Consider the following 576,716-nt stretch of genomic DNA (forward strand, 5'->3'; position numbering starts at 1 on the left):
CAATTAAAATATGAAATGTATAAGACCATCGCCAGCAGCAACAAAAGCATCAGCATAGAGCAAGTAAAACACACACATCAGTTATAAAATTTAGAAGAACTAATAGGCCTCCCTTGACACATAGAAATGTCTTCCCCAGATGCTGAGAAAATATCAAACTCAGTACCAGGTGAGTATCGTTGGAGAGATCATTCCATAATCATGGTGCCCCCAAAGAAAAGCCTTAAAGCCGATCACCACCTGCCACATCTCCAAAGGTGACTTGAAGTAGGGCCTCTGAGGATTATTGTTTTGTTTTGTCCTGGCTGGTTAATGCAGGAGAAAGTGGTCCTTTAAATATCCTGGTTCCATATTGCTTAGACATCCTTCCTCAACCAGGTGCCCTCTGGATGTGTTGGACTAGATATCCCATCATCCTCAGCCACCATGGCTGATCATCCTGGCTGGGAATGTAGTCCAAGCAACTGGGGTGGTAAACAAGCATTTTATATAAATTTGTCATAAATGAACAAACATTTTATATAACAATAATCAAACACAAGTATTTAATGAAACTGAACAAATTGATAACAGAACCAAACACAAATAATTAACAATAACAAAGTGATAACTGAATGCTTGAGCTACAGGCCTCCAGTTTTATTTCTACCTGTTTCACAACAATTGCTTTGTCAGAATCAGAGTATCACAAACAGCTTAATGTTACTTATGGTTGGGGAAAGAAGAGGATTTGTTGAATTAAATTCCCCATATTTCAACAAGGCTTTTAAGTCTTCCAAACAAAGATTGACTTGGATCCCCAGCCAAAAAGATGCAAATCTCCAGGAGTGGTGAGTTCTTGACCAGCTTTCTAGATCCCAATAAAGAATGACCTTTGTGCTGCATGTTTTAGATATATGCCAAACAGCAACATCTAGGTCTGTTTCATACTTGACAGCACCCTCACCTGAGTAAATTGTTTGGAAAAATGCCAGGCTTGGGGCCAGGTGGAGCTGCTAATGATATGGAGGCAATGTTTGTGTCAATGGGCACATGAAGGCTCTAGGATTTTTGAGGGCCCTTGGGCAAGACATTTATAATATTTATATACTGCTTCAAATCTAAAATAGATTCTGGAGCAGTGAACATAGGAATAAAACAGTAAAAAGATAATATGATTAAAATGGCATGTTAACATTATTCAGTTTAAACAGAATACCAATGAAAACTTTGGTTGGTCAGTTGAGGAATGCTTCCTGGAAAAGAGCTGTTTTCAGAAAGCAACACAATGTTGGCGCCTGCCTGACCAGGGGCAGGGAATTCCACTTTTAGATCTGGCTCCACCCACTTTTAGATCTGGCTCCACCCACTTTTACCTCTCCACCCCGACAGCTTGCTCCCAAGGGAATGCAGCCCTTGGAACACAAAAAAGGTCCCCCACTTCTGCTTTAAGAGCTTTCTACCCCACCTTTCTGCACAAGATCCCAACAGTGGTTTGTCCATGCCTGCTCTATATATTTTCCCCACCTTTGCATATTTCATTGACAATGGAAAATGTCAGACTGCCGACACAGGCAACAAAACCTTTTCACTGTATTTGTGATCTGCTGCACAAGCATTTTGCTAAAGGGACCTCAGTTAGACTATGTGTTAGATTGGATATGGCAAACCACAGTACGAATCTCCAATTACCCTCAAACCTCTCTGGGTTACCTCAGACATGAGTGTCTTCCTGCCTAGCATCCTAAGTTAAAACACGGCTCTGAGTTCCCCAGAAATGGCAGGGATACCAATGAAACAAATGAATGAGCACATTTTCTTGAGACCCATCCGTGGGGTCTAGTTGAGGACCCAGAAGTGAAATCCCCTCGGGTTGTTGCCTGGACCCCAACCAAGAAGATCACAACTAGAAATTGCAAGGGCAGGGAATGCAATATAGGTTTCTCTTCATAACAGCTTTGCCACTTTCTGGTTAGCCATTTGAGAGTATTTTGTTATGGAGCTGGGTCCAGGGATGCCAGACAAGCCAATCATTCTGTGCACATGTCCAGCTCTGGCTTTTGATACTATCTATTGTTTGGGCAGGGATGAAACAGTGATGTGCAAAGCTTTGTGTTTAACATATGAAAACAATTCGTATCTGTTAGTTACGATCAGGGGACCACCATAGGCAGTCTGCTATAGTGATTAGAGGAGTAGTAGGCAACCTTTTGGGGCCTGGACACTGCTCCAATTCTTTACTGTGCCTCTGCATTCCACTGCACAATGTACTGTACAGAGTTGGAAATGAGAAGATGAAACAATTGAGCATTTTGAAGGCCTCTGTTCCACTTCAGAAACAAGAGCAAATAATTAACTCCAAAATCTGGGAAGAAATTCAGTTAAGAAATTTGGAAGCATCCCTAAAAATAAATCATTATTATCTTCATCCCAGCATAACAATTGGGAAAATATACAAACAATTCCACAGTTTAAAGCCATGAAGCTTTATATCTGCTTTTTTAGAAATTCAGTCATGCCTCATATCTTAATCAAGACTGTTAAACTGTTCTCTAAAGGATACATCACCATGAGGACTAGCATATAACTTTCTTCTCTCACTTCTAGGTACATAAATGAAAATTCATTTGGGCTGGGGATGATGCTTTAGACATACCTATAAACATGGGGCCACTGGTGCTAAATTTAATTCTGTACTTGATGCCACAGATTGGTGGATTTCTGGTTTGTTCACAGACTTGTTTCTTGCAGAAGTGATTAGTCCTTGTTTTCTTTACTTTCCCGCCTGACCACATGCAAGGCTAGAAAACAATGCCTTCTTCCTATAGAAATTGTATGGCAGGAGAAAAACAATGATAACTAGGGGATAAGATAAATTGCCCTGATTAGACTATTTTCACCCATCTTCTAGTGTGAAGCAGTGGTGATTTTGGGGCTACCCCCCAAGTAGAGGTGCCCTTGGCCTTCCACCCATCACCCAAGTTCCACCTGGCATTCCACTCTATAAGGCTATTTTGCAAATGAAAATAAACGTAAAAGCCAAAGTGCTGCCGTAAGGGTACATTTCTGAGCAAATGCTCAAGCTTTTGCCAAAAATATTGCATAGACAGCCCACACAGTTATACTTCAGTGAATCTACAGAGCAAGTTATCAATCCCCCATACTAATCCCCAGTCAGCTTGAAAAGTGGAACAGATTGGATGTTAATGCACCTTTGCCTATTTAAATCTTATTTGAACCCAATAAATGAACCTGGCTGCACTTTCAAGCTGGTAGCCCAGGGCACATGCCTTGGGACCATCTTTTACTTCAACAGAACCAATTTCCAAGCTATCTGAAATGTTTCAATCTCAGATTGGGGTTCCCTAATGTATACTAAGGCCCAATAATTGATAATGACAACAATGACGATGACAACAACAACAACAACAAGTAGAAGACTGTCCTAATGGGTGCAGACCAAAACTCTAGGTAGACAGAAAAGATGTACTGTTAATTCTTTTCCTGCAGAGCCTGTATTGTAATAGGGCCTTTTCTGAATATCAGTTTGACTTTGGGTAAAATGGTGCAGCTGGGCAATTTTAGATCCTAGACTTAATGGTCTTACTGAGAATTTAGACAAGCATTTGTATTACTTCAGTTGTGAAGAACACAGCTAACATTTCTCTTCTCTCCCCACTCCCAACCATTCCATGGTTTGCAACTGCAGAAGCAAACCTCATGTTATTCCTGTAATCATGATGATGCTATGATTTAAGTCAGTTTAAATTGAGAAGCTACACAAGCTCAGGGTCTTTCTTATTTCTTTTTTTAAATCACAGTTGGCAAGAGAGGTTTTTGCTTTTGCTCCAACAGATCAAAAAACCTCTCTTGCCAACTGTGATTTAAAAAAAGAAAAAAGAAAGACCCTGAGCTTGTGTAGCTTCTCAATTTAAACTGACTTAAATCATAGCATCATCATGATTACAGGAATAACATGAGGTTTGCTTCTGCTGCCAGGATTGTGAAACACATTTATGTGGGAATAAATGGCATTTTGTTGTAGGAAAGAATAACACATTTTAAGATAAAAAGCAATAAAATGAGTATCAATAATCTGTACATGCCTAGCCAGTCACACACCCTGATTTGATCTGATCTGATCTGTCTGTCTGTCTATGTATTTACTAAATATGAAAGAAAAAATGCTACAGCAATCAGAATCAGCCCTGGCTGACCCTCGCATACCCATGTCAGAACAGATACTGACACTCTGTTTGTTACTGTCCCCATTGCCTGCTGCTCTCTAGATGGCCATTTGGAGCCTCCCCCCACCCAGGGCTGCGTGGCTGTGGACCTCAGCCCCAAGGTTCAGCTCTAGCAAATGGAGGCTGGTGGCTCCGACTTTGGTGAGGTTGTGAATCCTCCACTGGCCCTAGCTGCAACATTGTTTGCCATTATCATGAATGAGTAATGAAGGTTTAGGGATGCTTACTGTAAGTCTTTCTCTGTGGGCTGGAGAAATGACATGGTCTCATCAGGCTTGGCTTTAGCCAATAAAACCTATTATGTGAACTGGGTAGTACTTTAAGTCATGTCAATAATTCTAGCTGACTGAGTGTTTCCAATATAATTTGGTTTTGATGGGCATCCAAACATTTCATGCTGGTTGTGTATATATTTACCGAGGCCTTGGTTGGTGGTGGGATGGAGATACTTGAAGTAGTCATAGAATTTCTCTGGGGTATCTTTACTATGACCTAAATGATGAAATGACCAGTATATCTCAGGTTTAGAAGGAGAACTTGAGAAGAGAAAAAAGGTATCTTATGTCACTGAATGCTTACATTTTGACAATTATATTTGTGGTGAACACTGGAAGCTACCATATACTGAGTCAGACCAATGATCTATCTAGTTCAGTAAATGGACCCGGGTGTCAGACAGGCAACTTTCCCAACCTGGCCTGGAGATGATGGGGGTGGGGGAGACATGATAGAGATGTACAAAATTATGCACAGTGTAGAGAAAGTGGATAGGGAGCCATCTTTCTCCCTTTCTCATAATACTAGAACCCACTAGTGTTATCCTATGACGATGATTGGTGGGACATTCAGGACATACAAAAGGAAGTATTTCTTCACATGGTGCATACTTAAACTATGGGATTCACTTCTATAAGATGTAGTGATGGACACCAATTTGGATGGCTTTAAAAGAGGATTGGACAAATAAAGCTATTTGTCCATGCTGCCACTGATACCTCCAGTAAGACTATGTACACCAGTTGCTGGGGAACATGGGTGGGAGGATGCTGTTGCACTCATGTCCTGCCTGTGGTTTTCCCATGGGCAGCTGGTTGGCCAGTGTGTGAACAGAATGGATTGGATGGACCCTTAGTCTGATCCAGCACGGCTCTTCTTATATTCTTAAGTTTAACCTAGGATCTTCTGCATCCCAAGCATGTGAGCTATAGGCCTTCCTCTGGTGTTTGATCGATGCCTTTAGGTGATGGACATGTATGCACGTGTGCGCGCGTGCCAATCAGCCCTTAGAATGTCCACCAATATGTTTTATCAACACATATAGGACAGATTCTGATTTCATAGCATTGCCCCATTTAATGAAAAGAAATAATGGAAATTAACTACTTTTGATCACAATTAACTTTTAATGATGGCATATTGTTCCCTTTGTGTATCAGTCAAAGTCATTGTGCTTGGGAAGTCTGCCATATAGACTTTCCAAGTGCAGTCTAAAATCAGCACTCTTTTACATTTGAGTTCCATCATGCACAGAACAAACTGACATATTTTTTTTTTACAGCAACAAAAATGATTATTGCATATTTATGGCTAGCTATTGTGACAAGGCACATGGCAGATTGTGGTGACAATAAATGTTTGCTACATCTGAATAAATTCTCCCCCAATATTAAAAAAAAGAAAAAAGCCACACACACACAGCCTGCATTCTTTCGTGGATGAGAAAATACATTTGTGCAAGGAACTGACATGATAATCCTAAAGAAACTTTATATGGCACAATTCTAGATTATTGGCATGAATTCTTCTGCTGTTCCCTTTTGTGAGAGATTTTAACTTAATTATAGGACTTCTTCCAAGTTGACATGACCGTATTCTGCCTTTAAAAGAAAACCTAAGAGCGCCCAGTAATGAGCATGCAATAAAACACGCATCTGATGGAGCTCTAGGAGTAATGGAATATATTCTTGGAAATGGAGGAAAGCTGCCATGAACAAGTTGGTCAAGTGCTGGAAGCAGCATGAATCTTAACTCAGCAGGGATACCTTCATCTGGATGTTACCAGTATCAGTGGCAAACCTGGTTACATTGAGAAAATTGGGAGTAGTGGTATGCCCAGGTCTGAAACTAAGAGTGAGTTCATTGGCATCATGAGGGTTATAAGAGGCCAGGTTTTCATCAGTTAGGGACAGGGATCCTGGGAGAATGAGAAACACGTCATACATTAAGTGCAATGTGAAGGAGAGGGACATGCATGGATGCTTCACCAGCAAAAGGATCTGCTGGTTAGGTAATGTCTGAACTGGTGCTGAGACTCTGGCATGCCACTCTGAGCAATTCATCTTTGGGTAAAGATCAATCTGCTATCCAGTGGAGGCTGGTGGCTCCAATGTCAGTGGACCTGTGATTGAGTCAGAACCAAGAGCAACAAAACAACAAGGTTGGACTTACTGATGATAATAAATATAAACAGAACACAATTGAATAATCTATATAGTTAAAAACATAAAGAAAAAACATATGAAAGAATACAGTGTTATTGTGCTGTAAAGAGTCATCATCATATGTTTATTTATTTCTTACTCACCTCTCCCTCTGGATCGAGGCAGGAAACAACATTTGATACAAATACCATAAAATACATAAAACTGATTAAAACATATAAAACTGATGCAATATTAAAACAACAGTCAAATATCTTAAAATTCATCTGGGTAGGCCTGCCGGAAGAGATCAGTCTTTATGGCTTTCTTGAATTTGAAAAGACTATTAAGTTGACGAATCTCTCCCAGCAGGCCATTCCACAGTCTGGGAGTGGCAGAAGAAACATCAAAATAATGAGAGAGTACAAAGTTGTGTTATAAAGGTCTCACCATATGAGATAGAACCATTACCAATGACCCAAACACATTTTGACATACATTCTTCCTCAGTGGTCTAGTGACAGGGATATGGTCTAGTATTTTTAAACATAATATTGTTTGTGTATCCACAGATCTAAACACTGCAGGGTCCTATGGTGGCAATTGTGCTATATACTAGGGATGTGCTCCGCTCCGATTAGAATCGGAGAATCAGGGGGGGCGGAGCTGGCCGCCTGAGCAATGGCGGGTTTCTTCTGAGGCTCTAAGCGGCGTTTGCCGGAAAAAGCAATTATCTCTCTTCTAATGGGCATAAATCTTTGAGCAAACGACAGAAAATGATTATAAAAGTCACAGGAGCTGGAAAAGCGGAGAGATTTGAAGGAGGGAGGTGAGATGATTGATATTTAATACAATGTCTTGTAAGCGGCAGCACTGTCGAAACCGAAAGTTAAAGAGCAAACACTGACGCAGTTTAAAAAGAAGGAATTTGTGCTTGCTGGACATTGATTTGTGTTACAACCTTTCATTCTTATCTCACATGGGAACGATTGAAATGCTGGCTTTGTAAGGTGGAAGTTGTTGATTGGATTTATTGGCGTGGTGAGAAGGGGGGGAGAGAAGGTGGAAGAAGCTGCATTCGGCATTCGGTGAGGGAGATGTGGGAAGCTGAGAGGCTGCGAATGATTAAACTGATCCCCTCTAGTGAATGCTGTTGTGAACTGGATATTCCCCCCCCCCCCATGAAGAAAGAAAAAGTGTTTGATATATAACAGAGAAGCCAGCATAAGTTGCTAAGGAAGCGAGTTACACTCTAAGATTTATGCCCTACCCAGAAGAGTCCCATGCCAAACGTTAAAAGAAAGATCAAAAGTTGGGCAAAGCTTAATATACAAAAAAAGAAAAAAAAAAAGAAAAAAAAAATAAGAAACCTTCAAATTATAAAAAAAAAAGGAACTTTCAAATCATAATTTGGCATGCCTCTCCCTCCTGGAAAGGACAGCCCCTGGAGTTGAGCAAGAGGAGGAAGATAAAGACCCAGTCCCTTTGGATACAATACCAAATAAAGAAAAAATATGACTGAAGGAGGAGAAAGTGGTAGTAACCCTCCCTCGTTGATGGAGATCAGGCCCATTATAGCTGAAAATAACATTGTTATATTTTAAAAAAATGGATCAGCATATGAGTGAATTTAGACATTAATTGTGTATTTAGCGGATAAAAAGGTGGAAAATTCGGATAAGATCAAAAAGATAGAGGCTAAAGCGGACTTGGACCAGAAGGAATAAGAGGCTATTGAGAAATCAACTAATATACAATTTAAAGAATGGGTACTGTGATCGATTGCCTCGGAAGATTAATCTAGTAGATCTACTTTTTGAATAAAGCAGCTAAAGGAGTCGCAGGGAGAAGATCTTAGAGAAATCATCGTGAACTGGTTCAAGGAGCTGATGCCTGATATATCAATAGACGGATTGGATCCGGATCGAGTCCATCGTGTGGGGGGGCAAAACCACAAAGGGGCAAGAGACATTTTGGTGAAATTTGGTAATTATTATAAAAAAGAGCAAATTATGAAAGAATTGAGACTTAAGAATCAGATATAATATAAAGGCAAACCAGTGTAAATTTACAATGATCTTTCTCAACGTACATTAAATTGGAGACGTAGTCTTAAACTAATAATGGAAACATTAATGAAGAATGAAATTCCTTATGCATGGGGTTACCCGTTTTTTTTAAGATTTACATATGGGAGGAGGGAACACAGAGTAACCTCATTGGATCAAGGTAAAGATTTGCTGAAGAGGCTGGGTCTGGATGGGGAAGCAGATGGGGCTGGAGTGGGTGGGGGAGGGAATGAGGCTGGGACATCTGGAGAGTAAGAGAATTGTTAATTATGTTTGGAGATAATTGCAAATAAAAATGCTAATATAGAGACCTGCCGGCCAGGCACAGCACTGCCTCCCCCCTCCCCCTTTAAAGTAGATGGCTGGAGTACTAGACTCACGGGGATATGGGGGGGGGATTAGAGTGGGGGGGTGGGGAGGGGGGGAAGGTAGGGGAGGAGGGATTGGGGTAGGAGGGTGGGGGTTTTATGTATGGAGTTTGTGTTTTTATGTAAGCAAGTTTGAACTGCTGAGCACAAGGGATCGGAAGAGATTTCAAAAGGGTGATTATGGATAAAAAGATAAAGGTATCAACACTCAATGTTAAAGGTTTAGGGGCAGTCGTGAAAAGGAAGAGAATAGAACAAATGCTTAATAAAGAGGGATCAGATATTATAATGATCCAAGAGACACACCAAGGCTCCGAGAATTCGAATATGATAAAATTAAAGTGGCTAGCCTATTATGAAAAGTCATTAGGGACATCAAAAAAAAATGGAGTGGCCACTTTGATTTCAAAAAAAAGTGGGTTTACATTAGAAGAGGTAAAAAAGGATGATAAGGGTAGATATCTTATGTTAAAAGGTAAAATTGAGGGAAAGGTCTATACTTTGATTAATGTTTATGCCCCAAATGAGAGGCATAGAGAGTTTTTTATAAAGTTGTTTAAAGAAATAGAAGAATTTAAGGAGGGGTATGTTATATTAGCTGGGGATTTTAATATGGTTATGGATAATAAAAGAGACAGGTCAAATCCCACTAATGTTGAAAAGAGAAACAATATGACTATATTGAATAAATTAGTAAAAGAAAATGATTATTTAGATTCGTGGCGCTTACTTAACGGGAATAGGCCTGGATTCTCATATTTTTCCCCAGTTCATCATACATACTCCAGGATAGATCATATATTTGTTTCAAAAGACTTTGCAACGAGGATTTGTAAAATGGAAATGGGGGTAATAAAAGTAACTGATCATGCCTTGTTAAGTTTAGAATTTACAGTTAAGAAAGATTATAAAGAGGCATATAGATGGAAGTTGAACACAAAGATATTGAAATACAATAAAATAGTAGATAAAATTCGGAAGGAACTGTCGGAGTCATGGGAAATTAATGAAAAAGGAGGAACAGCTGGGTCAGTCATTTGGGACACCATGAAGGCTGTAGCAAGAGGAATCTGTATTAGAGAAACATGTAGTTTAAAAAGACAACAACGTGCAGAACAGGAAAAGTTAGAGATAGAAATTAAAAACTTGGAGGAAAGATATTGGCGAAGTAAAGATAAATATAAATTAGTGGAAATACAAGCTAAGAAGAAACAATTAGAAAATTTAAATATAGAAGAGATTCAAAAGAATTTAATGTATATGAAAAGGGAATATTTTGAAAACAGTGATAAGAACTCGAGGTTGCTTGCCAAGCTCACACAAAAAGAAAAAGGGAGGAATGGGATAGAAACGTTGAAAGATAGCCGAGGGAATTATTGTCATGCAATGAAAGCTAAAATAAAAATTTTTCAGGAATTTTATCAGGAATTGTACAAGGGTAAAGAAATTCAACAAGAAAAGGTGGAGGAGTATATTGGAAGGTTTATAAAGAAGGAAATAAAATCAGAATATAAGGAGTTAATGGAGTCAGTAATAACTCAAAGAGAAGTTGAAGAGGTTATTGATAAGTTAAAAGTGGGTAAATCACCAGGAGCAGATGGTTTGGGTCCAGAATATTATAAGGTCTTCAAAGATTGTCTAGTTCCAAAATTAATGGAACTTTATAATAGGATATTATCAGGAGAGAAGATACCTGAATCATGGGAACATTCAGTGATAATTCTGATCCCAAAACCAGATAAAGATTTGACTAATCCCGATTCTTATAGACCTATTTCTTTAATAAATCAGGATGCTAAAATTTTTACATCTATTATGGCCAAACGATTAAATAAATTCTTGGCAGAATATATAGGAGCAGATCAATGTGGGTTTGTGGTAGGAAGACATATGCATAATTTAGTGGGTAGAGTTTTAAATGTAATAAATGTAATAAAAAAAGCAAATATTAAGGCAGGTATTATGGCATTAGATATTTTTAAAGCTTTTGATTGTGTGAGCTGGCAGGCACTAAAGAGTATTATAGATAAATTGGGATTTGGAAATAAATTTAAAAATGTAATAGAACAGCTATATTCCCAAAATACGGCGGTAGTGGTGGTAAATGACGGACTTACTGAAAAGATACGACTAGCCAGAGGAACAAGACAAGGATGTCCGCTCTCGCCGGTCCTTTTTGTAATGGTTATGGAAGTTTTGGCGAAGGCACTAAGGGAGGATAAAGAATTAGAAGGAATTGGAGAGGTAAGGGAAATAAAGCTAAACATGTTTGCGGATGATACTTTATTGACCATTAAGAATCCATTAAGAAAATTAGAAAGAATTAAATATCAGTTGAGGGAATTTGAGGAAATTACAGGGTTAAAAATAAATTGGTCTAAATCAGAGATGATGTTGTTTAACTATACTAAGAGGGAAGAAAAGGATTGGGAATTTAAGGGAATGGAATTGAAAGTTAAGAACGAGATTAAATATTTGGGAATTAAAATTACAAAAAATCTAGAGAATTTAGAAAGGGAAAATTTAACGAGGTTAAAGAAGGAGGTACTAGAGAAATTGGAAAAATATAAAAGATTAAATTTATCTTGGTTTGGGAGAATAGCTTTGATAAAAATGAAGATATTAGCTAAAATTAATTTTGTATTTAGGATGTTACCTATAAAAATATCAGAAACCGAGATAAAAAGTTGACAAAATATTATTAATAAATATTGTAATGGAGAAAAGAGAGCAAGAGTGAATAAAAATAATTGGTACCTAAGCCAAAAAAAGGGGGGAATGGGTCTCCCAAACATAAAATTATACTACGTAGCAAATAGATTAAGACATGTTGTAGAAGCAATTATGGGAGTAGGAGATTTATATTGGATGGAAGAAAAAATTATAAGTAAGGTAGAGATGAATCTGGAGAATGTTTTTTTTAAAGATGGAGGAAGAAAGTGGGTTGGAAGTATAGATAATCCACTCCTGAGGACTCAATGGGAAATTTGGAGTAAATTTAAAGGGAAGCTGCTTCCGAGCAACTCTCCCTTAGCACCGATAATAATGTTAAAGAATTTCCCAGAGGATCTAAAGGGTAGATTATGTAAAATATTAAAAGAGAAAAATAAAATAAAATTAAAGGATTGGGTAAGAGATATTAAAACAAGAGAAGATATGGAAAATTTGTTAAAGGAGAAGAAGCTATCTTGGCTAGAATATGGTCAATTAGAGCAATGGAATAAAAAGTGGATTAAAGATAATAGAATGTGCAGAAAGATGACGAGGTTTGAAGAATTAGTAGTAAGTAAGGAGAAAGGAAAAGGAAGTAGTATAGTTTCAAAAGGATTAATGAGTGAAATATATAAAATATTGTTAGAGAAGGAGTTTAGAGAGAATACAGAGAAAATGATTTGGGAATCAGATTTGAAGATACAAATAGGGCGACAGAGCTGGGAGGGACTATGGAAACAAAGAGTGTTGAGAAGTTTATCAGTAAGAATAAAGGAGAATTATTTTAAAATTTTATGGAGGTGGTACCTAACCCCGGTTAGATTGAATAAGATAAGTGATCAACATTCAGCAAATTGTTGGAGAGGATGTGGGGAAAAAGGAACGTATTTACATATGTGGTGGCAATGCAAATATGTACAAAGATTATGGAAGATGGTGTTTTCAGAAATTGAAGAAATAGTGGGAATGAAAATAGAACAAACACCAAAAATAGCATTGCTGTCACTATTTGAAGATATAAAGTGTGGAAAAGGAACTATAGAGCTGATATCGAGTTTGTTGGTTGCAGCACGATTGATGATAGCTAGGAACTGGAAGATCCAAGGGGAATATTCTATTGAGGAATGGTATAAAGTAGTATGGGACATAGCCATTAATGATAAACTGACATGTAATATTAAGTGGAGAAAAGGCGTAACTAAAATAAATGAGTTCGAAGGAATCTGGAAACAGTTCCTAGTGTTCGTGTTTACTAAGGGAAGTGGGAAACCACCAGCAGAAGAAATGATTAGATTTTGGACTCAAGAATGATCCCGAGGTGGGGGGTGCACATTTATGTTAAGAATGAAGATGTTGTAGTGTGATAAGGCATATGTAATAGTTTTTGATATTTGTACTCAACAATTATTCAATATGTATGCAGCAGATATTTGATGTATTTTTTTTTCTTATTGTGTTAGTTTCAGTTATATTTTGGAAATGTTTATCTATGTTTATATAGTGTTGAAAATGAATAAAAATTATTAAAAAAAAAAAAAAAAGAATCGGAGAATCAGAAGCGAATTGGCCTGCTCCGCCTTGCCCAGAGGCGGAGTAGAAGCAGACCGCGGACCCTTAGAAGCAAGGCGAAGAGAAGCACCCATAGGCGGAGCGCTTCTCTTTCCGCGGAGCGCTCCGATCGCCATTTTGAAAAATTTCGCCCATAGGATTGCATTGCGGAAAAGAATTTCGCCCATAGGATTGCATTGCTGAAACTTCTTGTGCTTAGAGAGTCATGGCTGGGGGTCATTTTGAGCCTACTCTCAGCTCTCTGCATGGTGCGGTTCGCTTGCTAGAATTTTTTTAAAAAATATGTTTAAAAACCGGGAAAAGGTACCTTTTTGAAGTGCTGAGGGGCAGAGTCAACTCCCAGTCATGATCACATGATCCCAAAGTTGGATGAGGGGATAGGCAAAATGGGTAACTTGGGATTCTGGGAAACTTCTCTTTCTACTCTGAATGGACTTTTCCCAGTGTTTTTTAAAACAGTAGCCCCACCAAATGCACAAACACAACCTGGAATCATATACTAAGCAAATAAATAACAGATAGGAAACACAGCACTGCTACCCACCCTAACCTTGGGGAACAACTGAATAGATGTGGTGCAAGGGGATGAGCTCCCCTAGGGCATGTGGACGTGCCCAGTGCACAGACACTGTGTCCTGCCCTGGAGGGTCATCAGAGCCCTCCAAAGGTAAACCAGTGGAGAAGCAATGCCTATCATGAGTTGAAGTGTAAGCTTGCTTCTTAAACAGTGGTCCCTAGACAGGGACAGTCAAAATTGGCACAATTCCCCCTCCCCCTGGGCACGTCCACTTCCCTCTTACTGGTAAAAGACAGATATAGCCTTTTAAAAAAAATTCTTCTTGTTGTTTATTCAGCAACACTGCTGCTTTTAATTCCACCCCTCCTTTGTTTATTTATTTATTTATTTATTTATTTGTTCCATTTTATATTTACACCCCATAGCCCAAGCTCTCCTGGCTTTTCCTCTTCAGTGAAGTCAGGCAGGCTTTCATTGTGGTTCAACTCCTTATTGTTGTTCTATTATTATTATTGCTATTAATATTAATTAGTACTGCTATTAACATTATTATTTTGTTATTTAGTAATGGCTGTGATCACAGTGCAGTCAATCAACTCTGAAGCAAGGATCACAAAGCTTTACTCTTATCCTCCTAGCCTCCTAGTAGTTATGGGATGCAAAAGAAAAGGCATCTCTCTGTGCTGCTCCCGCCTCACAGGGATGGTTTGCATTACTGGCTTTGAAATTATCCTTGGCTCACTTCCTTATGCCCCCAGAAATGTCTGCTGCCTGCCTGCCTTCCCTCCCGCCTCCCCTGCCTGCCTTGCAGGGATGGCTTGTGTGTGTCTTGCTTTGATTCAGGGGATAAGTCCTTCCTGCGCACACTTAGACTTTTGGAAGTTCCAAATCAATTTTTCAAGTGTGGAAAAAGATTCATATAGGTTTATCTCTACTCCCCAATTCATGGCATATTGGGATTTCCTTTGAAATGGCCCCATTGAGAAGCGGATCGGGGGGTTCGTGCACACCCCTACTATATACAATATGTTACATACAATGTGTCTCTCTATACATCTGTTTGCATACTTATTATATACTAAACCTCATGTGGAAATAGGTGAATTGCATGTTGGGGTTTATAGACAGAGGCATAAAAAAGCAGCTGAGAGGAAGAGGAAATGAGGGGTGGAGTTGGGTGGTTGGAGAGTGGCTGGCTGGTTTTAGTTTCAATTTTGGTGAGTGCTGCATGGAATGAAGAACCTTCAAGAAGCTGCCATGTAGCTGATTGGTGGGATATTCGGGACAAATAAAATGAAGTACTTCTTCACACAGTATGTAGTTAAACTATGAAATTCTCTACCACAAGATTTATGATGACCACCAAATTGGACGACTTTGAAGGGGAATTAGACAAATCCATTGACCTGGCCTATGGCTACTAGTCATAATGGTTGTAGGCTACTTGCAGTATCACAGGCAGTATGCCTCTGTATACCAGCTGCTGGGGAATGTGAGCAGGAGGTTGCTTTTGCCCTCATGCCCTACTTGTGGGTTTTCCCATAGGCAGCTGGTTGGCCACTGTGTGAATAAATGTTGAACTAGATGGACCCTTGATCTGATCAAGTGTGTTATGAAGAGTGTGGTTCCGTGGTAGACCACATGATTTGCATGCAGAAAGGTCTCAGGTTCAATCCTCAGCAACTCCAGGTAGGCCTGGAAAATCTCCTGTCTGAAACCCCAGAGATCTGTTGTCACTCAGTGTCAATAATACTGGGCTTAGATGCACCAACAGTAGGACTCAGAATAAGGCTGCCTCCTATGTTCTTATGTTCAAGCATTTGCAATTCAACACATCTCCCAAACCAATCCAGGAGCAGTCCAGATAATAATGTTCTTTAGGCCAGGAGGTCAGGACTGCTCTTGCTGTACAGGGTTTTCCTCCAGATGTCTGGCTTGATAGCTGGTGTGCACATTGGCCCTGCTAATCTGTTTAGCAATTGGAATCCTCATATGAGGTGGATCGATGGAGATGCCATCTCCTTTGCTCAAGCCGGTGCTGGTTCTTTGCAAGATATGGAGTTTCTAAGGTCCTTGTCTTGCTTTGGCTCATTGGCCGTGACAAAATGGGTGCACAGATGTAATTATGCAAATGCAGTGTCAACAAACAAATATATGGTTGCAGACTGAAGAAACTTACATGCATGTATGGGATATGTATGAAGGTTAGGATCACGACAATGAGAAATGAAACAAAATGAAATTAAATTTCACAAGGAGTCAATACTGAAATGTAGAATGTTCCTTAAACTATATCATTATGCTTGTCTCCCAACCTTTAGGAAGCTTACCATTTGTATTTGCTGTATATTTGAGAACAGCTTAGCAAGCACAGGGAGCCACCAGTTAACGTTATCAAGAAACAGTTCTGGTAGTAACATGTCTTCCCCAGGAAGCTTTGTTACGCTTCAGTAAGTTAATCAATGTTTTAACCTCCGAAGGTGTCACCACTGGCCATGGGTCAGTTTCATTCAATTCTGGGAATCTTACATAGGGATAAACGTCACAGTTACAGAATTTTAAATTGAACGCCTGAATAAAAAAGGCTTCCCACTTATCAACTAAGCATCAACCCCAACTTTCAATTGCTTTGATTTTTGTGCTACTAGAGACCAAAATTTAACAGAGTCGTTCCCAATCGCAGCCTGTTCTAGCTCATGGGAGTAGCTTTCACCAACAGCTCTAGCCCTGGAAGGAAGTGGAGGAAAATTCCACCCACCCACCCACCCACCAGCATTTCCCATGATTTGCAATTGAAAACTTCCCGTCTGGGTAATGCTCCATAACATTCAATGAAACAGTGCTATCTAGTGGCTGTATTATAGTGCAATGCCAACTTTACACACTGGGGATATCCTGCGATATCCTGTGAGAATTTTAAATAGTGCAGGTAGCTGTTCTACATTTCTACCTGGAAAAAATTGACTGGGCTAATCAAACCCAATGGAGAGGTAAAGAAGAATTACTCAGAATTACTCAAGCAAACTAGAAGGAGGCCAGCATAAATAAATCATACTCAGATGTAGCGGGTGGTTTCTGGTATGTGTTTCAGGAATCTAACATATGGGACAATGCTTTTTTTTATAGTTTTTATTTGTTTTCTACACTATATAAACATACATAAAACATTACAATAGTAATAATAATAACAAAAGAAAAACATTAAACAACTGCTACATACATATTGAATAAATGTTGAGTACATATATGTTGAATAACTATTACCTATACATTATCATACTACAACATAATCATTCTTAACATAAAAGTGCACCCCCCACCTCGGGATCATTCCTGAGTCCAAAATCTAATCGTTTCCTCTGCTGGCGGTTTCCCTCTTCCCTTAATAAACACAAATATTAGGAACTGTTTCCAGATTCCTTCAAACTCATTTATTTTAGTTACACCTTTTCTCCACTTAATATTACATGTCAATTTATCATTAATGGCTATATCCCATACTTCTTTGTACCATTCTTCAATAGAATATTCCCCTTGAATCTTCCAGTTCCTAGCTACCATCAATCGTGCTGCAACCAGCAAACTCGATATCAGCTCTATAGTTCCTTTTCCACACTTTATATCTTCAAATAGTGACAGCAATGCAATCTTTGGTGTTTGTTCTATTTTCATTCCCACTATTTCTTCAATTTCTGAAAACACCATCTTCCATAATCTTTGTACATATTTGCATTGCCACCACATATGTAAATACGTTCCTTTTTCCCCACAACCTCTCCAACAATTTGCTGAATGCTGATCATTTATCTTATCATATGGGACAATGCTGTCCACTCCCAAAATGGACTTTGCCCCTTCTGTGTCTCTCCCAAAAAAAAATTCAGGTGTAGGTGTCAGACACTTTGATTCAGCATGCCTAACACTAGCAAAAGTCTTCTGCCCTTGGGAAGCACCCCATGTAATCTAGATCCATACTCTGTTTCGTGGGAGAGGGATTGAAACACCACACCATATTTTTTCATCCTTCAGTCTTAGCTCTTTGCATTTGTCTGTTTCCCTCATCTGCCACTAGGGTGAATGCTTTCTTCTGTATCTCCATACTGTCTCAAATAGAGAACAGGGATTGCCTGGCACTGTTATTTGTCTCCCTTGTCTGGATTTTACATTTTATGCCCTTTAAAGCACGGTGCAGTCAGTTCTGCCAAGTCAGTAAATAGCATCTTGAATGGCTCTTTTGTAAGGATGATTGACAAGTTGGGCTGGCACCACCTCCTTTGATTAAAAATAAAGTGTTTGCAAATTGAACTGTGTTTATGGAAGGTCCTGGGTTGGTGATGAGGCAAAAAGAAGAACACTAAGAAATAGCAGCATAAATTAGTCATGATGGCTATATATTACCTCTAACATCAGAGACAGTATGCAGAACATGAGTGGGAGGGTTCTATTGCCCTCATGTCCTGCTATGGGCCTCCCATAGATATCTGGGTGGCCACTGTGAGAACAGAATGCTGGACTAGATATGCCTTTGGTCTAATCCAGCAGGGTTCCTCTTCTGGTCTTATTCATCAAGTGAAAATCAATTATGATCTTTACTTCCTGTATGAATGTCCCAAAACTTTCAACTTCATGCCAGGATATACAATTTGGGTCGAGGCTTCCTGGAAGGCCACATTCTCCCATATCAGACTGCCCAGGTTTTAAGATCTTCAGGGAAGGCCCTTCTTTCGGTCCCACCAGCATCAGAGACATCATTGATGGGGAAGCAAGACAGGGCCTTCTCAATGGTTGATCCCAGGCTCTGGAACTTTCTGCCAGGGAGGCTAGGTTGGTCCACACTCTATTGTCCTTTTACTGGCCGGCAAAGGCAATTTTATTCAGGCAGGCCTTTGGCACATAAGCTGGTCTGTTGTTGACAATTGTTTTAATTGGCTAGGTGCTATTTCTTTCTTTTATGGTGTTTTTAATTGTGTTTTTTATTGCATTTACATTATGTCTTAATTAAAATTTCATTTTAATCTGTATTTTATTGTTACCCACCTTGAGTGCCATTTTTGGGTGGAAAGGCAGGTTCTAAATTAAATAATGAAATAAATGAGTAGATGTCTCCTTCTGGACTCTGGAACCTGGTTGGTGAATATCCTTACATGAGGAATGGGGGACCTACGGCTGGTCAGTTGTTGTTGGATTTCAACTCTCATCAACTCCAGCCATCATTGCTGATGGTCAGAGATGCTGGGTGCTGTTGTTCAACAGCAACACAGGTTCCACATCCCTGTGTTATACCTTCGACCCAGGGTTCTTTTGTGGTCTCTTGGTGGAGGGGGGACATTTCTATTCATGTTCCTCCCATGATGTCCCAGCCTAAAGTGTAAAGTTGGCACACTTGTCTGTGTTCATAGGCACTTGGCGAAGCACCCCCAAATTTGATTTCTTTCTTTCTTTCTTTCTTTCTTTCTTACAGTTCTATACCACCCTGTAGCTGAAGCTCTCTGGACAGCAGTTAAAAGCACAAAATACAGCATGAAATATCATATAAAATTTAAAAGTTTAAAACTACAGTATAAAAGTAAACCCAAAATAAAACCTAGCAGCAATGTAGAGATTTTAAATGCAATAACAGATTTAAAACCACAGAATTACAGGACTAAATTGCCTGGGAAAATATATAAAAAAAGCTCTTCACCTGGTGCAGGAAAGAGCAAAATGTAGGTGCCAGGTGAGCCTCTCTGGGAAACTCATTCCATGTGTGGGGCCTCTTCTTGGTAGCTGCTTGCTTCACGTCTTTTGGCAGGGGCTAGAGAAGTGAGGCTGAAAAAGACCTTAGTTTGGGTGCTTGTCACCCCAAAGTTTTCAAAGTAAGGGGCAAGCACCAAGCAAGCCTTCTCCCACGACATTCGTTCTTTTTTCACTCCCCAAACACACACATTTGGTGCCTTGAATTGCCATTGCATCTATTGTGTGAAACTGGTGCTTCTTGCTCTACACACGATTGGTCTGGTGTGAGTGAGGCCGTGGTATTGTCTTACTCCCTCTGTCTCTATAGTATTCACTCACGGTGAGGACCGAGGCATTCCACGGCAGACAGTTCGGATGTCTCCGAATCTGAAGCGCGGCGGCAGCGAAGTGAGGGACGGTTCCCGAGAGTTGGCTATTTTGGGCTCGGGGTGACTGCGGTAGACAACGCGTGTCTGCTTGCGTGTGTGTTTTGATTCCGCGAGGTGCAATGAGAGTGCTGGGCAGAGCTGATGCGGCCGGGCTTGCTCCTATCCTGGAGCAGCGTGTGCTGTTGGCAGGCAGTTTCTTTGGGTTAGTGAGCATCTTTCCAAGCTGTCGTTTTTAGAGCACCAGAGCAGCAGCAGCAGCAGCGTGTGGGAGCGCGAGTTTGTACTTTCGCTGGGGATGACGCGTGGCCCTGATGGTGCGTGGGTGGAGGTTACCCTCTTCGTTTTCCTCCTCTTAGCTGTGGCTGCTGGTTCGATTTTTTAAAAATCGTTTTTACAGTGCTTTCATGGGTATCGATTTGGGATTGTAAGGGTTCTTTAAAACAAAGCAAGCAAGCAAAAAAACACGCTCTGCCCTTTGACTTTACACACAGACATCCCACGTCGCTGACACGGAGTAAAGAAAGCCTCCCCAGTCTTGAGGATTTACCGCATGGGAAATCACCTTCTTGCGTTCCTTCTCTTCCCGATGGCTGCACCATCGGGAAGAGAAGCTGGTGGGTCCGATTTCGGTAGGCTGCGAATCTATTCTGGGTTTCAATCAGAACCAGCCAGAACTCTAAAGGAGCTACCCAAGGTGCTGAACCCGAAGCCCAAAATGTCTTCAGAACCTTGGATAGCTCCTTTAGAGTTCTGGCTGGTTCTGACAGAAACCCAGAGTGGATTCACCGCCCCACCGAAACAGGAGTCACCAGCCTCCACTAGGTGCAGCATTAGATCGGCTGCCAGAAACGGGGCCGTTTCTGACTATAACAGAAACTGTTACTTGTTCAGCGGGCTAACTAACAGCATATCGGAATCAGTCCCACGTATCCACCCACCCCTCATTTATTCGATTGCAATAAGGGTTTTGGGGACGACTGCTGCCCACCTTGTTCCGCGCCTTACGTGGCAGGCACAGATTCAAGAGGGACAATTTTGTTGGTGTGTATGTGTGTGCGGAAAGCTTCACCTGCCTCTTGCACGATCACGAAAGGGCTGCGAAGCCTGCGTTAGATTCAATATTAGTCCTACTTAGAGTAGACCCATTGAAATGAATGGGACAAGTCCGACTAACATTGCATACAACTTTCTAGGAAGAAAGGAGTCTTTCAAACACCCACCCACACACCCTTGGAGTCTGGTCAATTTCAGTCTGTCTCAGTCCAATGTAGTCAGTTTCAAGTTTACCAGTAGGCTCTGCAAGGCTTCTGGCCTCAAGCAAGAACGATCGCGCTGCCCGATAGAAGCTTCTCTGTCTCTGGCTGCTGCAGCGACGCGGTCTTCTAGCCTTTCCCTCCCCGCTGCCTCCCGCCCTCCCCTCTTTAAAAATTGTTCAGCTTTTGCTTTGGGGAGGGCGCGAGTGTTGTGTTTGCGTCTCAAATGATCTTGGCTTCCAAGTCTCTTGCTGAAAGGTCCGGGCTGCTTACGTCTGAGCGCCTCTTATCATTTCAATGAATGCCAATTGCAGCCTTGGCGCTGTTATAGCAATGAAGCTACACACGTCATTGCCTCCTGTTGGACGTGACATGCGGCCAACCCCTCAGCACTCCCCCCCCCCCCCGCTCCTCTTGGCGCTTAAGAAAAACTCTGGAACTTCCGCGCAGCCTGACAGTCTCTCCTGGAGATCCTATGCACCACTATCTGCCCAAAGAGATCGACACAGCCCAGTAGTGTCTCTTTCAGGGAGAGGGAGAGAGAGAGAAAAATCTAATCATGAACGCGGCTGATTTCGAGACCTGCGGGGTCGCGCGGTCGCGGTGTAGACTGCGAAGGGGCCACCGGACGGGAAAGGGGTCCAGCCAATCTGCGCCCCTCGGACGCACGCTTCAAGGAAGAGTTGTTGCGCGTGGGATGCTCGCCGAACCTCGGAGGGGGAAAAGGCGCTCTTCCACCTGCGGCTCTGACTGTTGGCGCCGGCAAAAACTGGGGTGGGGAGGTGGGGGTCTTAAGGGCGCCTTGAACTCCAGCCGCTTTGGCGGCGACTGACTGCTCGCTCTAGTCCCCTTTTGGGTCATCTGGACCGGACCGCCAGCACGCCCTTTCTTGCAAAGTTGCCTTGGAGGGCGAAACAGCTGAGATCAAGCTTACTGCGTAGTTTTGGGGGTAAGTTGCTAAGAAAAGAGGCGTGGGGGGCGGAAGAGGACTATGGGCCTAAGATAGCGAAGTAGGACCAGGTGGAAGGGAGGAAGAAAGGGAAAGCGAGAGAAAGTGCGCCAGACTTGGGAAAAACAGCGCGCATCTGGGTGAATGATACGTGCAGACGGTCTGGAATAGGAAGGGTTACGAAGGTGAGTGTGTGAGAGAGAGGGGGAGGGGGAGGCTGGTGGACAGCACTTATACCTGAGCCTCCCCAGCCAGCTGCAAAGCATCGGCTGCAAGGATTCCTAAGAGCCAGGTGATCCAAAGTACAGGCTTTCTTACTTACGGCGCAATCCTATCCATGCCTCTACTTGGAAGTAATTCCTATTGCGTTCAATTTGGTTTACTTCTAGGTCAGTGGGGTATAGAATTGCAGCGGAAGTCTCGGAAGTACTGCTTAGGATCGCGGTTTAGGTGCGCAACTTCCTTGGCTAGAAGGAGGCGAGCGAGAAGTAGACAACGCAACTTCCCCCTCCCCCCCGCGCAAGAGATCCAGTAGGAAAGACCCTGTAGGAAAGCTCTGTCTTCTTCCCCGCTTCCCCTCCTGGAACGTCACTCGCCCCGCCCCTAACGGGCCCCAGCGCACGGGACCACCTGCCGGCGAGTCTGCCCTCGCGCAGCGCCGGGGCGCCTCGTTCGCCCTGGCGCGTCGCGCCGTCGGCATTGCTTCTTCCTGCCTTCTCTCGCGTCAGGCTCCCGGGAAACATCCCCTTTCTCTACCCTCGAGCCTAGCCACGGCCAACCAAAAGGATCGGGCATTTTTGTTTTTGCTTTTTCAAACAATGTATTTTAAATGATCGCCCCCACCCCAAGCAGGAGTTCGGATGAAAAATAGTGTGTGTGTGGGGGGGGGTCCTTTCCTTTTAAACGCCCCCCCCCCCCGCGCGCCAGGTCTGCCCCATCCATTGCCCGCGTTCCTCGTTTTGCACCTCCACCACCTACTAGTTGAATAAGGAGCGGGTTGGGGAGGGGGGAGGAGAAGGTGGGGGCAGCGCCTATAACCAGGCAACCCTCTCTCGACGTGGGGCTTGCACGGATGGGCTGGTGATTTGTAGGATTTCTCCACCAAGTCCCTGCCTCCGCCTCGCTCTGCAGCCACTCCAAAGTCTCTTCCCCTCTTTTTGAGCAGCGACTCCTTTTCATCGGCGGTGGTTGGCGTGCGCCTCTCTCTCTCTCTCTCTCTCTCCCTCCCTCCTTCCCTCCCTGGAGAAAAAGAGAGGGGAGAGGGAGAAAACCCAAGTCCCAAACACCGTCCAGATGTCGAAGAAACGCAAAACCCCCGAAGGGGGAGGATCCGGCCTCCCTGAGGAGGAACCCAAAACCCAGTTGGGGGACAGCGAGGAGCAAGGTAGGGGGGAAGCCGAAGAGCCCGCAACCGCCCGGGGGTGGGTAGATCTGGAGGGGGATCCCAGCATTGGAATGCGTCTGGGAGTCGGTGAGGGCAGCCCGGGCAGCTAGGACAGCGCAGGGGACACTGAAGCTACAGGCCGGATCGCCTCTAGCCAGGTTATTCGACCATCTCTCGTGTGTTTTTCAAGGCACTGATGAACTTTTGGGAGAGGAAGGGTTAAAAGGCCGGAGAGGGGGCAAAAAAGAAGAAGAAGAAGAAAGGAGGGGGCTTGATTAATTGATTGACGGGCTGACGGGAGAAGGAGCTGCAGGTTGGCTGTTGCATGGCTCCCCACTCTTTTTTATTTCAGTTGCGTATGGCGTGTGCCTCTCTCTCTCTCTGTGTGTCTCTCTCTTTCATCCTATCTCGGCCATTGGGAAAATATTGTGTGGATGAGATCAGTGTGTTTGGAGGGGGGAAGGTGAGCTGGTGGGTGTTCCAGTGTGTGTGTGTGTGTGTGTGTGCGGGGGGCGGGGGGGGGGAAGAGAAATCTCATCCCTGCTTTCTTTAGCAGCTCCCTTCCCTATCTCTGCTCAGGATGCCCGTTACATGGTGCCTATGCTCCAATGCTCCACTTGCATTGCACTTGGGGGAAAGTTGAGGTTTTGCTTCACTGCATTTTTTAAAATCCTATGTGTGTGAAAGAAAGAGCCCTCATGCACTTTAACACCCATGAAGAAGCTGGACTGGTGTTGGGAAAAATATATCTCCCCCCCCCCACAAAAATAATAATTAGGGAGTTCAGCAGCTTTTTTTCGTTCTTTTACTTTACCTGCTAGTTTCTTTCTCTGTGGCTTATTCTGCCTAACTGGGCCTAGAATCAACTCAAAGCCAAAGCTACAGTGTTGCAGGGCTTATGACTCTGATGCAGAGAAATGATGTGTTGGGGAAACAAACTGAGGACCCAAACTGTTGGGGATGATTGTGAAAATCAAATTGGTGAGCGTGAGCCATGTGGTGGTGTCACACCAGCTGTTGGTGTGTTTTTCTCTAAGGGCAGAATTGAGACAGTGGTTTTGCCCTAGCAGGTGCAAAAAGAAAACCTGACCTTAGAGCTGATAGAGAGGGAATGTATGTATGCCATCCAATATGGAGTCGCTTGTCCTTGCTCTTAAGGTGTTGGGGAACAAGATGTTGCTAATGCCACCTGGACTCCTGAAATTCAGTCTCCACCATGAATGTGTCGCTGGGGGGGGGGGGAGGGTGTTGGGGTGATGTGGGTTCCCCCCCTCCTGTGTTCTGTGCATCTGGTCCAATTCCTCGTGTGCTCTTACAATGACGCAGTCATGGCATTTGCACCATTTGCTTAGAAGGGTCTTGTTGGAGGTTTCAATACCTGGTGTGTTTTAGATTCCTCATACCTAAATATAAAAAAATGAAATCCACCCTCCCCATTCCATGATCATTTGTCTGTGAAAATAGATTCAGTCACTTGCAGGAAAACCTTTACTTTATATACACAGTTCTATGCAGGGTTTTGGAGTTGTTGTTTTTAGATTTTTAGTTGGATTTTTTTTGCGGGGGGGGGGAGTTGCTTGGAAGTTAGTAATTTTTTGTTTGATCTGAACCCAGAAAACCTTTTACATTGAGTATAGGTGTGGAAGCTGGATTTTCAATGAAGTGCCATTTGCCCAGGGTTGCTAGCGGTATATGTGGAAGCTCACCAAGAACCTTGTTGTGGTGCAAGTGTGATGGGTTTAAAACCAATACTTGTCATAAGTGCCTCTAATTATGTAATGGTGAACACTGCTTTAAGAGCACCTTCCTTATTCTGGAAATACAGTGGAAGTAAAATACGAGTGATTACTATATTTCATGTTTGCAAATGATTAATTAGGGTGTGATTGCCTATCCTTTGCTCTGCTCCCCTCTTTCCCCGCTCCCCTTTATTGCTGCCAAGATATTGTGTGTGGCCCTGATTGTCTCTTTCAAAGCCTCAGAAGGTTGCTGATCCTTTGCAACCAGGAGGTTCCACACCTTGAATGCATCAGCTCAGCTGTGCCTTGTGTTGGGCAGTGCAGAAACAACTATATGCATGCACAGCACTCACTGCAGGTAAATGACATGTTACAAGCCTGATGTACTCATTTCAGGTAGCAGATAAAGTGTCGTTTCCATCTTAGGTGCAACGGCAAGCCCAATCAAAGTTCCTATGCTTGCATATCATATTAAGTTGTATCCAATCAAGAGACATGTATGCACTTCGATATTGTAATATCATGGAACTTAACTGAGAATGCTGTTCCGGCTTGACGTATCAGACTTTTTTTTTTAGGATGCATTTTTCCTTTCAGTTTTCCTTGGTGGTGAGGAAAGAAATTCTGTTTGCTATATGTATGAAAAATTAAATGTAGGAACCATTTGGAGAATATAGTATATCACAATATCAGAATGGGTATTTGTGTGTGTGTGTGACAGAGAAAGATGGTGGTTGTGATTTTACCCCGAATTGACATCTGCTTTACAATACAGCTATGGATTATCCTGAAATGATTTGCTGTGTATATACAGAGCATTTGTGTTCTATAGAAACACAATTAAGCTCCCATACCAAAATGGGAGTATTCATCTGAATGAAACGGCGCATGCATAAATGTTAACCCAATTGGGGCATTCTTTCCTTGCTGGTTTTGTTTAATTCAAACAGGTGATCTTATTTATCAATCCTGCTAGGATATCTTGAAATTGCAAAAAATCCAGAAAAAGCCTTTCTGCGGCAACAGGAAAATAATAGATGAAGGCTGGAGGTTGGAGCAACTGATCTAGGCTTTGCCATTTTAATTCTGTGCAGTATGTGGTAAAATCAAGAGTATACTCTACAAAGATGGGCTATAACTAGTTCTATGTATGGTTCTTTAAAATCTCTGACCAATGCAGCCTAATTCATACATGACTTCCCAATGCGCTTTCACCTCCATCCCTTCTATGATAAGAACAAGCCTGTGGCGTATACAGTTGCCATCCGCAAGCTTGCTTTTCTGCGCATGCACTAAAGCAGATGGCTTTTGAGCACTTGGTCTACTGAGCACTGACCATGCAGACGCAGAATCTCACTTAACGTTCCGAGCTGGAGAAGAAATTTTAGGGGGGAAGTTGTGCTTGATTTGTAATACAGCCAAGCATTATGAGCTGGACAGTTTTGTACACTGAACTAGGAGCCAGATCACGATGAACTTCAGTAACATCACTAGTTTAAATGCATGGATCTTAATGCTAGATAGATTTGTGTGCTCAAAAAATAATCATAAATGACTCATCTGAATGTTTGATATTGAGACATTAGTTAAAACAAAAACAGGATATTCAAAGGTATGGGTAATGCTTTCATCTGAAATGCCAGATTAAAAAGTACGTTCTGAATCAGCCAGCTATAAGAAGAGCAGAAGGTGATTTAAGTGAAGGAAATAGTTCACATGGATGTGCTCTATATTGCAACAAGAAAATGTTTACCTCTGTGCAGTTTTCACTGCAGTAAAAATATGTGTATTTATTTATTGAAAAAAAATATGTCTTGCCCTTCCACTGCCAAGCAATGTTCGGGGCAGCTTACATCATTATTAAAAATAAACAAAAAAACCATTGTGAAGAAAGTCATTTTTAACAAGAGTTAAAAGCTGAAACAACTACAGCTGATAAAACTACTTATATGAAATGGGATCATCCATTAAAATCTCAATCAGGCAAAGCTCGTCTAAATACAACACCCACACCGACAGCCTTTCCTTGGGGTTGAAGGCAAAAATGACTTCCTGAGGAAGGGACAATGAGTTCTGCAGTTTAGGTGAGATGACAAAGAAGGTTTTCCCAACCATCCTCCAAAGTTTTGTATAAGCCACAGTCAGGATGAAGAGATGGCCTTGCTCACCAGAACTCAGGGAATAGGGACGATGGGATGGGAGGAGGCAGGCAGGAGGTCTTTTCAGTTGCCTGGGCCGAAGGCAAATTGGGCTTTAACACGACTGCCAGCATCTTTAAGTTGTGCCTGGAAATGAACTGGTAACCAATGCAGCTGCTGTAAAATGGATGCAATATGTTCCTGTAACCAAGCAGCCACTAGCACTAACTATAATTTTTAAAAGTTAAAAAAACCCACACAAAACAACTATTGCCAGAATTTAGTTCACTCTTTGTGTAAGGCTTTTTGCTTGTACACATTGACCTGGTCTGCGCAATCACTGCTGACTAGGGATGTGCTCCGCTTCTAATCGGACCGGCGAATTAGAAGTGGAGCGGGGGGCTTCGCCTGCCCTTAAGGTGGAGGCGAAGAGGATTGGGAGGCCGGCAGAGTGTGGTGAAGAGGATTGAGGTGAAGGCGGATCCTTCGCCTCGATCCGGAGCTCCGCCGGAAAGGTAAGTGGGGTTTACCGGGCCCTGCCGCTGTTGCTGTCGCCCATGCTGCGACAGCGGCAGGGCCTGGTAAACCCCCCCTCCTCTCCCTTACCTGCGTCCATCTGCGGTCCGTCGGCTTCTTCAATTGAGCCCGCGGTTCAACCAGGAAGTCTGGGCCGCTTCCCCCTCCCCCTTGGTCCCTTACTGGGCTCTGCTGCCATCGCTGCACGGGCGGTGACGGCGGCAGGGCCCGGTAACCCCCCTCCGCCCTCCTCTCCCTTACCTGCCTCCGTCCGCGGTCCGTCGGCTTCTTCAATTGAGCCCGCGGTTCAACCAGGAAGTCTGGGCCGCTTCCCCCTCCCTCTTGGTCCCTTACCGGGCTCTGCTGCCGTCGCCGCACGGGCGGTGACGGCGGCAGGGCCCGGTAACCCCCCTCCGCCCTCCTCTCCCTTACCTGCCTCCGTCCGCGGTCCGTCGGCTTCTTCAGTTGAGCCCGCGGTTCAACCAGGAAGTCTGGGCCGCTTCCCCCTCCCCCTTGGTCCCTTACCGGGCTCTGCCGCCGTCGCTGCATGGGCGATGACGGCGGCAGGGCCCGGTAACCCTCCTCCGCCCTCCTCTCCCTTACCTGCCTCCGTCCGCGGTCCGTCGGCTTCTTCAATTGAGCCTGCTGTTCAACCAGGAAGTCTGGGCCGCAAGGCTCAATTGAAGAAGCCGACGGACCGCGGATGGAGGCAGGTAAGGCCCCCCTCCCCCTTGGTCCCTTACCGGGCTCTGCCACCGTCGCCGCATGGGCGGCGATGGTGGCAGGGCCCGGTAACCCCCCCCCGCCCTCCTCTCCCGGTCTTACCTGGCGCCATTCCCCTCCACTGCGGAGCTCCGATTCGGAGCTGGAGCTCCGCGGCGAAGAGGAGCGGAGTATGGGCGGAGCAGTGCGGAGCGGAGCGGGCTGATCCGAAATTTTCGGATCGGCCCGCGGGGCGGAACGGGGGGTCCATGCACACCCCTCCTGCTGACTACTGTGACTTATTTAACTGTGTGCCAGGCAATTTTTGAATATTCAAACCATAGCCGCAGGTTGTTGTGTCATCCAAACCCAGGGAATGTGGATTATGCAAAGGTTAAACAGCCATGACATAACCCATTGTTTGCATGTTCAGATGACATGACAAACCGCCACTTGAATATTCAAAATGGCCACCAGCACGCATCACAGCCCATCATGGGTTAAATAAGTCATGCTGGGTTGTTTGATTGTCTTAACAGCTCATAGTGTGCTGGTAGCATTTGAACATATTAAGACAAATAATAGTTTCATGGCAGCTTAACATCATGAGAGCTCTTTCTCTCATGGTGGGTGCAATGCATCTCATTGATGCATTGTACATGGGTAACTCTTATCTTGCTTGTTGTTGCAAGGAAGAACAGAGCTTTTCTAAAGCTCAAAAAGCCCCATTTACTCTTGCTTTGCAGAGAAGCTTCTCAAGTCCGGAGTGCTTCTTGAATGCCAATAGGAGAGGGCAAGGTCACCGGTATCACAGGAGTTCAGAAAGAGCTGCCATGTTGGAGAAACTTCTCTTTATTATTCTTGCATTTATGGCCACAGTTTATCCTGGGATCATCCAGGGTTCTCCCCTGCCTGAGCACTGGATCTCCTGTGTGTCACCTAGATGAACAGGTTTGACCCCTGGATGATCCAGGGATAAACCTTAGGTCTAGCTATGGCCTATATCCCACCTTTTTTCCTCCAAGAAACCCAAGGTGGCATACATAATCCTCCTCCTCCTCTTCACTTTATCCTCACAACAACAACCCTGTGAGGTAGGTTGGGCAGAGAGTCTGTGACTGGCCCAAAGTCACCCAGTGGGTTTCCATGGCTGCATACTAGTCTGCATAGTCTAACAAGGGCTTCATTCAAGCACTTGATGATCTCTTGACATGTTCTCTAACAGATTTTATCTCAATGTTCCTCAAAAAGTTCCAGGGCATCATCAAACCCCTTATGTGTTTTCCACAATCCTCTCCCCCCTTTCTTCTGCTGGATATAATTTTATGAGACTGTGTGGTACAGTGGGTAAAGCATTGGACTCTGGTTGGGGAGCTCAGATCACTACCAAACTGTGACGTTTGAGCACTCTTTCAGCCTTACCTTCCTAAGGTGGGCATTTACGCATTATTGCAAAAAAAGAGAGAGAGAGAGAGAGAGAGAGAGAGAGAGAGAGAGAGAGAGAGAGAGAGAAGGAAATGCATCCCACCCACAAAAATACAAAGTGGGCATGGATTTGCATATTCTACATATAAATGCAAATGTAGACATAATTACTATAATTTAAATAGAAATACAATGCATCTTACCTCGGGACACCACACTGTGGGCAGGTGGCCTGTGTGCCTGCTCCCTCTGCTGTCCAGGTGCTCACTGTTCATGGGGAACTTTAAGTCCTCTTCCCGCTCTCCCACCTTATGGTTCCTTCTCTTAAAATCAGACTTGAACTCTGTAGCCCTTCAAATAGGGGGCACCTTCAAATCGAGGACGGTAAAGAAAGCCACATGGCCACCTTATGGCGATATCATCTATAGCATTGTGAGCTCGCTGGAGCAGGGTGGGATACAAATGTGGTGGTGGTGATTATGTTTTTTCAAGTTAGATCATTTAATGGTTTCACAAAGGCCGAGTAACCGCATACAATTGATTAGTAAATTGAAAACAAAAACAAAAGTTTTTAGAACTGCACTATGAGGAGGATGTGGTGAGGCTACTCATAAGTGGTGCTAGCAGAATGAGTCTTCAGAATAAACACTGTAGTGCATATGGGAATGGACCTGTTCAGACAACACACTAAGCCATGGTTAGGCTCCTAACCCTTTTGCAGTAAATGGTTAGTGAGTGTGTTTAAACTTGGTTATGTAGCCACCATGGTTAGGGATGGTGCACACGACACGGTAAGTCATGGACCACATGACACACTAAGCCATAATGTTTAGCTCAGAATGCTTAACCACCATGGCTTAGCGTGTCGTCCGAACAGGGTCAATGTGTCAGCAAAGAACAGCTTTCTCTAACCTGGTGCTTTCCAGTTATGTTAGACTAAAGCTCCCATAATGGGAATTGAAATGTATGTATACAGTTCTAAGTCCAAATCGTGGGACATGCAAACAGTGCCAGATTGGGTGTATTTATTTAACATATTTCTATCCTGCCTTTCTTCCATCATGGAACTCAAGATGATTGAGATGGGGTTCCCTGGCAGCCTCCCATCCAAACAATGACTAGTCCCAAACCTGCTTGGCTTCAGCAAGATGGGTACAACAGGTGTCGTCAGACCACGACCTGGATGCATTGTACTTGTGTGCAACCTCTTCTTCTTTTTTCACTCTCCATGTTCCAGGCAGCCCAATCAGTTTCCTCAATTATCTCTGTTGTAGCTTAAAGCTCTTATTGCCAGGAAGAAGCCTTGGAAGAGGCAGTTCAACATTTTAGAATGGATAAAGAAAAATGCACAAAAGCTAGGAAACCACCAAACACTCAGTAATTAAAGGGAAAGGGAGTCAGGTCAGGGCAAGGTGGCATGACCTTCTGGGCTGGATTTGGCCCTTGGTCCTGAGGTTCTGCACATACTTACTTAACGGCAGCTAGAGATCTCTAACGGCGAATTCTCTCTTTCTCTTTCTCCAACAGAGAATTCTCAGCACTTTTACTAAACTATACTTTTACTAAACTATAGTTCACATTATTACATTGTGGGGAGGGGAAACCAAATCAGTCATGTGTGTCTAAAACCAATATAGGTTTGGAGAGAGAGAGAGAGAGAGAGAGAGTGCAACCCTAAGATGTGTTGGATATGTTTGGACTGAAACTCCCCGAAGAACCTCTCTATACTCAAAGAGAGATTGGTTTTTCCTTCCCACCATTCTATTTAGTTAAAATCTCACCTAACATTGTGTGTGCAAGTGTGTCCTTAGCTAGATTTCTTGGGACCTTTAGAAGCGTTTTCTGTCCAAAAAAAGCATTTAGCCCACTTAATATGCCTGAATTTAGGTATTCTACTGTTGAGCAAACTTTATTTTTGACTAGTTTTGCCCCTGGGTTACTATATATATATGTGTGTGTGTGGTTTACTGTTTTTAATGGATAATGTTGATTTCATTGTTGTATTGTTTGATGTAGTCAAAGGGGTGCTTCCAGGTGGAGGGCTGCTACCACTACCAATCAGAAGGCATTGTGAAGCTATTCCTTTTTCAACCCTCCTTAACAGTTTTTTTTTGGGGGGGGGGAGGGTGAAAAAATAGAAGGAAAAAGCAATGTCATGAATTGTTTGTAACCTTCCCATGGGAAAACATGGGGACATTACAAATGGATCATGACATTGTCTGGATCTCCTCCAAATTCCATGAATGAGCAGGGTGATTGCTCAATAAAGGCCTTGTCTGGAAACCCCTAAGCTACCGTATTTCTTTGATTCTAAGACGCCATCGATTGTAAGACGCACACTAATTTCAGTACCACCAACAGAAAAAAAGCTTTGATTCTAACAAATAATAAACACACCCACGATTCTAAGACACACCCCGTTTTTAGAGATGTTTATATGGGGGGAAAAGTGTGTCTTAGAATCGAAGAAATACGGTACTTCTGCTGTCCTACTGGGCTGAGAATGTATACACAATTTTAAATAAATAAATAAATAACCTCTGCTTGGGCTGACAGGACTCTTCATTGAATGGTGTTTCCTAAGAGAAATCCAAACAGAGAGATGTTATAATTTGAATAAACTCTAGAACACATTATTGGAAAACTTCTGTGCTTGTTTTTCTTAAACCTCTTTGTCCGTGGTACCCAGTATCTTTTCTATAAGCTGCTTTTTAAGTTCTTAACAAAAAGAGTTTCATATATTGCACAATTGTCCGAAATTAAGACTTTTACCTTATGTGACTTTTCCTTCTTCCTTTTCATTCTGAGAAAATGAGCTGAGTCACTGAAAGGCAAGTGTAGCAGCCGTTGAGTAAGATACAAGCACTGATAATATTAAAATATGGAAGCAGGAGAAGGACTTGCGTGGTTTGTGCAGTTCACGTCTCTGGCAAATAATGAAATATGATTGAATTGATATTGTGTGACTCTTGAATATAAAAGCTACCTAAAGTTAAAACCAGATCATGCTGCCCTTTGTTCCAGAATATATATCGAGACCTATTTTGTCATCTACTTTTCCAAATCATTTCTACTATACAATTGAATTCTTCTCTGAACTGTTGTGTTTCTTCTTACTCATTTGTTTAAGACACAAATTGATCAATTCATTGTTGTGACCAAAACTTCATAGGCTTGGAAATTGGGAATTGTTTTATGTCTTTATACTGTTAGTTTTACCCTACCCTGTGCCTGTTTACCCTACCCTGTGCCTGTTTGCATTCTCTTCCCCTCCTTATTGTTTTATTATGATTTTATTAGAATGTAAGCCTATGCGGCAGGGTCTCGCTATTTACTGTTTTACTCTGTACAGCACCATGTACATTGATGGTGCTATATAAATAATAATAATAATAATAATAATAATAATAATAATAATAATGTCATGATCTAGGTAAATCTATGAACTCTTTGCAGCCCTAAATACTTGATGGCAATCATGCATTTGAAAATTTGTGCTAAGTCAAGGGTATCTATTAGAATGCTACTCTGTGTTCCATCTTAATATGCTTGAATTTAGGTGTTGTACTGCTGAGTAAACTTTACTTTTGATGGGTTTTGCCCCTGCATCGTTCATAGGATCCTGTCAAACCACAAAGTATAACCACTTGGAACTTGTGTTTTCTCTCTCTAGTTTGCTCTGGTACAGGGTGTGGGGAACTTGAGGTCCACCATATGTTGCTGGACTCCAACTTCCATTAGCTCCAGCCACCTTGGCCAATGGTGGACAGCTTGATGAAAATGTCAACCCAGTGTGCAGCTGCTGTGAAAAAGGCAAATTCCATGTTGGGTATAATTAGGAAAGGAAGTGAGAACAAAACTGCCAATATACTGTCCATACACAAATCTACGGTAGAACCACACTTGGAATACTGCGTACAGTTCTGGTCACCACACCTTCAAAAAGATATTGTAGAGTTGGAAAAAGTGCAGAAAAGGGCAACTGAAATGGCTGGAAAACCTCCCCTATGAGGGAAGGTTACAACAGCTGGGATTGTTTAACTTGAAGAAAAGACGAGTAAGGGCAGCTATTATAGAGTTGTACAATGCATAGTGTAGAGAAAGTGGATAAGGAGATTTTTTCTCCCTCTTTCATAATACCAGAACCCATGTTCATCCCATGAAATTGATTGGTGGGAGATTCAAGACAGATGGGGAAAAAAACCACTTCTTCACGCAGTGCATAGTCAAACTATAGAATTCGCTACCACAAGATGTAGTGATGACCACCGATTTGGATGGCTTCAAAAGGGGGTTAAACAAATTCATGGAGGGGAAGGCTATAAATGGCTACCATCAGACCATCAGTGCATTTGGTTGACTTTTACTGGTAGCAGTTCTTCAGGAACTCACCCTTCTACCTACGATTTTTTTCACCTGGAGATACCAGGGATTAAATGTACAACTAGGAATGTTACTGAATTTTATAGTTCTTGGGCTAGATGGCTGAAATTTCTGCATTTGTAATATTCACTTTTGTAGTGAGCTTGTTATTACTTTCAGAATAGATTGCAAGCTTTAGAGCATGTTTAATGTGCGTCTAAATTCTGGCATTTTTGTGCATGCACTGAATTTGTTAAAGTAACCCTTTTATTTTAGGAGGAAATGTGATGATGTCTCTTAAACCCTTTTGGGAAAGGTTGGCATATGAACCCTTTTCACAAACCAATCATGACTGAAACAACAGTAATGTAGGTTGCATACACCTCCACATACCAATCGTTCTTTTTCTCTTTCATATACTAATTGGTGACAACAAATAAATATTAGGTTGGTGGGCTTGGATGAGAGAAAAGAGGTGACTTGCTTAGTTTCTTCCTTGTACTCGTGGGTGCTTTCTGCTGTCCTGTGGGCCACATCTACAGCTACAGTTGGACATATCTGTCAATTTCAGTATTTTTCAGTTTCTCATTTTTTCAGCCTTCACCTCAGTTCATCCCGAATATTTATTTATTTATTAAATTTATATACTGCCCCATAGCCAAAGCTCTCTGGGCGGTTTACAAAAGTTAAAAACAGTGAACATTAAAAAGTATACAAAATTTAAAACCATCAAAAATATAAAACCAACAGTATAAAACAACAGTACCCATTTAAACAAGAACAATGTTATTTTAAAACTTTGCAAGAACATTCATTTGCATTTTTATTTGTAAGCAGTTTTCATGATATATGCATTTTCATGTTACTTTCATGAATATATGTGTTTTTGTGTCAGGGTGGATTTGATTTAAATCAATTTGATTTAAATCATGAATTAAATCACTACTCAGAAAGACTCGATTACAGAAACCTCTGGAAGAGCATGACATTGTGAATGGATTAATGGAATTCATTTACCAAAAAATTTAAACAGCTTCATGCTACATAATTAAAAACTAATCCTTATTTCATGATGAATAACCTTTGGACTATAATGTATCTTAAATAGAAAATTATCATTAGATAGATTTTACCCAAAAAGCATTTTATTAAAATATTCAATTTAAATTTAAAAAAAATCTGTTTTAAATAAAAAAATCTGATATATATTTAAAAATCATTGATTTATCCACCCTGTTTTGTGTGCACTTTTCTCAAATCTATGCATTGCTTTGATTGGAGAACTCCATTGCAAAATTGGGAAAAGTCTGAAGGGGAAAGGATTAAAGGCTGAAGGGGAGATGTGGTGTGTGGCAGGGTGGGTGGGGAGAGGCAGTGCCCAGGTGGGGAGAGGCTCAGTGAAGGTGCATGTGTGATTTCCCATCTTAAGTGACCGGAAAGCTGGTGCTGTCCCTGAGAATGGGAAGAAAAAACCCTGTGCATGTACCAGGAAACTATCTGAAACTATCAGGTAGGAAGAAAGGGGTTGGGGCAGACGAAGGGGGGCTGGCCTTTGGGGAGGGGGGGACTCCAGAAGTCTGGATTTGGATCTCATGTGGCCTTCAGGGGGACTCCAGAGGTCTAGATTTGAACCGTTGGCCTGAGGCTCAACACTGTTTATAAGGTAAAGGATGCTTTTACATAAGAGAAAGCCACTGTTTCCCCTGTGTGTGGTGAACCCCACCATGCCGACAGCAGAAGCATCTGAAATGCAATGTCACACTTCCACATTCATCTTGCTTCTGTACAACATTGCCACACATGCTTGTTTTTCGTTGGTGCTTTGGAACACATGTGAAAAGTGGCCCAGGTCCACCAATTTGGCCTTCTTGTCTTAATGACCTAGGCTAGAGGGAACCGTGGAACTAGTTGGCCTGCTACAGCAATAATGACTGGCTTCACTGCTTGTTGTATGTATGAGACAACAGTGTTGAAAATTGTAGCTCCCTACTGATTCATTCTCATCTGTTCTTGCCTTGCAAAACAGACGAGGAAATAGACCAATACATCTTTGCATAATGTGAAATTGGCAATTTCTTGCACAAATGAATTTAGGAAGAAGTACTGTGGGGGACAACTCTAGCTTAGACTAGCCTTCACTAGAGCCTGGATCAAAACAAAGTAGAAGTCACAGATGTGATATAGTGTGTAGTATTATATTCTCAATAACTACTCGGCAACTAGTTTTGCGCATGGGTCATTTTTTTGGAGAAGCTAGGAACAGTGCTGGTCAAAGACATTTTGCTGCCTGATGTGGAGGCCAACTGACATCTCTTACCCTGCCTCCTGGCTAGGGCCAACAGAGAAAGTCTTCCTACACCATTCAGAGACCAGTCCCTGTTCGAATCTCTTCCTGCTACAGTCCTGGCAGTGAACGCGGTGAGCCAAGTTCCTCCTTTCCTTACAATGGCCCACAGCAAGTGTGGTCATGTGTCCTACTTTATAGAGGACAGTCCTCTTATTTGTTGGACTGTCCAGTCCAGGTCTGGTTCACAGAGAAAGAACCATAAGGAAGGTGAGTTGGGCCTTGGAGAAGCTCATCTACAGTAAGCACCTGCACAGCAGACTGAACAGCCCACTTAGTCTCAGTTTTCTGGATTATGTACTGTATTTCTATTTACTTTATGGTAATTATTTCTAAATGTGCATCCATATAAATTAGCACATGCCAATTTTATGCAAATCCATGCCATCTTTTGTCCTCTTTTTGCCGATGCATTAAGTGGCCAGTCTACCTGACAGCAAGCGCTTTGTCTCTCTTGCTGCTCTCTCTTTTTTTCTGACAATGAAAAAAAAAAAAGGGGGGGGGAGAACTAGAGACACAAGAAATGGAGGTGGGGTGTGTGTGTATGTATGTATGGGGGTAGCCAACAAGTAGTGAGCTGGTTCACATGGTCAAAAAACTCCTCCATATGATACTTCCTGATTGGCTCTGGGAATACAGTTGTGTGGAGTATGCCTCCACAGATACAGGGTGTCTAAGGGATTTTCTACATGAGGCTTTTAACCTGCATGTTTTCTGGGGCTACTTCTTCCAGATTCTTTGTGGAATTAGGGGTGGGCAAACTCCCCTGCTTGTGCCTCAGCAGGCCACACAAGTTTTGTTCATGCTTTTACCCTTGTGTAAAAGGGGCCTTTGTGGCTATTGACACATCAGGAAGAAGTGTGCAATTTGCAGGTGTTCCAGAAATTGCAGAATTCCCCTCCATTATGTCAATGGCAGCCACCATTGATGCAGCGGGTTAAGTGCACAATTTCGACAGCTGCCGAGTGCTCTATGGGCCTTGTGGGCACTCGAGTGGAGTCTGCACTCATGCCAGGAGTGCCTTACTGGGTTTGGGGGTCAGACACGAGGGTGTGTGTGTGTCTGCTGGACTCCCAGATCTAGTCAGGTGCTCAACACTACCCTAGTTAAGATTAGTTCCTTTACTCATGCTTTCCCTTCCTCTTCCTTGCTACATGCTCCATTACACAACCACTAGGTAGGGCTGTGGTATAGCAGACTTTGGCTTCTGCTTCCAGATTCTTTGCAAGACTAAGATTGGCTTGTTTAGACATGTTTTCCCCCCGGGTTCCCCCTTCCTTTTCATTTGTTCCATTTCACAACCACTAGGTCATGCTGTGGCATAGTGGAATTGCACAATCATGCTAGGTTTCTATAATGCCATTCAGAAAAAATAAATAAATACTAGACTTTCCTCATTAGGAAAACTCCCCATGATAATGGCTGCAAACCTGGAGGATGACGACATTACCGTATTTCTTCGATTGTAAGACACCATCGATTGTAAGACTCACACTAATTTCAGTACCACCAACAGAAAAAAAACCCCTAAGACGCACCCCATTTTTAGAGGTGTTTATATGGGGAAAAATGTGTATCTTAGAATCAAAGAAATAAGGTATGTAAAGGACCCTAAAATTACCACGAGTGAGAGATCATGAACACACAATAAAAGCCACATGTAGAATGCCTTGGCTCTCCCTTTTCTGCCACTTGCAAAAATATGGTTAATGGCAGCCATGAAAAGGGTTGTGTGTGTTTTCTTTCAATTTTGCACATGTCCCATCACCTCCTTCTCCTTGTTTGAAATTTCTTTCCTTCCTTCCTTCCTTCCTTCCTTAGAATGGAGAGGAGAGAATTTAAGCTGATAGCTGGGAGAACAGGGATTGGTTGGGAGGAAAAAAGTGCCAAAGTCACAAGCTGCAGATGCCTGTCCTAAACCTTAATTTTAAAAATTTCACCAACTTTAAGGTGTTTGGCTTTTTTAAACCAAGGCGGAAACTTTTTAAAACCTGGAATTACTATTTTGTGCCCTCCCCTTTTTTAAACAATACAAAAGTGGCTTATTCTAGATGATCTGAAGCTAGCTGTAGAAAACTCAAATGATGTCTGGATGCCCTAAGTGCCCCCCCCCCCAAAAAAAAACAATTGTGAATGAGGCAGAGCGATGAGGTGAATCATGGTACAATCCTATACATGTTTTGACATAAAATGTCCTACAACTCCCAGTATTCCCCAGTCAACATGGCTGGCTGGGGCATGCTGGGAGTTGTAGGACATTTTTCTGTCTAAATATGCATAGGATTGCACCTTAAAAACTTCATCTGGAAGCACCCTGCAAATATGGGTGTACTTCTGTCCAACCAATTGTGCTATAGAATTTTTAAACAAGTAATGTCCAAAGGAGGAGTATATGGGTGTGTTGTTTTGTTTTTAAACGCAAGCATAAAGATATTTCAAAAGTCCAAAACCAATTTGCAACTTAAAATACACACATCAATGTATTCTTAAGCAACTTTTGAACTTGTGTACCATTGCCCTCTACTGGACAACTATAGAACTGTGTGCAGTGTTATATTTCATACGGGGTTTATTTCATTCAGAGAACATTTGTGCAACTTCACAATATGTACCTTCTTATTGAACTCAGCTCTGATGTTAACAGGTGTAGTGTCCAAGTGTTTGAGTCATACTTTTGGCCTACAACTCTCATGGCCCCTCATCATTGGCTATGCTGGCTACGGCTTATGGGAGCTGTAGGCCAAAACATCTGGAGAGCCACAAGTTGCCTACCTTTGCTTTTACAAGATAATGCTATCATAGATCAGCGATTGTGTAATTAACATGAAGGTGTCAATGGGCCTGTTCAGACAACACACTAAGCCATGGTTAGGCTGCTAACCCATTTGCAGCAAATGCTTAGTGAGCGTGTTTAAACTGTTGTTATGTAGCCACCATGGTTAGGAATGGTTCACACGACACACTAAGCCATATTCTTTAGCTCAAAATGCTTAACCACCATGGTTTAGCATGTTGTCAGAACAGGGTCAATGATGTTATGTACAGCCTTGTACAGCCTTCCCCAGCCAGGGGCCCTCCAGAATTGCAACTCCCATGCTGGTGGGGTGTGATGAGAGTTGCAGCCCAACACATCAGAAGGGCACCAGGTTGGGAAAGGCTGGCCTGGAGGCATCCTGTTGTAGCCCGCACAGGATGCACCAGGTCTTCTCAGCCACTACCATGGAGTCAGCTGGAGGGAGGGAGGGAAGTCTAAGCCAGCTGGATGCTTTCAATGGATCCTGTGGGATCACCCAGGGCTTCTTTGACTTCTGGTCTGATGCAACCAGACTTCCCCAATGTTTTGGGCTACACCTTCCAGCATTCCTGACCATTGGCCATGCCAGCTTGGGCTGACAGGATTTAAAGGCCACAACATCTGAAAGCTGATCTAAACTATGCTACATTGACCCAGGAGCCAATGAGACCCTGAAGGCTCCCACCAGATCCAGGTTTATCCTGGCTGTTACATCATGCTGCAGCCTGCACAGCACAGCAACACTGGCATATGCCAAGGTCTAGAGGCCTCCATCGCTGTCAAACTCTGGGACAACAAGCCAGATGGCCAGCAGATGTCTGGACAAATAACGTGAACTGACTAGGCTCACCTTTCCCTTTGGTCAACTGAGGCTATATTGTCAATTGCTCCTTTGTTGCATCCTCTAGCCTCTGGTATCTGGAAGGTGTACTTGGTCAAACTGTTCATCTTGCCCAGATCCATTATGTATATATAATTGACTGCTATGAATAGAGATCAAATATTTCACAGCTTAAAAGGGTCATAAAAATGACACTAACAATGCAGATATATATCAGGGATTGGCAGTAACAGGAGGATAGCTATCACTGGTGGTGGTGGAGGAGGAATTCATGGCTGCAACGGCAAGGTCATAAAAATGGATGGCTGCTTATTGAAAGCTGGCAATCATCTTATACGTGCACACACATCTATGTACAGTAAGTGGATTAGAATTTGGAAATTTTAGATCAAGCTGTCAGGTGGCTGACTTTGGTTCCAGTAAATCCTAAATTCCCTTTCTTGAGCTTTATGGAAAGGCAACTATCTTTTCTGTCTCATAATAATACATTTTATGCAGGTAAATATTAAATGGAGGCTAAAGTCAATTTGTGGACAGGACTTGTAACTGAAGATTATGATATACAGAAAGCACTGCAAACATGATGGCTTAAATCCAATGTTATGAGATTGGACTTCCCCTTGCTGTCCTTTCTCCTTGCATCCCTTTTGTGCCCCTCCCAAATCTGTTTCAACGGGTCCTTCAACCTTCCAGAGGTGGGGCATACATGGGGACAGCAGGGGAAACATGGATGGGAGGAGAGAATAATATGGCACTCAGCTCATTTACCTGTAGCTCACATGCTTTCCATTCAGAAGGTCCTAGTTTCAGTCTCTGGCACTCCCATTTAAAAGGTAGCGAGTGATGGAAAAGACCTCTGTCACAGACCCTGAAGAGCCACTGCCAGTCAAGTATAGGCACTGGACCAATGGTGTGACCAGGAGGGATTGCCCTGTTTTTCTTGTAGTAGTCATGGGCCTTAGCTAGACCTACTGGTCTAGTGGGACGAAGGGGTGAAAATCTCACAATATTTTTATCGCGAGATCTCCCCCTCTATTCACACGCAGCGTGCGACGACCTCAGAGGGAGAGGTGCGCGCCTGCCATTTTGGTTTTTTTCTTAAGAAGATGCGCATGAGCGCTCTTGCACAAAAGGTAAGGTGTTGTGTTGTGTTTTGTTTTGTTTTAAAAATCCCCCTGCTCACCCTACCTCACCCCCCAATGGGCGCAGTGCTCCTAAGGAGCTCTGTGCCCCGTGCACAGCTCATGGCTCCTTGGGAGGAACTGCGAGGAACCGGGACAAACCACGACGCCTGCACACATGTCCCGTGGTCTCAGGCCTGAAGTGTAGGATGAGATCCTGGAACAAGGGAGGGATCATCCCTCCCTGATCCCGGGATCCCCTGTGTGTCATGTGGACGCACAGGGATGATCCCGGGGATTGCCCCGGGATTTCGCCTTGTCTAGCTAAGGCCATGGTGTGATCTGAGGTGACCACCAGATCTACACTACTACTTTAAAGTGCTTTATAACAGTTTTGACAATAGTATATGGAGTGTGTCCTGTGCCCCAACAGTTGTCAAAACTGTTATAAAGCACTTTAAAGTAGTAGTGTAGATCCTGCCCCAGTGTTGAGCCTGCTCCAGCAGCTGTGCTGACCTGTAAATGGGGCAGCACAAGAACAGCCATGTTTCTGACCAACTCATTAATTCTATAGATTGAATAACCATTCTTATAAATGGGCCTATGTGCTATAGGCAAGTCAAAGGCACAAATCCCCTTTTAATAAAAAAAAGGTTGATTATTAATGTTGTTGTTGCTGTGGAGGGTTGTAACAACAACAACAACAACAACAACAAACTCCTCATAAATGCTTGCTGAAATCTTTCACACATACTTTAATGGCCCTTCTGTATTTGAGGCAGTTTGTTTGCAGCATACAATAACAGAAATTCCTCATTAATATAAAGTGGATCTATCTATCTATACCGCCCAACTGGCAGTTGCTCTCAGGGCTGTTCACAATCATAAAAATCAATCAATCAATCAAATACAACAATACAATAACAACCAAAACAATAAATGCAACAATACAAATATCAAAACATCAAGGACACAATCCTCTGCATGTTTATACAGAAAAAAGTCCTACTACTCTCAGCATTCCCCAACCAGTAGGACTGTCAAAACATGCAAAGGATTGCACCTTAAAAATGTTAAAGAAGCAATATAAAACAATAAAATCTACACATACTGAAACACAATTCAAAGTCAGCGTGAAAAGTCATGCTGCGTACACAGCCTACCCTGCATCTCATGAAAATGAGAGAGCGAATGAGAGTCATTGCCACAATGGTGTCACCTCAGGCCCCGTCTCCAGATGACCTCTCCCAGCGGTTTCATGTAGGTGTTAGAAAAGAACCCTGCAAAACCCCAGAGCATAAAAGCCTAGCACCACCTTCAGGAAATGTCCATCCAAGTAGGTGCAGAACCAGAGCCAAGTCAAGTGGTCCTTGTACAGGAAAAGAATGCAGGACTTCTTTCATGCTGTTCGTTTTCTTAAACTGTCCAAGAACCCCTTGCATGAAGCTCACAACTCCTAGCTTTAACTGCCCCATTGCAGGGAAAACCTCTTTAAATTTTAAATTGCATCGAGGATGTTGTCAGTGGCATATTTCTGGTGTAAACTTCTTACTGCATATTCAATAAGAATTTATTCCACTGATGCCAAGAGAACAATGGCAGAGATAATGCAATTTTGAAGCTTGACTGCAGCAACATAGGAGAGTGAGGCCTTAGCTAGACCTAAGGATTATCCCAGGCAAATGGAGGGGTCATCCCTGCCTACTCCCAGGATCCCCTGTGTGTCATTTGGATGCACAGGGATGATCCCGAGACAATCCCGGGATATAGGCCTGGTCTAGCCATGGCCCAAGAGATGAAGTCGGCAGGCTTGCTGCCAAGCATTGGACTATGGAAGAGACCAGAATAAGGTGGACAACTGGTTCACACAACTATTTGGCTGCTTGATATTGTTATACACATTGTGTGCTGGTATCGTCGTTGGCAGGATCAGGCGTTTGTCATGTGACTACAAAGAATTCTGTGTGGCTTAGTAGTGGTGATCCTGATAGGTCACTTGTGCATCACCAAAAAAGAGTACAAAACATTACACAGGTTTGCATAAGAGTTACATGTGCTAATTGTATAGACACACATTTAGAAATAATTATAGTAATTTAAATAGAAATGAGAGACATCTCACCATTGTGGGGAAATCTGTGATCAGGTGACCCGTGTGCTTGTTCAGTCTGCTGCTGTCCAGGTGATAACTGTTGGTGGACAACGTCAAGGCCCAAGTCGCCCTTCTGATGGTTCTTTAAACCAGACTTGGACTGGGCAGCCCTTTAAACACAGGGTGCCTCCAAATAGACTCATAGCCTTTCAAACAGAGGACTGTCCTCTGTAAAGTAAGAAACATGGCCACCCTAGATTTTGAACATGCTGCACACTGCCATGTATTGGGAGCTAACATATAACATATTCCAGGTGGCCATCATGCGCCCAGATTATTGCAAGAATTGACTTCCATTCCTATACTTTTCAGAACATTTAGTCTCATTACCAACAATGCACCTGCATTGTAGCTCTGCAAGCAATCACAATGGTTGCACACTCTCTCCTGGCACTTTGTCTTAGTTATGAAATGTGCAGAGAACAAAGCTGTGTTGTTTCTGCAAGTGTAAGGCTGAATCCCACTGAAATTGAACACAGGCATGAAAAATCCAGATGCTGGGGTTTTGTATTATTTTTTGTACCATTCAGAATGTGTCAAAATTGCCTATGTTGTGTATATAAGACACCACTGAATAACAGCTTGATTTTTGGAATCAAGTTGTACTGGGAAAAGACTAATGTACTGTCTGTTGAATAAAAATAGGCACTATGTAAAAACACACACAGGCCAAATGGTAGTTTCCTCTTCCCCTTCCGTCTTGATAAAATTTTGGTATGTTAAGGTTGCAGGAGAGAGTTGTGTTTGAATCCCATTCTTACATGCAATTAGTGCATCAGGATCAGGTGTGAACATGGCCAGAATCACCAAGCCCTATGGTGGACATACTTCGCCTGGTCTTTCAACTTTTGTCGCCTTTGGAGACCTCACACTTTTGGATTAACAGATTGCAAATCAGGAATTGGCTGCAGTCCTCTCTAGCACAATCTGCAATGATTATTTTCTCTTGTGATTTAATTATATATTCCCAAGTTAATGTTCCCATAGCAATGTTAGCTCTGCCACAAGGCACATATGTAGTAATATCAAGAACTGTTAATTTATGCGCCTCTTCTACATGCTAGCACTCTGAGTGGCATTGATGTAAAAAGAAACCCAACCCCCTCAATTTTTCTTATGAGTTATTCATTGAGTGTGCAAGATATTTACCCATGAGACGTTCCAGGGCCTGCTCTAGAGGGAATGGGAATCAACGCAAGACTCTATGTGGTGCACGTGGAGCAGAAGCAGAATCCGCTGTCCCTTGGCTCTGAAACAGTTTAACAGCAAAACTACAATTTCTATCATGACTACCTGCCCCGGGGCCAGCTCAAGACTTTACTGAGACAAAGGACAAGATGGAACCCTTTCCCATTCCATGCACAAAAGCTAACTGGACTGGCAATTGGATCTTTCCTCAATACTGGCAATGGGACAGCATCTCCACCCCACCTGAAGGCAGAAGACCAGCTTATGGGGTTCAGGGCAGGTCACATGGCCCACAGCTCTCTCCAGTACCTTGCTGCCACCTCTCAGCATCTGCCACCTGAGGGGACAGCTTCACTCTGAGTAATGGTAGGGCCAGCCTTGATCTGACTTCTTCCATAGATCAACAAAGACTTCTCAACTTTGCTCCTGTAGCACTGAGGTGTTATCCTAGTTAGTTCAAGCACTGTCTTTAATCCAGTTTTGGAAGTGAGATGATCCCTTGCAGAGTCTAGAATAACAAACTGGCTTAACTCAAGTGAGAAAATCAAAACCTTTGTTTTCCAATTATAGTCAGAGGTTGGATCCTGAAGAGAGATTGTAAGTGTGCTCAGCTGAACCTGATTACAGTCCTCTCTGCAATCAGGAACCTTGTGCTATTGGCATTGAAGGCTAGTGGCTTCAGTTTTGGTGGGCTGTGGATTCTTGATTTCAATCAGAATCAGACTGAACTCTAAAGGAGCCATCCAAGGTGCTGAAACCTAGCCCCAAACTAGGCCCAGCACCTTGGATAGCACGTTTAGAGTTCTGGCTGGTTCTGACTGAAACCCAAAATGGATTCAGAGCCCCATCAAAATTGGGGTCACTACTCTCCACTGGCTATTGGGCTTCCCAATCATCGGGAGAACTGTAACTGCATCCAGCTGAATGTGCTTACAATGCCCCATTCATGGGTTGTTCTCTGTAATGTCTGAACTTGGAGGGGAAAACAACCCAGAGTTTTAACTCATGGTTTGTTCTTGGGTTGTTTAACAAAGCGGAAGCAGGTCAGGAGCCAGCGCACTCCCTCCCTCCTGAACATTCCAAAACAACCCATGGTTAACAAACCATGGGTTGTTTAATCATGTGAACCAGGTCTATATCTTGGTTTTAAATGATATCTCTAATACAAACTGATGGTTAAATATTGCTTTCTGTTCCCACACTTAATTCTTTTGGACATGTGATGCAATAGTGAGTGTAAATGTCCCCAAAGCTTTTAGAGTTCACTAATGTTATCAGTGGTAATTGGGTGAGGACAGCTTTTTCAAGATAGCTACTCTGGAGGGAAACTCAATGTGTTTCTACAAGAGATAGTTTAGTTTACTAGTGACGTCATATTATCACTGTCACCTAGGAAATGAAGCATGTTGCTATGGGAACTCAAGGCTGCATTATTACACAGCCTCAAAACGTTGACACTTGGTGGTGGTGGGGAAAGAGGCCTCTGTGTGTGTGTGTGTGTGTGTGTGTGTGTGTGTGTGTGTGTGTGTTGAGTATAATATAAAATTCTTAATATTTATCTTAATCAAATTTTTAAAATGTGAGGTTTTTTGTTTGTTTGTTTGTTTAATACAGTATGGTTAGAGAAGTGGGAGAAATAAGTACTCTGCATGCTTTGAAGTAACAGCCCAAAGTTCTCCAAATGCTTAACACTCCATAAGGTCATGTTGACAAAAAGTAAGTTTAATTTGGGGTGGGGATGTCATTGGTTAATTATTTGCTGAATTATTTTAAATATTTGAACATACAACATTCTTCTTTCTCTCGTAAACTTTATCAATCCTTAGAAAGGGAAACCTCTGGTTTATGATTGGAGAGTGGTTCAGTTCATTTTGAATATGCTAACTTTTGAATTTTCTTCATTTTTTTAAAAGAAAAATCTTAAAATGATAAATGCAAGACATTTACCTTTTTTAAAAGGAGAAAACACACTACCAGTTTAAGGACAAGTTTTGCAAAAGTGGGAATGATTTTATATTATTCTTGCTTTAGACCCTAACACCCACCCACCCCCATGCAAAATGGTTGTCATTTATCCAAGATAAGTGCTAGCTGATTTGGAAATAATAAGCCAATTATTCATATACATAATCCGTTGGATCCAAGCTTGGATATGCTCAGAGTAGACACATTGCAAGCAATGGGAAAAGTTAGTATAGACTAACTGAAGCCCCACTGATTTCAATGGGTGTACTCTAAGCATAACTAAGTCTGGATCCGACTCAATAGCCCGAACTTTAGTAAAGCATTCCAATTGACTTAGAACATTTACCGATTTCCTGTCTTAACCATTGTTATCCTAGCTGCTCTGAGAAAGTTCCATCCCAAAGTATGGTGTTAGTTAGTCATGATTCTTTAACTAGCTTGAAACAATTATTTCTCACTGATCCTATTCAATATTATTTATTTATTACATTTCTATACCACTCCATAGCTGAAGTTCTCTCTGTTACTAAACCAGGTAACAAATCTGTCAGAAATCAGCTACTGACAACAATTGGAATACATGGTAATGCTTCCTTTTTATCTGAGCAGGCCTTTCCTCACAAACGAACAGATCAAATTTAACTGAACGTAATTTTAAAATTGAGTTGATGCTGTAGTTGGAAGAGGTGGTTACAGCAATGCTAAGAGATGTGGGTGGGATGACCCTCCACTTCTAATACTTGCCAGCTCACACCAGCCAAGGTGGGAGGACAATTCCCCCATCCCCCACAAAAATGCACAGCAGATCTTAAATTTTCTGAATCCCTGTCAGCTCCAGGCTGCTGTATTTGATGGGCTTAATCCTGGGGACTCTTGGGGGAGCAAAGGATCTTTGGATCCAGCAGCTCTGATGCCACCTCTGACCTGTCCCTACCCCACCCTGTAATACCCCATTTCATGTCCTACCAGTAGTAGAAATATTGCTGGTGGTAAATCTATGCCTGCATAACTTTCCATGGGCAGATCAGAGGGCACTGGGATAGACATAACTCTCACCACAACTGCTCCTCACCCTAACCCAATTTCCCCTCTATAATAACTAATTATTGAACCCATTCAGTGGGTCCTCTACCTTCTCAATGATTTTTATGGCCACCATTCTGTCTAGCCCCCTTTTAAACCTTTTTTTAATGGCTAATGAGACCTTTCTTGGTGCATGGATGACTGGATAATTAGGTTCTGCTAACTCTATTTTGTATTCATTTCCTAATTTTACCTATGCTTTCAAAAACATCTGCAGTTGGCTTGTTCTTTGCAGTTGTTACCATATAGATGCCATGAAAGCTTATTGGATGACTTTGGGCCAGTCACAGACACTCAGCCCAACCTACCTGACAGGGCTGTTGTTGTGAGGATAAAATGGTGAGTTGGAAGGTTATGTACACCACCTTGGGTTCCTTGGAGGAAAAAAAGATGGGATATAATAATAAAAGTATTCCTCAAAGCTATTACAAAAGTTATCAGATCCTTAACCTTTACCTCTTCACTGGGAATCATTTTCCCATTATAAGCTCTTAATTTTACCTTTCCCCCCTTAATCCAGTGTGGCTCTTGCTTTAATGTATCAACAACTAACTCTGGGAGTACATTTACCTGTGCACCTGTGTCCATTTTATAAATGATAACCTGTTCATTAATTGTTCCCAAGGAGAGGATCCCCTCTGCCCCAAATGTTGGAGGCTTTTGTTTTCCTAACAGCCCCATGCAAACTTCTTGATCCCTGATATGCACACTACTCTTGACTTAAATTGTGAGCATATGGCCATTTTCAAGGGCAAAGGAGCTCCCCTTGAAACAGATTTTCATATGGTGAGCTAGACACACTAGCAGTGCAAGCCAATTATTATCATACTTCATGACTTTCTACAGGAGATCCAACTCGAGGGGTTAAACTTCTGGCATAAGAGCTGGTGTTGTTTACCCTTTCTCTTAAGCAGACATTCTTTCCTTATTATAGTTCTGAAGTAATATATTTCGCCAAAGTTTGAACCTTACTACAGTTGAAGTGAACTCTCTCTTCCAAACAGCCAACTGAAAATGGTTTGCCCTGCAAGATTGGTAGGCAGTTCTGCTTTTGCAGACTGATTGCTGCAATGGTGTAAAAAGGGGAGAAACGAGTTCTTAAAATGCTGAACTTTTATTTTATTTTATTTTAGGTTGAGAAGCCCGACGTGTTTCAGCCTGTATTTTTGCAAGGCCTTCTTCAGGGGGCTGTAAGCAATTAAAATACATATTGTAAATACATATTGTAAAACATGAAAGGAACAACACATAATAAAAATATATTCTAGTTGTAAAATTAACATATGGCCACAAGGGGCTCTGTACATATGAAATATCTTTAAAACATTTTTTAATTTAATATATGAGGACAAAGTACTCTATATACTACTATTATTATTATTATTATTATTATTATTACACAACATATTTTAACAAAAGAATATATGGCATATCTTACTTGTAGGAAGTAGTCTGCAGAGTTCTTCTTAACAACAAAATGTCTTTCACTGATTATTAGTGGCGACTGAAAAGTAAAGCATTTTCCCACTAAGATAACATCTGATGAAAGAAAAAAAGTGTACAAGGATATATGATGGCTCTGAAGACCTAACTCTACAATATGTATTTTAATTGCTTACAGCCCCCTGAAGAAGGCCTAGCAAAAATACGTGTCGGACTTCTCAACCTAAAATTAAAAAAAATTAAAAGTTCAGCATCTTCAGAACTCGTTTCTCCCCCTTTTTGCACCTTTCTTGGCTGCTTCTCTCCTCTCGTTATTGCTGCAAAGGCCAATAAGAAATGAGAGAACAGGAAAATTAAAAAAAAACAAAACCCAACAATCCAACCCCTCCCCCCCACACCACAACTAGCAGGGGTTGCCGAGCAACAATATGACATCAGCATGCTTGCTCTATTTTTATAGCGCAAAGGTTGAGGAAGAATGTAAAAAAATCCTTTCTGTCTTTGATTCCTGAATGAAAGCAACGGAATGGGCCCTCTTAATGATGGGAGACCATTTCCAGAGTGAAGTCTCCTCTAGTAGTGCCAGAATAAGCCTCATCTCTCTCAACCCCAGGCAGTTTCATTTTGTAATATGGAAACGAACAAACTTCAAGGCCCCCTGCTTTCACTTTTTGTGGTTCATGAGCTTTAAACTGAGCTTGGCTGTCCTTCAAAAAATATGATGACTTCAAGTACAGGACTGCCACCTCTGCAAATAGAGGACTCTGCTTTATAAAGTAGGAGACATGGCCACCCTAGCAGGTACTGAATGGCTTATTGCGTCTTTTGCTGCAGAGCAGGGGTGGGGAACCTCTTTCAGCTTGAGGACTGAATTAAATGTCAGATAAATTCTCGAGGGCTGCATTCCAGTGATGGGCGGGGCCAATGGCAAAAGGGGCAGGGCCAAAAATACCAATATATTTTAGCTTAAAGCTCTTATTGTCAGTCACTAAAGATTTTTCTACCTGAGGCTTTTAACCCACCACTTTACCCAGGCTTCTGCTTCCTCATTCATTGCGGGATTAAGATTGGCTTCTTTACACATTTCCCCCCCCCCCGGCTTTTTCTTTCTCTGCTTTTCTATACGTTCCCTTACACAACCACTAGGGAGCATTGTGGTATGCACCAGAGTTTCATTTTACCATTCACAAAAATGCCAGGCTTCCTTGTTAGGAAAAGAACCAAATCTATAATGTTGCAAGTGATGGAAGAGGCCCTGGAATCACCAAGAAACTACCGTGACTGAGGAATCATGACTGCACAATAAATGCCTCATGTAGAAAGGTTCTTAAGAACATAAGAAGCCAACCTGCAGTTCAGCAGCTGTTTGGCTACTGGTAGGAGACATCTACACCAAGCAGGATATTCCACTATGAAAGTGGTATATAAAAGGCAGGAGCCACACTACTGCTTTATAGTGGTATTGAAGTGCACTGACAACTGTTGGGGCCCATTGATACATACCATATTCCACTTTTATACCACTATATCCTGCTTGGTGTGGCTCTTGCCTTTTATATACCACTTTCATAGTGCAATATCCTGCTTGGTGTAGATGAGCCCATAGACTGAGGAGACCAGCTGGTAAGCTGAGGAGAGGCGTTTCAGCTCTTTAGAATGGAAAAAAAGCGAGTGAAAACCACTGAACTACCAACATATCAACAGTTGGGGGACGCGGGGAGGGATGGAGCCCAGAAAAGGGGTACAGCCATCTCAGGAATCCAGGAGGGTTGGATTGGGACCCAATGAGGGCCAGGTTTGGCCCTTGCGCCTAAGCTCTCCTATCCCTGGCACTGAAATGGTAAGCTATAACTCATAGGTGTCTTTCTTTGTGCAAATGGCTATGGTCTGCTCTCATTCTGTAGCAGCCTGTCATAGAGTGGAAGTACAAATGACTTAGGCCGTTGCTAGACTAGGGTTTAGCCCGGGCTGATACCCGGGCTCATCCCTGTGCGTCCAGATGAAGCACAGGGGATCCCAGGGTCAGCCCGGGCTAACCCCTCCCTTGGCCCGGGATAACTGGCACCGGTTTTGGCCTGGTATTTCTGCTCAGCCCGGGGCTGTGGAAGGTCTAGCTGGTTTCCTCGGCTTTTCCCGGCTACGTGGCTTACTCGTGAGTAGCTATAAGAAGATGTGCCCAACGGGCCAGGGAGGGAATCGCAGGGGGGAATCGTGGGGGAGGGGGGGGAGAGCGGACCTGGCGGGAGAGATGGGGAGGGAAGAGCGGAGCCAGGGGACATCGGGGGGATCATGGCCCAGGGGCGATGGGGGGGGCATCAGGCAGGCGGGCGTGCAGGTGGGTGGGGGGGCATCGGACATTGCGAGGGGGGTCGGGGTGGGGGGGAGTGGGGAACCTTTTTTTTTAAAAAAAGACCTACCTTGTCGTTGGTGCACTTCTGCGCACATGGCCCCTTTAAGATTAAAAAAATGGCAGACGCAACGGGGCTTTCCCTTACCCCGTCACGTGTCACATGTAGACTGGGGCGATGGTCCGTGCTAGCTGCAGCACGGCCTTGCCCCAACTCCTGACCAGATTAACAGGTAGGTCTAGCAAAGCCCTGTGTCACTCCTGTAGTAGCCTGAGGCACTTTCATAAGTTTTTGTCCTGAATGATTCATTGATTCTCTTTTTTCTACACCAGCTGTAGATCAGCTATTACATTTGGGGTCTGGGCTCCAGGTTCTTTCCCTTGATTCTACCTCTAGGTAGACTCTACATCCAGTATTCTGGAAAATTCCTTCCCCAGAGCTTTCTGGCAGGACATGTAGTTCCATACATGCGCCCCTAGTCAAGTAGTCTCTAGAACAGGGGTGGGCAACGTATGGCCCTCTGGGTGTTTTGGCCAACAACTCCCATCAGCCCTCACCACTGGCTGTGCTGGCAAGGGCTGAAGGAAGTTGTAGGCCAAAACATTTGGAGAGCCACAAGTTGCCAGTCCCTGATGGAGAAAGAGAAAAGCCAAAGCATTTACCTCTGAGGAGGTACTCGTCTATGCTGTGGCGAGGATGACCTCGGAATGTGGTTTCATGTAAACTAGCTCCAGAGACAAACAGAGTGCAAACCAAATGTTTGTAAACAACAATAAGAAAACTTGCCTTGATCAGCTGTGTGATGAAATCCATATTTAGGCAATCTTAAAAACATAATGTTAAAAAGCCAGGAATGAGCATGGATCTTTTACTGGCACTTCTCCAGATCTGAAGGAATTTGTTCAGGGTGTGGAGCCAAGGTTCAGAATTGTCACTTTCTGAATCACTGTAACCTTGCCATGGTGTTGAACTACTGCACGCATATCCTGTATTTCAGTACTTCTCATGGAACTGTTGCCACCTTGTTCAGGGTGGGGCTGAATTCTTGAGGTGAGGGGCAAAATTGGGCAGGTAGTCGCAGCTAGACACGTGCGCGCGCGCGCACACACACACACACACACAGTGGCACAGAGACATACCAAAGTCCCCTTTCCCCCCTGTTTGTACATGACATTGAAATGATTGGGTGGATGCACAATGCAGTCTGCATATTTATTCAGCAGCATAAAAAGCAAACCTTTGAGACCACAGTTTCAAGAAAAGAAGGATATATATGATAAATTTGGAGAGGTCAGTTTCAGGCTCACAAGAGGAAAACTGAAATAAAACAAATGCAAGATGAGGGGAGCTGGCATGGGATGCTCTAAAACACTGTTTTTCACTATAAGGCCTGAGGTAGCCTGTGGCTCTCCCCCTCTCATTCACACACAAACATTCTCTCTCTCTCTCTCTGTCTCCCTCTCTCTCCCTCCCTCCCCAGGGGCTCTCCAGATTTGCCTTGTTTCTTTGCATTAACTGTGGGATGGTAGCTGTGATCCAGGCTATCAGAGGAGGCTTCGGGGGTGGGGAGTCAGGAGACCTGCTGCCCTTTATCTGCAATGTGGCTGGGGGTGGGCACAGAGAAGAATGCAGGAGCTGTGGTAGGGATGGAGGCCAAGTGGCCAAGGGTAATGGAATGTTTCGCTTCAGTGCTGCACTGCGCAAGTGCTAGATGCGGAAGGGAAATGGAATGTGCAGGTGAGAGAGCGAGAGCAATGTGGACCTGTGCAGGGAGATTTGGCAGCAGTAAGTAAAGCAGAGTTCTTTCTCTCTCAGCGATGAGCACAGATCCAAGTGCGTCTGTTGGAATTTGTATCCCTGAGGATTGACTGCTGAGGCCTTGCCTTGCAGATGTGGATGTGGATGGGAAGCTGAGTCTGGTGCAAAACATTGCCACTTGATGTGGTGGGGTGGGAGCAGAGCCCTCCATGGCTGGGGAAGAGCCCCTAGGTAGCCTCAGTAGCAGTGGCTCTTGTTTGAAAAATAGTGAAGATCAGTGCTCTAAAATGAAGTGTGTGTGTGTGGGGGGGTTCTACACTACTGCTTTTAAAGCGCTTTAAAGCGCTTTGAAAACGTTTTGAAACCTGTATATGCAGTGTGTCCTGGGCCCCAACAGTTGTCAAAACTGTTATAAAGCGCTTTAAAGCAGTAGTGTAGATCCCCCCTTGCTTGGCTGTTGGAGATTTCTCCTTCTCAATCTTTGTCTCATGGGTCCTCGAGTGTTTACTGCCACCCTGTGGGTAGATAGAGCCACACACACTCAGTCACAATGTGCTAAACTGAGATGGATAAAGGCTTTCTGCATTGCAAAGAGGAAGCAAATAGCGATCGATCATTTCATGCAAGATGTACTTGCTCAGAATGACAGCTTGCTGCCTTTTTTAAGGGCAAGCATGGGCAACTCCTGTACCTTCATCACAGGAGATCGTGCATTCAAGTTGCATTGAATCAGCATGGGGGTTGCCTTGTAATATGCATCTTCAGCCAATTATGTTCCTAGAACTTCTAGCAATAAATAAAGCCAACACACACATTAAAAGGAGATCTTTATTAGTGTACTTCCAAATAATATTTTCTGAAGTTATCAAGTCTAATTAACATGTAATAAATAAATAAATAAATGTACATTTGAGATACTCACATTGCTGTAAATATCAGTGTCCAGTTTATAAGGTCATAAGAAGTGTTGTGTAGGATCAGACCAAAGGCCCATCTAGTCTGGCGTTCTGTTTCCATGGTGGCAAATCAGACCCCTATGGCCTAACCTCCCAGGAGTTGTATCTAGCCCCTTCCGTATCTCATCTGAGAGAGGTACCAGCTCAAGGAGTAGCAGAGGTGGTGTGGAAACAGGAGAGTGGGGCACCCCTTTGCTTGGCCTTTTGCTTTGCATTTTCATCCCAGTGTCCTCCTCTACCCCCACCCCCAAGTTGCTGCTCCTTCTATTCCAGGGTCTTCTCTCTGGGCATTCTCTCATTTTGCACAAGGCACTTGCTGAGCGAAAAGTGATTTTTAATCTGATATAAAATACTGTGCTCAGTGATGCTCCTGACCCTTTTCCAAATAACTGGGACATTCACACAGTGCTCTTCTTGTCACTAGTGGCACATCAACAGTGCTGGCTCTAGGCTTTGGAGGACCCTTTGGCAAGACACCCTCAGTGGGGCCCCCTCACTCAGTGCATCAGCCTCACCAATATTGTCAGGGGCTGCTACTGCTTCTCCTCCTTTTTCTCTTTATCATTACCACCACTTCCTTGCTTGACAGACAGAGAGCCAGTGACCAAGTAGGCAGTGGCATCTACTGTTCCTCCTTCTCACCACCACCCCTTGCTAGGGTCAGAGCAAGAGGCAGGTGAACAGCTATGCCTACCCTCCGCAGCGGCCCTGATTCCGACAATATAAAGTGAGTGATTGTTTTTCAAAACTTTCCACCCAGCTGCTGAAAGGTTAAAAAAAATTAAAGTTAAGAATGTGGAGCTTTGGAAAGGAGTGGATATACTGTATGAAAGACCCAGAAGTTCTAATCATCGTGTCCAAGTCTTCCTTTTTGTTTTTGTTTCATTTAATTTTGTTTTAAAGCATACTATGTGTTCTTGCTAGGTAAATATAAATTAATAAATGCCACAACAGCAGCACACAGCTTGCCCATCCTCAGAGAGAGAGGACAGGAGGTTTGCAAGAGGAGGAGGCGCCCCCCCCCGCCACACACACTGTTGGTCGGGCACATTGGAGTGAGTCGAATCATGGCAACAATGGCTTGGAGGAGGAGGACAACTACAATGATGAGGACCCCACCCCCGCTGCGCTGGAAGCCCAGCCAGCCAATAGGAGTAATAGTTTAAGTGAAATAAAGATCCTGCCTGACTCAGGTATAGAAGCTTACTCACTGACAATGTCAGCCTAACAGCACTTTCACACTGTGGATGACTTCTATGAGTCTGAGCAGAACCGTGAAACCAGCCCCTGCACTCCCCCTCTCCCCCTATGGCCAGAACCAGCAGCAGCAGCCAGTGTTTCCCATGCCTCATGGAATGTTATCAAAGTGTGCTTTATTAATTGTATACTGCTTGTGTGCACTGCACAAACCTAAAACACACAAACAGACAAGTACAAGACATTTTTTTAATTGGTGAAGTAAATAAAACAACAGTCATATGGACAGTGGGCTGGCTTGAAGGATTTCAATTGAAATGTTCTCCCCCCACCCCTGATTTTTAAGTTAAAGAACAGAACAGACACATGCACACAGCACACAGAATGGACTTAAAAGAATATTTGAAGGAACAATTCAAAGAAAAGGCTTTCTAAAAGGCTTTCTTAAGCTTTTTGGATGCACACATGCTGAGGGTGTAACAGCTCAAACGAACGAAGCCAAAGGAAAATCAGGTGTCCCCCCCCTCTCTTTCCTAAATAAATTCAATTTGCAACAAATGTTAAACAAACGGTATCTTTGCACTATCTCTCTCTCTCTGACCGAAATGAACGCCATCAGACTGAGAACGCCAATGAGTGCAGAATCAAGGACACTGTGAGAAAAAATTGGCATTTCCTCCCCCCAAACACTGTGATTGGAGGAGAACATGGTCACGGACAGCGCTGTGGCAATTCCTAATTGGTTAGCCACAGATGTCAATATCAATTATCCAACCTATCCCACCACATCACCCCGTGTTCCTTATTGCTGGCTGGGGATTGCTGGGAGTTGTAGGACTTTTTTCTGTCTAAACATGCATAGGATTGCATGTTTATATATCCTTAATATATTGTCTTTAGTTTGGCCCTGAGTGTGCCTGGAGTAGCAGTGCCACACTGAGCATGGCAGAGGCATTGACGGGGAAAAGGTTTATCCTGTAATGTCAGAAATGTTTTCCCCGGCAGCTTCTCATCTGTGCAGGATGCAGGGCTGCACTGGCCATGGCTTCCTAGAGTGGGTCTCATTTCTAATGGCCATCTTTGCTTGTGCGGCACCTCCTTTTCACACTGCCCTTTTGGTTTGAACAGCAAGGCCTGAATCACTCTCCGGATGTTGCTATAGATAGCACTTTTGTATTTGAGGTATACTGAGGAGATTTGAATGCCAGGCAAAATCCATCTTTTGAAAACAAAAACTGATGTGTTTATAAAATATTTTGTCACAGTGTTATGTTTAAGAGAAAACGCAGGCAAAAGCTCTGCTGAAATGTAAGCACTGTCTGAGTTATTACCAACTTCAATAGCTACTGCAATGTAGTCTGTAATGACACAGGCAGCCATGCAATTACCATGTAATTTATTTGGGAGGGAGCGTCATACAGCTTGTCTTTTCCTTCCCCTTTCTAACTGCAGGGCATGCAAGTTGATTTCCTAAATTAGGGTGACCATATGAAAAGGAGGACAAGACTCCTGAATCTGTAACAGTTGTATGAAAGAAGGAAGTCCAGCAGGTGTTATTTGTATACATGCAGTACCTGGGGAAAGTCCCCTCTTCATCACAACAGTTAAAGCTGCAGGAGCCCTGCCCTCTTTTGTATAGTGTCTGTGAATTCCAAAGTGAACCTCCGATGAGAATTATGCATTACACTCAACATAGAGATGCTGTCAAAATGGCACTCCCCCCAAAGAGATCTCCCCAAAAGTATTGGTTGTCCCAATTTTTACCAGGAATTAAGGCACAATCCTTTGCTTGTTTAGACAGAAAAAAGTCCTACAACTTCTGGCATTCCCCAGTCAGCATGGACTTGTTTGTAGGACTTCTTTCTGTCTAAACACGCACAGGATCACACCCTTAATCATTATTTTAGCTCCGCATGGCAGCAATGGCACTATTTAGGAAGGACCAAATAAGACAAGGGGAAGGAACCCTCAACAGAAATATCAAGCCAAAACAAAAGGACCACAAAAAAGTATAATTTAGTCAATTTCAAGGCTAATTTAGTCAATTACAAGGCTAATACTGCTGGTGGAAATCAAAGTGTAATTATAAAGTTCACAAGAATTGCTCTAAAATATACATGCACATCATGCTGTCTGAGATTTAACATATACAGTGAGTAAAGTCAATACAGTTGTTTTTTCAATCCAAAAATTAAAGTGGTCATACATAGCAAATAAGGTCAATACAATTATTTTTTTCCAACCCTAATTATCTTAGGTAAGTGACTTCTAATCACTCAACGACAACTCTGGAATGTGGTATTGTTTCTATGCTTCTTCAGAAAACTATAGTATGTGGGAACAGATTTTTAGATATATAGCCACACTGTATTCCTCTCTTACTTCACGCTGAATGATAGGGCTAAGGATTATATAGAGAAATAATAAACTGGAGTGCTTTAAAGATGCTCATTTACTCCAATGCAAAAACTTCTTTTATTGTCTTAATGCTTTCCTGGTCGAATCATATTCCTGGATACCAATGCTGAATGTGTAGGAGGTATTCTGTGGCTTGAGCACTATTCAGGAAGGTCCATAAGTAAGGCAATGCGCTCTACATAGTCCGGAAATGTCAACTAGTTCAAAATATGGCAGCCAGGTTGGTCACCGGTACACCTAGTGGTGACCATATTACACCAACTTTAAAATCACTTCACTGGCTGCCAGTTAGTTTCCAGGTGAAGTATAAAGTGTTGGTTATTACCTTTGAAGCCTTTCATGGTTTGTGTCTAGGTTACCTGTGGGATCGCCTTCTCCCGTACAATCCACCCCGCACACTCAGGTTCTCTGGGAAGGGTTTACTCCAGTCAGCCACAATTAGGATGGCAACTGTTATGCAGAGGCACTTTTCTTCTGCTGCCCCAGACTGTGGAATTGCCTGCCAGAGGAGATTCATAATCTTAAAGCTCTCTCTGAGTTTAAGACAGCCATAAAGACTAGTCTCTTCTGGCAGCCCTCTCCAGATGAATTTTAAACCTAAGAATTTTAAGATGCTGTGATTGTTATTTTAATATTGTATTGGTTTTATATGCTCTTTCATCTAATTTTATGTATTATATTGTGTTTGGTGTTGTTCCTCGCCTCGATCCAGAAGGAGAGGCAGGTATTATTATTATTATTATTATTATTATTATTATTATTATCATCATCATCATCATCATCATCATCCAGGATGGTAGCTTTCATCTTCATTTGCTTTTCTTTCATTTCCTCCCACGTCAGAAAACCCAAGCAATTGCAGTGCTGCATGGCTTCCTAATATTCCCCACTCCATAAAGGTGTTCAACACTTCTGTCCTTTGATTTCACTGGGTCGTAGGTGCACCTTCTCCAACCTAGTGGCCTGCAGATGTTTTGGACCACAACTCCCATCAGCCCCAGTCAACATGACCAATTGTTGAGGGTGGTGAGAATTGTAGTCCAAAACTACAACTTCTCCAAGTTGGGGAAGCCTGCTGTAGGCTGGCCTGTAATTCGAAAACCAAAAATCTGTTACGGGGAGAATAATGGAATTTCCTTGGGCAACTACAAACAGGAGTTGGCTGCACTGAACATTTGTTCCATTTAGATCTAGAACATAGTGATAAGATAGATTCACTATAATGCAATGACAAGTCCCTAGCAAATGGAAATGTACCAGCTGTGTATTTTCAAAAGAGTATGCCAAAACAACAGCTTGGCTTCAACCTCCATTAGGAAGAATTGCTTGCTTAGGAACATGGGAGGCCTCTGTGCTACACTACATAATTTTTGTTGATGATAACGAGTCCAGCAGCAAAGTTTCAGAATGATAATATAAAGCACAGTACCTTGTCCAGGAAGCTGCCAAGAGGAGAACAAAGAGTCCTTCCAGCAAACTGATACACAGCCTCACAAAAATCCTGGGGCACCTTCTTTCATCAGATGTCAGTACTGACTGAAGAGGAAGAAAGGGATATTTCTGTACCCTGTGTGTGTATGTGTGTGTACATCAGTCTCCCCATAGAATAACCAGCAATGTGTCATGAAAAAGCAATGAGGTTATCTTGTCTCATCTCCAGCAGCCTCTTTCTCTATTCATAAAATAGTCTTCTGTGAATGCTGAGGATATGCTGTGCATGCTGCAAAAAATTCAAGAGAAATTAGGAAGTTTGGGAATATTATCGTAAAAGGATTGAGTTGAGACTGAGGTTGCCATTCTCCACATAGTCTGACTGCTTAGATCTGTCTAAGGCCGTAGCTAGACCTAAGGTTTATCCCAGGATTGTCCTGGAGTCAAACCTGTTCATCTAAGTGCCACACAGGGCATCCAGCGCTCAGGCAGGTACGAACCTGGGATGATCTTGGGATAAACCTTAGGTCTAGCTACGGCCTTAGTCACCTGAAAGCAAAGCAGCCTTAAAGTATGCAGGATTGCAGCCAGACAGTGAGGTCCTATGGATGCTTATTCCAAAGTAAACCCAACTATATTCAATGGGACTTATTCCCAAGTACTTGTGTAGAGACTCTAGACCAAGGCTGCAATCCTAAACACACTTACTAGCAAGTCAGCCCTATTAGATACAGTGAGACATACCTCCAAGTAAGCATGTCTATGGCCCTTTCTACACCTAAGGATTATCCCAGGCAAATGGAGGGATTGTCCCTGCCTGCTCCTGGGATCCCCTGTGTGGCATTTGAATGCACAGGGATGATCCTGGGATGATCCCTGGAAAAAAGGCAGGTGTAGAAACGGCCTAAGATTGCATTGTTTCATTTCTAGCAATACTTAACAGACTTACCCCCACTTATCTGGAATTTCCCTACCAAGAACAGGCAGTCCATTGCAACATACAGCAAACTGGAAAACACCCATGTTTATATAGCCTAGGAGCAAAGTAGGCTTTGAAGAAAAAGCAGCCTGGATTAGAAGAGTGGAAGACAGATCTGCTGTTAGGCTGACAATTTAAGTTTTTGTATAGTTTATTGCAGGATGGATTCAAATGTTTTTTTCTTTAGTATTTCTGTAATTAATTTGCTAAAGCCACATTTGGTTCCCCACCCCTTCCCCAGTAAACTGTGTAACCCAAAGTTTGGAATTTCAAGTCCACTGCTTAATAATTTTGTACAGAACTCTGTGTAACCTGGGCAGGATCTGCACTACAGCTTTAAAACGGTTTATAACAGTATCTGTCCATGCCCAGGACATACTCCACATACAGTTTTCAAAGTGTTATATCCTGCTTGGTGCAGATCTGGCTCTGTTGTCCTAAGCGTCTTGATCCAGTTCTTCCCACCCTTCTTCCATGGAAGTAAGAATGGAATAAACTGCTAGGGAATAACTGGCTGATGAAATCAGTAGAAGTGGGGGAAAGTGAGAATATTATGAAAAGCAAGCATAGTTGGATGTGTGACAGCTGGTGATGGTGAGAAGGTAAAACTTAACGAGAGGCGCCATTGAGGCTGTCTTGCCTAGGGTCCGGCACTGTCTATGACATCTGGAGGGAAGCCTCAGGCTACTCAGGGCTCTGGCCTAGGCCCTGTGCTTTTAGTGCTTCTTTAAACTGACTTAGATGAAGGCACAGAGGGGCTGCTTATCAAACTGCAAATGACTCAAAGCTGGGAGGGACAGCTATCACCTTTAAGCATTCTGTCATATAAGAGCATAGAACGCCAACATTGTATCATCTGCACTGGCTAGCAATTCATTCCCAAGCTTCATTTGGCCTTCCCCTGTTGTTGCTGTTTTTGTTGCTAATTAATTAATTAATTAATAATAATAATTTATTTATTTATTTGTTACCCCCTCTCCCTCTGGATCGAGGTGGGGTACAATACAAATAAAAACACCATAAAATACATAAAACTAATTCAAATGTTTAAAACCAGTGCATTAAGACCGTATCTGTATTTCTTATGGGTTTTATTGTATGCTGTGTTGGGAGGGCTCCTCTCCTGAAAGTTGGACAAGTAAGTAAGTAAGTAAGTAAGTAAGTAAATAAATAAATGGCATTGAGCACTTCAGCTGTTTTCAGCCTCAAGCAGCTGATGAGTAGGGTACAAGGGATCTGAGTGGGGAGGGGAGGGGAAGGATGTGTGTGTGTATGTGTGTGAGACAGTGACAGACAAGGGAAGTGTGTGGGAGAAGATGTGTGTTTTTGATTCTGTCTCTGTCCTTTGTTAGCCCCACCCACTAATGCAGCCCCTGAAGGATTATCCAGTCACCAATGTGGCCATCCACCCAAAAAGGGTTGCACACTCCTGCTCTTGCTAAATGTAATGAGAGATGGCACCCATCATGGGGGTTACTAAATTGTCGGGACACTGAGACCAAGAAACAGTAGAAAGTAACCTCTGCAACCATGTGGAGGATCATACCAGGAGGCTATGCAAGGTACATGAGTTTTGTCATTCTGATGAGCGTTACTTGACACTTGGAGTATGGCTGGCTGAGAGTTGCAAGACTTTTTCCTGTCTAAACATGCATAGGATTGGCCCCATCATTGCTAAGGGAGATAAATGTTTTTATCGTAGGTCAATAGAAAAGAGGAAGTTTAAGCAGTAGAAGTTGAAGCTGAAATTCCCTGAGACTTATGCCTAAGGGATTCATGACCCCTTAATTAGGTAACACTTCTCTTGTGTTTGCTATCTTTATAGGAACAAACTCAAAAAGTACTTTTGTGGCACAGAAATGCCTGATGCAGCGCACTCTGCAGCAGTTAACTGGTATAGTATATAACCATTTGTTACCTGGAAATTTAATAAAATAATAGTAATTATGAGGGTTGAGCCGAAACTATTCACCATTTTTAGGATAATTTTCTGCAACGTTAAAAAAACACGCATATTTTTCAATGATGTTTTGACATTGCTTGCAAAAATGTTTGTTCGTTTTTATTGCCCTCTCTTGCTCCCACAGTTAACTTTTGCTATTGATGTCATAACATAGCCAAATCTGGTTGGCTATGTTGTTTCATGACATCGTTCTGTTCACTATATGGTGATTGGTTGGGGTGATACATGTGGCTAACCCAGTAAGCAGAAAAACAGAATAGCTAGGGGAGCAAAAAAAAAGAAAAGAAAAAAGCTATCAAAGCAGCAACAGAAAATAATGGCACCAAACAGGATCAAAAAGGTGAATATTCACCCAATTAAGTTGATTTCAGGACATATTCTTCCCAAAGGCTACAATCCTACACACACATATCTGGGGTTTACTTCTGAGTACAGATATAAAGAATTGTGTTGCAGCGGTATCTTTTTTTTTTTCAGCCTGAAAAGCAAAACTGGAGAATTTTCAGCACAAACCAACTAATTATATATATATCTTACATACATAATAGAAATATTTAACATGTACAAATATATTTGAATTAAAATCTTACCTATTGTAAGGGACTCTTCCTCATACCAAGACATTTTCTCAGTGTATTGTTAGTATTTTGTGTTTTTTCTTTAATTCAGTGATGCTCAACTCAAAATTCTTCAGAGATTCTTTCACTAAATTGATTATCCCCTCTCCCTCATAATTATAGGTTGTCTTCTCTGTTTTCTTTATTTTTCAAATATATTTGGCATTTAGAACTATTGGAATTTGGCTGCAATATATATAATCACTCATCTGCAGACTGCTGAAGAAGTGAATTGGCATCCTTTCTGTTTTGCACCGTTTCTCCATCAGCTTCACTAAGTTGTAAGAGTCACAAAGCAATAGTACTTCTTCTCCTACTAGTATCAGCAGCAAAGAGTTGAGACACAAACATCACATAAAAAGAAGTTGTTAATTCCTTCTATGCTTGATATGTGGATAGTGTATAGCAGATGGCATGGGGGAATCACCCATATATTCAACATTCAGTTCAGGTCATACACATCTATTCCTACAGATTAACAAGGATTCTAAATATTTAAGGGGGAGGGACCAAAGCCCAATGTTTACAGCATTGTCATATCCCCAACTATTGCCAGAGTTTTCACACCACTTAGGGCGTGTGTGTTTCTTTTTAATTTAAGCCATATGGGTCTCTTTGGGACAAATTACACCTGCTTAGGGCCACCCCTACCATTAGGCAGAATAAGGCAGCCACCTCAAGTGGCTGGAATGGGGACAGGGGCACTGTGTATACCACATAACCAGTCCTGGGCCTCCTAAAGTAGCCTGCTGCCTGAGAATAAAGTACAGGCCATTATCAGTGGTGAAGTAAGATCCAGCTCTGTCTTGCTATGGCTGGATCATCAGTCTCAGAGTGAGGTTAAACTAGGGGGCAATCCAAAAGCAAATCAATAAACAAGCAATGGTCAAAGGCAGTTTTGTCAGGCGAGTTGAAGAGTTCCAAAAGAGAGATCTGAAGAACAGCGGCAAAAATCAGAGTTACAGACATATACAATCCAAGAAGCAGAGTCAAGCAGGAGCACCAAGCAAGGCCAGAGAGGCACTGCGGCTGACAGGAGATGTCATTCCCAGCAAAGACTAGACTGATACTGCAGGCTTATGTTGCCAGAGCTTCCTGAGCCCACCCAGAGCTCAGCTGCTGGGTGGACTCAGGAAGCATTTCTCCCAAGGAGTTTCTTCCTCTTGAGAAGTTCTTCTTTGTATTCAGGCACTTCTCCTTAAAGGAGCCCTACTGGCCTGTCTCTCGGTGATGTTGCTCTTGGGGGCTCGGTGGTCACCCAGCCTCAGCCTCAGGAGTGGAACTCCCCTCTTCCTGTGGGGATGTAACCATGGTATTCTCCAGTGAGATTCCAGGCTCCCCCAGGTCTCCTGCCATGGGTTGCTCTTTATTATTGGCTTTCTCTGGGAGCTCTAGCTCCACTTCAGAGGAGGATTCCTTCAGTGGGGGGCATGACAAGCTGCCAGTCCATTCAACTGCTGTATGTGGACTGGGGAAGGGATGCAGTGAGCAGGAGCTCATGCAGGCTTAAGGTATTTCATGCATAGCTTTCATTTATATTGAAGGGTATGCCAAATGTTCAAGAATGAACATTTATGGCATGAAAAGGGGTTGGGGTGGGATTTGCAATCTTCCATGAAAGACACCCCCAACATACTGTTTTTGTGCTTTCTCAACTTCTGTTCATTGTCAGCAACCTCAGCATCCAATTTTAATTTCTACTGGGGTTGCTTCTTCTTTAGAATATGAGCTCAGCCAATCAGGGATCCCATATGATGACATTACAAAGCCAAATAGCCAACCAGATTTGATATTTTGACAACATCATTGAGGGCAATATCAGGATAGGGGATGGGGAAAGCTTCCTTTATCACTTTTTGATTACTCTGAATAGATAGGGGAAGGAAAGTAGGATATGTCAGTGAGGAAGGAGAGTGTGGCTGCCGTTGCTGTGCCATGTTCTGGTCCTCCTTGCACCCGCAGGTTTGTTGGTTGCTCTATCAGCCAGCCCTCGGGCCTCCTGATTACAACATTTTTAATTGTTGTAAACTGCCCAGAGAGCTTCAGTTGTGGGGTGGTATATAAATGTAATAAAATAAAATAAATAAATAAATAAATAAATAAAGTGCTGGTACTGGCTGAATGGTTACCTTCACCTCCAACTAGTTGATGAAGGTTGTTGCTATAGTGGCTACTGCTCCCACACCCACTAAGTAAGATGAGTAAAACTTCCTCCATTTGCGCGCGTGCGCACACACACACACACACACACACACACAGAGAAATTAGCCCCACTTGGTCTTCCTTTACATTGCCTATGAACAAGCCTGCAAAGCTGAGGAATCAGAGGTGCCTTTCCCCCCCTGCGCTAGGTACCAACCTGGCTTACTTTTCCAACATAATATTTTTCGGCAGCGGCAAGCCTCGCTCTATGTACTTCTGAGCTGATGTAGCATATCATAAGATAAGGCTCTAAAATGGAGAAATAGGGTTTCTGATTTTGTGCTGATATGAATTAAGACTGAGTTGAAAGGGGTTTATGCTTTTCACAAATTATGTTGGTCTTCTTTGTGGGGTTCTCTGAAAGGGAGCAACAATAAACACCATTCAAATTCAGGGCACAGCTGATTTTGGATGCATTGCCCTCACTCTTTAATTCAATTGGCTAAGTAGCACTGTGACATCATTATATTCCATGTGTGATTCCCAATTGACTGGGATTTGGATGCTATGAAGGGCAACAGATTGGAAGGCAGGAAGACCCAAGGGGATCCCAAGAAGAAAACCAAGTTTACCAAATAAGGGTGCAATCCTTTATTATTATTATTATTATTATTTATTTATATAGCACCATCGATGTACATGGTGCTGTACAGATAACACAGTAAATAGCAAGACCCTGCCGCATAGGCTTACAATCTAGTAAAGTTGTAGTAAACAATAAGAAGGGAAAGAGAATGCAAACAGGCACAGGGAAGTGTAAACAGGCACCGGGAAGGGTGAAGCTAACAGTATAGAGTCAGAACAAACTCAAAGTTTAAAAGCTATAGGGAAAAGAAAAGTTTTTAGCTGTGTTTTAAAAGCTGTGATTGAGTTGGTAGTTCTCAGGTGTTCTGGAAGAGCATTCCAGGCATGAGGGGCAGCAGAGGAAAATGGACGAAGCCGAGCAAGGGAAGTAGAGACCCTTGGGCAGGCAAGAAGCATGGCATCAGAGGAGCGAAGAGCACGAGCGGGGCAATAGTGTGAGATGAGAGAGGAGAGATAGGCAGGAGCTAGACCGTGAAGAGCTTTGAAGGTCAACAGGAGAAGTTTATATTGGATTCTGGAATGAATTGGGAGCCAATGAAGAGATTTCAGAAGCGGAGTGACATGGTCAGAGCGGCGGGCCAGGAAGATGATCTTAGCGGCAGAGTGGTGGACAGAGACCAGCGGACTGATGTGAGACGAGGGGAGGCCAGAGAGGAGGAGGTTGCAGTAGTCCAACCGAGAGATAACCAGTGCGTGAACGAGAGTCTTGGCAGAAGAGACAGACAAAAATGGTCGAATCCTGGCAATATTATACAGGAAGAAACGACAAGATTTAGCTACTGCCTCGATATGAGGAATAAAGGAGAGCGAGGAATCAAATATAAAGCCAAGGCTACGAGTTTCCTTGACCGGAGTAAGCGTGACATCGTTGACAGTAAGAGAGAATGAGAGGTGAGGAGAAGGTTTAGGAGGGAAAACAAGCAGTTCAGTTTTTGCCATGTTAAGCTTCAAGCGACGATGAAGCAGCCAAGCTGAGATATCTGAAAGACATGCCGAGATACGATCGTGAACATCAGGAGAAAGTTCCGGAGATGAGAGGTATAGTTGTGTGTCATCGGCATACAGGTGATATTGGAGGCCATGAGATTGAATAAGTTTACCCAAGGGCAGCATGTATAGAGAAAACAGCAGCGGGCCAAGCACCGAGCCTTGCGGAACCCCTACTGAAAGGGGAAAGGAGGAGGACGAGCTGCCGTTAGCCGACACGCTGAAAGAGCGACCCTCTAGATAGGAGGCGAACCAGTTATAGACAGAGCCACAGAGTCCAAGGTCATGGAGGGAATCTAAGAGAAGATCGTGATCAACCGTGTCAAAGGCTGCAGTTAGATCAAGGAGAATAAGGACGGAATAATGGCCCTTAGACTTGGCAGTGAGAAGATCATTGGTGATCTTGGTAAGGGCTGTTTCAGTGGAATGCAGAGGACGGAATCCAGATTGAAAGGGATCCAGAGCAGAGTTACTAGAGAGAAAGTCAAGACAGCGAGAGTAGACCACACGTTCCAGAATCTTTGAGACAAGGGGCAACAGAGAGACAGGTCGGTAGTTAGACAGAGAAAGTCGATCAAGAGTGGGTTTTTTGAGAATGGGAGAGACAGTAGCATGTTTAAAAGCAGAGGGAAATGAGCCAGAGGACAGGGAAGAATTAATGATGTGAAGCAAGGACGGGAGGATAGCGGGGATAAGATTAATAAAGACGCGAGAGGGAATTGGATCACGGGAACAAGTGGAAGGCTTCGCTGGGAGTTGTTTAAACTTGCATAGGATTGCACCCTAAATGGCTCTGAAACCGCACCCTATCAGGGAATAAGCAGGCAACAAAACAAGCTAAGCAAAGAAAGGGCATTTTTGTCAAAAAATTCAACCCCTCCTTCCCAGCGCAGTACTTTCACCCCCAAATTGAAAAAGGCAGATATTTGGCACACCTCTTCTAAGAACTGAAATATTTCTGTTCCTAGGTTTAAATTCATTATTTAAATAGAATCAATTTATATTTGTTTATGTCAGTACAAGGCAAGATGGGACATCTGTGGCCTGCATTTCAATCATGATGTCCTCAGTGCACTTAATGCTTGATCTTGTAACATATGTTTGGATAACTATATCTGTAAATATGGAGACTACTATTTCAAACTGTTTACAGTTAGAAATCTTTCACATTTTCCTCCATTTTAGGAGGGAAAGTAAAGTAATTGTCATTGTTATTCCTTTGTGCAACAATGTTTTTGGTTAGGCAATTCTGTTGGCGAATTTCATCCTTTCTGTGGATGGTTTTATTGGAGTTCTCTTTCTTTCTTTCTTTTAAAGCTTCGTCATTTTGACATGTTCTTTCTGCTGCTTGTTTTGATTTCGACTACTTCTCGGTTGCTCTGAGATGGAGTGGAATGCAAATGTAATAATTCTTTTGATGCAGCTGACAAATAGTATAGTGTAAATGTGGAGAAATTTAAACTGGGCTATTCATAGTCTTGAGGGATAGTTACAGTAAAGAGGTTCTGGGTGGCTTAGTGTATACCTCGTCAAACCTCTACATGGGCTGGGTGGCCCATTTCCATGGCTCATTTGCTCCTGTGTAAATTGGAATAATTGTAAACAGAATTACTGGAGAAGGCCCCCTTTAATGGGAAAATAAAGAGAGGGTTTAAAGCATTCTTCATATTCAAAGTATTAACAGGAATTATTACTATTAATTATGGCTGGCATATACTCCACAGCAGCAGTTCTCAAACTTTATTAACCACTTGAAAATTGCTGGAGGTCTTGGTGGACCACTTAATACACTTTCCCCAAAGCACATATATAAGTTCATCATTTAATAATATTTTTCTCCAGTACAAGTATTGCGTGAGAATAAATGCCCTACTATGAACATGTCAGACCCTAGGTCACGCCACTGAGTGGGCCCTGTTGACTGATAAGTTGTTATGAAAAGTTGTACAGGTAATTATGGACAGGATCCAGACTTAAGTCATACTCAGAGCATGCCCACTGAAATGCATGGGACTTAAGTCAGTCATGGCTAACTTCAGTCCCAGGCATTTCAATAGGTATTCTCAGAATATGACTAAGTCTGGATCCAGTCTTCTGTTTTATTGTACATAGCTTTGGTAAATGTCTTTATTAACTCAGATATAAACTTGTTAAAACAAAACAATTATGGCCTTCCTAGCCAATGGCCCTGGTCAAAATAGGCTAGATCACGGGTGGGCAACTTTGGCCTTCTAGATGTTGTTGGACTGCAACTCTCATCAGCCCAACTTGGCATAGCCAATTGTGAGGCATGATGGGAATTGCACTTCATCATCTGAAGGGCCACTAGTTGCCCACCCCCGTCTTTGATCTCCATTTTCAGAAGAAAAAAAATCAAGTGCAGGGACAACTTCAGATATTGTTGACTGATTCTCAGGCTTTCCACAGACCACATGAATGAAGCCTGCAGAACAGAATACAGTCTGAGAACTTCTACTTTACAGAGTCTTGTACAATGAGTGGAGGCTTTTATGGATGCTAAAACATCACTCTCACCATCATTGTGTTTCAGACAACATGTGATGATTTACCAGGACCACCTCTATCTCTGGCTGATGGGGTTCTTCTGCACACTGACTATTATTGTAAACAATTTAATGTCTCTGGGTGACTAATCCACATGCCAAAGGCAAACATCCCTTTGATTTTAAAAACTGATTGTGTTTATAACATTGCTGTAGTTAATTTGAAGCATAGAAATGAAAAGGGAATTGCCTCTTTGTAATATTGGCCATTGCACTAAACAGAATCTTCTCCATTTCTTTGGTTTAAAATATAAGCATCCTATCCTCTTTAATTTCTCCATGCATATGTATTTGTTTTCAAAGTAGGAAAAGTTCAGCACACCTCTCTCCCGTATGTTTAATACTCTACTTCTAAATCTCACAAGGTAAAATTCTAACCGTGTCTACTTTGAAGAAAGTCTCATGGAGTTCAATAGGACTTACTTTCTAGTATGTTTGCTTAGGATAGTAGCCTAAGGTTGCAATCCTATATACATTTACCTGGGAGTCCAGTTTAGTGAGATTGTTTGATTGTGTATTTTTTCCTAGGATGTATATTGCAATGTATTGGCCTGATTCAGGCATCACACTAAATCATAGTTAATGTGATGAGCCTAGGCAAGCCTTGGGCTCCCACACTCCCCATACTCCTCCAGTGCAGCTGTGAGTTCAGAAACTTTTGCTTCCATATTTGATTAAGCAGACTTATTATGTCATCCAAACCTAACAAACCACAGTTAGTTTTAACTATGGTTTGTTTAAAACAAGCCTACTTCAAACCACGGTTTATGAAGCTGGCTTGTTTCAACAAATCATAGTTAAAATTAACCATAGTTTAGGGTTTGGACATACTGCTAATTTGCACTTAACTGGAACTGAAAGTTTCTGATCTCCTCCCCTTGGCTGTGCCCATGGAGGAGAGTCAAGGCTTGACTAGGCTCATTCTTGTCATGCTATGCTATGGTTTAGTGTGATACCTGAATTCAGCCATTTAGTTTAGCATGGCACAAACTTGCAAGAAACATATACCACAAGTATCAGAGGTTTTTGGAGCTCAGCTAATGAAATGCTGTAACACTGAATGGAATTGAATGAAATGTCTTCATTCATCCAAATTACCTTCAATAGGGCAATTTTACTTTATTCAAAATGCACATTATCAACTTTCTCATTGTGTATACATTGTGAACAAAGGGGGACCATGAGGATTATTTGTGGTAAGGATTTACTTTCCCTTTCCCTTTATAACTTCTTCGTTTCCAAGTATCATCTCCCCCCCTTCACTCCGTGTGTGTGTGTGTGTGTGTGTGTGTGTGTGTGTGTGTGTGTGTTTAAAGCCCTCAAGTGTTTTCAGTCCCCTTATTTCTCTCTTGCTGCCAGCAAGGTACACTAGAGGGCAGCACGACTTTTGTGTTTCTTTGCATTTGAGCACACTTTCTGGCTCCTCAGTCCCAGGTACGCCGTGGAGTCACTAGAAGAAGAAAGAAGAAAAGTGCCCAAAAAGACCATTTTGTTTTGAGGGTGCAAATTCTGCCTTACATACACAAGCAGGGAAGAAAAAGATGTACTAAAATGGAGGAGAGAATTTTTATATTCTGCATGAGCAGGCACCTGCGAGGGTTCCCAACTGACCTGAATCACTCCTCCCACCCCCCAGCCAGACTAAGGATGGCTTTTATTTTGAGAAAAGAGAGGGGAGAAGAGTGACTCTTTTCTTCCTAGGTTTGTCTTGGGAGTATAATACAACTTAGTGATTTTTTTTGCTGAATGCAATAACCTGCCCCAAAACAAAAAACCTACATGAACACAACCCAAGGCCACTCTAGGCTCGGACTCTGCCCCGCCCCCTCCAGCACTTTTAGTTCAAGGAATGGCAACTCGAGCACTTGCTCACTCTGGCTTTCCCTCGCCCCTTTCCCCTTGTGCCTCCTATGCAGTTACAGACTGTCAATAGTTCCAGTGGAGAAAGTCCCAAGTAGCTTAATTTTTGTAACCTGTGTGCATTCATTTCTGTGCAGATATGAGTTCAGAAACTTCCCATCTAGAACTGACTGGAGCATGCTGGGAGTTGTAGGCCTTTTTTCCCTGTCTAAATGTCCATAGGATTGCACCCTTTGTTTATCAATGCAAGGGAGCACAGCATCTCATCTACTAAACTGCAGCATTGCGAGGGTGAAAGAACCCTGGGGGCCTCCATGGATGAGGTGTCATCTAAACATTTCCAGTATCACACAACCTCCATATTTCTAAGAACTATGTGAGGTGCAGTACAGCAATAAGAAATGGCAAAGTAGCTGAAAGGAGAGAGCCTGGAAGTTCTGGTCTAACCTTGTAGCCTTGGCTGACCTCTTAGTAGACAATTTCCCTTTTGTCTATTAACCACTCATGCTGCCAGCTCATCTGACAGCTCAGAATAAATGGGAATGCATTGAGGGTGGGTGGGGGGGAAGCACTGGGCAAATTCACATTTTTAACCACATTGATTTTGCTACGGGTTGTCAATGAAGGGAAATTCCTTCCTCTCATTCCTTTCCATGGCAGTTTTTGCAAAAGTCCAGTCTAACAGTTCATCAGTGATGTGGTGCTGCCTTAAAATCCCATTTCCTGATACAAAAGAAGCTATATATTATGGTAAGTCTGGACCAGAGCCTTTCTGTAGCCACTCCAGTGGAGGCTGGTGGCTCTGATTTCAGTGGGGCTGTGGATCTGTTCCGGGTTTCAGTTAGAACCAGCCAGAACTCTAAAGGAGCTCTCTAAGATGCTGAACATAATTTAGGGATAGGGTTCAGCACCTTGGATAGCTTTTTAAGAGTTTCAGCTGGTTCTGACTGAAACTCAGAATGGATTCACAGCCCCACTGAAATCGGAGCCACCACTCTCCTATCATGTCTTATCTAGAGGAAGATTCATCTGATGAGAAAGAGGAGGGGGAGAGCCAGCACAATGGGCCCCAGCTGGGGAGCTGGAAGTTTCAGCTGACAGTACTCCCCTGGGACCTCTGGAAGAGCAGCCTGGCACCTCCAGTGCCATTCATGGAATCCCCCAAATGCAGGAGTCAAATAATTCATCCCTCCGAATGACATAGGTTTACATGCAAGCAGCAGAGGAGCAAGAAGAGGCCACAGTGTGCGGCCTCCCTTAAAACCAACACGCTGACCCAATTAGCCAGCTATGGTGATTAATGGCCAGCTATAAGTCAGCTGAGTCAAGGCCGACACTCAGTTGCAGACAACGGATATTCAACCCCAGCATTTCGCCTCACTTCTCTGGACCTTACAGATTCCTGAACCCTTGACAACCCACCCAGGCCACTCTCCTGGACAATCTCTGACTGGCTTTGACATTTGGCACAACTAACTTCTGTGAATTGTCCTCTGGACTGCTTTTGATCTCACCCCTGCCTTCTCCTACTGTGCTATTCAGATTCCTGCGTGTGACCTTGAACTAAACTGGCTTCTGGCTTCCTTTACACTTGGGACTCTTTGGGCTTTGACCAGGGCACAACAGGACAGCTTCACTGATCCACTCTTGACTCCCCCCTTCCTTTTTGTTTGTTTTGTCCCTTTATGCCCCTCCACCGATCTTTGTTTATACAGGACTGGCTCCAGACATTTTGCTGCCTGTGGCATATATGCACCTTTGTGTGTGATGAGCACACCTTGTCTATTTTGCCATGTAAACAGATAATGTAACAGACATGAGTGTTTTCACCTTGTTTGGCAGTATATATGGGATTTCCTGGGCATATGTCACCTGAATGTCTGTATGGGAAATTAATTGAATATGTACTGGCTTTCCTTTGGGGTGATAGCAATAGTATTTCAAAAGTAACTTCTGTTGCGTGAGTTCAGGGCATCACAGATCTCTCCCCAACATTGGCAGAACTGTCAAATAAAAAAAAAAATGTTTGTAGTGCAGAGAGACTGAAATAATCTACTCCCCTCCCTTTCCCCCCAAAGTTGTTCAGAATTCATTAGAAAGTATTTAAGAGGTTAGAAAAAGGCTTGCATGGAGACTGAAACAGCATGGAGAATTTCCTCTGAATAATTCTGGCAAGAATGTGAAACTGGGAAGATCAATTTTTGTGATCTTCTGAATTTTATCCATGTAGAAGTTAACTAGGAAAGGGACACTATTGCTGGTTTGCTCATTTTGTTTCCATTAAGAAGAGCCATGCTGGATCAGGCTGGTCCATCTAGTCCAGTTTTCTGTTCACACGGTGGCTGACCAGCTGTCAACAGGAAACCCAAAGCAGGACATGAGTTCAATGGCATCAGTTCTCCCCTAGTCAACTAATCCATTTCTTTTGAAGCAATCCTCTTGTCAGGGTTCACAAACAAGGCACAACCAGCATCTAGGTTTGGTGCACGAAATTAGTTCCTGCTAAAGCAACATCTCTCTTAATGTGCTCCCTGCTGGACAGCTCCCTTGCTGATTGATCCTTGAACCACAGGACTGCTACTGGAATTGATTTTCATGGCAGGGATGGCTGCAATTTGGGGGCGGTTAGCTGGTGTGGGGAGATGGACAGCAGTGGCAACAGTGGCAGGAACATAGGCAACTGCCTTATACTGAGTCAGACCATTGGTCCATCTAGCCCAGTGACACTTACTGGCAGTGACTTTCCTGGGCTTCAGGCAGGATTCTTTCCTATCCCCACTTGGAGATGCTGGATATCAAACTTGGGACCTTCAGTGTGGAAAGCAAGTATTCTATCACAGAGCCACAGCCTCTCCAGGCTGACCACTGAGAAACTTTGATTGAGTCAATTGATTGACCTGAATGATCTGATCGATGCTCTGGCCAGCATTAGGTGATTGGATCTAGCTGCTATTCAATTTTTTATTTTTATTTTTACAATACCCTGGATTGATTTTACTTCAGTGGCATTGTGGGAAATTTAAATGAGAGCTATATCCAACTGCCTAGTGCTAATCAGAATGTCAGACCAGAAAAAAGGGAGGTGGCCCTGGGTAGACAGCAGTGGGCCCTGCCAGGGGACTGGTGCCCCAGCAGTTGCCCAAGGCTACTAGGTGCTGACACTGGTCCTGCATTTGTCCTACCTGGCAACCCCAGCCTCTTCCCATTTCTGACTTATCAGATGCAGGAGAAGTGTTGTCATGCCTGTGCAAGGAGTCACTTCCTTGAGTAAGAGGGATGGCAGAACCTTCCTGACTGATGCTTCTCCTATCGCTTCCACATAAAGTCCCCGGGAATAGCCTGAATGCATAGGATGCATAGCAGCAGCCCCAGCTGTTGAGATTATTTCAAACACACTATTTAAGCCCCGCTGGTCATGAGTTTTGGACTGGGAGCAGAGACCCTTGTTAATTTTTAAATGCCAAGTTCAACATTTAGGAAATAGAAACCAAATGCACAGTTACAAGATGGGGGATACTTGGCTCAGCAATACTACAAACGAGAAGGATCTTGGAATTGTTGTGGATCGCAAGCTGAATATGAGCCAACAGTACGATATGGCAGCAAAAAAGGCAAATGCTATTTTGGGCTGCATTAATAGAAGTATAGCTTCCAAATCACGTGAGGTACTGGTTCCTCTCTATTCGCCCCTGGTTAGGCCTCATCTAGAGTATTGCGTCCAGTTCTGGGCTCCACAATTCAAGAAGGTTGCAGACAAGCTGGAGCGTGTTCAGAGGAGGGCAACCAGGATGATCAGAGGTCTGGAAACAAAGCCCTATGAAGAGAGACTGAAAGAACTGGGCATGTTTAGCCTGGAGAAGAGAAGATTGAGGGGAGACATGATAGTACTCTTCAAATACTTAAAAGGTTGTCACACAGAGGAGGGCCAGGATCTCTTCTCGATCCTCCCAGAGTGCAGGACACGGAATAACGGGCTCAAGTTAAAGAAAGCCAGATTCCGGCTGGACATCAGGAAAAACTTCCTGACTGTTAGAGCAGTATGACAATGGAATCAGTTGCCTGGTGAGGTTGTGGCCTCTCCCACACTAGAGGCCTTCAAGAGGCAGCTGGACAACCCTGTCAGGGATGCTTTAGGGTAGATTCCTGCATTGAGCAGGGGGTTGGACTCGATGGCCTTGTAGGCCCCTTCCAATTCTACTATTCTATGATTCTATAATTCTCAATGATTGTGTGAGCAGGTCCTTGATTTAAACTAAGTTAACATGTTGGTCTTTTAATTAATTCAGTTTCCCCAGCAACCCTGAGATAGGAAACTCACAGAGCCCTAGTTGAACAGAACCACTTTTGGGAGGAGGTGTTTAGGAAGAGGGTAGAGATATTCCTGCCTTCCCTGGGCCTATTAAGGTACTATTCTCCTCTGTTTTTCTCCTACCTGTGATTAATGTTCTAGACATTGTTAAGATCAGCAGAGGTGATGGGTAAATTGGAAGTACCTTCACTGTAAGGCTTAACAGCTACTGTCCCTCTTTTAGCATAATGGTAACTTACCTTGCCATATTGATGGTATTATTATTATTATTTATTTATTTATACAGCACTATCAATGTACATGGTGCTGTACAGAGTAAAACAATAAAATAGCAAAACCCTGCCGCATAGGCTTACATTCTAATAAAATCATAATAAAACAATAAGAAGGGGAAGAGAATGCACCAAACAGGCACAGGGTAGAGTAAAACTAACAGTATAAAAGTCAGAACAAAATCAAGTTTTAAAAGCTTTAGAAAAAAGAAAAGTTTTTAGCTGAGCTTTAAAAGTACTAGTCCATCTTGAACAGCACTAGTTGTAACAAATTTCCCCAACCTGATTATTTGGTTTGTTGGTGAATGGCATTCTGATACAGAGAAGGGATTACTTGTAAAACTATTGTCTTGGAATTGTCTTGGAAGTGCCTTTTATGTTCCTAGGCCCCCATTCGGAAACTGAGAATGAGCCATTATACCCTGTCTCTTTGAAATGGATAAAATGGTAGTGCTAAATTCTTCCCCCAAAGAAGAATCTCTCTAAAGAGAAACAAAAGGTGCTTGTCCCCAGAGTCCTTCAGATAGTAGCAGCCAAAACAAACAATGATAATTTCTGCTTTTGTGTGTCTGGTGGAATTTCATAAAGTGTGTCATGGGAGGCAAACCATATTCTTGAAACAGAAGGACAAAGTTATACACAACAAATGTTTTGACAATGCATATTTCTGTTTTAAATCGTGTTTTAAACAACATTTTGCTGTCATAACAGTGAATTGCAATTTTAGATTTGGAATGAAATCACTGGCAGCTTGTGGCTGGTACGTTGCCTAGGTCACAAACTTGCTCAGCAGAGTAAGCAGTGACTTCAAAAAGACAATAGTAATTGCTGTTCAAATGTGATCTTGAAGCAATTGGCTGTAGGCTATGCTTCAAACAAGGCTGTACCTTGGTGTTGCTTCTGCACTTAGGTGCTGAAGGCCTGGGCGAAGGACCCTTGTCTCCAGACACTGCCAAAGGATGGCTCCTCTCCCCAAAATCAGAGCCACTTTTGAACCACCTCCATCCCAAATGTTTTGGGAATTCTTCAGCCAAAAAAAGGGGAGACAAAAAGATACTGATTTGCATATGCTAATTTACATACATAGATGCAAATTTAGAAATAATTATTATAATTGAAACAGAAATGTTAATGTCAAAGACTGTGACTAGGAATTCTGTGTGCCTGCCTGCTGCCCAGTGATACCTATTGATGGGCAACAGTTCCTAAGGGTTCTCGGTCTTTAAACCAGAAATGGGCAGAACAGCCCTTCAAAGAGAGGATTGTCGTCTGCCAAAAAGGCCACCTGGCAACCTAAAGGTGCAGTTCCAAGAAAAGAGTCAGTGTAAAATTGATGTGGAAAAGTATTTTACAGCCCGAAATTTCAATCCCAATCAGCAGGTAGGGAACAATGCCTTCCTCCATCTTTCACAAGACTTATTTTGCTGACTGGGCAGTTGTTGAAGTCACACATGAGATCCCAACGAAAATGAGCTGGGAGATGAAAGAAGTATTTCTAGATGTTCATCTGCTGCATCCTATTTAACATACCCTGACACCGTGAGCCAGGAAAGCCAGAGTTCATTCCAGCAATTGGATGAAATGTCAGGAAGACAATGTCCTGCATGAGCAGTTGGCAGCTGATAAGGCAATCCTTCATTTTATTATGGGCTATAATCTCAAGGACATTGCCCACAGCCCAGCAATGCCCCGGAATGAATCTTCTCACTCATGCCTTGGAGAAACCTTTGAGAATGCTTTCCTAATGAGACCCAAGCTAGCCCTACCATTAGGTAGAGTGAGGCAGCTGATTGGGGAGGGAAGGTCAGGAAAGGCAGCAAATTGTTACTTACTCAACACATAGACATGCACACACTCAACTAAAGTTGCTTTTCTACCAACGAGGGAAATAGGAGGGCCTTGTATTTCTTTACTCCACCACAAGTGGGGAAGCAACTTGGTGTGCATGTGTGTGATTTTGATCACAAAAATATTCATAGGGAAAGGGTTAAGCACCCCCTGCCTGGCACAGTTGCTCACTGCAATTAAATCCAGAGCCCTCCAAGGTGGCATTTCAGTTTAAAACAACAGCAGAACCCCATCAGGAGACTCATTACGGGTGTCCCATGTCACGTGTAGTTTGACCCTTGTTGGTGACCTCCCTTGAAAGTGTATATCTGCATGTGTATCTAAAGCTTTGTGGTGGAATCTTTGGTGTTTACTCACCAAGGGCTTTCGGCTAGCGTGCTTTGATGTTAGATCAGGCGTGACGCTGAACATGCCCTTCTGCTCTATCCAAATGCTGGGCATCGTTTCCACACCATGTAAATGTTCTTCCAAATGATGCAGCTTCATCCTGAATACCCCATCTCATGTTCCAGTTGGGAATATCTGTTGTAACTCTTACCCTTGCACATATTCCACTAGCATTGCCACTGCTGTAGCTAATCCACTATGACTTGGCAAGAAAACTGTTTATCTGCTGCAGGACAAATTACAAGGATTGTAGGAAACAAAGGCAGTCAAGATCATGACAAAGTACTGTTTTCAGAGTAGTATTTACGAGTTAAGTTAATACGGGTTAGTCACCAGGTTGATTTTGTTTGCAACAGGAAATGTTTTTACAAATGCATCATCTTTCCCATAGAAGGATGTGTGCCAACTACAATCGATAGAGATTACCATTGTTTAGACTTTGCTGTGTCTTTCAAGCAATACTGGGAAAACGTAACCCTGTGACCTCCTTCCCCTTCCCTTCCCAAATTTGAGGGCTGTCAATTTTTCCAAAAGAAGGGCACTACGGAGCTGTGGTGTTGATTTGGTGAAATTCTGGTGTATGCATTAAATATATACATTTTGTGTGTGTGCATGTGTATGTTGGAGAGAGAGAGAGAGAGAGAGAGAGATTTTGGAATAGAGGGATTTAAAGAATTTTTTTTAATGTTTTGTAGGCCTCACAAAACAAAATGAGAAAAGATGCCTCTTAGATGCATTTGTTATTTTATTTTATGTTATTTTATACAAATAGTGTCTATGTTTGCTCAGTGCCTGGGCTACATATGCTCTGATTTGGAGGATGCCAAATTTGGCTATCCAGGTGGGAAATTACAGCAGGAAGAAGTTCAGATATAAACATCATGTTTGGGTGCAAGCCTTGCATATTTAGACAGAAAAAGCCTTCTAGCCATCAGGTAGTGGTACTAATTTGAAATTGATCTGAATGTATACTTTTCTCACTGGGGTTTAAAGTTGATTCACCATCAGCTTTGCTTAAACCATGCCTCTTTTGTTTTCGGCCTTAGCAGACCTGATGCTTAAAAGAGTTGGCAATGGAGAAATGCCCTAATCTTTGTAGCCATACCTCTGCTTCCAACGTATTTTTCATTCACTCTTTTGTCTCTGATGGCTATGTGTAACCAGGAGACCTTTAAGCCAGACTCTTGTAATTAGCATAGGCTGTGGGTTCTTCTTTCATTCTCACAGCTGCCAGCTCGCCAGATATCCAACCTCTTGTTCATGTAACAATATCTGTTTTTATTCTCTGACCACCTATGCCTGCAGAAGCTTGCTTGCAACATTTTTAAAGGTTTTTGATCCAAGAATATGTATTATTTTGTGTGCTGTATGTATCAAGCCCTTTTAAAGTAAATTTCATAGGTGGTAGAAAGAGTAGGATGAACAAAACCAGGACAGAGTCACCTGGACCATCAGCTTTCTCTGTGCACCAACCATGGGCAGATTCAGCTGATGTTGCGAGGTAAGAGTTGAGGAAGTGTCTGATAAGGTGGCCATCAGTGGGGGGCCCAGTCTGCCTCCTCCAACCACTGACATACCTGGCAGCATCATCTGAAACTGGGAAGCTGCTTGCCGTGTTGTTCCCGCAATTCCCCAGAATACCCAACAAAGTGGCTTCAAGTGTTTGTGGGAAATTTATCGTGGTGGTTGCTTCCCAGATCCAGACACTGTTGCTAGGTAAGCTTGCAGCCAAGGGAACAGGCGTCTGCTGGGTGCTTTGGCCATGGACTGATGGGCATGTGTAACTGGAGACCTTTGAGCCAGACTCTTGCGATTGGCATAGGCTGTTATCTGCCTCTTGTGCTAGATCTACACTAGTGCTTTTATTATTATTATTATTATTATTATTATTATTATTATTTATTTATTTATTTATTTATTTATATAGCACCATCAATGTACATGGTGCTGTACAGATTACACAGTAAATAGCAAGACCCTGCCGCATAGGCTTACAATCTAATAAAGTTGTAGTAAACAATAAGGAGGGAAAGAGAATGCAAACAGGCACAGGGAAGTGTAAACAGGCACCGGGTAGGGTGAGGCTAACAGTATAGAGTCAGAACAAACATTACGTATTTTGTATACCACTCTTCTTACATTATTTCCCACTTTTTATTTCGTATTATCCAAAATACTGCAACAGATGTAATTGAGCCCCTAAACAGGCTCTTTATAGCAGGTTTATTACCAGCCATTCACAAAGGTTTCCTGGTCAATTTCATGATGTAGCAATCCTGCCCTGCCTGTTTCATGATTTCTGGGTGGTAATTGATAATGGGGAAAATGTGGTAACAAACAGATTCCCTTTCCATTCCAGCATGTAAAGAAATCTGTCATAAGAAGCATAAGAATGAGGCAGACTAGCGCCATCTTGTGGCTGTATAAATTAAATGTATAGAACTCCTGGCTAGAGGGGAAAATGGGGAGGGAAGTGTGTGCAAAGGGAGAACATTGCGATTGTGGGATGGAAGCGGAAGCCAGAAAGCTGCAGTACAGTTGGAGGATTTTCTCCTGGTGTAGAGATGTTCATTGGTTGTGCTACAACAGCCTTCCTCAACCTGGGGCGCTCCAGATGTGTTGGACTGCATCTCCCAGAATGCCCCAGCTTCTGGGAGTTGCAGTCCAACACATCTGGAGCGCCCCAGGTTGAGGAAGGCTGTGCTACAAGGTATAAATGCGCAAGAGGGATATAGCATTTCCATGTTGGGATTGTATTAATATGACACGAGGTGTAGATCTGAGTTCTTCTTTCATTCTAATAGCTGCAGGCTGTTTCCTTCCCTGGGGTAGGAAATCCTTTTCCTTGTTCTCCAGGTGTGGGGATCAAAAGGTAGAAGCTGAATGTGCAAACTGTCTTAGACCAGGGAAAAGTTCCAATCCTTGCCTTTGAGCCTAATCAGCCAGAAAGGAGATGCCAGTTTGGTCACTGGATTCCCATTCTAAAGCACTTTGTTGAACAACTAGGAAGGATATGAGTGTTTAGTACAAGGAGTTCTCCTTCACAGGTGTCCTAGAGGTTTTTGTTCACTTAGCAACTTTTCCAGCTGACCCTCTTCTGTAGTTCTGTCATGCATGCGAGAATACACACCCAGCACCCCCATCTTAATTTTGGACCTAAATTTACAAAGTTGATACATAGGAGTAGGGAGTAAAAAAGTAAACATTCTATAAAGCCTTTCTTAACTGGGCTATACTTTTGTGGCATCTTAACTCTCCTGGGGTTACCTGAGCTTATGCTTAAGCATTCTTATTCGGCATCAGTGTAAAGTTGCACCCAGTTATGCAAGCTTGGTCCCATAAAGCCCTAAACGGTTTGGGGCCAGGTTATTTGAAGGAACGCCTCCTCCCATATGTACCTACCTGGACCTTAAGATCATCTACAGGGGCCCTTCTCCGTGAGCCAGGTGAGGCAGGTGGCTACTAGGAGGAGGGCTTTCTCCGCTGTGGCACCCCGGTTGTGGAATGAGCTCCCCAGAGAGGTCCACCTGGCGCCTACACTGTACTGCTTACGTCGCCAGCTGAAGACCTTTTTATTCTCTCAATATTTTAACACTTAATTTTAACTTAAATTTTACTGTTTTAACTCTGTATTTTAACCTTATATCAATTTTGCTGCGTGGTTTTATCCTGGTTGTGCTTTTTATATTGTATTTTGTATTTGTGTTTTTTAACTTGTTGGTTGTTTTATGATGGTTTTAATTTTTGTGAACCGCCCAGAGAGCTTTGGCTATTGGGTGGTATAAAAATGTAATAAATAAATAAATAAATAAATAAATAAATAAATAAATAAATATAAAGACACTGGGGCTTGGCATGCAGACTTGAAGGCAAGAGTACAGCAGGAGTGAATATTTTGTTCCTGGCAGCTTCCTGTACTTGATACGTAAATCAATTTAGGGAAGTAATGTAAACTATTTTGAGCAGCTGCTTCAACTTTATCTGTCTTATCAGTATCTTGAAAACCTGGAAAGTGTCAGCAATTGCGTCAACAAGGCCAGCTGAGTGCTTCATTTGGCTTCACTGGATGCAGAGGGTGCTTTGAGGACAGATTGTTTATGGCTGCCTTATCGCGCTTTCCCTTAATTCTTGCTGCCCTTGTGTTTGTTTTGGCTGACCTGGGGCCTCAGACAGCAGGCACACTTTGCTGCCACAGAAGTTGCATAGCTACGTAATTAAGGAGGATATGAAGCAAACCAGGAAACAGCTTCATCTTTGGAATACACTGTGACAATGGCCATTCTTTCCTTCCATAACATGACTTGTAGAACACATTGAGGTGACCCCAAAGTTTGTTAAACAATATATAACCCAAATAAGGGAAAAGTTGGATCAGTGGAAAAGATGTTGCTTACTCAAAAAGGAGTGTGAGGTATTTGAAAAGAAATGCTTGCAATTTTAAAACACTTGCTACCTCATTAAGCATTGTCAACTAGTCCCTAAAAACATTCATATTCCCTTGACTCCACTTTACTCAGCTGGAAATCTGTTCTAGAGAGACATCCAGTGTTCTAAAAGGAAAACTGGCTCCAATTCTTCTAAAATGTATTTCCCCCCTTAAATACAATTAATAATGTGAGCACAACTTGTTCGACAGGCAGGATACAAATGTAATCAACAAATAAAATAACACCTAGAATGTAATTATATTTGAAGTGTTTCACATTATCTCAGGAATCCTTACAGCAACCCTGAAAGGTAGGTTAGGAATATTATTCCCAGATTCAAAATGGGAGCTGAGTTTGAGAAAATGGTGGCTTGCCCCTAGCTAACTGTTCTTCAGGGAGATTCCTTCATTTGGGTGCTTTTTAAAATAATAATTTTAGACAAACAGTGAAGGTTAATTTTCAATAAAATCTGAACTCCTGCACAATCATTTTTAGCTTTTTTGAAGAGGCATCGCTGTTTTGCTTTGCACTTAAGTGAGGAGTGAAACAGAATTGTGTCCTTGCACTCTGAGCTTCTTCAGATGAGCATTTTATAGCATGCTCATGACTAGTCACTCACAGTTGTTCACATGTCATTTTAACCATATAGTGATCCTCCTGCTCATCTCCTGCTCCTTCTGCTCTTTTTTCTGCCACAAAATAAGACCCCGAAAAAGCATTTTTTCCTGTACTATAGTGATATTTGTCGCTATTTCCTGCTGTGTGCAGGAGAAGTTGCGCTATAAAACACCCACTAGTGGACACTGCCCACTGAACTGAATGGGCCATGTGTTTGTTGCTTTCTTTCCCTTTCTTCCCCGTGTGATTCTGCTCATCTCTGCTGCCGAAGAGAACCAGGAAGCAGAGTGATGGTAAGGAAATGTGATTTCCTGCCTGTCTGAAAATCCTCTAACTCCCCAGCATCTGTTTTTCAGTGATCTATGATACATCTGGAAAAACCCTCAGATGTCATTCACATTTCAGAGCTTAACAATCCTGCTCCCCAAGAAATTTTATTTTATTAGTACTGTAATAATAAAATAAAAGTTTAATTTTGCAGCATAAGTTGGCATTTCACGGGCGAGTGGTGTCCATGAAATAGCCCCACCTTTTATTCTTTTGTACACTTCCCCCCCCCATCTGTCCATAATAATTGTACTTCAGCCTGCAGCTGCTTTGGTGCCTTCAAAAAACCTAAACCTCACCTTGTTTCTTCATGGTGCAATCCCAGCCAATCAGGGATTACATTGCACACCTGATGATGATACAGCAGCATGTAGTCATTCAGATTTGCTAAGTGACAATCTCATTAAAGGCAACAATGCCCACATTCTGAATGGGTGGGGGGGTGGGGGGGGCGGGAGGAGAGAGAGAATGCATCCCCATTATCCAGCCACCCATTGGCCAAGTTCATATGTAATGAGAAGCTTCCATGGGTGAATTTCCCCACAGAAACTGTTGTTGTGTCAGCTGCAATTTTGAATATTTGGAGCATGGCACAGACATGTCATAGCTTCTTGTTACATGCAAACTTGGTGAGGGTGGTTGACAAACCATCCATGGGTTCTGGGTGGCTTGTCAACCACTCCAGCCACCCCACTGTTGCTGGGTTCACATGTAAGCTGCAGTGGGAGCTTGGACTGGCAATGTGCACTGGAAGCTTTATTCTATGGCTGTCAGTGCTATGTGGCAAGAGTTTAACTCCAATCCAGCTCTAGTTGTGGATATTCATGCATGATTAGTTGGGGTAGAATGTGGGTGAGGATGTGCACTTGGATGTGCACCCGAATATGCACCCCACTGAAAGTAATACAGTGAGGAAAGGAGACTATCAATGGGTTGCATTCAGAGTCTCTTTTGGATGTGCATCCTTACCAGCTAGGTATGGTTATCCTTCTGATTTTCTGGATTTGTGGCTTCTCAGTTACTTGAGCAGGATCAACACTACTGCTTTATAGTGGTGCTGAAGTGCACTGACAACTGTTGGGGCCTATGATACATCTACACCAAGCAGGATATAGCACTAAGAAAATGGTATATAGAATGTTTCATGGGCCCCAACAGGTGTCAGTGCACTTTGATACTGCTATAAAGCATCCTGCCTGAATATACCACTTTCATACCACTTTGGTAATGCTATATCCTGCTTGGTGTAGATCTGGCTTTGATCTTGTTTGTAGAGTGACACCAATGCATTAGGAATCTAGCGTCATTCCTCCATTTTTGATTTCCAGGCTTTTATCAAACTCTGAGCATACACAGTTTGGTGCAGTTTTCAGCGAATAGAACTGTAGTGTAGGTATCATCTCCATTTTCAACATTTCTGTTTATGTCTTGAAAAATAACATCATTAATTTCCTATCAAATACAGATAATCAGATCTGAATTCTTTTACATTATGTAACTCTTGTCATTTTACATGTGAAACTGCCTGTTCTCGTGAGTTCTTAGTTCGACAGCATATTTTAAGAACCTTATTATCCTTCTTAATACTCTTAGCTATTTGTGTCTTATCATTCCTTTACGCACTTCAGACATCATCCTTACCTTCCTTCTGATTTTCCTTTTAAAACTAACAATGCTGTAGTTTTTTATGCTGTTCAATTTTAAAGAACTTTGCTTTTTTACTTGCAATTAAGTTAAGCAACTTGTCACTCAGGCAGGTTGGTTGTGAAATTCTATGCTTAATTTCACAGAAAGCCTCCCCCGAGCCAACTTTTTAAAGCTTTAGCCAGTTTTCTAATTTATGCCTTTTGCTCAAAGTATTCTTTACTTTTCTTCCTCTACTGATCTAGTTGGCCATATTTGTATGAGTTAAACATCTTTCAATATTGGAAATTCTACAACCCTGTTAGAGAACGGTCACAGCTATTTCTCAAACTGCTTTGACTTCCCATTTCAGGCTTTTCAAGGTAGAATATCCCAGGATGAATAAATGAGAGGGCACCGTTAACTACCACAAACTCTTAATTACCATAGTTCTTCAATTCTAAGATGCACTTTTCCCCCCATATAAATATCTCTAAAAACGGGGTGCGTCTTAGAATCGTGAGTGCGTTTATTATTTCTTAGAATCAAAGCTTTTTTTCTGTTGGTGGTACTGAAATTAGTGTGCGTCTTACAATCGATGGCATCTTAGAATTGAAGAAATATGGTAATTAATTTTGTTAATTTATATACCAGCCTTCTCTGAGGGGCTCGGAACGGTTTTTCAGGCATCAGTTTCAGGTTTAGATGTGACATTAACTAACTTGTCCCTCTAATCCATGTGTATCTGCCCCAATCACACATAAAGGTTAATTTTCAGAGCAAAAGAGGTAAAAGGTCCTGCCCCCAGAGCTTAATGGTCCAAAACTCTTCCTCCCACTAAAGTTCTTTGTCTCAGCTGGGTTCTGAAATGAATGCGGTTGGGGAAAAAAAACCTGGGTAGAGGGCAGCACAAAGTTAAGCCAGAGGAGAAGGGAGGGCTCAGCACCCTTCTTCCCCACACAGTTTGCTCTTAAAGTCACTCCCTGCTCTTTAGACAGGTAAGCATCATAGAATAATAGAGCTGGAAGGGACCTCAAAGACCATCCTGTCCAAGTTTCTCTCAATACTGGAAATCCACCACTATAGCATCCCTGATAGGTGCGTAAAAACCTCTAATGATAGGGAATCTATCACCTTCTGAGGCAGTCAAACAACTTGTACCTTCAGGAGGTTCTTCCAAATGTTTAGCTGAAATCCCCTTTCTTGTAATTTGGACTTGCTGGTGCTGGTTCCACCCTCTGCAAGAAACGTATTTGCTCCATTGTTTATGTTATAACCCTTCAAATATTTGAAGGTTACTTCCATATCAGCTCTTATTATCTCATCTTCAAGCTAACACTGTTTCAACCTTTCCTCCTAAGGCTTTATCTCCAGACCCTCACCACTGTCTATGTTGTCCTCCTCTGGACACGGTCCATAATATTGTGCCCACCACATTTGTTAGGACCAGCCTGTACCTGGAATCAGATGAACACGACTTCCAAACAGCCCTAAAGTACCTCACAGATTATTTTAACCCTGAAACTAATGCTGAGCTAAGTTGAGGTAATGTAAAGTAAGCAAAACAGCAAGCTAGAGAGACAGTTGTTGAACCATGCTAGGCTAAGGCAATTCACTCAGTTAAACTATGGAATTTGCTGCTGGAAGATATGATGGCGGCTCTTAGCTTATATGAATTTCAAAGGAGACTGGATAAATTAATGGAGGATAGGACTATCAATGGCTACAAGTCATGATGGCTGTCTGCTACCTCCAGAATCAGAAGCAGCATGCTGAAGAACAGTGGAAGAAGGTTATTGCCATTATGTTCTGTCAGAGCCATGTTTTTGAGAGCCTTGGGCAACATACCCTCAATGTGCCTCTTTCCTCAGTGAGTCTGCCTTCTCAACTGTGATTTGCTCCTCAACCTCTTTCTCATCATTCCTACCACTTGCTTGATGGGCAGAGAGCCAGTGGACAAGTAGGCAGTGGCAACTACTGCTTCTCTTTCTCATCATAGCCAGTGATGGACTAGAGCAAGAGGCAGGTGAACAAGTAGGGTGCAATGGCAAAGAGGAGGAACAAGTACAAGGGCTATTTTCAGTGGGCCCCTGCTGGGTTGTGGAGCCTTGGTAGGTGCCCAACCATACCTACCCTTGAAACTGGTTCGGTGTTCTGCTTGTGGACTTCCTAGAGGCATCTGCTTTGCCACTGGGAGAAACAGGATGGTGGACTAGATGGCTGTTTGGTCTGATCCAGCAGGGCTCTCCATTGCAGGAATGTCGAAGAAATCCTCAATGGATTCAAATGTTTGGATTTCTATGAATCCAACCTGAGGATTCTGCAGTGTCTTGACTTTTTCCAAGTCACGCAGATTCTCCAGACTTATGGACTGTTTAAAAAAAAAAACTTTTGGGTTCTTTCTACATATCACTCTGGCTATTGTTCAGGTATTTATAAAGGAAAACAGCCCTTCTTTCCTACTTCAATTTAGAGCTGTGCAAAAATGGTCTCCCAAAATTCTCCCCTATTTGCAGTCAGAGAATAATTCATCAAATTTCTCCGGTGGGAGGAGAAATTCTCTAATAGTTCCTTGTAGGTAGAGCTCACCATTGGCAGGGGTTGTAGTACAGCTGCTTTCCTTTCTTCCTCAATTTTTCTCAAGTGGCAACAGCAGCAACTGTGTTGGTGGAATGGCCCCCATTTTGAATTTTCCAGTGACTCCTACCTAGCATCATTCTGGGTTATTGTGGGGGTGGGTTGGAAGGAGGAAGAGAAGGCAGCTGTGACTTGCCTGCCTTTTCTCAGTGAAGATTCCTATTCTCTAAGGCCTTTCTCATTTCAGCACAAAACACCTTCCCACCCACACACTCAGTTCTACTGTCACCACAACCTTTAGGCTCACCTTCCTAAAGTCCCCTCTCTGTGAGAACTTTGATTATCACCTGTAATGCTCCCTTTATTATTTCCTTCTTATGTAGCCAAGAACAGAAAATGTAGGAGATTTTTAATAAAGAAAACTAATTACTGCATTAAGTTGTTGAATAGTAAATAAGTAACTTTTAATGATCCTATCCATATGTGTTCTCTCAGAGACAGTACACCTAATCGCTCTCTCAATCAATCACTGCACAACCACAGACCTCCCTCCTTCTCTCTGTTTTAGAATCCTATGTTATTGTGCACATGTCTTCTGGAAGGGGTACGTTGAACCCACCTTCATCCATAGGCTTTGTAATCAGAAGAGTCCATCAATAAGTTCAGGCAGCTTTTATTTGTAAGGCTTTGCCTTCAATTACAACACTGAGGCAAAGCAAGCATAAAGACTTCCAAATCAGGGCAAGGAATTACACCTTTTTCCTTCCCCTTCTGGCTTTAAATTATAAAAGTGTCCAAGTCTCCCCTTTTTAAGTACTGGCCTTTCAGTTGGCAAATGTTCCCTGTTTTCCTTCACAGGAGCTTGTCCAAACAGCAGGTTGGGTTCTTCCAGTGCCTTAGAGAAAGATGTTAACCCTGGGCTTGGATATGCCTGAGGCCTTCCTGGGGTTGCCAGCCAGGAATTTCCAAATCTCCCTGCAAAGGAAGACTTGGGGAGTGGCTGCAGGTAAGGCGCTCCTTCAGCATCCACCTTGGCAGGGACCGTCTGTCAAGTCTTCTTGCACACCAGCCTGTCTTCCCTTCTTTTGCTCACCCCAGCTCCCTCTCCTACTTGCTCCTTCCAAGCTTCATAGCCACACCTTGATGAGACCCAGCTATTGCTGTTGAAGCTTCATTTTCCCACAGCTGAGCTGGGATGCCCTTATCAGCTCTAGCCCTTCCCACACAGTGCTCCCTTTTAACTTTATGCATAGGCTCATCTGTTTGCTGCCTCCATGCCTGGGAGTCTTCAGCAACAGAAGGAACATGACTTGGCCCGGTGAGTCCTGGTGGGCTGTTACACTTACCTAAACCCTCTATCACCTAGTCCCTGTCTTATCTCAAACCCTATCTGCCTCACACAAGCAAAGCATTCTGCTTATATCACACATACTTCACACACCCATTCACCCAGCCAGTCATCACACACGTGCTAATCTACCATTCCTCCAGTCACTCATCTCCCTCTCCCTCTACAATTACTGCCATAAAACACAGAGATATAACAGGAATACATAACCATAACAACAGCTTCATTGTTTACATATGGGTATCATCACAGTGGCCACCATACCCAAAAAATGATGAAGGATATTTGGGGAAATTTTGCAAAGTGCCCTTTTATTTCTTTTGGGCTGGGGGCAGTAAGAAAAGAAAAACCCCAGAATGTTTCTGGAAAATGTCTTCTGAAATTCTTTGGTTCAGCTCTAATTGTCATTCTTCAAGTTTCAGTAGATACATCTTGTTTCTAATGTAGATGCTTGTAATACCACTACTTCCCTGACAGCCCATTGCAGGTGTGAGGGAGGGGGGCAGTGTTGTGTGCAGCTCCAGGAAGAGGTGTAGCAGGTGCTGTAACAAAATCTGACCTCCAATTTCTTGAAAGTTTTCTTGCCTTGTGAAAAAGGCTCCCATTTTTCTACCTTATCCTCAGGACATTTTTTAATTTCTTTTGAACTTCTTTTGGTGGTGTTTTTGAGCTTACCCTTTGAGCCTGAGGGTGCTGTGTGTTTTCTCTGTCTTTCTATTACACATGTCTCAGCTGCTTTGCAGCCTCCCAGGCTGCCTGCACTTCCTGATCTGAAAAGCTCTGTTGCAGGAATTGCCACACTATAGGCTTTATTTGAAGGGTGGGAGGCGGCGGCGGCGGGATGCTGGACAGATGTTTGTACAATGAAAGACAGAACGATCATGTATGCTCCTCAATCACCTCATTAGTAAGGTAAGCACAAGAAACCCAAACCCAGCTCATGAGAATTTCTCAGAAATGTTCTTCCCCTTTGAATTTTGTTTTGAAACTAATTTCTTTTTGGTTAATTTGAATGAGAATGGTCAGGGGGAAAATGTGGAAGGTATTTTCAGCAGAGCATACTTCAGATCCCCAATTCCTACATTTGTGGGTTTCATGGGTGATCTCCTTAAATGAAAAAAAAAATAGCATTATTATAGACGGGTCTTCTTTGTGCTTCTACTTCCAGCAGTTCATCATTCTAAAATACATTTCCTTTGTTATCCAGTTTTTAAGAAATCTCTTTTACCATACTGTTTTTCTTAGTTTAATTCTTACTGTTTTAACAAGTGTTGTTAATTGCTTTGTTTTGTTTGTAGAAAAGAAAAGATGTAATTTTAAAAATAATATTTAATTTTAGTAACAATAAATGTATATTTTAGATGTTTGTAGTTTTAAAACGTTCAACCTGATGCTAGATCGGCAAAAGTCCTCCTTGCTCTTTTGCGATATTTGAGAAATATAAATAAATTACTCTCACAGGTAGAGATTCAAAGCCCCTCTACATATTACACAACAACAAGCGTCTGTTTTCTATGGTGTGTACATGCAGTGGGAAGGCATGGCCCACCCCAGGTCCCTGGTACATGTTTCTCTGCCGGATACACGTGAAGCCCACTATTATTTATTTATTTTATTACACTTATATACCGCCCCCCATAGCCAGGGCTCTCTGGGCGGTTTACAAAAATTCTAAAATTAAGATTAAAACGAGTATACAAAATTTAAAATCCTAAAACACGGAACATACACACATAAAGCATTAAAAAACTAAACATGTGGATGATTAAGATGTGCCACCATATGCCTGGGCAAAGAGGAAAGTCTTAACCTGGCGCCGGAAAGATAGCAGCATTGGTGCCAGGCGAGCCTCATCAGGGAGATCATTCCATAGTCTGGGGGCCACCACCGAAAAGGCCCTGTCCCTCGTTGCCACACTCCGAGCCTCTCTTGGAGTAGGCACCTGAAGGAGGACCTTAGATGTTGAACGTAGTGACTGGGTATATTCACTACTAACATTTCTCCCCTGCCACCCCAACCCACAACTGCCAAACCATGCTTTGCCATAACTTCTACATTACTTATATGCTAGAACAACAAGAACACTGTTTTGCCTGGTTTTAAAAACAACAACTACTACTACTCTAAGCGTGTGCAGTTTTCTATTTCAATCATAGCACCATCATGAATACTGGAATAAAATGGAGATTGCTTCTGGTGCATTACTGCCTTGTGACAACAGTGCTGTGAATTTCCTGGGCAGGATAGACCACATTCAATCCTGCCATGCATCGCTGTCGCTGCTTCACAGCTGTGAGATTGCAAATTTTGGTGGTGGTGGTGGTGGTGAATCAGCAGTAAAAGTGCCACCATATAAATGCCCCCCTGATCACCTGCCACTCTCTTGAATGGCCGTTCCCATCCCCATCCCACGGGTTGCAGCGTCCTGGACTTTACCTACAAGGTCCAGCCCCCTAGCTTTGCCACTGATGACACCTTCTCTCAGCTTCAGTTTTCCGCTTTGTAAATTAGGAATAATAGTAAGCTGTTATGGTGGGTGTGGGTGGGACAGAGACAGGAAATCTTACCAGTCTTCAGTAATGTGGGAGGATATAAACTTAAATCATCATGATCATCAACAAATGTTTTGTTCTGATAACCCTTAATACCATTTCCATTCTTCCTAGAGATTCATCGTCACTCTGTCATCTGTTTATGTCATAGTGCTACAGTGCTATTCATTGTTGTAGCTAATAAAAGATTTTATTAGGTTCGATGTAATTGGACACTTCAGTACAAAGTTATATTATAAATCATGCTCAAGTGGTATGTTTTTCAACGTGTGTGTAGCCATAGGCATTCCAATATCTTAAAACACTTGTCTGGAAAATTCTTTTTAATGAAATTTTTGTCTTTTGCCTCTTGAATGTTCCTAAAATAAATACCTTCTCAAAGTTAAGTAATGATTCCTTTAAGTTAATTCCATCTTTGGTTTACCAGGCCATACTGATGGAAGGAGCATTTTCCCAATGGTGTTGACAGTTCCAAGCCACAAAAGTTCTCGCAGCAGTTCAGGGCAGGGGTGGGGGGGAAATGACAGCATGGCTGCATTAATTTCTAAAGCATCATTAATGGGATAGGTTTTAGCAGGGCTGACCTAGTGTGATCCGTCTTGATGGCGGCACATTGGCGCCGGGAGCCCTTGAACTCCAGCATTTGTGCTCCTTCACATTATCTTTACAGCAAGGAGCACAAAGGCAGGCTTTCAAACCTCACTGGGAGGAGGAGGAGGGGTCGCCACCACCCCATGTGCCCTGTTCCTCTCCCCGCTGGTTTCCCCCCCCCTCCTCATCCCCGGGCAGGTTCTGGGATGGAATGAGCATCTTTCTGGTGCTGCACCCCTGCATGGCCACACAACTGTGCATCATTGCATGGGCGCCACAGTGAGCCTTCCATGGTGTTGTTTTTTTAATATTTCTTTTAACTCCCGCCTCCCTTCACACGCTTCTCTGGCATAAGCATCCTTCTGCCCAAGCTGGAGCAGCACAGAAGCGTTCCAGTGGCCATTTGGTTCACTGGTCCACCCCCTCCATCCCCCTCCTCTTGCCAGCCATGGCGACCAATCAGGCGCTTCTTTTGGCCAGGACATGCCTCTGCTGCAAATCCAGTGCAAGGTGACAGATGGCAAGTGTGCATCAGCGCCTTGCTCACAGCAAAATGTCATGGTAAATCGGTGATTTTTTCATTCAGAGTTTCGGGCGAATGCCCTGGGACAGCTCCACAATGGCGGCTGCATCATATAAATCTCCTAGCACCACTGCAGTTCCATCCTGGGGCTTTCTGCTCATCAAGACAAGCCCTAGGTGAAGATCCAAGCTGAGGTCTTCATATTTCACATTGTTAAAAGCTAAAAAGCACTATTAGGAGGCTGGAGCGGCCATAGGACATATTGCCTTGCCCCGGCTCCCTCCCTTCCCCACCACTGGGAATGCCCCCAGGGCTATGAGGCAGAGGGGGTAGGGAGCATGATCTCCTAGCTCTGAGATCAGAGCTCTGTCTCTGACTTGGAGCCAGGAAACCAAAGTATCCTATTCCCCTCAGACACTGTCTGAGGGGGATAGGATCACTGCCTCCATGACTGAATTGTCTCTCCTTATGTTATTGGCAATAAGAGATTTAAGCTACAATATGATAGTACTTTGCCTTTGACCCTTTCCCACCACTGGAATGCACTCTCCCTCTCAGTGCCTCTGAAATATAATTTGATTCTCAGGCTAAAAGTGGTTCTGCACTCCAGTACTATACTGTGTATCAATCATATGGTATTAAAAGGTTTCTTCTTATTGGAATCTAAGTACCTTAGGGTACAATCTAACATATGTCTTACATACAGTAGACCCACTGAAGTGAACGGGACTTAAAGTTGTTCATGTATTTGTTATATTTATACTCTGCCTTTTTTCCTCCTTAAGGAATCCAAGGCAGTGAACATAATTCTCTTCCTCTCCATTTTATCCTTACAAAAATCCTATGAAGTAGGTTGGGCTGAGAGTCTGTGACTGGCCCCGAATTACCCAGTGATCTTCATGGCTGAGTGGGGACTAGAATCTAGATCTCCTGACTCGCAGTCCAGTACTCTAACCACTACATCACACTGGCTCTTCATGACTAATCTATGTTAGACTTTACTCTAAAAGTTTAGACCAAACTGAGTGACCAGGACCAGATCTACACTAAGCAGGATATAATACTATGCAAGTGGTTTGAAAACAGTATAAGGCATGCGTCATGGGCCCCAACAGTTGTCAGTACACTTCAATACCATTATAAAGCAGTAGTGTTGATCCTGCCCTGATTTTTGGCCACAGAATTCTTTGTTGTGATGGGACTCCTGGCTTGTGAAAGGACTGGTCTGCATTCTCTGATCTCTTAGTGTTAGATATAGCATTTGATAGTATCCAGTAATAGAAGGTGAAGATGCAAATGTGTTGCCATGGTTTGAAAAGTAAATCAGATAAGGGGGGTTTGTCAGGTCTCCAGAGGTTGGTTCATGTGGGTGTTGCAAATGTCACACTGAAGTCTTGTCTGAAATTCTCTAGGAAAAATATATATCACTCTTTGAAGATACAACCCCTCCACCCACCCAACCCCTCATTAAAGTGGAAGTTTTAATACTATTATAAAAATGAATAATTCAGAGCTACAACCTGTTAAATGTTAACAGCCTAATTTTTCTTTTCTCTCCGATTCTCTTCTCGCTAATAGGTCAGCTCTCCCTAACCTATTGTGTTGTCTTACACTTTAAAACAAACAAACCCCAAAACGAAACTAAACCAAGGCTTGTGCCTTTAGTCTCCTGCTGTCTACTTTGGCAGTAGCTGTCCAAGGTCTCCAGCAGCAGCAGAAGAGAGAAAGGGAGGTGTCTTTCATTTCACTTGCTGCGAAAGATTCTTTTCACTGGATTTACCAGGGTTTGAACTAGGACCATCTGGGTGGTCTACCAGTGGGCTGTGCAAAGAGATTTCACGTCTTATATTCTAGCTGTTTTTTTGTTTTGTTTTCAATTGTTGCGGAACATCATATTGTTTTTCCAGACTGAGTTGACTGGTACAGATCTAAAGACAAAATTCTCAAGGCCTTTGCTAGACGTACCTGAAAATCCGGGAGAGAGGAGGGGAGACCTCATGTTGTGAATAACATGAGATCTCGCCCTCGTTTACACGCAAGGTGCGACGAGCTCAAGAAGAGACGCGTTGCGCCCGCCATTTTTTATTTTCTTAAAGGGACGGTTGCACACGAGCACTGGAGTGGAAAGGTAAGGGTGTTTTGTGTATGTGTTTTTAATTCATTTCCTTGATCCCCACCCCTCCCTAGCCACAATGGGCGCAGCTCCCAGCTCCATGCAAGTAATTGCGCAGAGCTGGGAAAAGCTGCGGAAATGGGCCACATGCTCACGGTCTCGGGCTGAGCCCGAGACCGTGGGAAAAACTGGGCCCAAAGTGTAGGGCTTTTATCCCAGGGCCAGGGAGGGATGATCGTCCGTGAGCCCGGGATCCCCTGTGCATCATCTGGACACACAGGGGCGATCACGGGTATCAGCCCGGGATAACCGCTGGTCTAGCAAAGGCCATAGTTGCAAATTGCTTGTGTTGAGAATAATGTGTGCTAATGGTGACAAAGAAATTGGTTTCCTTTGGGGGTGCATTTTAGTATTTAATGATAGTGATTAATTGCTTCCACAAGAGATGGCATGTGATTACAGATGGCATGTGATTGTTATTGGTGGCAACTATCATGTATCCTCATATGTTGTATGATGCGTAATTGATGCTATAATTTATATTATTTTTTAAATCATTAGAGATTTATTTCTTGTAAAATCTACATCTCACAATTTGGCTCATAGGTTTAGTGTAGGTTTAACTTCAGTCACACCTTGATCCTAAATATTGTGTGTTGGCCTCGCTGCACATTGCTGTGATCCCTGCATATGTTGTGATGTTATTTGGGGGTAGCCTGATGAGTGTGCCCCATTTTTAGTGTCTTGTGTGCTGGTTCAACAAGCTCCAGGCTCCAAGGTACCCAAGCTTGGTTATGTTCCCTTGTGCAGAGGATCATCATCTCTTCCAGATCTCTGGATTATTATCCTTCAGATGCCAGTATTTAATTACTTTTATAATCACTATAATAGTCTGGCTTTTATAACCAAATATGGATTACTGAATGCATAGGTTGCACATCTAACTGCAAAATCAGGCTTCCTGATGAGCCTGTGCACATCAAACTGTGCATCATGACTGATGAATCCCCCTCCATCTTAAACCTGTTGTCCATCTGAAGCAGGTAAGTCATTTTTTTTATAGAGCAGTGCACATCAATGTCATGTTATATAAGAATTGCTGCAATAGATATAAGCACGGGTGATCTAATTCACAGAGGGCCCTGCAAGTGTAAGTAATTTTTTAAAAAATTACTTAACAGAAGACAAAGAGCTACTTGCAAAATGGAATGAGATGGCAGAGCACTTCACTTAACATAACGCCTACAGTTAGCATTTCAGATCAGTTTGGAAAGAAAGTAGAGAGCAAACTAATTCAATCCGAATTCATAGGTAGATGAAGGATGTTTAGAGGACCCAACTGGTCATAAAGTCTACCGTGATCCCTAAGGTAGCCATAGGTTAATTTCCCTTCCTCTCAGGAATCCTGTTCCTATCCCCACTCTGATGGGCATAGAGCTCCTGAAGAGCTCTGTGCCCCATGCCTATTTCATGGTTTCTCGTGTTTACTCATGAGGAGCCGGGACAAAACCAGGATGGCAGCCCACACCTCTTGCGGTCTTGGGATGATCCCGAGACTGCAGGAAAAATTGGGCTAAAAGCCATCCTGGTAATCCCAGGGAAATGGAGGGATTATCCCTCCTTGCCCCCAGGATCCCCTGTGTGTCATGTGGATGCACAGGGATGATCCCAGGGTTATCCCCGGGATAAGGCATCATTTAGATATGCCCTTGGTCTTGGACCCATTTACTCATGCATAAGTACCCCTGATTTCAAAGGGGCTTTTCAGGCAAAACATGTATCTTAAAACAGCTGATGACAGATATAAGCAGCAGGGCTGGCTCAAAATATTTTTCTGCCTGAGGAAAAGGGGTGGGATCTGCAACAGTAATTAAAAATAAAACAAAATTAGGCACAAGCAAACTTGATATTGAGTGAATTCTGAAATAAAATATTGGATTAGATCCAGGCTTGCCCTTACGTGAATGGAAGGATTTCTTATGTTCACAGAAGGGACTGAGATCTAGCAGAGGGTCTCCACTGTCTGATGGGGAAAAGAGGCATTTTTTGTTGATTCTACCTGCAGGCCTTTACGTCACATGCTATTTTGAAGGGTCTCCCAACCTTCCACAGCAGCTTTTCAGGGAGCACAGGGGGCTGTAGTGGAAAAGAGGAATCAGCAAAATTTGCCTCCCTGTCCTTCATCCAGTGGGAACATTCCATCAGTAGAGGTCCAGTCGTGGGAAATGTGGATCCATCCCATTCAATTTTCTGAAATACAGTATGAAGAAACAAAATGAAGTTGATATATTTCCTTAATTTTTTCTTTTTAAGAATTTGATTTTTAAATGGATTAAGTAAATTAAATAGAAGATATCTCCAAAGTTGTGCTCTACAGGGAAGGATTTTACTTGTCATTTGGAAATAAAGATAGAACAACTTTAAACATTTACATTTGATGTTAAAACTTAAGGAAAGTTAAGGAACCACTTAACAACTGGTGCTGAAAATGGTACCCATGTGCCAAGTTCACCCTACTGGTAAGTGTTTTGTGATACAAACCAGATTGTGTCATCGTTATGTCACACAACTCTGTGTTGTGACATCATGATGTGCATTTTCCTAACCCTGTACTGGCAGCAGGTAATGTCATGAAACATACAAAGTCATAACATCACAACATGGGGTAAGTCCTCACTTACAGATAGACTTCCACTCGCACAATGGGACTTTCCTGTTCTCTCTTTCCCCTGCAGTCCCACTGCACTCTCTGCAAGTTTGATCCAAAGGGACTGCCATTGGATCCAGTCCACGGAGTGAAAGAAATCTCTGGGTGAAAGTGAGTCAGTGTGGTTTAGTGATTTGTATAAGGATTTGGGAGATCCGGGTTGTAGTCCCCACTTGGTCGTGAAGCTTACTAGGTGACTTTGGGCTAGTCACTGACTCTCAGCCTAACCTACCTCTCAGGGTTCTTGTGAAGATAAAATGGAAAGGAGGAGAATCATGAATGTCACCTTGGATTCCTTGGAGGAAAAGGCAGGATATAAATGTAACAAATAAATAAACCTGATGCAGAAATGGTTTTTCAGTGATAGCCTACAATGTCAACTTCCCCCCTTATTTGGGGATAGTACATTGAGCCCAGTAGGGCTTACATCCAACTAAACTGTCTTAGTGAGAAATGGGTTGCATAACTTTTATCAAGTCTTCATTTTGTGGCAATTTAAATATAAAATGTAGGATCTTTATTTTATTTGTAACATTTATATACCCCAGAATATAATAGAATCTGTGAGCGGTTCACAATATTATATTGCACTATTAAAAACACAATATTAAAAAACAGCAGTAAAACAGCGTAAAACCACTCCCAAGTGCAGTAAAAATCAAGGAGCAGTGGCAAAATTAGTTTACTTATGGCTCCGTGAAAGTCTGGGTGAACAAGTGTTTTTTCAGGAGGTGTTTAATAAATGCCACTTTTTCTGCCTCTCGAACTGCACGAGAGAGGGTTTTCCTGATGGCAGATGCTGCTGCAGAGAAAGCCCACCATCTGGGTACTTTATGGCAACCTTCCATTTGCTTCAGAATAACACTTTGAAAGTGGTTTGAAAATGGTATATGGAATGTGTCATGGGTCCCTACAGTTGTCAGTGCACTTCGATACTGTTATAAAGCAGTAGTGTAGATCCTGCCCAGGAATGGGAGTAGTAGGCATACCAACCAAAGTTGGTAATAGGTGATCTGGGCCATCTAGGCTACCTGGGCCTCTAGTGAGAAAGATGGATCCAGGAGCACCCCAAACAGCAGACCTGCTTCTTCAGAGGAATTTCAACTCCACCCAGAACAGGCAAACACCCCAATTCTTGGATTGGGAAACTGCCATCCCATAGGGCCTCTGTCTTATCAGGATTCAGTTTTGCTTTATCGGCCCACATCCAGCCATAATTGCATCCTGGCACCAAAAGGCATGCATGAATAGCTTGGTCAAAACATTTTCAATAAATATTTAACTGTATTTAGTGAAATATTCTGAGCAAGTCATTCATGTATGTCTTTCAAAAGCCTATAAAAAGAACATAAAATGGGAATGATGTACCTATGGATATTTATTAGTTACAATAAAAAATATGCCTCTACCCTGCATAGGTTGGAAGAGAGTGTTTGTTATGCACAGTGAGTTGTCCTGGCAGAATTCTATCAGCCTATGTCCTGCTTCATTTTGTTCTCCTAGACCATGCTTACCTGTAATTCCAGATGTCATTTGACTACCCACCTTGGCGTTCCAGTCTCCTGTAACGAAAATAACATCTCTTTTTGGTGTATTATCCAGTAGGTGCTGCAGATTCTCATAGAACTGATCTACTTCTACTTCTTCAGCATCTGTGGTTGGGATAACTGTGGTGTTAAATGGCTTACCCTGAATTCGAATTGAGATCATTCTATCATTTTTTTGGATTTTATCCAAGCACTGCTTTAGCCACTTTATTATTAATTATGAAGGCTACTCCATTTCTTCTGTGATCCTCTTGTCCACAGTAGTAGATCTGGTGGTGATCTGATGTGAAGTGGCCCGTTCCAGTCCATTTCAGTTCACTGACACCCAATATATCTATATTTAATCTTGACATCTCACCAATAACCACATCCAATTTGCCCTGGCTCATAGATCTTACATTCCAGGTTCCTATGGTGTGTTGATCTTTAGAACATCGGATTCGTCGTTCACCACCAGTACCATCGGCCGCTAGCCGTCCTTTCGGCTTTGAGCTAGCTGCGTCATCACATCTGGGGCTAGTTGAACTTATCCTCTGTTTCTCCCCAGTAGAATTTTGACCATCTTCCGACCTGGGGGTCCCATCTTCCGATGGTATACCGACATATCTCTGGTTGTACTGATCCATTTAGTTTTATTTATTTATTTATTTATTTATTTATTTATTACATTTCTATACCGCCCAATAGCCGGAGCTCTCTGGGCGGTTCACAGTAAGAATACTGGGGTGGGTTGCCATTACCTTCCCCAGGGATCGTATTTAGTCTGACCTCTCTACCATGACCTTCCCGTCTTGGGTGTCCCTTCATGGTTTAGCTCATGGCATCCTTGAGGTGCTCAAGCTCCAGCACCACGACAAGGTAACGATCCAGATGGCCGACACCGAAATCAGATTGACTACATCCTTTGCAGCCAAAGGTGGCAGACATCTATACAGATGGTAAAAACAAGACCTGGAGCTGACTGTAGTTCAGATCACGAACTTCTTATTGCACAATTTAGAATCAAACTAAAGAGAATAGGGAAGACCCACAGATAAGTTAGATATGAGCTCACATATGCAGTGGAAGTGAATAATAGATTTAAGGGACTAGAGTTAGTAGATAGGGTCCTGAAAGAACTATGGACAGAAGTTCGCAACATTGTCCAAGAGGTGGCAACAAAAAACGTCCCAAAGAAAAAGAAAACCAAGAAGGCAAGATGGCTGTCTGCTGAGACACTGGAAGTAGCCCAAGAAAGAAGGAAAGCAAAAGGCAACAGTGATAGGGGGAGATATGCCCAAAATTCCAGAGTTTAGCCAGAAGAGATAAGGAATTATTTTTAAACAAGCAATGTGCGGAAGTGGAAGAAGACAACAGAATAGGAAGGACAAGAGACCTCTTCCAGAAAATTAGAAACATCGGAGGTAAATTCCAGGCAAAAATGGGTATGATCAAAAACAAAGATGGCAAGGACCTAACAGAAACAGAAGAGATCAAGAAAAGGTGGCAAGAATATACGGAAGATCTGTATAGGAAGGATAATAATATCGGGGATAGCTCAGACGGTGTGGTCAGTGAGTTAGAGCCAGACATCCTGAAGAGTGAGGTTGAATGGGCCTTAAGAAGCATTGCTAATAACAAGGCAGCAGGAGACGACGGTATCCCAGCTGAACTGTTTAAAATATTGCAAGATGATGCTGTCAAGGTGATGCATGCCATATGCCAGCAAATTTGGAAAACACAAGAATGGCCATCAGACTGGAAAAAATCAACTTATATCCCCATACCAAAAAAGGGAAACACTAAAGAATGTTCCAACTATCAGACAGTGGCACTTATTTCACATGCCAGCAAAGTAATGCTCAAGATCCTGCAAGGTAGACTCCAGCAATTCATGGAGCGAGAATTGCCAGATGTACAAGCTGGGTTTAGAAAAGGCAGAGGAACTAGAGACCAAATTGCCAATATCCGCTGGATAATGGAGAAAGCCAGGGAGTTCCAGAAAAACATCGATTTCTGTTTTATTGACTATTCTAAAGCCTTTGACTGTGTGGATCATAACAAACTGTGGCAAGTTCTTGGTGGTATGGGGATACCAAGTCATCTTGTCTGCCTCCTGAGGAATCTGTATAACAAACAAGTAGCAACGGTAAGAACAGACCATGGAACAACGGATTGATTTAAGATTGGGAAAGGAGTACGGCAGGGTTGTATACTCTCACCTTACCTATTCAACTTGTATGCAGAACACATCATGCGATGTGCTGGGCTTGACGAATCCAAGGCTGGAGTTAAAATCGCAGGAAGAAACATTAACAATCTCAGATATGCAGATGACACCACTTTGATGGCTGAAAGCGAGGTGGAGCTGAGGAGCCTTATGATGAAGGTGAAAGAAGAAAGTGCAAAAGCTGGGTTGCAGTTAAACCTCAAAAAACCAAGATTATGGCAACCAGCTTGATTGATAACTGGCAAATAGAGGGCGAAAACGTGGAGGCAGTGACAGACTTTGTATTTCTGGGCGCAAAGATTACTGCAGACGCTGACTGCAGCCAGGAAATCAGAAGACGTTTACTTCTTGGGAGGAGAGCAATGACAAATCTTGATAAAATAGTTAAGAGCAGAGACACCACACTGACAACAAAGGCCCGCATAGTTAAAGCAATGGTATTCCCCGCAGTAACCTACGGCTGCGAGAGCTGGACCATAAGGAAAGCTGAGCGAAGGAAGATAGATGCTTTTGAACTGTGGTGTTGGAGGAAAATTCTGAGAGTGCCTTGGACTGCAAGAAGATCAAACCAGTCCATACTCCAGGAAATAAATCCAGACTGCTCACTTGAGGGAATGGTATTAAAGGCAAAACTGAAGTACTTTGGCCACATAATGAGAAGACAGGACACCGTGGAGAAGAGGCTGATGCTAGGGAAAGTGGAAGGCAAAAGGAAGAGGGGCCGACCAAGGGCAAGATGGATGGATGATATTCTGGAGGTGACAGACTTGACCTTGGGGGAGCTAGGGGTGGCAATGGCTGACAGAAAGCTCTGGCGTGGGCTGGTCCATGAAGTCACGAAGAGTCGGAAGCGACTGAACGAATAAACAACAACACCCTGCATAGGTAGTTTGCACAGGAAAGCTGGCTTTTGTGCAAGGATTGCTCTTTTGTAATGGGTCCCTGTGCAAAAAGGAAAGGGAATATTTGGGAATGCACAGGGGATTCTGTTGCACCACTCATATGATTGCTACTATTGTCTTCAGAGCCCAAATTCAGGCACCTCCTGTCTCCTCTATCTCAAATAGCAGCTGGTCATGGCAGACAGGTCAGCTGGATGGCAGACAGGTCAGCTGGCCTCAGCCTTTCCACTGTATTTCTATTTAAAGTATTGAATCCAGATTTAGCTACACATAGAGTAAAACCACTGAAATCAATGGGATGGAAGTCCTATTGATTTCAGTGTGTCTACTCTGATGTGATGATGATGATGATGTGTCAAGGGCTCTGACCTAGGTTTGGACGTGTGTCAGCCAGTTCTGGATGGGGCTACACTTCCCCTGAAAGACTGTGTTCGCAATTTGGGGGTGCTCCTGGATCCGTCACTCCAAATGACAACCCAGATAGATGCGACGGCCAGGAGTGCCAACTATCAGCTTCGGCTGATACGCCAGCTGCGCCCCTTCTTAGAGTCAGAAGACCTAAAGACAGTAGTGCACGCGCTGGTAACCTCAAGGCTTGACTTCTGCAATGCGCTCTACATAGGGCTACCATTGTACCTAGTTCTGAAACTTCAACTAGTTCAAAATATGGCAGCCAGGTTGGTCACCGGTACACCTAGGGGTGACCACATTACACCAACATTAAAATCACTCCACTGGCTGCCAATTAGTTTCCGGGCAAAGTACAAAGTGTTGGTCATCACCTTTAAAGCCCTAAATGGTTTGGGTCCAGGTTACCTGTGGGATCGCCTTCTCCCATATAGTCCGCTCTGCAAACTCAGGTCCTCTGGGGTGAACTTACTTCAGTTAGCTAAAACTAGGCTGACATCAGTTTCCCAAAGGACCAGATTGTGGAATGGCCTACCGGAGGAGATTTGTAAAATTAACACTATGTGTGATTTTAAGGCAGCTTTAAAGACTAGCCTTTTCCGGCAGGCCTATCCAGATCAATGTTAAATCATGATTTTTTAAGATGTATTGATTCCTGTTCTAATGTTGTTCCCCGCCTCGATCCAAAGGGAGAGGCAGGTAAGAAATAAATTTATTATTATTATTATTATTATTATTATTATTATTATTATGATTATGATTATGATTGGTCTCGTGCTCAGACCTTATGGTCTCAGTTATTAATCTAGCTGCTGCATTTTGCACAAGCTGCAGCTTCTGAACCTTCTTCAAGGGCAGCCCCACTTTATAGACTGACTCTTCCCCCTCAAAAATAGTTGTGTAATCACAGCCAAAGAAAACAGAATATAATCTTGTACGGAGGATGGGTTGGAACTAGCAGAATTTCAAAAAGTATATTACAAATGCAAAACACTGAATATTAGGTAAGGATGTTTAGGGCAGGGGGTTATTTAAATAATAAAAAAAACAGTCTTATATCCTCAGATCAGAGCTTCCACTATCAGAGGCTCTGATCTACCCAAAGTCCTGCTGGGCTCTAGCTGGCAGGGCAGAGGACAGGGGAGGAAGCAGGATTACGTGTTCTTTTCCCCATCTGTGGGTGGAGAAAATATAACGCATTTCCCCATTGCAATAATTCAGATCAGCTGTGTGTGGGACATGGTTGGGGGGCTGAAAGGGCTGGGAGTCCAGAGTCCTCCCCCTCCTTGGCTATCACCATGCCCCCAAGATGCCTCTTCCCCAACCCCCAATATCTCTTCGCAGTCCTCTGGGGTGGCTACACTACTGGTTTGATCACAGACTCCCCTTTCCTAACCTCTCCACTCCCTCACTTCCTTTCTGCATTTTTGTTGTTGTTCACGAGACCGCATTCGGCCAGAGTGGGAAGGGACAGATGATTTTGGGGATGGATAGGGTACATTTGATCTGCATATTGGGGATATGTAGTGGATGATTCATTGCACTGCTATTTTAAAAATGAATAAAATGTGCAAATAGAAAACAAGATCATTCCAAGAGTACCTTAAAAAATGTGAGGCACTTCCAACATGCCTTCCCACTCTTTTTGTCAAAACATTGCTTTTTTGCTCCAGGAAAGTTTACAGCATTATGAAGAAAAGAAGGTCTTCCAAGCTGCATGCAGAATTGAAGGATAGCTGAGAATGGGTGACTCATCTGGATGACAATCTAGATTCAGTCAGCAATTGGCTTGGCAGCTCTCTTGAGAGACAGAAACGCTCAGCAATCCTTGCTTGATGCTTGGACTTCCAGACATTTTTCCAATCCATATTTGGGTGTATCTTGGTTCATTCATTGAAGCTAATATTTTCAGCTATTTCAGCTAACTTAAATATTTATTATTCAAATTTCTTTTCTTTTTTAAAGGGTAACATCTTGGATTTGAAAATACGTTTTGTTTGAGAGAGCTGGGTAACTTATGAGAAGTGTAAATGCGCTAACCAAGAAAACCTCTGACCAAAATGTAGCTCATAATTCTCTTCCCTCTTTTGACAGCGTTTAAGCTGCTTTTATGGTACTACTAGCTCTGTGTGCAAGACAGCCTTAGAGATGAAATAATGGAGTGATTTAGACATTTAAAAGCCCTACAACTCTGAGCATGCCTCCAGCCAGCCATTCTGCATAGGGCATACTAGGAATTGCAGGCCTTCTTTCTGTCTATCTACATGCATAGGATTATGTCCTTAATCTGCTTTCTGCTTACAAGGTTGCAATCTCCTATATTTGGTGACTGGGTCACGGGGGTGCTTTGGAAGTTTTGGTTTTTCAGTGGCCTAAATATCTTGGGAAGGGAATACGGAGGTCTAATCCACACCTGCCATTTACCCCGGGGTGGGCTCGAGGTCGTTCCTGCAGGTCCGAATGATGCACAGCTGATCCCAGGGTGAACTGGGAATTACCACTCAGTTCTCCTGGGAAATCTGGGACTGCTTTTGTCCCATTTTTCCTCTGGTCTCAAGACAGCCCTGAGGTGGTGTGGCTCTCCCTCTCAGGGTCCTCCCTCTTCCCCGCAAGTAGCAGGGCTCAGGAAACAGGCAAGGACATGTGTGGGGAGAGTCCATGGACATCTGTTGTTGCTGTTCTTCCCCGCCTTGATCCAACTGGAGAGGAGGGTAAGAAATAAATTATTATTATTATTATTATTATTATTATTATTATTATTATTATTAGGGTGGAGGGAAGGGCTCTCAGCACCTTCCAGTGCTAAGTTTGGGTTTTTTTAAAAAACAACAACAACGTACCATTGTGCAGGATCATGCCCACGCTGTTGCGCAAATGTCCCTGCTTGTAAAAAAAAAAAATGGCCTCCCAGAACATCCCTCCTTTACTTCCAGGAAAACTCGCTGATGTGTGGCCCCTGAGGGACAATCTCGGAAACACAAAGCCCCATGATCATCCCTCCCCACTCCCGGAAGGCCTTGAGGTGTAAATTAGGCTGGAATTTGTGAACAGTGTAAAACAAAAACAAAACACAAGTGAAGGCTAAGAGTAGCAAGTGCTGTAGTTTAAAAAGGTTAAAAATGATGGCACTTAACTCTACTTTCCTTCCTCTTTGGAACCAGGAATAATGATGCTTTTGAATTTGAACTTGGAAATTTGAATTTCTTATGGCAGCAGTGGTAGACCTCTTTCAGTCTGAGGGACGAATTCAGTTTTGCAGATGCTTTTGGGAGCTACATTCCAGTGGTGGTTGGGATGGAAGGCAAAGTGGGAAGGGTCAAAGGCAGAAGCAGTGGGGCCAAATACCAGCATATTTGAGCTTAAAGCACTTACTGCTAGCAACTTACTGCTAGCAGCTAAGCTTTAAGAGAGGCACTTCAACCCTTTAGAGTGGGGAAAACAGCACAAAAGCTGGTAAGCCACTAAAAGATTAGTGGTGGGGGGAAGGGAGTGTAGCCAGGGGGAATCCGGCCCTTTGGAAAATATTACACCCCCCCCCACCGCCTGAGGTTCCCCACCCCTGTGTTTTGGACTGAATGAGGTCAAATAATTTGAAGTTGAATCAAAGTAATGTAATAAATAAACAAATAAATAAATAAATCCTGGCCCATGTGATCCAGGAGTGGTTGTGGCATATTCTAGAAAGGATTCCATACTCACCCCAGAAATCTCATAGTTCACAGTTGTAATTTGGGGTCTGGTTTTGCTCCTGGATGTGCAGGAGCAAATTGTGGACTTCTGAAGGCGTGCTAACTACACCACCACCCCTTTCTTGAAGATCAGGGGTCTTAATACCATCAAAGATGGCCTTTATAACTCTGGCAGGGATAGTGTGACAAGCCTACATGGCAATGCTTGTCCTACATGGTTCCAGTTTTCATACATTACTGAAGTGACATGGCACCAAACCGTACAGACCCAGATCAGATATTGCTTAATGGTTTGGAAGCAACCTCTGTAAGAGGAGGTTTTCTATGCATCACAGCTGGAAGGATTCATGTGCATCACAACTGAGTGTGGTAGAGCTTGCCCACCGAATGGCAATTTACAAAGTGCTGTAGATCTTGTGGGTATTCTAAAGTACGGTTCATCCACTACATTTTATGCTGACATGCCATGTTCTGTATACTGGAATTTCCCCTGCAAATCAACATGCTGAGTATTAGAGCAGGCAGTTCTTAAACATGGCACATCATTTCTCATATGTACACTTCAAAGTATGAATTTTAACCCAAAGGTGTCTATACTTTGAATCTCCAACATCAACACAACATATACATTGAAACATCATTTTCACAAAGGACTGATCTTGCTCATTGTTTCAAACATGACAAGAAAGAATGAGACAAAATGAACATTATTCTAGTAATATCTTCAAAAGGGTAATGGTAATACAGCACTGCACATTACATTATGTGAACATCACAGCTATTTAAAAGTGTACAGGCAGGGTTTCAGTTAACCCAACCCCCTCCCCCGCATATTCTAAACAATTCATTTTGGAGGTGGTGTTGAAAGTGATCTTCTATAAATCACAACATTGAAATTCTATGTTGTCTGTTTAGTTAAATTGCATCAGTGGTAAAAACAAACTCTGCATATCTATGGACTAGCCTATGCTAAAATAATATGAAATCTGTTTTCAGGGTTTCTCTTTGTTTGCTTCTTCCCCCTACCGTATTAGCATTTTTTTTCTTTGTCTGCTGCTCTCATAAACTTATCTCTCTGCATTCTTGGGAACACTATGTAAATGTGAAACTCCAAAAATAGACACCCCCCCCACCCCCAGAGTGACTTTTAGGCCACGTTTGCACATCATGCTAAGCCACTCTGCAAATAAGCTACACAGTGTGGGTTGTTCACGGAACAACCCACTGTGTGCCCAACAGATGATGGGGCTAATCAAGGCTGCTTCTCCCCCTCTTTCCCCCTTGGTCCTCCAGCTAGTATTCCAGTCCTACCCCCCGCTATGATCACTACCCCTTTTCATTCACTGCTATTTTTATTATATTTTTTGGAGACTCAAAAATGCACAATTGGGGTCATGTCGTCGTCCCCCAACTCCAGAAAACCAAATAATTGCATTCATACATAAATGGAGGGTTTTTTTTTTTTGGTGTGTGTGTGTGTGTAAATTGGATGGAAAGTAAATAGATGGGAAATTTACATAACTGAATTAAATGCTCCATTACTTCAGGTTTGTATATTTGCCTTCCATTTACTTCCCAGCCATTAAATTTACACAAAATTTCCCTCCATTTACTTACCAGCCATTAAATTGTTTCACATTTCTGCATTGTTGTTGTTGTTGTTGTTGTTGTTGTTGTTGTTAGGGAACTACGGAAGTAAGTGCTCTGAAAGGAGCTGCAAAAAAGGAGGGAGCCAATATTCCCTGTTTCTGAAGTAGCTGGAGACCAAGGGAAGAATTGAACACTTAAAAGCCATAAGATCACATTGCCAAGGGGAAAATATTCCCCCTCCTCACTTTTGGTGCACGTATGTTTCCCACTATTTTCTCTTTTTGGTGCTTTCCAATTGACAACTCAGCAATTGGTTCCTGGCAGTCTTGCCTTGTCAATTTCCATGTATGTTAGCTACTCCACTACACTGCTCTTTGACAGCTGAAACATACAAAGAAATTGACCAGGTAGACCTATATGTAATAGACAAACATAAGAGTATGCTTGAGCACTTATGAAAGACCAACCAAAACCAAATCATTTTGTAAAAATTAACATTTTCTGGGATTGAAAAAAAGGGTGTTGTGAACCAGTGATGGTTGCTCCAAAGTGTTACTTGGGCATCAGTGGAGGGGGACAGTGGCAAGGGCCAGACTGTGAAGAATGGCAGGAGGTTTTGCTGCTCATGTTGAGCGACTCTGTAGCCAGTCCCCACAACCCATGTTGAAATTGCTGTTCTGGGTTCAGATGACATGACAACCCATCCTAGATTGAACAATCCCTGGAATAAGCCATGAGTTGTCAGCATGGTTGTTTCTGAAAAATAACCCACCCTTTGAGAAGCGGTCTGGGTTCAGATGACATGACAACCTGTTATGGCTAGTTATCAATGATGAGTTGTTGGATCATGTGAACCCAGTCTCATGGGCAATCCTATGCATATTTAGACAGAAAATGCTGACTGGGGAATGCTGGGAGTTGTGGGGATTGTGTCCTTAGACACATTAGAATAGTTGCAAAACTACTGATAGATAATCTCAGAGATCATTATTTTATACCCCAGTCTGTCTTATAGCTATGGTGCCATCACCTGCTTTGATACAGCTGTATTAGCATAGGTAGGTAGCCTTGTGTAGTTTCAGATACCTCTCAGTCTACCTCACAGTTTGTTGTGTGGAAATAATACCCAGAAAAGTTCTGCAGAACTGAATGAATGAATAAATTTTCACAGATAGCTTCTCATGAAGAGGTGAGAGGTGGCATAGTGACTTGATGTGATATATTTTCTTTGGATTTAATTTTCCTTAGTAAAAGGTCCTAGAGACAATGGAACTCAAAAGAAACATGTAGCCTGAATACTTGAAACTTTTCCATGGGCTGGAAATTATAGTTGGTTTACTTTGAAGGGGGCTGAAAATACCTAGGAAGAAAATCAAAATACTGTACATAAAGCTCCCAGTATAAAAGTAACAAGGAAACATTTTTCCTCTTACAATGGACTAGCAGAAATGATGAATACTTTGTGGATGAATTAATTTTAAAAGGACTCTACCATTATTATTTTTTTAAAAAAAGTCTAATAAAACAGAACAAAAAGTAAATTGTGGGGGGGGGAAAACATATATAGGAATATCATCATTTTTTCCATCAGGTATACCATTCATTAAAAAAAAAGAAAAAAGGGGAGAGAGTTATGCATAGGTTTCAAGAAAAGCAGACTATTTATCCATGTATTTATCCACTTGCAAGTCATAGAATCATAGAATAGTAGAGTTGGAAGGAGCCTATAAGGCCACCGAGTCCAACCTCCTGCTCAATGCAGGAATCCACCCTACAGCATACTTGACAGATGGTTGTCCAGCTGCCTCTTGAATGCCTCTAGTGTGGGAGAGCCCACAACCTCCCTAGGTCGTGCCTATATAACACCCATTCAAATGTTGATAACGTTGTTAAGTCCTCAATCCATTGCATTATGGGAGGTGAGCATTTGTCCTTCCAATGTGATAATATAAGTCTTTTAGCTGTCATAAGGGCTCTGAAAATCCATTTGCACTGACCATGTGTTAACTTCCAAGAAGTCAGTAGGTAGTTTAGGAGGACATGCACATCATTCCATATCAAAATTTCTTTATATTTAAACATGTTGGGGTGTGTGTGACTCTTAACTTTCATGTGCATACAGGAATTAGGAAGGCACTCTTAACAATCTAAATGTAATATTACGTTATGAAGACACAAAATAGACTATCCGTTTGTAAACACATTTATTTCTTTTGGAAGTCTCGCTCATGCTGGACTTCTCTGTCCTATAACACCAGTTGCTATAGTAGCTCCTTTACACAATGTATTTAGGCCTTACTATGAGTTCTTAAAACAGATATTGCTAACATTAAAAAGCAACCGTCCACACCAAAGAAACCACAAGGAACTCTGCCTGTTTTCCAGCCACGTGAAGAGCTTGAGAGCTGTTTTCCTGTATGTTTCAAGGTTCTGTTCTGGCAAAAAAAGAAAAGAAAAAAAGAAAGAAGATAGATAGATAGATGTATTTGTGCCCTTGACATGAAAATGTTGTGAACAATGGGAACTGGCTGGAGCCAGCCTGACTCTCCAGTGCACTGCCCAGAAGAGGATGGGAGGGAAAGTTGCATGCAGTCAAGGGAGGATGTTCCGCAGACTATTTGCATCCGTGGTGTAGGGCCAACGCAATAAAAATGATAGCGTAGACTCTGTGCCCTAAGAGTGTAGTCTAGCTGTCTGTGATAAACTTATATTGTTGGAATGGGTAAGAAATTCAGTTTTGACACGATCCGGGCAGTGAGGTCACAGATCCTTCCTCGAGGGCTGACATGCAGAGGAATAGTTCTTGATGTTTGAGAGATTCAGAATATGCAGCTCTTGGGAGCATGAAAGCAGAACTCAAGATCGGTGTTAGTGACACAACTTGTTGCATGCTACCCTCTACTTTACTGTTCTAGCTCTCCTTGTGCTAGTGTTTTGTTTTTCATGCTCCTGGTGCGTTTGACATTCATGGGTAATTAATATACTTCCATGCCATATTGCCAAGCAAATAGGGCAGCCAGTAATTTATGATAACCAGGACACTGATCAATCCTCCCATCTTTCAGAACAGACAAAAGATTTCAGGGGTGGAGGTGGGGGCAGGGAGGGATATGGTCCATGTTATATGTTTGGGTGGACCGAAAGCAATATGAGCTCTCATCTTGAGAAGAAGTAGAATGTTCCTAATAGCAAAATCTGAAACTGTATTCTTCATTCTACAAATGGATGGTTCCAAATAATTTAATTCTGAACATTGTGAGGAATGGGAGACAATTTTATTTCTAACTCATTGTCTTCTGGAATTAAACCTTCTGCATTGCTCAGATTGATGCTAGGAAGAAAGTGGTGACGGGGTTATTTTAAAGAGCAGCATTTGCTTTACATAAGTAGGTTTTGGTTTCTATGGCACTCATAAGCAGAATAAACAGTGGACTCATGCAGAATAATGCAGAGCAATAGTTTTTTGTTTAAATATAACATCCTTTTTGATGTGTTGTGCTGCATAGTGCTATGAAAAGCAATGTAAAAACATGGGAGTTGGGACTCATCCCTTGTACATCCCCCCCCCTCTCAATAACCGAATGCATCATGACACCTTTCCTCCAGGATATCTGAAATATCAATTCATTTCATAAATCAATATGAGTGAATCATTAGATCAAATAATGTTTATATAATCTGTGTTCTCAATATTTGTTCTGTTTACCATTAACTCTGAATGTAACTTCCCTGGACACTGTTTCCCACCCCTCCTTGCAATAAACTCAACCTAGCGCTAAGTTGTTCTAACTACCTGTTAGTTTCCACCTCTAAAATGTCTTTGTGCTGGTAGCTTACAGGAGTGACAACTTGATCAGTGTCCTGTTAATTTGCTTTTTTTTTCCTTTATCAGGAACATTCTTTTTTTATTGGTTGACTCCTCTCAGGTTGAAAACCAACCCCTTCTCCCCCTGCCACATTTCTGCATTTCCTGGATTTGATGAACATTTTATTTAAAACTCTGCAGGAAGAAGTTTGAACTTTTGGAAAAGACTGCATCTCTCCTAACGTGACATCTCAGTTGATTTATAGTATGGAGAAATTACGCAGTCTGTTTAGCAAATTTCACTTCCACATTAGTGATCCCGACCAGATGCACAGCTCTGGCTTTGACACTGTGCAGATGTAAACATGAAAATACAAAGCTCAGTGTTGTCTTAGACTTATTTGATGGCTTTTTTTTAAAAAAAAAAATAAGAAATGAGTCATTTCCATGCACCACCCAACTGTCTGTGTGACATGTTATTGGGGGATACTTATGATGGCTTGGTTCTTTTTGTGGCAAATGATTGGTAGTTACATATAACAAGTCAATTAATAATATGGCATTTGAAAATATATATACTTTGGTTGTTTTCTTTTATGAAATATCAATTTGTAGGCACTGATGTTTTGGAACGAGGGTCAAAGCATTAGGCCTTTCTGATTGGCAAGGATGATTGTGTCATCTGCCATCTGCCTTGCTCAGGCTTCGCTGTTCCATCTGACCTTAGATGCAACCCTCACAGTACCTGGGGAGCAGGGGGAATTGTTGTGAGCTATCTCTAGAATAACGCAAAGTATTTTGGCATAGCTTGGTCTTGAATGGGCAAGTAAAACCTACTACCTTTACAAAAGCCCTATTCCTCGTGAAGGTCAGAACTAGGGCTGTGTACTGCCGCAGGCTGAAGCCCCGAATCTGAGGTGAGGTAAGCCAATTTGGCTTACCTCAGCCCACATATGAGGCAGTACTGGGTTGGCCTGAGGCACCCCAAGGCAAAGCAGATTGGTTCCGAAGGCCTTGGCATGCCTATAGACACCCTCAGAGAGAGCTGGAAAGTGGGTTTGTGGGGGGGGGGAGGGGAGAGAGAGAGGTGTGCACCAGAAAGAGAGAGAAAAGGGGTTTTCCCCACACTCTTGGCTCTGGACTTCTCATCTGTCAGGGATGCTTTAAGGTGGATTCCTGCATTGAGCAGGGAGTTGGACTAGATGGCCTTATGAGCCCCTTCCTACTCTACTATTCTATTATTCTATGCCTTGGGCCAATTTGGGGTGGCAGTGGGCTTCTCCTATAGCCCTCCCACCCAGGAAAACCAGTGCACAGCTGACCATGACTCCATTGGACTCACTGGTCCCTCCCTCACCTCCCCCCTCCTCTCCCTACACGGTCACCCCTTGAACCTGCTGCTGCTGCTGGTACTTACCTTTGCCATGCCGCTTCTTTCCTTAGAGATGCAATTTAAAGCTAAGATGGGGTTTGCTTTTGTTCATAGTTCTCTGTTCTGAAAGTAGGGAAATGGCCTTTTACGGCCTCCATAGTTTGTGGCCATAGATCTTTGAAAAAGTTAGATCCCCATCTTACCTTTAAATTGAGGCTCTAATGAAGGAAGATACATGGCAAAGGTAAGTCTGTGTGGCAGATCTGGGTGGTGGTGGGGAGGGAGGCAAGCAGGGAGTCCACTGGTCAGCCTTGGGCCTGGAGTTCCTGGGAGCCTGCTGTATGGGAGTGCGGAGGCATCTGGGAACCTGCAAAGGCTGACCCACTTTGGGGTGGCTGATCATTACTTCAGTACTGAAGTGGGGCAGCCAAGCCCCAAAGCACCCCAAGTTGAATGGGGCACATGCGCTGTGCACAGCCCTAGTCAGAACTTCTGGAACTGGTTTGTTGATACAGATCAGCACAGCCACCTGTATTTTTAAAATTCTATTTGGGCTATGGCCCCTGGGAACTGTCATTATGAGCTCCTGCATTTCAAAACATAACACTACACTAATGTTTGTTGCCTCTTTTTCCTCCAAAGACCTCTGTCCAGCATGCATGGATTAGATTGAGTCTCAGCCATGGAGACATAGTGGTATACAAAAAGAAGGTCACTCAATGGACTTCAAGGTTGAGTTGGGACTTGAAGGAAGGTTGAGATACAAATGTGATCTATGTGATGGAACTTGAACACAAATGTCTCTAGTCCAACTCCCAAACTCTGTCCAATACACCACATTAGCTAGTGTAAGTTTAGAGCCATCACGTTTCAACAAATTTGACACAAGTGTATGTAGCCTATTAAGATGCCTTAGCCGTTATGAGGATACTACTTAAATTAATAAGATTAGGCCCGGTCGATTCATGTAGTGAAAGACATGGGAATGAGGTGGTTGAATGTATTCAACCATGCCTCTTCAGCATAGAGGTGGGAGACAACAATAATAATGAATGCTTCCTCAAATTACACACACACACACACACACACACACACACACACACCCCTACCTTACCTTGTTAATAGAAAAGTAGCACATTGGGATGTTTGCCTGTAGGTTCCCTACCACCACCTATTTTCAGGGAGAACTTTCAATATTATTTATTTAAGAAATTTTTATGCCACTTCTTGCAACGAAACGGTTCTCTCAGAGTGTGCATAATCAGAACGTGACAAACCATAATACTATAAGAAATCCATGTATTAAAACAATAAACAACTTAACTGTCCCCATAAAAACCTAACACTTTATGTCTGGTCAGTTGCAAGGTATTGTTTTGTCAGTATGAATTGTTCTGTCCCAGTATATTTTATGATCTGCATTTTCCAAGATTGTTTCGGGTGAGTGGTGTAGGTTGTTTGATAAGGTTGAATTTGATGGGCAGTTGTTGGTGAATCATTTTTGCAGGTGTTATTGTGTTTGTCCGTATAGTCCATTCCTGCAGAATCTTACATCCTCCTGTTACATGATTTATTGTTTCTTGGAATTGATGGCATTTCCTGCAAAGGTTTGTTGTTACATTATTATTATTATTATTATTATTATTATTATTATTATTATTATTATTATTAGAGTTCAGACAGCTGGAAAGCAGCAGAACAAGAGGGGAGCATTAAAAAAAATGTAGACACTTGTATTTTGGAGCAATGCAGCCCATTTTACCAGCGAAGACTGTTGCCATCTGCCTGTATAGACCAGATCTTTTTTCTTAAATAAGTTTATGCTACATTCCCTTAATACGTTGATCATCAGCATTCAAGCTGGGGTTCTTGTGCATACACAGGCATGTGCAGGATTTCATTTGCAGAGTTCATTGGCTATCTAGGGAATGGGTCAATAGGTTTAATCTTTCATAATCAGTGTCTTGTTTCAAAGCACAGTATGTTTAGAGTTGAAGGATGGCTATGTTCTAGCTGGCTACTTGGTACTTGCTGCGTGTCCTACACTGGGTTAGTGTGGTTTGATGGCTGATAACGCTGGTCAAGAGAGTCACTACAAATGAGAGTGTAAGTGCTGACAGCCCCACCACATGGCCAAAATGGCATTTTCTAGCAAAGGGTGTTTGCATCTGACTGTCTCCCACTCCAAGAGCTGTGCTTAGTCCAGCTGGATTCTTTTTTACTTTGGGAAGAGTTAAGCCCGGTTGCACACACTTCTGCTACAGCAGACGTGGTTGTGTATTTAGCAAAGCTTGGCTAAATATCTCCTGAAGTCTGCAAATATTGGTTTATACTCGCAGGTTTCATATCTGGTGTATAATAAAGTGCAATAAATTAAACAGAGGCAGAAAATTCAGGATCTCATTCAAGAAAACCGAATTATAAATGATGGTTAGTATCATCCATACTCTTTGGGTAACTTTGATTGCTTTTAGCTTTTACGTGATTTTTTTGCCTAAGATCCCTGAGTGAAAATACTTTCTCAGAACTGTAGGCCTTCACACATTACTAATGCTTCACTGTGTTCTAGCCAGGTTTCCTCCTTGGCACTCTTCACTTCCTGAATTATGCTATGTTGCATCTGCTGTGTTCACACTACAATGGTGTTTGCTATGGGTGTGCTCTGCTCCGATTAGAATCGGAGAATCAGAAGCGAATTGGCCTGCTCCGCCTTGCCCTGAGATGGAGTAGAAGCGGACCGTGGACCCTTAGAAGCATGGCAAAGAGAAGCGGCCATAGGAGAAGTGCTTCTCTTTTCTCGGAGCGCTCCGCACGCCATTTTGAATAATTTCGTCCATTGGATTGCATTGTGGAAAAGAACAGGGGATAACTGTGTTGTTTTTTCAGCTATCTTTCTGAAACTTCTTGTGCTTAGAGAGTCGTGGCTGGGGGTCATTTTGAGCCTACTCTAAGCTCTCTGCGTGGTGCGGTTCACTTGCTAGAATTTTTTTAAAAAATATGTAAAAAAAACCAGGAAAAGGTAAAAGCAGCGGGTTTTGGTTTTTTTAGCGATGACAGGCACATTCAGCTCCCAGTCCTGATGAGAACTGATCACCTCATGAAGCATCCTTCAATCCCAGCGTTGGAGGGGGGACTAAGGCAGAGCCACCCTGAGAGCTTTCTCCTTCAGTCTCTTTATGGGTTTGCGTTCGTGGAGAAAGGAGTCAGTTTATAGGTGCTGCTGCTGTGTTTGGAGTTGGAGGAGATTAGATTAGGATTTAGCTTGGGTTGTGTGTGTGTTTGTTTGCTTGTTTCAAGCAAATCCCATCATCCCATGATTTTTGGGGAATTTTTGAAAACCGGACACCCCATTTTCAAACATGGGATTTGCTCTGACATTTTGACAGATAAAAAAATTTGAAGTGAGCACCCTCACAGATGCCATCTAGATCCACAATCATGGCAAGTTTCAAGCAAATCCCATCATCCCCTGATTTTTGGTGGGGCTTTAACCTTTTAACTCACCCCAAATCAAGTCCCATGCTAGAACTACGTCAATTTTCACGTTAGAAACCTCAAGTTCGGCACCATGACACCTCATGGATGTATACACATGCATGCCAAGTCTCAAGCAAATCCAAGCCTCCCCTGATTTTTGGGTAATTTTTGAAAATCGGACACCCCATTTTCAGACATAGGATTTGCTCTGACATTTTGACAGATAAATTTTTTTGAAGTGGGCACCCTCACAGATGCCATCTAGATCCACATTCATGGCAAGTTTCAAGCAAATCCCATCATCCCTTGATTTTTGGTGGGGCTTTAGCCTTTTAACTCACCCCAAATCAAGTCCCATGCTAGAACTACATCAATTTTCATGTTAGAAACCTCAAGTTTGGCACCATGACACCTCATGGATGTATACACACGCATGCCAAGACTCAAGCCAATCCAAGCCTCCCCTGAATTTTGGGGAATTTTTGAAAACCGGACACCCCAGTGTCTCAGGGATTTAAAGCTGCAGACAGCTCAATGGGGCCATTTCAAAGGAAATCCCAACATGCCATGAATTGGGGAGTAGATAAACCTATATGAATCTTCTTTCACACTTGTAAAATTGATTTGGAACTTAAAAAAGTCTGAGTGAGCTCAGGAAGGACTTGTCCCGAGTCAAAGCAAGACACACACAAACCATCCCTGCGAGGCAGTCACAGAGGAGGAATTCAGGCGGGCAGATCTAGTATGGCAGATCTAGTCAGTCCCGGCAGATGCCCCACCACAGCAGCACCCCAGGGGGAAGGCACGCAGGCAGGCAGGCAGCTGACATTTGCACCTTAATATTACAGGGTTCAGAGGGGAGGTATGTGCTTATGTGTTTCTTCACTGAAAGTAAGTAGTAGTAATACATAATTTCCTCTGCCGTCCCCGTCCTTTTTTCCTTGTGTGTCGTGTCTTTTTAAGATTTTTAAGCCTGCGGGTAGGGACCGTCTTATTTAAGTGATTGCATGTAAACTGGTCTGAAGAGGAATGAACAAATATAAATGCTCAAAGCGAGAATCCAACATAGGGAGCAAGGTGTACATCTTGAAAGACCGTGTGCATTTTCCTCTGCCGTCCCCATCCTTTTTTCCTTGTGTGTCGTGTCTTTTTAAGATTTTAAGCCTGCGGGTAGGGATCGTCTTAGTAACTTGGGATACTGGGAAACTTTTCTTTCTTAGTCTGAATGGACTTTTCCCAGTGTTTTTTAAAACTGTATCCCCACCAAATGCACAAACACAACCTGAAATCATATACTAAGCAAATAAATAACAGATAGGAAACACAGCACTGCTACCCACCCTAACCTTGGTGAACAACTGAATAGATGTGGTGCAAGGGGATGAGGTCCCCTAGGGCATGTGGACATGCCCAGTGCACTCCTTGGAGGGTCATCAGAGCCCTCCAAAGAGTAACCAGTGGAGAGACTGGAGAAGCTAATGCCTGTTATGAGTTGAAGTAACAGGTAGCTTCTTAATTACCCCCTCCCCCTGGGCATGTCCACTTTCCAGTTACTGGTAAAAGACAGACATAGCCTTTTAAAAAAAAATTCTTCTTGTTTTTTATTCAGCAGCACTGCTGCTTTTAATTCCACCCCTCCTTTGTTTATTTATTTATTTATTACATTTTACACCCCATAGCCCAAGCTCTCCTGGCTTTTCCTCTTCAGTGAAGTCAGGCAGGCTTTCATTGTGGTTCAACTCCTTATTATTGTTGTTGCTATTATTGCTATTAATATTAATTAGTACTGCTATTAATAACATTATTATTTTGTTGTTGTTTAATAATGGCTGTGATCACAATGCAGTCAATCAACTCTGAAGCAAGGATCACAAAGCTTTACTCTTATCCTCCTAGCCTCCTAGTTATGGGATGCAAAAGAAAAGGCATCTCTCTGTGCTGCTCCCGCCTCACAGGGATGGTTTGCATTACTGGCATCCTTGCCTCACTTCCTTGTGCCCCCAGAAATGTCTGCTCCATGCCTACCTTCCCGCCTCCGCCTGTGTGCTGTCGTTTTGGGGTATCTGCCGGGACTGACTCCCCCATAGATCTATGGCATATCTTTGCCTGCCTCTCTGCCCGCCTGTCCTTCTCCTCTGTGCCCGCCTCACAGGGATGTTTTTTGTGTGTCTTGCTTTGTCTCAGGGGACAAGTCCTTCCTGCGCTCACTTAGACTTTTTGAAGTTCCAAATCAATTTTACAAGTGTGAAAGAAGATTCATATAGGTTTATCTACTCCCCAATTCATGGCATGTTGGGATTTCCTTTGAAATGGCCCCATTGAGCTGTCTGCAGCTTTAAATCCCTGAGATACTGAGGTGTCCGATTTTCAAAAATTCCCCAAAAATCAGGGGAGGTTTGGCTTGAGTCTTGGCATGCGTGTGTATATGTCCATGAGGTGTCATGGTGCCAAACTTGAGGTTTCTAACGTGAAAATTGATGTAGTTCTAGCATGGGACTTGATTTGGGGTGAGTTAAAAGGTTAAAGCCCCGCCAAAAATCAGGGGATGATGGGATTTGCTTGAAACTTGCCATGAATGTGGATCTAGATGGCATCTGTGAGGGTGCCTGCTTCCAAGTTTTTATCTGTCAAAATGTCAGAGTAAATCCCATGTCTGAAAATGGGGTGTCCGATTTTCATAAATTCCCCCAAAATCAGGGGATAATGGGATTTGCTTGAGGCTTGGCATGCATGTGTATCCATGGATTAGCTATCATGGTTCCGAGGTTGAGATTTTTAACGTGAAAATTGACGGAGATATCAAAAGGGGTGTGAATTGGGATTATGGGTGGTGCGTTAGAGGTTAAAGCCCTGCCAAAAATCAGGGGATGATGGGATTTGCTTGAAACTTGGTATGATTTTATATTTACACCCCATAGCCCAAGCTCTCCTGGCTTTTCCTCTTCAGTGAAGTCAGGCAGGCTTTCATTGTGGTTCAACTCCTTATTGTTGTTCTATTATTATTATTGCTATTAATATTAATTAGTACTGCTATTAACATTATTATTTTGTTGTTTAGTAATGGCTGTGATCACAGTGCAGTCAATCAACTCTGAAGCAAGGATCACAAAGCTTTACTCTTATCCTCCTAGCCTCCTAGTAGTTATGGGATACAAAAGAAAAGGCATCTCTCTGTGCTGCTCCCGCCTCACAGGGATGGTTTGCATTACTGGCTTTGAAATTATCCTTGGCTCACTTCCTTATGCCCCCAGAAATGTCTGCTGCCTGCCTGCCTTCCCTCCCGCCTCCCCTGCCTGCCTTGCAGGGATGGCTTGTGTGTGTCTTGCTTTGATTCAGGGGATAAGTCCTTCCTGCGCACACTTAGACTTTTGGAAGTTCCAAATCAATTTTTCAAGTGTGGAAAAAGATTCATATAGGGTTATCTCTACTCCCCAATTCATGGCATATTGGGATTTCCTTTGAAATGGCCCCATTGAGCTGTCTGCAGCTTTAAATCCCTGAGATACTGGGGTGTCCGATTTTCATAAATTCCCCCAAAATCAGGGAATGATGGAATTGGCTTGAGTCTTGGCATGCATGTGTATCCATGGATAATCTATCATGGTGCCGAGTTTGAGGTTTCTAACGTGAAAATTGATGGATATATGAAAGGGGTGTGAATTGGGGTTATGGGTGGTACATTAGAGGTTTAAGCCCCGCCAAAAATCAGGGGATGATGGGATTTTCTTGAAACTTGGCATGAATGTGGATCTAGATGGCATCTGTGAGGCTGCCTGCTTCCAATTTTTTTCTCTGTCAAAATGTCGGAGAACAGTCCATGTCTGAAAATGGGGTGTCCGATTTTCAAAAATTCCCCAAAAATCAGGGGACGCTTGGATTGGCTTGAGACTTGGCATGCATGTGTATATGTCCATGAGGTGTCATGGTGCCAAACTTGAGGTTTCTAACTTTAACAAAAAAAAAAGTTGTAGACTTTTTTGGATTTCAATGCAAGCCTATGGGGAAAAAGCGGAGCTCTGATCCGGATCCGGAGCTCCGCAGCAGAGCGGAGCGGACCATAGGCGGAGCGGGGCGGAGCGAAGCGGACCCAATCTGCAATTTGCGGATCTGGAAGAGAAGCGGATGGGGGGGGTCCGTGCACACCTCTAGTGTTTGCTCTGCATGCCCTATTGGAAAGGAGTCTGTGATTTGTTTTAGAGAGAGGCCAGTTATAAAAGTAACTGAGTGTAAATTAACATTAGGACAGTAATAGAGTTTTGTTGTTATTTGGAAGATCTGCTTTTCAAATTTTTACAAAACTCTGTGAAGTTTCCTTGGGAGCTCTTCTTGGCTCTGCGGTTGGGAAAGGGTGTGGAACACCCTGTTTTTAATTTTTTCTTTCTTTCTTTCTATCGTGCAGTGAACTTGAGAGTTCCCACAGTTGCTTCAGGAACAGCTTACATAACTGCTGACATGCAAGCCATCGATGACACCATGAAATAGTTGTTCATTCCTTTTTTTGCTAACTGTTTTCTCTCCCAAAGGACTGCATCATTTGAACAGGTTTCACAAAATAGGCTTTAGGGAAAGCAATGAATCAACAAAAAAGCACAATTGACAAAACAGCAACTCTCCCCTCCAGCCCGCCTCCCACACGTACATCTTGCCAATTTCTCAGAATTTCTCTAGTCTTCAAGAGACTTTGGCTGCTGCTCTTTTCCTTCCATATGCAGGCAGCCATGGCTGAGACTGCACTGTGCCTCTGCATTTGAACGGGTGGTCTACTCTGCAGGCCCCACTCACAGATGGATACAAATTTTGTCTACTTTTGCTGAAGTTTATGCGTCATCCAGTTTTTCTAGAATGTTGTAGCCAATTGTAATGGATACTTTTAACTCATGGAGTTTCACTATGGGCTCCATCACACCTATTTTCCCTGCCCTCTTGTTTGTCTCTGAGTTGTTTTTTACCTCCATTTCATTAGTGCTGCAAGGGCTCCCTCACACACGATCCCTTTCACGTGGATTTTCGCTTGTTTGATATTCCACTTCACCCCACCCTGTCTCCTTCCTCCCTCAGTTGTGGTACTCTGATAGGTGTGGGCTCTCCCCCCCCCCCTCACTCTGGCTTTGTTATCTAGCAATTAAAGGTTTCATCTGGGCTCTCTTTCTGCGGGCAATGGGGTGGTGGTGGTTGGAGCACTAAAAAGTCCATTCAGCCGACTAATAAGTTCCCCCAAAATTACCGTGCTGGTGGAGGAGTGCCACCCCACCCTCCCCTTTCGTCATAGAAGACTCCATAAGCACACGCCCGAAACAAAGGAAAATATGAAAGGGGAAAATAATCCAGACTTTCCCCACACCAAAATAAAATGCAACCAGGGTGGGGGGAAGGGGCGAGATCAGTTTAGGGCAGGGATTGCGTCACGTGAGTACCGCTCTGCAAATTCACATAACAGGAATGGTGAGTGTGCGATAAATCGCTGGTGTGATGGAGCCCTCTATATCTATATTTTTCCTTTCTTTTTTTAGGGTCTGTTTTGTTTTGTTGAAATTCACATGAGAATGTTTAATACAAACTTGGTGCAGCCTTATAGGACCCACAGCAAAAGAGTGAGGCCACCCATCTTGGCATGCATTTTTGTTCATTGGAATCCTGCTGAATTCAAATGGCCTAAATATTTGATGGTTTGTGGCTAGAGATGAGAAATATGTGGCCAAAAATGTAAGCATGTCATGTTACATAATCTATGAATTACACTTTTGATGGCTATCCAGTCAGGCATTGCCCTATTTGACCTAGAGATTACCAAAGTAGGCACGAAAGACCTGCCCAGATTAGTTGTTCTGTGTAATAAAAGCACATTTGTTACTGAAGGCATAGTCATAGTTAAATTGGTTTAGCATTCATTCCTTCTTCTTAGGGAGTACTGATAATGGTAGTTTAAATGCATGGGGCTAGGGATTTTTAAAGAAAGCTTACTATGTCAGCAAACTAATTTCCAAGATTCTTTGGGGGAAGCCAAGACAGTTAAAGCCTATGACCCCATTCAGATGACATGCTAAGCCATGGTTAGGACGCTAACCCTTTTGCAGCAAATGGTTAGTGAGCAAGTTTAAAACCATGGTTATATAGTCACCATGGTTAGGAATGGTTCACATGACACACTAAGCCATAATGTTTAGCTCAAAATGCTTAACCACCATGGCTTAGCGTGTTGTCTGAACAGGGTTGATATTAGCTTGTACTAAGCTGTTGAAGTCATCCAGCTATTTTTCCTCCAGGAAGCACTTCTGCTGTGAGGGAAGCTCACATTCCCATTGCTCAAAATGTATTTTTTTTTGTTGCTAGGAAAATGCTGTTTCACCTATCCCTATTGAGTATCAGTGCTCCTGCCATCACTGATGAAGAGCAATATAGCCTGTGCCATTTTGGAACCCCCACCTCAGGGTTTTACAAACGTTTAAAATGTGCTTGTTGGATATGCATTTCTCCTGCAATGTGTGTCCAACCCTAGCAGGTTGAAACCTGTGGGAGGAGACAAGCTAAGCTCAGATGACTGGGAGCTATAAGGCAGTGCAATCTGTGAGGACAGCCCTTCCCATGAGCAGCAGGGAGATGTGCTCAGAGGGGCCAAGCATCAAAGATAGATCTGGAAGCAGGAACAGATATCAGGTCCACACCTGGAGAAACCTCCAACCTCTGACTAATTCCAAAAGTAGGCTGAGCCCTTTTAGCTCCATACCATCCCAATGGCCTGTCCCAGGCTTGGCCTTCTCTCTGAGCAGTGGGAATCTGAAATGAGTTGTGTCCTCACCTATAGTGTGATACATTGCCATCATCATCCTGACAGGTCCACTGGTGCTTAGGTAAGTAGGGATGGAAGTTTATGAAGCTTTGGATATACAGCATGGCTGTTTTTCAAGAGACCTTGGTTTGGGGATTCAGCTGGTCTGAACTTGGGGTCTTGGCTCCCTGGTACCACTTTGGTATTGGCGCCAGTACCTGTCAGGCCCACAGACAAGAGCTGCATGACCAAAGCACCCTCCAACTCTCTGGTACCCCCCTTTCTTGGAGTCTGTGTCCAGGTAATGGCTGGAGCCAATGAGATGGAAAACTCAACTCACTGCTAGATTTTAAAAAATGAAAAAGGGACAACGGCCAAGCCTACCTTCTTGCCCTGCACAGGACCATTTTTTCATGAATCTGAGTGAAACTGACAAGGGGAAAATTTTCAGGGGGGTGGGATGGTGATCCTTCCAGCTATTATTCGCTATAACTGAAACAACTGGTGCTTTTCCTGTTTCTGGTGTTACACCAGAGCAACCATTCCTAGCTAAGACATTTCATCTCATAACTATCTGATAGTTCTACTAGGATGGCAGTTGTGATTTCCCCCAGTTATTTGAAAGGGAATAATGCACTAAAATGACACCTATCTATCTATTGAATAATTTGAATAAACTTGTATTTTGTAGAAAAAGGGTGCACATTTAAATGATAGCTTAGTTCTCCATAAGCAGCAAAACATTCAAAAGTGTAGTTGTTGATATATTTTATATCTTTTAAATGATGATGCTTCAGTTTCAAAGAAATCAAATTAGCTAGACCATCCATAGTCTACTCCAAAGCTACAATCCAGAGAGCATGTACATATTCAAGTTATTTTCTGAGTTTCCCGTTCAGCGACTTCTCTAACCATACGTCTAGTCTCAACTGCATTTTTAATCTCCCTTGGGGGGTAATATTCAGCATGAGAGCTGCTTGCCTAAATAGTAGTATGAGTACACGGAGAAAGTTTACCCATGTCCCTGACCAGTTTATACATTTAAAGCAAGAGAGCTGCTAAATATCTAATTCACAAAAACAAACAAAAAACCTATTTCTTGCATCATGTACCTACAAATTATTGCTTGACATAAGACTTACTCAGGATTGGGTACGATGTATCTGTAGGTGTTTCGAACAGAGGTCCTTTGTGGTGGTTGTGGTGAACTCCTGGGTGGCCCTTGCTAGGCCCAGGTCTAGCTCCTTCCTATCTCTCCTCTCTCATCTCACACTATTGCCCCGCTCGTGCTCTTCGCTCCTCTGATGCCATGTTTCTCGCCTGCCCAAGGGTCTCTACTTCCCTTGCTCGGCTTCGTCCATTCTCTTCTGCTGCCCCTTACGCCTGGAACGCTCTTCCAGAACATTTGAGAACTACAAGTTCAACCGCAGCTTTTAAAGCTCAACTAAAAACTTTTCTTTTTCCTAAAGCTTTTAAAACTTGATGTTGTGCAGACTTCTACTGTTACTTTCTACTGTTAGTTTTACCCTACCCTGTGCCTGCTTACCCTACCCTGTACCTGTTTGCATTCTCTTCCCCTCCTTATTGTTTTACTATGATTTTATTAGATTGTAAGCCTATGCGGCAGGGTCTTGCTATTTACTGCTTTACTCTGTACAGCACCATGTACACTGATGGTGCTATATAAATAAATAAATAATAATAATAATAATATATCAACATGGTTTGATCATCATGGTCTACATCACCAGGACTAGAAAGTATTGCAGAAATTGATACCTACTTGGTTATTTATAGGCATTCCATGTATGCCCAGCAAAATAATCCAATAATCTGGGTAATTTCTGCATGGGAATCAAATAAATGTGCTCATCAATGGAATCCATGGAACCAATTAGCTAGGGGGCTCTCCCACACTAGATGCATTCAAGATGCAGCTGGACAGCTACCTGCCAGGTATGCTTTAAGGTGGATTCCTGCGCTGAGCAGGGAGTTGGACCCAATGGCCTTATAGGCCCCTTTCAACTCAACTACTCTATGATTCTTTCATCATCCTTACCTAAAGTGGCATTCTTATGCAGAGTGTCAGGCTGTCAATCCAAGTGTGCCAGAGGCAGAAACCAGCCAGGCAGAACATAAGGATCAGAGGAGGTCAGGAAAATAGAATGGGTGTTTAAGGTAGTGTCATCATGCTAGAGAGAAGTTCCTTCGATTAAGCAACAGCCTTTGGGGCTAAGGCTTTATAGTGTCAGTGCGTGGGATATGGTTAACCACTTATGCATTATCAAAATAGAGGAAATGCATCAACAATAAAAAGACACCAATTTGCATCAAGTTTCCATGTGCCTATTTATATGAGTAGATGCAAATTTAGAAAGAATTGCTGTGATTTAAATAGAAGTACAATACATCTGTGAGGAGGACTGTGACCTCTGTGGCTGCTCAGTTCGTTTTGCTGGTGCAAACTGTTGATGGGTCATTTCAAAGCTCCAGCTCTGCCTTCTTACAGTCCTTGAACTTTTAAGCCATGCTTGGACAGAACAGCCTTTCAAACTGAAGGCTGTACTCTTTAAGTAGGACATATGGCCGGCCTAATGGCTTGAATGTTCAGGCAGGCTGATACTCCAGCCAAGATGGCACCCTTGAAGCAGGAAGCTAGTGCTGGCCTTGCAGGGGAACGGAGTGCTGGTGGCACAGGAGAGGAGGTGCCAGAGCCTCAGTTCGAGTCTTCCCCCAGACACTGATCTCAGTTGAGAATAAAACACTGGCACTCCTCGATAAGGAGATCCACAGTGCAAAAGCAGGCAGCTGTGCAAACATCATTTGCTGAACCCACATTTGTGGGCATACGCTGGATGCACATCCCAAAACAGATGTCCTCTATTTGCACTGCATTACTTACAATGGGATGTGCATTCAGATACACATCTCAATGTGCATCCCCGTCCAGATTCTTGTGTGATGAGGGCTTCTTTGGAGCATTGAAAGATTTCATCCCTGGAAAAGGGCAGAGCCCAAGGGCTCCAGCTTCCTTTTTGAGGATTTCGAGCATTGGATTCCCCATCAACCCTTCAGAGAAGATGTAAATACCTTCAGATTAGTAGTATCTAAAATAATTTAGTAGTAAATACTTACTAACCTTTCCAAAATGAAAGCCACCAAAATATCCCACACCCCATATTCCCCAGTACATACCAGGGTGGCCAGTTGTGAATTGACAAAAAGAGACCATGCAGCACCAAAAGAGGACAAACAAGGTCTGTAATTTGCATACAATTTACACATGCTAATATATGTATATATGCAAATGTATAATGCTTATTACAATTTAAATAGAAATGCAGGATTCCTGCACTGAGCGGGGGGTTGGACTCAATGGCCTTATAGGCCCCTTCCAACTCTACTATTCTATGATTCTATGTCTCACCATAGTGTGAAAGACCGTGACCAGGTGATCTGTATGCTTTGCTCAGTCTGCTGTCCAGGTGCTGTGGATGGGCAACATCATCCTAATTCTGCATAACACTTTTTGCTTAACTTTCTTTTTTAACACCCCCCCCCCCCCACTGTAGCGTATATCAATTTCAGTCTTTCAGAAATACAGGTGTAAACTTAAACTACTAGCTATTGGATTGCCATTTCTTTACAAGTTCTGTTTCTGGGCCATTAACAGCAGCTCAATACATACAAATCTAGCAAGTGATGCTTTTCACACTACTTACCTCCATGTCAGGAAAATTGTCATCTATTAAATTTCTTTATCTCAAATTGCCGTTAAGATCATAGAAGCAGTACAAACGAACAAACGGGGAGGGGGTTGATGGTGGCGATCTTGCTACCTTATCCAGCACTTCAACAGAAATCACTACAAGCTTGTTGGAATAAATGCATTAAATTGTCCAATGGGAAACCTGCAGGGGGTTAGTTTCCAAGGGCCTCTCGGGCAGTGATGCAGTGCAGCCATGGCTCACGGACACAGCACCAATACTTCTTGATTAGCAGGGACGATGACATCATTTCTCCTCCCTCAAATTCCATCATCCCTCCCAGTTTAGTTGTAATCCTCACAATAGCTGGGGGAAAAGAATTTCCCATAGCCTTTCCCTTGTGGGTCATGTCTTTTTAGGTTATTAGCTTGTGGGCTGGGGCTGTCTTGTTTTACTGATTGATTGTAAACTGCTCCAGGAGCCATTTTTTTTTGTCTTAGGAGTGGCATAAAAATACTCTAAGTAAATAATAAATAACATCCCCAGCAACGATATATTGTCACCTGTTGTAACACAAAGTATTTCAGGTCTTGACTGAGCAATTTAAGCCCATTGGCTTTAGAAAAGTTCAAGTCCTGGTGGAGATGAAAAATGCTAGAAATGGTTTATTGAGACAGATCAAAACAGCTGCTTGGACTGTTCCTGGGGGCGTAGCTATGGGGTCTGTCATGAGGAGTGCCTGCACTTTAAAATGTACATCACTGCTCCCTGGGGAGGGAGTTCATGAGGATCAGGGCTATGATGAAGAAGACCCTGCGTCATGCTGTTTCTGATTTGATACTATGGAATTAAAGAATATAAAGTAAATAACTGAATGGATGGGAGGAAACATGTGCCCTTTTCAAATAATTATAGTTTTCCTGCTGTTGCATTCCTGCCTGCAATGTCCATCCTTCTGGTCAAATTTTTTGTCAGTTTATTAACGTCACTCTTAATTGCTCAGAGACTTTGCTGCTGAGTAATTCAAGGCATTTCCTTCCTGCTTATTAGAAACATATAAACAAACCTCCAGGGTGTTTCTCTCCCCCACCCTCACTCCCAGTCACCCCTAGAAATGGCTGGAACTGTTTTAATTACTTCAAAAGAAATTGTACAATTTAATTACTTAAAGCAATAAACATGGATGCTATATATATGCATACAAACAGAAAGCATAGTTCCCATAGCTCTAAATAGTCCTAGTTGGAGAAATGATTCACATTTGCATTACATTAACACTATGGTGGACTCCTAATAGACTAAAAGAATGGGCTCAACTCCTTGTTATATCAATTCTTCTAGATAAAAAAGATAACTAAGGCAATGATTGTCAATATTGCTTCTTATAGTAAGAATAATTAACAAAAGCAGAGACCCAGATGTCGCTAAACTGAATAAGTTTAAGGGTTTAGTGAAGTTGTTTGTCCCAGATGTCATTTTATCATATTTTCATCCAAAATTATAATAAGATTTCCATGTGCAAGCCTCAACAAATTGAATTCTGGGGTAGGTGATATTACTTGAATATCTCAAGTTGAAACTCCCGAAGTAGCAGCTGCATTATATAAGAAAGAATATTCTGTTAAACATAGGAATATTGACCCATTCAGCACATTCTCTGGGAGAGCAAAACTGGACAACTTTATCTAGAGTGTGAGAGCAAAGGACCTGATAAATGCAGTTCAGCACAGCCTGTAGAAATCCAGTTATAACAAGATGATGACAGCACTTCAAATGTGAATGCCACAAACCCCAGGAGTGGTGACAAAGTACAGTGGGCCTTCTGCCTTTTGAGAAAGCTTCAAGTACCACAAAAAATGTGGCACCAAGTGGAATCCCTCATTGCTCCAAACTGGTAGCAGATTGACAATGGCAGCAAGGTATCTGGGACAACTAAGGAGCACAGTGTGGCAGTTGATCTATGGGCAGAATCCAGGGATGTTGGAGGGATCCATTTGGGGGTGGGTGGGGTGGAGCTCAACAAGCTTTGCTTGGCTCAACCCCCCCTCCCCCTGGATGTTGGTTCATAGTCCACTAGCTGGCCCGACTCAATCTGCAGTGAGTTGGGCCAGCTAGCAGATTTTTGCTGTTTTCTAGTTTGTGCTAATTACAGCCACAATTTGTGCAAATCTCGCAGAGTGAGGCTGCAATTTGTGCAAATTATACAAATTTGTACACATAGAGATTTGCACCAATCACATCACATCTCTCTCTCTCACACACACGCACACACACCTTCCCCAGAGTTTGGGGAAAACCTGTGGCTTGGCTCGCAAATGCAAGTGTGGCTTGCAAGTGTGCCATGGAATTCTAGTAAGCTGAAAAAGGGCTGGATTTCCCAGCACTGGATATCCCTAGCAGAATCCAATGGGCTATTTCCCCACTTGCTGATTCTCTCCCGCCCTGCCAATCGCATTGCATAAGCAGGGCCCACTATTTATACAACAGTACTTTAGTGTCTCTGGGACAATTGGAAATGTGTGGAACTACTTGTTTCTGGAAGGAAGCAAGTTGGCAGAGCTCTCATAAGGGAACTCTGCTGATCTGCTTCCTTCAAGAAACTAGCATTTCTGCTCATTGTGAGGCTTCTCCTAGGAAGTGCTAAATCTCCCTTGTGTAAGTAGTGGGTGCTGCTTGTAGAAAAGCGTAACTGTGCTCCTTCTCTTTCAAAAAAAAATGCCTGCCACGATGCCCTTCTGGGATGTCGCACGGCCGTCTAGATGCTGGGGGAGGATTGCGGAAGCCGGTAAGTCTGCGACCCCCCCATCCCTCTACACCCTATGGTGTAGACATGCCCAGAGAGAGAGAGAGAGAGAGAGAGGAGGAAAGGCAGAGTCCATTGCTACTGGAACTGGAGAACTGATTGAGAGAACAGGACCAATGACAGTAAGGGACCTGGATAAAACAGGGATACAGTCTAGTATTTATCCCTGGTTGTTTTTATACACTATTGCTTGTGTGAAAGCAATACAGACATTTCTGTAGGAGGCAGAAACCTTCCAGCTTTGAAGATGTAAGCTGGGGCAGTGTACTTTTGACAACCCTGTTTTATATTTATTTTACATTATTTGCATTTATTTTCTTGTGTGCTGGAATTATATTGCTTTTTCTAAATAAATCTATTTTGTTTTCAATTCTGTTGCTTTGCTACCGGATTATTCAGAACCTCTGCCACCCCAAAAGCCTTCTGCTACTTGGAAAAAATAGAAGGATAAATGGTCTGGCTAAAAGATTGCCTGACTTAGTTAAAAGGGTATGCATAGACCTATTACAACTTTATTCTTTTCTGTTGGACCCCTAGGAAGCTGACTGGGTTTAGTCGAAAGTAAAAGGTAAGATGGCGGCAAATACTCTGAATGTAATTGTACTGTAGCATCTGATTGGCCTATTCCTGTTCCTGCAGGTTAAGTCATCCTAGAGTGGTTTGCAGAGTAAGGCAATTAACTAACGATAATAGGTATGGGTTTGTATCCAGCCAAATTCATCTGCCAAGAGAATGGCATCAGTCAACAGAATGGATTTGACCTCAAGCCCCCGCTTAGCCCAATCTGCTCTACTAAAAACTCCAGAGCAGATTTTAGTAGGGCACAGTGGGGCTGTGGGGGGGAAGAGGGGATGGTTATTATTATTATTATTATTATTATTATTATTATTATTATTATTATTATTATTATTTATTTATTTATATAGCACCATCAATGTACATGGTGCTGTACAGAGTAAAACAGTAAATAGCAAGACCCTGCCGCATGTTCCATTGCATGAGCAAAAGTCTGCTTGTGTGTTGTTGGATCTTGCCCATGATGTATAATTTCTTAAGAATCTTTCCCAGTACATCTTCTCCTTTCCAGCACATCATCTTATGCAATTAAAACACACACACGCACTGTGATTCAGTGAAAGATAATTGTGACATTCTGCAAAACTGCTTAAAAACCTGTCAAACTGCAAAAATTCCAGGAGCTTCTTATGGGATGGTGTTTCTGTTTTTTCACACAAAATTAGGAGGGCTGTTATATAACGTAAGTTTAAAGAGATAAGACTCCAAAACTGTAGGGAGGGGATGAAAGCAAAGAGTTGTTTAGCACCTTAAACAATGATACATGCAATGTGTCATGAGTAGGGTTTCAAAGTAATCTGCAACAGAACCATGTGGGTTCGGATTTTTATTAATCTCACCCATGGATTCTGCAGCAGATTGGCTTCCCCCCTTTTGGGCAGATTCCGCAGACTTGTGGACTTTTTTTAACCTTCAGGGATTTTGCAAATTTCATCATAGAGGAAATATGCAAAAATCCTGCCAAAACCACACACTTCTGAAATGGCACCCTCATGGCCATACACCTATAGGTGATTGCAGAGATTATGAACATGAAAGAAACAAAATCCCTAAACAGCAATAACAGGAAGAAGAATGAGGGGACAGAAAGACAGAGTACAAGAAAATAACACTTAAACAGTTCTTATACAAACAGTGAACAGTGGCCTAATCTACACCAAGCAGGATATTGCACTATGAAAGTGGTATGAAAGCGGTATATAAAAGGCAGGAGCCACACCAAGCAGGATATAGCACTATTAAATCTGTATATGGTATGTGTCAATGGGCCCCAACAGTTGTCAGTGCACATCAATACCACCATAAAGCAGTAGTGTGGCTCCTGCATTTTATATACCACTTTCAGTGTAATATCCTACTTGGTGTAGATTAGGCCAATGAGAAAAGTACCCTACAAGGCTACAATTGTGGTCTCAAGCAACTGAGGGAATAGGCGGGGGGCCTTATTTGGTGGGTGAGGGTTCCCGCCAAAAATTATTCAGCTATAGAGGTTTCCTGAATGGGCTTCACACAGGTACAGAGCCTATGGGCATGGCTAGATGGGGCGATATCCCAGGGATCGTCCCTGTGCGTCCTTATGACGCACAGGGAAACCTGGGAGCAGGGAGGGATGATCCCTGCATTTCCCGGGATATGGCCCTACACATTTTTCTTGCTTTTTCCTGTGGTCCTGGGATGATCCCGAGACTGCGGGACGTGTGGGCAGCCATCCTGGTATAGTCCTGGCTCCTCGTGAGTAAACGCGAGGTGCCGGGTACGGCACGGAGCTCTGCAAGCGCTCCATGCCCACTGAGGGTGGGGGGAGCGGGGTCAGGGCTCTTTTTATTATTACTAAAAACACTTACCTTTGCGTTGGAGCACTGTTGCCCTCCAGCTGTTTCTTTTTTTAAAAAAAGGCAGGCACGACGTCCTCTTACTCCTGGGATGTTGCGCACTGCATGTTGACTGAGGGGGACAATCTTGCAATCATAAAATCGCGAGATCATTCCTCTCCACCCACCTCGCCTAGCCATGCCATATATGTGTGGTTCACAGGGACTACAAAGAAGAACTGTATGTAATCCATTGCATCTTTATGTGTAGTGAGAACATTGTAACAATGGAAGATAAGAAAATACAGATGCCTTACAAGCACTAATTACTTTTCCCAGGATGGTTCCTGGCCAGGATCCAAAGAACCATACAACTAGGAGGCATGTCCAGATCTTGTTAAATCAATTCTGTCTGTGTCTTGTGGATTAAATCCATTCCATCTGTGCTTTGTGGATTCCATCATCTTCTCATTGACAGAATTGAATTTTATGTACAAATGCACATTTTCAGTTCAAATCTCCCTCCCCACAAAATAATAAAAATGGGCCACTAGTCCATGGAAACCGTTCTACTGAGGAATCCACAAGTAGGATTTGTAGAAATCCAAACCCATTTGAATCTGTTGTGGATTTCTTTAACATCCACAGCAACTAGTTCCACATGCCTAAGGGATGTGGGCTTATGTTTTTGAGATAACAGCCCTCTATAATGAATGGAATATCACTTCAGAAACAGAGGAGAGTTCCCAAAACATATTTGGCGAGGCAATATGAGTGTCTTCTGTTCAAAGAATGACCCTCCTCAGGCATGCATTCTCACACATTCTGTGTCAGAAAAGTTGCTAATTATACTAATATTTATTTTAATTGTGATTGCGACTCCAGTCTAAGTAGATGGTGGACTGTAAAGGATCCTACGTGGTTTATAGTGTTTCCTTCTTCTTCTTCTTCTTCTTCTTCTTCTTCTTCTTCTTCTTCTTCTTCTTATTATTATTATTATTATTATTTATTTATATAGCACCATCAGTGTACATGGTGCTGTACAGAGTAAAACAGTAAATAGCAAGACCCTGCCGCATAGGCTTACAATCTAATAGAAAATCATTCCAGCTTCTGATAATATGAAACCAAAATTAACCTCTTCTTCCAGAGGTCATGTAAGATGTAAGACAGCATGAGCAAAATCAATTTTTTTTTATAATTAATGTAATAGGTACTTTAATGTATTGCAATTATTAAAGTTTTTCCCCACCTGCCAAATGTTGTTCAATAGTAACAATTTGAGAACTATGGGCTCCATCCGACAAGTGTTGTATTGCACGCTCGTTACTGGGCACTCACAGATTTTTCGCAGGACCCTCCCAGGACCTTGTCTGCCTCCCGTGCACCTTCCGCCCCTTCCGCCCTTCCTTGCGCGACAAAAAAACCTCTCAAGAAAGTCCAATATAATTTTAAACCTGGAAGTTGCTGCTCTCTCCTGCTGTGTGCAGGAGAAGCAGCATGATTAGAACAGCCAACAGAATGGGCCTTGTGCTCATTGTTTACTTTCTCTTTTGAAACAGGAAGTAAATAAGCAATGAAAACAAGGGTGGAGAAGTGACGGTAGGGAGCATGTTTTCCCACATGTGATGGAGCCCTACATTTATGATGAATTAAGGCCAAGTAAATACCTAGAAGGGATAATTATCAATAGTAGTTTTATAGCAATTAACACTTTAGATAGTATGTTGAATGGGTGATATTCAGGAAAGCCAGTTTATATACTAAGTTAAGGTTAATGAACTGGCTGGATATGTTTAAGACCGTTTGTTTCCTTTTAAAGAGCTGAATATTTGTAAATATGAGCAAGGGTAGGCTAAGGAGAAATTGAAAATTTTACTTGTGTAGCATAACTGTACTGTATCTCTATAACTGCCCCCTCCCAAATTGGCTTGGATCCAGATCTTTGCAAGAGAAAGGCTGCTCACCAATAGGGCTTTCCTCCTCCTCCTCCAACTCCTCCTCCTCCCTATAGACCCCAATACCCCCCCCAAAGCCACTGCTGAGGGTTGGGGGTTCACCTGTAATTGTATGGCATGGGTTGGGGAAACTACAGGGGGAATGGGGATATTGACAGAAGAACAGGAAAAGGCACCTTGTGTGAGCCGCCCACTCCTGCAAATAAATAAAAAAAACATGATTGATTAATGGATAATAAATAACTAATAGAAAAGTGAAAACTGATGCCATGTTTCTCACCTGCCCAAGGATCTCTACTTCCCTTGCTCGGCTTCATCCGTTTTCTTCTGCTGCCCCTTACGCCTGGAACGCTCTTCCAGAACATTTGAGAACTACAAGTTCAATTGCAGCTTTTAAAGCTCAGCTAAAAACTTTTCTTTTTCCTAAAGCTTTTAAAACTTGATTTTGTTATGACTTTTATACTGTTAGTTTTACTCTACCCTGTGCCTCTTTGGTGCATTCTCTTCCCCTTCTTATTGTTTTATTATGATTTTATTAGAATGGAAGCCTATGCGGCAGGGTCTTGCTATTTTATTGTTTTACTCTGTACAGCACCATGTACATTGATGGCGCTATATAAATAATAATAATAATAATAATAATAATAATAATAATAATGCAGTAGTGTAGATCCTGCCCTAGACTTCCTGGCCTGGTTCAGACAACACGCTAAACCATGCTGCTTAACAGCATGGTTTAGCGTGTTGTCTGAACCCAGCCTCTGTCAATGGTGGTGAGAAGTATTTTTAGCATTAGGAAAGGAACTGGAACATAAGGATGTGTTGCAGCTTCAGTCATAACCAGCCTCTGCTATAACAAAGCTTAAAACCCTTCTAGTTTCTCTATTACCCCTTCTTCTTAAGTGACTGCTAAGTAATTCCCTAGATTACATAAAAACTCTTAATTTTCCAACAGTTTGTCTTCAGTGGAGTCAAATTGCATGAAAATTACACAGGGTGTTATCCATTTAACTCCTCTTGCTGATGTAATAGCTTCCATCAGCAAAGTGGGGAGGGGGTGATTTCATTCCCCCTTGAAGCTCCCTTGCACCCTCAAAATTGGGTCCAGGAGGATTGAGGAATCCTCTGAGCAACTTGGTGTACTACCTGGGGCTGCAGAGGGGAAGGTGAAAGTTTCATTGTGCAAGTGGAAGTCTGCTTGCATTATGTTGGAATTTACCTATCAATTGTGTGTGTTCAAATGTTCATAATTCAGCAAGTTGTTTCATAGACATACTGGTGAACTCTAATAAATAAACTAAGCTCATGACTATGTGCTGAAAAAGAATTGTTCAATGATGTTATAGTTATTCATGATTTCATTATGTTAAAAAGGAAGGGTAATGCACATTTACAACCAGTAATTACAAACATTAATAACATAAAACTCTATGCAGAATTTCAGAAGCAGTAAGAAGCAGTATTGGTAAGAAGAATCAATATCCCATAATTAAATCAATAATTTATTGGTAACAAAATCCATGCAGAACCAAAGCTCAGTAGGTTAGGCATACCTCCAAGACTGTGGTACCTACTTTTCTTTTCTTTTTTACTAGTATTCTCATGTCTACCAACTGTGTGTATGTAATACACAGAAGTAAGGAATAGGATGCCTCCCAGTCCAGGAATTTGTTTTTGTATCAGAACTGAACTTAAGTCTTTTTACAAACGCAAGAATCGCTCCTGATCCTCTGCCTCCCAACTTTCTTCTGGTCAGCAATCTAATTTAGGGTGTGAGGAGTCTCTTGTTGCTATTGTTAAACAACTGGGAGACAGAACCTTAGCCAATTTACTGCAAATCAGTAGGTAACAATCTGCCTTCTTCCTTCCTGTGTATAGTGAATCAGGTAGCACCCGTAATACTTTCGAGTTTGCCATTCTGGTGGTTGAATGGTTTGTAACAGTAAGAGCAAGTACTTCCTTAGTTGTTCACAGTATGTAAGCATACAAGGTATGCTTGCTCAGGTGGCAGTTTACCCATGGGTGTTTGAGCACTGTAATCATAGAGAGGGTTAGGAGGGAAGGTAATGCAAGGAACAAATAACTACCTACTGCATATGTCATGTAAGTGTTTCTGTTTTGGAGTTGCTTCCCTCACTGATCCTGTTAGTTCTAGTGCCTGCTACTTGGACCAGCAGTGATCAGTGTGGAAATCAGCACTACCTCTGCGTAGTTTACTGCCCATTATAAAACAACAGCATTTTGAAACTCTGTGAAAAGGTAGAGTTGCAATATGAAACACTCTTACTAGGAAGTAAGTGCTACAGAAATCAGTTGGACATACATTTTGGTAAATAGGTCTGGGATCAGAGTAATGCATTTACAAGGCAAACAAGTAATTTGTGCATTACATTCAATTGAATGCTTTATATTAGACAATCGAAGATTACATTTTTAAACTGTTTTGACTAAATGCAGATTTTAGGAAATGCCAATTTATGTGAATCATAAAAATAAATAAAAATTGGACTGTGCCCATTCATTTTTCAATATTCCTAAATGTATCAGTAAAATAAAAGCCTATGAAAGACATTCATACTCTCTTATGATTTGTGTCAGTTTCAGAATTCTTCAGTCTCCTTTGACAGTTTGTTTTTGTTCAGATTAGGTTTTGTATAAATAGACTGCTTTTGTTTTAGTCAGAATGCATCCCAGTAATTGACAAAACTTGTAACAGAATGGCTGTACATTCCCACAAAATAAACAACATTTGTAATAATAATGATGATGATGATGTTTGTTCATAGGTGGATACTTTAACCTTACAAGGGGGAAATCAAAGTATGTAGAAATGTTATTTCCTACTACAAACAAGTTTGGTACATCTAGTGTTTGAAAATGTAACAATTGTGGAAATAAGTTAAATAAACAACAAATTATACATTTAGTCTGAATTTGAGACTTTATTTCATAGAATCATAGAATAGTAGAGTTCGAAGGGGCCTAAAAGGCCATCGAGTCCAACCCCCTGGAATGTATCCCAGGTATACGTAGCTGAATAATCTATTGATCATATATTAAAGACAATAGTTATGCTGCAAACCCAAGCAATTCAGTAGTTCTTTATATAAATAAAGGTAGGAAAAAAGAAGTAAACAATTGCTGAGCATTGGAAAGACCCAAAAGGCCTGACACTAAATGGCTTGAAAGGAAAAGTGTGGGACATAGCTCTTTCTGAAAACCTAAAGTATCATCACAGGGTCTTGTGGGGCCAATTGAGACATGATCCTTTTGATATAATATGGTCTCTGTTTGTCAATTATATTAATGGAACTGCTGGTAGATCCAGGCCCGTTTACTTAATTTCACTGCTGGCTACCCTAATCATTGAATCTTGATTGAAACTGGAATTGCTAATGTATTCGTACAATATAGACAATGTAAGGCTCTGCCCGAAATATTCTTGCAAGTATATATTTTTGTCATGAAGGAGCAACCACCAATGTAGCTTTATCTGATTTTGAAATAAAGATTAAAACAAAACAAAACAATTTTATGGATTTCAGTTAGTTTTGTGTCAGGAGGCACTGATATTTTTAGAGGAATAGCTGCATGTCACTTTTATCATGTAAATAGTTTATTCAAATGAATACAACTATAGGTATCTGTGTTCATTGCCAAGTTAATTGCCAAAGCTCTTTATTATAGGAACATTTGAAAATATTCATATTGTGTCATTTCTGTACTATCCTACTAATGCCAATATATACCAATATGTTAAACAATGCTATTTACCAACATTTATTAGCACTTCATCATATGTAGACTCTTGCTAATTGTAATATTAATTTGTGTGATAGTGTTAAATATGCACAACATGTAAAAGGCAAAAATACTCTGGCCATTTTCTTTCAAGAATGAAAATAACTATTGATGATGACAGCATGTACTGGACAATTTATAAAATTCAACAGATCATTATTGGATCTAAAGATTTTCCAGATTCTTCTTATATTCATACAGAATAATCTGTGTAGCTAAGCACAAAAAGGTAAGTAACGGAAAGCAAGTATTTAGTTCATTTTAAATGGAGGTTGTTCACTGCAAATATTGTTATTAATAGAGAACTTCTTGTTTTCACAGATGCTGTTTTTATGGAATGTTATAAAATGTTGAATGGTTTTGGAGATACCTTTTCATTTCTTCTTAAACAAGTTGGAAAACTTTAAGTAGCCTCGTTTTTATCACAGCTGCCAAGAAAAAGAAAACTAAAGGTATTGCAAAAGAGACTGTACTGAGTTCTAGTGCCCACTCTGCATTTTAACATAAAGCATGACTTTCCTTCAAGGAAACATATTAAGAAGTTAATATTAAAATGGTTGAAGATGACATGCTATCTAATGTAACACATTTTTCCTATCTATTACAGGGGGAAACTTTAATGGGTTTGAAATCAGCTGTTTGTACCATAGTAAATAATAAAGGCATCTGATATATACCCAATCTGATAGAGAATGCTCCCTTTGTCCATTTTAAAGTTTCCTCTAGTGAGAAATCCACAAATCAAATAGGATCCTTGCAAAAAGGATCGGAATCCTTAGTTCTTTTTTTTTCCCTGTCAAAAGAATGAATACTAAGTTGTATTTCTTTGCAGAGAGTAAATTATCTTCGGGAAGATGTTTCCTTAGGGCAACTAGCCCCATCAAAAGAGTGACGGATGTAAATCAAGTTTACTACAATTTTGGGGGGGGGGGGAATGTTCCTGTCGCTTTCTTTTGCGACGGGGATCTGCTCCGTTGATGGGCGAAGCTTTTGCATGAGTCAAGGAAGCCACGAGCAGCATTTTCTTCTGCGGGTACGCTCAACCCCGCTGGACTTTTGCGCTTGGTCTTGTGCCTAACGAACCTCGATTTGAAAACCAACAGCAAGGTTTGGCGAACGCTGAACGGGCGATGGTGCCCTGGATGGCATCGGAGAAGAGCTGTCGGTGCTAAGCCCTTGATTTGCCCGGTCATGGCGTTGGTGCGTCGTCCGTGCCTCCTCTGTTCAACGAGGGGAGAAGAGCGGGAGCCGCCCTTGGTCCCTTTCCGCCTCTCGTGGGTGCTGAAGCGGGGTCGATTTGTCGCGAAAACGAAAAGCCGGTTGTCCCGCCAGGCAGCGAGCCGGCTCGCGCTTACCTGAAGCCTCGAGGACTCGGTGGTCGAACGGCGCCCGCGGAACTCCCTGCCTTTGGTCCGCACGACACCTGCCTTGGCCGGGTGTTCGGGGAAGGGAAACGGACGCTCGCTTCCGTCGTCTCCTCGCCTGGCCGCGCCAGCGCCTTTGCCCCGCAATGCCTGAGGGGCGGAGAGGTACGAAGGTGCCGGGATATTGGGGGCTGGTGGTCAAAGACACGTCTCCAGCCCGGCCAGCTTCACTTCTGACAAGCTTTCTTCGCGGTGCGCTGTGGCGTTCCCTCAGCCACGTGCCGTCACAGGCCGGCCGTTTCCGGGCACGTGTCCTAGAGTTTTAAAATCAGAAGAAACCAGTTTGGGACCAAACTCCTGTTGGAGGGCAGCAGCTGAGAGGCTGTTAAAAACTCTGAAAGGGGGCTTCAGTTGGCTGGGGAGACGTCTCAGAACCTGAGACTCTGGAGTCTCCCCATAAAAGAAACTCAGGCACTATACACGTACATATATACACACAAACGCACGTGTTTTGCTCGCAAGTTCGTCCCTTGGTCTTGAAGGGGGACTTACTCCCAAAGGAGAGTGCGCAGGACTGCAGCGTTCGACTGAGTGCTTCGACTCAACCCTGGAATAGGTGAAGAGTGCCATTGGGGACGTGGGGCGTGTTCCCCCTCCCCTCACTTCTGAATAGTCGCCACATTGTTCTGAGCTTCGGTGGGGGAAGAAGGGTGTGAGAGTGGGGGAGGAGCCTCGAGCAAAGTTCACAGCCCAGGAGCATCTCGCTTGAGAAATCAAGCACCGCAGGCAAGTTGGTTAAGAAACTGCATCGGTGCTCATGAATGACAAGAGTCTGGGAAGTGTTAAGAAGCTTTCCCCTCCGGCCCAAGCGCGCCTCTTTGAGGCCTCGGTAAGGGGGAAGGCAAAGAAGAATGCCGTTTCTGCCCCTCAGCCACCTCCTGGCTTTCTTCAGGTGACGAGCTTGCTGCTTTGCCTGCGTTTCGCGTGAGGGAGGAGACCCGCGAGCCGAGGAGGGAGGCGGCTTTTAAGCACGAAGCTCCGCCACTGGGCGTTTTTCTGGCGGCAGTCGCTGCAAATTGGAAGCAGCACTGCAGTGATATTTTTTTCCATCCTCCCCGCTTCGCTTTTACAGACGGAGAAATATTTATATCGCCGAGAAGGAACCAAACGAAGAAGAACGCGTTTTTTCTCTCAATTATTTCAACGCCAGTCCCTGAAGGAAAGATATTGAAAACGCTGACTGGAAACGGTGTACTCTCTCTCCCCCGCCTCCTTCAAAGGGGGAAGGAAAGAAACTAGAGGGTACTTTGGAAGGGGTTTGGATGGTCCCTGAAGAAGTCACGGGGACTGTTGGCCGCCCTTCCCCTGCCCGGTACTGGGTGGGATGCGGCGGCGACTGAACGACCGACCGACCGACCCACCTCATCCCTCCGCCTGCCTCTAGCTTTGCTTCCTTCCCCGCCGCCTTGCTGTGACTCTTGGAAACGTCCTGCCTCAAACTCCCGCAGAAAGGGCGGGAAGGAAGCTCTATGGCCAACCCCGAGGAAGCGCGCTTAGCCCGCCCCCAGGTCCCCCTGACTGCAGCAGGCGCGGGAGGGGAGAAGCCCGGCGCTCGCCCGGGCCAACTCCACTCCCCTGGTCAGAGAAGGGGCGGCGTGGGGGCGCCTTGCCCTGCAGGAAGCGGCTGGGCTGCTGGCAGCTCCTCCCGCGCCCTCATAACAAGCAGCGGCAGCTGCTGCGCGGCGGGGACAGTCTCCTGCAGCATCGCCCCCAGCGTAGGAGAAGCAGCAGCTCCTCCAGTCTCCTCCTTTCCCTCCCCTTCTTCATCTTCTTCCTTTTACTTCTTGCCACCTCCTTCTCTTTCCCCCTCCTCATCTTCCTTCAACCTCCGAAGTCCCTGCGGGAGGGAAGGAGCGGGGAAAGCAAGCAGGGCATCAGGGAGAGATGTTGGAGCGGCGGTGGCGGCGGCGGCAGCAGCAGCAGCAGCAGCAGCAGCAGCAACAGCAACCGCTCCCTTGATTGTCTATCCCGACAGCAGGCGACTATTCTTCCCTTCCTCCATCCTGCTATCACCTTCCAGCAGCTCTAAAGGCGCCACCGGTCGGCGTCGTAGTCGGCAGCAGCGATCGCTACCCGGCCCGACTCTTTCTCGCTTGTGGACCTACAATCTGCTCTCTGGAGAAGGCGAAGGCGGAGGAAGAGAAGCCGCCCGTGGCGACGGCCCCACAGGCAGGAGCAGGATTTTCAGGCAGCGGCAGCAACAAAGAGGCACCTTCTTCACTTTGTCTTCCTTCCCCGCTCCCCTCCTGTTAGGGCCAGACATGGAAGATGGATCTTCTTCGGCCAGCTGCTTTAGACGGTTTACCGAATGTTTCCTGAGCACAAGTAGGTGGCTTAACCTTTTGTTCTCCGGCGGGTCTCTTCGTGGGAAGGGAGAGGGCGAGGAGGCTGGATAGAGAAGTGATTTTATGGCGCGATATTTTGCCCGAAAGACCGGGGACGGGGGGTGGGGGGTGCGCGCCGCGGCGGTCCCAAACACTTTTTATTTTACAAATTAAGCATTGTAGTCAATGTGATATGTGTGTGTTTTGCCTCTCTACTGATGAAAGGGGATAACAAATCAGGAACAATTGTTCACCAGATCTGCTGAAGACAGGGCGACAAATAATGGATTTAAATTGCTGGAGGGTAGATTTGGATTAAATAAATAGTGTGTGCTCAGGTACATTAACACCGAATCAAGCTTCGTTTAGCAAAGATCGTGTAATCTCCTTCCTTGGAGGATTTCTGTGCAAAGCTGGATAGCATCACTTGGGGATGCCCAACTTCAGAACAAGTTTGCTTATTAATGAAGGAATGCAATCTTTTGCCCCACCACTGTTTTCTGGTAAAAACATGCTTAAAGCAACACAACAGATTTCAGAACTTTCCTGATGGAGGATATATAGAAGGGATAAAGCACCAGAACATTCCTTATCATGACAAAGAAGAATGGAAAAAGAAACCCTGTCATAACTGAAAAATGAATGTCTTTTCTTACCCTCTCTGATCAGTGCTTTTTGCATCCAGTTGCCTTGTCTTCTTCTGAGTTTATTTCAAAGGAATTTGTGCCTATGGGTGATAATTGAATGGCATATAACAAATATCATGGAATATTCTTGTCAAAGTGACCAAAATAATTAAACACAAATACATACTTACCAAGACTTACCAAGACTTGGTAGTTTAAAAATGAAAGAGGAACAAGGACAAATATTTACATTATTCAATATACACACAAAAAAGTTGTTGACAAATTTGGTGGCAATAAGGTGACTGCATGGAATAGTTCAGTTCTACCAAAGAAATTGGAGGCAACCCATTAAGCCAGGACCAATCTGAGTAATTTGGGCAGTGGCCAAAATGTCATGTGCACACTTCATTCAGAATTATTTACTAACCTTTCTCCACTCAAAATGATAAAAGTTTAGACATTTTCTACTCATTCAGTTTGTATGCCTTTTTGTCAACTGGTGATTTTAAACCCATTGAGACAGAATGAGTATGTTGTCAATTTGCATTAAACCAGGATAAATGAGTGATCTATTGAATGCTTTTTGAATTGGGGTGAAACTGAATATTCATCTTTATCACTGGGCTGTCACTGGTTATTTTCGGTTTGGTTGCACATGTGTGTGGTGACTCTCATGAACTATGACTGAAACACCTACAGTCTGTCTTCATCTTAATGTTTATTTCTTTGGAACTGAGCGGGATGTGTATTTCTTCAGATTAATCATGGACCAATTTGGGGAAGTCGAGTATGGCAAAAGGCAAATTAGTTTGCATCTTTCATCTCAGACACTGTGTGTATGTTTGTTTGTGTGTGCATGAAATGCACAGGATGTATTGTAAGTAGTTTGCACATGGAAAAAGTTTAGAAGAAAGCATGCGCATTTATGATAAAGTTACCATAACGTGTGATGTGGGGTGGGCTTGTGAAGAAAAGAATAGGCAGCTTTGATATAGGAGAAAAGCACATGGTCTGATATGACAAAGCAAACAAACAACAAAGTTGTGAAAGTTTGCATATTCATTATGTCTGGAAGGCCAAAATTCACCACATTTCATATCCCCCCCTTCAACTTGGTAATTATGAGTGTCAGAATTGGGTAAATACAAAGGTATTGGGGATGGAAGCAACCCCCCCCCCCCCGTTTCCATGCTTTTTAGTTCTTGTGACAGGAAGTTACCCCTGTTGGGAGAAAAACAGCCAAAATCAGGGTAATGGTCGTGGCTGTGGTTGGGAGAAGTTCAGATGAGGAAAGAGCTTAACTCTCCCATTCCTGCCAATGTTATGTTTTTAATACAGCACAAACTGAGTGGTGGGTCATGATACATCATGGCTAGGTCCAGCCTAGCTCCCTAGCTTTTTATTTCCAGTGTTTGATTCTCTTTTAAGTTAACGGTACTCTGTAACCACTGATATGCTCTCAAGGTATGTCATCACTGTTACATTTCTTTTAATTTCATTTTGTCTGTTCTTGTTTTAGTTTCAAATCTTTGTGCATTATTTACAAATGTATAGCTTCCTCTTGTATTTTTTTAAATGTTAAATTATGTTGTAAAGTTGGGAGACCCGGGCAGGGAAGGATTAAGAGAAGGACTGCTGGAGACACCCTCATTAGCCAGTGGCAAAGTTGCCAGGTAATATTTTGTTGGGGAGATTTCTGGCTGATTGCCCCGATAAGCTGAATCTTCCTTACAGTTTCTGATGGGGCAACCCCCTTCCCCTCTGTCCCAGTAAAGGATGATATAATTTAGGTGTCAGAAAGGAAATAAACTGCAGTTAAGAGGGAGAGAGCTGAGTTTTAGGGCTTTGCAAGCTCAAAAAAAGGGGCCTTCTTGGGAAGTTCTCTCTGGAGATTTGATTTTCGGCAATAGATTTGGCTCTGTATTGGAGTGTTTAAAACTGTATGTCTACCTACGGTCAAATTGTATATTTGTATATATTACAAAACATCAAAACGCAAAAGCGCCCCTGAAATTTCTCACCTTTCAGAGAAGTGTAACAGTAAGTTTTAGGTTGCATAATTTTCTTTTAATCGCTCTCTCCCCCACCCCCACACATTGCTGGATGTGCTTTACTGATGTTATTGCTTGCCTTATTTTAGTCTTGTATTATGAATCACTCTGGGAGCTGAGCTATACAGTTGATTAGAAATTAAACCAGCAAATAGGTGCAAGTTTACATGTGCATACATGATATGATGCATGCACCAAATAACTTCAAGAGATCTGCGGAGAATCTTGAGATGACTCTATGCTCTACAAAGTGGGGAAAGAATGTCAGATGATTTGCTTCATGCTGTTAGTATCTATGTAGTGTGGGTAAAACAGACAGGCTCTGTTCTCCATGACATGTGAGCCAGGAACTCTGGCTTGTTTCTTCCCTGACAAGCCAGGGTTCTTGTCAGGAGAGAGACAAGCCAGAGTTCTTGGTTCACATATCATGGTAAACAGTCCATGGACATGGCATCCCTGGGTTGTTTAGCTGCTCCTGCTCTCAATGGAAATGATAGGGCAGCATGCAGAAACTCACTGCTGCATTCACAACAACAACAACAAATGGCCTAGGTTGTTTTGATGTGTGAACTGGGCCACAGTCCCCTGTTTTCCTGCCAAAAAGTAAATCTCCATGTTAAAACTTGAATATCATTTTCAGGTTTAGGGTAAATGTGGCTGATTTCAATTCCATAAACATTTCAATGTAATTGGCACATATTCCTTTAAGTGTTGTTAAAACAATCTTGGCTCAATTTGATGTCTAGCCACTACTTTTTCCAAACATTTATGGAGATCACAGGAACTGGATTATTTTCAAGCCATGATTAACTGGGAGGATGTTGAATCACACTTCTCATTTCAAGGAATGTTTTTAAATATGCCTGTTTTCAAAAGTTGCCATTTTGGAGGGGGGGGCATTAGGAAATCTCATTTATCTCTCACCATACGATTTCATGATGCTCTTGATTTTAATGTTGACATTTGCAAAGAGCGATTCACTTGTTTTATTCATTATTTTTAATATAGTGTGTGTGCGCAATAAGCAGACCTGCCATTAGTCCCACATAGCTTCAATATTTCTTGGTGCTGCTGGTGTCTCATTATTTAGCAGTGCAAGCTCTGTTGCCGCACAGCCATCACTGATTTCAATGAGTCTTGTAAGGATTGAAAATGGTAAATGCTATCCAGTAACAATGATCACTCCTTTTATGCCTGTGAGGAAAAAGCAGGGGAAAATGTGGTCTTGATTCCAATCCAGTTGAGGGAGGTATGGGTTTTTGATTTCCCTTGACTTCGCCCTCCTGGCTTCAACTGCAGCTTCTGGCTCACAGGGGGTTGCAGTAGGAAGGAGGAGGTGGGAAAGTTCCACTCTGCAAGTAGAACTCCGCTCATGCTTCTTAGTATCATAGCCCTAAAATATTGAATAAATGTTTAAAGACGTATAACTTGCAAAGCACTCAGAGTAAATATTTAAATCTTTCACAGATTGTTTTAATTAAAAGACATAATGTTCCTGTATGCATTTAGAAAAAAAAGTTCTTGTTTTATTCACAGTGAGATATTGCATGCAATCTTCATTTGTACTAGGAAATATTTACTATGACTGCCAGATTATATAAATCTGCCCATGCTTGTTATTAAGGTAAAAACAAAGACTACAGTTCTGTGCACAGATATTTGTACAAAGTCATATTGAAATGTTGGAAATATTAATTTATTAGTGTTCAGGTTGCAATCCTATGTACACTTACTTGGGCATATGCCTCATTCTGTGTGGCCTCTGAAAAAAAGTACATAGATCTGGCTGCAAAACAATTCTAAAGTGTGCAAGATTGTAGCTAATGTGCATAACAGCTGGTCATCTTTGTCTTTTATAAATAAATGTCCAAGCTTTCAGTTAAATAGTAACTTTCCCAGTGCTAATTAAATCTGTAATATTATTTCAACATTGAAAAATAAACTGTGTTAGGCCTATGCATTTTTCTAGAATGGCATTTTCATTTAAATGCTCCCCATACTTTTATACATTCTGTGACACATTAACATTTATATGTTTATTTCAAAATGCCTGTTTAAAATGTATTTTAAGCAATTAGGAAAAATGTAGTCTATTGTACTCCCTCTGCTGGTTGCTGAACTACAATCAATTCAACCCAGTCCTTTTCTGTTCTAATATTAGTGACATCAGATTCAGCTGGGTGTTCAAAGAGCCCTATAAAGTTAAGACAACATTTCTAAATAGCCAGAGAGAAATATTTATTCAAACTTCTCATAGGTGATCATTACGTTGGCTTGGATTCTGAGAACTAAAAGTGGACTTCAGATGATGCTACGGGAATGTCTTGACTTCTGCTGCAGATGTGACCCTTATTTGAGCAGAAGGGCCTTCCACTTGTGCAAATTGCTCTCTGGATCCAGGCTATTTTATTTTATTTTGTAATGATTTTTAATTGGTCCAGGGGGTGATTGGTCTAGAAGGGGGAATCTTGTCCCCAGACCGAAAATGGTTGGATGCTCTTGCATTAGGCAAAAGTACGAACACAAGAAGCTGCCTCAAAACCTCCTGCATTCTTGGGAGACAATAATGAGGCCTGCTAAGTAATCCACAACACTTTATTTAAGCAATAAACATCTCTTCCCACCTGAAGAGAGTCTAATCTCTTGGAACTTTATTTATTTATTTATTACCATTTATATACCGCCCCATAGCCAAAATCCCCTAGGCAAAACTATGCAAACTAAGTGAGACAATTGTCCTTCTAAGAAGAATGAAAAGCCTTTTCCCAAGATGCGTGAACTCAGGGAGACTAGTTCTGAGGCAGCTTCTGACGTGATGCGAGCTGGGCCGACTTTCTCTCGCCTTCTTTTCGCTCTGCCTGTTTTAGTCTGCGGTGTACTCTAGGATTGGCTAACCTGTCTGTGCTGTCCTTCGGAAGTATGTTGGCTTCCCACTGACTGTGTATTATTTGCCCTTGATGAGATAAGCTCTGGAGAGAGTTCACCACCAGCTGGTGAAGAGCCGGTGAGATCTTTCTCCTCCACTGGTACAGGCTGGCTTGTTTTTGGCACCGACTCCTCTACTTCAGAGTCTGCTTCTGACTGATCACCTGAAACACCTTCTTCCAACCCAGGGGGAGCAGGGCTAGACATGACAGGTCCATTTAACTAAGGATTGTTTACACTGATTGGCAACAGCTCTCCAGGATTTCAGGCAGGGGTCTTTCCCAGCCATATCTGGAGAGGCCAGTGATTGAACCTGGGGCCCTTTTCTCAATCACTGAGCATTCACAATGAAAGGAACCCCAAATCCCATATATTTCTCTGCTAAAAACAAAGTGATGTGGGGAGAAAATTTATTTCTAGAGGAATTTATTGGTCTCTTAGCCGTTACAGTTTCATGCTAAGTTGATTGAATGATTATTTATGAAAACATTCACACTTCTATCTAGCAGCTTTCATGTGTGATTACTGACATTTTGGTTTTAGTTTTCAAAGCGTTATAGAAGACATTAACATTGAAACAAACTCTCTGATTACATAAAGATATTGGCAAAAAGAAATCTTGTCTTATTTGTTCTTTATTGCTATTTTTCATTCTTCAGTTGCAATACCTTTGTTCTTTATTGCTATTTTTCATTCTTCAGTTGCAATACCTTTCATGATGTCTTCGAGTGCAAAATGTAGTTTAAGTCTGATTTTCTACTAATTTTACTACTGACCTGATTCTTTCATGCACGAGCCTGCTCCCTTCTCTTTTTCTGGCAGGCTGTGAGAAAGTGTTTGCTTTCTTTCAACTAACCACATTTTGTCATTTATTCAAGCTGGCCACTGTTGTTTGTTTTATCTATAGTTTATTCAAACATGCCAGGATCGTAAACATGTTTTGAAGTTGGCTTTTTCAGACAAGTTAAAGCTGACCAGAGTATGTCCTAGTTTTGACATAGCAACAACTCATGGAAGAAAATGTCTCACACAACCATGCCAGAAGAGGAGAGTAGAAGGCAGGCATCAGGAAATCTTCCCAATACTCTTGACATGGTGAATGTGGCACCACATACTGGTGACATGACAAGTGACCAGACTTCCTCCCAACTTTGAGGCTGGATAGGTGGGTGGGGATTGTCGTGGCATTGCTTGGCAAAGCTCCTCACCCCCTCTTCAGCTCCAAAGTTGGGAGGAAGGTTAGGGATTGGTGGCACCTGCATGGCCAAGCTGAAGTGCCTTGGCCATGCTGGGCAAAAATGGCACCCCTCCCTCTGTGGATCTTCCTGGCTCTGGAGCAGGAAAGGCAAGGAGGGGAAACAACCCATCATCCCACACTGGCTTTCTGAAGGAATGACCATCTAATGCAAGTGTTGGCCTTTCCCGCTTAAAGGCATGTGGAGTACCTTTAAGCAGTATCCCTTGGGCAGGAATATATAGGATACTCCTTTGGATACTATTGCCCCAAGTTGTGAAGTGTTTGTAGATCAACACCAGAAATGTTACAGCAGCTTTAGATGTAGGGTAATGGTCATAATCATGGTATGTCAATTCTGACATCATGCCAAACCAACAGACTATGCTTTCTAATTTTAGTATATCACTTGATTATAAACAGTGGTTTGTTGACTTAACATCAAACCATACTTAAGTGTCTTTAACCATGGTTAAGACATTGGTTCAGTTAAGACATCATACCACTCTTTTAGTAGATTGAAGTTTAATATTACATGTTGTTGATATTGGATTTCTATGGCTGCCCATCAGCTTACATTCCCTATGCAGTCTGCACAACAAAAAAATAAAAATACAATATTATAATACAAAATAATATTTTAACCCCACCCCCTATTAAAATGCAATATAAAACCTTCTTTTCTGGCAGAAAATAAAATAAAATAATGGGTAGGGGAATAATGCGAATTCCCACCCACTCCACCACTTACACCCTCATAGGGACCTTAGGAAAGCTCTGTGGTGGTTTCTCCTTCTAAGGCTGCAACGCCCATATCCACAAGCCTCTCCACTCACCTACCTACCCACTGAGAGGTAGGTCAGTTAGATAGGCCAAGAGGCTAGTCTAGCTAAAAATGTTAAAAGACTGAAATGGGATGCAAAATCACCTCTATCGTTCCTCCCATCTGCCTTGCTTTAGGACTGACGTTCGGAGGGCTTTGAGATTGGAGCCCTTCATCTAAAAGCATCAGTCTCTTAGGATTTTGCTCTTGGCATCTTGAATTACCAAACATCTCAGAGATCCCAGATTTTGTTTTAAATGCTCATTGTTTAATTGGCCTGAGTTGAGTAAAAAAGGTCTTTGCTGGCACTGGAAAGACAATAAAGTGCCTGGCAAGCCTATTTGGTTAGGCTATTCCACAACCAGAGCCACTATTATAGTTATAGGGCAAGGATGGCCACTGCCTTTATTCTTACAGATCACTTTTTTTTTATTTAGAAGTATGAGGGTTAAAAGTATTTTGCCATGGATACTGCCCTCAAGAGTAATAAAGTTGGTGCAATCTTCACTGTTATGGAGCATATGCACCGAGGCTTAGCATATGCAAATATGTATGTTTTCATGTTACATACCTATTACATACACAATAAAATAAGGTGTCATATTGAAGTGGTGAATTCATTGTTACAACTTGATTCTCTCCTCCCCCTTTTCTTTACAAATAAAACTGAGCAAAAGTTTACTATAGATTGCTAAAATTTGGTAGGGCTGCCAGGGAGACCAAATCTAGCTCACAGTCAACTAATTGGCTCTCCTCATTATAGGGTACATATTGCTTTTTAATGTTTATTCTTATGGTGCAAGTGAAATTCTTGATGCTTTTATTTCATCCTGTGTTTTGTTTCGATCTCGCTATCTATCTGTTTCTATCTGACTATCTTCTTAACTGTATGTTATTTCTCCTTTATGCAGCTTTATTGTAGCTGCTGTTTCCCCCTAGAGAGTTTCTGATTTTTTTTAATTTTTTAACCAAGATTTTGCAATTCTTCCCTATTCACTATTCTGTTTGCTTCCATATCATTGCATGGATGTTAAGTTTTCATGCAGTTTATTTTACTTATATGCTCAGTTTTCTTCTCTTCAGAGAGAAGAATTTATGGATTACTCAAATTCCCTTCTGATTGTTTTATATTGACTCTTATTTGCTAGTAAGGTAGGTGCCAGTAGAATTTTCATCCAGTCAGATGTAATTGTGCGCATGGGGAAAGGCAGACTGATGTAACAGGAAACCAGAGTGAGCTGTTCTTATGTGAGACACTGGGCATTTCCACAAGCTCAGGTTTTAGGACAGAGTTCTTGCTAATTTGTTGATGTTTTCTGTACCTTGAGCACAACTCCACATTACTGCACTATATTTTATTATGATTAAAACATTTTAAGACTGTGTACTGTATGTGCAGTACTCATGTACATATTTACCCTGTATGTTTTGCAAAACCTTAGCTAATGAGCATAGATTTAATATTATGCTAAGTTGTGGGACTATCTCACATAGGCTAAAATCAGGGCATACTTTCTGTAATCATCTAGGTTAATCCTGTGCTTCTGCCCAGTTATGCTATTTTTTTATTTACCTTGTTGCGCACTGTAGGGATAGAATCTTACTTCAATTCCACCTATTGCCATAAAATTTGTTTTACATGGTGAAATTTTTTCTTGTAGCACCGTTACTAGAGAAAGGGCAGCAAAACGCCCCAGTAATAATTTCTGCTCACATTTGACATTCATACTGGTTACAGAAACAAATTAGTTGGCTTTTATTATAATACAATAAAATTCCCTTTGGATTTTTTTTTAAAAAGTAATGAATTACAACTTTTAACAATGCTAGATAAGATTTCTGTAACTGAACTTTTTTCTCTTTTGCTTTTATTCTGGAACACTTAACCTAAAGTTGCAAAAACAAAGAGAGAAATTAAAGTAAATAAAGTAAAGTAACAGTGATAATTTGAAAAGTCATTTTTAAAGGTATTACTGCTACGTAGGCAGCAGGGCAATTTTTCAAGCAACATCAGGATCAGCTTCAATTTGGAAAGGTACTCCCTGGTTTCAGCAGCAACTAAGGCCGTTGCTAGACGGGGCTGCAGCGCGTGTTACATACCGTCGTCGTCTTTACAGATCCACTTGATGTTCACCGGGATCCGTGTTCATCTTGTGGTGAAAACTCTGTTTTCCCGTGTTTTATGAAACGGCTTTAAGCGTGGCTTTTTCTGTCGGCGCGTGCTAATTTGGATATGGGAGGCGGAGGTGTGGGACGAAATGAGGTCAGTGCAGTTTCCGGCAAGGTCAGCACTGGTCAGGAAAAGGCGTGCTAAGGGGAGTGGTCAGCGGTTTTGGCCAAACCTCCTCCGACGTTTGCGCCTCGTGTGCATCTGTGGCAGTGTCGCGGCAGCTTTTTTTTTTTAACGAAACAGGTCCGCTTTGTACATGAACGGAGGACCGAAAAAGTGTCTGCTGAGTGGTTGGGTGTGTGTGGTGGATGTGTGGGTTATATGCAGCTCAGTACCTCTGTGTGAGTCACTTTTCGGGAAGGCGGGCATCCAACTGTAATGGGAAGTTGGTGACCCGTTGTGGTGGGCAGCCACAGGTACCATCCTAATGCCGGTGGTTTACGCTGTGCGGAAGAAGTAAAGGCGAGCGGGGAATGATGGGCACAGTAGAGGCACGCAGGGCTGTGTGCCTATTGGTGTGGGTACGCGGCAGCTGGCTGTAAGGGGGCAACACGTGAGGGTGGGCGGCCATCTTCCATCAGCCATGCGGCGGCAGGTGGAAGGTCAGGGAACCGTCAGCCCAAGGGGGGGGTAACTGCCCTGGGGCCCCTTTGCACTGTGTGAATACACTCCCCTATCCCACCAACTGCATTTGCTGGTGGGGGGGAGTGACGGCAGGCTGCTGACGCCGGTTTCGGACCTCCGCTGGTGCAGAAACTGACGAGCCCCCCCTTCTTTCTGCTAACGATGCCAATGAGCAGGATTTGCCCTTCGGGGTAGACTCAGGAAGACTAGACGTCGTGCAGTTTGAATGCATTTTATTGAATACATGTGGTGCGAAGGACGTTGGGATGGGGGGGAAGGGCACAGGGCCGGTCATCGCCAGCAAAACTCAGAGGCGTGATGGGATATGTAGGCACAGAGTGCCCATGCAGACGACTGTCCTTGGATCACAGTATGCCTGTTATCACCCCCGAAAGCAAATGACAGCATCCCAGCCTTGTCAATGTTGCCGCTCAACAATGCCACTCGTTCCCATCCTCCTGCCACCGCTGGCCACGCCCCCTGTGGGTCATCCCCCAATCCCAACTGGCTCCCCTGTGCCCAGCCTGAGGGGGGGGCGGCGGCATGGAACAACAGCAGCAGCACCACTTCAGCCGCTGTGGCCGCCGCTGATCTATGCGAATTGCGCTCTTTTGCACTTGCGCAAATTGTGCGGCAGGCGAAAACACACACACCCGGAAATCAGGCCGGTGTGGCTGCGCAACCCGGGCTTGACCCGACAGCACCACAACCTGAGCAAACTCCCGCAACCACCCCCCTCCAACACCGGGATAATCCTCACAACGTGTGGACCATGAGGCGTCACACCTAAACAGGGCCGGATCTACACTACTGCTTTAAAGCGCTTTATAACAGTTTTGTAGCGCTTTAAAGCAGTTAAAGCGTTCATAACTGTTATAAAGCGCTTTAAAGCAGTAGTGTAGATCCTGCCCAGGAAAATCCAGATTCACCCCTCCTCAACCACGGAACACCCGGTAGGTCTAGCAAGGCCCTAAGAATCATGGGCAGTCCAAGGCAAAGACTTTTGTCACTGAAGACTGCTTGTCTTGCTGTTTGTTGATGCCTGCACTTATAGCAGACAGCCAGTAGGAAAAACTTAGCCATGCTGCAAGGTTTATCCCTACCCTTGGGAGAAGAAGGCTTTCCAAATCTTTAGATCAGCAGAGGAGGTGTTGTGACTGATGGAGCATTGACAGCTCCTGCCATGTCTGTCTACAATGTCTCTTTCTGTTATCTAGCTTTTATAGCAGTTTCCCTGTTGCTAGTTTTCACTATATGTATTTTTAATTATGTTTTGTTTTAATATTACCTGGAAAGCAGTATGCAAAATAAATGTTTGCTTTACATAACAAATGAAAAAATAATAACAAAGGATACCATAAGCAATTTTTGTTTTTTTTTTAAAAAAAGTGAGATTGCCCACACAGTGGCATTCTTGGGTTCATGGAATAAACTGACAATATTTGACTGCAGACAACGGCAGGATCTACACTACTGCTTATAACAGTTATAATGGTTATTACAACTGTTCAGGCCCAGGACACATTACGTATACCGTTTTCATAACGTTTTTAAAGTGTTATACCCTGCTTGGTGTAGATCGGGCCAACTACTAGGCAATCAGTTGACTATATTTGACCGGTCAGTTGCAAGGTGTGCCAATCCTAGCATTGTAGCAGGTCTCAAATGGTGCTTGTATGCTTGGCAACACTGTTCCTGTTTTCAAATTTAGGCAGTTCCAGTAGTGTCTTCTGTAAGGCTCTATATGTGCAAATAGACAGGGTTTGAAGGCTGATGCAGAGCTTTATCACACCAGCGTTATACTGTGCAATCACTGCGAATTGCGTGCAAAGGACTCCAACGTTTTCCAGCTTATAATCTGCTTTGACTGTGAAGTATTCCCATGCATCCTGCTTTAATTGTGCTATAAAGCCAAAAGACCCGACCTATTTTGCTACTACCTTTGGAGCGAATCATTTGTTGTTTTCCAAGCAGCCACTGGGGCGCAGGAGCAGGATTTGATACTTTTGAGCATCAAATTAAACAAATGCTTACACTGCGTAAGTTTTAAAGATAAAGATATCAAAATTGGCACAGTAATAAATATTAAGGAGAGTTTTAAGCATACCAAATTTGAATTGGATTGGGTCATCCGTTGACTTTTTAATGATTTTTTTTACATTTCCCCCCTTAAACCCTTTTCCTGGTATGCAAAGGATCTTAGGAGCGCTGCCACCCGGGGTGTGATTTAGCTAACAACAGCAACAACAATGGCGACAGCTTAGCTCTGTAGGGGATAATTCGAGGGAAACAGGTACGTGGGATGAAGCTAGCAGTCACAGTCTGAAGAAACCCTGCTTCTTTTCCTGTTTGATGCCATTTGGGCTATATTGTGTTAAACAGGCCCTTCTTTCTATAGTTCTATAATTTCTGTTGTAAATGCTCAAAACCCACTGTGTGTTCATTTGCCACCTTTTTGTCACTAAAGCAAATGGGCAATTTTGTCCTAAATTTCAAGGCCATTTTCCTTGCAAGTGGGACAGAACCATAGAACATTGACCTAGCGGAAGGACGACAAATATCAGTCTCGTGTTCTTGCAAAACATCACAGTATTCCTTTCTGCACAATTTGGTGACATAAGAATAATACTATTATTCTTGTATGGATTTGTTAAACTAATAAGGGAAAACATGCCTAATGACTTCTAGTATAGATGTGTCCATTGCTGAAAATTGCTTGAGCAAAGAGTGCTTGGAATAGTCTAAGCCTAAGGCAGCTTTTGATTACTGTTTGTTGTTAAAAAATTATAAGCCCATCATAGAAGCATTAATTTCCATGTGACTTTTGAAACTGCATTTTTTTTTAAAAAAATTACCTTGCTGAACCATTCTTTTCTCACTCTGCAACAGCCTAAGCAATCTGTGGTGCCAAGAAACAAGATTCCTTTCAGTTCTCTTATTTCAAGCACTGGCGAATTGGGTAGTTCTATGCAAAAAAATTAATAAAATTGCTTTGGTTTGTTTTTGTACCAAAGAAGAATTGTGATAATGAGAAGATAACAAGATTTATAAGGCTGCAACCCTATACACACTTGGCTGGGAGTAAGTCCCATTGAACTCAGTAGAACTTTCTGAGTGGACCTGTCTAGGATTGCACAATAACTTACACCTGTAAGTGCAAGTACAACGGCTAGTGTAAATAAAGACAATAATTTCTTCGTTTCAGCGAGATTGAGCACACTGGAGGGAAGGATTCATTACTACATGCTTTTTTTCTCCTGTTTCTGACTTGGACAATTATTTTTTTCTCAGAGAACTCACTCAGATTGGATTTTAAAATAATTTTCTGCAGGTGTTTCCCTTTAGTGAATTTATTCTGTTCTACTGTGTATTATTTAGTGTTGGCTAATCAAATGTGGATTTGTTTAAATTGCCAGCACTGAGACTGCTAATGATAATTCCTGATAAGGATTTCATACTTCGTGCCAGATTCTGCCAGGGCTCTTAAAACCCTCTGAAAGAGGAATGTACTGGTTCTAAATATCCGTAAATCCAAAATAAGGGGGAAATGGAGCTAGATTTCTTTTGATAACTATATAGGGTTACAGAGCTTTAAAAATGATCTTTTAAAACTCATTTCAGCCTTAGGTGTAGCTTTAAACATATCCCTACTGGAAAGAATGTCATTCCTGTCTTTCTCTTAATTCCAGTAAAATTTTACTCTAGCATGTAGGATTTTGTTTCTAAAATCAAGGCTCCAGAAGTTATGTCATATATACCCTTTTTTTCCTTCTGTGGATGGGAAAGCACCTTTCAGGGGGCTATTTTGGATACAGAAATGGCCTGTGTTGAAAGGACTTATTTTGCTCATTATCATTTCTGTTAGCCACCTTCACAAAAAAGGTGGGATAAAAAAAATGAAAATAATAAATGAAAAATAAACCCTTGGATCTTGTGGGCAACACATGTCATTTGACCTTCCGTTTATAGGCTTCATGAGTAACTATCAATACAAACTAAAAACTGCAGCTGCCAGTAAGATTTCCTGCTGGGCCCACCCAAAAGCTATTCAGAATCTCAGATGCACACAGCTCTTGAAACCACTACAGATTTTCCCATAGGCATCACAACTCCCCTAAATTCCGCTAACATCTTGACATAGAAATGCCATAATTTCACTAGTTGATAACCCTTTCATAGTCTCCCTCCCACATATAATCATCCCATCCCACAATGTCCAACAGGCCTTTTGACTCCCTACTCCGCTTTAAAACAAAACAACAAAAACAAAAACAGTAGTGTGATGTGACTAGGAATGAGTGGATTTCCTATTCCAATCCATTATTTTTCTGTGGGTTTACACTTCCCCTTATTCTGCTTCCATTGTAACTGGCAGAATTGATTTATGCACATTTTGCCAGTGTTTTCAGTTCATGTTACCTTTTTATTTTCTTATAGGTTACCAGTATGCACCAGTGCATGCACATATTGACTGAATTCATACAATCATCAAAGCCCACCAGCTTCAGTTTGTTTTTCCTCATCCAGCCCATTACTGCCTCCAAGCATTCATTCAGAGGAGACACACTATCCTTAGCTGACGCTGTTATTGAAGGCATAGAGATATATATTTGGGTGTCATCAGCATACTGATAGCACCCCACCCCATGCCTCCGGATGATCTCTCCCAGCAGTTTCATGTAAATATTAAATAGCATTGGGGAAAGGATGGCACCTTGCGATACACCGCACAGCAGCTCCTTTTTTGAGGAGCAGCTATCCCCAAGCATCACCATCTGGAACCTGCCCGAGAGGTAGGACTGGAACCACCGAAGGACAGTGCCTCCAATTCCCAATCCCCTCAGGCGATCCACAAGGATACCATGGTCAATGGTATCGAAAGCCGCTGAGAGGTCCAAGAGTACCAGCAGGGACACACTCCCCCTGTCAATACTCAGGCGTAGATCATCCGCTAAGGCGACCATGGCGGTCTCAACTCCGTATCCTGCTCTAAAGCCAGTTTGAAATGGGTCTAGAAAATCTGTGTCATCCAAAACTGCTTGGAGTTGGTGAGCAACCTCCCTCTCGATCACCTTGCCCAGAAATGGAAGATTTGATACTGGTTGATAGTTGTTAAGATCCAGAGGGTCCAGGGAGGGCTTTTTTAGAAGTGGCCGTACCACCGCTTCTTTTAAACATGATGGAAAACTCCCCTCCCTGAGAGATGCATTAATAATACATTGTAGTTGTAATCTAACTACATCTCCTCCCTGGGCGACCAACAAAGAAGGACAGGGATCGAGAGGGCAAGTCGTCTTCCTCACTCTTCCAAGCAGCTTGTCCACGTCCTCGGTTCTCACCAACTGAAACTGATCCAGTGTAATCCTGCTCGCGGAGTTGCTGGACACTCCATTGTCAGCTTCTGCTATAATGCGTGTGTCTAAGTCGGCTCTTATCTGAGAGATTTTATCTGTGAAGTGACCATTAAAGGCATCATAGCAAACTACCGAAGGCTCTAAAGTCGGGTTCAGGGGTGAAGGTGTCTGCGTTAGACCCTTCACCACCCTGAACAGTTCAGCTGGACGCGAATTCGCAGACACAATGAGGGCAGAGAAGAAAGCTTTCTTTGCTGCACGTATTGCCACCCCATAGGAACGAAGATGTTCTTTATGTCATGTCTTGTCGGATATAAGTCGAGTTTTCCGCCATCGGTGCTCTAGTCGTCGTCCTTCCCGCTTCAGCTCCCTGAGTTCTTCTGTATACCAGGGTGCCCGGTTAGAAACAGGCCGGAGAGGACGTTTGGGGGCGATCGTGTCAATAGCCCTAGTTTGGTCTTGATTCCATCTATTGACCAGGGCTTCAACAGGATTGTCGACAATACCAGCCATAGCACTCTCTAAGGCTTTCTGGAATCTAAGAGGATCCATCAGCCTTCGAGGACGGACCATCTTAATAGGTCCACCATCCCTGCAGGGGCGGATGGTAGCCATGATATTAACCCTGACCAGAAAATGGTCTGTCCATGACAACGCAGAGGTATTTATCACCTCCGCCCACAGATGTCTGTTCGGAACTGAAAACAGCATCGAGGGTGCGACCTGCTGAATGTGTGGGTCCAGAGACCAATTGGGATAGGCCCATGTTTGTCATGGATGCCATGAACTCCCGAGCTGCACCTGACAAACCACTCCCGAAAAGGATGTTGAAGTCGCCCAGGACCAAAAGCCTGGGCGACTCCAACACCAACTCTGACACCAGTTCTGTGAGCTCGGCCAGGGAGTCTGATAGGCAGCGGGGTGGCCGGTACACTAACTGAATCCCCAGTCTATCCCTGGTCTTTAGACTCAGGTACACACACTCGATGTGATTCAATTCACAGACTGGAAGCCTGGTCAGGTAAAGGCTGTTTAAAATGCACAGAGTCTTTCAATCTAGTAAATAGAATAAATATTTAATATGTTAAAAGAACAAACTTCGAATACATAATCCATCTATGAAAAATCTCTAACCTTAAAAACACGTTGGTGTTTTTTTCTTTTGTTTTTGTTTTTATGAAGATGGAGTGTTCTCTCCTGGCATTTCTTGATCTAGGCTTTGCATTCTTGGAAAATAAAGTGCATTAAGTGGAGAAGTATCACCTGGAATGTTTCCATGGTGTATGTGTATTAAACTAAATCACTTTGATGTATTTTAGTGTTTTGGCTCAGATTATAATAACTTATTTCTCATGAAGCAAGAACACACTGGGATTACTGTAAATTTTTAAAAGATGAAAACTCAACTTTGTGTTTGAATTTGGGACTTTGTGTTTTGATGAGAGGGACTTAGCGTACAAGTCAGCAAGCATGAAATATTTAAGGATTCACTTGACCTGATTGTGTGAGACCTGAACATGTTTTGCTTATATTACATTATGCCTGCACAGACATTTATACTCTGTTATAATATAAGTAATGAATTAATCTACTGAAACAATTTGGAGATGGATGCAATTCTATGTTTGAATGTGCCCGTCTGTCTGCTTATAGTGAGGGAAGGGCATTAGCAGAAAAATGAGGTTATGTCATTGAATGGGCCGTTACTTATACAGAAAAGTAGTTGCAAACCATAAAGAATAAAGATTTTATTTCAGGGTGCATTGATTTAAATCAAAGTGATTCAATTCACCAATCAAAAGACTATTTTTAAATTACTGATTTAAATTGAGTACCCTGGCTTGTAATTAATGTACTTCTTGAACAATGTGTTTCTTGAACAAAAGTACAGACTAATTGGTTGATGAAACAATTCAGAAAAAAAGATCAGCAGCCAAGCTGAGTGTGTAATATAAAACAACAACAGAACAATGAATTTCACAAACACCTTACAAATTCATTATTGGTTGTCTTTAGTGGTCTAGTAATATCACAACAGTCACAACAAAGTAGTGGGTTGCTTCCCTCTCAACAATCCAAAGTTCTGGGTTTGCCACGTTATTTATTTATTTATTTAGAGTATTTTTATCCCGCACCTCAGCCAAAAAGCTCTCGGAGCGGCTTACAATGTATCAATAAAGACAGTCCCTACCCTCAGGCTTACATTCTAAAAAAAAGACGTGACACACAAGGAAAAGTGGATGGGGAGGGAAGAGGGAGAAAATAAAAAGAAATTAAGGAGACTGTTTAGGCTGGTGGGAAGGCCCCGCTCCGTCCTCTCATCTCCCAATGGAGGGGCAAACCAACAGCTCCTTCTTCACCACAAGGTGAAGATGTTAGCCCTGGGGGGGGGTCCAACTGAAGCAGGCCCCGCTGGTGCCTGCCTGCTCCAGTCTCCCTCGCATCTTCTTCCCCACAGGGTGAAGATGTCAGTTAGCCCTGGGGGGGAGGGGGTCCAACTGAAGCAGGTCCCGATGGTGCCTGCCTGCTCCAGGCTCCCTCGCAGAGACATCAACCCAGAGGCATGGCAGAGTGGAAGTGAGTGAGTGGTCAGAAGCCAACACGCTGGTTCACTTCCATGTTGTTTAATCATGTGAACCAGCTATGGCCTAGATCCAGCACTGTGCAAGTGGATGTCCACTTGTGCAAGGGAGTACCCCCTCGATAATCATCTATGTAGTTCACTATTAATCCATGATTGACTATTGTGTTGTCCGAACGCAGCCTCTGCATATATCCAAGGAAATATAGCAAGTTAACTTATTTGAAGACAAGGTAAGGGAGATATGCCTGAAGGCAGAGTCATGTGCTGGATTGTGAGTTAAGTGCCCAGAACATTTAGAAGAAAGGGCAAGTAATTACTTGGCAGGACAAGGAAACAAGGAAAGTAAATGTCCATGCTGTTTAATTGATAGAGTCATAAATATTGATAATTCAATACAGTAATCAATATAGTGCATGACATGACTTCAGAAGTCAGATACTCCCCTGCTTCTTCTTCGTGGTCTCTGTGCATCACACTATGGGCTCTGCGCTTGCGCCGAGCCTGTACCTCGGAAAGGTTTGTAGCTGAGAAAAAACGTTATTTAGGCGGGAACCCCTCCCCCACCATCCATTGCGCATGTCCCGCGCGTTCCCGCCTTACCCTCAGTTCCTTTGCGACCGCCTTACCTAGCGCCTCGTCGAAAGGTTCCTCCTCGCTTCTTCTTGCAGTAGCTGAGTTTTTTTCTTCCATTCTCTTTTCTTTCTTACTTAATTCTTCTCCAATCTCCTCGCACCCTTTTTTCCTCCTAAAAAAAAAAAAAAAAAAAAAAAAAGTTATTCTCTTTTCTATCCTACTACTAACTTCTACTTTGTATGGCCCTTAAGGCCCCTTTTCGAAAATGCGTCCGTTGTAGCAGTAAGCTACCAGCAGCAGACGGGCACTCTCTTTGTCTCCTTTGTCTTGGAGAAACGCACATAGTAGAAACTTGCCACCACTGCCAGGCTTTTTCTAAGCAAACTAGACGCCACCGCTCAGACCGCTTAAAAGCACAACTTTGGAAACAAACTCTCCAACCCGTAAACATGGCGTCCCCTACGACCTCGATACCGAAAGCTTCGACGTCGACCGTCACATCGATACCGACAACAATTCCACCGCCACCTTCGACTTCGCGAACTCTTACGGTATCGACAGCAAAGAAACTCTCCAAGAAAGCAAAGAAAGCCAAATCCCCGCCAGAGCCTCACCCAAAGAAACAAAAGAAATCATCACAATCACGCAGACTGGTAGCCGTGTCTCAATTACCACCAACGGCAGAGAGTTCAAACCTGGCCAAACGCCCGACCATTGAACTTCTCTCTACCACGTCTGAAGGCGAGATAAGGGAACCTCTGTCCCCGGCAGAACCCTCTCCGCCATCTCCTGTCTCTCAACAGGACACTCGAGCAGAGGCAATACCGCCTTCTCGACACCATGGGCACCAACGTTCACCAACTCGACATCCCTCTAACAGAGAACCACCTCGCTCAGATGACCTCGTACCCGTACAGCGGAACCATGACTGGTACTATCATGATCGATACTCTCCTAGATCGACATCTCACCAACACTCCCCGCCACATTACAGGGAGCATTACAACCGGTACTACCGTGCATCGCACCGCAGCCGATCCAGATCCCCTCACGATTGGGATAGATACTCCGATTACTACTACACACACCGGGACTACTCTCCCCACTATAGGAGAGAAAAATACCGTGATCCATACCCGGATACACACCATCAACAACGCTACGTTCAAGAAGTAGAACAGGAGGCACAACTTCCCCCTGTTCCGCCACGCTCAACCTCGCTATTGGTTTCCTCCCAACGGCTTCCTCTGCTTCCGGCGACTACAACACCAAGACCCATACTTCAACCTCCTATTGAGGACTATGACTCCGATGCCTCCTCAGCATCCACTTCCCCCCCGTCGATGCCATCACCAGACGACGCAGTGGGAACCAAAGACCACCCATCTCCATCAGAAGAAATGGGGTCTTTCGCTGAACAAATCCTCCACATGGCTACAGCATTAGGAGTCGACGCTCAACAGCAGCAAGAACAAATTCAGGACCCATTTTTCGATGCAATATACCCGGAATCAGCAACCCCAGTGGAGATTCCTTTCTCACCCATCTTACTTCAAACAATAAAGCAAACCTGGACCTCGCCTTCAACAATGACTCCTACATCACGTAAGTTAGAGTCTATGTATAAAGTCCAAACCAAAGATGTGGAATTTTTATTCTCCCATCCAAAACCAAACTCTATCATTGTGGAATCCTCCCACTCTAGATCCCAAAAGACACATACTGCCCCAGTAGACAAGGAGGGACGACGCTTAGACTTCATGGGACGTCGCGCTTACTCAGCAGCAGCTCTTGGTCTCAGAGTTACCAACTACCAAGCATTGATGTCCCGCTATCAACTATTCTTGTGGGATAAAATCGGATCGCTTTGCGATTACTTACCTGAAGACCAACGAGAACTCGCCCGCGCATTCCATGCCCAAGCGTCCCGATTATCTAAACTCCAGACCAACTCCACTCGACACCAGGCAGACTGTTACTCTAAACTAATGACTGGCTCTATTGCTTTACGCCGCCACGCATGGCTTCGTTCAGCCACTCTTACTCCAGAGACTCGCTCCCGCATCGAAGATCTCCCCTTCGATGCCGAGGGACTCTTCAACTCCAAAACCGATGAACAACTCGATACTGTTCAAAAAGCACGTAACACCGCAAAAAGAATGGGCTTAACCCCTTCTCAACAGCAACACCAGCCTCAAAGACCAAGACGCTGGCTTCGACCTCAACAACAATACACCCAAAGACCTACCTTTGACAGACTACCAAGGTCTCAACCTTCTCAACAGTTTCAAAAGAAACCAGCCAACTCATCATCCAAATTCCGTACCCAAAAGAAAACGGATACCTTCACCAAACGTCGCCTTTGACGCCATGCCTCCCCAATCTCACAACTTCCAAGATCGCCTTGCCTCTTACTTCCACACATGGGAAAACATTACTTCAGATTCATGGGTCTTAAACATCATCCTTACAGGATACCGCATAGAATTCGACTCCATCCCACCAATCGGCATCGTAAAACGCACCACTCCATCACAACCACTGTTAGAAGAGACCCGCACTCTACTACACAAAGGTGCAATCGAAAAAGTCCCTCACCACCTTCGCGCAAACGGATTCTTCTCTCGGTACTTCACAGTACCCAAAAGGGATGGGGGTCTTCGACCCATTTTGGATTTAAGAGGCATCAACAAATTCATTCGTCCCAAGAAATTCAAAATGATCACCCTGCAATCCATCCTCCCACTTCTAAGAAAAACCGCTTGGTTTGCAGTAATAGACCTCAAAGATGCATACTTTCATATTGCCATCAACAAATCCTTCCGCCACTTTCTACGTTTCAGCATAGGAGACAACGTCTACCAATTTCGGGTGCTCCCGTTCGGCCTATCGACAGCCCCGAGAGTTTTTACCAAATGCATGGCCGTAGTATGTGCACACCTCCGTCTACAAGGCATCGAGGTATACCCTTACCTCGACGATTGGTTGATCGTATCGGACTCCAAAACCGACCTCCACAACAGCATATCATACACTCTCACCCTCCTCAACAACCTGGGTCTCTGTATCAACCAAGAAAAGTCGGTTCTACAACCAACCCAATCGGTACAGTTCATAGGAGCCTATCTCCACGCACCTACGGCCAGAGCATATCTCCCTCGAGACCGAGCGCGCCTCCTCACGCACAAAGCACTTCACGTGATGTCCGCTCCACGCTCCTCTGCCCATGCCATTCAACAACTTTTAGGCCACATGGCTTCCACTGTAGCCGTAGTCGAATGGGCCAGATTCCATATGAGACCACTACAACTATGGTTCATTCTTCACTACAACAAAGACTGCGATGCAAGACGTGTATTTCTCACTGTCCCTCACGACATCGTTCGCTCCCTACGCTGGTGGACCATCATAAACCACCTCCTAAAGGGCATTCCTTTCCAGCAGCCACCGCCTTCGAGAGTCCTCACAACCGATGCCTCCACCATAGGTTGGGGAGCCCACTGCGGCAATCTTCAAATCCAAGGCCGCTGGTCCTCACAAGACTCAAAACAACACATCAATTTCCTCGAACTTCAAGCCGTCAAAAAGGCCTTACTGGCCTTCGAGAACCATCTATCTCACCAACATGTTCAGATTGTTACAGACAACACTACAGTTCTCTGGCATATCAACAAGGAAGGAGGCACTCGCTCTCCCAACCTCGTCAACCTCACTCTCCGCCTCCTCGAATGGACGATCCCTCGAGGTATTCGCCTTACCGCTCTTCATATCGCAGGATCAAACAACGACCTGGCAGACACATTAAGCCGTCAGTTCCATCTCCAACACGAATGGAATCTCGCACAACCTGTATTAAACACCCTCTTTCGCACCTGGGGCCAACCTTCCATCGACCTCTTTGCCTCAGAGGAAAACAGCGTATGCCCTGCATACTGCTCCAGAGCAGGAATAGGTACCAATTCTATGGGAGACGCCTTTCTCCACACCTGGCAAGGCACCCTCTTCTATATATTTCCGCCATTTCCACTACTCCACAAAGTAGTCACCAAGATCATCCTAGACAACACAGACTGCATCCTCATCGCCCCTCGTTGGCCCAGACAAGCCTGGTTCTCTCCTCTCCTCAAAGCAGCGAGGGGAATATTCTACCCTCTACCACCAACAACAGACCTGCTGTCATGCAACAGAGGCCTCATCCATCACCCGGATATACAGACCCTCCATCTAACAGCATGGAGAATCCACCCTTAGAGACTACTATATCCTCAACAAATTTTTCACCACAAATAAGGACCATCCTATCTGCAGCCATAAAGCCATCAACCACAAAGTCATACCAAAGAAAATGGGACTACTTTACCCAATTCGCACAACGCAACTCTTTTCAACCAAACACCTGCTCTATTCAACACATCCTAGGCTTCTTACATCACCTATATGACAAAGGTCTAAAATATACTTCTATCAGAGTATACCTAGCGGCTCTCTCCACATTCAGAGGAGAAATTAACAACAGGACTCTTTTCTCTACACCCATAATAAAACGGTTCATGAAGGGGCTAAAGAACCTCATTCCGCCCATCAAACCAATAACTCCAAGTTGGAGCCTCTCTGTAGTCCTCAACATACTCACTGCAAAACCTTTCGAACCTCTTGCAACAGCTCCTTTACATCTCTTAACATGGAAAACAGCCTTTCTAACAGCAATATCATCTGGAAGAAGGGCTAGCGAACTCTGTGCTTTGCGCATCGACCCTCCCTTCACTATCTTTCACAAAGATAAAGTGGTTCTCCGACCAGATCTAACCTTCCTTCCCAAGGTGGTTACTGATTTCCACATTAATCAGCCTATAGTGTTACCCACCTTTTTTCCTTCTCCATCTTCGGATTTAGAAAGGAGACTTCACTGTCTAGACGTACGTCGCGCCCTAGCATTTTACAAAGAAAGGACACAACAATTTAGAAAATCACAGAGACTCTTTATTTGTTATGGTGGAAAAGAGAAAGGTCAAAATGTCTCCATACAACGCTTCTCAGCTTGGATAACACATACCATCAAACTTGCATACCAATTATCTAAGCTCGAGCTCCCACATGGGGTCAAAGCTCATTCCACTCGAAGCCTAGCCACATCCACAGCATTCGCCAAGGGAATCCCTCTAATCGACATCTGCAAGGCTGCTACGTGGTCACGACCACTGACTTTTGCCAGACACTACAACGTTGATACCAGGTCTCGCAATGACTCTTCTTTCGGCAGAGCAGTCCTCTCAGCAGTTCTACAATGACACCGACCCTCCACCGGTAAGTCATAGCTTGGTACTCGCCCATAGTGTGATGCACAGAGACCACGAAGAAGAAGAACAGGTTGCTTACCTGTAACCATGGTTCTTCGAGTGGTCATCTGTGCAGTCACACAACCCACCCACCATCCCCTCTTCGGTGTCTCTGATGCAGAAGAGGCCTGCCTTTCTCTCGGTTCATAACATGTCGCAAAGGAACTGAGGGTAAGGCGGGAACGCGCGGGACATGCGCAATGGATGGTGGGGGAGGGGTTCCCGCCTAAATAACGTTTTTTCTCAGCTACAAACCTTTCCGAGGTACAGGCTCGGCGCAAGCGCAGAGCCCATAGTGTGACTGCACAGATGACCACTCGAAGAACCATGGTTACAGGTAAGCAACCTGTTCCTCTCCCTCATGTCTTTATTCTTTTCAAAAGAAAAAGAGACTTGTCTTTAATACAGTGGGCTGATTCGCACAAACAAGCCACCATAGCTTAAATTAGCCACCATGGCTTGTTTAAATTGGTGGTGTATGCTGGTGAATGCACTAATAGCCTGCCCAGGTGCAGCTTGTTCAGTCATCTGAACTTGGGTGGCATGGCCTGTTTAAGGGGAAAACAACGTTCAAATAACTCAAAAACAGGCTATGGGTTATTTGACGATTATATCCCCCTCAAACAAGCCATGCTGCCTGGGTTCAGACAACATGAAAAGTTGTGCCCAGGCAGGTAATTAGGCTAATGGTGGCTTAAGTAAACCATGGTTTAAATAAATTATGGTGGCTTGTTTGGATAGTGAAAACTGGGTCACTGTTTGATAGAGGGTCATGGATTCAATTTTAGGATATTGTAGGTATTAGCTTGGATCCTAACTTGGCATCTGTGAACAGCACTGAGATCCACTGGAAAATTCTGTGGGAAGAAGATGGGCGGTGTGTGGCGGGGGAGGCAATTTTTACTAATTTCCCTCTCCACCTGCAGCTGCCTCCACTGTGCCAGAGGGTCCCCCAGCCTTCTGCAGTAGTTTTGGGGGGCCTTAAGAGGCAGGGGAAGGCAGAGTTGGTGAAAATTATTCCTCCCTTTCCACTGGCAAGAACTTTGTTCAATAAAACCCCACTCAGTGAATACTTCTGACAGTGGGGGCAAGTTCAGGATTAAAGTTGCATTCTGAGAAAGAATAGTATATCCCTTCAACTCAATAACTGGCAGGTGAGTTGAAGAGATATATCATTCTGAAGTCTCAGGAGGCAATTCTAAGGCTGAAGAAGGCTGTGATAGAAAATAGGGCTGAAACATTGGGTTTTATTGGAAATAAACTCATTTGCAGCATCTTGAGACACATTATCTCTAAGGATCTGTGATGGATGCTGTCTAGTTTTATTATGGGTTTTATCTTGGAAATCCACAATGCAAGTTGGAACTATGCGTATTGAACTGTATGCATGTAGGCCCCAATTGGACGTAAGCCTCCAAGTGAACGAGCATCAGCATCAGAGGTGGAGCAGATCTGTCTGATGGACACCGAGCTAAGGCCCTCTCTTTCAGCCATCCATCCATCCTCCTCACTACATGTAAGATGGCCCCATAGTAATATTTTTCTTTTGAAAAAATCTGATTTAAATAAAAATGATTTTTAATTTTTAAAATGTTTATTCACGCAGATGCATTCATCAGCTAAGAGTAGAATTCAAGTGAAGGTTATAAATATAAGTTGTGGTGCATGAAATATGGCAATTGTGTTGTGAGTTGTGGTACTAATGATAAACCTGGCATGCAAGTTAACATGAAAATACCCCACATGAAAGCAGGAGGGGAATAGTAGAGGAGAAAAGACTGATTAATGCTTAAGAGGATAATGCTTATGTACTACTAAGAGCTGAATTACTAAGATGACTGCTAGCATTTAATGTTGGGAATACCTTTTATTCTCATTTTCATTCTAAGAGAATTAGCTTTATTCATGGTACATTCACTTCCCGTCTAAATCCTCTGTATCTTTCAGAATTAAAATGTGCTTAACTTTGTGCTACATTGGGCTTTCTTGATGACAATGGAAACCCTGAATCACAGGGGCTGTTCACAGAACATGCTAACCCACATTCAGTGTTTGAGTATGGGTTGTATTGAACTGTGGGCTGTTTGTTGAAGTGTGAGTTATCATGTCGTCTGAACGCAGCATTTATTTATTTATTGCATTTCTATACTGTCCAATAGCCGAAGTATTCCACAATGTGGGTTATTTTTTTAAAAAATCACACTTCGCGCAGGATCACTACTCTGCTCTTGCGCAAGCATCAGGAGTAGTAAAAACACACAAAACCTTCACCTGGGATGGCTCTCCTTTAATTCCGGGAGAACTCGCTGACGTATGGCCCCTGAGGTGCGATCTCGGAAGCTGGAAACCCCACAAACATCCCTCCCCACTCCCTAAAGGGCTGCAGGTGTAGGTTAGGCCCTGGTTTTAAGACTAGTATAACTTTACGTGATAGAGAAGGAGTAGAAACAAATTGCTGTTGGAAAACCTATATTAGTCACTTTTAAAGCTTCATTTAAGGGTGCAATCCTATGCATGCTTAACTCTCAGCATGCCCCTGCCACTATGGCTGACTGGGCCATGGCAGTAGATGTAGGATTTTTTTTTTTGGTGTTTTTTTTACTAAACATGCATAAGATTATACCCTAAATGTCTTTTAGCAGGAGCAAAACCTTTCAGACAGTTCATTAGCATGTTTTTCAGCAGTAAGTCCTACTAAGGAGGGACTTATTTGATATTGGTTGCATGGGATATAAATATAATAAATAAATGGGATAAAGGTGTAGAGGTAAAACTGCCCAATTTGGTTTCTTTTGACTTCCTTACCTTGTTTACTATCTAAAATGACCCTTGCTTTATTTTTTAAAAGGTGTATTTTGTACCTACCAAGGAACTTGTATGCTTTGATTGTGGATGGAGATGGTTCTGAGTAAGAGATGGATTTTATATTTTCAAAAAATGGAGGTCAACTATTGTTTTATTTGTTTCTTCATCCCTGCAATCCTATTGACAGTTCTAGGTGCAACCAGAAACCATCACAGCACCCTGTAGAGCCTAATTTGAATGTCTGCATCCTTATCCCACATTTCATCTTAATACTCTGATCATCCAGGTTTCATGACTAAAAGTCAGCCTCTCCTGCTGTCTACTTTTGAGATTTAGAGATCTTGAAAGCTTGCACATTTTTTGTGATACGGATTTTGAAATAATATTCAAGTTTCCAATAGGTGTCTGGTTCTTGGCAACCAATTTTTTGGTGCCACCAACATATATTCAAAACAAGGGAATTATGATTATATCCATATAACAGTTTTTTTTTTAAATAAACAAAATCAAAAAGTATCTGTTTTATGTTTAATCAAGGTCTTTACAAAGATGACTCTTAACACAATTTTGGTCAAACTTATATAATCATTGGGCAATATCAACACATATTCATGGAAGTGTTATTCTTCTCTCGACATTTCCAACAATTTAATTGAGGCTGTTGCAATCCAATACACCTATATGAAGAAGATGGACCTTGCCTCAGTTATCGCTGCACTAGTGACATCCAGGCTGGATGACATAATGCGCTGTATGTCGGGCTGCCTTTGAAGATGGTTCAGAAACTTCAGCTGGTGCAGAATGTGGCCACTTGAGTATTGGTGGGGTGAGGCGGTTCAGTCACATAATGCCTATATGGCACAGTTGCACTGGTTATTGGTGTGTTTCCAAGCTCGATTGAAAGTGCTGGTTTTGATCTTTAAAGCCTTAAACTGTTTGGAACTAAGCTATTTGAAGGACCATCTTCGCCCATATCAGCCTGCCCACACTTTATGGTCAGAAAGGGAGGCCCATCTCATTTGCCCACCCATGAAAGCAGTGAGGTGGGTGGCTACGCAGCAGTGAGCTGTGGTGGCCCCACACCTTGGAAACATGTTGCCATCGGAGGTCTCCCATGCTCTGTCATGGGAGTATTTTAAGAAGCCTTTGAAAACATTATTTTACCTTGGGCTTCTCTTGATATGATTACTGTTGTTGATGTTATTGCCTTTGTTAGTGTTGTTCTTAATGTTTTTATTGTTTGTTTTTATTGTTATTTTACTGTGTTTATGTTTATAGTGTTTAACCTTTTAACTGTTTTTATGTACTTTACTGTTTTAAGCCAACTTGGGAGGGCTTCTGCCCTGAAAGGTGGCCAATGAATAAATACACACTTAGCTGGGAGTAAATCCCATGGGACCCAGTGGAACTTACTTCTGTGTAGATACACATAGGATTGTACCATGTGTGAGTCATTTTACAAACGCATATTAAGCTTCTGGGGTAGAAGGTATTTGGTACAAATTCTTAACATAATGGATGTAGGGAAAATGTTATAAACAATTACATGACACAGCTCTTAATAATTTAAATCTTAGATGTGGAGCAGTATATAAATTAAAAAAATATATCAAGGGCTTTTTTGTTTTGGTGTGTGATTATACAAAGATAAGGTATACGTTGTTTTATCTGTATGTTGAGATGTATTGTTGATACGGACAATGAACAGGCTATAAAATTAACTCTCAGTAAAATAAAACCAGTGCAATATCTTTAGTGCTTCACAACTTTGACCCATATTTCCTATTTACCCAGCTTATTGAAACAGTTCCTGACAGTGAATGAATGACTGAAACGCCAAGCTGTGTTTGATCATGTTTCATGTGATACACTTGTATTATTACCCAAGTGAAGGTAGATGGTACTGATTAATTTTTGTTTCAGTTGAATTGAAGTTTTGTTGTAGCTCAGCTTATTGTTAATGTAGATAAAGATGAGAAGTATAAATTGATTTTCAAGTTTAGGGCTGTTTTAGGGGTTGGGGTTGAGCAACAGATGGACTATGTTCAGAGGATTTTATTTTATTTCAGTAGGATTTTATATGTTCTTTATTTGTTGTTTTCTTAGATCCCTCATTGGATAAGGATTCAAATAAATAAATAAATAAATAAACAAAATAATTAATGTAGCATGATCGTAAGCATTTTTACTCAAAAGTAAGCCCCACTGAGTTGAGCAAAACATACTCCGAAGTAAACATGTTAAGGATAGGGGCTTACTTTCTTACGTATTTCTGATTTGTAATTTTGCTATCACATGATCAAACATCTTTACAGTTATGTGTCTTGGAAACTTATGAACAACACAATTCTTCAGATTTGTAACTATCACATTGTAGGCTGCACATCTTCTGGAGAGCCTTGTCCAGGCTTATTCTGTTATGATTTATCTGTGTACAAGACCTGTCAGAGCTTGAGTAATCTGTACATGCACCCCTCAGTAGGAACTGCTGGATGTACATATGAGAAGCATTTAGGGGCATTCTGTAACAGATAAGGGTTCACATTCTATCATGTGCTGTGCTGCCCACCCAAGCCTCAGTTATACATACTAGGTTGACTACTTGTCCCCAATTAAATTATGGATGAGTAAGTTCTTACTCTGACCTGGCATTTAGCAGCAGCACCACAAGATCCAAGGGCAAGTTGGTAGAACAATGACCACCCATTTCAGGGCAGGGATGGGGTATCAGATAAGGGTACATGCATAAGATATCTGATCTCCCTTCTCAGGTGGCATGTTAACACCTCCAACACTTTTGATTTGTTTTAGTGGCTTCATTCGAATATCTTACTAGACAATAGCTTAGTTAGACATGAATGAGCTTAGATTCCCCGTGGGCTCCTGAGCTCCCCCTCCCCTCCCCTAGTGTGCCTGGGAGAGGAGTTTGGAAGCTTTCACTTCTTCTCATTAAGCATGGCTTACTATGGCATACATGAACCCGGGAAAGTGTGGCTAATTTTAATTACAGTTAATTCAAATAAGTCAGCTTTATAAATCATGCTTTGAAGTTGGCTTGTTTGAAACTATCCATAGTTAAGTGTAACCACACTTTGGTGGGTTTAAAGTGCTTCAAGGTATTGTTACTGAATGTTTTCAGGTAGATATGTGTAGAACCTTGCACATGTTCCCAAGATATGCTTTCATAACAGAATCTTTTTAAACTAGCTTTATCAAACAATGGAGAATTTATTAAACACAAGTAAGAATTAAAATGTACTCTCATTATGATTTAGAAAGTAACTTTGAAGAGCAAATGTACTTCAAATACAAACATACAAATCAGTCAGAATCTTCAGAGCCTGCGGAGAGAATTGGATTATGGGGAAATCAGTTTACTGCAGTTCTCTTGCAGGTAGAATTGGAGGTTTCTGGGGCTTGACCCAGGTCATGGACATGCACTAATAGTTCAGCCTGTTTTAGGATGGGCTTGTCAGTGTGAGAGGTCAAAGAGGTGGGGAATAAGTAAATCTGAGTCCCTAACACCATTGGGAAAGGAAAAGAGAAGTTTGGGATGGGTATTAGAAAGTTGGGTAAAGGGAGGTTTGTGGATTTTAGGGAGGTTTGTATTAGCAAGAGATAGTAACAAAAGGGATGGGGGAGGGAACTTACCTAGAGCTCAAAATGCATCCCCTCTGATTTCTAGTGCTCTGTGTGCTTTAATATATTCTGCTCTTATTTGCTTCTTTGAAGGTATTGCCACGGTGCATCAATTCAGTTTCTTCGAAGAACCTGAATTGGCCATGATGGGGCAAACAAGGAATAGAGATCCTGGCTGCGATCCTTGTCACTGAAACATCAGGGCAGGCTGGATAAAGTGGCTGAGGCTCTGACCAGATGCAAATCTAGAGAGAGGCCTTTGCTAGACCAGTGGTTATCCCAGGCTGATACCCGGGATCGCCCCTGTGCGTCCAGATGACATCCCTGGCCCCGGGATAAAACCTACCCCTTTGGGCCTGCTTTTTCTCGCAGTCTTGGGCTGAGCCCGAGACCACGAGCGTGTGGCCCGTTTTTGCAGCTTTTCCCAGCTCTGCGCAATTACTCGCGAGGAGCCGCAAGCCGCACGTGGGGAAACCCTTTAAAAAAACACAAAACCCTTTACCTTGGCGCACGGGTGTTCGTGTGCTTTGCTCCTTTTTTTAAAAAATGGTGGATGTGACGGGTCTCTACTTGAGTCGCCTCGCGTTACATGTAGACGAGGGCGGAATCTCGTGTTATTGACAACATGAGATCACCCCTCCTCCATCCTGGGATATCCAGTAGGTCTAGTAGGTCTTCAGTTACAAGTGCATAGCATAGAAACAGGGATGTAGGGCAGGTGGCTACAATGTGTAGAAGGACCTCCTGAAAATAGGATAGGGTTTGAAGTTACCTCTCCCTGGGTCAGTCTGATCTATCCCTGAAGCTGAAGATTGGGGCATGTTGAAACTCCTGAATCTTTGTGGCAAAGGAAAAAATGTGTCAATTTAAAAGTGTTTTTTTTTTCAGAACTTCACTTGCAGCAAGGCAAGAATCTTGGCAGTCAGGCTAGGGTTTGTCTGGGCAAAATAAGCACTGGATGAGCAGTGGAGAAGTGACAGAAGCAGCCAAGGGGTGACAGAACCACAGTATTCAGTGCTTTTTAGTCAGTTCTCTCTGGGCTTCTCTAAGGGTAGTGGAACTTTGGGGATTGTCTTTAGATGTGAACAGAGCAGGTACATAAACAAAAGTGGCTGTCCTCATTGCATCCCTAAGTTTAAGCACTATAGGAACTATGGGCGAAATCAGCTGTTTCATTTATGGTGAAATATGTGCAAGTAAGACTATACAAATAAACTGTTTGTAGTCCACAAGTATGAGCATGGCACAAACAGCATAGGTTTCTGAAACAGTCAAATGTCTATTTGGATTCTGAAAAACAAAACAAAAAACAACCCTGATGGAATAGGAAGAACTTGATAACTTTCTCTTGGATTGCAGTTGAGATTGTTCATGTGAAGGGGAATGCCTGCTACACTCTACATGTGCACAGACACATTAACCATAGTATGAACAAAATTCTGAAGAGAGAAGATAATGGCTTTCCCTTTGGCAGTCATGAACATTATGTTTTCTGTTAAGAAATGTTGGCAGAAACAGTAGAAAGCCTCCAAAGGTAATTAACATTTCTAAAGTACTGCAAGATCCTGTAGGGAATTTTACGAACAAGCAGATGCGATTTTCGTTAAAAATGAAATAATACCTAGCAGCAGAAAGAAGGCTTATTTCTAATGAGAGATAAACTTAGAAAGTTCTGATCCCTATGAACATTGAGTGTAATTCATAGATGTTAGAGCTGTAAGTTACATGCTGTGTTTGTCTTTAGACTTTTTAAATAAATATTTCTGAAAACTGGCTATCAGTTTGGAGGCTCTCAGGCAGTATTTGTTTGCCTAGCAGGGTTCCGGGCATATTTGCCCTTGTTGAGAAGGCAAGTTATTTGCAAGCTTGCATTAATGTGTTCTGTACACATCAAAGACTACACTTGTGGTTAATGGCATTACGTACTGTAGATGCTCTAGGAGCAGCAGATCAATACAGGGGGCTGTGAAGTTAACTCCCACTCAAGAACAATTCTTTAACCTTTGTGCCACAGTCAGACTTTATTGTAGCATTATTTTACATAGTCTCTGATGTGCTGTGATGGACCATGATAGGTTGCCTTCCACCTCCTTGGACTTCTGGCCATACTGCTCAGCTTAGGAGAAGCTAAAGCCAGGGGGACATAGCTTCTGGTTTTTAATGGAAATATTTCAATATTTGCTATTTTTCTTAAGGGTGGTTTTTTTGTGGTTTTGGGGAAAACTCATTGTGCAGATGTTTATATTTATAATGATAAAAGTTCTTTTCATTGTGGAAAAATGCAGGAAAAGGTAATGCAGTTTAAAAAACTTGCTAGATTAATTTAAAATTTTCTGGTGTTGAGAGAAGGTGAACTGTGTCTGATTCTATTTGAAGTGATGTCATAGAGATTGAGGGGTGAAAGTTCTAGGAAGAGTCCCTTTGTCAGTTGAAGGCAGGCAAGTCTGTTGGTCATAACTTGACTTGTGTGTCTGTAATGCAGTGAGGAAATAACATATTTTAGACCAAGCCATTTCTGGGTACAGTTTAGAGGAAGCATGTGAATGTTACATGTCTTGTGCTCTGCTAAACCTTTGTAGTCCTGCCAGTATTATTACTTGTCAGGGTGCTTATTATGAGAATATGGATGACTCCATTAAGAAAGAAACCATAACACCGAGAAAAATGCCAGACTCCTTAACATCAGAAAGTAGAAGCAGCCTCCTAACTAAAGTTGCATACTCACTTGGTGTGGCAGAGAGGAAATTGGGTAAGCAATTTTTAAGCAAATATTAGAATGTTTTTTATTCTCACAACAACCTTGTGAAACCAGCTAGGCTGAGAGATGGAGACTAAGGATTTGAACTTGTGTCTCCCTGATCTTATTCAGATGCTCTAACCAATGTGTTGCAATCCTCTCTACAGCATGAACTATGAAACGTAAGTTAGCTGGCATAGGTGATGTTGCTGAACAGAACCTTTATTGAAAGCCATTCACAAGTGATTAGTCTCTTGTTTATATAGGTAGGATTGGACAATCTTAGTGATATTTTTACTGGCCTTCTCAATGTGAGATATTGCATGTGAGGCTGCTCTTTAAGAGACAGGGCCAAAGCCCTCTACAAGTGGAGAACTAGTTACATGGTTCTTTGGATTCTACCCAATATGATCAATATATTTGGAGTAATCAAACCGTTTACATTATTTGTATGTCCTGTTGTTGTTGTTCAGATACATGCTATTCATCAGCATAGGCTAACAAATCAAAATGAAATTAAAAATGCAGTCATAAATAAATAAATGCAGCAAAGCAATAAAAACAATTAAAAGCCAGTAAAAGAAACCTGCATACTAAAAGCAGTTATTTGATTTAGTTAGTAGTGTTTTGATGGATCAACCTTGCTGTGATAGATGGGCTTTCCCAACGTAATCTTCTCTGATTAGGTTGAGCACAGGGATACTTGTGCATCTGGAAGTAGTTCTTGAGAAACAGGATGGAGCTGTTGCCAGGAGTGCTCCCCACCCCATCTTCTACTCATTAGAAACCTTCTCCATTTTCTAGACAAACAGAATGTATGCAGGAGGGCTTTGGCAGTGGTGGACAGGGGGGCTTCAGTGGTGGATGGGTATCTTCTGCATGCTGGTGGGGGTCTTGGGCAAGTGATTGGGTTGGAAGCTTTGGCAGCAGCATGGGCTCATTGGCAGCACTAAAGAATCTGGCCCTGGCCCTGATGTTAGGTTTCCAAGTGCCTTTATATCATCTGACCCATGGAGGAGGTTTTGGGGGAAATCTACCTCCAGAGCCTCATTCCTGCTTTGCAAGGTGTTGGGTGAACAGACATTCAGGAGTATGTTGGTGTTACCAAATCTGTTGTCATATAAAACATCTTTATTTAATTAAATAAAAAACTTTTCTATTTTTTAAAAAAGTCAACATGGTGTCTTGCAATTATGCAGCAGATTTTTGATAATGGTAACAGGTTTTAGGATGTACTTTCCACACTATAAATATTTATTGTAGGAAATTTGGTATATTGCTTTTTGCAGGAATACTTTATTGCATAAGCTAACAGAAACGATACAGTATATAGACTTTACTGCTGGTTTCCTTGGTTGTTTTATCCAGCTCCTCCATAAAGTTTATATAAAATAATTTTTTGATGTGGTATGTGATTTATACAGTTAAGTAAACTCTTGCACTCAGTATTGGGTTGTGCCAAATTTAAAAGGAAATTAGTTTTGAGAGCAGAATTCAGCATTTTCACAATTTCTTACACATACATACTATGTAAAGGAAATTGTATCTTTTAGCAATGTATGATTTTTTTTACCAGTTTTGTAGATGGAATTGCATTACTGAAAAGCAGCTGTTTTGCAGCCCATAGTGAACATTATTTTCTCTATTAAATACACATGAAGGTGCCTTACACCTGAGTCAGAATATTGGTCCATCTAGGCCAGAACTGTCAAATTTGACTGGCAACTGACACCTAGTGAAACACTGGGAGTTGATTACTGGAAGTGTAGAAGTTTCATGCATGAAGTTAATGGAATCTAGAGGTTGCTGTTTGAAATGTCATACAGGGCCTGTTAAGACAACATGCTAAGCCATGTTTAGGCCACTAACGCTTTTGCAGCAAATGGTTAATGAGCATGTTTAAACCATGGTTCTTCTTCGTGGTCTCTGTGCATCACACATATGGGCTCTGCGCCTGCGCAGGGCCCATATGTGTAACTGCACAGATGACCACTCGAAGAACTACAGTTACAGGTAAGCAACCTGTCTTTGTGTAGCTACCATGGTTAGTAATGGTTCACATGACATACTAAGCCATAATTATGTTTAGCTCAAAATTCTTAACCATGGTGGCTTAGCATGTCTTCTGAACAGGGTCACAGTGTATGGTGCAATAAGCGAAATGCCTTTATGAGAAATTATCTCTAATTTACGTAATTATCTGATTGACAGGGACTCGTCAAGATCTTCAGGTCCTGCTACTTGTGAGACCCTTTTAACTGGAGATGCTAGGGATTCATCCTAGAATATAGTGTTCATAAGGTCCACAAGACTTGGTTTACTAGCCAGCCATTATTTGGGGGGCACCATCAATCTCCCACTCCATGCCCTCTGATAGGCACAAACGTTTGGGTGATAGGAAGGATCTTCTGTTTCCTTTTTGTTGCTTACGGAAAAGATAATAAATGAATAAATGAATGAATACATAAATAACCCTAGCAGGAGTGTTTACTTTGTGGGAGATTTCTGTGAATAAAGGGGCCACAATATCGGTCTCCTTTGGAACTGAGGTTTGGGCAGGAACCCTTAGCACTATTGCAGTAGCAGTGGGGGAGGGTTCCTGCCAAAAAGCTTTCCTCTAGCTTTGGAAGTACCTGATTCAAGCTCTGCACAGGCACGGAGCCCATATGTGTGAATGCATAGATGACCATTTGAAGAACTTCAGTTTCAGGTAAGCAACTTGGGCTATAGAGGATGTACACAATTTGCTTGTCACCAAATTTAGTCTAAAGCAAAATTAAAGACAAAGTTTGAGGAATTCACTTAGGTAAAATATCTGGAGAAATTTCCATGAAAACTGAAAGAATTTCGATAATTTAGCATCGTTTCTCAGGGTTTTTTGTTTGTACATCTTTAATTGTAAGGTTTTTTTAAATAAAGCAAGATGTAGGAAAATCATTACAGGTTGTACCCTTTATAGCATATTACAAAGATTCCATTCTGTTTTCGAGAGCCACTGTTGCCCGTCAGCACTTCTAGATGTTACTTGGAGCCTTGTTAGGAATTTGGAGAGAGAATGATCCTTATGCTTCTTGCTGTCTATGGGTTGTTCCATGGTTGTAGTTATACCTGGTCTTTATATCAGAAACAGTAATAAGACAATTTATGTAGCCATTCCACTGAACAACCTATCTGTTGCAGAGAAAACATAAAACAGGGTTCTGTCTTTGGGGTCAGTCTAGACTTACGTTCATGTGGAGTATTCACAATGTAGGTGCATATTGAGAGAATTCAGATCCTTACTTACCAGCCTGTCTTCTGTTCAACATTTATCCCAGGGCTGTATTTTCTTTATGAACAGTTAACTTCTGGAAATAGTTATCCTTCTCTGCTTTGAACACTATTGTCCTCATGAAATTACTAGATGGGTGGATGGGGGTGAAGCGAGTTTAAATCAAAGAAGGGGTGATTATCTCCAGTGCTATGCAGTACCACACATTCTTCTGCTGTAGCCTGGGAAGCCTTCAAATCTTCATTTTCATTTAAACCACCTTCCTCTTTGCCCCTCCCTTTTCAAACTATAATGGTTGAAGTGCCAGACCTTACAAACTGATAAGAACCACATGGTCCATTGCTATAAGCCAGGAGTCCCCACTGGGCCTAATGACGCACGCAGTCCTCCCCTGATGTCAAACAGCTGATAAGTAGCACCTTGGCTCTCTTCCCAAACTTGTGCGCCAGAGGTGAAGAAAGGTTCTTTGTCTGAAAAAGGCAGCTCTGTTGAGGTATTTTTTAAACATCTTATTGCTTTCCTTGAATCAGAGCCAGAATCCTGTCTGTTCAAACTATTTAGTATTATTTCTAAATTGCTTGGCAAGAATAAATGTCCACTAGAAAAGTGTTTAATTCATCATGTGTGATACTTATTTCATTGCACTGTTAGAATCATATTAAACACAACATACCATTTTTGTAAAATAGGAAGACTCAGCTAAATTCTGAATATCCGAAGAAAACTCTATATAAGTTTTGAGGTTTGATTTACAAAGTTACCATAGGTTCAATCCTGAGTTGGATTCATAAGTTGGATCATGGATCCTTCTGCTCACGAAAGGGACTTTGATTTAGTGAAGCCCTTCACTGGTGAGAGAAGGAGGAAGGGACGAGATTATTTTTTGCCAATTCCTCTTCCCTGCAACCTACAACACCTCCCATTCTGTTCTGGGGGGTACCCTAATTCTCCAAAATAAATGTTGAGAGAGCATGGGCTCCAGCAGGGAGAGAGAGTAGGTGAAAAGTGTCTCCCTCTTCTGCCAATGGGATCATCACATGAGCAAGGTTCCACTCATGGGAACTTTAGAGCCAAGTCTATGTATTATGCCGGAAAAAAGTGTACAGTGATTTCTTATAATGCACATATAATTTCCAAATGTTACATAGTTTATAGTTTGTAAACCGTTTTTTAGCTGGTCAGGTACCTTAATATTAACATTTTCATTTTCTTATTATCTACACTGAGTTCTTGCTGGTCTTATAACAATTTGTAGTGCATTTCAGTTTTGGTGGCTGTATAGTAAATTGATGTATACGCATTCAAGTGTGTTGTAAGGAAATCAATATTTTTTCTTCATTACATTTTTTTTTAAAAATGCTAAAATACTGTCTTTACTCAATATAATTCTGTTAAGGAAAGAAAGTGATTCCTACTCTGTACATCCATATATTAGCAATTTTGACACTCATCATCTTACTATTAGTTGTAACTGCGCATTGCAATAAATTATCACATATTTACTATCTTGCCTTTGTTCTCTGCCCAAGCCTTCTGGACCATTTGTGTTTAATTCTCTAGCTGAAATCAGTGTGATTCAGAATAATTCAATTTTAGCTGTACTGTGCTTGTGTATGCAGGTCAGTTTTGTCTGAATATATTATTTGGTTGTCTTTATTATGTGTTTTTCAGAGTTGTTAGCTGATTCCATTTGTTGATTATCCCCACCACTAACAAATAGTTCTTCTTCGTGGTCTCTGTGCATCACACATATGGGTCTGCGCCCGCGCTGAGCCCTCATTCGGAACTTTTCTATAATAGCTAAAGAGTTTTGGGCGGGAACCCATCCCCCACTGCAACACCCGTCAATCAAGGATTCCCGCCCTTCCCTCAGTTCTTTTCTAACCACCACTGTGCGAGCGTCGTGAAGAACTTTGTCCATGAGTTTTCAGATTCTCTAGGAGTATAGCTAAGAGTTTTCCTTTATTTTGTTTTCTTTTTTTCAGTTTTTTTCTTTATTCCTTGTTAGAGTTGAAATAAACACACATATATACCTCAAGTTGTTTGATATTCCTCCAAAAGCTCCTTTTCGCAAATGCCGCAAATGCGGAGCTAAGTTCCCTTACTCTGACCGCCATGATCTATGCCTATTCTGCCTGGGTGAAGGACACAATACTCAAACCTGCCCTCACTGTCAATCCCTTACGAGACAGGCGCGGAAAAACCGAGCAGGCAGATTGAGAGCTGAACTTTGGAAGAGGGCCCTCCAATCGGTCGATAATTCCGTCTCTATGGATCAATCTCAATCACCCCCTGTAGCTACAGGGACGCTGATAATGGCAGTTTCGCCTGACAAACATAGCCAAGCAGTCCGTTCTGATTCCCCAACTCCAGGGGGATCTATGGCAGTGGCGACTGCAAAACACTTATCTCAAAAGGCTAAACTCTCTAAGGCAAATCAGAGTGCTCTGGATAAGAAGAAAAAGAAACAAGCAAAGACAGTGGCCAAATCCAGGAGCCCGCCTATAGCCACGATCCCGTTGGCACAAGCCTCGGTACCAACCATGGCTTCAACCTCAGTACCGCTGCCAGCTTCACTGGCTCCAGACGGGGAGGTTAGAGAGTCTCCTCCCATCCAGCCCATACCGAGAGACGCTGGGTCGATCCCGATGCAGGGTTCCCCACGTCCTTTGGAGCACCAGCCTCGGCCCCGCCCCTGCTGTGAAGGGCGGCACCGAGCCCGATCACCAGATCCTCCATACCAAGGCCATTCGCCAGACCCTAGAAGCCGAGCACAATTGCTGGATTCGAGTCCTAGGCACCAAAGCTGATTGCCAAATCATCGATACCAAGTCCGATCGTCAGATTATGTTTACCCCTCTCAAATGTACAGGGGATTCCATGGTGACTATGAGTACCGTTGGTACCGTTCAAGGTCTTCTCTATCGGACTGGGATGGGGGATCTCAATGTTCACATAGACGTCAATATTGCGATGAATATAGATCCAGGCAGGATCTCGACCAGTACTATTATCGAACACAATATCTGGGAGGTCTAACCCCAGGGATAGACCAATCAGCTTCTCATTACCCCCGCCTAGTGACAGGGAGCGCCCGCCAGCATCATTATTGTTTCCCCCAGACCGACCCACTTCTCCGAAAGTGATGCCTATTCAGCCCCCTATGAGGGAAAGTACAAGGCAGCTCCAGTCGGGCACCTCTCGCGCTCCAGAACAGACCATTGAGCGCAATCAAGATCAGTTTTGTTCTTCTCCACTACATCAATCCCCACAAAGGGACTCTGATAGAGAGGATTGTTGCTCGGATTCAGCATCGCCTTCTTCCCCAGTGCCCTCCATCCCATCCCCTGATGAAATAGTGGGGTCAAAAGAGAGCGCATCTCCCTCAGAGGATATGGGTAATTTCTCGGACCAGATCCAGAGGATGGCCCAATCCCTTGGTCTTGAGATGCAACAGCCAACAGAGTCAGTGAAAGATCCAGTCTTCGATGCAGTTTACACAGATTCATCTACACCTGTAGCCATTCCTTTTCTGCCCAAGCTCCTGGAGACGGTTCAGCAGACATGGAAAGCTCCTGCCTCCATGGTACCTACCTCCAAACGTTTGGAATCAATGTATAAAGTTCAAGACAAAGATGTTGCCTTCTTGTTTTCCCATTCCCCTCCGAATTCTATTATAGTAGAATCATCACAAGGTCGATCACAAAAGGTCCATTCAGCGCCTACAGATAGGGAAGGAAGGAGATTGGATTTGATGGGCAGAAGACAATATTCTGCAGCGGCACTAGGGCTTAAGGTGGCAAACTATCAAGCGACTATGTTGAGATACCAACTTTTTCTATGGGGAAAAATTGGCTCTCTCTGTGACTATTTAACAGATGACAGAAGAGAGCTTACAAGAGTTTTCCAAGCAGAAGCAGTAAAATTATCCCGTCAACAAATTAATACTTCAAGGCACCAAGTGGACTGTGATGCTAAACTTATGGTTGGTGCAATTGCCCTATGTAGGCATGCGTGGCTGCGCTCTGCGGGCCTCACCCAAGAAGCCCGATCACGCATAGAGGATCTCTCCTTTGATGGCTTGGGTCTATTTAATGCAGGAACCGATGACGCTATGGAGTCAAAAGGCGAGACTCACAGCGCGTAAGATGGGAATTGGCAATCAATATCCATCTTCACAACAACAACAAAAATTTCGATACCGACAACGTCGTTGGAACCCTCAGCCTTATTACTCAGCTCGTCAGTCATCAGACAGGTCTCAACGACAGCAAAACACCTTGCCACAAAAGAGACAATTTTCCTCTTTTCGCCAGAGAAATTTCAAAGCAAACAAGGAAAACAATAAAAAGGGGCGTCTTTGACTACATCAACGCCATCACTGTTCAAAAACCCTTGAACTTCGACAACCGGTTGCAAACCTTTTTTCCAATTTGGAACTCCGTAACATCGGACAAATGGGTTCTTTCAATCATTCAGCATGGTTACAAGATAGAATTCGAAGACCTCCCTCTATTTTCGGGACTTGTAATGACCCCTCCTTCAGAGGTCATTGTCCAGGAAACCATCTCCCTGTTGAGCAAAAGAGTGATCATCAAGATCCCTTCGCACCAAGCCCGAGGGTTTTTTCCCTCTCGTTATTTTACTGTCCCGAAATCGGACGGAAGTCTTCGGCCTATCTTAGACCTAAAAAATCTGAACAGATTTATTTCTCCAAGAAAATTTTGCATGACAACCCTGCAAGGAATCCTTCCACTTCTCCGAAGGGGCGATTGGTTTGCGTCTGTGGATCTAAAAGACGCCTATTTTCACATTTCAATACACAGCTCTTACCAAAAGTACCTCCGCTTTGCAGTCAGTCCTGAATTCTTCCAATTCACTGTCCTGCCGTTCGGCCTTTCAACTGCCTCCAGAGTCTTCACCAAGTGTGTAGCAGTCGTGTGTGCCAATCTACGTCTACAAGGGATCCAAACCCATCCATACCTGGATGACTGGTTGATAGTGGCTCCCACGGAACGTCAACTGTACAAAGACATAGAGACGGTGCTCTACTTGACAAGAAGTCTGGGCTTGTATATCAACAAGGAGAAATCTTGTTTGATCCCCTCACAATTAATAAAATTTATAGGCGCATCCCTGGACGCCACACTAGCAAGGGCGTTCTTCCCAAGCGACAGGGCAGACACAATTTCTTCCCTAGCGCGCAAGATAACGCAAAAAAGAACAGTGAAGGCGATATGTGTACAGAGACTTCTTGGTCTAATGGCAGCCACTATTACGGTAGTGGAGTGGGCAAGGCTCAGAATGTGCCCCCTGCAAAGCTGGTTCTTAAAGACTTTCGACCTTCTCAAAAATGCTCATCGAATGTGGGTGCATCTTCCGGATTTGATCATACATTCCCTCACATGGTGGATAGACACCCGCAATTTGCTGAGAGGACTTCCGTTTTTTCCTCCGGCCCCATCCATAAATGTGACAACCGACGCTTCACTAACAGGATGGGGAGGGGGGCATTGCAAAAATTTCTCAACTCAGGCCCTCTGGAATGGCATGGAGAGGAACCAACACATCAACTGTCTGGAACTGGATGCTGTGCACCGTTCTCTCCTTGCATTCAATCACATCCTTCAGAACCGGATTGTTCAAGTTTCAACAGACAACACCATAGTTGTCTCATATATAAACAGGCAAGGAGGAACCCACTCAGAACTGTTGTTGAACATGACGATAGACCTATTTGAGTGGTGCATAACAAATGGGATTTCTCTTATCGCAACCCACATTGCTGGGGTCCAAAACGTCACAGCAGATCACCTGAGTCGGTCTTCGTTAACTTACTTATTTTAAGCATTTTTATGCCGCCATTCAGCCAAAATAGGCTCTCACAGTGGTTTACAAAAGTATTTCTTAACAGTCCCTGCCCACAGGTTAAGCCCACACGAATGGCAACTGAACAGAACATTCCTTCATCAGGTGTTCCTCAGATGGGGCACCCCAAATGTGGATCTTTTTTCATTGGAGGCCAACGCAGTCTGCACTGCATTTTGCAGTTGAGCGGGGGTAGGGGCAAACTCGATGGGAGATGCTTTCACCCTAGAATGGAAAACAGACTTTTATCACGTTTCCCCCCACTTCCCACTCATTACGAGAGTCATCGCGAAAATTATTCAGGAACGCACGGATTGCATTCTGATAACTCCATGGTGGCCTCGGCAACCATGGTTCGCGACCATATTCCTCATAGCGACTCAACACATCAAACTTCCATGCATTCTGGACCTACTGTCACAGAACGATGGGCAGTCAATCCATCCCGAGATTCGCACCCTGAGTCTTACGGCATGGAGGATTCTTTAATGTTTGATACATCTGCTCTTCCTCAAAGTATTAAGGAGGTTATCCTTGCAGCTAAAAGGCCATCAACTTGTAAATCTTATGAGAGTAAATGGTCTAAATTTGTTGAGTTCGCAAGAGACAGGAATGATGAGCCCACCAGTTGCCCCATTCAAACAGTTTTGCTGTTCCTAAGGGCTTTACTTGACAAAGGCCTTACATTTTATTTATTTATTTATTTATTTATTACATTTCTATACCGCCCAATAGCCGGAGCTCTCTGGGCGGTTCACAAAAATTAAAACCATTCAAAGTATAAAACAACAGTATAAAACCATAATATAAAATACAATATAAAAGCTCAAGCAGATAAAAACAGCAGCAATGCAAAATTACAAATTTAAAACCATGTTATTTAAAATTTATAGATTGTTAAAATGTTGGGAGAATAAAAAGGTCTTCACCTGGCGTCTAAAAGCATATAATGTAGGTGCCAAGCGAACCTCCTTAGGGAGCTCATTCCACAGCCGGGGTGCCACAGCAGAGAAGGCCCTCCTCCTGGTAGCCACCTGCCTCACTTCCTTTGGCAGGGGCTCACGGAGAAGGACCCCTGAAGATGACCTTAGGGTCCGGGCAGGTACATATGGGAGGAGGCGTTCCTTCAGATAACCTGGCCCCAAGCCGTTTAGGGCTTTAAATGTTAATACCAGCACTTTGAATCGGGCCTGGACCTGGACTGGCAGCCAATGAAGCTGGAAAAGGACTGGCGTAATGTGGTCTCGTTGGCCAGTCCCTGTTAGTAAGCGTGCTGCCCTGTTTTGTACCAGTTGAAGTTTCCGGACCGTTTTCAAAGGCATCCCCACGTATAACGCATTGCAGTAATCCAAACGAGAGGTTATCAGAGGATGGATAACTGTAGCTAAGCTATCTCTGTCCAGATAAGGGCGCAGCTGGTATATCAGCCTGAGCTGATAAAAGGTGCTCTTTGCCACTGAGTTCACCTGTGCCTCAAGTGACAGTTCTGGATCCAAGAGCACCCCCAAACTACGGACCCGATCCTTTAGGGAGAGTGCAACCCCGTCCAGGACAGGGCAAACATCACCTCGCCGGACAGAAGAACCACCCGCTAACAGTACCTCCGTCTTGTCTGGATTGAGTCTCAGTTTGTTAGCCCTCATCCAGTCCATTACCGTGCCCAGGCACTGGTTCAGAACAGCCACTGCCTCACCTTGGTTTGATGAAAAGGAAATGTAGAGCTGGGTATCATCTGCATATTGATGACACCTCAGTCCACATCTCCGGATAACCTCCCCCAGCGGCTTCATGTATATGTTAAACAGCATGGGGGATAAGATAGAGCCCTGTGGAACCCCATGGCTTAGGTGCCACGGCACAGAGCAATAATCCCCCAGCACCACCTTCTGGAATCGGCCATCCAAGTAGGAGCGGAACCACTGCAACACAGTACCTCCAACTCCCAGCTCAGACAACCTATCCAGAAGGATACCATGGTTGATGGTATCGAAGGCCGCTGAGAGGTCTAGGAAAACCAACAGGGTCGCACTCCCCATGTCTCTCTCCCGACAGAGGTCATCCCAGTTATTTTCTTCAATAAAGGTCTACCTAGCAGCAATCTCAGAAAAACATCGTCCTTTGGACGCATGTACTGTGCTCTCCCACCCCTTGACCAAGCTATTTCTTAGAGGGATAAAGAATATTGCTCCTCCAATACGGAGCTTAGTGCCAAATTGGAGTTTATCAGTGGTGCTTTGACAACTAAGCCTTTCGAACCCCTAGCTACAATAGACTTGAGTTTCCTGACTATGAAAGTGGTTTTTCTGGTGGCCGTTACGTCAGCCAGAAGGGCAAGCGAGCTCACTGCGCTAAGGCTTGACCCTCCATATATGTCTTTTCATATGGATAAGGTTGTCCTCCGACCAGACCCTGCTTTTTTGCCAAAGGTGGTATCGTCATTCCATGTTAATGAGGAAATAATCCTTCCAGCATTTTTTCCATCTCCAACAACTCCGTTGGAAACCACAATGCATTCACTGGACGTACGTCGGGCACTTGCTTTTTACAAAGAAAGGACTCAAACTTTCAGACAGACTCAGATATTGTTTCTTTCCTATGGCAAGCCAAGGAAAGGCTACCCAGTTTCCCCCCAGCGCCTCATGGTCTGGATAGTGAAAACAATTAAGCTGGCTTACGAGCTACAAGGCTTACAGCCACCTGGACATGTGCACGCTCACTCTACTAGAGCAATGGCATCGTCAGTGGCATTTGAAAAAGGCGTTCCCCTCCATGAAGTGTGCCGAGCTGCGACTTGGTCACAGCCATCGACTTTTGTGCGTCATTATAGACTGGACATCAGAGTCCAAAAGGATTACGCCTTTGGCAGAGCAGTCCTTTCATCTATACTGGCATGAGACACCTCCCCACCTCCGGTAAGTGGCAGCTTGTTAATCACCCATATGTGTGATGCACAGAGACCACGAAGAAGAAGGACAGGTTGCTTACCTGTAACTGTAGTTCTTTGAGTGGTCATCTGTGCAGACACACAACCCTCCCTCCTTCCCCTCTGGTGTCTTGTTAGTTTGTTTGCTTCATGCTCCTTTAGAGCTACTCTGTCTTCCCTTGGTATTAAGATCACAGTGTCGGTCTTTCAGAACTGAGGGAAGGGCGGGAATCCTTGATTGACGGGCGTTGCAGTGGGGGATGGGTTCCCGCCCAAAACTCTTTAGCTATTATAGAAAAGTTCCGAATGAGGGCTTAGCGTGGGCGCAGACCCATATGTGTGACTGCACAGATGACCCCTTGAAGAACTACAGTTACAGGTAAGCAACCTGTCCTTCTCAGTGGCATGATAATGTTTTTTATTATCTTGTCAGAGAGGTGATATTCATTAGCATTGTTTTACAGTTGTTTTAAAATCAGGACCATGGCTGAAATCCAAAGTTGTGGGAACAGAAGTTAGAACAAATCTTCCTCTAGCTCTTATCCTTTCTGCTGTCTCAAGGGGCCTCTCCAGGGATTGGGGTAACCTATGAAACATTGTGGGCTGTGTCTTATGGGGCTGCAGTGGGGGGAATCACCAAAATTAGGAAATTGTATGAGCAGTGCAGCAATCCTCTACTCAGTTTTGAGTCTTTTCCAACTCTTATGCAGCCCTGTACAGCCCACAGTCTTCAGTAGGACTCTGCAACCTGTGGAGAGGCTTTTTGGTGGTATACAGGGGGCTGCAACGGGGAGGAAAGGAAGAGAATGGTTCATTGTGCAAGCTTGCCTTAACTCATACAACACTGATTTTACTCAACGAGAATATAAAACGAGCCATTCAGTCCAGTATTCTGCTTTCAACACTATTTATTTATTAAAACATTTGTAACCTGCCCTATATCACAAGGATCTCAGGGCGGCGTACAGATAAAATCATACAAACACTAGCTACCCAGATTCATCTGGGAGACTCACAATCAGGACATGAGGGCAGCAGCGTGTTTCTGTTTACACCGCCTGTAATGAAGTGTACATTGCCTCTGGATTGGGAGATTCCATTTAGCTATCATGACGAACAACTATTGATACCCCTATCCCAATTAATTTATTTTTAAAAGCCTTCTAAGCTAGTTACCATCACAGCTTGTGGCACTAAAGATAGTGGCTGTGTTTGGATGTCAGTTTAAGCCATGATGAGTCAATAAGCTACACACAGTAGCTTATTTTGAAAATAAACTACTGTTATCCACCATACAATCAGAGAAATAAGCTACTGTGCATCCCCTGTCCTGCTGCAGTCCTCCTGCCCCAACGAGGTGCAGTTTCACGCATCAACATCATAACAGCCTGTTTTAACCTTCCAAGGGGAGAAGTTAATTAAGCTCTTCCCACATCACCCTAACAAGTTGGTAATGGCTCTAAAGCACCAAATGCAGGATTAGGACCAAATGTCACACACACCCTCAAAACCCTGCAGAATTACACACAAACGAGCACCCACCCCGGGGGTACACCAAAAAAGGGGGTGGTGCAGATAAAACCTTGGAGGTTTGCAGGAACAGGACCAAACTTCATACACAGCCTCCCCTAGTCAAAAGGCACACGATTCACCATCAAAACCCTGTGTGGCTACACACCAAGGAGTGAAAACCCTGGGTGCACCAAAAAGGGAGTGGCTTAGTTTCAAATGCAAAACTTCAGGCATTTTATAATGCAGGCATGCTGCTATGAGTAGCAGTAGTGATTTAACACTCTTCTCAGAGTGCTGAACAGGGATGGGGTGGTGGAGGAAGGTGATTTTCACCCATTCCCTTTCCCTCTACAGCTCCCACTGCTACCTCATCACTGTTCTGGTGGTCTCCCAACTCTCTGGTTCAAATTTACAGGGGACATGGGATACTGTTGAAGATTGCATCCTCCCTGATTCAGGCTGCAGAAACGTTCCGCTGTATCAAAAGTCTTCAATGGATGGAAGGAGCCTATTGTTGCAGGACTGGGCAACCATTTCTCTCTTATTATTTATTTATTTATTACATTTATATACCGCCCCATAGCTGAAGCTCTCTGCATTCCCTTGCAGGTAATCTGTCAAGGGCCGTATGTTGGTGGTGGGCAGCTGAGAAGCAATACAGGGATGATCAGAGCACATTGACCCAGTCCATCATAGGTAGAGCTTACTCTTTGTCCTGTGTGGGAGGCCCAAGCCACTGGATGCCCCAACAGTAGCAGCACATGGGGCTTGGTTGTTACACCATGGTTTCCATCATAGTTTTAAACGCCAGATAAGCTTAGTCAGTCCTCAAAGCAACCTGCACATAGTTGTTGTTCCTGTCGTTGTCATCATCATCATCATCATCATCATCATCATCATCATCACTGTACTGCCTTGATGTGGATCTTATCTATTGACTAAAAGACAATTGTCATATAATCCTTTTCCTGTTTATTAGGTTTCATTTTACCTGCTTCCAAACTTTCCATTTCCATTTTGAAAGGAAAATTAAAAAGTACAGTAAAAGTGTATAAGAGAAAGCTTTCATTAAGATATAAGATTAGAAAGAAGCTTGATACTCCTTCCCAAGAAAACATTTGATCTGGTAGATGATAATATCTAACCTTCAAAACAACATTTTTTTCTGTGATTACTATGATTATATGTAATCTGTGGCCTAAATTATAAAGTACAGACTTAGTGTGTTAACTCAGCGTGGGTTTGGGGCAGCAGACTTCAGCTATTCCTTGCTTCAACTTAATATTTGCAGCAGATTAGCAAAGGTTTTGTACACCCAACTGTCTAATGATAGCAACATCTATAAAGCTTCCCCTGAAATTAGGTTGCTGAAAAGGACCCTTAGGGGGAAACCAGGAATGGATTTCTGTGTGGAAGGACTTGGGAGCTTCTGGTATTAATCACAAATTCTTGGGCTAAGTGTGTGCTCAGAGGCACCCTTTTCCTTAATTTTTAGCATATGTCCATCTGCTTGATCCACTATTTTACATCTTGCTTTGGTGAGTGCACCTAAGGACTCTAGTAAAAAGATAAGTAGATCGCGCAAGGCTGAAGTATGCACACCCATTTACTAAATGACACTGGCAGTTAAATAAGGCAATAAGGCTTTCTGACAGCTCTGATTATTAGTGGTTGACAGATGCGTTTTTTGGCAAAGCAGTAGTGTTAGGTTTCACATATTTTGGGTGCTTTGCTGCAGTACATTATTTTATACATAAATGGGTTATGACAAAAAAAACTGACTTGGAAAGGATATTAGAAAATTACTGTGTCAGTGATTTTGAATTCTGATGTTTTGAACAAAGAAGGGATTCATTTAATGAGATTAGCATCTAATCCAAATTAAGCAGTGCACATACATGCCTTGAATGCCTTCTAAAGTTAACATGAAAAGGGAATTTCTTATCTGTGTACTCTTATTTTGATAAGAGTCAGGGAAGTATTCTGCTGTGATTCACCCTTCTTATATACACTACAAAGACAGAGCCATTCTGGCAGCATTTCCCATCTTCCACAAGGTTGTGCAAAATTAGAATTGCTTAAAATAACAGTAACCACTTAATGGGATAACAAGATAGGAAAGAAATAGCCACCCCTGGAAATATTAATATCCGTCTGTATACAAGTGCTTGTGAAGGCATAATGGTGGGAAAGAATTTCCTCTTTTGCTTGGTAAAAGAGGAATTCATTGGGAAGAACTCTCCTATTCCTAGGTTATGCCAGGACAGAACTCTGCTCCCTGAGACGAACCAGTCAGATTTTTTTAAAAAAAAAACATATTGACATCTTTTTTTTACTAGTTATGTGCCAAAATCTGTCTTCCAATTTCTTGAAAGTGAAAGAGAATTCCATTTTTCTGCTGCATTCTGAGGGCGTTTTAGAATTATGTTTAAATATTTTGGTATTTTTATGTTGCCATTATGAGGTGGCCAAGGGTACTGTGTGAGTGTTTTCTTTCTATTATACAGTTGTCTATCACTCTTCAGGGTTCCTGGCTGCCTGCATTTTCTGATCTGAAAAAGATCTATGGGAGAGAGGATTTGTCTCATGATGTCTTCCTGCACGTTTTAGTTGAGTATGGGGAGCTGGGGAGATTGCCGGCTGCCAGAGAAATGATTGTAAATAAAATTTATTTATTTATTTATTACATTTATATACTGCCCCATAGTCGAAGCTTCCTGGGTGGTTTACAACAGTTAAAAACAGTGAATATTAATATATATATAAACCCATCAAAAGCATAAAACCAACAATATCCTTTTAAAGCAACTATCAGACAATATTTATTTGATGGGGCACTCATACACACACTTCAAACACTTCATGTGTAAGGTCAACACAAAAATCAAGATGCCATCACAAAATCCCTGAATTTCTTTCACGAAATTTTATTTGAAATAATGTTCTCCTTTGAACATTTTTTTGAAAAGCATTTTTTTTCTTTCAAATTGAATGAGAATGGTTGGGGGGGGGGGGAAATGGGCGCACAGCTTAGGCTACAGCCATCAAGGTAAAAATTGTCTGGTATGTTACAGAGTGTAAGGGGACAATTAGATGCAAGGTTGTCTTTTGGGGCAGCAGCCCACTCATTTAATCCAATGCTTACAGATTCTGTTTGAACGACATTTAAATATATTTGTAGCTTGTAATAGCAATGAAAATATGCTTGAAAGTGTGATGGCAATGTTTGGTAAAATTTCCCAAGCCAGGGAATTAATGAATAAGTTTCTATTTTTTTAAGTGTTGTTTCACACAGCCCTATTAAGCTTCTGCTAATACAGACCAATTAGTACATATTTGTTTTTACTGTTAGGCTTCAGAGATGCTGTCAATAGCTTACTCCCATAGATTGAAGGGATAACTAATAAATTCAAAGAGCTCATTTTATTTGTGAACCCACAGAGGCTTTCACATACCTGCCTGGTTATTTCACATTTTTCCTTGACCACATCAGCTCCTTTCCTGTGTCAGAGAATGTTTGTGACTCCATCCATGGTTTTCAGAGCATCTTTTCGTACAAATCTGGGAGATACTTTCAGGATAGCAGGACATCTTGTGATGACACTGTTCTGTGTAAAATATTTGCCAATTATCCCTTTTAAAACTGGTTATTATTTGATAAACCCTGTTGGAAGACTAAAAATTGAAAGATGTGCTTTTCGTAAATTTTTCTTGATATTCAGCTGTTTGCACTGTTCACAACACGAAGTTAAAAAATCATGCTATAATAAACTGAATTTCTGTAAAATAGTAGTATGTTTCTTATTCATATTATTTCTCTCGGTTATGTTTTGGGCCAGTGTGTTGTGTAGTATAGTGGCTAAGACTGTGAACGGTGAAGTCCCTAATTCAAATGTCACCACAGTTTATTAGCTCGGTTAGGCAAGATGCTATCTCTTAATTCCCACCCCCACCCCCCAGGATACTAAGACTTACAGAGCTGTGTGGATTACTTATGCGTATGAAGTATTTTGAGTACTTTAGAATATTATATAAATGCTATGATGCTGATGCTGATGATTGCTAAACAACTGTTTGTCCGCTATGCTTTCTCAATGAGAACCAGTAGTTAAGGAGTTATTGTAGTTAGTTCTGTCCCCAGCAGAACTAATTAACACTATTGTATTCAGTGTGTTTTCTGTTTGTGAAAACATATAACTTACTCCCTCTAGGCAGTTTGCTGCACTTGTTTCCGATACACCCTTGAAAAATATTTGCATCATATTACTCTCAAAAATAGAAAGTGGATTTTTGCAATGAAAGGAAAATCTTTCATATTAATGCTCACAAAGTTATGAGAGAACTCAGAACTGCAGTTTTGAAATGCAAGTTGTTATTTTTCTACCTTAATGTTTTGAAGATAGGACTTAATTTAAGAACACTGGCTGTGATCCTGCAATATTATGCATAAACAACCCCATGGTCATCAATGGGATTTAAGCAAGGGTAAGAGAGGCACTATCATGAGTGATGAAATTCTGTCTGATAGACATATACATTTTCTTTTTTAAATTCTGTTAAGTCATTTAGAATACTGTTATTGCTTCTGGTTTATTTGTGTATTTGATGACATTAATACTCCCATAACACTGCTGTTATTTGCTGCTGTTATGCTTATTGTTTTTTAAATGACAGTCTTTATTTTCGTGCTGTACAAGATATAGACATATAGATAGATATCCTGGCAATTTCGCTCTTCAGTGTGGACAGAAACTTTCCTTAGTACAAATTTGCTAGATGATTTACAGAATAAAAGAAACATGAGAGCCAAAGTAATGTGTCAATTTGAACAATTTGCCATACTTATTTGTAAAGTATGTGTTCCATGGAATGTCGATGGGGTTCAATTTTTTGGCATATGAATTGCAGTTTTAGAAGGGGAGCCAAACTCCTGTTGAAAGATAAACCGCTCCTCATGAAAAATCACTTTTGTGCTGAAGAATACACAGTACAATCTCTCCTGGTTTTTGTTTTAATCAAGGGGGTGGGGGTGGGGGTGGGATTAAGCTCTTGCCTCCTTTGAAGCAGCCATTTAAAGTAGGCTATCCACAGTATGATTGAAGTATCCCACACTCTTACTTCACAAGCTGATGTTCCTTTCCCAGTTGGCCTCTCTAAATTGTGCAATATCTACCTTCCTTTCAAATTCCTGTCCTTTCTGCTCACTCCTTCTTTCCGTCCCGTAGTTTAGACCACAGCCCAGAAGAATGGTTGCCACTGAGAATCATAAAGAACACTATGATCCCTTTTCTTTTTCTTTTTCTGCCTTTTCTTCATCCCTAACTATTTGTGAGATAGTATGTAGGGAAGTAGAGAATAATAATTGAAGATTCAATTCTTTGTAATGTAAGAATGTAAGAATGAGCAGGGCTGAATCTTGATATGCAGAAGAGGTGGACCAATTTTGGGAATCCTGTCAGTATTGTGTTCAATTCTTGTCTGATGTTCCAAAATGAATGAAGACCTGTTTTTTACCCTGTTCATTACGCTGCCTGTATACGTCACCTATAGAGGCATATTGTTGACCTGTTTCTGAGTTTGGACTGCTAAGATCAAAATTCAAGATCAACAATGACTTGAGCTGAAATTTGGCTGTCCCTGCCTGAGTATCTAATTCTATGCATTCCATTTGCAGGCATCACATGTATCGCCTGTCATAATTCTATCCTACTGAGTGATTCCATTGGGACATAACATTTTTTCTTTGCATATTGTTTTTGTTCTTCGTTAAAGCTTTACAAGTTCCCAGAATCTTAGCCAATTATTAAATGTTTTGGAGTCCTTTCTGCGGTTCCTTCCTTTCAGTGCAATAATTCAAAGTTCTGTGGTAATGTACAAATTGTAACTACTTTTTCTTTTCTATTTTTACTTGCCTCTGTTCATTCAATGCAACATCCCTTGTATGTTTTACTTTCCTGGATTTCACTGCAAATTACATTTTAAAGAGCTGGAACACTTCTATGTTGGTTTTCTTAATGGGAAGAATGGTATGCCCTCCTGGTCATATGACTGATCGTGCTGCCCAGTGAAGCCCCCATTCACCCACTCTGACTTGTGCACCACATAATGCTCTCTGAAATGGCAAGCTCTTCTTTCCTGCTACCCTAGTTGCCACTCAGCAGCAGCAATTGTGTGCTACTTTCAACTGAGTTACATGTGTTATTATTTCTTCAATCTGTATTGGCAGGTAATAGTACACGGGGGTGTGAGGTGGATGGGAATGAATATCTGGCATATTATATTTAGTTTTCTCTGCTTTTTCACCACTTCTGATGCCATATGTGGATCTAAAAGCTCTTCAAACACGGCTGTGTTCAGACAGCACAATAATCAATGCTGGCGTAATAATCAGCTTGGCAGTTGTTTATCTAGGGGGTACTCCCACACAATATGATAATAATCAAACGCAATGTGCATTAGGATCAACGTTGAGTTGACTATTAGTCTAGGCTGAGTTAACTCACTGGTCCTTTCTACACCTAAGGGTTATCCCAGGAAAATGGAGGGATTGTCCTTGCCTGCTCCCGGGATCCCCTGTGTGGCATTTGGATGCACAGGAACGATCCAGGGACGATCCTAGGGAAAAAAGGCAGGTGTAGAAACAGCCACTGTTCCCCTGCCCGCTCTCCCCGGTCAGTCCTCCCACTAGTATCCCATCAGTCATTGCTGCCGAAAATCTAAACTGGTGGCTGCCCCAAAATAGTGTTGCACCAGCATTCACTGTGCAATATCATGTGTACATGTATGTTTCGTTATTGTTTCTTTAAGCAGAGGTCAGGCATGCTATGCTGCGATGCTCCAGGCATGCCCGGCATCTTGCTTCCCCAGAGGAGTCTGTCCTCACTTGGCTCCAGAAGCTCTGTGGGCAATGAATGAAGATGGTGGGCAGGGCACACCTTGCCCTTGTTTAATATAAAACAAAACAATTCACATAACTTTTGGCAGCCTGCGCAGCCCTTTGGGGTCCTTTGGGATGCAGGGTCCTGGACCAGCACCCTGGTGTCCAGTCCTGGTTCAGAACCAGTTTGCTCATCTTTAGCGTCTTGTGCATTTACTTCATAGTAATCCTTGAGCAGACTTTCATTAACTTCTTAGTTTTAGACTTCATACCTCCATTATATCTTTCTACTTACCATTTTTTGAATTAATTATTGCAAAGCGTTTAGGCCTGATAATTCTGTGTTCCTGACACAACAGAGCCTATTCCCGATTGGCTTTTTTGATCACTACCATAACATTTTTAATTAAAATAACAATAAGGTAAACATTGATGTTTTCTTTTGCAGGTTTGACAGATGAAAAAGTGAAGGCCTATCTTTCTCTTCACCCCCAGGTACTGGATGAATTTGTATCAGAAAGTGTAAGTGCTGAAACAGTGGAAAAATGGCTGAGAAGGAAACACAACACAGAGGAAGGTAAGATCTTAATAACTTTTAGAAGCTTTTGATAGACCTCTGTTAATGATTGGTCTGGTTTTGGAATGATATTTCTCTGTACTATCATTTCTGCTCATAATGACCTGGCTCACATGACATGACAGCCCATCATGGCTTAATTTACCCATGGAGGCTGTTGTGTTGTGCTATGGATTGTTTTAGGGTTATTGAGGGTTGTGTAACCCTAAAAAAAAAACATGCCGCCTGGGTTCGTGTGACACGACAAGCCACTACAAGCTGGGCACCTGTAGGCCCCACGCAAAAATGGTGCCTGTGGGTGCCTGGCACAATTCAAGAGCCCCTGTGTGTAAAATTAGCCCATGGTAGGCTGTTGCGATGTGCGATCAGGCCCATGGACTAGATATGCCAAAGGGCTAGTGTGACAAGCCATGTAATTTACTGTAAAAAATCAACTTATAAACTTCCCCCCTGCCAATTTTTTTTTTTTTTTTGCTGCTTGTGGTAACTGTTGTAAACATACATGTAATTTACACAGATAACCCTTCAGATTACACATTGCTTCATTACTGCTTGCCCATTTCTGACATCAAAATCATTGTTATTGTATTTTCCTGCAGCACATGCAATATCATTTAAACGCAACAGTATTAACTGATTTCAACTTTTATTTTGTAACTTAAAACATAAATCTGTTGTACTTTTTTATTCTTAAGAACTCCGGTAATTATTAATGAACACAAACATAATAAAAAGCTGGTTTTCTTCTTAAAAAGCTGATCTCACTGCTTTGATGGACGCTAGAGAAGATCTCTGGAACTCCATTGCAGCATTATATGTGGAGTAATGGCAGCACCTATCTTCCATTACTTGCACTGAGGCCCAGCAGTACAGGTAAGAACAAAATGGAAAGGAAGGGCAGTTCTGTTTCTCCTGTCCCAAGCAAGCAACTCCCTTTTTCCCTTGGCAGAGTGGATATGTGAAAAGAGCCCAGTGGTACTACTGAGGCCTAGCCTTTGCGGTAAGAACAAAATGGGAAATGGTGGCAGCTCCCATGCTCCTTCCTCTCCTAAGCAGCTGCCTGTTTTCCCCACTCTGTGAGACAGCAATTGCACCAAGAGCTATGCTGAGAACATATCTACACTTAAATAAATTAAAATCACTGGCTGTTCTCCATGCAAAAGGTTTTTCTGCCATATGAAGGGCTTCCCCTCTTTCTCTTCAGGTTTTCTTTGTCATCTCTCGTGTTCTAGGCGAAGACCAGGCTGTTTAAATAACTTCTCTAGCCTAGTCTTCTCAGTTTTTAAAATCAGTGTTTTAACTTTTAGGTTTTTGTCAGTTGTCAAAACTGACAAAAACTCCTCCATCATTTATTTATGTCATTTTTAAAATGTTATTGCAGTCATTGAATTATACAAAGGTAGTTTTGATGCATTTCCAAGAATTGTGTTTCTGTCCCTAATACCAGTGGATCATGTTAGTGTTCTGACAACTGATAGACTTCAAGGCAAGCTGTCTCAGAGACACCCAATGGTCAATTAATGGGACCTCTTAGAATGGCAACATACAACCCATTAAGTCTGAGGAAGCTCAATCACTGCATGAGGAATTCATGATTGCATATTTTTCACCCTTGATTGAGAGTTGTGGTGCTAGGATTCAGATCTCTGTAGCGTTTGTTGATCTTTCCAAAGCAGTCTCCACAAATGTTTCCAAAATAGAAAGTTTCCGATTATCTCTTCTGAGTCCCGACGATGTTTATAAAAGTTGATATCATCCCTAAGTCTTGTCCAGAAATATTCATACCTGTCTTGCCTGCCTTGGACACCACTACTTCATTTTTGATGTGTCAGAGTGTTCTCTACCTCTGATAAAGAGATGAGAAATGCTGGATTCATGATAAATTTATTGATAACTACATCTGAGAATAGGATACTGAGCAAGATTTTCCATATGGAGCTTATATTGCTAGGTCAAACACTAGGTATTATGGTTTGCTACTAAGGGCGTGTCTATACCATGCCTATATCCTTGGGTAGTCCTTGGATCATCCCTGTGTATCCTCATGATGCACAGGGGATCCTGGGGTCAACTCAGGACTAGCAAGGATTTACCCCGGGATATCAGGAACCACGGAAAACCCGACTTTTCCACGGTTTCAGGACCATCCTGCAGAGCACGGCCGTGTGGCTGCTGCTCCCAGGTTGTCCTGTCCTCCCTGTGGGGATCGTAAAATGGGCATGGAGCTGCATGGTGGCAGTCCATGCCCGTGGGGGGTGAGGAGCAGGGTTGGATTTTGATTTGTTTTTTCCTTACCTTTTGCGGTGGAGCGCGAGTACGCTCCTCTTGTTGTTGTTTTAAAAAATGGTGGCTGAAACATCCTTCTGGGATGTCGAGCGGCTGTCTTGACAGCCAGGGAGAATCACGGAAGCTGGTAATTCTTTGATCTTCCCCCTACACCCTTGTGGTGTAGACATATCCTAAGAGTAATTGGGTCTGAGCTTCATATGGACTGTTTTCAGAGGCACTTTCTGCCTTGCATTGGTCTAGTTTATCAATCCCCATGCAATTCCCCCACTGATGGCCATCACAGTTCATATCTTGAGAAGTTTGCTACTTCCACAGCTTATAAGACTTGCTTTTCAATTTAGTGTGTTGGGCAGCAATCTGAAGATTTATCCATTGATTCACTAGGCACCATTGCATCCATACATTTGCTTCCTCTGATGCCACCTTGGTCAACGTGTCTTCCCAAAGATTGTAGTACATGAAAAATGCAATCCTACCCTGGGGTTGAATCTCTTTTCTACATTTGGAAAGTAAAGACTGCTCTATCCAAGACCACCAGAGGAAAATGTGAACTTACAATACATTTCTATTCTCAGGGATTCTAGAGTGGGGCAGCCTTCCCACCCATTTTTTTTAAAAAAAAAGTGAGAGAAGAGAGAGAAAGCATCTTGCAGCCAGTAGCAGAACCATGAGGCCACAGTGATCTCTAGATAGTTCTTTTTGGATGGCTGCATTTACTAGCATCCAAGTCCAGTGGGATCTCCTAATGTTTTCTATCCTTCAATGTGCACTTCTTAATGCACTTATAATTCTGATTTTTTTTCTTATGGTTTTTTATATATAGTTTTACTTGTTAAGTGTAAGACACTTTCTTCTAAGCTCTGGTCTTAGCCTGGCAGCTGAGGGGAAGCCCCTTCCTCCACCTGGTGTCATTATTTCTTGAAACCCTTTTTGTGAATTAAGAGGAGATACTTCCCATGAGTATAAAGACTGGCCCACTTGGGACTCCCTGAGAACTGAAACTTACCGTAAGTTCAATTTTTTCCTTTCTATTCACATTGCTGTTAGATGTAATGGGAATACTTATTTGTTTATACTTGTCCATTAAAAATACTGGGCTGGAATTCCATATTCTTTCCATAGAGAATTCATTAAAGAGGAGTAGATGGAATAGCTCCACAATGTCTTTTGAATAGCAGTGCTAGGAGCTGTCTGTATGGAAGCACCCTTTGGAAAGAAAATACCAGGATATCACGAAATGTTCTGTACCTTAGTGTTTTATTCATTGCAGTCAAGTGTGAGCTCTGTACTTGTAACTTGCTTGCCAAGATTGCCTGGGTTCATGTTATTGACATATTTTTTCTTAAAAGTTGATGCAAGAGCTTTCATACAAACAGTAAAAAACAAACAAGCAACAAAAACAAGCAAACCCACTCTTAGACTTTTAAAAGTGATTCCTCTGCCTGCATCAAACATACCCATTTCCTCTATGATGATTTCTCTAGGTGGACCTCTGCATGCTTCTACTATCATAAACCAAGCCCCTGTAATGAAGCACCCATAGAAGAGTCATGACTGAGAATGCTGAGCTAGCCACGCTGATAATATAAAGAGCAAACTGTGCAGAGCAGCATGTAGAACCAAAGCAGGCACAACACTAAAAAGTAGGATGCAGTTGTATTTTCCCACAGAAAATCTTGGTGGTTCATCTGTAACTTCTTAGCTCCCAAATATTTTAAATACAATTGCTCTTTCATATTATAGTACATATATGAAGTGGGTGCTGTATAACAACCAAGGGGCTGGGCCAAAACTACTTTATCAATGTGGCTGGAAGTTTCCCACTTGTTTGGGAGAAGTGATGGGGGAGGCTACTGAGAAATGAGTAAAGGGAAATGCATTGCAGGGTTGCATACTTTCCCCCTAAAGACATAGCTTCTGTCCTTGCTTTTGTTTACATAGGTAAAATGAAGCTGTCAAAAGGTTTTAGCTTTTTATTTGTGTGGTTAGTTATGTAGGTACCTTGTCCACTTGATATTTTGCTTTTTTGATACTCGTGATATTCAACCCTGGCGCTTTATTATGCAATACCAGATTCTTGGAGTTTAACAAGTAAATGCCAAGCTAATGGGCAAACATTACTTTATCATGGTAGACTAATTAGCCATTTCCCCAAACCCTTTAAAAAGCTTGTGTTGTTTGTGCACCATTTCTCCATGTTTGTTGCAAGCTTAGTGCAAAAGGGGTGTGTGGATGAATGGGGCTGAACTTTTCCTACACTCCCCATAGCCTTTTCCCTCAAGCGCTTTTTCGCCTGCTAGACTGGTATCTGAGTTTGGCTGAGGAGACAAGGGCCTTTGTTGACACACTTCAGAGTGCTAAATGATGGGCAGAGAGAGGACTTCGTATTCTCTGCAGATGTTGAGAACTGTACCTATCTGCTCCTTTTTCTCTACAAATCTACAGATTCCCCACCGTCTGGTTTATGCATGATCAGGGCAGACCCCAGGTTTAAACAAACCATCTGTCACTATTACTGCACATTATTAGAAGGTAGAATATGAATCCAGGCCAGATTGGTTCAGATGTCCTGAAATGAGAAAGGAATGTATGTTCTTGTCATTCTTTCCTTTGCTCATGTTTGTCCAGAGGACACTTGTACATTTTCTTAGTGTAATATTTTCTATCCCTAGAGAATAATAAATAACATATGTCTCTAGTACAAATGTACGTATGTTGTAGTTACAGTAGGGTTCCATTGGAGAGAATGAAATAGTTCCCTTGACGTAAATCAGATCACTGCTCTCTCCCTTGTGGTAACCTATCATTTCTACGGCTAATGATCGCCTTACACGTAGTGACGTTAGCAGATGATTCCCAAGGGGTATTTTCTTTTGTTTCCCCTTGTCAGCTGGTTTGAAAAGAGAGAACTGTTCTGTCTTGACTTCTTTGCAGATGTTAAGGATTGCACTACAAAGTTCAGCAAAAGTCTGTTTATTTTCAATGTACTTAGGGACATAGAAACAAGAAACTGAGCCAGTAAGACAATATATTTTATATTCTATGGAAGATTAACACTAGAAGCAGATAAATTCACAGGGATTTACTTTTGTTGATTTTCTTGTGTTGCAGGATTGCTGATTTTGTTTGTTTTTTGTATAAAAGAAACCTCAACAATTGCGGGTAAAAACAAAAAGGACACAACAGTCAGAACAGCGTATTAGTTGACAAAGGGCAAATGCAAAAGAAAAGGAACACTTTTATATTCAATTTTAAATCTTTCCATTTTTTTTTGCACGATAGCAAAAACAAACCCAGACACTGTTACAGTTTGTTCTTATGTTAGCAGGCTAAATCTGTAGAGTTCAGCTGACCTGTGAAACACCAGTTCTTAGTAATTTGAAACTTCCATCAGTATTATCCCAGCCCACCAAGCACTACCTCATTCAAATATTCATAATCCTGTGTGTCTGTGTAGAGCTACACACACACACACACACACACACACACACACACACACACACACACACACACGGTAGTAGGCAGAGGTCTGGACTGTTGCTAGATAAGGTACAAGGAAGTTTCTCAACATCCCACCCAAAGTTTTGTATGTGTCTTAATTAAGGCAGAATATAGATCCAATTTACCACCCCACCCCCACCCCCCATATAAGTAGATGTGAACTCTTTCATTCTCGGTGCTGAATAATGGCCCAAGAAACCAATGAGGCAAGTTATTTTTGGATTCTTACTCAGGCTGCTGTGGAAACCAACCTGAAAATTATGCTAATAATTTATACTCTGCAAATTAATAGTGAGTTATGCCTTTTGTTCTGCACATTTTGAGAATTTATTCACTTTTTCTAAAAAGCCAATTTGAAGAGAATGTTAAAATCGTGTTTAAAACTTTTCATTTTAATTAACCTTTCATATCATACTGTTCAAGGGATGGTTGCCCACCATATTGGAGCTCTTCCCGTGTTCCTCACCTTTCCTTCTCCTCTACCTGCTGACACCCCACCACCAATGAACTTTGTGGATTTTGTTTTGTCTGATGAAGAAAAATCTAGAAAGTGAGCACAGCATTTCTCTTAATGCAAATTTCAGTTAGCAATCTTTTAACATACTAACTTAGGTTACAGATAGTTTGTATTATCTTACAAACAAGGTTTTAGAACATGTTGGAGGGAATATGGGATCAAGAACACATTCTACAACACATTCTACTTTTTTTTTTTGTATATGTAGATCAGTTTCCCATATGCTCCTCAGAGCCAGGGAGAAGCCACCACCCCTCTCAAGCAATAGGTCATAAATTGCTGAGGTCACGCCTTTATCTTGATCTACATATACAGATTGAAGATACAAAATGGAAACAAATTTGGATAAATCCCCCCCTTCGAACAATATTGTCCCACATACAGGAGTCAGCCCTCAAGGTTTTATTAAGATGGTATATAACTCCAATTCAACTCTCACATGCAACGACTTCAATTTCCCCGTTGTGTTGGAGAGGATGCGATGAAAAGGGCTTTTACTTGCATATGTGGTGGGAGTGTAAGGTCCTGAAGCAGTTCTGGGAAACTATCTTCAATATAATTTCTAAGGCCACTGATCAGATAATCTTGCCAGAACCAAGCCTGTCCCTGCTGTCCCTGCTCAATGCTCTAAACCCCTCCCTTACTCATAAAGAATTGGTATTTATCCTCCTTACGGCAGCTCGTTTAGAAATCGCCGAACATTGGAAGGATCCGAAGGGCCCTACACTCACTGGATGGAAAGGGAAAGTGTGGGATATAGCCTGCTCTGAAAAATTAACCTACCACCGCAGAGTCTCGTCGGGCCAACTTAGCTATGACCCATTCAATGAAATATGGTCTCCTTTTCTCGATTACATCAATGGTACAGATGTGGCATCCAACTCTGGTTTAACAAATCTTCCTCTGACCACAGTAAATTGAAGGAAACAAGCTCGGTTCGGCATCTACAGAAATCGTGTTTGTGTATTTATTAGAAACGCTGTCTGACTTGTATGTTTTTATATATATTTTTAACTTTTTTAAACCGCTTTGTTAAATAGAGTTTAATAAATTATTTTTTAAAAAAACACATTCTACAATATATAGTAGTTTTGCTCGAAGGCATCACATGTTAAGGAGCAACAATTAAGTACAATTGGTTTGATTTTGGAGTCTTAGGTTCCTAAGGAAACTGTTTTATCTTTATTTAAAGAAGGCTATGCACAGGGATGGTTTTATATCTTAGTGGTGACCAATATAATAAATGTCAGGTACTACAAAATAGAGCTTTAATTCTCAAGTTCGGTGAAAAGGTGTTGTCTGGAACATTTTGGAGACTGAGATGAGGCGCATTCGCATGACACGGAAACTCATTGTGGGTGAAGCACCGTGGGTTGTTTTGTCAACAACCCACAGTGTGTGTTTTATGTGCCAAACAGACGATTGGTCGCACCACCCACAGTGCATGGCTCTTCCCCCTCAGTCTTCCAGTTGGCTCTGCCCAGCATCACAGAGGACTTGGTGGGAGAACTCAGCTTCTCTGCTGCTGAGCCACCATCCCTGCTCTAATCATGATCCTTGAAGAAAGTAGTTCCATAAATGATGTATGGGGCAGAGGTATGGTGATATATGAATGCCTCTGTTTTTAAGGTGAACCAGTTTTTTTTGTTTTTTTTTTGAGGTCCTTCTTAACGGGTACACCGACATCATTTTTAAGTCCAGGAGTGGGACTGAAAATTCCTGACTTGCTTTATATTAGTTGTGTTTAGACAACATGATAGTCAACAGTGGGGTAATAATCAACTTGACAGTTGTTTATCTAGGGGATACTCCCCACACAACATGATAATAATCAACAGTGATGTGGATTAGGATCACCACTGAGTTGCCTATTAGTCCATGCTGAGTTGACTCACTTATCCCTTGCCCTCTCTCTCCCCTCAGTCCTCCTGCTAGTATCCCATCAGCCATTGCTGCTGAAAATCTATCCATCTGGTTGGACTAGAGCTTCAGCCACCGCTTTGAGCGCTCTTGCCTTGCGACTCTGTGGCTGACAAAATAAGCAATGGTGGCCGAGGAACACAACTTTGATAACTAATGGTGGTTCAAATAACCAACTCTGCACAGTGTTGGTTATTTACATTGGTTATTTAGGCCAAATAACAACTGTTGGTTAACACCCCCCATACAACACAGTAACCCATGGTGGGTTAAATAATCAACCCTCAATTATTTAAACCACCATTGGTTATTGTGTTCTCTGAACCCAGATTGACTCAAGTTGTTTATATTACTGATTCCCGCCTTCCCAAAAATGTTTTCAAGAACAACTTCAGACCTTACCCCAAAATTCTTTGGTAAATTTGACTGGACCTTTATTGCATGCTTGTGTGATTAACACTGAGTCTTTATCTTCCTTTGCTTCTGATAGAGTCAAGCAGATGTTAAATTAAAAATAATATTTTTTATTTCAAGTGGTTGGATCTGGTTACAATCTCACAGATGTCTTATTCCTGTTGGTACCCATTATATAAGATGCCATTTATAAGTCTTTCCATGTCCCTCTTAAGAAAATCATTAACAGCACTACACTTCCAATGTATGCCTTCTCCTTTTTTGGTGTGTGTGTGTGTGTGTGTCTGGAGTCATTGAGGATGCTTCCCACTGTTTAGTAAGATATGACCATCCTAGGCATGCATTTCTTAATATTATTCTCTGGAGCCAGTGTGGTGGAGTGGCTAGAGTGTCAGACTGGGAGTGGGGAGATCTGGGTTCTAGTCCCTACTCGGCCATGGAAACCCACTGGGTGACTTTGGGCCAGTCACAAACTCTCAGCCCAACCCACCTCACAGGGTTGTTGTTGTGAGGATAACATGAAGAGATGGAGGATTATGTACACCACCTTGGGTTCCTTGGAGGAAAAAAGGCGGGATATGAATGCAATGATAAATAAAATAGACTTGTTATAGGTCAGATATGTGCTCTTCTCAGTGGCATTGTTATTTTTACTACTATTTTTACTAGATAGCAAAATTTTACTACTACTATTTTTACTAGATAGCAAAATTTGTCTCAGAAAATATGTGCCAAATCCCAGAAGGCTTAGGGGAATGTTTCTGTTGGATATGTGTGTATATATATGTGTACTGTTATTTTCTTTTTATGTACATTATGGTGGCCTATGGCTCCAAGCAAGAAAGTTACTACTTCTATACCCATTTCGTTAAATCACCATTCCTTCTCACTATAGCCAGTGTAAACATTTTACTAGGGATCCACAGTGCATTTAGGAAGAAGAGTGCAACCTGTAACTTTGCAATTCAGATACGTGATTAGACTCTCTAAAGTGCTTTTAGCAGGGTTGAGATGTATTAGTATGGTCAATCTGCATTTTTTCAAGGGACATGTGCACTGTGTCTTTTCTTACTGGTACAAACTACAAGATGCTAGTGTGAACTAGATTTGTTTATTATTATTATTGTTATTATTATTTACATTTATATACTGCCCCATAGCTGAAGCTATCTGGGCGGTTTACAGAATGGATTTTCATTCTTAAAATTTACCAAAAAATATATTATAAAGATGTGTAATAAAGATGTGTAATGAAAAGTATGGTGGCCCCCTTCCTAAGGAATTCCCTGTCTTTGGAGGTCAGGCAGGCAGCAATGTTGTATTGCTTCTGGTGCCCCCTGAAAAATATTTTTATTTCAGGAAACCCTTCCTTGAGTGACCGGCCATGGTCTTATTAGAACTCTTGTTTCTTTTAAAAATAGTAATTTTAATGTTGTTGTTGTTGTTGTTGTTTAGCCTATCTGCTCTTCACTGCTCTGAAATCTTGGATGTGGAGAGGTATACAAATATTGTAAATAATTAAATAAAAATGCAACTGAAGCTATTATGGTGAAATAGACATTTTTGTTAAATTGTTGATGAAAGCAGTTAAAGGATTGTGCAATGTTTCAAACATTTTTAAAAAGAAGGATCTTGTTCTAAGTTCATACTAGAATTTTCCAAGAGTATCTAATTCTTTTCTTCCTTTTCTTGCAGATGCTTCAACTCCTAAGCATGTCACAAGGGTAAGTACTGTACAGTTGTGCCTCTGTTCTTCAGAAGGTAAAACTGTTAATTTGAAATGACTCTTCTGATGAGTTGCCCTTCATTCACTGAATGAGCTCTAGAAAAATTGCTAGTAACTTTCAGAGTAACTCTAAAGTAACATTTTATTTATTTATTTATTTATTTATTTATTGCATTTCTATACTGCCCAATAGCAGAAGCTCTCTGGGCGGTTTACAAAATTAAGACAATTCAAGTATAAAACAACAGTATAAAACCATAATATAAAATACAATATAAAAGCTCAAGACAAGCTTAGGACATTAGAAAATGAATTAAGGGTGTGGTATACTTCAGCCAGGGATATGACACCCTGACCAGGGTTGAGTGAACCATATCCAGCTTGCCTCCAAAATTAATTGAGCTTTTCGAGTGTTGGAGTCTACTCTCAAATTATTTTTAGTTCTCATGATTGACAGAGAACTTTTTTTTTAAAAAAAAAATCCCAATGTTAACATTTACAAGAAGACACGACACTTTTAAGCTACTGGAAAAGTTGCAAATTTCTAATCAGTTTCCCAGGTGATGTACATTATGAGCCAATTACTGAATAAAAAGTATCTTACTGTTGTGAAAATCAGCTCATAGATGGGAATACCTTAAATTATTAAAAGCTTTAAAATGGAAATGTACTTAAAATTTTATTTTATAAACCATTTCCCCCTGTACCATAAAGACCTTATTAAAACCCTGATTTTCATCAGACTCCTAGGTTTGATGAAATTAATGTGACCTGCAATAATTTCCGGAGTGAGTTCATTTAAGTAGTCATTTGTTCTATCATTATAATACCATTATCAATCTGAGTGTCGTGTACAGGTATGCTAAAAAAATATAAAATTCAACCCCTCAAAAAATGGAAATTACTTGCATAAGGTTTTCTTGAAAACTCAATTTTCTTATTTCCAAGAATAACAGTTTTGTTCATTTGTGAGTGATGTAAGAGAGAGTGGGAATTGTGGAAACTTTTCCCTTTTCCTTTGCCACACTATATTCCAACCCCCTCATTTCTCCACCTTGCCTCAAGACATCTTTGATTTTACAGGTGGACCTCAGTTCACTTCTAAGGATACTTTTTATTGTTTATATTATGTTTTATTGTTCTTGTAGAAAGAAGACCCCTCAACAACTGGCTATAATTAAAAAGGTGTATGGAAACTCTGTCTCCGTCCCCAAGGAGAAAATTCTCCAAAATTCTTGCCTCTCCCATCATCTTTTACTAGAGTTTTCGTCCCCCCACAAAATGCCCAAAATGGAAGAATCAAAATTTTCAACACAGCACTAGTGCAAATCAAGTCACAATCTTCCCCTTAGGCATTTCCCTATCTTTCTGTCAAGTGTTTTCTGTTGAATTTTCAGCTTCTTCAGGTTACTTAATAATGAATCTTAATCACAAATACTAGTAAACATTTCTTTTATATTACTTTTTAATTCTATTTTGATAAATGTGTGTTTGTTTTCAATAGTACCAGAATTCTGATATGCAAGGAGTGGTCTGTGATCTGAACAACTACATAGAACAGCGGTTGGATGTAGGAGGGAACAATCAACTGCTCTTATATGAATTGAGTAGCATCATTCGAATGGGTAAGAAATGTTGTGTGTTTTTGCTCTGAAATTTATGTGGTAGTTTGAAAAATATTTTAAAACATTGTTTAGAACATTATTATCAAAGAAAGGCTAAACACACCCTGGATCTTAACCCAAATTAGAATTACTTGCAGAAAGCACCGGCACTATAGGATTTTATTGGAAGTGGAATATTTAGCCCTAAGTAATTGCATTTCAGTTTAAGAAGCAATTTTAATGCAAACTACTCAGAAAAAAAATAGAATTCTCACCTCATCACTGTCTAAAGTGAAATAAATATACTCCAGTTTTTCACACTAAAAGTTGAAATTCATATTTATATCACTTTTTTCTTGTGTGACATAGGCTGATTAGAAAAAAATGCATGTGTGTAAATGAACCTAATGACAGCCATAACCAATAGCTAGATTTCAGTTCATTTTTTAAAAATACGTATGTTGGTATCAGCTGACTTTATGTTGACTGGTTCATGTTTTTCCTTATCCTTCCATTTTAGTCTCTTTTCAATACAACAGTGGTTGTATTGCTGTTAAGATGTATTGAATGGGTGTTGTATATTTTATAAATGCCATGTGGTTACTGGGTAATGAATTAAATCTGACATAACAGTTGTGATGCCCAGGTACATGATCATTTCAGGATTTCTGTGTGTACACATTTTTCTAACTTGTTAAATTTTAGTGATAAGATAATTCTTCAAGGTTGTGCAGTTGGAACCCTTCAAACTTATCTCTGAAGATGGCTAAACCAGTTCACAGATGTTTTATTTATAAATCCTGCGGGTTAACTGCTGATTAAACCAGTTTTATTTCAATACTGTCATAATTTTAATGATCCAGGTTGTGCATGACTCAGGGCAATCTTTTCCTCAGCCTAATTTATCTCACAAAATTGTTGTCAAAATAAAGTCGGCTGGCAGAGAACCATGTACTTCATCTTGAGCCTGCAGGAAAGGCAGGATATGTGTTAATCGTAATAATAAATATATGCTGTATAGAGTATGCAAGTCAAGTGTATTTTAAATAAGTAGTTCTCCTCATATGATCCAGTTTTTCAGGGAATTTCCCTGTTTCATATAAGGGGTTTAGTTTTCTAATGCAAAGAATGAAGGGATTCAAGGCAGGGAGATGGGCTGCAGGAACTTAACAGGAACTAGTGGGATAGGTAATAATAAAGCAAGACTGATAGGTTAAGATGGACCTTTGAAAGGCATTGAAAATCCAGTGGAGACTGGTGGCCCCCATTTTGGTGGTGCTGTGAATCTATTCAGGATCAGAGCCAGCCAGAACTCTAAGGAGCTATCCAAGGTGCTGAACCCCATCCCCAGAGTTCTGGTTGGTTCTGACTGAAACCCAGAATGGCAGCCACTGAAATCAGAGCCTCCAGTCTCTACTATGAAAATCTATTCCTTTGCCTCACCCTCACTACTGGAAGGTCTGCTCTGCTTTTCCATTTTCGCTAGATTATGCCCATATACACTGTATTTTTGTATTTTTCACTTTCTGTTAAATCAGTGATTTGATCATTAAAGAAAACAAGCTCAGTATAGGAAAATGTCTTGTCAGTAGCTGATATGGATTTGAACAGTCAACCCACTTTTCCTCTAGGGTTTTCCAAAGAGGAAGTTTTAACATAAATTTTATATACAATTCTATAGAATATATTTTTATTTAAATGTTATTACAAATTAATCTAATATATTAACAGAGTAACTTTCATTATTTAATATAATTCTTGATTATTATTGTTTTACATATCAGATTAATATTGACTGTAGATGCGTAAGCTAGTTGGGAGACACTCGCAACAGCAGCAAGAGTACTTATATATCATTCTTCTTAATGTTTTTTTTTAATTGTTGCAGCTACAAATGCGGATGGATTTGCACTGTATTTCCTGGGTGACTGTAATAATGTAAGTATGTGCTTGGAAAGCTATATTTTATATGACGAATGCCTCCTTCCAAGGTGTTTCACACAATTTACTGCACAGAGTATTACTATGCATTGATTCTGAGCTTCATTGGTGCATTTTTGTAAATGTAGCTGATCAATTATACTGCTGAACAAGTTTCTCCACTGACCTTCCAAAAGCCCTCTGCACTAAGTATTTTTGGGGGTTTGGATTTAAAGATTTGTGCTGTTAAGCCAGTCTGTTTATCTGTTCAAGTTGTTGAAAATCCCCCCTTGCATCTAAAGCATGCATGGGGATCCTCCATTTCTTGGGCTGAATATGGCCCATGGGGAGCTCCCCATCTGGCCTGCCAGGTCACTTCCCCAGACTCCACTCTTTTCACCTCCCCCAATACAGAGAGAGGTCCAGGAAAAGGGTTAATCTACAGTCTGCTGCAGTTCTGACATAAGCCCTTTCCCCTGCCAGAGGTTCCTTTGTCAGCACTGGGGCAAAAGAAAGAGCTTACCTGTGTGTTTCCAAGCCCAATTCAAAGTGCTGGTTTCGACCTTTAAATCTGTAAATGGTTTGGGACCAAGTTACTTGAAGGACCGCCTTCACCCATATCAGCCTGCCTGCACCCTAAGATCAGAAAGAGAGGCCCTTCTCATTTGCCCACCTGTGGGGGCAATTAGGTGGGTGTCCACTCATGAGAGGGACTTCTTTTGGGTTGGTTCCAAACTTCTGGAACAAACTTCCATCGGAGATCTGCCATGCACCTTCCTTGCAGGCTTTCAAGAAGGCCTTAAAACATTTTATTTTACCATGGCCTTCTCATGATGAGTATTGATATTGTTGTTATTATTGCTACTATTGTTCCTGCTGGTTTTATTATTGATTTTATTGTTTTAATTAAGAACATAAGAAGTGCCATGCTGGATCAGACTGAGGGTCCGTCTAGTCCAGCAGTCTGTTCACGCAGTGGCCAACCAGCTATTGACGAGGGACCAATAAAGCAGGACAAGGTGCAACATCACCCTCCCACCCGTGTTCACCAGCAACTGGTGCACACATTACTGCCTTGAACACTGGAGGTAGCACATAACCATCAGGGCTAGTAGCCATTGACAGACTTCTCCAGGAACTTACCCAACCTCCTTTTAAAGCTATCCAAATTGTTGGCCATCATTGCATCTTATGGTAGAGAATTCCAAAATTTAACTATTTGTCCTGGCTCTCCCACCAATCAACTTCATGGGATGACCTCAGGTTCTAGTATTTTGAGAGAGCGAGAGAGAAAAGTGTCTCCCTATCCACATTCTCCACACCATGCATAATTTGCCACCATCTTACATGATGCCTGATTTTAGTGTTCTTATATTTTTCTTCTTTGGTTTCACATTTCAATTCTCTGAAGAACTCTTCGATAAATCCCTTCTGATCCCATCAACTTATTGCAGTTTTGTAGCTGGTAAAGTCCTCTGTTGGCAGAATTCTTGTGATGTATAACTTGCAAAAATGGATGAAGATAGGAATGACTCTGTTCAGATGACACACTAAGGCCATAGCTAGACCTAAGGTTTATCCCAGGATTGTCCTGGGGTCAAACCTGTTCATCTAAGTGCTACACAGGGCATCCTGCGCTCAGGCAGGGACGAACCCGGGATGATCCTGGGATAAACCTTAGGTCTAGCTACGGCTTTAGTCACGGTGGTTGAGCATTTTGAGCTAAACATTATGGATTAGCATGTCGTGTGAACCATGACTTGGCTTGTTGTGCAAACCAATCCTAACCACAGTTTAAATACACTCACTAACCATTTGCTGCAAAAGGGTTAGCAGCCTAACCATGACTTAGCATGTTGTATGAACCAGATCAATATATATGCTACTGGGTACATTTTCCGTAAATGTTGATGTGGTGTCTTTGCTGTAAAAAAGACAGTAAGAAGCCACAAACACAAATATATGTTCATCCTTTGAGGATAATTTATTAAGTTCCTATTCTAAAGTACAAAATAATGAAGTGTTAATTCTACCTGATAGACAGTGCCATCTAGTGACTCTGCTTAACATTTTATAAAATAGACTAGCTGAATGTGTGTTTTTAATGGATTAGATCCAGAGAAGCATGAGCAGAACCCTGCTTGTGCAATGGTGGGTTTGTTATTTTTAGCTTCTCCTTTCCACTGTAAGCTCCTGTGGTTCTCCCCCCCCACTACTTTTGAGGAACCTCGTGGGGCAGGTTTTGGGGGCTGGAGTGCAACAACAGAATTGCTCAGATTTGAGGAGGCTGCCTTGCACATGCAGAAGGGCCTTTTTACTGGCACAAGGCACCTTTGGACCCAAGTCAGAGTCCCTTATTTTTCATACATTCTTTGTAAGGAGAAGCTTAAGATAAGGTAAACATGTACTTTATTTTATTTAAACTGAGGACTATTTCTTTTTCATTTTAAGACAATATACATAAGAGACATCGTAGATCTTACAACAGATGTTACCAACATAAAAAATTATTCAACACATAACTGATTATATTATATTATATTATATTGAATTACTCCTCTTCAACCTGATCAAACAGACTTCCTAAAAATGTTTGACAACTAATTTTATAGTATCACATACCTTCAGTAGCCATTCTTCCCCCACACAAAGGTGCTGAACCCATTTTCCAGTGCTTCCTATAGACAAGACTAGCAAATATTAACAGATGTAGGGCTATTTCATGATGTTACAGTGTAATGTGTTCTACATAATATAAAAATGTGCTTAGATTATAAGCATAGACCAACATCTTTGAAGTCTTAAATAGCCCCATTTATGGCAAAGCCAACTGTTTTATTAACGGTCTTCTGAACTCCATGTAACTATTTCTATAAGGGCAAATTAGCCAAATTTCAGCCTATCAGGAGTCTTCGTTAAAGAACTTAAACTGGCCATTTTGGAGCAAAGGGCAGATTGCAATATGAAACAGCTGAATTACAATTCATTCAGATGTTCAGTTCTGTCTCTTGTGGCTTGGATCAGAATAAAGTGATTATTTTTAAATCACACTACACGTGCTAATTAGCTCACCAACATTGGGATGTCTGTGTTACCACTCAACAACTGTTTTTTTTTAAAGTCCTCTTTAACATAATTATCATTGTCTATACATTCTGCATTTCATTTCCCTCTAATCTCACTCTTTACAATTCCCCTCTCCTTCCCAACCATGTGTGTGCATGTGTGGGTCCATACCTGTGTGTGTGTGTGTGTGTGTGTACATCCATCTATCTATCTATCTATCTATATCTAACTTAGCATAGCAGTTCATGTGTCTGATGAAACAGACTGTAGTCCATGAAAGCTTTTGCCATAATAAATGTGTTAGTCCTTAATGTGCCATAGGACTCTATTACATTTTATATATTTTCCAGGAGGATAAATATTACTGAGTAAACATTTTAAAGTAATTTCCTCATATGTTTAAGGATAATGTTTTTGCAAATATTTGGCAAAGAGAATATTCCATATTTCCTTATTGTCAACAGTGTTTTTTTAGATTCTTCTCTATTTTGACAAACAATTTTAACTCTGCATCTTTTTTATTTCCAATAGTAAATGATAAAGTTTAGATAGTGACTTTATTTTAAAAGCATTAATTAGCCTTTCAAATCCTTGTAATACTTGAGACAAGTTAAAAAATTTTTTTTCCAGTTGTTCAGAAAATATATTTGAAGAACTGAAGATCAATTCTTGAAATAAACTACAAATAACTAGTGCTTTAATTATAACATTTATAACAAGATTCTGTTACCGGGTGGTTGGAGGGTGTGATATAGAAAGTGTCCTTGTTACTTGCATTTGTGAATGGTATACTATGCATAGTGCTTCTGTCATATTGGTTCAACATAATAAGATACTTGGTGTGAATTCACATCTAATGTTTGTGATAATTACAGTCAATTATCGCAGATGCAGGTATTAAGTATGAGAGTGACAACCATTTCATAGGTTGGCTATCATCCATCACATGATGCTAGTTACTTACGTGTAAACATCCCTTCTGTTATGAAACATTTATTAGCCCCAACTTTTTAATGTGAAAATCCAGTATTTGATCTTTGTATATGATTATTTAGGCAAAAGTGGCCAAATCATAGTAGAAAGTATGATAGATTTAGTCTGTTGGTTAGTGTATGAAAGGCACTGACATTGGTTATTTTTGTACATCCAGGGTTCCAGGTTGTCCTAGCTTATTGTTTACCAATTGCTCTCACTTGGCACTTCTCATCTGCAGGAATGGCTAAACTAAACAGAAACTCACCATGAAGGAAAAGCTTACTGTTATGTCCAAATCAGGATTCCTCATTTGGTATTTGCCTAGGAAGCCAGAATCTGAAGCTAGGAGTCAGGAATATAATTGTCATGCTAAACCACAGTTAAAGAAAATTGGCATAGCATCCGAATTGACAATCCTTGATTGCAGTCAATCAGCAAATCAGAACCTGAAACCATAGGATGAAGTGACGTTGCACACTATTGTTTGTGCCAACTATGATTTGTCATGACATCTACTGTAAATTGACAAACAATTATGACTGTTGCTCCACCTCCATGAACTACGGCACCATAAAGGCCTGCTTTTTTCTTCTGCTAAGCAAACATGAAACAAAAGAAACCATGGCTTTTTCTGGTGGTTTCCTGAACATGCCAGTTGTCATTGCTCTAATCTATCTATAGCTCCACTTTCCTTGTTCGCTATCCAGGTCTTGCCGATCATGTTGTTGTTGTTGTTGTTGCAGAGCCCTCAGAGTGATTTATGTTGAAAGCTTAAACTAGTCAAACAATGAATTAATAAAACATACTGAATTATTTGCTGAATTACTAGATGTGAGGGACTTGGGATAAAGGACAGTAAAAAAGGATCAAATGATACAAAAAAAGGAGCTTAATTGCAGTGTTCAGTAAGCTTGCCAGAGTTGGGTTTGGGTAGTCAGGAGATGGGATGGGTGTAGGTGAATAACAGGGCAAGTTTTAGAAAAAACTACACTGGCTAGGTATTTGCCATTGTCTGTCTAAGACTCAGCACAGCTGCACTTTGGTCTTAGAGAGAAAATTAGGTTGAGCAAGCACTTCTGGAAAGCAAATTATGCTTTATACCTCTGTTCAGGTGACAGTTGTAGAGAACCATAAGATAAATTGAGTAGGGGAGGGGGATAGAACTTGAGAATCTAACTCTGGAAAAGGCAAAAATGTGCTGTGTGATCCATAAAGTCAAGAGTTGCCCGAAATGTTGCCAAACAGGGCAGTCTTCAGCCAGCCCACCTCTTAAGAGAAGCTGATATTGGCAATGTTACATCACATGTTTTTAGTTGGCCATGGCAGAGTGGGTTGGGGTAGCATCTGGGGACTGGTAGGAGGAGGGTCCTAAATTAGCTTGAAAATAGGGCTTCGCTCATAGAATCATGGTTTGGCTTGTAAACTATTGTTAGCACAAACCATAATTTGGCATGACCTAACCAAATGAAGCAGATATAACTGATTTTGGATGCCTCCAGAGGTTTAACCTGATCAAGTATTTTGACATTTAAACTGATAGCCTAAAACCCTTAAAACATCAGACTGGAGCAGCTAAACATTTAGGTCAGTATTGGCACGAACTTATAGTACCCCTGAATTATAAACTTGTTGCTTTCTTTATTTTAATCATTATGTAATCTTGTATTAAATAGCTTCAAAACAATGGAATAAATTTTGAAATTCAATCTGAAGGGATCAAGAAAATGAGCTGTTGATAATAATCTACATGTCTTTATTAACACTAAGATGCAGATGCAGTTTAGATAGGCTATGTTTTTTTGAGACATCAGTGGCATGTGGCCTTTGATCTAATATTTATTTCTTCTTCATGATCTCTGTGCATCCTATTTATGGGTTCTGTACCTGCACAAAGCCCCATTTTGGGAAACTTCTATAGCTGGGTAATTTAGATGAGAACCCTCCCTCACTGTTCACATGTTCCTAGTGGGTTCCTGCTTATCCCTTTGGTTCTCTTTTGACCGCACACTGACTTTTAGAAGTGTCATGGACAGAACAGTGATTTTTTTAAAAAAACAACAACCATGTAATATGTCAGCATTTTAAAAAGTGAATGTAAACTTTCAGAGATTAATTTTTGCATGTGTGTGTGATATAAAATTCTGAATTGCTGTGGAAACAGCCAGACATTTCAATTGCACTTTCTTTCTTGTTCTTCCTCTCAGAGTCTTTGTGTGTTCACACCACCGGGAGTAAAGGATGGACAACCACAGCTTGTTCCTGTAGGACCCGTTCAACTTGGCACCACAGTATCTGCACATGTAGCCAAATCTAGGAAAACGTTATTGGTAGAAGATATTTTGGGGGTAAGTTGCTATCTTGTTTTAAAATAATGTCGAACAAAACAATCTAAAGCCATAGATCTGCTGGCTGGAGGGCGCTTAAATGAAGCAGACATGACGTTTCACTGGTAGAAAGGAGATCTGCTGGCAGTGGGGGGCAAATCTGCTACTAATTCCCTCCTGTTCTTCCTGTAGTAAGTTCCAAGACTATAGATCTACCACCGACAGTGTTTACACAAGTGTTCCAGGGGTGGAGGCAGCCTCCAATTCACTGTATCCAAAGCCCCTTTGTTCTCTTAAGAGACCCCTGGATCAAGCCCCTCAACTGCACCAACTTGGAGTTTAAAAAAACCAAAAACAAAGTAGAGAAGTCACTGGAGGAAACCTCTCACCCACCCCGATTTCCAGCCCTGACCAGCATGAGCCAGCAGGACTTTGGACGTGGAAGATGGTTCACCAGTTCACTCCCCTCTTTCCTCCTTGCGATTGTGCTCTTAGTCTGTCATCCTACATACACATAGTTGGGGATAAGCCCTATGGAACTTAGTCGGACTTAACTTCTGAGTAGGCATTCATAAGATTGCACTCTTAGGCTGCAATCCTATACACACATCTGTGAGAGTAAGTCCTGTTATGTTCAGTGGAACTTTCTTCTGAGTAAACCTGTACAGATTTTAATTGTAAGTCATTTAATTTTGAATCTGTTGAGGAGATCAAAAAAAGGTAAAAGCATTTATATACTAGAAAGGCACAGTAATATAGAGAGATTTCATCTAAGTATAATGATATATGTTTCATCTAAGTTCTATAAACACTTACTGCAAAACAGATCAGTAGCATAGCCTAGTGCCCCACTGGTCTGGGGTTTCCCATTGTTTATTCTTCACAAGGAATGTGTTGCATGCGCAATAGGAAATCATTGGCCAATTCAGAGCATTTCCCTTGGGTAAGAAAGAAAAGGGAGGCTCCATGTGCATGGGCTGTGGATGGTGTCCATGAGCTGCTTTTCTATCTCTCTAGTCAGCACAACGTAGAACTTGAAAGTGGGCAATTATGTGTCTTCTTTAAAATTAATAATTATTTTCGTAACCTTTTAGCAGTCGTAGTGGTTTTGCATCCCTCATTACAACCTTGTGAGATAGATAATTCACATTTTACCAAAGTTGAATGGAATCTGTAATAGTAGGCTGTGAAGTCCAGTGAGTGAGTTTGCGCTTAAGATTTCAGCAAGGATATCCCAGGGATATGGACAAAAATTGACACAAGTTTAATAATAAGTGAAACGAATGTTATAACACCGTATAAAACTGTGCTTGCCTTTCTAGGATGAGCGGTTTCCCAAAGGTACTGGCCTGGAAACAGGGACTCATATCAAGTCTGTGCTTTGTTTGCCAATTGTTACTGCAGTTGGTGACTTGATAGGTATCTTGGAACTTTATCGACATTGGGGCAACGACACTTTCCATGTCAGTCATCAAGAGGTGATGTTACTTTTAAATGTTGCTTTTCAATTATTGTGTAGCTGAGATGGGTTTACTTAATTAACTTTCATTAGATGCAATGTGTAGTTGACCCCACAGATGGGGTTTGTAGCTGCCTCAGGTTCATTTACAGTGAGATGTATGGGTTTATTTATAATCTTCATATTTGACATTTTGTTATTTGCAAAGTAGAGCAGTGGTCCTCAATTGGTGGGTCGCAACCCAAAAGTGGGTTACGAGATCAGTCCAGATGGCTCGCAGAAAAGCTGTTGCTGCCTTGTTGGGCAATTGTGAAATTGTAAAAGTGGGTCCTATGTGGCAGGTTGGGAGTCCGAGGTGGGTCTCGGGTCTGGACCAGTTGAAGACCACTGAAGCAGAGTAATATTATTTCTGAACTGCATCATTGCCATGAATAATGGGATCACTGGGGAAAACTAAATTCAGTTAGCATAATCTAGAAATACCCTTGCTTCTTTGTGGTCCCTGTGCAGTCCCTTATGTGGGTTTTGAACTTGTGCAGAGCTCTGTTTTGGATACGTTTTTAGTGGGCTAGAGTTTTGGAGGGAGCTTCATTCCACTCTCTGATTGAATGCCTAAGGGAACATGGCTCGTACCTTCCAACTCAGTTCTCTTTTCAACTGCTGCAACTTCAGGAAACCTTTTGGGTTTAAGCTAAAGGTAACCCCCACCCACTCCCACCACAATGAAGCAGTTATTTTATTTTGTACTTTTTTATTTGTTCCTTGTCATCTGTGGCCCTCTCCATTTTGACTCTGTCCTTTTCTGTCCATTATGTTAACATTGGGGTCAGACTCCAATGTCTCATATGGAGGATAGCAGGCCACATGCTGAGCAAGTCCTGTAAATGACTAAATCTTTGGAGTTAGTGGTACAAAATGCTAATCCTCCTTTTCTAGATGCAGTGTTCCACTTAGTGCATATTGACTTTTTGGAACTGGCTACCGTACTCATGCTGCCCAGCCTTCTTCAGGTAGCAAAGAACCCATGGGCAAAATCCTCTCCTATACCACCAACGTCTAGGATTTAAACAAAAGATTGTGACTTTTTGTTTTTAAACATCCTTCACTTACTTCCATCATAGTCAAAGTTACTCAATTTAAGTCTGAATGACGAAGCCATTCCACCCTCACACACAAGGAAGACCATAGGTTGGTCACATTGGACCACAAGTTGTACTTGACGGCAGCTGAGGATAGTGAACTATCAGGCCTTATGGCACATTACCAACATTGCTTTTTGAAGAAAGGCTAATTTTTTGAGCACTTGCTTGATGACAAGTGAGAAGGCACCAAGAAGCAGTACAGTTATCCAAGCAGCAAATGAACACATTGTAAGATATGGCTGACTGTCGTTCCAGATCCATGGCTGCCGCCATCACATTCAATAGTCATGACCCAATAAGCTAAAAGTTGTATTGAGGATCTCCCATTTATTTGATGTCAAGGATTTATTCAGTGAAATTACCAATGCCCCCATGATCTGTCCAAATAGATGGGGCCACTAGTATATCCTATATTCGGCCATGCACTTAGCATCGATCACCATTGGGTTGCACAGCATCTCAATCTCAATTGCTTCAAAGGTTTTGTCAGTTAGTATTGCAATCTGAGAAAATTGTGTTTTCAGTGGCCAACCAAGGTCATCTAATAGATGCAAAGGTTCCGATACCAAGAGGTGTCAACTTTCTATGCCATCATCACTTGAGACTCAGCCATCCCCTCTTTTGGCTTTCACCTCAGAGGGTTCCTCAGGAAGTGTGTGGCAGGACATCACCTTGGACCAATGGGTACTCACCATCATCCAGGTTGGTTATGTGATAGTGTTTGCTTCTCTTTCTTCAGATCTATCTAGATATCCATCCTACCTAACTAAAATCATTTCTAGACTGCCTTTAAGGATAGAACTCTATTGCACAACCAACCTGTCTCTTCCTTTAGAGGAGGAGATCTTGACACTCCTCTGAAAGGGGACATTGGAACTGTTGCTCAATGGGCAGAGGTGAGCAAGTTGTGGCCCTAAGATGTTGGGCTGCAACTCCCATCACCATGTCCTGCTTGTGGTTCCGTGGTCGACAGCTGGTTGGCCGCTATGTAAACAGATTGCTGGAGCAGATGGACCCTTGGTCTCTTCTTATGTTCTTATTCCTCAGTATTGGCTATGCCAGCAATGGCTGATGGGAGTGAGGGTGAGGTTGTATATTTGAAAGGAGAATAGGATAGTGCTCAGTGAAGCCCTCATAATGTCTTCACGTTCCTTAGTTGGGCCTTGGCTATAGTCACCATTTGGTATTCTAGAGTGCAGTGTGCCAGCTTGTATAGAAGTATATAGGAAGTATGCATAGGCCTCCTGTTAAAAATAATGGTTTGTATGCTAAGGTGCATAGGTACCTTTGTACATGTGGGTGACAGCCAACCGATCTGGGTTGGAGGATCATGACCTCTGTTTGTTAAATGTTCTTCTCAATGTGGCGTTGCACTTGTTGTGTGATAGCTAGGGAAAGATCCTTGTCTATTGTCGGCACTACATTTGTGGAACACCCTCCCCGTGCAGGTACAATCCTGGTTGACCTTGCAGTCACTCAAGTACCAGGTCAAAACTCTTCTGTTTACATGGGCATTTTTATTTATTTATTTATTTAGAGTATTTTTATCTCGCACCTCAGCCAAAAGGCTCTCGGAGCGGCTTACAATGTATCAATACAGAAGACAGTCCCTACCCTCAGGCTTACATTCTAAAAAAAGACGTGACACACAAGGAAAAGTGGATGGGGAGGGAAGAGGGAGAAAATAAAAAGAAATTAAGGAGACTGTTTAGGCTGGTGGGAAGGCCCTGCTCCTTCCTCTCATCTCCCAATGGAGGGGCAAACCAACAGCTCCTTCTTCCCCACAAAGTGAAGATGTTAGCCCTGTGGGGGTGGGGTCCAACTGAAGCAGGCCCCAATGGTGCCTGCCTGCTCCAGTCTCCCTCGCATCTTCTTCCCCACATTTTAAGCTGGCTGGCCTGTTTTACTGTATTTTATTCCCTTTTGCTGCTGTTTTATAATTGTATTTTATTGCATTTTGTGATTGTAGGAACATTTTTTGTTATATTTATTACTTACCATCGCCACCCTGATATACTTGAGTTGCAGTTTACAAATATCCAATGAAATCAATAAAAATAAATAAGATTTTTTTTGTATTTCAGGTTGCAACAGCGAATCTTTCATGGGCCTCAGTAGCACTACATCAAGTAGAGGTAAGCCTCTGGATTAAATTTTGGTTTTTTAAGGAAAGCAGTACATTAATTTTAGGAAGATAAAACTTTATCATTCAGCCTTGTAATATCCGAATGATGTAATTCCTTGAGCCCAATCCAAATTAGGCTCCATCATGCTTCCAATGATAACCCAAAGTCGTCCTTGTTGTCTACCCCTGATGTAAGAGCTATTGATAACTTACTAAATGCACCTAGCAGTGGGGATAGCTTGCAGCAGGCTTCTATTCACCTGTAGATGCTGCACAGGTATATGCAGTAGTGCCCAGAGATTCCCGGCAGTCATGGATGCTACCATTTTTGTTCCAATTCCCATGCCCCTATTTGAGGCTACATTCTCTTTGGTTCCTGCCGGCTATAGCCACTGCTGTTCATATCCCCAGCAGTGCCTAGGGCCTAACAGAGGCTTCAACTTGAGCCCTTGCTACCACCACACAAGTTTGGGTTTGGGGGAGAATCAAAGAAGCCTATGTCAAGTCATATCAAACTTGGTATAGAGTCTGAAATGGTCTGGGCCCAGTTCCATATGGGTTTAGGGTAGGTGATCATTCTTAAATGTTCATTTTGAGTCACCCACTGTTTCCCCATCACAATTCTACATATACAAATAACATACCTTGTTTGAAATCTTTTTTGGTTCAGAATATGCATAAGCACATGATAAGTTCTCTTCCACTAAATTTAAAAACCCATATGTACCTCTTTCCCAGTAAATGCTTTCCCAAAACTCCTTGCCTATATCCTGCAAACAAATTAACTCGGTTTTCTTCCCACCAATTTAGTGTATTTATAAAATTCCCCAAACCACAAATTTTAAAATCCAAACAAACCAGAGAGAGCACACCAGCAAAAGGCTCTTCAACACTAGCACTTGACATCCACTTGACTCAGATGAGGCATGAACTTGGCAATTGTGATGGGTGCTATAGGCCCAGGACTGCCTCGTTTCTCTTTCTTTGTGTTCTCCAAAGGAAAAAACACACATCACCACCCCAAATTCATAGGTATTATTGGGCAATGGCAATTGGTAGAAGATAACTCACCTCAATCATTGGTTGCCTTATAAGCTGCTTCTGTAAGATGAGAGAATTGGAGAAAGGTAATCTTTGTTACAGAAACCTGAACACTTTAGTTTTCTGAATAGGTTTGTAGGAGTGGCTGTGAGCTGGTATCCCAGGTTTTTGCATTGACAGTTTCTATCCAAAGGCGGAAGCAGGCAGTAAAGTCTTCAGGAGCCATTTTAGAGTAATAAAGAAATGGAATAATAATCAGCATGACTATATTTGTACAGCAAATAATTGCCGACCAAAGTACAACATAGATGTAGTTGCTTCTGTTTATATTTTAACATATTACCCATATATCTTCGTTTATTCCTTCTTGGTAAACAACCTGGCTAGGTAGCATATACATTCCACAGATTTACACTGATTCTAATCTTCTGCTTAAATAAGCAATAGTATTCCAAATATTCTGATCAGGTATCCAGAGGCCTTGCCAAACAGACTGAACTGAATGACTTCCTGCTTGATGTATCAAAGTAAGTGACACTTGAAATTCGATCTCAGTAGCTGTATTATGTGCATTTTTCCATAGGTAGTTGGTATATTTTGATTCCTCGCTATTTACTCATTCCTCTGGGAATTGGTTTAAAGGTACCCATTATTTTCCTGTTCAAGTAAGAAGGCATATGGGTTCTGCTCCTCCACCACCCAAGCCAAAGCTGGGAATATGAGATCAGGCTTTTGACCTAGCCCTTCAGCCTAGGCGCCTCCCCTCAAGTTAGTTCCCTGCCTTTGCCCTGTCAGAGCTTGCGTCAACCTCACTGCTCCTTACTTCACGTTTTCATAGAATCATAGTATCATAGAATAGCAGAGTTGGAAGGGGCCTACAAGGCCATCGAGTCCAACCCCCTGCTCAATGCAGGAATCCTTTTTTTCAATTTCCTCTTACTTTGCCGTCTGTAAATCAGAGCAAGAGGGTGATTAAACATAGTCAAGGTTTCAGAATCATGAGGCAAAGGAATCATAATCAGCAGTAGGTCCAGACCCCCCTGATGATGCAGGCAGGGTGATCTGTGACCAACCTACAGCACCACACACTCTTCAAGGTGAGCTTTTCAACATTGGCAGCTGTTGCCTCACTAGCTCAGTCGCAGGTGCAGGGACTCCCCTCTCCACCCCGAACCTTTGCCTTGTGTTTTTCATTTCAGCAACTGCCTGGCAGCATGCTTGGAGGGAGAGCAAGACACTCATGGTTTCCAGGTGGTGTGTGAGCACTCAGCTCTGTTTTTTTTAGCTCACTCTGACCAGCTGGATCTCAGCATGCATCCTCGCGCTCACAAGTACAAATTGCACAATCTTCATCTGATTCCATAGTTTCTTTACCGCCTAGACACAGTAGGAAGGATAAATATAAGTAATCCAAGTGCTCTTGGACTACCCCACATTCCTCTGAAGAATTTCAGGGTGAATCCCTTAGCAGCAGGCCCACTACTAAGGGTAAAGCGAAAGAAATCAATCGACCACAAGTGCTTAACACGGATACTGACACTGTCTTGTTTAATTGATTATATATAATCTGCAGTGGGAGCCTTTTCAATTCTGGGCCTTGCCCTTTAGGCTGCCTTCAGCACCAAGGATATTATCAAAGTGGTTTTGGCTCACTTAAGACCTAAGCCTGATGCATCTGTCCTTCCCTTGATTACTTTCTGATCCATTCCCTCTTTCTACAGTAAGCTCATTGGGATTTGGATTGAACTGTACAGTGCCTAACAAGCCATGGCTTATTAATCAATTACAAAAAAGCCGGTTCACTCTTCACAGAGGGAGCCCTGAAAGACACAGTTCTCCAGAGCACATTCACAAGTTAAGGGAAGCAGTCCAGCTTCTCAAAACAGTAAAGTTTGCAGATCTCATGCCACTAGGACACCTATTAGGCTCCCTGATGTCATGTTTGAGAATTCTCTCTCTGGTCCGACTACATTCATTACCACTACAATAGCTCCTCCTATCATCTCAAGACAGCATATCTCACAAGCATTACTGCAGAATACCTCTTTCCTCATCCAGTCAGAACATCTCTGGAGTTGGGAAAAGATTTCTCACTGGCAAAGGGGCACTCCACTCCAGGAGGATCCTCCAAAAAGCACTGTCACAACAGACATCAGTCTGGAGGGCTAGGTTGCAAACATTCAGTCACAGATTGTTCAAGGGCTCTGGTCCTAGCTCAGCCTTTACTTCCCTTCTGTATAGTACTGATTGACATTTGCACATCCCATAGTGGATGTCTCCTGGCTTGAACAGAGAATAGAATGTTAGATACTTATCGTAAAGGTTCCTTCCTGTTCAAAGCAAAGGAGGCAACCACACCCTCAAATGCCAGGCTGAGGCACAATTAGGCAATAAGATACTGCAGTATATACTCTGTGCAAAGATGTCTGTGCTTCCTCCTCTCGAACTGTTGTGCTTGGTTTATCCTCTGATTATTCTCACTATTCTGTTTCTTGCATATTGTGGCTCCTCTGAGTTAACCTGCCTATTACTTGATGACCAATGAACTGGAGGGGAGTAGCCCAGACTGAGTGACTGGTCAAAAGCCTAATCACAGCCTGATCCCTGCCTTGTTCTGGACTGTGGAGGGGCATAACCCTTAGTGAATGCCTCTTTTGCATTGAACAGAAAGGAACCTTCACAATAAAGTATTCAATGTTTCATTCTCTATGATGTGGACTGTGAAAGTCTACTGTTGTCATAAATTATAAGCATGATAAACAGGTTTGCAAGATTATTAGTTAATACTAAGCAGTGTTAAGTATATTTGATAGCTGCAGAATATTTGGGTTGAATCTAGACTTAGTCATGCATAAAGTAGAATAATTGAAGTCGATGGAATTTAAGTTAGTATGACTAGTGAATCTTGTACCTATTGCTGTCCAAGTTTGATGTATATTATTAAGTATAGAAATATCTTATGATTGTTGATAGCATCTTGGGTAGTTATTTCTCTTGGTTTCAGTAAAGTTAGTGCATATATCTATCTCCAATAGATTTAGCAAAAAATAAATTGGGCTGGGAGGAGTCCAAACAGGAACACATAATTTCTTGATAATAAACTTGTACATTACTAAGTAGCTCCTCCATTTTACATCTATTTCTGAATAGATGTAAAATTATAGATCTTCATGCATAGCCTTAAGCATAGGTCTTCCTTCTTATGTATTTTCTTTCTTGTGAGTCTGGATGTAACACAAAGATATACTCCATGCAATGATGTGTATCTCTTAGAAATATTGTAATTTAAGGCCAGTGAATCTTGAGAATGTGGAACATTTAAATATCTTTTGCTAATAAATTTGACATTTATCTTCCAATGACTTTGGACGTACTTGTACAGCTATTACATCTTAAGAGTGAGTTAGCTGCTGTTGTAGTTTGCAGAAACAAGGTCAGCCTGTCTTCCCAGAAACAACATGGTAAACCTGGCATAGAAGCCTGCTGCCAGTGTCCTGTGACCAATGCAAAGAAGAAGGGAAGGGAGAAGAAGAACCTTTAGGTTAGGGCAGAAGAAAAAATGCAGCAAACATTGTCTATATTATTGCACTAACAAAATCATTTATATGTGGTATTTAAGCGTAGTGCATACAAGAACCATGAAAACAATTGAAAGTACCTAAAGCATTTTCTGCAGCAAGACAAATGGGCCTTACATGTGTGAAATGTTAAGAGGATTTTAACCTTAGTTTTACTAACATCATAATTGTTACTGTCTGTACTTTTTGCATTGCATTTCCCTCTGACCTTGCTATTTATAATTGTTCTCCAACCATATGTATATTACCTGTAGCTCAGGATAACACTCCATGCATCTAGTGAAGTGGACTGTAGTCCACAAAAGCTTATGCCATAATAAATCTGTTAGTCTTCAAGGTCCCACTAGACTCTTTGTTGTTTTCTCTAATGGGTTGTATACTTACACAACTGCTTTGAACATTTGCTGAACTCCAGGGGCCCTGTCCCATATGCTGCAAAAGCTAGAGTTTGGAACTTGGACAAGAAAGATCTGGGTTCAGTTCCCTACTCAGCCGTGAAGACCACTGGGCAAGTCATTACCTCTCAGTCGAATCTGTTTCACGGGGTTGGTGTAAGGCTAACATTTATGCTGCCCTGAGTTTCTTGGAGGAAGGATAAGATACAAATGTGATAGATAAAAATCCTTATGCTACCAAACAGATGACTGGGTTATTTGTCAGCTCTAGTCACCTCTCTGTGGAAAGAAGGCTAAATTCACATTGTCTCCACTCCTAAAGTATAAGTGATCAGCTCTGTCAAAACTGACAAACCCAGTCTTCTGAACAGTCTGTGTGCATAGATCCAGTTCAGTGTGGGCTGAGAGAGGTTTATGCTGCATGGTTTCTTAAATAGGTGATAATCCATGTTTTTATTAGTAATTATATAACAGTGCAGTTCATTGTGAAATCTGAAAGTGATGTTATTAATAAGAACTTTATGTCTTCTTCTGCAGGACATATTTTGATAATATAGTCGCAATAGATGCTCTACTTGAACATATCATGGTAAGGTATTCCTCTTCCCACCCCCGCCCCAATTTCAATATTATAGCTGACTTTTTAGTCTTCCTCTTTAAAAATATATTGTACGAAAGTTGGGTTTTTTCTTTTCTTTTTTGTTATTCTTAGATCCATATAAATGTCTCTTGTAAATCAACACCTATGGTGCACATGCCCATTCAGAATATTAATTTTAAAAATCTTTCCAGAAATAAGTACATAATTTGTGAGCACTCCTGTAAAATAAACTAGGTTGCTATTGGATTTCCCCCCAACTCACATTACCTAGTGAGAGTTTCAACTAAAAGAAATTGGTTCAGACATAGTATTGCAAGTCAGATGACACTATGTTTAACCTTACTTTAGATGGTCACACTCAAGTGTTCCTTGACCCTAAATATATGGAGTATTTATATTGATTCAGAGTTTTCAGAAACCCTGCATTAATATCTTCAATTTACAGGGAGGATGGGGTTGGGTGGCTGCTTCTGCCAGGTTTGCCTAATGAATCAGATAAGCGTCTTTATGGTACATGCTACTTAGGACCACACTTTATGTGATGCTAAAGACATAGTTGTGTGAATCTTTTAAAAAAGCAGCTACTGAGGGCTCAGTTAGGATCAAGGCAGCGGAGAATGGGTGGAGTAAATCTTTTCCTCCCCTGTTGCAGTCCTAATGCTGGTATTAGTTCCAGAAGGGATGTTTGATTTCATTCAGAATGTTTTTTTTGGAGAGCAGAACAATTCTATTTCACACTCCATCGAAACACTGGCTAGATGGTATAGTCTACTTGCCATGGACTTGCCATGTTTCCTTGCATATGCTGTGAGCCAACAATAGCAGGAATGAACAGAGTTGTCAGCTTCCCATCCCTGAAGCAGAGGCATTGGGCATCCTGAGATGTTTCTGCCCTCCCCCCACTCTAGGTAAGATATAAAAACTACAAGCCACAGAACAGCCCTTGAGTACTTACGCCTACTTGCTGTTTTGATTCACATGCCCCCAGGCTTGCCCCAGGTAGTAGGCTTGTGCCAGATGGGAAATGTAGGGCGCATTTCAAACTGCTAAGTATTTTTTAATCATTTCTAAATATGAACTAGAACGATTTATTAAAAAGGTAATGCAAGCACTTTTATTCAAGATGTATATAAGACATCACGTCTTCACATTCAGAAATGCTTTATGTGCTTTTCTTTGCGCAAATTCATTAACAACAACAGAAAAATCAAGCAACTTTGCCCAGGGGCTTGGGAGTAGGCCCCCTCAAAATCGTAGGCCCATGCCAACTGGCCCCACACATCCCCTCTGCCCAGCCCTGCCCCTGGGTTTCTGGTGGCAAAAACACCACTCCCTCGTGTCAGATGATTCAAGTCATGTGAGTTGCCAGCCTGGCTCACTAAAGGATATACACTTTGGATGCTCCTGAGGGGAAGTGGCATATTCTGGCAAAGTTTTCTTATGCTAAATAATCATGACCATTGTAGTTGTTTTCTGCTTTTTGTAACTCAAACCTAGCAATTATTTTGAGGGTAGGCTATATGTTACCTCAGTGGGTAGCATAGTGCAGATTAGAAAAAGGCTGAAATACACTTTATTGGGAAAGACAACTGACTCATAAGACTTTCGAGTTTAAGTACACATGACTAAGGCTGTAGCTAGACCTAAGGTTTATCCCAGGATCATCCCGGGTTCGTCCCTGCCTGAGCGCTGGATGCCCTCTGTGGCACTTAGATGATCAGGTTTGACCCCAGGACAATCCTGGGATAAACCTTAGGTCTAGCTACAGAGTAAGACTGCAATCCTATGCACACTTGGGAACTTGCATCTGAGTAAACGTAGGATTTTTTGAAAAGCCAGTAAATAGCAAAGAGTAATTAGGAACTTAATCTCCAGCAGTACCTTACATTAGATGTGCCAGCTGCTCTACTCTGTCAGCTGCCAGGGGTGTGTGTTTGTGTGTGTGTCTGTGTGGTGAGGGAAAGACATTCTGGTCTCCTCTCTCTGCCAGAAGAATGGTACCCACTGGAAGCTGACATGATAGTTGACATCAATGTCTATAAGAGGGGTCTAGTCATGAACGTTATGGAAGCTCTCCTTTTTTTGGTTCAAACTACATATTTCATGAGAGAACTATGCTCTGGCTGAAGCACTGGGTAGATCATCCACCCAGTGGGTCAAGTGGGACCATATGACATCAGGTTGTGTGGAAGATTGGAGGGGGGTCATCTCCAGAAAATAATCCCCCACTCATTGTTTTTAATCTTTTCTAAACTGCCCAGTATAGAAATGTAGATGATGATGATGATGATGATGATCTCTGTGTGGTTTTGGAGGGTTTATTGAAGTCTACATTTTAGATACCTCAGGTTGTGAAACATAATACAGACCTTGTCTTAAGCCCACTTTAGTTAATCCTAGCTTTGTTCTTTATCTGTAGATATATGCAAAAAACCTGGTGAATGCAGACCGCTGTGCACTCTTCCAGGTAGATCAGAAGAACAAGGAATTATATTCAGACCTATTTGATATTGGGGAGGAACAGGAAGGGAAACCTATCTTCAAGAAGACAAAAGAAATAAGGTAAGAATAGCAAGTGGGCTCTTCTTCTCTGCCAATACTGCTATCCAGCTTCTGCGCTTATTTACAGCTACTGTGAAAGTATTTGCAACATTGTGATATGATTTGCACTGGGATCTGCCTCTCCAGAAGTTAGTTCTTCTTGAAATGATAATTACATTACCATCAAAACCACATGACTGAAGCTATAATGTCGCTCTCAGAAATACATCTTCTGGAGGCAGTCCTTTTGGAGATCATGTTGCTGCAAGATAGGTAAAGACGTGAGTATTAAAGTAAGTTGCTGCTTTTCAGTTTGTCAGTCGTTAGAAACAGATGGCCCATAATCACTCCAGATGTGAAATGTGAAGACCAATTCAAATGAGTAAATCAGAAATGTAGGGCACCTTTGCTTATAAGATCCGTGGCCCTTCTTGGCCAATCAAGACCTATTTATTTATTTATTTATTTATTTATTTATTTATTTATTTATTTATTGCATTTATATCCTGCCTTTTTTTCCTTCAAGGAACCCAAGGCAATGTATATAATGATCCTCCTCTCCATTTTATCTCCAAGAGTCTGTGACTGACCCAAAGTCACCCAGTGAGCTCTATGGCCAAGTGATGGGAGGGAATAGAACCTGGATTTCTCAAGTCCCAGTCCAGCACTCTAACCACTACACTATACTGGCTTTTCCCTCATTTGCCTCAGAACAACTGGCTTGCAGTAAAGTTACCATATGGCAGCAGCACTGAACTGCATATAAAGGGCTTTCCCTGCCCTTTATATGCAGTTTTTAGAGTGTTCATGCCTTTAATCTTGCATAAATGCAGCCTTTACAGCTGCCATTTATGCAAGGTAGGAAACGCGTAATTTCTGGGTCCTCTATAGTGCACAACAGTGGAGGCTCTGGATGACTGCCAGACACTCATTAGGCCACAGGGAGCTTGAAGAGAGTTTGGACTCCCAGAGTGTTGGACTCCCAAACCCAATCAGGCTCCTGTGACATCCCTACCAAAAAGTTTCTCAACCTTCAATTCTGTCCCCATCCATCTATGCCCGTGGAGTGGAAGTGACACTCTGCTGGGCCATTCAATTCTACATTGAGCACTCCAAGCTCCACAGGCAACAAGGTTCCTGGCAAAAAAGTGTCCTGTTCACACTGTCTAGGTGGCTAAGGGATATCTTGGCAATCTTAGAGACAGCTCCTCTGTGCTGTCTCTTCATGGAGGGTATCCTGGCATATTCCATTAGGAGGGCACCTGTCTTTACTGCTTTCTAAGAGAGAGAGAGAGAGCTCCCCTTGGAAGTAAGCTATAGGACTACTACCTGAACCTTGCCGCAGATCCTGAGGAGCTCAACTGTTTCTTTTTCAGTGTGGGATTCAATGAAGGTCAGGGAGCAGGTTTTGTTACAGTTTGATGTTAATTATGTGATGACTTTGTTTTTGTTGCTTTTGTCAGTTTGGGAGTTAAGATGTTATCCAATGTTGAATTACTCTCCTACTCTCTATAAGAGAAGAGCAATTTACCAGGTACAAATATCCTTTCTCATAAACATATTGCTTTAATATATGCAACTCTCTGTATGTCGTATGCAGATTTTCTATTGAAAAAGGAATAGCTGGTCAGGTAGCAAGAACAGGTGAAGTCCTCAACATCCCTGATGCCTATGCAGATCCACGTTTTAACAGGTAGGAATTTAGTAGGTTTGTAACATGCATGACAAGTAGTGTTGTCCTTGTATTCGTTTACTGTAAATTTAGAATGTGTATTTGGACTGATATCCTTCAAATGTAGATGAATTTGGTGGTGGTGGTGGTGGTGTGTGGGTGTATAGGCTTCCATAGGACATTCCTTAACCGTGGGATGATGCCTCCCTCTGAAGTATGTAAGCAGAGCTAAAGCAACTCCATCTCTGGCGGAGGGGCCACCTTGCCTCCATGACTGGCACTGCCTAGTGAGCTGTTTCGTCAGGTCAGGTTGGATCTCCATAAGAGTCACTGGTTCTAGCTTTCTCTCTCTCCTCTCAGTTCTGCCCCCTTCCTGACATGCCCAAGCAAGGTGTGTGAGTTTACAGAGGTCTTGGCAGGGTCGAGGTGGGGGGGAGGTGCCTACCATTACTGGGTGTTCTTCCCTTGGTGATTTGGCCCTAGTTGGGGCTGCTCCTTGCTGCATTAAAAATACACTTGCAAAAACAATTAATGTATACTTCACACATTTGTCATAGTTCTATATTTTCTTCTGTTCCAGATCAGGTGTTGAAACCTGTTTCTCTCTCTCTCTCTCTCTCTCTCTCTCTCTCTCTCTCTCTCTCTCTCTCTTTGCCCTCCATTGGTCTCAGTGGGAGGGAAAATAAGTGCACCAGCTCCAGGGCCTTTTCTGAGGGCATACTGGAAGGAACAAGGGGGCTTTGGATCTGACAGAGCAGCAATAGTAGAGCAGTGATGGCAGCTTGCTGCCACTATCTAGGGGAAGCATCCACAAGCAGAGAGGGAGGTCCACTACATCAAATGTCCCCTCTTCATCCTCCCAAAGGAGCATAGAATTGCTCCATAAAAAAAAATCCTGTTTAAATGCTAAGCATTATTAAATAGTCTCACATTAGGAAAGTGAACATATTAAGATCCTATGAAATGAATGTTTGTTCATCCTTTTTTTTTCTTCCTCGATTTTCTAGAGAGGTAGATCTCTACACAGGCTATACCACCAGGAACATTTTATGCATGCCTATCGTGAGCCGAGGAAGTGTAATAGGCGTTGTGCAGATGGTGAACAAACTAAGTGGAAGTGCCTTCTCTAAAACTGATGAGAACAACTTTAAAATGTTTGCAGTCTTTTGTGCTTTAGCTTTGCACTGTGCTAATGTAAGTTTTATTCCACAATGATAGGCAAGTGGACCAAAATAGCATTAATTTATTTTATGAATCATATTATTATTAACTAGTTGGGATTCGTTTGGCCCAAGTTAGTTGTACTGATGTGATTGCTAATAACTAGTATGATTACAAAGATTGAGCTGATTCTATTTGTAAAGTTGTGAGATTAAGTTTTCACTTACATTCTTGGTTAAAATGTAAAAGGTGTTTCCATTCATACTATTTTCAAGTAGAGCATCTCTTATTCCTAATGATTCTTTAAAAATAGCATCTCGGAGTAGTGGTAGTTAGACATAAGTTTTTAGTTTAAGAAAAATGCTTAAGCTTGGTGGAAATACTTATGTCTTATCTAAAAATATATATTTTATTTTAGATGTACCACAGAATTCGCCATTCAGAGTGTATTTACCGTGTAACTATGGAGAAGCTTTCTTATCACAGTGTTTGTACAGCAGAAGAATGGAGAAACCTCATGGACTGTAAGCTCCCACCACTCCTCTGCAAAGAAATTGAACTGTAAGTTTTTAATGTAATCTTTTTGGTGTAGGAGTAGATTATTTCCCATGTACATTGGCGATGTAGCAGCTGTCACTGTTCAAAGAATAAAACCAGACATGACATTAAATGCCTCTTTGCGTTAAAGTGTGAGGTTTGTTTGTTTGTTTGTTTTAAAATAGAAATAACATCAGCTGGGGGAGGGAGATGGGATATTAATGGAATCAGACAAGGCATGGAGAGAGAATTCAACCCTTTCCTGTTCCTGAGGAAAATCTTTCCTCTGAAGCTAGTATTTGCATTGAGAGGAAGTATCCCATTGGCAACGATTTAACTTATCCCTCATTCGTTTCAAGGTTAGGAGTCCCTGAAAATCTACTCAGCAGGGAGTTAGTGACAAAGGAACTGTTGATAATTCCCTCACCCCAGGTCACCATTATGCTGGTCAGCAAAGAGCACCAAATTAAGTGTATGACCTGAAATATAGGTAGGGTCTAAAACACTCTGGGACAGTCCCATGGTTGTCATGGCAGCCGTGATAAATTAATCATTTGTATAAACAGAACAGTTACTTTCAGATCTAACATATCTACTGTGCAATACTGTGTTTCCAATACACCCAAGTATTTTACTGAATTCATTGACCGGGAAATGAAACACCTGCTGCACAGAAGCACGATGCAGGGGCAATTAATGAAACTGCCAGCAGCTCTATCATTCTGACCCTCAACATGAGATTATGAATATTGACATCAGAAGGCTATAACTTTGAGTAACAAGATAAAGTACAATTTAAAATGTTTGGATTGCATTATTTTCTTTTACAATATTCGTTACCACTCAGGCCGCATACAAATTTGTCATCATCAAAAAATAATTTCATTATCATCATCATTATCATTTCCTTCCATTATTCTAATTAAACATTTAAGTTTTCAAAGACTTCCCTATTACGTCTTACAATCTGGTTTTTTTTTTCAAGAGCTCAGGAAGTTCTGTTTTTTCTTGGGGAACTTCTTTCTCTGGGTACTCCAGGATGGGTTTTCCTTCCTATAAGTAGTACAAGGTAGAACGCTTTAAAGTTTTAGCAGTTGGTGCAAGGGTATAGACCCCTGCTCTACATTATGAGAGCTGCGAAACGTGAGGAACCTTCTGCAAGAAAACCCTTCTTAAATTTTGTAGATTATTATTCCAACCTTAAAAGAAAATTTCCAGACCAGAATTAGGTGCACATAAAAGTGCTGGCAGAATTGGACTTCCTCCCTCCCTCCCTTCTCCACCCCCTGAAAATGCTACACGGAGGATTGAGGGACCTTGCTGAATGGGTTATTGTGTGGTGTGGTGGGGTGTGCATTGGCCAGGTGAGGGAACATCCCCCCAAATCAGGAGCTGTGCTTGTGCAAATGCCTGTCCAATTTTAAGAGATCTTCCCTTCCCCCTCAGCCCCTGTGCCACAGCCTACCCGTTCAGCAAGTTTCCTCCTTTGTGTAGCATTTTTGGGGTGGTGGGGCTGTCATGGGGAGAAGGGGTGTGGAAGTTTTCTTTCATCAGCCCTTGGATATGTTTAACTCTGGATCCAACTCAATAATCACAATAAGATGTAATGTAAGAACAATGTTCTTCTCCATATATTTACAACGAAGTGTGTATCAAACATATTCATCAGCAAATACGTTGGGTAAAAACCCTGGAGGTACGGTTCTTCACTTGGCTAGAAATGGCAACTTTGTAGTAAAATACACAAATTCCTGTAATTTTAGGGAAGGTGGCTATTGTTCTACAACACCTTGATAAAGAATGCAGCACATTACTTCAAGAGGTGGGAGGGCAGGAGGGATACAAAAAACAACAGAGTGACATACTCATGGAGAACCAACTCTGCAACTCATTCTCCCCTCTCAAATCTTACACCAATTACTTGCCATTATGGGTGCTGGGAGAAGATGACAAAAAAACTTATGAAATTATAGATGCTCATAGTTGTTTGTCAGCTTTGCTCAGGAAAGAGTGTAGGGTGTGTTTCTCAACTTGGCTATTATTATTATTATTAATAATAATAATATTTATTTGTATCCCGCCTTTTGCCCAATACTGGCCTATCAACAATTCTCAAATTACTTCTGCCTTCTACTAGGCCCAAGCCAAAATGGCTACCCCCTAATAACCCATCTCATTTTTAGGTGGAAATTGGGGGGCAGCCTTTCTGATGCCATTTCACGGGGTTTGGGTTTGGGGGGTTAAAGTGGTGGTTAAAAGCCACCAGCTCTGCTCTTTTTCTGTTCTGTGACTTTTAACTTATTTAAGAGAGAGAGAGAGAGAGAGAGAGAGAGAGAGAGAGAGAGAGAAAGCAGTTCTGCTGCTGCCTTAGTAAGCTCCTCCCCACTGCAAATGATGCAAACAAGCCTTCCTCGATTAACCAGCCATGCCTTTTTATTGATATTCTGTTCTAAAAATGTTTAATATGTGGTTTTTAATCTTTATATGTTTTAATATGGTGTTTTATTCTTTTTATCTATTATTGTTCACCACTCTGGAATCTGTTTAGATGTAGAGTGGTATATAAATGTTGTAAATGAATAAACAAATAAATAAATCTGAATAAAATATAAATCAACACTTTTTGAATGTGGGGGCTGATGTTAATTTTCAAAAGAAGAGACATTGTTGTACCAAGCTTTTATCAATGTTCATTTGTAAGCATTAAAGTACACTCGGAGATCTTTGGTCTTTCTAATTGTATATTTCTTTTATAACAGATTCCACTTTGACATCAGTCCTTATGAGGATTTCTGGCCAGCCATTTTTGTCCATATGATCCATCAGTGTTGTGGGATAGGCTGGTATGAATCTATTTTTAAATCTATATATTTATAATTATTTGTACTGATTTGTATATAGTCATATTAATTTGATTACCGTTCAATGATCTGTCTGTATGACATAATTTTATTTAATATATTATATTACCAATCCTGTTCCCCAAGTCTTCTGTTGTTAAAATAAGCATTACTGTAAATGTGAGTATTGTTCTTTTATTTTACAACTGTTGCACTTGTTTCTCTAAAAACAACAACACGGAACCTTTTGTATGCATTGGTGACATTTTATATAAAGTTTGCTTCCAGTTCAGATGAATGATTGCATTAAGTCCATGTAAAGGCAATTGAGGTCCATTTGTGTGTTAAACTGAGGTAAAGCAATGCTAAATATTCATTCAAAACAGTTACTAGCAGACTCTCATATGAAATACTTGAAGAAATGCATTATTTAGAAAATTGTGAAAAGTCATGAGGAGAATCTGTTGATTTAATACAATTGATTTTCATTCTTTTTCTCATATGATAGAATTATAAAAGGCAGTTTGGAATATCATTTTTTTGGTTATGCAAAATGACCTGTGTACCAAAAGCCTTTGCCAACCTGGTGCCCCCCCCCAATGTTTTGGACTACAGTGCCCATTATTCTTGACAATTGACCATGCTGCCTGGGGCTGATGGGAGTTGTAATCCAAAATAGCTAGAGAGCATCAGGTTGGGGAAGGCTGCATGATCCAGCACAGCCCTGGGACAGAGGTGGCAAAACATCTTTGAACTGCCTGCCTGAAACCCTCTTGGGTAGAGGTAGGATCAGCAACGTCTCAATTAGATGTCTCCCCTGGTGCTGTGGTAGGGGTGTGTGTGCGTGTGTGGCCAGCCCAGTCTCACTGAGCTGCTGCCGTCAGCAAGAAGCACCTGGGACAATGGTTATAGGGCTGTTCTTTAGTTTAATGTCCAGATCATCCCTAGATGTTTAGCAAGTCTTTAGCTGAAGAACAGCTAAGATTATTGCAGGAGCAGTTTATGCAGCCTCTCTTGCCCATAAATGATAACTGACAGAAGCATTTATTCTTGATCCACTGTGGTTATCACTGATTTTTTGCTGTAGAGTGAATAGTTAATAGTTAATGGAAGCTACCGCCATCTAGGGCAAAGGAAAATGTTCTGCCACTTGAAGCCTATTTTATGCTGGAAGATGGAGGAAACAACATTTCTCCCATATTTCACAAAGGAGGAAGGATAAGGTCAAATATTAAGAGCAGTCAAAAGATTGTAGCTAAGAATTCAAAGGCCTCTTGATTGCATGCTTATTTTAATTCCTTTAGTGCATTGTAGCCACTGCAAAGCACCTAAACAAACAAGTTAATTTTGACTCTTTTGGCACTCTATAGCTGCTCTGGACACCTTTTTAAAGAAAAAGTTTACAATTTTAAAAACATTTTCCAGCACCAAAGGGCAGGGGATAACTTGAGTGAGAGATTTTAGAGGGTTAAAATGGCCCCCCGGGCCTCCCACAGTTGCCAAGGTTTGGTCTAGAATAACTTTGCATGGTGATTTCACTTACATAGAACCCTGTCAATATGCATGAGCAGTCTCTTAGTGCAGCACACTTTAAACACATTGGCTGTGTTCAGACAATGGTGGGTTAATAGTCAACTCTATGGTTGATTATCGAAGGGGTATTCCCCACACAATATGATTATAATCAACAATGGTATGGACTAAGGCCAGCGTCAAGTTGACTATTAGTCAATGGTATTGTTTAATTGACACATTCCCCACCCCTTTCCCCCATCCTCCCACTGGAATCCCATCAGCCATTGCGAGTTCTGGTTGTTTTTATCAGGGGATTCTATAGTTGCCAAAAATAACCAACTGTGTGTGTCAAAATAGTCAACGGTGACCAACATATGACACGATAATCAGTGGTTGTTCAAATATTCAACTCTGTACAGCATTAGTTATTTGCATTGGTTATTTTGGCTGAATAACCATCCATGGTGTGAAAAGGTCCCAACAGACAACACAATAATCCACCGTTGACTATTTAACCCAACGTTGGTTATCATGTTGTCCAAACCCAGCCATTAGCTCTGGTCCGGCAATTCTGGTGCATTTGTGAGAACTCTGATATGCACATGGAAGCATCTGTCAGCTAGAGATGTAAAAATTCCAGAACATTTGAAGCAGTGGGAGTTGGGGACACGGTTTCTCCCCCCACCCCAGGGAGTTTCAGGAAACAACAGAAATCTTGGGAAAAATGTAAACATATTGACTCATTTCTTATTCGCTTTAAACTTACCCTTACTACTTTAAGAATATAAAATTCACTATGTATATTTTAGCACATAAAATTGCGCTGTTTGTAAATCTGCAACACTTAAATGAATAACTGCCTTTGCATTATCCAAAAAATGGGTTGTATCCACTGGTTTGCTTCTGTGAATGGAAGGAGTCTTTTCATTGAAAGAAGAGCCTTTGATCCAGCAGGCATCTCCACTAATGGAAGTGGAAGGGAAGTAACTTTTGCAGGTTCTCCCCTTTCCTCTGCAGCCTCCTGTGCAAGCTTCCACGCTGGTCTGGAAAGTCCCCCAACTCTCTGGAACAGTTTTTCAGAGAGTATAGAAAGCAGCAGAGGAAGGGGGAGTTGGTGAAAATTGCCTCTCCTCTTCTTCCATTAGCAGAGTATTCTCTGGATCAATTGTCCTTCCATGGACAGAAGGGTAAAATTGGATTCCACTCATAATTTACACAAATACCCATATTGGAGATGGAGTAGGAAGCCGGTGCATCCAAAAGTGCCTATTTATTGCTTATTTTCAGGTTATATATACTGCTCGGTATCTGACAAGATTCTAATGCAATAGATAACTCTTAAATAGTTATTACATAATAATTATAAAGCATTTTAAAAGGAGTAAAGGGCACCTAAATCAGTATTTAAAAGCTGTGCCTTAAAACGCATTTCTATTCTACTAAAGAAAATATTCCCTGCAAGTCCCCCCCCCCCTCAATTTTTCCCAAAATTTCCATTTTTTCCATTGGGAAAATTGTAAAAAGACCACAGAAGAAGGGGAAAAATCCCTTTCTTCCTCTTTTTTATTTGACCTTCACATCTCTAGTGTGAGCAAGAAGTGCTCCATCACTTTGACATCAAGAAAATTAAAGTGAAAGGGGCAGTTCTCATTTGTGCAGATCTCCATGTGTGTCTCAGAGCCCCACAGAGCTTTTATTGGGAGAGTTATCATTTATTCTCCAGATATTTAATCTCATATAAAAATACACATACAGCTTTATTCTTTATTATGTTTTATTTTATATTCTCTCTGTGTGTATATTCACAACACACACACACACACACACACAGATATATCTATATAATGATTTTTAGACGGAAAAGCATATTTATTCTCCGAGTTGCGTTTCTCTCAAACATCTCTCAGTCATGCTTCTGGCACTTGATGCAACAGTGGGTGGGTAAGTGAACTTAGGGTGGTTGGATTTATTTATTTTTTACAATTTTTGCAATATTGTAACTTGAGTAAATTTCTATATTTAAAATATTGTGGCTAAGTGGTAGTTAAAATTCCAACTGAAATGTCAGGAATCTTAAAAAAAAAAAAAAAAAGCTCATGTACGCTCAGGTTTTTCTGATGCTAGACTAAACATTCTGCTAACTAATATTTATCTTGTTGAACATATAGTCATTTCAGTATATTTCTGGCTTCAAATGTAGTTATAATTTTCAGTTTTGCCTTTTTATAGTGTATCTACAGTAATTTGTAGATTATGGACTAATTAGGAATCAGACATATGGACAATCGGTCCCATTGAAACAGGGTGGGCACCCTGCACCCCTTTGCCCTCTGTGTGCAATCAGTTCAGACCTTTGGCCAGAGCGGTTTGTCCCTCCCTGGCATCCTGCTGGGTTGGAAAGAAGAGTAGGGAGAGAAAATGAGGAGGCAGAAAGGGAAAAGAGGTCACCCACCTACTTTTAGCTTTGGCCCTGCCCACTACTTGCTTCTGCCTCACGGGCTGCTGACATGTGGCCCCGGCAGTTGACCTGTGGGGGAAATGTGGCCCCCAATGGAAAATAGTTGCCCACTACTGTGTTAAAAAAATTCCTTGAACTAAACTGAATACACTTTGGTTAGCTAGCCCTGGGTGGGCGGACAGACATCAGGCTTGCAGGATCTGTTTTTTTACTAGAACCTCAAAGTTCACCAAACAACAAGGGAGGGAGGTGGGAATTCTGCCAGAATAAAGGGACAAGGTTGCCTCTGAGTACATGCTCAGCCCAGAAATTAATTTTCAGAACTGGAAAATATACTCTCCTCCTGACCCCAGTCCCCCCCCCTTTATTTCAGCTGCTTTATTTAGAAGTGTATGGGGGTATCTTTTGTTGCTGCTGCTGTTGTTGTTGATACTGGGAGTTAGAAACTCTTGCTGATCTATTGCAAATAACACAGAGATCTACTGGTAGATCCCAATCTGCCTTCTACCCACCCCAGAGCTAGCATTTTCGTTTAATAAAACGAGGCTGATGGCTCACGTCTTTCTCCTTCCCACTTCATCTTTTCATAGAAAGCAGTTAGGCCAATTACAGTAAGACCTGAATTTTGAGGGCATTAGGGGTATGAATTTCCAAACTGGAACCTCCTTTGCTTTCCAAACTGGAACCTCTTCCCCGTTTAGGAAATGTTTCCCCCCATTCAATTTTTTATTTTGTGATCTTTGAAAACCCAGGTGTCCCTGCCTCTTAAAATTTGCCATGATTTGTGCTGTTCATGGCAGCAGAATGGATGCTACTGGAACAAATATTAAAAGTAGTTTAAGTAAATGTAGAATATTTCAGATTCGTGGGGTTGTATCCAATGGTGAATTTACCATTTGGATAAATACGGGCACCCAGTTTTCACCAGTCCCCCCTCCCTACTGAAGTCCTCCACACCATATCCCATTATGTTCTAGATGGTCCCCTAATTCTCAGATGGGGATGGGTTTAAAATGGGCAGGGGTAGTTGGGGAAAAACTGGGTGCCCTGACATGCATGAGCAGAAGCACTTTCCGCTAAGGCAAAGCTACCATTCAGTACAACCAATAGCATATAAATACGTAATAGGATCTCAGATTTCACTTACATGTTTCGAATAGATTTCAGTTACATGGGGAGTTTTGCCTTTTTAAATGTAGGCATTTATTTTCTATTCCTCAGTTAATTAATCTTCTATACATTAATCAATGTGAATTTTTTCATGAATGCTGATATAAGTTATGATTATTTATTCTCAGAAGGTAGTATAATTTGAGTAGAGGAGTTACTTGTAACAGATATATAATTGTACAATTCAGTGTGACTGCTTAAACTTTGACTTGGTTAATAATAAAAGAAACCTCTGATCACAAATATGCCTTCCTAGAAGTAAGTTTCACTGGCATCAGTGGGGCTTCTAAATAAACATGCTTCTTACTGAGGTTTAACCATAGGTAGTGGCAATATTTTAAAGTTCTTACATTAATTTGAAGAGATGAATGAAAGCAGACTTTGAATTTTAAATGTCTTAGCCAGGTAAATCTTAGCTTGAATTGTAAGCATAGAGGAAAGGTAGTTCTCTTTCCTGCCATGTAAGCCTGCCCCATTTTGCACATGCAGGAGGAAAAGAAGGGAAGAGGCTATGAACACAGAAGATGCTATGATGTCAGCATTGAGCCTTTATGTGGAAGCTGATGTTTTGGAGGAAGGGTAATTAGTGCTTTTAGCCTGGACACCAGCTTTGAACAGATGGAGTGCGTGCGCGCGGGGGATATGTAAATATGATTTGCTCTAGGAACCAAATTCTTGTGACCTTAATTTGGATGTGGGGCTTGGGTTAGCATCAGTGCCCCTGATCTACTACTAGTTGTGACTATTCCTCAGACTGCTTAGTCCTTTAAAAGAAAAGTAAACTGCTCAGAAATTACTTGGAGATTTTTGAGTTCAGACTCCAGGGTTACAATTGAAAGCTCTGTGGGACTCTGTTGGACATGCAGCTCTGCTGTCCCATCGCTTTGATGAGATCTTGACGAGATCTTTTCACAGTGACACAAGAGAAAAGGGATTTCCATGTGTGCTACTTCACAGTGTAAACATTTAAAAAGGGAGTAGAAATTGTGACACAGTTTTGCCTCCTGGGCAAAAGTGTAACCAGTGTTCTCAGATAGACTTCCAGCCTGTCGCTTCCCTACCAGGATATGAGCCATCAGTGGAATAGAGAGGGGCCATCAGTGTTCCCTCCTTCACTGTGGCGAGAGAGGGCATGGCACCAGTGGAAGGAGGCAGTGAAAACTGAGGAAGAAGTGAAGGTATAATAATTCCCCTTTTTTCTTCAGTGGTCTGTCCCCACAAAACACTGAATGGAGCTTACTTTTGATATTCAAGCAGAGGTACAAAAGAATCTGCTTTCCTGTTTCTGGATTCACATCTACTCAGTGATAAATTCTCCTTCCCTTTTGAATTGTAGGCTGGGCAGCAGTTGCCTGACCCAAACCCATTCTCTGCATTTTAGAAGAATCTGCCATGATTCTTTATTTGTCTGCAAAACTATTTGAAGTCCCCACCACTCCAAAAAACAACAACAACCCTGAGCAGCTTTTAGTTATCTGGTTTTTGGATGCGGGAGTGAACCTAAAGATGTTTCATATCTCTGCAATACACAAACATTATATTTAGCAGGGTGGTTGGGGCGGAGACAAAAGAGGAACTTCTGAACTTGCTTGGCAAACACAACCTGTTGTTGAATGTAATTCTGTTTGAGTCAATGAACTCTCCTATATTGCACTTGCAATAGAAGCTAAGTCACTGGGCCCAATGACTGGGGGGAATTAAAATCAACAAAAATGCTTCTGTTATTTTTTACAACATGTTTAGTTGATAGTATTGTGTTCTTTTTTGGTTAAAATTCCTCTTACCTTTCCTTTCATGTGCTTTATCTCACCATTTTCTTTTCTTTCAAGTTTTGAACTAGAAAAGCTATGTCGTTTCACTATGTCTGTAAAGAGGAACTACCGCCGAGTCCCCTATCACAACTGGAAGCATGCAATTACGGTAGCACATTGCATGTATGCCATTCTTCAGAATAACCACAGAGTTTTCACAGAGATAGAGGTACGTTTAATTTTTTTGACCATTATCAAGAACCATATCTCAGAGAGGTTTGCACATAAAAGAAAAAAAAATGCTTTGGAACCTGCTTTGGATAAGGAACTACTTCACTTCAGTCTGCTTTGACAAAACCAATTTTGATTTGGACCTGAGGCAGAGCCTTGATTCAGTTTTCCAAAGCTTTGGGTTTCTCAAAAACCCACTTCCGGCAAGATCCTGTTACCCCAATAGTCCTTGTGGGGGGTTGGCTTTTCTCCCACAGCAGCGCTGTCTTCATTGACTTGCATAAGAAAAAATAAAGACTGTACCTTCAAAAACAGCTAATGGGGGAAACCCCACTCCCCCCCAACCCTTGAGAAAACAGAGTTCTATTTCAGTGGGGTATAGCCTTTATTTTTCCTCTTGGACAACTACTCACCTCCAGGCTTTGAGAGGAGCTATGACCCTATGAAGCTTGCAATGCATCCAGAACTTCAGGATTAGCCTGCTTTGCTTAGGAGGAGGTTCAAATACTTCCACAGTGGCCCAATTCAGTTTGATACTTGTGCTTTGTCCAAATCGGATGCACATCCTTAATCTCAGTGTCGTTTCAAGATTTGATCAATGCAAAGTTATGTTCAACAATGAAAGGAATCTTAACATTGTGAAATAATGTACTGCTTTAATCACTTTTTCATGTGTGGTACAATCATGTACATGTCTACTCAGAAGTAAGCCCCACTGGGTTCAGTTGGACGTATTCCTGGGTAAGTGTGTATAGGATTGCAGTCTTAAAAGTACATCTGCACCTTGAATTCTGTTATCAAACACAGTAAATATGTAGTATGGCATACCACAGTATTAGTAGACTTGGAAAAGAACACAGCTAGCTTGAAATATCAAATGCCTTCAATATGAAATGAGCCCAAATTTTAAGACACCTCAGATCAGACCATATCTAGACATATCTAGATATGGCCTGATACCAATATATAAAACCAGAAATGGTTTAAGAAAAGCACAGGGGAGAACAATTTTGAATTGTAGAGGATATAACACACAACTGATTTAAAATGAACAATTGGAAATCTCTTGAAATTGGAAATCGATTAGAAATTAACCTTTAAAACTTAGCAATTAGACAAATAGTGAAACTGGAGTCAAACAAGGACTGGAATTCAACTAAGAAGGGTAATGCATAATCCTCTTTCTGATAATTCTCCAAACATCAGACAATTGACAGTGGCCAAAAAGGACTTAAGAATTCTACTTTGGAGTAGGAGAACATCCTGTGAGGGGTAACTGCACCCATTAGTTTCCAGAGGCTGGATGTAGCTGAATCATCTTAGTTCTTTTTCTGCTTCTTCTAGAATACATGAAGTGTTGTCCTAAATTGGCAGATTACATACACATGGTTATTGGAGTGGGGGATGGTAAGGAGTGAAGTCAAAGGGAAATAAAAGGCAAAATGTACAAACTTTGACATTTGTATTAAAGCTTGTAAAATAATTACAGCCTAAATTCACAAAATAGTATTGATGATAACACAAACATCCTGGCATTTATATACCAAAATCTATAGTGGGATATAAACCTCTTACCTCTATTCAAAATGTAACTTTTTGATCATTTGCAATTCAGTGGTTTTGCCCTGTAGTGTTCCTTAAAGTTCCACTGTTTAAAAATGACCAGTTTAAGGTCAGTAGCGGAGTGTCCTGCGAAGTTGGAGCCTGGCATGAAGGCAAAACATTTATTGGGTCCAATATTTATTTATTCATTTTTACATTGCATAAATGTCTGTATATGGGTGAGTGTGAACTGACCTTTCAGTCACTACAGTCATCATCTAAGGCCCTCCTCCAGCTGCCTTCTCTGAGGGAGGGATGGAAGGCTGCATCAAGGGAAAGGGTGTTCTTGGTGGTGGCCCCCCAAATTCTGGAATGGCTTCTTCAACAAGGCCTGCCTGGTGCCAACATTATTAGCTTTTTGGCACCAGGTTAAGACCTTCCTCTTCTCTCAGGCATTTGGCAGTATATAATGAGGTTTTTAAACTGGACTTGGGTTTTTCTTACTGTTCATTGTTTTAAATTGTTTTAAATTGTTTTAGATGATGATGATGATGATGATGATGATGATTAATTTATATAGCACCATCAATGTACATGGTGCTGTACAGAGTAAAACAGTAAATAGCAAGACCCTGCCGCATAGGCTTACATTCTAATAAAATCATAATGAAACAATAAGGAGGGGAAGAGAATGCAAACAGGCACTGGGTAGGGTAAAACTAACAGTATAAAGTCAGAACAAAATCAAGTTTTAAAAGCTTTAGGAAAAAGAAAAGTTTTTAGCTGAGCTTTAAAAGCTGCGGTTGAACTTGTAGTTCTCAAATGTTCTGGAAGAGCGTTCCAGGCATAAGGGGCAGCAGAAGAAAATGGACGAAGCTGAGCAAGGGAAGTAGAGACCCTTGTGCAGGCGAGAAACAGGGCATCAGAGGAGCGAAGAGGACGAGCGGGGCAATAGTGTATGTGTGTCTCTGTGAGTGCTGTTTGTTTATATGCTCATATGTAAATAGTTTTAATTGTGTATTTTTAAGGTTTTTAATCTTTGTAAACAGCCCAGAGAACTTTGGCTATGGTGTGGTGTAGAAATGTAATAAATGAATGGATAGAGCTGGGATGAGGAACCTCAGGTCTATGGGCATTCCCCCATCTGGTTGGCCCTGGCCCCAAGCCCCTCTCCTACATAGGAAATCAGTGCTTTTCCATGCTTAGCACTGAAAACAGCTCATTGCTTAGCAGGTGAAAGCACTTACTGTATCTTCAATTAGCTGCTGATTAGAGATGAGAGCTTTTCCCTGGGGCCGGGACCAGGAAGTTGCTGAGTGATTCAGTTCTGCTTCCTTCTGAACATTGTCCTGTAGAAGCTTGCCCTGCTTACCTATGATGTAGACATGATGTTCATGCTTACTTCTGAGTAGACATGTCAATGCTTGCTGTTTGGGATGCTAGCTGAAAATGCTGCTGAGTGATTCTTTCTTCACTAATGCAAATCCCGTGTCGCCATGGGGGCTAGTAGTCTGAGAATGACTGGATATGTCCCCTGTACTTTTTAATAAGATCATTTACCATTACTTGAAATATGACCCCGGGGTATCTTTTCAGCTCTTTCTTCTCAGCTTCTCTTCTTCTTCCTCGGTCACCAACGGACTTTTCTTCTGCCCCTTTCCCAACATTCTTTGCCTGTCCATTCTGTGCCCAGCACTCCAAGAGGTCAAAGGACATCCTTCCTACTATCAGTTGGTAACAATGAAATTGGGGAGGGAAGGGGACCGCACACATGGCCTTTGGCCCCACCCACCAGTTCTAAAGTGCTTTTCCAAAATGAAATTCACTCCTTGGGCTGAAAAAAGTTTGTCTCCTCTGGTATAGAGTATGATGTCTGCTGCAAAACAGCAAAGAAAATGGAATTTCATTTATTACATTTCTATAATGCCCAATAGCCAAAGCTCTCTGGGTGGTTTAGAAAGATTAAAACTTTAAAATACAGTATTATAATATAAAAACAGTTTAGCAACAAACATAAAAATAGATCTGACACACATACATGCACACATAGCCAAACAATATCCCATGACCTGATTAAAAACCTATCATATGCTGCCAAATGCCTTGAAGGTAGAGCAAGTGAAACTCTCAGAAGTTAAATTGGAGCTTTCTTTTCATGTCAGTGAAGCCATGGGTGGGATGTGACCTTTCGGTCCTGGCTCCCAAATCACAGCTTTCCTAGGGTGGGACTGTTGCTCTGATCCTTTCAGTGGAACTGTGTTAGTGGAGGGTATTGCATCATCGGGGAGATAGTCTGTCGTGTTTACTTGAGGGTAAACAATTGATGTAGCAAATGTTTGCCTTAAATCGGTGTGCCTTTAATGAAAAGGGAGTTCTATTCCCATCAGAAGAAACAACCACCATTAAATATTTTGTAGATCTCATATAAAATAAATAGAATGTAAGGTTTTGTTTGTTTAAAATGCAGCTATATGGGTTCAGAATTAATTTTGCCTGTTTAGCATTCCTGTCATTAATTAAACAAAGAGTGATACATTCCAGACAGAAAAGACTTATGTACGGATCAGTGCCCTGGATTCTAGGAGATGAAGGCTACAGTCCTATGCACATTTGCTTGGGAGTACCTCTGAGTCTATATACATAGTTTTGCACTGGAAATGTATTTTTAAGCATTTGATATAGGATATTCATCTTAATAACTACTACCTAAAAGATTTAGAATATTGTCTAAATTTGTTAAGGCAACACAGCTGTGCAGTACAACTTATTATATGCCTTGATGTCATTGTGTATTTCCTCACCCTCTCCTGGAGCAGCCAATTACATGGAGTCAGAAACACACAGTGGCTGGATTTAGACATTCATATTTTGTTTTAATAAGCCAAGATATGAATGAGCCCTCTGCCTGTGCATAAGAGTTCCTTGCCTCTCCCATTCTTGGCACACCACAGTTGACCCCAGAAATCTTCAATTAACCGTAGTTTCCTGCCATAACTTAAAACAGGAAACTATGGTTATCAGGTTTGAAACAACCCAGGAACTTAAACTAACTTCTCAGTTCAGATGTAAGGAATACTATGGTTACATGGCACATTTCTGGCTTATTGTGGCACACCAAGAAGGAAGGAGTTACCAGGGCATTTGAGAATGGATTGATCCTGTATATCTTGAATTATTAAGGCAATATCTGGTTTTTCAAATGCAGCCCAGACATAAGGTAAATTGCACTTGACATTTTGGAGGCAGGCAGGGCATAGTTCAGTTGTAGAGTACATTCATAGCATGCCAAAGGTTACAGGTGCAGCCCTTTTCTCCTCTAGTCAAACAGGTCAAAGGCAGCAAGGCAGGGAAGGATCCAGAGATCCTTCAGAGCTACTTTATGAATTGGACTACATAGATCAGTGGTCTGGTTCCGTTTAAGACTGCCACATATGAACTCAGAATAGACATCTATTTTCAGTGGCAGCCTGGTGTTTGGCACAGTGCATTGTTTTGCCCGATTTGTTTTGAGCTTTCTACTGTGTTTTATCCATTAATGGAATTATTTTAATGTCTGGGGAGGAGCAGAGTGACATCTAGTGGTACAAAATTAATTTGAACGCTAATTACATATGCTACTTGCTTCCTTATCTAGAGAAGAGGTCTTCTGGTTGCATGTTTATGTCATGACCTGGATCACAGGGGTTACAGCAACAGCTATCTTCAGAAGTTTGATCATCCATTGGCAGCTCTTTATTCCACCTCAACCATGGAACAACACCATTTCTCACAGACAGTATCAATTTTGCAGGTAATTAATTGCACTTTGGATAAAGAGCATTTCATGTTCAAAATTTGAGAAGTGGTAGGGTTATCTGCAAGTTCTATGTATTTCCACAGTTGGTTTGTTTCTCTGGTGGAGTTTGCAAAGAGATCTTGAAACAACAAGTCTAGAAATAGATATAGCTGCATTTTAGTATGACCGATCTATTTTCTGCTACAGCTTTTATAATTTCCCTTTATTCCATTGTTCAGTGTAGGGTGTAGGTTCCTCCAGTAATAAATGAACAGTAGATATTTGCAAAACAAAAACTTTGAAACTGAAAAGAAAACATAATTAATGTTAAGAATTAATGTTGTAGTTATTTATTTTTATTTATGATTTATTGAATTCCTATGGAGGTTGGAGTGGGGGGGAAATCCATGGTAAAGGAACTGCCACTTCGTAAGCCCTACTGGGTTCACGCTACCAAGGATGGAAGGTGGGAGTGGCTTTTTACCTTTCCTTTTTTTCTCACCATTTTTTCTTTATCTTTCCGCCCCTCCCACTAGTTGTAATGGGGCGGGGTGGGGGAATAACAAGACTGGGTCTCAAGGTGACACAGGATTTCCTCTGTTCCAGAGGCGTGTTCAGAGAATGAGGGTTTTTTCAATCTAGTGGTTCCAAAGCTGCCCCAATCTATTCTTGACACAAATACTTTTTTTTGCCCTTACCACCCACACATCATTTCCAGAGGCACAGCCACTAAGACAGAGCTTGCCACTCCTGGTCAAGGGAGAACCTCCACAATGGTCTGTCCTCTCCCTGGACAGACCTCCCTCTTTGCGCATGGACAGGGAGGTCTGCAGAATCTTCCAAGAGACTATAGGTTTGCACCACAGTTTACTAAAAATTCATGGGATCATAGAAGAGTAAAGTTGGAAGGAGCCTATAAGGCCATCAAGTCCAACCCCTGCTGAATGTGAAGCAGTGTCTTAAAAAGCCATACATTTTTGGAAATGTATCTAGAGGTGGTGCATAGTAATGTGTCACAAGTAAAATCTAAGTCCTTGTTAAATTGATTTTTTTTTTTAAAAAAAATGTAAGGACTCTTCCATACATCCACACTAGCACCCAAGCCAAACTTTGGGTAGAACTACATTTGCAAACGTCGTAGAGATGCTATCAAAATGAGCATCCTTATATCAAATCTTCCTCATTCCTATCCTATATGACTGGAGTATTTAATATGGTGCCCTCTCTTGGGAGTCCCCAGCAGGTTTTCTTTCACTGATTTTAATGTTATTTCTTAAGTTGTTTTTAAATGATGATTATTTTAACTGGAAGGTTCCCATTTCGCAAATCAAAGTGCTACCCTCCAGGACCACCTTTATTTGGGTTCAAAAGTGTAGTTTTGTGTTTTGAATCTCAGTCCCCCACTTCTGCCTTTTACTTAGGTTCTTGGACAAGTTAATTTTCTTTTAGTCTTACCGTTGTGCCTTCTAGGGAAATAAGTGCTTTGTGACCACCAATGCACACTATGACAATCATTTTATGAATGGGCAAGCCCTCCCATGCCAGCCGTTTTGTGAGTGCCAGAACAGTCTCTCAAAATTCCAAATGAGCCCACCAACCCAAAATGGTTGTGGAGCCCTGCCATAACATGCAGTGATGTTTATCCCAGTGTTTTCCCTAGGGTTGCCCTTGAAAAGTTCAAGCATTTTCCAACTGTTTTTGAGCTGGGGTTATGGTGGTTAAAGAACAATTCAGGAGTTCTGGGGAAGGGTTAGGGTTAGGGTTAGGGAAGGGGATAAAGGTACCTCTGTAGGGGAAAAATGTGTGTGTGTATGTTTGTGTGTGTGTGTGTACATGGAATGTACATGTGCATCCATTTGAATCCTGACCCAACTTAAGTAATTTCCCATTGAGCCCAAACTAAATGCCAGTCCCTTTTGCAAAGATTGACAAAATCTCTTGTTAAATGGTGGAAATGACAGTGCTGTATATTTGAATATGAATTGAATTAAAATGAGATTTCTAAAACAAAGGCTTAAATTTGTTCAAAATGAGATCTTGTGCTGTTTATTTGAAATTTTATGTTTTCCATAGCTTGAAGGCCACAATATTTTCTCTAATTTGAGCTCCAGTGAATATGAGCAAGTCCTAGAAATCATCCGCAAAGCCATCATTGCTACAGATCTTGCTCTGTACTTTGGAAACCGGAAACAGCTGGAAGAGCTGCATCAGACAAGATCACTGAACCTTAAAAACCAAGCACATAGGTAAAGAGCGAGTGAATGTTTGTAACTCAGCATATAATCTCAGTAATTTTGTTTTAGCAGTGTCAGATGTTTTTAATTTGCGCTTTAAAGATTTGCCTTTCCATGAATTCATTTAGATTATGAATAATGTACATGCAAAATGTCATAAATAAGGAATCCACAGAAAGGCAGGAGAGTTAACTATTTAGATAAATTAAACAACAACTTAAGCAATTCAGGATTCAACCTAACTAATCATGGAACTTTAGACAATCTTATACAAGCCTAAATCTAAACTATTCTCTCTCTTATACCTATATATTATTCTGACCACTAGAATGTTTAAAGTTTTTTGAAAGTATTAGATGAAATTTGCAGTCATATGTCCCCCTTCTGAGCAGATGAAGCCTGCTAAATTTCAGACAAATAGGTGTGTGTTTGTGGGTGGGAAGTAGGCAGCTAGAACCTTTAAAGTTTGAGATTTTTTAAACAGTTGGGTGCCTTCTGTGGCTTTGTATACAATTTGCATGAACATGACAAGCAACTAGATATACCCCTAACCTAGGTAGTTTCCCTGCAAATTTTCAGAGGGATAGATACAGGGTTAGGGATATATGAATACAACAAATGAATTTGAAGCTTTAAAATATACTTTGTGGTTTGCTCAGTTTGCATGACAGAAGTGGATGTGGACATGAAGCAGAGGCAGGATATTCCAAGGAAATACCTAGCTCCACTGCTGCAAACTCCCAGTCCTAGCATAAGAGGACACTTGAACCAAAATGGAACCAGCCTGCTGGCACTTAACAGAAAATAGGTGTCAGATAGCTTTTAAACTGAACCCTGAGGGAAAGCCAACAAGAGTTGGGAAGTATTGGCTGATGCTGAATCATCCCTAGTAGATGAAGATGAAAATATTGGTCATGGAACCAACCAGACGGGAGGCAACTGTGGATTTAATCCTAAATGGTACCTAGTACAAGACATAACTGTTGTTGAACCAGTTGGAAACAAGTGTCCACAGTGCTATTAGATTTAATATATATCTAAGTGGAAAATTGCCAAGGAAGTCACAGTCACATTTGACTTCAAAAGAGGAAACTTCTCTAAAATGAGAGAACTGGTAAAAAGGAAGATGAAAGGAGGCAGATCACTTCAGAGTGCTTGGAGATCACTCAAAACCACAACAATAGAAGCTCAGCTAGAATGCATACCATAGGTTAAAAAAGATAGCACCAAGTAGCATGATTAATGAGCCAGGGGCAAGGAAGCTATTTAAAGGAAGCTTCCTTCAGAAAATGGAAGTATTGCCCAAATGAAGAAAAACAAGGAAGCACAAGCACAATGGAGATGCAAGCAGACAATAAAAGATGCATTTGAGAAGTATATCGCTATAACATTAAGGCCATTAATAAAGAATTCCTATATGGCTCGGGTCCAGGTTATTTGAAAGAACGTATTCTCCCTTATGAGCCTGCCCATGCTTTGAGATCTTCTGGAGAAGCCCTTCTTTCAGTCCCACCTTCTTCACAGGCACGCTTGGTGGGAACATGGGAGAGGGCCTTCTCGGTGGCTGCTCCAGTGCTCTGGAACTCTCTTCCCGGGGAAGCTAGGCTGGCTCCCTCCTTGATGGGCTTTTGGAAGAAGGCTAAAACTTTTTTGTTCCAGCAGGCCTTTGGAGAATAATCTGGCCCTCCATCTATGTTAATGTCTTATAATTTTGTTGTGTATTTTAAATGTTTATGGTTCCCCCCCCACATATATATTTTATACTTTGTAAGGCTGCCTTGAGGCCCAGAATTGGGCAAAAGGCGGGATACAAATAAATAATAATAATAATAATAATAATAATAATAATAATAATAAGAAGAAGAAGAAGAAGAAGAAGAAGAAGAAGAAGGAGGAAACCAGTATGGATGCTTTTGGCCTTTGGATGATAATGGAGCTAAAGGAGTACTGAAGGAAGATAAGGCAATTGTGGAGAAAATGAATTCTTTTCAACTGTCTTCACTGCAGAAGATATAGAACAAATATGTGTGCCTGAACTAATGTTTTCAGGAAGGGAATCTGAGGAATTGAGGCAACTAATGGTGACAAAAGATGAAGTTCTCAACGTTATTGACAAATTGAAAGTTAATAAATCATCAGGCTCAGATGGTATCCATCCTAGAGTTCTCAAAGAAGTCAAATATGAATTTGCTGATGTTCTAACAAAAATATGTAATGTCTGTAAGATCAACCTCTGTTTCTGGGGACGGCCAATGTAACAACAATTTTTAAAAGGATACAGACAGAATCTGGGAAATTACAAGTTAGTTAGCTTAACAACTCTTCCATGTAAATTGGTTGAAAGCATTATTAAAGAGAAAATTAGTAGGCATAGAAGGACAAGTGGTGCTGAAAAAGAATCAACGTGGCTTCCACAAAGATAAGTCCTGTCTCACTTTTAGAGTTCTTTCAGAGTGTCAATAAACATGGGGACAGTAATAATCCAGTGGATGTTGTTTACTTGGACTTCTAAGAAGCTTTTGACAAGATCCCTCAACAAAGACTCCTGAGCAAACTTAGCAGTCACAGGCCCTGTTCAGAAGACACCTTAAACCATAGTTTTAACCATGGTGAATACAGGAGAAAAGCCTTATTCACCATGGTTAAAGCCATGGTTTAAGGTGTCTTCTGAACACAGCCATTGAATAAGGGGAGAGGTCCTTTTATGGTTCAATAACTGGTTAAAGAACAGAAAGCAGAGAATAGGAAGAAATGGTAAATTCTCCCAATGGAGGGATGTAAACAGTGTAAACAGCCCCACAGGGATCTGTATTGGGACTAAAGTTTTTCAACTTATTCAAAAATTATCTGTAATTAGGATGAACAGTAAAGTGGGCACATTTGCTGACAACACAAATTATTTAGGGTGATTAAAACCAAAGGGATTGTGAGAAGCTCCAAAAGGATCTCAAACTGGGAGAATGGGCATCTAAATGGCAAATGGGGTTCAATGTAAACAAGTGTAAAGTGATGCACATTGGGGCAAAAAATCCCAACTTCACATATATGCGGATGGTCAGTCAACTAGCAGTTGACTGACCAAGAAAGAGATCTTTGGGTTGTGGTGTACAGCTCAATGAAAATGTAATCTGAGTGTGCAAATGCTGGGAAAAAGGCAAATTCCATGTTAGGCACAATTAGAACAGGAACTGAAAATAAAACTGCCAATATCATACTGTCCTTATACAAATCTCTGGTACAATCTGTACAGTTCTTGCCACTGTACCTAAAGAAAGATATTGTAGGTTGAAAAAAGTGTAGAAAAGGTCAACTAAAACAATTAAGGGGCCAGAACAATCCGCCAACAAGGAAAGGTTACAACATCTGGAATAGTTTAGCTTAGAAAAAAGGAGAGTTAGGTACAAAATTATGCACGGTGTGGAGAACGTGGATAGGGAGACATTTTTCTCTCTCTCCCATAATACTAGAACCTGGTGGGAAATTCAGGACAATAAAAGGAAGTACTTCACAGAGCGCATAGTTAAACTGTGGAATTCATAGTGATCACTAATTTGGATGGTTTTAAAAAGGGATTAGACAAATTCATGGAGGAGAAGGCTATCAATGGCTACTAGTCCTGATGGCAATATGCTTTCTCCAGCATCAGAGACAGTACGCTTGTGTATACTGATTGCTGGGGAACATGTCCTGCTCAAGGGTTTCCCGTGGGAAGCTGGTTGGCCAGTGTGTGAACAGAATGCTGTACTAGGCAGTTCTTATGTACTTTTGACAGCAGGTACGGGCCAAAAAAAGGGGCAATGTATGCACCTTTCACGTCAGGCAGTCACTGTCACCTCATCAGAAAGGCAGACAAGTATTTCTGGAGGCAGCACGAGTGGTGCATCAGTGGTGCACAGGCACCATGGTGGAGCAGAGCACTTCACTGTTGAGATATTGCACCAAAATAAAGGTGGGTATGCAGAGGTTCCTGATTGCCAGCGTCATTAATGTACATATTATTCCTGGTAGCCAACAGAAGCAATAGGTGTGCATGTACTGTTCTTTGCACCAATCTGCCTTTGCATTGAAAGGCATGTAGCAATCCAATCTCAATATTATATTCTAGTAGTTTCAGTCGAAATTTTAATTCCTGGTATATGTATGTATATATGTATATATATATAAGGATATATTTAAAAATCAAATAACAAATATGTTTAAGCTGCATGTCAAATTTAGAGTTGTTATATTCTAGGGATCGTGTGATTGGGTTGATGATGACAGCTTGTGACTTGTGTTCTGTGACAAAATTGTGGCATGTTACCAGATTGACAGCCAGTGATATATATGCAGAGTTTTGGGCGGAGGTATGTGTATTTCATTATTTATTTATTTAATTTGCATGTGCAGTGGTAGACCTGTTGTGGAAGAAACTAAGCTCAACATTATAGATCATGAAAGTTAATCTTATTAGTGTCATGTAATTAAGTTTTAATAAGAGTGCTTCAGGATGAGATTTTTATTCTGCAGTCATGCTGCCTCAAACACAAAATTTTATAGGGGATCCAGGCGTCATTGTCTTCTATTTGTAACCCTTCCATGTTTTTTCACCATGTCTTCCTTTTTTTTTTCACCACAAAAAAATCTGTAATGGAGTGAATGGCAGAATAGCTTCACAATGTCTTTTGATTGATAATACTAGCAGCTGTCTATCTAGATGCATCCTAAGCTATTTGAAAATTACTAAGTAGCTGATTTGAGCCTAGTTTCATTTCAGACTGCAGGTAGAGGCTCACATGAGTGCATACTCCTCCTTATTTAAAAAAAAAATGTCCCTGCACATACAAATACTAGCATCTCATGGAGACAATGAGACTCATACTTTCTCCCCAACATCTAGAGATTTGTATGTGGAAGGACATTTTTGAATGGAGGAATATACATTTTTTTATGAGCCCCCACTTGCAGTCTTATCTGGTAAAGTCCTGAGACAGTTTTCCTTCCTTATTTATTGTTTGTGAGAATTGTACCTTAATATTGGAACATAATATTGGAACATAACCTCCTTTAGTTTTGGTGGGTGTTCTAGAATTGAGCTACACAATGATATCTGTACTTTCTTTTCCCACCTGTTTTCAGGTTAATTTGCTTACAGAAATTGCAATTTCATTCAGATGAATAAAATATTTTTCCTTTAAAAATAGTTCTTTTTAAAAACCATTTTTCAGAAAATTACAACACAAGTCCCACTCGGCATATAGAATTAGGCAATCAGCAAACACAGGGTTCCTAATCCCATATTTGCCTCTGATGTGTGAAGAGTGGGGGATGTAGATGGTGAGAAGAAAGTGTTGGGAGGGTTTTACCCAATTCCATGGCACTGGTGTTGTAGGGTCCCACAAGGTTCCATCTTACGTCATTTTTCTTTTATCTCTATGGAGATTCTGGGTGAGGTCATCAGAGGATATAGAGTAAGGTATCAACTCATAAAGCTAAATTTAACCATTTTAGCCTTCTATAACAGTTTGCCACTGAAATTTGGTGGCAAACTGCCAGTGGTTCTGCCACTGCCACAAATTTCAGTACGGGATAGCGGGGCCCATGTGCAGCCCATGGGCCACGTGTTGCCTATCACGGCACTAACATAACGGACCTCTAGCACAGTGCCAATGGCTGCATGATGAGATTCCCTTAACGCCTGTTGCACCAGTCAACACTTGGTGTTGGAACATAGGCCCCTTATGTTAACACAACATAATTTATGTTAGTGTTAATGTTGCATTGGATCAGTGCCACTACGCTGAACAACTGAGATCTTTAGTCTGATTCAGCACAGTTCTTCCATGTTAAAAAAAAAATCCTTTCCACAGTTTTTTAAATTCCACCCTGGTCTTATCTTTAATATACTGAATTCTGCATATGTGTTTGAATATAAATGGGAAGCATTTTGGCACTAGTAATCAAGAATAATAAATTGTTGAAGGATATTTTTATTTTGTCTTACTCTTTATTTTAGGGTGATGAAATGAAGAAGTTAGGCATTCAACCTATTCCCATGATGGATAGAGACAAGAAAGATGAAGTTCCTCAGGGCCAAGTAGGTCTAAAAATATTTAGAGTTTCAAATAGGTTTAATTTAAACAGAAAGTAGGTGTTTAGATATTTAAGCATTACTGGTTTTTTTGTTTTGATTTTTTATTGCTGTTCTGATTTTCATTCTTTTTATACAAAATTCCTGAATTAGAATATTGTTGTAGAAACTGAAGCAAAACCTGCATGGAAGTATTGTCAGAGTTGCTGCTGGAGCACATGCATGTTATTTTATAGCTCTCCATTTTTCATCAGTTTTTCTCATGTTATGTTAATGTACTGAATAGGTGAGACTACTGAAGAGCTCAATAATGGTAATTATATATGAATAAATGTAGAGGAGTGCAGACAATGAAAATAGAAGAGAAACATATGCTTATTGACAATTAACAAGTACTTACCCAGGGCTGGAATTTTGATCAGGTCACCATGAAACATGCAACACTAGTTACTGATTCATGGGCCACTCATGTTCATTCCTCAGAAATTCAGACCAAAGAGAGAAGAACATGCTTGTTTGCTTAATAGCATTTTGACTTTGTAACAAACCCTAATAACAGCAAGATTGAAATCCTTCAAGAATAGAGATTGATGTTAAAAGAGTAGAGATCACTACCAATCAAAGTAGAAAATACGGGATTAGATGGACAGAGTCACTATAAGACCACTTCATATATAAGTGTAAAACATAGTGACAATACATAATGGGCATTTACATAAGCAGGTTTATTTTAAAGTTGAGAGATTTGAATCGCTGCTAGAATTTTCAGTACAGGATTGAGAAGTTCAGGTTAAAACAGCTATATTTGACTAGAATTTATTTCTTTTCCTAATTTTATTGGCAAGTTTACTAAGATTGTGACAAATATTTGCCCTAGAAGCATTTGCATCTTACAAGACTCCCGCATCAACCTCCGTTATAGGCTACCTTGCAAATATTTATCCAAAACAGAGTTACTGTCTTCAATATAACTCTCATATATTCCTATGCTCTCCTAAGCAACAATTTTCATATAGGAGCAAAGGCAATATTAAAGTATATTCCAATATTAAGTTTGAATCAGTTTGGTTCTGACAAGGCATTTTTTTACAGAAGCATTTGTACTAACATGCTGTAACTTTTGATTCAACTTCTCACTGACCTCTAAGCTTGCTGACATGTGAAAAGCAAAGTTTCCCACCTAAACTCAGGAAAAAGAATAACGTTCATCAGAGAAGAAAGTTGGGGAAAGGATAACTGCTTGCTGTACTATTGTTCACATGTTTTTGCTTAAGATGCAAATAAAAGATGACATAAAATATTGTGAGAAAAGCAGGATCTATAAGAGATAACTAGGTGGCATCCTGTTTTGAAGGGATGCTGTGTCACTCTAATCGTAACTGGGAACTTTGAGGAAAAAAACTTGTTATGAGATAAATCACATAAGTAGCATTAATAAGAAATCTTATAAAGCACAGGGACTCCAGAACATAACATCTGTCCTCACAGAAACAAACACTGATTCTCACAAGACACAAAATCTGTCTTCATGGGAGGACAGTAGCACTGGTTTTCATTGACTTCTCTCCTCGGTTTTGCTTCAAGCTCAGATATGTTGTTTAAAGCAGTGCTCTTAAAACAATTCCTTAAAAAGCTTTTTAAAAAGTGTTTCACTTGCAGCCACTTTGTATTTTGTTTGTTCTGTGCTCTTATATCAAATGTAAATCGTGTAAAACCTCTTTAAAATGTTGAAGTGAAAACATGAAAAGACATACATGATCTCAAAGTCCTCTGTTTAAAAACTCTGTGTATTAATACCAGGAATTTTGTAAACTGTTACGATTTTTTTTAAAAAAAATTTATCCCACCCTATATCATTAAGATCTCAGAGCAGCGTACAGATAAAAGCATACAGTATAAAACAATAAATATGCACAGTTAAAAACAAATTGAACCATGAACCAAGTTAAAACAATATATAATTTAAAAGCAGTTAAAACAGTTAAAACAATGTGCCATCTTAGTGGATTTAACCATCAAAGGCTTCGTTAAAAAGCCATGTTTTTACTTGGCATTGAAATAAAATCAGTGGGGCCTCCAAGGGGAGAACATTCCACAGTCGGGGTGCCACAACAAAGAAAGCCTTCTCCCTTGTCCCATCATGGTGTATATGTTGCGTTGGTGGGATGCGGAGAAGGGCTCCTCCAACAGATCTCAAGTCTCGGGCAGGCATATATAAGGAGAGGCGCTCCCTCAAGTATCGAGGTCCCAAGCCGTTTAGGGCTTTAAACGTCATTTCCAAGGTGGCCCTTTGTTCTGGGAAAATGGCTTGGAATACTTTACCTGCTGCTCCATAATCAAGCTAAATACAGAAATCCCATAACATAAAATCTTGAGACAGGAACTAAACTTTCACAAAAAGGCCATTAGTAGTTTACTCTAGGGCTCTTCCTATAAGTAAGATTGTTATTACTAATAACAAAGATTTCTAGTATTGACAATTTCTCAGCCAAGTAAATTTGGTTTACCTTTCTGATTTATTTAATATAGCCTTTGTTGTTTTTTATTCTGTTCTCCCCATCACCACTCTGCCAGATTGGGTTTTACAGTGCTGTAGCCTTGCCATGTTACACTACGCTCTCTCAGATCCTCCCTCCCACAGGGTCACTGCTTAGAGCATGCAGGTGAGTTATAAGAGTTTGCACAGAATATCTTTGTTGACTGAAAGGCATTTAACAAGCTGCCTACAATAAGCAAAACTAAATGTATATTTCTATTTAGAGACTTTTTCAAAAGTTTGGATTGGGTAGAAGAGAGGAAACTAAGGCCTTAGCTAGACCTACTGGTCTAGCGGGGACGGAGGGGTGAAGATCTCGCGATATTTTTATCGCGAGGTCTCCCCCTCCTCTGTTCACACACGGCACACAACGACCTCAGAGGTTGAGGTGTCATTCCCACCATTTTGTTTTTGTTTTCTTAAAGAAGAAGATGCGCAGGAGCGCTCATGCGCAAAAGGTAAGGATTTTTGTTTTGTTTTTTAATTATTTTCCCCGCTTACCCCACCCCACCCCCAATGGGTGTAGTGCTCCTGAGGAGCTCTGTGCCCCGTGCCCGGGTCCCGGCTCCTTGCGAGGAACCGGGACAAACTGCAACACCTGCACACATGTTCTGCAGTCTCAGGCTCAGCCCAAGACCACGGAAAAAGGCCTAAAGTGTAGAGCGAGATCCCGGGGCAAGGGAGGGATCATCCCTCCCTGATCCCAGGATCCCCTGTGTGTCATGTGGATGCACAGGGACAATCCTGGGGATTGCCCCAGGATTTTGCCCCACCTAGCTAAGGCCTCAGATACACTAGTTTTAACTACGGCCAGATCTACACTAAGCAGGATATGACAATTTGAAAATGTTTTGAAAACTGTATATGGAGTGTGTCTTCGGCCCGAACAGTTGTCACTACTGATGTAAACCATTTTAAAGCAGTAGTATAGATCCTGCCTAGCTACCTTCTAGAACAGAGAAATTAGTACCTTGTTCTGTGACTTGACTTATGGTTGGTGGTATTATTATTCAAAGCTTTGGGTGGGAGGGAGGGAATCAGTTGTAGGAATATTAAGAATGGTTTGGTGCTTAAGGGTGATGATAGAGATGGAAGGGTGGAACAATAGGATCCAGCAACATTTTGGAGTGCAGGGCTTAGTGTAACAGAGCTAGGAACATGTTATTATGGAGTAGCATCTACCACATCAGATGCATGAAGTGTTATCCTAAGTTGGCAGGAATATATACACTCATGGTTGGTGGGTGGAATTGGAATTAATGAGGGCAAAGAAAATGAAATGCTAAAAGCACATACTGTGACAATTATATTAAGGAAGCAATTCTATACCCATTTACCTAGGAGTAAGTCCTGTTGAACTCAGTGGGCCATATTTCTGAGTAGACATGTATAGGATTGTAAATATAGGTAAAATCTTTACTGTGATCATTCACAAAGCAGTACTAATGATAACACAAACACCTTGAGTTTGGTCAGCTAATTAACACATGTAGGATAAACATGTTATCTTGATTCAGGCTACAGGAGATAGAATTTAACTTTTTGATCAAATTGTAATTCAGCAGTTTCATGAAGTTCCAGAAAATTGAGGGGCCAGTTAACAAAAGCATGAGACAGCAATCCTTACAAAAATATTATTGCTGATTCTGGTATACCAGTACTAATACTTGGATACCTTATTTTGAAAAGAGAGTAATCTTATATTGATGATTGACTTTTTTTTTGTTGCTCCAGGGAAAATCTCAAACAATGGGAAAAAGTGATACGAGGAGAAGAAGCTTATGGATGGATACCCACCCAGACAAATAGCACTGCATCGGATTCACTACCTGTGAAGATTGATGGTTGATCCACATTAAAAAAAAAAATTGAAGACCCACCCTCCCCCTTTTTAGGTTTTTAAAAGGATAAACACTGCAAATGCTAACTGGGAAGACTGTGTGCAAATTTCTTTCTTTGGTGAGACAGTGTGAACAGAGAGAGACTGACTGACAATTCAACTATTTCAGAATCAGCTATCAAAGCAAATGTTTGGCTTGTATATAAAAGACTGGATTTTTTATGGGCTACTTTGCTGAGGCCTTAAGTTAAAATTCCTGGATGGGGAGGGCAAGTCTTAGGGATTGCTTTTAAATTGTGTCTTCATACTAGTGAGGCAAGGTGGCATTTCAATGGTACTTTTATTATACTATACTGTGGCTGGTTTTAATACCAGTTTCACTAGAGTAGTTCTTGGCTATAAATAGGGCATTTTCAAATTGCTTTTGTGAATGTTTTTGTTTGATCTTTGTGTAATCAGTGTGAACTCCAGAAGAAAATCTCTGGGGCTGAAATTTATCATTGAGTTTACAGTACTTGAATTTTTCTTGCTGCAAACAGGGGGAATTTAACTTCCAGATAGAAGACTCCAAAAATCATTTTATTAACATTGTAGGGCAATTGCTTAATTGCACACAATAGACATGTGAAAGGATATAATGTATGGTTCTTCAAAGTGATTTCATAAGCTAGAGAATGTGTCTACACTGGAAATAATAGAATATTTACCTCTGGTAAGGAGAGATATAAGTATCTCATCAGGTACCCGAGGGCCTTCCTGTCAGCATTAGTAAAAGTAAAATGCTGAATTTCAAATGTGGCTAGAGATCTCTCAAGTAAATAAACCAGTCAATTTATATTTTTGCAAATATTTGAGAAACATGCCTCCAAATCCCAACTATCCCACCAAAAACAGGATATTCTAGACAAAGTCATATTTATTAGAAGTCATAATGGTACATTCATAACAAATAAAACAGATGTTCTCAGTAGCTTTTGTGTTGCTCATCTAGTACTATTGTGCCCTTCTTATTGATGCTTCAAATAATTTGGAACTTTCCTTAAAAATATTCTTGTCTAATCTTGTAAGCAGATTGACTGCTGAACAAGAGCTGATTTGGAAACCATTGAATACTGTGAATGAAGGTCTGTGCTGAGTTGGGCCTATGTTCTGCAAATAATTACATTATGTGAAGCATGTGTATACCTCTTTGCAGAATTTAGTTATAGACCTGGTGCAAATATTTTAACTTTAATAGAGTTTTATAGGGTATATAAATAAGCCATGGGGTTGAATCTTAGCACCACTGACCTCAATGTGAGTTCTGCTGTTGACTTGAATAGATATTGTTTTCCTTTGCCCTTTTTCTTGTGCCAATTCCCACAAATCTCCCAAGTGTATAGAGTCTATAGGGAGCAAGATTGTACCTGCCTTTGAGTCTGGCCACAATTCATGTACTGGACATAACATTTAAGATGCGTGAAAAGTTACTGTGAGACTATCTAAATGCAGGTTGATATCTGTGAACTCTGTGAATGACTGGTTTACCAATATAATTTGTTTATATATATTAGACCCAAATACTGTAATTCTTAGAATACTTTTGTTGTTGTTGCTACAAAACCTCAGACGTTGGCATGATGCTTAAGAGTTATTGAAAGAATGTTAGATGGAAACTTCAGTCTAGTGTATGTCCATCCTCCATGCAATGCAAACAGCTCTTTTTAGAAGCTTATATACGTAGATACTATGATGGATTTGGGGCAAAAGACTACGTATATTTTTAGCTAATTGACAATGATCACTTCACATACTATACAGACTATGTTGTTAGTACATTGTTCATAATTAACCCAAAATATTTACTCAAAATATTAACCCAAAATATTTTACTGACCAAGTTCTCAAACAGTTTTGCCTTAGGTTATAATTGAGCCCATACCCTTTGTACATAAGTTTGGTCAGAAATGTAAATGCAGAAATATATGTCAACCTTTGCTATACATATAAGTCTAGCGGGTCATTTTAAAAACCTAGGGGCTTGAAATGATCCAGCTGTTTTCACTGTCCTAGCTGTAATGGTCCTCTGATTATTCACTTTAATCATATATGGGCATTGCTGCCCAGTACAACCAAGTAAGTATTAAAGGAAGAACACACATGAAGTATGATCTGATTTGGTTCATCTGGATAGTACATTAATCCAAAGCATTCCTGTGCAGTATATCTACGTCTAGAAAAATGACAGAATTAGTAATGTGCAAGAAAGCATTCTAGATATGGGATAAAACTGGTAGATATTGAAAGTATACGGACTTGGAGAGCTACTTTGCATGTACAGTGTATGGATCCTCTACAGCCTACCGTCTGGAGTGGTCCCTAAACACAATAATTGTACAAATGAGTGTTGTCCAGTTTCACAATGATAACCTTCAATTGAAAGCAGGGTAACAATTATGAAAATAGACTTCACTCCCATGTACAGTGATTGCATGGAAAGCTGAATCACATCAAACTGCTGCCAGACCAGGGATGCAGAGTCTCCTCCTGGGGTCCCCAGAGGCCACATCTGATTCCACCCACTTTTCCCCAGCCAACAATGTTGGATGGTTTCCTAGCTGTTGTGGATTCCCCCCTCCCCCGCTCATTCTAAAAGGCTGAAATGCCTCTCCTAAAGGTGAATTACTGTCAGTAAGTGCCCTAAACTAAAATGTGCTGGTATTTTTTGTACTTTGGGCCCAGTTCTTTTTTGTCTTGGAATGCTCTCCCTTTCCCCCCAAGAGCCTCTCCAAAATGGAATTTGGCGTTGGGCTGGAAGAGGCCCGACACCCCTGCTCCAAATGATCCACAGGTATGCTTGACACATGATTACCACTGGCAGTGTGAGCTAGCATTGAAAATCTTTAACTTATGACTTAGATACCTATAATATTTGTTCACTCCTCTCCCCTCCCACCCCTTCTTACCAGAGTTCAAATATATTCCTTTTAGTAATATAAAATCATCTGAGAAATAAGATGAATCACAGCCATATCCTTGGCAGTATTACATAACTGCTATATTTTACATATAAGCATGTAAAATTAAAAACATACATAGCCTTCCCACTCATGGGATTTTGTTATAAGTAGGTATGTTTGTTGTCACAAGGCGTTATCCAGTTCAGATTGTAGCCTGCAAACCACCCAGAGAACTTCAGCTATGGGGTAGTATAGAAATGAAATAAATAAAACAAATATCACATTTTGAATTATCTGAAGAATTTAAAATAAAAAGTTATAGAAGGTGTCACAAGCTAGTAACAATTTATAGAAGTTAGAGAAAAAGTTGTTAGAAACATTTCCAATTGTGTAGTGACTTAGTTTTCCTTAACGTTGAACCAAAAAGAAAAGAAAAAATATTTTCTTGTGTATAACATTACAGTAACAAGTAAAGCTGATGTTTTGAAATCAAAAGCATGTAAAAAAATACTTTTGAGACAAATCTTTTTTTAAAAAAAGAAGACACATCTTCAGAACAAGTCCATTTAACTGTTTGGTGTCTACTTCTAATAACAACAAAGGGAATGTGTGCAACTGGTTCACATAGTAAGCCTGTGTGCACGAGTTGCTGGGGAACAAGGGTGGGAGGGTGCTGTTGCACCATGTCCTACCTTGTTGATCCCTGGTCGACAGCTGGTTGGCCACTGTGTGAACAGAGTGCTGGACTAGATGGACCCTTGGTCTGATCCAACATGGCACTACTTATGTTCTTATTGGCTGAAATCCTATTTCAACACTTCTATAGAATGGAAAAGGTTTTCTAAGCACCTGTAAACTTATTGTTTGGCCATGGGATTCCATACATAGATCAGGAATGAACAACCAGGTCACATACTTCCCCATCTCTTGGCCATTTTGCTCATTATTGGTAGATGTGAACACCTGAACTAAGTAGATCCTGTGATGAATGCAAGGCTTCTCTGGTTCAGCCATTTGTTTCTAACTATGGTAAGAGAGGAGAGAAGGGGATGTGTGAGCTCATGGGTGGAAGCAGAGAGACAAAGTAAAACTTCAGCAGGCTCTAAGTATGCATACTGATCACTTCTTTTTCTGCTGACATACCTTGAAGTGTTGCCCAATCAAGGATAATTTAGCTTAAAGTGGGTGATAGACATGCTTTTGAGCATGATACCTTTTTAGTAAAGTATATTGCATGCTTATCTATCAAAACATTTTGATTGGTGGAAATTGAACTGCTCTAAATAAGCAAATGCTGTTTTAAAAGAGCAACAATATTCTGCCATAACGATCCACTGTACTGCAGTTGTTCTGTAAATGGTACTCTGGAACTATTGGAAGAATAGCATACTGTAATTTTTAAATAAGGGAACAAATTCTAAAAGAGACAGAACAGTAGTGTGGCACTCAGTGGTGCAAGGATACTCTTCATATGAATTACATAACTCAACAGAATCCTTTGTATTCTCTGCATGGTGTTAACATGTCTGAGTTGCTAGCTCAGTCACTATTTAGAAAATGTGTGGTATGCATTTCTGTAAAAATGTGGCAGGCGTGGAACTGACTGTGGAGTTCTGACCCTTGTAGAAATTTAAAACATGGTGATGCAATCCTTACACTGTGCAATGTATAAGGCAGGTGCATTTGATCTGAGGACAAGACACTTTCCCTTAACTGGTATTAGGAAACTCAGATTATAGGTGTTATATTTCAGCCTAGCAGAGGCACATCACAGTAGTTTTCTTTTAAATATTTTGCTTGCTGACCAAAAACTGTGTTCAGTTGGAATAATAAGGGTGTATTCTCTTGTCATACACTCAGAACATTCATACTTTAACTGGTTTGTAGATTAATATATACCCAGGTTCTGGTAGGTAGTTCTGGGAAGAAGTAACTTCAAGCAACAATATACAATCTAAGTTGTGAGGAGGGAAGGTTTTATATATATGATGCTAAGTAAACTCTTTGTAAAAAAATAAAAATATGCAAGTGCAATAATTTAAAGAGGTCTTAACTTTGCATTTATAAATTATAAATACTGTACATGGTATGTAATTTTTTTCATGTATTCATTTGCAGTCTTTGTATTTTAAACTTAAATCTTTACTATTACGTTTGTATAATAGAACATATAATCATTTATTATGGTGTAGGTAAGTTGTAAATAAATTTGCAAAACCAAACAGCCAGAACATAAGCATATCTGCAGGTCCTATTGTTTCTGCTTTAACAGCTGGCTGTAGTGCAGCAAGGCATCTTCTGTGGATATGTAATTATACATATAAATATATGTATGATACATAAAATATTTAGAACTGTTCATAGTTTCAATTGAATTATACATACAAATATACAAATACACACATACATCCACACACATGTTGTGAATATTACAGAATATAGAGGTTTTTTAAAAAATAATAATTCTTTGTGTACATTTTTGTTATCATTTCAGGGTGGGGGAGACTAATGGTTAGTGTGAGTGTATGTATGTGTGTGAGTCTGACAATAAGAGAAGCAGAAGCTGCATAAATAGTTTAATATTGTGCAAGGCAGAGATGTACACCTCAAATTATTACTAATTTAAGTGGGCTGCCATGAGAAATTATCCACAGGAATTAGTTTTGTTTGTTTTGTCTGGTGGCCATAAGATATTTTGGTTATATAACATGACATTAAAAAATATTGAGTTATGTTATTTTTATAATCCATTCTGTGCTAACCTTTTTTCACAAAACCCCCCAAGCCAATAAACATTGCTTTTTCTCTCTGTTTCAGTAGCACATGGCTGTCTTCCCTTGTACCCTACCGCTCTCTACTCTCCACTTTTCTCTCCCTTGTTCTACCTTACACGTGTTTTAATTATACAACCATAGAAAACAGCTTTATGCTAAGTTATACCATTGACCCATTACGACCAATGCCATTTACATTGACAATAACTTTCCTGACCTTAGGCAGAGGTCTCACCTAACCCTGCTGCCTGGGATCCTTTAACTGAGAAGCCAAGGATTAAATATGGAACTGTGCGTTTGCTCTGCCGCAGCAAAAGACCTCTTCCCATTCAATATGTTTCCTCTACTTTGATCTTCACCCGTACTCTTCTCTTCCTAACCACGTTTGGCAACAAAAGCACACCAGATTTTCCCTCTTCCAGCAATTTACATTAGCGGAGACGTATCAGACTCAAATGGGCTGGAAAAACTGGCCCCAGCTCAACCATTCACATCTGAATCCAGGGAGGGGAAGATCAGTTTTGATGCATTGCTTCAGGCATTCTTCCATCCACACCATGTTACCTCCATGATGTGGAAAAGAACCACATAAAACAGGCATTTGGAATTCCACATTTGCGCAGCAAATAGGGAGGGAACTGCAATTAGGACGCGGGCTTTGTATTATGCAGGTCTGGCGAAAAGTTCTTGTGAATGAGGCCTTTAACATAATTAGAAATAGTAATATAGAGGACTAGACAAAAACAATGCTCGATTAAAAAAATACTTGAGTTAGGAATCAAAATGTAAGGCATTCTTATTGGGTGAACTCTGCAATCCTTTGCATGTGTACTCAAAAGTAAGCCGCATTGATTTTAATTGGATGTGTTCCCAAGCATGTGATCATAGAACTGCAGTTTAAAGGAGAAAATGTTTTGAGGGCTAATATCACCCAGAGGCATTGGGTTGGATTTAGAAACATACATTTGCATAAACATTCAGGAGAATTTCTATAAATGTTTAGTTGGTACTTAATACCTTCCAGGCTTAGTCAAATTAATATATTGGTAGAGGAAAATGCTGGACATACGATTCCAGGGGAGCAATATCACTTTTTCTGGTGATGTTCAAATATCAATAACAATTAGACCCCTATAAAGAATGAAGTTTAAAAAACAACAGGTTATTCTTACTGCTATATCTGTTGATTATCTTATTTGGATATATGAAGAGGATACTAAATTGGTAACAATAATTAACACAGACACATTTACTAGCTATAGATGGAAGAAGATTAAACAATCCTTTATAAAGAAATTGAAGAAGAATTTGAGACATGATCTTTATGTCCAAACTTATAAAAGTGATAAAATTAATGACCAATGCATAGAAAAATTTGAGTATTTTATATTGAAATCACAGGGTTCACGATGTGGTACAACCTTTATGTTTTGTTGGAGAAAATTAGATTTTCAGATATGCACTCATTTCCCATTTTCTTTTAAAGTAAAACAAAAACAAGCACACTAAAATATACAGTATGATTTAGATATGTGTAAGACTAATCATTTTATGTGTATCTGAAGAATTTTTGGAGAAGCAAAACCAACCAAACAAAAACAAAAATCCGACCTACCCCCAAAAGCATATTGTTTGCCTTATTTTCAGAAGATGTTTGAAAAATTAAGGGTCTTCCTAAGGCCAGACTAGATGTGATATTAGTTGAATGCATGCTTTATTAACATGCACATTAATATATGTATATAACTAACCACGAGGGGGCAGTGGCATCAGAACATGTGGGATGGGGAGGGAGAATTTTACCCTTCTGCTGCTCTAGTCCCAGTGAAAATCATCCCACAAGCTATTTGCATCACATGGAAGCCTCCATTGGGACCAATGAGGTTTCCTTACTGCCAATGCAAATAGCAGCTCTAGGGCGATGATATTCATCAGTATTGGGGGAGCAGAAGTTTAAACTCTCTCTTCCCCACCCCCAGGAGTGTTGATGCTTCTTCATCCCCTGCCCATGGCTGTTATTATTTACATCTAGTTTTGACCCCCAACGTGAGATGTGTTTTAAGAGTATTTGTTGCTCCTCTTGCATTCTTTGTAATTCTTATTCATTTATTCAGATGATGCTTCTAAAAAGCCACCTGTATTTTGCAATTGCACGCATTTCTACCCTAGTCATCTGTCCACTCACTGTGAGCTTTGGCCTAGCTATTCACCTTCCCTGTATTGTTCATATATGTGTCTACTATACAGGGTCATTATAGTGAATGTGACTATTGTAAAAAATGGAGCCTGATGTAATGGAGGGCACATTGTAGAATGTGATTCTAGTCCAGCCCTCCTAGGGTCCCAGTCCACTTCTCTGGAGTTCCCCAGATGACCAACTTTTCTCCAACTGCCAATTGGCCACCGATTATCTGGCATTTTTTATTTATTTTCGCTTTTGTGCCTCCTTGACCCCATCACAATCTCAAAGGTTGAAATGGCTCTCCTAAGGCTTAGAGCATCTCTACATTAAGGAGAAATTGTGTTGCTTACCCGGGTCTTTGTGCTTCCTGGTTCTTTGGCACAGTTGTTATGGGCTGCATTACATAGGTGGAGAGAGGTGGCCACATGCTTTGAACTGAATACCTCCCATCTTTTCATTTCTATTGAGACAGTGCCATCTAGTGGCAAAAGAACCTGTTTTTTTCTAGATATTACAATAATAATAATAATAATAATAATAATAATAATAATTTATTTGTTACCTGCCTCTCCTTCTGAATCGAGGCGGGGTACAACACAAATGAAAACACCATAAAATACATATAACTAATTAAAACATTTAAAACTAATACATTATTAAAAGCAGCACATTATTAAAAAAAGGCATCTTAAAATTCAACTGGGTAGGCCTGCCAGAAGAGATCAGTCTTTATGGCTTTCTTAAATTCTGGAAGACTGATAAGTTGACGAATCTCTCCCGGCAAGCCATTCCACAAACTGGGAGCGGCAGAAGAAAAGGTCCTCTGGGTAAGGTGGTTCTTTTCATAGCGGGATTTCCAGGGGATACCACAGGAGACATCCTGGTCATTGATGACATAATGTAATGGAACTGAAAACTTCTGCAAATTACAGACATGCAATAAATTCCTCATTTAGCAGAGCTCTTAGTTATTGGCAGTAAGAGCTTTAAGCTAAAATATAATGGTATTTTTTGAGGGGCACCCCTTTTTCCTTTGTCCCCAGCCATCACTGGAATGCAGCCTCTAAAAACCTCCAAAATTGAATTTGGCCTTCAGGCTGAAAGAGGTTCTCCACTCCTACTGTAGGAGATAAGATGTTCAATCACTTCATATTTTGGATTCATCAGTAAGCTCTAGAAAAAAAAGTACTGACAGTCTTGGTGATGTATTTTCAAAGCAACTTATCAATTTGTCCTATAACCCTTTCTGTGGGTGATTTAATTTGTGACAGTTCTTTAAATTTAGGGAAAACACAAATATAATTCAAAAACAGCTTCCTTCCCTGAGAGAGATGCTAAGTAAAATATATTCATTAACTGTTCTTAGAGTTCCTTATAAAACATTTAAGTTTGTCCAAGCTAACACGATCCCCATGAACAATCCTGAATTCATCATACTCTATGAGCTTTTAAAAAATATTATTAATGTCATCATTCTTTTGCTACAATTAAGGCAGGATCTACATTACTACTTTAAAGTACTTTATAACAGTTTTGTCAACTGTTGGGGCCCAGGACACACTCCATATACAGTTGTCAAAACTTATAAAGCGCTTTAAAGCAGTAGTGTAGATCTGGCCTAGTGATGTTAAGTATTTATTATTCCAACCTTTATATTCATGAAAAGCATTGATGAATTCCATGGGTATCAGCTATTGGTTGAATTATCTGCCATCTCTCTACCTAACATTTTTGGTGTCAATACAAGTTGTTTTCTTTTGCATGCATGGTTATCTTTTGGAGCACAATGTGTTCTTACACCACAAACTTATTACGGGGGTTAGATTCATCTCATACCTGTAGTAAAATATACAACCAAAAGCATAAAATATATGATAAAAAGAAGAAAATGTGTGAGATGTTATGTCCTGGGTAGGGCATGTCCACACAGGGTTGTTTATGTTATTTATGTATTCCTGAAATCTGTGGTTTCCTGGTGTAGGATACCATCCACTCTCACCAAAAGAGGGAACTGCCTGGAGAACTGGACCAACAAGGAACACCTCTTAATGGTAATAAGTCAAAAAAGGTAAGCAGTACTCCAGGTCAGGTTTGCTCACTGACCTTAGCAACTTGCGACTCTATTTTGTAGCCAGCTACAAACCTCCTATGACAGCCTTTTTAGTCATTTCCACCATATGTCTTACTTTGCCCCAAAGTGACTAGCAGTGTCTGACAAACAAATTATCACAACTGGCCATGCTTAACTTTCGGTTAATTATGAATCCAGTATGAGAACTTGGAAAGGCTATCCTATTTTGGGAAATTTGCTAAGTTATTCAGCCATTTCCAACCAGCTTGTCCAACAAGCAAAGCAGATAGATAGATAGATAGATAGATAGATAGATAGATAGATAGATAGATAGATAGATAGATAATCAAAGAAAGCTCTCATGGTAAGGTGACATCTAGGAACTGAGGCTTTGCATTTGATCAGGCATGTTCAGTCCTGCATTGTTGCTTAACAGCCGCAGAGACTAAGCAGAACTTGGAATGTTTGATTGGTTTCCTTGGTAATGAACCAGCATAAAAGGAGCGGTTATGCTGGATACGTTGTGGAGTTTGTGAAATGTAAGTTAGTTCTCAGTTTAAATGTGACTCTCCTTTAATGTTTATGGATTTGTTAGATTACTGGGCATATGCCAGTCCTTTTCTGTTTTGGGGAAGAGTTCTATTGCAGATGCAGGATCATGTAAAATTAATCAGCAGGGTAAAAAGTAAGATCCAGCAAAAGCGCACACTGATCTTGCTGTTTACTTCAAGCCAGAATTGTTAATGGGACTAGTAATACTTGTTATTTTTAATTTAAATATAATGGAAGAAAAGAGAAAATCATCTTTTGAACCTAGCTATGCTGTTGTATATATGGAATTTACCTAAAATGATCAGAGTAATGAAATATGCTTAGCATATTCCTATGTTTTCAACACCTCCCATTTACAAAGTGATAGGAAAATAACTGTTGGGAGGGATGTCAGACCTTCACACTGGTGTTCCATCAATTCCATTACATTATGGGGCTGCCACATCTGGGTAACATAAACAGAACTTATTAACTAGGCCTTGGTCAGTTACTAAAAGCGATACAAAGTTATTTGTATATTCTAGAGGCAGTGGACATCATAATCTGAGCAGAAAAGAACTTTGGGTCTTTTGCAGTGGAACACATGGCCAGGACATCACCCATGCCACAAAGCAGCTGAGTACAGAGACTTTGGACCAGACAATGAGTGCTATAGCTACAAGGATCTTGCAGTGCTTCAAGTGGGGATCAGTCAAGTAATTTGCAAGTCTCAATAAACACCAGGTACAAAAGTTGCTGAAGTATCCCTCCCAAGTTTGACTCAATTAGTACTGGATTTTAACTGGATCGTGAAAACCCATTTATTTCAAGCTGCTTCTGGTTTAAGCATTGTGCTGAATTTGTGAGCTTTTATGATTTGTATTGCTGCTGACTTTAAATTGTTCTCCATTTAGTTGTTTAAATTATTTTTATATGAGTTTGATGCAGGATTGTGGAATGTTTAATATGGCACATTTTATTGAAATGGGATTTTGTAACTTTACGTTTTGTTTTTTCTATGTAAGCTGTCTTGGGATGAGTTTTACCCTGAAAGGCAACCCTAGAAACATTTAAAATAATACAGGAATTCTTGTGAGTACATGTGCCAGGAAGCAATGGCAAAAGCTCTTGGCAGACTGACTAAAGGAGGAGTGGGTACCTCTCCCCACCTACCCAATGTGTCACTTTAAACCCATCAGTCTCAGTAACCATGATCATTGGGTTTACCTAGGGAGGTTGTGGGCTCTCCCACACTAGAGGCATTCAGGAGGCAGCTGGACAACCATCTGTCAGGGATGCTTTAGGGTGGACTCCTGCACTGAGGAGGGTTTTGGACGATGGCCTTGTAGGCCCCTTCCAACTCTGCTCTTCTATGATTCTATCAGAGTTGCAATCTGGTGAAAGGATTTGATGTGTACCCATCCCCACTCCAGGGCATCACCATGGAGCTCCCTTATGGATTGAAATGAACTATTATGTCTGTCTTTTACAAAACAGAGGCTCAGGGCGAGTCAGAATTGAGGGTCAGGAACCCCACCGCAACAAGAGGGATTCCTAGACTTCAATGGACCATTCCTGTTGGTCAGGGGCATTGGACCAGCCTCATAGAGGATTCACATACTCTCGAATATTCTATGTAGTGGTAGGATCGCAGTACCTAAAAATGTCCAGTAAGAAGTAAGCAAACACTATAAAGGAGGCAGGATTTCCATGTGTGGGGCTCTCATAGAAGCTTTCCAGTTGTAATGGGTGCAAGAGAAACACTTAGCTGACAAGACTGTGTGTGTGCGTGAACATTTTACATTGGGTTTATATAGATTTAAACCTTGCATTGCATTTATATCACGTCTTCTCCCAAGAATGCAGGGCATTATGTGTTACTGAGGAAGAGGAGAATTCTGTTAGGGGTCCCTAGCCCCTTTTACAGAAAGGGGGGAGGGAATGATGATAGTGTAAAATCAATAATAGCCTCCCCCTCCCAAGAAATGGGATAAAGTGATATGGCTCAATTCAGCATTCAGTCGTAAGGTGAATTCTATTTCCCGCAGAGCACAAGTACTGTTTCTCCTTTCATTTTGCCCAAAGACCCCCTGGCCTCGAGGAAAATAAAAAGCATGGATGTCATGCTAGACTGGCTCTAAAATGTAGTTTGTTACATTAATTTAGACAGGGGGAATTCATCCTTGCTTTCTTTAAGCAGCCCTTCTGAGAGGGGAAATGATCTCCCTTCATATTCCTAAAATGTGTTTGGGATTGTATAAGTCTATAGGTCCCCAGAGAAGTATCTGCCTCAAGGATTATAGCTCATTCCTTAGGGGTGCTGTCTATCACATCAATGCTTTGCTAAATAGGACATTATTCAAAGCCTTGGTCAAGGACATGGGCAGAGTCACTAAACACAATGAGTGTCAGAGTTAGTAGATCCATTGAACTCAATGGGGCTGAAGTTAGTCATGACTCATGATGGATGCTGAGGTGAATGTTTTTCTTTTTCTTCTTCTTAAGCTGTAAGTTCTGTTTGAGTGGAGAGTGACTAACATTCAACATGACAGAGAAGAAGCAAAAGACCAACCTTACAAACCTCTTAGATGAAGTTGAGAAGGCCCACAAAGCTCAAATTCAGCTTTACACCTCTGGCCATCTAAACCATAACAAGCTGTTCAAGCCTCAAGAACGGGTAAAACGTAATTACTGGGAAAGTGCTAAAAAATCTGCTTTAAACCTCAGAAAAAGAGCCCAGTTCACAGCACCCAGTGAAGCATCCAGAAAGTCAAAGAATACTTTGAGTGACAATGGCACGCCAACTCCCACCCGGGCCAAATCTGCTTCTCATTCATGTCGTCAACCTCGGGCATCCAAGGCCAGTTCTACAGCTCCAATCAGTGCTTCACTCAGTGCTGAGGCTTTCAAAGTACAAAGCAAGGAAGCTCCTGAGGAGACAGAGGATGGGGTTGGCATCTTTCAAAAGCAACATATAAGGGAAGAGCTAGAAGTTCCAGAGATGAAGATGCTGAAATACAGGCCTTTCAAGAACAGCCGGCTTTGTGCCATGAAAGAGATTAAAGATGAATACCAATTCCTTCCTTCCTACTTGGCTGGCGTGACCAAAACAGACCAATTTCACAAGTTCATGCAATTTCAGAAAGATTTTATTGCCAAGCAGGATTTGCTGGAGAACGACTATATTGGGAGCAAGTCAGCAGAACAGCATGAAAGGAAATTGGCTCAGGTAAGTAAATGGGTAGAAGCAAATTATAAAGAGCCTTGCAGACACACTCCAAACACATGTAAACTTAAGAGTGGATAACTTTGAATGGATTCCCAAATGCCATTTCCTCAAATGCTGAATTAACTTTGCATGTACTTTTTATGAGCCCAGGGGATCTAGGTTGTCTGAAGATGTCCAAACTGCTATGCACTCTTGAGCTGCCACATTTTAGATAAGCCACAAAATTCTAGCTTGCTGAAGCCATCATGGCAATGGTGCCCATTGCAGATAAAGTCCACTTCACATACCCTAGTTACAGTCACCTCTCAGAAACAAAAGTCATAAAGTACAAAAGGAAATCTGGTTGTTGGAATTCATACACGCCTTTCACACAACTTTGAAGGAAGCAAATGTATGTATTGTTTCTAATATTCAGTGAAACATATTCTGAGAGCTTTTCAAAACATTTGTTTTGGATCTGGGCTGACATTTAACATCTTAGGACTTGGATGGGATATAATGTTTACATATTATAGCACTATGGCACACATAAAATATAGGTTTTTTGTGGCATATAAATGTAAAAATGTATTTGCAATTTAGATTGTTGCCTCTGACTGCTATTATTAACACAAGAATAAATTATGGAGAATTTGGGAAATTATTCAGTTATTCCCAGTTTGCATGATTTAGACAGGTTGTGGAACGTAGCTTTTCTTGGCTTGAATCTTGGACTCTCTAGGTGCATGGTTTTATTTTATTTAATTTGTTTGTTTGTTTAGAGTGTACACATTCTTGTCTATAGCATTTTCCATTTTATGTAAAATGGAAAATAATCTCTGGATTATACAGGAGGTTAGTTGTACAAATGTTCTCTCCAGGAACTTGCTTGACAAAAATGTCATTTCTGATTGGAATCATAGCTTTCACCACCTGGAAGAGTGCTGGTCTGGAAGTTCTTGGTATTGGACAACCTCAAATTCATTTCAAAAAAGATACTGTAGAGCTGGAAAGAGAGCAAAAAAAGGCAACTAAAATGATCAAGGGCCTGGAGCATATCCCCTATGAGGAAGAGTTATAACAGCAGGGATTGTTTAGCTTGGCAAAAAGGAGGGTAAGGGGAGATATGATAGTGGTGTACAAAATTATGTGGAGAATGTGGATAGGGAGACATTTTTCTCCCTCTCTCAAAATACTAGAACCCGGGGTCATCCCATGAAGCTGATTGGTGGGGAGGTTCAGGACAGATAAAAGGAAGTACTTCTTCATACAGTGCATAGTTGAACTATGGAACTGACTACCACAAGATGTAGTGATGGCCCCCAATCTGGATGGCTTTAAAAGAGAGTTAAATTTCTGGAAGAGAAGTCTATCAATGGCTACTAGTCCTGATAGCTGTGTGCTACCTTCAGTATCAGTGGCAGTAAGTGTATATATGCCAGGTGCTGGGGAGCATGGATGAGAGGATGGTGTTGCACCGTGTCCTGCTTGTGGGTTCTTGGTGGACACCTGGTTGGCCACTGTGTGCATAGAGTTTTGGACTAGATGGTGCCTTGGTCTCATCAAGCGTGGCTCTTCTTATGTACTTATGTTCATATTCTGGGTGCATGTAGCAATCAGGGCAATAAGATCTGAATAAACCCTATGAATGATTTTTTAAATTTCTTTTTAGGCACTCCGGAATATCTGCGACTGCAACCGTCCACATTTTTACCGGTTGCAAGCTGTTGGTGATGTGTTTGAAGATATCTGCAACAGCTCTTTGATATTTGGTGATATACTGAAGGAAGTGAAAGTATGTGTTGTTCCTAATGTCTAAAGCATTGTATCCTAAGGGTTCCCCAATGGCTCGCTTTGACACCAGGGTTGCCATTTAACTCTTTATTAGTCTTTGACCAATTGTTGCTGAATCACCAAAATAGTTACGGCTCTATATAGCACAGATGACTCTCCCTAACAACAATACTGAATGCAAAGGGGTGAGGACAAAAGTAATCCTTGGCAGAGTGTGATATTTTCCCATTCTCTTTCTACTTCTAGCTGTCTTGAGTGGCATTTTTCGGTAGAAAGGTGGGGTATAAATCAAATAAATAAATACATCCTGCAACCAGGCAAGACTAGTAGTAATCTGATCCTATAGAATGACTTTACTAGCTCCTCCATAAACAATGGCTGAAGCCATTGTAGATGGAGGCAGTTCTGTGTCTCAGAAAGAAGACAGAGTAATCTGGCTCTACTAAGATATCAGGCAAACCCTTACTCTTTTGTGAACTGCCCAGGGAGCTTTGGCTATTGGGCGGTATAAAAATGCAATAAACAAACAAACAAACATACAAATAGATCAAGTTGCTAGAGGATTTCTCCACTCTCTGGGATTCCTAGGGTGCACATATTGAAAAGGTCCGCAGGTCCGCATCACTGCCCCTTCCTCCAACATCATGTTACCTCCCTGTATCTGCCCCCAATGTCCATGTGTTGGGCAAGGATGTCAAGCTTATGTCTATGCACTTAAACATCCATGGGAATTGGAACTCTGACCATGCAGTACTCCAGCTCCCATGTATGTATGTAAGTATGTATGTATATGAACATAGGTTTCCTCTGTTCAGACATCCATGCCTAATCCGTAGCAATTGGGGGAAGCCATGCAATATGGGGGTGGTGGTAGGGCCAAACAGCACCCACTTCCCCTCAACATTAATGGCAGGGGCTCTGGTGTGAGGAGGGTAAGTAGGAAAGAGGGAGCATTGCTTGAGTTGAAGCAGGTTTCAGACCTGTTCCCAATCTGTTCTGGAAATGTCAGTTTTGTAATGAAATTTGCTAGGACTTATGTTTCGTGCAATAGTTTTATGATGTGTCAGAAAGGACTCCCCGCCCCCTTACAAATGAAAGATTTTTACAGATGACATTACAATCCTTTGACCAGGTTTGCACAACCGTGATGTGCTTAACAACCCATAGTAGCTTGTTAACCCCTCTTTTTTTAAAAGGAACTTTTCTTTTTCATTAGTGTAGTCACATGCTGGCTGGATTTCCCTAATTACCCTCACTGGCACAGCTTGTTGTATTGACTGAACACAGATGGCATGGCTTGTTTGAAGGAGCAGCAACCCTCCAATAATCCATGGGCTGCTGTTGGGTTATTTGATGATTGCTGCCTCTGCCCCAAACAAGCCATGCTGCGAGGGTAATTAGGGAAATTCAGTTGGCATGTGCATAGCAGGGAAAGAAGCTATCATGGCTTATTTCACCCACTGTGGCTGTGGGAACCAGCCCCAGGTAATGGGTAATTTACATGGCTCATATATACTTACAATCTCCAAAACAATTAAAATTGTTATGTTAGCATGGCTGGATGATGATGATGATGATGATAATGATGATGATGATGATGATGATTAGAAGCTAGTATTCATATTTTAAATCTTAGATCTTCCATGATACTGAAATTGTATTTTGCTTTAACTAGTTTTATTTAAAAATGTTTCTATATAATATAGATTTTTTAAAAATTGTTTTACTGTTTTATGCTTTAAGCTCCAATGGGAGCCTGTGTTCTTGAAAAGCAGATAAGAATTGGATTAAATAATAAATAACAACAATAAAATACTGATGGAATTGGAATTTGGTCAATTACCTTTAGGCTCTGGCATATTACTTTATTGAAGTATGTTCTGTAGAGTATATTCTATATTCCAGTTGCCTACACTAATGAAGAAGCAGCAAAAACAGGCTCCTTAAAAATATGAGTGGTTACTTTAAGTATTCCACAATTAAATGACAGAATTCTTTCAGTATTTTCCAATAAGCAACTAGGTTGATGTGTTAGTAATATGCAATATTTTTCTAAGTAAGACTATGCTTTTGTGCACATCTTAAAGAGAGTTCAGCCCATTGGACAAAGTTAGACCTGCTTTTAGAGACATGCATTGGATTGCACTGCATGTGGTTAATTTACCAATTAATTTAGTAAATTGCACAACCTTTAATTATTTGACAGCTCTAAAATTGTGTTAGGATGTTGTTAATTTAATCATGGTTTACCAGGTGCTTCTTATTGACTCAAGAGCATCTAACAGGAAATATTAAATGTATTTTAAAGGCCAGGAAGAGAGGAGTGAGACATCTCCCCCACTTCTGAATTCACAATCTGGGGAAAAAGAGCAGTAAAGGCAGTCTCTAAACTAAAACTGTATCACTGTTTTCTAACATTCTTTATGTGATTATATCTTGCAGAATGAGTATGAGCTCTACATAGTGATCATCCTGGATTCTCTACCTACAATGCAATATAGAGTATTATTATTTTTTGTATTCAGTCTACCTTGATGTTTAATTCTGGGAGAATCTTTGTTGATATGGGGGTCTTCCTTATGGTCTCATAAACAGGGTTGGCCCAAGACATTTTGCTGCCTGAAGTAAAGGACAAAATGGTTTCACCCCACCTCCACCCCATCCACATACTAGACCTGATCAGAACGGCAGTTGAATCTTATTTCAACACTGATGATGGGATAGTATTCTCCACTTCACCTGAGAGCAGCAGGCTAGCTCAGACGGTGTCAGACAGACTGCCTGGAACACACAGTTCTGACCACATAGGGGAATGGTCAGGGGGCTGCCACTTTTGCCCTCTCCACACCACCCAACACCTGCCGCCTGAAGCAACCGCCTCACTCTGCCTAATGGTAAGGCCAGCCCTGCTCATAAAACATGGATGAGCCTTATTACTGGGCATTCTTCTCATAACAAGAGTCCCTCATTTCAGACATCATGATAGTGAAGTATGTCTCTTATTTCTAATGTTTGGTCTGACATTCCTTTCTGTGTGAGCTGTTTTAGGCCTGCCCTACATTTGCAGCAGAATGAAGCTGTACAACATTGAAGGGGTAGAAATGGATGAACAAATCCTTCACCTGTAATCTGAAGTTGTACAGGGCACTCTGTGTCCTCACTCTGCTGCATGTTTTGTTCTAGCCTGTGCATTCTTGTGTTGTATTGTATATTGCGCTACATTTTTTATTTTGTCTTGAAAAATATTGCTCAACAATATCAAGAGGCAGCTGGACAACCATCTGTCAGGTATGCTTTAAGGTGGATTCTTGCATTGAGCGAGGGTTGGACTTGAGGGCCTTCTCAGTGGTGGCCCCCGACTGTGGAATGATCTCCCTGATGAGGCTCACCTGGTGCCAACATTGTTATCTTTTCAGTGCCAGGTCAAGACTTTTCTCTTCTCCCAGGCATTTTAACAGCATTTAACAATGTTAAGTTTGTTTTTAATGGACCCCAGAATTGTTGTTTTTAAATGGATACTGTTGTTTTTATACTGTTGTTTTTATGTTTTTGATGGTTTTTAAATTTTGTATACTTTTTAATGCTTACCATTTTTAACTGTTGTAAAACGCCCAGAGAGCTTCGGCTGTGGGGCGGTATATAAATGTAATAAATAATTAAATAAATAAATAGGCCCCTTCCAACTCTACTATTCTATGATTCTATGATCTAATAAGGCTAAGCTATTAATCACAAGAAAACAACTACAGAGTTTGTACTTCTTTTCCTCCAGACCTCCACACATACTGGTGAAAATTCAGAGCCTGTTTAAAAGTCCATGTTCATCATATCAAATGTGAGTGTGTGTGTCTGCACCAAATGTGTGACTGTGCCATCACAGCTCAGAAGAATACCACAATCAGAACTTTCATGTCATCTCCCATTACCTCAAACATAAGGCTTTTCAATGGAGTGAGTTCCAATATTCATTGTAGAGTCATTGTGCTGAGTAATCAAGTGAAGCACACACATATGGGAACTGGCCCTCAACCTGTCCATAGAATCATAGAGTTGGAAGGTACCACAGAGATCATCTACTCTAACCCCTTGCTCAATGCTACAGCATCCCTTACAGATGGCCATCAGGGGTGGTAAACTGTGGCCCTCCATAGATCATCCCTGACCATTGGGTAGACTGACTGGCATGATGGAGTCCACTAACAGCTCCATAAAAAATAATTTTACTCATTGCTCCCCATAGCAAACAGCAATTTCTGTCTGACATAAGCAGTTAATGAGAGATAAAATACACCACCATTTCTTGCAGTGTGTTTTATCACCATTTATGTCATGAGTTTTACACTGAAAGTATTAAGACTTGTCCATGAAGCTCCTTATGAATGTTACCAAAAGAGAAACTCCAGAGAAATTCTGTTCCTCCAGTGAGGAAGAGTAATATAAGTTAGTTTTGCTACAGGTCCTGTCCTTCCCTCTGGTTGGAATGTCCTAATGTACCATTTCTTTTTTGTATTGCAAAACAGTCCTTGCAAAATGAAGTAAAGGGCATGGAGAACAGGACAGTGATGACACATGAAATAGCAGAGAACAGGCATGACATTCAGGCTCTGGTGCAAAAATCCAAATTGGCCTTAGCAAGGAATGAAGAGTAAGTTGTGTAAGTGTGTGATGTTTATATATAACTTATACCATACATATGGAAACACTCATCCCTGAATGGGGTTAGGTAGTATTCTCAGGGATGACCTGATTCTCCAGACAAGGGGTCAGGATCTGGAAGTGCATTTTGTCAAGCAAAGTGACTGCTCACTAGAGATCTCCTGTTGCATGTTCTGCTATAATCAGCCTAGTGTGGCCTCTCAATAATACTATTAATGGAACAGAAACCAATGGCAAGAGGGGAGACAGAGAACTGGTGTTACTCCCTACTTTTGTTATTGGTATTATGCTGGAATGACTGTCTTCCATGGATCAAACTGGCTTATCTACACCAAGCAGGATATTCCACTATGAAAGTGGCATGAAAGCAGTATATAAAAGGCAGGAGCCACACTACTGCTTTATAGCGGTATTGAAGTGCACTCACAATTATTGGGGCCCATTGACACATACCATATACCGCTTTCATGCCACTTTCATAGTGCTATATCTTGCTTGGTATAGATGTGACAATGGGCCCCAACAGCTGTAAGTGCACTTCAGTACCACTATAAAGCAGTAGTGTAGCTCCTGCCTTTTATGTACTACGTAGTGGAATATCCTGCTTGGTGTAGATGAGCCCCATGTTACATTCTCAGCCATCATATAACCAGTCATATGGCCAGATCTACACCAAGCAAGATAAAACACTTTGAAAACGTTTTGAAAACTGTATGGCGTGTGTCATGGGCCCCAACAGTTGTCAAACTGTTATAAACTGTTTTAAAGCTGTAGTGTAGATCCTGCCACAGTATAAAAGAAATGCTCCTATTTTCTGCTATAGAATGCATGCGGCATTTTTATAATCCTGCACAGTTAGGCTGCTTAAGCCCTATTACATTCAGTGGGATTTAAATAGGCTGTGTTCAGAGCTCCAGCTGTCAGTGCAACCCTAAACTTATTTACTCTGAGTTGCACTACATTCCGTGGGACTTACATTTCCTAATAACTATGTTAGGAGGACTACAGCTTTCAGCTCTCATTAAGGATCCTGTAGCTCATCTGCCTCTCCACCCTCTGCATGAAAAGCAGAATGTGAACAAAGTCTGACACACTTTCTGTATGTTTGCAATATCCAGAAGGACTCCTGCCCTCAGCATTATATCAGCAGATTTTTAATACACGAATTTTGAATCCCTGCTGTGCATGTCTCAGTTGTCTGTATTCAAATCTCACGGGGCTGTTCTAAATCTAAAATGATTAAATTAATCAAGAGACTCAACTGGCATTCACAAATGTTCAGAGCTGTGCATTTGGCTTTACAAATTCTCACATATACCGTTTTTCTTCGATTCTAAGACACACTTTTCCCCCTAAATTAATAGCTCTAAAAATGGACTGCGTCTTAGAATCGATGGTGTCTTAGAATCGAAGCAATACGGTAAGAGGAAAAGAGGAAGCTCCTGCAGCAGCCTCGAGCCATGCGAGCGAGGAGCTGGTTGGGTAAGCGCCTGGTTTTTTGTTAGGCAAATTTATTCGTAAGCCCCATCGATTTCCATGGGACTTACTTGCGTGTCGTCGTCTCCTGGTGCAGAGACAAGTAAAGAGCGGGACTGGAGAGTTAGGTTTACTCTTTGTTTCAACGCCCCCCCTTCTTCCCGCGCAAACGGCAGTTTCTTCTCTCACAGAGGGAAAAAGAAAAGGACACAACCATTAGAAGAAAGCATGGGGGGGAGTATTTCTTTGATTCTAAGATGCCCTTTTCCCCCAAATTAACATCTCTAAAAATGGGGTGCGCCTTAGAATCGATGGCGTCTTTGAATCGAAGAAATACGGTAATACAAATGGGAAAGCATGTGTACATTGTTTTTTTTTTTTTTAAATTTTTATTCATTTTCAACACTATATAAACATAGATAAACATTACCAAAATATAACTGAAACAAAACACAATAAGAAAAAGAAAAACATCAAATATCTGCTGCATACATATTGAATGATTGTTGAGTACAAATATCAAAAACTATTACATATACCTTATCATACTACAACATCTTCGTTCTTAACATAAAAGTGCACCCCCCACCTCGGGATCATTCTTGAGTCCAAAATCTAATCGTTTCTTCTGCTGGTGGTTTCCCACTTCCCTTAGTAAACACAAACACTAGGAACTGTTTCCAAATTCCTTCGAACTCATTTATTTTAGTTACGCCTTTTCTCCACTTAATATTACATGTCAGTTTATCATTAATGGCTATGTCCCATACTTCTTTGTACCATTCCTCAATAGTATATTCCCCTTGGACCTTCCAGTTCCTAGCTACCATCAGTCGTGCTGCAACCAACAAATTCGATATCAGCTCTATAGTTCCTTTTCCACACTTTATATCTTCAAATAGTGACAGCAATGCTATTTTTGGTGTTTGTTCTATTTTCATTCCCACTATTTCTTCAATTTCTGAGAACACCATCTTCCATAATCTTTGTACATATTTGCATTGCCACCACATATGTAAATACGTTCCTTTTTCCCCACAACCTCTCCAACAATTTGCTGAATGTTGATCACTTATCTTATTCAATCTAACCGGGGTTAGGTACCACCTCCATAGGATTTTAAAATAATTCTCCTTTATTCTTACTGATAAACTTCTCAACACTCTTTGTTTCCATAGTCCCTCCCAGCTCTGTCGCCCTATTTGTATCTTCAAATCTGATTCCCAAACCATTTTCTCTGTATTCTCTCTAAACTCCTTCTCTAACAATATTTTATATATTTCACTCATTAATCCTTTTGAAACTATACTCCCTCCTTTCCCTTCCTCCTTACTTACTACTAATTCTTCAAACCTCGTCATCTTTCTGCACATTCTATTATCTTTAATCCACTTTTTATTCCATTGCTCTAATTGACCATATTCTAGCCAAGATAGCTTCTTCTCCTTTAACAAATTTTCCATATCCTCTCTTGTTTTAATATCTCTTACCCAATCCTTTAATCTTATTTTATTTTTCTCTTTTAATATTTTACATAATCTACCCTTTAGATCCTCTGGGAAATTCTTTAACATTATTATCGGTGCTAAGGGAGAGTTGCTCGGAAGCAGCTTCCCTTTAAATTTACTCCAAATTTCCCATTGAGTCCTCAGGAGTGGATTATCTATACTTCCAACCCACTTTCTTCCTCCGTCTTTAAAAAAAACATTCTCCAAATTCATCTCTACCTTATTTATGGTTTTTTCTTCCATCCAATATAAATCTCCTACTCCCATAATTGCTTCTACAACATGTCTTAATCTATTTGCTACGTAGTATAATTTTATGTTTGGGAGACCCATTCCCCCCTTTTTTTGGCTTAGGTACCAATTATTTTTATTCACTCTTGCTCTCTTTTCTCCATTACAATATTTATTAATAATATTTTGCCAACTTTTTATCTCGGTTTCTGATATTTTTATAGGTAACATTCTAAATACAAAATTAATTTTAGCTAATATCTTCATTTTTATTAAGGCTATTCTTCCGAACCAAGATAAATTTAATCTTTTATATTTCTCCAATTTCTCTAATACCTCTTTCTTTAACCTCGTTAAATTTTCCTTTTCAAGATTCTCTAAATTTTTTGTAATTTTAATTCCCAAATATTTAATCTCATTCTTAACTTTCAATTCCATTCCCTTAAATTCCCAATCCTTTTCTTCCTTCTTGGTATAGTTAAACAGCATCATCTCTGATTTAGACCAATTTATTTTTAACCCTGTAATTTCCTCAAATTCCCTCAACTGATATTTAATTCTTTCTAACTTTCTTAATGGATTCTTAATGGTCAATAAAGTGTCATCCGCAAACATGTTTAACTTTATTTCCCTTACCTCTCCAATTCCTTCTAACTCTTCATCCTCCCTTAGTGCCTTCGCCAAAACTTCCATAACCATTACAAACAGGACCGGCGAGAGCGGACATCCTTGTCTTGTTCCTCTGGCTAGTCGTATCTTTTCAGTAAGTCCGTCATTTACCACCACTACCGCCGTATTTTGGGAATATAGCTGTTCTATTACATTTTTAAATTTATTTCCAAATCCCAATTTATCTATAATACTCTTTAGTGCCTGCCAGCTCACACAATCAAAAGCTTTAAAAATATCTAATGCCATAATACCTGCCTTAATATTTGCTTTTTTTATTACATTTATTACATTTAAAACTCTACCCACTAAATTATGCATATGCCTTCCTACCACAAACCCACATTGATCTGCTCCTATATATTCTGCCAAAAATTTATTTAGCCGTTTGGCCATAATAGATGTAAAAATTTTAGCATCCTGATTTATTAAAGAAATAGGTCTATAAGAATCGGGATTAGTCAAATCTTTATCTGGTTTTGGGATCAGAATTATCACTGAATGTTCCCATGATTCAGGTATCTTCTCTCCTGATAATATCCTATTATAAAGTTCCATTAATTTTGGAACTAAACAGTCTTTGAAGACCTTATAATATTCTGGACCCAAACCATCTGCTCCCGGTGATTTACCAACTTTTAACTTATCAATAACCTCTTCAACTTCTCTTTGAGTTATTACTGACTCCATTAACTCCTTATATTCTAATTTTATTCCCTTCTTTATAAACCTTCCAATATACTCCTCCACCTTTTCTTGTTGACTTTCTTTACCCTCATACAATTCCTGATAGAATTCCTGAAAATTTTTTATTTTAGCTTTCATTGCATGACAATAATTCCCTCGGCTATCTTTCAACGTTTCTATCCCATTCCTCCCTTTTCCTTTTTGTGTGAGCTTGGCAAGCAACCTCGAGTTCTTATCACTGTTTTCAAAATATTCCCTTTTCATATACATTAAATTCTTTTGAATCTCTTCTATATTTAAATTTTCTAATTGTTTCTTCTTAGCTTGTATTTCCACTAATTTATATTTATCTTTAACTCGCCAATATCTTTCCTCCAAGTTTTTAATTTCTATCTCTAACTTTTCCTGTTCTGCACGTTGTTGTCTTTTTAAACTACATGTTTCTCTAATACAGATTCCTCTTGCTACAGCCTTCATGGTGTCCCAAATGACTGACCCAGCTGTTCCTCCTTTTTCATTAATTTCCCATGACTCCGACAGTTCCTTCCGAATTTTATCTACTATTTTATTATATTTCAATATCTTTGTATTCAGCTTCCATCTATATGCCTCTTTATAATCTTTCTTAACTGTAAATTCTAGACTTAACAAGGCATGATCAGTTACTTTTATTACCCCCATTTCCATTTTACAAATCCTCGTTGCAAAATCTTTTGAAACAAATATATAATCTATCCTGGAGTATGTATGATGAACTGGGGAAAAGTATGAAAATCCAGGCCTATTCCCGTTAAGTAAACGCCACGAATCTAAATAATCATTTTCTTTTACTAATTTATTCAATATAGTCATATTGTTCCTCTTTTCAGCATTAGTGGGATTTGACCTGTCCCGTTTATTATCCATAACCATATTAAAATCCCCAGCTAATATAGCATACCCCTCCTTAAATTCTTCTATTTCTTTAAACAACTTTATAAAAAACTCTCTATGCCTCTCATTTGGGGCATAAACATTAATCAAAGTATAGACCTTTCCCTCAATTTTACCTTTTAACATAAGATATCTGCCCTTATCATCCTTTTTTACTTCTTCTAATATAAACCCACTTTTTTTTGAAATCAAAGTGGCCACTCCATTTTTTTTCGATGTCCCTAATGACTTTTCATAATAGGCTAACCACTTTAATTTTATCATATTCGAATTCTCGGAGCCTTGGTGTGTCTCTTGGACCATTATAATATCTGATCCCTCTTTATTAAGCATTTGTTCTATTCTCTTCCTTTTCACGACTGCCCCCAAACCTTTAACATTGAGTGTTGATACCTTTATCTTTTTATCCATAATCACCCTTTTGAAATCTCTTCCGATCCCTTGTGCTCAGCAGTTCAAACTTGCTTACATAAAAAAACAAACTCCATACATAAAACCCCCACCCTCCTACCCCAATCCCTCCTCTCCTACCTTCCCCCCCTCCCCACCCCCCCACTCTAATCCCCCCCATATCCCCGTGAGTCTAGTACTCCAGCCATCTACTTTAAAGGGGGGGGGGAGGCAGTGCTGCGCCTGGCCGGCAGGTTTCTATATTAGCATTTCTATTTGCAATTATCTCCAAACATAATTAACAATTCTCTTACTCTCCAGATGTCCCAGCCTCATTCCCTCCCCCACCCACTCCAGCCCCATTTGCTTCCCCATCCAGACCCAGCCTCTTCAGCAATTCTTTACCTTGATCCAATGAGGTTACTCTGTGTTCCCTCCTCCCATATGTAAATCTTAAGAAAACCGGGTAACCCCATGCGTATGGAATTTTGTTCTGCATTAACATTCCAGTTATTGGTTTAATACTCCGTCTCCAATTTAATGTATGTTGAGAAAGATCATTATAAATTTGCACTGCTTTGCCTTTATATTGTAACTGGGTCAAAGATCTCAATTCTTTCATGATTTGCTCTTTTTTATAATAGTTACCAAATTTCACCAAAATATCTCTAGTCCCTTTGTAGTTTTGCCCCCCCACGCGGTGGACTCGGTCCAGATCCGATCCATCTATTGGTATGTCAGGCATCAGCTCTTTGAACCAGTTCAGAATGATTTCTCTAAGATCTTCTCCTTGTATCCGCTTCAGCTGCTTTATTCGAATTGAAGATCTACGAGATTGGTCTTCCAAGGCGATCAGACGTAATTCCCATTCCTTAAATTGAATATTTGTTGATTTTTCAAAAGCCTCTTGCTTCTTCTGGTCCAATTCCGCTTTTGCCTCTATCTCTTTGATCTTATCCGAGTTTTCTGCGGTCTTATCCGAAAGAACACGCATTTGTTGTCTAAATTCATTCATTTGCAGATCCATTTTTTTAAAAATGATGATATTATTCTCTACAATAACTGCCTTAATTTCTGCTAGGGAGGGAAAGTTGCTGTCCATTGCTTTTCCCCCTTCAGCCATATTCTTTTCTTTATTTGGTACTGTATCCAAAGAAACTGGGTCTATAACTTCGTCTTCCTGGTCTGTTCCAGGGGCTGTATCTTCCAGGTGGGAGAGGTGGGTTAAATTATGATTTGAAGGTTTCTTTTTTTGTATATTCAACTTTTCCCACTTCTTAATCTTTTTTTTAATGTTGGACATAGGACCCTTCTGAGTAGGGCATAAATCTTAGAGCCCCCACTTCCTTAGCAACTTTTACTGGCTTCTCTTCTATGTGCCAAACACACCACCTTCTTCCCGAGGGGGAGGAAATATATTCAGTTCACAACAGCATTCACTAGAGGGGATCAGATCCAATCATTCACAGTTTCTCAAAATCCCACATCTCCCTCACAGAATGCTGTTTCTTCCCCTTCACCCCCCCCTTCTCGGCACACCGCAAACAGCTTCCACTTTCCACTTTACAAAGATTACAGCAAACAACTTCAAAGCCAGTATTTCAATCTTTCCAACTTAAGATAAAGGATGAGAAGTGAGGATCGCTGTAAATCAGATCAACGTCTAACAAGCATAAGTTCTTTCTTTTCAAACTGCGACATCAATCATGTTACTTTACTTTCGGTTTTGCCTCTGCAGTTTATAAAGACATTCCGTCAAGCTCACCTCATCCCATCGGCTCTTCTCAACACTTTCCAGCTCCGATAGCTTTTATAATCATTTCCTGTCGTTTGCTCAAAGATTTATGCCCATTAAAAAATAGATAATTGCTTTTTCCGGCAACGCCGCTCAGAGCCTCAGAAGAAACCTGCCACCGCCATGGCTGCCAAGCTCCGCCCCCCCATGTGTACATTGTTAATTAACCCCAGATACGGGTCTCTGCAGCTAGTGGAGCTGAATAAGACAAACCTGTTTGATGTGTAATTATCTAATATCACTCATTACAAAATCAAAATCTGGAGAGTCCATGCATGGAGTGCATATTTTATTTTGTTCTATTCTTTGTTAGTGTTCATTCATTCATTCATTTGTTTAGATTTTCTATTTTTTTTAATCTTGCCTTATATGGCCTATGTCAAGCACTGAAGGTGGTTCATGATATAAACCAGCCACTGGATAATAATGAAGAAATGGCCAGATAAGTTGGGATGTATTTAATTGTTTATTTTTTGTTGAGAAAGGGTTATCAGTAGAATCTGATGGCCATCTGAGTGGTTGCTATCTTGAATTCATCCAGGCATTTATTCATTTCATTTCTATACCAGCCAATAGGTAGATAAGGGAACACGCAGTGAGGCCTGAGTGCAGATTTTGGCCCACTTTGCATTTCTAGTAATCCCTATATAAAGGCACTCATTAGGATCAGCTCCTCCATTTTTGCTTGTCTCTGACATATATTGTTCATGGCTGCAAAACACTGCTGCTATTGCTGGACTGGAATTAATAAGATCTTTCCTTCTTACACATTTTAGACTCAGACATGAGTTAGAAATTGAGCTGTGGGTGAGCCAGTCTGACTCAAAAATGGCAGGTGAGTCATAGCATTGCTTGGAATAATGGTGTTGGGATGTGATACGTTGTATGGATAATTCTAAACTGGGCTGTAGGCCTACACACTATTAGGCTACTGAGACAGAGATTTATTTATTCATTACATTTATATCGTCTTTTTTCCTCCAAGTAACCCAAGGTGATCTATAATCCTCCTCTCCATTTTATCCTCACACCAACAACCCTATGAAGTCGGCTGGGCTGAGGGTCTGTGACTGGCCCAAAGTCACCCAGTGAGCTTCCATGGCCGAGTGGAACCCAGATCTCCTGACTCTCAGTCTACCCTCTAATCACTACACCATTCCACTGACTGCCTTTGATGGCAAGCTATTTCACTCCTGATTTCTTCTCAAAGACACCTTAAACCCTGCTGGTTACAGCTTTTGGTTAAGCAACAAGGTTTAAAGTTTTGCTAAACCCTGCTTACTCACTAACCACAGTCAGACCATCTGCAGCAGGGTTAATGGCTCTAACCATGGCTGAAAGTGTTCTGTGTGACAGCACAGCTTGTTGTTAGTGCTAACCCCAGAGAACCACAGTTTCACTAACTGCAGACCCTAAAGTGCTAGGGAGTTAACCATATTTTGCTTTTGCCTGTGGATATTACAGCTGCAAAAACAACACTCCCTTCCAAGTGACTATCACTTCTTTGCACTTGCAGAAAAAGACCATGAGCGGGCGGGAAAATCAGAGACTCCTCCTCTTTCCAGTGTTGAGCAGCTTACATCCCTGAGGTGTCAAATTATCATGAAATGGGAGGAGATTAAAGCAATGGAAAAAGAAATTAAAGATACCATGACCTTTGCTGGCATTGTAAATATCAGAGAGAAAACGGTTAAAGAATTAGAGGTAAGACTGAAGGCAGATGGGGGAGCATAGTCTTCTTCCATTCAGTTGGAGGCGTTATGTCCTGGTTTTATTTTTTGGAATCATTTAAAATTGAACACAGTGCATGTTATACATTTTGTATTTATGTTATGCTTTGTAAGCTGCTTCAAGTGCATCGCTGGGAAGTAGGGTAGAAATGGGGGGAAAACAGCAGGAACAACAACTTGGGTGATTGCTTAGAAATAAGATGCTTAATGTTTATGGCATCAGAGTTTGAAATGCAATTGGCCTCTTTCAGACATAACAATAAACTACGGTTTGTTTTTATAAGGAAGAGCCTAGGTGACCCTCAGGCCCACGTGTTCCCTTCTCCCTGTTCCTTCAGCATGATCATGAAGAGCAGATCTGAAGCTTTCCATTTTTAGTGAGCCAGAGTTACATGTTATGTCTGCTTAACTAAATAGCCTGAGACCAGGCTATTTAGTTAAGATAGTTAAGATAGTTTAGTTTAGATTAGATAGGCTAATCTTTCAGGTAAGATCTTTGGGAGAAACTCTTCTTTTAATACCATCACTCTGGGGGTACATTTGTTGGCTATGAAAGAAAGGGCCTTCTTGGTGGCCACTCCCAGGCTGTGGGACTCTCTGCTGAGGAGGCCAGGTTTGCTTCCTCTGTATTGTACTTCTACTGCCAGGGAAAGACCATTTTATTCAAGCAGGCATTTGGCATGTAAGCTGTTCTATTGGGTTTGATGCTGTTTTTATTTTGTTATTGCAGTGTTTTCATTGTGTTTTAAGGTTTTGTTATTGTTCTAATTGGGTGTTCTTTGTGAGTGAAAGCAGACTTTTCTTGGTAGAAAAGTGAGGTCCAAATAAAATAAATAAACTATCATGTACAGAAACGTAACTATGGTTTGTTTGAAACAAGCCAATTCCAAACTGTGGTTTATGAAGCTGGCTTCTTTCCCTCAGAATCATTTTTCAGAACTTGATCTGGATGAGTGTGCTGATCCCAAGACAACACAGAAGGCTTATATATAGGCAAGCTCAGTGAAATAAGGGAGCATGGGAAAAGACTATTGTTAAATTATATTGTTATATCAGTGCTGGGCATCTGGGTGAAGTGGCAACCATAGCCCTTTAGCAGCCACTAAAAGTCCTCCCCCTAAAAATATAGAGACCAGGCTGACCTATATGAGACATTGGCCACAGCTAGACCTACGGTTTATCCTGGGATCATCCAGGGTTCGCCCCTGCCTGAGTACTGGATCCCCTGTGTGTCACCTAGATGAACAGGTTTGACCCCTGGATGATCCAGGGATAAACCTTAGGTCTAGCTATGGCCATTGTCTTTTCCCGTATAGGCCACCCCAATCTCTACATTTTGAGAGGAAAGTCTTGCTTACCTCAGCCTACTGAGGTTTATTTGGCTATGGTGAAGAGGCAGGCTTATCATGTGGCAATGGCATGATTTCCCCATTGAGAAAAGGCAGGCTTTTAGTGTGGAGGGTTTCCATTGACAGCTTAAGACTCTTTTTGTTTTTGCTGAGCTGTTACCCTGACTGCTGGAGTGGCCAGCTACCCCTGGTTATTTTAATGAGATTTTATTGATAACATTTCATTATCATTTTTTATCTTGTAAAAAGCTTTGGTGGGTTTAAAACAACAACAACACTGAAAAGCAATATAGAAACTCTCTGAAATATATGAATGAATAAATAAAATAAAATAAAAATGGCATACACTTCAGCAGCTACAAAATGGCATCCAGGGATGCTGCATTGATTACAGCCAAGTTTAATGATGAACTCCTCTCAGCTTAATTAAATGTTGGATCAGCCACTGAGAACATTATTGGAGAATACTTATGTCTGTGTGTGTGTGTGTGTGTGTGTGTGTGAGAGAGAGAGAGAGAGAGAGAGAGAGAAGATTAGCATTTGTTAGAGTTCTAAGCGGATTGATAATGTAGACTGCATCTTGTCATGTTTCCTTACCTTTTAAAACTTCACCACAACACTATATGTCGAAAATGCTAATGGCAACTCAGATAGAGCTAAGCAAACACCCCCAAAAGGTTTTTTTAAAAAAAGAGTTGAGGGAACTATGGGTAGAACTCAACTAAAGTCTTATTTACAGTAGACCCATTGAAATGAATGGGACTAATGTTGGACATATGCCCTATTCATTTCAATGGGTCTACTGTAAGTAGGTCTTTCATTGAATTCTACTCCATGGGAAAGCCCAGAAGAGCTCTGAAGACTTGGAAAAAGAAGCTTCTGATAGCCTCTGTGTGTGTGTGTGTGTGTGTGTGTGTGTGTGTGTGTGTGTGTGTGCGCACACACACACACACGCTTTTGTGTATGCATCACTATTGCAAATGTGGCACTGTTCTTTTGCTCTTGGACACTCCCTAATTCTACAGAATCAAGCCTTGACTCATCAGAAGATACAGTAAGACATTTCAGTTCTCTATTTTTGCAGGGTGAAGCATCAAAACTCCAGGCATCTAACAAGTTTCTAAAAAAACAAATAAGGGTAAGTTTACTAAGGAGGGCCTTTGGAGAGGACCAAAGTCACCTTTAAATCATGATCATGATCGCTTGTGAGCTTGATCCAGAGACTATTGAGAGAAGGACCAGATCTACACCAAGCAGGACAAAACACTTTTAAAGTGGATTGAAAACGATATATGGCTCCAACAGTTGTCAATACCATTATAAACCGCATTAAAGCAGTAGTGTAGATCCTGCACAAGTCTCTGTGGATAGTAGCAGCAGGGCAGTCATCTATGCTGATTCGGAAGTAATACTATATACCATCATGGGATCGGGGCACCTGAAATTGGACTGGGCGGAAGCATATTGTGAATCCCTTTCTACAGAATCGGCCATCAATATAGGTTACTCAAGGCTGACCCTGTGAGCTGGTTCCTGGACATCTACAAATGTCCAATTTAGAGGATCCATGGAACTGCCCCCCCCCCCGGGTTAGTTGGATGTACTTTGGTTATCATCCTCTTGTTGCATTCTTGAAGCAGAGAAGCAAGAGAACCACAATTTCCATGCTTGTTAGGGTTCAGGGATGGTGCCCCACCTGCTCACAGCAGCATCCAGTTCTGAATCATGAGGCTTAGGGCTGCCAAGAGTAATCTCTGCCACTCCTTCATTGGGGAAAGTGATAGCTGAGAGGGTCCTTGGAGGGCAAGTTCAAACAGGCCCATTATGAACCAGACTGGAACTCCAGAGGGCCCTGGGCCATAGGCTTGCAGGGGAGGAGGATGACCCATGAAATTGTGTCCAAGCCTCCTTGTGGATACAATGTTGCCACATTGCTAATCTTGCTATGAAGTGGTTGAATTTTTTTAAAAAAATGTAATGAAAGAGAATTCGTTAGTGTATCCCCCTTAATTAGCATTGTCTTCAACAGTGGCTGTCACTCGGATCAATTCATTAACATGTTTACTTTCCCTTGTAATGTAGAGCTTACTTGGGCCCCTATCATGAATGATCTAGAGCTATGTATTGGCAAGTGTGCTTTTCACTAGGGATCTACTCTCAGTGCTACTGACCCTTTGTGGGGAGGATTGTTTAGGGTAATCTGTGAGCTATGGGAGTGGGATGGGCAGCAAGGTCAATTGGTGCCTTCAAACTCTGTGCTTCTAAGAACCCAATAAGAGTTAACTGTGACTCTAATGTTTATGCAGTCTGAAATGTGGCTAAGATTGTGAGCTGGAAAGTCCTCAGATGAAATCTCACTTTTGTCACAAACGCAATAGATGATCTCGGACAAGTTTCTGACCCGGTTGCATGTTTGTGGCTGGAGAAATAAGCCATGGTGACTTATTTTCCCTACTGCATGTCTCAGATGTATGGCGGAGGGATTATCATAATTACCCTCAGCAATGTGGCTTGTCAGGGCATGAGAACCTGGCCAGGGTGGCTTGTTGCTGTGGGTAGCAAGCCACTCAGAACCCATGGGCTGTTGTAGGCTTCTGGGTGGCTTGTTACCCATGGCAACAAGCCACCTTGGACTGGTTCGCATGACATGACAAGCTGCACCAAGAATAATTATGCTAATTGCTCCAGCACGCAGCTGGCATGTGCTGGTTGGTTGACAAGCCAGTGTGGCTTATTAACCAATGAGATCTCTCCCTCACTTAGCCCCCACCTTCCCAAATTTGCAATTCCAGGATAATAACACTGGGCCTGCCCTTGCAGGGATGTGCAACTATTTCTGAGATAATGGAGGTGAAGTACTTTGTGCATTTGAAGTACACTACCTAAATGTTTTTAAGCAAAGGGAATAGACTCTTAGGTCTCTCTAATTTTGTGTTTTGTAGGACGTTGAACACAATATCACAACTGCATTAATGAGGCAGAAGCTTAGTGCAGACTGCCAGGGGTGAGTCCAAATGTTCTAAAACCAGAATTTGCCAAGGGCCAGACTGGGCCGTGGCATCTGTCCCAAGTGTGAAGACTTGGCTATGGAATGCATGTAGTCACCATGGTTAAAGCCATGGTTTAAGGTGTCTTCTGAACACAACCTGGCATTCTAGCTTAACCAGTGTGGTTAAAGCCATGGTTTAAGGTGTCTTCTGAACGGGGCCAGTGTGATGAGAAGCAAAGATGATTGTGAAGCACCACTGTTTGACTGAATCTGTACTACTGATGCCTTTTAGAAAGACTTTATTTTGCCATCTGCCCTCCACCTTTGCATTATTCACCCAAAGAGTAACTCTGTCTCTATAGCAGAGGGTGTGAGGGCTTTTGATCAAGTGTTAAAAACCTCTGACAATTAGGGATTGCTCGTCATCAAAAGAAGGTTTGTAGCAGGATCTCTCATTTATCCTTTTGCTAGTGTTTTTGATTGCTCAGGCAGTGGATAGGATTTTGGATGGGAGAAGCTAAGCAAATGCTGTTGTGTGGCACTGCGAAAAGAGAAGCCAAATTTGCCCAGCCCTAGTGATGTCAGAGAAAGGCAACTTAGAAGAACAGCATTCCTGCTTGTATTCCTGAGAGAAAAATAGAAATAATTGTTTCAGAAGTAAAAAATCCAGCCGTTTTATTTTAAAATCATTAAAATACGGTCATCCTAGAGGTTATTAGAAATAAAATATTAAGGCAATTAGCAGCAGATAATACTCAAATACAAGGTTAATTAGTCTCATTTATAGGCTGTTAATTATTAAAAGTAATTAGCCCTGAGACAGTTAAAGAAATGCCCTCACTAATATTTTTTAATGTGTTAAACTTTTAAGACTATTTCAATTTTGCTCCCAGTAAAGTGCATATTTAAATTCTTTTTAAATTCTACAGTGCCTTGGGGATATTTGCATAATAAGACAGTTTATAAATGAGGGAGCTCCCAAATTTTGCCCTCCCTTTATTACAGTTCTCATTTCAGAAGCTGGCATAACTCTTCTCCATTATAGATTAGGGACTTTGAAAGACTGGGAGGAGCAAGAGAATCAAAGTTTGTCTTGGGGGCATCATTGAAGGAGGTTCTCTAATTGTGTGAAGTCAGAACTGTATCAATTTTTTTTTTTTTTGCCCTTGGTGCTCATGAGCTTATTTAAATGGCATTAATTATCAGAAAGGCACAGATTAATAATTCAACTACTCAGTCCCCAAGTAGCAACATCTCAAGTGCCATGATGTTATCCACTCAACCGAAGGCAAAATATGTGGCTCATGTCTATATGCTGAACATCTGTCTCCACCATTTCCTAAGAAGTAACTGATAGTTCATCATTCCTCTCCCCTAGCTTATTGACTGCTAAATATATGTGGAATGGCGAGGTGATGGAAGACTAGATTATTGCTTTTCCACAACGTCTGAGGTTACTCTAAGAAAATGGAGAAAAAATGGTTGGGATGTTTGTCTGTGACAAATAATTTCAGCAATAGGCTTGACTGATGATAATACTATTGTTGTTTTTATCTCTAGGTGTTTGTGGGGGTTTGTGAAGGACTTCCTGACACTTGATGGGAAAGAAGACCCTTTTGAACACCTAGAAGGATCATTTTCTTCTCTTTTAAACCTTTAATCTTTGCATTTTTAAGAAGGGAACACCACTGTGGAAAATGAATGATGTGAGATCTTAGAGATTCTGTATTGTATGCTATTTGAACCACCCTAGAAAGATGTCTCAATTTTTTAACATACATGACAAGGTATCATGACTCTATAGAATATTTCTGTTATTGTAGAAGGAGGCCTAATGATTGCTAGTTGTGACAGAAGGCATGGCTAGATGGGGCGATATCCTGGGGATCATCGCTGAATCATCCCTGTGGGTCCACATGATGCACAGGGGATCCTGAGGGCAGGGAGGGATGATCCCTCCCCTTCCCTGGGATATTGCCCTACACTTCTATTCTGGTTTTTCCCATAGTCTCAGGATGATCCCAAGACCACAAGAGGTGTGGGCCTCCATCCCGGTTTTGGACCAGCTCCTCATGAGTAACCGTGAGGAGCCGGGAACTAGGCACAGCACACGGAGCTCCTCAGTAGCTCTGTGCCCATTGGAGGTGGGGAAATGGGATTTTTTTAAATACTCCCCCACCTTTTTGCAGGAGCACTTGAGCGCTCATCTTCAAAAAAGAAAAGAAAAAAAAGGTGGGCACGACAACCTCCATCCTCCTGGGACATGCGTGCTGCATGTAGACTGAGTGGGAGGATCTCATGATCTCATGAGATCCTCCCCCTCCACCCCCCTGGTCTAGACATGCCCAGAGATTCTCCACCATGTTTGAAATTATTTTTTGCCATCCTGGGCACCGTGTTGCAATAAATATCTGAAATGTTTAATTACCTGTCTTAGTCCAAGATGTTAAAAGGATCAGTAGTTTGAACATATTTCTAGTAGCTAAATATGAACCATTTTCTACTTAAGACCATAAGAATCTTCCAAACTTCTCACTGTAGCAATAAGAGGGGAAAACATTTGCTTTGTAAGGATTTTTGTTTGTTTCTTTTGGTAAAACTTGATTTTGGATTTATTCCTTAGGTTGCCATTAAATATTACATATGAAATGTATTGATGTACCCATTGACTGTGTAATTAAGATCTCCCTCTGGCCTATCTTCTTCCAATATCTATTTCCAGTTTCTCGGAATTAATTTTGAGTGTGCTGGTCTTCATTAGAACAAGACCAAAAGCTCTTGATTTGTTTGTTGCATGTTTTGTGTCCAGAACTAGTGTACGGTTATGTTTATGCAATAATTGTGGTACTTTGCTTTTTTAGAAATCTAACAATGCAGAGAACCAGTGTATTATTTCATGTAATATAAATCCCAGCACATATCATCCCAAAGCATGAGGTCTTCTTTGGGATCCACCAGCAAAAGGAATAGTTGATATCTGGATAGCTAGCTACTACCGACAGAGTGCTTTGTCCTGTTGTAGGATTCAGGGGTTCAGTAACTCCTTTTGGAGCAAGTCATCTAAGAGATTGAAGTTGATGTGAGTTATTCCTTTTTCAGACATACCTCTCATGTACCTGTTTGTTTTCTGTTAGTTTCTGCTTGTGGGGCTGCCCTTCCAATGTGTTCTATTAGTTTATTTACCTGGTGATACCCTGTACATAGACAACGAAATTATAAAGATTAAGTAGTTTTTTGCACTGTGGTCTGCTCAGAAATTATTTGTGTCTCATTATATATGTGGACCATGGCTCTGAGATATTAACAGGGTTATGGCTAAGTTAATTCTACCTCTAACTTGGAAGATTTTGCACAAAGAACTCTATTCTGTGCTCCAAGGTATGGAGGAAGTCCCTGGGAAACCCCTATAGGGGAGAGGTGTGCTGCACAAAGGGCTTGGAAGTGGGCAGGGACACTGGGAGGATGCGGGGAATTGTATCAGTCAATAATCTGGTGCAAGGAGAATGCGACAAAATGAACTCTAATGCTGCCATAGCAGACAAATAAGTAGGGACATTGGAAAAATCCACCACAGAATCAAATTAGTTCATATTTCTATGAATCTGACCCATGGATTTGTCAATGGACCAGCTTTTCCTGAGTCACATAAATTCTGTGGACCTTTTTCTTTCCCCTCTGGAATTTTATGCAAATTTAGTTGTAGAAAAATATGTAAAATTAAAAACAAACACCACCCCCAAATGAACATTTTCTCTATAGGCTAAAGCATGAAAATATGCATTCTGGGGAGGATTTTCATATTTTTGCAAATCCAAATTTGTGCAAATTCTGGAAATTGGAAAAAAAAATCTGATTCCATCAATGAATGGAATGAAAGGACAAAATGCTGATGGAGTGGTTTTTACAAAATCTGTACATCCATACAAATAAGCTCAGAATGGCTCTGCTGCTCTTTCCCAGAATTGCTTCACTCTATATAGACACTCCTGGAACACTTTGGTTCCTAAAACAGGTATTCCAGGCATCTCCTAACAATGAATTCTCTTCAAGAGACATCATGATGGACTATTAACCAACAATCCGCCTATAAAAAGTACAGCCAGCCATGCTCAATATCAATGTATATAGCACGTTTGAGGCTCATTGATTTCAATGGGGGAGAGAGAGAGAAAGTTAAGTACATTATTAACTTTCCTTTAGAAATCAATGGGATTTAAAAGTGCTCAGCTTTGGCTGGGTCATGTTCAGAATGATACATTGTTATGTCTGTGACCTATGCCTAAAAGTCAATGGTCAGGGCTGAGTGAAGAAATTAGCAACACAACATGTCTTCCTACTTTTGCAATGGAAATGGCTCCAGATCTTTAATCAAGCAAATCTGATGATAATACCCAGAATTTGGCTAAATTGATTTGTTTCAATTCTATTTGTGTTTGCTTGTTTGGGGGGAAGGTGGGGATGGAATTTGGTGTAGCAACTGGGGAAGGAGTTGGGGCAGGGAATATGATTAGCATGAGGCAAGTGTGGGTTTAATTGATTGCTTGATTTCTGTACCATCAAATAGCCAAAGCTCTCTGGCCAGTTCATAACAATTCAAAAGACAAAATGTAGCATTAAATTTAATATACAACATTTTAAAATGATTTAAACAGCTAAAAACAATTTCAATACAATGCTAGATGTGTTTAGACAGCTTCCATAACTGGCCCATCATATGCCATTAAATTTCTGGGAGAAGAGGACATATCCTGTCTCCCCCCACCCACTTGCAAGGAACCCAACATGGCTTACATGGTTCTCCTCCTCCCCATGTTATCCTCACAACAACTCTGTGAGGTAGGTTAGGCTGAGAGGCAGTGACTGGCCCAAATCACCCAGTGAGCTTCATGGCTGAGTGGGTACACCATGCTGAGTGACACCATACTGACAGTATTGGCGCCAGTCAGATCTCAGTGGGGAGATCATTCCATAATCAGGGGGGCATTAATCCCCACTCCACCATGAAGTTCCCTGGATGACCTTGGGCCAGTCACTGACTCAGCCTAACCTTCCTGTTGTGAGGATAAAGTGGGGGCTGCAGCAAGGAAGCGAGAATCAGGAAATGCCAAGCACACATGCCTTCCTTGGCCCTCCAGCATCTTGTGAGACATCCAAATCTGCCCTGCTGCCCGGACAATGTGATCATCCCTCACCATCTTGCTCTTTCCTGGCATTTCAGCCTGCCATTGCTGTGGAAACAGAACTGCTGTCGATTATGGAGCTGGGAAGAGTAGAATGCAGAGGCCTGATTACTAGGGGTGTGCACGGACCCCCCGCTCTGCTTCTCTTCCAGATCCATGATTTGTGGATCGGGCCGCTTCGCTCCGCCCCCGCTCCGCCTATGTCCGCTCCGCTCCGCTGCGGAGCTCCGGATCCGGATCGGAGCTCCGTTTCCCCCCCATAGGCTTGCATTAAGCTAAAAAAGTATACAACTTTTTTTCTGTTAAAGTTAGAAACCTCAAGCTTGGCACCATGACACCTCATGGATGTATACACACGCATGCCAAGACTCAAGGCAGTCCCATCATCCCCTGATTTTTGGGGAATTTATGAAAATCGGGCACCCCATTCACACCCCTTTCCATAGCTCCGTCAATTTGCACGTTAGAAACCTCAAACTCACCACAATGATAGCTTATCCAGGGATACACATGCATGCCAAGACTCAAGGCAGTCCCATCAGCCCCTGATTTTTGGGGAATTTATGAAAATCGGGCACCCCATTTGCAGACGTGGACTGTTCTCTGACATTTGGACAGATAAAAAAAGGGAAGTGGGCACACTCACAGATGCCATCTAGACCCACAATCATGCCAAGGTACAAGGCAATCCCATCATCCCCTGATTTTTGGCGGAGCTGAAACCTGCAGACAGCTCAATGGGGCCATTTCAAAGGAAATCCCAAGATGCCATGAATTGGGGAGTAGAGATCAACCTAAATATGAATCTTCTTCCACACTTGAAAAATGGATTTGGAACTTCCAAAAGTCTAATTGAGCGCAGGAAGGACTTCTCCCCTGAGTCAAAGCCAGACACAAACCATCCCTGCGAGGCGGGCAGGGGAGGAGGGAGGGAAGGCAGGCAGGCAGCAGACATTTCTGAGGGCATAAGGAAGTGAGCCAAGGATAAGCCAGTAATGCATATAAAATGGAATAAATAAATAAATAAATAAACAAAGGAGGGGTGGAATTAAAAGCAGCAGTGTTGCTGAATAAACAACAAGAAGAACTTTTTTAAAAAGGCTGTATCTGTCTTTTACCAGTAAGAGGGGTGGTGGTGGACGTGCCCAAGAGGAGGGGGAAGCATCTGCCAATTTGTCTAGGTACAAGTCTTTAAGAAGCAAACAATCACTTCAACTCATGATAGGCATTGCTCCACCGGGTTACTCTTTGGAGGGCTCTGATGGCCCTCCAAGTACAGGAGAGTAAGGACACGTCCACATGCCCTAGGGGAGCCCATCCCCTTGCACCACATCTATTCAGTTGTTCCCCAAAGTTAGGGTGGGTAGTGTTGTGTTTTTCTATCTCTTATTACTGGCTTAGTATATGATTTCAGGTTGTGTTTGTGCATTTGGTGGGGCTACTGTTTTAAAAAACACTGGGAAAAGTCCATTCAGACTAAGAAAGAGAAGTTCCCAGAATCCCAAGTTACCCGTTTTGCCTATCCCCTCCTCCAACTTTGGGATCATGTGATCATGACCGGGAGTTGACTCTGCCCCTCAGCAATCGAAAAGGTAATCTTTTTCCTGCCTTTACCCTACTTTTTAAAAAATTCTAGCAAGCGAACCGCACCACACGGAGAGCTGAGAGTAGGCTCAAAATGACCCCCAGCCATGACTCTCTAAGCACAAGAATTTTCAGAAAGATAGCTTCAAAAACAACACAGTTATCCCCTTTTCTTTTCCGCAATGCAATCCTATGGGCGAAATGTTTCAAAATGGTGATCGGATCGGTCCGTGGAAAGGGGATCGCTCCGAAAATGGCCGCTTCTCTTCGCCTTGCTTCTAGGGGTCCGCGGTCCGCTTCTACTCCGCCTCTGGGCAAGGCAGAGCAGGCCAATTCGCTTCTGATTCTCCGCTTCTAATCGGAGCGGAGTACATGCCTACTGGTTACCAGGGGAATAGGGGGGGAAATGTCCCTTGCAGTGGAAAAACTGGCCGTCATGGACTCTTCCATCATAGTGAGTGACATGCAAGAATCTAGGGAGTGTAGAGTGGCTCTTGTCAACTGCAAAGAAATTTGAGTAGGTGGTGAGGTAGAAGAGCCATCACAGCCTTCTCATTGACCAATAGTACTTTTGTCTTGTCCAGATTAAATCACAGCTTCTTTGCCCACATTCACTGATTTCACACACTGGTATAGGACTTCCATTGCCTCAGCGTGTTGGATGAAAGGGAGATATTGAGCAGGTATCGCCAGCATATCTATAGCGTAAGCAACTGACTCCAAACTACTGGGCAACTTCACCCAACAATTTCATGTCAATGTGGAATAACATGGGGAACATGACAGAAACTTGTAGTACCCCTCAAGCCAAGGGCCATTGGCTTGAGAAGTAGTCACCCAGTACTACTTTCTGGAACCTTTCCTCCAAGAAGGATGGAACAAAAAGGTGCCCTATTCTGGTGGGCCCATCCTGTGTGGCAACTGCCTCTTATAACACTGGCTGTGAGGAAGCTATGGCCAATAATTAGGATGCTGTCCCTTGTGACGCTCTGCACCCAAATGTGCCAAATAAGGCAGGGAAGGAAAGCTCCCCTTGAGGTGCTGTCCAGAGCCCCACCTCCATGTTCCCTTTGGTATATTTTTTTTAATGCAAAAAGAAATAACCGTATTTGGCAGATCTGTGCCCAGGATGTAATTTGAGCCAGGGCCGGCTCTACTCTTAGAGTGAGGATGCTGCATTTTAAAAAAAGTATCATGGAAGGGCAGCAAATTGTCAAATATTTAATTAGTAGAAGTAGTTGGTGTATTTTCGAGGGCTGTGATCAGCTTCTCTTCAGTTCGGAGAAGCAAAAGTGAACCGGGGTGATCCGCCTCTGGTACAGGCAGAGGAGAAGCGGATCGGGGGGCTAGCGGAGCATGGCGAAGAGAAGTGACCACAAGTGAATCGCTCCTCTTTTCGCAGAGTGCTCCACCCACCATTTTGGATATTTTCCCCCATAGGATTGCATTGCGGAAAAAATTAGCAGATAACTTTTTTGTTTTTCAAGCTACCTCCTTGAAACTGAATGTGCTCAGAGAGTCGTGGGTGGGGGTCATTTTGTGCCTATTTTCAGCACTTTGCGTGCTGCGGTTTGCTTGCTATGATTTTTTTAAAAATAGGGTAAAAAAAGCGGGAGGGGTACCTTTTTTTGAAGCGCTGAGAGGCAGATTCAACTCCCAATCGTGATCACCTGATGAAGCATCCTCCAATCCCAAAGTTGGAGTGGGGGGATAAGCAAAACGGGATACTTAGTAACTTGGGATACTGGGAAACTTTTCTTTCTTAGTCTCTGAACGGACTTTTCCCAGTGATTTTTGGAACAGTAGCCCCACCAAACACACAAACACAACCTGAAATCATATACTAAGCAAATAAATAACAGGAAACACAGCACTGCTACCCACCCTAACCTTGATGAACAACTGAATAGATGAGGTCCCCTAGAGCATGTGGATGTGCCCAGTGCACACTCCTGCTCTTGGAGGGTCATCAGAACCCTCCAAAGATTAACCAGTGGAAGAAGCTACTATGCCTGTCATGAGCTGAAGTGTAAGTTAGCTTCTTAAAGACTGGTCCCTAGACAGGGCCAGTCAAATGGGCAGAGTTCCTCTCCCCCTGGGCACGTCCACTTTCCTCTTACTGGTAAAAGACAGACATAGCCTTTAAAAAAAAAAAAAAAACTTCTTGTTGTGATTCAACAACACTGTTGCTTTTAATTTCACCCCTCCTTTGTTTATTTATTTATTACTTTTATTATACACCCCTTAGCCCAAGCTCTCCTGGCTTTCCCTCTTCAGTGAAGTCAGGCAGGCTTTCATTGTGGTTCAACTCGTTGTTGTTGTTGTTGTTGTTGTTGTTGTTGTTGTTACTATTAGTATTAATTAGTACTGCTATTATTAATGTTATTAATGGCTGTGATCACAGTGCAGTCAATCAACTCTGAAGCAAGGATCACAAAGCTTTACTCTTATCCTCCTAGTCCCCTAGTTATGGGATGCAAAAGAAAAGGCATCTCTCTGTGCTGCTCCCGCTTCACAGGGACAGTTTGCATTACTGGCTTTGAAACAATCCTTGGCTCACTTCCTTGTGCCCCCAGAAATGTCTGCTGCATGCCTGCCTTCCCTCCTCTGCCTGGGTGCTGTTGTGGTGGGGCATCTGCTGGGACTGACTTCCCCACAGATCTATGGCATAGTCGTACATCTCTGCCTGCCTCTCTGCCCGCCTGGTGCCTGGGAGATGTACTATATGATGGGCTTTGTGGTTCAACCCCACAAGCCTCTGGCATGCTTGTTCCCAGTGCTGCCTGTCCTCCTCTGTGCCCGCCTTGCAGGGATGGTTTGTCTGTGTCTTGCATTGACTCAGGGAGGGTATTCTTCTGTGTGATAAAAGTCAGCGGAATTACACGCTCTTGGTGTGTGTGTGCGTGTGCGTGTGCTTGCATTTTTGGAAGTGTTTCACCTGAGATGAATATCCTTATTTAGAAAAAAAAAAATCTTGATTTCCCCAAATCATCTGTGCTATTGATTGCAATGGGCAAGAACTTTGCAATGGATCCCTATGGGCAGGTATGATTTCCTTATGAGCATACTGTTCTTTGTGGGGGATTTTTCATACATTCCCCCAAAATCAGTGGAGGCTTGGATTTCCTTCCAACTAGGCATGAAGGTGGATACATGGATAAGCTATCATGGTGGCGATTTTGAGGTTTCTAACATGAAAACTGACGGAGTTCTAGCATGGGTTTTGAATTGGGGTGAGTTAAAAGGAACAAAATCGCCAAAAATCAGGGGATGATGGAATTTGCTTGAAGCTTGCCGTGAATGTGGATCTAGATGGCATCTGTGAGGGTGCCCACTTTCAAGTTTGTATCTGTAAAAATGTTGGAGTAAATCCCATTTCTGAAAATGGGGTGTTGGATTTTCAAAAATCCCCTCAAAATCAGGGGAGCTTGGTTTTGCTTGAGGCTTGGCATTGCATGTGTATACATGAATAAGCTGTCATGGTGCCTAATTTGAGGTTTCTAACATGAAAACTGACGGAGTTCTAGCCTGGGATTTGAATTGGGGTGAGTTAAGAGGTAAAAAATTGCCAAAAATTAGGGGATGATGGGATTTGCTTCCAACTGGGCAAGAATGTGAATACATGAATAAGCTGTCATAGTGCCAATTTTTAGGATTCTAACATTTACAGTGACGGAGATATCGAAAGGGGTGTGAATTGGGGTTAAGGGGTGATGCTTTAAAGGTTAAAAAATTGCCAAAATTCAGGGGATGATAGGATTTGCTTGAAGCTTGCCATGAATGTGGATCTAGATGGCATCTGTGAGGGTGCCCACTCTCAAGTTTGTATCTGTAAAAATGTCAGAGTAAATCCCATTTCTGAAAATGGGGTGTCAGATTTTCAAAAACTCCATGAAAATCAGGGTATGCTTGGATTTGCTTTAGGCTTTGGATGAAAGTGGATACATGGATAAGGTCTCATGGTGCCAATTTTGAGGTTTCTAACATTAACAGAAAAAAGTTATAGGCATTTGGATTTCAATGCAAGTCTATGGGGGGGGAAACGGAGCTCCGATTCGGATCCGGAGCTCCGCAGTGAAGCGAAGAAGACCATAGGTGGATTGCTGTGGAGCGGCATGGACCCGATCCAGAAGTTGCAAATCTGGAAGAGAAGCGGATCGGGGGGCCCATGCACAGCCCTAGTATTTTCACTGCTAGATAGTGAAAGGGCACTTGTAGGATTTTCTTAAGTGCCAGAATAATTTGACTGGCTCTTCAGTCCTGTGCTCCATGACTTGGAGTAGGATGGGGAAAATCTGCTGCTCTGCTTCAGGAAGAAAAATATCTTTAGGCCACACATAAGAACATAAGAAGAGCCATGCTGGATCAGACTGAGGGTCCATCTAGTCCAGCACTCTGTTTACACAGTGGCCAACCAGCTGTTGGTGAGGAACCCACAAGCAGGCACCCTCGTGCCCATGTTCCCCAATGTTTGAGCCCATACCATAGAGCTTCATCTGGTCCCAAAATATCAGTCATTATCAGGAAAATTCCTCAGCATCTTCTAATTTAGAAATTAAGGTCCACGTGTGACTTAGGCTGCAATTTATCTGGGAATAGCTTCAATGGAAGTCAGTGGGGCTTTCTTCTGAAAAGACATGCATACAATTGCACTGTTAGCTAGTGGGTCACAGGACCATCCTGGATGGCTCTTCAGGTAGTAGATCACAACAGTTAAAGCTGCTGGTGCCCTGCCCTCTTTTAAATCTGGTCGCTCTGGTATAGCTCCTGCACTTTAACTGTTGTGATGAAGAGGGAATTTCACCAGGTCTCCATATATACAAATGACACCTGCTGAAATTCCCTTTTCTATGCAACTGTTAAAGATACAGGAGCCGTGTCCTCCTTTTCATATGGTCACCCTAAAGTAAGGCCAATACTTCTGTATCTGATGGAACCAAAGCAAAGGCAAATTCCTCTGGAGGATCCCTTTAATAAAAGCTTTAAAGGCTCTTATTTTTAATGGATGCTTTGTCGCTTTTGATACTCCTATCCTGGAGTCTGAAATACGCCGTGTATGCCAAATGCATTTCAAATCCATTCCATCCTATTCAAATGTTACAATAGCTCTCCCAATGCCCAATTTTAGAACAGATTCATTTCAAATATCCACTAGGTGGCAGGGTAAGTCAAGTCATGTCACAATAGACAAATTGTGAGAACTGCTAAATAATATGCAAAGAAAAGTTAAGGCAAATTGAAAGATAGGATCCCCCCCTCCCCATCATGAAACTGAACTGGAATATCAATACTTGATATCAATACTTGATAAACTGGAATATCAATACTTGTAGGACTTGGCTATTCTTTGAATATATTTAAGGATAAGAATGTTAAAATAATATGATTTTTCTAAGAGCATAAATAATTTGGTAAATTCTTCTGAAACTGATTATAAACATTAAAAATGTGGATATTGTATTGCAGATTTGAATGCTCCCTGCATGTGGGAAGCTCACTTACCACAGAGAAGGTTAGGCTAGAATCCTTAGGCCTGATGTACTAGCTTTGCAGGGACCTTTTATTTTTACATAGGAAATATTCAAACATGCAGTCTGTACCTTTATCCTGAAGTGGTACAGTCTAGGACCACTAAAGTTGTTTTTAGATTTATGTTGTCTTTGTGTAGGCTGTTTGTTACATATTTTCATGGTTTTAAATTTTGTATATCATTTTTAACATTTCAATCTTTTGTAAACCATGATAACGATGATGATGATGATGATGATGATAATAATAATAATAATAATAATAATAATAATAATAATGTACCATGTGCTTTTAATGCATTGGATTGGAGCTTTTGGTGATTCTTATTTTCTGATCTCACTTTTTACATAAGTCAGAAATGCCAAGTTGTTAGGCCTCTGGGCTGCTTTTCAGAGGAGCTGTTTTCTGTACAGCTGTCACACATATGTGGTGTTCGTATGGACTCTTCATACAAAACGTGTGACCGACGAATGCATTGCGTCATGACTTTGTCCAACTGGAAATATGATTGGCAGAGTTGTGTCGTTCAGTATTTCTCAGTTAGAGGAGGCCCCCTTTTCCTCTGGCAGGCCTCGTATTCTTTCAATTGCTTTGTGACAGGCAGAAATTGAGCAGGTGAATCTTCCACTCCACTCCCTTTGCATGCTGGGAAAAACGTCACCCTGTCATCATACTACTGGTTTGCTCGAGATCAGGGACTTCTGGGCAGGAGGCAGAACCCTTAGGAAGTATAGGGAACATATCGATACAAATGCACCAGACACACTGGATTGATGATATATTATAGCATAACTGCAAGCACAATCCGTGAAAGTGTTCACACTTGCCAGTGCTTCGCTCTGCATGACAAATCCCAGCAGATAGCTCATGAAGACGTTGCTGTCTGGGTCGAAGACATTTTTCTAGCGTAGTTGGCCGCATACAAGGAGATGGTTCCGCCACTGACATAGAGACAGTGGGGATCACCAAGTCAACACATTTAAGAATACATAGTAATTAAAAGGCTTATTTTCTTTGTGCCAGCTTCCACGCCCCAACCCAGTAATTGTAAGTGAAACACTGTGAGCAAATACCAATGAAATTCTTCTTTTGGGTTTATTCTAAGACATATGGTCGCAGTTCAATGCATTGCGTAGATGGAGACTGAAAGGTGCTTGTGAGCACATAGAATGGAATTTGGTTCTCCAGCACTTCGGATTGAACATGTTCTTGTGCACCCTTCAGTTTCATGGCACTGATGTGCCTGCAGATGGCGCCATTAGCACACTGAGGAGCGTATTTTGTTCTGGATTTGAGTACTCATTTGGGGAAATGGTCAAAGCTACTTTGGTTTCAGAAATTCCACAGGTTGTTTAGGGCTCTGACTGGATGCTGCTTGACATCAACAAAGGCCCTCAAATTGCAGGCGTTTTTCACTAGAATAGGGATGACATAAACAATGACTGGATAATAAAATACCAGTTTTAAGAATTCTTGCATCCCCTCCTTCGTCTAAAAGCAGCACAAACCAGCTCACAATATTCATAAAACAAGTAACAATGTTACATTATGATCCAAATGATGAATCAGAATCTGACTTCCTGAAGCTGAGGCACAAGTCTCAGTAAAACCTTTTATTGCAGTAATCCCAGTAATGAGCTATAAACCTTTACAGTCCCAATAAAGATCCACAGATTAAAATGTAATTCCAGCTTTCCAGTTTCTGAAATATTGCTTCCAGGAAGGTCTACTGCTCATTGCTCTGATTTAAATACAGGTGACTGGCCGCTAAAGATCGCTATCGGACATTTGATCCTGGCACAGAAACCCAGCTCTCAGAGGGATGCCGTGCCTCATGGGATGCCTCTGTAATGCCCTCTTTAGTTGACAATGCACCATAGGACTCCCCTCCCCTAACTCCTCTCCTGCAGAGTCCACCTCTTGCTGCCCTGTTCCCATGGAAGACGTCACTGGTTGAGCAGCAGGAGCCTCCATCAAGGTCAGGTCTCCCAGCTGTGGACGATAGATTGTATCAGCATCCTGAGCCTGGTAGAACTGAGTTCTCAAGTATCTGGCTTTTTATGCCTGGACCTGACTATACAGCATCCCCCTCTGACTCAGAGTTGGATATAGTTCCCCTGGACTGGGCCAAGTTTCACACACCCAAGTATATAAAGCCAGACTTTAGTGTGGTGGTGGAGAACCTGAGGCCCTCCAGTAATTGTTGGCTACAATTCCCATCATCCCTGGCTATTGGCCATGCTGGCTTATGTCTAGGCAGCTTAGTATCCTCAGGTCCTGGACTGACCCTACCTATCTACTAGTCATTGGATTCTCCTGGACACAAAGGACTACAAGAGGGCTTCATGTTCCAGTTAAGACTGCTTGAGCAACAAGATCTTTCTGAGCCCTTCTCCTTTGGTTATCCTTTGCTCCTGGCTTCTCAATCCTTCCATCTAGTTTGTCCTTCATTTCTTACTCTTCAGCCCTGAGCACTGGCTTTGTCCCACTGCTTCTGGTACATGGCTTTTCTCTGACTGCTACCATGGCCCAGGCTTGCGGCTTGTATCTCTTAGACCTGCTCTGTGTTGTGTTGCTCTAGAACACGGATGGGCAACCTGTGGTCCTCCAGAGTTTTGGGCCTCCGACTCCCATAATCCCTCACTCTTGGCTATGCTGGGTAAAGTCGCTGGGAGTTATAGGCCAAAATCTCTGGAGGACTCCAGGTTGCCCACCTCTTTTCTAGAAAGGGTATGAAGAACACTTCCTAAAGCCAGGGTTTGCCAGATTCTCACCCAAATAGGGCTTCCATAGAGTCATGCACTAGGAAGAACTTGCCTGGTGGTATTTTCTTTAGAATCTTCCACTTCTCTCACTTGCTATGATACCACTCTTGCAGAAAACATGGAGAGAGACTGTCCAGGACACAATTCTGTCCACTTTTTGTCCCAGCTGCTAGTATACCTGCAAGCAGCCCATTCCAGGTACAACTTCTGACTTTTCCACTACTACTTAGCTCTTGTCAGCAAATGTTTTGCTCTACTAGGTCCTATATCAGTTCACATGACTAGTCTCTGGGTGGCATTTTCTTACATAAATATTAACTGGTGAGTTGTGTCTGCCAGGCTTCAATGTGAGGTCACCACATTGTGACAAAGACATTGTCAGCATTTAGTTAGTCTGTGCATACAGGTTGCCCACAGAACTAGGAAACGCAGAATAATGTATTTGATGCAGGAAATAACAGAAGAGCCTCATAACTCCACGATTAGACTTTAAAGGGATCTAAACAGGCTGCTACTTGGTATATTAAAATAAATTATAACAAAAAAGCTTTAATGGAAATGATTAATCTCCGTAACATTCTTCATGAAACATAGCATTTTTTTTTCAAAGGGCTTCTCTTCTTTTCCTGTCAAAATGTTAGGCCTACCATTTAATTATTAAACATCAATGGCAAGAAAAAAAATATATTAATTATGCATTTGCTAGACCACAAAAGCTATTTTAACTGGCTACAAAATGATTTAGTATGCATAAAAGTTAACATTTAATAATACCACCAAGAACATTTGTTTTAAACATTTCCATGTTCCATTCTTGTCTAATTAATATTTAACCATTCAAGAGATTAGTTATGCTCTTTCAGTTTCTTGCTGTGTGCAAGTTTTTATTTAGCAGCCCTTGCACAAACACTTGTGTAATACCTATCTGGAGAAATGACTTTAGGGCCCAGTATTGAAATACTGTTTGGTGGATGGTTTCCCAATACACTCGATCAAGCCTTGCACTGCACCTTGTGCTTGTGCCATATCAATTCAGATGGACAGGAAAATGTTGGGCTCACCCTGGATGGCTAACCAATGCACAAAAATGTTGATGTGATGGAGACCATTATGGACATCCTATAAATCCTCTGCCTGTTAAGTACTGATCTGGCATGTTAAGTACTGATAAATGATTTTATACAGCTTCTAAGATGGCTTTTGAATGGTTATGGGAATATGGGGGAAATGAATCCCCTGAACTCATGTTCCCTTATTATTTTCTTTTTGTAGGTCATCCTGGAGTTCAATGAACTTGGATCTTACTTGTTGCACTTGCAGTTGACACTATTTTCTCCATCTATCACCCGCCCCCAACATGGTACCCTCCAGACGTTTGGGCCACAACTTCCAGCATCCCTTGCCATTTGCCATGCTGGCTGGGGCTGATGGAAGTTGTAGTCCAAAACACCTGGAGGCCACCGCTTTGGGGAAGGCTGCTGCAGACAGCAGAGCAGAACTTTGTGAGATCCTGAAATCATATTCACTAAACATGGTCCTCTGTGGAAAATGAGAAAATATGTGTGGATGTAATCAGAAGTAAGGCACACCAGCCTGAAAAAGTCAATAGAAACTCTTCTTTTCCCCATTAATTCACAATAGATTCCCTTCTCAAGTACAATGCTTCCAGAGCCATCTTCTTGTGACAAAACAACTACTTTTATCACACTGCACAAATGGCAGTGTGCTTGATTTTTTCTCCGTTATGTGGAGATAATCAGATAGATACCAAATCTATTCTTTAAGACTACCTTTTAGCTTGAGGAAGATGTTGCCTAACATTCCTTATTTTCTCTACACAATGAAACACTAGGGTTCAGTCTTTGATAAGATTTCAGCATGTACAGCTAAAATGTCTTTTCGCTACTCCAAAATTTAAGGCCCGGTAAACAAGATGCTGCCCTTCTTAAAATTAACACATTTAAAAGTCTGAAACGATGGGGTTGGCGATCGACGAGGAGTATAAGCACTGACCTAACTGGAAGTGTGAAATGCATTTGGATTTAATAAAGGCACTGAGCAAAGGGACAGAACTTGATCAAGAGTAAAGTCTTGATGCCGTTGACAAGCCTTTCCTTTATTCTCTTGAGCTAATTGTGTCATTTGACAGGTTTGCATCAGGGTATGTTGAAATTCTGACAGGCTAATTTGAGCTTGCGGTTCCAATGAAACATACATACGACATTCGTTATATTTAGTGACAATCAGTGTCATTTTCTGCTTAAATGCAAATGGCTCAGTACAAATGTTCATCTAGCTGCCGATTGGCAAATGTGGAGCTACTCCCGCCATGGTGTCAAAGCAAAAAGGTTGTGTGTGTAGACGGCGGACTGTGTGTTTGCTTGCACCTCTGAAATACCCATGGTTTGAAAAGCAGATGAAAAGGAGATTGGGAAAAGCCTTAATGTTCCATTTGAATGACTTTGCATAGAAAACAACTGGTAAACAGTTTCCTTTTGGTTGAGCTGTTGGACAAATTTGCCAAATCCTGTTAGGGAATAAAAGTCTAAAGGATCAAGAATAAAAGAAAATATGGAATTATTACAATCAGAACTTAGTAAGACCCTGTTTAGATGACACACTAAGCCATGGTAGTTAATCATTTTGAGCTAAACATTATGGTTTAGCGTGTCATGTCAGCCATGGCTTAGTGGCCTGATTCAGACAACATGCTAAACCATGCTGCTTAACCACAAAATGGTTAACGGAATGCATTGACCTTAATACATTCTATGAACCATTTGTGGTTAAGCAGCATGGTTTAGCATGTTGTTTGAACCAGGCCAGTATGTCATGAGAACCATTGTTAACCATGGTGGCTACATAACTACCATTGAAACATACTCATTAACCATTTGCTGTGGAAGGATTAGCGGCTTAACCATGGCTTAGTATGCTGTCTGAACAGGCTCTAAATCAAAAGAAAGTTTAAAGATATGGAAGTTTAATTTGGATTTTGGATGCACAGGGACTCGGCCGTGACCAGCCCACATTTTCGGGCTGGTGTAGAAACGGCCTAAATATAACTAATTAGAATCCAGCCCTATGGTTCAAGGTGGCTAACAAAAACAAACAAACAAAAAATAATGGATCAAAGCAGGCCAGTGGCAGGGGCTTTGCTCTCCCCCCCACTCCAGTAGTGTGGTGGACTTCTTATGGAGTGTGTGAGAGAGAGAGGTGTTGGTGGATGTTGGGCTAAAATTGGGATGTGAGAGAAATTCAGTTTGCATTTTAATGCAAATTTATCTGATTTTGCAGTTTTGAACCACTATGAGAACCAAATCGCACTTATCCTTTGAAATTCACACTTCCTCAAATTTTGCAATGAAGTTCAATTTTAAAAGAATACGCAAAATGTGTATTTTAGGGGAAATAACATTAACATGCATTATACTATGCAATTGGCTTACAAAAATGTGTATATTAGGCAAAATGCATACAAAATGCATATATTAGGAGAAAAGTACATAAAATGCTTATGAATTTTCAAGAAATACTTAAAAAAAATTCTCATAGTTTGGGATCAAGTAAACTTAATACTAGAGAGAATATAAAAACATAAGTAGAGCCATGCAGGATCAGACCAAGGGTCCATCTAGTCCAGCACTCTGTTCACATAATGACCAACCAGCTGTCAACCAGGAACCCACAAACAGTGCAACAGGACCCTCCCACCCATGTTCCCTAGCAACTAATGTATGTAGGCTTACTGCTTCAAAGTGTGGGATGATGTGAATTTAAGACTGGAAAAATGAGAAACTGAGAAAAACCGAAATTCATAGATTCATCCATACCTAGGCTAGTATGCCCAATGGCCTTGCACTGCTGGGAATAACTGCCCACAGATGGAGCCCACGAGGGGATGGTTGAGGTGCTAGTTGGGTCAAGTAGGCTGATGGAAATGTCCAATCTTCTCAATGTTGTCCATGAAGGGAGCCTCTACTCTAATAGAAAGCAATAAACACACACACACACACACACACACAGAGAGAGAGAGAGAGAGAGAGAGAGAGAGGCCTAGCCACCACACAGAAGACAACCAGTGGTGTGGTGAATCCACTCCGGGATTCAGTCAGATCCAGCCAGAACTCTAGAGGAGTTATCCAAGTGCTGGACCCAATTTGGGGATTATTTCAGCACCTTGGATCACTCCTTTAGTGTTCTGATTGGTTCTGATTGAAACCCAGATCAGATTCACTGCCTCACAGGTGGAGAATTTTGTAGGACCAGTGTGCTGATGTGCTGGTTGGGGTGATGAAAACTGCATCTTGGCTTTTGATACTTAACATTTCAAAAGTCAAATATTGGGAGAAAACCATTATGTGAAGTTTGTGTGTACCATTTATTTATTACATTTATATACCACCCCATAGCTGAAGCTCTCTATGCAGTTTACAAAAGTTAAAAACAATGAACATTAGCAACAAATTTTTGTGAACCGCCCAGAGAGCTTCGGCTATTGGGCGGTATAAAAATGTAATAAATAAATAAATAAATAAATAAACAAATATACAAAATTTTAAAAGCATAAAAACAGCAATCCTGTATGATATACTGTAAACACTTCGGAGTCCCCACGCCCCAATACCCTTTTTTGGTAGTCTGAAATCTTCAGTGTAATTTATTCCAATCAGCATGTAGATTGATAAGTCTGTTGAATGGTCTGCAGCTGTTGGAGCACAATGCCCCTCCCCCATTCTTTCCAGGTTCTCCCAGATGCTGCCTTTATCTTTACAGTGACGGAGCACTTCTTGCGTAGAGAGATGTAGGCAGCTCAGTCAACGATGATTAGCAGCCTGTGCTAGCGAGTGGCAGAGAGAAGCCGGAAATAGGCAAACAAAAGGGTTTGATTAGAAATGGAAAATGCTTTTTTCTGCCATTGATAAGACATTTCACTGGGATGTCAAGGATTTTTGAACAGCTTGCTCAGGAAACTTCGATGGAAATACTCAGAGGCAAGTGGGTTCAAGACAGGCTGGATTCCTGCTGATCTTGCATTTGATAAAGTCCCCCCCTTTTTTTCTTTTTCTTTTCTCAACAACTCTGGGCAGAATTATCAGCAGATGAAAAAAGCAAACCAGCAGAGCCGCATAGATCACAACATGCAATGGTGTGCCACAAGCAGGAAGTAAGTGCACTGTATAAAGATGCCTGTAAATCATCTGCAGGGATAGGCAACCTGGTGTCCTCCAGGTGTTTTGGACTACAGCTCCCATCCAGTCCCATCCAGCATAGCTAATGATCATAGATTATGGAAGCTGTTGTGCAAAACATCTGGAGGGTAGCAGGTTGCCTACCCTTGCCTGAAGAACATGATCCAAGCCACATCCTACCAGGATGGCAAAATATGAGTAAAACCAATATGAGTTTGTCTTTGCTGGAGGCTGGCCATGTTTGTTCCAGTCACGGCTTAGGACTTGTTTGTCTTTGCTTCTTATTATTCTGGTTTAATCCACTGTTCTTCCACAGCAGCAATAGCAATAGTGATCAGTGGATTTCAGACCTTGGACTAAGTGATCTTAGGTGGATGGGAGGGTTCTAGATGGACATGTGTGCTTCACAACTGAAGTAATACACAACTAATATTTCTCTTCAGATATTCTGAGCATGTGAAGTTTTGCCTTTCAGATGCCCTGAAATCATGGTGCTTTCATGTCTCGACAAGAATAAAACAGAGCTCACTTCTGCTGCCCTGATGCTCATCACTTGGGAACAAACATCATTGAACTGGGAATAAACAACATTTTGTTGTAGAATAGAATGATATATTTTAAAAGTAAACAATGATAAAATGAGCATCTGTAACCATGTACATGACCCGTTGGCTGCCCAAATGTTTTGAAAACATGAGAAAAAATGACACTGTGGCCAGCAGAACCAGGCCTGATGGACTCTGAAAGGCCCATGCTTGCTGCAGCCCCCATAACCTGCTGCTCTCTGGATGGAAATTAGGGCCCCTCAGGCTGTGGGGCACATGGACTTTGTCCCTAGTGACATCACCAATAGGGATTGTAGCAGGGGCAACCCTACCATGAGGCAGAATGAGGCAGTCACCTCAGGCAGCAAATTTTGGGTGTCATAAATGGGCAGCAAATTGTTAGTTATTTACCTTGTTGTTACTGTATTTCTAAAGACATGGAGGGGGAGCTATGCTTATGGCCACATGTACCTCTGTGTACTATGCCCCTTCATTTGCAGATCTGGGGGGAATCATTTCCCACTCATCTTGGGCCAGCCCTGGACTGTAGCATTATTACTCAGGATGTGGAGGTGATACGGATGGATGAATCCTCTCTCATTGCCTTGGAGTATTAGATGTGTGTATAGACAGGCTCCAGAGTACACCTGGGAAGACTATTCCCTGTCATGAGGCTGGCATGACCTTTTCTGGTATCACTTAAGATGTACTCTGCAGAACGAGTCTCTCCCAGGTTCTTTCAAAGCTGAATTCACTACGAGGGCCCTGGCAAATCCCAACACACTATCTGGTCCTTTGTAAACCTCTCTCTCTCTGGAGCTATAATGAGTCAAAGAATCTTTCTCCTCCTGGTGAGTTTTTCTCTTCTCTCTCTCCCTCTCTCTCTTTCTTTCACAGTCAGGAAGGGCTGCTAATGTGCAGGCTAAGGGTTGAGGTCTTCTATCGGCCCAGTGTAAATGAAGAAAAATTGAACTGGAGAAGGTTACTGTATCCATAAATGAAATTAAGAATCGAGCTACAAGGAATTATTGGGCACTTTCTCCTTCCACAGGACAGGCTGCCCGCCATTTTTCACCTTGACCTTGTGTCATGTAAAAGGGGCTAGAAAATTGAGGCGGGCCAAAACTTCACAGTGGGTTGTAATATAATAGCAGCTCCCTCTACGAGGGCTTAATTTTAAAAAAGAAAAAGTGCAAGGGATCTGGAAGCTATTCCTTTAGGGCTGCAAATATTACCCACATGTCTGAAATGCCAGGAGGCTGGCTATGGTTACTTAATGGTGAAGACATGGCATTCAACATATTCTCAGAGGTACTTTTCCTTATCCAGCTGGCCAACCAGCCAGCCAAAAGGAAGGGAGAAAGAAAGTTATGACTTGTGCATGATAGCAAAGATGTCAAGCAGGATGACATGAGGTTTGTCAGTGAGCGTGTGGCCAGGAGGCAGTGGCACAGACAACATGGACTCCAGTTCACAAAAACATATGCAATAATAACTCTGTTAACTTCTAAAGCAGAGGTGGGCAAATTGTGGCCCTCCAGATGTTGTTGGACTGCAACTCCAAAGCTCCCTCACAATTGGCAATGCTGGCCACAGGGCTGATGTGAGTTGTAGTCTATTGAAATATGCAGGGGCACAAATTGCCCTGCTCCAAGGTGCTCTGAGAGTCTTCATTGGTTTTGCTTCAACAGACTCCCACAGCTCCCACTCTGGAATGCGTGTGAACTGGCACCTTCACATAGGGGCTATGTACCAATTGCCATCATGGATTCCACCATCAGAGCAGCCCCCTTTCCCTTCTTAATCACTGTGATTGCACAGGTGGCAGTAGAACCTAGGATGCTCCCTCATACCAGGTCAGACCATTGCTCTATCTCACCCCATATTGTCTATTCTGACCGGCAGCAGCTCTCCATGGACTTAGGCAGAGAAAGGTCTTTCACATCACTTGCTTCTACCTGATCTTTTTCACTGGAGATGCCAGGGAATGAATCTGGGACATGCTGCATGCAAAACATCTGCTCTGCCACTGAGTTGCGGTCCCTCCTTGGATGGGGAGGTGGTGCATGTTTCCCCTGCAAGTACCCAGCAGGGGAATCCCCATTGTTATCTCTGGTCACTGATTGGAAATAACAGCTGGGATTCCTCTCCCTGCCCCCCTTCAAGTCCCTGATAGCCTTCCAGGGATGGGGCCTTGTGGAGGGAAGAGGCGCACAGAGGGAGGAGTCTAAGCCTCTGATGGCCAGATGGGGAATACCTGCTGGCTGGATTAGGCCCACGGGCCAGACGTTCACCATTCCTGCACTAGAGTATGACAAGACATTATGATAAATTTCCTATTATGAAAATTTAATTGCCTTTTATAAAATGAAATGAGTGTACCTTTCTTTATTAGGCACCCCTGTGACACACACATTGGATTTAGAACCACCTTGAACTTGAAATATGCATGCCTGGTGGTCACCTTCCCACTGACAGATGATTCCAATATTATTTACCCAACATGCAGTCTGCCCTCTACACGGTGGGATATAATAGTTGCATTGGGCTTATGGTCCAGTCATTTGGAATCAGTGGAATGTCTCCCTCCTAGCATGTAGAGGCAGCTCATAATGATGTGGAGATGATCCATTCAATTGTGGTGATTCACAATTTACACACCAACCTGGTACAAATGGTACTTCTCACTTGGTGGAACCCTGCCATGCTAAATCATTTTTTGGCAGACACCCCCACATGGGGTAGGTGGGTTGAGACTGGTAGGGGTTCTGATCTTCCTGGTTCCTTGAATTTGTCTAATCCCCTTTCAAAAGCAGTTTTTTTATATATATATATTTTTTTTATTTTCTACAATACTTAAACATACACATTTACATTCACATAAAAACAACAACAACGACAACATACTACATAATGTTCAATTTGAATACAAAATCTTATCTTAATAACATAATCAAAATAACCTACAAGTGCACCCCCCACCTCGGGATCTCATTCCTGATTCCAGAATCTCATACTTTCTTCTGCTGGTGGTTTCCCACTTCCTTTTGAAAACACAAATATTAGAAACTGTTTCCAAATTCCTTCAAAATCATTTGATTTAGCTATACCTCTTCTCCATTTAATATTACTTGTTAATTTATCATTAATAGCTATATCCCATACTTCTTTTATACCATTCTTCAATAGAATATTCCCCTTGAATCTTCCAGTTCCTAGCTACAATCAATCTTGCTGCAATCAACAAATTCGTTATCAGTTCCTTAGTTTCCTTTTTACATTTAAAATCTTCTTCAAATAGTGACAGCAATGCAACTTTTGGTGTTCGTTCTATCTTCATTTCCCCAATTTCTTCAATCTCCAAAAACACCATCTTCCACAATTTCTGAACATAGTTACATTCCCACCACATATGCAAATACGTTCCTTTAACCCCACAACCTCTCCAACAATTTTCTGATTGCTGATTGTTTATCTTATTCAATCTAACCGGAGTTAGGTACCACCTCCATACAATTTTATAATAATTCTCTTTTATTCTTACTGACATATTTCTCAACGCTCTTTGTTTCCATAATCTCTCCCAACCCTGTTGTCCTATTTGTACCTTCAAATCTGTCTCCCAAACCATTTTACCCGAATTATCCACCGTCCCTTTCTCTACCAATATTCTATATAATTCACTCATCAACCCTTTTAACACTGTTCTTTTCTCCCTTTCATTATCTTTCTTAACTATTAGTTCCTCGAACTTTGTTAATTCTCTACACTCTCCATTATCTCTTACCCACTTTTTAGTCCACTGTTCTAATTGCCTATAATTTAACCAAGTTAATTTTTTATCCTTCAAAACCTCTTCCATATCCTCTCTTGTACTCATTCCTCTTAACCAATCCTTTAATTTCATTTTATTTTTTTCTATTAAAACTTTACTTAATCTACTCTTTAATTCCTCCGGGAAATTCTTCAACATTATTACCGGTGACAAAGGAGAGCCGCTTGGAAGCAGCTCCCCTTTATATTTACTTCAAAAGCAGTTGTAAAACAGACCATCTCAGAGGTTTGTGGCAGGGTGATCCACAAATCAGTTGTGCACTATACAAAATGTTTTTTTCTTTTCTTTCTTTTTAAAAAGCTTCTTTATGTCAGGCGTGGGCAGAAGGTAGATCTCCAGATGTTTTGGACTTCAACTCTCATAAGCCCCTGCCAACATAGCCAATGGTCAGGAATGCTGGGAGTTGAAGTCCAAAACATCTGGAGATCAACCTCCTCCCCACCCTTGCTCTACATCACAGATATTCTGGCTTCAATATTGTGAAAAAAGTAAACAAAAGTGATAGATTGCAGCTACAAATAATCCTTTGGCTGTAGAATGCACATCATTCCTCGCCGTTTCAATTCTATGCACCAGACACATGCGAAAACTACTTTGGAGGGGTAGGGAAGGGAACCATGTGCAAGGGAGGGCCGCTTGGAATGGTTAAGAAGAATCACCAGTACCTGGCCTTGATGTGTGATTCTGTGCCTCTGATATTTATGCAGGGGGGAGGCATTTGAAGGGGGAGAAGGTAACCTCTCAAAAGTACAGCTATACTTAATAATCATTCATTTCAAGAATGTCTGTCTTGAAATGTATGATTATTAAGGGCATAGAAATGCTCTTCAAATGGTGACCCAAGGAACACTGGATTGTGCAATATATAGGAGTTTGATTAAGGCCACCAGTACCTTGCAATTTAAGGAAAACAGAAGCACCATGAAGATGGAAATGTTTAATGACACCTCCTCTGTGCCTGAGTCCGGCAAGTGGTCAGAGGCAAACCTGTGAGCCATTCACCCCTCTATGACCTCAGTTTCTCATTGAGGGCATTGAGTTCTTGGGGGATGCCCATGTCATCTTGACACATTGCTAGCTTTTCTCATCACCTTAAAAATAACCAGTTCACTCATGCTTTTTTAAAAAATGGTTCTTGACAACCCTCCACAATATGGTTCATTCCTCACGATATCCCCATTCTTACTCCTCTCACACGCCACTGATTCTATTCTCCTTGCTGCAATCACAAATCTAGATGGATTCTTATGTAAGTGGCATGGCATGGTAAAGATTATAGGTTCAGAAGCAATCTGCAAAGGAGAGTAGTGATGAATTTTCCATTCCCATGGTATACATTTCAGCCACAGTGGTAGTGATGAGCCCTTATTATGATTCTGTTTTAAAAAGCCCAAAGAAATGAACTGCTTTCAGATTGGAGAACAATTAAATATCTTCCTTTCGTTACTGCTGCCTGCAAGGAAGATGTTAAGGGTCACAGTTGCTCACAGCTCTGATCCCCAAGCTCCTTCAGCAGTATAACTAGCTTCTGTTTGCTGAAACCCATCTTGATTTCTCCTTACATAGTGTCCACTCCTGAAAAATGAAGTGCCTGTATGAGTTAAGTTTTCAGGGTAGAATAAGCTCAACCCAAATCTTCATTGTTCATTTTATTGCAGGAGAGCTGGGTGCTCTGAACCTTAGTATCAAAAACAAACTCCGTTTGGGGAGGCTATCTGTTACGGTTAAAGTTGGTGAACAAGGAGGCTCCCACAGTATATGAGCCGGCTGACCCATCTGAGTAGCAAGTTCTGGCTCTAAGCATACAACTGAGGGAAGTGGTTGTGCCAAATCCCCTGCCAATCACAGTGGCATCAGTGGATGGATGATAGCTCAGGATTCAAGAGGCAGCTGGACAACCATCTGTCAGGGATGCTTTAGGGTGGATTCCTGCATTGAGCAGGGGGTTGGACTTGATGGCCTTATAGGCCCCTTCCAACCCTACTATTAGTTATAGGCCCCTTCCAACCCTACTATTCTATGATTCTATGATTCTATGCTACAGCTAATAAGGTTTCCCTGGCTCATTTCTACTTATGCATCCATTCCTAAGGGCACATTCCTATTCATAGGATTGCACCTGAAATTAGAGAAAGTTTGATAAAAAATTAACCAGTGATGTGTTGATGTATGGTTTTTAAAACTCAAGATATAGAAGGGCATTATTGAGCCAGATGAAAGAAACGTATATCATTTCTTAACAAGGGTGCAAAGAGGTAGGTAGCATTATTATCCTCCTTACCTAAAAAATATCATGAGGCTGTTTAAGAACCAAGCTTCCATTTGCTTAGTTCAGAGTTTTTTGGTGTTCATTAAAGCAAGTAACATGAGAACATAAGAAGAGCTCTGCTGAATCAGACCAATGACCTATCTAGTCCAATCTTCTGTTGAGTCTGTTCATGCTATGAGAACATGAATACGAAGGGGTCATATTTTTTCTTAGCCCTTTTTGCACATACAAAATGATGAAATGTGTCCACATTGCCAACAGGGAATAACTCTGCCAATGACTGGCACACCGTAATAGTATAACAGAAGTCACTCTCACACAAACCTCGCCTCTCGGTGTAGGGCAGCCTTCTCTAATTTGGTAACCTACAGATGTGTTGGATTACAATTCCCAGCATGGGTATTGCAGTCCAGCACATCTCGAAGACACCAGGTTGGGAATGATGGGTGTTGAACTCCAATACATCTAGAGGTCATCAAGTTTGGATGGGAATGATGGTAACTGCAGTCCAACGTACCTGCTGGGCATCAGGTTGAGGAAGTCTGGTGTAAGGCGACAGATTGTGAGTGAGTGGTGTAAAGCTTCCAAATAATTCATCTGCTCCTGGCTAATGGGGTAGTGAGTCAGCAAAAGGGGGGCATCTTTTGTGCAAGTTCATTTCGCATGTCTCTTAGGGTCCTCTTAGTAGCCACTAAGAGCATTTCTGGTCTTCTGTGAATGGCAGATATCAACTACCAGCTGGTTCACAACTCTGTAAACCCTTGTGTTTATGGCTCCCCGAGGTCTTTTTGCTTCAGATAATTCATTACTCATCTGCCATGAAGCTACCCATAAGCTGCAAAACTCCCTACACAGAGAAGCTTGAGCCTGCACGATGGATTTTACACAATGTATCATGTCAATCAGTTATATGGAGATGTTAATAAGCGGATCTTACAGACAAAGTATCGTGCCATTCTGCAGCTTGGAGATTTGCATAAGTCGGGCTTTTGATGTGATGCTTCAGAGTGGCTTTCCAGAAGCTATTTTACGGTGCTGTGCTAATCTCTGCGAAAGCCTTTGCGCTGAACAACACTGAATATGGCCCAACAGTGATCCATGAGGGCACTACAGTTTTTCTCCTTGCAAAAATGGGCAGTTGCAATGCTCTTCTGTTCCTCAGTGGACTTGAGGGATGCATCTGTGGATGAGGATGCTCATCTTCATTCAGGGTTGCTACTCACACTCACACACCAAAGAGTGGGGAGAACTAGAGTGGTGGGGGCAATGCATCTTTAGCTGACCTTGGAGATAAATATTGTGATCTGGACACTTCTTCTTCTGCCACTCTTTCTTAAAAGGTCGGCATTTTGGAATTCACAGGGAATTTTGGAAACTAAGGGTGCAATCCTATTACAATGATCACAAGTCCCTGAATTCAGAGGCTTACGCTTATCTTATGCAAGGCAGGAGGAACAGCAGAGGTCATCTTCATCTCCCTGTCATCACACCCTGTATCTTCTGTAGAAGGGCTTTTTTGCCCATCTATCATCATCATCATCATCATCATCATCATCATCATCATCATCATCTACATTTCTATAATGCCCCATAGCTGAAGCTCTCTGGGTGGTCTGAAAACATTAAAATCTAGGGTGACCATATGAAAAGGAAGCCAGGGCTCCGGTATCTCCGGTAACAGTTGTATAGAAAAGGGAATTTCAGCAGGTGTCATTGGTATGTATGCAGCAGCTGGTGAAGTTCCCTCTTTATTTTTATTTATTCATTATTGCATTTATATCCCACCTTTTTTCCTCCAAGATGGCGCACATAATCCTCCTCCTCCTCTCCACTTTCTCCTCACAATAACAACCCTGTGAGATAAGTTGGGCTGAGAGTCTGTGACTGGCCCAAAGTCATCCAGTGGATTTCCACGGCTGAGTGGGGACTAGAACCTGGATCTCCCAACTCCCAGTCCAACACTCTGACCACTACACCACACTGGCTAAAGCTGCAGGAGCCCTGCCCTCTTTTGTATCTGGTCACTCTATAATAGCTCTTGCAGCTTTAATTGTTGTAATGAAGAGGGGATTTCACCAGGTGCTGCGTGCATGCAAATAACACCTGCTGAATATCCCTTTTCTACACAACAGTTAAAGATACAGGAGCCCTGTCCTCCTTTTCATATGGTCACTGTATTAAAAACATACAAAGCACACAATAGACAGAGACAACATCTATCTAAAAACAACTATGAGCAGTCAGCCAAACTGTAAAACAAACCCAGGATTGATTCATCTAGTGAAAGCACTTTGGAGGTGGAGTGAAGGAGGTTGGAGAGGCCCTGCGTTGGCTCATATCCTGGCCTTTCCAGTCTCCTCCCCTTCTTGCTTACTGAAACATCCATTTCCCCTCTCTGAGGTTGAGTTCCTGATGGGAGTTGCAAGCAAATAAAAATCTAGAGGGCCACAAGTTGCCCTGCCTTAGAAATAAGGTTCGGCTAACTGAAGCCCAACTGAAGCCCATAGTAAAACCAGACAGCCACCGTGACCTTAACTTTAAATCGTGGCTCAGCTGTCTGGAAGGAGGATGTGATTTACAGGTTAGGGGGTGGATGACACATTTTCCGGAGTCCTCAGAATGCACACTTTCCTCTCCTCTGCTCCAATCAGGGCCTTAAAGTCCCCAGGGAGGGGAAAGCGCATTATTCCTGCCCCCCCCTCCCACTGCTCCAATCAGGGCCTTTTCTATAATTCCAGGAATGACACGTTTTCCCCTTTAAGGCCCTGACTGGAGCTGTGGGGGGGGAATGACACACCTCGGAAAGTGTGTCATCCCCCCCCCCATGCTAAAGGGGAAAGTGTGTCATTCCAGGACATTATAGAAAATTACTGAAGAACACCCTGACACCCAGGATAGAACAAAAACCAGGGGAATCTGGAGAAATCCTGACAGTTGGTCACCTTAGTGAATTGGTTTAATTGAGATGTCATTTCTATCATCACTACCATCATCATTATTTTTATATTCTACTTTCCCCCCCTCTTATAAGGAATCCAAAGCAGCTTATATGGTCTTCCTCCTCTCCATTTTATCCTCAGAGCAACCTGTTAAATAAGTTAGGCTGAGAGTCAGTGACTAGCCCAAAGTCACCAAGTGAACTTCATGCCTGAGTGGGGACTAGAACCTTGATCTCCTGAGTTCCAGTTCAACATTCTAACCACTACACTACACCACTGTAAAACAGGTAGAGAAATTTATTTTATGAGGCTTTAAATAAAATAAATAAACATAAAACACAATTTTCTTCTGGCAATGCTATATTCAGATCAGGATGCAGCCATATCGATTTATTTCTGAAATGATTCTGAATCTATTGCAATGTTTCTATAGTGTCAGATTTAATATAAGGCAAATTAGCTAAAGTTGATTAGCAGAAACTTTCAGAGATTCACCTCCCTTCAAACAGCTAACCCATTATAGGAGTTTGGCTGTTTCATGCTCTGCTTTCCCTTGTTTTCTTCCTTCAATCATATTATATGAGAATCTTTTTAATTGGATTAAGCTGACAGCTTATTATCCAAATTAAGTGGACATTGGCCATCTCAACTAAATAGCTCTGCAGATAAATAAAGGACCATTTGAAAGAAAGCCAACATGGGGAAAAATCAAATTGACAAAATATGAAACAAAATTGATAATCACACTACTTTAATTTTATTTTTAAAATCAGAGCTGGGCAGAAACTCACCAATTAAAATTGTCCCAATTACATGGAGTATAGTATTTAGCAGTCTTTGACTTTGTCAAAGTAATAAATTGTGACTTTTGCTTATTTGAAAGGCAAAACAGTTGCCTAATATGAATTCACTCTCAACAGTTTAGAATATCGTTGCACTTCTGTGTCATACAAAGTTGGGGTAAGGACCAAAATAAATAAAACCTTTGTTTAGAATATGTAAGAAACCCTTTTAGAAGTGCATTCAAGTGTTTGGTTTTTCTAAATGAAGAAGAATTCCTTATCATGCAAACCCAAGCTATCAAACCTCTTGATTACATGAATTTCTAGCAGAATGAAAGTTACTGAAATATGATTCCTTTCTTAAAATTATGATTTTCAGGTTTAAATATTGAATTTTGCAATAGGTAGTCAATATGTCCAGTTTCCTTAGCCAATAGACTGGATGTGTGAGGACAAAAAGCATGTAGGAGGCAAGGCATATGGGCCAGCCCTGCCCCCAAAGGCTATGTCTGTCTTTTACCAGTAAGAGGAAAGTGGACGTGCCCAGGGGGAGGGGGAACTGTGCCAATTGTTGACTGGCCCTAAGTAAGTGCCAGTGTTAAGAAGCGACCTGCCACTTCAACTCATGACAGGCATTAGCTTCAGTCTGTCCACTGGTTAACCTTTGGAGGGCTCTGATAACCCACCAGGGTGGGAGAGTGTGTGCACTGGGCATGTCCACATGCCCTAGGGGACCTCATCCCCTTGTACCACATCTATTCAATTGTTCACCAAGGTTAGGGTGGGTAGCAGTGCTGTGTTTCCTATCTGTTATTTATTTGCTTAGTATATGATTTCATGTTGTGTTTGTGCATTTGGTGGGGCTACTGTTTTAAAAAACACGGGGAAAAGTCCGTTCACAGACTAAGAAAGAGAAGTTTCCCAGTATCCCAAGTCCCGTTTTGCCTATCCCCTCCTCCAACTTTGGGATCATGTGATCATGAATCTGCCTCTCAGCACTTCAAAAAGGTACCTCTCCCACTTTTTTAAACATGATTTTAAAAAAAATTATAGCAAGTGAACTGCACCATGCAGAGTGCTGAGAGTAGGCTCAAAATGACCCCCAGCCATGACTCTCTAAGCACAAGAAATTTCAGAAAGATAGCTTAAAAACAACACAGTTATCCCCTATTCTTTTCCGCAATGCAATCCTATGGGCGAAATTTTTCAAAATGGCGATCGGAGCGCTCCGCGAAAAGAGAAGCGCTCCGCCTATGGGCGTTTCTCTTTGCCTTGCTTCTAAGGGTCCGTGGTCCACTTCTACTCCGCCTCTGGGCAAGGTGGAGCAGGCCAATTTGCTTTTGATTCTCCGATTCTAATCGGAGCGGAGCACATCCCTACTACACATTATGTTCCACCATTAAGGGCAGCCTACTAATACTTAGATAGATCTAAGTAACAGGAATGGGGAACCTCCAGCCCACAGGGGATCCCCATCTGGCACACCAGTTTCATCCCCGGGCCATGCCCCTCTTCTTGGCAGGGAGAAGGCAGAAATAGTGGGAATACAAATATTCGGCTATTGCATCATACAGATTGCAATGAGCAAAAAGTTACAGGAAAGGGTGAAAAGGGCTGGTATGGATGGGTTCTGGGTAAAAACAGACTGCCAAGTGGTAACTTAGCAAGGGGTGCTTGCAACCATGTGGTAAGCTGTTCATCTCTAACGTTATTCTAATGGATGAGGCTTCTCAGATCCTCCAGATTTCCAAGTGGTTGTGCAGTTATCATACAATTCTCCTCCTCAGGATGCTACTGATGAGCTTTTAACAGTCTTTTAAAAGTGAGGAGGAGCTGAGGAGCCTATGACAAAGGTGAAAGAAGAAAGTGCAAAAGCTGGGTTGCAGTTAAACCTCAAAAAAACCAAGATTATGGCAACCACCTTGATTGATAACTGGCAAATAGAGGGAGAAAACGTGGAGGCAGTGACAGACTTTGTATTTCTGGGCGCAAAGATTACTGCAGACGCTGACTTCAGCCAGGGAATCAGAAGACGTTTACTTCTTGGGAGGAGATCAATGACAAATCTTGATAAAATAGTTAAGAGCAGAGACACCACATTGACAACAAAGGTCCGCATAGTTAAAGCAATGGTATTCCCCGTAGTAACCTATGGCTGCGAGAGCTAGACCATAAGGAAAGCTGATAGATGCTTTTGAACTGTGGTGTTGGAGGAAAATTCTGAGAGTGCCTTGGACTGCAAGAAGACCAAACCAGTCCATACTCCAGGAAATAAAGCCAGACTGCTCCCTTGAGGGAATGGTATTAAAGGCAAAACTGAAATACTTTGGCCACATAATGAGAAGACAGGATACCCTGGAGAAGAGGCTGATGCTAGGGGAAGTGGAAGGCAAAAGGAAGAGGGGCCGACCAAGGGCAAGATGGATGGATGATATTCTGGAGGTGACAGACTTGACCTTGGGGGAGCTAGGGGTGGCGACAGCCGACAGAAAGCTCTGGCGTGGGCTGGTCCATAAAGTCACGAAGAGTCAGAAGCGACTGAACGAATAAACAACAACAATATTTGTAAATATCTGGAACAAAATTTATCATTTTAAAAGTTTGATGTAAACACAATTTTAGTCTCTCTTTTGACAGTGTTTGCATCTTGATGATATTTTTTTTAACCCCATGGGGTTGTTGTTGCTCTCTTTATGTGCTTCTATTCTCTGTCCTGGTGCTGCATTTTTATATTCTATCATACTGCTTGCATTATGTTTTAATTTCTTGGTTGTTTGTATGATACCTAGAGGACTAGGTTGACAGTCAATGAATAAATGTAAATAATAACTAATCAACCGATGACTGTCTTACCACATGACTACCTGCACAACTAATTAAGTTACCATTTGGTAAGTGGTCATTTGTATACAGCCACTGTGGTAATAAAATGCACTGTATCTTTTAAAGTGTTTGGGAGGTAGGGAGAGCCATTCATTCCTGGAGGGAAGGGGGGAGTATTCAGCCAGATTCACATTTCCTCTCCTAGATGTGAAGAATAACACTGCACAAGCCCCAAAACTCCACATGCATCATTTGTTTGAAACACTGCTTCCTTGTTTAATGATGGGTTGTCCCTAGCTTTGTGTGTCCTGCATTTTTCTTTTCCCCCGTCTTGAGTACAGCATTGTGCTGTTCCAGCTATTTTGCTTTTTGCCCTTTTGTAGTATCACCTGCCTAAATGACTGTAATTGAACAGACATTCCTGATGCTATCCAGCAAGGGCAGCAGAGCAACGTATTTTTATTGCCTTTTTGTACCAATTTGGTGAGGAAGCAAGCCAGAATGATGGTGCCTCTGAAGCATCACCTACTGGGGAAACAAGGGATATGTTATTCTACACTTGCATGTCATTCTGGATGATTCCACTTGATGATTAGAAGCAAACAGTATGTTTACAGGACACTGAGTACATTCCTTCAAGATCTCCTGCAAACACGCCATTAAATGAATGGGAACTATACATGAGCACAGTTTTACTGTTGCAGATGTCACAAGTTTTGTCCATGCTGCGGATTGTTCCAAGTGGCGTTTGCAACAACTTAAGAATCAGGAATGAATTATGTAGAATATTTTTTTTAAATTATTTAACAAGTGTGCTTCTAACTCCTCACTGTCTGTATCCGTCTCACTTTATCTCTGTACTGTAAATGCTGAGTGATTTTCTGGTAGCTGTTCTCTCAAGACTTCTCTCAGTGTCACTGGATTATTCTTCCTGGCTGCTACCCCAACTCTCCTACCTAGTTCCACATAGGGTGACAATATGGAAAGTTGGACAGGGCTCCTGTATCTTTAACAGTTGTATTGAAAAGGAAATTTCATCAGGTGTCATTTGTATATATATGGAGAACCTGGTGAAATTTCCTCTTCATCACAACAGTTAAAGCTGCAGGTGCCCTGCCCTCTTTTAAATCTGGTCACTCTAGTATAGCTCCTGCACTTTAACAGTTGTGATGAAGAAGGAATTTCACCAAGTTCTCCATATATACAAATGACATCTGCTGAAATTTCCTTTTCTATGCAACGGTTAAAGATACAGGAGCCCTGTCCTCCTTTTCATATGGTCACCTGAGTTCCACATACAGATCCTTTAAATAAAATTGTGGACATAGTGGAGTAGGGAGCAGTACCTTTCTTACTCACCTTTCTTCCTATAAGGAAATATCCTGATAACTACTCAATATATTTCACTAATCATCTGCCCCAATGTTACTTTTCTTTAACCCGTTTTGGGCCAATTTCTTACTGGAAAACCTGAGTCAGAAAGGGTAACATTGCATGAGAAGAAACATTGATATCATTGTCTGTAGTTTTACTTTTGATTTTAATTTGTTTTGGTCTGAAAGCTGTGTGCTCTTTTTCTCCAGTAAGGTTTTTGCACTGATGCTCCAGATAAGTTACTCTACTTTCTTAACATATTGTATAAGTTCTGGGAGCATTGATGCAAAGGTTTTGGCCTTTCTCAGTTGTTGTAATATGCACTCACCCTTTACACACCACTTTTTTTTTTAGATGTAGGAGTGACTTGCAGCTGTCTTGTGCCATAAAATCGAAAGCTAGATACTAAGTAATGTGACAGCTGGCCAAAGGAAATAATTGTTAGTGATGTGTCTGTTGACCTTGTACAACATCATCACATTCTTCCTGGAATACAGATAATAAGGACATGATCTATGTAGTGTTTAGAAGGCTGAATGGTGTATCCGAATTGTCATCATGAAGATAAAGCATCTTGTTCTGCTAAATTGGAAGGGCCTTCAGTACTGGTAGGCAGAAAGCTCCAGCAAGCACTTTTACAGGCTGTGAATCTTCCTTAATTTCTGTGGTTATTGCTTTGTATATTCTCTCAGTACAGTAGCAGAAGTGAGGAGGAGGAGGCTGCCACATTAAAGCCACCAGGGAAATTTCTCATATGGAAAGAAAACTGGGCCCTGCAAACTGCCAAGTGGGGACTTCCAATTAATGACTCATTTACAAACAGACCCTGCAACATGAAGAGCACATCCTTCTTATCAACACATCTCTCAGCTCGAGTCATCTCTGCATTCCACAGAGCGACCTGGGCTTCGACAGGAGCACCAGTCATATCAGCAGGAAAATCCAGCAGAGCCCTCTGGAATCCATCGGAGTCCATTAGCCTCTGGGGGTGGACCATTTTAATAGGCCCACCACCCTTGCAGAGGGGAAAGGCCACTGAGAGTCTAAACCTCAATAGGAAGTGATCCGACCATGACAAGGGGGTAGATGTTAATTCCCCCACTTCCAGATCACCATCCTCCTGCCCAGTTGAGAAAACCAGATCAAGCGTGTGTCCCTTTGCACGTGTTGGGCCGATGACATGTTGAGACAGCCCCATGGTTGTCATGGCAGCCATGAAGTCCTGAGCCGCTCCGGATACAGCGGCCTCGGCATGGAAATTGAGATCCCCCAGAACCACCATCCTGGGGGTCCTCAACACCAGGTCCGAGACAACCTCCGTCAGCTCAGGCAGGGAGACTGTGGGGCAGCGGGGTGGACGGTACACCAGCAGAATCCCTAATCTGTCTCGAGTACCCAACACACAGTACAAACACTCCAGACCAGCACTCGACTGAACAGGAAGCCTAGAGAGGGAGATTGTATTCCTATAGACCACGGCAACCCCCCCCCTCCCCGGCCCTCGAGTCGGTGCTGGTGCTGCACCGAGTACCCAGGAGGGCAGAGCTGGGTGAGAGCAACCCCTCCCAGTTCACCCACCCAGGTCTCAGTGATACATACCAGGTCAGCCCCCTCATCCACAATCAGATCATGGATGAGAGAGATTTTGTTTTGGACTGACCTGGCATTCAGCAGCAGCACCACCAGAACCGAGAGCAAGCTGATAAGAGAGCAAGCGGAACCATCTAGTTGGGGGAAGGACTAGAAGAGGGAATAGCTGTAAGGAATCTATCCCCTCTTCTCCTCATCTGGCCTGTTCCTCCCCCAGCACCATACCTCCCCCTACCCATGACCACAGTTATGCAGGCATCCCCATATCCCCCAGAGCTCCCCAAGCTCATATTAAAATTTATTTAAAAGTTGATTAAAAGTTTTTTGAAAAGTTGCTGTTGGTTGCTGGTCGGCTGATGTTCTCCAAACAGGGTGGATCCTCTGTGCGACGCAAAGTGCAGCGCCAAGTGCGCACTCGGCATCGCTGAGGCGCGTGCCGAGGTGCTGCCTCTGGCCAGCTGGAGCTTTACCTGTAAGCAAGGCGGGGCACTGGTCAGCAGATATTCAACAGGTGGGGGAAAGAGACTACAGAGCCCAGATATCCAAGCTATCCTTTCTATCTCAGATGACTAAAATGTCATCAATGTAATGCTGCCGAATGCTAGGCTTGACTCCTGCAGCCCCAGGTCTCCTCTCCCCACAGCAAGCACACCCCACCTTCCCCTGACCGGCTGGAGCTTTACCTGTAAGCAAGGCGGGGCACTGGTCAGCAGATATTCAACAGGTGGGGAAAGAGACTACAGAGCCCAGATATCCAAGCTATCCTTTCTATCTCAGATGACTAAAATGTCATCAATGTAATGCTGCCGAATGCTAGGCTTGTAGGTAGAAGTACTGAAGATGGTTTCTTTGACTTGTCCCACAAATAGATTGGCATATGATGGGGCTATATGTGGTCCTATTGCTATATGTGGTCCTATTGCTGTACCTTGGAGGTGTAAATAATGATTGCCCTTGAACATGAAATTATTACAAGTGTGTACTAACTTAGCCAGGGATGTTAAGATTCCAGTGCTTGGTTCATTAGAGATTCTGCTGTTTAAGAAGAGTGTTAAGGCAGAGAGGGTGTCTTTGTGGGGTATGTTGGTATATAAAAATGTAACTTCAAAGGTTGTAATGATGGTGGGACTCCCAGGGGCAAACTGGGATGGCCATGGGCTTTCTGTGGGATATCAGGAACCACGGAAAACCTGATATTCTCCGAGGTCCCAGAAGCATCCTGCGGGTGGTGTGACCGCCACTTCTGCCTCTTCCTTTCCTCCCTGTGAGTAGCGGGGCTCTGAAAATGGGCACAGAGCTGTACGGGGAGGCTCTGTGCCCACAGGTGGATGGGTGGATGGGTGGGTGGGAAAGAGTATTTTGTTTTTTAAAAAAATACTGTTGTGGACGAGCACAACTGTGTTCTGTCTCCCCTGTGTGTGTGTTTTAAAATGGCAGCTGCAACATCCCTCTTTCCTTCCAGGACGTCACATGGCCATCAAGATGCTGGTGGTGGTGGGGAGGATTGTGGAAGCAGGTAAATCTGCAATCCTCCCCCTCTTGCTCTACTCCCTTAGGTGTAGACGTGCCCTTAGAATATTGTTTATAGTTATGGTTACCACACCTAAAAAACGTATTGTAGAGCTGTAAAAAGTGTAGAAAAGGGCAACTAAAATTATCAAGGGGCTGAAGCATCTCTCCTATGAGGGAAGGTTACAACAACTGGGATTGTTTAGCTTGGAGAAGAGGAGGCTGAGGGGAGACATGATAGACGTATACAAAATTATGCATGGTGTGGGGAATGCGGATAGAGAGATATTTCTCTCTCTCTCTCTCTCTCTCTCTCTCTCTCTCTCTCTCTCACACACACACACACACACACACACACACACACACACACACACTACCAGAACTCAGGGTCATACCATGAAGCTGATTGGTGGGAGATTCAGGACAGATTAAAGGAAGTACTTCTTCACACAGCACATAGTTAAATTATGGAACTCACTACTGCAAGATGTAGTAATGGCCACCAATTTGGGTTACCTTAAAAGGGAGATAAATTCCTGGAGGAGACGGCTATCAATGGCTACTAGTTCTGATAGCTGTGTGCTATCTCCAGTATCAGAGACAGTAAGCCTACATACATCAGTTGCTGGGAAACATGAGTGGGAGGGTGTTATTGCACTTGTGCCCTGCTTGTGGGTTCCTTGTTGACAGTTAGTTGGCCATTGGGTGAACATAGTGTTGGATTAGAAACACTATTGGTCTGATCCAGCATAGCTCTTCTTGTGTTCTTGTGCTTGGGTGCTAGAAAGCAGAGGCATTGGGTAGGGTTTTCTAATATTATTGTTGATGATGTTTTCTGCTGTGCTGGTCTATGACCGAAATAAACAGTGACAGAGGCATTGGGTCTACATTTATTGAAATTCCTTTACCTAAAAATAAGAATAAATGAATGTAAATAGTCACCCAAAGCAAGAGGCATATTTTGACATAAACACACACACAAACACAATCCTAACTACAACATCACACCTCAGCTGCCAGGAGGGAGATGAGGTTTCCACACAATATGCCTGAAATTCAGCTCCACATATACGTTTCTACCTGTTTCTTGATACCCTTTCTAAGGCCATGGCTAGACCTACTGGGTCTAGCGTGGTGGAGGGGGGAAGGATCTCGAGATATGGTTATTGCAAGATCTCCCCCCTGTCTACACATGGCGTGCAACATCCCAGGAAGAAGAGGATGTTGCACCTGCCATTTTGTTTTGTTTTTTAAAGGAGAAGGAGCGCATGAGCATTTGTGCGCAAAATGTAAGGGTTTTTTTTTTTTAAAAAAAATCCCCGCTCCATCCACCCCACAGACTGTGGAAAAAGCAGGCTAAAAGGGTAGGGTGATATCCCGGGCCAAGGGAGGGATCATTCTCCCTGCTCCTGGGATCCCCTGTGTGTCGTATGAACACACAGGGACGATCCCGGGGCAATCCCCAGGATATCGCCCCATCTAGCTGTGCCCTAAGATATTCAGTGGTCTGAATGCTGCATTTTGTTAGACTTTTGCACCCAGATCTTAGGAAGTCAATGTGGTTGCCTGTCTCTTTACTAAGCAGCATAGAATTTAGCTTCTTGAAAATCCAATAAGTTGTGCTTCTAGGGTATTTTCTTTCTTCTTCTTTTTAGAAAATGTGGTGTGTGTGTGTTTGCCTATATGTACTCTTTCTTTATCCCCTGTGAAGGCTTCTAGAAAGACTATTGACACTCTGTGTACCTTTTTTTTACTCTGTGTATCCTGCAGTCACGAAGACCTCTGCTTCTCCTTTAGTTATCTGGGTTACTTCGGTATTGAGTGGTTTTCCTTTGTTCCCCATGTGCCACTAGTCATTTCTTCAATAAGTCGGAGATGCTGTTTTCCCTTGTGATGGGAAAGGAATGTGGAATCCAATGTTTTCAGCAGACCTGTCACAGCTAGTGAATTCGCTAAGACAGGTAGGCCTCTATAAAAGGTCAGGAACAGTAACCTTTTCAGCTTTACCACTCCTTAATCTCATTAGCTACCTTTAAAAAGTTATAGTATCTCTTTTCAAGGGATGAAGTTCGCTAAACCGGCCAGCTAAAAATAGCTGCAGAGTTGGCCTCAGACCATCTGAAACAACTTCCCCAATGACAGAATGGTTTTGTGCAGTTTCTGGAATATACATTTATTGACTAGGCTTTCAAAATGATCAGAGGAAGGGCATTAAGTAGGCCACATTTGCTGAAGGATGAGAAAACCCTATAGCTGCAACGATCTTGGCATATAATCCCAGGAGAATCAACTTCAAAGGTGACATTACCCCCATCAGTCCATAGTATATCATTCCTGAAATGTGATGTGAACTCCACATTCAGTAGTAATTGGGGAGAATAAAGGCCAAACTATAAATTAAATGGGAGATCCAGGCCTGGTTCTCCAAACGTTTCCTTTTAATGAAATGTGTCTGGGAGGTAGGTGGTTGCCAGTTTGACTAGAGCAGAATTTCTGGGAGAGGGGGTGTTTAACCATTTCTTACCTCACAACTTTCCTCATCAACACCACTCTCTCCAGACACATTTCTCCACAGGGAAATTACCTTATAGGACAAACAGTGGCCAGGAGAAAAAAAATGTTGTGGAGGAAAAGCTTGAAACTTCCTCAGCATGCTGCTGCTCAGATATAATTTGCAACCCCTTGTGGCTTCACTAACAGATCTAATTATGGAATTTTCATGTCACGCATACTTTGATCCCAAGAGCTTCTCTGCATGAATGATTTATTACACAGTGATTGGCCATTCCTGGAGGTTTGCAGGTCCATTACATGATGTTGTCAATCTCCATGCTTTCCCCCCAATAACCTCACTTTGAAAAGATTGGGGGAAATGCAGTATCTGTTGCAGCTGCAGCATGTTTTTGCCATCTCGTAGCCATTTATTCCTGCATTTGTGCTATTACACACTTCGATGAAGGCAGGAGTTGGATGGTGCAGTGGGACAACACTCGAGTAGGCGTGTCACCCTTCGGTAATCTGGTACATCGGTATGCTGCTTTGTTGGTACACTGTTGGTGTGTGAGTACACTCTTCACCACATGGGCAAGAACCTACACCACTGTAGAAAGCCGAACTAATTCCATAAAAGAGGAGGAGCTGGGTTTTCTCAGAGTGTAGGAGAAGCAGCCCTACACTGTCAGTCACAACCCCATAACCAATAATGATAGGGGGAGGGGAAAGGGGCAGGCCTCAGGAGCAATGTTTATTTGAGCCCTGATCCACCTGTTTACAAGGGGTTGGTGGAAACACGGTGCAGCTGCAAGAAATACTGCATTTCCTCCAATCTTTTTTTTAAAGTGAGGTTATGGAGGGAAAGTGTGGGAGACATCATGAAGGTTAATGGCATAGTGTGAACATCCGTGAATGGCCAATCATGAGCACGTAATAAATCACTCATGTAGAGAAGCTCTTAGGGTGAAAGTATATATGATATGAAAATTCCATAATTAGATCTCTTTGTGAAGCCACAAGGGGTGGCAAATCATACCTGAGCAGTAGCATGCTTTGAGTAAAACTGTGTTTTTTCCTTCACTAAAGAAAGGGTGGTCTTTTTCTTTTGTACTAAGATAGCCCGCATGCACGTAGGACTGGCTAATGCTCATTTTGTTTTGTCTTTTTGTTTTTTTCTCTGCTAATTGCCATTCTAACATGAGGCATCATTACTAAATAGCCCCATCAATCTCACCATAAAGGCACTGGTTAGTCTTTCCTCACCACAGGTATACACTTATAATACACCTAGAATTATAACTTGTTGCGATTAGAAGGCTTGACTCCAATGATATGCATGGCTGTGATGGTTCTCTGATGGTGTCTGTGTAGATGATAGTGTCTGTATAGCTACGTTGTGGCTTGTGACTAGTGAGTGGGAAAAAATACGTCTTGCCTGCTACAATTTCGTTATAATAAACTTCACTAGATACCAGGTCCTTAGAGTCCATGGCTGTGCCCACAATGGCTGAAGTTACTGTAGTTAGTTTTGCCCATGGTAGCTAGAGTTATCTTAGTTCTGCCCCAACCACGCTTCTTCTCTGCCTATTTCTATGCCATTCAGTTTGGCTATACAAAATCAGGCAATCATGGCTTTGCAATCTCTGATGAACATGAGCAGGTATAGCAGCCATTAGCCTCCATTCTACATGCTCATTTGCTGAGGATTGTGAAGGTTTGAGGCCTAGACTGGGAAAGTAATAACATCAGGCTTAGAGGCCTGGAGGTTTTTTTTTTCTGTTGGAAGGGGATATCCTCGAGAGGAGTAGTTTCATTTTTTCGGTTAAGATTCATATCCTGGTTAAGTTTCATATCTTCAAAGTTGGAAAGAGGGCAAAGTTGGAAAGAGAGAAAGAGAGAGGGAGGGAAGGAAGACCAGAACCAGAGAAACACAGACCATAAGGAAGGCACCGAAAGATACAGTTGAAGAAGTCTAGGTGCAGCTTAGGGTAAAAGAACTTCTGAACTTCTGAACCAGTGTCTGGGCACGGTAGTGGACTGGATGAGGGCTAATAAACTGAGACTCAATCCAGACAAGACGGAGGTACTGTTAGCTGGTGGTTCATCTGTCCAACGAGGTGATGTTTGCCCTGTCCTGGATGGGGTTGCACTCTCCCTAAAGGATTGGGTCTGTAGTTTGGGGGTGCTCTTAGATCCAGAACTGTCACTTGAGGCACAGGTGAACTCAGTGGCAAAGAGCACCTTTTATCAGCTTAGGCTGATATACCAACTGCGCTCTTGTCTGGACAGAGATAGCCTAGCTACAGTTATCCATGCTCTGATAACTTCTCGCTTGGATTACTGCAATGCATTATATGTGGGGCTGCCTTTGAAAATGGTCTGGAAACTTCAACTGGTACAAAACAGGGCAGCACGGTTACTAACAGGAACTGGCCGACGAGACCACATCCTGCCAGTCCTTTTCCAGCTTTATTGGCTGCCAGTCCAGGTCCGGGCCCGATTCAAAGTGCTGGTATTAACATTTAAAGCCCTAAATGGCTTGGGGCCAGGCTATCTGAAGGAACGCCTCCTCCCGTATGCACCTCCCTGGACCCTAAGGTCATCTTCAGGGATTCTTCTCTGCGAGCCCCTGCCAAAGGAAGTGAGGCAGGTGGCTACCAGGAGGAGGGCCTTCTCTGCTGTGGCACCCCGGCTGTGGAATGAGCTCCCTAAAGAGGTTCGCTTGACACCTACATTATATGCTTTTAGACGCCAGGTGAATAAATAAATAAATTTTAACTCGGTGTTTTAAATTTGTAATTTTGCATTGCTGCTGTTTTTATCTGGTTGAGCTTTTATATTGTATTTTATATTATGGTTTTATACTGTTGTTTTATACTTTGAATGTTTTTAATTTTTGTGAACCGCCCAGAGAGCTCTGGCTATTGGTCGGTATAGAAATGTAATTAATAAATAAATACATAAATAAATAAGAACTTGCGTTTTTGCAACTTTTACTTTCTTTTAATGCCTTTCTATCACTTAGCTCTATTGACTAAATACCTTTAGGTGTAAATTGCTTGTTTTACTTTATTAAACTGTTGTGTTAAAACTAAAGTGCCTGGAGTGTCACTCACCCCACATCTACAGCCTAAACCCAAGTTACTGGGAAGGTAAGGTAAAAGAAGAAGGTGGGGATTCTTAAGGAAGCAGAGATCCTTAAGGAGCTGCTCAGGGGGTGCAGGTCATAAGAAGGAACCCAAGTATTGGCTTCATATGACTGGTCTGCACATCACCTTGTATCACCTTGGTGATGATGTCAGAATCAATGACATGAAATAAATGAGAAATATGAGATACTGAAGAAGGCAGGTGTTAGTTTGTTCACATCTTAGACTACAAGGGTACTGGCTTGAGATTTGAGCTACCAGGTATAATGAGCATGAGTTTAAGAGGTTTCCTATTCCAAAATGGTGGTTTGGTTAAGTGGGAAGGACTCCAACTTTGAGATGCATATAGCTGGGGTAGCTGATATAGAGGAAAGTAAAAAGGGTGTAGTCTTTTCTCTGGGCCTTGGCTGCAATACAGAATGTAATTCTCTGGACTGGTTACTATCAAGATATTTTGGGACAACCAATATGGGACTAAGCTCTAGGGGTGTGCACAGACCCCCCGCTCCGCCCTGCGGGCAGATCTGAAAATTTTGGATCGGCCCGCTCCGCTCCGCGCTGCTCTGCCCATACTCCACTCCTCTTCACCGCAGAGCTCTGGCTCTGAATCGGAGCTCTGCAGTGGAGGGGAGTGGTGCCAGGTAAGGCCGGGAGAGGAGGGCGGGGGGGGGGGTTACCAGGCCCTGCTGCCATTGCCGCCCGTGTGGCAACGGCGGCAGAGCCCGGTAAGGGACCAAGGGGGAGGGAGGCCTTACCTGCCTCCATCCGCGGTCCGTCGGCTTCTTCAATTGAGCCCGCGGTTCAACCAGGAAGTCTGGGCCGCGGGCTCAATTGAAGAAGCCGAGGGACCGCGGACGGACGCAGGTAAGGGAGAGGAGGGGGGGTTTACCGGGCCCTGCCGCTGTCGCCGCATGGGAGACAGCGACAGCGGCAGGGCCCGGTAAACCCCACTTACCTTTCCGGCGGAGCTCCGGATCGAGGCGAAGGATCCGCCTTCACCTCGATCCTCTTCGCCACGCTCCGCCGGCCCCCCAATCCTCTTCACCTCTGCCTTAAGGGCAGGCGAAGCCCCCCGCTCCGCTCCTGCTTCTCCAGTTCGAGGAGAAGCGGAGCACATCCCTACTAAGCTCCAAGGATAAAGGTATACACATTACATTTAGTTTCTTTTACCACTTCATAAAATAGAATTCTACACTGTGTTTTCTTCTCAATAAATGGCTTTTTAGTCCTCTCTATGATTTGCTCTGTGAGATTTGTTGGATAAAAACTCCTGATGTCGCCCAAGGTTAGACTTAAAAATCAGTGTGCTATGTTCATTCCTGGAGCAGAGATACTCAGGACTCACCAACACGTTCTGTAAAGGGCTTCTCTAAATGAGCAATTTATAGCATACTCCTGATTGGCCACTTTCAGAAGTTTGCATGTCATTTTGATGATGTGAACCTTCTGAATGTCTCCCACTCCTTTCCCTGGTTATTCAGTTTAAAAATAATAATCTTGGATATCCTGATTCCTCTGAAATATTTCAGGATTTCCTACCATGTCCAGCTGGTTGCACTACAAAACATACACTAGAGGGCACTGTCCCATTCAATATTATGAGCACTGAGAGGAGAGGAAGTTTTCAACTACAGACATTTAGTCAGCCCTTTCCTCCCATGTAATTCAGCTCATTACAATTGCACAAGAGAAGCAGGAAGCAAAGTGCCAGTAAGCAAATGTGATTTCCCTTTAATCTAAAGAAGCCCAAATTCAAGTTGTCTTCTTTTCTTAACAGTTTGAGCCTTTTCCATTCCTCACCAATTCTAAGATGCCATGCTCTATTTCACACTAAAAATGATGTACGATAGGATTGGAAGAAGTGGCCACCCTTCCAGATGTAGTTGGACTGCAGCTCTCATCATCCCCAATCACTGGGCATGCTAGCTGGGGATGATGGACACTGGAGTCCAGCAACCTCTGCAGGGTGGCCTGTTCCTCATGTGAGGCCTGGGGAAACTTAACACTGCAGATTCTTGTGGAAAAATTAACCTACACGTTGTACCTTGGATGTATTTGTCAAGGTCCAAAACTACTAGATAATCCATCTCTCTGAAGAAAGGAATCCCAAAGATGGGACTATCTGGGAAATCTATGTAGCTAAAGTAGGAACCTCTAGGTTACCTGAATAACCAAAATTAGTTAAGGCTGTGATTGTTCACAGCCAGTACTTCACCATGCTCTCTTCTTATTATACACAGACACACAACATCTTTAAAAACTGCTCAATCACAACCCAATTAGTGCGCAACACAGTGGGAACTTGAAGCTCTATTTGCTGTCAGAGCTCACTCCAAGACAGAAGAATGTACTGTACTAATAATCATTTGATGTACTGCAGTGCAAGACATTAGGAGACATAGGCCTTAGCTAGACCTAAGGATTATCCCAGGCAAATGGAGGGGTCATCCCTGCCTGCTCCCGGTATCCTCTGTGTGTCATTTGGATGTACAGGGATGATCCTGGGATGATCCAGGGATATAGGCCTGGTCTACCCATGGCCATAATGTCCCTGCAATGTATATGAAGCAAATTATTTTTAAAAGTCCCCTTGGGAGGGATTTGCCCTGAAATATAGAATATAAGCAGTTTAAATAAATAATAAATAACACGACATCTGCTTTCAGGGTAGTAACATCTCTATCCACTTCTGATACACTAAAGTGCCTTTCCCGTTCCTAAAATCTGTTCGTTATTTTGATAACTAGATACCCAGAGTAAACTTCGAGGAGCATTACAAAAATGTGATCAGTATCCACCTGCAGTCTGAAGAGATGCAATCCGTTTCCCCACCTCTGTATTTTACCACCTCATTCTGCCTTGTCCTACCCTTTAAGGTGGTCTTAAAAATCCTTTAAAATAAAATGAAACAGAATAAACTCTGCTGCATGTGTTGAACAGGCTGGAGTCCAAAGGAGATTATTCCCTGGTAAGTGTTCAGGGGATTGATGTTTCACAATAACAATGACACTGCACATTTCAGAGTTCATCCACAGAGAAACCTGTCACTCAGGGGAAGAAAAAATAATTCCCCCCTGTTTGGCCAGAACAATCACTATGCATATATCCAAAAGCTCTTGGATTTAAAATGCAATCATGTGGAAGGCTTAGAAAATATGGTTTTGATGTTGAAACAGCAGACTGGTCACAAGGGTTACAAGCACGGTGATATCTGTCCGTGGTTTCCCAGGCACCAAACTCCATCATTAAAGAAAAAAGTGTCATGTATTTTAAGCTTTCCACAGAAATGCTCTAGAAAACATTAAACTGGAAAAGGTGGAGAGGTTGATTGAAAAGCGGTGGCTAGAAAAGGACTGTTAACAGTTCGCTTTAATTTCCTCCTCACGCACTTACAATAGTTGCTAAAACTTACTTACTCAGGTACATTGAGGTTCATGAAATTCATTCAGAACAATGAGGTGTCCACAATGGAGAAGGAATTAGTTAAGGAAAGTACCAGATGCCAGAAAATATGTCCATGTTAAGAATGAGGATTAAGGACATGAAGAAGAGAAGTGCATCTACCAGCTATTCCGTATTGACCAGAAACACATTTTTCAAAGACTTCCCCCCTCTACAACCTTCCTTAGATCATCTCTTGATATTAGCCTCAAGCTCAACCCGGACAAAATGGGCAGCTGCAACTTTGCTATATAGCAGGAGAAGTGCTGCTTGTTTGTTTAGAGGTCATCATAGTTTGGAAGGAGCTGTTGGGCTGGTTCACATATGTATGCATGTGTGTAAGCTGATTTCTTTACACTTGAGTACTGTGCATTTGGTGATTTGCAGCTGTATGTGTGAACTCACTCCACTGAAAATACTGTGAGTTTCATCTGTATGTTATATCTGTGATGGTCCTCTCAATAGGACACCATAGATGTGTTGTAACAAAAACAATAGAGTAGACCTTCATGCTCACTCGTGCCCATGGCAGCACCAACTTTAAAATCAGCCTCGAAGCTATGGCCATCTTTCAAAATTCAATTTTACTCCCCCAATGACACATAGCCATAATATGGTGCAAACTCAACGTAGATGCAAAAGTCACGGTAAATCGCGAATGAGAAGATGCGCTTTATCGCGTAGATAGCCCGGCGCTACAGCGAATGGACAGCTGCATCATCTGTCATAAAACATGTAAGTGCGCATTTAGGACGGGGTAAAGAGCCTGTATGGACGCACACCAAGAGGACCTTCTCTTCTGCCACTCCCAGACTGTAGAATAGCCTGCTAGGAGAGATCTGCCAATTTAACAGTCTTTCCGAATTTAAGAAAGCTACAAAGACTGATCTCTTCCGGGAGGCCTACCCAGTTGAATTTTAAGATGTCTGGCTGTTATTTTAATAATGTATTAGTTTTTTATGTTTTTAATCAGTTTTATGTATTTGATAGTATTTTGTATTTGTGTTGTTTTCTGCCTCGATCCAGAGGGAGAGGAGGGTAAGAAATCTTCTTCTTCTTCTTCTTCTTCTTCTTCTTCTTCTTCTTCTTCTTCTTCTTCTTCTTCTTCTTCTTCTTCTTCTTCCTCCTCCTCCTCCTCCTCCTTCTCTGCTGCCACAAAATGCTATGGAGAGAGTTGGGGGAGCTTGTTGAGCTGAGTCAACTGTCATGTGGGAGAAATGGTTGATCCCCTCACATTGGGGCGGGGGGGGGCACATTCTGTGAGCAGTCTGCCCCATGATTTGACAGCTTGGCCAGGAACTACACTACTGCTTTAAAACATTTTATAACAGTAGTGACAACTGTTGGGGCCCAGAACACAGTCCATTTACAGTTTTCAAACTGTTTTCAACGTGTCCTATCCTGCCTGGTGTAGATCTGGTTGCACATACCTAAATCTTGATCCAACCCATTATCTTTTTGTTGAAGACTAACATAATTTCTGACACTAGTTTTTGTAGGCAAGAGCTTACTTCACTGGAAGAATGAAGTCAGATTCTCAGAATCTTAGGAAGGTGATAGATTTTTTTTTAAAAAAACAAACAAACCTCTGAGTCCCTATATTTTATTTAGATGCAACAGTTAATGAGCATTTGACAGAGTCCTAACTTTGTGTAAATATATGTCAAATATCAAGAGAGTCTGTCACCTTTACTGCAACTTCTTTTTGCTTGCCTAATTAGATAGAATGGGCAACCTTAAATGTTTTGATTAGTTAAAAGAGCCACAAGGGTTTATATGAATTGTTCCTTCTAATCTAATTTGATCCACTTCTAAGTCTGAAATTGGCTCAGGGCAGCTTTACCCAAACCTTGCTAGTGTCGTTTTCCTGGCCTGTAAGCTGATGACGGCAGTAGAATGCTTTATAAAACTGAAACATTATTTTCTTCCTGCCAAAAGGATGTTCAGCTCACATAAATTTTACCCATTTATTGGTGTTTTATCTCTTAGCTAGTGTCGCACAAATGCAGAATCTGTAGTCCTGCCAGGAAATGCTTGTGTTTCTCCAGGAAGGCAGAAAGCAGCTTTTACAAGCAACCCTACACCTTTACTTCTAATTATCTTTGAGTGTGTGTGTGTGTGTGTGTGTGTGTGTGTGTGTCACATGGATGCATCTTTACAAGCTCTGTGCACCCAAGCCTATTGAAATTAAGTAATAAACCCTTCCGAGGGACAGGCGTGTCAGAACGTGGCATGTGTGTACCTGGAGGAGAGCACAAATATGCAAAGACAGCAGCAGAAAAGGGTCAGAGAAGCAAGCACAGGAAGAGCAGCTGCTAAGAACCTAGTCTGGAACAAACATTTGGCAGAAATGGAATACTTGCTGAATGTCTCACTTGGGCAATTTACTAGGGACCTGAATTGCAGTTCTTTTCCTGCTAACACAAGCTTAACTTCTCTTAAAACATTTCTCTGATATTCTAAAAGCAGTACTAGCACTGGAGTAGAGGTAGAGAACCCCTTTCAGCCCAACCCTGCATTAGAGAGTAAGCATCATTGCACACCTGTCAGGGTTCAGGCCTCAGCAGGAGGCTCACTGCCAGCCCCAGATGGTCCCTTGCCCTGCTCATGTCCTTCTTTGCTCTTGCAGCCTGCTCATTTCCCTTTCTGAGTGAGTAATGGATGAGGAGTGTAGAGAAGGAGAAGCCCTTCACTGATCGCTCCTCATAGGTGCCCATGCAGATTAGGCCATGCAACCGAAAGGATGAAGAAGAGCAGGCCCCACTCAGAGATGGGGGGCCATTGAGGATATGTTGCCCAAACAAAGCAAAACCCTGGAGCTGGCACTAGCATGTATTTAGTTGTCGCTAGTTTCTTAACGTGGCTTAAAGCTCACAGTGCAAATTACTGTACGTTGACAACTTTTCCCTGGAAGGGATAGAAATGGCCACAAGAGGATGGGGAAAGGAGGGGAACAAAGGGCTGATTGTGTGCTACCTAGACTCGAGGACATGGCAGTTTCCTGGGTGTGACTGCCATTAATGTATCTTCAGAGTTTGGTAGGAAGGTCTGCTTGGTGGAGCCTTGAGACTATTGAGGTGCTGGCTGCTCTTTCGCTCACAAGAAGCCTGGATGTATTACAGTACTATGAAAAGTACATTCTTGTAAGCCATGGGGTATGGCTTATTTTTCTTGAACAAGCCACCTTGACAATGTATGGTTTGTTGTTGGGTTGTTCAGGGTGGTTAACAAGCTGCCCTGTGGAAAACGTCCTGGGTTCAGACAACATGCTCACCCACAGTTCAACAAACAACCCACGGTTCAAGAACAACTCACATTCAACCAATGAGTGTGAGTTAGCGTGTTGGGTGAACAGCCCCAGTGAATGCAGGGTCCAAATCTTAAAAAGCAAAGACACTAGGTTCTTGCTTGTGAATTTCCCACCAGCTAACTGCCTGTTCTAGTCAAACAAGTACTGGCAGGATGATGGACATGTTAACCATGTCTGACATTCCCTCTATTAGAGGACAGGGGTACATCAACACATGCTGTCTTGCGCTCTCTGGCTTGGGATAGGGCTTTGCCGTGCAGCCTAAGCCAGGCCACAAGACAGCAGGCAAGACAGCTGGCTTCTGCACAAGCACACACAGAAAAGGAAAGTTTTATTTCTTTCCAGTAATTCAGCAGATAATGATGAACAGCCTTTTCCAGGGCCAGTGCACAGCACAGAGGACTGTGCTACAGAAAATCACTCTCAGAGTCTAAGGTCAGTGCTGACAGGGCCTGGTTACTTAAAAGGTGCATCATCTTACAGCTCCTCATTTCTCAAGCAGAGTAAAGAAAACGTTTTAAGCCTATGATCTCTCTCTCTCTCTCTCTCTCTCTCTCTCTCTCTCTCTCTCTCTCTCTCTCTCTCTCTGTGTATGCATTTATGGGACTTTCTTTTGTCTCTCCAAACTCTGCTGACAAGAGGGCCCTTTTCCTCTGGAGACTTGTATTTTTCCAAATATCTGTAAGAGGATAAGAGCCCCAATGCCAAAAATGTACTAAGTCTAGTCAAGTAAACCCTCTGGCCTTATCCACCTCTGAACTGTTATCCATATGGAGGACGGAGGAGAGGAGCAGGCCAAAAACAGACCCAATGCTGTTCTGATTTGCCTCAAGTACATGTCACTGGTGGGCTTGAGGTTGAAGTCTAAGGATATGCAGGTTCCAAAGAAGTGCGCCTGTGCCTTTCAAGGAACCCAGCTACCCACAAGGAAGCACACCTTGACTGATGGGTTTGTTTGTTTGTTGGCTTGTTTGTTTATTTATTTATTGCATTTCTATACTGCCTAATAGCCGAAGCTCTCTGGGCAGTTTACAAAATTACGACAATTCAAAATATAAAACAACAGTATAAAACCATAATATAAAATACAATATAAAAGCACAACCAAGATAAAAACAGCAGCAATGCAAAAATACAAATTTAAAATACAAATTTAAAAGAGCAAAGTTAAAATTAATTTATAGACTGTTAAAATACTGGGAGAATAAAAAGGTCTTCACCTGGCATCTAAAAGAATACAATGTAGGAGGAGAACCTCCATTCAATCCTATTCTCTCTTCTAAATGCTGCACTTTCAACCAAAAGACACGGCAGGAGCACTGTTCATGAGTCTGCGTCATTCATGCATAAAGCACAGGGGGAGAGGGTCTAATTTTGATAGTAAAATGAGCATGAAAAAGAGGATGCCTGCCAACCCTCCTTTCCTTCACCTTACCTTTTCATGCTTGATTGTGCCAGCTACCCTTCTTCACTCTAGGGTGGCCGCCTATGTATCACCAAGCGAGAGAACAAAAGAAGACACCAATCCGGATAAAAGTTGCATATGGCACAGCCCACAATTCTTCACATCTGCCACGTCAACCAACAGGTAGGGAATCAGGGCAGGCTGAAGGCCAGGTTGGTTCTCATATCATCTATTTATTTATTTGGAAGATGCTTTTCCAACAAAGGTTGTGCCCAAAGTGCCTTACAACATAACAACAACAACAACAACAACCAAACCAGCAGTCAGTGTAATATACAAGAACATATCCAACAGTAGTAAATATAACAATAGTAAAAAATACCATAGAAACAACTTCATATAGCCATAACATTGGCAGATAAAAACACAATAGAAGTATCCAATAAACATCCAATAAAACAGTACGTATAAATTAACTTGATGCAATGAACTGAGCACCAAACAGGTAAGAACATAAAGCATAACAGGAATATAAGAAGTGCTCCACATTTGTGGAGAAATATGGTTTCCCACAGTTAGGTTCACAATTAGACTCTAATTGTGGAGAACCCACATAGGTTCTCCACAATTAACCTACAAATACTGGTTGGCACTCACATCTTTTACTTGTGGTAGTTTTCCTCCTAGATTTCACCTGGTTCATCTCTCACAGTTCCTTCTCCATCTCCCACCTCGGGAAGTACAGCTTGCTAGTTCTGCCTTCGCATCTAAGGTATACCAAATCCATGCACCCGAAGCTTGGATATTCAAAACAAGGTGGGGAGGAAGCATGAATGAGATGTGCTTCCTGTTCCCCAGCTGGTTTCGAATATCTGAGCCTGCATATTTCCCCCTGCAGGGAGGTCACATGATCTAGATGCAGAAAGTACATAATCTCCCCCAAGAGGAGGCATAAGATAGGGATGGGTGAACAAGCATTCTTTGTGATTGCCCAGATTCTCCAAAAACCCATCAGGAGCTCCTCTCAACTCATTTCCTGTGTTTGTCTGCACACTTTTGTCATTTTGGTGTGCATTTCAAATGGAAAAAAAGGGATTGTCAAAAGAGCATACAAAAATTTGCGCTTTTGCCCACAGAGTAAAGCATTAAAAATGTGCATTTTTTCCTAAGGCAAACACAAGTTCGGGAATTTGTGACCATCTTTGAAAAATGTGTTAGAATCATAGTATCATAGAAAAGTAGAGTTGGAAGGGGCCTATAAGGCCAATGAGTCCAACACCCTGCTCAATGCATCTCATTTTTGAATGAGAAAGATGCTTGGTGGTTACTTTGTAGGATGCACCCCACATGCAGGGCTAGAGAGGAAGTATAGAATCATATAATCATAGAATAGCAGAGTTGGAAGGGGCCTACAAGGCCATCGAGTCCAACCCCCTACTCAATGCAGGAATCCACCCTAAAGCATCCCTGACAGATGGTTGTCCAGCTGCCTCTTGAATGGCTCTAGTGGGGGAGAGCCCACAACCTCCCTAGGTAACTGGTTCCATTGTCGTACTGCTCTAACAGTCAGGATGTTTTTCCTGATGTCCAGCTGGAATCTGGCTTCCTTTAACTTCAGCCCGTTATTCCATGTCCTGCACTCTGAGATGATCAAGAAGAGATCCTGGCCCTCCTCTGTGTGACAACCTTTTAAGTATTTGAAGAGTGCTATCATGTTCTCCTGCTCGCATTCCCATTTTGGGTTGCAATCATAGCATGTTCACATGATTTGGGAAAATGAATGAAATTCTCTTGCTTTCCTAGCAGAAGGACTCAGCTCAGCATTTGAAGAGGAAGTGTGCAGTTCACTGTGCTTCCTGTGCTCCACTCCCATGGCTTAAAGAGTAAGGGTCAGCATGTGGCCCTCCAGATGTTGCTGGATTGCAACATTTGAAATATCACCATTGGCTGCGCTGACTATGCTGGTGAGAATTGCAATCCAACATCATCTGGAGCACCACAAATTGCTTGGTCCTGGCTTAGAAGTTGCTTTTCTGCAAAACCTCTAGCCTTTGAGGACTTTTAGGTGATTTGTAAGACAAACAAACCCTTTACTTCGTAGTTTTTAAAGAAAAGAAAAGAAGAAGAAAAGAAATTTTTAAAAATACTAACTCCTGTTTGTTCTTCGCTGTCAAACTCTCTCTCTCTTTTGCTCACTTTGTGTGTATGTATGTGTTGTAGCCCCTTTTTACTGTGATTTTTTTTTTAAAAAAATTGCTTATCTCCATCCCAACCACCTCATTCGCTCTGGTCCCTTCTGAGTACTGTTGTCAAAATGACTTTGCTCAAAAAGAGCTACTCTCAGTCCTGACTTAGGTAAAGCCGTTTTTCTATTTTATTAGTCTCATTAGTATTCTACTGCCCTTTAAATGTCACAGGTTCAAGAGCACAGCTGTACATATCCTGGAAATATTTCTGTTTGCTGTAATAAAGCACAAGGATACAATTTCCTGGGACACAGATAAGCTGAAATGGCGGAATGTGGAAGGAGAGAGGCTGAGACTGCTAGATGGGAAACCAGGGTGAATGAAGAAGAGGAAATGAGGATTTTTAATGTCCTATTATGACACTTGGTTTATTTGTGCTGCCTCTGTCTAGAGCTGAAGGACTCGTCACTGCCTCCCATTCAAGGAGTGGAAGGAAAAAGAAAATGCAACAGATTCCACGGCCTTCTTTGACCCATCAGTTAAGACTTTCTTTGCATTACATAGCACATCCTTGTTATTCCATTTACTAACAGTGATTCAGTTCAGAGAGGGAGAAGCTTACAGGAATTGCTTTGTTTTTTGTTCTTAAGAAATAAACTAAAATGTTCCAGGGTTATTATCAAGAGCAAAGTAAAAGGAGTATATTTTGATGGAAAGCCAATTATGAAAGAGAGGAAATAGGAGCCATATGTATATGACCAATAATAAATACATGCAAAATTGTAGGAACATACCTTGGGTTGTATCTAGTGGACTGAATCCAATGTTAACCTAACTTAAGCCCCATTCATTTCAATGGGCCTTCTCTAAGTAGGACTAGCATCGGATAGGATCCCTTAGAAGGGAGAGAAGAAATGTCTACTTACAAGCTGCACCATCCTCTCGCTGTACTACAAATCTATGCATTAATTTCTATTTTTAATCCTATCTTTTCCCATGGTTGAAGTCTTTTAAAAAGAGATAGATAGGTAGATTGACAGATGATAACATGCACACACACACGTCCACCCTAATGTGTGTGTGCATGTGTACAAGCATGTTCATATTAGGGTGAGCACTTATGTATCTCCTACACAGAGGAAATGCATTACCAAAAAAGTTAACAAAAGAGACCCCATATTTACATACATTTTGCACATGCTAATCTATGGTTGCAATTTCAGAAACAAACCATGCAATTTAAACAGAAATACAGTCTATCTCACCATAGGTGGCAAAGGGCAGGGGAGTGACTGTGATCAGGTGACCCGTTTGCTTGTTCAGCTGGCTGCTGTCCAGGTGCTGACTTTGATGGGCAACTTCAAGGCCCAGGTCGCCTTTTGGTTGATATGTTCTCTTTAAAACTGCACAGCTCTTCCAATAGAAGACAGTCCTCTGTAAAGCAGGAAAACAGTCACCCATCTAGGTACTTTTTTATGGTCTTTATGTTATAGTGGTTTACATTTGTTACTTTTGCTTCAAATAGGGCAGCATTAAGGCTGTATAGCTTTTAACCAAGCACCAAAAAGCAGGGAAATTGGGAGTTAAGGCTCACAAGCCTTAATGCCACATCCTCCCTAAGGAGGCAGAAAGTGCCAATGAAATTCTCCTTCTCCCAAAGCAGATAAACCATGAGGACAGGATGGAGACTATGATATACAGAGGTGACTGTGGGGTTGTGGAAAAGTGAGGTGTGTGTGTGTGTGTGGAGCAGAGCAATCTTATGCAGGACTACTCATAAGTAATTCCCACTAAATTCTGTGTAACCATGCATAGGACTGCAGCCTTAAATTGGTATTCTGTTCTGATTCTATGTGGATTGGCTTTGGTGTTCAGAACCTTCCTCTGCTGGTCCTCAGCTTCCTGGGTGAATTACTTGTTTTTTGACTAGCCAGACCTCATAGTAGCCAGTATGTGATTAGCCACATCCCCCTTGGAGCCATTTTATGGTGATGCCCACAGCAGTTTCTCAAATTCTCAAATATGCCCATGGATGTAAAACTTTTGTGGACCCCTGGCCTAAATCGTTAAATAGTAAACAGCAAAAGCCTCACATCCTGCTAAATTGCACTGAGGTTCTGTTCTCTTCATTTCCTGCATTCAAGATATTTAATAGTTTTAGAATAAATACAGGGATCACAGAGTGAGTAAAGTGCCTTCTATGTATATAGAAGCCTGAAAACTTTTAGACTCCTTTCAAATGAAAAGACGTGATATAGTATATATTCATATAAAAGCTATCTAATAGTATATCAAAAGCAGGTGGAGGGTAATTGAATATATCTGTCCTTCAGGGTGAAATACTTGAAACTATTATAGTAATCTAAATGTTCATCTTTAAAAGCAAGCGTGATTTCTTTTATGCAAAAGAAAGTAAGCAAAAAAGCTGAGAGGTGGATAAAAATGGAAGGCACCACTTTTCTTGTTTTATTTTCAAGGCTTTTTATTTTTGGAAACATGAAATGGGTCCCACCTCTTATCTTCCTTGCTGTTTTTGTAACACAAATTGATCTGCTCCCATTTGGTATGGTTAGTTGATCAGAACAAAGGCAAATGGAATGCATAGAATGCATATGCCCCATGCAGCTTGTACAGTTTCTGTTTTTCCTACCTTCACCTCCTTTTTTGGATGAGGAGGGGGGAAGGATTATTTATTTGTGACTTGAAAGAAGAAAAATTATGGTCAGTAGCATTTCTAGTCTGTGGTCTTGTGATCAGAACAAAAGAGAGGAATTCCCTAATGCTGAGAATCACAATAGCTTCCAAGGTCAGACAAAGTGATGGGCCTCTCTTTAGCTGGGTACAGTTCCAAAGCATGCTGAGCTAACATCGAGCTTACCACTCAGTAGAATCTGGTAGCTCTGATTTCTTTGGGCTGTGAGTCCACTCTGGGTGTCAGTCAGAACCAGCCAGAACTCTAAAGGAGTGATCCAAGGTGCTGAAACCTATCCCCAAACTAGGTTCAGCACCTTGGGTAGCTCCTTTAGAGTTCTGGCTGGTTCTGACTTTAGCCCAGGGTGGATTCACAGCCCCACCAAAATTGGAGCCACCTGTCTCCACTGCCACCATCCTACGGGACCAACGGGATGTGAATCATGGAGCAGAACTGGCAGGTTCAGAACTTTAGTTTGTAAACTCCTTGGGGGCAGGAACCTGTCCTTTTGTACACTGCAAAACACCATGCACACTAATCACACTACATATAGGGTCAGACCAGACCATTCGTTCACCTAGCTCAATATTGTATATAATACAGGGTTTCCTCCAGGACTTCTTCCCAACCCTACCTGGAGATGCCAGGGAATGAACCTGGGGCCTTCTGCATGCAAAGCAGGTGCTCTGCCCCTGAGCCATAGTCCCACTGTAACACCATAACAATGTAATAGAGAAACAGCTGAAGTGACTGGATAATGAATGAGTCGCTCTGCCAGATAAGGGATGGCTAGGAATATACCACTAAGAACAACAAAGAGTTTTGTGGCACCTTAAAGACTGACAATTTTATTCTGGTGCTGAGTTGGAGAGTGTCCATGAATTTATGCCAGAATAAATTGGTCAGTCTTTAAAGTCTCACACGACCCTTTGTTGTTTCTGCTGCAACAGATGAATACAACTATCTCTCTCAAAACTACCAAGAATGTTGCTGTGAAACATTAATTCCTGTTGACCAATAGAAGTGTATGCCTGGTTTAGTTGTTTACTAGGCCAATGGGAGCCTTCACTGGATCAAGGAGCAGGCAAGTCCCCAACCTGTTACCATGCAAATAACTTCAGGTGAGATGCAGGTGCTCCATACAGATGCCTGATGCTCACTATTTGTTCCACTCCAAAATAGCACCGGGAGATAATACAAACTGAGCTTCTACAACTCCCCCCCCCCACACCTAGGGCATGCAGGCCACACACAATGCTAGTGATCAGCATGGTGGAGGGTGGAGGGCAATGCCAGCCTGGGAAAGATGGACACCTGCCTGGTAAATGTCTGAGTCAGGTTGCAGCACAGTGATGAACCTCTTCTAGCCCGAGGGCCAGATTCCATTACAGAAAAGCTCTTCGGGGCTGCTTTTCAGTGGTGGGCGTGGCACCCCACTTACCCATGAGCTGTAATTTTGCGGAAAATCATGGGCAAGCTTTTTACACAAATAGCGACGAATGCAAAATGGCAGCTGAATCTGGCCATTTACACATAATTGCAGGCAAGCGTGGGGGTCCATGGACTGGAGTCTGAGGGGGGGGATGAACAGGGGGGATGCCCACCAGACTCCACTGCCTTCTTGGACCCCACAACATCCCTAGTTGTGAGTATAAAATATTGCCTTTCCAATTGTGCACTAAAGCTTGAACCAAAGAGTATATGCCTGTGTGTGTATGTGTGTATGACTGGTTCCATGCTTTAAGTAGCAGAATTGAATCGAATCGAATCGAATCGAATCGTGAATAGAAATGCAGATGTTAAATAATGTTCTAATCAAACAGTTGCCTCAGGACAAGAGCTTTGGTACTTGTGTAAAATAGGGGATATTGGCAAGTGGACCCTTTCTCCTCCCCTCAATAAGCCACACTTCTCCAAATTTCCACTCCTGCACCCCTGTTTAAACATCCGGAGTCTTGACCTCCATTGTGTCCAGTAACCTGAAGTATCTTTGGTTGAGTTGACAGACATTCTTTGAACTGTGAAATCTAAAGGTTGATGGGTATCAAGAACCATTGGCTGCTTTTTTAATGCAGGCCAATCAGACTAAAATGGTTGAGGTGCTTTGTGTGAGCGATGGAGCTGCCTGTCATTCTAGGAGACAAGGATCCAATAGGAAGGGGTGGGGTGGCAATAACCCTTTTCCTTTTAGTGTTTGTCCAATCAGAGAACAGAAATAAATACCTTTGGCACTGAAGGATAAGGCTTTTCCTTCACAAATGACTTCAGCTCCCTTTGTTGCTTTTTTTTTAAAAAAAGGGGGGGGGGAACACAGTGAATATGATAACCCATGAAAAATCTCAGATGAATGTAGTGTCTATTGACAAGTAAGGCAGCATCTCACTGCTTCTTTTTCTTTATGGGTATTTGTTATTTTTAATGTCATATTCTTCTTGGTTTTTTTTTTGTTTTTTTTTTAAATCCATCCTACGAAGAGACAGGAAATTAATATATAGCCATAAATACCGATATGCTGTTTTCATGTTTGAGAGAATCAAAGAACAAGGAGAAAATTGTAAATGTAAAAAAATATTCAAATTGACACAGGGGCTGTCTATACATGCTCAAAGTCCCGCAGTGGCTGCAAATCTGCACTGCATGAGTTATATGACACAGCCACAGATTCGCAGCCACGGTGGGGCTTTCTCTTGAAGCTGGGCAGAAAAGAAGTTGGGGACTTACCCCCAGGTTTTTGGTTGGAACAAGGTCATCCTGGTTCTTCCGCCATCTGACCTCATTCCATGGCCAATCCGGTGGGGAGGCCTTGGTGGAAGGTGACTGGTGATTGGTTGCTGGAAACCAAAGAAAGGGTGGAGGTGGGGTCCTAGTACCCAGGAACCCCGTGATCCTTCCAGGCATTGGGATTACCCAATGCCACCCCAGGTAAGTAAGACTAGGGTTTGGGTGGAAGGTGGCACCAACTTGGCACCATAAAGAGAGCCCCCAATCTATGGGGGGTGGGGAGGGAAAGGGAGGAACGTACTTGTGGGGCATGAGCCTCTTAAGACCACAAAATGGCAATGAGTCACTAATGTGACATGGCTCCAAGAAGGTAAGCAGTGAAAATATAACATCTCTGAAAGGCAAAGGAATGGTTCATGCCCCAGCTGGGCATCCTGTATGCACTATGGAGGAGAAGGTGCACATCCTACCACTTCCCAAAAGTAATGTGCAAATATGGGCATTATGTTTGGACACTCACATCCCATGAGTGGGGTTCTCCTCCCCGAAAGGGTGCTCCTGATTCCCGGGAAAGCAGGGATGCAGAAGGACTTTCAGCCCAAGGGGCTGAGTTCCATTTTGGAGAAACTCTTAAGGGCTGCAAGCATGCCAGTTGTAAGCAGGGCTGAAGGCAAAAAAAGTGAGGCCAGGAACAAAACGAACAATACCAAGAATGCTGGCATATTTTATTTTAGAGCTCTTCTGCTAGGGAAAAGACTGTACAAAAGCCAGTTAACCTCCAAACAATAAGTGGTTGGGAGCAAGTGTGTGGGGCCAGGGGAAGGGGCGTGGCTTTCTGGGGAACCCTGGAAGGCTGGCTTAGGTTTCCCAGAAGGCTGGATTTGGCCTCTGGGTCCGAGGTTCTGCAACCCTGCACTAAAGGAAGAGAAGAGGAGATTTTTTTTTGCCATTTTCTCCTTCCTCTGCAGCACCCCCAGAACAGTGGGGGATCCTTCAGTTATCAGGAGCTTCTGGTGGTTCAGGGGCCTTTCTTTTAATGGAAGGGCTTCTTCTGTGTGCAGACTGGCACCTCAGGACCCAGCCCAATGCATTTATTTCAGCTGTGTGCAGTGTTCCCTACTTTTTGGTGGAGGAAGTATCGGGTGAATTGGGACCCACTGGTCATGCAACAGAAAATGCTTGTTTCTGGATCAGGAGAAGTCAGTAGAGTTTCCTTCTGCAATCTTCCAGAACAGGGTGTTCCACTTGTTTTGCGTTGCTTTTTAACCACCAGCTCCCTGTTGCACTTGCAGTGGGGCCCTGCTGGCTTATGGGTGGACTGGGATACTGCCCCTTTGTCTCCAGGAGGCTTTACCTTCCTTGTGTTCCATGGCTGGAAACACAACACAGGGAGTAAACTAATTCATTTTGCGCCCTCCTCTAGACCTGGCTACTTCGTTCTGTTTGTTAGCCACCTAATCTTACATGAATGTAGTCTTAGTTTTATGGCCCTAAACCTGCTAGAGTAGTTATTAATTACTCAATATTTGATGCGTAAGTTGTCGAGACAATATTAATGGTTGGAAAATCATAACACCCATGAATGATTATTCATCCTGAGGCACCTTTGCTTTGGGCCTACTCAATCTTTCAGAGGTACTTCAGGCATATTAGGCACTTGCTAATGACCTTCTGCAGATGATGTAAATCTTCCAAAAGAGTAATTACAGTTTCCTTAAAGGTCTGTGATTCGCTACATCCATCAAAAGTGGATGGCATCAACGCAAGTGTGATAAGAATGCTCTTGTTTGGACTGGGATTTAAGGAAATTAGAAGTGGCCTTATTGGATCTGATCAGGGTTCCCATCTTCTCCCCACATCAAAATAGCATCTAATAGTCAGGAATCCAACAGGTACAGGATATATCTCACTGTCAGGGAAAAAAGCCCCTCTTCCTAATTAGTTTCCTGCATGTTATGCAACTGCTGAATGCATAGCAGCTCTGTTAGGGGAGAATGTGGCATCTAGACATGTCCATCTGCTGGTAGCCACATGGAATGTTGGCTTGATCTCCTTTGGTCACACATGCCCAGTGGTACAGGAGAGGAGCTTCTCCCTTCTGGTTCAGTCTCACATTGTGTGAAAATGTTCCAACCACATGGCTAGCTCCAAGAGCATGGGGGCGGTCCCAGTCCCACCTGAGTGACACCCTCTCTTCCAGATGGCAAAGACCCATGTAACTGGCCCCAGCAATTTCCTAGGATTGGAAAACCTTCATGCAGACCTCAGCAGCGTGGGCTGTGTTTGCGAGGCATGGCCTTGGAGGAAGAGGCAAGATGTTTGCCGAGGACTTAAGGAGAAACAAAAAGGTCAGAAAAGATTATTCTCCCTTTGCCACTGTCTGCTTGATGCTTTGAAAGGATGGTAGGTTCATTTGAATGTGTGCAACACTTGTCTCCTTTGAATTATTTTTATCTGTATGAGGAAGGATTTAAGAAATATAATGAAAACTGTGAACATTCCTACAAGCAATGTGTTGGTAATTATCACCTGAACTTTCTTTCCCCACCCTAAGAATAATTTATCTCCTACACTTGGCAATTGAAAGCAATGCTGTCACTTCCTTTTTCAGACTTCTGTTTCAATGGACTTTCCTCCTCCACCTGAGACTGCATTTGGACAGGATAAATGAGAGGAACTGAAGTCTTGCAATAACTTGTGATTTCAGAATCTAAAGCACCCAATGCGTATTTGGTCCAGGGAACCCCATTTCTAGATGCTAAACTCAAAATACCCCAGATTTTAAGGCGTGAAAGCCAGAATGAAAGTCCACTAGGGGGCACTTAAAGATCATTCATCTCTAAGGAAGTTATGGGTTCAATGGAGCATTGAGAAAGGCATCGATGAAAGGTTCTTAGCTATCTACAACTGGCTTATTGATAGAAAACAAAAGTTTATTGATAGAAAAGAATTGCCCTGGCTTCAGTAGGCCTTAATGGTGTCACCAAAGACAAATGCCTCAGATCCATTCCCTTCTCAATTTAAAATACTGTTACTGTTACATCTGTGTCATGCTCTTTCTTTGAACAGTATCCATAGAGTTCATTGTATCCCCATGGATGTTCTAAGACACCCTATAAAACAGGTACAGATGAGAGATAATCATGCTGAGCAAGCAAGAATGATCCACATGCACAAACAACCTTTCACGTGCATTGCTGATGAAGGTCTGAAAACATCTGCCCATCTACTTTGCAGTGCTGATCTATCTACTTTTGAATTGGTTGGATGCATCTAGGAATAGGGACGTGTGCCTGCATCTGATGCTCCTACATAGTTGCCTACCACTGGATTGGGAGCAGAGCCACTGGCGTCCCCATGGCCTCCGATGGAGCATCATAACCAACCAAGGGTGTGAACCTGGGGATTGTCTTTCAACCCAAAGGCGACACTCCATTCCCAGTGGTGAGTGGGGCTGAAGGCAAAAGGGGTGGCCTTCCAAATATCAGCACGTATTAGCTTAAATCTCTTACTGCCAGTAACCCAGCCTTGGTAGATGTGTTTCAACTTTTCAGAATGGGGGAAAAACTGTACAAATGATTGGTGGTTGGAGGAATGGGGTTAGGGCCAAAAGAAGGGGCGTGGCTATCTGGGAAACCCAAGAGGGTCATATTGATACCCCAGGAGGGCTGGAGTTGCCTCCCAGGGACTGAGATTCTGCACCCCTGCTCTAGCCAATGGAGGCTAGAGGCTCTGATTTTGGTAGGGCTGGGAATCCATTCTGTGTTTCAGTCAGAACCAGCCAGTACTCTAAAGGAGCTAATCAAGGCTTGGCTACATCAAACAGGTTCTCAAAACGAAGCCAAAAGCAATAGATTGAAAACAAGCAGCAGGGCATTTTTTTGTGTATTCGTTTTAGATATTGATGTCTTCTCTTCAGAAATGAAGGCTCCTAAAGCTGCTTCACTAAAACAAATAAAAAACAGTTAAAAGTGAAGTTAACAATCATTTAGCAATAAGACAACAGTGAAACCAAATCTAAGAGTTTGGGGCAAATGAAATGTTTTCATTTGGTGCCAGAAAGGAAAGGCAGTTTAGCTCTGTTCAGGTGTTTGTCTTAATGTCCATCTGTTTGTCTTAATGTCCATCTTAAGCCATCTGTCCCTAAGCTTTAAGGTGGATTCCTGCATTGAGCAGGGGGTTTGGACTCGATAGCCTTATATGCCTCTTCCAACTCTACTATTCTATGAAATCCAGGTCTGATGTATATAATATGGCTGGCTGACAGTGGAGGATGATGGCTCTGATGTCAGTGAGACAGTAAATCCTTGGGTAGCTCCTTTAGAGCCATCCAAAGATTCTGCACCTTGAATATTTCATTTAGAGTTTGACTGGTTCTGAATGAAACCTGGAGCAGATTCACTAGCGCACTGACATCAGAGCCACCAGCCACCATTGTTGGCTGACTATTTTAATTTTGTGTCAGGAAACAGTTTCCCCCCAGTAGGGAGATAGAGGTAACTTAGTAAACTGATTTTGGGGGAAACACTTTTAAAGTTACCCTTCAACCCCTTGAAGCACCGTAGAATGCTCACAATCATAGTAGCTAATGGAGTATATTTAGAGATGGATGCATTTATCAGTTCACTCTCAACATCTCATTTTTTTCTATCTAAATTATGTTCATCCCAAATTCTGAGACCTTTAAAAATGTAGACATTCTTGTGCATATTTCTCAATGCACGCATTTTTTGTCAACAATTCTGCCATTTTTTGCAATCAGTCTTCCTAATAATGTGCATTCTTAACACTATTTTCACTTATACACACATTTCTGTGTGCATCTTCCCATAATGTGCATATTTTTATTAGAGAACCCCATTGCAACATTTGGAGAAGTATGAATCTCGATGCGTAACTGAGGTTCACATCATGGTTCTAAAGTGTGAGATTAGGTTCTACACCAGTTGCTGGGGAACATGGGTGGGATGGCGCTGTTGCACCATGTCCTGCTTGTGAGTCCCTGGTTGACAGCTAGTTGGCCACTGTGTGAACGGAGTGCTGGACTAGATGGACCCTTGGTCTGATCCAGCAGGGATCTTCTTATGTTCTTAAGCATGGATTAAAATGCAAGCAGAATGAATTTCTCCTCCATTCCCAAAGTATATTTTCAGGATGGTTTACATATGACAAGGATAATAATGATCTTGAAGAAGTTATCCTGGCCTAGTACAGCCAGGCTATTCAGGTATGCAGAGTGTATCCCTGGGTGGGTGTGGAGAGGGCGGGGACCATTGCCCCTGATTTTCTTTAGGCAGAAATGTCCCTCTATTAAAATCAAGCTCCCCTTCTTCCAATGGAAACCGTCCTTTCAGTTTCAAGCTGTCGCTATTTCCTGCTTTCTGTGAGCTTTGAGATTCAGCCTTGAAAGACTCGCACAGCCTAATTATTATAATCCTCTCGGAGCTTAATTATTGGGAGCTGATGCTGGTGCACACAAGCTTAGTTGACAATCTGGCTTCATGCAGCTGGATCCCAGCATTGCATTTGGCAAAAGAATCCACTTGGTGAAGTCATCTAAAATAATTATGCTTTAAATATGCACTGTTTTTGCCAAGCGCATGTGCTGCTGAAACGTAGGATGCAGATGCCATGAATTTTCTATTCTCTTCAGCTTCAATCCTGCCATGTGCAGGAAAGAGGTGTGCTCTAAAATAAAATAAAAATCTCCCTTGTCTTTTCCAATGCAGGAAAGCTTTAATTAGACATAAATGAGTTTGATCAATGAATCATTAACTTCCATTAAACTTTAAGTAGATTTTCTGACCTGGCTACTTCATTTTGAATTTAATCTGGTATACTTGATAATTAGAATGAAAGGGACGAAGGCTGGAGGCTATCCTCCGTCTTTCACACGAAATAGAGTTGAGTCAGCTAGTAAGTTACATTATAGTCAGCTTATAAGGGCAGGAATTGACTGTAAAGTGTAATTTTCCTTGGAAAGACGGACTGTGTGAAGTGGATTGGCTCTTTGTTTTGCTTTCAAAATTAGTCCTGGAACAGCCTGTCTTGAGGCATTAACATGTCTTGCCAACCCATATTGCTGCCTATGCAGCCCTCATTGTTCTAGATTATGAGGCAAGGTTTTCTTGGAACTCCGAAACTGCAGAACATGAGCGGAAAAAGTCTGCTTGATGACTCAATTATCTCTGGGTTGAACTAGCGATGTCTGAAAGGTTAGTTCCTTTTTACAACCCCAAAAGCAAACTTAACGCAGGGGGAATCTTAGCGATTTTCTGAGCTTGTGTTCACATTCAAAAGTGCACAAATCCCTTCCTATCCCAATCTTCATTTTCAGGCTTTAACCTATGGAAGAAAATATGCATTTTTGATCAGGAAAAATGCACATTTTTTTTCAAGTCGAGACAATTGCGCACTTTTTAAAATGCACATTTTTCCCAATAAGAAGGTGGGGGGGGGGAAGCTGCATGTGTTTAGGAACACGTACAAAGTGAAACAAGCTTTGAGAAAGAATGAAGAGAACCTTGACGAGTTTGAAAATCATACATTTGCCCATCCCTAGGTTGAACTGGTTATATTTTTAGAAGATCCCAAAACACTCACAGCTGCAACTCTGCCATTACTAGTATTCTTAAATGCTAACTTTTGCTTTGGTCAGTGACTGGACTAAAATGTTCTTGCACACAAACTTCATTCCTTTAGAACACTGGCTGGCAACTTTTAGAGGTCCAGGGACCAATTTCCCCTCACTTGGGGCCGTTCCCCTCCCGCCCATCTCCAGGGAGCTTCCAGGGAGTAAGATTTTGCTTTAAAACAAGGTGCATTTTCCTTATCTGCCTTAAGGAGAAATAGTGACTTTGGCCAGATCTACACCTTGTGACAAATCATTATGAATGGCGAATAAAAAGCAGGAAGTGACACTATGAAAGTGGTGGATTGTACCCCAACAGTTACCAGTGCGCTATAAAGCAATAGTGTAGATATTTGGCAGCATAGTGGGAGGAAAGTAGGGCCACTGAAAAGATTGGGGAAGCATGCAACTGGTTGGCTACATGTTGCCCACCCTTCTTTAGAACCACCCAGGAGCAATACTAAGGCAATTGAACCACAATCGATTGATGTAGATCACTGAGGGGATGCTGTGCTTCTTTTTGGAACCATGAACTCCACCTACCATAGATAACAACTCTGGAGTCAAATAGAGGGGAACATCACCTTTTAATTTGATTTAACTATTATTTCCTTTTACTGACTTAATAGATTTTTATACTGCCCTTCAATAGAAGTTACCGGGCTGCTTTACAAGATTATAAATTTATTAGCTAGCAACTTTCAGAGATTTATTTATTTACTGTGCTTTTAAATTGCCCAATAACCAACGTTCTTTGGGTGTTGTACAATGCATTTACAATATAAAATATGAACATTAAAACAAAACAAAACAAAATAAAAATAGCCCATAATAAAATGGAGATCAAACCAGCAGCAAAGAATAAAAACAACCTCAATATAGAAAACCAAATTAAAACCAGCAGGAGAATAAAATATTAAAAGCAGTAAAAGAAGTTCTTAATGTACCTAGGAGAATAAAAAGGTCTTCACCTGGCACTGACAAGACCACAAGATAAGTGATAGGTTGGCCTCTCTGAGCAGAGCTTTCCACAAACGGGGTGCTACCACCGAAAAGGTTCTTTCTGTTGGAGCCACCTGCCTGACTTCATTAGGCAGGGACACCGAGGAGGGCCTCAGTGTCTAGATAGGTAAATATGGGAGGAGATTTCCTTCAGGTAACCCCAATCCACTTAGCTTTAAAAGTTATTATTATTATTATTTATTTATATAGCACCATCAGTGTACATGGTGCTGTACAGAGTACAACTTTGAATTGGGCCCGACAACAGGCTGACAGCTGGTGAGGATGGAGAAGCACTGGCATAATATGATCATGTCGGTTAAAGTTTCTGAAATGTTTTCAAAAGTAGCCCCATATATAACACATCTTATCTTATGCATATGATTCAAAGTTGGGAGTTAGTTGGTCATCCCTTTAGCATTGCCTTCTCGTGACCGATTCTGTCAATCCCTAAGCAAAAGCCACACATCCCAACCAATTGAGACAATCGTTCATGCCTGAATACTTTGTGCTGCAATTGGGGAACCCCTAAGATCTGAAAAAATGCAGCACAGCATCAGGGAAAACACTGGAATGTAGTGGAAGGAATTTGGATGGAAGGAATGCCATCTGGATTATTAGAAATGAATGAGCAAGTGAATGTGTCAGTAGGAGAAAAAAACCCAAATGTGAATGACCTTTGTCCTCTGATCTTTGCTCCTCCCCTAACATCCCAAGAATTTGATGGCTGTGATGGCTGCCACCCTTTAAGAGGAGCAAAATGCAGCCATGAGGTTTGCTCCATCAGCCATCTCTCTCTTGGGATGCTTCCAGAAGGAAGTCTTCTATTAGTACTAATGAGAAGGCATTGTGCAGCGCTTCTGTCTATTTTTCCTCATCAGATTTTCTGTGGTAGGAGAAAAGATGGGAGAAGTGAAAACACGGGAAAGTTACAAATCATCTGCACTCCCCTGTACAATTCCAGGAATGAGGTGAAGGGATGCTGTCACAAAAGCCTCATCTGGAAGCCCCCTTCTGCATTCGCAGAGATCCGGTAATGGTGTAAACATAAAAGATTTCCAGACCTTCCTGCAAATGATTTGGGACAGAGGCTGAATTAGCCACAAAGGAGCTGCACATTTCTTATGATCCATTAATAATAAGAAGGGAATGGAAAGACCGCTGGGAGCTGCCAGTCAAGCCAAATCACGGGAAGCCTTGAAGCATAACTTTGAAAAGCCATCACGGTTCTGTTCCGCCTCCAGTGCAGCGATACTACAAGTGTCAACTTGTCACATTTTATTTCCATTCACACGACGTGGAGGGCGCAGCAGGACTGAGAGGGAAGGGCACATTTCCTTACCACACTTTTATAATCTCTCTCTCTCACACACACACACGCATCCTCCCTGCTCCAGCAAGTGCCAGAATAGCAGCACCATTTGCATGGGGTGCAGGAGGCAACAGGAGGGGAGGGAACGGCCCTGCCATTCTCCTGCCTTAGGAAAGAACGAACTGTGCTGCATCCTGTCAAAGCTTCTTTCGTGTGAGCTAACCACCAGAAATGTTGCTGCTGCACCTGCTGGCTGCTGCTGCGGACTGCTGGGAGGGAAATGTAAAGCAGAACTGCTGCAAACAAGCTTGTTGGAAGAGGAGGCAGCTGCTCCTTGCCAAACAAACAAACCCCACACTGTTTGCAGCTACTTCTCCAGAATGGCTCAAAAAGATCCGCCTCATCTAGGAATGTTAAGGGTTGAGCTGACACAACATGCCCCATCACTTAGCACAAGGATTGGATCCAAATTCTGAGGCTGGATCCAGATTTAGTCCTACCTAGAGTAGGCCCATTGACATCAATGGGACTGAAATTAGTCATGCCCAACTTCAGTCATCCATAAATTTCAATGGGCCTATTCTAAGTAGGCCTAAATCTGGATCCAGCCTCAGAAATGTAAAAATCATTCAGTCCCTATAGTTTTTCTGAAGCATAGCATCCCCCTCCCCATTGCCTTAGCCATTGGGTCCAGTCTTGCCTGGTAAGATTTAATCAGCTATGACAGACAAGTGTCCAGAGTGTATGTGGTCACCTGTAGTTCTCCTAGCATCCTGTTTACAACCTCAGACAATGGAAATGGCAACGGATCCAGGAAACTGTGACAAAAAGATACTAAGGGCATATTTAAGATTTCAACTCCTGTAATCAGAATTCATTTAAACCAATGCACGAATTGTGTCAAATCTTACACTATTTTTGAAGAAAATCCTTCAATATTTAAAAGTTTGATGGTTCCTTTGATGGATTTTTTTTTTGGCTGCCTAATTAGGAGGCAATTATGTGAAAGCAGGAAACCTTTTTGATCATGAATATGTTAACAACAGAAACAGGACTTCTTTGGGACGCAGTTCTTGCTGGCTGATGGAGCATGGTTGAGGAAGGCAAAGGCACTCATAGCTTAACAGCCCGTAGTTCCTTTCCAGTATTGGCATTAATTAGTGTGCTGGGTGGCATTCTTGGCAAAGACTGATGCAAATATTATAGACTTCCTCAGCCTTGTGTCCTACAGATGTGCTGGGGATGGCAACTCCCATCATCCCCAGACAGTGCACTTTATATTTCTAAAAATATATAACAGCTACTAGAAAACATCAGTTGCATCAATTAAATGAGAAATGTCTATTTACAAAAGTCTGGTATAAAGATCAAGGGCCATCTGAAGGTATAGCTGTGACTTGATGTTCCTCATCAAGTGCACCTGAAAGGCAGACTGAGGGAGGCACAGAGATCACCTGGACACCATCTTCCACACTGTGGTGAAATGTACTGTATTTCTATTTAAATTATACTAATGATTGCTTTACAAATAATACAGCCATAGATATAAATTACCATATAATGACACTATTCTGCAATAATAATCTGCTTACTTTTCTTTTGTAGACTTGTGGTACTGCTTCTTCTTCTTTAAATCAACACTAAGAAAGTCTAAAAGATCTGGCATAGTTTCTTTTCATCCCTCCTGCAAACTCAGCATGAAGAAACTTGTACTAATCAATTCAAAAGGTGCAGCCATGAGAATCAGGGACCTTGGTGTGGTAACTGGGGATAGAGGGACAGCTTAGAAACTGATACTCCAATCAGGGGGACCTGAGAGCTCTGCTCTTCAACCTGTCCCTAATAGCTCCTTGAAGCTCAGCTGCATGCAGAGTTGAAAACTCCTATTAGGAAAAAACTGGAACTGAAAATCAGGAGCATGGGTGTGAAATCACTCCAGCAAACTCCAGAAAGACTCCAACTATTAGTAATTGACCTTTGTGTCAATGAAACTCTTGACCTCAGATTCTATTACTCTACATAGGATGCTACAGATTGCATTTGGAGTTTCTTACATCTCATAGGCAACCTCTGTGATTATAGTGACTTCAATGAAGAAAAGTTATATGCATCAGGGAAATGTATCAACACCAGGAGCATCCTTTATAATTACCCATTTTGAATAATACAGGGGCTGTTAGCAAAGCTGTCTCCTGCTCTTGGCTGCTTGCGGCACAAAGAGTACAGATTTTCACTTGATGAGGATTTGAACATTCTGGTGTCATTCTCACCCTTTCTAGACATTGTTGCAAAGCAACCTTTGTACATATGTATGGACCATTTTGTATAGGAGCAGCTTTAAGTGACACTATTCAACCACAGTTTTTGCTGTCCAAAGGATATTCTGATTTATTGCTCGAAAGTACACTGGACCAAAAAGTAACAAGGATGGTTCAATTCAAAGTTAGAACCTCCTAAACATTTACAATACATGAACTCTAGTCCCAGCAATGCCTCCAGTTTGAAACGAATACTTTACTTATAAGCTTCTGGGTGGGGTTGGGTGGGCGCAAGAACAAAAGCAGGCGGCGCTTCCTCTCATGACTGGACCCTGTGGGCTTCTTGAGTTCTGGGGCATGCGGTGGACATTAAAAAACAACAACACTATTTTATCCAATTAATCAATCTATGGCCATGGCTACACCAGCCCTATATCCCGGGATTGTCCCGGGGTCATCCTTGTGCATCCAGATGACACACAGGGGATCCCGGGAGCAGGCAGGGATGACCCCTCCATTTGCCTGGGATAATCCTTAGGTCTAGCTAAGGCCTATCTGACACGCTTGTGGCAAGTCCCTTCTATTTGCCAGATAACTTGGCTTATCTTGATGTTAGGTCACACTGAAACAAATAGGCAACACACCTACTTTGTAAATAGTTCATGTGCTTAGATTAAGCTTTAAAACATTTATTGACAAAAAGCATATATTTTGAAGACAAGTATAGAAAGGAAATGGTGCCTTGGTACTTGTTAAAAATGTTTTTAAAAGGAACAAAACACATACACAAGATGAAACACAGTGCATACAACACCAATGCAGCTTTTCTGCCAGCAGAGGTTGCCCCCTGCCAGCACTGAGCATACCCATAGTATAAGGCTTCTTTTATACCTTATTCCTATGCTAGCTACGACGCCCATTGCTATAAATGGAAACTATCTTGTTTTAAGCTTGCTGATTGGTTATTATTATTATTATTATTATTATTATTATTATTATTTATTTATATAGCACCATCAATGTACATGGTGCTGTACAGATTACACAGTAAATAGCAAGACCCTGCCGCATAGGCTTACAATCTAATAAAGTTGTAGTAAACAATAAGGTTATGATAGGGTGGTCTAGCCCCATTGTCCACTTAAAGTAACACCCTCTTGCTTACATCATTTCTGACGCACAGTACAATCCTTGAGTTCCTCAATAAGTTTTCCACATGTACACTGTGGTTAGACATGTCTGGGGCATGAACCTTCTGGGGCAAAAACTATTCTCATCATGTTCTCTTCCATCAGGTCAAGTTGACCTGATAAGCTGCCAGTAATAGGCCAAGAACAAATTTTGGTTTGGAAAGCAGCCTTTTGTGCTATGCCTCTTTGATGTGTCTAATATGGCAGGCTGCCTTAAAAAGTTTTTTGGGTGGGTTTTTTTTGCGTTTGCAGTCACCTTCAAAGGGATGAAGCACCAGGGCTTTCTGTTTAGCAGGGATGGTAACTAGGGCTGTGCAGCCACCCCGCGATCTGCGTCAGAGGCTGATCTGGAGCCCCCGAAGCAGCTCCAAAGCAGATTTCCCCAGCAATTGGTGTTGTAATGTGAATTATTTTGGGGGTGGCTTGGCCTTGAATGGGCAATTAAAACCCATTCACTTTACAAAAGACCTGCTCCTGGTGGAAGCAAAAATGGCTGCAACTGGTTTGTTAGTATGGCTCAACACGGTTGCCTGCACTTTTGGACTGTCCTTGCTGAGGTGGCCATGGAGACTGTCATCATGATGAGCACTTGAACTTCCTGGTCATGATCACCTGTAGTAATAAGATTAATATTTATAAATTTAAGCAGTTGATGGTCAGATGGCTCATAAGAATTGCCTTCATGGATCAGAGTAAATGCAATAGAAAAAGCAGCAGCAGCAACAACAAGCAATACCTAATGACAAAAATGTTGTAGGAATGGAAGAGGAAAAGAGAGAAAATATATACCACTGGCTATGGAAGTTAAAGAACTATGACAACAGGAAAAAGTCATAATTATTCTGTTAGTCACATCAGTCACCAGCATCACATAAAAAAACTATACAGAAAACCTTCAGAAACTGGGCCTACCAAAAAATATCCACACCAACATCAAGAAAGCAGTCATACTAAAAATGTGTTCAATAGTCAGGAGATTTCTGAATCAGTAAAAACAACAGCAGCATGACTTGGCAAAGTCTATCATGACTGTCTAGAAACCTTCCATGAGCAAGAAAAGAGAGATAACAACAACAACTCTATTCTAATTCATGCCCAAGTTGCCTAGTACCTGTCCATTTTGCTCAAATTAAAAAATTTGCAATTTGAATGCAACATTTTGAAATGTTGCTTTATTTATTTATTACATTTATATACTGCCCCTTAGCCGAAGCTCTCTGGGTGGTTTACAAAAGTTTAAAACAGTGAACATTAAAAACAAATATACAGAAATTTCAAACCATCAAAAGCATAAAAACCTTTAGGACTTCAGCTGTGAGCAGTGCTGCTCCTGCACGCCCCCCCCAAATGTTCTCTTGCTTGTGCATTTTAATGTGATAATGTTATCACTTTCCTAAATGACACCTTAAGTTTTAATAGAGCTCCTAAATCTAATAGCACTGTAACTGGGATAGTTCTTTCTTTCTTTTTTAAAAGATAGAAATCAAAGTAGTAAAATATGCATTTTAAACTCTGTGTTACCTAGGATAATTTCTCCCCACATTTCAGCTCTTTAAAATATTCCATGTTCTGTAAGAACCGCTTTGCACAATTCACTCTTGGGTTTCATGAACAATTAACAATTTCAATTTATGTTTGTTCATGCACACCAATAGCTAAATTCTGTTTGCAGCTGTTCAATGGTCTATTTCAGTTTTATCGATGATGAATGTCAAGTGCTGTTTTTTATGACTGATAGGTTAGGTATTTGAGAGTGTTTTGTATGTACTTTCTTATATATATTTTTGCCCAGAATAGATTGAGGTTTTAGTGACACTGAGTGTCAGAATAGTAAGGTTTTCAAGTGTCTAATTTATTTCAAAGAATAACTCATTTCTCTGAGAGTAATTAATAGGGGTGTGCTCCGCTCTGTTATGGATCTGAAGTGGAGTGGGCCAATCCGGACCTCTGAAGCCCAGTTCCAGAGCAGATTGGGGGAGGTCCGGATCGGCTTGAAGTGGATTGGAATGGTCCAAGTGGGGGGTAAGTGGGGGGAGGGGGGCTTACCTGGCGCTGGTTACTAACCAGTTACCTTTTGAGGGCCTATGAGAAGACACCCTCAATGGGTCCCTTCTTTGTACTGCCATTGTCACAACCTCCTCTTTCTCATTATGGCTACTACTTGCTTGATTGACAGGCAGAGAGCCACTGAGTAAGTAGGCAGAGGCATCTTCTGCTCTTCCTTCTCACCACCATTGTACACTAGGCCAGAGCGAGAGACAGCTGAAGAAGCAGGTGGAATGGTGAAGAGGAGGAGCAACTCCAGGCAGCTCTCACCAGTGGGCCCCTGCTAGGTTGTGGTCCCTTGTAAGGTGCCTGATCTTGGCACTGGCTCTGACTGGGGGCACCAGGTTGAGTAAGGCTGATCTGAGAGCTGTGTCCTTAGGGAACACCTCTAATTCTGGCAGGGGCTTCTGGCTATTGTGCAAGTTGGAACAATCACTGTTCTCTCTTCCCAAAGACTGGTAGCTCCATATCCCCATGAGATCCTCAGAATAGGACCTTTCCCCTCTCTCCTCATAGACCTCCATCACTTTGGACTGGGGGAATCAGTTGCCTTTGTGCACCTCACCATGCTCCACACAGGTGGGTGGGTCCAAATACTAAGGGGAGATTGCAAAGGTACTCCGAGAGGATTCTATTGAAGGTGACAAGAAGGGAGCACCTTCCTCCATCAGAGCATCAATACATGCTGTTGCATGGCACAGTTGTTTAACACAGGTGGGCTTTTGGTGGGGAGTCATCCGATCTAGGCCCTTGGCCTGGAACAAGGACAATGGATTGTGAATAACTGACCTCTTCTGCTAGGAGTCTTCTGTCTGATGGTGCCATGAGCCATTTTAAATACTCTTCCTTCAGTGTACATGTACAACTATTCCAGTGCATAGGTTTGGATGTGAGAAATACCATGTAGTGCTAAATGTGATCAGATTTTCTTTTGCTATGGGCATTATTCCAGTGGGATATACACAGTAGCTAACTCAGTTTTTGTGTGGCAAATCAATGACCCACCTCCCCCACTGGATGGTAATTTATTTTTTCCTATTGACCATGCTTGGATTTGAACCCTGGGCCTTAAGGCAAACATCTATAGCATCTATACGAATCCTAGGGACTACTGCGTTCAAAACAGGCATAGTCTGTTCTTGGCAGTTCTTGTGCTGACATGCAAGCAGGGAATACCAAGTATAAAAATATTACTGATTTTCAGGCAATAAATATATGGATGAAAACTCCAGCTTTTTGGAAATTCATCTACTTTGAGTGAGTGAACACCTGGGCCATTGCCAGTTATCTACTTTGACTCAGATCATCTTTATGACAGATACAGAATTATAGTGAGTTTTTCTTACCACAACAGATTTCTTGCAAATTATAGTTTTAAAAAGTCAGCAGCAGCAGCAGCAACAACAGCAACACTACTATACAGACAATGATTCGTCGTGTTTCATGGTATTCCCCTGTAGTTTTAGGGAAGGTCCTTTGTCAAGGAGTAGTGAATAGGCACTAGAGGTGGGATAGAATTGTCATACATACTTGACCAGACCTATGCAGGAATACAGGGAGACAGTTACCTCTGGGGAAATAATCAGTGGTCCAAAATAGCAGATTTCATCAACTCTGACATAGTGGTAAGTTTTGAAGCACAGATACACATGATGACAGTCCCCACTGCCACACTGCCAAGGTGGGGATGTTGCAAGCATCTGATTGGTTCTGTGAGGGCAACAGACCCCCCTGAATCTAGCCCCTATGGACTCAACTGGATGTGCCTGAGTGCTCATGTGCCCCTGGCAAGCACTCGGTTGCAGGTCCACCCTGGTTTCCAGGATAGCTGCCTTTACCCTGGTATATTAATGGCTGTCACCATTAACTCAGCAGGGGGAATTGTACACTTTCTGGAGCCTCCAGAAAACACACTTCTCCCTCTGCTCCAATGGAGGCCTTAAAGGTCCTCTTAACACAATGGGTTTAGCCTTGTGTTAAGAGGGACCCCATCTCGGCTGTGAGGCCCTGGACTTCAACCCCAAAGTCCAGCCTTACCTGCTCCACTGCCAGAGCTCCCTGTTGTAATTAAAATGGGGAGCTGTGGCCAGTTAACTAACCAGGGTATTAGACTAGGATCAGATCCTGGCTTAATATCATGGTTAGCTAACCAATATTAAACCAGAATTTCCTACTTCAGGTGTAGCAGGGAACTCTGGTTTAAAACAAGCCAGGGTCTCTGCATTGATGCCAGCATGTATGGATGCAGAGAAGGGTCTATTTTTTTCTTGGCCTAGCTTCTCAAGCGTAGAAAAGCAGGGAGAAGAGAAAGGGTTAAGTGCCTCCTCCCATTGCTTCTCCACTCTAAATTATCTCCCAGCTGTGTTGCTTTATCAAAGAAAGTAAGATAGATGTCATATTGCATGCATTTACACATAGTTTCTGTAAGCCATTCTGGGGATTTGATTGAAGGGCCATATTTAAAGCCCTATAATAAAATAATTCAAAAAGTATAGCTAACCCAAGAGAGAAAAAGGTCAGAGATTAGTCATAGCAAGAGTGCAGGAGAGATTTTTTGACATCTACTGTCAGCTGATTTTACTAATGGACCCTGCACTAGCTATTTCATCAAGAGAAATGATTTTGGGTCAGAGGAGGCAACTGTATTATAAATGGTAAAGAGAAAAACCTCACAAAATTCCCAGTTTCCCCACTAGATAGTTGTACATCACTCCTATTTTAGAGAGTCTACTCCTGAATTCTTGAGGCCCAGGAGCTCAGCTGTTGCTGTGAATGTCTTAATTTGTTCTACACTGAAAAGTATGACTTCAGATTTCACAGTGAGAACATAACTCATGAGCAAGGAATCGATATTTCCATGCTCACAGTTAAGCAAAATTGGGTTTCATATTGGTAAGCAGATCAAATTAATGCTTAGATCTGTAGTTTTGTAACTACCAACGCTGCAACTTTAATTGCTCCTGGAATCTGAAATTAATCACTCTAAGGTTTGTCATATAAACAAGCATCCCTGTAAGTAATGGGTCAGTTGCTTGACACATGAAAATGGTTGACACAAACGGTTTTTCCTTCCTTCCTTTTTCTTTGGCTTTCTTTTTTTTTTGCCTGAGAATTGAATCTACCCTAGGCTACATATGCATTGATATTCCCCCCCCCCCCTTCTCCCTGAAGCATTAAGTAAGATATGTGCAAGAAAACAAGCCCACATCCTAGCAGAAAACATCACAAGGAGATTGATGGAAAATTTCTCACTGCAGGGAAGAAAGGCTTTTGCAGATGTTAGTTCTTGCTGGCAATTTTTAAAGACTTGACAATGAACGGGGGCTCTCTCCATATGCTGCTTTTTCTTTGCAGCTGCTGTTGCGTATTTTCTATTAATTAGTCTGATTTTAATAGACCAATTAAATAAAGCTCTTCACACCTACACTCCCACTGTATAGCAGTCTGCCACTGCTTTTTGAATAGTTTAATTCATTCCTGATGTATAAGAAAAACATGAATGCTTTTAACACCCCAGAGGCAAAATGTATTGATTCCACCCCCACCCCTCATTTGTGTGTTAGAACTGGACAGTGCTGATAATTTTATCTGTACTGTGTTAAGGATGATTTGCAGCACCATGGTAAGCAAGTGGACTCAGAAGCATTCCCCAATGTTGTCCAAAGGGATTTATCCCAACTACATGAGTTTAAAGCTGCAGCCTAAAATATTGAGATTAAATAGGGGTGGGGGAATCTGTGGCCCTCCAGATGTTATTGGATTGCAACTCCCATCAGACTTAGCCATCACAGACCATGATGAGGGATTATGGGAGTTGCAGTTCAACAACATCTGAACAGTGGAGGCTGGTGGCTTTGATTTTGGTGGGGTTGTGAATCTGTTCCGGGTTTCAGTCAGAATCAGCCAGAACTCTAAAAGAGCTACCCAAGGTGCTGAATTGATCTGCAAACAGATGCTGGAATGAATGACACTGCACAGTCCATGAAACACACATGGGACGGATAAAAGGGGATTTCTGCACCAATTATGCTCAAGTGTACTATTCATTATTTCCTTATTTAGTAGATTTATTTCTCGCTTTTTGACCGGAAACAACAAAGTGGGTTCGGGTGCAATCTCATGCATGTTTAGACAGGAGGGGTGGAATTAAAAGCAGCAGTGTTGCTGAATAAACAAGAAGAATTTTTTTAAAAAGGCTATATCTGTCTTTTACCAGTAAGAGGAAAGTGGACATGCCCAGGGGGAGGGGGAATCATGCCAATTTTTGACTGGCCCTAAGTAAGTACCAGTCTTAAGAAGCCACCTGTCACTTCAACTCATGATAGGCATTAGTCTCCACTGGTTACTCTTTGGAGGGCTCTGATGACCCTCCAAGGGCAGGACACAGTGTCTGTGCACTGGGCACGTCCACATGCCCTAGGGGAGCTCATCCCCTTGCACCACATCTATTCCGTTGTTCACCAAGGTTAGGGTGGGTAGCAGTGCTGTGTTTCCTATCTGTTATTTATTTGCTTAGTATATGATTTCAGGTTGCTTTTGTGCATTTGGTGGGGCTACTGTTTTAAAAAACACTGGGAAAAGTCCGTTCAGACTAAGAAAGAGAAGTTTTCTAGTATCCCAAGTTACTAGTATCCCATTTTGCCTATCCCCTCCTCCAACTTTGAGATCATGTGATCATGACTCTGCCTCTCAGCACTTCAAAAAGGTACCTCTCCTGCTTTTTTACCCGATTTTTAAAAAAAATTCTAGCAAGCGAACCGCACCACGCAGAGAGCTGAGAGTAGGCTCAAAATGACCCCCAGCCATGACTCTCTAAGCACAAGAAGTTTCAGAAAGATAGCTTCAAAAACAACACAGTTATCCCCTATTCTTTTCCGCAATGCAATCCTATGGGCGAAATGATCCAAAATGGTGGGCGGAGCGCTCTGCAAAAAGAGAAGCACTTCTCCTATGGCTGCTTCTCTTCGCCATGCTTCTAAGGGTCCACGGTCCGCTTCTACTCCACCTCTGGGCAAGGTGGAGCAGGCCAATTCGCTTCTTATTCTCCGATTCTAATCGGAGCGGAGCACACCCCTATTGCACAGCCTTTTTCTGTCTAAACATGCATCGGATTGCATCCTTACAATGTGTATAAAATGCATGCAATAAAACCACATGATCAAACTACAAATCTGAACCAAAAAGCAGCTCCGCTGGAGCTGGCACCTTATGTTTCTCCCTGTAGGGCAGTTGGTGCCTGGGCCAAACGACATGTTCCATTTACAGCATAGCAGGTAGCTCTATCTCTTCATTTCCTTAAATTAATTTCAAGTGCAGGAGCAATGGGAGGAGAACTCGGAGCACAAGGGAGGCAGGTTTATACCTCTCCTCCTCAGCCATGCCTTCCCCACCCAGAAAACATGCCACTATGAGCAATAATATATTTTTTAAAATGTCCATTGGTGCCAATGTGTTCTTGTTTTAATTTACACTATTGATTATAGCTTTGTGTAGGGGGCACAAGGAGAAGGGATAAACTTTCTCTCACTGCAGTCCTTACAAATCACCCTCCCCACACTAGTAAGGGGAAAGAGAGATAGCTATACACTGCACAGTAAACATAATGTGTAGTTTGCACCTCAATCAGTGGTGCAGCTACGGCTGGCAACGCACCAATCAAATCAATGGACCCACAGATACATATTACAAAAAGCAGATATATTCAATTTTTTTTTTAAAAAAATGTATGAATTTCATACTGAGAATGTGTGGTATATCTACACCCAACTGGACTTGCTTGTAGAAGTAAATGCACATGGTCTCAAATTAACATAGGACTAATCATTTCTTAAGAAAACAATATGGTACAGTAACAACCAATGGAAATTAAATTCAAAAATCTCCATGTGACAAGGATGGCTTGTATTTAAACTACACGAAATACAGACATAGCAATACAGTAGACACTATGGGCATGGCTAGGCCTACTGGGTCTAGTGTGATGGAGGGGGGGAGGATCTCGCGATATGGTTAGCACGAGATCTCCCCGTTTGTCTACACGCAGTGCACGATGTCCCAGGAAGAGGACGTCACACCCGCCATTTTGGTTTTTTTCTTAAAGGAGAAGGAGCGCACGAGCACTTGATAGCAAAAGATAGATGGTGGTGGTTTTTTTTGTTTTTGTTTTTAAAACCCAATTTCCCCGCTCCCCCATCCCACCCCCGATGGGCACAAAGCTCCTGAGGAGCTCTGTGCCCCGTGCCCATCTCCCGGCTCCTCACGGTTATTCGCAAGGAGCCGGGACAACCCATGATGCCTGGCCACATGTTCCGCGGAATATGGGAAAAGCAGGCTTAAAGGGTAAGGCGATATCCCGGGCCAAGGGAGGGATCATCCCTCCCTGCTCCCGGGATCCCCTGTGCATCATGTGAACGCACAGGGACAATGCCGGGGTGATTCCCAGGATATCGCTCTTTCTAGCCATGCCCTAAGTCTCCAAAGATAGTAGGCAATTTGCTATCTCAAGAATGTAAAAAAGTGTACCATCTACCATACAAAAATGTATAGTTAAAATGTCTATTTTACAACAAATAATGGTAATAGTAAATAACAGTAAATTATTGGTGACATGTCCAGAGTCTGATGTCATTTCTGAACTTCAACAGGAGAATAAACTATTTTTTTTTATGTGAACCATGTGTAACCAGCCTGTATTCCTCATTCTGAAGAAACAAGTCAGCAAGGGAATAATAACTTTCACAAAAGCTGGAAGCAAATATTATTGAATTTACTTATATCCTCGACTGTTGTCCTGCAGCCCGGAGCGTGTGTGTGTGTGTGTGTGTGTGTTCATCTGGAGAATGGCATAAGATAGCAGGGCAGCAGAAACAAACTCCATTTTATTCTTGTAGTCATGATGATGATGTGTTTATTTTGAGTTTGAAATATGAATCTGCACATGCTCAGGGTACATCTTTTTCTTTCTTTTTTAACCACATTGGCAAACTTTTTGTTTGTTTGTTTATTGCTCTAACATCTTGGGAATGCAGAAGCAGTTGTATAGCATGGAATGATGGTTGGGGGGAGAAAAGAAACATTATTGTGTGTGCTTCATAATGGAAGTAATGCACACATCCATCTAAAAAGCCCCTCATAAGTACATTAAATCCAGGGTCTAAAATGAAGTCCAGAATCAATTGGCCATGTGGGTGGGTGGAAAGGAAGGAAGGAACAGCCCAAGTGGGGCATGCCCTGATGGTTCATTGCCTAAGCCTCCCTCCCTCTGTCTCTTCTTCCTTACAGTGTCTCCATAAGACAAACCTTTGAAAATATTCTTTCTCACTGCCCAATATTTAAGAAACCATGAGCTCTCGGACAGCAGTGAATACTCAAGTCAACACTGCCCATTTAAATAACATAGAACCTTCTTCCTGGCCACTGTATGAACCAGAGAGCTGGACTAGATAGACCGTTGGTCTGATCCAGCATGGCTTTTCATATGTCCTTATGCTCTTATGTTTCTCTCAGGGCCTTGCTAGATGGCAGGTTAGTCTGGTGCAAGGCCTGGGCTCGTCCCTGTGCATCCAAATGATGCACAGAGGATCCCGGACTCAGGCAGGGCTCAAACCACCCTGGCCCCAGGCTAACCAGCACCACTTTTGGCTCGGTTTTTCCCATGGTCCCACCGCCGCTGATGTCCCCGGCCCCCATTACCTGCCACCGCTTTGTCCCCGGCCTCCGATGCCTGGTGCTGCCATGTCCCCAGCCTGTGATGCCCGGCCAGGGGATATGGCGGCACCGGGCATCACAGGCTGAGGACATGGCAGCACCGGGCAATGGAGGCTGGGGACATCGGCAGTGGCAGGAAACAGCGGCTGGGGACATCGGCGGTGGCGGGTAATGGTGGCTGGGGACATTGGGGTAGGGGGATCGGAGGCCAGGGGAGATCGTGGGGGGAGGAAATCGGGGGAAGGGGGGAGCAGGGGACCCAATTTTTTTTTAAAAAAAACCCCTACCTTTTCCAGTGGTGCGCTCCTGCACATGCGACCCCTTTAAGTAAAAATAAAAATGGCGGACGTGACGGGGCTTTCCTAGACCCCGTCGCATCTCACATGTAGATGGGGCTGACAGGCTGCGCTACTTCTAGCGCGGCCTGGCCCCTCCTCACCATCGGATTTTACGGTAGGTCTAGCAAAGCCTACACAGAGAGCCTGGCTGATATCAGTCACAACCACTGCTTCCAATCAGCTCAAACTCAACACAATTGGGCTCATGATTGTGTGTAGCTCATCTTAGAAGCAGCAGCAAACCCAACAACTATTCATCAGGCAAGTTGCAAGAAGACAGATCAGTCTTAGCTTTTGAGGAGGGATGGAGAGTTCTGGCCACTCAACTTAGAATACACCTGTTGTCTGGTCCCATTGGGGTGGGTCATCATATGGGTGAGGATGACAAAAGCCTTGCCATGCTTATATCATGTTATTGCAAGCATGTTATTGCATAATTAAGTGCTACTGACAGTAAAGGCTGCACATGTTTCAATCAGTGCTGAAATTTAAGCCACATGTGGATTTATGAGTTGCCCTGCAGCATGAACACTTAGTGTTTAATATGCAGCAGAATATTGTAGCTGCATTGCACATGTTCCACATATTTATTTGATAAATATGTGGAACATATTTGTGCAACATGAAATCTGTAAATTTTTGTGCGTGGTACCACTCATTCGTGTTGTATAGGTCTCATGTGGATATTATGAGAATGCAGATATCAGAAGTATGCAGACCTGTAGCATGTAAACTCTGGGAATGCCATAGATGTATGAGATAATTAAGGCTTCAATAAGGGGAATATGTAGACAGGACAGGACAGCAGATATTCTGTCCAAATTATACTATACTTTTTACTGGCAGCATTACTCTAATCATTCTCTTGCCTGACATTCTCTAAAACATAGACTTGGAAAGGAAACTCATTTTGGCCTACACTGTTCTTTTACCCATGCTGCCACTGTAATGTGGAGTTCAAGACATACATGAACCTTCCACCTAGCAAAGAGGACCTCACACGATCATTTCTGGTGGATATCTGTACATGGATTCTCTATACTGGGGGTGAGGGGCAGAGAATGATGTGATGGCACCATATTTATAGACATACAGTGGCATGAATGAGGTTACATATGAGGATTAGTCAATTCTGTTTTCCTTACTACCAATCTTCTGTATCTCTACAGCTTATATTCTGTCTCAAAACTCAACACTTATTTTGGCCAATGCTTTGGTTCCTTTCTTTACTCTGGGTCACCTGCCTTATACATTCTACAGCAATTCTGGCAGATGTAGGGCCTTAAAATGTGATGGCATCATTATACTGATTTTTACAGAACATGTTCTGACAACAAAGGAATAGACAGAAGGTTAACACTGTGTCAGCCTCAATCTTGCTTGTCATAGTTGTGTGTGGCAAAGGCGGAAGGTGAAGAAGTTGATGTTTATCAATGAGGGCCTGCAGCTAAAGGTCAGAAAACTGCGATGCTACAACTAAGGGGGATAGATGGTGGACACACACACACACGGACACACACACGCAGAGTATGTGTAGTGCTTATGTGTGGGTGGGTATGCTTCTTCTATTGAGTAATTGCTTATTCTATTATAAGAATAAAGACATGCTTGTATTATTAAGGGTGAAAACCTTTGCACACTTACCTGGGAGTAAATCCAGTTGAACATTGGCATTTACTTCTGAGGAAAACTGCACATGATCAAGTTGCAATTCTCATCTAACGTCCTGGAATTGCAGTGTTAATGTGAACGATTTGGGGGAAATCAATTTGTTGGGGAACTAACAGTTATCCCTCTTTTTCAAATAGAGGAGCATAAAATAAACTGCTTATCTGGTATGTTACATATAAAGCCCTATGCATTATATAGTACATCATTCTGTCCCAGATGACCTCTTCAGGTCATCCCATCAGTTTAATATCGTCCTTCATTGTTTCTGACCCTCTTCACCCTGTTCTAATGACTCCCATATATATCTGTACAGCAGGAGTCATTATAACAGAACAAGAGGTTCTTCAGACACCACAGAGCATGTACTTTATCAGCAAAGGGTGTCACTTCTCATCAGCATAAGCCTTTCCTCCATAGTTCCAGCCCCTCACTGTATTCCAGTGATATAATTCTGGAACAGATTTTGGCTGTTCTACAGAGGATCATTCTCTTCCACAGTGATGAGAACTGATGCCCTTCATAGATGACAGGAAAGCCAAAGCCCAGGCCTTTCCTTTGAAAGTCAAATTCATACCACGGAGCCCCCTTTGTTCTTTCAGCAAGCTGAACATATCAAATTGCTTTATATGGACCTATACCATAGTTTCATATCTAGCCCAGGCAGACGTAGCTACTCTGATTATAGAGAGGTATTAGAATTTTGTTTCAGTTGGCAAATCACTCGGAAATGCCCAGTTCCCAATCCTGAATGCAAATGAAAAACGTTTTCCCTGAAAAACGTTTGCAAATGCCCAAACTTGCATTTGCAAAATGGGTACTTGAAAAATGCACAAATTTCTTCAAATGCTCAACTTTCTCCAAATGTGAACATTTTGAAAACACATACAACTTAATCGTAACGCACAACTTTCTCAAAAGAAGGTTTCACCACTTTCCCATTTGCGCAGAACTAATGGTGATGACAAAGGTGAGTGAAAATCGAGGACGAATGAGTATTGAGCTGATGTTCAAAGAATATGGACAAGTTCAAACATCACTCCTTTGCCCATCGCTAACTCTGATTGGCAGCAGTTTTTGAGGTGTCAGGCAGAGGTATTCCCTTCCAAGTCTCTCTCTCTCTCTCTCTCTCTCGTTGGAGATAGCAGGGGCTGAACTTGGTAACTTCTGCATGTAAACCATTAATTCTGTTAATTCTCCCTTTGTAACAGGATCTAGCTACTAGTTGGTCTCATCAATGGTTTTTTCTAACCCTGCTGTTTAAGGCCCTTCAGGCAGAGCTGCTGGTGATTAATCCTGGAGCAGTGTGCATCCAAAGCATGCACTCTTCTGCTTGGTGTATATATTATACATTCTCACAAACAAACCGCTTGTATAAAGTTCTGTCAATCTATCTATCCCTTAGGTAAACAGAGCTGCTGCTGTTATTTTGACTTTCTTCTTCTTCTTCTTCTTCTTCTTCTTCTTCTTCTTCTTCTTCTTCTTCTTCTTCTTCTTCGACTCAGAGACCAGCATATATTTATTTTATTGAATTCATCATGATTGCTCTCTCGATTGAGCATGGAATTGTTTGGAAGGACCGCTGCAGCCACGGATAAACGAGTCCCATATTGCATCCTTTGGGCTCCTATCTATTTTTGCCTTGTTTTGCTTCATGCAGCTGCTGGCTTCAGGCTGAACTTCTGTATTCTAGTCTCAATCAAAGAACAGGAGCTCTCAAATGTGTATTTGCCTTCTAATGTTACGCTTACAGGTTTGATGAGCAAACTGTATTTAACCAGTCTTTTATAAGTCTGCACAGCTTTCAAGAGATGCCTTCCTGTGTTTTTCCTTCTGTTCGCCCCCTCCCACTTCAGCACAAATGCTGGGACTGTTTCTTTGCAAATAGCCGCGTTTGGCATATATCTGTTTAAACACACATAGGGGTTTGTGTTTCCTGATTGCCTCATGCATACCTGAAAATGGTACTTTCCTTTCCTACTGGGCTTTTTCACATTCATTACGGCCTGATATAATGCATTTCCCTGATACTAGAGGAAATGGTGCAGCGCAAAGCACAGTGCGGGGCCAAGAAGAATAGTTCTGTTTACTTCCCTGTCTCTCCCTTGTCCATTTCCTTCTCTAAGCTTTGAATGCTGACCCCAAAATAATGATTGCATCTAAGGACCCCAGTGTAAACAAGAATCCAGTAGCAGTTGGTTTCATCTCAGGTCACAAAGAAAGAGTGCATAATGGCTGCCTTTGAAAAGGAAGAAAAGGAATTGTTCCTCACCAGCTGAATTTCTTAAGAGTGCAATAATAACTATAATTAAACAGAAAATGGGTGGGGTGGGGGAGACATTTCAAACTGCTGCAATTTTGTGCAAAATGCACTGCAATTATCTTTCTATTCCTAGCCCAATAGGATACAAAGCTGTTTCTTCTCTCTCTCTCTCTCTCTCTCTCTCTCTCTCTCTCTCTCTCTCTCTCTCTCTCTCGTCTTCTTCATCCTCCTCCTCCTCTGCTCTCTTTTGCTCTAACACATTCGTATGGTATCATTGCAGTTTCTGTTGATGGCAAAAGCACACTGAATATCATAAGACAAAGCTGCCTTGGAAGGTTTGATATTAATTGCACAGAACATTGTTACTCAGAGCACAGAGCAGCATGACTGACAAAATCTGGCTTGGGAATGATGTTAGCAATTTGCTCGTTGCAGTGGTGATTATAGCAAGGAACATTATGTAGCTCATTTAAGAAGCTTCGTATTGTGTAGTGTGTGTGTGTGTGTGTGTGTGTGTGTGTGTGTGTGTGTGTGTGTTTAAGAGCTGCAGAAAAAATGATTCTAATTTTTGCATTGCAACTAGCTAATCAAATGCAAATAGATTTTTTCCGTCCTCCAGTCAGGACCATGAGGCCTCTTTTAAATTGAGCATTTTCATTGAGGGGGTCTCTTAGGATGCCTTGACTTCTTTTGGCTTGCAGTGTTAAAATGAAGAGTTTTCTTAATTTAATAGCTCACCTTTAAGGCCAGCCTGTTAGCAAACCAGACCAAAGTAGTGTTTGGTGACTTGGTGTGTCACTTTTTTGACAACTGTGCTGAATTTCTTTGAGAGGAGCCATAGCTCAGTAGCTGCTTGGCCACTGTGTGAACAGATGGACATTTGGTTTGATGCAGCATAACTCTTCTTATGTTCTTATGAATACATTATTATTATTATTATTATTATTATTATTATTATTATTATTATTTACATTCTGCCCCATAGCCAAAGCTCTCTGGGCAGTTTACAAAGAATATTTAACACTGAATATTAAAACCAATATACAAAATTTAAAACCATAAAAAGCATAAAAATAGATTACATACAATATCCATTTAAAACAACTATATACTTTAAAAACAAAACTTTCAGGTTCAATCCCTGGCATCTTGAGTTAAAAAGATCTCAGTTAACTGGGCTGGAAAAGACCTCTATTGAGACTCTGGAGAGCTGCCACCACCAGAGTAGAGAGCAGTGGGCTACACCAGTCTTCTCCAACTTGGGGCTGTTGAGCCTAGCGCTCTCCAGATATTTTGAAAGACAACTCCCAGTATTCATGGTCTTTGGTCATGCTGCCTAGGCCTGATGGGGGTTGAAGTTCATAATACCTGGGGGGGGGGCACTAGGTTGGGAAATGCTGGTCTAAATGGACCAATAGTGAGACTCAGTATAAGGTCATGTACTACATCATGATGGAATGTGAACACTTAGAAGAGGCACCATAACTCATCAGGTATTTGCAATGCAGGGAGACGGACCTTTTTTGGTCCAGGAGCTGGATTGCCTTCTAACGGTTAGATGACATCAAGGGGGCAGGGCCCCACTCCCAAAGCCCTGCCATCTCCCCTGATGTCTCCCCCTTTTTTTCTTTTCTCTGTGGAAAGAGAGGCACAGAGCTCAGTGCCTCTGTCTGCATGGGGAAAAGAACTTGACTGGCACTTGAAGGAGGCACTTGGCAGGCACTGGAGCTTAGCCGGCACTTGTGAGGATCCAGTTGGAGAGGTGAACAGCACAAGAAGGGAAGAGACTCAGGTGTCTCTCCAAGCACTGCCTGAGTCCCTTTCTCTGTGCAGGGGAGGCGCCAAGCTCTCTCCGGGCAGAGAAATGTAAAAGGGGGTGGGGAGGAATGTTGTCAAAGGAGAGGCAAAGAGGTGTTGGCAGAGGTCGCTTCATGTGCAGTATTGGGAACCACAATGCTTTCACAACTAATCAGGCTCTGGAATAGAGCTGTGAAATTTCTGGAAATTTTGAGGCCATGGGAAAACACAAACAAACAAACAAACATGGTTTTCCCTTGCTTTTTTCTGAGAAAAACAAAAATTTGGAGGAAAATAAGCAATACCTTTTTTAAAAAACACTCTTTACAGATCTAAAGTCACATTGTTGCTTTAAGACAACCCTCTGCAACTTGGTGCCCTCCAAACATTTTGGAGTTCAGCTCCCATCAGCCTCAGGCAGCATTGCCAAGGGTCAGGAATACTGGGCACTGTAGTCCAAAGGGCACCATCCAGAGGGCACCAAGTTGGGGAGGGCTGATTTAGGAAAATAAAACAGCCTTTCTCTTCCAAAAGTTATGTATAACTTAGTTTGTTCATAAAATTATCATTGTATTTTAAAACTTTAATATGTAAACTCATTTAGTAAATTTGTAATTATTAGGGGTGTGCATGGACCCCCCGCTCCGCCCCGCGGGCCAATCTGAAAATTTCGGATCGGCCCGCTCCGCCCATACTCCACTCCTCTTCGCCGCGGAGCTCCGCCTCCGAATCGGAGCTCCGCAGTGGAAGGGAGTGGCGCCAGGTAAGGCCGGGAGAGGAGGGTGGGAGGTTTACTGGGCCCTGCCGCCATCGCTGCCCGTGCAGCGACGGCGGCAGAGCCCGGTAAGGGACCAAGGAGGAGGGGGGCCTTACCTGCCTCCGTCCGCTGTCCGTTGGCATTTTTAATTGAGCCCGCGGTTCAACCGTGGGCTCAATTGAAGACGCCGACGGACCGCGGACAGAGGCAGGTAAGGGAGAAGAGGGCGGAGGGGGGTTACTGGGCCCTGCCGCCGTCCCCGCCAATGCGGCGACGGCGGCAGAGCCCGGTAAGGGACCAAGGGAGAGGGGGGCCTTATCTGCCTCTGTTGGCGGTCCGTCGGCATCTTCAATTGAGCCCATGGTTCAACCGTGGGCTCAATTGAAGACGCTGACGGACCGCCGATGGAGGCAGGTAAGGGAGAGGAGGGCGGGGTGGGTGGGTGTCGCATGGGCGACAGCGACAGTGGCAGGGCCCGGTAAACCCCACTTAGCTTTCCGGCGGAGCTCCGGATCGAGGCAAAGGATCCGCCTTCACCTCGATCCTCTTCACCACACTCCGCCAGCCCCCCAATCCTCTTCGCCTCCACCTTAAGGGCAGGCGAAGCCCCCCCGCTCCGCTTCTAATTCGCCGGTCCAATTAGAAGCGGAGCACATCCCTAGTAATTATTGTCTGAATAGATTTGAACAAAAGCATCAGGAACAGAGGACTCTATAGAACAAACCCCAAATTGTCAAGAACGCACATTTACTGTCAAGAATGGACAGGGGTGACACTACTGACACATCGAGAAATAGAGTATAAATGACTATCAGTAAAATACACTTTAGATAAATAATTTTATTAAGGAATGAAATAAATAACTTTGCTGGGAATCTTTCTTTTGTTGTTGTTTATTCGTTCAGTCGCTTCCAACTCTTCGTGACTTCATGGACCAGCCCATGCCAGAGCTTTCTGTCGGCCGTTGCCACCCCTAGCTTCCCCAATGTCAAGTCTGTCACTTCCAGAATATCATCCATCCATCTTGCCCTTGGTCGGCCCCTCTTCCTTTTGCCTTCCACTTTCCCTAGCATCAGCCTCTTCTCCAGGGTATCCTGTCTTCTCATTATGTGGCCAAAGTACTTCAGTTTTGCCTTTAATACCATTCCCTCGTGAGCAGTCTGGCTTTATTTCCTGGAGTATGGACTGGTTTGATCTTCTTGCAGTCCAAGGCACTCTCAGAATTTTCCTCCAACACCACAGTTCAAAAGCATCTATCTTCCTTCACTCAGCCTTCCTTATGGTCCAGCTCTCGCAGCCATAGGTTACTACGGGGAATGCCTTTGCTTTAACTATGCGGACCTTTGTTGTCAGTGTGGTGTCTCTGCTCTTAACTATTTTATCAAGATTTGTCATTGCTCTCCTCCCAAGAAGTAAACGTCTTCTGATTTCCTGGCTGCAGTCAGCGTCTGCAGTAATCTTTGCACCCAGAAATACAAAGTCTGTCACTGCCTCCACGTTTTCTCCCTCTATTTGCCAGTTATCAATCAAGCTGGTTGCCATAATCTTGGTTTTTTTTGAGGTTTAACTGCAACCCAGCTTTTGCACTTTCTTCTTTCACCTTCGTCATAAGGCTCCTCAGCTCCTCCTCGCTTTCAGCCATCAAAGTGGTGTCATCTGCATATCTGAGATTGTTAAAGTTTCTTCCTGCAATTTTAACTCCAGCCTTGGATTCGTCAAGTCCAGCACGTCACCTGATGTGTTCTGCATACAAGTTGAATAGGTAAGGTGAGAGTATACAACCCTGCCATACTCCTTTCCTAATCTTAAACCAGTCCGTTGTTCCGTGGTCTGTTCTTACCGTTGCTACTTGTTTGTTATACAGATTCCTCAGGAGGCAGACAAGATGAATCTTTCAGAGAGGATTAAAAAACATTTCCCCCCATAGCTTCATTATTTCCAGACATTTTATATCTGTAGTCTTTCTATAGAACTCTTCTTATTACATAGTTTTCAGAAAACATTTTACGGGAGTAAAGGCTGGGTAACAATTAATGAATACTTTGTCTTAAACTCTCTCTCTATATAATTTCATATTCCAAAGCAATTCAATTTTCCAGTTTTTCAGAAAAAAACAAAAATGGTCCCCAGAGAAAACAACTGAAAACAGAATCTCTCTCTCCCCCCCTCCCTAACTCCCCCCACTTTTTTTGCTAGGCATATCTCTACTCTGGAAGAACAATCCTTACATGCATCAGACATTATATTAGTAAATCTCAAGTCACACTGAATCTGAAATGATGGGGTTAACCCATCCCTAACTGTGCCATCAGTCAGTATCTAGCTCAAAAGCAGACTTCATCCAGTTACTTTATAATTGTAGTTCCAGGATGCCATCTACCCATTTTCATCCTTTTAATATAACAGGTCCCCCACACATTCATGTGCACCAGCTGCCCACGCCCTTCACTCCCAATTCCCTGGTGGATCCCAATCTTCCTGTTTCACTTTTGTTGCTACTGCTGCTACTGTACATTCTCTAGCCTCCTGCAACTCCTCTCCTTTCCCATATACTGCAGTATTTTAAAAGAAAAGAAAGAAAAGAAAAAAAGATTCCTGACTACAGTGCTGTTTTATTAATTTCCCCACAAATTTGCTACATGCTTCACCAGTTTGACACTTGGGTACTTTCTGATTTTTTTAAAAAGAGTTTCTGATTGTTCACAAGGGCATGGATTTAGATGTAATCTAAAACAATATAACTAATATTTCACAAATTCCACAGAGGTTTTTTTGGGTGGTGGTGGTGGTTCTTGGTTCAAAGATACAGTTACAATGATTGTGTGAACTGGCTCAACATGTTGGTCTGATAAAAGATCTAACCTTGCTTGCTTTATGTGTGAAAGCTGAAACCATTGAACCAAAAGTCAGAGACCCACAGATGTAGCATGTGCATTGTGCAACTTTCCATCTGGAAGACCTGTTTCGTACTGCATCCAATGTCCCAAAGTTGCTTCAGTGTCATCTATTTCTTTATTTTTGCAATCTTAAACAGTGAGATGGAGCTGATATCCAACCTAGGCAGGGGGCTGATATTAACAAAGTCACTGAGTTGACACTGAAAGATGCACTTTCTAGGCACAAAGATTCAGCCAAAGGCCTTATTCTTCTGCAACGTATTTTCCCGTGGACCTTCATAAATATTCGAAGCCACAGATACAAAAATGTTCAAGAAGAAATGTTAAATTTGGATTACATATATAGTAGGATTGTTTTTTCATTGCTCCCAATCCACTTTTTTATCAAATATCAGTGGAATATGAATTCTAAGAACAAAGCAATCAGTAAGAGGTGTCTTTTTGCCCCTTAGATAAGTCTGCTAAAGCAATTGCAGCATTTAAATTCATTTTGTCACTTATTTTCATTTCAAAATATCCTAAGCAGAGAGAAATGGTAAGAATTCCCAGAAGTTAAGAAAAAAGATACTTTGCTATGAATTTTGGAAATGGTACTGGCAAGTACACATGTAGAATGATCCCATGCACATTTACTCAGAAGTAAGTTCCATTACTAGTTGAATACTTCTTTGTTTGTAAATTTCTTACATATAGGCATTAAAAAGAATTTGTAAAAAAGTTAAAATGAATTTATAAAAATGTTAAAATAAAAAATATTCCGACTATCATAGGGTGACCATATGGAAAGGAGGACAGGGCTCCTTTCGCTTTAACAGTTGTATAGAACAGAGAATTTCAGCAGTTGTCATTTGTATGCATGCAGCACCTGATGAAATGCAGCACAACAGTTAAAGCTGCAGGAGCCCTGTCCTCTTTTGTATCTGGTTACTCTAGTATAGCTCCTGCAGCTTTAACTGCTGTGATGAAGAGGGAATTTCACCAGGTGCTGCATGCGTACAAATGACACCTGCTGAAATTCCCTTTTCTGCGCAACTGTTATAGATACAGGAGCCTTGTCCTCCTTTCCATATGGTCAGCCTACCAAACTATTTTCATTGGAACTAATCTGAGAGCAATTATTCTTCATCCCAATGATGTTGACTAGAGCACCATTGGCAGAAAACTTGGACCAAGTCCCACTGAACATGAGCTAGAGCTCATTTGAAAGCCTACTCTGCAGTAATGAGGGCAGCAAAGAAATTGTACTACTCTGCCACCATTGCATCTGCTCAGAGTTGCCCACCAGAGCTTTTTCAGGTAGTCAGAAGCCTGTGCTCTCTAGCCCACTAGAAGAAGAAGAAGTCCCCTGTGACCAATTTGCATGACACTTTGAGGATCAAATCAACCATATCCATTCTGATTTGAATGCCATAGTTGATACAGGTCCGGTCGATGTAAATTTGGCCCCTGCTTATCCGGCTGTAATGGATACTTTTCAATTTGTACAGCCTGAGGATGTGGACAGGATCCTTGGAGAGGTGAGGCCTACACTTGTGTGCCAATCCTTGCCTTTCCTAGCTTATAAAAGTGGCTTGGGGGATTGTTTGGTGGGTAAGGGCAGTGGTAAACACATATTACAGTTCTAGAGAGTCACGGAGGGCTCGTGTGTGTGTGTGTGTGTGTGTGTGCGCGCGTGTGTGTTTGACAGATGGAGCGTGTATGTGAGATGCACCGTGTGAGGAGGGGAGAGGAAGAGGGCGAGGTGCCCTTTCCACAAGGCTTGGACACCAGCTGTCTCCGCTGAGGATACTAAACAGCGAAGAAATGTTACACACGTTGGAAGAAGGAACGCATTAAATTGACTTAAGACGGAGTAAATAACAGCGCTCAAAAGCCGGGAAACTGCGATTTTAAAGTAAGGCTGTGTGTCTCGAGGAGCTTTCGGGTGCACTCGGGGTGCATGGAAGCGACTTCACAACGATGTGTAGATCGGGCCCAGGTTTATCTGCTGATGGACAGCAGTTCTATCAATTGAGAATCAGAGGCACAATGTTTCTCAGAAGCCAGGTCCATGCAGCTCTCTATACCTTGTACCTGGGGCTCACTACTGCTCAAGATCTATCAGAAATGGAAGTCTTGTTCTCTGACATTATTTTTGTATGTATATACATTGTTGCCCATTCCTGGAAAAAACTCCTGTGCAAATCCCCAAGAATAGATGGACCCTTGTGCAGCAACAACACAGGGGCCATGCACTACTACAGATTTCCATAAAATTTGTACATGCTCATTTATATGTATAGATGGAAAATTAGAAATCATTATTAAATTTAAATAGATTTTATTTATTTTCAGCATTTATATCTTGCCGTTTCAACATAGTCGTGGGGATAGTTTACAAATGTTTTTCTTCTTCATAATATTAGGCCCTGGGGTCATCTAATGAAACTAAATGTGGGAAATTCAGGACAGATAAAAGGAAGGGTTTCTTCACACTATGCATACTTAGACGATGGCATTTGTTACCACAAGATATATTAATGGCTGCTTTACACTGACATTTTCATTCTTCCCACAGTATTCTTCTCCTGCAATAAACAACTCACACGAACTGTTAAATGTTCAAATGTGTTCAGTTTTTAATGAATTAATAGGCTCCAAGCTTCAGTGGTTAGCTGCTGTTCTGTTGTGCAAAGCTAAAAGACCTTACTCCACAGTGACTTTGTTAATTAAGTTTTTATCCTTCTTCTTTCTAGAGCAGGGGTGGACAACCAGGTGGTCCAGAGGCCAATTTGTCCCTGGGCCTGACATGTAACACCCTCCCCATACTACTGCCCCCATGCTGCAAAATGGGGGGGGGGAGTTTTCAAACTATATTTGCAAAATTTTAGTGGCAAACCATGAATGGCAGAGAGCAGTGAGCACCAGTGGTGGCCACACTGAGGAGCAGCAGGGGCTGTATGAGGTCAGAGGATGGCATCTTCCTCAGCCCTCTTCTATGCCCTTGAAAGTATACCCATGTCTGTGGAAACATGTTATGTGGAACCTTGCATATTGTCCAATCTGAATTCTGAACTTTTAAATTGCCCCTGTGAGTCATAAACTCAGAAGCCCCTCATAGCAACAATGTGTTTTTGGAGGGGGCAATACTGTACCCCCATCCTGAGATGTGAGGTGCCTCCACCATCTGAGGTGAGGCAGGTGGCTATTTGAAAGAGGCCTTCTGACTGGTGTTGGACCATTTGTGGAACACTCTCCCCAGAGTGGTTCTCCTGGCAAAAGTCCCTTTTATTTGCCCAAGATTTTTACATGCAATTTTAATTTTGTGACAAGTTTTAAGCTGTTTTTAGCATTTAGGGGCTTGTTGCTAATTTTAGGTTTTGGTATATTTTCATTTTAATTATTTTGTTCTTTTTGTAAAACACCTGGCAATATAACTGAAGGCTGGTATAATTTTTTTTTTTACTAACCAACAAAATAAATACATTGTGGATCAAGATTCTTTCCCCTTCCACCTCACAGATGGGCCAGTTCTACACCTTGTGTCAAATCATTACGATCCCATCATGGTAATGCTATAGCTCTCTTGTGCATTTAGGCCTCATAGGACAGGTAATGACATTTGTTGTTGTATTTTGGATAATGTGGAATAAAGAGCAGGAAATAACACTATGAAAATGGTATATGAAATATGGGGCGTTCCCCAACAGTTATCAGTGCACTTCAATATCACTGTTAAGCAGTACTGTAGATCTAACCTTGGAGAACCAGTGTGGTGTTGTGGTTAAAGTGTTGGACTGGGAGTCAGGAGATCCAGGTTCTAGTCCCCAGTCAGCCATGGAAACCCACTGGGTGACTTGGGCCAGTCACAGACTCTCAGGTCAACCCACCTCACAGGGTTGTTGTTGTGAGGATAAAATGGAGAGGAAGAGGGTTATGTACGCTGCTTTGGGCTCCTTGGTGGAAAAAAGGCAAGATATAAATCCAATAATAAATAAAATAAATTTAAAAATCTAACCTTGGGTTTTGCTTGCCTGGTAAGCATGATCCACATGTGAGATCTGTTTCTGCATGCAGGCCATTCACACTGAATTGGGATGTGGGGTTTTATGACATTTCTCAGTATTTCTTTATCCTAGTTACAGAATTTATCATTCAGTAAAACCTTCTCAAACCTCTATTAAAACAGAACAAACAATTAAATCATCCTAAAATATCACCAGTTCTTACTACTCTTTATCTTCTGCTGTCTTTAGTGAACAGGATGTCCTTTGAGTTTTGTAGGTCTCATTGAGCAGATGAAACCATATTGGGGGCTTCTCAGTTACTGGAAATCTTGGAATTTCTGGGGGTACAATTGTATAATCATTCCTCTCTCCAACACTTGTTGTAATGGTTGCCATTGTTACCCTGATAGGGCCCACAGCAGCCACAGAGGAAAGAGCTCCCGCCCCTGCACCAAAGAAGTGTCTTACCACCAAGCCCGAAGATACTAATGTGATCATCTATTCTGGCATCTTTGGGCTCTCACCCTCTAACTTATCTGACATTTTCTTCACTTCTACGAGGATGAAGGCACTTTAGAAATTAGCTTATCTGTCAAACCTTCTCTTCTCCTGCTGGCTCTCCAGATATGTGTAGAGTATTAGTTAATGGTTACTGTCTATCATGTGTGAGGATATGCCCTACTGATAAGATTGGACCAACTCAAATGTATGTGTTATTCTCCCAGTCCTGCCTGTCACTCTCCTCGAGTCATTCTGGACCTTTGGCAATTTTAAATTACCTGTGATGGACGGGAACACAATTGGAGGCCAAATGGCTATCATTTTACTGTGAGATGTGGTAAACCCATTTATTTGGCTATCAGATAAGGTTGGGAGCAGTGCTTTGTATCAGCTGTATTCAAGGGAGCAAATAAAATAACGTAAACATTATAAAAAATGATCTCATGGAAGCATTGAATATATGAAAACAGTTGTGATCTAAGTCTTATTAAAGATCCACGTTTTAAATGTTCATTTCGTGAAAATGAAATGACTCATACCAATTGATTAATGATTTCAGCCTTACTCTCCAAATTATGTGGCTGCATTTTTGGAAATTTAGTATAACCATTTTTCATTTTTCATGCTGCTCTTGCATTGTTTTGCTGATGAAAGAATATAAGATGAGAATCCTTGGGAGGTCTTTGAGATGTGTAAATTGAATTCTAAAATGATGTGCTAAATGAAGTGATAGCTCATTTATAATTAAAACTATTCGGTGTAGAAGGCTTTTTAATAATATAAACTTGTCACTTAAGTATAGTGATTTCAAAGTAAAAAAAAGGCTATAACTTTTACATTACCGCTTGCATTCATATTTGTGATCAAAAGCATTGAGATGATCTGTGCTCAGTCTGCAGTGGCTGTTAGAAACAAATGACTTGGGTAGCAGAGTAATCAGTCCTTATCCTATTGGAAGCAACACTGTATATGCCATTCTGAGTTTCTTACAGAAAGGATAAAATAGATTTGAACATATGATATGATCAAAATGCTAATTTATTTGTGCACAAAATAGGATTTGAAAAGAAGCATCTCATTACCGGAAGAGAAACCCTTTAAGGACATGTTTGACTAAACAATAACAACAATCACATAATCTATTTGATTCTTGATTTGCTTCATGGGCAATTGCTTGAGAGCTTACAGATATTGCAGTAAAATGTTATCCTCAACAGAGATTAAGAGACGATGCCAATGCCTCATATGGTATGGCATGAAAAAGTGAAACTAAGGCAGAAAGACAAACACAAGGAAGGGAAGCCTGCAATTAATGTGCTTGTTAGGAGTGCTCTCTAGTTTAGAGAGAATAATAGAGTTACTATTAATATATTGCAGTTGTGGGCATCCATTAAACCAGATGTGGGTAACTTGTGGCTCTCCAGATGTTACAGCCTACAACTTCAATTATCCCCAGTCAGCATAGAAAATGGTGAGGGATGATGGGAGTTGTAGGCCAATACATTTGGAGGGCCACCAGTTGCCAACGCCTGCATCAGGAAGTAGCAAAAAGCAAAGCAAAAACATGAAGCCCTGTCATCTTTCTTGGTGATGATAATAATTTCTTTGTCTACTAAACAACTCTTATTCATTGGGGGAACTGAAATGTCATGGAGATCTCACTGAAATGGAGAGCGAAATGGTTGCTCTTGATCTGACAATATGGAGGACCCTTACTCTTGCCAATTATGGCATAATCCAATCAAAATCAAGTATTTCAAAGTCTCATTGATTTTATTGTGGAGTTAATTACTTGCCCAACTGTCTTCCATTGATTTCAGTGGAACTGTTAAATTGGAGTGGGCTTATATGATTAATATTTTAATCTCTAGGTGGGCTAACAAAAGGAACAGAACTATAAAGATAGATGCATTTGATTTTTTTTACATTAAATTTGTTAATATTTGTCATCTGAATCCTGCAAATATCAACATCTACATTTGTTTGTATGACAAAATATAATGTAATATAACCTCTCCACCGTGCCTGGGTCCAGCTCCAGCTGAGAGCCCCCTCCCTCCTGCTGTCACCTGTAACTACTGAACTTTGCAACTAAGATTGTAGTGCCTGAATTTGCTTTCCTTCCCCCCCTCCTCCTTCCTCCCAATCCCCTTTCCTTTTGTGTCATGTCTTTTAGATTGTAAGCCTGTGGACAGGGAATGTCAAGAAATACTTTTGTAAGCCGCCGTGAGAGCCTTTTTTGGCTGAATGGAGGCATAAAAATCCTTAAATAAATTAAATCTATATAAATAAAAATGAAAAAGACCGTTCGTTACTGTCGTTATATCTCCAAAAGTTCTTCACCGATTGCTTTGAAATTTTGACACAGCGTTGCGTTCGAATACGCGAGCGTTGTTATGTAACTATGTTCTATATGGGGTCAAAGGTTTGTCTTAAAATCGAAGAAATAGGCCTCCTCAAAACCAGTCCTGCTGATCATTGTGACATCACCAACCAGTAGGCCAATCCGCTGCCTCTGCCTCCTCTCCTATTTGCATGTACTCTCGCAATTGGCTGAGTGAATATAGATGTCACACCTGTGACAGTTACACGTTCTGAAGAAAGGTAACTGCCAGGAGTTTCCAGTAACCTCCTCACCGTAAAAACATGCTTTTATATCTCTGAAAGTTCTTCACCAATTGCTTTGAAATTTTGACACAGCGTTGCGTTCGAATACGCGAGCGTTGTTATGTAACTATGTTCTCTATGGGGGTCAAAGGTTTGTCTTAAAATCGAAGAAATAGGCCTCCTCGAAACCAGTCCTGCTGATCATTGTGACATCACCAACCAGTAGGCCAATCCGCTGCCTCTGCCTCCTCTCCTATTTGCATGTACTCTCGCAATTGGCTGAGTGAATATAGATGTCACACCTGTGACAGTTACATGTTCTGAAGAAAGGTAACTGCCAGGAGTTTCCGCTAACCTCCTCACCGTAAAAACATCCTTTTTTAAAAACCAAACAATTTGCTTTACTTCATCCAAATAATGCCTCGCAGAAGATCACACTTAGGTCGTCGTACTCGCGGAGCGGAAGCACTGCGACGAGAAATTGCAAATCAGACTGAGGAAGAACGGGCATCAGCAAACGAGAAAAAAAGAAAAAGAATGCCTCAAATACGTGCCAAGGAACCAGCCAAGCAACGTTCAGCCAGACTTGAGGATGCACGGTTGCGAGCACGGCAATCGCGTTCTACAGCTTCAGATCTGCTTTGTTCTCAACAGAATGAAGGCGACAGGCTGAGAGCGGCTGAAAGACGTCAACGAGAAACAGCACATCAGCGTCAAACACGACTCCGTGGTAAACAATCACACGATTACAATCGCCTTGCATTCCGGTACAACCCAGCTGATGATTATAGTTTGAGGCGGCATGTTCTCATCGGCACTGTGACTGAAGTGTGTCCTTATTGCAGGACTCTTAAATTTAATGGAGAAACAAAAGGAATGTGTTGCACTGCTGGAAAAATTAAACTGCCTCAACTTGGAGGACCACCAGAGCCATTACAAACTTTGCTTGCCGGATATACCGCAGAATCAAAGCATTTCCTATCTAACATCAGGAAATACAACTCATGCTTCCAAATGACGTCGTTCGGCGCAGAAATCATCACAGCTCCATTTATGCCAACTTTCAAAGTCAAAGGACAAATTTATCATAATGCCGGCTCCTTCCTTCCGTTTCAAGATAGTCAACATAAATTCCTACAAATGTATTTCATTGGTGATGGCAGTGATGAATTGAATGCACGCTGCGGAATTTATACCGGCATAAAAAGGTCCATCGTTTCAAAACTGCAACAGCTACTTCACGAAAAAAACAATTTAGTACATTTGTTCAAAACAGCAATTGACACGATGCCATCTGATATACACAAGATTGTTATTCATGCTGACAAAATGCCTGCTGGAGAACATGTGTGAAGATTCAATGCTCCAACTATAGACGAAGTGGCAATTGTTATAGTCGGAGATCAATCTTAACAGGACCTTTCAAAGGTGAAGATGTCCTCATTCCTCGCATTCCTATGATTCCAACAGATATGCCATTTCAATTTAAGAGATTGCAATCCCCAATTCGATTGGCGTTTGCAATCACCATCAACAAAGCTCAGGGCCAATCTTTAGAATTGTGCGGTTTAGATCTAGACACAGATTGCTTCTCACATGGACAATTATATGTTGCGTGTTCTAGAGTCGGAAAACCAGACAATCTCTATATCTACACAGACAATGGAACAACTAAAAATATTGTATATCCACAAGCATTGTGAAATTAAACATATTAGAAACATCCGCTTTGTCTTTTCTTTCTTTTCAATTTAACCAGACTGAGCCACAGCAACGCGTGGCAGGGTACAGCTAGTAAATAAATAAATAAATAAAACATAATATAAACTCCTATCTAATTGCTTGCACTAGAAACAAACTTTCCCTTTGGGCAAATCATTGTATAATAATTGTACACATTGGGGTTTAAAGGATTGCGGGGGGGGGGGGAAATCCCACAACATTGCTAGTGCTGAACATTGCTAGAGAAATGATGCAGACTTCGAATAGACTGCTAGCCTTCTCTGTTCACATAAATCCACTTATTTTGTATAGAAACACTTGCTTACAGCAACAAACCAAAGAACTTTGACCTTAGTTTTTGCTTCTCTGAGAACAGAAATCCAAACATTCATTTCACATGCTTTTTGAAAGGTGGCTTTTTGAAAGGTGAAACAGATTGGGCATCGCAGATTTGCAAACTGAACTTGAGTGTTTGTGGTTTTTCAGTAAAATATCTAAATCTGAGTTAATAACCTCTCCAAGGGTAGCTCAGCATTTTGTCATATTGCTCTTTAGATAAGTGCAGGCTTGACAGATTCAGTAAAAGACATGGCTCATGTACTTTCAGCATTTTCATAGAATGGTACATTTCAGGTGTGCTGGCAACAGACTCACTGTTCAACAATGGTGGCAAAAGCCCCAGCTTATACTGCTTCTGCTTACATTGACCTGTACTGGGCATGTACCGCTTCCTTTCTTCACTTCAAACTGCTAACCCCCTCCATGTGGTGGGAATCCAAACTCTTGCCATTCTAGGATGAGTGTATAAGTTTCACATTTCCATCTTTGTCAGGAAAACTTGGGGAGAGCTGAGATGACCCCCTGTAAGGGTGGTTACTGGTAGGAGGAAGCATGGCCTTGGGGAATTGACATTACCAGGTGAGGGGGAAAGTGATTATTTTCTCCCTCAACCAGCAGTTCTGTGGTTGCTTTACCAACTCTGGTCTACTAGTTTTGTTGAATGCTAGGTTGGTTGAAAACAAAGGCCTTAGCTAGACCTACAGTAAAGTCTGGAGGAGAGGAAGGGAGACCTCGCATTGTGAATAACACGCGATCTCGCCCACATTTATTATTATTATTATTATTATTTATTTATATAGCACTATCAATGTACATGGTGCTGTACAGATTACACAGTAAATAGCAAGACCCTGCCGCATAGGCTTACAATCTAATAAAGTTGTAGTAAACAATAAGGAGGGAAAGAGAATGCAAACAGGCACAGGGAAGTGTAAACAGGCACCGGGTAGGGTGAAGCTAACAGTATAGAGTTAGAACAAACTCAATATTTAAAAGCTATAGGGAAAAGAAAAGTTTTTAGCTGAGTTTTAAAAGCTGTGATTGAGTTGGTAGTTCTCAAGTGTTCTGGAAGAGCGTTCCAGGCGTAAGGGGCAGCAGAAGAAAAAGGACGAAGCCGAGTAAGGGAAGTGGAGGTCCTTGGGCAGGCGAGAAGCATGGCATCAGAGGAGCGGAGAGCACGAGCGGGGCGATAGTGTGAGATGAGAGAGGAGAGATAGGCAGGAGCTAGACCGTGCAGAGCTTTGAAGGTCAGCAGGAGAAGTTTATATTGGATTGTAAGGAGCAATGACCTCAAGAAGAGAGGTGTCGGGCCCACTATTTTTTTTATTTTCTTAAAGGGCCGGCAGCGCAAGAGCGCTTGAGCAGAAAGGTAAGGGTTTGTTTTTTGTTTTGTTTTTTTAAAAATTCCATTTCCCTGATCCCCCCACCCTAGCCCCGATAGGCACAGCTCCTGGCTCCGTGTGAATAATCGTGCGGAGCCGGCTCAAGCCGCGGCAACGGGCCATACCTTTCACGGTCCTGGGCTCAGCCCGGGACCGCAGAAAAAGCGGGCCCAATGTGTAATGCTTTATCCAGGACCCCTGAGCATCACCTGGATGCACAGGGACTATCCCGGGGTTCACTCCGGGATCTGGTCTAGCTAAGGCCAAAGTCTCCATCTGTGATTTGACTGCGAAGAGGAGGCCAACCTAGGTTGCATAACCAAGATATCCACTTCACAGCTGGTGGCAGGATTAGTCTCTCCCAGCTATGCCTCCCAGGTAGGAATGTACAGATTTTGTTAAATCGTCTTTTGTTTTGTCATCCGCTCATTGACAGAATTGGATGATGATGATGATTTGTACCAGAATTTATTCCTACTAACACATTAGTGTTAATGTGCTAATCTGCAGTAGTGCTAGTGTGCTTCAACTAATGTGCAATAGTGCATTAGTGCAAATGTGAAATAACACTAATGCAAATTAGTGCACTCCCCACAACCCGACAGTGAAAAACGTTTCTACACATCCATGGAATTAGCGTAACTCACAAGAAGCCAGAGTGCTCAGAATCAGCAGGTTGGATTCATAGACACTCAAGCTCAGGCTTACAATCCAAAGAGACAAAACATAAAAGGAAAAATGGTGAGGAGGGAAAAGGAAATCAAGAAAACTCAGTCACCTATTTTAGGACCTAACATTATAAGGTTGTTATGACCAGCTGTAATGTAACTGTAATGGCTGCAATGCAGCTGGATGTTTTGGCTCTTTTTATCATGACTAACAGGAATGGATACAGTTCAAAGAGAGGAGGAACTAACTATTTTCTGGACTCTCAGCTGAGGTGATAGAATGGCCCTGCTTCCTGTCTCTCCCTCTTGTACAGGCGGATGGAATGGCTGCTGGGGAGAAGCAAAGCCTAATGTGGTTGGCTTCTCAGGAGGCTTCTTTCCTTCTCTGCCCCACTGCAGCCTGATGGGATGGATGCTCAAGAAACTGGAGGCCAATCCAGACATGACAGAGATATTGGACAGCATGTTCAACTTTTACGGTGGGTTGGGTTCATAAGTGGGGTGTGTTCATTGACCCAACTTTGTCACCAAAGGCACAAATGGCCTCTGTGGCTCAGATTTTTCCAGCTTAGGCTGGTGCACCAGCTATAACTCTGTTCGGATAGAGATGGTCTGGCTTCTGTGATCCATGTCATGGTAACCTACTCTTTGGATTACTACTATGAGTTGCACATGGGGCTGCCTTTGAAGATGTTCCAGAAATTTCAGTTAGGGCCTTTCTACACTTCCAAGCCTTCCAGGAGGGAGGGGGCAGAATCTCGTAATATCCTGATCATGAGGGATTTGTTAGGAAAATGCACACTTAAAAATGCACATTTTGAAAAATACATACTTTTAGTAAATGGGAGAAAGTGCACATTTGGGAGTACACTTTAAAAATGTGTACCTAAATGCATACTATTTTGTTTTCTATCTGAAGAAGCAAGACTTACTGGTACTTTATGGGAACAATTTTATTGATCAACTAGCAAAGCATTCAGTTACTATCCTGCATGGAGCTCTGCCCTTCTCTGGAGCTAGCCACGCCTTGTGTTCTAACTAGTCCAAACCAGTTCCTTGTTAACATTAATAAATGCATAACAAATCTAAAAGAGACAGTGGTAGTAGTAGTAGTAGTTCAAAGTTTATTGTACTAGCCAAAGGCCATGATAAATACATCAAAAGAAAATATTTATACATATATACAGTAATATAAATGTTTTGAACAGTAGAAAATTATACAGATAACTTAGAATTTACCATAACTAAAACTCAGCTTTCATTCAGCTGTTTGAATCTCCATGGCAGTTTATGGCAATTTTGTCTAGTTCTCTCTTCCTAATCTTTTTTGCTGCCAGAAGAGACAGTGCACTATTCCCACATCTCCCTTTTTAAATATAAAAATAAAATAAAATATCCAATTTACTTTAATAACAAATATCAACATTGTTCAATTAGGGTGACCATATGAAAAGGAGGACAGGGCTGCTGTATCTTTAACAGTTGTATTGAAAAGGAAATTTCAGCAGGTATGGTTTGCTTATATGGGGAACCTAGTGAAATTTCCTCTTCATCACATCAGTTAAAGCTGCAGGTGCCCTGCCCTCTTTTGTATCTGGTCACTCTAGTATAGCTCCTGCATCTTTAACTGTTGTGATGAAGAGGGAATTTCACCAGGTCTCCATATATTCAAATGATACCTGCTGAAATTACCTTTTCTATGCAACTGTTAAAGATACAGGAGCCCTGTCCTCCTTTTCATATGGTCACCTTAGTTCAATAAGTCTTTCTGGTGCTCTTTGTATTCTGTTTGATCTACGTAGAGTCACTTCAGCCTCCTCTGCGACACTTGTAGAATAACATTCTTCTTGTTCTTCCATCCTGCCTTTTGAGATGCTTTCCTGATTTCAGTTAATTTGTAGCTTCTTCCTGATCCCGCATTCCATCCTTTTCTCCCGATGCAGGAACTAGTTGCAAATGCCTTCTGTTGCAGCAATAAGAATGTCCATCTTGAGTTTGTACTTGGGAAGATCTTGGTGCCACCTTCCATAAGAGAGCTTCGGCTATTGGGTGGTATAAAAATGTAATAAATAAATAAATAATGCTTTCTGAGCCCAGGACATACCATTAAAAATGTGAACATTATCATTTGGGATCAATGACTGCAATGACCTCAACCCTTTATCATAGCACAATTTTTGCTTAACCTTGTTCTCTCTCTTACACCTGTAGAGAGCAGTATCAGGTTCTTGACCTTGTTCCAACAGCCCTGGTAACTGAGTTTGCAGCTTTTGGTTAAACAGCAGTTCAGCAGGTGACAAACCATGTGTTAATGGAGATGATCTGTAATTTAAAATGGCTAAATAAGGGTCTCCACCTGAGGTATTAGCTTTCTTCAATAATCATTTTATGATTTGACCCCATTTTCCACAAGCCTGTTAGACAGTGCACTATTCCCACACATACTTTCCCCATTCAAACAACAGCAAAAGCTTGATTTGGGAATGGAAATAAAACAAATTAAGCTTTAAAGTGATTCCCATCTCTAGCTTAGATTTCAATGTTGTTTCCTTTGCTGTTTTTAATTTATAATTTATAAATACATTGTAATTTTTTAAAAAAATGTTTACAATTTATATGTCAGACAGAGAACTGTTGTTATTCGGCAACTGATAAATGGAATAAAAAGCGTACATACAAATTAAAAGAAATAAAGACAAACCACCATTGAATTAACTGAGTAAAGCACAATGCATTTTTTTCTGTTGTTGTTCCTGATGCTGTTCCTTGCAAAGTAATGAGAGGCATACCTGTTGCACTCTTCATCAGTGCGCAACACTTTTACTGCAAACTTAACAGCAGGTTTTCATCTTACATGCGCCACAGAAACAGAGGTGGCAAAGGGTATGATACGAATGTCAATCCTGCTCAAAGCACATGTTTGGCCTTGCATGCTTGAAGTGAGCCATTGTGCTGAAAATCCTAAACCAAAACGATCCTGATGTTTTGCCACTTCTGTTATACTAATTGAATTATTATCTTTTGTTAGGGTGATTTGTTTTCCGCTGAATGGAAATAGCTGTGCCATGAGGCACCCTGCTATTAATTAACATTCAGCTACAAGGTCTCCAAACATCTGGGTGGTGGATTTGTGTGTGTGTGTGTTCACCAGACACTCTTCATAAATATTTAACAAATCAAATAATTAAAGAATAATATGATGTGCCAGCTGTGGCACCGTCTAACAACAGTGCTGTTGCCTGTCTGGTTATTTGATTACTCTTCCTGTAGTGCATGGTCCTTGTCTTTAATCTCTTACAGGGCATATCCATGTAGAAGCTGCTGTTATTTAGAGTGCTACCGGTTTCTTCAAAATCAGAACCAAAAATTGTATAGAGGTTCTTATACAAATTTATACAATTTATATTTAGTCAGCTGTGTGCTGAGAGAGAGAGAGAGTTTATTCCCTGAAGCTAATGCTTATAAATATGTTGTCAGAGAACTGTTTGGTCTGAGTTCTTTCCGCATATTCTCACAGCAGATTCCAAAAAATAGCCAACGTATTTGTCTCTTCCAGCAAAAAAAATGCCCAAGCCTTGGCATGACCTTACTTCATTGGTTTGCATGAAGTGGTCAGAGGAGATGGCGATTCATGGAAGTGATGGCATTTGGCAAGGGCTTGCTTTGAAAAGAACACTTAAAGAGGAATAAGTGCATACTGAAAGCAGAGATACATGAGTTGATCAATTGAAAACAAGGGCTGAATCCAGATGTAGTCATACTTAGAGTAGTCCTATTGAAATCCATCTTATGTTCTAACTGAAGTACCAGTGATTTCAATGCGTCTACTCAAAGTCTGAATCCCATTTCAAGGTTCCTTCACTAGGCGGTGAATGTAGCCCATGGATGTAGATGGGATAAGGCACACCTAACCCCAGCAGGTTGGTAGTTTTCTTTTTAATCTATAGATTGTTCAATCATTATTTAATTCTATTAACACATAACTACAGGGAACTGCACTGGTTGCCTCTATGTTACCAGGACAGGTTTAAGTTGTGGTGCTTGCTTACAAAGCCCTAAACAGCTCAGGGCCAGGATATTTAAGAGATCACCTGCTTGCTTAGTTGCTGCACTCATTAGGAGATACCCTCCTGGTGGTTGCCAAGATTGCAAAGGTCCCTGGACCTCCCTACCACTACAAATTAGACAGGAGCCATCCCTACTGAGTTTTTGGCACCTACTGAAAACATTATTTTTCCATCAAGCATTGCCAGAAATATTGTCTTTTGTATTATTTTGTACTATATTTTATACATTAGTTAGAAATTTAATGTAAGTGATTTATAAATATTGTTAAATAAATAAAAAAGATATTTACCCCCCAAATGCGAGCATTTAAATATGCAAATTGCATAATCCAGCAATTACAACATATATTCTCCATACATGTCTATTACCATGCACATCAGGATTTCAAAAAATTATGAACAAATATGTATCAGTTGTGATCGGTGATGTATCATTGTGGAGAAAATACAATTTAGCTCTACTGGAAAACATTGTAAATGGTTAATAATCTTTAACATATATGAAGGGACAGGGAAGGCTATGTTCCAATATCCCATGTTCCAATATTTCCAAGCAAAACTTAGTGCAATGTTGATAGTGGGGTTCAAATGAATGCTTAGATGATGATTGGGCGGGTGCCTCCTTAAAGGTAGCAGCTCACTGAGTACACATCCTTAAGCCTGGAAAACCGATTTCATGGTTCTAGTAGTGGGTGGTGTAGCCCATATCGTCTCCTTTGCACGTTCTTTCAACATGTAGTGAGGGATTGTGTCTACCCTCATTCAGTGACAGAAAAAAGTAGTAGGTTGAGGGAAGAAAACATTTGTGAACTATTGATTGGCTGATATTCAATTGTTCCATGGCAGAAAGATAAGTAATGTTTGCAATATCTTAAAACTCATCCTCAACTCAAAACACAAGAAGTTGTGTTATATCTGTCAAGGCATTCCAGTTCAGCAGCCTCATGTTTTATCCGCCCTCTAAACATATTCTGCTTCAGTATATAGTGACCTTGAGGTCAGAAATGGAATGTCCTGAGATACTGAAATGTTTATGTACAGGTTTCCATTTCTTTCCATGTTTAATGCCCAATTTAGTCACAAAGTCAATCCTGGTCAGTCTGAAGAGCTAAGAAGGCCCAGGGAAACAGAAAGAAAGAGAGGGGAGGGAGGGAGGGGGGGAATGTTATTGCTTCCTGGAATCTGCTGACTCACACTCCAGTGTACAGTTTCTATTCCATGTAGAGCTTCTGGCTGGATGAAGACCCTGCTCTGAGCAGTTGCCATGCTAGTGGTGGGGAGTAGAGAGTCAGTGCCTGTTCCTCAGGATCCAGAAAGTGATGCCCATTGCACCTGACAGTAAAAGAGTATCACATATAACCTTCAATTCACCTCCACAAGGTTCTTTGATAACATAATCAATGATGCATCAGAGCAAATGCACATTTAGTCCAGTGCCCTGCTTCCACAGTGGTCATCCAGATGCTTCTTGGAAGACCGCAAGCAGGGCATGAAGGCCACAGCACACACCTGCTTGTGTTCACCAGCAATTGGTACTGAGAGTCATACTGCCTCTGATACTGAAGATAATATCTAAAGATATAGCCAGTAAGGGAGCAGGGAGGAGGGATGCTTACCTGCCTCCTTTGCGGGCTTCAATTGAGGCCCCGGTTGAAGGCGGAAGTGAAGGCCGAGGCCTCTTCTGGCTTCAACTGGGGCCTCAATTGAAGCCCATGACAGATGCAGGTAAGGGGGCAGGGTGGATTGGCTTATTTTGTGCTGCTGCCACTGCCGCTGTCCATGTAGTGACGGTGGCGAAGCCGGATCTCGCTCTGCGGAGCGGGAGACGGGCGGAGCGGCGCGAAGAGGATCGGGCCTGATCCAGATTTTCCGGATTGGGCCACAAAGCAGATGGGGGGGGGGTCCATGCACACCCCTAGTTTCTGGTATTATGAGGGAAAAACCTCTCCCCGTCCATGTTCTCCACACCATGAATACTTTTTTATGCCTCTATCATGTTCCCCTCTTACTCACCCTTTTCCTACTAGTTTTAATTATACGTTTATACACAAGGGACCATAAATTTAAATTTTAAATTCATACACAGGATATAAACTCTGGATCAGTCCCTTCAGGGCTTGAATTATGGCAGAAAAGACAGGAGTAGTGTTTTTTTTAAAGAAATCCACAAGTCACACACCCCTGACACCTCCCACATTCCCTGTATCCTCCTAAAAGTAGGGGGTAAGGAATGTGGATCAACAGTGACAAGAACGACCCCTTCTCTACTCTCCTATAATCGAAGCAGAGTTTCCTCAATTAGAAAAAAAGTTCTTTCTTAATCTCTTTTGAGACTTTTGTACTTTATGAAATCCATCTGATAAGTAAAGGGCCAGAACAAGGTTTACAGACTGGGGCCGGGATCTACACCAAGCAGAATATAACACTTTGAAAGTGGTTTGAAAATGGTATGTGGAATGTGTCATGAGCCCCAACAGTTGTCAATACCGTTCTAAACTGTTATAAAGCAGTAGTGTAGATCCTGCCTAAAACAACTGAAATACTCTTTAAATGGACATGAGTCTTCGTCTGAAAAGCCTTCACAGGTGTGATGTTGCAGGAAGTAATTCTTTAAAGAGGTCCAGCTTTACATGTGCAGTTGCAAAGCTGAAACAATAACTGCCATGCAGCACTCATATGGAGCCTAGATGATGACAAATTTGTTATCGATACTAGACTGCAAATACTTTGAATTAAAAGGCACTTATGTTTTGATTGAGGTTATACCAGTTTTATGGTTGATTGGCTAATACGATGATGATGATGATGATGATGATGACAATGACATTTAGATAAGATAAAGCTGTCCATCTACAAAGTGCTCAGTGCCTCCCTCACAGTGTAGACAGGTGTGCTCTCAGGCTCAGTTCTTCTTCAATAGATATGTGAATTCCTGGGAGGAAGGGTGGCTACAAGCCTCCAAACCTGGAGGTTTATGGCCATCCAAGGCAAAGTGGGAGAAGCAGTGGAGGTGATCTTTTCTTCCTTGTTCTCCCACTCTTCATTTCAGCTACATGGGCATTTTTTGCCCATCTAGATGAGTTGTTGCAGAGGGGGAGGGAAGGAGGCTGGATGATTCCTCATTAGCCAGCCTCCCCTGTCCTTTTCCCTCTCAGCTCACTAGAATGCTCCCTTTACCCTCCCTCCAAGGTTGCTTTTGTGACCTTGGAGAGGCAGCCGGTGCTGTTCTGTCCTCACTGGCTCCGATGGGGAGTGAGGGGGCAGCTTGGACTCCTGGGTCCAAGTTCAGAGTGCTGACTCTGAACTATCCTATGCCCCCTCCCAAATGCTGTCTAGGGGCCATAAAATTTCTCTTTAGGCTGAATTAATTATGACCCAGAACTAGAAAGAATCACATCAAAAACTGGGAATGACAGATCTTACCTCATCCTGTTTCTTCGAGTTGGGTAGAAGAAAACATGAAACATTTTCAAGCGACTCTAGTCCTTTTCAGTTTTTTAAACATGTACAATGAATGTATACAAGTGCAGAAAGATTGTATCTGCTGCCCCACCTCAGTAAAATCTCTCTGCACAGAGCACATGTGCAGGGCAGCGTTTTTTTATTTTGTTTGTGGGCAGGATTCCAGATGGTGCATCCAGAATGTACAGGAATACATCTTTGTTCTGTGTACATGGAACCCATGAGTGCATAGAGGTTGACTGTGATGACAGAGTGTGCCTTCCCCCTCCTTCTCTTATGTATTCCCTTTACATGCTTTCAAACTTTGTGAAAAGGATGTTGACAAAGCATCTTTGGAACTCTTGGACTATTTATTCTATGCGTGAATGTTGTAATCCACCATCGAATGTGGGGAAAAAAAAGGTCTGGTTTATTCTTTTGCTATGTACAGCACCATATACATTGATGGTGCTAAATAAATAAATAAATAAATAGTTTAGATGTAATGGGAAATCCATTCTGCGAATGATGCTGCAAAAGCACCAGGCTCACAGACTCACCCTCCCCATCTCTTTTGTGGCTGCAAGGAGAGGTTTGGAAGCATTGGCTTCCATTTTTAAATACAGCACATACTGTATTTAAATACAGTCATGGAAACTGAGCCAAAGCAGACATTCTTTTAATCTGCCAGTTATGTCTTTTCTCATTTTTACAATAGAGTAGATGCAGGGGACCCAATCCATATCTTAACACCCCCCCACCCCATGCTAGGTTCCCAACCTGGATTGGGTCCCCTGCATCTATTCTAGAGGAAAATGTGTGTGTGCGTTGGGGTGGGTGGGATGGAGACATGGCTGCTAGATATAGATTTAAAGTTATGTTTGCTTTGGGTTTGAGGGGAGAACCAGTAGAGCAAAGCAGGAGTTCAGCAGTAGCGTAGTGGTAAGTTTTGCAGGTGTATCATCACAGTCCCCATAGCCACTTCTGCAAGGTGAGGCAAAAAATGCAGGCAGCTGTGTTGATCCATATCTACAAATCAATTGTAGTAGTTTTCATCTCTACCAGGAGCAGGTCCTTTTATAAAGCTATTGGGTTTTAATTGCCCAACCTAGACCAACCCATCCACAAATACTTTCCATTACAATAGGGATAGCTCACAACTATATACTTTTGCTGTGAAAATTCCTCCCCCCACCCTACCTGAGAGGATTTTAGTGAAGCTCTAGAGGGAATTTTGAGGGGTGTGGCAGATGATGGCCATGTCCCTGCTAGTTAAAAAGTGCTTGTGCTGCATTGCCATGAGCCCTGGCTCCACTACACCACTGGAATTCAGACAAGGAAGTCAAACCACAGACACCTGTGAGTGGAGCTGGAAGGAAGCATAGCCAACAAAAAGCCCTAGACATGATACCTTAAGGATGTTTGGGTCCCTTTGGAGTTACAAATGAGGAAAAGGCTAGTTGTTTTGTGTGGTTGGCTTCTCCGGCAGCGGGCAAAGCTGAACACGGTTGCCACAGATATAATGCTGCAGGAGTTTGCCATGGTCCATGCCTCTGTATTTACCCTTGTGTCAGGTAAGCCGCCCAAATACTCAATTTCAGTTTGTTCTAGTGGCTCAGGTGATGTATCACTGTTATGAAGCCCTTCTACACAAGGGCAAATTTCCCCTGAAGCACACTGTGGATGATACCACTTAGTCTTGTCAGAAACAATAAGTCGAACACCCTTCTTAACTACTCGTAGCTCCCTGGCCCACAACTAACTTGACCTGGATTTAAAATATTAATCCTTTGTAGGTTGCTTTTTTGCTTAGAGTCCTAGTGAATATTTTATGGACAACATTTAGAAGGGTTGTTTGATGCTGATAGCTCCAATATTTTCTTGGATGCTCACCAGGCACTCAAGGACGGGTTCCGTTGGAACTTTTGTTTCCATTTTGCCTCTGGAAGCTTTTTATTTGCATGCAAGGATGTTGCGGTCTAGATCCTTGGTTTGCCAAACTGAAGTCATCATAACTCCACTAGAGAAGGTTCATCCCTGCTGCTTTACACCTATTTATGTTATTGCACCTATAGCATAGCTTAATGTTTTCCCAATCTCTAAATCTCTCTAGCTCTTCATTTCCATCAGGATTCCCCCACCCACCCAGGCCTTTAGAAACTTTAATTACTTCAGCCAATACAACATTCTGCCATGGGCTGAATCTTATGCTATTTTTATTGATGATGCTGATGATGAATTATTTTAGAAGAGCAACTAAGGGCTCAATCCTAAGCATGTTTATAAAGAAAGAAGTCCTACAACGCTGAGCATCCTGGGAGTTGTAGGTCTTTTTTCTTTTCCTTTTTTGTCTAAACATGTAGAACGTTGTTGTTGTTGTTGTTGTTGTTGAACCATGCATAGCATTGGACCCTTTATATTTTTTGTTGTTCTTTAAAGCATGCAGTATTCTTTATTTATATAAAAAAAGGTTTAAAAAGTGTTGTGCTCCTATATGGCTATTGCAAGATCATAAACCCACACAGTTAATTGTTTTGGATTTGAGTTTTCAGTCAAACTTTGTAATTTCCTAAGGTGACCTGCTGGTAGCTTGATAGTTTTATTGCCATATTCATTATAGCTTCATTCTTGCCTAATCAGGCATATTGTGCTCTGTGGTTATAGATATTAATAAGACCATATTTCACCTTATAAATGTGCTTATGCCTCTCATTATGTGGTTGATTTCTATAGTTCTTTTAATCTTGCTTTCCTCCACACCTCTTTTGTTTTAATTTTATTCTGTTAAAAAAACTGGGTTTTTTTGCCCATGCAGGAAATATCTTTGAACGTAACACCTTCCATGTATTTCCTCCATCCCCACACCCCCTTTCCCAGAGGGTTCTGTATGTTTGAACTGAATCTGTGTTTAACAGCGAAACAGAGTTTAGTCCACTGTCCCCCATGTGTGGAAATGTTTTCCCATTCTTAGTACAAGGAGTTCAATCTCATCTTATTTGATTTCATTTGACAGGGATCCAAATTTACTATTAAATCTTCTGGTGTACCATCAGTGTTTGCTAAGAGCTATTTGCCATGAAATCTTTACTTAAAGCAATATTTCTCTCTCCCCAGGAGGAAGACTATACTGATGAACTAGTAAGTGCAATACAGAAGAGTAGCTTTGGATATAATCCCATAGCCACTTACCTGGGAGTAAGCCCCACTGAATTCAATGGGACTTAATTCTGAGTAGACAGGTATAGAATTGCATTGTTTGGTAGGTGGAGCATAATCTCTTCTGTAGAATTCCCCCCTTTAAAACAACAACAGCCCCTCCCTGTTTAAATAATTTCAGTCATGCAACTATTTAAAGAATGGTAGTACCCTTATATAAAAGTGTAAAGGCTAGGAAGTTCAAAAAGTCTAGAAGGAAGGACAAGTTTTCATTTACTCTAACATCCTGTCTTTGTGACCTCAAAGTAAACACAGTGGCTGGGTTCAGACAACACAATAAGCAATGGGGCGGGGGCAAAGAGTCAATCGTCCTTTGTGTTGCTTATCGTGTCATGTTTGGGACACACACAATGGGCATACAACTCATGGTACACTATTTTTTTCCATTTAAACCATGTAGTAAAACAATGGGCTGCTCTGTTGCTTATTCAAAGACCTGTTGATTAAAATGTCATGTGGTGGGCTCCATTGAGTGTACCATGCATTATTACCATTGGCCATAGTGTTCTCTGGCTGCTCCCATACAGCTGGCAGAACTTGCAATGCATGATGGGATAGGGCCAAGAGGACTAAGGGAGGAGCACTAGCCCCCGAAGGATAACAGGACTATCACATGATGCGGGGTGGGACAAACATGTTGTGTGCGAAGTACCAGCAACATAACACATGGTGAGTTGTCTATCCCCCCCCAACACCATTGCCTAAAGTGTTGTCCAAACTCAACCAGTGCTTCTTGATGTGATGGCTCTCTGTGGCACTGCAGATAAGGTTGCCTTATCTGTAACATCTGCCAATAAGGTTGCCACTTCTTAAAAGGAAGGGCTCATTAAAGACTTTGATGACAAGCAGAAATTCAGTAGTGTCATGAAGTGATCCATTCTTTGAAATGCTACCAGTCATGGCTAAGAGCCCAGTCAGGTGGTGGGGAAAGGTGGTAACCCTTTTGATCAAAAGGACATGGAAGAAAATCACACAGAATAAGAGCATCAAGTAGGAATGCCCTGGCTACAAATGCCTGGACATTTTTTGCAAATTTAACACGTCTTAAGGGTTTTCTGGAACTGTCAATCTCGATGATTACAGTGGTCCACAGGCAAGCCACCATTTGTAAATTTTACTTCTGCCGTGTTTGCAATCACTTGTTGCCTACATTAAAGGCCAACTTGTTTGGTAGGAGAGACAGTTGTTTGCTAGTTGTTTGTTTGTTTTTGTTTTGGTACCTTAGGATTTGGAGAGGAAGGCTGGTGCTTTCAGGGTCCTCCAAGGCAATCTACAGAGAGGTGTGAGATTACTTAAGGTTTGAAGTAGGGCTGAGCTGAAACATTTCCCTCCCTCTCTCATAATACTAGAATCTGGGGTCATCCCTTGAAGCTGATTGGTGGGAGATTCAGGGCAGATATAAAAGAACTTCTTTACACAGTGTGTAGTTGATCTATAGAATTTGCTACCATAAGATGTAATGATGGCCACCAATTTGGATGGCTTTAAAAGGGGGTTAAACAAATTCATGGAGGAGAATGCTATCAATGGCTACTAGTCCTGATGGCTATATACTACCACCAGTATTGGAGGCAGTATGCCTATGGACAGAAGGGTGCTGTTGCACTCAGGACTTGCATGTGGGTTTCCTGTGGGCAGCTGGTTGGCCACTGTGTGAACAAAATGCTGGATCTGGCATGGCTCTTAAGTTCTGTAGGGGTGTATTTTGTTAAATGGTATCCCGTATAAAATGCCCCTCCATTCTGTTAAAAGTGTGCTAAAGCAGTTGAGAAGGTCAATGAACAAAACACAATGGTCCAAAATGCAAGACGGAGGGAATCACATTTTCACACACACACACACACACACACACACACACACACACACACACTAAATTCCCTTCTTTTTACTCATTAGAAAACTGGTTCATCTTGTGTTCCATATTAAATTTTAGGGAGCAAAGTTTTAGAATTAGGCTTTCGCTACTGTAGAGGTCAAAGAGCTTGCATCAAACACAACTCAAGTGCCACCTGCAGTCTGTTCCTATGGCTTTTGGGAGATATGTTTCTTGCACTTTTTCTCTTACCTACCCCCTCTGCTACTTGCTGTGCTGCCCATCTACTTGCTATGGTATGTTGGAGTGGGGTGGATGATAAGAATTGGTGGGCAGATTACCTCGTTTCGTAATTCAGTGAGGAATTTGAATGAATAAGTGAATGATGAATAACATTTTAAAAAGAAATAGAAAAATAAGTAGAGTAAATGAATGACAGTTAAAAAGTAGAGCGCAGTCCCTATTTCTGTGAGGGGCCCTGTGGTTTGAAGAATGTATACAAGCTCAACTTGGGCTCATGGGGATTACAGCCATGGCCAAGATAATTTTAAACACAGGTGTTTTTTTTTGCCTGCCACTGCTCAAGCAACTTATTGCTGGCAGGCACGATTTCAGATGCCACTTAATAGAAACATGAACTGAAATAACAAAAATGGAAAGATGCAACTAACCTAGTAATGGATGCTTAGGTGATGAGATGGGTAGTTTGGTAGAAATAGACAGAAACCTCTCCAAAATGTACTTTTGCTTCTTTGACTTATCTCATTGCATTCTTAAATGTTTATCCACTTTTAAAATAAACAAATAAATAAATCTGGTTTACAATATGTATTCCTTTAAAAACTAAACTGAAGTTCAACCTAAACTGCTGTTCTTTGCCAGAAATAAAAAAAAAGGTTTTTTTATTTATTTCATTCATTGCTATAATGCCCAATAACTGAACCTCTCATGGCTTTGGCCTTGGTCCAGCAATGGGTTGCACATCAGATATGCCCCCTATGCTGCATGTCCTGGGCAATAACCGCATAGGAATCCATGTTCCTATGGCTAGCCTGACGCTGCTCCTGTATCTTCTGCTCCCCCCAGATATCCAGAAGATCACAAATTTCTTCCCTTTTCCAGGTCACACCACATCCTCTTGCAAGAGGTTCTGCCATTTCCAAGGTAGAAAAGTATAGTAGGGGAGTAACGTGCCTGAAAACCCCCACGTTAACCTGAAACTGCATAGCAGTAGAGAATTTCAAATGCACAGGGATGGAGAAATGGGTGGAACAGTGGGCAGGTATAGGGAGGGGAAATGGGCAGTCCGAATCAGCTAACATCTCAAACCCCACTTTGCATTAAGTTGAATTTACCCCTCTACTGATAGATGACTGAAATCCGCCTTAACTGCGAATCAAAAGGAAAAGTCACAGTAAAGCGACACCACGAAATTGCACATTAACAGAGAATTAAGTTTGGAGTAGGTGCGGATTGGCGGCTGCATTGTGTGCACGAAATGCTGCCACTGCACGTCTACAGCAGGGCAAACAAGCTGTTTTGAGGTCCTCTGGGATTAGTGGAGGGTGGCTGGGAATTTGCTTGGAGGTAAACACTTGTAAAAATGATGAACCATTCACACACTTAATGAAGACAGTATGTTTCCAGCAAAGCTGTACTGAATATGTCACCTCATTCCCCCCCACCCCAGCCCATTCCCAGGCTGCGAATATGGGCAGCATTCTTGGTGAGGTTTCTTGGGGTCAGGAGGAATACTTAAAATGTTCATCCCATGGAGGGAGATTACCTTAACAAATGGCAGAGCAGTGTGTGTGTGTGTGTGTGTGTGTTCTTTCTGGAACAAATTGGTCTGCCGCTGCTTGCAGTAATGGAGCTCAAATTGACATCCCTATGGGTCACCATGTCCCCTCCCGGTATCTTGGAAATGAAGCTTTGACAAAACACAGAGTCATTTCAGAGGCATTGAAGGTTATATCTATGCTGGCCTCCATAAAAGAAGATGGCAAAGATGCTGATTTTGGGATGGGGTAGTCTGTTGCCACACGGAATTAGTTACAGAAAGAATGCACACATAAGCCACTTTACAACTTGTTAAGGTAAGCCTCCACCCACTCCAGGAACCAAAACATTTAAGAATTTTTCTGCTGAAAATTTTGCTGACAACGCTGTTATTTTTTCACAATCAGACAATACTCCCCACATGCGCCCCTCATGTGTGTGTGTGTGTTGTATTTTAAGCAGAAAGAAAACAAGCTGAAAATTGGGTTTAACATTATTTTGGTAGCCTCAAACTATATCTTAAGGAGTTGCTTTATATTGGCTCATACCACTGGCTTGTCCGACCTGTCAACAGCTCTACAAGGTCTTAGCCCTAATATCCAAGACTGTTCTATAGAATAAAATCTCAACTCCACATATAATCTGATGGGCCTTAACAGATTTTGACATTTCAGAACTTTGACACAGAGGAGAATGATTGTGGGAAGAAAAACAACAACAACAACAGAACAGCAGTTATTATAATGGAAATATGCAAATATGGTTCACACACATATCTAGAAAACGGCATAGTTCTGTTTACACCATCTCATATTGCAGAGCTTCAGAAGAGGCATAGAAAAACACTATCCTTCCCAACATACCATGTGGTTAATAGAGGCTGTCGGACCTGCCCTTGCACCTAAGAGGTGCAAAGATTCCTTACAGCTATCCCCTCTTCTAGTTCTTCCCCCAACCAGATGGTTCCTGGCGGCCTTATCAGCTTGCTCTCGGGTCTGGTGCTGCTGCTGCTGAATGCCAGGTCAGTCCAAAACAAAATCTCCCTCATCCATGATCTGATTGTGGATGAGGGGGCTGACCTGGTATGTTTCACTGAGACCTGGGTGGGGGAACTGGGAGGGGTTGCTTTCACCCAGCTCTGCCCTCCTGGGTACTCGGTGCAGCACCAGCACAGACTCGAGGGCCGGGGAGGGGGGGTTGCCGTGGTCTATAGAAATACAATCTCCCTTTCTAGGCTTCCTGTTCATTTGAGTGCTGATCTTGAGTGTTTGTACTGTGTGTTGGGTACTCGAGACAGATTAGGGATTCTGCTGGTGTACCGTCCACCCCGCTGCCCAACAGTTTCCCTGCCTGAGCTGACGGAGGTTGTCTCGGACCTGGTGTTGAGGACCCCCAGGATGGTGGTTCTGGGGGATCTCAACTTCCATGACGAGGCCGCTGTATCCGGAGCAGCTCAGGACTTCATGGCTGCCATGACAACCATGGGACTGTCTCAACATGTCACTGTCCCAACGCATGTAAAAGGACACACGTTTCATCCGGTTTTCTCGACTGGACAGGAGGATGGTGATCTGGAAGTGGGGGAACTAACATCTACCCCTTTGTCATGGTCAGATCACTTCCTATTGAGGTTTAGACTCTCGGCGGCCTTTCCCCTCTGCAAGGGTGGGGTGGGGGCTAATAAAATGGTCCGCCCCCGGAGGCTAATGAACTCCGATGGATTCCAGAGGGCTCTGGGGGATTTTCATGCTGATATGGCCGGTGCTCCTGTCAAAGCCCAGTTCGCTCTGTGGAATGCAGAGATGACTTGGGCGGTTGACACGATCGCGCCCAAGCGTCCTCTCCCTCTGAGCAGAGCCCAGTCAGCTCCTTGGTATACACCTGAGCTGAGGACAATGAAGCAAGAGGGGAGACAGCTAGAACACAGGTGGAGGAAAACTGGAGCTGGGTCTGATCGAACATGGGTTAGAACTCACTATCGAGCCTACTCTGTGGCGGTGAGGGTGGCAAAGAGACAGTTCTTTTCCACCAGCATTGCATCTTCTCAGTGTCGTCCGGCGGAGCTTTTCCGTGTGGTTCGTGGCCTGTTACACTCTGGGCCAGGGTGTGAGATAGTTGAACCCTCGGTAGCACGCTGTGATGAGTTTGCACGGCACTTTGAAGATAAAGTCGCTCAGATTCGTCATGAATTGGGCACCACGCTTAATGCAGCTCCACTAGTAGAGGCGTTCAGAGCGCCGTCCGGTTCAGTTTTATTGGATGAGTTTCAGTTATTGAGGCCCGAGAATGTGGACAAGGTGCTTGGCCAAGTCCGGTCGACCACCTGTGTGCTTGACCCTTGCCCTTCATGGCTCATTACATCAAATAAGGATGGGATCGCCAGCTGGGTCCAGGAGGTTGTAAATGCCTCCTTGAGAGAGGGAGTAGTGCCGGCCTCTTTAAAAGAGGCGGTAATTAGACCACTCCTGAAGAAGCCTAATCTGGACCCAGAGGACGTTAACAACTACAGGCTGGTGGCTAATATTCATTTCCTGGGCAAGGTGCTTGAGCGGGTGGTTGCAGGACAACTCCAGGCACTCTTGTATGAAAAGGATTATCTAGATCCATTTCAATCGGGTTTCATGCCTGTTTTTGGAATGGAAACTGCCTTGGTCGCCCTGTGGGATGACTTCTGCCAGGACAGAGACAGGGGGAGTGTGACCCTGTTGGTTCTCCTGGACCTCTCAGTGGCCTTCCATACCATCGACCATGGTATTCTTCTGGATAGGTTGTCTGAGCTGGGAGTTGGAGGTACTGCGTTGCAGTGGTTCCGCTCCTACTTGGATGGCTGATTCCAGAAGGTGGTGCTTGGGGATTATTGCTCTGTGCCATGGCACCTAAGCCATGGGGTTCCACAGGGCTTTATCTTATCCCCCATGCTGTTTAACACATACATGAAGCTGCTGGGGGAGGTTATCCGGAGATGTGGACTGAGGTGTCATCAATATGCGGATGATACCCAGCTCTACCTTTCCTTTTCATCAAACCCAGGTGAGGCAGTGACTGTTCTGAACCAGTGCCTGGGCACAGTAATGGACTGGATGAGAGCTAACAAACTGAAACTCAGTCCAGACAAGACGGAGGTACTGTTAGCGGGTGGTTCATCTGTCCAGCGAGGTGATGTTTGCCCTATCCTGGAAGGGGTTGCACTCTCCCTAAAGGATTGGATCCGTAGTTTGGGGGTGCTCTTGGATCCAGAACTGTCACTTGAGGCACAGGTGAACTCAGTGGCAAAGAGCACCTTTTATCAGCTTAGGCTGATATACCAACTACGCCTTTATCTGGACAGTGATAGCCTAGCTACAGTTGTCCATGCTCTGATAACCTCTCGTTTGGTTTACTGCAATGCGTTATACTTGGGGCTGTGTTTGAAAATGGTCTGGAAGCTTCAACTGGTACAAAACAGGGCAGTCCGTTTACTAACAGGGACTGGCTGGCGAGATCACATTACGCCAGTCCTTTTACAACTTCATTGGCTGCCAGTCCAGGTCCGGGCCCGATTCAAAGTGCTGGTATTGACATTCAAAGTGTTAAATGGCATAGATCCAGGCTATCTGAAGTAACACCTCCTCCCATATGTACCTGCCCGGACCCTAAGGTCATCCTCAGGGGTCCTTCTCCATGAGCCCCTGCCAAAGGAAGTGAGGCAGGTGGCTACTAGAAGGAGGGCTTTCTCCACTGTGGCACCCCGGTTGTGGAATGAGCTCCCCAGAGAGGTCTGCCTGGCACCTACACTGTACTCCTTTCGTCGACAGCTGAAGACCTTTTTATTCTCTCAGTATTTTAACACTTAATTTTAACTTTAATTTTACTGTTCTAACTCTGTATTTTAATCTTATATCAATTTTGCTGCATGGTTTTATCCTGGTTGTGCTTTTTATACTGTATTTTGTAATTGTGCTTTTAACATGTTGGTTGTTTTATTATGGTTTTAATTTTTGTGAACTGCCCAGAGAGCTTCGGTTATCGGGCGGTATAAAAAATGTATTAAATAAATAAATAAAGAGCCAAGAACATTATCTATGCAAAGTACACACTCAACCAAGGGACTTCAGCTGCTTTAGCCATCTGAGTTTCTGGTTATGTTTAAACTTCAGCTGAAATTATCTTTACCCCTTAATTATATTTACTCCATAATTATATTTTCTTTAAAGGAAAAGATGTTCTCTTTCTTTAGTTGTTCAATACCATTTTAGCTCAAGTTCAGAATATTTATTTGACCTTTTGTGTCTTCTCTATATAATGACATTTGATTCATTAGCTTTTGTAAAGATAGCTGACCTTTTAACAACAACAACAAAAACCCACCCTCCATCTTATAGCGCTTCTCTTCTCTGTGCCATGTGGACAGTTTCTCCCCACCCCTGCTTTTGATTTTTTGTGCATTGGAATTCCTGATAAGGACTGTGGTGCTCCCCTTTTGCCTTCTAATGCCTTTTTGTGTATACAATCAGTACATTTACAGTTTTCGCCGGCTCATTCTGATCCTGTCAACTTGTATAACATTGATCATCCAGAGATCTATCAGTATATCCCTGTTTAACTTCTGCCTGCCTTTGCTCTAAGCCTTCCATGAATTCTGGTCTAAATAACCTTCTTGATATGCTATTACTCTACAGAGGGGGGGGGGGATATGGGCATAGTATTGTCCTCCACAGAGTTAATAGCAGCTATTTTGAGGGAAGGGGAGAAAAGCTAGGGCCAAACACTCCTCCCTGATAGCCACTACCTCAATCAAATTCAGAGCCCTCTGATCTGTTTTAAAGTAAGCCACAGTCGTCAACAACAACAACAAAGTCAGGAGATCAGTTTATGGATCTCCCATGTCAAATGTGGTTTGGTTTTTTGTCATCAAAATACTGCTCAATTCTCAATCTGTAAGCTTATGTTAATTTACCCTCATCATGCTGGGAGCGTTTAACATGGGGAATATTTTTTATTTTTATTTTTTATTTCTTTCCTGGTGACAAATAAAACTACTTCACGCAAAGAGAATCTCTCACAAGGAGGAAATAGTAAACTTGTTAATGAGAGTATAAGACATGCTGTCACAGAGAACATAAGGCACGCGAGAATTCTTTAGTCATATTCAAGATTCCAAACAGTGAATATGAGCAAATTTTTCCTGTGTGCTTCTTGCAGCGTGTGTGACTCCTGGGCTTCAAATTAGATGTGCAGGTTTTGTTTTAGAAATTTAAACTGATAAGAATAGTTCCGTAGGCTATAGAATATTTAGAAGTAAAATTAACCACTTTGCAAAACAAAACATATGAAGGGAAATATCATGACCAACACCACTGCCAGTTTTTCTGTCAGAAAAATATATATCAGGGCCAAAGTGAATACATCACATTAAAAAAACCACACCTCCTCCCTCACAACCCTCTCCACAAAACCCATTCCCCAATTAAATAATAGACATTTGACTGAGTGTGGAGTCAATGAACACAATCCCAGGAGAGTGAGGGGGACATATTCTTAATTGGGTTTGTGAACGGATTTGAAGGGATGAACCTCCAACTCTAGCTACAAATTGGCCAAAAAAGTCCTCTTCCTAGAGAAGAAGAGTGAGTGAATCACTTCTCTTAATATTTGTTTGTGGAGGGGGAGTCCACATTCTGTATATTTGTGGGACTTCCACGGAATCTTTGAATTGGCTCTGATCTTGGTGAAGGAAATTTATAGGTGCAGAGCTCACCAAGGATCCCTGTGTAATGTTGTCCACAACCCCTGGCAGCCTATGGTCCCCAGGCACGTGGCCCTTGAAATAACATTTCTAACAGATAGGACAAAATGGGGAGCAGTGAGGGCTGGTGGCTCTGATTTTGGTGGGATTAATTCTTGGTTTCAGTCAGAGCCAGCTAGGACTCTAAAGAATAGGGCTGTGCACGGACCCCCTGAACTGCTTCGTGGCCTTTGTCGGAGGCGAATCAGGCTGCTCCGCTATCGCTTCTCTGAACTGAACCAAAGCAGAGCACAGCCCTACTAAAGAAGGTATCTGAATGTGCTGAACCCTATCCCCAAAATGGGTTCATCACCATGGATAGCTCCCTTAGAGTTCTGGCTTCTTCTGACTGAAACCCAAATAGATCCATAACCCCACTGAAATTGGAGTAACCAGCCTCCACTGATGGGGAGACTGCTGTTTCAGCTAGGCTGATGTTAAACATAGGTCTGATGGCAAGGGCATGATACTCACAGACACCTACAAGTTTTGTCCCCTTCCATATTCACAACTAGGCCCTGAAATTATAATATCTAGGAATTCAGAAACATTAACGACCCAGACAGGGACTGGGAAAACCCAGGTTCAAATCCCCACTCAGCCATGAAGTTCACTGCATGACCATGACAGCTAAGTCCACAATGGTGTGATGGGCAGCTAGCTTCCAGGATAAGGTCCTTCTCTGTAATGGCCCCCATCTGTGAAATGTCAGTCCAGGGAGATCCACCTGACAACTGCATGGGATACATTTCGAGCCCAGGCTAAGACCTTCCTCTTCTGGCAGGCATTCAATCTTTAATTTGCTGTTTTTATTATTAGTTTCACTGCTGGCTCATTAATCTTTTTAATCTATCATTTTTGGGGGATACTTTCATTAGTCGTATTATTGTGTTGGTTATTATTTCACTGTTTTGTTTTTTCATGATTGTGAACCATTCCAAGGGCATTTGTCAGCTTGGTGCTATGTAAACCTGATAAACAAACAACACCCCTTCTGATCATTTCATTAATGAATATAGGGAACTCCTGCATTTGTCTCACACTCCTATTCTCAGGTCAAGAATTTCTGCCACTTGCCTATTTACTCTGCAATAATGTGCCCTGCCCTCAAATGTCCTCTGAAGCAAGTGTGTTAGTTAGACTCTAACAGTTTCCCTTTTAAAAACTGAAGATCATTTTGTCTCATGATGGCAGTATATCAAATAGCTGCAACTCAAACCCATTCAGCAACATTTTTTTTATTATTAGCAGCTGGTGGAACACACTAAGCGAATGTACCCTATTGCACGTGTATACAAACTAGCAATTTAAAAAAAGACATCCTCCAAAGGGGGGAAAAATAGGAGCACTGATTTATCAGGGACTAATAATGGAAAATAGGCAGTGTTGGATCATATGACATGCTCTAGCTGGATGTTTGACCAAAGTGTGCTTTTTTTGGGCTTCTTTCCACAGCCCCTTTGATTCATACAAATTCAGTTTATGCATTGGATTCCTAATTAACTGCATGAAATGGCTGTATGCACATGTTTTAGCCAAGCGTAGATCCTCCTCCAACCATTGTAATGCCAAGCAACACATAGCCCTGAATTCTTGTTAGTTCGTCCTCCTGGGAGTTCTGTGAACTTGTTATCCTTCTTCCCTTCCTAAAGCAAATGTTAACATGGCACAATATCCTATTAAAGAGCACTGAAGATGTAAATAAGAAGGGGTTAGCAGGTGTGGGCTTAAATATTTCATGATCCTGTTAAATGTGGGGTTGTTCTTAAGAACATTATGTGATTTGAAAGGCTGCCAATGTTTTAAAAATACTTGGTAGTGGTGTAAGCAAGGCATTATGGAGCCAGATGCAGATGAAGGAACATTAATAAAAAGCCCTGCAAAGGGGCTTATAGCCTGAGCAACGACTTGCCCATAAATCATTCCCATGCCTGACTGGGGGCCACTTCTCACCAGGGATGCCCTTTCAGTTGCAAAGAAGATTTTAGTGGGAGATGAGGTAAGGTTCAAAATACTACTTCCGGATACATCTAAGGTCACTACACAAAACAGAGAGCCAGCATGGTGTAGTGGTTACAGTATTGGACTGAGCCTGGAGAGATCTGAGTTCAAGTCCCTGCTCAGCCATGAAGCTCACTGGGTGACTCTGGATCAGTTAATGACTCATGGGCTAGATCTATGTTACTGCTTTTTAGCACTATTGAAGCACTGATAACCGTTGGGGCACAATCCATATTTCATATACCCCTTTCATAGTGTCATTTCCTGCTTTTTATTCCATGTTTGTAATGATTTGACACAAGGTGTAGATCTGGCCTCAGTCTAACCTACCTCACAGGGTTGTTGTGAGGATAAAATGAAGAAGAGGAGGAGGTGGATCATAAATGTCACTTTGGGCTCTTGGGCGGGAAAGGGGGGTATATAAATGTAATAAACAAACAAATAATGAATAAATAATGTTTGTCCATTATGAGCATATTCCAGGTCCCCCACACTTATTTTTGGGCAAAGAAAAAGAACAGACATAGCTGCATGCTATAAATAAAAGGTAAAGCAAAGCTTGGCTGTAGGTCTAGGGACACTGAGATTCAAATCCCCACCATGAATCTCATTGGGTGACCTTGGGCAAGCCACTCTCTTTAAGCCTGAATAGGGCTTCTCTTTGACCCTAATCCACCTCACCATGTTGTGATGAAGAAAAACATGGGATGGGAAGGTGGGTAGAAGACAGAGCTTCTTGGAGGAGAGGTGAAATATACATAAAGAAATACATGAAACCTAGGGCATGTCTACATGGGGCAATATCTTAGGGATTGCCACAGGATCGTCCCTGTGCGTCCACATGATGCATAGGGGATCCCGGGAGCAGGGAGGGATGATCCTTCCCTTTCCCCGGGATATAGCCCTACCCTTTAATCACATTTTTCTTGTGGTCTCAGGATGATCCTGAGACCGTGGGAGGTGTGGCCTGCCATCACAGTTTCGTCCTGGCTCCTCGCAAGTAACTGCAAGGACCTGGGACCTGGGCATGAGACATGGAGCTCTTCAGGAGCTCCATGCCCATCGGGGGTGGGGTGGGGTGGGGTAGCAAGAATATATATATTTTTAAAAACAACTCACTTTTTTGTTGTAGCACTCGAGCGCTCATCTTCATAAAAAAAAATGGTGGGCATGACGTCCTCCATCCTCCTGGGACGTCGTGCGCCACATGTAGACTGAGGGGGAGGATCTTCCGAGCATAATACAACAATATCCTTCCCCTCCCTCCCACAACCCCATGTGGTGTAGACATGCCCCTAGGGGACATTTTCTCATTGCCCAAAGAGTACCCTGTCAAAACAGAACAAAACAAAACAAAAATACAAACAACAACAACAACAAAACAGTCCCAGGCTGGCTTGAATCCCTGAACCTTGATTTAGCAGACTACCTTTTACTGAGATAACCCACTTCTAGGGTTGTCTTAAAAAAATAATAATTTTAGAATGTACGTTTGTCCAGAGCACCACATTGAATACCTTTCAGTCTACACTTAACCCTGTGCCCAGGAGAATAAAGGATAGTTAATTGCATTGATTCAAGATGTCATACACAAACTCTGCGTCTTGGAAAGGGAGGAGGTATTATTTGGTAGACTCCCCTGCCCTCTGCTTCTTTGCCATTCTTCCTCATGCATGCTGCTGAAAATGCATCAGCATACAAAAGAGAGGCTAATTGACAGGTCTGTGGAGGCTGGAGGTAGGCTGATGTGACCTGAAATGAGGGGCTGTTCTCTTAATGAGAGACAGCTGAAAGATGATGCATGTAACCTCTCATCTAGACACTCTGGCTCTTTTTCATAAACCAGCAGATGGTAGCAGAGCCTGTAGATCTCAGGAAAGGCAAATGTACATTAAATACTGCTACTGCCCTCATTCATTTGCCATCCGTCTTCACTTGTCAGCCTCTTTATAAGTGCCTTCTGTAGTGCTGACCCCGAAATTGCATCATTTAATCTGTAATCGCATATTGCCAACATCTCTGCATTTTATCGCTCACCCCAACTGCATTAATTCCGCTGTGCCGTGGACCACCGGTAGCTTTAGGCAACTCTCTGTGGAAAAGAGATATTCATAAAAATGTAGGCAATGCAGAGAGGGAAGAGGCTGACATGCTGGAGATAAAGGAAGGCATCTTAAAGGAAGAATGAGTGAAGAAGGGGAGGAAGGGGGGGAAAACCCCGACAAAGAGGCATACAGGCCCCCTGGTTTTCTTTTTCCTTTCTCACCCTGACATGTTGTGCTTTGAATTCTAAATGGCTGATTAGGTTACTGTTGTTTATAAGAGCTGTCAGCGAGTGCTGCGTCTAGAAGATATCAGAGAAAGGGCCCCTCCACGGAGCAGTCGGTGCTATCTAAACAGAAGTACCACTCAATGGATACTGGTGAGGGGATAGGGGGGAACCTTCCTGAGGAGGGATTAGAAGAAAGAATAAATAGGTGAGTTATTTGTAGAAGTAGAGAGAGCACTAATGCTATATCATAGAGCCAGAGAGCCGTGGCTAATTTATATATTTTCGCTGAGCCTAAGCACAGTCAGCATCACCAGACGAGTGTTTTATAGCATGCTTATTACTGGCCACTCGTGGATTTTCATGGCTCCTTTTCATGATGCCGTCTGCCTCCCATGAATCACTGATTTTTTTTTGGCTGTAACAAAACTTGCCGCCATTTCCTGCTGTGTGCATGAGAAGCAGTGCGATAAAAACGCCCACTGAATAGGCCACACGGTCGTTGCTTGCTTCCTCTTTCTTCCCTATGTGAAGAAAGAGGAAGCTGTTCATCCTTACCGCGGGACAGAAGCAGCAGGCCAAGCAACAGTAGGGAACTGCGATTTCCTCCCCACATCTAATGATGCTCAGTGGGTTGTATGCAATGTTAGTCTTACTTAACTCCCATCCATTTCAGTGGGTCTACTCTAAATATTTATTTATTATTATTTATTTATTTATTACATTTCTATACCGCCCAATAGCCGGAGCTCTCTGGGCGGTTCACAAAAATTAAAACCATTCAAAGTATAAAACAACAGTATAAAACCATAATAAAAAATACAATATAAAAGCTCAACCAGATAAATAGGACTAACATTTCCTGAATTAGGCAGGTACCAAACTAGAAAGGCTGGTTGAGGGTGCAATCTTATGTGGATGCCCGGCAGCCTCCGAACTCAGAGGCTGCCAAGTATCCAATGCAGAGTGGCTGAAGCACGGGAGCGATCTTCACCTCTGTGCTCCAGATGCTCTGCATTTCTGCTAGACAGTTGATTGGAGGGGAGGGGAGGAGGCTGGGGTGAAGCACAGCCACTTCAGACTCCCCCGCTCCTCACTCTTGGGAATGTCCCCTTTTCTACATCTCTACGTGCAGAGATGGAGAGATAGCCAGCACAGTTCTCTCCATGCTGGCTTTGAGGGGGAGGGGCACATGGTTTCCTAGCTCTGAGGTGGGAGCCTTGTCTGAACTATCTTATGCCCACCCCACCTCCGACATAGGGTTGCCCCTTGAGTTAACTTATTTTCCAATCTTCTTCAACAGGTACCTTTAAACATGCACCCAACACATGTGCAACACCCCTCCTCACTCCCCACCCTCCTCTAGTGCCCCAGAACATTCCCAACCACTTCCTTTTTTCTGAGTGGATGGACATAAATGAAAATGAAGCACTGGGCTGCAGCCACCCACCATTTTATTTTCACCACACTGGAGACTCCAGGTATAGAGTCACTTGTTTATAAAACAGGCACCGCCACATAACACCCACTGGTCATGAGGTCTTTGAAGGCTCCCCACACTCATGCAAGTAACCCTGTAGGGGCTGCTGAGATTAAGCAAATTTGAGCAAGGTTGTTGTTGTTGTTGTTGTTGTTAGTATTCTGTTGATGGGTCACTCTATAGCTGAAGCTCTCAAGATCTAGAGCTCTGTATATACATTAGGGCCCCTCATTAGTACTCTAGAATCTTTGGAAATATACTAAAACCTTTGGATCAAGGTTCATGCATTTATATTAGAGAGCTATGGATATATTGCTAGTTCAAATCCTATCTGAATAATACAGACTATTGCTACTGAAATGATGTGGAAAATACTTCCCTCGTTTCCCGGTATGTGGAACTATGTTTGAAATGATTTGGTTTTCTTAAAGGTTGCCAGTACACCCTTAGACTCTAGATGGTAGTATGAAACCACTGTGTTTTGCTGGCTTTGCCTGTGTGTCTCTTAAAAAATAAATAAAAAACAGGCAACACACAGCGGCATAATGAAGTCAGCAAGAAATTTATTTTTAAAAGTGAAGAAGAAAAGGGCTATAGATTTTTTTTTTCCAGATCCCATGTTTACATTATTTTATTTTATATTATGGGCTAGGTGAACTAATAATATTTAATAGAATAGGATTATTCCGGGAGGATTTTTGTGGAATTGCTAGCAAAAATGAAACAACCTAGACTCCCGTAGTATTTCAAAGACCAATATTGTTATAGTGGCATGCTCTTTACATCTTCAGTTGCATCAGGAGGTAGGTAGTGAGGCTGTTGGAACTAAACAGAAACAAGAGTATGGGTGAGAGTAAAAGCACAATTCTTTACATATTACTTCTGAGTAAACCTCCTCCTAAATCCCACTGTTTTCAGTTGCTGAGTAGTCATTTATAGGACTGTGTGTAAACCTCATTGAACCCAGTGGAGCTTTCCTCAGAGTAAACAGGTTTGAGTCAGTAGGAGCCAGTCCTAATATGATAAATAGCCTAGAAAAGCTCAAAATGAAGTGTGTGGGGTCTTCCTAAAAACAAAATCTTTAATTGCAATTCTGTGTTATACCATGTGTTTCCATAACTGCCTTTGCCTGCTACATTTGGACCTACTTTTTATTTTTATTTTATTTAGGACTATAGTAAGATGGACATTTGCCCAAATGGAGTGCCTGGCCAAATAAATAAATAAATAACACCATTCATATTTCTCCAAGGAACTATATAAAAGGAATATTTGAAGCTGATGACACAAACAGAAATATTGCTTACACAAGAATATACCATAGAATTCAGTGGGAAAATGCTATTTCAGTTAACACTAAAACCATGTGTACTGATATGCTTCCTCTGAAGACAGAAAGACAGCATATCTTAACAGTTTAGTGCCATACCATTTTAAAGGCAGGCTATATATAAACCAAGGCTTGATCCAGACACCATTTGAAGTTGGCAGATTTTACTATGGGGGATAGTCATGACTTCCCACTTTCCATGTTCATTCATTCATCTCATTTCTCTACTGCTCAGTAGCAAAGCTTTCTGGATGGTTCACAGCATAATAAAACATAATATATAAGCTTTAACATTCCAAAAAGTAAAACAGTTTCCAAACAAATTATAAACAATTGACAATAAAACTACCAGGACCTGATTAAAAAATCAAAACAACCCTCCCCCCAACCCCCTAAAATGCCCCATCATATGCTATCAAATGCCTGGAAGTAGAGGGAAATCTTAACCTGGTGCAAAAAAAGACCACAATGTTGGTGGCAAATGGACCTCACTGGGGAGGGCATTCCACAGTCGGGAATGTTGCAGTAGAAGTGGGGAAGGAGGAAAGAGTGGCGTTCACTCCCATTTCTTCTATCACTGCTTCTTGGTACTGCATTCTATAGGTTTAAAAGTGTCCACTTACAAGCTCCCTATGCCAGTTGTTTCCCTTGGCTACTGCTTTATTTACATGGTTTCTCCTGACATCTGAACAAACTTCACTTCTGGCAACTTCAGCCATTTTTAAAGCCTTAACTACTGGGGAAAAAAACTGTAGGAATAACAGATTTATCCACAAGTCACATTTCATGGGCTGGATGCCTAGTGTTCATTTCAGTCCTGACTCTCCTTTAGCTCCTATATAGCCCTGTGGCGTGGTCTCCTTCTACTCAGACTCTTGTTTCCCCCATCCATACATTCTTAAGCTCATGAGGCAGGACCAGGGTGGATCTTTCTACAGGTTTATCTCAGAAGCATTTGGTGTGGTGGATCCAGTTGTTGTTGTTGTTAAGGCTTGCTTCTTGCAAAGAACACAGATTATGGCTCAGTGGTCACGCATTTGCTTTGTATGCAGAAAGGCTCAGATTCACATTGAGTACTTGGAGAGTTGTTGCTACCCAGTGCCTAAGTTTGTGGGGGGAAGGTGACACTTCACTGGGGCCTGGCGATCTGAGGGAGCCTGCCCAGGCTGCAATCCCAATACCCCTGGGTAGGGGATGAGTTCAGGGAGATCAAGACTAAATAAATTGTAGTTCATTTTGGGGGATATTTATACAAACTTATTTACCTGTATCTACATACCCATTGTCCAGGGCCAGATCTAAACCAAGCAGGAAATAACATTTTGAAAATGGTTTGAAAACAGTATATGGAGTGTGTCCTGGGCCTAAACAGTTGTCACTACTGTTATAAACCATTATAAAGCAGTAGTGTAGATCCTGCCCTTGTGCTGATGGGAAATCCCACTATGCCCATTGAGAAAAAAGGGTCTTGGGGTGGGTTGTGGGCTGCAAAACCACAGGCAACAAAAACCTGGTACGCACAAAAGGGCACCATGGATGCCCTTATTGGCATCCACCTTGAGCACTATTTTTATTGGAATGGTGAGATATTAAATGAATGAATGAATGAATGTCTAGTGTAGCAGCCAGTCAGCTAAGGGACACCAATCAATCCTTCAGTTTTTGAAAATAGACCAGGACTTTCTGGTGTCTGGCTCAGGCAATAGGGAAGTAGTTGAACAAAAACATGATGAAAATGATTCCAATATAGAGACTCTGTGGCAATTGATAATGAGGGGAAGCTGCTAGATTAGGGTGACCAACTGTCAGGATTTCCCCGGATTTGTCCTGGTTTTTGTTCTTTCCATGGTGTCAGGGGGGATTTTCTATCATTTTCAATAATGTCCTGGAATGACACACCTTCCCCTTTAAGGCTGCCATTAGCATGGCAGGAGGGAGTGACATGCTTTCTTGAGGGACATCATTCCCCCACCCCGAGCTCCAATTGAGGTCTTAAAGGGGAAAGTGGGTCATTCGTGGACATTATAGAAAAGGCCCCAATTGGAGTGGATGGTGGTGGTACAGAATGAAATCCTTTCCCCTCCTCCACTCCAATCGGGTTCTTTAAGGTGGCGGGGGAATAACGTACTTTCTGCAGGACTCAGAAAGCTGCTTCCCCACACACACACTAGGTGTCCTCTTTTTTGGTTTCCCAAATATGGTCACCCTATGCTAGATGCATCATGCAACTCCAATCTAATGCTTTCAAAAGCTGAACAGATAATATCACTGTTCGCATCACCATGTTTAGAAGAAGGTGTACTGAAAGCAGGAGTAGTGTTACACTATCTGTTTCAAGTCTTTTCTCCCCAAAGGTCCAGGCTTGTGGCCTAAAATCGTAACAGACAATTCATTATTTTAGGAAGAAAAAGGACAGAAAAAATAAACTTTTTAGTGGATTAATGTATTTATAAAATGTTTTGCAGCTGTATTGGTTCATTAGCATAAAAGATCAAAACATTGACAGGATGCCTTTAATAGTCAGCAAGCTTTGTTTTTTTCATTTTTTTGGAATGGTACATACAATGGAAATGATGATAATTCTATATACTCAGCAAGCTTTGTAAGACTCTTCTTCAGGCTAGATCTTGTATTAAACAAAGATTGTGATAATAAAGAGAGGAGGGGATTGTGGCATTGTAGAAATTTTATTGATTGATTTGATCTACCAAAAATGGCACCTACTTACAGACCCTTTTGGGATCATGGTACAATTTTAGAATTGAAGAAAATGTAATTTCAGAATTAAAATGTGATTGCTTCTTTCATGGTTCATGAGAATTTATGTATGGAATGGGTCATGGTATGTGTGGAAGGGGCTACAGGTGCTACAACTTTGTACTGGGCTCCCCAAAATGATGCTCGGACCCTGCTGTTGCCAGTAAGAGGGGACAATACTGGGGTTAGATGGTCCAATTAACTGACTCAATGAAATAAGATAGCTTCATATTGCATATGAGGATCCAAATGTGTTTTTGATCTTTCAGAACATCTATTTCCACTTAAATATCTCCATGCCACAGATTGCTTGCCTAATCAATACTGGTATTTAATTTAGTTGAGGGTGGGTAAATAGGTTGTTTGGAATAGGCAGGTTTGTGAGGGAATCTTAGGATATCGGAAGAGGTTGGTGACCCCTCATTAGTATCTTATGGTGATTAACAAGTTCTGAGGCCTGATCCTCAATGGGCTGTGTGGCTCACAACTCAGGATATATGGCTTGCCTTTGGGGATTTCTCTGTCTCACCTACTCGTTGTGCAGCTGAGAGTGGGGGTGAAATGGGGTGGTTCCCCCAAGCATGCAAGTGTAGCTCAAGAATGGAACCGGGTTTTACCTGACTCCTGGCTTGGCTGAGTGGCTCTCCCGTAATGGCAGGCTAGTTGTCTGGAGAAAGGATTAATTAGATTCCTGCAATCCCACATGCAGATCCAGGGACGGGTGAATTTCCCAATTAATGAGGCCCAAATTATCCCAGGTTCTGGTGTCTGTGTCGTTATTTCTGAGCATCCTTCTCTATCTGCAATGCTTATACGAACCTACCCTTAGATTTCTAAAACTTTGAAAATATGACCATCTGATAAAATATGCCTATATCAAAGCCCACCAGTGCATCTTAGTTAGGTTGTGTGTCCTGTCCCCCCCATGCACCCCTTCCCCACAAGTCTCTGCAGTGTTGAGTTCTTTCGGCGGCTGTTTCTCAGTTTAACTGCAGTAAATTTGAAAGCTATTGATCAATATTACAAATGGGTGATTATTAGTGTTCAGTGGGTACCAAAGATTAGAGTGTGAATTCTGTCTGACTGAATGTGGCTGAAGAAGAGCAAAGAAAATAAATTGACTGAAGTAATGGAAGTAGATAATTGTTGTGAAGTCCAGTGGCTTCACAAAACAAGAAATTCTATCAAGACTCAAGAAACCAACCAGTCATCTATTTCTTTTGATGTTTTCACATCAAAAACATCATATGGAGCTCTGTTTTCAGTGGGCATAAGCCACCGGGCAGCACAGCTGGGCATAAGCCATTGGGCAGTACAAACCATTCACTTTGGTGGAGCTTATCCACCAAGTCCTGTTGCACAGTGGCATTGCCTGCTGGATAGCGGCCATTGTGCTTGATGCATCTATAAAGGAGGACCAATGCTTGTCAAATCTCTTCACTGTGTTCTGGAAGCAATGGTGCCAGTGAAGGAGGGCAGTGGGGCAGAAGTGTGGGGCAAATGATCTATAACCAAGACAAAACAATGGCAGCTTTGTTGGCCATAAGAAAAAATCCTGCATTCATATTAGTGTAATACCTTTATTAAGCTAACTCAAAGATAATAAAAAAATAAAAAATGTGTAAGCTTTTAAGATCACCATATCCCTTAAGCAGGGAAGGTGTTACAAAAACCAGGTTAAGGGGTGGGGGGAATAAGGGAAAAAAAGGCTGACTAGATCTTGCAGTCAGGATGTCTGCATGGTCAGAGGCTTAAGATGACATGGAAGAAGAGTGGTTGCAGACATTCAAATTGGGCTCTGGCAAGTGATGTGATGGTTCTAAGTTTCAGTGACCCTAGGACCACTGGGTGGAAGGAAATCTCAGACAACTGTAAATCCTCCATTTTTTGAAATATAACATCTACCTGTTCTCAAAACTGTTTCCATCGAGACTGAACCAGTCAGGCCCTTTGGTTGCTTTCCCCTAACCACCCTCCCTCAACCTGGCATTCCAGATGTGTTTGACTGTAGTTCCCAGAATTCCCAGCCAGCAGGAGCTGCAGTCCAACACTAGGTTGGGAAAGGCCTTTGTATGGCTTCACTAATTACTCACAGGTGGCTGTGTTCATTCATTTATGTGGTAAATAGGTTCAAAAGTGGCATTTTTTTAAAAATTATGTAACTATTGTCTTGACATCTATGCAATTATATCAGTACCCCAATTCTCTTTCCATGTCATTATATATTTCAAGTGTCTTTGGAGAGCTAGCTTTAGTGAGAATTTTCTTTCCAACTCTGAATCATAGTGCTGGATTTGCTGAAGATCACATTGTAAATATCACAGAAACTGTGTTGCAGGGGCTCCACACTGCTATTATTATCTTGGCAATCCGGAGAGCAGCTAAGCCTCCCTTGCTGTGCTTCTTCCTTGTTACCGGGAAGGGTGGGTGGGGGGAATAAAGCATTCTGTATCTGTACCCTTTCACACTGTTACAGAAGAGTCACTTCAGATGTGAACAGGGCAAAACTTCTTACTCGGGGTTTTCAATATCAGAAAATTCCTCATTATCTCCATTCGGCATTTGTTTTCTTCTAAACACACACACACAAAACAAAACACCAACCTAGCCCATAAGTTGCAAACTTGCAGTCTAAGCAATTAGATGCAAATGTATCGGGGGCAATGCTTGAGGCTTTTGCCGTATTTTCCCACCTAATAGCTTCTGCAAGGTGCTTAATTAGTTTTTGAGTGTTAGACCAGCAGCATCCTTAACTTCTGCCCTTCTAAGTTAGACTTAAAACAACAGTAACAACAACACAGACAACCACCCCTAATACAAATGGATAGTCAGAAACAAGGGGCTATTTGTTCAACTATTAATCATTTTAATAGCAGTAATTATATTGTTCATGTATACCACATGGTGGTGAAGCTGAGGTCATTAGTGTTCCCATTGCACAGATGGGTGAACTGAGATGGAATGATTACTTCAAAGGAAATGCCCTACCCCGCATTTGGCTTGCTTGACCATGGGGGGCATTGTGGGTATGGTGATGGTGGGGGAATGAGTATATGCTCTTTCAAGCCCCAGCATTCACATGGCTTGGTGGTTCCTCTGGCTGGAGGAGGGGCTTACAAGGCAATATTAGCCCTCAGGGCCCCTCCTCTCGGCCTCTTTGAAGCATGGCTGCCTTCCTCCCTCCCTGTATGCAGTGAGGGGGAGGTTACTGGTCACTATTTTGAGGGCCAAGCAGGTATTTTGGCACATAGTCCAATTGGCTTGCTATGTGTCTTTTTGCCTGCTTCACACTGTAAGTGGGGTGGAAGCATCTTAGGTTGATCTGGTGGGTTTTATTTTGATTCAGTTGGTCACCCCTGAGGTAGGCTGGTTTGGGTGGGCTATGTTTTGTCTAGATAGGGATGGTGATCATTCTGAGGCATTGTTGGTGGTGACAGATGATACCTGGGGGACTCCAGCGAAGGGTTTTGGAACCCCAGTGGGGAGATAAGGATTGCCTGTGGGGCCATCTCCCCTTGCACACCAGTGTTTCACGGCCCAGGGGGGATGTGACAGGGAATGTCCCCTTTTTCCCCAAATGGGGAAATCCTGGGGGTGCCAATTTTATAATTGATATTAGCAGGCAAAGAAGGTTTCGCCCAATTACACTCACCCGCTAGTGCCAACATAATGGAGTAGCTGATCAGGGATCCCCCTTTGGAGACCAAATTGAATAAATGTGGCCTGATTTTCAATCCATTGAATTATGTCGTCTCTTTATTGTCTCATCTCCTTCATTCACAAGGAGCTCCCATGGCAAAAGTGAGACTCAAACCCAGAGCTACGTCACATGCATGGCATGCTGAAGAGCACTGTGATGGGGCTTATGGAGAGCACACACAAGGGGTGTGGGAAGCATCCCTGGAAAAGGAATGGATCTTTTCTCCTGCAGCACCCACACAGCTCCTGACGATCCTGATCATGGCGGCTCCTGAATTACTCTCACCAGCTATCTGGGTGTACCTGTGCAGCAGTCTGATGTGCATTCAGGGGAACAGATGTGGTTCACAAGTGCATCCAGTCCATGAAATTGATGCTGTGATGATGTGGACAATTGATTCCCCTTCCTGCTGCCACCCTGATCCCTGGGAAACTTACTCAGCTCTGATTCTGTCTTCTGAGATTTCTCTGTGTAGCCTTAAATGTACTTTAAAAATCTATTGAAGGGGGCCTGTTTGGCAGCATGCTGTCTTTCAGGTTCCAAATAGGGGGCTTGAGTATTGTTTGAGGACCTTTAGGAAAGTACATTGCAAAAGTTTCACTTCAGTGGATAATGAATCTTCAGTGTCCCTGTTTCTAAAGAGGACCAAATCAATCTGATAAATTAGTAGGGGGAAATAATATGAAGTCCCCAGTGCAAAATGCTTAGGTGCTTTAGAGCCAACCATATGGCAGTTTAGGCTATCACTACTGGTATTCTTGTCTGGGAAATTAACAGCGCTAATATGAAGTGGTACATTTAGATTACATTAAAAGGAAGTGGGGGTGGGATAAAAGAAAGGTATATGCAAAAGTGATGTCTGTGGGTTTGTGGAAAACAAAGCGAAACTCAGTTGCCCAATAAACTGTGTTTTATTACTTGGTATTCATCACATAAAAGCAACACAAATGAAAAGGCTGACCTTTTCATTGGCAGCAGCAAAGCTCTGACAATAGTCAATAGTTACAGCTAATAGTTGAACAATTTAAGGTCTGCTATATAATGATCAGGGCTGCAGCAAGAAATTTGGAGGCTCTCTGCCAGAATTCCCCCCTTTTTAGGATTGCGTCCAATGGTGTCTTCCCACCTCTGGAGCAGATTTTGGGGGCGCAGAAGGAAGGGAGAAAGGTGATGTTGTGTGGTTATATTGGTCTCTGTATGCCATTTGTTCATGTACTTAGAACTGTCTCAGCTGAAGTACACAGAAATGAACCTGGATTTCTAAGTACTTAAGGATACAATCCTATGCATGTTTAGACAGAAAAAATGTCCTTCAAGTCTCAGTATGCCACTTTATAGGATTGTGCCCTAAAGCTTTTAAAATTTACTTTGAGACTGTGGGGCTGTCTATATCTGGGGAAAGCCCCGCGGTGGCTGCAGATCTGAGCTACATCAGTTATACTGACCAATCGCCTTCCTGGTGAAAGGCGGTTGGTCGCCTTCATCCGCGAAGAAGGCAGGGGGGACTCTGGTACCTGGATGGCCTCCAGGAAACTCCATGCTCACTCCTCAGTATCAGGATTATCCAGTGCCACCCTGGGAGAGGGAAACCGTGGGGTTTCGGAAGGAGGCGGTGCCAACCTAGCACTGTGAAGACAGTCCCTGTGATGGTCCACTGTCCTGGGCATATCATTTTTCTATGGACAATATGGCTATTTCTACCAATTATTCTTAATATACCTTACATATATCTATTAATGGCATAGGAAAATGTCTTTGAGCATGTGCCACAGAGGCTCTGGGGGTGTGGCAGGCAGCTTCTAAAGTTATCCATTCATTGCTGTTCCATTATAAATTACTTGTGGAAGAACCAATGTGGTGTAGTGGCTAGAATGTTGGACTGGGAGTCGGGAGATCTGGGTTCTAGTCCCCACTCAGCCATGGAAACCCACTGGGTGACTTTGGGCCAGTCACAGACTCTCAGCCCAACCTACTTCACAGGGTTGTTATTGTGAGGATAGAATGGGGAGGAGGAGGATTATATGCATCGCCTTGGGTTCCTTTGAGGAAATCAGGCAGGATATAAATATAGTAAATAAATAAATAATAAATAAATTCACTCACCATGTTATTTGGGTTCATAGGCATGTGCAAGGGGTGTGCCAGGTGTACCCAGGCACTACCTGATGTCTCAAGCAATGAGCATCTCCTGAATCCTCCCTTTACCTGCAATGGCCCTCCTGCAGTCAGGCAAGCCAAACACAGAGTAGGGCATCCAGGTCTACAGTGTTTAATAAATAAATGAATACAAAAAATGTCCTTTATGATTGAGTATTCAATAAATGTTCACCTTTAAAGAAAATCCCTGTGTGCACACCCTAATGAAATGTGCTGTGGACACCTATATTTAGGTTATTTCGCTTTTTCTGTATAAACATCTTGCAGTGTTCCATCCACACTAGTGGATGTGGCATAGGGAAGCCTTATATTATGTTAAGTTATATTATAACAAGCTTCCATCTCTACTGCCTTCACTATGACCCTTCCCACTGGCTGAGTAGCTCATTTTGCAGTACACACTGGTAGAATTCCTGGCGGATCATTCTGCCTTGCCTAAGGCTGCTCCTGTTGTTGCTGCTACTATGATCCTTCTCTGGGGGAACAGGTGGAGAAACAGGCTCTTCATCTTTAACAGCTACATGGCAGACAGGCAGGCAGGTATATCTTGGTCCCCTCCATGCAGGGAATAACTGCACATATTTGGCCAGCCCAGCTCAGATGGGTGAGAATTTTGTTTCATTTCATTTTTGCTAAGGATTTACCAAAATTCACATTTTTTCTTCTTATTCAGCATGGAAAGGGCTGGAGAAAGTGAAAGTGGTGGATTTATACATCCTTAACTTGGACAATGGGAATTCAATTTAAAAACAACCACCACCACACAGCATTCAGGGCAGTCCATCCCTGGTTTGTGTGATGGGAATAAACCATGATAAACCATTGGGTGGTATAAAAATGCAATAAATAAATAGATAAATAAATGATGCCTTCTCTCTTACCATACTTCACATCCACAGAAGCACTTGCAGAGCACATACATGGCAAATGCCAAGTATTCCATAATTGCTCCTCGTGTCGTGCGCATCCATCAAAATTACTGTCCTCTTCTGAGGCCCCCTTAGGGGCTGCAGCTTCCTGCAGTCACAGGTTCGGTTGGTATGGCTCTTGTAATGATACATTTGTAAACAGTCGTGTCCCCATCCCTCCGAGGAATGAGAGGAGCAAGCAGGCCAGCAAAGCTGTAACTCTTTCCCGTTTATCGCTGTCCTGGAATTGGCATGGTGTAAAACTGTTCTTCAGAGACGGAGATTAATGCAGGACGCCACAATGGGAGAGGGAAAGGAAGCTGAGGAGGCAGCTTTGCTTTATCTAGTTACATGAACGCCCTGCTAAATCACCTGTGCCCTGCATCTTACCTGCTTAAATGCTCCAAGGTTGCAAAAACACCCTGCTAACCTTTTGGAGAATATCATGGCATTAGGGAGATTTTCAAAAGAAAAGAAAAAAGAAATGTCAAAAATTGTCCTGATGTAACCAGGCCTCTAACGCCAGCGAGATGGAGCCATGAAGGCTGGGGAAAGTAAAGCAACAACAACACACAGGCATTCCACGGCACATTTCTCTGTCTCCTTTATACCCTATTTCACACACACACACACACACACACACACACACACACACACACACACACTACACCTAACTTCTTCCTTATCCTTTTAAAATCCCACACTTCGAATGCCCACCATTTTCCCTGTGGGTAAAAGCTGGTAGTAGCTATTTTAGGACCTGCACATCTGGTGCCTCATAAAGGGATGTGCCAGACCCATCAGAAATGTTTAAAACAGTGTTTAGACCAAATACTCACAATTAATTCAGGTGCTGAGAGTGAGAGAGAACCCAATTAAAATTAACGGTGGGACCAAACTTTAGCAGATGTTCATTACCTCTGCTGCCTTTACTGAGGCAATCAGAGGGCATGTATCAGTGTAAGATAAAGGTAAATTTTCAAACAGATTTTCTAAAACTGAACAAAACACACATCCCTCACCGGATTAAGCCATAGATGCATTGGCCATGTTAAACAGCTCCTTCTCCAATATTGGCTCTTCTGTTTGAAAGGCCCCGATAAGTTGCTTACATGTGGATGAGATATTATTCTAGGATGAACAACAAACAACAAATACTTGTCTTTAAGATAACTGTTAAGGCTCTCACTCATGTCCCCCAAAGTATAAATTTAAGGTTGGATCCAGGCTTAGTCATGTTATTGAAACCAATGGGACGTAAGTTAGTCATGAATACATCCCATTGATTTCTATGGGTCTACTCTATGAATCTACTGTAAGATTAAGTCTGGACTCAACCCAATGTAATTTAAGGTTCTTGCCTTATCTTCGATACAATGTAAAAAGTACACAACGTCTACAATTCACAGCCTTCTCAGATTAGCCTGTTGGGTGGTCTTCTAGGCAAAAATGTATGTGCACACACACATCCACACGCATATGAGTTGTGCTGCTGATGTTGTAGATTACATTATCAGTAGTGGAACAGAAATTGGCTCTGGGTCCCCCATAAAATTCCATGAATGAGGCAGGATACTGCTGCAATTAAAATCTTTGTCAAGAAGCACCCTGGACCACATTGTTCCCTACTATGGTGAGAATTATTTCCATATTAATCATAGCACTTCTTTCTAAATTTGCATCTATTCCTATGAATATGCAAATTTTATGCAGATCTGTGCCCTCATTTGTCCTACTGTTTGGTGATGCATTTCTTCTCTTTTGGTCCTACATAAGTGACCTAGTTGGAAGTGTGGTATAATAGCCCTGGCAATGTGTGAAGCTAATGTTCCTCAACTCTAACTGCTTTCTATTCTGCCCCCTACTTGTGTTTCATGAGCATGTTAAGTAGCTGTTGTTAACTGGAAGACTTCAAACAAGTGCTTATGTATGGTTTTGTCGCAGTTAGTGTTGTGATATTGCAATGGATCAAAGAACCACTTTTCTTAAATAAAAAAAAAGGTTTGTCTAACAGGGTTCACTTAGCTGTAGAATTACCATTGTGATGCACGCAGACTGCCAGACCGTCTGCCTGCTTGCCCCAGGAGTAAGAGACCTTTCCTTTTATGCATGTTGTAGGCGTTTTGCAGATCTTACACATTTTCTCCTGGCTTGAGGCACTTTACATCTTAAATGAATGCATATCTTCAATATACAATTTATATTTTCCCAAATAAATCTTACATGTCACAACTGATATAATTTAGGAAAGAGGTAAGCAGAATTAGAGGTGGTTGCAAATTTCGTTTCAGTTCAGTTTTGGTAAGAATTTGCCAAAATCCACAAAGTTCTTCATATTCAGGACAAAAAGAACTTGAGATGATGATGATGATGATGATGATGATGATGATGATGATGATAAATGTGGGAGAAAGCAAAAGTAAACAGATTTGTCCATCCAGGCCCAGGGCTTTGAGTGCTGTGCTCTTAAATACCTGGGTTTGAATCCCTATATATTTAACCACATGAGTGCTGAATTTGGCTCTCTGCCTTTTTTTCTAGCAATTTCCTATATGACAGGCAGGTATATCATGGTCCTTACTGAGCTGGAGATATTTGTACCTCTTGAATTTGGCTTGGGAAGATGGGCAAACATTTCATTTCAGTCCATTTTATTTTGGTAAGAATTTACCAACATGTGGAAAGTTCTTATTTGGGAGAGAAATAACTTATTGAAATTAATTTGAATATGGTCAGAAGTGAAACTGGAAAAAGAGAAGGAGATAAGCATTCAAAGCAGGTCACCAGTCAATGAATACAGGAAACAATGTTCTCGCTGGGGGGAAAATGTCTGCAGACATTTGTTTCTACCCCCTGAAGAAGGCCTCAGGATAAGGGACATGCTGAAACACATTGGGCTTCTTGTCAATAACCTTTTTTTTGCATCCTGTTTCTCTTGTTTGTGACTAGAAGTGAAACTGATAGATTCAGCTATCTCTAAGCAGGACAGTTGAAGATCCACCTGGATTAAATTATTAAGAAATGGATACTCATTTCTTACTGTTGTTGGATCCAAAGGTGCTCCATACACTCCTAGGGCCTTGCTAGACCAGGTGTTAGTGCGGTGCTCGTCCGGTGCTCGTCCTTGTGCATCCAGATGACACACAGGGGATCCTGGCCTCAGCCAAGCCTAAGCTGCCCCGGCACCGCGCTTGTAGCGCGGTTCTTCCCATGGTCTCGGCCTCAGGTCGGGCTGAGGCTGGGACCGCGGGCATGTAGCCAGGTCCGCCGCTTTCCCCAGCTACCGGATTTACTCCCGAGTAGCTGGGAAAAGCGGCGGACAGGCTGCAGTGCTCCACAGGAGCGCAGCGTCCATCAGGGCTATGGTGGGGACATGGGTGTGTGTGTGTGAGAAACAGAGGCTGGGGAGAACAGGGGGAATTGCGGCCCAGGGGACATCGGGGGGGGGGGAAATTGCGGGTCGGGGACATTGGGCGGGGGATCAGAGATTGCAGGCAGGGGGGCAGGCGGGGGATATGAGATTGTGGATGGGGCGGGCAGGGGATTGGAGATCGCAGATGGGGCGGGCGGGGGAAGGAGAACAGGGCTGGGGTGGGTGGGTGGGGGAAGGAGAACAGGGCTGGGGGGGGGGCGGGGGAAGGAGAATTTAAAAAAACCCACAACAACCCCTACTTACCTTTCCTGCATCCTGCTGCTTTAAAAATTAAAAAAATGGCGGCCGCGATGGCTCTCCTCCAGAGCTCATAGTGTCTCACGTCTGAATAAGGGTGAGATCTCACATTATTCATAACGCGAGGTCTCCCCTCCTCTCCCCCGGATTCTCACTGAGGTCTAGCAAGGCCCCTAATGTCACAAAAAGCTGGAACACCAAGGTTTAAGAATTTTAGTCAGTTTACATCTTTTGCAACCCCCAGATTTCAATGTTTCTTTCTCTCCTCCTGTTTTCTTGACTGGGCAATCTGGGTTAACTAGGGTGACCATATGAAAAGGAGGACAGGGCTCCTGTGTCTTTAACACTTGTGGAAAAGGGCATTTTCGGTAAGTAATGTTATGCATGCAGCACCTGGTGAAATTCCCTCTTCATCACAACAGTTAAAGCTGCAGGCTTCATACAAAGCAGGGCTCCTGCAGCTTTATCTGTTGTTATTAAGAGGGAATTTTACCAGGTGCTGCATGCATACAAATGACACCTGCTGAAATGCCCTTTTCTATACAAGTGTTAAAGGGAAAGAAACAGTGAGATCTGGGGGTTGCAAAAGTTGAAAACTGACTAAAATTCTTAACCCTTGGTGTTAACAGAGAAGAGTAAAGGCTCTTTGAAGGATCCCAGGAAACTTCATACCTAGACATAGAGAAAGAACTTCAGTGGTGGCCGTTATGCATAATTTGGTGGCAGTATATAATCTGATTAGTTCATGAATGTTAAAAGTCTCCCCACAGTGTTTTTGAAAGTGATAGGTACGCAGTGAAAATTATTTGGAATAATCATGAAATGATGACAGCTGAGGTCAGTGGTGTTTCTGTTTTTGTCTTCCAAAACAGTGGCTGTTCCTATTTATGCCTCTTGGCAAAATTAGTTTGCACAGTGTACTTACAATGCAGTGGAATGCAATGCCTGAGCTCTTCTCAGCTGCACTGGAAAGTGCTAGATAAAGACTCTCTGAAGAGACGCAAGAAAATGATGGCTCTCAACTCCAACTGTCTCTAGGTCATTCCAAGGAAGTGTTGCAGCAGTTGATCATTAACTTAATCTAGTGATAAATTAAAATGTGTGTTCTATCCTGCTAGGATAGTAAAAAAAAAAAAAAAAAAAGAGAGAGAGAGAGAGAGAGAGAGAGAGAGAGAGAGAGAGAGAGAAAAGACTTTCCTCCTCTTTGTTCACAGTGGCAATTGGTAGAAAAAATAATATTCCTAAAAGTAGAGCTGGAAGAATGCCAAAAACACTAGGTAAGAGCAACGTCTCCTTTTATCTGTGACTGTTACAGAGCAAGAGATTTGCAAAATTGGTTTAGCTTGATGGATTCACACACACAGAAGCACAGAAACACAGAGATTTTTCCTGTGTTGATCACAACTAGGGATGTACAGGAATTTTGTTTCTGTTCACAAATCTTGTAAACATGTCCAGTTTGCAGTCCCGAACGTGAATGCAAGCAAGAGGGATATTTTAGAGATTTTTTTTTTTTTTTTTTTTGTAATTTAAGGAATGCACTTGCACAAGTGTGCAACTCCAAAATTTGCAATTTCCACCCAAAGCCACATTTTCACACTTTAGCCTATAAGGGAAAGTGTGCATTTGGGGTATATGTTTGGAAAAGTGAGCATTTTTCATGTTAGGGAAAAAAAAGAAGGCACATTCAAGAGTGAGGATGATGCAAGACAAGCATTAAGGTGGAAAATGAATAACCTCAACAAGTTTGGGTATCATTTGTTCTCCCATCCCTATGTCCAAAACTATGGCATAAGTATCTGTTCATCTGAAACATCAGTTTTGTGCTGACTATCATGAAGAGGAATTATTATTTTTATTATTTTTAAAAGCATCATCATCATAAATTTATTTGTTTGAGTTCTTCAGTCATCATAGCTGCTGAAGTGTTAAGGCCAGGCAGAGTGTTCATGATTATTATTTTTAAAAAACTTGAACTTCCAATCCTCATAACCACTCTTACTAGGAGTTAGTTCCTTTGTCAACTCACTGGCAGAAGATGGCTGAATTGGAATCTGGATCCAAGAAGATGCAGTAATTGGATGAAACCTTACCACCATCTTCATTCAATCTCATTTGGACAAAAATCAACAATCAATCAAAAAAGTTAGCATGGGTGGAATTAGTGTAAGCTAAGTGAAACCTCCAGTATCAGAGGCAGTAAGCCTGTATACACTAGTTGCTGGGGAACATGGGTGGGAGGGTGCTGTCTCATCATACTCTGCTTGTGGGTCCCTGATCAACAGCTGGTTGGCCACTGTGTGAACAGAGTGCTGGATTAGATGGACCCTTGGTCTGATCCAGCAAGGCTCTTCTTATGTTCTTATGTTCTTATGTTCTTAGGACTTTGCCAACAATTTCTTCCACACTTTTTTGACCATTCTCATTGGATTTGATAGAAAAGACATTGCTTTCAAAAAGGAGAACAAATTTCCGAGATGTTCTCATAGGTTGGGTTCAGTGTTCTTCTGCTTACCTTACTTATGAGGTAGCTAAGGAGAGTGCTCAAGTGTCCTGTCTTTCATTGTCCACTCATCTCTCTGACAGCCTGTTGACCCCCCCCCCCAGATTCCCACACTTCAGTTAATGCCCAGGGGTAGACAGCATGAGGAAATTCTACTCATTGGGCTTTTCCAAATCAGCAAGGGCAAGCACCCTAGGAGACTCTTGGCCACCACCAAATTTTCTCCACCATTTTTGTAGTGCCACCTCCCAATCCAACCAATTTCCCCTCCCTCCCCTGCACATAATGCCCTTGGATGACAAGGTACGGGGCATAGAAAATTATGCAAAATAGAGGCCAGGCTGCCAACAGATTTGTTGCTATTGCCACTTACAGTGGCGGCACAAAAACAATCCCTGAGGGGAAAAAAGAAAGGAGCTGTGCTACAACCACTGTTAATGGTGAGTTCCACCTACAAGAAACTGTTTGAGATTTCCCCCCTTCCCCTTCCCCTGGAGAATTTCAGTGAAATTCCTCACAAATAGAGTGGAGAATTTTGAGAGGCCGTTTGCACACAGTTCAAGGCAGAATATAACCCCACAAAGTGACAGATAAGTCAGTGTAGCTCCTGTGCTGCATTCCTGTAAGCAGGTTCAAATGTAAAGGTCAAAGTTATGCAGTCCAGTTGGAGATCTGTGTTTTGCTGCAATGAGTCTGGGTAGTTAATTAGTTCATTGATGCAAGCTGCTGTAATTTCCTGATAGGAAGCAGTAATCTAAAGCCTTTGCTATCCTTGAGGGGCTAATAAGGTGTTTAGTAGACTCAATAACAACTGAAGCTTTTTAGAATAAAGTAGACAATCAGTATTTCAACTTCAGGACTTAATTTGAGATAGGGCTTAGAAATGACATGGCTTTCAATGTCGGAACAATCCAGAAATGTGAATTAACGATAAATAAAAGAGTGCCTTTGAGTATGCATAGAGTGCATGTTCTTCAGTAAAGTGGAACCAGAATCAGTCAAAAGAAAGACAGAAAGAGGCAAAAGGTCATGTTACTGAGATTTCTGAGCTCTGAAACTTCTTTTTAAAGAAATTAAGAACTTTTCAACTCTTCTTGCTATTTTGGGCTTCATTAATAGCTTCCAAATCACATGAAGTACTGGTTCCCATTTATTTGGCACTGGTTTGGCCTCATCTTGAGTATTGTGTCCAATTCTGGGTACCACACTTAAAGAAAGATGCAGACAAGCTGGAGGGGGTTCAGAGGAGGCAATGAGGATGATCAGGGGTCTGGAAACAAAGCCCTATGAGGAGAGACTGAAAGAACTGGGCATGTTTAGCCTGGATAAGAGAAGACTGAGGGGAGACATGATAGCACTCTTCAAGTACTTGAAAGGTTGTCATACAGAAGAGGGCCATGTCCAGAGTGCAGGACATGGACTAATGGGCTCAAGTTACAGGAAGCCAGATTCTGTCTGGACATCTGGAAAAACCTCCTGACTGTAAGAGCAGTACAACAATGGAACCAATTACTCGGAGAAGTCGTGGGCTCTCCCACACTATAGGCATTCAAGAGGCAGCTGGACAGCCATCTGTCAGGAATGCTTTTAAGGTGGATTGAGGAGGGGATTGGACTCAATGGCCTTATAGACCCTTTCCAACTCTGCTACTATATAATTCTATGATAACCCGGAGAGCAGGGAGTAATAGCAAGTCAAGGCATTACTTTTCATCTAGGGTGTTTCCATATGTTGTCATGGACTACATGTGTACCAAATTTCAGATGTATAGCTGTTGGGAAGTAGACTAACTTTCAAAACCCATATTAGTTTTGAGTTATTTATTAGGCCAATCAAAAGCTCGCAAAAATATGGAAGCTCCTGATCTCTTCATGAAGCAAAATGTTATAAAAGCGGCAGCTGGGGTGTGTGGATAGGGGAGGGGAAACATGTAACTAGATGGTCAAGCCAGTGTCTGCATATTTGGAGTCCCAAGATGGAATGGGGGAGGAGCTCTGCTGATTGGACCTGTAGCTGTTCCCAATTTTATTTTTTGTCTAACGTTTATGATACTTGTCTGAATGAATGACTGAGCAAGTCAATCAATCAGTCCTGACAAACAACTTTACTCAGCATCTTTTAGTATTTATTTGATTTAACCTGTTTACCTTATGTGCTCCACTCAAAAGCTCTCACAGAACATTATTATACTTAAAAGCATACTTAGGCCATTTCTACACCAGCCTGAAAATGTGGGCTGGTCATGACTGAGTCTCTGTGCGTCCAAATGACGCAAGGGACTCCTGGGGGCAGGGGGGATGAGCACGTGTTTTCCCAGGGATAAATAATCCCTGGAAAAACCTGATTCCTCCTGCGGTCTCAGGATCATCCTGAGACTGCAGGAGGTGTGTGGCCATCCATCCCGGCATCTTCCCTCCTCTCCATGAATAGTGGGGATCAGTAGAGGGAAGGAGCTGGGCTGGGAGGAATCAGGGATGGGTGGGAAACAAGAGCGTTTCCCCCCCCTCAGGGCCAGCGCTGCCACAGAGGCAGCTCAGGCGGCAGCCTAGAGTGCCAAGCAAATGAGGGCGCCAAATGGCATGCCCAGAAGCCGTTTCTGGGTGCGCTGTTCCGAAGCATCCTGGCTTTGAAGACTTTGAAGCCAGGACGCTGGGGTTGGGGCGATGGCTTCAGTACAGTGCGCCCGGGCGTGCCGTTCTGAAGCCGCCACCCCACCCCCTAACCCCAGTGCCCTGGCTCTGAAGCCAGGCATGGGCGCTGGGGTTGGGGGGCGGGGGTGGCGGCTTCAGTACGGTGCGCCCGGGTGCACTATTCTGAAACTGCTGCCCTGCCCCCTAACCCCAGCAGAGCGGGCGCTGGGGTTGGGGGGAGGGGGGCAGCTTCAGTACGGCACACCTGCCTAGGGTGCAAAATAGTCTGGCACCGGCCCTGTCCCCACTTACCTTTCGCTGGAGCGCGAGTGCACTCCAGCTCCTGTAAATTTTTTAAAAAATGGCCGCCTCCACTCACGCGATGTCCCTCTTCCCATCCCAGCCGTCGTGCTGGCCATTTGGACACGGGGGATGATCCTAGAAGGAGGTAAGTCTGGGATCGCCTCCCTCCCTCCCTCCTTCTACACTTGTATGGTGTAGAAAGGGTCTTAAAAGGTCTTTGAGTCATTAACAACGCAACAGCTAAGAATAACCCCCAAAACAGCAGGTATTCTAACAACCCAAATGCCCTTTTGAAAATGAAAGTTTTAACTAACCTTTGAAAACTAATAAAGGACCCTCCGGATATCCCTCCTTAGCAGAGGAGTTCGAAAGAGGAGGTGCCGCCACAGAGAAGCTCTGAGAACTGCTCCCTGTATGTGTACCTCAACATATGAGGAGACATAAGCAGGCTTTCTTCAGGTGCCCTCAGACACTATGAGAAACCAGATAGAAGGAGGTGTGGCAAATGTGGATAGGGAGACATTTTTCTCCCTTTCCCATAATACTAGAACCCGGGGTCATCCCATGAAGATGATTGGTGGGAGATTCAAAACAGATAAAAGGAAGTACATCTTCACCCAGTACATAGTTAAACTATGAAATTCACTACCACAAGATGTGCTGATGGCTGTCAATATGGATAGCATTAAAAGGAGGTTGGATAAATTCCTGCAGGAGAAGGCTATCAATGACTTCTAGTCGTGGTGGCTATGTGCTACCTCCAGTATCAGAGTCAGTAAACCTATAACAGTTGCTGGGGAACATGGGTGGGAAGGTGCTGTTGAACCCATGTCCTGCTTTGTTGGTCTCTGGCCAATGGCTGGTTGGCCACTGTGTGAACAGAGTGGTGGGCTAGATGGACCCTTGGTCTGATCCACCATGACGCTTCTTATGTTCTTAGGTGCTTTCTCAGATAACTTGATTCCATTATATTAAGGTCTTAGTCAAAAACAGTGTGTAAACAAGTTGGTTGTGGTGTATTTTTCTTTGAGAGCGCTCATCTGTCTGCTCTCTTTTCAAGGTGACCTGCACACTTATTAAGTATGGTGGGTACCTGCAATCCAAATCTCAACTATAGCAATCCCATCAGCTATAGCAGCCTTCCCAACCCTTGGTATGGCCAATGGCCATACTAGCTGGGGATGCTGGAAGTTGTAGTCTAGCACTTCTGGAGGGTGGCAGTTTGGGGAAGGCTGGGCTATAACAATCTTCATCAAGAGTGAAATTTCTTTTGATTGTTTTAAGATATTTGAATTTAATTTGCTCCAATTCTCTCTCCAAATTCTCAGCTTGTGAATTTGCAAACACAGGTCACTAGGTGTGATTCTGTCTAGGCTATGTAACCTCCATTTGTCCCAATAACTGAATGTAGTGTAGCACATACAGAGCACTAGATATTCAAGGCTGATACTGTACCTTACATTTCTCAGTCCCAGGCTACACAAAAAGAAAATACTGAAATTCAATACTTTTATGTCAAAAAAGTGAGTGTTCTTCCAAAGCACTGTATGAAGCAGCCAACTATAGAATATCATCTAAAGGAACCATCTCAGCAGGGCTATTATTTCTGCCCTTTATTATCTGCAGATAATTTTCACTGTGCATAAAGCATAGTGATCCTAGAGTATCAGATCAGAGAACCCCTTCAGGCCTCCCACAGTTACAACTGTGTTAATAATTTGGAAGTACACACTTAAGCAAAGTATAAATGCTGTGATGAGTCTTTAGGCTGAGTATTCCTTCTCTCACTCTTTCCTTTAGTTCAGCGAACTAAAGTCACTCTCACTATAATGGTATAGTTAGGGTCGCACATATATAAATCACCTTATGCAGCAGCATTAGTTTCAAGTGCTTGCCTCAAATGTGAAATAGGTATCAAGGCCTCTTAAGGAAAGCTCTGGATAAAAAGACACAGGTCATGTGGCCACATAGAATGTTCAGTCCAGTCCTCTAGGAGAGCAGCATCTGCATTCAGAAGGAGCCTCATAGGGCCTGTTTCCCCCTTCCCCTGGGATTAGGGTGACCAGACCTTTTTTAAAAAAATAGAGGAATGTCCTCTATTTGAAAGCAATTTCTATTTAAAGGACTGTCCTGTCCAATTCCAGTTTAAAGATAGGAGAGGAAATTAGGGCACAACCAGGAGGAGAGATGCCTATCAACAGGCACACTGGTCACCTGGCTCAGACTTCCACAGTATGGTGAGATATACAGTATTTTGGATTTAAATTTCCAAACCACTATCTTCTTTTGTCCCCTTTTTTGGTGATTCATAAGTGGTTGCCCAACCATTGACATATGTGCAGGTAGTGCACCAGGCTATTACAGGGAATGGGAGGTCCCATCTAAACTGCTCCTTCCATGGTTATTTAATGGGACCTTGGAACTTGTGTTCCTTAATTGAGTGAGATTGTAAAGACTAAAGAGAAATATTGGGTGGTGGGTGGTGGTGTGTGTGTGTGTGTGTGTGCGCACGCGCATAAAGGCCTACCTTTCCCTAAAAAGACTAGGGGCATGTCTACACCATGCCTTATCCCAGGGATCGCCCCGGGATAATCCCTGTGCACCCACATGACACAGAGGGGATCCTGGGGGCAGGGAGGGATGATCCCTTCCTTTCCCCAGGATAACTGGTATGGCTTTTATTACCTATGGGTATATCACAACATCATAGGATCTGTAGTGCTGCTTAAGAGTACAGAAACATCCAAGATTACAGCAGATGGTTTGGCAGCTTGGCACCAAATTATTGGGAGAATAAAGAATGCTTGTTGATGCAAAGTATTAAAACACTGAAAAGAAGTAGAATGCAAGCAATGTATAATAATATCATGTTCTATTTTGGATGAAGATCCTAAACTAGTGGTGGAAATAATGATGGGTTCAAGTCTATAAATATTTAGACAGAAAAAAAGTCCTATAACTCAATCGCCAGGCAACCATGGGAATTGTAGAGGAGGCTTTATTTATTTATTTATTTATTTATTACATTTCTATACCGCCCAATAGCCGGAGCTCTCTCGGCGCTTCTTCTTCTTCTTCTTCTTCTTCTTCTTCCTCTTCCTCTTCTTCTTCTTCTTCTTCTTCTTCTTCTTCTTCTTCTTCTTCTTCTTCTTCTGTATAGTATTACACCTTTAATAAACTTTTCACAACTTACTTGTGGATGCTGGTTCCGCCCCTCCCCTGTTAGAATGTTTCATCAAAATGAAAGTTGGCAAAGTGTGCTGTACTCTTTGGAAATAATGAAAAAAGGTGTCAAAGCCTGTTAAGGTCAGTGAGCAAAACAGTGTGGATTGCTTAGCATTATGGAATTATTAATTTAAAAATGTATATATGAATAAAAGCATCTGGTGAGTGAATAAGAGTAATTTCTTTCACTTGGCTAATTTAAATGCCAGCTGTCTCTGTCCTCAACCATATTTTCTCATGAAAGCTTTTACAGAGTTTCTTTGTCTATGAAAATGCAAAATTTATGGAGACTGCAAGAACTAGGTATAGAAAGATTTCCACATAAGTGTACATCAGTTATTTAAGAAAATAAATGTTAAACTTTGCAAAATGTCTGTTGGATTAAACATCATTTTAGGAAACACATGGGATTAGGAAAATAAAAGCATTCTAAATTGGAATTAATCAGAACTTTTTGCTCTAATTAATTCAGAGACACAATCGAGGCTTTTGCAAAATTCTTTTTGAATGCTATGAGAATAAGGTCTCTCCAGAATTGAATCTGCTGCATACTTTTCAAATCTGTATGTAATTTTGCCCTACTCTCGTGCATGTGTGAAGTCTGGTCGGTGACCGTAATAAAGTTGTTGATGATGAGGTTTCCTAATTGTTGACCCTTAAGGTACATTTTGGAAAACATGTTCCCCTGTGTTATCTTGATCAATTTGTCTCATTTATCCTGTCTACTAGCAACTGTTGTATTATCTGATCTTATGATCTTAGCCAATCATTATTTGTATTTCAGTTTGTTGCATTCATTCTTACGTTACCAGGGTGGAAATGGTGGCTGTTCATCTGTAGTTACACCCCTAACTGCTCCAGTATTAATAGGAGAAGTGAAACCATGTAGGAGTGCCTGGATCATGTGGAAATTCCTATTTTACCTCCATCAACCCTTAGGGCAGTGCACAGCAGATGTGGGAACATCTCACAGGATTTCTTCTTGCATCATGATTTCAGCATTTAAGCATCACAGAAGGGGCATGGGATCCAAAATGTGTAATTTATCAAAGGCCCAACTTGATCAAGGGACAAATGTTTATTCAACAATAAAACTCATTGAAGTCATCTGAATGTATATTCATTGCATTGGGGAGGGAGTGACAAGAAATACTGTCAAAACTTCCCACTTTCCCCCTCTGACACTACAACATCAAACTATAGAGCAAGATGAGATTCTCAAGATACTGAACCTAGCCAGTGTGGTATAGTGGCTAAGGTGTTGGACTGGGAGTGAGTAGATCTGGGTTCTAGTCCCCATTCGGCCATAGAAATCCACTGGGTGACTTTCGGCCAGTCACATACTCTCAGCCCTGCCTACCTCATAAGGTTTATTTATTTATTTATTTATTTAGAATATTTATATACTGCTCCCCATGGAAAGGAGGAGGATTATGTATGCCACCTTCAGTTCCTTGGAGGAAAAAAGGCAGGATATACAGTAAATGTAATAAATAAATAATAAAATAATAGTATCATAGAATCCTATGAGACCTAGAATCATAGAGTTGGAAGGGATCTCCAAAGGTCATCTGATCCAACTCTCTGACAATACAGTAAATCCACTATAATAGCATCTTTTATAGGTGGCCATTCAGCCTCCACTTGCAAACCTCCAATGAAGGAGACTCCACCACCTTTCAAGGTGGTTCATTCCACTGTTGAACCATTAGTTCTGTCAGGAAATCTTCTATCTTACCATTAAATTTGGATGATGATGATGATGATGATGATGATGATGATGATCATTATTATTAAAAACATTCTCAGATGTTTTACTTGGACAATATTTGTTTGAGAATTTACAAATCTTACTTTCAACTTAAATCTGTTTTCAAAGGGAAGAACAACTATATATATATATATATATATATATATATATATATATATACACACACACACACACACACACACACACACACACACTAAATCAGTGGCATAGTGAGAATGGGCCACAAACCCAAAAATATAACCACACTTTTCTAGACAAAGTTTTTAATAAGAATGCAGAGACAGGGTAACAGAAGTTCAAACTAAATCAGAAATGTAGGAAAATAAAACCAATAACTTTTATTAAGTTCAGCAAGAGATGACAGATAAACAAGCAGAGTTAGATAAATGAAGATTTCTAATTTGCATGTAAATTATTGCACTGGGTTGATGAACTTGACAACAAGACTCATAAAAATAATCCCTTCCTCTGGGGGCAGGGGGGGAATTCTTGAGAGAGTGGAAGTGAAGCAGCTCATATATTTTACTAAATCATAGATTGTATCTTTATAGAAAGAAAATGGGAGAGTTGAGTATGCAGTTATTTCGGATCCGATAAACAGCCTCATGATATTGCTGTTTTGCTTAGATGTAGATAGTCTAACAAAAACTCCTCCAGCAGTGATTCCAACCCAAACCAGGTGTGATGGTCCAGCTGTTGTTTCTGCAAATAGCCATTACTGATTTATTCCTTAGATTATCTTGCAGAAAGCAAAAGGTTATCAGTGTATGTGTGTGTGCCCCCTAAAAGTTATGTTAATTGCTTGAATGCAATTAATGTGCACATTCTTTTTGTTATGTAAACAGCACCTGTGGGGAAGTTTGAGCATCCTCAAGAACTTAGAGGTGGGAAGAGGGAGTTTGAACTCCTCCTCTGCCTGGCAAAGGTTTTCTCTCAAAGTTGCTATTTGTGGTTTATTTATTTATTATGTTTGTATGCCATCCCATAACCAAGTTATCTGTTGAGCTTACAATAAACATACATTAAAATAATTTAAATGCAAAATAGAATATACAAACAAAATCAACATAGAATACAACAACAACAACAACAACAACAACAACAACAACAACAACAAATCTATTTACTACCCACCTCTCCCTCTGGAACAAGGTGGGGTACAATACAAATGCAAAACACCATAAAATACATATAATTAATTAAAACATATAAAACTAATACAGCACATTATTAAAAGGCATCTTAAAATTCAGCTGGGTAGGCCTGCCGGAAGAGATCAGTCTTTATGACAACAAAACAAAAGTCCCAGACTATGATGCACTGTCTTTACATTATGCTATTTCATAACACTGTTGAAGTTTCCCTGGGCTTAATAATCCAGCATGACGTTGGCACATGGATTTTATTTATAAATTCATTTGTATCCCAACTTTTTACCACAAAAATGGTGCTCAAAGTAGCTAACACTAACATTCCAATTAACAACTTCTTAATTTAAGCTTGGCATCAAACACAAGAATAAAAGGAATAAACAGCACTCAGCACATTAAAGTCCCTTCAGCACCAGACCACCAGAGTATATACCAAAAGTTTGTCTGAATAGAAAGGTCTTTCCCTGCCAGCAAAAAGACAACATAGAAGGGGTCAAGTTAGCCTCCTTCTGCAGGGAATTCCATTGTCTAAGTGCAGCCACCAATAAGGCCTTGCTTTAGTAGCAATCCTATCCTTGTCATAACTCTGTCCTAACAGTGTGAGGACTGTGCTTTTAGATACAGTAAGGAGCAACTGGGGCTTGTCTCCACCCCTCTTCTGCTTCCCATTTGCTCTTCTGAGCAAAGTCAGGATGGTTGCGAGTGATGGCAGCTGACTCTGACATCACTCAGGATCGCCACTCACTTGGTGCTGGCCTGAAGGCCAACAAAACACATAGCTGTGGCCAGTGGAGAAGGGCATGGGGTGGCTGGCTGATGCCACAGAGTCCTTTAAATGGACCAGTGGCAAGCAGAAGGGGGGAGGGTGACAGATGGAGAGCATAGAGGGACAGGGGCTCTGAAGGGAGCCAGAGTGGGCAACTTGGCACTCAAGGAGGGTCAGATGAGAGGTTGGAGCAAGTCAGCCATTGAGGTGAAGGATAAATTCCAGAGGAGGGAGGATGGGATAGAGATAGTTGGCAAGGAGGGAAAGGAGAGTTGGATGAGAGGTTAGTGAGCCTGGGGCAGGAGCAGGGCAGGACAACTGAGATAGGACCAAAGCTAGAGAATGGAAAGGAGAGAAAGAGGGGATATGGCCCTGAATCCTTGGAGGGATCCAGGGGTAAGGTCACGTGCTGTTCCTGCACAAATGGGTGAGATCCCTTCTAGAGCTTCTTTGCAGCAAAAGGCTCCTCTGCAACCCCTGCTGCAGCCCTCACCATCCCCGCTGTCACCAAGCCGCCAATATTCACGCCAATATTCACGTGGAAAAAATGTTGCTAGTTTGCTGCTGATTTCAGTGGCAAACCACCAAGCAAGCCCAAAGCAGCCAAATCTGTTTTCAAGCACGATTTGGCTATTTTAGCCTTTAGTAGATTAATACTGCCATGAAAGCCTAAAACAGCCAAATTTCACCTGAAATCAAATGGAATTTGGCCATAGCTCAGTGTAACAGAGCACATGCTTTGCATGCAGAAGGTCCCAGGTTTGATCCCAGGCTTCTCCAGGTAGGGCAAGGAAAGAATCCTTGGTGTGCAGTTGGAGACCATCCTGGCTGCATCTACCTGCTGCCCCTTATGGCAGCGGGCGGGGGTGCAGTGGGATGGTCTCCCCACACCCTCAGAGTGTCGCATGAGCAAGGAGTAAAATGGCTTCTTGCTTTGATGAGTGGCTCGCCCTTTGACAGGCAGTAGGCCTGAGTAGTCTAGTGATTCCCGCACTGTCACACTCAGATCCTGGGAGGGTGGAGTAACCAGATTATTCAATAAAAGAGGCCCTAGTTATACCCAATGCTCTGGTGTCTGTGTCTTCTTTCATGCGTCCTCCTTCACTCGCAACCCTTCAGAGCAGTTTCCAGTCAGCGTCAACAATACTGGGCTAGATGGACCAATGGTCTGACTCAGTATAAGGCAGCTTCCTATGTTCTTATCACTTTAGGCTGTCTTAGTGGTTTGTCAGTGAAAATGTCTGCTGGACTCCTCCCACCAAGTTGTTCATTATAGCATGGTAGAACTTGGATACCCACCAGTTGGCAGAGTTGGAACCCGAAAGAGAGAGAGAGAGAGAGAGAGAGAGAGAATGAACTCAGGAAAACTGGCTAGCCTTTGGGGTCTTCCCTTAAGGGCACCAAAGAACTTTCCTCCAGGCCTATGAAGGGGCAATAAGCTGGGCTCCCTACCTTGAAGGACTCCAGCTGAGAACCAACACCCAACTAGTGGAGTATCTGGGGTGGGTGGTAAAGATAACCAATTTGATAACCAAAGATAACTAATTTGGAATTCATCTGACTGTATGTTGTTTCATGGACCCTATTGGGAAGGGAGAGTTTGATGGACTCCCGAAGGGGGACTGCCTCAGAGATACATAATTATAGAGAGAGCTTTATTTGCACATTTAAAAAGTATTTTCTGGAAGAATGCAATCTAAAAGATATTCCTATATGATATGTTGGTGTATATAAATAATAGGGCCAAAGAATCCTTCATTTTTATACCTATAGTAATTTGAGCAGTCAACAAATGTTATGTATGTGTGTATGTATAAAAGATAAACATCCAGGAAAAATATAGAAAAGAAACAGCGATGTTAACCAAATGTATTGAAAGATTCTGGGGAAGTATTTGGCTCCGTATATGTAAGCACTGTCTGTGAGACAAAATGTGAGGACGCTTCACAATGTTACATGAAAAAATGCATTAGTTGCTTTTATATGAAAGAGTGAAGTTAATTTGATTCTGGGTTGTAATAGAGGTTAAGTGTAAGCCTTTAATGTTCTGAGAAGATCATCCCAAAATAGTAATTCTTTCAGTGAGATGACTCACTTGTCATTCAGGCAGACAAAATGGAGAAGATGGTGAGACAATGTCTACAAGTAGAATTGAAGATTTAAAACTCCTGACACAAATGTTAAATAACCCCACATTTTTTTTAAGAGCTGGAAATGTGTTTTGGAATCATGTGGGTGTTTGGTTACCTACCTAAATCAAGGCTTCTCAGACTTCATAGAATCATAGAATAGTAGAGTTGGAAGGGGCCTATAAGGCCATCAAGTCCAACACCCTGCTCAATGCAGGAATCCACCTTAAAACATCCCTAAGAGATGATTGTCCAGCTACCTCTTGAATGCCTCTAGTGTGGCACTCCCTAGGTAATTGGTTCCATTGTTGCACTGCTCTAACAGTCAGGAAGTTTTTTCTGATGTCCAGCCAGAATCTGGCTTCCTGTAACTTCAGCCCTTTATTCTGCGACTGTGAGACAACCTTTCAAGTATTTGAAGAGTGCTATCATGTCTCCCCTCAATCTTCTCTTCTCCAGGCTAAACATGTCCAGTCTCTCAGTCTCTCCTCATAGGGCTTTGTTTCCAGACCCCTAATCATCCTCGTTGCCCTCCTCTGAACCCCCTCCAGCTTGTCTGCATCCTTCTTGAAGTGTGGTACCCAGAACTGGACACAATACAAGATGAGGCCTAACCAGTGCTGAATAGAGGGGAACCAGTACATTGCACGATTTGGAAGCTATTCTTCTATTAATGCAGCACAAAATAGCACTTGCATTTTTTGCAGCCACATCACACTGTTGGCTCATTTTCAGCTTGTGATCTACAACAGTTCCAAGATCCTTCTCATTTGTAATTCTGCTGAGCCAGGTATCCCCCATCTTGTAACTGTGCATTTGTTTTCTTTTTCCTAGATGTAGAACTTGGCATTATCCCTATTAAATTTCATTCTGTTTTTTGCTCCTGACTATCAAGATCACTTTGAAGTTTGTTTCTGTCTTCCGGGGTATTAACTATCCCCCCCCCCAATTTTGTGTCATCTGCAAATCTGATAAGCTGTCCCTGCACCTCCTCATCCAAATCATTAATAAAAATGTTGAAGAGCGCTGAGTGCAGGACTGAGCCCTTCGGTACCCCATTCGTTACCTCCCCCCAGTATGAGAAGGTACCACTGATAAGCACTGTTTGAGTCCGATTCTGTAGCCAACTGTGTATCCACCTAATTGTTGTTTCAGCTAGCCCACTTTTAGCTAGTTTATTAATCAGAATATCATGGGGCACTTTGTCAAAAGCTTTGCTGAAGTCAAGATATATTATGTCCACAGCATTCCCACAGTTCACAAGGGAGGTTACCTGATCAAAAAATGAGATCAATTTAGTCTGACAGGATTCATTCTAGACAAATCCATGCTGGCTTGTAGTAACCATTGCATTGTTTTCAAAGCGCTTATTTTCATCACAGTGAGCATCTGTAAGTCAAAAATTGTGTTTGAGCTCACCAAGAAGGAGCAATTCCCATTCCAGAGTCACACCAGTCTGTCTCCATTGAGTGGCAGAAAGAAATGGCTTTTCATTTTCTGTCCACTGAAGGAGAGATTACTATTGGTCTAAGGGAAAGAAAATCAGCAACAGCTTTCCCTCTAGCATGGAAGTACTTCTAGAGGTGACTTGAATTACCTATTATTAACACATCCACATGGTGATTTCAATCCATCTTCCTACAGACTGCCTTTGCTGTAAGGCAGGGATGCAGAACCTCAAGCTTGGGGGCCACGTCTGGCCCACCCAGTGTCCCAATTCAGCCCTCCAGGGATCCCCACATGGCTAGACACCCTTTCCTAGGCCCAACCCAGATGCCAATGGTTTGGTGGCTTTTGGGCTTCTGTTCAGCTTCTCCCGCCCCTCATTCTGAAAGGTTGAATTGCCCCTCTTAATGCTTAGTTACTGGAAGCTAAAATATCTTTGTATTTTTTCTTAAATTTTGGCCCTGCTCCTTTTCAATTCCACCTCACCCCTTTTGCATTCACTTCTACCCAGCACTGGGATGTGGACCAAAATAACCTCTCGAAAATGGGCAGAAAGAGGTTCAATTCCCCTACTGTACAGAAATGGAGAGATGATTTTGTATAGTGAGTCACATAACCAAGCCAACTTCTGATAACTGCACTTATGATGTAAACAGCACGACCTTCTGATCACTACAATAGATTGTAAGAAGAGCAGGAGTGCTGTGCCAGGACTTGATAAGGGAAGGATTTGAGTACACCTACCTTCTATCATACAAAAACAACATTGGTAAATATTTGTTATATTTTGAGAAAATTTGATATTCTGTCTTCTTAGTCTGCTCCTGTTGCTTTGTTAGCATTGCCAGATTTGTCCTGGAGCTTTCAAAACCACTGCCCTCTTGATGGCTTGTGGAAAGTTTTGTCTTGGAACAGAAACAACACACACACCTCTGAACATCTCCCATAAACAAAACAAATCCACACTGTTCTTTTCCCCCCTGGTCCATTATCAAAGTCAGGAAATGCAATGTGCCACACCTATAAAGTTTAAACATATCAATGCATATGAACAATACATTTTAGGATTAATTTTGGACTAGAACTTAAGTCACTCAACTACAAATTGGGTCACCCAATTGATTGAGAAGATGAAGTGTATGAATATAACAGTGAATTGTGTGAACATATGGCCTTATACTGAGACAGGTCATGGATCCATCTCTCCCAGCTTTGTCCTCTGTGTCATGGCTGATGGCTGGCAACCAGGGGCCAGGTGAGCCAGCAACTCAATAGCCGTTCAGACAAGGCAAAGCTTCAGACAGGGCTGAGCAGAACTTCAACTGAGGTGAGGCAAGGCAAAGTAGAGTACTAGGCCTTCAGTAGAGCAGGGTGGGCAATATGTGGCCTGTGGGCAGCATGAACCACCCCAACTCCTGAAATTCAGCGGTACAATAACAACAACAACAATAATAATCTAAAAACAATTATTTTTGCAGATAAAATGGCATCCAGAGCTGTTATGGAGGACCTAAAGAGTCAAAATTAGATTGTTTGCCAGTTAATTTTGACCCTTTGGGGGATCCATAGCTGAACAGAGCAACTACTTTCTGTATGTTGCTCATTTGATGCGGCTGGGCTGCTAAGTTGCCCCACTATTTCCAGGCAATATTAGGGTAGTGCTGCTGAGGAGCAAGGATCAGGCCAACACACGCTGGTGCAGTGGTACAGAGAGTTTGAGCACCCAGTTTGAGCACCCTGGTACCCCACAGTGATGTTTGGCAGAAGTCTATACCCGGTCTGCTCCTGGCGAGCCTGGGGATTGAACCTGGCACTTTCTGCATGTAAGTGCTCTCCCACTGAGCTACATGGCCATGATGAATAACTGTGTAATTCTGTGCCACAGGATTTAATGATATCTGCTTGCTTAGATGGCCTTCAGAATAGGATCCCACAAATCAGTGGCTATTAGATGGGACAGCTAAAAATGGATCTTCCTTTTCAGAGGCACTGTGCCATTCTTTGACATATGCTGGGGACAAGTGACAGAGATGCCTATTTTGGGAGCTGGGCCAGATTGACCTTTGGTTGGATCCATCAAGTCCTTGGAAATTGAAATGCCTTGAAACGCTGCACCAATTTCATTGCCAACAAACTATTTTGGAACTAAAGGGTGATTTCAATATGTCTTGCATAAGATATTGCACAATTTCCATAAGCTTGTTCTCCTCTTTCTCTACCAATGGCAGGGCATATAATGTAAGAGAGGACTGCTGTCTTGCTACCACTGGCATTTTTGTTGAGACAAAAATAAGCATAGCGAAACTCAGGTGTTTATTTGGGAAGAAATTTGTCACCTGGCCTCGAAGGGCAGGTTATTGAAACCATATGGAATAAAGGCTGTTACTGGCAGGACTGTATAAATCAGATTCCCAGAGTTTTCAGACACATTTTCACAAGTTGCATCTCACTGAAGCAAAGATGTACACAGATTAGGGTGACCATATGCAAAGGAGTACAGGGCTCCTGCATCTTTAACACTTGTATAGAAAAGGGCATTTCAGCAGGTGTCATTTGTATTCATGCAGCACCTGGTGAAATTCCCTCTTCATCACAACTGTTAAAGCTGCAGGAGCCCTGCCCTCTTTTGTATCTGGTCATGCAAAGCAGGGCTCCTGCAGCTTTAACTGTTGTGATGAAGAGGGAATTTCACCAGGTACTGCATGCATAAAGTTACTTACCGAAATTCCCTTTTCTATACAAGTGTTAAAAATACAGGAGCCCTGTCCTTTTCATATGGTCACCCCAACACAGATCAACTTTTTAGAAGTAATTGCAGTTCGAATGGCCACCTACGCATCATCACAAAAAAAATGCATCTCTCAAAAAATGGATAAAAGTAGACAGAGATATCTTTCTTATTTATTTATTTATTTATTGCATTTTTATACAGCCCAACAGCTGAAGTTCCCTGGGCGGTTCACAGAAACTATATATAATTTGCATATGATAATGTATATAATTTGCATATGATAATGTATATGCATAGGCACAAATTCAGAAGTGATTCCTGTAATTTAGATAGAAATAACCTCACCATAGCCAGGAAGAGTATGGACAGGTGACCTGTGTGGCGATCCGTACACTGTTGATGGGAAATTTCAATGCCCCCCTTTTCTTGCTTCTTAAACCAAACTTGGACTGGGAAGAGGATGCTTTCAAATAGAGGACTGTCATCTGATAGCCTTTTAAATAGAGGACTGACATGGCCACCCCACTTAAAACATCTGATCTCAATGAAATTCCAGGAAGGTGGGCATTCATTTCTTATCAAACTGCAACATTATCAGAGAAAACTTCATATTCCGAACTACTTTTCTCTATGTCCAACATTCCAATTTATTATATACTCTGCTAAAGCTACTTATATTGCCAATTATACTTATTACACTGGTAGCCAAATTCTGCTATGCATGGTTCAGGCTTTCCTAAGGTTACACAAATGGCTCTGAATATAGATTTGGATATTAATACATTTTTGCAATGCAAGAGTAAAACACAATTTTGTTTCCATATGAAAAGGCCCAAAGAATTCTGATTATATTAGAAATTCATGTTCTGGGATCTTCCAGGTGTTGTAATAACAGCTTGTGCCACTGTAGTAGGTCACTTCATTGGAAAACTTGCCAGTCACACATTTACCCTAAACGTATTCCTGCTACATTTGTTTTCACTTCAGTGAAGGCTCATGCCAGAAAGGTATTCTGGCATAGCAATGAAGAATGACTCATTGCTACCCAGTGCTATCTAGAAAGAAAATGTCAGAGTAGCTGCTTTTCATTTCCTCCCATAACCAAAGGCTATCTAGGCATAATTTAAATTTCCTCTAAAATACCTTTTCTGCTGGAAAGCCTCTTTTCTAATTCATTGGGTGAAATTACCACTTTTGCAGCTCTCGTTTTTTGCAGGAGTCACACGGAACTCTTAATTTCCCACATTGTTTTCCTTAGGCTTTCCTGATGAGTGTAAAAGAATTCACAGATTGTGAGGGTAAGTAGGTTCGTGTCACCTGATCATACAGGAGAGCATCAAAAGGGGCAGTCACTCATACAAGTAATAAACAGACTTTACACTACCCAATAAATACGGGAATTCGTGTTGAAGCAAAAGGGGCATAATTCACCCTGACAGCTGAGACAAGTAATATAGTGTGTACACTTATTGACAAAGCTGTTTTAAAAAACCAAAAACAAGACAAAACACAACCCCCCACCAAACCAAACAAAGAACAGTTTCCATAGTAACTGCCATACTATGTAAGCCTAATGTTAAAGGAAAGTAAAGAATGTGTTTTACCAGGAAGGAACCATTCAGGGGTGTGTGTGCATGTGTGTTCAGTTTTGTGGGGCTTCTTTATTTTGTCAGCTTAGGAAGATGTGTGTATACATATATTTAAATATGTTGTGTGAAATACCATAAAGCCTGTGTGAATATATATACATACAGCTGTGCTAATTTTCAAAGACTCTCTTATAGCAGGGCTTGTACTAGTACAGGTCAAGTGACAATTTTACAGAATTTGTTTGATGGAGATGTATGGACTAGGGAAAGGGGTTAAGTGAATTCAATGCCCCTTGTTCCCACAGAAGTATTAACATTACGGCCTTTAAGAGGACAAGAAGATAGAAACCTTTCTTCGAGATGACTTCTCCATTGGATCCAAGTATTTATTATTTTATTTATTTAACTTTATACCTCTGACTATATACCCTTTCCAAATTGGCTTGTAGAGATACGAAAAGCATGTAACAGTGCAGTCCTAGTCTACTCAGAAGCAAATACTATTGAGTTCAATGGGGCTTACTCTCAGGGTTGAAATATGCTAGGATCTGAATTTGGATTAGGAAGCATGTACCAGAAATTTTTGGTGGTGGTGGTGAGTGACTCCTGAACTTAAATGCAGAACTACACAGTCAAGGGCCTAATCTATACTAAGCAGGATATTGCACTATGAAAGTGGTATATAAAAGGCAGGTGCCACACCAAGCAAGGTATAGCACTATGAAAACGGTATGAAAGAGGAATATGGTATGTGTCATGGACCCCAACAGTTGTCAGTGTACTTCAATACCACTCTAAAGCAGTAGTGTAATGCAGTGCACTTCAATACCGCTATAAAGCCATAGTGTGGCTCCTGCCTTTTATATACCACTTTCATACCCCTTTCATAGTGCAATATCCTGCTTGGTGATTATACCCTAGTCACACTGTTTAGCCGTAAGCTGGAGGCTTTGTTCAAAAAGTGGAATAGGTGAGAGGGTTTGGGGTGGTGGTGGTGGAAGGAAAGTCTTTCAGAAATGATGAGCCCAAGCTGTACAGAATTATGTTGGCAATAATCATAACAGGGTCAGCTGTCTTTTTAATTGAGGGAACATATGTTCTGAAGATACCATGTATCTGTATTGGCTGCTGATTCAGATAGGCCTGATAGGCAATCACAGCTGTTTATCCTATTTTCAGTTTTGCCTTATCTGGCACTTCAGAACGAAAAGAAACTTCAATTTGCCAACTTCTAGAGAGACGGCTGTGTATAGTCTGTTGTAACCATGATTAGTTTTGTGGAGACATAAAGACCAGTAGACTTATTGAGGCATTTTATTCCTTGGATGAAGTTTCTTTGAAAGTGGGATATGGACTAATATTAATGCTGCATTTCTGGAGTTGTATCTAGAGATGTGAAGGCCTGGAACCCCCACCCCGCAGGAAAATTCAGGAGAAAACATGAGGGTGGTTCTCATCCCCCCCCCAAATTGAACAGCTTTGCTTATGACATTTTCTTTTAAAATTTTAGATGAAGTTTTTATGTATTGTTACTTAGCCTTCCCCAAAATGATTCCTAAAAAAAATCTAATACTTTTATAGAAAGACTAGGGACGTAAAATGTCTGAAAATCATGAAGCCATGGGGATTTTTTTTTATCCTCTCTGTAAAATTCCCAGTATAGTTAATTCTTTTATTCTTTATTAAAATTATTGATAATTTTTATATTAATTTTTGTGAACCGCCCAGAGAGCTTCGGCTATAGGGCAGTATAAAAATGTAATAAATAAATAAATAAATAAATAAATTTATTATTTATTGCATTTGTATTCCACATTTTTTTCCTCCAAGGAACCCATGGTGGTGTACTTCCTCTTTTCCATTTTATCCCCACAACAACCTGTGTGGTAGGTTGGTCTGAGAGTGTGTGACTGTCTCAAAATCATCCAGTGGGTTTCCATGACCGAGTGGGGAATAGAACCTGGGGCGTTTGCTAGACCTACCAGAAATTCCACACCGGACTAAGGGAGACTGCGCAATGCAAGTATCGTGGGATGTCTCCCTAGTCTACACGTCAGGCATGATGAACTCAAGGAGAGACCCGTCACGTCCGCCTTTTTTTTTAAAGGAATGGAGTGCACGAATGCTCGTGCGCCAAGTGTAAGTGTTTTTTTTTTTTAAAGGGTTTCCCTGCTCCCCCCACCCTGCTCCCCATGCGCGGCTCCCGGCTCTGCAGCTTTTCTTGTGCAGACCTGGGAAAAGCCACGAAAATGGGCTACATGCTCATGGTCTCGGGCTCAGCCCGTGATCATGGGAAAAAGTGGGCCCAAAGGGGTAGGCTATTTCCCGGGGCCAGGCAGGGTTGATCCCTGCCTGAGCTCAGGATCCCCTGTGCATCATCTGGATGCACAGGGACGATCCCGGGTATCACCCTGGGATATAGCCTGGTCTAGCAAAGGCCTGGATCTCCTGATTCCCAGTCCAACACTTTAGCACTACATCTCACTGGCATAAGCTTTTGTGGTTTACACCAGGGTTGGCATGAACACTTCGTCTCCTTGGGCAGCTGCTGGGGATCCAGTGGCCTGTCAGGGCTCACTTCAGACATTGGCCATGGCAAGACCAAACACTGATACCAGCCCTGGGGGCCCCATGCTGGGAAGCTGGATCTGGGAACCATTGATCATTTAAATTCCCCAGAGTGCTCTGGAGCAATGCTATGCTGCAGCCATTGTGAGTAAGTAAAACATGAACAGCTCATAGTTGTCCAATACAGATGGCAGCAGTGCTGTTATTGCCCACTGCTTCTTCCAGGCGGCCCACCAGAAGGTACCTTGTTGGGGGTTCCTCAGATCTTGATCCAGCCCTAATTTAAGCCCACCCAGCATCATCAGTGCATGAAGAGTTATCCTTAGTTGTCACAGACACACACAAACACATGAGTGTAGAGGGGTAAATGATAAAACAGTAGGGCCAAATGGCCATGGAAGTACAATCTCTGACAATCGTAAGAAAAGCTTATGCGTAAAAGGTAAGCATGATGAGCAGCCGCAACAGCAATAATAGGTACCTACTCTTTTCAGATCATAATCAGTGAATAAATTCCCTTGTAAAAGTAATAATGTCCAATTAATATCAGAGTTGGAACAAAGAAACCATTGTGGGAAGTAGGTGGGAAGTCATAAGTTGTTGTTACTGTAAAATATTATTTCTTTAAAACCTTTTAAAAATAGTAAGTTTGATAATAACTTTCTGAGAATGGTATTTTGGGGACATAATCCAAAACCAGAGTACAAGTGGGATGAAGTAAAAAAGAAAAGAAAAGGAAGTAGTGATAATTGTGAGCTTTTGGATTGGCATAGAAAAATCCCTAAAATACTTCTATTAAGTGATAGGTAGAATGGCTGACCAAAGATATGAACCAAGGGCATAAATCTGTCATTTTCTCCTTAAATTCAAAAAGGCCTTAGGTTCTGAAATCAGCTGCTCTTTTCTGTTGAAGATTGTGCTTCTTTAATGTATTAAATTATGCATGTATCAGTGTAGTAGCAGTTTCCATATTAAAATAGTTCCTCTAGGCCAAAACCTCTCCTTGCTCTTAAAGCAAACCTTTATAATGTTCTTTTTAGCTTTTTTTTGTTTTTAAAAAAAACCTGAACATTTTGGAATGTTAAAGTATTAGTATTAAGTATTTACAACTTTTTTTTAAAAAAAGCAGATTATAACATCCATTGTTATTTAGTATAGAAACGTTATAGAGTTAATAGGATTAGTAAAAAGAAAAATCCAAGCACTTAGCACTTTGAAAGCATTTGATAAAACTAAGCGTAGATTTTAAAAAACTGCTTACAAAGGTAGAGGAGATCCTTATCATCTGGTGTGTGGTCTTACCAGTGTTTTGTTGGTGTTTTTCATGTTTGAATTGTGAGTCACTACGAGCAAAGGACAGGATATAAATTCATAAATGTAAGAAATACATTACAAAAATTGGGTTGCATGTGGAGCTTTACCATAAAAGTAGGGATTGGCAAAATCACCAAGGGCTCACCCTGTGGGTGCTTGCCCTACCACTGTGCCACCCACCCCCACAAGGCAGGCTGTGTGAGCCTCTCCCAAGCAAGGTGCTGGTTTTAAGCTATAAAGCCTTAAACAGCTTGGGACCACAATACCTAACGGAACGCCTCTCCTGACATGAACCTACCCGTACACTATGCTCAACATCTAAAGTCCTCCTCCGAGTGCCTACTCCGAGGGAAGCTTGGAGGATGGCAACAAGGAAGAGGGCCTTTTCGGTGGTGGCCCCCCAATTATGGAATGATCTTCCTGACAAGGCTCGCCTGGCACCAACATTGTTATCTTTTTGGTGCCAGGTTAAGACTTTTCTCTTCTCCCAGGCAGTTAACAACATATGCTGCCGAGTTTGTTTTTTAACTGATCCCAGAATAGTTTTTTAAAATGGATATTGTTGTTTTTATGCTTTTGATGATTTTAAAATTTTGTATATTTGTTTTTAATGTTCACTGATTTTAACTTTTGTCAACTGCCCAGAGAACTTTGGCTATGGGGTGGTATATAAATGTAATAATAAATACATAAATAAATAAATAAATAAATAAGCACTTGCAAGGCTTGCGAGCGCTCAGCAGCTGCCCCCCTGGCTTCCTGAACAAATGATGACTGCTGTTAATGCAGTGGGGGAGTCATGCACAATTTCCAGAGCCTCTGGAAATTGTGTATTTCCCCTGCTGCATTAATGGTAGCCACCATTGGCATGGAAGGGGAAAATGTGCAATTTTCATAGGCTCTGGAACTCATGCTTCCCACCCCTGCTCCAAAGGGGGGCCTTAAAGGCTCTATTAACATGAGGGTAAATGTTTACCCTCATGTTTATATGATCTTAAGGCCCCCATTGGCAGGGAGTGGAAAAATGTTGATTTCTGGATCCTCCAGAAACCACACACTTCCCCTCACTCCATTACTAGCAGCCACCATTAACTCAGAGTGTGTGGGGGAGGTTACAAATGTGGTGCTGGAAGCCAGGGTGGGCGATCGCTAAGTGCTCACGGAAGGCTCAGGCGTGGGTCGGCACATGCTGAGCATGTCTAATTGGGTCTTTGAGGGCAGGCGGGGGGGGGGGAGTCCACTGCCATCACAGACACAGTCATATACTCACAACAACCCTACATAAAAGTTTGTACTTTTATCTTCTGTAGCATATATAAAGAGGGGTCTACAGTAAGTTACCTATGAGAGATGTGGGCAGGAATGTATGGATTTGTTCAATCCATTCCATCTGTGCTTTGCAGATTGTCAGTTGTCTTTCATTCCATTGTCCACTCATTGATGGAATCAGAATTTATTTAGGGATGTACGAGAATTTAGTTCCGCTTACGCAAATGCACATCCGTGCAAATGCAAGTTGTGCAAATCCCCAGTAAAAGTAACAAACAAACAAACCCCTGGTCCACAAGTCTGCGGAATCTGCACAGCTTGGAAAAAGCCATTCACCACGAAATTCTTAAGGTCAGTTCCATAGAAATATGAACTCGTTGAATCCATTGCAGATTTCCTCAAGATCCCTAGATATGAGGCAATCTACTCACTTCCACCTTCTCTGAAAATCATGGCCACTTTCTGGCAAGAGCTTTGGTTATATCAAACCAGTGACTACAAGTCCTCACCTTCTTTTATACACACACTAAAATTAAATACTTGCCTGCACTACGTGACTTCAAACAATTTCAGAGAAGCTGGAACTGCAGGGTCTTTGTGATGCAATCCTGCATGAACAGAAGTTAACTTTAGACTTCTTGTTTCCACACTTACCCAGCTCTCTCAACTTCCAGTGGGATGGATACATAAGCCTCCATTTTGTGGAAGTGCAAAATCAGGAATTTCCCTGTTAGCTATGTAAACATAAAAGAACAGCAGCCTGGAAAAAGAACAAAGTATAAAGCTTCTTCTTTCAGTGCTATGGTGTAAGCAGCAGGAGGGGGGAAAAAAAGCTAAACACCAGAGATATTGTATATCCATTAAAGTAATGGTATTTGGAACTTGGATCTCAGATGAGTCACCTTGGGCCATTAGATCATCCTCAGAAGTTGTAACAGAAATGTGTTCCTGCAAAACCATCAGATATTTGGCAAAAAAATTGTTGCATGTATTTCTTGTAAAGATGTCTTAGAGGTGCAAGTGAAAGTGAAGCTAGAAAATGCCTAAATCAACAGTGGTTACATATATATTTTTAGCAGTGTAAGTCTAGAAAACACATGAACTCTGTAAAATATTTTTGCTGAACCAGCATAATTTTTACCAGTCAATTAACTCTATCTTGCTTAAGCATTTCCTTAGCTTCAGAGCCAGCCATGTGAGAAGATACCAAATATAACCATTTAAGTAACTATATATCAATTTTATGTTCCTTTTGCTCTGAAAATCTTTGGCAGATGAAGGGCCTGGTATGGCTCAGTAGCTTGCAGTTTAAGCAATTATGTGATCTTGAAGAATCCTGGCTGTGGAGCAGATATCTTTCATAAGCATTCCTTCTTAGAATTACATTTCAAACTATCATATATGGTAAGTCTCTTCTCCATACCCCCTAATATTCCCGCTAAGGTAGGGAAATGTAATATATTTGAAAAGACTGCATTGAAAGTTATTGTTCTAGGGATGTCCATCGCTGTGAAATCCGACCTTTCTTGGGCTCGATGGACTCCCTCTGACCACCCAGTTTAGCTTGCATTTGTGGGACAAGATGTGACTCCCCCCCAATTCTTGGAAGTTTTCCTGTTTGTTTTGTTTGTTTTTTATTTTATTATTTTGCACAAATAGAGATTTGCACAAATTGCATGTGCAATTTGTATGATTTGTGCAAATTGTGGCTGGAATTTCTATTTGCGCAAATAAAACATATGGAAAATTGGCTAGCTGGCCCAGCTTGCCACATACCAAGTTGTGCCAGCTAATGGAAAATGAGTCAAAGTCTGGGGGGCTGAGCCGTTGAAAGCTTCTCAAGCTCCACCCCGCAACTGGAGTCGTCCAACATCTCTTATATTGTTTTGTAAGACACCAATCCTATGGTCCTGGAGGGGTGTTCTAGTGGACATAGGATATAGTGAAACTCCTTTTCAACCTGCAGAGAGGGAGATCTGCCCTCAGAAGCCTCTCCTGTGCAGTGATGAGAAGTTCTGTGTGGCAGCAATAAGGTACTGTCAGGTATAGGGTTCAGCAAGGCCTTGCAAGTTGTAGGTAGATTTAATTAGAACTAGGTTGGAATGTCAGAATCTGTGCAAACTTATCTCTATCAGTTTTCCAGAGAAGTCTCACAGCTTCAAGGCTGAGACAGGGGGTGAGTGAGCTACTCCCATGAGAACTCTGGCAGAGATAAGTTTGCACAGATTCTGACATTCCAACCTAGTTATAATTAAATCTACCTTCAACTTGCAAGGCCTTGCTGAACCCTATACCTGACAGGTGTAGCAGCGAAAGCCAAAAGGAGGCATTGTGGAGGTAGATCCGGGAGGTTTTGGAACTGCAGGATCCAAAGCTCTGCCATTTGCTTGACATAGCCCTGGAAGGGGGCAACTGTTCCAGATGTGGAGCTGACAACTTTATTTCAATGGGAGGGGAATGCAAGACATAGGAAGTGCAAGTTCGACTGCTAGAGATTCACCCTTCCCCTTGGATTGTGTCATTTTTAGCTTTGTAAAGAAACAAGAGGGGAAAATGGTTGCCTTTGATACTACAGGGAACTCTCATTGTCTACAAAGGGCTATAAGGAAGAAAGTGGTTTGGAAATTGCAACCATCATCACCATTCCTGTGAAAGCATCTATGCCACCCTTGTTTCTTAAAAATAAGAAAGTACATATCTAGGGAATGAAGATAAAGGAAGAACTTCTCTTCCTAGCCAGAAGCATGCATGGTGCAAAGCAAATACTGATGGTAGGTCATCAGTGCAATACAATTAACTTATTTATTTATTTGAAACATTGACACTTCCCAGTTACTCAAGTCAACTGTTTTGGCTTACTCTTAGCTTTGCCTAACATTCTTTAGGAAGGTGGGAAGGCCAATGGCAAATAAACAGGTCATTGACAATTAAACCGATTCTATTATTCTTTTTTGCGGGCAGGTAGGAGTAAGCTTCTAAATCAAAGCCAAATGACTGATTTGTCAGCAAATCCAGTGAACATGGTAGCTATAAGTGGAACCCACAATTCCTCAAGAGTTTCCCAACTTCTTCCCAATTATTTTAATTAAGTGTCATGAAGAGAGCAATCCTATGTCCCTGAGAGAGTGTCCCAGGGACCATAGGATATGGCAGAGGGCCCTCCCAAAGCTGTACACACACCTTCAATTGTGAAAGGGGACCCTGAGATCCCATTCTTCCACCTCACAGTCGTTGCAGAAAGAACCATGGTGCCTGCTTTCCAAGGTCATAAAAGCAACTTCAGATGACTCCAGAGAGGTAAAAAAGGAGGTGTTCCAGTGGGTAGAAAGAGGGAGAGGAGAGGCCAGGATCCACTGTAGCCTACAACTGCTCCAGCCCCAGCAGCTCAACTCCTCTAGATGCGCTCTGAGGACTATCTAGAGGGAAGAAATGGAGGAAATTTTGAGAGGAAATATATATTTTGAGAGGAAATATATTAAGAAATGCATATTTTGAGAGAAAATATATTAACATGTGAATTTAAAATCCAATTTTCATGCCTATTTTTTTAAAATTTAGATTAACATAGAAAAAGGATGGAATGGAATTGTGGGTGAACACATGCAAAGGTGATCCAGAAGGGAAACAGACTGATTTGTCCATCTTTAGCATAAAATAGAAATAATGTCTCAATTAATATGGACATTAAAACATTCCCTAGCTTTCTTGGATTTGTTTTCGTCATAGATCATCAGAGGACAGTGATGTTAAGGTCAGCAACAGAGCCAAGACCTCTATCACTTCAATTTTCACATGTTGAACAATAGAGTACCTCTCTCTCTCTCTCTCTCTCTCTCTCTCTCTCTCTCACACACACACACACACACACACACACACACACACACACTGTATGTATGGAAATATAATGCCCAGGATATATTACAGTTTATGATTAATACTCCCCCCTGCCATTCCTATCATTTGTAAAGTTTAAGGCTCAATGTGGAAAACCCACCCACCCCATTTATGTCACAATAACTTTGGAAAAATCTCTTTGGAAAGCCCAAAAAGTCCAGCGACAAAGGTCACTTTTACAATATTAGTGTTTTTGGACTGTCCTTAAGTCTGACTTTCAGAATGTAAAAAATCAAATAAAATCAGAACTCTTGCTGCTTTGGCTTATGGTGGCCCAGTTTCTCATTACACTGACAACAGTACTCTGGTGCATCCCTGCAATGGAACAGGGTATATAAATCAAATGTTCTTCACAATAAGCAGGCACTAATTGATGTTAATTCTAAATTAGAACAGAATCCCTGTGGCAATACCCATTATGCCCACTTGAATGCCACAAGAATTCTTCCTGATGGATGAGGCAACTGAAAATACTGAAGAAAACAATAATGACTTACCACTATTGTGTGGAGTGTTGGCCAAGTATCAGTGGAGTTCTCTGTATCAGCTTTTTCTACATTCCTGTTCCTTAACAGAAGCAATTTGTTATGACAGACTTCCCCATTCAGCAAGACCACAAAGAATCAGTCATTTGTCAATAGGCATTCACACAATTACATACTAATACATTCACTTAAGGCAAACTGAATAGTGCAGCTGAAAATTAATCTCCTTGGATCAGCTGCTTGAGGTACTAACTGCAGCAGTTATGGCTCTCTCTTGCATTTTTCAAGAATTTGAGGTGAAATATTGACTCATATTCTGTATATACATAATTCCCCACCACCACCACCACCACACACACACTTCTTCAAATACCAGAGAGGCAGAATTTGAGGTGGCACGACCAGTCCTATGCATTACATGGAATAGGGTGAAACGTTTGACTGAAATTCCCATCACTGCATTACTGTTTAAGGTAGGCCTGTGAGGAAAATGGGTGGGAGAAAATTTTGGTTTGCATTTTAATGTGAACTTACCTAATTTTGCATTTTCGAACTGATATGTAAACTGGAATACACACTTTTCCAAATTTTGCAATGCAGTTCTTCAATCAAAAGACACATTAAAATTAGTGCTGGCCTGAATACTGCCATCAGGAACTTTCTCTCTCCCTGTTAAAGAGGCATTGGTGGGTTGTTTTTGTTTTTTGGCCTCTTTCACAGAGAGGGGGAAAAATCGGATAATTTTCTCCTTGGGGAGATGTGCAGGATTTCAACATACTTTTTAAAAGTGTGGCCAGTTTCTGAAAGGGCTTCTTCTTATTTTTAGGTGGTTTTTTTTAGATTTTCAAAAAAAAACACCCAACCCCCACTTCTCTTGGCATTCAGAGGAGCTTAGCAGTTCTAAGTGAATGCTATTGGAGACCATGTGACCTTGCCCTCTGAAGTAAGCACTCAGGAAGAACTCCTGAAATTATAAAAAGAAAGAAAAAAGACCCCTCAACAACTGGCTACATTGTATAGGGTGACCATATGGAAAGGAGGACAGGGCTCCTGTATCTTTAACAGTTGCATAGAAAAGTAAAACACAGCAGGAGTCATTTGTATGCATTGAGCACCTGGTGAAATTCCCTCTTCATCACAACAGTTAAAGATGCAGGAGTATAGCTAGAGTGACCAGAGACAAAAGAGGGCAGGGCTCCTGCAGCTTTAACTGTTGTGATGAAGAGGGAATTTCACCAGTTGCTGCTGAGCTCCTCCGAATGCCAAGAGAAGTGGAGTGTTGTTTTTTGGAAAAACTAAAAAACAAACAAACAAACAAACAAACAAACAAAAAAAACAAATAAGAAGAAGCCCTCTCAGAAACTGGCTACACTTAAAAAAGGTATGTGGAAATCCTGCCCATCTCCCCAAGGAGCAAATTCTCAGAAATTCTCACCTCTCCCAGACTCTTTTGCCAAAATTTTTGTGTCCCCCCTCATCCCCCATGAAATGCCGTAAATGGAATGGTCAATTTTTTTGGCCCAGCACTAGTTAAAATGCATATATTAGGGGAACACGTACAGCAATATACACATATTAATGAAAGTAACATACATTTCTGTGTGCATTTCTCCTAATACATGCATTTGAATGTTATTTTTCCAAATGTATGTAGTTCTGCAGAAATCTTTCTTAATATAATACATTTTTAACATTTGTTTTCCTTTTTACTAATAAACACATTTGTGCATGCACTTTCTGGTAAAATACACATTTTGTATGCATTTTATGACTGGAGAATTCCATTATAATATTCTGAGAAGAGTGAATTTAAAGGATAACTGAGTATTGATTTGGGATAACTGAGTTTCAATTCACATATTGGTTCGAAAGTATGAAATTAGGTACATTTGCAATAAATATGAACCAAATAAATTTCTCCCTCATCTCTAGAAAATGGACCAGAAAAACAACAACAGTCAGTTTGCATAACCTGAAGTCATGGTCACAAGAAAATGTGATATCAGAGATCTAATCTTGGTTTTCAATTGCATATGGAGATGTTGCATGGATAATAGCATGAATTCTGTTTTTAAAATATAAAAATCCATGAAACCATTCTAACAATGCCAATATATAACTGAGACTTCTGTCCTTGACTTACTGCAAAACTTTTAAATAAATAAATAAATGAAAATAGGTTTTAAAATCAAATTTATTTTCAAGGTAACTGCAAATCTGTTTAGTTATAACTGCTCGAGCTAAACTTCATGCCCAAATTGATGTGCTGAAAGGATTCAGGATGTTGGTCAGCCTATTCGGAAAGCCCTTTAGGGTGCAATTCTATAGAGGTTTATACAGGAAAAAGTTCTACATGGCTGGCTGGGGAATGTTGGGAATTATAGGACTTTTTTTCTGTCTAAACAAGCATAGGATCCCCCACCCCACCCTAGAACTTTTGACAAGAGTGCCACGAAAAATTACAACCACTCTGAAATATTTGTTATAACTGCCACAAAAATCCAACACAGCATTATTTTGGTACCACCCTTAAAATAAACTCAGTGGCCAAGGTACAATCCAAGCGGTAGCTGTAATGACACTGTATCAAGTGGGAATTGTGCCATCCTTGTTTGGAAGTATTGTTTAAACAGTACCCATGTGGTTCCCCCCCTCAAAGGTATTATTCTTCATGAGCTTGTGGCTTGGCAGATCAAGGCCATCCATTTTGTCTTAAAACTTGGTGTCAGTTCTTTGCAAGACCATTCAAGAAGTACATAAAACGCACTGATGGTGCCAAATACCATGAGCCGAGTTACTGCCAAGAGTGCTAATGCAGAGGGATGCCAGCGATGCAGTAAAGGCAAATACAAAGATATATGGTGTATAATGTACTGCCAACAAAAGCTGATTTCTAAGTTCCTGTCAAATTCTAATGATGGCAATATATAACGAAGACACACTATAAGGACAGTGAAGGGTGAACAGCTCTTCTTCACTGTGTTTAGTGACTTCATTATTTTTCTCATGCTACGAAGCAGATGGGAATCCAATTATCAAAATATAATAGATGCGGAAGTGGAGGGGGCAGTAATGAAATGCCTTATCTTGATCATGTAGTGGCTGAGTGTCTATAAAGTTGCATCTTTATACAAAATGAGAGGTTAGAAGAAAGACATGCCTAGGAAAACAGCTGCAGATGGAAGTCTGAGACTACAACATGGTCATCCCAATGCCCTGTGGTGAAGGAGCCAGGCAAGCTATTATAAGCTATCTTTTTGAAGTGTTTGGAATCCTGGTGAAGTCCGGAGCTGGACTTGTGGCAATGAAGCACTGAACTGACTACTTCACCCCTCAGTTTTAAAGGCATGGTCATATTCCCTACTCCCCAATTCACAAAATAAGATCTCAGCATAATTTGGCCTCCAGTGAAAATGGCCTCCTCAAAAACCAGTGTGAGAAGAGAGACTGGCTCTGGTGCTGTGAAGGATGATGAATCTTTCATGGTATTGTCGAAAGATAAGACTTATTTTTAAAAATAAATTTTATCTAGGAAGCTGCTTGTGATAGAAAGCACAGCTTTGGATGAGGACGCTCCATAGAAAAAGTGTCAACACTTGCTCCTGACGAAGGATCATGGTATCCGAAACGTTGAGCTTTTTGAGTTTTTTTAAAAATAAAAGTCTTATCTTTTGACAATACTATTAAAGATTCATCATCATTCACAGCACCAGAGCCAGTCTCTCTTCTCACACCACTTAGTGGTGCATTTTCTCCTTTTTTCTCATCCTCAAATACCAGCACTGGATCATATTGAATCCAGTGGCTCAACTGGGGTGATGGAAGCAAGCTACCTATCAGTATTATGTAATGTATTACATATTGAATAATTCTGTTGTTGTCAACAGCTGTGGGGTACATACCTGGTTAAGAGATACCTGAGCCAAAATTGTCCCCAGAATATTCTTCTGATTTCTGCATAATGTATAAATTAATTCAATTTATGCATCATTTTCAGAATGCAATGCCATTAATTGAGTTTAGCTGCTGCTGCTGCTGTGCCTCCTCCTCCCAGATTTTTAGGGATAGGGTTCTTCATTCAAGTTTATTCAGAGTTTTTATAAAGCAATTGTGATATTTCAGTAATCACAGAATTGTAAATTCAAAGAATAATAGAGTTGAAAGAGGTCATTTAGGCCATCAAGTCCAACCCCCTGCTCAGTGCAGGAATCCAGTTTAAAACATCCTTGACTGTCCAGTCTTCACTTGAATATCTCCAGTGATGGAGAGTCCACCACGTTCCAAGACATTGGTTCCATTGTCAGATCACTATTATTATTATTATTATTATTATTATTATTATTATTATTATTTATTTATTTATTTATTTATATAGCACCATCAGTGTACATGGTGCTGTACAGAGTAAAACAGTAAAATAGCAAAACCCTGCCCCATAGGCTTACATTCTAATAAAATCATAATAAAACAATAAGAAGGGGAAGAGAATGCACCAAACAGGCACAGGGTAGAGTAAAACTAACAGTAAGAAGTCAGATCAAAATCAAGTTTTAAAAGCTTTGGAAAAAAGAAAAGTTTTTAGCTGAGCTTTAAAAGCTGTGATTGAACTTGTAGTTCTCAAATGTTCTGGAAGAGCATTCCAGGCATAAGGGGCAGCGGAAGAAAATGGACAAAGCCGAGCAAGGGAAGTAGAGACCCTTGGGCAGGTGAGAAACATGGCATTAGAGGAGCGAAGAGCATGAGCGGGGCAATAGTGTGAGATGAGAGAGGAAAGATAGGAAGGAGCTAGACAGTGAAAAGCTTTGTAGGTTAACAAGAGAAGTTTATATTGGATTTTGAGGTGAATTGGAAGCCAATGAAGAGATTTCAGAAGTGGAGCAACATGGTCAGAGCGGCGAGCCAAGAAGATGATCTTAGCAGCAGAGTGGTGAACAGAAACCAACGAACTGATGTGAGAAGATGGAAGGCCAGTGGGAAGAAGGTTGCAGTAGTCCAACCGAGAAATAACCAATGCATGAACAAGAGTCTTGGCAGAAGAGACAGACACAAACCATTAGGAAGTTTTTCCTGAAGTTCAACCAAAATCAGTCTTCCTGCAATTGAAGACTATTATTTTGTGTCATACAGTCTATGACCCTCTTCTATATGACAACCCTTTAGGTACTTGAAAGTGCTATCATATTCCTCTCAGTCTTCTCTTCTCTTGGCTTAACAGACACATTTCCTTCAGTCTTTCATCATAGGACATAGATTCTAGTCCCTGATAATCTTTGTTGCCCTTCTCTGAACTCATTCCAATTTATCTGAATTCTTTTTAAAGTGCAGTGTCCAGACCTAGACACAGTATTCGAGGTGAGGTCTGACCAGAGTAGAGTAGAGTGGAACTATTACTTCCCATGATTTATAAACTACACTTTTATTGATGCAACAACCTAAGATTGCAGCCACATCAAACTGCTGACTCATATTCAGCTTGTGATCAACCAGAACTCCAAGAACTCACTTCCACACATGCTGCTGTCAAGCCAGGTATTACACCTGTGCATTTAATTTCTAATGCAGAACTTTGCAGATGTTTCTGTTAAATTTGTTATTTTCTGCCCAGATTTGATGAAGAACTATCAATGAGCACTCTTTGTGTACACTTCTCCAACTGGCTGTGGATCCAGCCATAGAGGCTGGTGGCTTCAATTTTGGTGGGGCTAGGAATCCATTCTGGGTTTCCGTAAGAACCAATAAGAGCACTAAAGGAGCTATACAAGGTACCAAAGCCTGTTCCCAAAATAGTTTCAGCACCTTAGATAGCTCTTTTCTTCATTCCCTATTCTGTTGTCTTCCATTTCCCCCTCTCATTGGGTTAGTGTCTGATATATCTGTTAGTATCTCCTTTTTGAGGAACTCCCATCCCTCTTGAGTTCCTCTTCCTGTTAGGTTTTCCTGCCTTGGAATCCTACTTACCATTGCTCCCAGTTTATTAAAATCAGCTATCCTGAAGTCCAGGTACACATTTGACTAGACTCAGCTTTAGTATTCCTTAAAATCAAAAGGTTATTTTTATGCAATTGACATAATTCTTTTTAATAGTGAGCAGGCTATATTCTGTGATCACAATGAAATGCAAAAACACAGCAGAGTAATAACAGATTCTTGCCATATACTAAGGGATTGTTTACACATTACATTTTGTAGCATATAGATAATGCTGTGTATTTTTAGAGGAAAGTGCCCATTTCCTGTAGCATTTCAACAAGATGATTATGGCCATTTATGGTAACATTTGTAGTTAAAATGACTGCCAGCTATGGAGGGTTGTTGTGGTAATAAGAACCATTCAGTGGTAGAAGGAGGATGCTGTTAACCTGGGTAACATATAAACATTATATGATACTTAACTTTAGTAATATTTAGAGGGCAGGCAGCACAATAAAACCTGAAACAATTGCTGAAATTGATGGCCATCTTGAGGTTGTGGTTTGCAAAGTAAAACATGTGCTCATACATTGCAGCTTACCTGATATCTATATATAGATATATAGATATATATATCTTTTGATGTAATATGTATCGTGTTGTTTCCAAGCGCTAATCAATTCTGAATATATGAAACCTGGACTGTTTTAATTATTTGTGTGCTTGTTGAAGGATGCAGTAACTATAGCTCCATGTAGGCATTCAGGCTTGTAGGGATGGAGAGGCTCACCTATGTCTGGTCCCCGCAGGTGCTCACCAGCTGCCACTCGCCCTCCCAAACCCACTCACCAAGTGGCTGCAGGGCCAATGAGTGAGTCTGGCAGCCACCCATCCCCATAACAAGCCATTTAAGTAGAAATGGAGGCTCAGTGATTTCCGTCACAGTAATATTATTATTATTATTATTATTTATTTATATAGCACCATCAATGTACATGGTGCTGTACAGAGTAAAACAATAAATAACAAGACCCTGCCGCATAGGCTTACATAGGCATAGCTGTACATATACATAGGCATAGCTGTAAAGAAGCCATTTATGCAACATTACAGGTGTAAATGAAGTATGGATCAGGAGAGCTCCACCATGCCCTCTGTTGCCATCCTCATTGCTCTCCAGGCACTGAGCCGGACTCTCTGCACTGACAATAGGGTGACCATATGAAAAGGAGGACAGGGCTCTTGTATCTTTAACTTGCATAGAAAAGGGAGTTTCAGCAGGTGTCATTTGTATGGATGCAGCACCTTCTGAAATCCCCTCTTCATCACAACAGTTAAAGCTGCAGAAGCCCTGCCCTCTTTTGTATCTGGTCAATACGATAGGGTTCCTGTAGCTTTAACTGTTGTGATGAAGAGGGAATTTCACCAAGTTCTCCATATATGCAAATGACACCTGCTGAAATCCCCCCTTTCTATGCAACTGTTAAAGATACAGGAGCCCTGTCCTCCTTTTCATATGGTCACCCTAACTGACAAGTCCTTTCTATCGTCTGAGGTTTTCTGTGCCACTTAGAACCCTGTTTTTGTTTGTTTGTTTGTTTTTAAAGTCTGGAAAATGAGGAAGACACAGAAAGCTGAGTTTTATATGTAAACTAGCAATGCTTTGGGATGCTGGCTATGGATGTTTCCCTAGAGATCTCATGTGGCAGCAGTGGATTTTTGCTGTCTATTGGAATGCCTAAGCTCTACTTCCACCTGTGCTCAGTGTGTAAGTTAGAAAATAAACAATACATACCACAAAATGCCAGCACCCCCATCCAAAGAAAAACAAACCCAGGTAAGCATTGTGCCCCTGGAACTTCTCACTGCAGAGAGACGTGACCTTTGTCTACCACTATGTTATAGCAGGGGTGGGCAACATGCAGCTTGTGGGCTAAATCCAGCCAAAATTCACAGCAACAGAAAAAAAAATGGTGGTTTGCTGCTGAATTTGGCAGCAAACTGGTAGGAAGGGGAATAAAAGACAATTTTAGCTTGAAAACAAGCTGAACGTGCCTTTTTTTACCTTTCTGTAGTGACTTGCTATCAAAATGTGGTGGGAAACTGCCATTTTATTTTGCCACCACCACCAAATCTGATAGTGTGGAACTGGAATCAGGAGTGTGGCCTGTTGGGGTTTCCACGGGAGATCAAAAGAGCCCTGTGGACATTGTGGAAGTTATAGTATTAAGCCCTGGCACTGAAAACCATTGCTAAAGGCGAGAGCTGGCATAGATTAAGCCCTAATTATCAAAAGACACAAGGCATTGTGTTGTCATTAGGGAACACTAGGGAGATGTCCGAGGATAGCAGTGGACACAAAGCAGCTGGGACAGGGAGAATGGACTCTACTCCAGGTATCTAAGTTTGCATTTGCCTTCCTCTCTCCTGTGCACACAGCCCTAAAATCAATATTTTGGAATCATTTCAGAAGTGTTGGACTTTTGAAGCAGAACAAATTGAATTGTGCAGGTGATAAATTCAGAATTAAAGTTCCTGCTTTGGACTCATCTGCAACGTGATTCTAGGTGTATGGAGAACGATGGCCTTTTATATCATATTAACAAATGTTGATTATAGTTACATAATTTATAGTGCTGAATCATCCCCATAATACACAGAATAGAAAGCACATCACTCTGTAATAGATTATGTTGATTGGTTTTGTTGGCAGATGTGAGAGAGCATCATTGCTCATTATATAGTAGGCTTAATTGGTTTTCTCCTGAATTACGTAGACAATATTCTCTTAATCTGTTCTCACAGAGGGTACTTAAATTCAAAATCCCTGAATTATTGTTTAATTGTTAACATTTTTCAGATACCAGTTTTGCTCTGGGATTGATTTATAAACAAAAACAAAAAAGGCTTGTCCTTTATGAAAAATATTGTAACAGGCATAAAGGTCATGTAGAAAATATAGTCAATGGAACCGACATCTTCCCCGTAAAATCTATTAAGGAAAAAGAAAAAAAGATTACATAGGAAAGCCCCACTACCTATTTTTGCAACACTTCCCCCAGCAGAGCACTTCCCCCTCTAGATGTTTTAGACTACAACTCCCATCAGATCAAGCCAGAAGAGCCAATTGGGAGGGATTGTAGGCCAAAACATTGTGAGATCCACTAGTTGACCACTCCTGCCCTAGCAGGTGGCCTAAAAACTGCCACAAAACTCTGTTTGTTTTAATATCCTGTCTCAATTGCCTCTCTAATGATAATTTATGAGTGCTGCTTAATCTATAAAAAGAGCAGCTGATGCTTAGTTATATTTAGACTAAGCCCCCTACACCGAAGAGCCTTCCTACCAAAGAAGATGCACGGGCACTGGTTGTGGCAACAGGATAAAAATAGACCAACATACAGTGAGCAGTAACTTTGAAACTCTCAATAATGGGTTGGATGAGGGTGAGCAAACTGAAGTTAAACCCAAGGAAGATAAGGGTGTTTCTGGAAAATAGAATTGGGATTCACCCTGTTCTGGAAGGAGTTGCACTCCTCCTGAACAATCAGGTCCATAGCTTGGCGTGCTCCTTGATGCTACACTGTCCCTGGATCTTCAGGTGGCAGCAGTGGCAAGGTGTGCATTTGCACAATCACACTTGGTGTTCCAGCTGCTATCCTTCCTGAATCAGTCTGAGTTGGCAACAGGCATTCATGCCTTGGTTACATCATATTTAGACTATTGCAATGTGCTCTATCTGGGGCTGCCCCTGAAAGCTGTCTGGAAGCTTCAATTGGTGCAGAATATGGTAGCTAGGCTGCTCACTGGTACACAGTATTGGAACCATATTACTCCTGTCTTGAAAGACTTGTACTGGTTGCCAGTTGCTTTCTGGGTGCAATTTTAGGTTTTGGTTTTATTCCTTAAAGCCCTAAGTGGCTTAGGACCTGGCTATATAGGAGACCACCTTTCTTCCTGTGAAACTGCTTGAGTATTTCTGTTACACACCAAGGCCTGTTTGTCAGGCACACATGAAAGGACTTTCTTCTGTTTTGCCCCCAAACTATAGAATGCACTCCTCAAAACCTATGATTGGCCCTCACTCTCTTGGTCTCTAGAAAGTGTATAAAGACTCATATTTTCAATTTGGACTTTCAAAATGTGTAGTTCTTTTTTATTATTATTGCTTTAAGACTTTAGTGTTTTAAATTGTTGTACACTGCTTTGATGGCTTTTTAGCAGATGACAATATATAAATGTCAACAATGAATGAATAAATAAATAAATACATAACCTAATATGGTGGGTATATAATCATGTAGGAAGCCAGTAGTTTTTGGGACAATGCATAATAACCATTTTGACCACTCTCTTACTTTCCTAGATCCTGGTTGGTTGTAAAAGTGTGGTAAAATTCTCCTCAGTGTGGGACATTACAGACAGACAGCTTCCTGCTTGGTTACATGAACTTTATAGTAAGTTAGTACTTGGTAAGTGGTCATATCCAATTTATTCTAATTGAGGGAGGGAAAGAGGGCATTCGGCATATACTCAAAGGCACCCTCTTTTCCAGCCAGCCCAGATGCACAAAAATTAGTATCAGCTAAAGAGGAGATTCACATTTTCCAATCTTTATTTTCCATCTTTTGAAGCTGTTAAATTAAAAAGGAAAGAACTTTGGCTGTTTCTATCCAATTAATGAAACAAAACATTTCCACAAAGAAAATTCCAGGTCAGGGTTCTTCCTCAACCATTACAGATTGTTTTATTGTTATACAGATTAGATTTACCTTGATCTCATAAATTTAGCTGAACAATATATTCGGCTCCATTGACAATTGGATTTGTGCACCAGTTCACACTTCCTAATTTGCAGGTTCTATTAGCATCCCCCTCCCAGCTCACACAATCCAAACTGTAATGTGCCCAACACAGAGATTAAGTGAACCACAGTAAAGAGTGAACAGACAAAGTTGTCTGAAATTACTCAAAGAAGCAATAGATTAGCCTGAGAACAATAGATCACTGTTTCTGTGAAGGCAAGTGAGAGGGTAACATAGTAAGCAAGTTCTGAACATGTGCACACAGCCACAGAACACGTGCAAAACTTTTACCCCTCCAAATGCCTTAGAATTAATTATGGAATGCAGCAGAAGCTGGCAGCTTTGATTTTAATAGGGCTGTGAAACCACTCTCAGTTTTAGTGAGAACCAGTCAGAACTCTACAGTAACTAGCCAAAGTCCTGAAACTTATTTTGGGGATGGGATTCAGAATTTTGGACATCTCTTTTAGAGTTCTAACTGATTCTGAATGAAACCCAGGCTTCATCTATACCTACCGGCTATCTGGGATGGTGGAGGGGAATATTGGGCTTTCCCAGAAGTCAAGAGTGCTCCAGCACTGTGTGTGTGTTTTTTAAAGCAGGAGCTGGTCGTGCAACTGTGTGGGTAAATCCTGCACAAAATGTAAGTAAAAAAACCAAACAACTACCCCAAACTCGGTGCTGAAAAGTAGGGCTGTGCACGGATCACCCGAACCGGTTTGTGGCTCGATCTGGAACTTCCGGTTCGGGCCCGAACCACTTTGGGTGATCCGCCCATCCCCCGCTCCGCTCTGCGGAGCAAGATCTGGAGGGGCGGATCAAGATTTTGCCCCCCTTCCCTACTTACTTGCCTCCATGGTGGACAGCGGAGGCAGGTAAGTAGGGAAGGGTGGACAAAATGGGAACCAATGAGCTAAACTCCCCCCTGCCCCCTTACCTGGCTCCGTCGTGGTCTGGCGCAGGCTTCATCTGAGGGCCAGACCTCAAAGCGGAAACAGGCCTGGCCCTCAGTTGAAGCCCATGACGGACTGTGATGGAGACAGGTAGGCCCCCTCCCCCCTTACCTGGCTCTGCCGCCGTCGCTGCATGGATGGTGGCGGCGGAGCCAGGTAAGCCAAACTCTCCCTGCCCCCTTACCTGTGTCCATCACAGACTTCAATTGAGGCCCCGGCTTGAAGCCGGAAAAGGAGGCTGCGCTCTCTTCCAGCTTGAAGCCGGGGCCTCAATTGAAGCCCACAACAGACACAGGTAAGCCCCCCTCCCCCTGCCCATTACCTGGCTCCATTGCCATCACCACACGGACTGCGGCACCGGCAGTGCCAAGTGAGTCCCCCTCCCCCCACTTACCTCCGTCCGGAGCTCCGGATCGAGGCTAACCACTTCACCTCAATCCACAGCTCCCCCAATCCAACCTGTCTCCGTCTTTGGTGGAGGCGAATCAGGCCGCTCCGCTATCGCTTCTACAATTCGAAGTGAAGTGAAGCACAGCCCTAATGAAAAGCACCAGCAGCCATCCTGAGGATAGTGAAACTGCTGCCCCCCCACCGGCACGGAAACCCCCCATGCACCCTTATGCCTGTTTACAAAGCACCACTACTCATGGGGAGGAGGGAGGCCCAGGAGCCTGTGCCACATTGCCCATAGTCCTTGGGTTTGTCCCTGGACTGCAGGAAAAAAATGTGACAAGTGCTGTCCATTTTATCCTTGGGAAAGTAAGACGTCATCCCTGGTTGACTCCAGGATCAGTTGTGCATCATATGGATGCACAGAGATGACCTCAAGCTGACCCCAGAATAAATGGATGGTATAGACATGCCCCCAGCAGGATTCACAGCCCCATGAAATCCAAGCCACCAGCCTCAACTGATGAGATGTTTATGAATAAATAAGGACAGAGTTGCTATTTGTTGTCAAGCAAAGTTAATCTATTGAGCACACTGCAGAAATTTCTTGCAAAAATGGTCAGACTCTGGAAAAATTCACCAAGGAATTTTTTAATATTTTGTCAGGGAACCAAAATCACGTTATCTAGAATTCTGTTAGAAACTGAAGCAGCTCAGGAAATGAGCCCTAAACATTAAAGCCCATAACTATGTTTCCCCAGACATGTCAAAGTTCCATTCCTGGTTTTTCAACTTTGAATTTCTACACCTCTCTGCCACAGCATTACTTGAGTACTATGTTCTGTCCACTAAAACTCATTTGGTGCAGGTTTTATTCCTGTATATTTTTTTGGAGACCACACAGGGAAAAGGGTGATCCAAACTGTGCTCAAGTAGCCCAAAGGTTCTACACATTAGCCTTCCCCATTCTGATACCATCCAGACATATTGGACTACAACTCCCAGAATCCTCTAGCCAGCTGGCTAGAGGATTCTGGGGGTTGTATTCCAACAGATCTGGATGGCCCCAGGTTGGGGGAAGGCTGCTATATGTCATGTCCTTTTCAGCATGTCTGATAGGGGAAGACTGAGGTAAGATTTGACTTGGTGCTGTGACAAAAAAATATCCCACAGTTTTTTTCATTCAGTTCGATAGAAAAGAAATGGCTTTTGAAAAGAAATCAAAGGAGAAGAACATTTTTTGAATTTTTTTTGGAGATTTTCTGCTTACCTTACCTCACCATCAGAGCCTGCTTCAGTAGGACCCCTCCCCTACAGGGCTAACATCTTCACCTTGTGGAGAAGAAGGAGCTGTTGGTTTGCCCCTCCATTGGAAGATGAGAGGACAGAGCAGGGCCTTCCCACCAGCCTAAGCAGTCTCCTTAATTTTTTTTTATTTTCTCCCTCTTCCCTTCCCATACACTTTTCCTTGTGTGTCATGTCTTTTTTTTCAGAATGTAAGCCTGAGGGTAGGGACTATCTTCTTTATTGATACATTGTAAGCCACTCCGAGAGCCTTTTGGCTGAGGTGTGGGATAAAAATACTCTAAATAAATAAATAAATAAATAAGGTGGTCAAGGAGTGTGCATGCCTGTCCTGCTTTTATTGTACAACCATATCTCTGGCAGCTGGCTGCCTCCTTGGCTTCCCACGCTTCAGTTAATTTCATATAGTGGCTGCCTTCCCTCTCTTCCCCCTCAATGCCCCAGAACAATGCTAGGTATGGGATATTGTGGAGTATGCAAAATGGGGGCCAGGCTGCCAACATAGTTGCTGTTGTTGCCACTTGCAGTGGCAGAGCACCCCCACAGGAAAGGAGGAATAAACTGTACTAAAATGGTGAGTCCTACCTGTGAGGAACTGTTGGACAATTTCTCCTCTCCCTGGAGAAATTTGGACCATTTCTCTGCCAACAAATAGGATGGAGAATTTTGAGAGGCTATTTCTGCACAGTTCTAATTTCACTAAATGGCAAGTAGAAAAACAAGTATCAGTTTAGGTTGAAGGGCATTAATACCCTGGAATTACTTGAAATAACCATGGTAACAAGCTCTGCAGTAATGGAAGTTACTCATATTTCCATAGAAACAGGGTTTTAAGAGTGGAAATTACCTTTAATTTATTTCTGTTGCTTACAGTGACAGTGGTATAATGTGCATTCCTCCCCACATAATGCACACATATTTTGACTACAAAACTGTTGGGAAGTTGTTCGGAGATATTTTAAGATATGCCAAAGAACTGGTTGCTTCTGAGTCAGTTGAACAAAGGGGTATATAAAATGACAATTTTATTAAAATATAAAATTTAGTATGCACTATTACAAACAAACAGGAAAACAAACAAGTAAACAAAGCCATTGACTGTTTCCCAAAAGAAGTTGGGGATGAGAAATTCAGGGAAATTTGGAAGGGGGTTGAAGTTCTACTGAATTTCAGGGGTGCGGTAAGTAGTACATAGTTTTAATTATGAGGTGGTCTGAGGGTCCCTGTACTGTTCAAAAGCTATGCAGCACTGCTCTGAGTGCTTTGGAAATGGGGTGCCTTGGGAAGACACTACATGATGTTATGTCCCTGACTAACCAGGCCATTGTATGAAAAAAAGATGGCTGCCCCTTTCCCCCATACACTACCCTGGTAAAAGAGCAATGTCATTGTATAGCATCTACCATGGACCATTTCCAAAGCATGTGGGAGCTGCACTGCTGGCAGATATGACAGCTCTTTTAAACAGTACCAGAAGGCAACACTCTTGGTTCACTTTGTAATGTATTTGCAAAGACCCAAACTTTCTGCATATGAAGCCCAACCCAGCTTCTTATCTTCGTGAGAGCCCCCCCCCCCACAAGACCCCTCCCCCAAATATGATGGAACTCAGGGGTGGATATTTTGCAGATGTGAAGGGTGAGAAATAGCGAGACGAGACATAGAAATGGGATTAAATATGGGCCACATTTATTTAAAGTTCTGCAGAAAGGGGAAAGCCTAAGTGAGCATCATCTATTGGCCACTTCACAGGCCATTGTTGGGATTGGGCAAACCGTTCACTACCCACCAAGTGGTGCCTGGTAATTCGCCACCTCATGGGCTTCCCCCTCCTGGGGCAGGGAGGCCTTCCAGTGTCAACCCCACCCCAGGCCTCAGGCCTCTGAATGGTTGAGGAGGGTTGGCCTCAAAGGTAATCCTTATCCCGCCAGCTGGTGCCGCAAGGCTCCCAGTGGTGGGCCTCAGGCATTACCTATCATCACAACGGTGTCTGTGAATGCACACCAATTTCAACTTCGCTCCAGATGTTCACTCTTACCAGCCTACAACAAATGTGAGCAAACTGAATAACCAAATCAACCTAAATATAACAGTGTGTCTTACAGTGTGAAGTAGGCGAAAAAAACTCATAACCAAGTCAGATTATGAGCCAAAAAATTCCTGCTCGGCCTCTGAAAAGACGACCAGCAAGCCCACACTGTCTACAGGGGAGGGAGGGAGCCACGCAGCAAAAGAGGTAGCTGGGAGGCGTATGCAACTTTATATACCTTCTGTCCTTTCCCAGCTCCAGTGATGGCTTGCAGAAATCACCAATAGCAAACCTCCCCGTCAAGTTATACCACCCTCACCTGCAATTAGCCCTCCCCCTCCCAGGCGTGCCAGGCATGGGTGAAAGGCATTTGGATAATCAGTAAATTATTTTCAGGTAATTTGACGTAAGTTTACAATTGCCAAGCTAACTGGCAGCCAATCATACAGGAGTATATCAAGCCCTAAATCAAGCCTGTTCACCTTTCAATCCACCCAATGAAACTGTATGGCAGCCCATGAAGAACTCCACAAAACACCTGTTTCGCTGCCTGTTGTAAGATCTGTACTCAATATAAATTCAAAGAAAAACATTTATTTATTTATTTATTTATTTATTTATTGCATTTCTATACCGCCCAACCATGCAAACTATAAAACAACAGTATAAAACCATAATATAAAATATTATCTACAAAATAATATATAGGTGGTATTATATCCCAGTTAATTTATCAAAAATATTTCCAAATAGATCAGTTGTATGCTGAACATGTACTTTTCTCATATGGAGTAATATGGTTCAAAGATCCTGGAAATATATCATTAAGGGTTTAAAAGATAATACAGGTACCCGAGGCAAGGGATTCAGCTTGCCTCATGGTAGTTCCTGCTCTGTAAGATTTTTACTGGATAGACAAAAATAGTGACAGATACACTCACCCTTGCCCATGGTGCCCATTGCTTGCCAGCCCCCCATCATCTGCCTGACCCTGTTCACCATGTGCCCCTGCTCTGCCAAGCAGAATTTTGCACAGAATGGTAGCATGGCCTTTTCCATAAAACACCATTTTGTGTAAATGGCAGCTGTAAAGAGGTCCATTTACACAAAATCACACTCATGTAATTCTGCATACTTGAACCTCTTTACGGATGCCATTTATGCAAAATGGCAATTTATGGAAAAGGCTGAACTACCATTCTGCGCAAGATGGTGGCTCGATGGAGTGGTATGGACCGCCACACCAAGTTCGGGAGGCTGTGGGGTGGGGGGAGCTGGTGGAAATCCACTGAGCTCAAGCCCCCCAAATGGATGCTTGCAACAACCCTATAGACAAAAGCCTGGGGCAAGTGGCTGACCATTTTTATTTATACTTTGCTCTGAACTTCTATACCTGGTAATGAATACTTGCTCAGACTTGTTTCCTATGCTCTGTGCTTGGGAGACAATATATACCAATTAGCACTTAGTGTATCATACAGTAGAGTGGTCATGTGGCCTACTTTACAAAGGACAGTCCTCTCATTTAAGGGTTATTAGAAGACAGTCCTCTCTTTGAAGTGCTATCTAGGCCAAGTCCAGTTTAAATCATAAGATCAAGATCAAGAATCATAAAAAGGATAACGGGGTGGGGCAGGGAGTTCTTGAAGTTGCCCATCAAGAGTTATACCCCAGTATGGCGAGATGTATTTATATTTAAATTATTATAATGATTTCCAAATTTGCATCTTTATATATAAATCAATGTGCACAAATCTGTGTCCTTTTTGTCCTCCTTTTTTGGCAACGTGTTATGTGGCCACCCTCTATCTAGCCTTAAGCCTATCCCAAAACAAGCTTTCATAGCATCCTTCTTTGTGCATCCTTTATAGAAAGGAGAACTGGTTAGCATTGCCAAGGACCTTGTGACATTACTAGTAACAGATTAACAAGAAGCTATGGGTCCAACTAACATTTAGGATGAATTCAGACCTTACTAAATTGTTCTATGCAAAATGGTCCAGGAAATCCCAGAGATGCAGCCATGTGGAGGAAGTATAGAATCATCATAGAATAGTAGAGTTAGAAGGGGCTTATAAGGCCATTGAGTCCAACCCCCTTCTCAGTGCAGGAATCCACCCTAAAGCATCCCTGACAGATGGTTGTCCAGCTGCCTCTTGAAGGCCTCTACTGTGGGAGAGCCCACAACCTCCCTAGGTAACTGGTTCCATCGTTGTGCTGCTCTAACAGTCAGGAAGTTTTTCCTGATGTCCCCCCAGAATCTGGCTTCCTGTAACTTGAGCCCATTATTCGGTGTCCTGCACTCTGGGATGATTGAGAAAAGATCCTGGCCCTCCTCTGTGTGACAACCTTTCAAGTACTTGAAGAGTATCATTTGACTCTGCAAGCTTTTCTAAATGAGGCTTTTTAACTTGCTGCATCTGCTTCCAGATTCTTTGCAGGATTAAAACTGTATCTCTATACAAATACGTTTTCCTTTCCTGTCTTTTGTACTTTCTTCTATGTAACCTCTAGATAGTGTGGTGGTATATTACAATGAAGCAGAATGACGCAACTACATTGATGAAGAGTTACGCTTTGTTTCATGTTTCCCAAAATACCACATTTTCCCCACTCCTAAAAACCCTACAGAAGTTGTGGGAAAACACAGGAAACTGGAGGGTGATGACATCAACGAAACAACCATAAACAACTGTGAGTGAGGAAAGGTGAGCCGACAGTAAGAGCCTCATCTGGAAAAGCTGTGTGCCCATGAATACAGCTGTCATTTTCTGGTGATAGTTGATGTGAGTGGGTCATCTGTACATTGTGCAGCTGTGCTCATGTGAATCACCACTGGATGGAACACCTGGATCTGTACATGTTATTTCTTCTATGCATCTGTAGCGTCAACAGGACCCTTTTGACATAGAGTGATTTACTAAAGTCAAAGCTTCCCTTAGTAATATACTAATAGTATAAATCCCAAAACAAGTTAGGTGAAGTGCAGGACTTCATTTTGTCCAGAAACCTGGACCAAGTCTTGAGGGAATGAATATGAATGATGTTTTTTTAAAATAAATAAATAAATAAATTGGCTTGTGTGTTTGAATAAGTATCCCTACTTAATTTCCTTGTATAAGCACTAGACACTTAGGGAAGGGAGAAAAAAATACTGACACAAACCCATTCCCATGCTTGGAAAGAGAGATTTCATGTTGATAATTCCTCCAGCATTTTATGAACTGCATGTGTTTATGTAGTAATGAAAATAAATAAATAACCCTGCATATATTTCATTGTAAGGGAAACAAATGAAGCCAAGTCTGGGGAGGCTTGTATTTAATCATGAAATGTGCAACATTTGGCTGTGGTGAATTAGCCATTTGTCTTCCTAATGCAACGTCTCAAGAGAGTTGGCAGCACAGTGGACATATTCACAGCTTTGTGTATGCCTGCCCTCAAGGGACCTTGGGACAAATTCAGTAGGGAAACACAAAGCCCAGCTCCATGGGTCCAGGCTCATATCTTTGTCAGTATAGTCCCTATGGAAAGAATTAGCATATCTATCAGGAACAAAACACTGTTTGGGTGACTAGGAAAATGAATGAGGCACAAAATGGACAATTTGTCATATGGCTTCTCCAGATAAGTAATCTGTTGTTATCATACATGTGTAGCCTCTCCTCTGTGCATTTCACAGGGCTGCCCATGCCAAAGTCACTCACGTGCAAGGAAAGAATGAGGAAATAATTGCCATATTGCAATAACTGGGTGTTTTTTAATGGAGCTTGAGTTGAATCGAAGTGAATCAGTTAACAAACTATTTTCTCTTATTAATAAAAAGCTGTATCAATCAAAGCAGGCGATTGCTAAAAATATCATTAAATTTTGTAGCTCTTTAGATAAGGACCCATCAGCTCTATTAATCTTTTTCATCTGCACACCATTAGTTAGATTATCTCTATTCTATCCTATTCCATTCTATTCTGCTAGGCCATAATTACATTGCATTCAGTCATCATGCCATTACCAAATAATTCTGGCTTAAATTAAGCAAACATGACCTTGCATTTCTTGCAAACTTTCCGCAGCTCCTGTTCGCATCCCAGACCTGCAATTTTGTTTCCATTTGCTGACATTTTATCTCTGGATGCTGATCTCCATTTGCTTGTGCCTGTAATTTCATAATTCAGCGTGCCCACAGAATAAGTATGAAAATTAGCTATGAGAACTCTCTAGATTTTTTTGATGTTTATTTTTTAGGTACAACAGGGAATTGTGAATCCAGGATTCCAAGTAATAGTTGGTTAAACTAAAATTAATCAATTGCTCTTCACCCATCTATTTTTTTTCTTTTGTTACACATGGATTATTTTTCCTCATATCTTAGATCTGAAGTCCCTGTATTTTGCACAAGAGAGAAATTTGGAGAATTTTACTTTGATTATGGGGCATAGGAAGTGGAGAAGCAGGAGCACAAACCTACATCCATGCTGAATGTGCTCAGGATCACCCACACAGTCATAGTAGGGGATTCTGCAAAATGATATTCCAGGGGCGGATCTACATTAGTGCTTCCTATGGTTTTTCCTACCACTGGTACCATTTTAATTTGAGTCATTTTAAAACGTAATGGGGCACACTCAGGTAATGTTGCATTACTAAACTTTCTTTTCCCCGGTATGTATTCATTACAGCAGGACACACTGTTTGTTTTATCGTTGTAGCTCTGTCTTTGTCGTTGTCACTTGTGTCTTTGCTCCGCCCACTTCCTGATATCCTGGCTTCGCCTTCATCCCCATTTCCTTAGTTGTTTTAGCTGCCGAAAGGAAGTATCCACGCTCCCTGGAAAGCGATTGGCTGACAATCGATGATTTAAAACTCAGAGAGATAAATCAATTACTACATAAGGGGCCACATACGAACACTTGCAATGCTATTTCAAGGTAACAATGGAAGAAATACAATAAAAGAAGGAAGGTAAATACAATGATGATAAAACATTAGAAACATAGCGTCATGTGACCCAATAGGTTATCAAAACCCTTCCTTAATGTTTTAAACCATAAGTGTAGATTCCACCCAGGTTGCATTTAGACAAACACAACCAATTTTTGCATTCTGATTTTCTCCACTTTGCCCAAATTGCTGAGATCTTGCTCTCTGATAACCCTGTAAAATGTTAGGGATATTGGAAGATTTTGGAAGAACCGTTTGGGGCAGTAGAGCTCAGTGGGTTTTTGCCAGCTCAGCCTCCCCCTGCCCCCAGACTCTGGCTCACACATCCCTGAACATGCCCAACTCATCACAGTATGCACAGTAACCTAGTATGCACAGCAGCTTCTTTACAAAATAAGACACTATGCATAGCTTATAAGCTGCAATGGGTTAATATGAAGTGTGAAGAGGCCCAGAGTTTGCTGGATAGGAAAATGACGAAACTAGTAGCTACTGTATCAATTCTGGTGATATATTTTTTCAATGAACTGAAAGCATCAGATAGCAAAACTTGCTTCCATTTTCTGTGTTATTTTGCAAAATGTTGGCGTAATGATTTTTCATCTGTTCACTTTTTTTTTTTTAAAAAAAAAAAGAAAAACTTTGCTCTTATTCTATAATGGCTTTTCTGTGTGAAATCCATCAATGGACAAGACTCTCGGCTAGATAAAAGGTGGTAAAGTTATCAAATAGCAATGCAGAAAAGACAGAGATGTTCAATAAATAATTTTATTCTCAGTTTGAAAAAAAAAAAAAGCAGCACAATGCAGATATGTCCCAATGGTGATAGTGACAGCTCTTTTTTTATTCTAGCTTTCACTCAAGAGATTCATTTCAGCCATCACTTCCAACGCATAGTACCAATTCTAGCTGAGATCAATTCTGCCCCTCTGATTGGGAAACCTTGCAAATGCTAGGGGTGGGGGATACCCAGAGTGAAAACTAATGAATGGCAGCTAGCAGAGGAAGCAAACTATTTAAACAAATGAAAACAGAATAAATCAACAATTTGCAGAATAACAGCAAAAATGGAAGCATTTCTAATTTCTTTTGCCTTATGATGTTTTCAATATATTGGGGAATATTTTATCTGCACAGTATATTTTATCCTCAAAAAAACCCTTGTGAGGTAGGTTAGGCTGAAAGTCGGTGTGACTGGCCCAAAGTCAACACCCAGAGGAAACTAGAACCCTAATCTCCCGAGTCTCAGTACAACACTCTAACCACTACACCACATTGCCCAAATCAATATACTCAGCCACTGGTTTCTTTACATCCCCAGCCAGCAAACTACCTTGATATTTTATATGATTAGTAAGGAGAGAAACCCTCCCTTTGCTCTCCTGCTGGCACAGGGACACCAACCACAATTAGCAGAGGAACGGGCCAAGGCCTGCCTCCATTTCCCATCCCTGGTACAGCCACTCAGCATCATTAATTGTCAGAAGAAGATTAATTGCCAGCAGAAGACATATTAGAATATCAGGATATTCTTATATGTCATCAAAAGTTTCTTATTTGAACTTAATTCAAGTGAGACCCGGTCAATACATGAAGCAGAATCTACCAGGAATGTTGTGGCAAAAGGGACTGAATCCCCCTCATGCCATCACCCCCTGCTTCCATTTGGACTACCTGTGTGTCAGAAGAGCTTTTGCCATTGCTGCCAGACTCCTCCCTGTCCTCCTTTTCCAGAGTGGCAAGATCGCTTACCCAGCAGTGTAAGCAGTGTAATTGGTTGGGGCAAGATAGGGTGTGTGTGTGTCATAGTTGTTTTGATGATGATGATGATGATGATGATGATGATGATGATGATGATGACATTTAATATCCTCCCTCTCACATGGAACCCAAAGTGGTTTACATGGTCCTCCTCCTCTCCATTTTATCCTCAACCCCCCTCCCCCCCGTGGCTTAGGGGTGTCCAGATTTTGTGAAATCTTTTTTTGTGAAACCTTTCCATGTGTGTTTCGTGGATTGTGTAGTATCGTTCATTCTGGCATCCAATCACATACGGATTTGAATGGGAATGTTTTCCATTATGTGGAAAAATACACCAATAATTCTGTAAGAAAGTTTGCAACAATTGAAATAATTTATGTTAGTATGTAACATTTAGCATCTTGTCCCCCACATATATTTTCCAGCATGGTAGATGTCTCAGCAGAAATGTGTGTATTTCCCTGTGAATGAATTTGTGTAAATTTCAGGAAATTAAAAAATAACAATCCAGAAGTCCACAGACTCTACATGGCCTGGGGAGGTCAGTTCGCATCGAATTCTGCAGGTTTCATCCTTAGAAATCTGAACACATTTTAGTCTGTTTCAAATTTCGACAGCGTCCCTACTTTGAGGTAGGGTGGGCTGAGAGTCAGTGACTGGTCCTAAGTCCTCACCCAGTGGAGACTAGAACCTGGTTCTCCCAAGTGCCAGTCCAATACTCTAACCATTACACCATACTGGCTCTCCACAATTATGGAGGGAGGAAGAATCTGTCAATTTCATTTTCTCTCAGTTTCTCATTCTCCCCATCTTAATTTTAAATTAATTTCATCCTGATTTTGCTTCAGTTTGCAATGCTTCTTTAAAAAAAAAAGTCTGCATGAAAATGTGCATGCATTTTATATATATTTCAGCTAATATACACATTTTTGTTTGCAAGTTGCTTAATACATCATATTTTTCCAAGCAGTTTTCCTTAATTAAGTATTGTATTGTGCATTTCTGCACACACACTACTGGCATACACATTTAACTGTGCACTTCCCCCTAATATAGACATTTTTGTATGTATTATTTGTTCAGAGAACTGCATCACAAAACTCAGAGAATTGCAAATATGGAAGGAGAACTGCATCCTAGTGCATATACTGATTTTGGAAGTGTGACTTGGTCCTTATCAAAATGTGAATTTAATTCTACTTCTTCCCTTTCCCCACTGCAATGCCCAGCACTAGGCTTTGCATTGTTGGGCCTTAAGAAATGGTGGCCACTTGGTTCCCAATGAACCGGTTACACTGCCACCAGCAGACAAACCAGCTAGCTCACCTGGAGGAGGAGGAGGCTGACAGTGGCCACAGCAGCCACAATTCTGTGGGCCCCAGTGGATAAGGCATCAGCACCAGTCAGCCCTGTTGTGGCACATGGTCCCTGGTATTTGCCTGACAATGCCAGGTGACAATGCCAGGCTGCAAGGGATTTCCTTACAGGTCCTTGGCCACAGGGAAGGACATTGCTGGATAACATAGCACTATATTAAGAGCTTGTCCATTTTAATTCTGCTCCTAGAGAATTGTGAAAAAGCAGTGCCTCAGCTGTAGTATGGAAGCGAGCAATATGGATGAAATCAGGCAAGGGGGAATATTTTTCTTTGTTCCTTCTGTCCACACTGGCTGCAACTGTGCAATTCAATTCAAGGAGCTGTTGACATCTAAAACCTATCATCGATAGATTCTTTTGCTGATGTAGAGACAGATTGTTTTCTACAGTATTCCTTTCTCTAGTATGATGGGAAATGGCTTGAGCAATTTATATTTTCACTAGCTGTCTTTTTGTTGTAAAGGCAAAGAATAAGTGAAGATATGAGAGGAAGTTGTTTGTTGTTGTTTTTTATTTTTAAAAATAATAAAGAAATCCTGAATGGGCAACGTAGGATGACTGAACACTGCAAACTAGCATTTATTTCTTCTGACAACTGAATAATGCAAGGGCACTCAATGAAATTAAAAGGTGACACATATACAACGGAAGAAAGGAAATTGCTTTTAATGCAAATATATAATTGTTGGACTAATTTCCAGTGGATGCTTTATAGCTGAAGGGTTAGGATGTTTTTAAGCAAAGACACCACTATAAGATGACGTGTACAGTAACAATTTGGCATGCATAAAATCAGTTGCACCTATTTACACTTGTGCTTGGCAAAATATTAAGAAAGCAGCAAAATATTATTGAATGCAAAAATAATATATTTCAATGTATGTAAATGCAATCAAAATTAAGAGCTTGTTCGTGCATTGAGAGTAATCCAAGAAATATTAGTCATGATTAAGTCCATTGAAAGCTATGGAATTGGACTGTATCAGAGCTTATTTAAATCCCATAGCTTTCAATGTGTATTGCCACTCAATACTGTGCATTCTTAGTCTCTTCGGTGAGTTGTAATTCTACAAAATGACAACTAACATTTTCTGGTTAGGTAGTGACCAATATGTTTCTAGAGTTACCCTTGGCTACCCCAAGTAGAACTTCCCCTCTCAAATTCTGCTATTTATCAATGGAGCCATGTGGGAGTCAGGCTCAAAACCTTAACATAATACTTGCTTGCAATTACACATCACCAAAAGGCAGGAAATGCAACATCACCCAAAGACAAATGTGAATAATGTGTGTGTGTGTGTGTGTGTGTGTGAGAGAGAGAGAGAGAGAGAGAGATGCAAATTTAGATATGAAGACTATAATTGAAATAAAAACAAAGCACATCTTACCACTGTGGGTAAGACTTTGACCAAGTGACTAGTGTGTAGCAGCAGTACAAGATGTTGTTTGCCTGAGATGGCTGTTACAGATGTTAATTTCATATAATGTTTCCCACCATTTGTAACCTGTATGAAGTCAACAACATACTTAAAGTTATGCTGCTTTAGCCTCACAAAAGCTTTGTGAGTTAAGCTGAGAGAGAGAGAGAGAGAGAGAGAGAGAGAGAGAGACCCTTTCTACTAGGGCTATGCAGTATGCACCCCCTACCCAAACTGCTTCGGATCCCGATCTGGAAGTTTTGGATTGGGCCCAAACTGGTTTGGGTCGATCTGGACCTCCCCCTCCCCCCTTACCTGGCTCTGCTGCCATTGCTGCACAGACTGCGGTGGCGGTGGACCCAGGTAAACCCCCTCCCCCTTCTCCACTTACCTGGCTTTGCCACCGTCGCCACACGGGGGAGCCAGGTAAGCTCCCTTCCCACTTACCTGGCTCCGAAGCTTCAGACTGGTCTGAATCACTTCTGAACCGCTACAGGCCAATCTGGACCTCCCCCGATCTGCTCTGGAACCAGGCTTCGGAGGTCTGGATCAGCCCGCTCCGCTTCGGATCTGGGGATCCATAACGGAGCAGAGCACACCCCTACTTTCTACACCTAACGATTATCCCAGGAAAATGGAGGGATCATCCCTGCCTGCTCCTGGGATCCCCTGTGTGTCATTTGCATGCACAGGGATAATCCCGGGATGATCCCTGGAAAAAAGGCAGGTGTAGAAACAGCCAGAGAAAGCAAGCAATTTGCCCAAGAGCCAGCTGAAGAGTGAGCAGGACTGTGAAAGGATATGAACTTGAGTTTCCCACATCCAACTCCAACACTTGTCACTGTACCACATTGGCTCTTAATGCAATTATGGAAGCATTTCAGAATTATTCATAGTAGAATATGCATGTGAACATCTCATCCCTACTCACTGCAACATTATTAGTTCCATTTTTAAAAAATAATATATGATCTAATGAACTGTGAAATGCACTGGAGCTAGGATGTTCAAAATTCAAAGCTCACCTGAGCAGCTAAGTGCCCTCAGCCATTGTATCTCTCAGCCTCAGGACCCCACCTGTAGGGCTTCCATGTGAGCAGGCTTTCAGCAAACTATCCTCTGGTGGGAGCCCTTCCTACATCCATGGTCCACTGCATGCTTCCCTGGCAACAACTGTGATGCAATGATTTCTGTGTGCCTTAAAGGTGCCAATTTGTTTTATTTATTTCATATTTATTTAAAAACCTGGATTGACTCTACATCAGAGGCATTGTAGGGAACTAAAATGACAGACAACTGCCTGACTCATCTGCCTGGTATAGGTGAACCTCCATGCTGTTTGGGTCCCATCACTGCCTGAGGATGATATGTGGTGCTGAACCTACTCATCTGCAGTCCGTGGATATCCTTTTTTTTAAAAAAAAAAAATGGTTACGGATTTTGCTGCAATAATTCTCTTATTCTGAATATCCCTCCTAACTGATCCCTCTAGTCTAGGACATAGAAACTCTTTAGGAGAGAAACTGTTGGTTGTATTAGGGCTGTCAGAGAAATCCAAAATGGATTCAATTGACTTTGGATTTCTATGAACTAGATCCATGGATTCTGTAGCAGACCAGCATTTTCTGAGCCATGCAGTTTCTGTGGACTTATGGACCATTCTTTTACTTTCCAGAATTGTATGCAAATTTAGTCGTACAAAATATGTTAATCTACACACAAATAAAAAGAAAAGAAAAAGAAAAAAACCTAACATTTTGTTCATCTCCCAACTCTCTTCAGCAAAATATTGTGTACCACTAGCAAAAGTTACGTAAATTGCAAGTGGACATTTTGGCATACAATTCCAAAGGAGGGAAAATCTGTTTCATTTTTTTATTTATTACATTTATATTCCTCCTTTTTTAAGGAACCCAAGGCAGTGTATATAATACTCCTCTTCCCCATTTTATCTGACAGCAGCCCTTGGAGGTAGGTTGGGATAAGAGTGCGACTGACCCAAAATCACTCAGAGAGCTTCCATGGCTGAGTGGGCACTAGAACAGGGATCTCCCAACTCCTGGTCCAACACTCTAACTGCTTCACCACGCTGGCTCTCCTACACCACACTGGCTCTCAACGAGCCGACGATGTAACGGAAGATGCCTGACAATCTGTGAAACACAAACAGATTAAACAAAACCTAGACATCCCTAGTTAAATATATAGTTTCTGCTAGGCTAGATGTCTTTGTGTGGGTTGTACAGAAGTGCCCCACTCGGAGTAATTGGGGCACTCAAGTATTGATTCTACAAGAATACCCATAACCCCACTCTTATCTGATGATCAGTGCAGCTCCATGGGAGCCAGGCTATCCAGTTTTCTGACTGAAGAGAAGGGATAATAGGGCTAAAAAAAGGGAGGCTTTTCTCGTGCCTATGTTGTCCTCATTCTGGCACCAAGTGAAGACCTTCTCATTTTCGCAGGCGTTTTAGCTTTTGGGTTTCTGTTGTTTTTAAATCTGTTACTGTATTTTAAATACATGCACTGCAGCTAGGTTTGATTTTGATTTTGGTTTTTATTTCATACTGTACTTTTAAACTTTTATATTTTATTATAACAACTTGTATTTTATGGCTTTGAGTGTTGCGAACTGCCCAGAGATCTTTGGCTATGGGGTGGCATAAAAACATAATGAATAAATAAACAAATTATTAAACAAATGATTTTGTGGGTGACAGGAAGTGGAAGATCTGGGGCTTCTACTTTAGCAGCAGGAAGGCTAAATGTCTGGAGAGAGACAGAGAGAGCCACAGGCCAGGCCGTGGGCAGGCACAATGTGAGGCAGCAGATGGATTGAAAGGAGCAAAGAGCTCAATGACCTTGTGTAATGCAGCAAAAGCATTGGGGAGAAGAAGGACAATAATAGCAAGGGTAAGGGCAAAACAACAAAACAAAGAGCTCTTCACTTTGCCATGGATTGTCCTCTCCTTGGCAACAGATACTTCATCCTCTCCTTGACTTGTAAATTTACTTAAGAGCCATTCTGTTATACCTCATTACAACCATTTTACTCTTATATACATAGTGAAGAACTGACCTTCTCTTTAAATAAATGGTGCACAACAGGTGCTTGGTTAATAGGCAATTTCGCTGCTCTTTGCCTAAAGCCTCAGTGGAGTGTGGTTCGAATCCATGGTTGATGGGGAGGCTGAGGTTGTTTTGCCCAGCTTGAATCCAGTAGAGTTCATGCTGAGGGAATTCAAATTGGAAGGCATTTTTATTTATTTATTTATTTATTTATTACATTTCTCTACCGCCCAATAGCCGAAGCTCTCTGGGCGGTTCACAAAAATTAAAATCATAGTAAGACAACCAACAGGTTAAAAGCACAAATACAAAATACAATATAAAAAGCACAACCAGAATAAAAACCACGCAGCAAAATTGATATAAAATTAAAATACAGAGTTAAAACAGTAAAATTTAAATTTAAGTTAAAATTAAGTGTTAAAATACTGAGAGAATAAAAAGGTCTTCAACTGGCAACGAAAGGAGTACAGTGTAGGCGCCAGGCGGACCTCTCTGGGAAGCTCATTCCACAACTGGGGTGCCACAGCACTTTTAGATATATTTTTAGATATATGCTTTGAAAGAAGAAGAAGAAGAAGAAGAAGAAGAAGAAGAAGAAGAAGAAGAAGAAGAAGAAGAAGAAGAAGAAGAAGAAGAAGACAAGGAGGAGGAGGAGGAGGAGGAGGAGGAGGATTATTAAGATTATTTTGAACTGGGATTGGGACTTGAGTGGAGGTTGCTGGCAGGCTGCTGGGTAAAGGAGTCATGTCACCCCAATATTATTTGTCATATTGTGTGACGTTGCTTTAAGAAACTTAGCCTGTCTCTATGTGGAAATATGAGCTTGAAGGGCTGAGAAGTCCAGCAAACGATTAGATCATGGATTGTGAAACTGTGGTCACATACACAAGACAAGATTCAGCAATCTGACCTAATTCGCCACAGTAACATGGAGTGGAGTGTCCCATTTGTGATGGGATTAGGGCACGTTAATCAGGAGCGAGGTGTGAATACATCCAGGCAAAGAGTCACACACTGCCTAGGGGTTGCATAACTCCTGCTAAGCATGATGGCTGGGCAGAAATCCTGACATGTCCCTCGCCCCCAGGTGCAGCACCAAAGGATTAGATTTGGCAGAGAGTTCCAAACTCATCAGGCTGGTATTCATCCTGACCAGGTCATTTGTCCCCTTTTGTCTGGCTTTGTTTAAAGCTACTTTAAGAACCCCAGGTTTCAGTGCTCAGTGTTCTCATCCTGGCATTCATGTTAGTTCTTCCCATGCTCAATGGTCTTGTCGAGTCCATCATCCCTGCTCTCATTTGCTGGCTTCTTTTCTGAAATCAATCTGAAATCACTTGGCCATGGACCCCGGTCCGTTGCCATAGAGCCGTGTTAAGCCTCTTCCCTGGAACATGAGGTTCTACCTGTCCAAACTCCCTCTTCCCACACACAGCCCTTTTCAAGCCTTTTTTTTTCTGCAGGAGCTATATGAGTTTCTTTGAACCCCAGCACTGTCTTCAGGACAATCCAACCATATCTTTCAACTCTGCCCTTATTTTCTGAAGGCCATCTCCCTGGGTGCTTTAGAAACAAGACATCTCTTAGCGGGGCCAAATTACTTTCTCTCTCCATGTGGAGCAAAACTGAAGTTTAGTGGCAAAGAAGTCTTAAAGAGCCAGACTGACTTACTATTAAAATCGTTTGATAAATAGACAGACAGAGGCTTTTGCGGTTGGAAGGTGAAATAACGAGACGAGATAAGAAGTTGGATTTAAAATAGGGCCAAATTTATTTATGAATACCTATAAAAGAAGATGGAGGCCTAGGCGGGCATCCTATCTTGGCCAACGTCTTGGCCATAATTGGGATCGGGTGATCCTTTCAGATCCCGACTGGTGACGCATGTCTATCACCACCTCTCAGGATTCCCCTTTTTGGGTAGGTAGGCCTTCCGATGTCACTCCCCCTCATGTTGCTAAACTCTGAGTGAGTGAGTAAGGTTGGCGCCACAAGACTCCCAGGTGAGGGCCTCAGGTATTACCAATCACTACAACGGTGCCTAAGAATGCTCACCAACCTTATCCTTGCTCCCGATGCCTGCATGCCTGCCCCCAGTCAAAATATGACCAAATTCAATCAATTAGCCTAGTTAATACTCCCCTGCTGTCTCACAGTGTGAAGAATTATTTATTTATTTATTTATTTATTTATTTATTTATTTATTTATTTTATTACATTTATATACCGCCCCACAGCCGAAGCTCTCTGGGTGGTTTACAACAATTAAAAATAGTAAACATTAAAAGTATACAAAATTTAAAAAACATAAAAAACAGTATAAAAACAACAGTAGGCGAAAAACCCCAAAAGAAATGATTGAGAGCAAAAAATTCCTACTTGGCCCCCCTAGGGGCAACCGGTGAACCCACACTGTCTACAGGGAGGGAGCCGCAAAACAAAATGCAGAGAAGGCTGTGGAGGGGAAGCACTCCATAAATAGTGTCTCCAGTCCCCTCCCCACCTCGGTGGCGCCAAAAGGAGGAAGCCTCTGGTGATCCTCCACACATCTCTCTCCCCTCCCCCACAATTGCCTCACCACATCCAGGCAAGCCGAATGTGATGTAAGGCCTTTGGGGGAGCATTTTGTTGCTTTCAAGAGGAATAGGTGTATTTAATTGAGGTAATCTTTGCTTTGATTAAAATAAGTCATTTTAATGCTAAGTGTGTTTTGGAGTAGTTTCTCCCCCCCCCCACCTGCCATGATTATGTCCTGTCAATCAAAGGCAATGCAGAAAGCTGATAAAGTAGCTGGAGTTCCATATCCTCTGTACTGATGATTGATTACTAATAGAAGTGCTCTTCCAAGAGAATGATCTTGGTTATTAATACTGTCCTATACTGCCATTGGCAATTAATAGGGCATTGAATGAAATATATATATGATCAAAGTAACATTCAAGAAACTGCAGCTATTCAAAGCATTAAAATGAATTATATTTTTCTTCCCTCACTGCCAAAGCTATGATAACAGGACAGGAGCAATTCCTAGGGGTTTTTCCGTCTGTTTCCCAACTTTTTAAAGTTTCTCCAAGATAAATAGCCCAGGTGGTTGTCTTCATGTTAGAGTTGCCTGGTTAAAATTCAGAAAGGTTGTATAGACCTTAAATCAGGGGAGGCTGATGCCTCTGACTTCAGTGGGCTGTAAATCCATTCTTGGTTTCAGTCAGAACCAGTCAGAAATCTAAAAGAGCTATCCCAGGTGTTGAACCTATTTTGGGGATAGGGGCAGCACCTTGGATAGCTCCTTTAGAGTGGGAGAGAAGGCAACCACAGTGCAGTCATCTGCTCTTTCCCCTACATTCTACACAGCACATTTGCAGTTGTGGTCATAAAGTAGGTTCAAAAGCAGGAACAGGAGTGGAATAGGGATGTAGAGATCATGCAAAATCCATTCCATCTGTGTTTTGTGGATTGTCAAGAGCCTTCCGTCCCATCATCTGATCATCTACGAAATTGCCCCCCACCCCCAACTTTTTGAATTTGCACAAATGTGCACATATGCAACTTCCCCCAAAATGTGCATTTTCATGCTTTGGCTTATGGGGGAATTGCACATCTTTGGCCAGGTTTTTTTTTTTGGGGGGGGGGCATATTTTTCTACAATGAAATTTGTGCAGAATTCCTGAAGTTTAGGGAAATGGTCTGCAAGTCTACAAATTCTGCCGGACAGGGGAAAAACCAGTCTACTGAGGAATTCATGGGTCAGATTCATAAAAATCCAAACTCAGATTTGATTGGGTTCTCTCCTCTCCTTTTCAGCAAGGAATTAGCCTTTACAGCTATATGCATCCATATTCTCCTTGCTGCAGCCCCACCACACATTCAGCTGTTACAAGCCAAGAAACAGGTATGCCAAAGGAAAACAGAGAAATGTGGACCAAACAGGACATGGTAATAATTTAGGGCTGCCACCTATTTATTTGTCAGGGCAACTGTGCCTTTAACATTGAATGAGATGCAGGTAATTCAACAGGCAGACCTTTTCCTGGCAGTGATGCTGAAAGCTGTGCCTGTGAATATCTGTCTCTAACACAGTTGTTAAAGGCACCAGGGCCTTGGTAAAAGAATCCCTGTGGTGATTAGCATGAAATAACTGATTAATGCTGGACCACCATTTTCTCATGACCTGATGGCTTTACACTCCCCATAATGATTGACTCAAGACAAATGCAAAAACTGGAGGAAAACTATCTCAGATTGTATTTTCCCAGGAGCATCTCACTTCATATTCTGAGATGTAGGGATGTATGTAAAATTTGTTTCAGTTCATTTTTTAAATCATAATTTCCCCCCACTTTGCATCTCCCAGAGCTGAATGCAGACTTGAGCATCTGATGGAAATATGGATGCGCTATGAAGTGAACCATTATTTATATACCATCTTACCATACAGATTAGTCCTTGATGCATTGTTTCCTTCCACATGACTGCTAAGTATACCCAGTGAGTGGCTAGGGTACTAGCACAGGGACAACCCTCGCAGCAAGAGTTTGACCACACGTGAGCCAGATTTGGTACACAGAGCTTGATCCCAAAGCTTCCTGAAGTAAACAGAAGGAGTTTGTTTTGTTATATGAATTTTGGATCAGACTCAAAGTGACCCTGATACTTTGCAATAGAGCATTCTTGGATTCCATATTTCTTTTTCACTTAATAGTTCACTCCTGTTTTGAAGGGTGTTTTCAAGAAGGCTGGGCAAGCTGCTGGTAGCTGTGACTTCTGAAGGCTACTGCAGGGGCAAAATACAAGGTGCACTTTTCCTAATGACAATTTAAATCAATGAGGCCGGCCATACATGGCACATGCCGAGTTTGTAGCATCAGGAGATGCCTTTCCTTCCGTTGCCATGGCACCTGTTCCCTAGTTCCAAGAATCCCCTTGAAGCCAGTAATATAGAATGACTAGCACTGTAATTTGGGATATATATAAAGACTACACAATGGGATTTAAAATTTGGTTGAGAAACTGGGCCACTTTGTAGGGGGCAATGACTGAAAATAGATGACTTAAGTTTTAAATACAGTGGAGAGGCATAATTTCTATCAGAAATATGCATTATTATTGCCACCTTCCCCCCCCCCCCCTGTGGAAGGCCTCTTTTCCCTGAAGTGTCAACATTACAATCAGAAAATCAACAAATGATTTTCCCATGCCAGTAGAAGGGGCCCATGTTGAATTTCTGCCGGTCACACAGCTCTAAAAAGGCCCAGTTGCCCAGTCAGAAAAATGCCACAAGGATACTTAATTGGTAGTAGGACTTGGCCTACACATACAGCAGAATGACTGGAGGTGTTAGAAATGGGGGATCTTTTCAGAAAAGGTACAGGAAAGGATAACTGGGGTGCTGGATGATAAAAGAAACTCCTCTCATGCAAACACTTGAGTCATTACTGGTTTCACTGATGTTTTCTTGGCAGACTTTGTAGCGGGGTGGTTTGCCATTGCCTTCCCCAGTCGTGGCTACCTTTCCCCCTGCTAGTTGGGTACTCATTTTACCAACCTCAGAAGGATGGAAGGCTGAGTCGACCTGAGCTGGCTGCCTGAGAACCAGCTTCCGCTGGGATCGAACTCAGGCCGTGGGGAGAGTTTCGGCTGCAGTAACTGCTGCTTACCACTCTGCGCCACATGCCAAACTACAACTGCTGAAATTTCCTCTTCTGCACAACTATTAAAGTCCAGGAACCCTTTCCTGTTTTCCACCCTAAGTGGAAAGGTTCAAATATTTGGGTGTTATTGTTGTTGTTTTTCATTAAGAAAGAAGGGAAGTAACGGGGCAAAGCACATGACTGAAGTATATCAAGTTATATGTGGCATGGAGAAAATGGCTATTAATGGTTAGTACAAGTCATGATAGATATACTCTAAACACCAGTTGTTGGGGAACTAACTGGGAAAGAGCTATGGTCCTCGTATCTGCTTGTGGGCTTCCCAGAGGCATCTGATTGGCCATTGTGGTCTAATTCAGCATGGCTCTTCTTATGTTCAGATTCATAGAATCATAGAATAGCAGAGTTGGAAGGGGCCTACAAGACCATAGAGTCCAACCCCCTGCTCAATGCAGGGGAAAAAAGCATCCCTGACAGATGCTTGTCCAGCTGCCTCTTGAAGGCCTCTAGTGTGGGAGAGGCCACAACCTCACCAGGCAACTGGTTCCATTGCCGTACTGCTCTAACAGTCAGGAAGTTTTTCCTGATGTCCAGCTGGAATCTGGCTTCCTTTAACTTGAGCCCGTTATTATGTGTCCTGAACTCTGGGAGGATCGAGAAGAGATCCTGGCCCTCCTCTGTGTGACAACCTTTTAAGTATTTGAAGAGTGCTATCATGTCTCCCCTCAATCTTCTCTTCTCCAGGCTAAACATGCCCAGTTCTTTCAGTCTCTCTTCATAGGGCTTTGTTTCCAGACCCTCATCCTGGTTGCCCATTGAAGGTGGGGATCCCATATAAGAATTCTCCCAATGTAAAAAATAAACAAACAAGCAAACAAAAAAACCTCTCTGCAAATAGAAACTAACACAGCAAAGAGCAGGTTGGCCAGAAACTTGTGTCATTGATCTTGACTTGCAAGGGGGATTTCCCCCACCCCACAATATAGTCCAGTGTTAAAAAAAATGAGACACACATCCCTGCAGCCTGAAGAGGTACAGTTCATTCTACCACCACAGGACTCTCCCACCTCATTCTGCTGCATGCCTAGACTGGGCCTAAGAACTCGTAAAATCCATAACATTTTATGGGGTTGTTAACTTTTTCACCAGCGCTGTAATGGCAGCTTTTTGTACAGAATATTGTACACTTGCATTGTAAGGAAGGCTTTCTCTATCTGATCAGGGACCCTGCTTATTCAAGGGTCCCTGTCTTGTGTACATTTCATTTACACACATGTAGGTTCTTTCACAGGTTATGCCAATGCACCTAGAGGGCAGGGGGATGCCCAGCAGATACAACTGGGTGTGATCCCACCCCTCTTCACATCCATTCAGTGTAATGTGTGAATAGTCCTTGTGTATAGGCTGCATGAAAGTGCCTCTCTGTGCAGATGCTCTACCACTGTATTGAAGAACAATTTGACCATTACCAATATGAGAGCCAGAGTGGGACTAGGACCCAGGAGAACCAGATTCTTATCCCCATTTGGCCATGAAGCTCACTGGATGACTTAAGACCAGTCATTGACTCTCTGTCTAGCTTACCTCACAGGGTTGTTGTGAGAATATAATGGAGATGAGGGGGGTTATGTAAGCCACCTTGGGTTCCTTCCTTGCAAGAGAAAAAAAGGCAGGATGCGATGTAAAAATAAATATTATAAATATGGTCCCACAACCACCATGGATATTGTTTTCCATCATGAAGACATTATGAAATATTAGATCTGCATTTTCCATTATGTACCTAGTAGACAGTGTGAAATAGACATACAGATCATAACCTTTGGCCCTTATGATATGTCAGAAAATGTTGATCTTTTGTTTCTACAGACTTGACCTGGGCAGTATCTACACTTCTGCTTTATAACATTATTGAAGTGCACTGACAACTGTTGGGGCCCATGGCACATGCCATATACCATTTTGAAACGACTTTCAAAGTGTCATATTCTGCTTGGTGTAGATCTAGCCATGGTGGGTTCCCATTAAAGGTAGTAGGAGGCAACTTGATTCTTTTTGGTGGTGCTGGTGCTGGGTGGAGTGGCTTAACGTTTCAGCTAAAATCAATTTCAAGGAAGGATATGATTTAATAACAACAAATTCTGATGTTACAAATTCTGAAATTCTGAATGGCTGAGCATCAAAATACGGAACACTCAATTTGGTGTAGTTGTTCGTTTCAAGATGACTTCTATTTCAGTTCCTAAGTGAACATATCAAATGCAGGGTTTCCTGTGTAGATTCTGCTTAGCTCTGGTGTAGGGAAGTAATGAATTGAAGGCCTTCTGTAGTGTAATATGATGGATCACTTCCCTGTAGGAAAAGGCCATCATTAGTCTTATTTTCCTTGGGGAAAACATAGGCTTACACCAAACTGAATCTAATTAGAAGATATTTTCTTACCTCTGAATTTTAGGGATCTGGGCAATTTTTTTGCTCTTAGTTAATAGCTATTATAGGCTGCTTCAGTTATCAGCAACCACCCTTTCAAGATGGCTGTTTCTGGTCTTCTCTGCCTCATCCTACTCCTTCTGTATCAGTCAACCTTATATTTTACGTTCAAGCGTTACATTTATGGTCTGAAAGACTATGCTATGATATTGAAATCACTTGCTTGTTATTAGTCCACAATCAATGTTTTGGTAAGATAAACAGTCCTAAATTATTTTGAGGCAATGCTATTTGAAGACTTTTTTTTACCCTTCTTCTTCTTAGCTACACTGTTGTTTTCTTAAATCTTAAAACAATAAAAAAATAGGTTTTTATGGTTGGATAATCCATATGATGTTTGACAAGCTGGCAGAAAATCATTTGCCTTTAAAAATGGCTTCCCTTTCTTAAGAAATGTGATTTCAATGATAGGGCATCTGATATAAATACAGTATGCCCAAGATGCCATAATGCGATAAAACTGGTGATTGTAGCTGATCACCAAATAAAATCCTACCATCTCTATCAATTTAGGCTCCTGATGCCTTCAGCAGTATTATAGTTGTCTAACATGGATGTGGGGATATCATGAGTGTGTTACAATTTTATACTTTACCTTCCTGCCCTCACTGCTGCTGTACTCTGTCTCTTCCAGGCACCCAGTTGCTTTCTGTGCAATCAGCCAGCCATTTTACCAGAAAAAGGTTGTGCGCAGATGGTTTGCATGGTTAATTTCTAACACAAGTGCCCATAGAAAAAGCTGGCTCTGAACTAGGAATGTGCAGATCTGTCAATTTATCCTGCTTTCATTTTTATTTTGTTTTTTAAAAAATCAAGTTCTTTCTCTCCAGAATATGAAGAATATTGCAAATTTCAGTAAATTCTTATCAGAAATGAACTGAAACAAAATCCTCACCCATCTGCACAAGCTAAATTCCCAGCATGGAGAGGACCATGATGGACCTGCCTGCCTAGATGTTAAGATTAGTGCTGTGCTGAAAATTTTGATTATCCCATTTTCAGCTTTTCGTGGGGTGGGCATGGGAGAAAAGTGAAAACTCTGGCAAAAGAGGCTGGGAGAGGAGAGAATCCTTGGGCAGGGGGACAAGATTTAAACATACCTTTTCAAGTATAGGCATTTGTTGAGAGGTATTCTTTCTATTTTTTTAAACACCCCCAGCACTTGTAGGAGCCCAGGAGCTCTTCTTGAATGCCTATTGGAGAAGGCAAGGTCACATGATCTCCAATAGGCATACAGGAAGAACTGCTGGACTCCTCCAAGAGCCTGGGGTGTTCTCCCCAAATAAAAAAAATTGAAAGAAGACCCCTCAACAACTGGCTACACCTTTTAAAGGTCTGTAGAAATGCTTTCTCCATTCCCAAGGAGAAAATTCTCTGAAATTCTCCCTCTCCCTGTGAAAGAGGCAGAAAAAACAATGCCTCTTTCACAGGGAGAGAAAAAGACCCTGAAAATAGGGGGCAGGATTCGGCACAGCACTTGTTAAGGTCAGGAGCCTATCAGAAGAAAACAGAGGGCTTGCAACCCTAATAAAGCACTAATATGGTAAAACAAAGGGATTTTCAACCTAGATCTTTAAGAGCTAAGCACTTAAAGCACTGGACCTGGGTGGACAAATCTGTCAGTTTTGCTTTCTCCACAATTTTTGAAAATTTCAATTTCTTTTTGTCCCGAATTCATTGTTTTTGAATTTTGTTTTTGTTATATACTGAACAAAACCAAAGTGAGATGAAATTCTTACCCATCCCTACTGTGACCATATTCTAGAAGTATTTTCTCCTTTGAAATGCAATATCCCATAAACCACTGTGAATATATGCACTGATTTTCACCATCTAGGCTCTTCAAAGTTTTATCTCCATTACTAAATTAGGTTTGACAATATTCAGACCAATTCTAAATATTTACCTATCATACAAAGCCCACCATGCTTTGCATGCACTGAAGCACATATCAAATGGGATTCAGTCATGGGGCAGAACAACACAGTATAAGAAGCACACAGCTCTCAGTGAAAATGGCAGTCCTGTGTCTTACTGCCCCCTCCTTCTTCTTAATATATACTACAATTTACTTCATGCCTTGAGGTCATTATATTGACCCTTTCATTGCCCCTGTTGTTAGCTTAGCAACAGCCAATTATATCAAATAGAAGCAGGGAAATGCTCTTTATAAGGATTCTGGAAATGAAGTAAATTATTCTACACACCGCAGGAAAGTGGAAGAACTTAACATAGACTTCCCATTTTCAGTGGCAGAGTCTGCTACAGAAGGTATAATAGAATTTATAGTTCACTCCATAGCTGAAAAGTATACTTTTGTGATAGTGCATAATCTTTAATTCTCCTATGGACTTCCCTTGAAATTGTTCCTGCATTTTACTCAGAATTTGCCTGACTATATTTATAGCCACTTTTATAACTAATTACACAGTAACTGTGTTAAGCCATAAATAAATTTATGTCATGATACCTGCCCATAGTGGGGGAAAGAAAAAAAAGGAAAAAAAATAATTTCACCACAAAGTGATTTGGTTTCACAGATTTTGATCAAATTAAATGAAGGATCAAATTAGCTGCCAACTGGCAGTTGAATTATGAGGAAGAAGGTGCTGTATTTGTAACAACTGCTCTTCATATGTGAATGCTTATGAGGGGAAATGGAGGAGTTATGCACAGTTGTAACAGCTGGGCATCCATATTTTTTTATATCTGTTCTGTTTTGTGGTTGTTTCACTTTCTTCCCCTTTTGCATTTCTCCAGAAAGCCTATTAAATTTTTATGTTTGTAGATGAGTCTGTTGTGTCTCATTTTAGTCATTCCCATACAGTAATGCAGTTGCCCTGTTTCTCTGACTCCCTCCTGTGAGACAGTAGCTTAAAGAAAAACAAGTTAGCTCAAACAACACAATAAGGGCTTTGCAGATGCCCCCCTCCCCCACAACATTTTCTCTTACATGCTTTGGCCATCCTCATAACATTGTTAGTTGACATAAGAATAGCCATGCTGGATCGGACCAAGGGTCCATCTAGTCCAGCACTCTTTTTACACAGAGGCTAACCAGCAGTCTACAGGAGACCCACAAGTGGGACATGAGTGCAACAGGCACCCTCCCACCCATATTCCCTGCCAACTGGTGTACACAGGCATAATACTTCTGATACTAGAGTAGCATATAGCCAACAGGACTAGAAGCCATTGATAGCCTTCTCCTCCATGAATTTGTCTAATCCCCCTTTAAAGCCATCCAAATTGGTGGCCATAACATAAGGATGTCAGTGGAATCTGTTTGGGTGGGGGGTGGGGGGAGGAAGAGTTCAGCAAGGTTTTGCTGGATGGTCGATCTGTGAGCTGGCACAACTCAGTGCATGACAAAGTCAGTTTGTGCAAAATCATTGGTGAAAATAGCAACATTTGTGCAAAAATGTAGGTGTAAATGGTCTACTTTGTAGGAATGAGACCATTACACCTGCAATTTTGTGGAAATTGCACTGTTTACTCCTGTGATTTTGCGCAAATCTCAATTTGCACACATTTAACCACCCCAGATAAAACTCCTAGGTTTTGGGAACTATCCCATGAGTGATCCATCAGGACCCAAAAGGATGGGTAACCCTATCATAACTACATCTAATGGAAGTGAACTTCATAGTTTAACTATGTGCTGTGTGAAGAATTATTTCCTTTTATCCGTCACCATGAAGGAAAACACTGGATTTCTAAGATTTGGTTAGCTTAGCCCAATCAACTCCATAATTCAAAGTAGAGATAGATGGATCAGTCTATTTCTAGTCTGAGTCAGTCCCATCCGAATTTTGCATCAATCTGTGATTTTAGAGGTGGCGGGGGGGGGGGACACCCTGCATGAAACTCATATTATTATTGGATTTTTTTTTATCACCAATTATTATTTTTTCATGCATCTTACCCTAAAACATGTCATTTTGTACACATTGTAACTTAAAATACTTGGATATGCAATTTGGCATATTTTTTGAGCAAAAAACTCTACTGCACAATTCAGAAAAGTGCAAAAACAAAACAAAAACAAAATATAACTGTCTTCCAAACTGTGCATTAGTCAAAACATGTGAAGCAGGTTGGTTTCCTTAAAAATGCTAATGGAACAAAATCCATGGGCACCCTTAATTTCAAGGCACAACATTTTAAGGCCTCCATCTTCTTGTTGTCATCCACATGTATGTTGAATTTCCTGTGAAAGAATCCCATGTCACACAAGTAGTCAGATATGTATTCTCTGTCATGTAGACAGGATGATGTTACTTTCTCGCTATTTATTTATTTATTGCATTTCTATACCGCCCAATAGCCAAAGCTCTCTGGGCAGTTTATAAAATTAAGACAATTCAAAACAAAACAACAGTATAAAACCATAATATATTTGCAGGAGATCTAAAAATGTTATTTGCCTAACTTTTATAATTGGAAAGTTTGGCTAAAGTGTAGGGCTATGCACTGCCTCTGCTTCAGATCTGAATTCTGAGCTGAACCGGGCCAATTCGGACCAAATTGTCCTGAACCTGAAGTGGGTCCAGATCAGTCCAAAGCAGCCCAAAGTGGGTTGGATCGGGGCTGAAGCACTTCAGATTGATTCAGATTGATCTGGATGATGCAACAGCTCCCACTTGCCCCCAATGAACACACTTTACAGCCTCAATTTCTGTAGGGTATCTTTTACGTAAATGGATGAGTTGCCATTTTAAAAATTCAGAGCTATCATTCTAAAAATCTGCAGCTGTCCATGCCTCTTTAAAAATGGTGACTCCCTTGAAGAGGTGCAGACCACTTTTGGTGCTCATGATGGGTCTAGGTGAGGAGCAGGAGGCTAGCATGGCTTGATGGGCCCATCCTGAGGACCTGCTTGTGGGCAACTGCCGGGCACCCACCTGTCTGTCCAGTCTGTCAGTTGTCTGAATAATTCAGACATCTGAATATCACTTCAGATCTGGATCTGGAGTGGGTCAGATCTGGTCCGAAGCGGTCTGGGGCAGATCAGGGCTGATTCAGAAGCTCTGAATTGGCACTGAAGTGGGTAGGGGTGGTAGTCAGTAGACAGCCCTCCTGAAGATCCTTTTCTTGCTGTCCTGATTGGATAAATTGTCAGCATTAGTGATTCTTCTTTGTCTGGAGTGATTCCATTTGGATTTTGCTAACTGTGGAGTACACTTCCTGCTTCTCCTTGCTTCTTTGTTCTCAGATAATTTGCAGCTGTCTCTGTTTTGAAATGCCTTGCACAAAGGACTCTTGGAAACCATGTAATTTTGGGACCTGCCTGGCCTGGGCATTATAAAAGGCTTTGGCTCAGAAAATGTGCACGTTTCTACTATTTTATGCTTCTTGCTAGTTTAGAAGGAGTCTTTCCCTTTTTACTTTTAAATGCCACACAAACACTGATTTCCTTAAATATACTCAATTTTACTTTTTAATTGCATACTGTGCCATGGGGATTTTCAGTTGTTGCCTACTCATGTCATTAGGTTTATTCCCCAGATGATATTGGGGTTCTTTTCATAAGATGGTTTTAATAAGGCATTCTAGCTGCCTGGAAAAAGCTTGCTTGTGGCCATTCATTTGAAATGTGTGCAGGTTCTGACCCTTTGGGAGGTCAGATAAATGAGCTAGAAGCAGGGCAGAAGCTTAAGGAAAAAGGAACACCTCTGCATGATCTGGCCCATCGCATCCACCACATAGTAAAAGGGGATAGATTTGCTGCTGTGGGCAAGAAGAAGCATCCTCAATTTTGTGGCTGCTTGTAAAAAGGCAAATTCATAGTTGATGGGCACTCCAGCTCTGGAGAAGGGAAACACACAGCAAATAACCTAATTAAAGACAACAATAACAACAACCACTAAAATACGAACAATGAAATGCACCACAATCCAGCAAAGGGAATTCATGTGCAGAAGCAGCTTCTATGTATTCCCCAGCTGGAATGGAAACTGCATGCACAGACTGTATGTGGATTGGCATTTGGACATAAGACATCAGGGTGGTCCTCCCATGAGGCAGGGTGAATCCCTCACATCAGGTTGTGGATATGGAAGGGTGGTGGAGCATATGCCCTTAACACTGGGAGGGCTGCCTGCTACTTTCACTGCCACTGTCAGGCCCAGGCTGATGCCTTGGTCAAGGCATGTCATGAGTGCCTAACAAGGGGGTGGAGTGCAATGGACACCACCCCACTTGGCCCCCTGGCTGCCACTCACCAAGCCATGGGGTGCTTGCAGACATGCTCGCTAAACATAAAGAGGTCTGGAAGCACGCTGTAGAAACCTGCTTCTCAGTGTGAGCCACTATTTTAATGCAAGATGGTGGCTCCGTAATATTCATATTTTTAATGATGTCCAAATGGCAGCTATAAAGGGCCATTTCTGCAACATTAGAGGCATAAAGGGCCCCTCTGCATGTGGCTGTGGTATGTTCCTGGACTGCTCACCAAGCCCTCCTGGGGATTGCGCGGCCCAGCAAGCAGGAACAGATGGCAGCAGTGAATCCGTGAACACCTGCTGAGCACAGATGAGTCCGTCTATCCCTATCTTGGTCTGATGACTCAGCAGAGCAAGTCATCAAGACAGGCGGGCTCTCCAGAAAGCTCTGCTGGCTCTCTCCTGCTGTGGCAAATATTGCAGCAGGAAAGTGGCCAGCATGGCTCTCCTATTAAGTGGTGCTAAGATCAAAGCACTAAGGCACCCAGATGGCAGTCTTGAGAGCAACCTGCAGAGTTCTCAGAGTGAAGCATCTGGTGGGTGGTCTCTCTAGGGAGCTCTGCTGGCTGTTTTCTTGCTGTGGCATTTAACGTTTAGCATGACTCTCTGGAGAACCCACCAGGGGATCTACCACTGCTTCCCTAAGGAATGCCGGATATCTGAGGTTCAATCCCCAGCATCTCCGGGTAGGGCTGGAGAAACCCCTACCTGAAACTATGGAAAGCTGCTGCCAGTCAGTGTCAACAATACTGGGCTAGACTGACCAATGGTAAACTTCCTAGGTTACTATCTCACAAAATCCCTTTAGAACTTTAGAAAGTCCATAAAAGCATTTCTGTTTTGGAATTTCTGTTTCCAGCTGTTGAACTGGAGCCAGTTTTTATCGACTGTTGGTTTGATTTGTATTTGGATATTTTAGTGTGTTATGATTGCTGTTTTAATTGGTTTATTGATTGTTATGTACTATGTTTTATTTTCAATTTGTAAGATGCTGGGAGAACCCTTCAAGTGAGTTGGCAGGATTTTAAGTGTATGTATGTATGTGTGTGTGTGTGTGTGTGTGTGTGTGTGTGTGTGCAGACATAGATAAACTACAAATATTTACAAATTGGCATAGTCATGGGTGGGATGTGTATGTCTCTGACATATGCACAACCATCCTCCATACAGCACTCATTACAACCGTAATGGAAGTGCTAGCTCAGTGGGATATTGCATTTTCCTTACAACAAAATGCTGCATTTTGAGCTTTCAGTTAGTGAGATGCAACTGAAGAGTTTCCTTGGGGAAAGGGGGGAGATTCCCTGCAACAACTGAGTGTTCATTCATCAGATACACAGATATTTGACTCCAAGTCCTAAGATCTTAATGCAAGCAGTCAGTGTCATGAGTAAAAATAAAAATATACACCCCAAAACAAACACTGCACAGATCTTCAGTCCTGAAGGACACTACAACTAGTGAGTTTCGCTCACCGTCTTAATGCAAGTGAAAGTAATTTCATTTGTTAGAAAATTTTTCTCCACCAATACTTCAATTTTTAGATGTAACTTATTTTAGTATTGGATGAAGAATCCCTTTCCATTTTTTGCTAGAAGTTAAAAAAAAAAGTGAGGGACTGAATGTTGAAAAAATGTAGTTGCTTGAACTGAAATATTAAAAGTGAAGTATCAAATGAAGCGTAGAACATTTGTTGCAAAATACATTAATGTTAATTTTCCATTGTTGTTTTTCTATTCTTCACATGCTGTAGTAGACAATACAAGCAGAGACTTGTTTTCAATTACCCCAGTGCTCTTTCTGTAATTATAAGGAATTAGGGAATGCTCATAGGAACATACGATACTGCACAGGATCATGAGAAGGATCACTAAAACAACCCAAGGGTTCTGAGTGGCTTGTCAACCATGCCAACAATCCACCCTTACCAGGTTCACACATAGCAAGAAGGTATTGTGCAACTCTGCTGCAACCTGGAAATTCAAATGGTCTGACGGTGGCCACCACAATGAGAAACCCCACAGGGAAATTCACCATGTTAGCTTCAGGTTACATGTGAACCAGGTAATGATAGGGATGGATGGACTCGTCGATGACCAGCTTTGCCAGGCTCTCACCAAGCCACTGCCTGCCCCTGCTTGTGGCATTGCATGACACGGAAAGCACCTGCTGAAGCCACAGCTGTGTCTGTTCTCCTAGCAAGTCACCATTGTTGCTCAAAAATGGCAGCTTGGGCATTTCCAGGAAAGTCCCTTTGTGTAGATGGTGGCTGTAAAGGAGTCATTTACACAACATTACAGCTGTGAATGTTCCATTCTCACCTGTAATGTGGCATAAATGGCCCCTTTATGCCCCCATTGATGCAACATGACTTATCATAGAATCATAGAATAGTAGAATTGGAAGGGGCCTATAAGGCATCTTGAAGGTCTCTAGTGTGGGAGAGCCCATGACCTTCCTAGATAATTGGTTCCATTGTCGTACTGCTCTAACAGTCAGGAAGTTTTTCCTGATGACCAGCCAGAATCTGGCTTGCTGTAACTTGAGCCCATTATTCTGTGTTCTGCACTCTAGGATGATCGGGAAACATCCAAGCTGCCACTGTTGTACAACACTGGCAGCTCACTAGGAGGACAGGCAGCTTCTGGGTTCTTGCCAACTTGTGGAGGCACTCAATGAGCAGGTCCACGAGCATGCCATGGCTTGCTGAATGGGGGCCTTGTAAGCCAGGCATGGGGGAGTCCATTGGCTGCACCCCCAGGTGAATTCCCATGACATCCCTAGTCACTGAGTTAGACCATTTGTCCGTCTAGCCCATCTCAACCATTTGCCCATTTTCTTGTCCATTTGCCCACCAGAAAGAAGAAATAAATTATCAAAGAAGAGGATGAGAGAGGATGCAGATTTGCATAGTATTTACATAGCCTACCTTCTCTCTCCCCCACCTCTTGATTTCAAGGCCCCCTTGCTCTTCCTTCCAAAGTTTCTTGATTTTTAAAAATGATTTGCATTAGAGGATACCTCCTTTCAGAGCCCTTCAAATACAGAATTGTCCTCCATAAAGTTAGACACATGACAGCCCTGGCAGGAGCTCGCCATATTTTTAGGGAAGACTTCCCAGTGGAGATGCCAGCAATTGAACTGTGCATGCAAAGCATGTGCATGTGCCCTACCACTGAAAGAGCCCATTCCCTGCTTGGAATTAGCAGATGAATCATCCAAACACATCCATGCTTTGGATAGAATTTTTTTAAATAACGTATGTGCTTAAATAAATATTGAGATCTCCGAAGGTGGTCAAATAAAGGCAAGGGCTCCTCATTGGTGACTTCTCTCCTACACTTTGACTTATGGACAGCAAGGTCGTTGTGTGTGAGTTAGGACTGAACCAAAACTATGTTCCTCCTTTTTTGTTTTGTTCTCAGGTCAAGAGGTGTCTATTCCCCCCCTCCCCCCCAAAAAATTGCACCAGGCCCCATTGCAGATATATTTTGCTTTGTTTAGATATTGTTCTTCTCAGCACTGTTTACCCTCTTCTTCTTTAGCATTGCTGTCCTTGATTCTGACAGCTGGTGCCCGCTGTGGCTGGTGGGGTGGAGGACAGCGTCTGGTTTTCTACCTAGCAGCAACTGATTGCAAAAGGGGAAACCAAAGCAAATTAACTTTAAGTTCATGCCTGTAAAACAGTATGCATGTGTTGGGGTGGGGTGGGGGAATCTGCACAGCAACACAGAAAAGCCATCTTTTGAATCCACAGCAGCCTGGCACATTAAATGCAAACTGTGACAAGATAACTTCAACATCATGAGTTCAAAACAAAGGGTTGGGGGCAGAGGTTATCTACATACAAACACAAAAGCATTCATTTGGAGCCATGCCTTTTCCGTTCCAGGAACGAGAGCTGTTGGACATCTGGTCTGGTCTGCTCAGGCATAGTTTTTTAAATAAATAAATGAGGTTATTGGCTAGGGGTAGTTCCTGAGCAGGTGCAGGAGACCCAATCATGCAGGAGACCCAATCATGCAGGAGACCCAATCATGCAGGAGACCCAATCATGCCTCCCGAATAAGGGAGGCAGGAAGAGCGTTCCTCACAGTCAATCTGCCCCCTCTGCTGACTTAGTATAATAATAATAGTGCAGCAACTTTGCTGGGAGAACATTCTGAGCTTGTGTTGTACCCTGCCTCGATCCAGAGGGAGAGGCAGGTAAGAAATAAATAAAATTATTATTATTATTATTATTATTATTATTATTATTATTATTATTATTATTATTCAGCTGTGGCAGAATATACATTGTAGTATGTGGAATTGCTAAGAATTTATTGTATCTTGTAGGGGTGACTAGTTCTGTATCTGTGAGTTGTGAGATAACTATGAGTAATGGAATGCATTCTCGGAAATGAAGGAAGGCTGCCACGAATGGGTTGGTCAAATATTGGAAGCAGCACACTGCTTAGTTTAGCAGGGATTACTTCATCTAACTTTTATACATTTATGGACCTTTTAATGTAAATTCTTAGTGTCTCTTACTTTAATTCTTTGTATTTAAACTAACTTTTACATATTTGTGGGCCACTTTTAATGAAAACCTTTTTCGTATCTTTTTGTATTTTACTTCTTTGTATTGTAAAGTTTTTGTGTGCTTACCTATGCATTTGTAAAGTTGATATGACCATGATGGTTGAAACAACAAATAAACAAATCAATCATCTCGGTGTTAGTGGTGTCAGTGGCAGACTGGGAATGTTGGGTATGTCCAGGTCTGAAACTAGAAGTGAGGTCATTATTATTATTGTTATTATTATTGTTGTTGTTGTTGTTGTTATTATATTTATTATTATTATTATTATATTTATTTGTGTCCCGCCTTTTGCCCAATACTGGGCCTCAAGGCAGTATTACAAAGTTTAAAACATACATTTTAAAACATAGGAAAAGAAATGTAAAATAAATAAATAAATAAAATACACAACAAAATTATAAGTCGGGGGGAGAAAACTAAACAAAAACAAAACAAACAAACAAGGGGAGAGGCCCTCGCCTTGGTGTAGCCCCCTTTGGGGGCGACCCCGCTGGTGGCGGACCCACCCCCAAAGAAGCCTGCCTCTTAAGCTCCCAGTCCAAAAAACAGGTTGCAGCTGGGGGTGAGATGGTTCTGTGCTGGGAGCCTGAGTCTGCTGACATCATGAGGGTTATAAAACCCTCAACATCTGCATTCAACATCTAAGGTCCTCCTCTGAGTGCCTACTCCGAGGGAAGCTTGGATGATGGCAACAAGGGAGAGGGCCTTTTTGGTGGTGGCCCCCCGACTGTGGAATGATCTCCCTGATGAGGCTCGCCTGACGCCAACAGTTATCTTTTAGGTGCCAGGTCAAGACTTTTCTCTTCTCCCAGGCATTTAACACCATTTAACAACACTAAGTTTGTTTTTAACGGACCCCCAGAACTGTGGTTTTTAAATGGATACTGCTGTTTTTATACTGTTGTTTTTATGTTTTTAAATTTTGTATACTTTTAATGTTTACTGTTCTTAACTTTTGTAAACTGCCCAGAGAGCTTTGGCTATGGGGCGGTATATAAATATAACAAATAAATAAATAAATAAATAAATAATAAAAGACCAAGGTTTGATTAGTTTAGGAGAGAGGTGATGGGGGTATGAGAAACCCATGGTGCTTGCTCAGGCTGGCTTCACCCATGAAACTTTGATATTGACTATTAGATTGAGAAGAACCTAGGTTTAACTATGGCCTCAGCTAGACCTACCAGGTCTAGCATGACGGAGGGGTGAGGATCTCATGATACTTTTATCGCGAGATGTCCCCCTCTGTTTACACGCAGCGCATGATGACCTCGGAGGGAGAGGACGTCGCGCCTGCCATTTTCTTTTTAAAAAACACACAGAAGCACACGAGTGCTTGTGTGCTCAAAGGTAGGTGTTTTTTTTAAAAAATAATATAATAATTTCCCCTCATGCAGAACTCCTAAGGAGCTGTGCAGTCCTTGTGAGGTTCCTGGCTCCTCACGGGTAATACATTCTGTGGTCTCAGGATCAGCCCAGGACTGTGAAAAAACCGAGCTGCAAAGCTAGGGTGAAATCCCAGGGAAATGGAGGGAACATCTTTTCCTGCTCCCAGGATCCCCTGTGCATCATGTGGACACACAGGGATGATCCCGGGACGATCCCCAGGATAAGCCCTCATTTAGCTATGGCCAAAGTCATCAATATGCTTGCAACTATCTTCATTATTCTTTTTAGAGATTATAACTTAGAGATGAAGTTGTTCTTCTCATAGACTGTTTGAGCAATAAATATGCTCAATAACCTTAATACCAAAGTTGTGTTGTCTGGCTTTAGAGAAGTTTCAGGGACCACTACCCATATACTTGACCTCTTGAAGCCCAAAAACACTTGATTAAGATTTGCAAATCTATCACTGAGTGGTGTCTGTCCTTAAAGCCATTGTAGTCTCTCTTGATCTGGTGAATCTCAGATACATCCACTCAAGTCTGGGAAACAAGCTATTCAGATGGACAGAGAAGCAGTTACTTGTCTCACAGCCACCCCATGTGTTCACTAGCCAGGCCAGAATGGATGGTGAGATGAAAAGACCAACAACAAGGAAGAAAGTGTGGCAGTAAAGTAGCTTCTTTGAAAGGGGCTGGGGTGGACTTTTAAGTACTGGAAGAGGTTAAGGAGAAGCAGGGGATCACTACACCTGCCCACCCATTTGCCCTCAACTGCCATTTAATCCAGTTTGCTGTGGTGACCCAAGACGTTTTGCTGACGACATCATTGTGATACATGTGATATAATATTAAAGTTCATGAGTTGTCCCATCCAATCAGATTTTACAACCATGTGTTCAAACAAAGCTGCGGACAGTGAGTATCAGTCACAGAAACAAAAAGTCACTGAACAACATTCAAACAAATGAGAATATTTCATAAGATATTTGTTGTGATCTGTCTCTTTAAGAGGCAAGCCAGAAAGCCCAGCATGTCTGCTAAAACTCTTAGAAAATGCTACACTACAGGGCTGGCCCAAGACATTTTGCTGCTTGAGTCAAGGGACAAGTTGGCATCCCCCCCCCCCCAATCCCATATACCAAAGCCAATGGACTAGCAGCTGAATCCTTGTTCAACACTGGTGACAATATCTTCCATCCCACCTGAGGGCAGCAGGCAGACTTAGGAGGGTAGAGCAGGATGCGTTGAACACATAGTTCTGTTCTTCCTGAGAGTGAAACAGCCAGGAGACTGCCACTGCTACCCCCTTCACACCACCCAACATCTGCCACCTGAGATGTCTGCTCACTCTGTCCAATGGCAGGGCCTGCCCAGCTACACTACTTATCCATTGTTTTATCATTTTGGTTTTCCTCACAACAGCAAAGTAGTTCACTGCTATTTAAATTTTACAGGATGGGAACAAAGCTGAGATGAAGCAATTTAGTAGTCAAATCTGAGTAAATATAGGAGTGAAGACCAAGCTGGCGTCACATTGGCTGTCCTGCATGAGGGGAAGAGGTTGGCTTACATCATCCATGGTACCTGATACATTTGTGAGGCTCAAACATTTTTACTGCAATTGACACAGAATGATAGCATTATAAGATTGTGGATGGACTAAATGATCACCCAAGATCCCTTCCAACTCGATGGTTCACAATTCTAAGAGAGAGGGTTAATGGCCTTGAAACCTGCCAGGTAGGTCTAGCCTGGCATATCCCATTGTTAGGTAAATTAGATGTGATATGTTGCTATGGAAACTAAATGGTAGGCAGATGGCTCTTAATGGCTGGCCTCATCAATGGCCAGCAAAAGTCTGAATAAAATGCCTCTTCCCCCCCACACCTGCCAGCTAAGGATGTGGTGATCCAAGTGAGGGTGTAAAAAGAGGAACCTGTGGTTTGGAAGTAGACTAATGACAGAATTTAGCTTGGGCTCCGACCATGTTAGGGTGTGTGCTGTTTCCATGGAAGAGGTGATGGAAGAGCTAAGGTATCTGTTGCAGTGTTAAGCTGTGCCCCTCCATCTATAATCAGCCTGTATATTTGTGAATAAATGAAACATTACAAAATATTAAAAGTCACCTATGTGAACTCCTTCCAGCAAGGAAACTGAACCCGGGTACATGATGCACCCCTTGAAATTCTCAATGCTTGAAGGGTTGGGAAACATATATTGTATTTTATATTATGATTTTATACTGTTGTTTTATACTTTGAATGGTTTTAATTTTTGTGAACCGCCCAGAGAGCTCCGGCTATTGGGCGGTATAGAAATGTAATAAATAAATAAATAAACTATCTAATTTTGGATGGCACCATGCCATCCAAATACCTACTTATATCCTGTGTCAATCCTTGAAAAATCCAGAATTCAGATTATTTAACGATTTAAATGAACTCCTACAACAAACATGAGCTTTGTACATACTATATTCCTTGCAGTGTGTGGAAAACGCTTTTACAGAAAGTGATGGACATTCACAATGTTCTCCTCCCACAATTAATCAAGGCAGCTTTTGATTTAAGATGTCATCTCTTTCCGACTGTCCACCACACTGTTTGAATGTTTTGTTTGGTGTTTAAGAAGTGGCATGAGGACAAAGGGTATTAGGAGGAATGGAGAGCCAGACTGAATCACTCTGGAATTGCAGTTGATGGCATATCGATTTACGGAAAAACATTGCTGAAATATTGTTAAGAGATGAGAGCATAAAACCAGGATGGAAGCTAATTCCGAGAAAAACTAATGGGATGTGTAATGTTTTAGGAGACGAAATGACTCGCAGAGCTTGCTGGTAATCTTGTGGGTACATTTTAAGTTGGTCAATTCATTTTAATTCTTAAATGTGCCTTTGAATTTGTTTTTGGCCTATTTATGATGGATCCTTCAGCATCTGATGGAGATGAGTGTAAAATATAGAAATGAATTCTATTTTTAAATTGTTTATTATCTCATTTGCTTTTCCTCCCTTCAGGGTCGAATTTGTCCTCATTCAGGTGCCGTAGCTTATGAGCGAGTGGAATATTTTTGGCAGCTTGGATGTATTTTAAAAATCCTTCTTTTTTTTCTTTTGTAATTTAATTTGCTGCTTGAAACCAATTGTGGTGTGTGTGTGTGTGTGTGTGCACGCGCACGTGCTATTGCAACTATTTACTATAACATCTATGTGGAAGTGCCGACAATCCAGGGAGTTCGAGAGGTGAATAAACTCTTTGGCCTTTAGGTCATATCTAGGAACTACCCATCTGGTGGCATTTTTCAATTGCCACTGTAATGTCAAGTTGGTGATCTCAAGCCTTTCCCCAGAAGACATATTTTTCTTCTTCTCCATGAGAAATAGTATTTATACTGAGGTCATAAGAGAGCAGAAATATCAACAATTTGTGCTAAGATAGCCACCACTTTGCCACCTAAATTAATGTGATAGCTATCTCTGGGCAATACAGATGCCCTGAGGGTTAAATGCTGGCCTCATTTATTTATTTATTTCTTAGCTTTCTGGCAATGCTTCTTCTATGCTGGCAATATCTAGCCCATAGTTTTCAAATTGTCCACTCTCAGCAGGCATTCTGATTTAAGATGGCCAGCTGTTCATCATTACTCATGGCCCTCATTAAAGCCCAAATCTGCTGGACTCATCATTATAGCAAACACAAGTTATGGACTATAGTGTAAATCAATGCAAAAGCATGTACTTTCTGAAATGCCTCTGTTTTATGCCTGCTTTTTCTACTGCTTAAGAGATGTACTCTAAATGAATATTTCTTGACAGATTAAGTGTTTTGGAGGATGGATTTTTATTTTTGCAAATCAAATGGTGATTGTTTTTAATATGTATTTGATGGGGAGGCTGACCGGAACAAAAATATTGTTTTACAGTGCAATCCCATAATCACAAGTAACCCACAGTGAGTTCAATGGGACTTACTCCCATGTAAGAAGATATAGGATTGCAGCCTGAGTTGTGCAGCCATAAATCGGTTCTACCTAAAGATTGTTAACTGTGGGAGAAAAATCTTCCGCTATTGGTCTCTATTATACACTGTAGTATAATTGTATGTAAATTTTTGATTGGAATTTTAATTAGTGAGGAGCAAATTCTCCTCGATTCCAACTGTTGTTGTTGCAAATGTTCTTTCCAGAGTGTTTGGAGAAAGTCTCAAGTCTTTTCAACCCCTTGCAAGAAGAGCTTGAGAAACTTGAGTGGACAAAGCAGCATTCCAATCTAAACACATGCCATTCTCCCATTTCTGTCTCAAGCACATTTTAAAAGACTTCAGCCTAGGGATGGGCAAACTCACTGGCTCCTGGGATGTTCAAACCACCACTTCTGCCATTCGCTCCTGCTCAAGGGCTGCATGAGTTTTTTTGGAGGCTCCGCAAAAGTTCGATGAGTGACTGGCAACTATCTGCCCTGTTCTAGGACCTCCATTGTGCAAGACAATGGAGACTCTGGAAATTACATTAATTCCTCCTGCTGCACCAAATGGCAGCTGTAAAGGCCCATTTACACAAGAGTGTTAGTTTCCCATGCTTCAGGAAATGCAGGGTTTTATAGGGTGACCATATGAAAAGGAGGACAGGGCTCCTGTATCTTTAACAGTTGCATAGAAAAGTGAATTTCAGCAGGTGTCATTTGTATATATGGAGAACCTGGTGAAATTCCCTCTTCATCACAACAGTTAAAGCTGCAGGAGCTATACTTGGGTGACCAGATTTAAAAGAGGGCAGGTTTCCCATATATACAAATGACACCTATTGAAATTTCCTTTTCAATACAACAGTTAAAGGTACAGGAGCCCTGTCCTCCTTTTCATATGGTCTCCCTAGGTTTTAGTTTCATGTGCTTCCAAGGACAGAGGACAATACAAACTCCTGTTCACAGCAGGAAGGACCCTAGCTCAGTGGTAAAGCACATATTCTGCATGCAGACAGTCCCAGGTTCAATCTTCAGCATCTCCAAGTGGAGCTGTAAAACTCTTCCCAAAACCCCGGAGAGGTACTGCCAGTTAGTGTCAACAGTACTGGGCTTGATGGAACAATGGTTTGATTCAATACAAGGCAGCTTCCTGTGTTCCTAAATTAGGCTCTGTGCATGCTCAGGACCTCACTGACTTCTCTCACTGTACTGGATGAACTCTAATATTAGTATTATGGGAATGTGAGGTCAAGTGGAAACGGGGACAGGTAAGGGAAAGATACCTATTGGTGCTGTGTAAAAATCTGTTAACTTATTATACTGGAAAAGCAAATGCATGAGTGTGGCATCCCATTTTAAATAATGTCTCCTCCTTGTTTCGTCACAACTTTGCTGCCACCTTCCCCCCCCCCCTCTTGATTCATGGCATACTTCATGAATGACCTTTTGCTGGTACACACTGTTGGCAAATGTCACATCTTTTTAAAAAATAGATGTTAGATGTTCAACAAATGAAAAAACACACATCTGAGATGAGCATCAAGAAGCCAAAGTGGAACTGATTTGGAAAGTCTTAACTTATGAGGACAATGGTCATTCTTTACTTATGATTTTACATGATCCAGAACTGAGTGTGGGCTAAGGCTTGGCTCAAATGAAGATATCAGTTCAGATTTCAGTGGAAGTCTTTTCCCACTGAAGCGTTGTTCTAAATGCTGTGGTATGCCCTTAATAAGAAATATGCTCATTTGGTAACCTCTCCCATCTCTTACTTGAAGTGCAAGCCGACTGAAAAAGAGAGTGCTTTTATTCCGAAATGAGCCTTAAAAGCTAGAGAAATGTCAGTTTATTAGGAGACATATTTTCCCTTAGGACATCTACAGCACTTAGGTTCACAAGCCAAGTTGGAATGTTAATGTCTTTCCTTACAAAGACGTTAAGTAGACAGACATTCTGTTCCATTTTTTATGGTTTAACGTTTTGTTTATGCAAAGAGCTATATCTAGACATTGCAGCATATGAGCTTTCTTTCCTCCCCCCTTCTGCATTGCAGAACATGGGACATTAGGTGAATAACTTCCATTACTGTTAATGAGAGCTGTCTAGCTCACTGGTGTTTTGCATGGGAAATGCCTCATCCTGTTATTTGCAGTGCCAGTGACATATTGCACTCAGTTTTTCCTGTCCTTGCATTTCAAACTTCTGTTTGATGTCTCTCCATATATGCAGTTCTTTATTGTGGGTGAAATGTTGGCACCATTCTGCCTATTAAATGCTTTATGACATATATACGTGTTATTATTGGGATCCTGCTTGTTACATCTTGAAGAGAGGGATTTGTTGTTGTTTATTCGTTCAATCGTTTCTGACTCTTCGTGACTTCATGGACCAGCCCACGCCAGAGCTTTCTGTTGGCCATTGCCACCCCTAGCTTCCCCAAGGTCAAGTCTGTCACCTCCAGAATATCATCCATCCATCTTGCCCTTGGTCGGCCCCTCTTCCTTTTGCCTTCCACTTTCCCTAGCATCAGCCTCTTCTCCAGGGTATCCTGTCTTCTCATTATGTGGCCAAAGTACTTCAGTTTTGCCTTTAATACCATTCCCTCAAGTGAGCAGTCTGGCTTTATTTCCTGGAGTATGGACTGGTTTGATCTTGCAGTCCAAGGCACTCTCAGAATTTTCCTCCAACACCACAGTTCAAAAGCATCTATCTTCCTTCACTCAGCTTTCCTTATGGTCCAGCTCTCGCAGCCATAGGTTACTACGGGGAATACCATTGCTTTAACTATGCGGACCTTTGTTGTCAGTGTGGTGTCTCTGCTCTTAACTATTTTATCAAGATTTGTCATTGCTCTCCTCCCAAGAAGTAAACGTCTTCTGATTTCCTGGCTGAAGTCAGCGTCTGCAGTAATCTTTGCGCCCAGAAATACAAAGTCTGTCACTGCCTCCACGTTTTCTCCCTCTATTTGCCAGTTATCAATCAAGCTGGTTGCCATAATCTTGGTTTTTTTGAGGTTTAACTGCAACCCAGCTTTTACACTTACTTCTTTCACCTTTGTCATAAGGCTCCTCCTCGCTTTCAGCCATCAGAGTGGTGTCATCTGCATATCTGAGACTGTTAATGTTTCTTCCTGCAATTTTAACTCCAGCCTTGGATTCGTCAAGCCCAGCACGTCGCATGGTGTGTTCTGCATACAAGTTGAATAGGTAAGGTGAGAGTATACAGCCCTGCCGTACTCCTTTCCCAATCTTAAACCAGTCCGTTGTTCCGTGGTCTGTTCTTACCGTTGCTACTTGTTCGTTATACAGATTTCTCAGGAGGCAGACAAGATGACTTGGTATCCTCATACCACCAAGAACTTGCCACAGTTTGTTATGATCCACACAGTCAAAGGCTTTAGAATAGCCAATAAAACAGAAATAGATGTTTTCTGGAACTCCCTGGCTTTCTCCATTATCCAGCGGATACTGGCAATTTGGTCTCTAGTTCCTCTGCCTTTTCTAAACCCAGCTTGTACATCTGGCAATTCTCGCTCCATGAATTGCTGGAGTCTACCTTGCAGGATCTTGAGCATTACCTTGCTGGCATGTGAAATAAGTGCCACTGTCTGATAGTTTAAACATTCTTTAGTGTTTCCCTTTTTTGGTATGGGGATATAAGTTGATTTTTTTCCAGTCTGATGGCCATTCTTGTGTTTTCCAAATTTGCTGGCATATGTCATGCATCACCTTGACAGCATCATCTTGCAATATTTTAAACAGTTCAGCTGGGATACCATCATCTCCTGCTGCCTTGTTATTAGCAATGCTTCTTAAGGCCCATTCGACCTCACTCTTCAGGATGTCTGGCTCTAACTCACTCACCACACCGTCTGAGCTATCCCCGATATTATTATCTTTCCTATACAGATCTTCCGTATATTCTTGCCACCTTTTCTTGATCTCTTCTGTTTCTGTTAGGTCCTTGCCATCTTTGTTTTTGATCATACCCATTTTTGCCTGGAATTTACCTCCGATGTTTCTAATTTTCTGGAAGAGTCCTCTTGTCCTTCCTATTCTATTGTCTTCTTCCACTTCCGCACATTGCTTGTTTAAAAATAATTCCTTATCTCTTCTGGCTAACCTCTGGAATTTTGCATTTAATTGGGCATATCTCCCCCTATCACTGTTGCCTTTTGCTTTCCTTCTTTCTTGGGCTACTTCCAGTGTCTCAGCAGACAGACATCTTGCCTTCTTGGTTTTCTTTTTCTTTGGGACGTTTTTTGTTGCCACCTCTGGGACAATGTTGCAAACTTCTGTCCATAGTTCTTCTGGGACCCTATCTACTAAATCTAGTCCCTTAAATCTATTCTTCACTTCCACTGCATATTCATTAGGAATATCGAACTGATCTGTGGGTCTTCCCTATTCTCTTTAGTTTGATTCTAAATTGTGCAATAAGAAGTTCATGATCTGAACTACAGTCAGCTCCAGGTCTTGTTTTTACTGTCTGTATAGATGTCCGCCACCTTTGGCTGCAAAGGATGTAGTCAATCTGATTTCGGTGTCGGCCATCTGGTGAAGTCCATGTATAAAGCCGTCTTTTCGGTTGTTGGAAGAGAGTGTTTGTTATGCACAGTGAGTTGTCCTGGCAGAATTCTATCAGCCTATGTCCCTCTTCATTTTGTTCTCCTAGACCATGCTTACCTGTAATTCCAGATGTCATTTGACTGCCCACCTTAGCATTCCAGTCTCCTGTAATGAACATAACATCTCTTTTTGGTGTATTATCCAGTAGGTGCTGCAGATCCTCATAGAACTGATCTACTTCTGCTTCTTCAGCATCTGTGGTTGGAGCATATATTTGGATCACTGTGGTGTTAAATGGCTTACCCTGAATTCGAATTGAGATCATTCTATCATTTTTTGGATTGTATCCAAGCACTGCTTTAGCCACTTTGTTATTAATTATGAAGGCTACTCCATTTCTTCTGTGATCCTCTTGTCCACAGTAGTAGATCTGGTGGTGATCTGATGTGAAGTGGCCCATTCTAGTCCATTTCAGTTCACTGACACCCAATATATCTATATTTAATCTTGACATCTCACCAATAACCACATCCAATTTGCCCTGGCTCATAGATCTTACATTCCAGGTTCCTATGGTGTGTTGATCTTTAGAACATCGGATTCGTCGTTCACCACCAGCACCGTCGGCCGCTAGCCGTCCTTTCGGCTTTGAGCTAGCTGCGTCATCACATCTGGGGTTAGTTGAACTTATCCTCTGTTCCTCCCCAGTAGCATTTTGACCATCTTCTGACCTGGGGGTCCCATCTTCCGATGGTATATCGACATATCTCTGGTTGTACTGATCCATTTAGTTTTCATGGCAAGAATACTGGGGTGGGTTGCCATTACCTTCCCCAGGGACCGTATTTAGTCTGACCTCTCTGCCATGACCTTCCCATCTTGGGTGTCCCTTCACGGTTTAGCTCATGGCATCCTTGAGGTGCTCAAGCTCCAGCACCATGACAAGGTAATGATGATATATTGCACTCGGTTTTTCCTGTCCTTGCATTTCAAACGTCTGTTTGATGTCTCTCCATATATGCAGTTCTTTATTGTGGGTGAAATGCTGGCACCATTCTGCCTATTAAATGCTTTATGACATATATACGTGTTTTTATTGGGATCCTGCTTGTTACATCTTGAAGAGAGGGATTTACTATTCATGAATTAACCTGATCCACACCTCCAAGGCTAATGTGTGGATTGGAACTTAAAGGTGCAATCCTATCAATGATTAGACTGAAAAAAGTTTTCTGTCTAAACATGCAAAGAATTGCCTCCGAAGTTATTATTCAGCTTTCAGTTATTATTTACCAAATGTTCCAATACAGCTTTTGACTCATAAAACTTACCAAAATACATTTGGAGAGAAAATACATTTAGAAAGGTGTGCTTTGAGAGGAAATATGTTAAAAATGTGCATTTCAATACTTTGTGTTTGCAGGTTAAGAAAATAGTAATGGTGGGAATGGGATGAAATGCTTAGGGGAAAATACCTGGGAAAGTGACCCTGACTGGAAACAGACTGAACACTACTTGAAGCTCTAAATTTCAGAATAATTTTGCACCAGCCCAGCTCCAAGAGAGCTGCCTCTCCCAAGGTCTGAGCTCTGACCTCAGGAAGAGGAAGGAGACACCAGTGTTTATCCTGGGCATCATCCCTGGATTGTCCCTGTGCATCCACATGACACACAGGGAACCCTGGGAACAGGGAAGGATGATCCCTCCATTTCCACAGGATATCTGGAAACACTTTTAGCCCAATTCTTCCTGTGGTCTGGGGATCATCCCGAGAGTGCAGGAGGTGTGTGGGTGCCTGTCCCATCTTTGTCCCACCTCCTCATGAGTAAACATGAGGAGGCGGGAACCAGGCATGGGGCACAGAGCTCTTCAGGCACTCTGTGCATATCGGGAGTGGGGGGATCAGGATTGGGTGTTTGTTTTTACTTACAGTTCTGTTGGAACGAAAGTGCGCTCATCTCAGTTAAAAAAATAAAATTAAAAAATGGCGGGCACAACATCCCCCCCGGGATGTCATGCACGCTTGTTGAGAAAGGGGAGAATTTCATGAGCAGAATATCTCACCCTTGGTGTAGACATGGCCTGAGTGAGGGGGTCATGTTAGTGTGTGGAGTGGAGTAGGGAGAGGAGAGGAAATGCTGTGAACCCACCAGATCTGAAGGCCTCCCAGACATTATCCCCACACCTGGCAGTGCATGTCAACTAAATGGGTTCCGAGGCCCATCTAGTGAAAAATACAGCAAAGGGAGAGAGGTAAAACAGCCTCCACCAATCCTCTTGCCTTGCTGTCAGGAGTGCAGTGGGACACAGGGTGCTTGGAAGTCTCCTATCTCAGAGGCTTCTGTCATTTGAGTTGCAAGCACATCAGATTGCACCCCAAGAGCCCAATGGAAAGAGCAAACACACATCCAGACAGTGTAGTTTTTACGGCAGCCTCAGTTCCCTGAAAGCATCAGCATGAAGCCAATGGAGCTCTGGCCCTAAAGCCTCTTCTTGTTAACCAGCTGCAAACTCAGAATTATTTCTCCTTCAGAGCCTGCATTCGAAACACGTTGTGTGTGTACAGTGGCTAGTAGCCACCAAATATCAAGGCAAAACACTTCAAGCTATGTAAGAGCCTAGAGGTGTGCACTTCTTAACTTAATATCAGACAACAGAATTCTGTGACCCTATTGTGCAGTACTTTCCCTTTAAAACGATATGTTGAATTGTTTGGAATTTTATCCAAGCAGAACTCATTTCTTGGGAGATCTACTGCTGCATAATGAAAGAGAGAGAGAGAGAAAGAGAGAGAGAGATTTGGTCTATTTTCCTATGAAATGCCATTGATTGTAGCAGATCTTTACTCAAACTATGGTTATTAAATCAGAAACATAATCTTTGTATGCATTATGACTTCACAATCGTCTGTCTGACAGTCTGTAAAATACTGTGTGGATATAAATTAGGCCAAGGGTAGGTTTGGAGGGATTTGCCAGAAGCCGTCTTTTGTGGTCCTGCAAACTCAGCATTTCACAAATTATACAGTGCCAGAGAGAAGAAACAGGATGGGTCATAAAGTTTAAGGGTCCCCAGTGGGTTATGTTTATTTTAGGCACTTAATTATGACAGGAAATGTTAATGATTGTTCAATAGGTTTGGAAATGAAGGCAGTAATGGCCATTTTGGGGTTCTGGATGATTAACATGCTGCATTGGTATCAGAAATGGGCATTATTAGCTGGGAGTTTGAACTAGAAGAAAGCCATTTACTCTAGGTGATACACGCTCGGAATAAATATTGTTTTCTGGAAATTATGTATAAGAAGCAAAATCTGAAAGATGTACATATGAAAGAGAGACAGAATTATTGTGCAGGTTGATCCTAATTGAATAAGAAAAGGAGGCGAGGCTTCAAAGGGTGATACATTCTGGGCAGTCTGTGTGCTAGTTCAGACGTAATGCCAAACCATGGTTTGGTGCAACATGAATGAACCTGGCAAGACACGTGGAATTTTATGCACTCCGTCACTTTGCAGACTGTGGTTCCCTCCCTGCTTGGAATGAGGCAAACCACCATTAGCCATTTCATCTGAACCAGCAAACAATGGTTTTCCTCAAACCAGGGAGGGAAGAAGGAAATCACAGCATGTGAAGGAAAGTAGGCCATGCACAAGCACGAGGATCCTGCCAGAGAGGTTCATGTTGTGCCAAATCATGGTTTGGCTTTATGTCAGAACCATCCCTATGAGTACAGTAGAAGCTTATTCTGTCTTAGAATCCAGCTTCTAAATACACTAGAAATGTAAATTATGTAAATCCCCATTCAGGCTGGTTCACACATGTATGCTAACTGCATCAAACAATGATTTGTATTAGTTAATGATCTATCACAGATTCAAACACAGTAATTTTCAAAGTTGTCTGTTCACAAATTTAGCTGAGGCCTCAGCTAGATGAGGGGAGTCGGAGGGAGGTGATCTCGTGATTTTATGATTATGAGATTGTCGCCCTGGTTTACATGACATTGCACCCACCATGTTGTTCCTTTTTTTAAAGAAGGAGGAGTGCACTAGCACTCGTGCACAAATAGTGAGTTTTTTTAAAAAAATAACTAAATTTCCCTGCTCCCTTCACCCAACCCCTGATGGGCACAAAGCTCTGTGCCCCATGCCCAGCTCCCAGGCTCCTCCCAGTTACTCATGAGGAGCCGGGACAAACTGCGACACATGCCCACACATTCCGTGGTCTCGGGATCATCCCAAGACTATGGGAAAAGCAGGCTAGAACTGTAGGGCGATATCCCAGAGCAAGGCAGGGATATGTGTGTCGTTTTGATGCACAGGGATGATCCCGGTTGATCACCAGGATATTGCCCCACCTAGCTATGGCCTGAGTCATCAACAAATGCCAATGATCAAGTGATGGCAATAATGTAATCTACTTTTTAATCTTACTGAATGCAAGAACCAGCTCAGCATATTACTTTCCCCTATATACCACGGCAAGTGTTGTTTCATGGTGGTGCAAGCAAACGTCTCTAAAGATATTCTAGGGATGGATGGATTTGTCAATTTCATCTTTCCAATCAGTTTTTCATCTTTCAAATTTAAATTTGGTTTGTCTTGGACTTTTTGAATTTATTCATTATTCAGTTCATCCGAAATTTAAAATTTTATGAATGTTTACTCAAAAAAGTCCCAGTGAGTTCAGTGCAACACAATCCCAAGTAAGTGGGGATAGGATTATAGCTTCGATGTATGTTTTTCGTAACTTTTTCTTTTAGCTTTAAGTAAATTGGGATCCAGTGTTTCATCTCGAATTGGGGCTGATAGGACTTGTTGTCTAACAAATCTGGAAGGCACTAGGTTGGGGAAGATGGAAATACAAAAATATAACATATGTGCATATATGTGTATGTTCCTGAGGAAATAAATGTTTGATTAGGCCTTGATTTATATAAAACTAGCTGATATGCCTGGCATTGCTCAGGTCCATGAATAATGTTTATAGCATTTATTTGATAAATAATAAATTTCTCTGCAACTTATTCATCTTTAGGTTGGTTGGTTTTTTTTACTTTGGTTGAGTTAGTAAATTGTTTTGTTAGAATAAATGGAAAATTGTGTTGATAAGAACTGTATTTTAAATTAGAGCTTCATAATAAATCTCATTTTTTGTTTTACCTGAAATGCCTACACCTCCCATCATGCCTTGGCCAGAACAGCTGTCTAAACTTCAAAAACAATTCGGACACACAACTCCCTTTCTACCAGCTAAAAAAGATGCAAGGCTAAGAATATGTTTTCAAAATATACCCAGCATTGCCCAGATATCTAAATAACATATAGTAGGGAAGTGGATCTCAAGCCCCCTATATGTCTGTGAGGTAATCATCTTAAAGTAGCCAGGCTTGTGAGTTAACCTTTAAACACATTAAATTCATTTCTTTTTTTTACTCTTACCCTCAAGACAGCCCTGCAAAGTAGAGCAATCCTAGGCCTGTGAGGTAACTTTAAAACAAATTAAATTACGTTTCCCCCCTCCTCTCACCCCCAACACCTGGCCAGAGCCACCTTGAAGTCACACTGTTGTATCTAGTTATGATTTTAAAACCACAAATGGCAGGTGGGAGGAGGCACTGCAAATGGATGCAGCCCATTTATGTGGGTTGTTTCCTTTTATGTGGAATTGGGTTGGTTGACTTTAGGAATCACAGTGGCCACCAAAGGCCAGTAAGTCTGGTCTCCTACCCAAGGCATGCTGGGAATTGTAGGTGTAAACCTAGTTTTTTTTCATTAAATTCTTTTAAAAATACTTTAAAACCCCAAATTCATGTTTTTTAGAATTTTTCTGACCCATGTATATGAAGACCTGTCTGGGTGAACAGCATTAAGGCAGTACTGGATGTGGAAGTGGGTAAACATTTCCAGACACACATACTTTCTGCTTTATTGGTAAAGATACTATCTGCCCACATGATAAACTTTGCTTTCTCCATAGCTGAGAGCTACCTACCATTCCATTCTAGCTCATTAATACCCCTCTATAGCTTAAGACACACATATACTAGCACCAATGAAAGATGACCCAGTAAAAATATTACTTAATACACACACAGACACACACACACACATACACTAGCTATATTTGTGGATGATAGGCCCAGAAATTCTAGTAGGTGGATATTTGTAAAGATAAAGAAGCACATTATTTTAATGCAGATATATAAATGCACACACTCACTCACTCTTTTCTTGCCATCCTAAAGGCTTTGACAGAATTAAGTGAACCATGCTGAAAGCATACCATGGAAGCATCTGGTCTTTGGTTTCAGATGAATGCATTTCATTTCATTGTCTGCTTGCTTGTGTGTGATGAATTTCATGGAGTGACTCAGGTTGCTCACAGTGCCTCGCAGGCAAAGGATGTTACCCTGGGCAAAACATCCAGTGTCCTTCACAACAGATTGGTTTCCCCTGAGAAACATAATTGCCATTTGAGCAGTGGTGAGGCATTGGAAAGCACATTCTTTAGTTTCATGATTTTTTTTTTTTAAAAAAAAACCCTGACTATTTCAGGACCTTTTTTAAAAAAACAAAACTAAAAAACCACACACACCTCTGTCTAAATAAAAACTGTGACCCAACCCAGTAAAAAAAAAAAAAAGAGATGAGTTTCTTGGGCTGGATAGGCTATTGAAAAATGTTTTGTGGAATAACAGAACCGCGTTATAATTGAATGTTGAGGACTTACTGTGGACCTAATCTAGCCATGCGCATTAAAGGAGGACTATGTGTAACAAATTGCCTAATGGATAATCCATTCCTAATAGATAATTACTTAATAAAGAGAAATACAGTTGAGTAGCTTCAACCACTGCTACTGTGGCTTAAGGTAACTCTTCTGTTGCATTCATGAAAAGGCATTATGTATTATGCAGCAATGGCACTAAACTTGCCCATTATGTTCTCTGGATGTTCTCCTGTCTGCTATGAAATACTAGTGCTATCTTGCACCAATGTTGAGGAGAAAAGGGTTGTGCATTCATTTTGGGACAAATGGCCCCATTCAGTTCAATTTCCATTGGTTCTGAAATGAGTGCTGAGGAGGGGGAATGGACTCCAATTTACGTCCATTCATGGATGGGATGGCCTTACCTCTCTAATGGCAGCAGAAGCTATCTTACCTACTTCTTTATGCTATGTTTTGTTGCCTCTAGTGCCAGTGAGAAGTGCTGGCTTCTATGGGAACACCTGGAGGCTAATATTTTGGCCTCCAGGAAACACAAGCTGAACATACCTTCCAGCAACAAAAATGAATGGTATCCCAAAATTATTATTATTATTATTATTATTATTATTATTATTATTATTATTATTATTATCAGCCCTATAGCTCACTTTACTGGCCTTTCGGTGCTTGCACACAAGTGATTGTCTCTGCCATAACACTTTTGCATCATTAAAAGGTTACTTAGAGTGTCATCAAGACAGGGAGAAAATCACGGTTTCCAGCTGTCGCTTCTCTGCCCCCATTCCTGTCCCCCATTACTTCCTCTTTCTTCCCAGAGAAGAAAGATGAAATAAACAAAGACCACGTAGCCCATTCAGGGGCCGTTTTTATTGCTCTGCTTTTCCTGCACACAGCAGGAAATGGTGGCACATTCTGTTTCCCCCCAAAAGAAAGAAAAAGTCAGATTAAAAGGGCTCCATTTTGTGATGGAAAAAAGGCAAGAAGGAGTGGGAGGTGCATGGGAGGTGGACGGCATGGTCTAAAGGATGCATGAAAAACCATGAATGGGCAAGCATGCACTAAGCCCTTTGCTAGACCACGGTTTAGCCTGGGGTGAACCCCGGGCTCACTCCTGTGCGTCCAAATGATGCACAGGGAATCCCGGGCTCAGGCAGGGGTCAACCCTCCCTTGCCCCAGGGTAACATGCTCCAGTTGTAGCCCGGTATTTCCCATCACCTCGGGCTGAGCCAAGACCGCGAGCATGTAGACAGTTCATCCGCTTTTCCCAGCTACCACAATTACTCCCGAGTAGCAGGGGAAAGTGGCAGATGGGGCGCAGTGCTCAGGATCGCTATGCCCATTGGGGCAGGGGGAGAGATTGCGGCCAGGGGGAGAGAGATCAGGGCAGGGGGGAGATTGGGGCAGTGAGGGAGCAGTGACATTTTTTTAAAAAAAGAATAATACTTACCATTGCCGCTCGAGTGTTCTTGTGCACCCGGCCCTTTAAGAAAAAAAATATGGCGGACGCGACGGGGCTTTCCTGCAGCCTGTCACATCTGATGATACTTGAATTGTGGGCTCGCCCCTCCTCCCACATGGATTTAAAGGTAGGTCTAGCAAAGGCCTAAAACTCTCATCTGATGAACCTCCCTGTTTCAAACTAGAATAAGTAGTATGATCAGAGCATAGGATAGGATGCCTGAGGACCAAAACACACATGACTTTATATCTGTGGCTAGCAGCTATCACTCCCTTCATTTTTATTCTAGAGTAGATGTAGGCCCTCCAATTCAGATTTTAAAATCCCAAGCTATGGTCATGATCTGGATCAGGACCCCTAACCTACACTAGAGTACAAATGAAGAGAAGATGTAACTGCTAGACACAGATTTAAATTCATGTCTGTTTTGGCCCTGAGTGATAGGTTGGGAGCATCTTCTCCAACATGAACATCCTGCCCCTTCCTGGTTTGGTCTCATAAGAAGTGATATCTATCAGTTCAAGGATCACAACCTTGTCAATGGTGCTGCACTGCCTGTTCCATGGAACCACTTCCCACATGGAAGCCTCACAAAATGCTTCAAGCTAGCTGTCCAGCATCCTCAGACAAATGCCTCCCAAAGGTATTTCCAAGTCATGGTGCTCCAAGGAGAAGTTATGATTTTATTAAACAATTTACTGTGTGTTTAGGTTTGAGCACCTGAACTATCCCATGCCATCATTGGCCATGTGGGAATGACCATCCTGGTGGGAAAATGCTGGATATGTTCAGCCTCAACTAAGTGGCAAAGTGTTTACAAGCATTATGATTTCCCTGTGGAGTTAATAATTAATATTAATAGCAATAATAACAACAACAACAACAATAAGGAGTTGAACCACAATGAAAGCCTGCCTGACTTCACTGAAGAGGAAAAGCCAGGAGAGCTTGGGCTATGGGGTGTATAAATATAAAATGTAATAAATAAATAAATAAATAAACAAAGGAGGTGTGGAATTAAAAGCTAAAGTGTTGCTGAATAAACAACAAGAAGATTTTTTTAAAAAATGCTATGTCTGTCTTTTACCAGTAAGAGGAAAGTGGACGTGCCCAGGGGGAGGGGGATATACCAATTTGACTGGCCTTAAGTATGTACCAGTCTTTAAGAAGCTACCTGACACTTCGACTCATGACAGGCATTAGCTTCTAGAAGTTCTAGATTAAGCTTTGGAGTGTTCTGATGACCCTCCAAAAGCAGGAGTGTGTGCACTGGGCACGTCAAAAATGCCCTAGAGGACCTCATCCCCTTGCACCACATCTATTGAGTTGTTCACCAAGGTTAGGGTGGGTAGCAGTGCTGTGTTTCCTATCTGTTATTTATTTGCTTAGTATATGATTTCAGGTTGTGTTTGTGCATTTTGTGGGGCTACTGTTTAAAAAAACACTGGGAAAAGTCCGTTCAGAGACTAAGAAAGAGAAGTTTCCCAGTATCCCAAGTTACTAAGTATCCCGTTTTGCCTATCCCCCCCTCCAACTTTGGGATTGGAGGATGCTTCATCAGGTGATCATGACTGGGAGTTGAATCTGCCTCTCAGCACTTCAAAAAGGTGCCTCTTCCGCTTTTTTTACCCTATTTTTTTAAAAAAAATTATAGCAAGCAAACCACATCACGCAGAGTGCTGAAAATAGGCTCAAAATGACCCCCACCCATGACTCTCTAAGCACATCACGTTTCAAATAGATAGCTTGAAAAACAAAAAAGTTATCCACTAATCTTTTCCACAATGCAATCCTATGGGCGAAAAAATCCAAAATGGCGGGCGGATCTCTCCGTGAAAAGAGGAGCGCTCCGCTTATGGTCGCCTCTCTTCACCATGCTTCTCTAGCCCCCCGATTTGCTTCTCCTCTGCCTCAGGCAGAGGAGGATCACCCCAATTTGCTGTTGCTTCCCCAGTTCTAAGCGAAGCGGATCACACCCCTATTTTTAACCACCTTATCGTTGGCTATTTTATTATTTTCCTCCATCTTCCGGAATAGAACTTCATTGTTTTTTTCTATCATGTCTGCCAGATTGACTAGCATGTCATCCTGCGCTGTTTTTGGCCCTGTGCCATTCGTCTTGCCTGAACGATTACTTCCAGACTTCTTCGCCATTTTATCCCGTTCTTCCTTATCTTGTATCTTTGTTACTGGATCGTCCTGTGTAATTCCTCCTTCTTTTACTAGTCTGGACACTGATTTGTCAGAGGGGTGAGTTTTAGTTCTGGTCCAAAGTGGTTTTTCCTTATTTTTATTTCTTTTTGGCATTTAGGTTTCGACGCTTTAAACTGCTCAATCACTCTTCCCTTTTGCTTCCCCCTCCCCCTCCTACACCACCAAAGATTTATTTCCAGAGCGAATTAATTTGTATCCTCTCTGTACTTCGCTTTCAGATAAGGATATAACATTATTTCACTTAAACTGTCTGCATCTCATCAAAGTTATTTTTAGTACCTTCCGTGCGTCTCCCCCTTCTCAGCGAGAAACCGAAACTAGTTCATATGTTCATATTCGGCTAGACTGAGAGGGATTTTTTAAATGATTCGACTTCACGGAGGATTCATAATACTACTAAAGAGGTTTACTCACTTTATCATGCCAATCATTCAGAGATAAATGCGTTTCTAGGCTTCAACATCACTGCATCTTTCGGCTGCTAGGCTCCACCCCCCCCAAGGGGCTCAAGTTAAAGGAAGCCAGATTCCAGCTGGATATCAGGAAAAACTTCTTGACTGTTAGAGCAGTACGACAATGGAATTACCTAGGGAGGTTGTGGTCTCTCCCACACTAGAGGCCTTCAAGAGGCAGCTGGACAAGCATCTGTCAGGGATGCTTTAGGGTGGATTCCTGCATTGAGCAGGGAGTTGGACTCGATGGCCTTGTAGGCCCCTTCCAACTCTGCTATTCTATGATTCTATGATTCTATACTGTTTAAGTTGGCCCTCATTCTGTTCTTCAGAGGTGAAGGGAAAAGAGAGCTAATCTTGAGGTTTGTTTCGGCTGTATGTTTTTTTTCTTGAATGGAGTTCATTCTTCATCAGTAGCCTCATTGATTTGAGGATAGCTTTTGGTGGAGCCTAGATTTTGGTGTGGAAAAGAAGCAGAGGTACAATATGCTACTAAGGCTCTTTCTACACCTAAGGATTATCCCAGGCAAATGGAGGGATCGTCCTTGCCTGCTCCTGGGATCCCATGTGTGTGTCATATGTATGCACAGGGATGATCCCAGGACGATCCCAGGATATAGGCATGGTGTAGACATACCCTAGGTTATTATCATAGTATGAAATCCCCTATTTGAATTGTTGTTGTTGTTTTTGTTATATGTTTTTTGTATAGACAGAAAAAAGTCCTACAACTCCATGCTGGCTGGGGAATGCTGGGCCTTGTAGGACTTTTTTTCCTGTCTAAACCACCCAGGGAGCTTCGGCTGTTGGGTGGTATAAAAATGCAATAAATAATAATAATAATAATAATAACAACAACAACAACAACAACAACATACATACATATATACATAGGATTGTGTCCTTAACCTAAAAAGCCAAACATTACTAGAAGCAAATATTAACGCTGAAATTCCAATCCTTTCCAAGAGTAGGCAGGCCATAGATTTGTGCTGGTAGTATTTGAAGAAATAGAAATGAATTTCATATTAAAGTTGAAATGGGAATGTTATGGCACTTTTAAATATGTCACTGTGATCAGGCAATTGTGTAATAAGGATAAAAAGAGAGTTTTATTCTTAAAATTGCTGTTTTCATTATTCTATCCCTCCCATGCCTTAACAACCAGTGTTTCAGAAGATATGTTCAGCACATAAATGCTTGAAAACGCAAAGCCCTGTGCCTTAAACTCTGACTTCAGCACTTAAAATTTTATAGGGTAATTTCTTTGTGCTCAGAAAAGCTCTTCACCATCACGCCAAGAGAAATCCCATATGTAGTATGTAGGTGGGTTACTCACATCAGATGTGTCCTTTTTTCTTTTTCTTTTTTTTACACTACAGTAAAAGTGTGACTCACAAGTGGGAAAACATTGAAACTTTGTTTCCTGTCCTGAAATGAATCATTGGCCAGATCTACACCAAGCAGGATATTGCACTATGAAAGTGGTATATAAAAGGCAGGAGCCACACTACTGTTTTATAGTGGTATTGCAGTGCACTGACAACTGTTGGGGCCCATTGACACATACCATATACCGCTTTCATAGTGCAATATCCTGCTTGGTGTGGCTCCTGCCTTTTATATACCTCTTTCATACTGCTTTCATATTGCAATATCCTGCTTGGTATAGATTAGGCCATTGTGTTATAAAAATACAACATTTCTACTCTTCCCCTTACACAAAACAGGTGGACTTTTAGTAATGTGGGTTATACCCAATTGGTATGCCTTTGCTGATGGACGTCTAAGAGCGTAAGAAGAACCATGCTGGAGCACACCAAGTTCCATGTTCACAGAGTGGCCAACCAGCTGTTGATAGAAGATGAATACGCAAGACATAAGGTTATGTATAGCTTATAACTGGAAGTCTCCAAAGCAACCAACTAAAGAGCAGTGGATTCATAAAATTTGAGAGACTATGAGTATGTATATTACTCAGCAAGTGCATCCAGCAAGGATCCTACTGTGAAGAATATCATGACACCATAGTTTCCATTCATTTCCTATGCTGAGGCACTTCAAACCTTTGATGAAGTTCTAACAAAGTACAGGTGCCTATGCACAAACACACAAGTTGTAAAACTTCTATTTTTACTTTCATTAGGAATTGAGTTCTTACTTAGTTTATTTTATTATAAATGATCCATAAAAATATCAATTATAGACTATAGTTAGTGAATTCCTTTGTTTCTTTAGAGGTTTTGATTTATTATTATGTGTTTTTCTTCTTCTTTATTATTATGTTAACCTTATTTCAACATAAAATAAAATTTCATGATTTTTTTAAAAGGAAGACATAAGAGCAACAGCACCCTCCAGCCCATGTTTCCCAGAAACTGGTGTTCATCGGCATATTGCCACTGATACTGGAGGTAGCACAGAGCCATCAGGGCTAGTAGCCATCGATGGCCTTATCTTCCATGAATTTGTTTAACCTTCTTTTAAAGCCATCCAAATTGGTGGCCATCAGAATGTCTTCTAGTAGCAAATTCCATAGTCTAATTATGTGAAGTGAAACAAAGTTTCTTTGATCCAGCAGAGAATCCCATCAGCAGAATAGAGGAGGTGATTTTCAGTGACCTCCGTGCAGCCACCACATGAATGATGTCAGAGAAATCCACAAAGGATTCAGAGGCGTTTAGATTTCTATGAATACAACGTGCTGATCTTTCAGTACACCAGTTTTTTCCAAATCATGCTGATCCTGCAGACTTGCAGACCATTTTTTTTTTTTTAAAAAAAGAAAGACTTTTACAGGGATTTGCCCAAATTCTCACTTGTGGAATGAATTTCTCATAGATCTCTGAAAAAAAATCTGCTTCTGTGAATGAGTGGATGGTGGAATGAAAGATGCCTGACAATCCATGAAAAAAAGATGGAACGGATTTAATAAAATCCATACATCCTGATCTCACACACGCTAGATCTTCTCCAGAGGATTGGGGGAAACAGTGCAGGGGTGTGTGTGTGTTCAAGAGACTGCATGGTAGAGGGGGGATTGCCAAAAACACCTCCTTAACGGAAGCCTCCACTGAACCAAAGACCCTTCTGTTAGCAGAGGGATACCAGTTACACAACCCAATCTCTTCTTTTTCCTTGAAGCTTTCTCCTGACCTGTTTCACAAGGTTAAATTCAAAGGGAGATTAAATTTGAGGCAATGTCATAGAATCATGGAATTTCAGAGTTGGAAGGTACCTTGGACATCATCTAGTCCACCCCCCACTTAATTCAGGATCTACAACTACAACATCACTGTAAAATGGTTGTTCAGCCTCTATTATTATTATTATTATTATTATTATTATTATTTATTTATTTATATAGCACCATCAATGTACATGGTGCTGTACAGATAACACAGTAAATAACAAGACCCTGCCGCATAGGCTTACAATCTAATAAGCTGTAGTAAACAATAAAGAGGGAAGGAGAATGCAAACAGGCACAGGGAAGTGTAAACAGGCACAGGGTAGGGCAAAACCAACAGTGTAAAGTCAGAACAAACTCAATATTTGAAGGCTATAGGGAAAAGAAAAGTTTTGAGCTGAGTCTTAAAAGCAGTGATTGAGTTTGTAGTTCTCAAGTGTTCTGGAAGAGCGTTCCAGGCGTAAGGGGCAGCAGAAGAAAAAGGACGAAGCCGAGTAAGGGAAGTGGAGGTCCTTGGGCAGGCGAGAAGCATGGCATCAGAGGAGCGGAGAGCCCGAGCGGGGCGATAGTGTGAGATGAGAGAGGAGAGATAGGCAGGAGCTAGGCAGTGAAGAGCTTTGAAGGTCAGTAGGAGAAGTTTATATTGGATTCTGAAGTGAATTGGAAGCCAATGAAGAGATTTCAGAAGTGGAGTGACATGGTCAGAGCGGCGGGCCAAGAAGATGATCTTAGCGGCAGAGTGGTGGACAGAGACCAGCGGACTGATGTGAGACGAAGGAAGGCCAGAGAGAAGAAGGTTGCAGTAGTCCAACCGAGAGATAACCAGTGCGTGAACGAGAGTCTTGGCAGAAGAGACAGACAAAAATGGTCGAATCCTGGCAATATTATACAGGAAGAAACGACAGGATTTAGCTACTGCCTCGATGTGAGGAGTAAAGGAGAGCGAGGAGTCAAATATAAAGCCAAGACTACGAGCTTCCTTGACCGGAGTAAGCGTGACATCGTTGACAGTAAGGGAGAATGAGAGGTGAGGAGAAGGTTTAGGAGGAAAAACTAGCAATTCAGTCTTTGCCATGTTAAGTTTCAAACGACGATGAAGCAGCCAGGCTGAGATATCTGAAAGACATGCCGAGATACGATCGTGAACATCTGGAGAAAGTTCCGGAGATGAGAGATATAATTGTGTATCATCAGCATACAGGTGATATTGGAGGCCGTGAGATTGAATGAGCTTGCCCAAGGGCAGCATGTATAGAGAGAACAACAATGGGCCAAGCACCGAGCCTTGCGGAACCCCAACTGAAAGGGGAAAAGAGGAGGACGAGCTGCCGTTAGCCGATACGCTGAAAGAGCGACCCTCTAGATAGGAGGCGAACCAGTTATAGACAGAGCCACAGAGTCCAAGGTCGTGGAGGGAATCTAAGAGAAGATCGTGATCAACCGTGTCAAAGGCTGCGGTTAGATCAAGGAGAATAAGAACAGAATAATGGCCTTTAGACTTGGCAGTAAGAAGATCATTGGTGATCTTGGTAAGGGCTGTTTCAGTGGAATGCAAAGGACGGAAGCCAGATTGAAAGGGATCCAGAGCAGAGTTATTAGAGAGAAAGTCAAGACAACGAGAGTAGACCAGACGTTCCAGGATCTTTGAGACAAAGGGCAAGAGGGAGACAGGTCGGTAGTTAGACAGGGATAGTCGATCAAGAGTGGGTTTTTTGAGAATGGGAGAGACTGTAGCATGTTTAAAAGCAGAAGGAAATGAACCAGAGGACAGAGAAGAATTAATGATGTGAAGCAAGGAGGATAGTGGGGATAAGATTAATAAAGACGCGAGAGGGAATCGGATCACGGGAACAAGTGGAAGGCTTCGACGAGCGCAGTATTTTAGACAGTTCATCAGCTGAGACCGAAGGGAATGCCGAGAGAGTTGAAGGAGGAACTGACAGGTGAGGGACAGGAGCTGGAAGCGGAGCAGAGTTGGCTAGATCGGAGCGTATAGTTTGGATTTTGGCATTGAAGAAAGAGGCAAAGTCGTTGGCAGACAGGGAGGCGGGGAGAGATGGCGGATTAGGCTTCAGAAGAGAATTGAAGGACGCGAAGAGCCGCTGAGGGTGCTTAGCATTTGACTGGATCAATGTTGAGTAGTGCTGCTGTTTGGCCAGTGAAATGGCAGAAGAGAAAGAGGAGAGAACAAATTTGTAGTGGACAAAGTCCGCCCAGTCCTTGGTCTTACGCCACAGGCGTTCGGCTGCCCGGGAACAAGAGCGAAGGTAGCGGAGGAAAGAGGTGAGCCACGGTTGGGGTTGAGAGGGGCGAACTATCCGAGTTGTAGATGGAGCAAGATTATCAAGAGTTGAAGATAAGGAGGAGTTAAAGGAGGAGACGGCTGAGTCCAAGGAGACGGCTGTGTAGACAGAAGGAAGAGAGGAGGCTAAAGACTGAGAAAAAGCCTCGTAGTTGATAGAATGCAGGTCACGACAAGGGCGAGAAGCGGGACGTGAAGGAGGGGGATTGTGAGTAATATTGAAAGAGACTAGATGATGATCTGACAGAGGAAAGTCAGCGATAGAAAAGTCCAGGACAGAGCAGTTCCGAGTGAGGACAAGATCCAGACAGTGTCCAAGGGAATGTGTGGGTGCTTCAGACCAGAGCTTAAGATCGTAAGAGGAAGATAAGGAGCGAAATCGTAGAGCTGCAGCATCGTGAGGGTCATCTACATGGATATTGAAGTCACCTAAAATCAGAGTAGGAGAGTTGTCAGAGAGGAGAAAGGACAGCCACGAGTCGAGATCAGAGAGAAATTTAGAGGATGAGCCAGGGGGGCGGTAGAGAACTGCAACCCGCAGTCGCAGCGGAGTGAAGAGTCTCACCACATGTGCCTCAAAGGAGGAGAAACAGTGTGAAGGTGGAATGGGAAGAGGCTGGAACTGGCACAAACTCGATAATAAAAGACCCACACCACCACCTCGACCCTCTGGGCGACTCGAGTGAGAGAAAGAGAGTCCTCCAAGAGAGAGGGCAGCAGAGATGGCGGTATCATGGGCAGGAAGCCTCTGCTTAAATACCTCCAGCAAAGTAGAGCCCACCAGCTCTCAAGGAAGACTGTTCCATTGCTGAACAGCTCTTACCATTAGGAAGTTCCTTTTAATGTTTAGCTGAATTTGCTTCTTACCATTTCCACCGATTCATTCTAGTCCTGCCCTCTCAAGCAGCAGGAAACAGGTCTGCTCCATCTTAAGCACAATGGCCCTTTAGCTACAAGACCTTGAAGTCAAATTCGGAAAATGGTGTACTCTAGAATGTTTCATTACAGCTAACTGTAGGATTGTATATCAGGTTTTGAAGGTGAGTGCATGGAATTGTTCAAAGGGATGTGAAAACAAGTACTGACAGTAGTCACTTCTACTATGCCTTTGTGAGGTGCACTTGTGACTGCTCATCAAGCCATGATTGTGATGTCAAGTGACAACTTGTAAGTGTAAAACAAAGAGTCACTCTAGGCCTATCACCCAAGACACAATGCTTTCAGTGGATGCAGTTCATACAGTGTGAAGACTCTTCAATTTGGTCTTCCCTAACCTAGTGCCCTCCAGATATTTTTGACTACAACTCCCAGCATTCCTAATAATTGACCATGCTGCTTTTGGGCTGATGGGTGTTGAAGTCAAGAACATCTTGAGGGCACCAAGTTGGGGAAGGTTGTTCCAAATAATGAGACATGAAGTCTCATCCTCTTGATGTTGGGAACAACCTACAGGGGAAAAGCATCACTGTCATTCCATACTTGTGACCATCTAGGACACTGGTGGGGAACCTGTGGCCCTCCAGATATTGGTGTACTACAACTGCCATCGCTGAACACTGGCCATGCTGGCTGAAGCTGATAGGAATCAGAGCCCAGCAAAAGGAAATACTTCTTCACATGGCACATAGTTATACTATGAATTTCTGTTCCACAACATGTAGTGACAGCCACCAATTTGGACAAGTTTGAAAGGAGATTGGATAAATTCATGGAGGATATGTGTGACGAAATGGTATTTTATTGTGATGTTTGGTTGTGGGGTTGATTTGCTTTAACAAATCATTTCTATTACAGGCAATTGTAAGTTGGTGGGAGGGGGAGTTAGAATGTTGAGTTGTTTGGTGTTGTCTGATTGGCTGTTTCATTATCGATTGAGAGTGAGAGAGAGTATAACTGGCACTGGATTTTTTTGTGAGGTAGAGAAGGTGGGAATCTACACTGATGTTATTCTAACGTTTTGAATGGGTTACTGTGACGCACAGCGTCACGTGACCCTGTATCTCTAATGTTGTAAATGAGTTGTACTTACTGGTTCTATTTCATTGTCCCCTTTCTTGTTGCTTAGTTGTAGCGCTGCTACTGATCCATGTGCCTCGTTCTACCGGTAATTTTCCTCTTCCTCTTCTCTGAGAGTAGCAGTGCTGCTGGATTTGCTCCACCCACTTCCTGTTCTCCTTCCTTCACCCCGTTTGCTATCTTATCTGCTACAGCAGTTGGAGCTTTATCACACCAGCGTTATACTGTGCAATCACTGACAATTGCATGTAAAGGACTCAGAAGTTTTCCACCTTAGAATCTGCTTTTATTGTGAAGTACTCCCATGCATCCTGCCTTAATTGTGCTCCTTTTGCAAAAGATTCGCCCTAATTCCAAGCCGCTGCTGTGGGCGCAGGAGCAGGATTTTAAACAAATGCTTACATCTGCGTAAGCTTTAAAGATAAAGACACCAAAATCGGCACAGTAATAGATATTAGGAAGAGCTTTAAGCATACCAAATTTGAATTGAATTGGGTCATCCATTGATTGCATTCAGGCTATTCCCTGGGACTTGTGTTAAGATGTTTTGGGAGGGAGTTTGTGTGTGCTTATGACTATTGCCCTGTGGGCGGAGCAAACCAAGCAGCTCTGCTTACTCTCAGAGAAGAGGAAGAATGGAAAGGATTGAACAGTGTGCCCTGAAGTACTGTTACAGCTAAACGTAAGTAACGCTAGTGTGCCCCGTGATACAGAGAACCGCTACAGAGAACCACGTTAGAAACGGACACTAGCAATGTTATAAGATTAGTGTAGATCCGGCCAAGGACTGGCTTTCAGAGGGAAGCAGGCTATAGATTTGAGGGTGGTTAGTTTTCTCTGGGGGGAGGTATATTTATTTTAACACTATGAAACTTAAATTGTAGTAAAACATCCTTTTTCTTGTAAACAAAGTTTTCAATATTGTTACATTATTTTAAAATCACACCTTTCATGGTCCTATTTGTTGGCGTTCCCTCTTAAATGGAAGAGGGTGTTGGCAGTGTAATAGAGATTGTTGATAGCGTCACAGAGGGTGGTGATGCCACAATATGGTTATCAATGGCTACTCATCCAGATGGCTATATATTACCTCCAGTATCAGAGGCACGAGCATGAGAGTGCTTTTGTCTCTATTGTGGACTTCCCACAGGAATCTGGTTGGCTGCTGTGAGAGCAGTACACTGGACTAAATTGCTCCAGCATGGCTCTTCTTACATTCCTAACATCTGGGAGCACAAATTCCCCACTCATCTAAAAGAATCAGGCTGGCTGCTCTTACATTAATTTACTCCAGCCTTCCACAATACCTGAGCCACGAAGTCAAAGATCAAAGCACACAAGCTATATAGGTCAGCCCACCAGTGGCTTGATAAACCTCTATTTATTGCTTTCCCTCGGACTGCAAAACAGGGAAGAGGGGAGTGTTAAGCAACTGGAAGGCCACAAAACATGCCCGTGGACATCAATTGGTGGCTCACATGCCATGCAGGCTTGATTTAGAATATAGGTGGGGAACCTGTAGCTTTTCAGATGTTGTTGCATTCTGATTCCCATCAGCCCCAGGCAACATGGCCCATGGTCAAGGATGATGGGAGTTGCAGTCCATCAACATTTGGAGGGCCACATGCTCCCTATCCCTGATTTAAAGTATGCATGTGTCTCATCATTAGCTTCCACCCAGACGTTCACACTATATCTAGCAGCGATCGGTGGCTATACAAACTATTATTCATCACTGAGTGAAAGGGTTAGAGTTCTGTGGGATGATAATGATGATTATGATGATGATTTTTTTTTAAAAAAAAAAAAAGCCCACACACTAAACAAATTCTGATGAAACGAGAAAACAGTACAGCAACCAATAAAACTTCTTGTGTCCCACATTTTGTAAACACTTGAGTTACTACTCTTCATGCTGCATCAGCACTTCCAAATGGAAGAATGGCATTTGGCTCAATATTGTCAGTGCATAGAGCAGATTGAATTGGTACACCATTGAATGTCATTCTTTTTTACTGCAATGCTGCATATTTGATATATTAGACATTTTCTAAGGAAATTCCAGCAAGTTATACAAACTGTGCCTAGTCTTTCAACATCATGTGTAACATAGTAGACTATAAATTTAATTGCCTGTCTCATTGAGGCTATATATTTTCTCTGACAAAATCCCCAAGTTAGATATGCAACATACACTTTTTCTTTGCAAATTCCATTTTTAGGATTGGGTGGGTGGGTGGGTGAGAAAGCCAGTTAATATATTTAGTCCTTCAGTGTCAGGCTGTATATATTCTGATATGTGTCTTTATCACAATATAGATTTTTTTTTTTTTTTTTTGCATTTGAGCTTATATTTTGCATATTCCTCCCAAGACACACACACTGTTCTTTGACCATTAAAACTGGAGGTTGTTGTGGTTTTTTTTTAAAAAAAAATCTCTAGGGGACTGCTAGCATCCTTTGTTTTAGTGATACATCCTATACAGGAGGAAAGTTTTCATCTACTATCAATGGTAACAAACTGTGTCAATGGCTCCCATTTTCAAGGAATCCTATCCTAGTCAATATTGTTCAGCCCTTCCATGCATTCCATGGTAGCAAATATTCAGCTAATTATGCCACATTTTGGGGGTGGTTATAGGGTCTTGCTATTTACTGTTTTACTCTGTACAGCACCATGTACATTGATGGTGCTATATAAATAAATAATAATAATAATAATAATAATAATAATTACCCCCTCGTAGTGGTAGCCCAAACAGCCATCTTTTGTAAACTCAATCTATCTCTGATCTGCAAATTGTTAGGGGGCTTTCATTATATTGTCTGCTCATTAATGGAATTGATTCCCCCTCAATTTCCTGAATTTATCCAAATTCACACTTACACAAATCCACACTTGCGAAAATGCACCAATTTCCTCCCAAAATGTGCAAATCCCCCCAAGTGCATTTTCATGCTTTAGCCTATGGGGGAAATGTGAATTTTCATCCAGTGTTTTTTGTTTTTTATAATTTTTATTTTATGTATTTTTCTACAACTATTTTGCATAAAATTCCAGAAAGTAAAAACCAAATTAACAAAACCAGTCTGCAAGTCTGTGGTATCCATGTGACTCAGGAAAAGCTGGTCTGCTATGGAATCTTTGGATCAGATTAATAGAAAACTGAACTCATTTGATTCTGTTGTGGGGTTTCTCCAACATCCGTGGTCACTAGTAGGACTTTGGGATATGTGTAATTAATGGCCCAGCCAGGATGAGCATAGACTTTGATTGCCTGGATTATTCTTTTCCATAATTTCAAGGTTCAGCTCAGGTGCTCTGAATACCTAAACTAGCAGTGACTGCACAATCTGTTTTTCAAGCACAGGATGCAGCTTCAAGAGAGATTTAAACAGTCAGTTGTCAAGCACACGGAGGTAAAAGGTATACCCCCAACCATTTGTCCCCTCAAAATCTACTTTTCATTACCTGCATAGAAATGCCCATGATTTATATTTCTTTTGGGTTCTTTTATATCTATACAGAAATATAAACTGTCTCTCATTCAACATATAACAAATGAATGCACTTTGGCAGTGCCTTGTGACATTCATGTAATATTTCCTAGATGCTCCATGATTGGAATCTATCACTGGTGGAACATAGTGTGCACCCTGAATAGAGAGCCTGTCGCTTTCTTTTAAATTCATCGAGAAGCAGAGCTGATAATGCATCCCATTCCCTTCAAGGCATATGCATATGAGGCTAACAGCTCCTGCATATATTTGTCTCCTGTCATATACCTGCCATCTTATACAAGCTGAATACAATGTATCAAACCCAGCATCACACAAGTCTTTTGAGATTCAGATATGGGGTTTGTGTTAATCCCCTTCCCCCATTTTTTCTTTCCTCTTTTCCCCTTAGCACAATCATGTCCTATAATATACTTTAGTTCCATTGATATCTGTGGAAGGAAAATATGCTTCATTGTCTCTGGATTTCATTCCATATTAGGGATGGGGGAGAAAAACATTCAATTCACATTTTATGGCCAATGTACCTAATTTCTCATTTGTGATGAATATGCAAACTAAAACTCAGTCATAGTTCAAAATTTGCACTTCTCCAAATTTTCAATGGAATTCTCTAATCAAAAAGTGATCACAAAATAGGTATCAAGCAGTTACATTTTTTTTCATTTTTCTCTTAAGCAGAGAAGTATGAGAAATTTGTTTAGGTTTGTTTCAGACCAGAATTTATCCAGTTCACAGTTCCTGAACTGGAATGTGGATGTGAATGCCACCTGCAGTTGAAATCCATATGTTTCTGCATATGCAATGTGATTCATGGCCAAAAGGAAAGAACGATTGGCAATAAGTTCACTTGAAAAGTACACATGACAATGTGTACATGGTTGAAAAATGAGTACAAACACATTTTAATCAATGGGAGAAAAGTGATACTTTAAAAAATGCACACAGTTCATATGTAGATTTTGAAAACAATGTCCACTGAAACACACATATTTTTGTGCAAATGGACCCCCACCCTTCACAAGATGTGAGTTGGGACAAGGTTCAAGGTGCAAATCAGAGAACATGAATGAGCTTGAGTTTTACTGATTTTCACATCCCTACTCCAGAGTAGGTGCCCAGGGTACCCACAATGCCATGGTTCTGATTCTGATTAGGTCCCCTGTGCCTACTAGATTAAACTTGGGTGGGGGATGTAGCTGCTAGCTTTGGACTTAAATTAATGTCTGTTGTGGTGATTAGTGAAAATAACATTCAATAACACATAGTTTGTGAACATGTAGGTTAGCCAAAAATGTGCACGAAATATATTTTTGAGGCGAAATATGCACAAAACTGCAAACAAATTTCTATTTGAACATTTTGTGTGTGTGTGGGGGGAAATTACCAAAATTTGGGATAAACCAAACTTAAGGTTGGTAAAATGAGAAACTGAAATCCTTTTATTGATATATATTCATAATGATTTTGAGTTGTAAGCTTTCTAAGTCTTGAAGGATTACCATGGGCTGTGAGGTTAGAGCCACATAACCTTGAGTGAGCAGCATGACTGCCCCTAACATCAGGCAGAGTGAGGTGGTTGCCTCAGGCAGCAGTATTACAAAAAGGCAACAAATTATTAGTTGCTTATTCTGTTGTTATTGCATGTGTCTCATGTGCCAACATTACTTGGCTAGCTTTGGGTGCTATGCACCATGACTTGGGTAGGTAGGGGCACCATTTGGTGCTCTGTCACAGGCAGCAAAATGTCTGGGAATAGCACTCAGTGGGAGGAAGAATAAAAAGGTCACTGACCCAGCTAATAGTCTGACTTTGGTTTTAGTGCTGCTCTGTAGCTTTTGATGCTGATGAGGAAAGAGCAACAAATTGCCACCAAGCAGCCATATACATTTTCCAGCTTGACGTTTTCAGGAAAATGTTTTTTTCAAGAATTTCTATAAGCTTCCATCCTGAGGCATTCCGACCTTTTCCATGACCTCTGCCTTGTCAGAAATGCATTTTTCTCTCCCCAAAACCTTCTTCCTCCTTTCTTTCAACACCACTCATGTGAAAGGTATGCTGTTGCAATAACCAGCCAATGAGATGGTTGACAAGGTTTGTTATTATTGCAAAGTCTTACATATTGTGTAAGCCTGAACTGCAGTCCTCACCCACTACAGAAATATATGCTTGTTCAAAGTCTAGGACCGGAGAGACCCAGGCTCAAAACCTTGCTCAGCCCTAAAGCTCATGGGTCACATACCAGTCACACACGCTCAGTCTAACCTATGTCACAGAATTGGTGTGAGAATATAATGAGGTTGGGGGGGGGGAGAACTTTGTATGCCACCTTGATATAAATGTAATGAATGAATAAATAAATAAATAAATAAGGGCAAAGGAAGAGCAAAGGGGGTTACACTCAACCTTGAGCATACATTGAATGAAAATTGACCCACCCTGTTGCTACAGCTCAATGGGAGTTGTTAACCCAGCAAGGGACTGAGGGCTTATATACATGTTGTCAGCTCCTGCTTCAGTGGTTGCAGATGGGACTTTTCCCTCCTACCATGTAGACCTTTGCTCGTGACTAGACACTTTGCAAAAGGGTAATTGCTGGCCAGACAGGTGCTCTGATGAAGGGGCTCAGTTGTACCCACTTCAAAAAAGAGTCAAGGAGAGGCTGCATTATCTATCTGCATGCAAAGGGTGTCTGATGGACTTCCCCATGCTCAGCCTCCTAAACCCTACTTGCTGAGCAGCAGGGCTTTTGCAAAGCTGCTCATCAAGTGCTCTGTGGTTCAGCAAGTTACCAGCAGCCACCTGCCCCCTTAGTGAGCTACCATTTGGGGCAACACCACCAGCTTGGGAGGCTCTGGGAAGTTACTATCACATAAATGGCAACTGTAAAGGGGCCATTTACACAACATTACAGGTGTACCTGTAATTTTGCATAAATGAACTCTTTACTGACACCATTTTCATAACATTACCTTCTCAGAAACCCTTGAGCTGCCATTGTTGTACAAAATTGTGGCTTGCTAAAAGGATGGACAGCCCTGCTGCACACATTGGGCACTAGTTGGGCCGTCCAGAAGCTTGCATGGCAAACAGGTTTGGGTTGCAGTGACAGCTCAGTGAGTGCCTGATAAATCCAGGTGTGGGTGAGTCCACCCATCTCTAATCACTATTATGTTCAGGTAAAAAAAAATTCAGATAATGAGTTGGGAAAGCCTTATGTCACAATTGTTGTATTGCACAAGAAACAGTGTGCCTCGAGGAAATAACCCAGTTTCACCCCCTTTTCCATCACTGATCTATAAATGTTAGCATTTATCTTTGCTGGGACATGTCTGGAACTGTCAAGAAAGGAATTGCTTTTCATACATTTTTATTGCACATGTTGGCCACAATCCAAGCCTGGGTTGCACTTAAGTGTGCTTAATTCTGTGTTATGTTTCTGTGCCCTTCCCTGCTGCTTGAGACATTGACTATTACTGCATTGACAATTCTCTCTCTCTCTCTCTCTCTCTCTCTCTCTCTCTCTCTCTCTCTCTCTCTCTCTCCTCTCATCTCTTTATGGAAGCTGTATTAGTAACTCCTGGAGTTTGGCCTTTCCACTACATTATTTGACTATCCGCAGCCACTAAGACTTGAAGACAGGGCATTTACAGAGCGGCTTTCTCCTGGAGATTGAGCGTGTTGCTTCTGTGACACTCACCCTTCACTAGTCTGATCAACCATCCGCTCCAAGGTTGATTCCTGGCACAGGTGTGCGCGGAAGCAAATTAATGGTGAGGAGCTCTCTGAAACAAAGTGCCGTGCACTTTATGATCAGCCACCCCTCGTTATTTATTCCCTTTCAAGCCACCGCAAAATGTCCACTTGGGATCTGCATCAATGGTAAAGTAATCCTTCAATGCTACTTACTGTTTGAGAGTTCAAGCCTGTTCATTTGTTAGGCTCTAAGCCCAGGATGCTGAGCTCCTTCACACTCTTTGAACTTGTCAAATTACTCCAGGAAGGGTTGCAGAACAGAAACGGATGATGCTCGAGCTGAATATGCAGCGCATGCTGCGTCCTGTGTATACAGTGTCTCGGTGGCACATGTTAAGTGCCTTACCTCTGCCTGAAAGTAGGTACCTGATTTATATCTGCAATATGCCTTAAAGACTGTTTATTAGGCATTTTACAGATCTAGCACAGACTCTGTGCAAGACCGGAAAGCATAGCCTGTTAGCCTCACCTGAATTTGGGGGCATATCTGCTTTGTGTGAGTGATAAAGAGACAGTCCTTGATGATGTACAAAGACATGATGTAGATAGCTTTCTCTCATCCTGGTGCCCTCCCAGATAGTTGGACTTCATTTCCCATCAGTCCCAGACGGCATGGCAAATGGTCAGGAGTGTTGGGAGTTGTAGTTAAAAAATGTCTGGATGGCACTTGGTTGGGGAAGGCTGATATAGATTATATGTAATCTCCCTTAGTGGGCGAATGTGCAGCAGCAGGTCATGTGTTGGGTTTGCATGTGGAGATCCAGGTTCGTTTCCCCATTCAGCCACAATGATCCTGAAAATTGAAAGGGAGAAATCCACCAGGGCTCCAAACAACAGGAGATAATCCACCGGGGCTGGTTACTCCCTGATGCAATAGGGAAGAATCTTATCCACCCCCACGGACAAACATTTCACAGAGTTGCAATGATATTTGCATTCCACCCCCCACCCCCGATCGAGACCTATTAAATGCTGGACTTGGCTAAAGTATATCTGCATTTGTTCTGCCCTACCGTCCTTTAAACAACTGATTGGGTTTGCACCTGATCTGGATATATATATATATATATATATATATATATATATATATATATATATATTTGTCTTTGCTTGGGGAACAAATTAAAGAGCTCCTCGGTGTGCATTTTGAAAAGATCATAATTCTTTCTTTCATGGGAAGCATGTCTCGCATTCTAGGTAAAGATTCTTTACAAAGGGTGCAGGAGAGGACATGATTCCCTGCCTGAGTGCTACACACGCAGTGCACACTGCAGAGCAATGGAGAGACATGTCATAGAAACACACAGAGCACCCTATGCCACCTCGTGGTGATTACATAAGTTCAAAAACATCATCAATATGAGTGATTATAAAACACCCTGGGAATCAGGGAGATCAGTGGGAACTTCTCTCATGGGGGAAGGGACTGCCAAGGAATTGGAGGACAGATTTTGACTCAGCACTAGCTTCACCTTTCCCCTGGAGCTAGTCACAACATTGCCCTCTCACACCTGCATTGTGGTGGATTCAAAATGGGGGCCAGCTTGCAAACACAGTTGAAGCTGTTGTCACTCGCAATGGCACCACAAAACCCAAGAAGAGGAAGAGGAAGAGGAAGAGGAAAGAGCCTGTGCCACAACTCTTTCCAATGATGAACCCTACCTGTGAGAAACTGTTGGGAATTTTTCCTCCCCCTGGCGAAATTCAGTAATATTGCCCCCTCAATTTCAAGAGGGGATTTGCACACAACTCTAATTAGGGGTGACGCGAGAATCCAGCTAGGTTTGCAAGGGCAGCAGACCCCCTGCATCTGCCCTTGCAGACCAAGTTGGACTTGCTCGGGTACGAGTGAGGACCCAAGCGCTCATACCCCTGCTGCATTCACGGCAGCTGCCATTAACTTAGAGGGGGGGGAATGCACACTTTCCAGGGGCTGTGGAATTTTATTTATTTATTTATTTATTTATTTATTTTATTTATTTATTTATTTATTTATTACATTTCTATACCGCCCAATAGCCGAAGCTCTCTGGGCGGTTCACAAAAATTAAAACCACAGTAAAACACCCAACAGTTTAAAACACAATTACGAAATACAGTATAAAAAGCACAACCAGGATAAAACCACACAGCAAAGTTGATATAGGATTAAAATACAGAGTTAAAACAGTAAAATTTAAATTTAAGTTAAAATTAAGTGTTAAAATACTGAGTGAATAAAAAGGTCTTCAGCTGGCGACGAAAGCAGTACAGTGTAGGCGCCAAGCGGACCTCTCTGGGGAGCTCGTTCCACAACCGGGGTGCCACAGCGGAGAAAGCCCTCCTCCTAGTAGCCACCTGCCTCACTTCCTTTGGCAGGGGCTCATGGAGAAGGCCCCCTGTAGATGATCTTAAGGTCCGGGTAGGTACATATGGGAGGAGGCGTTCCTTCAGATAACCTGGCCCCAAACCGTTTAGGGCTTTAAATGTTAATACCAGCACTTTGAATTGGGCCCGGACCTGGACTGGCAGCCAGTGAAGTTGTAAAAGGACTGGCGTAATGTGATCTCGCCGGCCAGTCCCTGTTAATAACCTTGCTGCCCTGTTTTGCACCAGTTGAAGTTTCCGGACCGTTTTCAAAGGCAGCCCCACGTATAACGCATTGCAGTAATCCAAACGAGAGGTTATCATAGCATGGATAACTGTAGCTAAGCTATCTCTGTCCAGATAAGGGCGCAGCTGGTATATCAGCCTGAGCTGATAAAAGGTGCTCTTTGCCACTGAGTTCACCTGTGCCTCAAGTGACAGTTCTGGATCCAAGAGCACCCCCAAATGTGTGCGTTTCCCCTTGCACCAATGGACATTTGCATGAAAAGGGGCTTTAAGGCCCTCATTGGTGCAAGAGGGGAACACACAATTTCCGGAGGCTCCAGAAAATGTGCATTTTCCCCTTCCACACTTATGGCAGCTGCCATGAGCATGGAAGGGGGAAATACACACTTTTCAGAGCCTCTGGAAATCATGCATTTTCCCCCACTGGGTTAATGGTGGCCACCATTAACACAGTGGGAGGAAAGTGCAGGAAGCCGGGGTGGGCAGCTGCTGAGCACTCGTGAGCTTTGTAAGTGCTTAGCAGGGCCTCACATGGCCTAGTTTCTGGGAGCCGGGCTGCAGTAACTCACCAATTTCAGCCACCCCTAGCTCTAATTCAAACCCAGACTTTTAGGAACAAAGTACCCAAAGCCCTGAACCTGGAGGAATGAATATGGCAATTTCAGTTTGTCTCATTCTATTTTTTATTTTTTAAATCTCAATTCTTTTTGTTCCAAATATGAAGAAATTTGTGAATTTTGGTAAATTCCTTCCAAAACTGAGCTGAAACAAAATTTTCGCACATGCGTATCTGTCATGGCAGTTAATGTGCAGTGCATGTTGACTAAGAACTATGTCCCACTAAATTTAATAACTTTTTCTGTAGTAAGTAGATTTAGGATTTAAAAACAAAAATACAACTTTGATGGCAAATCAAATGTCAGGGTGATAGGTATTTACATATTTATTTTATTTTATTTTATTTATTTATTTATTTTGCAGTTAAAGGAGGGGGGAACCTGGTGCCAGTTATTTTCATTTTAAATGTGAACATTTTGGATATAGTGGCCTCCTGCTGATCTGAGAAATGTAAAGAGTCAGGAGTTGATGCCTAGGGAGCTATAAGAGGAGAAAAAAAAAGGTCTGCTAGTAGGTAATGCAGCCTGCAATTTCCTAATGAACCACTGCAGCTTACAAAAGGAGAAAATGGGGGACGAAAATAGAACTTGGAGAGAAAAGGACAAAGTTCCCTAAAGTGTAATTAACTAGAAAGTTTTTTTTTCCTGAGACCATTTATATTAATCTTCAGAAATGAGAATAAAACTGAAGCACAATATGGAAGAAACTAGAATAAAGTCATCCTCCCCCCCCCACTTCTTGAACACTTTCAAATTGAATCTTTTTCTTTTCTTTTCTTTTTTGAAGTAAGTTTGATTCCATGAAGGGGCCTTCAGGGCAGCAATATAAAATTATATGGATATTTAACTGCACCGTATTGCTGTGCTGTAATTAAGCCAAAGTACCTTGCAATTATTCCACCAACTGGGTTAATAGATTCAACGACCAGGCAAACCCAGGGAATATTTATTTATTTATTTATTTATTTATCTTTGTATTTATTTTGAAGGCACACAGTGGGAGGGAAATCAATAAAGTGGATTAGCATTTTCAGGTTCCTAAAAACAAAAATATAAGCGTTGCCTCTACCTGCGTTCCCAGCAGCTGAATTGTAATTGCCTCTTTTCTCGTTGTTAAAATGGTATAGAAACAATGATGAAAATAAATGGTGATTTTCAAAATATGATTCACAAGGGGCATTCAGGTGTGCCCTGAGTCCACAAGGAAAATAACAGAGGATAATGCTGAAGGCTTTTTCCAGAGCCAGCAACTGGCAAGTGATCAATTAAAATCCAGTCCTCCATACTCCTGTGTATTTAAAACACTGGGTGGATGAAAAGGAGAATCATTTCTGAAATAGGTCTACAACCAGCAAACCAAAAGACTATCTGTGCACATGATTAAGGACTAGTAAATCTTCAGAAAAGCCTTTTTAGAGGTGACTAGGGGAAAGGCCATAGCTCAGTGGTAGTAGGCATGTCCGTCGCTAGGAAATCCAGTTCCTTTTGGCTCAATGGAGCATTGCCACATGTACAACTCACTTTGGTCTCTGAGCCAAGCTATGAGCTGTTCCTCGAACTCTGGGAACATTTTTGCAGTTTGGGGGCATGGGGGGGGAAGAATCCACAATTTGTGCAAATTACGGTTGAATGTGTGTAAATCATGGCAAAAATTGCACAAATTATACAATTTTGGTTGTAATTTACTTAATTTGCACAAATTCGACTGTAATTTGTGCAAATTGCTGAAAAACTTTTCCAAATTGCAGAACCCCCTCCCCCCAAAGTGCAAAGTTCCCACAAAATAAGCAAACCAGTCTGATTTGCTGCAGATTGAATTGGGTGCAGCACTGGCAACTGAAATGACATCTGGGGGACCAAGCCTAGGAAAACCTGTCAAATTCCAACCCCCAAATGGATTTCCTTAACAGCCCTAAGTGGTAGAGCACACACCTTGGATAGAGAAGGTCCCAACCCTCAGTATTTTTAGGTAGGGCTTTGGGGGGAGTCTGAAATTCTAGAGAGCTACTGCTAGTTAATGTATGAACAATACTGAGCTAGGTGGACAGAGGGTGCTTCCTGTGACACAAATAAAATGGTGCATTTCAACTTCATTAAAGCCAAATCCACTAATTTATTCCTCTAATTTAGCCAGAGGATTTCCCTATTACAAGTGGAGAAGGAAGCATGGAATAAAGACAGACACCAGAGAGTGGAGTAAACTAGGGCCTCTTTATTTCAAAAAGGGAACTTCACCCCTCCCTGAATCTGCATGTGAAAGTGCAGTAATCTATTAAATCCTTTCTTCAGGCAGCTAGTCTGCCATTATGGGCAAGCCACTCTCCAAAACTAAACCTGTCCCATATATTATGGGACACATTGAAAGTGTGGGGAGACCGGCCTGCGTCACCCCCGTCCGGTGCTGCACAGCTCTGAGTAAATGATGCAGGAAGGTCACCAAAGGCAAACCATATCCTGACATCAGAGGTGCACAGCCCCTGAGGAACAGGTCCAGTGGATATGCCAATCACCAAAAGGTGCCAGGGTGCTCACCGTCCCTATTGTAATATCATGCAAATTCCCGCACACTCCTGTCAATTAAATCTAATCCACCTATTTACTCATCCTCCGCTAATCATAATTCCAGTATGGAGTAGGCAAAAGACTTCTTGGCAGGTAAAAGTCCTCAGCCCCCCCTCCAAAGGGAGTGTCTGGCTAATCCCATACTAGTTAAAGGGAGGGGGGAGATGGAAAGCAAAAGAGGCCAAGCTTCAGCGGGACAGGCCTTTATAGTCTCTGGCTCCCCCATGCCTCATGTTGCCCTTGTGTGGCTTGCATGTGCAGTGTCTTCCTTCCCCTCCTTCCCACCTGCAAAAGCTATCCCCATCCAAGCCCCTCTGGCTGAGCAGGAATTGAGCATCTGTGAAAACCACACAGATGTCTTCTGCCTCCATAAATAAACTCACATTTACCACTAATGGATAGGAAGGAACTCCTGTGGTGCACTTGGTCAATTAGAAACTACTCACTGGAGTTAATAACCAATGGATATTTATATTAATTAGATAATAACTGTCGAAACTAGTTGTGCTTATGGAATGCGCTTCAGACTACTTCCCATATTACTTTGATACCAAGATCAATAATAGCAGTGTGAGGCTAACAGTCCACCTGGGATGCACTCTGGGACCAATAGGAGACCAGTGGGAAGAGCTTTCACAGTGAAAGCATCCAATGTTGGAGATCTCACAATGTTTTTGGGGAAAGACCTGGCCCTGAGCTAGTACAGAAGGCCAGGATGTAAACAATATGTGGATTATTCAATGGGTTTTGGGAGGAGTCTACAATAGGAGGCAGAAGTTCATCTAATGAGAAGACTAGAATTGACAGCACAACAGCAAATCAGAGAGGAGGTGGAAGTGAAGGAAACATGTGCTTTAAACCTTGCCTCCTCTGAGCGTTATACAAATCTATGGTGTGACCACACTTAGAATACTGTGTACAGTTTTGGTCACCACACCTAAAATAAAAGATATTGTAGAGCTGGAAAAAGTGCAGAAAAGGGCAACTAAGGAAGGCTACAACAGTTGTGATTGCTCAGCTTGGAAAAAAGGAGGCTGAGAGGAGACATGACAGAGGTGTACACAATTATGCATGGTGTGGAGAATGTGGATAGGGAGACAATTTTCTCCCTCTCCCATAATCCTAGAAGCTGGGATCATCCCATGAAGCTGATGGGTGGGGAGGTTCAGGACAGATAAAAGGAAGTACCTTTTCACACAGTGCATAGTCAAAATATGGAATTCACTACCACAAGATGTAGTGATGGCCACCAATTTGGATGGTTTTAACAGGGAGCTGGGTAAATTCCTGGAGGAGACTAGCAATGGCTACTAGTTCTGATGGCTAAGTGAAACCTCCAGTATCAGAGGCCATAAGCCTGTATACGCCAGTTGTTGGGGAACATGGGTGGGAGGATGCTGTTGCACCACTTCCTGCTTGTGGTTCCCTGGTTGGCTGCTGTGTGAACAGAGTGTTGTGCTAGATGGACCCTTGGTCTGATCCAGCATGACTCTTCTTATGTTCTTATTAGCTGAGGACAGACTGGGGAAAGAGCTTAATCCACCCAGTGGATGGATAATTCTGGATTTTTTCCCTCTAGATGTGTTGGATTAGCCATGTTGCCTGGGAATGATGGGATTGGCAATCTAAATACATCTGAAGGGCACCAGGTTGGGGGAGGCTGATACAAATCGATCCAATGGCAGAGGCAGGTAAGAAATAATAATAATAATAATAATAATAATAATAATAATAATAATAATAATAATAATATCTGAATGGCTGTATGCATGTTTGTTTTGCTCCGGGTACACATATTGGGTAACTGGTATTTGCACTGCCTTCCAAAGATGTGATCAAGGGCATCATTGAGGGAGGGGAGGGAGGGGTCTCTCCTCTCTTCTGTATTCTTGACCAAATGTGATTGTTTTTAGGAGCAAATCTGGACATTACAGCACATGTGTGTAACCACCACCAAGTCCTCTGAATTTACACTGCTTTGCTCCAATTTTAACATGAATATACAAAATGGCAGGTCTTTAACCTTGCTGTGAAACCCATGCCAACCCTAGGTGTTTTGCACCCTCCAAATCTTGAAATTTTGCCCCTGTCTGTGTTACCATGAGCAAAATGTCCATTTACATGGTGGCCCATTGGTAATTATGGTGTCTATGCCTTCTTCGACACAGGTATTCAGGCTTAGTGTCAGGGGGGAAAAGGAACTTCTGAAGGAGCCCCGATCTGTGGTTGCCTCTCAAATTTAACCGCCCAGAGAGCTTTGGCTATGGGGCGGTATATAAATGTAACAAATAAATAAATAAAAATAAATAAATTTCCGTGGCCACTGTCCTTATTGTGAAACTGTTTCAACCCAGCCTCAAGGGTAAAGGTATATTTCTATGTAGATGAATTCATAGTGTGATATTGCCTGCTGTGGGGAGGTGGTGCCTGAGTGACCGCCATCCGTCTGCCTGATGGATTGACTCACATCACTCTAGAGCCAGAAGTCATTGATTTCTACTGCTCCTCCTTGTTGTGATGACCTTCAGTAAAGGGAGGGCATGGGTTGAATCTTTGTCTTCTCCACCTTTTTATTTATTCACTTGTTTTCTGTTGCCATTCCTAGCCAGCTCCCTTAATCTCTCCTAATTGCAGATGGAAGATAAGGAGATGAGCTGATGGCTTCAGCAGAAGATCAAAGCGCAGGAGGTGAGATCCATACAAAATGATGGACAGGCAGCTGCTACAATTTCTCCTCCTGTCAGCAACAGCATGCTGGAAAAGTAGAAGAATGGGGCCACCAACTATTCTTTTAGCATTTTCAAAAACCAAACATGTTGCACAGTGTTACATCTGGTTGATATGAGCTGACCTTGCTGGTAGTATTGAAGGGATGTTTTTGGGTAAGGGCTAATACAAGAGATTTTAGAAAAGTTAGGTGGTCCAGCTTTTTAAGTGAATCAACCTAAGTTTAACTTCCTGGACTAATTTGTGGATTGGAATGCAGTTATCATTCGAACTGCACACTTCCATGATTTTTGCAATGCATTTCTTGGCTTGAAAAATGTCTACAAAATCTGTATTTATGGGCAAATGCATACTATTTAAATGCAAATGTTTTTGTGTTGTTGTTTTTAACTTAGTGGGGCTTACCTCTCTGTTGGCATATATAGGATTGCATTTTAAATGAGTTTCAAAACATTGTTACACAATTCTGCCATTCTAATGTCTAATAGTTTGACCCAAAATCTTTTTGGATTCAACAGGAATTACTCCCTAAGAAGTGAGCTAGGGCCAGTCTAAACGAAAACACTTTTCAACTGCAACTATGAGGCACATGAACATACTCCTTTAAAAAAGAAAATATTTAGAGTCTGTCTCATAATTCCCTGGAAGATGGGCAAAGTCTGCAAATGAGACCTTATTCTGTGCTTTACTACATGGTTGGATTCAGGCAGAAATTCTGCCCTCTTCACCATTCTCAGACATGCCCTAACCATAAGGCTAAATTGAACCAATGCAAGTTTATATTATGGGTGCAATTCAAATCTATTGAAATTGATGGGAATTTTTTCATGAATGTAAACTCACGTTCATGGAAAACACATGTTCATCTCCAAAGACACACAAAGGAATCTACCTGGACTCACTGGAATACAATGGGAGGTTTTGCAGAACACGTCTGGGCCCAGAGTGGTCCTTAACCCTTATTATTATTATTATTATTATTATTATTATTATTATTATTATTATTTATATAGCACCATCAATGTACATGGTGCTGTACAGATAACACAGTAAATAGCAAGACCCTGCCGCATAGGCTTACAATCTAATAAGTTGTAGTAAACAATAAAGAGGGAAGGAGAATGCAAACAGGCACAGGGAAGTGTAAACAGGCACCGGGTAGGGAGAAGCTAACAGTATAGAGTCAGAACAAACTCAATATTTGAAGGCTATAGGGAAAAGAAAAGTTTTTAGCTGAGTTTTAAAAGCAGTGATTGAGTTTGTAGTTCTCAAGTGTTCTGGAAGAGCGTTCCAGGCGTAAGGGGCAGCAGAAGAAAAAGGACGAAGCCGAGTAAGGGAAGTGGAGGTCCTAGGGCAGGCGAGAAGCATAGAAGTCTTCCTATTTTGAAAAGCAGGTGAGGCAGGAAAGAGTCCGGCTGCCTTGATTCCCTTGCTTCCCCAGTGCATGAGCTGATGAGGCACTTGGAAAACCAACAGTTTGTTTTCAAGATGTGATCGGAGCTTAAAAGCAAAGTATCAGCTTTCTATTTGTCTTGAGTACACAACTTGGCTAAGAATGACTGACCCAGGGAGTTGTAACACAGTGTGAGCAAAACGACTATGCAGTATTTGCTGAATTTCCCAAAGAAGTGGAGTAGAAAGAGCTGGAGCTATTTGGGAACTGACCTGGAAATACATTAAATCCAGTAGGCAGAGATGAGAAAGAGAGAAAGTGAGAGAGAAACCTAATACCACACCAGGGAAAAAACATTCTAATTACCCAAGCTGTGTCAGTGGAAAGTCTATTTCAAAAGGAAACAGAGAACCAAGGGTTCAAAAACTGTGTACCTGACGTTGCATACCGACTTGTCATAAGAATGATTTCCTTGAGTAAAAGGGAATTAAGGATTCTGGGCATCAGGTCCTTGGGGATGAAAAGCAACACCAAGTGCCTTATCCCAAGCCTTTGAAAGTCAGCCGGAGTCTAGCCTTTCCTCAGACATCAGCAGTCTTTTTTGCATTTAGTTCTAAGGGACATTTTTGCTTGGTTAACATGGCTACGCTTCCAATTTAATTCACTGGAGACAGCATCTGTGTAAATGAGAGCAGATGATTTCTTTCCCTGTGTGAGTACACCAGGAGGGATGGAGGGGGGCAGTGTTGGTAGTCATAGAAGGATGATCCAATCTCCCTTAACATCCTGTGTTTCAGCATCGGGAGCATCCACGGTGGGGTTGTTTGCACTTCTTCGGTATAAGCTAGCAATGTCAGCTGTGCTTCTAAAAAGAAATGTGTGGACAGGGAGGTGCCGTGGGAGCATCCACAGACAATAAGCTTCAAGGTTGCCCTGGGGTAGCAGAGATGACTTCCGTTCCAGAGACAAAGCCAGGACAGCTGCTAAAAGCTATCTTAGCAGCAACCCCTGGAGGCATCTGTTGGCTTCCATCAGTATAATGCCTCCAGCCAGAGCATCACATCCTCTTTTCTTCTAGCTTAGACAACAGCAAAAGTGAGGCTTAAAAGCACGGGAGAAGTTGTATCATCTCTGAGGCAGATATCATCTGTGCCTGATCATCTAAATAAATGATTGAAGAATTACATCTCTCTCTCTCTGAGGGTAAAGGTTAAAGCTGATGCAAACTACAGGACTGAGTGCAAATGACCGGGTTGGTCCAGGGTTTCCATCTCAGGCCCATTAGATTAGGCACATTTAAGAGCATTGCTGATCTTTCCTGAACTGTTCCTTTGCAAATGAAAAAGAATGATACAGTCTAAGACATAGGTGGGCAGAAGGTAGATCTCCTGATGTTTTGGGTTTCAGCACCCATATGCCCCTGCCATCAATGCCAATGGTCAAGAATGCTGTGAGTGAAAGACCAAAACATCATGATATCACTTTCTGCCCACCCCTGGTCTATGTTACACATTTCTAACATAGGGCAAAGACAACAATGAGTATTGTTCAACATCATATAATGCGCTCTGCTTTATATAGATGGCAGAAATATTTTTCACATTTTCCCAGCAAGCCCCATTTTTTCAGGGAATTATGAGAAGCCTCGTTTTGATCCTATTCACTTTTAATATATCAAGATAGGTGAGAGAGGAATAGGCTGCTTATAGGTAGGATTGACAATGGACCAACATGTTTTTACCCCTGGGCTAATTGGCAGAATTTGGTGTACAAAACCAGAATGCTTGCCAGAATATTTTGAGCAAAGTTGGGAATTGGTGGGGTTAGTGGTAGAGCCAGGTGAAATCTGGTGGGACAGGTAGCATCTGGCAAGTCACAGGTGGAGTCTGACATGCCTAGGGATAGAGTCAATAGCCAAAAGTCACTGATGACATGGGGCAGTTCTGAAGTTGACTGGGGGCTCATCTACACCAAGCAGGATATTCCACTGTGAAAACAGTACATAAAAGTCAGAAGCCACACTACTGCTTTATAGTGGTACTGAAGTGCACTGACAACTGGTGGGGCCCATGACACATCTACACCAACCAGGATATAACACTATGAAAGTGGTATATGGTATGTATCAATGGGCCCCAACAGTTGTCAGTGTACTTCAATACTGCTATAAAGCAGTAGTGTGGCTCCTGCCTTTTATATACTGCTTTCATACCACTTTCATAGTGGAATATCCTGCTTGATGTAGATGAACCCTAGGTCTTCTGACCCTTTTTTCTCTGTTTATTTAAAGACTTTGCCCATGGGTCTTCAGGCAACATAAATGCCTGCCTGCCAGAACCTAATGAGAGAAGCTGTCAAATCTAATGCTAATGAATGCATGCAATGATATCTAATTATAAAGTTCAAGTTCTGGGATATATACATGTTGATATTCACATCTGAGAAATTCTTTGCTGTGAAATGTCTTCTTTTTTTTTTTTTTGCTTGCTCATGGTTACTGTTACTTAATAGAAAACAAATGCATTTCTTTCTCATGTCAAACACAGAAGGGGGCATGATGCTGGAAAATCCTCTTATTATCTGTGTACAAAGTGAAAATCTTGTTAAGAAGACATTGGAATATAGTGGGATATCCTGTCCTCGTCCTTAATCTCCGAAATAGCTATTTTCCTCTTTGTTTTGAATTTGGGATTTCTGTCTGCTGTTCCCTGGGATACTTACTATGTCTGTACTTTGCATGTGTGACCTATTGTACCAAAAATCTCCTTCCTGAGTCAATGTACAAGGCTTAGTTGGCAGACAAATCAACATGAAGGAAGGAACTTTGGAAATCAGTGCCTTAGGGAAGGATCCTACGGCCCCTAGACAGCTTCTGAGCGGTCATACGATAGTTTGGATTCCAGATCTGAGGTCAGAGGCTGTGCTCCAACCTTGGAGATGTGAATCGGAGCTTCGACCTCCCTCTCTGTCTCTCTGAGGTCAGGAGGGCGAAAAGGGGGTGGGGAGGGGAGGAGATTGGAGAGGCCAAGATTCAAGCTATCCTGGGGCCTCTCCAGCCTCCACCTCTCCCCCCTCCAAGATGCTTCTGTATAGGGGTGTGCACGGACCCCCCGCTCCGCTTCACTTGCAGATCCGCCATTTTCGGAGCGGGCTGCTTCGCCCCGCCCCCGCTCCGCCCACTTTCGCTCCGCTCGGAGCTCCGGATCTGGATCGGAGCTCCGTTTTTTCTCCCCATAGGCTTGCATTGAAAGCTAAAAAAGTAAACAACTTTTTTTCTGTTCAACTTAGAAACCTCACGTTTGGCACCATGACACCTCATGGGGGTATACACACGCACGCCAAGTTTCAAGGCAATCCCATCATCCCCTGATTTTTGGGGAATTTTTGAAAATTGGGCACCCCATTCACACCCCTTTCGATAGCTCAGTCAATTTGCACGTTAGAAACCTCAAACTCGCCACCATGAAAGCTTATCCAGGGATACACATGCACACTGAGACTCAAGGCAGTCCCATCATCCCCTGATTTTTGGGGAATTTATGAAAATCCAACACCCATTCACACCCCTTTCCAATAGCTCCGTCAATTTGCACGTTAAAAAAACCCCTCAAACTCACCACCATGACAGCTTATCCAGGGATACATATGCCGCACGCCGAGACTCAGGCAGTCCCATCATCCCCTGTTTTTTGGCGGGGCTTAAACCTGCAAAATTTGGAACTTCCAAAACTCCAAGTGAGCGCAGGAAGGACTTCTCCCCTGAGTCAAAGCCACACACACACAACATCCCTGCGAGGTGGGCAGGGGAGGAGGGAGGGAAGGCAGGCAGGCATGCAGCTGGCATTTCTGGGGGCATAAGGAAGTGAGCCAAGGATAAGCCAGTAATGCATATAAAATGGAATAAATACACAAATAAATAAACAAAGGAGGGGTGGAATTAAAAGCAGCAGTGTTGCTGAATAAACAGCAAGAAGAACTTTTTTAAAAAAGGCTATATCTGTCTTTTACCAGCAATAGGGGGACGTGCCCGGGGGAGAGGGAAGCAGCTGCCAGTTCAGCTCAAGAAAGCCATTGCTTCACCACGAGAGCTCTAAGAAGTAAACGCTCACTTCAACTCATAATAGGCATCACTCCACCACTAAGAAGTAAACGCTCACTTCGACTCATGATAGGCATTGCTCCACCGTTTTACTCTCTTTGGAAGGCTCTGATGGCCTTCCAGTACAGGAGAGAGTGGGGGCACGTCCACGATGAGATGCCCTAGGGGAGCTCATCCCCTTGCACCACATCTTTTCAGTTGTTCCCCAAAGTTAGGGTGGGTAGCAGTGCTGTGTTTCTATCTCTTATTCTTGGCTTAGTATATGATTTCAGGTTGTGTTTGTGCATTTGGTGGGGCTACTGTGTTAAAAAACACTGGGAAAAGTCCATTCAGATTAAGAAAGAGAAGCTTCCCAGAATCCCAAGTTACCCGTTTTGCCTATGCCCTCCTCTAACTTTGGGATCATGTGATCATGACTGGGAGCTGACTCTGCCCCTCAGCCCTTTGAAAAAGGTATTTTTCCTGCCGATTTTTAAAAAAATTCTAGCGCGCGACCCGCACGACGCAGAGAGTTGAGAGTAGTCTCAAAATGACCCCCATCCACGACTCTCTGTGCACAAGAATTTTCAGAACGATAGCTTAAAAATCAACCCAGTTATCCCCGATTGTTTTCCTCAATGCAATCCTATGGGCAAAAACCGCCGTTTGAGCCGCGCTGTCCGTTTGTTGACCCGATTTTTAAAAAATTCTAGCGCGCGACCCGCACCACGCAGAGAGGTGAGAGTAGTCTCAAAATGACCCCCATCCACGACTCTCTGTGCACAAGAATTTTCAGAATGATAACTTAAAAATCAACCCAGTTATCCCCGATTGTTTTCCGCAATGCAATCCTATGGGCGAAATGTTTCAAGATGGCGATCGGAGCGCTCTGCCTGAACTAGGAGCTCCAAAAAATGGCCGCTTCTCTTTGCCTTGCTTCTAGGGGTCCGCGGTCCGCTTCTACTCCTCCTCTGGGTAAGGCGGAGCAGGCCAATCCGCTACTGCTTCTCCGCTCCTAATCGGAGCGGAGCACATGCCTACTTCTGTAAGACAGAAAAAGTACAGGGTGGGAGGATGGGGAGGTGAAGATCCTACTGTGATGACCATAAGCCTCTGAACCCTCTGCTGCTCCTCCCACCCTGCATAGGGTTCAGAAGATTATGATCATCACAGTAGGATTTTGCCCTTAGAGACCTCTTCTTCTATTTCTTCCATAGGGATCTTTAAGATCTGTGGAGCAGCTCAGCTTTTGAATTTATTGAAATGTGATTTGCCCAATTCCTAACTTAAATCTTTTACAGTGAGGGGGGGGGGAAAGGATTGTAAAATGTTGCTTGGGCTGGGTTTTTTCACTTTGCTTGGGTAGCTATGGGATAGTTTTACTTCTATGTTATATTTTGGCCAGGGCGGAATGGCAGAATGAGGCAAGCACCTCTGGCAGGGAGCAGCAGTAAGGTACTGGAGGACAGAGGACCTGTTCTGCACCGCCTAAGCTAGCCTGTTGCCCTTAGGTGGGGGGCACTGCCCTCTCGCTCAAATAGAAAGAAGATTCAACAGCCAGTCTGGTATAGCAGCTTCTATCTATGGAATGGGGAGGGTGGACCATCTTGTTCTTCACTGCAGATTGCAAAATGTTGTGGGCTAGCCTTGTCTTTGGCAATGTAAAGGGTATTTTGTTGCGCAGTTTAATTGAATCATTAGGATGGGAGTCACAGAGGGAAAGAAAGAAAGAAGGGAAAGAACGAAGGAAGGTGAACTATACACTGTAGTATCTACTATCTATAACCACAATTGTTATTATATCTCCAAATAGGAGATATAATAACAAAGTGGCTAAATTTTGTGCTGCTGCAATTGCTTGTTGGCGTGGGATGATATTAAATGTCTGACAATTTTTTTACTTGCTAAATCTTGAATTTTTATGAGTGGGACATATGCATTTTTAAAATCTGTTTACTCAATTTTACTTTTTAATTTTTTTATTGTAACTGCTTTTATATCATGGTATTTACAGTGCTATTCTACTTTGCTGGTCTTGCGATCATAATAAACTACTACGGTTGTATATCTTCCACTCTGATATTCTTGCTTAATAAAAGAAACATTCAAGATGTGGGCAAACCTCCAAATCAGGTGTGATTGAATTACACCTTAATGACCGTTGAGCTTCAGGTATTGGGTGGTATAGAAATGCAATTAAAATTAAATATCTTCTTCCCAGATATATTTGTAGATTCTAAATTATAACATGGATAGACTAGCAAAACACCCATCATTATGACAGGTGCCATATGTGAGGAGTTAGGACTTAGACTCCAAGGGTCTTGGGTATATGTGTGTGTGTGTGTGTGTGTGTGTGAAAGAGAGAGACAGAGGCCCTTTCTACATCATCCATTTTTCGAGGGATCATCCCTGGATCATCCCTGTGTGTCCAAATGATGTACAGGGTATCCCAGGAGCAGGGAGGGGTGATCCCTTACAATTAGATTGTAAGCCTATGCGGCAGGGTCTTGCTATTTACTGTTTTACTCTGTACAGCACCATGTACATTGATGGTGCTATATAAATAAATAATAATAATAATAATAATAATAATAATAATAATAATAATAATAATAATCCCTCCATTTCCCTGGGGTAACTGAGATGTCAGTTATCCCAGTTTTAACAGTGGTCCTGGGACAATCCCGAGGACTGTTGGTGGTGTGGGCACCTGTCCCAGCCTTTTCCCTCTTCTCCACGAGTAGCGGGGGTCATCAGAGGGAAGGAGCCAGGACGGAGAGAGCCCAGGGCCATTGGGCTGGGCTTGGGAGAGGGGTTAATTTTCACTGGAGCGCAAATGCGCTCCAGCTCTTTCTCTTTAAAAAAAATAATGGCAGACGCGATGGGCGCGATGCCTGTGATGTCTTGCAGCCCATGTGGACTTAGGCCAATGATCCCGGATGCAGGTAAGCCTTGGCCAGAGAGAGAGAGAGGGAGAGAGAGGGAGAGAGAGAGAGAACATAATGCACCCTCAATGGTCTCTTAATGGGAGCTAGATCTCCCCCATGCATACACTTGCTGTGCTTGTTCATATGGCCCCAGCCATTGAAAATCAAGCATGTGGCTCTTGTCCCACCCCTTCATCTGCATAACTTCACAGAAGGTTCTGTTCTTGGGTTCACCCAAGTTTAATGGGATATTGGGAGCTAGATTTTAAAAGGTGGTTTATGAACTAGATGTTGCCTTCATAATTCTGTCACATTGAAATGGGGCTTCTACAATAAGCCCCATTTCCTCTTTATTATATATTCTTCTTGGCATCTATGCTTGAATCAAATTAGTTACAAGATTTTCATACATTTTCCCAATAACTTGCTCTTCCTTGTAAAATATCAGGACAAGATTTTATATGCCACTGTTTAAGAAAATGGCTTTATTCAGCTCAACATGATTCCATCTAAGTGCACTTTATGAAGCCGGGTAATGATTTTTGGGTAGGATGCTATCTAAAAAATCGGTGGGTGGTCTGTAATAAGAGTAAGGGGCACATGATGTGATTCTCTATGTAATTAGAAAGAGACAACAATGGTAAAGCCACAAAATGAGTGGAGAGCAGCTGAAGAGTCAGGAAATAATTAATAGTAGGAACAGGATTGTCTGTTTCATCTTGCTGTTATGTTATTTAAAACTTGCACTCATGGGTTCTATTACAACCAGTGTTACCAATAGTGAAGAAAGAGTAAAAACTGTATAACATGGGGCAATGGGATTAGCACCATGCCTTTGGGTTCCTGGAGAAATCTTGTGTTTATTTGTTGCCAGTTTGCGATTTTGTGCGCTGATTTTGACTGCTCGCGTGGGAAGCCAATGGAACTAACTGTTTAGAACAGGGGTGGAGAGACTGTGGCCTTCCAGATGTTGTTGGACTACAACTCCCATCTTCCCTATCCCTTGGCTATGCTGGCTGAGGCTGATGGGAGTCAGAGTCCAACAATATCCGGAAAGCTACAGGTCCCCCCCTTGATTTAGAATCTAAAAATCACCCCTTACAATGGTCCTGGCAGGGAAATCTGTAGCAGTATTGTGTGTTGCATTTGTTTATTAGACCTAATCCTTGTTTGCTGGAGGGAAAGACTGTTGTCATTGGCTTCTTGCTAGAGTTTTTTTTTTTTTTTTTTAATCTGAAATGTATCAAGGGGAGGGGCGGGTTGGTTGAGTGAAGGTAAGGGAGCATTTGAGTTTGCATTTTTAAGGGAATTTTCCTAATTTCTCACTTTTAAACCAAAGTGTCACCCAAAGCCATTTTCCTTAAAAAATTCCTCTTCTCCAAATTTTGCAGTGGAGTTCTCCAAACATGCATATATTGGTAAAATGTACATATTCATGAAAACGGTGTTAAAATGCATTACATTCAGAAAAAACTGCCTGCATAAATTATGCATATTAGGCAAAATTGCACCTGAAAATGCAAGTGTGGCAAAATGCGCACAAAAATATGAGTGGTAATTTTTCCCTCTCGCTGGCGTGGTTGCTCCGTTCCTGGCACTTATATTCATCTTTGGTGGGAATGTCAACAGGTCAAAACTTTTTGGTCAAGGGTTTTCCAAACCATTACAAACATTATTAATGTTGAAGTAGAAACTGACCCAGCACTGGCTCTACTTTCTATTTTTAGGAATGCCAATAGAAACATTATTCCCAAAGCCTTGGTCACCCATTTGCTGGTTGCAGCCAGGTGGGAAATTGCCCAATTCTGGAAAAGCGACAGACCTTTTGACCATCAACGCTGGTTTGATAAGATTTGGAAACTAGCTTTAAATGATAAATTGACACAACATAGCAGGTTAGCAAGAGGAGAAATAACATCAGACACATTTGTGGAAAACTGGTTGGACTTTTTCACATTTATTAATATGAATCCTGGCGAACCTAGACCCCCAATGACTCAGGAATCCTTTTGGTCAGAGGTTCTAACTTAACCTGCATCTTTTTCTGTACCAAGTGCTTATTGAAGGAATGAACACCCATGCTTTTTTATAGTGGTGCTGTGAGAACATCTATATTGTTGTTGAGTGTTTTCTTTTACTCTGTGTATTTATTGTATTTGTCCTTATTTGAAAATCAATAAAAATAGTATTTAAAAAAATGCATAAGGATTTTCAGGCAAAATAAAATAAAAGTTTAACTTTTAACTTTTATTTAAAATAAAAGTTTTATTTTGGGTAAAACTCAACAAAATTCTGGAAAAATTCTCAATGTTTGGGGCAAACCACTTGATAAAGGACATGTGAGAAACCAACGTGGCGCTAGATTTGAGGTGACCCTCAAAAAAGTGCTCTCTAGTGAGCTCCTTCTATGATGTAGAATCTATGTCATTGGATGCCCTGGTACTGTGAGCTTACCTGGAGGCAGCTGTGTGAACAGAAGGCAGCACCTGTGTTTCTGAAGAACACAGACACATATATAGTGTAAAATTACATCACTGGGTAGTATCCAATGTCGCCTCTTCACTTCTGCTAATTGTGTTGTGACCGCAGGATCCACCACTGGTGCAAAAGGAAACGATTGCTTCCTAGAGCCACACCAGAAATGACCCAAAATACTCATTTCTCAAACAGGTAAGATGTGAAGCTCCCTTCTGTGATCTAATCCATTCGAAAACAAGTGTTTTGGCTCACTTCTGGTTGCTTGATAGATATCTATATAGATATAAAGTATGTAAACCGGAGGGTAAGAATAAACAAAGGATGGAAAGTCTGAGCTTTTAAAAGTTTGACATGTAGGAAGAGGCTTGGATTTGGAGTGAAGTTTATTTTTGTCTGTCTGTCTGTCTGTCTGTCTGTCTGCCTGCCTGCCTGTCTGTCTGTCTCTCTCTCTGCCTCCCACCCCATATGTGTGTGTGTGTGTGTGTGGCTATGTCATAAGAATAGCAAAGAAGGGCACAGAAATTATTGCCCTTGTACTGGGCGAAGATTTTCATTCCATTTTCATCTGTCATTTACAAATTGCTGCACTGATTCTACCAAGTCGGCACTTCCTTGTACGTTAACAAAAATGTGAATAAGATGGAATGGAAGGCATTCAATGATGTCAAGGTGCATTAGTCACTGGCCACTGATTGACTTGAGTTGTAGATGCAATCCCCAAAAAGAACGACTGATATTTAGATTTGGGGACTGAATCTGTCAAAAACCACTCTTTGGGAATGTTGCTTGCTGATCTCTCTTTTTTGCTTTCATTTCACCATGCAAAGTTCAGCAAATAAGAAAAGAAAAAAGCCTGCACCAGTTAACAGAACACACAGGATAAAATTTCCTTTCCTGCATTCACAACTCCAGTATGCTGTGCAGTGCTGACAATTTACCCCAAGGTAAGTTCAAAATGGGGAAAAAAGGAGAAATATTTTGATTGCTTGAATGCTTTCTGGGCACATTGATCACAGATTTCACACTCCCTGCACTCTATCAATATGACAAAGTCACCTACTGGAGGTAAGTTAGCACAAAATAAAGTATATAACAGCAAAGCATGCCCAAACTTCAGTGGTTTTTCCCCCCATAGCCTTTGGAACCAAAATACATTTTTCAAGTATAGCTTTTTTGCTTGTTTGACCTCTTTAAAATCAGAAGGTCAAATATTTTCAGGTGCAAGCATCAAATAGAACAGAACAGAACAAACATATAAATTAGTTAACTGTACCGTGCAACATATTGCCTACAAAACCATCTTTCTATTCCTCTTTCAAACGGGCCATTTTCCCTGTCCCTCAAAGGTCCAGTGCTCTCATAAAAACAACAGCAACCAACAAATATTTTGTTTTTAAAATTGGTTTATTCATAAAAAAATATGGCAGAAATTTATGTTAAACTATTAATCTGAAGGCTTTCAGATTGGCTCACAATTTAAAACAATTCTCAATACTTTGAGTATAAAAACAGAAATATTAGACAATGCAATTGCATTGTACATAGGGTTGCTTTTGAAAGTGGTTTAAAAACTATAGCTAGTGAAGAATACAACAGTCTACTTGATAACAACAGCCACCAACAGATATTCACATATGCTCTGCTCTGGTTCCCATTTTGCTTCTGGGTAAATTTCAAAGTGCTGGGTTTTACCTTTAAAGCCCTAAATTACTTGTCCTGATTATCTTAAGGAATGTCCTCTTTTCCTGTATGAGCCAGCAACCAAGTACTAAAGATATTGTGATGAGGCCTTCTTTGAATTCACCAGGTGATTGCCACTAGGAACAGAGCCTTTTCTGTAGCAGCCCCAATGCTGTAGAATTCTCTTCTGAGAGATGTTTATCTAGCCTCCTCCCTGCTGGCTTTTTCAATGGCAGATAAAAAAGAGTTTCTGGTTAAGTGAACCTTTTAAAACAGACTGCCATTTTTATCACACCCTAGACTGATTTTCACAGTGCCATTTTCCTGTCATCTGGGCAGAAGTTTTTTGAGTTTGTTTTTATTGTATGACAAGCTAATATACCCGGTGTTTCTCAGGCTCCCTAAGATATATGTCTGCAAGGTAATCACCTTAAAGTAGTAGGTCGGTGAGTTAACTTTTAATCAAATTATATTTGTTTCCTTTCTCGCTCTCGCTCACCCTCACAACAACCCTGCAAGGTAGGCCAATGCTAGGCCTGTGAAGTAACTTATTTATTTATTTATTTATTTATTGCATTTCTGTACCGGCCAACAGCCGAAGCTATCAGGGTAGTTCACAAAAGTTAAAACTATGCGAATGAAAGTATAAAACAACAGTATAAAAACACAATATAAAAATACTATATAAAACACAACTAGGGTAAAACTAAGCAGTGATTTAAAATGAAAATTTAAAATGTAAATGTGCTCACTAACCAATTGCTGCAAAGGGGTTAATGGCCTAACCATGGCTTAGCATGTTGTCTGAACAGGCCCAGTTTGTGAATGGTCAGGCAGCCAGTGGCATGCTCAACACCAGGCCTGGACACAGTAGCAGAGCTCTGCTCCCCACTGGTCATGTGAACATCCTGTCTGGGGATGCTGGAGGTATTCAAGACAGACTAAAATGAGTTCAGATTTCTAAGAATCCAACCTGCAGAAACTGCTCTGGACCATCCTCCCCAGGCTGTGCGGAGTCCACGGACTTTTGAATTTATTTATTTACTTTCCTGAAATGTATGCAAATTCATTTGCAGAAAAATACACAACTTTCTGCTGAGACATGCTATGCTGGGGTGGGGAATCAAATGGAATCAATATAACAGGGGTGGGGAATCAAATGGAGAAGGTGGGACAATTCACTAAATTTACAAACTAACATAAATTATGTAAATTGTTGCAAAATTTCTTAAGGAATTATTTGCGTATTTTCCATATAATGGGGGGGGGGGGAGGGAATGAATCTCTTTGTGAATGGAAGAATGACTGACACTGCACAATCTATGAAATACACACAGGACAGATTTCCCAAGATTTGGACATCCCTAATTCCTGTTATGGATGTAAGGCATGAAGTATCATACATGAAACAAGTGGGGTTAATTGGTTTTGTTTTCCATTTGTTTCAAAATGAAAGGATAGGCAGTTCCACTGAGGCACATGGAGGGGGGGAGTCTATTGGGCTGCTAGAAATGATTTGGAAGGCTGCATCCCCAAGCTCATCTCAGCCCTATTTTCATTAATAGAAATGAATGGGTCTATGGGTCAAATTAAAGGTTACATGGAAGCTTGTTGGGAACAGTGTGTGTGTGGGAGGCCTTAGCTAGACCTAAGGTTTATCCCGGGATCATCCCAGGGTCATCCCTGTTCATGTAAATGACACACAGGATATGCCGGGAGCAGGCAGGGATGACTCCGGGATAAACCTTTGGTCTATCCCGGGATAAACCTTTGGTCTAGCTAAGGCCAGAGAGAGTGTGTGTGTGTGTGTGTGTGTGTGTTACCGTTTCTCCATGCTATTTTCCCAACAACCCCCACCTTCCAAGCTTTCGTTGGCCTCATCGGAAAAGATACAGATATGGGGTTTGTTTCTGAACCACCCCAAATTCCAAATTTCATTGCCATCACTACTTATGAATGAAATTATTCCTTTGTTAAGAAGCACTCATAATCTAGTCTTGTTCTAGTGTAACAGAGCAGTCCTTCTGGCAATGTCCATTATTAGGAATTATTGACTCAAGTATATTTTCTTGCTTACTGCCTGCAGTATATCTTTCTAACAGGATTTGTATTGGATTTTTAAATTGTATTTTATCTAGTCTGCCCACACACCAACCTCTATGAAATGGGGAGGGAATCTGGTGGCCTGTAGATGTTTTAAAAACTCCCATCATCCCCAGCCAGCATGACCAATGCTAAGTGATGGGGTTACAGTTCAAAACATCTAGAGGGTACTAGGTTACCTACCATTGCTCTATAAGAAAAATATAAAACTAGACTGTGACTCATTAGAGCAATCATAATGACAGAATCTTCCTTATTCTGTTCTTTCATTGTTCCTCTCCTCTCTGTGCTGCATCAAACTTTTTTCTGAATTCTTGCTTAAATAAGGCCGTTGCTAGATGAGGAGTTAGCCCGGTATGAGGCCCAGTCTCCCTCCTGTGCATCCAGATGATGCACAGGGGATTCTGGGGTCAGGCCGGGCTAAGTCCTCACTTGAACCAGGATAAGTGGATTCGCTTATGGCCCGGCTTTTCCACAGCCCCAGCCTCATGCGGAAGGTCTAGCAGGGTCCGTGGCTTTTCCCGGCTGCTCGCTTGTGAGTAGCCGGGAGAAGCCATGGACTGGGCACAGCATTCCATAGGAGTGCTGTGCCCATCGGGCTGGGGGGGGGGAATCACAGGGGGGGGAGTTGGGGCCTGGGGGAAAGAACGGGCCCGGCAGGAGAGATGGGGGGAAGAAGAATGGGGGCAGCCATGGCGGACGGGGGCGGGGGAAGAAGAATGGGGACAGGGACAGGGCCTGGCGGATGGGGGCGGGGGAAGAACGGGGACACGGGACAGCCATGGCGGACGGGGGCAGGGGAAGAAGAACGGGGACACGAGACAGCCATGGCGGACGGGGGTGGGGGAAGAAGAACAGGGACGGGGACAGGGCCTGGCAGACAGGGGCGGGGGAAGAACAACGGGGAGGGGGACAGAGCCTGGCAGACCGGGGGGGGGGGGAAGAAGGACGGTAAACAGGCATGGCGAGCAGGGGGAGGACGGGTGAGCGAGCGGGCAGGGGGTGGGCATGGGTGAGTGGGCAGGGGATGGGCATGGTGAGCGGGGGGAGGGCAAGCGAGTGGGCAGGGGGGCATCAGGCATTGTGGGGGAAAATCAGGAGCAGGGGGAGTGGGGAACCCTTTATTTTTTAAAAAAATCACTTACCTTCTTCGTTGGTGCGCTCTTGCGCACATGGCCCTTTAACCGGAAACAAACTGGAGCACGCAACGGGGCTTTCCCTTGCCCCGTCGCATGTTTACGTCTAGAAAAGGGCGACAGCGCGCGCTAGTTGCAGTGCGCCGTTGCTCCTACTCCCCACCGGATTATCTAGTAGGTCTAGCAAGGCCCTAAGACAATTGTAACATTAATTCTATGATTGGTGCATGCAGTTTGCTCTAGAACTGAACCACACGGAACCTTTTGGCACAGCTCTATTTTCTAAAACTTGGGGTGGGATGGAAAAATAAATTTCTAAGACTTTGGGAGGAAGGTAAGAGATTTTGCTTAACTTATGGTTTTACAAGGAATCTGGAAGGGATGACTAGTGTCCCATGTGGTGAGCTATGTCACTTCAGCTCCTTAGGGAAGAACCTTCTTGACTGACTCCATCTTGGATGGCTAATGTTTCCTCCCGGGAGGAAGGAGGAAGAAAATTCCTGCCTCAGTGGAACTACAGGATTGATTGCACTATCACTTCTGTTCAGTTGCTTCAGTTCAACTGCATTGCTCCCCCACATCCTATGTTATTATTCCGCCTTTCTATATTTATGATGCACATGGGTGCATTGATAAAACCTTGGAAGAAGAAGAAGAAGAAGAAGGAGGAGGAGGAGGAGGAGGAGGAGGAGGAGGAGGAGGAGGAGGCGGAGGCGGAGGCGGCTTGAGTTGATCATACATATGATTGTGTTAAGGTCCGTTGTGCAGTGCTTTATTTCTTGTACGTATGCAGTCCTACTCAGCAGTTAAAAACAGAAAAAGGATCTTGATATGTACAGTACAAATGCCTGTACAATCAGATAAAATTTGCTTCTTCTTCTTTGTGTTTCTTTTTCCTTTTTACACAGTTTTATCAGTTCAGAGAAGTATACATGCATTGGTAATACAGGCCAACACTCAAGTCTGTGAGTGCAAGGGAAAGTGAGATGGGGCAGGGTAAGATAAGAAAAGCAAGAGATCAGATAAGTGGGTGGACGGGAAGGTAATCTACCAAATACAGAAGCACAGCCAATGGCTTACACTAGCAAAACTGGAACTGCAGTTTAGAGATCATCCAATATACGACTTTCAAACTAATTAGGAGCTGTGTTCATACCTACCTGAAATTTGGGTGTAGTTTGTAATTAGTTGTTGTTTTTCTTTTTCTTTTTTTCCAGATGACCATTATGGCCTGCAGCAGGATTGTGGGTGCCAAGATATCCTGTGTTCCCCAACCTGATTACCTATGTGGCATTATAGAATCATAGAATAGCAGAGTTGGAAGGGGCCTACAAGGCCATTGAGTCCAACCCCCTGCTCAATGCAGGAATCCACCCTAAAGCATCCCTGACAGATGCTTGTCCAGCTGCCTCTTGAAGGCCTCTAGTGTGGGAGAGCCCACCACCTCCCTAGGTCATTGGTTCCATTGTCGTACTGCTCTATGAGGTCATCATGGGGCAGTATCCAATGGCAGTCCTATGCAAATTAGGCCTATTCACTTTAGGCCTATTCCCTTGGGAGGAGCACCATTGGATACTGTAATATATGTTAATTTTGGGAGTGGCCCTTGTGGCTGTCAGGTTGTATCATAGCACATGTAGGGCATCTTTCATGGGTGGTGGAATTGCCAGATGGCAGGTGTATTTGGCAACATGATAATCAAGTCCATTCAAACTATGGAGAAGAAATTCCAGCATAGGATCCACAGATTGAAGTGGAAGAGCAAAGCAGCATGGAACCACCACACTATCCACCCTGAGAGACTGAAATGGCCACAATCCCTGTTTCAGATCATACCACTGCTTTAGGAGTGTTTCCAGATGAAGCATCTTTAGAGACAGAACATCCAGTGACACCTATGGGTGAGCCAGGAACACATGCTGTTATTCTGAGAGAATTCCCAAGCCCAGGGAGAGGCTGGATTTGAAAAACAAAGGACTTTGTGGGTTAAGACCAATGTATCTACTAACTAGTTCAGTATATCCAGATATTAATTTCTTTTCTGTTGTCTATATGCTGATAGTAGAAACTAAAGGGGGAGGATGTCTTGCCACCTAGTGGTAACAAAGCAAAAGTGATTCTTTTAGAATAGTTGGAACTGAGCATGCCCAGGCGTGTGCTTCTGGGTGTGGTTGCAAGATGGATGCCAAACTGAAATGTACAAAGAAATAAACCAGCTATTATTTCATCCTACTAGTGTAGGCTACCTATGTTACAGATACTACCCTATGTTTACAGCATGATCTTCAATGGCCTGGGATCACAAGAGCAGGAAGCAGTAGCCCCAGTGCGTACATTTTAAATGGCACTAATCCAGCTACTGAATGGGAGTGGGCAGGCACCAGAAAATGTAAACATACTGGGATATTGGGGGGCATCTTGGGCTCACCAGGCCTTTATTTTTCAAGCCAGAACTGTTTACTCATGAACATTTGGTATAGCCTTACTCTTACAAAGTAGATGTTTTAAAAATAGAGAAATGGTGAGTTTCTGCCTGAGAATGTGTATTTTATTGCTTTAATGGTTTAAGAAAATAAGACCTGTAGTAAAACTGGATATTTGCAGTTAATGTAGCATTAACTAATGAAAAAAATGCAACTAAAATATCCAGGGTTTTTTTAAAAAATATTTTGTTTTTATCAATTGCATCAAAGCCTTTTTACACTTATCCCATTTTCCATAATGCTGCTCCATCTTCTAATCTAAGATGATAATTTTATCCATTTCTGACTAGATTAGCTCTCATTTAACTGCAGTCTAACAAGCATGAACGAACTGATAAAGCTGCAGAATTTCACTAGCCAGCCTTGGTAAATGGCTATAAATGGTATTTTTCAGATGTACATGCTCAATCTCTAATGCCCTTTGT

The 576,716-nt window shown here is 41.9% G+C and overlaps 2 protein-coding genes across 3 annotated transcripts; both read left to right on the plus strand.

Annotated features, from left to right (window-relative positions):
• Positions 1 to 23,428: 23,428 nt before the first annotated feature.
• PDE10A (phosphodiesterase 10A) lies at positions 23,429 to 262,138 on the plus strand. 2 transcript variants are annotated; one of them, XM_063124458.1, is made up of 24 exons: positions 23,429 to 23,571; positions 62,297 to 62,365; positions 196,024 to 196,152; positions 206,489 to 206,517; positions 208,024 to 208,144; positions 210,012 to 210,061; positions 216,289 to 216,429; positions 217,731 to 217,886; positions 221,094 to 221,144; positions 222,623 to 222,702; positions 226,686 to 226,737; positions 229,169 to 229,311; positions 230,891 to 230,983; positions 231,970 to 232,156; positions 232,542 to 232,684; positions 235,420 to 235,503; positions 241,133 to 241,222; positions 242,473 to 242,623; positions 247,802 to 247,957; positions 250,016 to 250,188; positions 254,411 to 254,522; positions 256,172 to 256,252; positions 258,821 to 258,909; positions 260,517 to 262,138. In XM_063124458.1, exons 1-24 carry the CDS (start codon positions 23,481 to 23,483, stop codon positions 260,629 to 260,631), a joined length of 2,586 nt encoding a protein of 861 aa, XP_062980528.1. In that variant the 5' UTR covers positions 23,429 to 23,480; the 3' UTR covers positions 260,632 to 262,138. The 2 variants fall into 2 exon arrangements, with proteins under 2 accessions (XP_062980528.1, XP_062980529.1); XM_063124459.1 differs by having other exon boundaries at positions 222,644 to 222,702.
• An 11,526-nt stretch (positions 262,139 to 273,664) lies between these two features.
• Positions 273,665 to 296,358, plus strand: C4H6orf118 (chromosome 4 C6orf118 homolog). The gene is made up of 9 exons (XM_063125674.1): positions 273,665 to 274,348; positions 276,000 to 276,122; positions 278,564 to 278,623; positions 280,642 to 280,766; positions 289,243 to 289,301; positions 289,983 to 290,170; positions 292,630 to 292,683; positions 294,488 to 294,549; positions 296,095 to 296,358. Exons 1-9 carry the CDS (start codon positions 273,665 to 273,667, stop codon positions 296,192 to 296,194), a joined length of 1,455 nt encoding a protein of 484 aa, XP_062981744.1. The 3' UTR covers positions 296,195 to 296,358.
• The last annotated feature ends 280,358 nt before the right edge of the window (positions 296,359 to 576,716 follow it).

Source organism: Elgaria multicarinata, chromosome 4 (assembly GCF_023053635.1).
Source record: "Elgaria multicarinata webbii isolate HBS135686 ecotype San Diego chromosome 4, rElgMul1.1.pri, whole genome shotgun sequence".
In the NCBI taxonomy this organism is placed as follows: domain Eukaryota; kingdom Metazoa; phylum Chordata; class Lepidosauria; order Squamata; family Anguidae; genus Elgaria; species Elgaria multicarinata.

Excerpts from the sequence above, each read along its gene's own strand:
- PDE10A (XM_063124458.1), top strand. The coding sequence starts at position 23,481 with ATGTCGAAGAAACGCAAAACCCCCGAAGGGGGAGGATCCGGCCTCCCT. Across the intron at positions 242,624-247,801 it reads GAGTTTTCACAGAGATAGAG|AGAAGAGGTCTTCTGGTTGC; the intron begins GTACGTTTAATT and ends TTCCTTATCTAG. Across the intron at positions 247,958-250,015 it reads AGACAGTATCAATTTTGCAG|CTTGAAGGCCACAATATTTT; the intron begins GTAATTAATTGC and ends TGTTTTCCATAG.
- C4H6orf118 (XM_063125674.1), top strand. The coding sequence starts at position 273,665 with ATGACAGAGAAGAAGCAAAAGACCAACCTTACAAACCTCTTAGATGAA. Across the intron at positions 289,302-289,982 it reads GTCTGACTCAAAAATGGCAG|AAAAAGACCATGAGCGGGCG; the intron begins GTGAGTCATAGC and ends TTGCACTTGCAG. Across the intron at positions 292,684-294,487 it reads TTCTAAAAAAACAAATAAGG|GACGTTGAACACAATATCAC; the intron begins GTAAGTTTACTA and ends TGTGTTTTGTAG.